The sequence below is a fragment of the Diuraphis noxia genome, unplaced genomic scaffold (assembly GCF_037042655.1).
Source record: "Diuraphis noxia isolate RWA-SAM2 unplaced genomic scaffold, SU_Dnox_SAM2 contig0002, whole genome shotgun sequence".
Taxonomy (NCBI): Eukaryota; Metazoa; Arthropoda; class Insecta; order Hemiptera; family Aphididae; genus Diuraphis; species Diuraphis noxia.
Window position 1 is genome coordinate 67707431 of NW_028301712.1, and position 553286 is coordinate 68260716.

Below are 553286 nucleotides of genomic sequence, written 5' to 3' on the forward strand. Positions count from 1 at the left end.
TATTCATAGGTAATAATTAATAGGTTTACTCAGACCTTGAACCTATATTTTTAGGTGTGTAAAATAAATGAAGATGAATTATTATTGTCAATTAAATATTTAGGTATTAAATATATTTACGCACAATTGTAAAAGTTATATTTATATTACATCGACTGTACGAAAAGCTCGCGTGCACGACTATCATTGAAATCAAAATAATAAATAATAAATAAACTATTCTTCGTGATAATATGGTTGAAATTCTAATCTCACCCGTATAACGCTACAGTTATTAATTATTACAGAACTTCGACTAAATTATTCAAAATAAAAATCACAACATGGTTATTAACTAAACATAAAAAAAGTATAATATAGACTGCTACATATTTTTATTTCAATACTCAGAAGTCCATAAGCTGTTATCATTCTGATTTTTACTGAACTCATTTATTATAGTTATTGCTGAAAATTAATTAATATTTTGTACAATGTATTGGAACGAGTTGAATCCTCAGAAACGCAATGTCTTGTTTAAGTTCGATAATTCAGACGTGAAAACAGACAAAGAACTATTATATATCAAACTCAAAACAAATGTATTTAATTTTGTTAGTTTGTTTTTTTCATCTTCTAATATCCACGGCCTTAATCACTTGACTGACAAAAGGAGGCATTATACCGAAAAGTATGTGTTCTAACTTCTAATACATATAATTTATATAATTATATGTGTGATACATATTTATTTATAATAAATTATACGATACTATTCTCATATTATATTGTTTTCAATAATTATGTTTAGGTACAATTATTCGTACTTAAATATATTGTATCCTCTTCACTCTTTTGCACAGAATTTGGTCTAAAATTAAAATAGGTTTTGACGTATGTTTTTATGACCATAAATATATTCGAATACTTATTTGGTTATTTCCTGATTTTATTTAAACTTTAACAAGTAGCTATCATGTTTTGTTTATTACTTATTAGCTGCATAGGCGCAACTAGACCTCTAAAACGCGGAGTGCTATACTATTAAAAACATAAAATTGATGTTATTTCATTATAATTATACTAGTTAGATCTAAAAATATCAAGGGGTGCTAAAGACCCTTTATCAACCCCCTAGTTGTGCCAATGATTAGCTGATTAATTTGCGAACCTAGTTTTTTGATGCAAAATGACTAGTTATATATTATATACAAGACTCGTGTAACAAAAAAAAGGCTTATTAATTATTTTACATATTTTAATACATGGAAAAGATAATTATGCAAATTGATATTGAAAAATGTATAGAATCTTTTTCTCTGATAATTACAAAATATACTTATTTTGTTTTTTATAATAGGCTAAATTAAACATAATATATATATAGTCTTTTTATTACTTAGGTATTTATAGATACTTTTGCAAAGACCCTGATGCTTCAACGGTTTAGTATTTTGTCCATTAAGATACCACCTCTCACTTAATTCTTTTAAATCTTCATCAATATGACCCAAAAGTGTATTTAGAAATTGCGGGAGTATTTTACTTATAGAACTCATTTAAAAAAAAGCGGGGAAGTGGATGTCGCTCTGCTGTACAGTAGATTACAAGTGGGTTGCTGTAATGGATGGAATTAAATTTGAATCCAATGATATTATATCATTGTATACGATAAACGATTCTGAACGAAGACGGTTTATCTGTCTAGGATATATTATAGATTATTAAAAATTTTCAAATTTTAGATTTAAAAAGAAAACTTTTATGAATTTTCTAACTTAAAATAATTTGCGAATTTTTGTGATTTTTACGTATGTTGTCAAAATTAAAATTTGATTGCTTGTAAAAAAAAATTGTGACTATGTATTTCTTTTATTTTTCAACTGAAATTGTAAAAATATTTTAGGAGCCTTTGGATATAAAACGAAATTTTTTTATGAATTTCTAGCGTAAAATAATTTTAACATTGCCGTAATTTTTACGTATTTATTCAAAATTTTAACTTTAAATGCTTATAAAATAAAATGTTGACTATCTATTTCTTTTATTTTTCAACTGCTATTGTAAATATATGTTAAGAGCTTTGTATTAAATTTTCAAATCTTAGATATAAAAGAAAATTTTTTTATGAATTTATAGTATAAAATAATTTACAAATTATCGTGATTTTTACATAATATGTTGTTAAAATTCAAACTTTGAATGCTTATAAAAAAAAGTTTTGCCTATAAATTTATTTTAATTTTCAACTGCTATTGTTAAAATGTGTTAGAAGCCTTGTACTAAATTTTAAAGTTTTTCTACAGAACAAATAAATTTTATCGATATTTATAGAAAAAAAAACTAAAATAGTTGAAAAATTAAAATGCCATTAAACAGCTCAAAACAAATCTAAATATTTTGAAAATTTTATCAAATATATAAAATGCCTATATAAACATTCAGAGAAAAATTCAAGTATCTGCGGTTATTTGTTTTAGAGTTATACCAAAATAAGAAAATCGCTAAATGTGAACTCCAGTGAAAATCCAATGTTATAAAAATTTAAATTTCAAATGCTCATATAAATTTAATTTGAATTTCCGGTGGACTTTTTATTTGTGATAAAGATTGAAAAACTTGTAAGAAATCCTGTATTACATTTTTAAATCTTAGATTTCTAGCTTAAAATAATTTGTGAATTTTTGTGATTTTTACGTATTTTGTCAAAATTCAAACTTTGAATGCTTATTAAAAAAGAATTGTGACTATGAATTTCTTTTATTTTTCAACTGCTTTCGTAACAATATGTTAAGAGCCTAGTATTAAATTTTCAAGCTTTTCTACTCAACAAATAAATTTTTATCGATATTAATTAAAAAAAACTAATAATGATCGAAAATTTCAAATACCTATGAATAGTTCAACTTAAGTCGAAAATTTTTGAAAATTTCATGGTGGATAGAATATACTTATATAAACATTCGGTGAAAATTTACATCGAAAACTGATTGTGCGTAAAATTCCCCTTTCCCCCCTTAATTTTTAGTTTGTCTTTCTCGATATTTAGAAAAGTATTAAGAATTACTTTTGACCACCCCCTCCTCCCCCCCACCCCCAAAGTACCAACTAGATTCACTTTCTGATCGAACGAGGTACTGGAGTCAAAAATCGAAGCACTTTTACTGCCCCAAAACGTGATGACAGACACAAAAAAAAACACACACATCATGGTTAAATCAATACATTCATCGCTCCGCTCAGAATCTAAAATGTTTAGAAGAGACAACATCCGCAAGCATTGTCTCCGTATTTATAAAACATAGCAGTATTGTACGTTTTGAATATAATCCATTTTCTTTTATATTTAATATTAGAGTAAAGGTGGTAGCCCCTGGGTAACTCTAAATGGTTCTCAAACTATAATTTAGATAGGTAGGTAAAAATAGATTTGGTGGAAATGATTATCTAACCTTTTTCGTTTTGGCGGAAATGAAAATCGAGTTTTTTGGTGGAAACGACTGACGCCCGCCCATTCGGCTACCGTTTTACAAAAAGGTCAATTTCCAAATGCGGTTTCCGTCAAATAAAGTCTAAGGAACAGATACATTTCTAAATTGCAGCTCCAGTTATTTACAACACAAATTCGTTCTCACTTTATACAGGGAGTCCCGTTATTATTTAAAATAATAATGATATTTTACATTGAGTTAGTTCTGAACATTTAAAAATTGTAAATTGTTTATATGCTGATGACTAGAGCTTATACATAATTTTCGTATAAGTAAGTCTATAATATTCTTTAAAACTAACACGAAGATACTTTAAAAACCATTTTTATTTACGTTTTAAACGTATCGCATCATTTTTTAAACTCGTTTTTTATTAATATTAACCCTGTCAGGTTGATTTATTTTTTAACGATGAATACCTATTTAACACAAATCAATAACAGCTAACAATTTATATGTGTTTCTATAATTTTTGTGTGACAGATTTATTTGGGTTGTTGCAATATGTTTAAGTATCTACGGTTCAGCAATACTTGGTTCTTCCACTTGGACTCGTTATCAAGAGAATCCAACTGTGATATCCATGGACAGAGAGTACAAGGAATGGGCAACTGCACTTCCAGCAGTCACTTTATGTCCTACGAACAAAATCGATGACCAACTTTTCGATGAACTTGTACAAAAAAAGTAAGGACTTATAATTTTTAGACCGTCCGTATCATAAAAAAAAAATGATAAAATAATACACAGCATTGATTTAGATTTGAAAATTACACATATGAGGAAAAAGAAGATTTACGGACGTTTCTGGTGCAGTTGGCAAATGCCACTTACGATACGTTTAAAGAAGTGCCCGCGTACAATCGGATATCGCCGAATGAGTACTTGCATTATGTCTTGTCCTTGAGCGGTCCTATATCGTATACAATCAGCAACAGTCACGTAGACATATTTTCATCGATCGAATTGGTGCCAAGTGTCACCGAGTTGGGCTTATGTTATTCGTACAACGGGTACATTGCGCCCTACAACGATTACAAGTAGGTACCTATAGGTAACTTATATTGTGTTGGTGAATAAACGATCGGAAACGGGTGGCAGTATTGTGACAAACAGATTCCACCCGTTCCTGGTTTTTGAATTGGAAAAAAAGTAGGTAGCTAATCGGTCCCCGTGAGTGCAATGAACTCGTTTGAAAGTCTCACAAGCGTTCCTAGAAACATATTATTATATTATTTTCTTTCATAGATATTGGATAAAACGCAACATCAGTGAGTTCCCGAAAATAGAAATCATGTCCGGAACCCCATTGGATGGTGACATTTTTGTTCAGATAACGTCCATGAATTTTGGTTACATGGTAATAAACTACCGTATTTTAGAGAATGTTTGCACATTATTTGTTTTCTCTATTTGGGTCCCACGTAACAGAAAAATTCGATTCCCGCAGATTTTTTTTTCATGTCTTTGAGTGATCTTAGAGTCAAATAACCAATAAAAAGTGATGCAAATAAAATTTTTGAGAATATGACATATCATTTGTCTAAATATGGTCAAAAAACAGATGAAACATCATTTAAATTTACAAAAAAAAAATGTCTTTACTTTTATAGTTGAACCCAAAGTCAAATAATAATAAAATATAAGAAAGAATATATAAATACCTATATTATTATGCCAAACCCTCACAAACATTATTACAATTGTTATTTTTGTATTAGGTTTGAATTACTCTAAGATATTAGATAGGTAGTTATTACAGTCCTGTAAAGTATTTGAGTAAAAGTATTCAAATACTTTTTTAAGTATTGAATTACTTTTTAAATACTTTCAGCATGAAGTATTTTAAATACTTTTTTAAATATGTTTGTATTAAGTACTTGTTTGTATTGAATACCTACTTTGGTTTTTTATTTCGAACATTTTATTTTTAATTTTTTCATTAAATTCAATACTCCGCTGCCAAGCAGTGCTTCAGTGGAGCGGGTATTTAGTGTGGGTGGAGCAGCCATGACCAAAAAGAGAAGCAGTATGCCCGATAAACATTTTGAAAACATTATGTTCTTAAAATGTAACAAACATTTATTCAATCAATAATAAAAAAAATAAAATTATTATAAACTTACTATGTGTCTATATTACGATAAATCATTAAAAACCTACTTTAAAAACCAAAAGTATTTGAAAAGTATTCCAAATACTTTTTTAAAGTAATGGAGTGTATTTGAAATACTTTACAACTAAAGTATTTGAGTAGTATCTTAAATAATTTTTAAAAGTATTCTTTACAGGACTGGTAGTTAACTCGAAAATCATAAAAATAACAATTTTAGGTGAGAGCATTTTAACAATTTTGCACAAGAGCCTGCAGAGAGAGAAAACAAATATTGCGTTGAAATTCTGTAAATAAATAATATTTTTTTCCGTCGAAGTGATCGGCATAATAATATATAATACATATGATATTTCACCGTGATTTATAATATGCATCCACGTGCTAGGGATTTTTACATTCCCCCTACGAAGTGCCCGACGTGGCGTGCCGCATTCACCCGTCGCCGGAAAACTTTTACAAAACTCTGGACGTGACCGCGTTGAGTATATTCAGTACGCCAGAAATCAAATATCTCTCGCCCAAGCAGAGGGGCTGCCGGTTCTTGGACGAGAGCGAGTTGGAGATAAGTCCGATTTATACGTACAACATATGCCGAAACCAATGTCGAATGGACCAAGCGAGAAAACTATGTGGATGTGTTCCGTACTTTTATAAGCCACTTAGTGAGTGCATTTTTTTTTGCAGTCGTATTACTTGTTTCGTAAAAAAATAATATATTGTACAGTATTTAAATATATCGACAATTTGACACAATATAATGGACAATATAGAGATATTTACAATACTTCAATATGAGGAGGGAGGAAGTAAATTTAATATTATGACCACAGAAGTTATCCAAGGAGCCTACCCCCTCCATTAAACCACCACGATATCAAAATAAAATAATTATTAATTTGAGATGTTATTTGGTTTTATAGTATTCAAAATGCAATACTTATATTACTTTATAATTAATATACCATTATACATATGTATATGGGTAATAATTATTTTTTTTGCAATTTTCTAACCATTATATTATAATGATTGTGGCTTGGTGAGGCGCGGTCGTACGTTCAATCTGCGAGCACTGAGCGTACGTACCGGCCGCAGTTGCTAGCTCCTGGATGGGTGACCACCCGGGATTTTTAGCAACATATCCTCTTACCATACATACACAAACACGTGTACAACCCTACCCACTAAAAAACCTACAAACAAATATGCAAAAATAACCCCAGCTACCGTACCACCCTACACCCAATGGCCGCGGGTTCCCCTTAATAGAAAAAAAAAAATTATGTTGACGTCAGGGTAGTAATGTAAAAATGAGGTGATTGTGATATGTATATTTATTTATTTTTATTCATATATGATTTTTTATTTATATTTATTATAAGTACATACAACGTACACATGTCAAATTTACTACCATATTCTACATATATATATACTCATGCAAGTATAAGTACGTATATATGTATAAGGATTTAATTATAATAATTTAACTGCAGATTTGTCATAATATATTCGATGAACGAAGGAAGAAGAAATGTGTTTAGTATTTATTTGCTTATAATTCAATATTATTTAAGAAAGAAATTCTGTATTTTCTAGTTTAATAGAAATATTTGAAAGAATATATTTATTATTTAAAGACACAAAATGTTATACTATATATATTAGGCATACCCGGCATACGCCTGGGGAGTGATGTTGTCCAAATCGAGCCAAAGGTCGGTGGTAATCGTCCGAACCGAAGGGACAGTTTATTTAGATAAAGATTTAACAATATGAAATCACAGATGTCAATTTAATAATATAAACATAATATTTTGTGTGACTGTTATTACAGTATGATACATCCTAATATATCATATTATAATATATACAGGGATTCCTGCGAGGATTTACCCATTGCGATATCTCATGAAATAATGGAGATAACAAAATTCTGGTTTTGTAATTAGACTTACAGGGATGAGAACTACAATATTATTTCTTTTAATAATTTAATAATATTTTGATAAAATTAAAAAAAAAATATATTTATTTGTTTCCTAAAAAAATAAAGATAGTCATTTTGTAGAGTTTATTTTTCTGAAAATATTGACGATTCAAAATTTTATTTTCGTCAATTTCCTGATTTTTAATATTTTTTTTAGTTTTGAGGAAATAAGATAGATTATAACTACACACTGAAAGCGTTCGGCCGGACATGTTTGATAACACCAAGCCTGGGCAAGTTAATGATAATTTTTAACTGAGTTAAATTAAAAGTTATATGAACATTTTCAATTAACTTATTAACTTAAGTTAAGTTAAGTTATTTTTTTTTTATAATATCTATATAAATAATAAAAATCATAAATATTATTGACCACAGGAAATAGCCAATAGCTTTTCTATACATATGTATTGAATTAATAGAATTATGTAGTAGGTATGAAAAAAAATACAAAATTGAAAATGCCGAAACAAATACAATCTTTTGATTTATTAATACACTAATTAAAATTATTAAATAAAAATAACATGGTATTTAAGAATGTACTCTGAATACTTTTTCAGGAAACTAAAAATCTAAAACTGTTAGAGAATATAGCCAACTTTATACTTCATTATATTTATTATTTAATTATTTATAAATTAACTTAACTTGAATTTGATTAAAAGTAACTCGTTATTTATTAAGTTTATATCAATTAAAATAAGTTAAGTTAAAAATTAAGTTTATGAAAATTAAATTTTAAAAAGTTAAGTTAAAATTAACTTAACTTTTAACTTTTTAATGCGTTTATGCCCAGGCTTGGATAACACTACGGTGTTAAATAATTCGTAATTTTTCTCGAAACTAAAAAAAAAAAATTAAAAATCAGGAAATTAATGAAAATCAAATTTTAAAACGTCAATAGTTTCAGAAAAATAAATTTAAAAAAAACTGTGGTAAATTTTTTTGGAAATAATTAATTAAAAAAATATGTTTTTTAATTTTTTTACCATAACATTAAAACAAATTAAAATGTAAATTAATTTTAGTGCTTTAATATATTATCAATCCGACGACTATCTAATGCCCTGCCTTATATCTCTAACCAAACTGTTCATAACGATCTTCATATGAGAACAATTGAAGAGGAAGCACACATTTTTTACACAAGTTTTCACAAACGACTTCAAACCCATCCAAACCCTCTCATAAAAGATCTTTCCATCCTTACATTCCCAGGAAATCCTAACCGCAGATTAAAAAGGAAATGGTGCCGTGACCTTTTACAAAACTTAAACGACTAACGTAGTAACGTCTTTTTGTAGTTATAAAAAAAAAATTAATTAATTAATCAATAGCCAATAGAGTCACTATTGTGCTAATATTGTACAGATTGTTTATATCTAATAAAATAAAAATAAATTTAATTATTATCCCTGTGAGTCTTATTACAAAACCAAATTTTTGATACACCCATTATTTCAGGAGATATTGCATTGGTTAAATCCTCGTGGGGCACTCTGTATATAATAAATAATAGGGGTATAGCCTAAGGAATATAATGATGAAATTCTTGCTAACCATTAGTTATTAAGAATGGAATGGCTATCATTACAGCAGTATCAAACTATTGCAGGCATACCATAGTTGGCATCAACGTTGGAGCAACTCTAAAAATTGGACTAACTCTATAATATAAGTGTAGGTGTAGATGAATCAAAATAAACACGACGCGTTCTCTGATCCGGGTAGGATAAACAAAGAATCCAATCGTTATTTTTCTACATTAAACCTTAAATAACTAAATAGCATTTGATACGATAATTCATTAATTTTGAGCTTTAATTTCAGAAAAATATAAAATATGTGATGTCAAAGGTATGCATTGTTTGGATCAATATAAAGGTAAATTATATTGGTTTTGAATATTTATATCAAGAACATATAAATTACTGATTTTTTCAGAGTTTCTTATAAAACTCAGGAATACAACAGGGGTTGATGAAAAAGTAAACTGTGGTTGTTACCCACCTTGCGACGATGTGAATTATATCGTAGAAGGAGACAACACAATCCAATGGTAATCTAATATTTAAGGACCTAATTACTAACAATGACAAAATTGATAAATAACTAAAACTCTAAAATAATTGAAATGTAGCTGTAAAAAAAGTACTATATAGGTGTTGTTATATTTTGTTTGGAAATAATAAATTGGCATATAGGGTTATAGGTATATATCATTTCATCTGTTAAGTAATTATTGAACACCATATCGAATTATGATTGTTTTTTCAGGTTCCTAGGAACTAATTTAAAGTGGGGACTTATTAAATATCCTCGAATGCGTTTAAAAAGAAACGTGTTGTTTGGTTTCACTGATGTCTTAGGTAAGTAATCAAAAAAAAAAAAAAAAATATCAACTCATTATTTTCTATTAATTGTACTAAACAAAATGTAATAAAATTCTCTATATACTTACACATTTTAGTTTCGATTGGAGGCACTGCAGGTCTGTTTCTTGGATGTTCGGTATTAAGTTTCCTGGAGATCATTTACTTCTTCACATTTCGTCTGGCAATTACGTCAATGTGTGAGAAATAAGAAACTAATGAACCAATTGAAAACTCTAATTTTTAAAAGCATTCTCTCCAAAAGAATCTGTGAAAAATGTATTTTAATTTTATTTACATCATAGGTCATAATGACCAAAATAAAATTATTATCAAATACACTTGATTATTATAGGTAGTAAATTATATAACATATGCATTTATAGCTTATAAAACAATACTGACAAAATGACAATTGAACGTTAGATATTTTTATGGTGGATAATATAGGGTGTCCCGCAAGGATTTACCCATTGCGATATCTTACGAAATAATGGAGATATCAAAATTCTGGTTTTATAATAAGATACATAGGGACATGAACTATAATTACTTCATTTTTAAATTTATTTTAATGTTTTTGTAAAAAATTTAAGAAATATATTTTTTTATTGAATTATTTCCAAAAAAATTAAAGATGGCCATTTTGTAGAGTTTATTATTCTAAAAATATTGACGTTTCAAAATTTTATTTTCATTAATTTCCTGATTTTTAATATTTTTTCTAGTTTTGAAGAAATAAAATATGATTATAAATTTATAACTATTAGGAACACGGAAAATATTCGGCCGGCCGTATGGGAATGCGCGCGGCGCGGCGGGTCACATGTTTGATAACATTACGGTGTTAAATAATTCGCAATTTTTCTCGAAACTAAAAAAAATATAAAACATCAGGAAATTAATGAAATTAAAATTTTGAAACGTCAATATTTTCAGAAAAATAAACTCAACAAAATGGCTATCTTAATTTTTTTTGAAATAACTAAATAAAAAAATATAGGTATTTTGTAACTTTTTACCAAAACATTAAAATAAATTAAAATATGAAATAATTGTAGTTCTTATCCCTGTGAGTCTTATTACAAAACCAGAATTTTGATATCACCATTATATTGGGAGATATCGCAATGGGTAAATCCTCACGGGACATAGATAAGTGTATATGTTAGCGGTAATGTATGTAATACGTAATTTCGTAGAATAATTAAAATGCGGCTGCCGCAGTGCGTCCGAGATTTTGGACGCGCGGCGGATCACGGATTTCTTTATTTCTTAGTTATCCTATAAAATTCCTAATTATGCTCGCTAATATATAAACTACATAGTTTTACTAGTTAATATGTATAATACCAATTGGGTCGCTACAGTACGCATTACGAAAACGTGCGGATGACCACCGCGCGCCCAGTGGCAATTTCTCGTTGGTGGTGGCCAAACTGTTTCACGCCAAATATAAAATTTAAAACTCGTATTTTTATATTAATAAATTATGTGTATGTATTTAATGATATTAAAAAAAAAATACAATTTACTGTACACAATAAAAACGTGAATTAATTAAAAAAATTGAAATAATTATAACAATAATAATAATAATTCTATTAATATATAAAAAATGTTCATCAAACATTGAGGCCCACTTGTTTACAGAAAAACCGACACACGGCGCGCTGCAGTCATCCGCACGTTTTCGTGATGCGTACTGTAATGCATGAAATTTATATCGTTAGGTATAGATGGCAGGGACTGGATTAGATAAGTCTCTTCGTTGTGTAGAATTGTAAGTTTATGTTTGTAATTTATGTAAATTTAATTGTAAATAAAAATTTATAGTATTGTTAAAAATAATAAAATAGAAATTTAAAGCTTTGTTTTCTGAAAATACTTGTTTACATTATGTTATTTCATAATGTGTAACAATAAAATGGAATAATAATTTATAAATAGGTAGTAAATAATTTATTACACATAATAATAATAATTTTGATTACATCACAGTGTTTAGAAAGAAAAAATAAATAAAAATAAATGTTCAAATTTAATAAGATTTTTAAATTATACCATTGCGCAGACATAATTGAAAGATATTTATAGGGTAATGAATGATAAAGTGTACAGTGTACTCTCTTTTATAAAATATCTAGTTAGTATGTAGAATAACTAATTGATGTATGTATGTTGTATGTATTATCCATGGATTCATTTAATACATTAACAGAAAGTACTCGTAATTCTATAGAATAATTAGTTATTTTATAGAATTACTGAATTTCATACATTAACTTTAACATATTATATAATATAGTTCACAATAAATATTCAATGGTCGTTTTAATACTGTGTCTTCAATTACCAATTTATTTTGAAGCGAAAACGTATGTATGCTTAGTGATTACTCAGGAATTATTGTTATTAAATAAATATAATATATGATATTTAGGTATAACAATGTTAAATGTTAAACGAATATTATAGTCATCGTGTATAATATAATATAATTGTGTAATAATATTATATGATAACTAAAACATTGTTCACACAGATTTTGCACTCTATCACTCCATTGATAAATGCATTGGCATCTATACTACAAGTAGATATAATAACTTAGAACTTAAAAACTTATATATTGCGGTATTGCGCTTACGTGTCATATCATCTCAAAGCAACATTTTCAGTGGTATACCAGAAGTCCAGAAATGTAATGAAACAATGTAGTCATATGGTTTTTAACCTAGATCTTAGACATATTCAACATTTGGGTCTTAACTTATAAGTAAGCACATACTTACATTGTTTTTATCTTTATTTGTACACTGAAACTACCTCAAGATCTTTCTCAATACTTAAATCACAAGTGGGTAGTAAGGCGATCATCATGTGATCTATTTATCTATGTATATATCACTATACACATGATATTATTACCCCTTCTCTAAGAGGAGACAAGTGCGGTGTCATCACTTCTAATGGACTTATTTCGTAACCGGATGATGGAATCGGACGTCAGCACGGGTAATTGGTGATTGTGTAGAACCACGCAATTTTGTTCTGCCCCGATGATTTTGTGAGTTACAATCAACCTTGTCACTCTGGCCCCACATACTTAAATACATATTATAATTGATTTAATATAAATTTTTTTTATAAATGTCGAACTTACAATAGCTTACAAATGTTCGTGCTGATTTTGACAAATATTCAAATATTTTTAATCAAAATTCAAAATTTAGACTCTTATAAAAACTATTATGAACTATTACGCTCAGCTTTCTTTTTTAATTATATATACTAACAACAATTTATGATAAACTTTTTATTTCATTTTTAAGTTTTTATTTTCACTAAGACAAGTAGTATGTATTTGTATGTTCTGAGCACCTTTTTTACAGGGAGATTTCATTAGTTCAAGGGGGAATTTCTACATGCTTCACCGTGTAATACAAATTCTCAAAAACCCTAATGTATGTTCTGAGCACCTTTTTTACAAAGAGATTTCTACACACGTTCACTGTGTAACACAAAATCTCAACAAGTATAACACATTATAAAACTGTGTACCTATATCGTCTGTTACACAAAAATAAAGAAATTTTTTTTAGATTTTTCAAAATCTAAATTTAAATTATCATACGGATATGCAATAGAGTTTAAAAATACTTCAACGTTCGTTAGATATTATTTATTTATAATAATAAAAAAAGTTTATTAAATAATTTATATTCTTTACTTGAAATAATTATTTCAGTTTACAATTAATTTTGGTAAAAAAAAAAAATTTGGTTTGTACACAGTAAATACTTTAATGTGAGGGGTTACCATAGGTGAACAATATATGTGTTAACACCGTATTGTGTTACACGGAAAATCTGAGTTAACATACAATTTTGTCTAAAAAATATTGAGATTTTTTCGTTACACGGTAGACGTATGTAGAAATGTTCGCTTGACCTAATGAAATCTCCCTGTAAAAAAGGTGCTCAGAACATACAAATACATACTACTTGTCTTACCTAGTGAAAAAAAAAAACTTAAAAATGAAATAAAAAGTTTATCATAAATTGTTGTTAGTATATATAATTAAAAAAGAAAGCGGAGCGTAATAGTTCATAATAGTTTTTATAAGAGTCTAAATTTTGAATTTTGATTAAAAATATTTGAATATTTGTCAAAATCAGCACGAACATTTGTAAGCTATTGTTAAGTTCGACATTTATAAAAAAAATTTCAGGTAATTTATGTATCTGGTATAAAATACGGTGTAGGTACCTCACAAAATCTAAACATATTATTAAGCGCATTGAGCATTTTGATAATAATAATTTTGTATTGGTTTAATCCAATAAAAATATGTTTGTGAGATGTCAAGGTTATACAAACTTTTCCAATTGTATTTAAATGTTGAATATAATTGAATCATCTTTTACAAGTACATTATAACTAAACATTTCCAATTAAAAATATTGATAATTTTTTAAATAATTATTGAACATTGAACTTTCGGTTCGTATAACGTTGTATACTCTATTTAAAAATGGTTGTAATATATTTTTCACCGTAACCTAGATGCAATATAACATAGTAACAACAATTATTATACGTTTGACTATACAAAACCACATTTCATAGTTACAAAAATACAGCATGTAAAAATATTTTGTGTATACATATGATACGCCTCGTCGTACATTGTAATAGCGTGTTCAGTATTCAAATAAATCTATACAGAAATCATGTCAACTAAATTTAAGAATATGTCATTTACCACGTCAGCTAGCGGTATAATTCTGGTTACCAAAATATTGATGGCCATACTGCTAAGTCTATCCGTAGCTGTGGTTGCTACACCGTTCAATCGGGAACACGAATGGTCGGCGATGGTCGTACCCATAACATTGTCACCAGTCACTGCTCATCGCGTCCGACTTACGACACAATCGAAACTTTCCCGACGGTGGAACTCTATAACCACATTGACCTATAGTAGATCAGCGAAGACGATGACAGAGGCTTCTTACCTTTATAGTACGTGTCGTAATTTTTCTTGCCGTGACATGAACTACGATATGAACCGAAATGTCGACATTCAAAAAGAAAAGGCTTGTCTCGGCCAGAACCATCAAGAGACTAAGCGATGTGGTAATAATCATCACCAAAAAAAGAAACAATCTGGTGGTAAAAATCAGCAAAATAAGTCCTGTGACAAGAATCAGCATCAAAAGCATTGTGGTAAGAACCAGTGCGAGAGACTCCGTAGTAAAAACCAGGCAAAAAAGTACCGTGGTGAGAAACGAAACGGCCAGAGTCGCCATGACACCACGAACAGCAACCGACAAAATAATATCAAAAACGGCAACAAGCGTCGAAAGTTTGTCGTGGACAACAAGGTTAGATATTATATTGATGGCATCGTATGTTATATTATTAATTTTTTTGCACATCTGGTTAAATTAATCAGTGGTAGAGCTTAATCACATAAACATTGGTTATAGTGTTATAAAAACGCGCTTTCGGATACGTGTTTTAGATTCTGAACGAAGTGATGAATGTATCGATTTTACTATGTGTGTTTTTTTTTTTTGGTTTTTGTGTCTGTGTACAGCATAACTAGTCGAAATAATGCTTCGATTTCAAACTTTGGGGGTGGTTTCCGATGTAAAAGTGAAGATCCTTGGTGCATTATAGAGGTCAAAAGTAAACATTTTCCAACAGTTTTCAAAAAAATCGAGAAAAACAAAAAAAAAAAATGACAGAAAAACGGGAATTTTTACGCAAAACCCGTTTTTGACCAAATCGATATTTTTATATGGTTGTTATTCAAAAACTAATCACTGTAAATACTTGAAATTTTCACCAAATGTTAATGTTAGTGATATCTATATACAGTTTAATTTTCAAAAATTTTCGATTTTTTTTTGAGTTATTTATAGACCACTGAAATTTTCGATTTTTTTGAGAATTTTTTTTTGAAGTGTCGGTAAAAAAATGTTGGACGACCAAAATAACTTTAAAATTTAATACAATGTTCCTTATGAGTTGTTCTTATTGTAGCTAAAAAAAAATAAAAATCGTAAGTCACAATTTTTTTTAATAAGCGTTTACAGTTCAAAATTTTACGAAATCTGTCGAAAACGCGAAAATTTGCAAGTAATTTTGAAGTTGAAAAATCATAAGAATTTTTGCGTTTATAACTAAGGATTAAAATACAACACTAAGTTTTCCTTCAAGTAGCTATAGAGAAAACTCGAAGCATCATTATAGGAAAAATTTTAAGTGCGTTTGAATTTTAAATTTTACGAAATAGCATAACGATAACGATTTATCCTCAAACGAATTTAAATATTTGTTATTATTCAAAAAGTATAAGTCGCAGATATTTGAAAATTCTATCAGTTATTTAGATTGGCATTTTCTTTACATGATTTAATTTTCAAAATATTTTGACTTTTTTTTAGATATTTATAGACGACTGAAATTTTCAATTTGTCTGAAAATTGTTTTTTGAAGTGTCGATAAAAATTTTTTGGCCCTATCAAAATACTTGAAAATTTAATACAAAGTTCCTCATAAGTTATTCTTATAGTGATTAAAAAATTATAAAAATACATAGGCACGATTTTTTTATATTAGCATTTGAATTTCAAATATTGACTTAATACGTAAAAATTACGGCAATTTTCAAATTATCTTAGATCGAAATTCATAAAAGTTTTCTTTTGAAATCTAAGATTTGAAAATTTAATACAAGGCTCCTAACATATTTTTACAATTGCCGTTGAAAAATAAAATAAATTCATAATCACAATTTTTTTTTATAAGCATTCAAAGTTTGAATTTTGACAACATATTATGTAAAAATCACGAAAATTCGTAAATTATTATATGCTAGAAATTCATAAAAAATTTTCTTTTTATATCTAAGATTTGAAAATTTAATACAAGGATCATAATATATTTTTACAATAGCAATTGAAAAATAAAAGGAATACATAGGCACGATTTTTTTTTATTAGGATTTGAATTTCAAATATTGACTTAATACGTAAAAATTACGGCAATTTTCAAATTATCTTAGATCGAAATTCATAAAAGTTTTTCTTTTTAATTCTAAGATTTGAGAATTTAATACAAGGCTCATAATATAGTTTTGCAATAGCAGTTGAAAGCAGGGATCAGGGCGGGTTTTATCACTAACCAAGGGAGGGGGGGGGGCTAATAGAGGTTCAAGAATTTAGTTTATATTAATTTATATAAAATTTAAAATTACAGATTATGTTTTTGAGTCCCTCATGAGTAAGTCATTTTTTTTTCACAATAGTGACAAATTTTATATATTCTATTCTATACATTCTATTATATATGCATATTATATAGTCGATATATTTTCATAATAATTTTACACGTCATGTCAGACGTCAGTCTTCGAACGAAAAACAATTATTAATATATCAATATATTATCATAATACAAGACTTTGTAAAATAATTAGCTTATTCCCAAGGGGGGGGGCTACTGCCCTCTTAGTCACCCTCTTAAACCCGCCCCTGCAAGGGATCCAGATAGTCTGTCAAAGAAATCAATTATTATGCAGTTCGGAGTAATAACAAAGACCGTCATGCTGTATGTAAAAAAAAAAATAAAAAAAATAAAACATAAATATTTTTATATAATAATAATATTATGATCACTAACTTGAATAATAGAATAAAATTACTGTATTTTTTTATTTTTTTTATCTTGACTTACTGACATAGTAACATAATTGTAATTTTTTTTATTATTATTGTTATTTTGTTTTGTTCTCATTACACATTATAATAACGAATTAACAGTTTTAATGTATGTCTACTCAATCAAGTAGTGGTAATAGTAGAGCCCAGATACATCTACAGTAAATAAAGATTATAATACTCCTATACCAAATAACTTTGACGATAATTTAAAATATACTAGCCTAAATACTAGGTCACGAGCACACCAAAATAAAAGATATCATAGGAAATCTAGAAGTGTAGAATCGTTATTCTCTGATACTAGTGGAAATATTTCAACTTTAGTACCTTCGAATCAAATAGGTGAAGAAAACACACCAAATCAATTAAATAAAAATACCGAATTACTCGGTTTAAAATTGTTGGTGGATAATTCGTGTACCATATCCAAAATGAATAATACAGTTCTTTCATTAGAAACAGCCATTAAATTGGTTTCTTTTTTCAATAGTGAAGATTCAGCTGATATCTATCCTTATCTTAGTGCATGTGATTTCGTAATGTCTAATGTCAATAACAACATAAAACCAGTTTTATTACAAGCTATTCGTACAAAATTAAGTAAGAAAGCTTTTGCGATAACTCAACATCACAATGTAGAAAATTGGGCAAGACTTAAACATTTACTCGAATCAAATTTTTGTGCTAAACGTACTCCAGGGTATTTAGAACTTGAACTTAATCAACAAGACAGTCTCAAGGAGAGTCAGTTCATGACTACTCTACGAAGGTTGAAAATCTACTCAATGAATTATGTAATGTGAGCACAAAAGAAAAATCAACCACAGATGCCACAGCAATACGTACATCTATAAAAGAAATTACTTTAACGACGTACGTAGAAGGATTATTACCTTATTTAAGAACAGTGATTAAATCAAGAAACTTTGAAACACTGGAAGATGCAATGAAGGCAAATCTTGAAGAGCAGAAAATGTATCAATCATCAAAAGAGACTCAACGAATACTTAAAGGAGGAAACCAAGGCAGAAATAACAATCAAAAGTATTGCGAAATTTGCAATCGTAATAACCATTTTACAAATCAATGTAGATATGGAAATCGCGGTCAAGATACTGGCCAGCAAAATTTTCAATCAAAAGTACATTAAAATCCAAATAATAAAGATGCGAAAAATATAACATGTACTTATTGTGATAAACCGGGACACTCCGAAAATATATGTTACAAAAAGAAAAAAACAAATAAATCCAATGGACAGTTTTCGGGAAACGGGCCAAGACCGAGTGGCTCGGGCAACCAATCGGTCAAAACATTAAAAACGATAGCCTTAAACCTTCAAGAACCTTGTCGTTCAGAATCAAATTAATTGATAACCATGCTTTATATACAATTCCACAATGTACAAATGAGATCGTAAAGCTACTTGTAGCTTCTAGACACAGGAGCTGATCTTAATTTAATAAAGCTAGGTGCTCTCCAAGATGATGTTCAAGTATCAGACACTAAAATATTCATGTTACAAGGGATAAATGATAGAACAGTTAAAACTATGGGATTTACTAAGTTAACAATTTACATTTTAAGCAATCTTCAATTTATATAAATTATTATTTTATTGGTTTAATAATACTATGTTGTTTAGTTGTTTATTAATAATTATGCTGTCAACTATGACAATAAGAAAAATTATTAATTTTAAGAAAATTAAAAATGTTAATGTAAACCAACCGAGTTTGACGGAACAAAATCAAGTAGAACTTTAAATAAGAAAAGGAAAATCATTACCCAAAATAATTGTTTAAAAATAGGATAATGATCTTCCGTCTAACCCCCCGGGTGTTATATGCCCACCACTATATAGAGACGTTTGTTATACAGAATATAATAACGCCTGTATGTAGGCGTCTTATCTTAGATATTTTGCTTATGCACGACAAGACTATAGTATCAGTCCTTTCGGCAATTTAGTCTTGAACCCGACTCATTCGAGTTGAGTAGTGTGCTTGTAGTATAAATTACATTTTTAAATGTAATAAAGTATAATAATCTCATTCAAGTCTAAAACGTGTATTCTTTTTATTAATAAACTATTAAACAACATTTGATTATCACCCGCTACACAGAGAACGGTTTCAACAAATTGTCGTCTTTGGATACAACCAGAGACACAATATAAAATATAACTGGACATCACAGGTATCCACGGTGACGTTCATAACACCGCCTATGCTTCGGATATAATATAGGAACTCAACTCAACTTGATTTTATTATGATAGCGATGACATGATGATACTATGAACACAGTCTTGAATCTTCTCTATTCTATGCCTCTATGGTATTATTTTTTTGTTAAAGTTTAATCTATATGTCTTACTGTAATGTTATTATAAGTTGTAACTTTTGCACCTTTGTACGGTCCCCAGATCACTGAAATATGTTGATGTTATGAGCAATGAACGTCATAAATCATAATATAATTCCTAAAAAATAAAAATAAAACAATTTCCACAGTTTATCCCCCCCAGCTTAACCACACTATAACACGTGTATCGTGATGTCGTTTTATCTTACAGGTGATTATCAATGTCAATGAGGATCGAACGTTTAGTCCAACAGCAGTACCGCGGATTGAAACTACAGTAACAGCCGTGTCAGTGCAAGTCTCTATCACACCTCAAAGTGTTGAACATCACAGTTGTAGTAGTTTCTATAGTTTCTTGTATTTGGACATCATATGGTTGTCTATATTAGCAATCTGTATGATAATAATCCTTAGCATTTATAATGCATATTTTATTTCCGGTCGTTATCACAGTATCATTAACTAACGTGTATGTGTATCTGAACACTGTCCATTGTTATAGTATGTTGTACTTCACTGTCAAATGGCCGTCAGGTTGGCACCGATGCCGGCACATTTTGTACATCAATATTATATAGGTAATACTTAACATGTAATATGGTGTATTGTAAATGTATGAATAAATTGTTATTATTTTTTCTCGATGACAAAGCTGTAGTGTTTTAAATATTCATCACGCTGATGGTTATATTATACGTAGGTAGGTTCGAGAATTGCAAATGTTGAGCTTATATTATTTTAAATGTTTTTGAAAAATTGACGATTTACACAAATTGATTTGATGTAAAACTGGACATGGAAAATTCTAATAATTTAAAGGTAGATACTTACTTTAAATTAATTATATTATATTTGGTCTTTGGTATGTCTAGAATTTAATTACAATGTTCATCGAATACCTAACATGGTTCTAGTATCGTTAGGTTAGGTAGTAGAATATGAGTAAATTTGAGGCTAAAAATACCAATTAACAATTAACACATATTAACATAATTTATTATATTTACAAGGGGGGAGGGTCAAGGAATTTTTATGGGACTATGTTCTCAAATCAAGTTAGATACTTTATGTGAGTGATCTATGCTGCCCGGGATTATACGGAATATCATAATTTCTATGTAAGTGATTCCGTCGAAACATCCATCGCTAGGTACTTTAAAAATAATAAAGAATAGGCAAATAGTTAAAAAAATGTCATATAAATTCGTATTATTTATTTACTACGAATATTGCCGGGACTAAGGATTCTTTCCACAAAAGAAACTCGTTGACAAAATGCTCGTCTGAAGATGAACGACAGTACGACAAGCGACTGGAAGATCAAGAAGAATTTTCTTATAAGTCACCTGTCGCTCACTAGCACTTGCAATATTTAATATTTTGGACTAAATCGATTACGTATATTTTTACGTTCTAATAGAATTAATAAATTATACAAACAACTACAAAAATTACAAACTTTATTTGTTCATTCAATATCAAGTTCTTAATACCAACTCTGATTATAGCACGTTTAGGCCGGTGACACACATGAGAAATTTGTTTCACAAAATTTATTTTTACAATGAATCACACGAAACATATTTCATGGCCAATACACATAGAACAAATTTATTTCATAAATATTTTTTCGCCTACCCGCCATTTGGTTCACCCAGCTCATTTTAGTTGGTCTAAAGATGTCGAAACTAATAGGTATCAAACTTTTGCATTATTGTTTTTTACATTTTTACTATTACCTATTGATATTTGTACTTTTTCTGATCCTTTATAATATAGAAGATAGTTTAAAAAGGTAGTTAATACTATAATATAATCATAATCAATAACAATATAAATTATTATAAATTATCATATTTGTACATACCTATTTACGTCGTTAACTGCGCGGGAGTTGATATAGTGAAATGACGAAACAATTACACATGAAACTTGTTTACAAAATATTTCTGCGATAACGTTTCAGAAACAACAGTCGTGCGTGTTGCTCTATTTAAATACACGCGTTTTCAAGTAACGAAATAAATTTCTTGTTTCACGAAACAAATTTCTCATGTGTGTCACCGGTCTTACTGTATTTAAGCCCCCCGTTCAGACTAGTGAGAAACATTTTCAACATTTTTTCTTTGTATTGGGTGAAGTTTTATTAGTTAATAAAAATCTACGACAGTACAACTTATTAGTCGTAGGTTTTTTATTTTTTATTAGTTTAAATATCATTTAATAATACATTTCCAGTGCAATAGGAGGTACCTGCCAAAAACATAAAAACAGAAAGGCACAAACACATTTTTAGTTTTTCAATATATTCTATTACATTAAGATAATTGAAAACATTCAATTTTTAAGGGGTTTGCTGTTCTTTTGCTAGTCTGATGGATCTGAACTTACGAGTCTTCGTTTTTGTGTTAAATAAAATAAATAAAATTGATTTCGTCAAAAATTTTGTTTCATGTACCTAATATAATAGTCTCTTAGGCCACGCATAGTAACGATTCGCATCTGTTTTAAATGCGTTAAGACTATTATGGGGCGCTTCGTGTTTAATTTGCATACAAAATATTGCATACCTACTTGTTTTTGAAACAATTTAATATAAATGTAATTTGTTGTATAGAACTGTTGTAAAATCTTAGTTCAAACAATCATTATAACTATGTATATTGTATAGGTACTATAGTAACAACTATAACGAACGGTCATGGTGAAGATATAAAGTTTTCTAAACTTAAGTTTAGAAAACTATAATTTATAACTAAGTTAAAAATTATTTTTGTCCTAATTATTTTATATAACACTAGCTTAACTTGAGCAATTCGTAGTCCGTTAAAAATTCTACGTCTTATATGTCTCAAACTGTGAGTTAAATTCGTTATTTTAATATTTTATTTTATTATCTTAATCTATTCGGTGGCGCCGCAACTGCTATAGCTGCATGAACTACTAAATCTAAATAACCAATGGCAACTAATAATAAATAAATACACAGTATTTAATACTTAAACACTTTTTTTTTTTAAATTTCCACCAACTACAATCTATGTGAATTTTCTATTAAATTTGAAAGTTTTTCGAGTAAGTGTAATTCTATTATCGCCTATAATTTTTAAAAAAGTAGTAAAATTAGAATTAGCTACGAATAGCTCGAAAATAGTCAAAATATTTAAAAAATTGTAAGCTGTATAAAAAGTACAAATCGAAACATTCGACGACGATTTCATTTATACGGTTATTTGTTTTAGTTACTAACTAGTATTTCGTACCAGCTATACGGCGGGGAGTTAGTTCGATCTGACACCCCTCTTGGTAGTTGGCGGCTCCGGGGTCGTGGCCGTTATCAGCAGCAGATTCAGCTGAGTTGCGGCTGCGGCGTCGATGGTGTTGTCATTGGACACGCCCGGTGGTAGTGTGTATCATGTACAGAATGTAGTGATAAGACGTCGCGCGCACGTCGGCAGTCGGTCCGCGGTCGTCCGTCAGTTCGCCGCCTCGCCGTCGATACTCGGTCATAATATCGTCGTCCTGGATACTATACTGTATTTAAATGCTATATTTTCACTCTTCTCGTTTTCCTCCCATTGCCGGTCACAATATCCTAGTTTGGTTTCGTATCATAATTACTTTAGGTAATATATAAGTATACAACACAAGTACAGTTATAATAATAATAATAATATTATCATTGCTGGGGACGTGCGCGCGCACGCCGCCAACCACCCGATCGTTGGACGCAGAGACCCTCGCCGAGGGTGGCGCAGAAGCAAGTACGAGCGGGAGTGAAGAGCGCACGAGTGTTATAACCACCGTCATCCGTGTGATCGCGTCGGGAGCTGCGCTGTAGCCGCAAGTCCCGTGCTGCCAACGGCGGCCAAACGTAAGACGACGCTCAAAGATTGATTACCGTAACAATATAGTATAGTACACCGCATTACGTATTTAAATACTATCAAATGTAATCTACGTAGTCAGTAGATTGTAATAAAACATAAAACGTATAGTTAGTGATTTATTTAAGTGACGACAAATTTACGACATCGATGACGTACGGGGTGTACTATAGCGTTTGTGCCTGTATTATATCGGCATTCGGTGACTAGGGGTATTGCTTACACAGGGCACTAGGATATCGATCGAATATTTTAGGATGTGTAGCTGATATCGCACTTTAAGCCTATACAATGCGTGCTACACCGCCAAGTTGTTCTATATAATATATAATATTATATTATAGGTAGAACGCGAGCGAAGAGGGGTAATTTTTTGTTCTTGTTGTTTCCTGACGGTTAGTATACTGTAGGTGATGTAGGTACCTATTATACTACGATAATTTTACGGGGGTTAACAATATGAGTAAAAGTACACGTACATGCCTACTTATATGGTTTCTAACGATGAAATGTCCTATATATCATTGTTATATTCGACTGGTAATCGTGAATTCATGAGTCAATATCGATAGCATTAACGTATACCAATAATAATACGCTGTGCGATTTTTCCAATTCCGATTTTTATAATTTTTAAGTACACTTGAAGACTATTTTCTTCGAGATTTATTGTTCCACATTTAGAATGGTTTAAGATCTTCAGTATCCCTTTTTAAAACCGTAGCCCCTCCCCCTTTCATGTATAATTATTGAACGAACATTTTTTTTTATTTAACAAACTTGGTGAGAACCATTAGTTTCGACAATTACAATAAACATATGAATATATAATATTTACTAAATTAGAAAAACATTAATTTTTTTTTAAATATAAATTATGAAACCAGTCTGGTTGAAATTAAGTGTGGATAAAATAACAGATTGAGAATTGCAGGGAAAGATTGATTGAGGATTGACTGGAATATTTAGAGAATTAATTAAGGGGGCTCCAGCGTATCATGTTTTAAGGAGTAATATTTAGGCAATTCACATAACATGAACATTTGGGCTATGTCTATGTGTGAGTAGTAAATGAACATTAGTGTGTGTAATCCATTATCGCGTGCCACGGACATTCGGTCGTCGACAGTATTACGAATTCCCAGAACTACGTATACCTAATTAAAATGGCAATATATCATGTTCAATTGCGCGCGTTATCTTTTACCACGGTTTAAGATATATCGTATATATTATATATTAGTATTATATATATTAGTATTATATTATTATTATTATATATTAGTATATATTATATATATAGTATATCTTAAACCGTGTCTTTTACTATTATATTATTACCTACTAACTACTCGGCTTTCGCTGCAATTCGCAAAAATGTACAATTACATTATACTACACAAGAGAATCACTTTGTTATTTCATAGTTATTAACTATTACATTGCTTAACATTTTTATACAAATACAATTATTTAAAAAAGTAGTGTTAAAAACCATCCCCGATAGGAAAAGGAAACTCACGTTCATTTACTAAATCAATTAATTCTAAAACCATATAAAAAAAAATAAAAAACTTAAAAATTGATACATTTTTTTTCTCGAAATATTCAATATAGCCAATATGTAAATTTGATTTTCAGAAAAATTTATATGGTTAAAACACTTATTTAAGTCAAAAGGCTGATTTTTTAAAAAATTTTTAAATATAAATATTTTCGTTAGGTAAATTATAATATAATTTATAGTTTATACATCACAAATTATTAAAATAAATACAATAAAAAATTAATAAAATTTAACATGCACTTATTTAAAAATGTTCTTATAAAATATTTTTTAAAAACTTTATTATTATTTGAAATTACAAGGTTTCTAACATAATCTAGATCGTAATTTACATAACGAAAATATTGATAGTGTTATTATACTTTGTATTTCCTTGAAATTTAAATATATGTGGGTTGTATTAAATTTGGAAAAATATAATTATTATTGTCGCCCATTAGTAATGTTCTATACCTATCCAATAATCTTTATCGGCTAATTGTTTCCGACTTCCGAGAATCTATGACGGCCGGTCGGCAGCCGCGAGCCGCCGCAGAAATAAACTCTCGCACGCGCAGGAACATGTCAATACTTTACGAAAAGTGAAATATAATATTCATGTTTGCAATGCTATAAAAACTACTAAAAGCGGCAGTAAATTAAACATACTTCCTGAAGGCCGATTGTAATTTTGAAAAAATGGTTGAATTTATAAACTTCTAGACTATGCTCTTTAGGAATCACTTTTTTGATTTAAAATTAGATGTGCCAAAAATAAATACAAATGTAACGTAATTATTTCATGGAATTTTTGAAAAAAAAATCGTTATTTTAAGGTCTTTTAAAATTGAAAATTGAAAATCGACTTCCTAAATAACCTAGATATTTTGTCAAAGAGTTCATACATGTATAAAAAATTAAAATCGGACATTCCAAAGTATGTGTAATTTACTACCGCTTATTGGTCTAAAACGCTTGAAAAATTCGTCTGCTGCGACCCCCTTAAGTAGAGAAAGCATTTGCGTTGGGAGAAGATATATGTGCAGTTAAAAAGGATGTGAGTGATATTATAAGTGGTAGGGGTGGAATGGCGGGTGAAGAGGGAGGGGGGATCATTAAGGCCGAGCTTAAATGCGAAGGTAGTAAGGTGTATCCGAAGCGGAGGCTTGAGAAAGAGGAAATATTCTTGCGAGATAGTTTAGATTTATCAAATCAAGGGAGAGGAGAAATGGATAGTGCAATACCTCTGTACCAAGAAAAATTAAAATTAAAGCGAGTAATTTTTTAGTTATACATATAACTGATTGAACTAAAGATTATATGCCTATGATAATGTGTTAAGTATACATTGTAGATTGGGTGATTTGAAAATATTAGTGATTTTTGTTAAGTCATCAATATAAGTAATTTGTAAAAATATCCAAGGACTAAGGATAATAATGACTACATATATTATATCATATAGGCTAAGTTTTTATAAAAGTACGCATTACATCATAGAGCAAACAAATATATTTCTAAGATTAATATTATTCTTAATTTTATCCATCAGACATATAAAAAGTAATCTACATAATATTAACATAAGGTATTTACTTATTTAAAAACATTTTCAATGAATGAGCTATTTAATTTATTAATAAAATAAGAAAAATGTAATAGAAGGATTTAACCAGTTTTTATTTTATATAATGAATCGTTCTTCTACTTCTATGTGTCTTTTCCCAACAAGATTTTATATACTCAGAATTGAAATAAGATCATATTTTTAAAAATTATTTTGCTCACATTTTTCACTTTTTTTTATCAAATTAAATTTTTCATCAATAGTTTCACATCTAGAACTTTTCATTACCTATATCATATAATTTTTGTCTGGATATCAAAACATTGTTTTCGAATTCATTCCTATACACATACATTTTTAAGTTACTTAATTATGACGTTTGTTTTTATTGGGCGCCCGGAAAGTGGGCCATGTTTACCTTCTTTTAAATTTTACATTTATAATAGGTAGACTCGAAAATTGGGCTATTATTAAATTTTAAATTTTATAGTAATAATTTAGATTATTTTTCATTTACATTTCAAAAATCGTTTCTATATATCGCATCCAAATATACATAATTTTTTTAATGTTTTATTGCAACTTGAATCAGAAGTTTATATTAATATTAGAAGTGTATAGGAACAATAAAAACAATAAAAAGAACTTAAGTTCCACAATAAATGTAATTCTTAATGAAATTAAGAAATATGAAAAAGGGGAAAACCTAATTTGAATATGCACAATTTGTATCATGTTATTTAAAAAAAAAATAATATTTTTATTATTCTTTATGTATATGTTATGTATAACTCAGAAAAACTTGTGTATAAAACGTTACGTAACTGACATGTTGCTAATGATCTCATGATAAATTGAATTCAATAATCAAATAATCGGCAAGTTACAGAAAAAAAACTTTAAATTAAAAAAAAAAAATGTTATACTGTTAGATTTTATACTGTAATACACGGCGGACTTAAATTATGGTTGCTTTAACTACATAAATTTAAGCTACAACATGTGCAAGAAACTGGTTTCCAATGCAGTATGAGCTCCTTTATTGATATATATATATATATAATAATTCGATAAGATAAGTTAAATCGTATAAATGCTATTTTTGCAAGCTTTCGATGTCAATTGTCCCGTGTGCGTCACCAAACGTGAAAGGTACGGTCTGCAAGGCGCGACATGTCGCCACGACCAGTCGTCGCGACCATGTGTAGTTTGCAAGATGTGACATGTCACGACGATTTAATTATTTTTATTATTTTCTGACAGTATAGTCAAACAGTATATGAGTATTGAACCATGAATAAATTAATTTTTAATAACAATAATATTTTAACCCTCCATCCTACTGATGGTTGATGGTGAGGACGACGTAAGTTTGTTTTCTTATTATCTAACGCCAAAGAAAAAAATCCAATAGACGATATCTTTAAAAATTGTAAAAGTGAAGGATTTTTTGAAATACTAATTAATCGACATTTAGCAAACAATCACAATAAATTTCGTAAATATTTCCGAATTAATTACGAACAATTCAACTTTTTATTAACTTTGGTGGAAGAAAAATTAACTGTACAACCAAGCAACCAAATTAAAAAGCCAATAACACTGACCCAAAAATTAGCAGTTACTTTTAGGTAAATATTGTTCGTACACCGACAACTTTGGCGCACTTTCAACGAGGCAAAGTTCGCGTCAGTTCAGGTGACAAACCGAACAGCAAGTTTCGTTTCTCCACGCCCGCCTTAATTAATGTGTTCCCCAATCCCCACCCACCGGCATCGTCGATATACTCGCCGATCGCCCCGTCGCGACGCGTCGTGTGCGTCTGTGTGTGTGGTCTTCGTGTCCAACGCTCAGCTTTTGTGTGATTTTCCGGTCCACGCATTTTTTGTACACGTTAAAAACCACCTGTTCGTGTCTGAGTCATTTCGCTGCTGACCTTTGTATTCGCCTCGTTCGTGGTTGTAGTTCTTGTGGTGTATTGGGGCTCACTTGATGGTGGACTTCAGCAGCAGAATAATAATATTAAATCACAATCGTCTTAGTGTAACGGTTGTTGTTGTTGTTATCATACCGTCAGAATCATGTAGTCGAGGACTGATGCGACTGTAACAAAGTTCCTGGGATCGAATAAATGAACCATATTGTTGACGCCGATGCCGATACTACGATTTGTGCGGTTGTCGGCAACGACTGGCGTTAAGTGTTGAAGGCTGGAGCGGGGACAGGCTACTCAATATATACTCACAGATAACAATTTAGGGTCGGAAACACGTATATTTGCAATAACCATATGATAGCTATAATAATAAAAGCGGGCGCCCAAAGTTATAAACTTAAAAACTATAATATGTATAATATAAATACAAATATTAATAAGCTGAGAAACAATATTTTAATTTATACAACCCACTGCCAACGTGGGGGGGGGGGCTAAGTAAAGGATTGACCTGACACCTGATTTGGTGACTGTTGGCTCGGCGATGCTCCTGGTAGATGACCAATGGGGGTCCTTCACCGGAACGGCGACGGCGGACAATAATTTTCGGCTCGTCGCTCAACGGTGACACGGCGTAGTTCGTATTCTGGCACGAATAGCACGTGATTTGGTCCCGGGCGCGAAGTGTGGCGAACACGAACACCAATGCATTTAAGTGCCACGGTACTAAGCGCAACCACTCGCGATCACGCGGAGTGTACAAAAAAAGGAGCGCGAAACACGATGTATCGCTCGGCGTTGGACGTCGATCACGACGGAACCGACGGACAAACAGTCATGTCTACACGGCGCGACCTTTTACTTAACGCAACGTACTGGGCGCGTATATCGACAACGAATAAAAGAAAACGAAATATAAGCTGTTGTAAATAGTAAATGTGGCCGCTGATCACAGCACCGATTCACACATCTCGTGCACACACGAGGTTTTTGGGACACACACACGACACGGAGAGCGGTAACGCGGACGTTGCGTTACGTTCAGCCGTTGGAAAAAGACAGCTTTACGAAAAAGTGTTCGCGACGGCCGATGGGCCAACACGCCGGCCGGCGTTGGCGGTACGGGACCACAGAGGGGGGAAACGTCGCTCGGAGCTTCGACACAGAACGCAACTTGGAACATCTCTGTTTTTGGCGGCACCTGTTCCGCGTTCGAACAATATTGTCAATCGTTCAGAGATACTACACTTTGGTGTTCCAGCGCCGATTATTGTGGACGAAGTTGACATATCAACAAGTGCCACCGGAACCAGATTTTTTTAAATTATCATATATTGTAATTTATACATGAGTGTATTATCATTATGTCTTATTAGACAAGTATTATAACATACTATTATCATTATTTTTGTTTAGTATTGTTGTGTATTGTAATTGTAGTATGTTTTGTCTATTAGGTATTATTAATTATTCGGGGGCGACCTTCTTTATAATATTATTATTACTTATATTTTATTGTGAAATATCAACAACTGGCGGTATATTCTATCATCATATTGTATTTTAATTAATCGATTAATTCTTGGTTTTTTAGCACAAATTTATCAGCTGAGTCACGGCTTATCATATGTCAGTTTTGTCGCGGTGCAACATTTATAATAATTTATTAATATTAATATTTTGTACCTAAAATTTAGTAAATATGAATTATTTTTAAAACAGATATCTCGCCACAGGTGAATCAATAAGATCATTATCGTTCATTTTTCGTATCAGCCACAACTATTTAAGCACAATTATAAAAACTACACTAGCCGAATTGAAAATATAATTGGTGCCGATTGTTTTGCCCGATTCAAAAAATATTGATTACAAATAAAAATCTGCAGAGTTTCTGTACAAATGTAATTTCCCTAATTGCATCTTAGAAATTGATGGAAAACATGTCCGCATCCGAAGTTCAAATAAATCTGGGTCATTATTTTATAATCATAAAGATTTTTTTCAATTGTACTTCTGGCAATGGTGGATGTGAATTATTAACTTTGTTGCTTTCGATATTGGTTCTTTTGGTGAAAAAAGTGATAGTGGAATTTTTTTAAGTCAAATATGAGACATTAAATTTTAAACGGAAGATTTGGATTTCCAGAACCATGTCAACTCCTTGGATCAGACATGGTTGCACCCCACATAATTGTAGGCAATGATGCTTTTCGCTTACATAAACACGTTATGAAAAGCTATACACGTGGAAATCCGCTAGAGAAAATCCTTCATAAGCTGTGTTAAATTATAGACTAAGTCGTGCACGAAGACTCATATAAAATGCCTTTGGATTATTGAGCCAAGTTTTCAGAATAATTTTTTATTAACCAACCAACTTGGAAACGACCACAATTGACAATTTAATAATGGGTAACCTGCTTTTTAACTACATGTTGCGTGAGGGGTACTTGGAAAAAAATAAACTACCATTCTTCGAATATAATACGGATCAATCACTTCCAACTGATAATATGATGCAATTTTCTGACGTAGAGAGTTTTCAAATATTGAAGGGTTTGAAGTAAACAATTTGTTCAATGAATTTTTCAATAATGAAGGGCTGTTTCTTGGCAAACAAACTCTTTTCATGATTTATATTGTATTAAAAAACAAATTCACGAATTGCTTTAATTCTAATTAAATTTATTAGTTTCACTTTGTATGCTTAATTTTAAGTTAATCATCTTTATTAATTATTATAATATATTATTATAATGTTATACTACGCGTAATATTAAGACAACACATTTGAAGTAATGAAGTTATAAAATAATAAACAATAATAAGTAATAACTAAATAAAAACCTTTTGTATTAAACTCATAATTTTATAAAATGTATGTATATTACCATAAAATAATAAAATCAACCTTTTGATAAAAAATTACAAAATATCCAACAACTAAATATGGAAATGAATAAAAATGTAAACAAAATATAATAGATATGAAGAATAGTATTAAGCAGATGGCTCATTAAAATTATAAAAAGAAAACTGTGAACCTGAAGATCTTGAGTAAATACTGTTTGAAAACGGTTTTATTGTAACGGAATATGTGAAGGTGGAGTATGAACATTTAACATATGACTAACAGTATGTGGATACATAGATTGATGATCATATATATATATATAGGTTGATGTGGATATATAGGTTGTTCCGGCTGTTCGTCTAACAAGTATTTTTCTCAAGTTTGGACATCAATGAAAATATTTTTATCTTAGGTTCAAGTCTCTTAACACTTTGGTTGGTAATTTCTTAGCTGTTATACCCAGGGTTTTTAAAAAAAATCAAGTTCATTGAAACTCTCTTCTTTTTTCTCTAAAATGTATTTGATAAGCGTATTTCGTTCTTCTGATTGAGTCATTAAAAAATCGACAACCTTTCTTGATCTAGAGAAACCACGCTTTCCACTCAAAAGTTCAGCTGATGGTAAGTCATTTGCTGCTTCATTATTATCTCTTATTTCTTCATCAGTAGGAACGTCTATATTTTGATCCATAGTAACGTTACAAGTCAAGCTAAAAAATTAAGTATTTAATTATTCATTTCAATTTTTAAATATAATTAAAATTGTTTAAGGTTATTTAATTAAAAGTTATTAACATATTATTATTAGTTTCTAGTGTTCCTAGCATTCATACCATTAATAAATTTATTATAATACTGCATTGTCTGTATTCAAATATTATAAAAAGATTAAAATATTCTTATTGCAGATCAGCGTTAGAAAAAAACAAAACCAATGTTTAAAACATAATAAATTAATAACACTATTACAGATCGGTTCCCACTTGTCCATATTTTAGATTCTGAGCATAGCGATGAATGTATTGATTTTACATGATATATGTGTTTTTATATAGTTTTATTTTTGTGTGTCTATGTACACGATAACTTGTCGAAATAGTGCTTCGATTTTCAACTTCAGTAATTTTTCTGGTTGGAAAATGAATCTAGTTGGTGCATTGGGGGAGGTAAAATTTTGAAATTCTCAGTAGTTTTCAAAAGCACCACGAAAAACAAAAAAAATTAGGAAAAACGGGAATTTTTACGCGAAATAAATTTTTGAGAAAATCGATTTTTCAAAATTCTTTTATTTCGAGTAGGTATATGAATTTCTAATATTTTTCCATCGCATTTTAGTACCATCTAATACAAAATAATTAAAATAAATTTCAGAATCTTCATATTTTTTTGGGATGGTCAAAGTTATTCATTATATTATATTATTTTTTTTATTTACTATATTTATTAATTTTGATTGATACTTCTTTCCATATCCCATATTTTATTATAATATTTCTATAATTCAAATCTTCTATATTACATAATATTAATATAGGATTCTTTTTTACTTATTGGACCAATATTTCATCTTCAGATGGCGTAAATATTACTTTTGACATCGTGTCGTCGTGATATTTCGCGTGTATAGGTGCTGCAGCATGAAGCCCTCTTCAAAACAGAGACTAAATTATTAAATAATGATACTAGAAAGAGTCTGATACTTGATGAAAAAATTATAATATTATTGTTTTACTAGTTTTAAAAATTTATTATTTTATTTTATTTGTATAGGAACTTAAAAATGAATTTATACCAAATAGATAGGTACTACACTAAATTATACTTTTTGCTATATTTTTGGGGGCAATTTTGAATAACGTGTAATGCGTGTTTAATAAATAATCAGTATAAGAATATTTATGTAATACAGTGAAACCTCCCTTAACGGACACCTCTAAATAGCGGAAGTTTTTGTGGGGACGGGGACATTTTCACTACTTTCATATAGGAGAACCCCTAAATAACGGATACTTTTATGGTAATTTAATTTTAATTTTGACAAGTATTATCGTAAATATATAGAAAAATCGTTTGAAAAATAAATATTTCGAAGGCTGAACACACCTCAAAGCACGGCGGGCAGCTCACCGGACGTAAGATAGGCCGGTGATCGCCGATTATCATCGTTAATGATGTAGATACCGTGGATGTGTCGCGAAAAATGCAATTATAGTTTATCTTATCCGTTCATTATCGTGTCGATGAAAACATTTTTCTAGATTATGTTCTGTGAAGTTATCTAAAGTAACTGATTTTTTTTAATAAATATTAATTTTTATTTTAAAATTTTTATTTTTACATTTTTACTAATTTTTACATACGTAATATCCTAGTTATATATCATAATTTTAATAATACAAAAATACAAAATATTATTATTATAAATTTTAATATTGTATAAATAATAAATGTTGTACATAAAATGAAATTATTAATTTTTCTGAGTTATTTTCAAAATTTACCCTCCACCCCTCCACTCTGAATAGCGGACACCTCTAAATAACTGACGAAATTACGGCGACCAAGAGTGTCTGGTATTTAGAGGTTTCACTGTATATAATTGAATACTAGATTAAAATTAAAAAATGTGATTATAGTTGTCAAGATATCTAATTCAAATTTTAGATTATAAAGTTAACTAATAATTCAAATAATATATGTCACCATTTAAAGTTCACAATATTTAATATTGTTATCTTTAATGTTTAATAACTTTTCAACATTGAAGGTAATATGAAAAATATAATGCCAACTAATAGGTCATAATGGCCATATAGTATGATATTATAAATAAAATTACAATTTGTTTTAAACTGAAATGAAGGGAAAAATAAATTTTCTTTGATTTTGGGTGATTAAAGGTTGTTTCGCTATATTTTCATCATAATAGTTCTTATAAATAGTTTTACAAAATTATAAAATATACTTAATATTGGAACTATAGTATTTATTTTAGACGTTCCTTACAAGTTACTCGTAGCGGAGATTAAAAAAAAGTTAAGAGAAAGTCCACAGTAATTTTTTATGGTCATTTGGAGTTAAAATATTGATAAAATCTATCAAAACCTCTAAAATAAGCTAATTATTTCTAGTTTGACTTTTTTTGAGTTACTTATGTATATAGGCATAAGAAATTTTCAATTTTTTAGTTTATTTTTCTTTAAATGTCCATAAAATTTTTTCGTCCGGTCTAAATGCTAAATATACCTCATTAGTAGTAGTTATGATGTCAGTTGAAAAACACTAAATACCCAATGGTATGTTATTTTTTTAAAAGATACTTAAATTTGAAATTGATCGATATCTTGAGAGTTTAAAGTGTATATAAACTTTTCAACTTTTATAGCTAAGGATTGACAATTTAAAACAATGATTTTCATAAACAGTTCATAGTACAACCGAGAAATCAAAAAAATTTATAAAATCATAGTTATTTTTTATAGTCATTAAGTCCAAATTTGGACGAAACTAGATATTTAAACATTTTAAATCAAGAATAACAATTTTAAAATTTTAGTTAATTTTAGAAATTTAAAAATATTATTCTTGGGTACTTTTGATCTCTACTTGAGTACCCTATAAAGTATAATATTATCATGAACTATACTTAAATAGTCATATTAAAGGGTGAAAAACCGTCTTCGCTCAGAATCGTGTTTATTATACTGTTATGAACGCATCAGCTATTAGTATATTGTATATTGTATTGATTTTATATTATTGAATTCAAATTTAAAACGTCCATTGCAATGATTCTAGACAGTGACACAACAGAGCGTTACCCACTTAGCCGATTTGTTTTTATGATTCCGTTCATGCTTGATAAGAATATCATAAATACCTATGCTTTACCCAAACAGTATAGTATATATAGAGAAACTTCCAATTGGTGGTAAGCAGGATTATATTCACCCCTCTCACCCACCACCAACAGAGTATGATACTGGTAACAAATAATTCAAATATTAATTTATAACTTTTCGATTAGTTTGTTTGTAGGTAACCAATATAGTTCACTTTTTGTTTTATGATGTGTCATTGTTTCAAATATTTTATTAATCTATTATAACTTCTGGCACGTTATATTTTAATAAATTCCCAATGCATTAATACCGTTGGTAATTTACTATGTAACCTACTTAGGTATACTGTATACTTATGACTCATAAATTATAAGTATTCATGAATATAATATTAGACAGGTTAGCAAATAAGACATATAATATAGGTAAATGTCGATTAAAATAAAGGTAGAAATTAAAAAGGTATAGATATAGGTTTCCTGTCTTAAACAGTTTTTAAAATTTTTTTATTCATGAAAATAATCAATAAAACACATTATATTTTCAAAACTATGATATTCTTTATATTATTTCTTCATTTTTATTTTATAATACTTTATTTGTCTTAGTTTGATATTTTTACGACTTAACTATAATACTAAATAAATATAGTAATTAGTAAAGATTTATGAAAAATTACTTTTTATTAAATACAAACTTTATATTAAAAAAAAATATCCACTAAACTATTCATTGCGTAAAAAGCGAATTGTCATTTGAACAACAGAAGTTTGTATCTCTACAGAACATTACTTAGGTACCTATAGTATATAAAATATAATGGATTTGAATATATGGTAGGTACTTAGAGAATATCTAAAAATTTCAAAAATCAGATTTAAGTATTATTCATTTATTACAATCTATTGTATTGAATTTAAAATGTAAATGTTTAAATAATTGAAAATTGTAGATTATATCGAGTTTAAATGTTTTTTGTTCACAGTCTCCGGTGAAGATGGTCACTGTACGCGCACCGTCATTTTTAGTTCGGCGGATATGCGTATTCATCTTCTTAGGAATAATGGGCTATACAATTTTTCAGATGACCCGCAGCAATTCCTATTACGATATGTCAGATCGAAACATTATGCGGTATGTTAAACTAAAATTGATTTTTGTTCCAAATTCAGATACGTCTGTAATATATTAAAACGTTTTTATATTGGAATCATTCGATATTAACTGATTTTTACGATGACATTTTCGTTATTGGGGGGCTTAAATATGTACTAGATATAAATTATTATAGGTATAGGTTATACGGGACTCTAGACTCTAGTTATTTTCCATAGTTTGGAGATTTCCGTTTTATGGTTGCTCCGTTATAGGGAGGTTTTACCGTACATATTCTCGTGTCTATTAAATAATAAGTAGGACTGGGATTTTGATATACTTTGCATTGTTTTCCAAAGCTTACTGTGCGATGCTCGTCTGGTCACAAGGTGTACTTATGAATGAGAATAAGAAAGTTTATTTTGCATTTTTTGGGATTTTTTAGTTTTTAGGTCATTTTATTATTTTTTTAGGGCATTTTAGAGTTTTTGGAAACCAAATATGAATTTGAAATTTTATTTTAAGATTTTTACACCAACATGGTTTTTATAAAAATTTTATAATAGATTAGGTACTCGTAATTGGGGTGATGCCCGTTTCCATCAAAAGTGTACCTTTCCCTTTTCCACCAATACCCGTTTCCACCAAAAGTGTATCTTTCCCCTTTCCACCAATATCGGTTTCCACCAAATAAAATTATTTACCATATCAACCAATCATATACAGGTGATTTTTTTAATTGGGTACACTAAATATCTCGAAAAGTATTAACTTTTTTTACATTTTTTTTTTTAAAACTAATTTAAACTAATCAGGTACAAAGTACAACAGTTATCGATATTGTTACCTATTAGTTCGTACGGTATCGAATTTATCAGTTATAGCTCCTGGACTTCACAAATGAAGAAACAGTATAAACAATAAACATGCTGCATATTTTATCGACTATAACACCAGCTGTCCTCCTTCAAACACCAATACTTTGAGGAGCTGTAACTCGCAAACCAATCAACGAAATATAAAAATGTTAACGCGTAAATTTATAATAAAAATAGTTTTATTAATTCATGATATTTTTATTATATGTTATCATTTGAAAATCAAAAGTTGATAGTGATTTCACCAATAAATATAAGGGTAAAAAAAATTTAAATATCATACGGTTTTAGAAAAACATAAACCTAGAAGTTTAAAAAATAAAAAAAGTTGATACTTTTCGAGATAATTAGTGTACCCACTATTCGTATTATATTATCGGACAAGATTTGAGTAACCACTACCCGCATTTCCTGATAAATAATCTTAAATCGGTAAAATCGATGTCCGATGATATCGTTCGACGTCCAGTACGAGTTTTGTCGTCGTAAACACCATTTTATTACTCTAGTTAATTTTTTAAGGGCATTTGTTTTGGGATTTTTAGGGCATTAAAATACCAGCCTTAATAATAAGGGACAAAGTCGCGTCGTCGCCCATTTGTAAATAATAATTAGTGTTAGTGCGATTGTAAACGGATACCGGTCTATCTACGCATGCGCTGCAGACGAACATATGACGTCAATGGGACCACTGACAAAAATAAAAACACAGTGATTTATTGCTTGAAATACGCATAACAGGAAAAAATTTTACGATTCGTAGAAAAGTCTAATAACATTTTTTTACTTAGAAACAGGATTGTCACGTATAATAAAGCTCCTTAAAATAAGAAATATTTAAAACTATAATTTATCCTCAAGCCGTCTGGTACCTGCAGGAGTTCTATTTTGTACATTGTACAGCATGTTGATAATTGACATACGAATATAGTAAACATTGACCGTACGCGGTATTTATTAATTTTGATTTAATTCAATTTCTATTTCATTCAATGTAAACGCTTGATGGCTTTTTGAAAAATAACATGCTCGTATTGTTATAGAAATAGAAATAGTATAGACAGTATTATAGTGTGATGGTGTGATCACGATTTAAGGCATCACTAAATATCTCAGGTGTATGGCCTTGTATTGAAGTGGGGTTTACGGGAGGTGATATAGGGAGTACCAATGAATATAATATTAATACCATATATCTAAGGCCATACGAAACTCAGATGTACTTATGAATATTTGGCCATAAGTACAGATATTTTTGTACTACACAAATAATAAGTATGTATTATCGTATTCGTATACGTCCGAAATTGTTATTTAATGTAAGTACGATGACACCATTAAACGTATAATATTATGATACTTTGTTTTCTTATCTATAAAAATGTTGTTCAGCATAGTGAATACAAATGTTGTATGCATTGTCAATTCGGTGTTATACAACTCTTTTGTATACGACAACTGATCGTACATTCGTAAGTTTGACATCCGTCCTACACGACATAGATTTTTAAGTGAATACTTCTCAAACGATAGGGGACCTAAAAAACCATGTAAAACGTCATACTTTAAAATATTTTAATTCCAATCAAAGTTAAGTATTCGTTTAAGTAGGTATTCTCTTCCGTCGTGTGAATTTTATTTTAGCAACACCATTTTTTTTTTTACTATCACAGCATTGGTATCGCTACATCATCTGAAACAATAAAAGCTGTAAATAATATTTGTATGCGATACAAAATACAGTATGTAAATTAATGAATAATTGGAGAGTCAGAACTCAGAAGTTGTATTATTTTTACAGCTACCGACTTTTCAATTCATTAACATGCTGTAGATCCTCAGCTTGTGTAAAAATCAGTTTTAAAATAATATCTCGTTTAACTGTCATCCTTTAAAAAATATAATATTTCTATTAATCATAATAATTAACAAACCATTTTGATTTGGTTTTTTGTCTAATTTAGAAAACAAATTGAACTTGATATTATCAAATCATCGAATAATGAAGTTCCAGTTAAAAAGTAACGTATAACCATGTATTCATGTGATATTTTTAAATTAGAATAATATAGATACGTAGATTTATTTTTGTTCGGGGGTATGAGTCCAGATTATTTCATTCAGATTTTAGGTGTTACAATTATATATTTTTTGCAATGTATATAATATACAGTGTCTCGCGAGGAATTACCCATTGAGATATCTCCTGAAGTAATAATGGAGATATTGTTGACGCTGAAATTATGATAGCGATATGGTAATGGGCATGGCGAGTGGCGTAGAAACATCTTATCGGTCTGTCCACTTCTCTCCCGTCTTTCCCGCTCACCACTCCGTCCTTTGTGTTTAATTATTATAATTGTTTTCTTATTTATTCTCTTTGTTATATGTTCTCTGTTTAAAATATTAGTCGGCTTTTGCCATACGATTAATCTTTTACCATATGTTTGCTATCAATTTATCATTATTACCTATGTATTATTATTTTGTTTTGTTTTGCGGCCAACGCCCTTATTATTATTATTATTATTATTGTTGTTGTCGTAAAAATTATTGTTTTTCCGCTATTTTAGCGTTGGTTTCAGGGGCGTCATATGGGGGGGGGGGGGTGGCAGGGTGTGCGGTTGCACCCCTTACTTTTAAAATGTTACAATTGGCCAGCGCCTTGCTGAAGCCTAAAATAATGCACGAGCCAGGAATGCACAATTATTTATATGATTAAAATCAAATAGTAATAACCGGTCTATAATGTATGGAAATAATTGAATGCAGGATAATATACATATACGTATGTATATCTATTTGAATATGGCCTGGTGATATTTTAAAATGGCCTGCTTGAAACTTCGCACACCCGAAAAAAAACCTGAAATGACGCCCCTGGTTGGTTTTTCTATAAGTGTTATGTTGATCTTTTTTTATTGTAAGTCGCATTGAGCGCAACCACCGCATAACTTAATGTATTATTATATTATGTCATATTTTTTATTCGTTGTCAATGTGACACTAACCTTAATATACTTGTATCGCCATTCAGGCGTAAAATCATTGGTGTTTTTTTTTTTACTATTTATTCATCACCCGACTTGTCGTGTGCGAAGGTCGCCACGCCGACTATACCACGGAAGGTTAAACCTACATAAGGCATCTCCGTCGATTACGTGAGTTTTTGTTGCTTGTTCTGTTGTCGTCGCCCATATCATGCAGGACACCTCCGTCTGATCATCGTGCTGTTCACATCCGCGTAAGACCGCCAGCACTCGCCGTGGTGTGTGGGAGGCCGCCCAGGTCACCCAGATCATCAGCTTCCTCGAATTCAGCCAACTACCTCCAGACTTTACATAGTTTTAAGTAGTTCTTAAGGTTTTGCCTAGTCATGTAAGCTCTGTGGTCATTGCACCAGATCGATTCGATCACAGATACCCCCCTTCATGAATAAACTGTCACATCCTCTTTCCCTTGTTACCTATCTCCTGTCTACTACGTCGCGTCGTCGTTGTCGTAGTGCACATTATATTGCCTACAATATTTATCATAAGGCGTCGGCACTTTTAGTTGCCTATCTACGCCCATAAAAATAATAAAATGGGCTATCGAATTATCTGAATGTAATGATAAATAAATTGGTTGATTATTTATTACTGAACACTCATTATTTCAAAAAGTATGAATGTGTTTGAGAGAACAAATTTACTTGGTTTTCAGTCATTAAAATAACAACATTTTTGATGTATATATTTTTAAATATTTTTTATCCATAATAATTTTTAATTTGCTTACATTTTTGAATGACAACCATACAGGTATAGTTTCATATTACAAAGCAGAATATTTTTCTAAGTATTTTGATATGTAAAATATTTTTTCTGAGAAGTTAGATGAATAAAAATCGAACTTAAGGCGAGTAGTGTATGAGTTATAATTATTTAAAGTTTTGATGAGCGGTTGGTGTGGAGTGGTATGTGGCCACCCCACAAAATGTTAGGCCACAACTCTGAAAATCTAAACTTTAAATAATTACAAGTTATAACTCATAAACTACTTTTCAAACTCAATTTTCATTTATCAAAATACTCAGAAAAAATATTTTGTTTTTCAAGATCAAATTTGAACTGTATAGTAGTCATTCAAAATAGTAAAGAACTTAAAAAAATAATATTTTAAAATTTATTTTTTACTAAAAACGTTGTTTTGTAGTGAGTTTAAGTTAATAGTTATGTAAAAAGAATTTTTTCTAAAACATTATTACTTTTTGAGAAATGTGGGTTATACGTTAAATGAATCACCCGGTATACATTTCATTCACTTATTGTAATAATTAATTTGATAGGTATAAAGTTTTAATTGAAAATTCAGGTTATTAAAATATGAATTTTAATCAAAATTAAAATAGATAGGTAAACATTATTGTTGTTTTGTGTTTCTAAATATTAGAGTATTTTTGCTAATTTTTAATATATATTATGTTAGTATCAGAAGTTAGTTCTATTTAATATCACAGATTTATTAATGAAATATAAAAATAAAATAACAAAATATTTCGTTGAAGCTATCATTTTTGTTTATGTTTTTCGTTTAATTTCCACAACTTATGTAATAATGATGAAATGTTTATTATTTTTACTTTCAATGTTAGTTGGTGGCCCTATTTTTAAACTTACCTATATTTAATTTTATCTAGGACTTAGAGTTTTGGAGTAAAATAAACATACACTATTAATGTGTAATAAAAATGTGTGGCATACAATTATATGCTATAATACTATCTAAAACTTTCATAGCGTACATTAAACCAGTAATTTAGTTCTTAACCTCTTTATATCATAATAAGTATCATCGAAAAATGTCAAAAATTTGCTCGTACAACACGAAATATATTTTAAATTATAATATTCAATAGGTATCAATAATAATTCTAATTTTCTTCGCTTATGAGGTTTCAGTGTACCACTAGTACCATTGATTGAGAATCGCTGCTTAAATATATCATTCAAACTATACTTTGAATAAATAGTTCCGGAAAGTATCTAATTGTAGTAATTTGCCAAATATATTTTTTTGTTCTTATAATTTCATGAAATTATACACTGTAATAATGACGTGATCACTGTTTAAGGGAGTTAAATTTTAATTGTACTAATAATGTCCAATCATGTCCCTGTATATATATATTTTAAATCTAAATAAAAACTGGGAAATGCAAAAATTTCAAATCTAAATAAAATTCAACGGTTTTAAAATACTAAGAAAAATTACCAATTCTCCACCATATGTATCAAATCACTCCCCGCATAAAGACTTTCATATGAAAACAATTCAGGAAGAGGTAAACAATTATTATAAACGTTTCCACATACGCCTTAACTCTTATCCAAACTAACTTATAAAAAATCTAGCTTCATTAAATACTCCTGGTAACCCTCCTCTTCGTCTTAAGTGTAAATGGTGCTGAGACCTACTAAATCCCTAAAAGGTTAAACCAAAATAATTAAAAATACGTAAGTGTCATCATCGGGTGGCTTCTTCATTCAAAATTTCATTCTTCCTTCTCTTAGCTCATACTCTTATTGTGCCGATTGTGTATACATATATTAATAAAGAAAAAAAAATAGAAACTAGCTTATAATTTGTTTACCATTCGAAAATAACCTGTCGTATAATATTTATTTTTTTTTTACCTACATGACTTTGACCTCTGTTAAAGCTGTACAGTTTAAATGTTTAATCATATCTTGTTAAACCTTGTTAAATTTGATTCAACACAACTTAATCTAATATATTAAAACCTGAATAGGATTCAGTTGATAAATTATGTATCACTGAGTTTTAAATTTCCAATATTAAACCCTAAATTTCGATGTATGAAGAATTAACAAGTAATTATTAGTGCTTGGAACTTAAAAGTTACTTAAATATAGGTATGTATGCGTTTATGCGCTTAAAAAAATTGAATTTTTACAATCTATATTATTTTGTATTTTGGACGTGTCGTTTTTATCAGATAACAAAATGTAAATTATTGTTTAATGTATCGTGGTATTTGGAGCTTACCTGTTGTGTAAGATAATATCTTATTAGTTTATAAACATTTAACTTGTTAGTGGTTAGCTTGATTTCTTTTAAAGATATTTTATAGATTTTTCGTCACCATTAGATATTTATTTTGATGTCCCACAGGCCACAAGGTAGGTTGTTGCTGGTGATTGATTCTGGTGATTCAGCTGCCATAGTTTTCATCTCAGTAGTTAACGAATTGAATAGTTATAACATAATTATTTGGTGATGAGAATGTTTTTTTTTTATATGGGTAGGGGGACCGCACTCTCGTAGTAACGAAACACGTTGATGGTTTCGTATTGACCAAGATTTATTTGTATTATAATTTATTAGTTTTATTGGTTAAATAATTGTTATTATTATTCCGACTGCTTTGTACACCAACGTGTTTTCAAAATGAGTGGAAATACTCTTCCTTGAAATATTATTCTACATAACATATATTTTAAATTAAATTTGCGTCCAATAAATTATGTTATCAGAGTTTATTTTTGACAAAGTTATATTTTATTTATAATTTACGTTTTATGTATACATGACTACACGAGTATTATATTGCATAAATAATAAATATAGATTCATTTAAACAGTTTTTGAAGAATTTCTTAGGTTTTATATATTTAAGGCATTAGTTAACACATTGTTATTGATTCTAGGTGAAGCGTAGGAACCATACAATGATGTGGAATTTTGTGGGATAAAAACTGTATAACTTGTCAATTGTAAGTGAAAACTTATAATGGAGTGCATTATAAAAAACAAATTGTGGCTTGGTGAGGCGCGGTCGTACGCTCAATCTGCGGAAACACACTGAGCGTACGTACCGGCCGCATTTGCTAGCTCCCGGATGGGTGACCACCCGGGATTTTTAGCAACATATCCTTGCCACACATACACAAACACGTGTTAAAACCCTACCAACTCAAAAACCTACAAAAAAAAAACTCCTACTGTACCACCCCCACACCCAATGGTCTATGTTGCCGCGGTTCCCCTCAAAAAAAAAAAAAAATTTTAAGGAATGAATGATAGCGCCCATTATTAACACAGTTTTGAAAGATTTTGAGCAACTTTGTTCTATCAATAATAGTTTTTCAAATCCAATGATTTTGCTATCAATCGTCACTGATTATTTGTTATCATGCGTTGTGAGCTGTTTATTGTTGGGAAGCTAAGAATACACTGATAGATCATTTTTAATTTTTTTTTATACAATATTGGGTGTAGTTGATTGTATTATATATAGCCACATGTCCATATATGAATGAAATTCGATTTTTAGCTTGACTAATCAGTAGTTCAATCATCATATGAGTTAGATAAATAATAATTTGATAATAATAAAAAAAAATAGTATTAAATTATTTTATATTTTAAAAACACTGTTATAGATAAAGTGTTATAATTTATCATACATATATATATATTTATATAATGTGTTACTAATTGAATAATTTTGTTTGGTCCGTAGTCAAAAAATAAACTCGTGTATTTATTTATTTACCTTTATTATGTATTGCCAAATGACAGGAGGGCTCCAGTACAGCAATTTTCAAACGTAGTACAATAAAATTACAAAGTAAATAATAATTTCTATGTAATATTTCCATCCTTATTAGTTATTATTGCAGTGCGTCAAATGTGCCATCTGCGTCTCTATTCTTTCCAAACAATTTGGACTATATTAATCGTATGGCAACTTAAAAGGAAGGAGTTTGGAACGTTTGTGTGAAACACGGTGAGGAGTACAGGAGTAAAATAAAAAATCAAAATATATAAAAAAAAATGATGATCCAAAAAACAAATGATTAAAAATATTATACTGGTCGTTAACCACGACACCTTGCCAAATATCGACCGTCCCTCTCCCTTAGTTGCTGTCACCTTATGTAGCTATTGGAATTTTGTTGACTCTGCATTATGATACGCATGTTATAAAATATAATATGTATTTTTATTTTAGATTATGTGTATATACAACAACACTTCTTGTACTAATGTGTACTAAATACTAATTCATTGTTGTGAGGACAGATCACATTTATGTGCTTATTCAAAATCTGTTTTTTTAGTATCATAACAAGATCTGAGAGTTGAAGGATGTATAAAGGACCCGTATCTTAATATGATAATATTGTGAACTATAATCATTCATACTGATGCATTGTGTGTCTGAGTGGGCGGGGGATAGTAAGCCATTAAAGTACTGACGTACTGTCATAGTAAAATTGTGTTTACCGAAAACGTAAGTAGCGTGTGTAGGGTCAGTATAATTATACTTAACCATACTGCTTGCTTTTTCATAGTAAGTAATAACTAAGAAGCATAAGTTTATAGGTACATTGGCATTTGAGGAGAACGTGTTCGTGCGATCAGACTATTAATTTTAAGAGTTGGACCGATAAAAATTGTACTACTTTGCATAACGTAGATACTTACTGTGATAGCCCACGCCAATCAATTTGGATTTTTGAAACTAAATGGTTTAATGTCGTTTAGTGGCTATAAACTTTATAACTCTTGTTTTCGTCGACCTAACCGATGACACAGGGAATGCAATTAAAAAATACTTTTTTTCTTCAAAATATTACATGTTTCTAAAATGCAATATGTATTTATTTAATAAATAAACAAAATAAAAATGATTATACACCTGGCTAACTATATGTACTATCTACCAGATAATGCCCGTTAAAGGTAATCACTTTGTATCTGTCTTAAGATTAATAAACATAACTATCTATCAAACTATTATTATAACCATGAGTAATAATTATCGCGATTTGTTATGATATACAAATTTTATGGATATGACATGTTTGATGTTTTTTTCTATTCAAGTTTGAAAGTCGAAAACTATATAGCATGTCCACATCCTATTTTGGATCCGTTCGATCCGATTATGATGGAATTTGTGAAAAAAGAGCCCCCTTTGGCTTGCAACCCGGAAGAAGATTGGGTAACTATCAAGGGGAACATCGCGCGTATTACCGACAAGGCGCTCAAAAAGTATGGTGACATCCAGTGTAAATTTATGGGTAAAATAAATATAACGAGATGGTTTCTCGTACTCTATAGTTTTCATTTCATTCCCGATTTTGTACTTTTTTCCAGACGTTTTGAGGGCCAACGAATTCTCTACGTCGCTTGGCGTCGTGACAACGACTCACACGGAATACAATTTGGAGACGTCGGATTTTTTCAGAGTTTACTGCGAATCGGAAAACGGCCAATTTAGGTACACAACGTTTTCCGATAATACTGTACTATAATAAGTCGTAAATTATACAAACTAAAAGTATTTGTTATTAGTAGGTTTTTATAATCGTCACGTTCGTTGATCGTTATCCAAAAAATAAATTCAACTTACAATCATAGCATATAGAAGTAGAACCAATATAATATTTTATTCAGGCCAATACGTAATCATAGTTTATCTGTTAGTTACTTGTTAGACATTATTACAAAGATTTATTGTTTATGTAATATCTATATCTCGTCAAACAGTCGTTGAAATTAATATTTAGACATTGTTTTGTGGGTTTCTTTTTATATTATGTGCATGATACTTTGTTTTTTTCATAGTTTTTGTTTACTTGATTACTTCAGATTATAGGTTCAAAAAAATATTCCTTTTTTTTAAAAATGGTTTGAAGGTGTCACAAAACAACGTGTTTTTAAAAATTTATACATTTTTAACTTGTATACTATTTTTAATGACAGCATACAATTTTCTTTTAATTTTCGAAATAAGAATATTTTATCAGTATAAATGTTTTTTTATACTTAAAAATCTAATTAACGGGGAGCAGTTTATGAGTTAAATACTCAATTAACTCATAATAATTAATCACTAACAAATTTGATTTTTATGCTTCAAAAAAGTAAAAACTTAAAACATGATAAAGATAAAACACACACAAACATACATATATATATGTTTTTTTGACTTCCAAGAAATCATGTTGACATTTTAACCATTTTACCTCGGCATCATTAATAATACTTTTTGAAATAATGAGTGGTATTCATGACAAAAGAACCATCTAGCTAGTATTAACTAATTGCAATTTGTTTTTGTTTTTCATTTCAATTCAGTTGGGAAAGCCGCATGGCTGGTATACGATTCGACGAGGATGTGATAAATAGAGCCGGATGGGACCAAGTGCCCAAAGACGGATTGGGTCTCAACGTTCTAATGATCGGATTGGACTCCATGTCACACATGATGGTACAGAGAGTACTACCCAAGGTGTATTCCAAACTCAAATCTATGGGAGGACGAGTGCTTAATGGTTATAACATTGTCGGCGATGGGACTCCGCAGGCGTTGATACCTATTTTGACAGGCAAATATATCATTTTTATCATTATCATCATCATCATCATCATGATCGTCATAATTTGTATTATGTATTCGATATGTGTGACTTTATTATTAGAATTAGAATTTTAATTAAATAAATAAAAATACGATCCAATGAATTACGCATAATACAATGATATTATATGTATAACATTTTTTACCATCGCCGCGTTCTTATCATTATAGGACGCACCGAACTGGAGCTTCCGGACACTAGAAAACGCATGGGGAACAAAGCATCTTACGTGGACGTCTACCCGTTCATATGGAACGAGTTCAAGAAACACGGTTACGTTACAGGTAAGTTTAATGTTTGGATACATGCAGTTTGGTTAAATATTTTGTCGAAATAGTGTGTCGGTGACACATCAAAACTTACCACATAATATATCAATAATTAGGTACCTGTAGCAGCTGCGGATTGGTTAAAAATGTTGACCTGTGAAATTGCTCTTTGACAAGTTTTCATAAAAATTCTTTTTCTTTTTTTTTTAATGAAATATCTTAGGTAATTATCCAATTGAATATAATAATATAAGGTTAACATGTGAGCACGTCAATTATTTTTATGACTATTCAAATTACCATCTAGATTCACTTTCCTACCGGAAAAGATGATGAAGTAGAAAATCGAAGTATTTTTACTGCTCCAAAAAATGACAAGTGAAAAAATTTTAAACTCATATTTAACTCACAAAAATATAAGGCAAACCAACAGATTAATCGTGATTAAGAATTGTTTGAAAGGAACCGCGGCAAAGTGGTTCACAATGATTAAGGATGCATTGCCAACAGAAGAAATGTTCAAAACATTATTTTTAAAACATTTTTTTTTTTTCTGAAGATAGACAATGGGATATTTTTATTAAATGCACGGAAGTAGGAAAAAAACCAATAAAAAGCAATTTTCAAGAACATTTCCATTTTTGGATGGCCAAATTAAAATATTTGGATTCTCCAAAAATGGATGAATTACAGGCAATCAATTTAATCACAAAGCATTTCCCTATAGCAGTTCAAGCTTACATACAAACTATACAAGAAAAGAAATTCTTAAACATTTGGGAAAAATTAGGAGGACTAGAAACAGGACAAAATAAATTAAGTCAAGATGGACAAAACACATCGACTGACAAAGTGACAAACAAAATGCACAAAGATACAACATACGGTATGATCAAACACCGACCACAAACAACCAAATACAAAACAACTTTAATCAGCATGGACAAATACAAAAATACAACAACCAACCAAGAGCATCAACGAGTAGATATGAACAAGCAAATCGAGTTTTGAATTCGCCGATGGGACGACAAACGTCACAGCAACCGATACAGAATGTTAATAATATGCAACAACAATACGGAAAAAAAGCGGTAAAACAAATATCATTACACGATGAAGAGGAAAACCATGAAAATGAAGGGGACACAGAGGAGGAAGAAAGTGAAAATCAAAAAAACTGTGAATAGGGGATTGCGAGGGGAGATCGATCGCAATCATAAAAACCCAGATCCAAAACAATCAGTAGAAAAACAACAGTCAAGCAAAATATTAATATTAAAAGCCTCGGAATTATTACAAGATGAATATTATGGCATAAAATTAAAAGAAAATGCAAAAAGAAAGATGTCCGTATATAAACATAATTATAAACGGTAAAAAAAAAATATGAAGTTCTGATAGATTCTGGATCGGAAATAAGCGCCATATCGGAAGAATACTTCGAACAGATTATAAAAGATGACCCAAAGACACCAACGATACCACTGACAGGATTATGTTTTCATAATGCAATCGGAGACAAAGCAACAAAGGTATCTATAAGTAAATACTCGTACCGATAGAAATAGAAAAAAATATAATTTTAACACCATTTAAAGTTGTAAAAAACTTAAACGAAAAAGGCATCATAGGTAACGATTTTTTGGAAATTTATGAACTATCGATCGACTTTGGCAACAGAAACTTGACATTGAACATCAACAACATAAAAAATAAAATAAAATGACTAGACAAAATTCGAGAGCAACCGATACACTTAAGAACAGTCTCAACCAAAGTTATTATGGAACCATCAATGACAGACAAACATATAGTGTTACCAAACGAATTACAGAAAAAATTAGACCACCTGTTGAACCAGTTCCCTGAAGTATTTATTGAAGTGTCATGAAAAAAAAAAATTATGCCCGAAAATAAGACTGAAAGACGATCGACCAATTAACCAAAGACCATACCCTATACCAATAACAAAAAAAGAAGCAGTAAAGAAGGAAATACAAAGGATGATTGATCTCGACATAATAGAAGCATCAAGGTCATCATACTCACTACCAATTGTACCTGTATTTAAAAAAAAAGGTGAAGTTAGGTTATGCCTAGACGCAAGAAGGCTAAATGAGGCCATTATTCCCGATCGGGAATGTCCAACGACGATAGACGCCATATTTGCTAAATTCGAAGAAATAAAATGTGAGAGTAGGTACACTAAATTTGGTGCCATGTTGGTATTTAAAATATGTATTTTTACAACGCGGAATATTCGAATAAAATAATGGAAATTGGCATGCGTTTCGTAAATGCGCGCGCGCTAGTGTGTGTATGTGTCATGTGTGTGTGTTTGGTACAAAATGTGTGGTAGAGACGATGAGTCTCTCCATAGATCGGTGGAAAAAAAAACGATAACCAGTAAATTGTAGTAGCTACATTATTCCCACGGTTCGAGAATTTTTCGGTTATGTTAAAAAATATTAACGTATTGCACTATTGCCTATAGTATGGGCGCACTATTATACAGCGATATGGCGTTGCTTCTATATATCTATATACACCGATGGTGATTTATACATGTACTGGCACCATTGGTTTATTTTTATTTTTATTTTTAAGTGTTTCTGACATACAAGGTCGTTGAACTTATTGATATAATAAAAAATTTTTAACATCATGAAGTTGTTAAGCGTAAATTAATTACAATATATAGTATATACAGTAAATTACAATAAATTACAAAGATGAATAAATAAATAATAAAATATGACATCATAATAATTAGTTAATCTAAGTGTATTTTTTTTTTTTTGTATACCTTATTGGTGTTGAGAAGGGCATCATGAGGACGTCCGCGCTTGAGACGCAGGTGGGTAGGCTTATCGCTGAGTTTGAAATATTTTGCACTTTTGGCGTTGTTTAGTTGGCTAAAAAAATTTATTGAGAGATGCTGTATGTAGGATTTTAGCCATCGGGAGTCTGAAGTCTGAATGAAGTGCTTCGTTTCTGACGAACCACGGCGCGTTGGATATTATGCGTAGAATCTTGGACTGGAAGACTTGAATTTTATTTATGTGAGTTTTGGCACAGTTACCCCAGATGGGAGCAGCATAGAGTCATTGGTTTATACAAGTGCACTTAAAAATGGGGCATTGTTGTCATCTCGTATGTCAACCTTTGTTTTCTACCATATTTTGTTTGTCTGTCTCCGTCACACGTTTTAACATTTTTTTTTCGTTTTATCGTATATTATAATTGTTTTACCGTATGGTATCACTCTCCTGTTACAAAGCGTGTTTGTACGACACACGACGAACAACGGAGTGTCCTTTACAATATATTATATTATTATTAATTATTATTATTATTTGTTTTCATTTCGGTTAAAAGGTTCCGCATGTGTGCACGGCATGGCAAAATATAATACCAACGCTACAGTGCTACAGTTCGCATATTATTCATCGGATTATTATTATTTCTAATTAGAATACATTTTGAGCACTATGCGATTATACAACGTGTTAAAAGTTAAAAAAAAAACCTCATAATTTTACATGAAATATTAATAATTATTGGTTTGGGATCAATAGCATTTACCTCATTTTACAACTATATACGACCTATGGTTTACACAGCGATTGATCGTTTTCGGCTGCAGGACTATCTTGCAAATTAATAATTTTTTTAAATTTTTTTTTGATTATTGTTTGCAAACTTACCGTATTGTTATAATACAACTATATTATCATAGGTAACGAATTTACATGAAAATGATATATGAGCATAATAATATCAGAACATTATATGTATTTCAATTTTTAATGCCATTAACAGTGGTTGAATTGGAAAAAAAAATAAAAGTAGACTCTAAATGAAGTTGAATAATAAATTAAGCAAATTAATTTAATAGTAACCCTATTCTTTGATGAATATAATAAAAGGGTACGCTATAATTTGAAAAAAAATGAAGAGTATCTCAGTCCCCCTGCGTCCTCTCCCAATTCAACCACTGGGTGTCCATAAATAATATCAGATTTAAATGACCTACTTTTTCCGTGTTGGTATTTTCGAGGCGCCTCGTTAAGGTACAATATAATGTACTAATGTACTATTTTACACAGTGTCACAGTGACACATTGTAATATATTATATTAACTGTATTTTACTTTGATACTGTAATATAATAATGTGTAATATTTGGTGACAAATATCAGAACCAACAATTTATCGAAAAGAGCATTTATTTTTAGTCGAATTTTTGAACAAAATGATTAATAAAATAAATAACATTTTGCGACACAGTGTCGCGTCTCACATTAATCCATACTTTGATCTACAGTTACGGGTACGAAGCAGCCGTTTTTATTTTGATTCGTTATATTCGCACCGAAGCCTTACAGTTGATGTGTGCAGTCATATAATTGACGAATGCGTGACATAGCAGTAATAGGAACTCATAAAAACTACAACATTTTTGTTTCCGATTGCAAACAGTTTTTCTTAAAGACCAGCCTGAAGCTGGCAGTCGTAATGAGATATTATAGGTACTTGTCATGATTCAACTCAATACAAAACGTCTTGGAGTAAAATAATATTATATTCAATTTAGAACACACTTGCACATTTAACAATGGAGTAAATTATCAGATGTGAGAATATTACATTTAATTTCTACGGAAAAACCTTAGATTAATCCATAATATATTATGTATACGAGTATAACATAAATATGGGATTCACCAAGCATACTCAATCCTATTGAAATTCTAATTTTTGGAATTTTTAAATACATTCCGGTACTTATCATTTTTTCAAATTCTTGAATTTTTTTGTACTTATTTCTTAAAAATTAAGAACTGTTCTGTACTTGTATAGACATTTGTTTTATAAAACGAGATCCCTACCCTTTTACCGTAAATAATTTAATGTTTAATTTTTTTGAAAATGTTGATGTTCCTAGTAAAAAATTCTACTAGTAGTTTCTCAGTCGATAACAATACATTTACTAAAATATAAAATAAAATGTAATGTTATATATAGTATTTATTATTATACCTTTCAGTCTCTTCACAAATTATTAAAATTAGTTGTTGATAGTTAATATTAATTACTCAAATTTCGAAGTCACCATAGCCCCATACCTTAAATACTAATAATTATTGGTTTATTATCCTTGGAATCTACTCAGAGATAAATAACACAAAAAAATACTTGTATGAATTTTGATTTTATTACGTCGAAATTTGTAGAAAATTAATTACCCACTAAATAATTTATGGTAGAAAGGGGGACTTTTAATTAAAAAATAGAAGTTTGTATCTCAATAGACCACTTATTAAGTAGTTTGGAAAACTTAAAAAAATTGTAAATATTGTTTTAAGTACATTTAAAAATTCAAAAATCAGATTTTGAAATTTTGAATAACTTCATTGAAGAAACAGATTTGATAAATCACTCAGTATATATTTTATAAGAAAACGTTGTAGTTGAATAGTGACTATCGAAAATCATTGGTAATAGTAGATTAGTGGCGATGACCAAAAAGTAATTTTTGTTTTATTTAAACCAGCGGAATTTTAATTATTTTTTCACTTTTTGTGGTAAATACTAAATAAAATATTATGAATCCTGATAAATAAATATTCTAAAAAGTTATTGTTCAGAAATTTAAACGACCTCTACTTAGCGAGTTAACATAGATATATGATATTTTCTATCGATTTATTAATTATTTTTTTTATGTTTTATAGGTTATGCTGAAGATGTACCGGACGTTGGTATATTTACATACAGATTAAAAGGATTTGACCAACAGCCGACTGACCATTATATGCGATCATATTACGTAGACGCATCGCCAATGTTTCAAAATCAAAAGCCTTTTTGTTATGGTTCTCTTCCTAGACACAAGGTAGTTGACTGAACATTTTATGTTATCATTTTATTTATTTAATTCACAAAACGAACAAATCCCAAAAGCTATGATAATTTCTATGTTCTCAATAAATGTGTCATGTAATTATGTTGCAATTATGTATAAATAATATTTTTTTTACTAATTAATCCGTGGGAAGATAGGTCATTGGGTTGTTATTTTTAGTAGATTTTTTAACTGTGAGGGGGAGTATACGATTGGTTTAGGCAAGTGTATGTATGTCAAGGTATTTGCCACTTAGAGCCGAGGGTGTCATTCATTCGAGAACTAAATAGCATTGAGGGGTGTGTACACTCAATCGCGTTGGATGAATGATTGCAGCGACCGAGCTCCACCAAGCCACCATCTTTTTAATTTTATTAATGGTATAATTAACGAAAAGTGGCATCGAAGAATAAAATAAATCTTATTATATTACAAGTAATCAGGGAAAAGTTGCTAAAATTACTAATTTTATCACAAAAATAAAAGCGATACGGTATTTTTTTTAATAATCAGTCTAATCATTGACGCACTGACAGACTGTTTGCAATTCAAAGTTATGGGATAGATAGTATATCATTGATATTTACAATAATTCACGTTAAAAAGACCAAATTAAAATATGATAAATGGCTTTATTAAACCAATGAAAATATTATGCAGTGTTTATTGTTTTGTTTTTTTTTTTTTTTTTTTACTTATAAATATTCAAAACTTCATTAATTAATATTCTTTTATTATATAATTAATTATAATTCTTTTACCTATCTAGAATTATGTATTTTTTAACGAAACATAATCTTTTTTTTCAATATAATTATTGCCTTGATTCCTAAGTGATTAATGAGGGTAGAAAACTTGAGTGGAATTTGTAAACTCCTGTTAAGTTTTCAATAACGACATCAGTTTACTTACAGATAATGCTCAACTACGTCAAAGACATGTTTCGGGTGTATGAAGATAAGCCAAAGTTCATGTTTGCATTCCATGGTGAGTTGTCCCATGACTACGCGAGCAAGGTTTCAGTAGCAGAAAATGATCTGGTTGAGTGGCTGGAATGGTTTGAGAAGTCTGGTTACCTGAACAACACCATGCTGGTGTTTATGAGTGATCACGGTCAGAGGTATCATAAGAAAACTTACCGGATTTATAGGATTTTGCCTGGTGACATGTTCTCGATGCTAATTATTATTGTCTATTCTTAGGTACGCTTCCGTGCGCGACACACAACAGGGAAAACTCGAAGAGCGGATGCCATTTTTCTCGTTCGTGCTACCCAAATGGTTTGACCGGAAGTATCCGGCAATGGCGTCCAACCTGGACAATAACACTAACCGTCTGACGACCCCGTTCGACATATATTCAACACTTATGAGTGTCCTGCATCGAGAAGAACCTAAACCTGACGATGTGAACAAGCGCTCTATATCGCTGTTCAATAAGGTATTAATGTAAAGTGTAAACTGTTTAAATAATTAATTATTTTATATTATGTTTAAATTTTGGAGAAAACCATATAAAAATTATTGGCAAAACGACAATAACAATCGCTTTAACTATCATGGACATGAGTGTCACAATTAAGTGGTTTTAACTTTTGATAATCGTCTACGTTTGTTGATTGTGTAGGTAGTCATTTTGAAATGACCGTCATCGTTGCAAATTATTGAAGATTCTGCTGCAGAAATTTCATGATAATAATCACACTAAATCAATGACCATCATTATTTTCAGATACCGTTAGAGAGGACATGTAGAGACGCCTATATCGAACCTCATTGGTGTGCTTGTCTGAAGTGGCAGCCGATAAGCGTCGATAGTTCATTGGCCGTTGATGCAGCTGCAAACTTTGCTCAGTTTCTCAACAGGTGAAAAAATATACCTACTAAAATATGATAAATATAATGAAACAATCGATGGTTTACTCTCCACGTTATTCATCTTGATACTTATCACTGTTTTATAAAAATATAGGCCTAGGGCAAAACTTCTTTAGGGTCGATTTGTTAATGGAAATGTTAGATAAATTAAATCTGACGTACATACAATATTTTTTTCACGCTTGCGTATTATGTCGATGTGTGTAGAATACCATAAATAACATTTTAAGAAACTATTTCATGTATATAAAGTAGAGGTGAATAAAACTGTTTGAAGTTCAAATAATTGGACCAAACTTTGATATTTGGTCTGCCGAATTTGAAATTCGGAATTAGTTTTAAAATAACTGAACAGAACTTGGACGAAAAGCATATCGAACTTCCAAAAAAATCAAACACGTCATGAGCAAAATTTTCGTTTTAACATAAAACTAAAAAGCTTAATTTTTGATCTTACTATTTAATAACTTGGTTTAGATTCAGATCAGTATTAAACGAAATACTTGGTGTCAGGGTTCAGTTTGCTGTTGAACGAAATGCTCGATTTGAGTTCAACATCACTCTGAATTGTAAGATTTGGTCAACTCGTTACATTTTATGTACCACTAATTATTTGGGAATATTATTTTTCTTTTGAGAGATTAAATTAATTTATTTCAGTACCATAAAAACGTGAACTTGCCCAATTTTTTTTTGGAGTGTTGTCCTGATTTGATTTTATTATAACATAGATACTCTATATCCAATTAAAAGAAAATGTCATTTGTGGTTAATCTGTTTCAGTCCCACTGTGCACCACGGTTAAAGATAATATACAGGTTAGCTATCGCCCAACAACCAAGCGGTCCGGAAGTGTTACGGTTGACTGGTACACATTTATACCACTAGCGTAGGGCGCTAGTAGTACGTAGGGTTGCTTTATTTTGTTTTGCCCATTGAACTATATATATTATATGATTATAATAATAGTTCAATGGTTTTGCCGGATAAATAGCAATATGCAAATAAAATATAATCAATAACAATTATAATTAGAGCTACGTGCTTTATAATAAATTTCAATATGCGATTATTATTTTTTATTCTTAATAATTATAATATCATAATATATTGTATTTGTGTTTGTGTTATGTGTACCTGTACAAATATATTAACAAAATATTATAATTAATTTATGGGTAGTAATTAATATTTTACAAATTCTAATAAGAAGGTAAATTGACTTTTACTGCTGCAGTCTTGGGTAGTCTTTTAGGAACCTTAAAATATTCTAAATATTATTTGAAATGTAAATATACTAATAGTAGTAATAGTACCTATACCAACTTGTGTGTATAGTCTATAATATTTTCTTGCATGGCTGGGCTTGATAAGTTACAACTTTAATCTCTATAGTGATGTATATAATTACCTAACCTTACCTTTTTTTCAAAATACAAAATTAACTGGACAGTGAACCAACTTATGAGTTCTTAAACATTAGGTATGTACTATGTACATTATATTTTGTAATGAAAAAGTAATTTGTCTTATACATTTAGATTGATTAGTTTTTTGTAAAATGTATATGTATGTAATTTATACTTTATATTTCTATAGAAGCAATGTCGAGTTTTAATAAACATTTTACCATTGAGTAGGTACTAGGTAGTATTTATAATTAATGATTTTAGTATAAGAAATAAAACTAGATATACGAATTTTGGTTATAACTAGCCCAGCCTTGATTTCTCGTTTGTACAATATACACTAACTTATTGATTCTTCAATTACATTAAACTTCATCAAACCTAAAACAAAAAAGTTATGTACCTATAAATATGTAACAGGTTAAATCACAATTTTATTTTTGTAACAAGTTTCACATTTTTTTGCTACAGTACAGAACTTCGAGGCATTAAATAAAAAATTGAACATCAATTATTATACCTATTATATTACTATTATAGATGCTTATATAAATCTAAATATTATTAATACAATAATAGCCCTACCTACTACTAGCGCTTTATAGATGTGATTAAAATATGTACTAATGAAACGTAACACTTTCGGACCGCGGACGGCCGTAAAATTGAGTACGGCGTTATCTAACCTGTATATCTTTAATCGTGCTGTACCTCATTATTTTATCTTGTCACGTAGGTTTAACGCTAAGTACTCTGATCTATGTGCGCCGGTGGAGATCGATCGGATTGAATGGGCCAACAAAATGGAGCCCAACGAAGGGCTTTTGAGATTCCATCAGGCTACCGACACCGATGGATTCGTGCCCGACATGTCAGCCAACACCAAAATAACCGACATATATCTGCAGATAAAAGTGATCTCGCGACAGCCTGCCAACGCTGTGTTCGAATTTTCGTGCCAGTATAATAGTAACACCAATCGGTATACGATTTACGTGAGTATTTTCCCAAATTAATGTCTATATAATTTATCAAGTTACATATTGTGCAAATAAGTATTTTTCCGTATTTAATTCTGCGGATAAAGTTTAGATAAAAATATAATATATACGAGTATTTTTATGTTTTAAGATATTTTTCTTTATGTTTTTTTTAACGATTCAGGAAAAACATATCAGCAGAATTAATGAATACGGTAACCAAAGTTGGTGTGTCGCAAAAACTCAACCGCAACTTAACAAGTACTGTTACTGTAAACAACAAAACTGAGAATATTTTTCAAGTGTTACCGTTGATACTCAACTTCGTGTCACTTGGAATTATTCTAAACATTTTTAATTTTATGAAATTTTGTGTCCTAAAAATCTCTCAACTGTTATTCTTACTATCTACCTATATTATGTATACCTATGTTATTATTAGTTCAATAATAATATTAGTAATATGTACACTTTTTATTAGTCCAATTTTGTTCTATTAAGCTAATATTTTTATGTCAGTATTATCATAAGTGTGTGATTTCAAACTATTATACAAAACAAGTTTTTCGTTTTGAATATAAGTTTGTGATTACATTTTTAATGTTGAATCATCCATTGCAAAATATTTTGTGGTCAATGACATTTTTAGCGTTGGCAATCGGCGATAGGGTTGGAAATATTATATTTTCTCACAACTTATAATATTATAACACTGATCCGATGATAGTTAACTAGAGAAAACACGATTGGGTGATATATTATAATAGAACTAATAGTAGAACTGGGAAATTATCAACGACGATCTTCAAATTTCCAATTTAAAATATTAATAATAATTCCTTTGAATTCAAAAACATTTTACCAAATTTAAAATTAACAAGAAAAAACACAATTTAATATGATACTCACAGCCCTATATCATTTCTGTCAAATCAGTAATCGACGATCCGTTAGCTTGCTTTAGAGAATTACCAATTTCTGACTGAAAATCAATTGCTCATATTGAGTACCTATCTCACATTTTTTGGATTTTTTCTCGTCAAGACATACGGATTATATATTTTGATAGATTATTTTATACATAATTTTATTTTATCGCCGAAATGTTATAATAGTATTGTCCACAAGACATCGCTGTAAGATATGTTTACTATATTTTGTGTTTTATTTTGATTTTATCATGTCGAATTTCTATATTGTATGTTTATCCTAAATATTGCCAAGTGAATTTACTTTGTCTAGTCAGATAATTTTTTTGAGTTATAAACTAAGCATAGACTTATATTTTTCTGGTCAATTTTAAGACTATTTATTTTAAATGTTTGCTACTGAATAAATATATGTTTCATATTTAATATTTAAATATTTTTATTTACAATATTCATAAATTGTGTTTTTGATTTTATAAATACCTCTATATGACGTATATTATAAATTATAATTTAATATAAAAAAAATATGTTTGTTATAAATTGTGATGTGTTAGTAAATATTACTCATATGACTCGTTTATAAACGCATTGTTATTTTGAAATTGTTAGTATTTGTAATATATTTTTTTTTACGAGGTTCATCATTTTAAGTATGCTTGTCATAAATATAGTTTTTATTTGTACTTATTCAGAATATTATCTATGTAATTTTTTTTCGTTATTTAAATCCATTTTTAATAGTCAGGTAAAAGTACTTAATTGGATGAAGTGGTTTTCGTAAATATCTAAAATATCTATGCAAGCCCTTCTTTCACTCTCTCTCTCTCTTTAAAATAATTCGATTAAAAAAAAATTATTTAAACAAAATAAGGTAGGCCATCCCTGTTGTTATTATATAAAATTGATATCAATGCATCATAGAGTGTTTGGTGATCAAAACAGTTTTAACTGTTATAGTAGACATATAACTTATGGTCTTATCGAATAATGATAATTTGTATTAACATTGATAATAGTGTTATATTATATATTATAATATAATTATTTATAATGATTTAAATAATTAGAAATTTCATAAACAAAATTTCAAGATTTGGAGTTCGGACATCAGGTTCTTGAGCTTCAGGTGCTTAATTAAAAACTGAAATAATAATTACCATTATGTTATTTCTTTACGTTTCTTTACCCTTTTGATAATCAAAAATGTTTATGATAATTCTTTTAAATGCCCGAACGTATAATAATCAATGCAATTAATTTTCCATGGATATCTTACAATAGAACCACATATTATATAAAATATATAATTTTAATATTATAATTATTTTATATAATCTGTGGTAATATAATAACGGTAAATAATGCATGTAATAGACAGTAGTATATCTGTCTGGACATTTGAAACAATTTAATAATGCGTTATAATATTACGCTGTCTAATATAATATTTCTTAAAGGCAGAAAGTATAAAATCATATTTTTAATTTAAGTTTTGATGGTAATACTCGTATAGTGTGAATTTTTATGATTTAGTAAAATGTATATTATAATAATATGGATTAAATATTTTATATTTTCTAAAAATTTAATATTAATATTTTAAAATAAATTTTATATAATAATGCTCATTGATTTAGTTAAGTATAGATATTCATGGTATGCAGTATATTAACAATTTATATCAAATTTTCAATCCTTGCTTTGTAATCTTAAACTAAAATGTTTTCATTTCACTTTTCTGTTTATTTCCTCAAAATCCATGTTGGTGGTAAAGATTATCACTATAATAATATTAATTAACGTTCAATTTATTTTAATAGCGAAAAATACAAACTTGTATAGAGTTAATATGTTGAAACATGTGAATACATCCAATGAGTATAATATTATGACGTGAGTGTCCTACATTGCTGTATCATAATAGTCATTCAATGTTACCTATATATATATAATTTTTAATGGCATAGGTACTGATATTAACACTCTAAATTTAAAAAATATATAATTTTAGTAATGTTTGACATTGCCCATGTTACACGACGCGCAGTTGGCCATCGAAAACTGTAAAACATCGTTGATCTAAATTTTAGATTCTAAAATATTCATAGGTAGGTACGTACTCCTATCGATTAACTAATTATAGTATTAATTAATATCAAGTTCAGTACGATAACATTTTATAATATTCGATCATAACTGTGAATTTATTATTATTTTTACTCATTAAAAGATTTGTATCAACCTATCTATAATACCGTTGTAAATGTATACTCCTGTATGCACATTATATCATATTATTATAATATTATACACCGTCGCACCGATGTTTCACGTGAAGTCGTATTATATTATAGGTACCTATACTATTAATTATAAAATTATGCTCGTAGTTTTCAAACATAGATAATCGATTAGATTCTTATGTTTGTCTAATTAAAAAAAATAAATATTGACGAACATTATACTATTTTTCCGTTTTGGTATATATTTATTTTATTTTGAAATTTATAACCTTTGATGCGTTATATTATAAAAAATAAATAAAATACACCATACTTTGCCCTATGATTTATTTTATTTTATATAGATCGTTTAAGTATTTATGAAAATTGTAGTACTAGTTTCTGCGTAGAATGGTGAAACTATTATTTTCATATCCGACCATTTATGCTCAAGTGCAATTATTGAAGTTAACATTTTAACAAAAATTAACAAAAAATGTATTAATTGTTTTCTAGTTAAAATGAATAGTATTTTAAGTTTGAATACCTCAATAGGTTTGAAAATGTAATAACAATTAGCTATAAAAAGGAAATTCAACAATACTCATTTTTTAAATAATTAATGAATTTATAAAAGTTTTGATTTTTAGAATTATTAAATGAATTCAAATCACTGTTATCAAATTATAAATTTTTTTTGTACTACTTAAGGAATTGTGGCGATACTTCACTTTTAAAAACAATAATCACCTTTTATACTTTCGTTTATTTAGTAGATTTTTGTTTAAAAATGGCAATGCACTTAATTTAAAATTTGAACGAATAGTTAATTATTAAAATATTAATACTATAAATAATAGTAATAGTACCTGCTTTAATGTTTTTAGAAAAATATAAAATATATTATGTATTATAGTCTATAGGACCTAGTATTTTTATACTTAGACCATTTTTATAAAATGATTATGTTGATAAATTAATATTAATCACTTATGACATATTCAAATTAAAATCGGGCTGACCATGTGGTTTCGGTAATTGTAAGATATTACAATCAGATCGAAGAACGTGACGCTAGCCCGCTTTGTTTGACTGCAACTTTATGTAATTTATATAAAAAAATATCTTCTAAATTCATTATCCTTACTTTATTATTCATTGTACACAAAGTTAAATAACTCAAAACTACTCGTTTAAATTTTAAATTAAGTATGTCAACATTTTTAGAACTAAGTAATTAACAGCCAAAAAGGGATTACGGCCTACGGGTTCAACAGAAATTTGTTTTTTCACAGCATAGGGTACCTCTTAAGTACTAAAAAAATCTCAAGAATTAAAAAATATGAGATTTAGTCTCTTAGTGTATTTCAAAATTGTAAATATAGGATTTCAAATGATTGCATTATTAAATAAAACAAGGGGATGAGCATGCTCGGAGAATCACCCTGTAAATATATTTTTAGTTAAAAATGTATGTCATTTTAAATCTGAATACCCCGAGGTTCAAAAATGTAATAAAAATCTATCATAATATTATATTATAGTTATAATATTGTATTATAAAAAGAGTTATCCAAAATTTGTTTTCGTGATTTTATTTTATAAGTGTAAACGTGTAAATTATGGCACTATTAATGTTTTACAGAAAAACTATAAATAATTCGTATTATGTAGCTATATAAAATTAAATTAAATTTTCAATTTCAATAAATTATACCTGTTATTTTTTTAATTTGGTACAATAATAGTCATTCCTAGCTTGCACTATCTATTATGTATAAGGGTGATAAAAGGTTATGCACATGTTTTGTCTTAGTAATTGCAATAAACGAATAGTTAGTATTACATATTACATTATGATGATGTGAATAGTACTTAAGTAATTAGTAGTTATAGACTATTATATCTGTGGTGTTATTGAAAAACATCATGAGGACGTCCTCGTCTTCAGTAGCGTTGATGTGGTTAACTTATGTTGAGACAATATTTACTTCAACCTGTTGAATTGTGAATTGACTTGAAGAAACTTTAAGTAATGAATGTAATTGAATGTAATCACTAGGGTATGGAATTCTGAGGTATTATTGTGAATATTTAGGTCTTAAGTCATGAAAAATGTTCGATTATTTTAATTTTGAAAAAATTTTGCAATTTATTTAAATGAGTTAGTGTACATTTTTTCGAATAATATAAACATACGTAATCAGTGAATGAAGCACTTGGTAAAATAGGTAGCTATTTTTTGATAAGTGTAATTATGACCCATAATAATACCTATAGCCATAGCCAAGCCTAAAATAACGTTACATATAACGTTACAATATATCCAATGGTCTGTGACTATTTTATCCATCAGTTACTATCTTTTATCCATCATATATATATTTTTCATTTTTATTTATTTATTCAACAAAATAATTATGATAAAATACATCAGTAATAGCTGATACGTACACTAACTGAGCTATAAGTTCGTATCTGGGATACAGAGTTCAACGATATTACGATTCGTATTTTAGTGAAAAACTTATATACAATTAAAAATATGATTTAATATAGACTTTTAAACTTTTAAATTTTTTATTCATACACACATTATCATCAATGTCACTAATTTATTTTATTTTTTTACGATTTAATTTAATTTAATTATATTATTGGTATTATTGGGTTGACTTCCACATGAACTTTTTATAAGACTGTTTACTTCGTTATTTAAATTGTTGAAAGTAGTTTTCCTCGTACAATAAGGAGAGTTTCTAGAACTAGAATATATGGCTGTATATTACTATAAAAATATATTGTATTTATCATTTTTATATTATCATCTATTTATCAATCCTTGTTAATGTTGTACAGACATTTAAATATAACTGGAATAATCATGTTTGTAGATAAAAGGTGCTTATTAATATTTACAATATTAATTGGATTTTTGTACAATGGTCATATAATATAGAATAATGATAATATGATAAAATAAAAGTTATAATAATAATTTATAAAACCTATGTACCTATAGGTACATATATTAATATTAAGTGAACATATGAACCTATTATTTTAGATAGTGATGTGAATTGGCTGTTAATGGGTTTAAAAATTATAATAACTATATTCTCCATAATATAACTTCCAAATCGTTGATTATTTCTAAAGTAATAATTTATGTGCTAGCTACTAACATGGGTTAATTTTTACTTTAATTATTATATTTGAACATATCAAACTTTATTCTACAAAAGACTTTCTGCGAACATATTACACCTTAAACTAGTGTAGTTTTGTCATTATTTTAATACATATTGGTTAATTTCTACAAAAATTAGATTTTGTAGTTATATTAAAAAAATAAATTTTAAATATCGAGTGCGATAAAAACCTGCTCCATTATCATAACCGTAACATAATATATGGATATTGGATATACACATAAATAAATTTCTAAATTAAAAATATATACTAAATATCTAAATGTTTATTTTTTAATCATTTTATGGACATGCATACATTTTATGTAAATATTATGTAATATATTGGTAGGCATCTGCATAATATTATAATACTTTTCCACTTAATATTTTACGTATATTATAAAATATTTTATTTTCTAAAGCATTTTATAAAATGTTATGGCCAACAGCAAAAATTATCAATAGGCAACGTCACCCATAATCTATAAACTGCAACGTTTGTGTGTATATTATATTTTATATATTGTGTGTGTGTGTGTGTGTGTGTGTGTGTGTGTGTGTGTGTGTGTGTGTGTGTGTGTGTGTGTGTGTGTGTGTGTGTGTGTGTGTGTGTGTGTGTGTGTGTGTATGTGTAGTACATTTTATAGTTCGTGTAATAAATTCATGTTCAAGTTAGCATTTTTCAAAGTTTTGACATGTTATATAACTATTCAATTCGGTAAATTAGATAAATTTTATTTTGGATTTTGAGCCGAGTGACGAATTTATAGATTTTACATGAATTTTTTTTTTTAGATTCATTTTTTTTATGTATGTTGATGAGTCATCAGCTTTAAAGGGCAGTCAGAGAGGGGGATAAAAAGCATATTTTATTATCAACTATTATACGACACGCACAAGTATGTAGATAGAGCCATAGAAGTATATGTGATGTACCTGCTATCTATATTATGAAGAACCTATAAGGCTGTAAATAAGCTATATTAATATATTATGGTAATATGATTAAATTATGATATTATTATTTTATTATGTTTAAAAGATGACTTGCGTAGCACACATTTCTGTACGAAGTACGGGAATACTAAGAATATCATCTTGATAAGAATTGTTATAAATTATAATATTATTTATTAAATAACCTTTTTGTTATTAAGTTTTGTTGAATTCTAAGTTAGCCCCCTCCCAACCAAGACTCTGGAGTCACCACTGTGGGCAGTAAAAATGTTTCAAAGTTCTTTCTCAGCATCTTTTCTGGTAGAAAAGTAATTTTAGATCATCAAAAGTAAACGATTCTCGGTAGTATTTAAAATCGACGGAAAAAAAAAAATTAAGGATGGAAAACGTAAGATTTTACGCAAAACATGTTGATAAATTTGATTTCAATTTTTGGTGTATTATAAAAAAAAAAACAACAAAAATCGTAGATAGGTACATACAATTTTATCCAATTATTGATATTACATTTTTTTTTACACCATAACATGCTCAAAATATTTTGACTCTATAGGCATTTTATAATTATTTTTAGAGTGAATTTCAACAAATATTTTTTTTCCGTTAAAAAACTTAAAATTTAATTCAAGACATTTCATAAATTATACTTTTTTTTCGGTGAAATGTATATTTAAAGAAAAAAGAAAAATCCAAAAATTTAATATAATTTTAAATGAGCATCTACAGTATTAATTTTGATAAAATTCGTCAAAATCAGGTAATTAGGAAAATTATTTGAGTAGAAAATTTATAAAAATGTTTTTTTTAGTTTCTAAGAATTATAATACATACTTTATCATAAGTTTTGTTAATTTAAAAAAAAAGTGTTTTATCAAAGTAAATTAATTTTTTGTGGTTCTGTGAAGTTTAAATTTTTATATTTGATACTCTAGATATTTTTTTTGTGTGATTTCTTATTTTATTGTAATCAAAAATTGATGACTGTGGATATTTTAAATTTGTACAGAATTTTTATTGCGTCTTTTTTTATACATTGTTGAAAATTATTTTATTGATAGAAGATTTTTTTTATAGATATTTTAAGTGTTCAACTTATTTTAGTTATTTTTCTATAAATGTTAATAAAATTATTATTATTTATTTTTCGTTTTTACAGAAAACTTAAAAATGTATTATTAATTACCTCATTATTTTTTGTGATAGCAGTTGAAAAATACTTTAGATTCATAAACAGATTTTTAAATTTTTTTATATATGTAGTTATTAAAGTTCAAATTTTGACAAAACTCATCAAAATCTATTGAAATATTTTATGATAGGTTAAATTTTTATGCTTAAGTATTGAACATTTAAAACAAAATTTCTTTGAAGTATTTAATACTGCAGTGATAAAAAAAATATAATATTAACATGAAATTCTGTAACTATATAATTATTATATTGTATACACACAATATCATTTTCAAATGCAATTTATTTCTAAAAAGCCAACAGCAATAATATCATAAAATATTAAATATACTTAGTAATATCTTATGAAGGACTGTCTTCAATCAAAATTGTTTTTATAATTATGACATAAATATATAATATAATTTAATTAAATTTTACGTTACATTAGAGTAACTTTATATACATGCTTTATAACAGAGTAATATCCGCCTTTTTAAAATTCAGTTCTTGACAGTTTTACAATATTTAACTATACTAATTTCCATTTTAATTAATAACTAAATACTATCCCGGATATTCAGACAATTCAGAGAAGTCTTTTCTTCTTTGATCATATTTTAGGTGAAGTATCCATTTTTTTTTCTTTGATAATCATTCTTATCAATTATAAATATATAAAACTTAGAGTACACCACTTAATTTTTGATTTATGAATAAATAATACCTATTGAAAGTGTTATTGTAAATATTTTCTTATATTTCTTATATAATCACCTACCACCTTTAAACTGATAAATACAATACTATAATATAACTCATTAGTTAAAAATATGATAATAAAATCAATTTTTAAACGTAATTTATTTATTTATCAATATTCACGTCCACGTTTTCGAATTTTATAGAATGTTCAAGAAATTTGTAATCAATAATCGATGATAATAAAATAGTATGCAACACTCGTGTGGACTATGGTTAATTTAAAATTAATAAATATAACTACCTTCTTGATAAATATGAATGAAGTTATCTATTTTAACTAGTCCAATTAGTGTTTAATGACTTATGTTTTAAATTTAATTGTACACTATAGGTATTGTGTTCCACAATATTTTCTAATGACGTTTTTTATAGTGATGGGAATTATTCGAATTCTAATAGGTCTATCGTAAATAATTCGAATATTAAAACATTTGAATTTCAGTATTCGATGCTACAATACAATACGTAACGAAAATTATTCGTTTAAGTTTTCGTGCAACACAAAACGTTTAATAATAATCTTATATGGCGCATAAAGTCCTGCTAGAAGTGGATTCGAAGCAAGCGATATTTACTATTCGTCAGGGCAATTTATTAATATACAAAAATAAAAATTGTGCAAAATACTGGAATATCATAATTAAATTATTAATAATAATTTATAAGTTACAAAAAAAAAAAATAATAAATAAATAAATGGTAACTACGAACAGGTACATGCAAGATAAGAACTATTTTCGTATTTAGGTCGATTAATCATTGACATACATTATCTTTAGTTGTGTAGATATGAATTAGTTATTAATAATAAATAGTATAAAAAGCTTGCCATGGAAAAACGGATAAAAAAAATTAGGTATTGTAGCATCGAATACTGATATTCGAATGTTCGACATAACATTTTTGTGATATCTGTGGTATCTTATTATTTATGAAGTTGTCTTCACAAATTATATACTTAAAAACAACTCGTGGCTAAAATATACAATGGTTATCATTTATTGTAGAGATGTAGATCTCAAACTTTTATCCTCGGTACCCTTTTTTTTTTGCCAATTTCAGCAGTGGTGCCCTGCTGCGAATACCACGAAAGACAAGATAAAAAAATACTCATTTATAACGATTATTTTTATTTTGATTAAACCTAATACAATATAAGCTAAGTACATAATACTAACCAATTTATAATTATAGTTCATGCATTTTTAAGTGTAAAAAAAAAAAAAAATATTGTTTAAATATTTTTCTTATAATTATAGTTATTAATATGAAAATATTACGAATGAAAAAATTCATGATTTGTTGTTGATTAACGTGATGTATGTGGCTACTTATTTTAGCACAGTTTAGCAATGTCAGTTTTTATTTTTGGCAATTGGAGTCGGAAGTTAGGTTCTACGTCTAGATAGTTGTGGTATTTTGTTTTATTTCTTGTGTATTATGAAAATCCGGACGTACATAACATAACTCATAATTAGGTGGATGAAAAGCGTAAAATTTATGTTTTCACTTAAACCTTCACGACTTTTGTTTGTTAAACTTAATCAAAATTTGGTGTACGAATTGCTGTGAAAAGAGATTTTAATGTTAAGTTAGAATTCAAATCGATTAAGCTCTCGAGATCACTTAATAATCAGATTGAAGGTTTCACACAAAATGAGAATGGATTTAGAACCCATTCATATTTTTTTAACAAAATCTCCCCATCTGTAGAGGAATATAGCCCATATTTGTTAATTTTAAACTAATAAACGATATGTCTTTAGAGATGTCGGAAATCACGTTTATGAATTTATCTATACGATTTAACGACGAATGTCCAAATATACGATGGAATCTATTGTATATTCAAAGTATTCTAGTAAATAAAAAATATTAAAATATTTGCTATATATTTTTATGAATGCAAAAAGGAAAAAAATCTTAAGGTATGTTTAGTGTATCGTGATGCAAAGTTTAGGAAACGCTGTCGAAGGCTATACAATATGAACAAAAACAAAATTTAAATAAAACGTTGGTACGAAATAGCAGTTGCTTTAAGTTTTAACCATGCATTAGATAAATGAAACTGCTAGGATGTAAGCCAACATTAAAGAGTAGGTAACGTCATTATTGTACAGTTGTACATTTTGACATGGAATAGCTCCAAAATTATTGTTACCGAGGCATCATAGTAATAGTACTCTAGAACTTTTTAATGGCTCAACAAAATTTTTATTTCATTTTTTTTTTGTTTTTTTTTTTTTTTTTATTATTCCGTGTTACAACTTTTTATGTATATTATGTATCAAAATATGCCATACGATAAATAAATAATAAAACAAAATAAAAATAAATCATAAAAATTGAATGGGTATATAAATATGGTAATATTTTTCAACTGATCAAACTTACTACATTATGTCCATGTAAAATGTGTAAGACTTATTATTCATAAATGTTAAAATATCATCATTTATAAATTTCAAACTAAATGTAAAGGTTATATGAATTAATAACTTCTAGTGATATAAACATTATATTTTTAGTTAAACAGAAATTATTTCATACATATTAACGTATTATCATATAAAAGTATTGACAAATTGGATGTGTATCACATAATACGAGTACTATATCATTATAACTTAACTGCTTAGACAGTCACAGGCAATAAATGACTAGTTTATAATTTATTTCAAAGTTTTTTTTTGTGTTTTCAAGAAGAAGTTGATATATATTTATCTTATGTTTTGAACATAAACTTTACTTTTAATAATATACAATAAACATTAATATTAGAATTAATATTTTATGATAATAAGACAATGTATCCATATATACTGTTTTCAGTCTTCTATAGGTAACTTTGTTGTTTTGGCTGTCATGGTTCTTTGAACGTTGTTATAAACTATATCTACAAAAAATTATAAAGCACCGGGGAATCTCAAAATATATGTTGCAAATACTTATGATGAAAAACAAGAAAATATGTGAAAAATTTTTTTTAACCATTAGTATGAATGGATGGTGTTTGGTGTGTCTGGTATTATAAAAATCAAATCCATTATAAAATACATTCACACTCTTATGTTATCTAAAACTCAGTCCACGTATTTCACAATAAATAAATAAGTTATCATATAATTATTGAAATGTTCCAATGAAATAATGAAAAGTAAAAAGAAGAAAAAAATTTATAATATCTTGATTGCATGGACTTTGTTATTTTAACGAAATATCGCAGTGTAACCTTCGCCTGTGGCAATGGTAGAACAACATCACGAAAATTGTATAATATAACATTCGAACCAAATTGATACCTAGTGCCCTTCGACCCGAGAGTGTTATATTATGATATAATAATATTCACCGTGGGTAATTAAATTGGTTTCGTCGGCTGGTAATTAAATCGAATAAAGTAACAACAACAAAAACAACAAGCGATCATAGCAAATGTATAACATTATATTGTATTATATTTATATAATATGCTCCAGAGATAACCGGTCAGGTTCGGCTGGGAAAATAATATAAATACGGTCAATCGGCCAGCGTCTTTGATCATATACCTTCAGTACCGTATACCTGCGCAATCGTACGACTGCAGCCTACCACGGTCCATAATATTATTATTATACTAATTCATTCACATTCACGAGCTTTCAAAACTAGCTAAAATGGAAGAATTCTTTAAGGGAAAAAAGTTCATCGTCACCGGCGCTAACGCGGGTAAGAATCGTTCGCAAAAAAAAATTATACATTTATTATTTTTATTAATACGGAAACGCGATTGGTAGTTTATAATTAGGGCTCAAATTTATATGTAATAAAAATTTATATAATATTCAGATTTATATCATAAATAATGTGCCAAAAATATGCTAAATAATATTTTTTACAAATTAACAAACTATGGGTTTGAGTAAAAATATTACACAAAATCTAAATATATATTTTGTTTAAAAATGTTTATTAAGTAAAAAATGCAAAATAACATTATTTTAATTAAATTGTATTAACATTTTTTATATTTTATACTAATTATATTATATTATTATTATCGGACGGGTACCAGCATGAAGTTATAAAAACCGATTTTAAGTTTTCGAATTAAAACCTTCTACGATTATCTTGAAACATACTTTTGTATTTGGAAAAACTTCTTTCTACGTCACAAGATACAATTTTTTACGATTTTTTCAATGTAGAGTATTCTCAATTTTTGACAAAACAGTAATTGTAAGTTTAGATCTAGCGAAATCTATCCCTGACCCTCCTTCTTCGAATTTAATTTTAATAGTTTCTATGAGCAATAAACTATCTCTTAAAGTAACATTTGTATTCTCTAGTTGAGCAACAATAAATTGAACTCTAGAAAATCTAATTTGTCGTCATTCGTCGACCGTTGATAATGATGTCGATCACTTATCGGATGTGTAGGTACATTATAATGGGTTATTTACAATCGAAAGTAGGTATCTTCACAGACGTGAATTCTACGAATTCTAGAATATCGAACATTTTTTTTGGCGTAAATGAATGTTTACTTTTTAAAGAACCACCCTGAATATACGAGTACCTATAGCTTATTTTGCTCACTTTTAGTACACTCAAAAGTTATACCTAGTTTTCTACAAACCTGTCGTTATTTCAATATAATTCTACGAAACTAATTTTCCTAAATCGCGCGCTAAATCGTAGTGTTATAGCGTTTTGAAAACCAAATGATTTAACTATAAAATAATATGATTCAATATTTTAATTTAGTTTTTTTAATCTTTAAATTGCAATTACAGGAATTGGTGAGACGATTACTAAACGCTTAGTGGCATTGGGTGCTCACGTTTTCGCTGTTGGACGTGACGCAAAGAAATTACCTCCTGCTGGGCCTAACTTAACTCCAGTTTGTGCAGATGTGGGTGAATGGGACTCCTATGATATAATTAAAAAATTGGGACCCGTCCACGGTTTGGTGAACAATGCTGGAGTTGCGTACATCGAATCTTTCTTTGACATGACACAAGAAGGATGGGATAAGTAAGATTTTTTCATTATTTTTACTTAGTATAAGTATTTGATATTAAACTAACAATTATAATAATTTATTATTGTAAAATACTGAAATATATTTTTAAATATTTCTATTAGGCAAGAATGTTTTAAATTTAAATTCTAAACTTTCTTAAAAGTCGACATTATCTTATTTCAGTAGTTATTACTTTAGTTATTTAAAATAATTATAAAAATTAATTAAACGACATAAGTCTTGACTCATAAAATAAATACTAAATTTAGTTGTTCGCATTGAACACTTAGCTTGTATCACATATTTTTAAAATTGTATGAATGGTTATAATACCTTATAATAGGTATGCATTAAAAAAAATCCTAACTTTTGACAACATTATGTTGTATGTTAATAAGAATTTTTACATATTCATTGTACAATGCAATAAGAATTTTTATATTTTTTATTTATTTCACGTTCTATTCAATTATATTAATTAGTGACGTTTTCACGTGTCGTTCGCAAAATATCAACGTGAACATCGTGCTCGGACCTTTAAGATTGTTCAACACGAAAAGCCATGGGCATCACTAGAGTCTAAATTCTGGGGTAGTAAAGTTTATTTTTAGAAAGTAAAAAAATATTTTTATATGTTTAATTATTATTTTGTATAATGAAAATGCATAATATGTAGGAATAGTTAAAATTTTAACTGAACTTATCAATATACTCGTATTTATTAAGAACAAATATACATTAAGAAAACATTGATACCTATATAAATTATTAAATTTATGAGTACTAAAATATTTATTATTTTAAATTAAGTCGGCGTTTGTTTTCAGCACAAAATTCGTCGATATAAACTGCATTTTAATTTACCTACCTATTTAACTTTGTGTAAAATATTTATCAGTTATTAGTTATGATCACGGACTAATATACAGGGTGGTTCTTTTAAGTGGGTACACTAATTATCTCGAAAAGTATCTACTTTTTTTCAAAATATTTTTTTACATGGTTTCAAGTTGTTAAAAAACCAACATTTTTATTAAAAAATTATATTTTTAAATATTTTTTATCCTTACCTTTTTTAAGTGTTTTACTTTTTTGAATGACAACATAGAGTTTTAATTTCATATTCCAAAGCAAAATATTTTTCCAAGTATTTTGATTCATAAAAATCGAATTTAGGACGAGTAGTTTATGAGTTGTATGTATTTAAAGTTTAGACAAGCGGAGTAGTGGACAAACATTTTGCGGGGTAACTCCACTCTGCCAATCTAAACTTTAAATACTTATAACTCAAAAACTACTAGCCCTAAATTCGATTTTTATGAACCAAAATACTTAGAAAAATATTCTGCTTTAGAATATGAAATTAAAACTCTATGTTGTCATTCAAAAAAGTAAAAAACTTAAAAAATGATAAGGATAAAAAATATTTAAAAATGTAATTTTTTAATAAAAACGTTGGTTTTTAACAACTTGAAACCATGTAGAAAAATATTTTGAAAAAAGTAAATACTTTTCGAGATAATTAGTGTACCCACTTAAAAGAATCACCTTGTAGAATAGAAACTCGAAACCAACATGAAGTTAGATCCTTGTTTACCCGTGTTCGGAAAACGTTTACTGTCAACCTCTTCTTCTTCTTCTTATAGAATTATATCTTGCAGTCATCTTGGTATGACCATTGATTATCCAGAGTATGAGTATGACGCATGACGTATAGTGTATGCACTGAATACACTGTAATACTGTATAATCATCTGTATTGAACTTATCACAAAATATAATTATTATGGTCATAAATCACAATTAAAATAATAAATAGTCTATTTTCGTACACATTTGAATAACAAACATCGAATGTATTTTTATAATCTAAGACTTTTTTGAGGGTAGCGAAATGAATACCCTTGCTACCTCAAACAAAATTCTGGGGTAGCAAAAATACCCCTCGATACCCCTTAGTGACGCCTATGACGAAAGCGTTCTTTCCAAACACTAATTATATTATTGCTTTTATCTAAACCCAATTATTACGTTTTTAATGAGACATAATAATTAAACATTTTCTATAATTTGTTGGATTGCTATATTGAAAATGAAGTCGATTTAAGTTTTTATGTATATATAAATCTTATTAAATACATACGTAGTACTAGAAAAAAAAGATAACAAATAATAGTTAATACTTTTGATCTTATCATTTTGAAAGTTGATTTGCATGGTTATTATTATTTCGTATATATAATATATATATATATATATAAACCATAATAGCAATAATGAATCTACAGGCTCAATGCGATTTGTTAATCATAATATTATATTATTGTACACAATTATGTACCGAAGTATAACTTTATATAGATATAAAAAAAGTGTAATGTAATTTATAATTAGTAAAATATAACGTAATAACATATAATGTACTTAAATAGCTAAAATGGTATCAGTAGCTGGACATCTGGTTCTTCAACCACGCCTCATTACGTTATATATTTACATATTATATTATTCTATCATCAAGTAACATATATATTATATGTACATTTATTAACATTAAAAAATAGTAGCTAGCCTATCCAATCGATAAATCAAAAAAACATTACAAATCTTTAAAGCATTTGTCGAAGATGAAAACATGAAATGACAATATTTTTATTAAAACTGATTCATTAAAGCACTCATACTTTTTTTTTTTTTTTTTTTTTTTTGTAAGGAGAACCCTTTGCGACATAGGCCATTGGGTGTGGGGTGGTACGGTAGGGGTTATTTTTGTTTATTTGTTTGTAGGTTTTTAAGTGGGTAGGGTTGTAACACGTGTTTGTATATGTGTGGCAAGGATATGTTGCTAAAAATCCCGGGTGGTCACCCATCCGGGAGCTAGCAACTGCGGCCGGTACGTACGCTCAGTGCGTTTCCACAGATTGAGCGTACGACCGCGCCTCACCAAGCCACGCACTCATAATTATTTACATTTCGAGAATCAATACAATTAAATATGTTTATTGATATTACGATAATATTTCGATAATAATTTGTGGATTTTCGACATTTTAAAAAGTGGAATGTTACAATAAACGTACCTACATTAGATCGAAAATACACTATATTATTATGAATACATTTACTTTTTATGGTAAAGGTGATTATCCGAAATGTAGATAAATTCTAACATATCTTTATATTATATTAACAATATTATAATACATATAAAATCATTTTTTGGATTCTGGTTTTATAATGTATAAGTTACAGAATGAACTGAATTTCTACCAATATTAGACATAGTAGAAATTATTAAAATTAATTCGCTTGAATAATTAATCAATACACATCGACATTATAATATTGTTTTAACGTTTGATTTTTCAGAACATTAAACATCAACGCAAGAGGAATTGTTCGCATAAGTCAGGCTGTAGCACAGAACATGAAGGACGCTGGAATTAAAGGGTCCATCGTGAACGTGTCCTCAACAATTTCAGAAGTATGTTTAAACCAATGAATAATAATAATATATTAGTTGAAAATCATTGATCGATGAAGTAAAATTTTTGAATTTTCGTCAGTAATCTCTATGAATCATATTCATTTGAAACTTATGGCAAATATATTTTTTCGTATATACTACAAGTCACAAAATAGTGATTGGAAAATATATGAGTTAATTAATAACATTTCTAATTATAAGTCCTTTAACTTGTTTTAATACTTCATCAATTTATGAGATAATAATAATTGTCAATTTAACATTGTGCACTCTTTTACCATAATATTAGCTACACTGTTCTTTATCTTGCATATTTTTTATGAATTCGCCTGCATATTATGTGATCGGTTTTTTGATATTTTTAGAGCATAAAAATCCGTGATCCATATGGATTTAAAACAGCTAGTAATATAGGTATGCCTATCAATTTTTACCGTGAGCAGCATTAAGCCCATGAAATAATAATTACATATTGTATTGTTATTACTATGGTTTAATATTGACCCCGTTAAATTATTACTATTAATAAGCTATTATCTGAATACGTAAAAAACGTAGTATTTTATAGCTTAACATATTATTATATGATATCGATAATTAAAATTAACCATAATTAACTTAACGGTTATTGACTTATTGTGGTCGATCCACAATTAAACTGTGAATTTAATAGATAATGCTAAAACATTAGTATTATGAAATTACAACAGTTGACATTAATTATTTGTATTCGTTATTATAATATAATATAATTGTTATTACACTTTTAATTTATGATGTTCGTGCGTGAAACTCGACAATTCGTCATTTCCATGCTTTTATAATATATTAATATATTAATGGTTAATTCATCATAAAATACGTATGATAATGTATATCTGATGTATTTATTTTGATATAAATAGAAGTGAAAAAACTATCGGTTTTATTTATTTGTTATAAAATGTTTACTTTTTATTAATAAATAAAATTAGCAAAATGTTTCCAAGAGTGTCTAATATTATACACTGAAGTAATTTATTAACAACAATCTTATAACATTACTAAAATAGTAAAATTACTAAAAGAAGTTTGATTTTATATCAAAATTATTGCATTGTATGTATAAACTGCATTGTGCACATACAAAAACACAATAAATTTAGAACAATTTATTAGGTTTGAGTTAAATTTAGACAAAATGTTTTAATCTTAAAACGATTTATTGACTTTGTGAATTATTTTAAACATCATGATTAAAAATATAATAGGTGAATTTCTTTATATGATGTATTAATTTTATTACATTATCATTGTAGAGAGCTATTCCAGACCACACGTCGTATTGTGCATCAAAAGGTGCAGTCAATCAAGTGACAAGAGTTATGAGTATCGAGCTGGGACCTTTGGGTATCCGTACTAACAACGTCAACCCAACCGTGGTTATGACAAAAATGGGTGCTAAAGCATGGTCCGACCCAAAGAAATCCAATCCAATTTTAAGTAGAATACCAATTGGACGATTTGCTGGTAAGTAATAAATATAACATAGAATTATATTTCATTGATTTACAACTATATTCCTAGTAGTTGTTTGTACTAAATCAGCAATTACTTCTTTTTCTGCTTGTTTTTATTCTGCTTCTTCTTCATAAATAAGGTTGTATAAGGTCCATTCATACGATCTTTCTCAATTTTTCCAACTGTATTTTGCATTATAATTATCATTCTAATATATATATAGGAACTAGGCACTTATATAAATTATGCAATCTTTAATTTTTTTTTTGTTAATATATAAACCTAATAGTAATACATATTTTAATTAAAAGATTATGGACTAAATTAAACTGTTCAATTCCAGCGAATAACTCATTTTTAAGTACTCAACTGTATTACATGTAATTCTATTTCTTATTTATTTTAACCTTATTTCTTTACCTAACCTACAGTTATAAAATAAAATATGACCTTTTATAAGTACAGAGTTTAGAAAACACATAATTCGATACCATAATACCATACTAGGTAATTTCAAATTAATTATACCAATGCATTTTAATATAATATACAAACGCTTATTATTATTTTATTAGTAACTTGAATGCTATTGTGCAAGATATTGGATCATGTATTTTCCTCTAGATTTAAAAAAAATGCAAGGAACGATAAATAATAAATGTTTTAAATAGTACCTATCTAAAATGCGTTCCTGAGAAGTGATTAGATGCAATTTGTTTATATAAATAGTTTTTTATATGTAACTCGCTTAATCACCCGAATTCTTCAGGGTTAAAATTAAACTGTATTTTTACCGTTTTCGTTTCGCTCTAGTTAAAAATAAAACATATATAAATTAAAAATTTAATGATTAATTTAAGGGTTTTACACTCATTAATTTTGAACATATTTTTTATGCAAGCACAAAAGCTTTACAGAATTTAAAAAAAAAACCATATCATAAAAGAAATCATTTTAATTTCGTTAATAAGCATAAAATATATTTTTATACATTTTTATAACATACAGTATTTATATTAATATAACGATTAACTTGAGCTATATTATTTCTAATTAATGACATTTAAATCAATTTAAATGAACGAAAATATATTCGGTTATAGTGAGCCAAAACTAAATTTATGCACAACCCACCCTATTATAGGGGTTAAAAAATCCCTAATAACTTAATATCATATTCTTCCATGTATATTACAAAATGTAAAACTATTTATATTCAATATTTTACTTGGATGATTTTTATTCTAATTTTGCAAATATTTACTTAATCTTAATCCTTAATGTCTGGACGTATATAACCTTATAAATGTACCTACATACTTGCTAACAGACTTTCAGACTTTACTATATTGTCTAAAAAGTATAACTTATATTGAATTCATAGAGTTAAATAAAATACTATTATAAATTCTCAATATGTTATTGTTTTTATGTTATAGCTTTAGCTGCCACTTTATAATTATTATATATTTATTTACAGAATGTGATGACGTCGCAAATGTGACTCTATTTTTGCTCAGTGACTATTCTACTTACGTAAATGGTGTTTCAATTCCAGTAGACGGTGGATTTTTGGCCAGTTAAATATGGATTACTTGAGAAACAACACATACCCACAATACGAACGGTCTGAATATTATCACGAGAGAAAAATTGAATTATTTTAATTATAAAACGATTAAGATTTAAAACGTAATTTAATTAATTTTAGATTTAAATTTCATGAGTTATTGATTATTTTTTGTAATATTTGTTCAAAAAATTATTAACATTGCATTTTCTGTTTACACAATTTTTTTTTCAATTTAAAAAATAAAATGAAATCTTAGTTTATTATTTAAGAATTTTTTTGTGCGTGTATTTAGTTCTGTAGTGTAGTACATTAGTACATATACTTACCTATTAATATTAAATTATTGTATTTTTAGGAATTATAAAATGGTTCTATAAACGATAGCAAGTTAACAAATATGGTCAAGTTTTTATTTAAAATTCATGGGCGTAACTATACAATAATTCTTGGTGAATTAAAACCTTAATCCGACCTCCGTTTAAATAGCTGCATAATATATTCCACTATGTTTTTGTGTTTACTACAATTTAAGTTTCTAAATTAACCAACCGAAATTATTATTTGACAAATTAACTATTATACCTACAACTACAGTTTTTTTTTTTTTTTTTTTTTATGGTTAAGACTTCGACAACTGAGGTCATTAGCCTGAGCTACAGTTTTATGAGGGACATTTAGATGCACATTAAATGGTATTGGATTCGGTTATTTATTAAAAGACAAAAATGCATGTAATTTATAATTATGACTTACGTTACTTACCTAACCATGGTTTGGTCCATAGGTACAATAGATCGCACAGACGAATAAAATAGACTATTCAAAGATCAAGACTACTTTACAGAATAAACTGGCAGGCTTCGTAGAATAGCTGAATTTTTATATTTTTTTTTATTTGAAAGAGGAAAACTTTATTTAGGACATTCAGGTAGCATTAGACTCAAATTTTTGAATAAACTAATATAAAATAACGACAGAAAAAATTATAAACAACTTTCAGACATAGATTTTTTTTTTTTATTTGCCTTTTGTATAGATGTTTATAACAACTTAAAAAAAAAAAATAGATTTTAATTTAAGTCCAATTCGCATTGGATAATCTTCTTCATGCATAAACATTTTTTTTAAAAACTAACTATTTCACGACGTATGACCATATTTCTCAAAAGTAATGTTTTTTTATCGAATTTGCATTACTCTTACGACTTAAGATCTAAAAATTTTTCATCAATTATGTAAACTTAATTTTATCGTCACTCATTGATTGTAACGTAGAGTATATAAATTGGTAAATTTTGATATTTTAGAACTACATAATATGGAATATTCAGGTAGAACACAAAAGAGCTTCTACTGCAATTTTTAAGATTTTGAATACCTTTAATGATTGGTAATCTACAATATTTATGCTTGTACAAAAACAAATATCTACCGTGCAGCATTCAAAAATATATAGAGTATATTAATTATATTTATACTTTATACCTATATTAAAATACCAAAATCTCCTTTTTAATGTACCTAATTTACTGATAGTTACTGTAGCTTACAAATTTACTAATATTTACTGAATAAGTTGAATTAGATGCCATACTTTAAAAAACTTTATGCCTTATGGGTGCCTTTTACGGTCTTGGTATCATAGGCATAAATGCACAATGATGGTCCCATGAATGTCTTTTATAGTCAGGTTTCACTGTACCCACTTTATTCCAATACTTTTGTTTATTTTTAGAATATATTATATACAATAATATAACATAATATATAATATTGTGATGGAATAACAAATTAATGTAATTTTCACAACATTTAATTAATTTGAATAAAAATTAAATGCAAATAGACATTAAAACGTGTGTCGTTTAAATCAGTGGGTTAGGTAAATCGGTATTCGTGCAAATAAATGGTGGCGCACTCTAGTGATAAAAGGTAAACAACCTAACCTGCCATGAATTTTTACGTCAATGTCGTATCATTGTAAGTACGAGAGCGGCATCATATTAAGAGGAAGCCACACCCGCATGACGTGTTGTCTTCTTCGTACAAGTGCGTAGCATAGCAAATTTTACGCTCAGCAAATCTCGTTTATCTCCTTCAATTTAAAATTTAGAGTGAATTGACCTATTATAAAAATTAAAGGCGAGATTATTACCGAGGGCATCTCATAGGATTTTTATTTTAATTTTAAACCGAGTTATGAGTATTTTTAGATATACAAATAATTTACAATTTTAAAATACTCATTACTCGCTTTAAAATTAATAAAATATAATAAAACGCCTATGAGATGCCCTCGGTAATTATCTTGCCTTATATTTTTATAATAGGTCAATTCACTCTAAATTTTAAATTGAAGGAGATAAACGTGATCTGCTGAGCGTAACATTTGCTATGCTATACGTACTTGTACGACGGAGACAACACATGCGGGTGTGGCGTCCTCTTAATACCTTATATCTTCTTTTCACCGTGATCGACACTTTGAACGAGCTATCATTGAAAATATAATATTGATATGAGATTTTGAATAAAAATTCATAGAAAATTTCAGTAACATAATTGTAAAAATCACATGACTGTCAACGTATTTTCTTCTGAATTGAAAATTATAATCTAAATGTTAAGTGCAAATAACTACGAAATATCAAACTCTTTACAAGAATCTCAACGGACAAGGGTGTCCACATAAACCAGGGGAGAGAGAGGGGAGTACATGCAAAAATCTTTCAAAACACAGCACATATTGTGATTTAATTTTTTTTACAAGTGCTCATAAAACGATTAATAATAATAATTAAAATAGCGGGGGCCATACCCCGGCAACACCCAGCGGGCACACATGCACTGACCACTAACCACTATAATGTTGATGCAACATCACATTTTAACATTGTACACTATGAGAGATAGTGATAAACCTTCTCGTGACACCTCTGCATTCATTACCTTTTCACAGTTATTCATATTTGTGTTCTATGAACTATTAAGGATGGTTTGAAAAAATATTGGGATTGCAGTCTCGTCATAACGTATATTATATCATGTAATGTGTTTAAATTCATTTTTAATTTTATATTTCATATTAAATACTTTATACCTACAACGTAATGAATTATATATTATATATTTTATGTCTTTATTGAAAATCATAAGGCTTATAAATTATAATTGTTAGTTATTATACAGACAGCACTGTGCACACACAATAGACGTCTGTGTGTAATAGGTACCTATTATATAGCATATAGCTCAATATCATAAATTAAACGGTCTTTACTCTTTACTAAACATTTATGATTTATATTGCAAATGCCAATATTAGATAGGTATACCTAAAGGCTAAAATACGTCATTCCTGGAACGCGATAAATGTCTACCCTTAAAAGGCGATTCGATACCGACCGTTTTTTCAACTAAAACATACCAATCTTTTGTCTATCAGCCCGATGGACCTGTAATAACATGATAAGACATTTAAAAACTGATTTGAATTCGTTATTATTTCTTCTTGACATCGGGCACGCCACTTTTTAAAATGTTGGCTCCTAATATTTTAAATATGGATTGAAAAATTTCGAAATTTAAAAAAAATTGTAAGTTTTGGTTACAACTCTGAGTTAAAATTGTAAATTTTAAAAAGCGACTTGGCCGATTTCAAGAAGACATAATAACGAATCAAAATCAGTTTTTAAATGTCTTATCGCATTATCAGGTCCATTGGACTGATGGATAAAAGATTGGATGTTTTAGTCGAAAAAATAGTCGGTTTAATTTTGCTCGCGCGCACTACGTTATACACGTTGACATGGCATTGTGCATGGGCGTGCTTGAGTGTTTATTTTAAGTGAGTGTTGGTGCAGGAGTCACTCACACTAATATGTAATCAATTACTACCAACATGTAACCATGCCTTGCACGCGCGTAATGTAAAAATTGCCTATACTTGACTCCTTAAAACAGGTCGGTATCAAATCGCCTTAAACAATGTTAAACTCTTTTATCATGATGGTTTATATTTGGCATTTTACTACACAATATTATCAATTATAATAATTATTATGCCATCGTATATTATAGGGTGTAACACGAGTACTCAACAAATGATATAACTTTGGGGCTATTATTTTTATTTTTTTTTTTAAACATTTTGATTGTAAAAACATTAATTATTGAAATCATTTTATTTGTTTTTTTATGATTTTTTTAAAATGTTTTGTTTTTATGATGCAAGACTTATTAATTTGAAAAGTAATACATTTTTTTGACAAATATTCAGGTTTTAACAATTATACTTATTCAAAAATATAAACATATTTTAATTAAATTATACTTTTTGAATAAGAATTTTTTTTTTTTTATTGTTCTTATAAACATCGGTGACGACCATTAGTTATAGTTATTTATAAATACATTTTTTTTTTTTAGATTTAAATTTTATCATAAAGATTTGTTTTGCTTAGGAATTTAAGGATTTGTGTGGTGGTAGTTGCGTTGGGTCCGAGGGCTGCAACTAGTGTGTTGGGTATTTCGAAATTTTTTTGTTCATCTGCGTATTGAAGGCATTCGGTAATTACATCTACATGGTTAACTGAGAGTACAGTTCCACAAGAAGTGCATTGTTGTTTTTCTCCTTTGTTTAGAATTTTTATTTTATTACTGGATCAACATAACTTAACAAAATGAAGTTTTAAAAAAGTTCAAAAATAAAAAACATGACTTAGATACATGTTCTTGTGTAGAATCAAAATTTTTCTAAAAACATTAAAATTAAAATTAATTTTTTTTTTAATTTTCAGCTTTGAATCACTATTGCTTAGAACAGCAATGAATGAATTTTTCAGGTCTTCCTATTACATCATATATAAGTAGGTAAATACTTTGTATTTTGATTATTTTCATAGATAATATTTTATTTTATGATTTCAGAACTTTGTACGTATTTAAACTATTCATGAACTACCTTTATTTATTGTGGAGGAATATTGTTTAAACAAAACTTTGAGCAGGAAAAATTTAATTTAATTATTTTTATGAATAAAATGTTTTAGATTCTGAACGAAGTGATGAATATATTGATTTTACAATGATGTGTGTTTTTTTTTTTTGTTTTTGTGTCTGTGTACAGCATAACTAGTCGAAATAATGCTTCGATTTCAAACTTTGGGGGTAGTTTCCGATGTAAAAGTGAAGATCCTTGGTGCATTATAGAGGTCAAAAGTGAACATTTTCCAACATTTTTCAAAAAAATCGAGAAAAACAAAAAAAAAAATGACAGAAAAACGGGAATTTTTACGTAAAATCAGTTTTCGACCAAATTGATTTTTTTATATGGTTGTAATTCAAAAACTAATCACTGTAAATACTTGAAATTTTCAACAAATGTTTATGGTAGTGCTATCTATATACAGTTTAATTTTCCAAAATTTTTGACTTTTTTTGAGTTATTTATAGACCACTGAAATTTTCGACTTTTTTGATAATTTTTTTTTGAAGTGTCGGTAAAAAAATGTTGGACGACCAAAAAAACTTGGAAATTTAATACAAGGTTCCTTATGAGTTGTTCTTATTGTAGCTAAAAAAAATTAAAAATCGTAAGTCACAATTTTTTTTATAAGCGTTTATAGTTAAAATTTTTACGAAATCTGTCAAAAACGCGAAAATTTGCAAGTAATTTTGAAGTTGAAAAATCATAAAATTTTTTGTGTTTATAACTAAAGATTAAAAATACAACACTAAGTTTTCCATAAGTTTTCCTTCAAGTATCTATAGAGAAAACTCGAAGCATCATTATAGGAAAAATTTTAAGTGCGTTTGAATTTTAAATTTTTACGAAATAGCGTACCGATAACGATTTATCCTGAAACGATTTTAAATATTTGTTATTATTCAAAAAGTATAAGTCCTAGATACTTGAAAATTTTACCAGTTATTAGGATTGGCATTTTCTTTACATGATTTAATTTTCAAAATATTTTGACTTTTTTTTGACATATTTATAGACGACTGAAATTTTCAATTTGTCTGAAAATTTTCTTTTGAAGTGTCGATAAAATTTTTTTGGCCCCGTCAAAATACTTGAAAATTTAATACAAACTTCCTCATAAGTTATTATTATAGTGATTAAAAAATTATAAGAATACATATGCACAATTTTTTTTTATTAGTAATTGAAGTTCAAATATTGACTTAATACATAAAAATTACGGCAATTTTCAAATTATCTTAGATCGAAATTCATAAAAGTTTTTCTTTTTAATTCTAAGATTTGAGAATTTAATACAAGTCTCATAATATATTTTTACAATAGCAGTTGAAAAATAAAATAAATGTATAGCCACAATTTTTTTTTTACATGTATTCAAATTTTAATTTTGACAACATACGTAAAAATCACAAAAATTTGTAAATTATTTTATCCTAGAAATTCATAAAACATTTTCCTTTTATACCTAAGATTTGAAAATTTAATACAAGGCTCCTAAAATAGTTTTACAATAGCATTTGAAAAATAAAAGAAATATATAGTCACAAATTTTTTTGATAAGCATAGGTATACAGTTCAAATTTTGACTAAATACATAAAAATTACGGCGATGTTCAAATCAACTTAGATCGAAATTCATAAAAGTTTTTCTTTTTAATTCTAAGATTTGAGAATTTAATACAAGGCTCATAATATAGTTTTGCAATAGCAGTTGAAAAATAAAAGAAATATATAGCTACATTTTTTTTTACATGCATTCAAATTTTAATTTTGACAACATACGTAAAAATCACGAAAATTCGTAAATTATTTTCCTTTTATACCTAAGATTTAAAAATTTAATACAAGGCTCCTTACAAGTTTTTCAATCTTTATCACAAAAAAAATTTCCACTGGAAATTCAAATTAAATTTTTATTAGCATTTGAATTTCAAATATTGGCAAAAATTCGTCAAAACCATGAATATTTGCAAATTATTTTGTAGTTCAAAATTTATAATATTGTTTGTATTTATATCTAAGGTTATACAATTTAACACCAAGTTTTCCATAAGTTTTGCTTCAAATAGCTATAGAGAAAATTTGAAGTGTCATTATAGGAAAAATGTTTTGAGCGTTTGAGTTTTAAATTTTTATGAAATCGCGTAATGATAACGATTTATCCTCAAACTAGGTAGGTATTCGTATATCTATGATAATATAAGGTATTATGAATTATGATAACTATATGATAACTACACTAATTGATTAACCGTGCCTTATGCAAAATGCGTCTTAATTGAAAAATAAAATATTTGTTTCAAAATAGAATATATGACAATATTTAAATATAATATATCCTAGACTGACAAATCATCTCTGTTCAGAATCGTTTTTCGTATACAATGATACCTATCATCAGGGGCGGCTTAAGGCGTAGGCGACGTAGGCACAAGCCTACGGCGGCATTAAAAACATTATTTTTTAAAAGGCGGCATTTTTTGACATGAAGAAACACGATTAGTATACAGGGGCGGCAAAATTAAGTTTTGCCTACGTATAAACAATCACTAGAGCCGGCCCTGCCTATCATTGCATTCAAATTTAATCCCATCCATTACAGTAACCTACTGTACAGCAGAGTGACATCCACGACTTACCCGCTTTTTTTTGTTTTTTGTTTTTTTAATGATAGAAACTCAGGAATGTAATACAATAAAAACACAATGCAAAGAACAGCCGTAAAAAACACGTGGAACTTAATTTACGAAGACAATACAAAATATCAAATATTAATATAATGTTGTAACTATAGACATGTCATAGAGGTCAGCTCTCAATAGTTGATTATATAACGTGATTCGTTGTGATTTTTAAAATTTAAGAATTATCGCAGTAACATTCAATAGGAAAGTACCTATATGGCTATATTTAATGTATATGCTTCCTGAAATTGAGTATTTTAAAATTAATTAGCTAAATTTAAAAATAAAAATAGTTTTCAAATGAATTCGAATAATTTGAAAGGTTGTTTCGGATTATCAGAGTTTATTTAAACATATGTTGTCGTATTAAAATTTAAAAAAGTTCAACAAGTGGGCACCGCTCCATTGTACAGTGAGTTATTATAGAGGTGTCTAAAGGAGTCACTGGAATGGATATGTTACATTTTAATTCAATTACATAAAATGATAATATATGAAAATGAATTCCCTCAGCCTATATATTACGAACCTATATTTTAATTTAGATGAATTTTTTTCCAAAAAATTGTATTTGAAATTGAAATTATCATTTTGTATACAATACCTACTCGTTTAATAATAACATACTACTTATATACAATAAACTACAACTACCAACAAATAATATTTTTAAATCACAATAAAGTAACTAAAATCGTTATTCTTCGTTTTAATACAAGTTTTGAACTTAAAATATCTATAGTAAAAATATCTATATTTTTAATAGTTTTGATTATCGCATAATGCTTATGATAAATTTGTTTTTAACAATTTAAAATTTAAGTATAAAAATTAAAAGGTGAACCTTTTATAAACGATTAACTACAAAATACTTTTGTTGATATTTGATGAATTTTTTCATAATTTGATCTCAGATGCTTATTAAAAATAAATGTTTTTTTTTTGTACCTAAAATATTTTTCAACTGCTATAATAGATAATGACTTATGAGGTATTTGTAATGCATTTTAAAATTTTTCACTGTATCAACATTTTATCCCTCATGGAAAATTTGACAGTCAATGTCAAGTTGATTTATTTAGTTACCTAGTGAAGGTTTTCTTCGTGATGAGTTCATTCAAATGTTTTAATAGTAATTTATGTATTTTTTTTTTAAATATATTTTAAAAAAATTAAAATGATTTTATCATCAAACAATTCAATAGTTACATAAAAATTATTTTTGATATAATGTACCTATTATTAGAATAATTAATTACATTTTACCAACCTTTTATGAAATTTATAAGATTTATCCCTTCTAAATAGCAGATACCTCCAAATAACGGATGATATTTTGGTAACCTAAAGTGTACGTTATTCCGAGTTTTCACAGTACATCTTATTAACTATATAATAAAACAAGACGAACGAATCTAAAACTTCCATCAATAAAATAATATGCAAACCACTTACAATGAAATACATTATGGTGATATAATGTTTCTTGAAATTACGGTTGGCAACGAGAACAGTTCTCATTAGTTTTAAAAAGCATAGTACCAACAAAAACAAAAATTATAATGAAAAAAGAAGATTTTAGTTTTACTCAAAACCGGTTTTCGAAAAAAATCAATTTTGTTTTTTTGTTGTAGGTACCAAGATTTTTAAAACTGTGTTTATAACTGTTTCCGTTGCCAACCGTAATTTCTTAAAAAAATAACTGTAGGTAATACGTATATTTTCAATAAATGTTTATATTAGCATTTCCCATACATGATATAAAATTTTCATACTATTTTGAAAAATGTATTTGAATATGAAAATTTGGATTTTAATTAGATTTTTTAATTAATCAATCAAAATACTTGTAAAAATTTGATACTAAGTTTCTCATACATTTTTCTACTTTTGATAGAAAACATATGTTTACCTAAAAGTCAGTCTTTGTTTGAGTGTTTGAAGTTCTAGTTTTTATGGAAATGAATATTTAACTGATTTAAGAACGACTATCTTATTTTGTTGTTTTTCAATTTTATCATTTTATATACATGATATAACTTTCAAAATATTTTGACTCGTTTTGGACTATTAATAGTTTATACCAATTTCAAATTGTATTATTTAATTTTTTTTCCATGAATGATAAATTTTGGTACAATGAAAATTTTTAAAATGCATTACAAATTACCTTATATCTTATAAGTCGTTATTATAGCAGTTGAAAAATATTTTAGGTACAAAAAAAAACATTTATTTTTAATAAGCATCTGAAATCAAATTGTATTTGTATTTTGTTATTTGTAATTTGTATTTTCGAACAACTGTTAGTACATTGCATAACATGTACTCGTATCAAGTATCTTACCAATAGTACTCACCTACCTTAAAAGTACACAAATAGTGAAAAGTACATTAAATTATGATAATAAATGATTCAATTTATTTAATTTATGCAATATTATGTATAATTTATCTTATATTATTAAATATCTGATCCAATTTTAATGTTTTGCTATAAACAAAATTATCAGCATTGTCAATCAATATTAGACATTAAGGTAATGTCCTAGCCATTGTAGTAAATGTATTAGCAAAATATTTGATTTTCACAACATTTCCTATATTTTCTACTAGTGTTAGATGAGTCCATGATATGGGCTAGGCATTTACGTCGTTACCTAATTTACATAATTGACGGTAAAATATACATTGGTGTTCCAGAATCTTGATCTTGTCCTAATCAGGTCTAAACGATTATGTTAGGTGGTGTACGTCATCTATAGAATAGTATTTTAATTTTTATAATAACGTAGTACGTTACGCGTAATACTATTCTATTAAATAAAATTTAAAATTTCACAAAAAAAATTCATAAAATTGACCTTGAACTAGCAGATTCCATTTCATTTTTCAAACTTAATTGAATCAATTGTATTCGAACAGTAATAATTTAAAATTGTACAGTACGAACATAAGTGATGTATGTATGTATGTAGGTCACTCTGTTTTGCGTGTCTGAAAAAAAAAATTAAGTATCAAAAATGTTTTAACGAAGCACTATTTTTTATTTCATTAAACAGCAATTATTTAGACCAATAGTGAAACCATTCAAATATCTCTTTCAAAGAGTATATATAAAACCTTCAGTTATTGCAAAAGCAAAATATAAAAATTGGTATTTAATTATAATAAACTATTTATAGTAAATTTTATTCAATATTTGTAAAACATTTTATTGCGAAATTTTTATTATGTTATATTTCTGTAATATTTTATAATTTTGTTTTAAAATATTAATTTCAAATATCCCAATAATGAATCCAATGAGTTTCTAAATGTATGACATAAATGTTGAATTGTTGTTTGTCAAAATTGGGTGTAACATTCACTATAAGTCTTACACAATTGTCTTAAATAGTTTTTAAAACACCTTAATACATATTATAATATTTGTATTGTATACGTTTTGAGGCACACTACTTTTTCATTTTACCAACTCATATAAATTTCCCCCCACATGTCGATGACGTCATAACGCGGTTGGCTACGCTACAACTTACGGGAAAAAAAAAAAAAAAAAAAAAAAAAAAAACAATGCTTACTATATCAGCACGCGTGCGTTCGTTGCAATACGTTAGTTAGTTTCACTACGCCACAAGCAGCGTTACGCAGTTTATTGCTTTCAATCGGCGTTGTTGACGGTAAGTCTTTGTGTATTTCTTTACTGTTTTTCGATTTTGTTTCAAGATATTTTAATCAAATAAAGTCACAATATAATATACTTATTAAATAAGTATAACAAAATTTTGATATTATTGATTTACCTATATATTTAATAGGTGTAGCCTGTTTTGTTAAAATACTAATATATATATTATTTGATATTGTAATACAAGCTACTTTGATATTTTTACAATAAAATTTCCTATATTTTATTTAAATATTAATTAAAATTAAATTATAAGTTGAATTCAATATTATTTTCGTAGGCGTATGATGTAAATGTTAGAACATATGTTTTCAATGACTTATAAAAATAGCTGTAATTGTTCCCAAAAAATAAAATATCGAGACTAGAAATTAAATACATAATCTTATTTGAAAGGAGGGGAGAAATGTATGTAACCGCTCTGTTGTAGAGTTGTAGGTGTCGAGTTAACCTTACGAATGTAGTTGGTTGAATATTTCAAATACTGTTTAAGCCTATATGTTATGAGTTTCACCGACATAATATGACCGTAACTGGTTGGTTTAAAAATACTGGTTTCGAGTATAAATTCTTGATGTTTATTACTATTTGTCTTCACTTGTCCTAAAAAATACAAGACATTTTTTCACCTTTAAACCCCTAAAGTAACAATTAGATAGATAATTAGACGGTCAGATCCGACCTGAAGCATATTGTCTAGTATGAAAATTGTTTTTAAACTTCAAAAAACATATATCATTGTAAAATCAATATATTTATCTCCACTCAGAGTCTAAATAAAATACACATTTTAATTAAGTAAGAAAGTTCAAACTTACTTTTTTTGTAAATTTTTGCAATTTTTGCAATTTTTGCAATTTATACATTCATATGTTCCATTTCAAAAAGAAATTTAACAGATTCTCAAATTGTATTCATTACCAACCTTAATTTTTTTAGGTGGGTAATCAACTTTTTAAATTAAACTAATATATATATACGGTATAATATATACGTTAAAACAATATATTAATGATTGAGTTACGATAAATCTAAATATATAAGTCAATTAAAATATATTTAAATTAAATAAACAGGTTGAACTTTGAACTTTAAAATGTCTTAGCCACCTCGAACATAATTGTCTTATGGCATTAGCTAAGTCTTATCGATTAAAATAAATATTTAATTAAATATTAGGTACTGTTATACATTTCTTCACACTTTATTGCTTATTATTCATTTAAATTATTTTTTATGAGTTTTCACAAATCCTTTGTGCAAGCCTCATTAAAATATTCATACTCTAGTGTTTGTAATATTGATAGTAATTAGCGTAATCTAAATGATATGGATTATGAATGATTAAGTAATATTTGCATTTTATCAATATTCTAGAACTTTTGTAATTAACTCTACTTACATTATAATAATTGTCTAGAGTATTCTAGAATATATTGTGGACAATTATCGTTTCATTATAATTTATTACAAATATTAAAATGTATTATAATATAATGTAATAATTGTAATATAACATATCTAATTATAGATAACAGTAAATGAATACAATATTTCAATTAAGTAAATAATATTAATTTGTATGCACAAACCATTTTATTTCAATGCGTTATTCAACATAATTAGAAATAAGCAATTATTATTAATTTCTACAGTGATTCAAATAATAATAATTAATTAATAAAATCAGATAAGATTTGAAACATTTGAAACATTTAGATACGATTTATGGTGGTATTTATTATTATTATATATCAATAAAAATATATTGAATATTATTATAGTTTGGTTTTATAATTATATATTATATCATACATATATTTGATGATTAAAATATATATTATATATTATATTGAAAAATGTATACATCATGTACATCAATGATGTACTTATACATTAATTAAATAATTATTATTTTTAAGTTATAAATAGTTGATTATTATTCATTACATATATTCAACTCGATATCATGTATATATAAATAACATTAAATTTCGTTCAGAGGAAATACGTTATGGTTGTTATTAAAACAAATTTTAAAATTAACAAGATTACAACTTGAATTTTATATAATTTATTACTATTCCAGAACTTTTATTAAAAATAATTGATGTCGTTGCAGAATAAGTGTTGATAAGACTGAGGCTTAATTTTTTGAAGTCAATCAAAAAATTAAATAACATTCAAAATGATACGATCCATTTGCAAACTACCTCATAAACTAGCTGGAAAAATGGCCGTCGATATTCTATCCAGGAGTATGGCTGGTCAAGCACCACAAAAAATGGAAGATTACTTCAAAGGAAAAAAGTTTATTGTCACTGGATCTTGTGCTGGTGAGTCATATTATTATTAAATAACAGTTAACACCATATCATTTATTCACACGTCAAACACACTAAAAACGTGTACGAGTAAGTATTGGAAATACCATATACAGTAAAATGTTTGACTAATGTTAAGTAAAAAATATCACATCGACACAAGTTTATGAGCGAATTATTAACGTGTGGTTAATAATTGTACTGAAATGTTTTTCATGATTTATTTAAAGTTAGACATAGTCATGGCTGCTGAGAATGATTTATAAAGGAGTATTTACATTTTGATTACATGACATACCGTTTAGAATTAAACATAAGTATGTCATATAACATGGTATAATGACAAATCAGTTAAGAGATATATACCTAATAAAGTATACGTCCTTTTAAAAAATGCTACGTAACCGTTTATTTTGAAACACTTTTAAACTATATTCACTCAGAGTAGTTTTTCAAACTTTATTTTTACTCAGAATTGATTTAAAATCCATATTAATACCAATATAAAACTGTTTATAACCGACAAATGTCGATTTTTCAAACTTATTATTGTTATATTAATAGTGCAACTATACAACTGAACTTGGTAGCAAACAATTAAACATGGCTTATATTGGACTGGTTAATGCAATTTTAAATATTTAAGATAATACAAAAAGTGTTTTCTTTTATTGTTATAACTTATTTTTATTTTTATATAGAATTTAATTTTGAATTAAAGCAGAAATGTATAACCTTTACCATCCTCTACTAACACCCATGTCAGTTTGCCTCTGTTTAATTCATAATAATGAAATGTTGAAATCCTGTCCAGAGCAATGCCCAGATGTGTGTTTAAATAATATGAAAAAAGTAATAAAAAAAATAAAAAATAATCTGATGAATTTAATAACTCGAATATTGTTATGAGCTTTTATTATTTCCAATGTATACATTTCAATGATAATAATAAAACTATCTTAAATGCAAAAATATAATTATTTAATATTTTATTAAATTTAAATTTTAAATATCTAACGTACAACTTATTTTCTCAGTTCACTTCTGTGTTTTTTTATTGTTATATTTTTACCGCTGAAGGAATTATTTTACTGAAGTTTTTATAACTTTCAGTATCAACTATCGCAATGGTTTATGGAATTTTTATTATTATTTTTTTTTTAACAAGCGCGATATTTGTAAATCTATATTATAAAACTACCTATTTATCTTATCATTTTAACAACGTATAAATTTGAATATTATGTAATCAGTAAAATTTATAATTATGTGTTAAAATGAGTACTGAAGAGTATTCCCTGGCACTCAACTATTTTTATATGAAGTATACATTAAAAAATGTGCGTATAATAATAGTTCAAAATAAACTCAATTAGTGGATTTGTGTATCAGGACATAAAGATAATAAGGAACCTACTCAGGTTCTGTTTTCTGATAACATTTTAATTTAGGCCATTATTAAATAAGAATACAATCAAAAGTAAAATTTCGTTGATTTTCCACATCGTAAATTGTATATATTATTATAAATGCTTAAAATTTTAATACAATTTCTATAATTCAAATATCATGAACATTTCGATAGGATGAAACACGTTAATTATTGAACAGTTCATTGCTCTTGATATTACAACATAATAATAGGTATGTTCAAATTCTATACTCACGTTATTAATCTGTTTTTTTATCTGGAATAAAACCTCGACATTCTGAAATTATTTATCTCAAAAAAATAGTATGGCTTATCGAAGCAAAATTTAATATTTTTAATCCTATATTTTCAATTAATGTTCTTGCCTACATTGAATGCAGCAATACCATCTCTAATTTTTATTTTTTACTGTTATATTTTTTAGATTTAAATAATACTATACATACCTATTAAATTGAAAATAATTAAAACTTCAAATAAAAATATTATTATAACCTAGAATAATTCAATTGTCTGAAAATATATTTGTTTTTGTACTGCATATTATACAATTTGAATACACTAATACCACATTTTACATAAAACATATATTAGTTTAATAATTGATTAAAATTGAATGGGCCATTATTGATTATTAAATCATGTTTAAAGAACAATTTTTTAAATATTTATAAATTTAATATAATATACCTAGTGATTCTTAATGCAATCATGTTTTTTTATTCATAAAAATTAGGAATAGTTTACTTTTATAAACAACCCAAATTGTTTGACTAGCTTCACCATATTTTAAGTTTTATTGAATTTTGTGTTAATCAAATAAATTACAATACACCAAATTTTATTACAAAAATGATTGATAATATTTAATAAAATATTTGCTTGTCAATTATTTCAAAGTTTAAAGTATTGTGCTTAACTTTTTATCATATATAATACCTGTAGTATTGTGATAATTCATTATAGTATTATAACAACTTAATTACATTTCTGTCTATAAATATATAAGTACCTATAACTAATTAAAATATTTAAGACTACATAGAATAAATTGTTGTTTAAATTTAAATATTTATCATTGTTGACTATTTAATTAATAATCCATTTTTTTTTTTTTAGGTATGGGTGAGAAAATTACAGAGAGGTTAATAGATTTGGGTTCATTTGTTTACGCAGTGGTAGAGAAGGAAGAGGGTGCTGCTAAAGCATTACCAAATACCAAACAAATATTCTGCGATGTTTCGAATTGGGAGGACACTTATAAAAAAATGTACGACATTGGTCCAGTACATGGTTTAGTCAACAACGCCGGTGTAGCAGTAATTGAGCCATTTTTCGATGTTACCGAACATGGTTGGAATAAGTTAGTAAAATCTTTGTTTATAATTTTATATCATAGCTATATATATATATATTGATAAGGATGATATTAATTTGATTAAGCAAGGGGTAAATTAGTGTTTGGACTTAAAATAATTCTAGACTATTCTCTAGGTCTATTCCACTACTTATATTTATCCTCGGAAATTGGATGCTTTTGTATAAGATTAACAGAAAAAATGAGCTGTCATTTAAAATGTTTAAAAGAAAATGACTTATTTATTTTTCAAACATTTGATGTTACATAATTTTTGTTTTTAAAACCATTATTTTTTCAAAATTATAAAAAGAAAAAGAAAAAAGTGAATAAAAACACTTTGAAACCAATTAATATCCCATTATCACCTTATATTACCCAATAAATAAAACAAATATTTATCAATATAAAAGAACAAACATAAAAAGGCGTATTATAAACTTGAAATTAATCATATTTTATTATAACCAAACTGTAATCAATACTCTGGCATGAAAATAAAAATGATATTGGATTGAAACAATAAATAGTTTAATAAAAAGTTTTTCTGATAGGTATTATAAATGTTAGGTGTACAATTTGTTTATGTAAGATCTGAATAATTATGAATTTACGTGGAAATATATTTTACCCAATTCTTGAAACTTAAAATTAACCAAAGGTGAGAATTAACTAGTAAAATATTTATTTATATTTAACTAGTTAGTTAATTTTCTAATAGACTTATAAACATAACTAGCTTAAAAATTTACAATTGAAATAACTCAGATTTTCTCTGCAATTGATTTTTTTAAATCAATTTAGTGAAAAAATAAAATAAAATTGGTGAAATTAAACATTTTATTTTTATTGAAATTTTTTCGTTTTCAAGGTTTTTATGGACATTAATATAAAGATTATTAATTAATACTAAAATAATAGAAAGAATTTTGTTATTTTTATTAATAAAATAATTTTGGATATAGATATATTTTATTAGATTAGATATAGGTATAATATTATGTGACCTTAAATTGCTTTTTTGATATTAAAAAAATTATATTTGTTATATAATCAATTGAAATGAGTGAATTTTTAATATTTAATAATTATGCAAAGCAAAATAGGTAGGTACACTATACGATAACGTTCCAATAAAATTGTTTGTTATAATTTATAAGAAACTAGAAAGAACGCAGACATTCTTTCTATGTGATCCACATAATAGTTTAAGAAAATTAATTAACTTTTTATATACCTAGCTATTTTTTTTCAGATCTACATTAAACTTGAGTTAAATGTATGATTTGTAAACTGTTATTGATCTTGTGTTGTCTTAACATAACTCAATTTGATTTAATTTTTTCATTAGCGTGCCACCTTCTAAATTAACATTGCGCAGTGCGCATACTATTGTACACAACTTACTGTTTTATAATAATTATAAATTACAATAGAATATTCTCATTTAAAAGCAGCAAATAAAAAATAAAAAAGGCGGGTAAGTCGAGGATGTCGGTATGCTGTACAGTAGGTTACAAGTGGGTTATTGTAATGGATGGAATTAAATTTGAATCCAATGATATTATATTATTGTATACGAAAAACGATTCTGAGCGGAGACGATTTATCTGTCTAGGATATATTATAGATTATTAAAAATTTAAAATCTATTAGATTTAAAAAGAAAATTTTTTATGAATTTCTAGCTTAAAATAATTTGCGAATTTTCGTGATTTTTACGTATTTTGTTGTAAAAGGTTGTGACATTGAATTTATTTTATCTTTCAACTACTATTGTGACAATATGTTAAGATTCTTGTATTAAATTATCAAGCTTTTCTACCCAACAAATAAAATTTATCGATATTAATTCAAAAAAAACTAATAATGATCAAAAATTGCAAATACGTATGAATAGTTCAATTTAAGTCGAAAATTTTTTAAAATTGCATGGTGGATAGAAAATACTTATATAAATTTGGTGAAAATGTCATCTATCTATGGTCATTTGTTTTAAAGTTACATCAAAAACCAAAATCGATTTTTTCGAAAAATAAGTGTGCGTAAAATTTCCCATTTTTCCCTTAATTTTTAGTTTGTTTTTCTGGATTATTTAGAAAAGTATTAAGAATTTTTTACTTTTGACCCCCCAAAGTACCAACTAGATTCACTTTCTGATCAAATGAGGTACTGAAGTAAAAAATCGAAGTATTTTTACTGCCACAAAACGTGATGACACACACACAAAAAAAAACAAAACACACATCATGGTAAAATCAATACATTCATCGCTCCGCTCAGAATCTAAAATTGTTGTAAATAATATGATAAATAAATGACATGAATTGTGGGGAATTTTAAATAAACGACTTATTTTTCTTTTTTTTAGGACTTTAAATATCAACGCCAGAGCCTTAGTGAGGATTAGTCAAGCAGTGGCAAAGAATATGATTGATGCTGGAATCAAAGGATCTATTGTAAATATTTCTTCAACAATTTCCACAGTAAGTTATAGTATTATTTACCTATTGCAAGAAAATACAATATAATCTTGTACAAGATATTACTGCTGTCATAGTAAAACTACGGTAAGAAAATGTTCTGCTTATGAACTTACAAAAAAAAAAACTTCTAAATTTTAAATAAGTTTTACAAAAGTCAGGCTAGGTGAGATCAGGTAACTGTGTTGAAATGATATTATTATTACTGGTCTATGACGTAATTTATATATTTTCATTTTATTTTAACTTTCTAGAGAGCCATACCCGATCATACGACTTATTGTGCATCTAAAGGAGCTGTTAATCAAATTACTAGGACCATGGCAATCGAACTAGGAAAATACGGTATACGTACGAATAACGTAAATCCAACTGTCGTGTTGACCCGTATGGGTAAAATCGCGTGGTCAGATCCAGAGAAATCGGAACCCATAATGAGACGAATCCCACTCGGCAGATTTGCAGGTTTGTAACGAAATCGCGTCGAAATAAATTTTGACGCGCACGATCAATCGACGGAAATGAGCAAGGCATAAATATTAAATCTCGCATTTATATCAATTTTAGAAACCGATGATATCGCCAACGCCGTGATTTTCATGCTCAGCGACTACTCCACCATGGTAAATGGAACAGCTCTAGTAGTCGATGGCGGGTTCTTGGCGGGATAGAAACGACTTCACTGTGAAACAAAATCATTATAAGGAATTTACAAGTTCAATGTAAAAACATACTTTTGTTGTGTATATTAATCGGAGTTGAACTATTTATGTACCTAATAATATGTTACTAAATATTTATTTCATCCATTGTACAATGACTCTTATATTTTGTTTGACAATAAACTGTGTATCCTGAAACATATAATATTTTGTATTAAGATATTCTTCTGTTTTTAACACCTATACATTGGTTATGTTAGTTAGGTTAGGTTTTTGTAACTTAATTAGAAACATCAATACAACTGTCTAAGTTATACAGTAAAAATATTAACATTCGTTAGGATGCATAATACTTTTTATTAATTTATTAAAATATACGGTTGACAACTAACTATATATGATATATTTGCGAGAAACCAAATATTAGTACGTATGTAAATAATAACAATATTTTTGTGCAATATTTTATTTTATAAAAAAATATACTGAATGTTAAATTTTTTGTGATATTAAAATCATTTATCATTTACCACTTAATTTAATAACTTAATATTACAATTCTTACTTAGTTTGAAGCAGAAACACTATTTTAAATGATTAATATTACTAATGAGGCCAACTACTCAATTTACGTTTTACTCAGTAATTGTTTAAACATGGTCGTTACAATAAAAAACAAATTGAATCCAAACAACATAGAAATTCATGTCCAAAATAAATTTTATGACGATATCAGTATAAATTCAAAACAAATTTAACTTATATGGATACACGATCAAACCGGTATTAGAAGATTTTTCAAGGATATTTTAGACAATCAGGCCAATATATCTATAGATTTAACATATAAATACAATAATGTTAGAATAATTACCATACAATGATAAAAAAAAAAAAATAAACTCAATTAAGATATTATAATATAGGTACGACACAAATGGCGCAATTTATGGAACATACATGACATTAAAAATCAATTGTCCGGTTGGAACAATTAGTCTCAAACTAAATGTTGTACAAGCATGAATTTATTTAATCACATTAGTTATTGGTAGTGTATAGGTAGTTCCTACCTAGCAATATACTTAATTGAAATTTACAATTTTATCCCATAATAGTTGTTCAGGATTTCATGATAATCATATAAGAAGTCCTCATCACCATTTTCGTCACACGTATTTCTAATCAGTTAATTCAACATTCACTTGACCAACCTAAATGTAAAAACTGGAGAAATCTGTCTGATATTTAGTAGATGTTGAGTGTACATCTTCATTAAGTACCTAGGCCCCTGTAATGGATGTGTCACATATTTTGAATTTAATGATAAATTATTGCAAATGAAAAACAATTTCAAACTGCAGTGTATCAGCCTCTATTTATAAGGTCACTTTATAATTTATTTATGATTTATTTTTCTATTTGTAAAACTCTTGGTCTTATATTTGCCAAATATATCACACATTATATTATAATATTATTTTTATCAACTTGACAAATTATATCGTCAATACCAAAGTATCCTGGGATGGTTTGAATAAGACCGTAGTGTAAAATATAACTCTAAATTATTCTAAATATTTTTATTAATTTTATAATTTATTGAAAATACTAATATAAAATATATTAGGTACAAATTTCAATTATCTACAGATAAACGTTTTTAATAGTAAAACAGGTTTGTTAATATATATATATATATATATATATGAGAAATTAAGGTAGGATCATAGAGATAGTAGGATTATAAATTGATAAGATAAAGAGACAAATAAAATGTAAATTTCATTCCAAGAATCTATATATTGTTTTTATTTTGAAATCACACAGTGAAATTAATTGAATTAATTTAAGTATTCAACAACAGACTCGTGTATTTGAAACATAACTATTGAATTAGTGACACAATTTGCGAATACATTTAAAGTTATATAATGTCTTGCAGTGTTTTGTGTCCTGTCTAGTGTTTCAACTTAAAAGGTTTCATTATCACTCCATCAAAAAGTGTTAATTGTTTACGACTGAAGCTTCTTGCGGTTTTTACTCATATGCACTTCTACTCAATAAGTACCTATAACTAGATGGTACTATACCAATAACCAATAAATGTACTGTTTTGGTAGACTGATTAAAATTCCATATAGTTATAACCACATGTTCTTTAAACCTTAATTAATATCCTCGACTAACTATTGCTGAATATCTAGACAGAGAATTTAAAAGAGAAAACACAAATTCACAATTCGAATTATATTTACTGACATAAACTTGAATTTTTTTATACTTAATGGTGGCTAAATAGCGTGAGAAAAATGTAAACTGATTGATTGTTTAACCGTGATTGTCAATGAAATATTTTATAGATAGGTAGTAATAGTTTAAATTTTTATTAAGATGGTTGTGTTGAAATCGTACTAAATAATAATTGTTATTTATTATAGGTACTATTTTTCATTTATGTATATTAACAATAATTTGGAAACCAATCATAAATCTAGATTTAGAGATTTTAGGTTTTTAGAAAACTTAAACCGATTAGGTAGGTACCTATTTCAGAAACAATAGTTAATAATTAATGAGCTATGTTATTTTCTAGATCAAGGGTTTATACAAACCTTAAAAGTCAGTAAGCTCTTTAGGTTTTATTATTTGTATTAATAATGCGTTAACAACATAATAAATTATTCATCACCTAGTTTAGCAATTGAGAATTAAATAATTTTAATGTACTTGACATGCATTTTTTTAATATATATATATATATATTTAAACACAATCAATAATAATAATACAAATTTAAATACTTAAATATATATTTTTTTAACTCGGCTTAATTATAATATTTCAAATTGGATTAAAAGTTCTTAAATTTTGTTTCTTTATTAAAAAAAAAAAAATATATCGATTATTTCTAATACTACTACTGGTTAAAACAATATATAGAACATATTATTTTACTAAATAATATAGAAAAACACCTTTCATAAACTAATTTTTATGTACTTAAGTATGTAGTATACACAATGAGTACCTATATCAGTAATTATTTAAATAGTTCATGTTTTAATATTATAGTAGGTAATTGTTATAACAATATTGTTATATAAGATACATTTGACAAATTGTATATGACACGTGAATTACATTTCATGACACTAAAGATTATATTATTACATAATGTATATATTAAATGATTAATTATTGTGTGAATAATATTATAAAATATGATCAATTTTAATTTTGTGTTTATTTGGATAACCAAGATCATAAATTAACATCACACATAAGGTAGAGTTTTACTATTACTTAAAAATTAATGTATGCTGTACAATAAATTCTCATAAACAAAAACCATAATTTTTTTATGCCACTACAAATGCTGTTACAATTTATTTAAAAGTTATTGTTTAATTATTTAGTTTGAACAATATAATATGATATATTATATTATTTTTATGAGCTATATGTAGTTAATAACCACAATATTAAATAATAAAAAAACACTTTTGTGATTTGTACAAATTGGAATTATTTGATTAGAAATCAAGTATTTATTTTAAATGAATTATTTTGAATACACTTAGACTGTCTCAAAATTTAAAAAACTGTAGTTAAATGTATGTACAAGTAAACAAATAAACAAACAAAAGTGTAATAATATCTTTTAAATGGTACAATAAATTTTAAAAATTAAATAATAACATTTCAATAATAATTTCTGAACTACTAGATTTTCTCCAATAAATATACTGTCGGATAATCCGTTAATACATTTTATGATGAATTTAACTATTTATTTTTGACTTAAAAGGTTCAATATTTTTCTAATTTTGAAAAACAATAGTAGATAATCTAACGCAATGATAATGCAATCTATCATTAAGAATAAAAAATACACACAAAAAAATTACAAATACAAATACAAATTAAATATTTAAATTTAAAATAACAGATATTTACACAACAATAATATAAATAACATAATATTATGAAATCATTAATAATATTATTTTCAGTTGTCAATCGCTGTATCCTTACCAAAAATTGATCAAAAAATACAAAGTTATGTATAGGTATATTATTTACGTTTAAGACTACGTTTTAATATTAGTTAAATGTATATAATATTACCATAACTTACTATTAATCATATTATTATATTATTACTCAACAGCTTGTTACGTTTACATAGTGTGATCAAAAGATTTTTTTGAAAACAAAATAATATCATAAATGACATATCATAGGTACTATTTAATAATTATATAGACTTAAAAATTGAAAAAATAAAAATAAAAGATGGTCGATTTTTGGTTCAACTGTACCTACAGTCATAGTTATTGGAATAATAATAATAATAATGATAATGATGATGATAATATCATAAGTACCTATCTACCCGTTATAATAATATGATTTTTGAAGAATACTATATACGATATAATATATTATTATTGTGTTAGAGTTTACAATGAGCGATAATGGTTGGTTTGAATTGTGTTATTTCGTCGTCTTCGTTGTCGTTGTAGTTGCAAGCAATGTGCGTTTCACGTGCGACAGAAATAATGGCCAGCGGCGTATCCTGGGTCAGGTGCGGAGGAGGATGCTGTGGCCTGAGCGTGCACTCATCAGATGGAACGAAATGAATTGCCAGGGCTGTCGCGGGACGAGTAGAAGCTCAGGTAGAAGCACAGTAAGAGTAGAGCCACCGAAGAACCTAGCATGTACACGGACCACGACAGATGACACGTTCCTTTGAACAAAAAAAGTAAACAATTTTTTTATGATTATAAATTATAATATATAAATTAGATTGCGTAATTGCGTTGAACGATTATTAGGCATTGTCAAAAACTTCGAGCAAAGATTGTATAGTAATGCTAGAATTAGCTAGATAATATGATATTAAACATCGTTAAACTATATTTTCACTTTCTCTTTTTTACCCTCTCCCTCACTCGCCTTCTCTTTTTTTGAAACAGTTCGAGTGAAGTCGATTAAGTATTTACCATACACTGGTAGTGGAATTATAATATTTATTTTTTAAATATAGGCAGAATCCCTAAGTTACAACAATACGAGTACATTTAAGTATTTTTTTAGTACGTTCATGTCGTTCATACAATAATCGATAGTTAAAATTGACCAGGCAATACATTAATATCATTAGGAGGTATACTATGAATAATAAATTGATAACCCTAATAATAACATACGTAATAATAATAGTATAACTGGACTAGTTCATAAAAACAGACGGATCTTCGTTGGCTACTCTCAGTTCTATAACTCGGGGTTCATAGCCTAGTTAGTGATGTATATGGAGATAAGAAAAGGAGATTGTAATGTTCGGAAAAATGACGGAATTTCGAAGTTGAGGCATTCTAAGAGGGAATGGGATTCAATAGTTTACAAATAAATTTTAAATTAGTTTCAACCCTTCTGTCAACTTGAGAGGGTAGGTTAGTTTTACTATTAGTACAAAAGCGCTAAAACTTAAATACAAATATTATAAGACTTTAATAACATATTTGAAAACACTGTTTTTTACTATTTTATGTTCTCACTATAACAGTGGACGGCTACTTGTGGGTAGTTAGATCAATTCTTAGAGAAAAGAGGGAAATACCGGACGATTTTTACTTAAATTTGAAGTCTTATGATTGAAAAAGAAAAAAGAAAATTGGTTTCATGATTTATATTATTTCAAGTATTAAAAATGTTATGTTTCGTTGAGAAAAACCAAGAAATTTTTTAGAAATAAAGTAGTGATATACTTAATAATTAATATGTATTAAGTTAATAACTGTCTAAGTGAAACCAAAGGCAAAAACTGAGAGATATAGTATAATAGGCATTTTCACAAAACCGAACGGCTTTTTTTGTTTTCATAACCACTCGTATAGCCTTCATTTGATTTTTGGAGATATAATATTGTTCATCGTATCAGCCACTATGATTTTTTTTCTAAGATTACACACATTTTTCTCCTTATACCAAAATAAAATAAATTCATCTGAATTCGATTATACTCTGAATCAATATAGAATGGTTATTTTAAACACACTTTTACGTATACGTTAATACAGCATGTTAGGCTCTGCAACTATTTCCGAGCCTCATAATTGTATGTTTTTCTTAGAGCTCGCTAATCCTTAGACAGCCATGCGTGTAATTTTTAGTTGTTTGTAACCATATTGTTTCAAGTTTTTGAGCAGATCAAAGACGTTGTAAAGTAGTTTTTTTTTGTTATCTTATATAAACTTTGAATAGTTTCAATTATGGTTTTTTAGATGGTGGAAATATTTTAAGACTTTTACGTAAAACGTGAATTCGATTACGCAACATAAAATGTTTACAGCCTTATAAAAATTTTAAAAACTGGGTATTTTATATTTTAGAAAATGTTTACAAGTTTAAGTGTAAAACATTAAGGAAATGAGAAAACAATTTTACTGCTTAAGAAACTTTTAAGTCAGATAGAACATCATACTTACAATGTATAATAAAAACTGTAGGTACTCAATAATACTCATTATTAACAAATGCATAATAAATTTACGAAAATTCTATAATTTTGATAATATTTGTGTATCCATCTGTTCTACTATAAACATTTAAATTCATTTTTCATATTATTGTGTACAATTTTGCATTCCTCATTATTTATATTTTATTTTAAGCTGTGTAATTTTAAAATAACCATGATGTATACATATACCTCATATGATACGTTATTTATATTAAAATATATTAATAAATTAAGTTACCAAACATATTAAGAATATATTATATGAGTTGAATATTAAGAAAACGTCAGTTTTAAAAAACTATCTCTTATAGTAAAATTTAGTCTATTAACAAATAGATAGGACAATATTGTAAGCGTTATCCGTTGACAATTTACCTCGCATAAAAAATATTTAACAAAGGCTCGCTGTTATGAATACGCCTATTATAATGTATTCATTGTTGAATATTCAAAATGTTCTTGAAATTCTATATTACAGCTTTAACTTCTTTGTTTGTATCATATAATATAACTTCAACTTTGACTAATTAAGATTGTTTGTAGTTTTTACAAATCACAGTTAATTAAGTATAACTTTTGTATTAGTGATTTTGTATTAACTTAATTTAAAGCACAAAAAACTGTAGGTACTTATATTCTTTTTTAGTTAAATAACATAAGCTAGGTATTTTTAATATTATTGTTTTACATTAATTGATAATTTTAATATATTAATGATATTATTATTATTATTTTGTGCTTACAATTTACCTTGGTATAGTAATATTATGTTAAGCAATTTATATTCCTTTGGGCATTTATTTTACAAACATATTATGATTTATTTCTTGTAGTAATAGGTATGAGAATCAATACAATCTCTAGAGATATTTGCACCTGATATTCAAGGATACAGAGATTGGTTTTTTTTTTTGATATCAATAACATAAACAGAATTAATTTAAACCTTTATGTATTATGGCATACTGTATTTCAACGTAGCTAATTTCACTTGTTATCTCAATAAAATTATTGATCATTACCTATGTTTCCCATATTATGAATATGTTAACTATAGTTGGTTGTATGTAATAGTTTACTAACCACTATTAATTATTTTAGAATCAATCGAGACATATGTTGTAGTATATAATTGATTAACTATTCGAAGTAATTAATTAAATAATAATACAGTGTAAAAATTAAACTACAGATTTTGTGTGAACACTTACTGATTCCCATGCACTTCGTTGCCTGTTAAAAATACCAAGTCTATAAGATTCAAAATTTGTGTTTAATTCGTCGTTTACTACTTGGCTAGTCATGTTCAAAATTTCCCGTGATAAATTCCCGTGGATTTACAAATTTAAAAAGGCGGGTAAGTCGTGGATGTCGCTCTGCTGTACAGTAGGTTACAAGTGGGTTACTGTAATGGATGGAATTAAATTTGAATCCAATGATATTATATCATTGTATACGAAAAGCGATTCTGAGCGAAGACGGTTTATCTGTCTAGGATATATTATAGATTATTAAAAATTATCAAATCTTAGATTTAAAAAGAACATTTTTTATGAATTTCTAATTTGAAATAATTTGCGAATTTTCGTGATTTTTACATATCTTGTCAAAATTCAAACTTTGAATGCTTGTAAAAAAAAATTGTGACTACGCAATTATTTTATTTTTCAATTGCTATTGTAAAAATATTATAGGAGCCATGTATTAAATTTTCAAATCTTAGATATAAAAGGAAAATTTTTTATGAATTTCCAGCATAAAATAATTTATGAATTTATTTTATTTTTAAACTGCTATTGTTACAAGTTGTTAGAAATCCTTGTATTAAATTTTCAAGCTTTTCTACAGAAAAAATAATTTTTATCGATATTTATAGAAAAAAAAACTAAAAAAGTTGAAAAATTAAAATGTCAGTAAACAGCTCAAAACAAATCTAAATATTTTGAAAATTTTATAAAATATATAAAATGCCTATATTCAGGTTCATTCGCAGTCATTTGTTTTAGAGTTACACCAAAATAAGGAAATCGCTAAGAGTGAAAATCCAATGTTGTAAAAATTTAAATTTCAAATGCTCATAAAAATTTAATTTGAATTTCCGGTGGACTTTTTATTTGTGATAAAGTTTGAAAAACTTGTAAGGAATCTTGTATTAAATTTTGAAATCTTAGATTTAAAAAGAAAATTTTTTATGAATTTCTAGCTTAAAATAATTTGTGCATTTTCGTGATTTTTACGTATTTTGTTAAAATTCAAACTTTGAATGCTTATAAAAAAAATGGTGACTATGAATTTCTTTTATTATTCAACTGCTATTGTAACAATATTTTAAGAGCCTTGTATTAAATTTTCAAGCTTTTCTGCCTAACAAATAAATTTTTATCGATATTAATTTAAAAAAAACTAATAATGATCAAAAATTTCAAATGCCTATAAATAATTCAACTTAAGTCGAAATTTTTTGAAAATTGCATGGTGGATAGAATATACATATATAATTCGGTGAAAATTTCATGTATCTATGGTCATTTGTTTTAAAGTTACATCAAAAACCAAAATCGATTTTGTCGAAAAATGAGTGTGCGTAAAATTTCCCGTTTTTCCCTTAATTTTTAGTTTTGACCCCCCAAAGTACCAACTAGATTCACTTTCTGATCAAACGAGGTACTGAAGTCAAAAATTGAAGTATTTTTACTGCCCCAAACGTGATGACACACAAAAAAAAAAAAAAAAAAAAACACACATCATGGTAAAATCAATACATTCATCGCTCCGCTCAGAATCTAAAATTTAAAAAAACTCGAAAACGCGAAATGAAAAAACAATAATAAATAGTCATAAATAATAAATAATATTCCTTACATTACCAATAGCAACCTTACATTATACAAAAATATTTAATATTTAATATATTTTTTGGTAGAAATATGGCGCAACTAATAAAAATACAATCCCTCCCTCTCATCCTTCCTCACAGACCAATAAATGAAAAATCGGGCGCCGTGGTGACACTTAGAAAGGTATTTGGTATAACTCTGTGAAAAAAATTTGAAAAAAGTTAAATAGCATTGTCACAAAATGGGATCATATAAACTATAAAGGCTTGTTCTTATATATATATATATTTAGAACTAACGCCATATTATTAGCTGAAAGCCTAAGACAGATATTTGTAAAAGCTGTGTGTGAATTTGATCATATGTGCATAATATTTAACCTAATTATACGTTACAGGGGATGTTAAAGGTGTAAAAAATAGGACAAAACTTTAGGTGATGTGTTTCTCTGTTTAAGTTTTAGTTTTCAGTAATATTATAAGTCAAACTCGATTTTTGAAGTTATGGAAATATTTTTTTTTAAGTTTAACACTCAAAAACGAGATAGGTATACTTATGTATACCTGCACGTACATAGGTTAAGTTAGGTCAGCATTAAAATATTTTTATTAAATTTTGTTGCTGATTATTTATACTCCAACATGAAATACTATAAAATAACGATAATTAATTGTTTCCTTAGTAAAAAAGATTGTTCTGGGCTTCTATTTTTTGGTGATCATAAGGACCTAAGCATGGAGTGTAAAATTCATCAGCAGTTGCATAGGTAATAGTATGGGAGTGTGGTCTCGGGGGTTTGAAAGGGAGGTTTATATAATATACATATTCCATTAGCATTCCCAAAAACAGACAGCTTTTTAGTTTTGTGAGATCGGAGCTACCATACTTACATTGATGTTTAAAATATTACCACCCCCCTCCCCCCTCTTGAAATTTTAATGGATTTTCGCCTATAAAGAGCCGTAAATTGAATTAATCTGGGCGCTTGTGAGCGTGTCTGATGTTTTTGTGGGAATATAAGAACGGTGTATGTCTAATGTTAACTTACAACATATACGGCGCCAGTCTTAAGTCACTCAAATTAGCGTTCCGAAACGAAAACACATTATTCTACGGAAAAGAAAAGAATACAACGATTACGTTTTATTTTAGCAGATGTTGGTGAACAATACGTATAATTTAAATGATTTCAAACAGAAGTACTAGTTTGACATAATAATAATTATTATTATTTAGAAACATTAATTTTACATTTTATTATTTTATATATAAATTACTTTTTTCATTTCACGTTTTAATTATCTTTATGGCTCTAGCCCTAAAAATAGTGTTTAGATAATTAAATAATATTAAACAAATACCTATATTTAGTCCTTTGAATCTTGATTAAAAAAAATATATTAACATAAAATATTTTACTACCTAAAACAGTGGTATCTAAGGAATTACGAAAATTATTAATACATTACATTGTTTGTGTTGGAATAGACACAAATTTAGTGATATTTTTTACCACCATTTTCAAAACAAAGATTTTTTCTTAAATATTTTATTAAAATATAGCTGTATAAGCACGAATGGAAAAAAAAACATAAATTTACTGGTTGGAAATCATACTTTTTTGTAATAACACTAATAACATAATATTTTCTAATAAAATATGAGCATGAGTTAATAAGTTTTTATTTGTTATTTATTATGATTAAATATAATTAATTATACTTATTTAAAGTAAATACTCCATAATTTATTAAAATACCGATTGAAATATGGGAATATTGTCTACAGTTGTGAAAGTGCATACAGTATAGAAAATGAACAGTGGTTTTAAATTTGTTACAATTTTTTTATTTCGTTTTTAAATTAGATGTTATTGATTTTTTAACGACTTTTAAATCAAATATCATTAAAAAAGTTATTCAAAACTCATAAGGTACTGAGATAAATGGTGAGGAAATAACTGTGGATGAGTGTTAATTAAGATAATTGCAGTAAATAAGATGTGCGAGACATAATTTAATTTGAATTATTTGTATTTGGCCAGAGTTTATACACAGATTAAGAATTATTCACGTTAATATTTCAGGTTTGTTTTCGTGTATCTAATCCAATATCATAAAAGAATAGCCATTTGATCATAATTAGTTGTTTGACTAAAATAATTATACCACCAATTTATTATAGTGCTACATCAATAGTTTGTATTCTTAAATTTACATGTATTAACGTATTTATATTATACATTATAATTGTGTTTCATAGTTACGAGGAAACATGGAATTGTAACAATCAAATAACAGTTAGAATGATCATGACTGAATCGTAGTTACAGACTTAATATAATATTTATACATTTTGTATTGGAGATTAAATTTGACATGCCTACAATCCAAGCATTATGCTTTCCCATGAACACTTCACTGAAAATATTTAATATGTAAATTTATCAAATAATTCACTAGTACCTATAATTTACAATTTAGTTTTAAACATATTTCTGTGGATAAATCATAATAATAATTATAAATTGAAACGATATAATTTAATAATATAAAGTATCACATAATGCCCGCATAAAATAACCAATAATAATACACGATCAATTATAATACATATAAATACAGTAACTCTTAATTTAATTTTGTGAATTGATGCAAAATGTTTTTGATAATGCGTTAACTCAATACATTTTAGAAATAATAAATAATACATTTCAATGCATAATACTATAGATATTTATTAAATTTTTAAAATTCACCAAATCTTGGAGACTATGTACGTGTTTTAAACAATTTATTTTTAATTATAAAAACTTACATAACATGATACACAATTTTTGTGTAAAAAATTATATCTTCCCAGTATAAACTATACCATTTCTGAATAGCTTTTTAATATACTATATTTCTATTCATGTAATATCTATGTGAGAACTGATAACAATAGTCGATCACAATATTGTTCTCGAATATGCATCAAAATATACGTCATCTCTACAAGTTTTCTCGTCAACGATAACGGTAGATATACATCATTTTAACAGTTTTGTAAATACGTTCCACAAAGTCAATTCCATTTTAATTACCTGATGATTTGAAATTTACATTGAAGAATTTAAATAACGTATGGGAATTAAATATTTCCTTCTAGATAATACAGGGGTAACAGAGGAAATAGATTAGTGAATGTAGTACAAATGCTAAATTGCTGAGCTCATATTATTATAATATTATGAAATTTCAGAGTGAATATGTTTAATAACCCTGCCATTGGAGATAACGTTCTCTTACCTAGTTTATATGGTCCAGATATGTTCCCACAGGACTCTTTCACTTCTCTATTATCCCAGCCAATCGGATAAATAGCACCACCACTGCTCACGAGAGCCGCTGAAAACATAAAAACCAGTATTAATAATTATGATTAACTGAAAATTATGTCATTACAAAAATCAAATATAGTGGATCAATAATATTATACATTTGAAAAGTAAAATAAACATAATCATAAAATAATAATTAATTAATAAATATAAGGAGATATAGTCAGGAGTAAATAAACGGTTAAAATAATTAGAACATTTTATTAAAGTTTCACAAAAAAGTTAGAAATTAAAAATACTGGCAAATTGCTGTACTGTAAAGTAAATTTTCAGAGTATAATTCACTGTAATGGATGCGTTAAATTGTAAACAGAAATAGAGGGCTGACCTTTATTTTGAAGGATCTTTTACAATTTATTTTTCTATTAGTATGAATCGGTAAGTTGAATTATTTTTTTTCAAGATCATCGCATAAATTATATCTTGTATTATTGTTATTGACTTAGTATAAGTCAATGTTTCAATGTACGTTGAGACGAAAAAATAAGCCTAAGAAAGTCGTGAATAAGTTTGTGTGCACACTGCGCATAGATTAAATATTTTGAAAGATTGAGTATACAAAATTAAAATATCCGTAAGTTTTGATTAAATTTTACAACAAAATAATTAGATTATTCAGCAGGTACATAATTACATAGATTGGCATATTTTATGTCAATCTTTAATATTATATACTTACGCTATGTTTAAATTTGAACCATAAATACAATTTTCATAGCTTCGATTATGTAAGTGAGAATATGAAATCACAGCGAGAAGTTTGAATTTGTGAGTTAAAATACATTTGATCAGGTCTTATGATGACAAAAATAAGAAAAGACATTCATGACAGAAAAAATAAAATCCACAGAACTAGTGTAGTAGGTTAATAAATTAGCAATTAATTAAAATTATTCATAACTTTCCAATTTATAAATATGTTAATTTAGATTAGCATTTCAGTTATTAGGTACCATGGGATTATTTTTATAATTCAAATGAATAATGACACGGTTCATTTGAGTTTGTCGATTAGACTATTCGTTTGATGTTTCAATACTGTAATGCAAAAGAATCGCATTAAAATAATATGATGTAATCAAATTTAATATTCTTTTGAACTTTCGCATTACATTACTGACAAGACAATTTCGCCATATAATACATAATGTATTTTGTTTAAACTATATACGTATACATAATTTAAAATAATTGTGACCCTAATAATATTATAAAAATATTGATTATTATTTGTTTTTATCAATTTCTCATTATTTTTTTACAATTTTTTCATTATCTACTATAAGTTTTCAAAAATATTTTGTTTGTTAAATATCGTCAGTACTTAACATCTAACAAATATTTAACTGTTGGAAGAATCCTTGTTTGTAACAACACTCTACTAAAATATGAATCTAGACAAATACAATATTTTTGAAACTTATATCAGAATCTAATAAAATAATAATTATGAAGCATTTAAAACTGTATACAATCTACATTATCATTACAGCCATAAAATAAAAAAATAAATTGATTTGGTGTTAATTTACTAGACTTAAATAATAGTATTTTGTATAGGTGTTATATAAGTACTGCTACTCGAAATACAAATTGTAAGTCTACCAAACTATTTAATTCAACTTCTGTTTACTTTATCGAGTGTATCGCATTAGATTTTCGGGGACGAAATGTATTAGAACGGTGTGTATTAAACCGATCCAATATGATATGCTAAAATGCTAAATAGGTAATATAGGTACTACGCGTCATTGACCTATTATCGTTATCGCGGATTGTTTGTATGACATAACTAGACAAGAACAAGGACTAGCTGATAAGGTTTTAGGTGGAACCCAAGAGACATTGCGTATAGAGCAAACTCTAATAATATATTTTCCATTCAGATCGCATAAATCCAACTAATAGAGTATTGCGACCACGTAGTTCTAGCTGGTACTATTCATATCCCGTCTGCTTATGCACTGCACAGTGTGGTTCATCTCCTCAAGCTGGAGTGTAATATTTAAACTGAAATGCTTTTCAGTTTTAGACATTGTTCACAAATTGAATATATAATTTCACGGCAATTAATATTCATCCACACACACGCTCGCACACATACATGCTGGTTACACACTTTTATTCAAAACTCTCGTCTCGAGAGGGGGAAAAATGTAAAAAATAACTACAAACATTTATCGTGCTGTTATTATGTACCTATATACGTTTACAAAAGTGGGTATTATATTATATCATGATTTATACTTCAAGTCCGTGTTAAATTTTAAAACGGGTAATAAATAATAAACGAATATTTTAATGCCACACAAATTTATGAACGAAATAATATACGCAAGTCTATAGCCATATTATATAATTTTGCGACCTCGGCGGGAGGTTTTTTTGTCGGACCCTTCTCTAGTCAAAACTAAATCATCACACTTGACTCAAAAGATGTCCATTGATTGTCCCAACTGTGTTAATTGTCATTTCCAATCAACATCGATATTATCATATAGGTATATGATAATCACCTAACCTGTGGCGTTATTAATTGCATGACGGTCTAAACAATGGGGCAAAATAATAGCCCATGCATATCACCCTCAATACCGCCTTTGAACCATTTGTATTGTCTGTCATATAATATGTGAACATTGTTTATGGGTGAATAAACAGGATATGAAACACACACGTTAGAGATAAAAGTAAAAAGTAAAACCACCGTATATACAAAATTATAATTCGTAATAATTGATCAAATGTCACAAAAAGCCAATGGACATTTAACAATACTAACAATTTATGATTAATTATCACTTCAAAGTTATCACAAGTTATGAAAGTGTACAATTAATAATATCATGAATTTCGAAAAATGCAAAAACCTTCAACTTTGTGCACTTTTTTGTCGATTTTTGTCCAGCTGGACGGTACGAACGATTAATATAAAAATTACTGAAGAAAAATACAGTATTTATCTATTATTTTACCTGTTACGTTATCTAATATTTTTTTTATTGGAAAAGAGACATTTTAAATATTAAAATAGCAATCTAGTCGTTATGATTATTTATTGTTACACATATTATTAAAATATCGTTAATATAAAACACATTGAATTTTAATGAGCGGCGGTAGCCATACCGTTTTAAATGTATTATTTCTACTAATTTCTATAAAACTCTGACTTCTGAGTGAGGTTTTATTTCCGTTCTACTAAATGAAGAAGCACTAAATTGACATTTAAAATAACTCGTTTTATTATTATTATTATTATTAAATAAATAAGTAACGTTTATAAAACGTTGTCGGAAGTTACGTGGTAGACGGATGTGGTGAAAATCGGTTTCATTAAAATATAATATATAAATATATTTTTAAACATTTTTTTTCTGCTTTATGGGCCGTTAAGACCTATCGCAGCTTCTGCTAAGCCTCTCTACCTGTCACGGTCAATAGCTGTCTTGAAACTTGCTGCTCTGTTCACCGTTCTTATATCTGCATTGACTCTATCCTGTCATCGTTGCCGAGGTCTTCCCATGGGATTGGCCTGTTGGATTATTAATCAGTACTTTTTGAATTATGTTTCTTTTGGATCGTCACATCTGCCCCGCCCATTCCTGGCGCCTGGACTTTAAGAAGAATTTAATGTTTGATTTATTATATACTAATTCCAAGTAGGTATTTTTTCTCATTTCATAATCTCCAGTCAATTCATTTCTCACAGATCCGGATATATTTTTCACTACTTTCCTCTCATAGATAAAAAGCTTCTACTCATCTTCTTAAGTTGTTGACCACAGGCATATACTACTATTGGACGTAAGTAAGCTAAGTACAGTTTCCCTTTGTCACCCATGATAGCATTCTTGAACTTAACAGTTTGTTCAGTGATAAATATATGCATGACTTTCCGAGTTTATCCTAAGTTTGATTTTATCATTGTGCATATAGTTTTTATGATTTATGTTCACTCCTAAATATTTCAAGTCATCGACCTATTTAAAAATGTATGGTCCGACCACCAAATCGTTCTTAATAGACATGTGGCTTGCCATTAGCATGTATTTTGTTTTTGTTTCATTACTTATAAGACCCATATTCCGACTGGATGCAATTAATTTTTCCACAGTGTGTATAACCTCCTGGCGACTATTTCTTAGTATGACAACATAATCTGCATACGCCAACATTGTCCCATTTTTATTAAGTTCCATTACTTGGATTTCCAACCTGGTCTGGAGGACCAGATTTTCCCAATGACTTTAGATCAGGGAAATAGCTGTTGCAGTATAATGTTATTATACTGGGTTGTGGGGACGCCATCTTCCCTATACCAATGACTGGAATTCGCGTGCTTGTCACGCCTGTTAACACTTAAGGTACTCCATGCGGGTATATAAATGTATTTTAATATAAATTATAGTAATTACCTATTATCTATACTATAATAATATTATATAATACTTAGTGGTGCCATATGATGAAGGGAAGGAGTAAAGTGGGCATTTGTCCGATTTGATTGTAAAAGTAGGCTATTTATGACAAGTAAAAAGTAAGACAGAAATTATAGAAAGATGAAATTGTAAATAGACGCAAGCAAAGTAAAACGTTTGGTCTCTCTTGTTAATAACTGAAATGACGCCACTGAAATTAAGCCCAACAATATGGACCTGAGCTAGGCACGTTTGGTTTAAGCGGAGCGCTAAATGTAGGGTAGAATTTATCATCTAAAATATCTTTTGTTTATTATAAAATTATCATAGTTATCATTCCTTTAGAGGTGATATGCTATTATATCACTAAAATATAGATACCAATTACCAATAATAACCACTTCAGCACCACTGTTCTATCGGAAACTAGACGTGATATTCTGATTCATAATTTTTGTCGATAACTGGCAATCAACATTATATTATTATATTGTTTTATTTATTTTTCATGGCAAGGTGAAAATTTGAAATTTTTTTTCGGAAGTAACTAGTAAGCAGCTAAAATTTTCTTAATTTGATTCAACACTGTACCTACCGTCATCTACTATCGTTGTCGTTTTTATTTTAAATTCATTATGATCTGTTGTATTTTATTTTGCAATATATAATTTATTTTTGACGACTATTATAATACTTATATACATCCTACTATTTGTACACGCAAATATAACAAAATGCGTTTACATATTATATGATTCTATCTATAGATAAATTTGTACTGTTTAGTTAACATTTACCATTAAAAATATTATAAATGCAAATATACTGTTGAATATTCCACAATTGCACGTTTACTATTATAATAGCTTTGAAGTTCAATATTTCAACTGCAGTCTGTAAGTGATGACAAAAAATATTTAGGTACGTATGTTAATAATTATATGTTTTGTTCGACCGGTTGAATTATAGTTTATTATTATTTACGATGTACAAATAGGTACTCTCAAACACAATACTGCAAATTGTATCCATATCTAATCTCTGTAATAGTTATTCTAATTATTTATGTGATATAGGTAGGGTCCAGAAGCTCATGCGTTTGTATGTTTTACTTAAATTGAATCGTATTGTAGTATAAATAGAAAAATATAAAAAAACGGTGTTAATATGTTGGGTATTTAACATAATATTATTAATAATATTTTAGTAGATACGCAGAAATTAATATAGGTAGTAATAGGTAGTAGAAAGTAATATAAAAATGTATATTCAATTTAAATTAATTTTTATTCATATATTTTAACAAAAAATTAATTTTTCACATTTTGTTTTTTGTACACTATACATATTTTTTAAATTATCTAATAATTAACTACACTTTTTTTTAAGAGTATAAAAATATTTTGGTTTTTTTTAGAATTAATCTTTGGACACGTGAATTGTATTATATCTTAGTTTAAAAAATATACCTACCTAACTATTTCATATGCATAAATACGTGTGTACATTAGATAGTATTTAGTGCATACATTTTGATACCTACTTAATTTAAATAACTATATTATTTAATTTAATCTTCAAATGTGATCGTCATTATTACAGCTTTACAATATTGAAGTGTTATATTATCATATTTGGATGTTTGGTGGTTAAAACATTTTTTTTTTTTTAGAATAATGAATTGAGAATACATTTTATTGCAAGTGTTATAAGTTTTAATAATTAATACACATATATTATGATATCTAAATAGAAATAAATTGTTTAGTATTTGGTACAGTTTAACATAAATCGTGGCAGATTATGAATATTTAAATGTATCCACTGATTTTCAAATTATGTTAGGTTTAAAAAAATTTAACCAAACATTTAAATATATCTTAAATTTTAACTTTTAAAGCCAAACATTTTTAATAGTTATGAAATTAAAAATTATCTCGCTAGATATTAATTATTACATTTTTCGTAGTACCTATACATAGAGGTAGGTGTTAATCAATGTGAATAGCCTAAATACAAAGTTCTATTTTTCTAAGCAATAAAGTTATTAAATGACTGTCAAATAATTAACTAAAATTTTACATTACTTAGTAACTGTGTTTGAACTCTTTAAAGGATCCGAGAGTTGATACTTTATTTAAAAAAGTTTAATTTGTCAATAGTTCGTATCTAAAAGCATATAAACGTTTATAAGAAAAGTCACTTGACTGATTAGTAAATAAATTGATCGATAATCATTGAGACAGCATTTTTAAAAGCATTATTATTTTTATCATAAACCATAAAACAAGTCAAAAACAAAGTCTGTTCTTAAATAATTGTTTTTGAAATGCGATGATATAAAAGCTCAAAGATGCTATAACTAACAAACTACATTATAATATATTAATATTCTTTCATATAACACCACAGTCATCGCTTGAGTAACCCTAATGGAACAATTTTCAATGAAGTTTTTGTAAGCTTTCCTCTTTTTTATCATATATTTTGCAATATTAAACATTTAAAAGATTCACTTGTGGACTTAGGTAAATATACCTTAGTAATTTATAAAATTATTATTAATAAAATAAATAATTTTGTACCTAAAAATGTTATTTAGTGTCAGTATGATTAAAATTAAATATGTTATTGGATCTTCAGCGTTGTACTTCTAACACCGTGAAATGACTTACGTGAGATAAAAGAAATTTAATAATATACCTACCAACTGTGTTTTGGCCTTTATCGGTGACGTCTCAAAGATTTCAAGGAATGATTATAGATATCTTATTGAAGATTTGTTTCTTTGTTAGCAAATCCCAGTTTTAAAACTACTTTGACCGGGAATCGTTGATCAATAATATTTTTCACCAAGTCTATGGTAGAGTTTAATAAATACTCAGTGCGAGTAATTAAATAAAGGACGCTTTGGACATCAGACAGCGTAATATTATCGATTATGTTTACAGTCGTCCATTCCTCCTACCACTGTATAGCCAACTCTAAAACACATAGTTAGCTGTTGCTATTAAACATTTCAGCATCCAACCACGCAAATGACTTTCGTTGTAATTATTATTTATTGTTTTATATGACCAACAAGCAAATGACCCACAATACTCCAAACAATTGCGATAGATTGTAAACTCAAATTTGAATATATTATGTGCGCCGTTTAAATGTCTTGTAGCATCGAAATCATTTCCATTCAGAATTTTTGTAATGCGAATCACCAAAAAAGTATTTTGGAAATTATCAAAAAAGTAATTTTTAAACTATATCAGTTTGAATACATACAACATAAAAAACACTTAAAAATACAATATTTGTGCTCATTGTAATAATATTAAACAACTTAAATTTTATCTATTATAGTAATAGTTTAGTGATACAATTTATAAATTTAATTATTAATGATTCTTAATAATATTATATAATCGGATAAAACGTAATATTCTATAATAAAAAATATTTTCTATAAAGGTTAAAACTTTTGATTTAAATTTTTTATAATAATTTTCAAAATATTATTTAACCTATTTTATTTATATCTACTGTATAAAAAGTAATTCAGAAATACTTTGAAGTCTATATATTATATCAAATATCTGAGTTAATAATATTCAATTGAAGTGACATGGTAAACAACTTATAAAATATACCTTCTTTTTATTTTTTGTCGTTCCCTATCGCGGTTTATAGGTTTAGGTAGAATATATCTACGGCATGGTGTATAGATACGGAAATGTCACATCCTTATCCGTTGATATAATATGATCGTATTAATACGATGTGAGCCACCGCCTATTTAAACCAAAATCCATTATTTGAATTTTGAGGGATGATTGGAAACTAAAATAGTGTGAAATATTCAAAAATTACCACCGCAAAAATCTATGAAAACAATTTATATTTTAACCATATTTTAATTTAATTTTAATGTATATCAGGTGTTGAGCTGATCAATATCATTAAAATCATAAATTATTGTATTTTGTATTTTGTATTTTTTTTTTTAAATGAGTGGCTATCAAATTTGAACACATAAATGTTTTTATAATTCTGTATCAAGTTAAATATTTGAATGCTTCTGGACATGAAATGTATTTATAACTATTTATAATAATAATGTAATATTATTTTTATTTTTTTGAACTTATCGTATTTTAGATATGGTTTATTACTAATTTTAAATATAAGGTAAATATATAATATTTATTACAGATGATAGTATTTACGATAACATATTAGTATATTAATAACTACCAGTGAACAAATAAAACATCACTATATAGTCATTTCAAATTTAATATTTTGATTTGTTTTAGCAGTTTGTTTTAGATAGTTTTATTTTTAGAGTAATAGTGGGCACTAAAAAAGTGGACACCTAACCTTATTACCAATTAATTATATAATTCACAAATAAATAATTTTTAGGAACATATTATACTATCTTTCAGAATTTTTATATCACTTTAAATTCACTATTCAAATTGTTCAATAATTTTGTTTTATTTTATTATAAGGCTGACTTATGCATATAACCAAAAATATTGAGTTTTAATTAATTATTGTATTCTAAAAAACATCCACTTAGTATTATATTATTACATGAGAAAATGTCATAACTTTAATTCTCGCTTTAAGGATGATAAAATTGTCATAACCTAACCTATTGTGAATATAATATTCGGGCAACAAAGCTCTAAATATAAGTTCATTCAGTTTAATTTCAGTATTTAAATTTCAATAGTGTTTTTATTTTATTTTTTATTATAATTAAAATGTTCCAGCATACAATGTATGCTATTACAAGTTTTAGATTACAATTTAATTACGGTTAGTTAATGATTTTCGGTTTTTATAGAAATAGAATATAGTATGGGGATTGTAGATAATTTTAATGAGGTTTGTGGATAAGATATTTAATGTTAGAAATAATGACTGTTATGGGAATATGGTTGTGAGTTTGCTTAAAATGTCGGTTATTAGAGAGATTAATGGATTTAATAATGTTTTGAGTTCATTTAAAATGTTTGACGTTGAATCCGTAGTATTGGATATTGGTTGGGTGGATGAATACGTTGAATGACAACGCGCGGTGCCTTGTGTTTAAATGTTTACCTTTTTTGGTTTGTTTGTGGATTTTGTCAGGTTTTTGTATATGATAGGTACAATATTTACCAGAGCATAGTGCACATTTAGCTGGGAGGCTACTATCTTTGATGCACATATCAGTTGAGTGATCTTCGCCACATTTAACGCATCTGGTCTGAAGACTACAGTATAGTAGTGCGTATGACCGTAAGCTTTGCATGTATAGTAGGTATTGAGGTTGGTTGTTGCGTTTTGTATGTGGTGTTTCAATCAATTTTGTAATCTTGAATATTCCTTTATTGTTTTCTTTAAGAGCCATTTCTACGTGGAACAGTGGTAATGGACGATGGTTCTTTTTGATATTAACCACGTGTGTGGCCGAGTATCCAAGTTCAGCTAGAGCGTTTTTAATATCAGTTATGTTTGTGGAGTGATGAAAATTTCTAATTATTACTGCTTTCAATTGCTGTTGAGAATGCGGCCGAAAAGAGTGATATTCAGCATTGGTTTCTTTTAAGTAATCAATTATTATATTGTATTTTATGCGGTTGTTGGGCCGGATTATAAGAAATTATGTTGTGGATTTAAATTAAATATTTTTGGTGACTGCGAGTGATATTATTTTCTTATTTCTTATTTCTTATTGAGAAATTGATGACGTTATTTGTATAGATCGCCGGTATTCGGGTAGGCATTGGTGTGATTTTAGTTTTATATAATTGCTCACAGACTAGGTACCTACTAATAGTTATCGTAATATCGTTTGGTTGAAATACCTCATTTTCAAACTCGCCGTATTTGATCTTGACCAGTTCCGCGTTTTCTTTCCTTTTTGTGGTGATGGGCTAGAAGGCGAGGATAAATGCCGTTTTTATTTTTTTATTTATAGTGTTCCAGGCGGCGCCATGTTTGGCGAATTCAAAGTAATTACGGGGACAGATAATGGAGTGGACGTGTGTTCATGACGAATGTTATCGCCCGACTGCAATAGTGTTTTAAAATGTCAAAAAATATAAAGATATTATTTGTAACAATATTTTAATAAAAAATATTTTTTTATATAAAGATCATAACTAAAATATAATATATAATTAACCTATTATGTTGTAAATATATTTATATTCTACCCTATAATTGTCATGTTCTAGTATAATTAACTATTTATTTTATACTTTTATCTGCTCTAATTCAATACTCTCTCCTATAGCACAGCATTTAGATTATATAATATGATACAATTAGATAATATATGTGTAATTTTTAACGCCTTATAATAACAATAAACAAATATAAAATGTACAACATTGGCATTTGAATTTACGTTTACAACTGAGAACGGAATTAAACTTATTTTCTTAAAATTAATGACCATATTAATACTGAGATTATTTATACTGTTAGTAGTTAAAACGCCTATAAAACTGTATAAATGTATTTATTTATTTATAACCATTAACTATTTGATAAAATAAATGTTACGGTATGTATGTAACATAACGATATTTATATTATTACCAATGTATAATACTTTGACACTTAATGATGTATCAATTATTAAACTATAATTTACATTTATTCATTTTCACACGGTAAGACTTAGACCAACATTTGAAACAAATATATTTTTACTATTTGTCAAGTGGTATTTCATAAATTTATTTACAGTTATTTAGAGGTATATTATGTTATTTAAATCCAAACATTTATTTCAACCCCGGAGTACTTATCTAGAACATGGCAATTAATACAATATTTGGTTAACACGTATGCACATTTAGTAGGGTCGTATGCATACCAAATTAAAATTAAACCACCCGAGTTACAAAAGTAGTTGAGAAATTAGCTTGTACAGGTACCTCAACAACTCTCATATGTACATACACAAAAAGACATCACATCCGTCAGTGTATAGCTTGCGTTCAAATAGGTCAAAACGAATATTATAGTGAATTATATTAACATAATTACAAACGGTAGATGTTAGTTGTTTTACACTTTTTCTCAATGTTATGTTTTCGCATTAAAACACGAATAGATAGAATATTATACAAGTGTGAAGTGGATTTTATAAACATACATTCAAAACACCTACGCAGGATATTTTTTAAATCTTGCTTGTGTATGAAGACTTGACAGAGAAAAGTTATAAGAACTGACAATAATTACTGAAAGTCAACAACAGTAAGTTGTATATTATCAGCTCATCTCTTTTCTTGAAATATAATATTTATATATTTTAGCATACACCAATCTCTTTGGTAGGTATGTCTTCAATTATTACTGAAAGTCAACAGTTGTAGTTGTGAATGTTATGAATACTTACACGAGTGTAACAACTTTTTCCGTATACGTATACCTATTATGCAAAATAATTTACGATAATATTTAACCATTTATATTGTATGTTATACGGCAAATGTGCGTTTTTGCATTTTAATCGAAATATTTATAATTAATGAAGTATTTTGTATTAACGTTAAGCGTCGTCGTATTAAAGTGTTGCTTTGCATTTTCATAGAGTAACACACTGGTTTCTCTTCAAAAGCTTCGTTTAATATTATGAATCAGGAAATGTGGGTACACGCGGTATATACATATAGCCACACTCAAATAGGTACACCCTAGTGGAAAACAGCGCAACGCAAAAGTAATTGCTACCTACAAGTAGATAGTGGCTGCCTATTACAGTTATGTATTATTTTATTTTGCAAGAAAACAGCGTCTCTATGATAATTTTACAAGTGTGTTGGATCCGCTGAACCCAGGAAGTTATGTTATTATATTATGTTATGTAGGACCTGAGTATTATGATATGTAACATAATTATTGTTGGTAGTAGATTTAAATGTTGAAGAAATTTGTAGGCGTAAACTGTATAAGATTATTTTATACTTAGCATAATATTTAATTCGTACCATGATACATGTATAAGAGGTACAACAGTTGTGAGTTTACAGAATTTCTTACTACATAATGCCACTAGATAGAGTTCTTGACACTCGTTTTGTTACAAAAATCACCACAGAGATTCAGATTATTGTTTAACACATAAAAAACAGCTTTATCCGAGAATCGTCAACAATTAATTTGAAACCGTGGCTTTTGCATTATGGTCATATGGTAGTTTTTCAAAAATTGCTATAGAGAAGTTCTAAAAATAATATCTTTTAACAGTCCATAATGATTATTTTATATTATAATATAAATTCTATTTAATTTTTTATAATATTTAATTTTAAAGGTTATATGTTAATAATCTCATTAATTAAGTTTATGTAAATTTAATTTTTACAAATATAATATAATACCTAGAAATTTAAATGCCAATGGTTAACAATTTGATTAAAATGTTAATCAGTTCATCACACAAAAAATAATGTTAATATATATTATTATACTTTATCATAATATGTACATTACAAACATAGAAACGCCTTTGATAAAAGCATAATGCCCAATAATTAAAATGTTGTTTGCATTAAGTACAATAGAAAATTGTTTGCATACTAAAAAATCAAACAAACAATAGGTAATTACATTATGAATATACTATACTATACTCACCTCTATTTTTTTTTTAAATAAAAATTAATAATTGGTTTATAAGATATGTGGGTTACGATGATTGGAATACTTTATTAGGTAATTAATATTAATGTATTCTATAATACTATAGGTATATATAATTAGTATCTAACATTTTATAAATTGTGAGCACTGTATGTGTAGTATAATACTATAACCAATATTACATCTATTTTTTATTTGTGAAAACTATTTTTCAAGATTATCATCTTTAGTATGTACATTTTAATAACTGAGAAACTACCCGTACGGATTTTGAATGAAGTATATCAACATTTTCAAAAAACATTGATAAATATTAAAATGAGATAAACCTAAATAATTTAAGATATGGTGCTCAATCAAAAATCAATAAACACTAGAGTTGTATCGTATCAGAAGACATTTTCACTTTTTTGAACTTTCCAGTGAAACTCGATAAGACTGATATATTGTCTGATTTACATTTTTATTTGTTATTAGTTTCTAGTGATCTTACTAGTAGCTAGTGCTCTATCTGCAATCGCTTTTATTTCAACGTGTTGATATTATATATCAATGTTTTTATTATTAGTTTTTAAATGTTGAAACAAATAAATATCATTAAACTCTCGTAAACATTTTCTTAGAATCAAGCGCTAAATAATATATAATAATAATTATAACAATATTAATACATTTTTAATTCCTCTATAAATAGATTAACATAATTTATATTTCATTGTATAGGATATTCTTTCAATAGGTAATAAAAAAGCGCTATGAAAAAATAATTCATATACCTAATTCATATGAAATAATATATGCCATGCTGTATTTCTGTAAAATATTATGTTAAGTGATTGAAATGCATTCAAATGTATAAATTAATATAATACATGTTTATACGTTTTATGGATTATATATATTTATGTTCCACTTGGAATAATTATGTTTATAGGTAGATATCTATCTACCCTTATATTTCGTGATTATGTTATACTTGTCAATTGTACGTTGTTCACCTATTGTGATATCGAGAGCTCGCTGCTCAGTGTATTGAATTTAAAGGAAATAATATGAGTGAAGACGAAAATGCATTATGTAAATTGAAAAATGTTTTTGTTTGTGCAGACGACTTCTTGGAGAATAATTATTTCGATGATGATGATCCCGGTGATAATAGCGTTTCTAGAACGAAGATTTGGTTTTTGCTTATTTTTATATTTTACAATTTTCTATTCATGTATTTTGGTCTATACGAGTTTAGTAATATATTTTTTTTGTGAATGATTACAAAAAAATGATGACTCATAGTTTAATATTCGTAAATTAACATGTATGGCATGTGAGTACTATTATTATTTTATTTCATTAAACGTATATAATTTTTCTTAAAAATTGTAAACAATATTACAATGCATTAAATACCTAATGCTATAATAATAATGAATATTGTCTATATTTGTATATCAATTATATTGAATTTTTTTATCAGCATTAGTTTTTTTGAGATTTTTCAACTGGAATTAAAAATACTAAAAAAGATCTCGAATAGAAAGTTGTAGAAAATTCGTTGATATTTTAATATAATGGGAATTAACTTCTTCAATTTTTACATGACATAATTTATCGCAGTTTTTGAAGTCTGAATTTGGTTATTTACCAAAATAAAAATCAATACATTAATATGGATGATAATTAATACAATATTATTGAAAATTTCCGTTTTCCATTAACTATATTTCAAATGAGTATTAAGTACAAATCAATTTTTTAAGATTTGCATACCTACCATAAGAAACAGATTTTCAAAAGTCATCTTATAATCTCATCTAACCTAATGTAGGTTTTATATGATTTTTAACACAATTATATTTGGTTAATTTTGAAATGTTATTTACATAAAATATTTTAGTATAATAGTTATATTAACCATAAACATAACTAAACTAAACCAAAAATTTAAAATACAAATATTTTTTTTTTTCAATGGTTTGAATTAATTTAAAATAATTATCCATCTTTCTCTGTAAAAAAAAAATGATTAAATTAAAAATCTACATATATAAATTAAATCTATAGTTACTGTAAATTAACTATAATCAGTGTAGTTTCAATAGTAAAAAAAGTAAGCGAATACGTTACATATTGATCAAATATATTTAATAATAATTTATTATGGGTTTCGTTTTTGACTTGTACAACCCTCATACGAGTTGTTATAGTGCCTAAACAACCCGACGTGACAGACACTGCCAACATTTATGCCACAAATTATCGATAATTTGATTGTTTCCAATGAAATTGAATAAGCAACTTAGAAGACGTGTGGAATACATTAGAATATTTAACGAGCATCCGGTGCCTGCATTTATCCCACATCATCAAAGTCAAAGAACACACATACACTAACAAACATGTTGTGCAAACACGAATGCTTTGTCTCGAAATCTAAAATATCATAATATTATCACTGAGAGGATACACGATCTCAGAAGTTATCACGATCAGATTGTTTACACCGTCGAAACTTCATGTTATTATAAAATGTGAATAATTTGGTGTCAACGTATACGAATATACGCAAACAATATTATATATCATATAAGTACCTACTACATATGTATATAATATTTATTCGTGTAGCTAAACAAATCGTTAATTTAATTTTTAAAAGTAAATACTCATAAACATTTGAATTTTTTTCGACATTTTTTTGTATTTGCAATATCAACACATCTACTTATCGTATGGTTATATTATCCTATAGGTACATAATATACGCTCTGTTCTTGACTCGACTTATTAGTAGCGAGCACTCATCAACTTTAACCAAACACTAAGCTATGGTGAGGAGTCAAAAGTAAAAGTTAGTTTTGGCCACTACCTTAGGGGAACTCGAATACATTAAATTCAGATTTGAGCAATAATCCGGTAGGGTACAACTCTATAGGGTTTAAGCGTTATTTGCTTCGTGGAAAAGTCGAATCTATTACAGCCGAGTAAAAATCACTCTACCTGCGAATTGCAGGATACAACGGTTATTGTAGTAATAATATCCGATGTTGTCGTAAATTATGTAGAAAAATTAAATTCAAAATCCGAGTTAGAGTGTCTAGTTGTTGTCGGTCAGCAGCTGGGGGTGATACTGAGCACTTGTGTAATTTGCTTGACTTCATATAATACTATATTTACATACATAAGTTGGAATTAAAAAACAATTAATTAATAGTGGGAAGGTGTTTTGACAAAATCGATAAAAAAAAATAAAAACAACGCTCTATACTCGCGTGTATTTGTAAACTTTAAAAAAAAGTAAACATTTTCGAAATGACCAGTGTTTATGATCGTCAAAAGAATCATCTTGTATTCAATGTGCATTTATACGTATTTTTTACGCTTTACACATAAAACTATATTGTATATAATATGTATATGTAACAGAAGCGCGCGTAAAGTATTCGATTTATCGTTTTGAAAAACGGGTGGTGTCCAGAAAAAGGAAATACCGATTTATCGTTTGCAAAAAAAAAAAAAAAACAGCAACGAGTCTAGATTTGCCTGGTGCAATGCTGACAAGCATTTTGTTCCCGAAACGTTTTAAACACGCAACAATCATTCAGTAGCGTTCACGCTGAGTATATATGCGGAGACTATATTATTTATAGTTTATTTGTTTAGATTTACAGTGTCGCCGATATTTCTTTCGACAGTGAACCGTCTCAAAAAAAAAAAAAAAAAACATTTAAATTATTCAAAGTGTTTGCAATCAGAGCACGGGAAATTTTTTGAATTGATAGGATCACGTTATGCATGTGCGTCGAATTGTATTTGATATTACATTCATGACCAAAGTCATGGTTATTGAAAACTTAACATTTTTCAGTTTTGGCTGAATTTATTAATTTTTTATTTCATACTATTACATGACAAGTCGAGGTGAGATTAATATAATATCGTCTCGAAACGGAAACGAAATAAGATAAATAATTGCGATAACAACGAAGCTTTATAGGTATAAAATAATATTATTATGATAAGTACGTCGCAAATCGTCAAAATATAATAGTTATGTATTATCAGCGGTGGATATATGTTGTGGGATATGGGAATCATATTCATGTGGCTGAAAAAATGACATGCCGTTGAAGAAACTAAAGTTTGTTTTATAAAAAAGATTTAAAATCTTTAATAATAATAATAATAATATGATGTAAACATAAATAGCTAGGGCATTTCAAAATGTATGTAAAAAAAAAAAATGGAAAATTAGTAAGTTATTGAATGTAAATTGAAAAAAATGTACATATTATCCTAGAAATTTTAAATCAATCACTATGACGTATGACAATTCTTGCAATTTTTAAAGTATTGATTAGGTACTTGTTTTGCACTTTACACGTTAAATAATATGTTCATTGTTCATGTCTCGTATGTACGATGTGATTGCTTTAGATATGTGGTCTATGCGTTTTCATAAAGGTATAATTTAAAAGTATTTTTACAGATTATTAGAAGTAAATTATTTAATTGTTCGGTGAAATTAAAAAAAAAAAATTATTATTTTTTATTATATTACCTAAATATATTTAGAATAGAAATTACCAACATTGCATGTTTTGCTTATAGAATAAAAAAACTTAATTCCAAGACAAATATATTAACAGCCATGTAAACATTTCCGAAGAGAGTTTCCTTCATATTGTTATTTCATAAATCAATTTTGACTTATTATATTATTATTTACTATAATATGATATAAATATACTTAAACCATACTTCTCTTTTTTTTTTTGAACGTAGTGCAACAGATATAATCAGCTACTATTCTTTTGTAGTGGGTTAATTTTTCCATAATATTGTATCATTGATATTTGGTTAAAAAACATCAAAGTCACGATGTCAGTGTAATATTATATTAAAATAATATTATATAGGTACATATCACTGTAATACGATATAATTTTGATAAACAGAACAATATATTGTTATATTATTATTATTTTTATTTAAGGAAATAATATACTCACATAAAATATTTTAATGACAAAATTAGTTTTTTTCAAATAATAGTTACAAAATACGCGTCGACATAAATTGCAAATCTGGTTATTTTTGTGATCATTCATGTCAATTGTTAACTGATAAAGTTTAAATTAGGTTATTTAGATCGTAAATCACAAGTGAGTAGTACAAATATTTGAAGTTAAAGTGGATTAACTCAACTAAACTTTTTAAATAACTTCATAAAGATTCATTCCGATAAAAACGAATATACATTACAATAATTTACTTATGCAGACAAAATTTCACATTTGCTTCTAAGTACCTATTGGGTATTTGAGAAAACCAATATTTTCATTTTAATGCAAAATCAATACATATATGTCATATTTATATTGAAATATGGTAATTCTTAGTAGTCACTAAATTATTTTTATGGTAAACAAATAGGTTACCAATTTTATGGGCGACGAATAATGATCGATAGCGATAAAACGCTACATATAGGTACTTATAATATTTTCCAAAAATATTCAACTCAAACTACAATTTAAAAACAACACAAAAAAAAATATCAACCTTTTTTACTGCGTTAAACTGTGTCAATTATCAAACCACAGTGGTATTTTTTTTAGATTCTGAGTGGAGAGATGAATGTATTGATTTTACAATGATGTGTTTTTTTGTGTACGTGTACTCGATGAGTATTCGAAATAGGTAATGCTTCGATTTTCAACATCAGTATTGTTTCTGGTGGTAAAGTGAATTATATTAGTGAATTCAGAAAGTCGTAGTTTAAAATTATCAGTAGTTTTAAAATATACCAGAGAAAAAAACCAAATTAAAGAAAAAGGGATTTTTTCGTAAAATCAGTTGTCAAGAAAATTGATTTTGGCTTTTGTTGTAGGTAATTTAAAAAAAAAAAAATAACATTAATACACTACAATTGAAACAAAGTCTGACTAAAAAATTCTGATTGCATCATTTTTGAGGAAGATCGATAAGTATTCTAAAAGACAGAACCATATTCTAAAATAGAAAAAACTAGAAAAAAATTTAAAATTATTTTGGAATTTGGATAACAAAAAAAATTAAAAATTAAAACCATCAAAATAACGGCGGAGATTCGTTTGCGCACATTTTAATATATTTTTTAAATTTACGACAACTCGTTTGCGCACAAAATATTAAACAATGAAAACCAGCTTTTAGGTACAGTTTTGGGTGTATAGGGTGTCTTAAGCTGCCCAACACGTTCAATATTATTGATATCAATGATCACCCGTTAAAAAAAATTGAAGTACCTTCAATAAAGCCAATACACAGTCAATATTGATGGAGTATGGGCCGCTTTATCAGACAGGAGTAGTACCGTAATTTATTGTTATTTGACAAAATTGTGAATAATGTTTTGAAGGAAGCTGTTCAAAAATAAATAGCTAAAACAACATTTTTAAACCCGCCAGTCTATAACACCAGAATATGATGATACTGAAAGTCCTAAGCCTTTTAAGGGGCGAAGGAAAATGTTGTTTGACTATAATAATTATTGTCCACTATCAGTGACCAAATTGAAAATATGGAGGTACGCGCAGATTATGTACACCCTATACGTGGATACATTTTTTGGAAAAAAGGTTTCTATTGTTCGTAAATTGTGCGCAAATGAGTTATGTTTTTGTGCGCAAATGAGTTGTAAAAAAGGTAAATGTGCGCAAATGAGTTGTAGTCCAAAATAACATAATAAAAACGTTTACTCGTGTTAATCTACTTATGATTATGACAGTATAGGTACTCATCTTATTATTTACAGATATAATTTTTTTACTTAAATTTGTAGTATTAAAAAACGATCTCTATCCCGTTAGTTCGTGGTTGAAATGGTTAAAAATGTATGTCAAATTAACACTTTGATTCCGAATGGCTGCAGTTGTGCTCGGCCAAGTATGGTGACTCGGCGTCGGAAAGGTATATGATATAAGCCGAGAAAATCTGCCTTCACAGCCACAGGTATCACAGTGACAAATAAACGTCGGACCAGCGATCACGCGCAAAGGCGGACATAAACGGATTCGGGTGGATTATTCATCGAACACAACGGTCGTCCATCCGGTAACTAAAGTGTGAAGTGATCTCGAGACGAGCACCCACAATGGCGGACGTAAAACAACGTCAAACGGATTGTTGAATTGATTGGTAAATACAACAGGCGTCCATCCGGAAACAAAAGTGCAAATCGAACGCATACAGTGGCCTACGACACAAATTTGATCACAGTGCGAGGTGAGTGGGTCAAATTCCGTGAACTTTCAAAGCCTGATGCGATGACTAAGAACTGATGCTCAAACATTCGTTATAAAATCTTTAAATATTACGGTCTATGTAAATAACGTTCCATAAAAACATTCGACGGACGAATCTCTTCTTCCGGTTCCACGGTGAGCTGCGTGTAGTCACGATTACCTTCTAGTCCGTTCCTGCATCTCCGCTGCCACCCCGGGTTACCATGAACTGGAAACTAACTGTCTCACAGTCCGGTGATTTTGTCGAGCAATTTTTAGACGACTACAAAACTATGCTGTCACATTGTGTATCGAACTTCACGAGCATCGACTTCGCCCGGTCCAACCGTTACAAAGACAACAAGACGTCTTGCAGCATTTCGATTTTTCTAATTTCTGCGATAACAGGTGCCATTTTTGCCACGATAGACATACATACGGTAGATGACGAAACGTTTAATTTCAAATATGTGACGGAGGTTAACCCCATTTCGTGAGCATTGTTTGCATACTTTGTCTGGCCTGGAATACCATGTTAGACATCGATTTACATCATCAGTGCGCAAGCAAGCAACTGAGATCGCTATACTTTCCACCGTTGCACAGAGGTCGCTGAAAACCTGAAGTATTAAATCGGTTTTGGGAATTCGCCCGATCTAAAGTGTCTTATCTGCAAAATTTGTCTGAATTGCCATGTTAGGTATCGATGTAAATATTTTGTACAGTGGTAATCAGATATAAGTGCAGTCAACATATTATACAAAAAGTAGATAAGTAATGCTATGAAGAACTAGCTATTGATTACTGTGACATGCAATTCATTATGTTTCAAAAACACGCTGCTCATGACATTACATTTTTTTTATAGATTTTGACTTTTTGTAAATAGGGAATTTATTATTTAGATTACAAAACTAAATAAATTATATAAAATGTTTATATACGATAAGTATTTGTTCAAAATTTCAAATGTTGTTTCTATGTTTCAATCATTGTTCGAGTACAAAACTTAAAGTTATTTTAATATTTAAATTAAATTTGGAAAATATTGGATGTATCTAAATCATACCAAATCATAAGTTTAATCTGGACAATTTAATTATAATACAATTATTATATATATATATATATTTTTTTTGTTTTGAAGGAGAAACTAAAAACAAAAAATCTTTTTACACGGTTACTTTGGCTATCGAAATTCAATTTTTTAACCATATAATACGAAAAAATATGAACAATTTTTACGAACTTGTTTTATATTTTTACCATTTTTATTTTTGGTTCATGGGACTGTTGACTTGTGTTGTGCCACCTGTGTTGACGACCTGGCAGGCCGTCGGTGGCTCATACAATCACACTAATCATCAATTACGACTAACACAAATTTCATGGACGGATAAGAGGAAATTACATATTACACAAGTATTTCACGCTGTAACCAAAAAATCCAAAACATATACCCACAAGTTTTTTAATTGACATATATCTATTTAATAGAAGCTCAAATTTAAATGAAATTAGGCATTTAAACAAAAGATAACAATTTTAGTAGCATCTTTTGTAACTTAAAAATATTATTCCTTGAAACTTTTAAACTAAACGTTTAATGACACAGTAACATTTTCAAATACAATTTGTTCGGCAAAAATAAATTTCACCTACTGTATAATATCATACAATATTATTATATATAAAATAAAAAAATTTTTAGGCTGATAGACAGTCTTCGCTCAGAATCGTTTTTGTATACCTACAACGTTTTTATATATAATTTTATTTAAATTTAACACATCGATTACAGTGACTTATTCGATTGCCTAATTTACAGCAGAGCGATACCTACCTGCACCCTTTTTTGTATTAAAAACAGAAAAGAAGTTATCATCTGATATTATAGAAATACTATTATGTCGGCCTTAATTTATACGTATAAAATTACCTAGTCCAATAAATTGGATTGTCAGATATAATTTTACAAGTTTAATAAAAAGAAAGGAAAGGAATTATTTTACTCGAGCTTTAAACATGGTTTTAAATTAGAATTTTATCGAAAAAAAATTAATATAACTTTTTAACTCAAACTATTATTACATTTATGAAACGTACATTAGTTTTTTCATTCTCCGAGTAAAATTTTTATTTTTATTTCGTTAAATATTTGAAATATTGTATTCGTTGTTATCATCAGTTCTTAGAAAATGCTAAAATAAATATTCCTATATAGTTAAAATTTCTTAATGTCTATGTTGAACTATTTTATTTTAATAAAATCTTTAGTATTATAATGAATAATAAGTTAATAACATTTTGTTGTTTTTTTGCAAACTTTAGAGTGTTTAAGCAGTAGCGTTTATTGTGAAATAAATTTTATATTTTTTCTTATCAGTTTAAAGAATCCGTAAGTCCTTTACAATAGATATAATCGCAATTGAAAGTTCGATTAATATAATATTACACTGTAATATTGGTATAACTTCATCATAAATCATTAAAATAGTTTTATCTATAAATATTGTTATTTATAAAAGATATAGTTATTACTTAAAAACAATAAAATATTATTATATTACATCGGCAATCAGTAATTTTCAGAAATTACTTAGACAATACTAAAATTGATTTATTAGAATATAAATTAAATTGAAAGAGTATGATATTATGGTATAGTATTGAATTCATTGTAGTTGCTACTCATAATCGGTACACTACTATAATACAATAAAATTATTAATATTGCTGTTAAATCAAAATCACAATATTTATTTTATCTTATTAAGAACGTACCATAATCTAATTAGAGTGTATTTTCATAATAATTTCTTTTTAAGTGAACCGTGCTTAGTTTTAAAAAATTTTCACAATTCTATAAAATTTAAATATTTAATTTTATATTTTAGTTGCCACTTTAATTGTAATTATTTTCCACTACTGCCCGATATCTATTCAAAGGAGTTAATATGGTGTATTATATTGATAAACATATCTTTACAGGAATAATTCTCAAGCCTTGTAAAATTTTTAGATTATGATAACTAATTTTTTATTTGAAAGGAAAAAATTCTTGTAGGCTGCATCGCACTCCAATTTTGTATCAAAAAATGTTACAAAGTTTGTAAAAAAAGCTTAACATTTCAGTATTTTTGAAGACATACTTTAAATATCGAGATTAAAATATTAAAAATTGAGTTCTATGTGACTTGTAGAATATTACCCTCTAAAAGTAAAAAAAAATAAGCAAATTTGTTCGACTCTACAAAACAAGATAATTATTTCTGTGAACTGTATTTTTATGGATTAAATTACATTCGCAATGATCGCTTTATGTGGCCTAAAATGGGATATTAAAAAATAAGGTCTCAAACAGTCAAACCATTCCTTCAAATCGAAAAAAACATTTTAATTCAAATTATTTTCCGCGCCAATACTTATCATATTATTCTTATGTATTTGCATGAATATTACCGACATTAGTGATATTTTTCTCCCAAAAAACACAACTTTTTCTAATATCATCACCTGAATTATAATGTTTAGCAAGTGATAAATCTATAACCAGTTGATATTTAAAAATATAGACGGTAACGTAATATTATTAATATAATAGTATGCCCGTCGTTAAAATATATAATTCTACAAATTACTTTGTTTGTGATCAAATCAAATATTATTTTAAATTGAATTTAATAAGAACGTAAAATCAATAGCCATCAAAATGTAGAATGAAGTTAGTTTACTGAGAATACACATCTTAAAATGTGTAATATTTTAAAATATTTTAAAATGATTTAATATTATAATATCATACCGATATGATCTCACATATTATTACACAGTCATCGCTCTATAAATTATACTCCCTTCTTATACTATATGAAGTTATTAATTATACAAAATGTGAACGTCACATTGTTATCATTGCACTCTGATAAATTAAGAAAAAAAACTCATTAATAATGTCTCGAGCTCTATTGTCTATTGTGAAGTGGCGTTTATGTCTAAAAAAACTACAATTCGTATTTTTTTATGTTTAGATAAACATTTTTCTTTGAAATGCATGCTAACGTCATGCACCCAAGTGTAAAAAACACACCAAAATAAGATTAAAATCATAATTGTTTTATGACACAAATTAAACTTTTATTTTTAAATTAATTAATCCACCGCAACATAGACTATCGGTTGGTTGTTTTTAGTAGTTTTTTCTACTGTAATGGAAGGGGAAGTACAGTTGGTTTGGACCACGAGTATATTTGTTTAAGGTTTTTGCCACTAAGTTCTCAGGTCGCCCATCCGGGAGCTTGTGGCAGTGGACGGCGCGTGAAGTGAAGTTTTTCAAATCGTATCATCTACGATCTCCTTAATAATATATTATTGTGAACAATATCGTGATGCAATTATTAGAAATATTAAATTATTAAAACACGCTAGTATTATTCTGTTTAATTGGCTTTCACAATAATAATAACAATATTATAATATTGTCCGATACCAGAAAAATTGCAAAATGCATATTATTATTTTGACGACTGCTTTTGTGTATGCACATTTAGTAGTACAGCGTTCGGAGCGAGCGTGTGTTATTATTATTATTTTTGTTGTTTATTGTATGTTGACAACTCCTACACTCTGCTCGGTAATAACTTAATATTACTATTTACTATTTACTGTAATATGGATCGAGCGTGTGTATGCGGATCGTATTACGTACGATTTCATATGTCCGTGTACCAGGGTCCCATAATAATATTGTACTTATACCACGGTTCAACCACAATATTATGGTTCCATCTCCGATAAACAGCGCACACACATCAACACATGCCGCCGTCCATCACTTTATTTTAGTATTTTGTTTCAGTTGTTGTTTTATTACAGTTATCCTATGCGCATCGTACGTGAGCGAACACACAAATCGTAATTACACTCGCGGAATGATCATCGAATCGACTAGGATTCAATGTTACGGGGCACGCCTTCGCAATAACATTTTTATTAAAATTATTATTATTGTTGTCAACATTTTGCAGATCCGATGGCTGTTACCGGCAAAGACGTAAATTAAGGAATTAATGTTAATGACTAGCCAATAACGATATTTCCGATCTAATTAGGCAGTTCACGATGTCGACTAAGAAATATCGTTAATGTCTGTTATTATCAGTCAATGATGCATTTAGAAATATTTCCTAAGTTATGACAATAACTCCGGGCTTTCTGACTTAATTTAAATATTTCATCAAACATAATTATCAACAATGTCAATCAGTATTAGACATTAAGGTAAGTTCCTAGTCATAGTTCTAAATGTCTTTACAAAATATTTGAATTTTACAACCTTGCCTATATTGTCTGTTAATTCCTAGGCATTGATAATATCGACTACTAATGTTAGGAATTTATAATATTGGCTAGACGGTAACACATATTTTAATATTACTATCACAGAACAATATACAGTGGCGTAATATTTCAGTTTTCCATAGAAGGAGAGGGGAGTAAAATTTTTGACTAGCCCAAATGAGTAAAACTTAAAAAAAAACTAGTTTGCTCTTTTACCCTGTCCATGGCTAAAATAAGAATTTAAATCAGATTTTATATTTTTCTTACCTCGAGTACTAAAAAAAAAAAATAGTAAATGTTATATATTACGATTATAAGTCATATTACAGCGTAGAAATCAATAAAAAAAATTATACACTAGAAAATTTTAATTTAAAAAAGATTGACTAGAACAAAAGTTATTTCATTTCATCAGGTCTATATATACGCTGTATACTTGTATATTATAATATTCTCAAAACGTGTTCGGATACCCGTGATATGGTTATATTGCATCTAACATACTTATCAACTATTTGCTCCCTAATCATCAACTACCCTTTAACTGTATTTTACTATAAAAGTAACTATCGAAGTATCAACTATTCTCTATTTTAATATTATTTTTATTGAATTGTAAAAAAATCTGTGAGCTCAGTCAACGTTCTTTTATGGGAACCACGTGATTGATGGCCACAGTCATGTGATTTTACCAAATCACTCAGTGTCTAAGGTCTGACATTATATTAGAGTCATAACTGATATTATGAAATAGATAGGCCATTTGTGATTATCATAAGGGGAACCAACATGGCAATATTTTGAGGTCATACAGGTCTCATCACAAACAAATTTATATGTAATTATTATAATTACATAATTTATGATAATATCTCTGCCAGAACGAAAGGCAATGATAAAAAAAGTCCTTCTAATGTATTGTTAATTCTTTAATATCTATGATTGTAGTATGGTCATTGAATGATGATAAAAATATAGGCGATAAGAATAATATTTCATAAATATATATTTTTCATGCAGTCGAGAAGAGGCTCAGCGCGTACAATAATATTGTATATCTGTTGTAGGAGATCTGGTAATTTATTTTTATGACTCCATTTTGATGGTAGTGGTCGATCCTTCAGAAAAACGTGTCATATTATTTAGAATACATATTTTTCACCATTCTCCTTACACGTTATTAATAAAATTATTTTATTAAAATATTATTGTACAATTTATTATTTGTGACCGTCGCAGCTTTTCAATTATAGAAGGCGTTTAAAATACTGTTGTTCAAACGAAAGAGCTGCCGTCAGACGACATCGACTACGAGATTTTTTTTTAAAATTTACATTGCTTACATTTTTAATAATTCAACCTTAGAAACTATAAAGACATATTTTAACCATTACTCTTAATATTATTCACATAAACACCTTACATTAATATTAGAGTGCTACATTAGCAAGTAAAAAATTATTATTTATGTTTGATGGATGGTTAAAAAGCATCCTACGTTATAATGCAGGTTTAATTCTACTGACATTGTCTTGTGAAACGTGGTTTTTAATACAGACATGTTGTGTAAAGTAAAATAATATTTATAAAAACTAGATTTTTGTGAGGTAGTAACTTTTACAACTATATATTTTACCATTGTCGTTGTGTATAGAAGTTATACGTCATGATACGTGGAATAGTAATCATTTAAACTAATTTTTAACTATTTTTCTACTTAAAATTATACATAACAAAATAATATGAATATTATATTATGCCTCTATTGAGCATATTGTTTAAAAAAAAAAAAAAATTAAATTCACTAATGTTAGCCATAATTGGCTATTAGGTATTCGTATTCGAATGTTTGAATTCCATGCACGGGTCACTGGAGCGAAGATATAAATTGCAATACATAATATATTTTTGAAAACAAATTTTGAAAATGATTATGATTGTATTCTTGTATTATATGAAATAAGATTTTCTGAGAAATATTTGATAGAATTTTTTTTTTACGAAAAAAATTTCAACTCACAATAGTTAAATTGTTACAGTTATTCTACATGGCTCAGCGATTAAAAATTTTTTATTCAGCAGCGGTAAATTATATGCAACTACATAGCATAATGTATAGATAAGACGGTCAAGTTTATTTTTGTGAAGCTTATTTATTTTTATTTTTATTTTCATCACTGACGAACGTGTCTTGTGAGCATTTGTAACGATTAGCGAACTGCCGTTAGACGTCAATTAGTGTCGAGATGGATAAATAAAAACAAAAATATCGTATTTTAAGTGTTGTACTAATGTAGGTACTATAGATATAATGGTACCGTGCCACGTGCCAGACTTCTAGTGAGGTCATATTGAACATTCGAAATAGGTACACTATAATATTAAGTTAGCTGATGTATTTTAAGAATATTTTTTACTTCTTATTTAAAAAAAATAAATTTGAACTTTTGAAATCGGATAAAGATTTTTAAATAATTCTGTTTATCTGAACCTATGTTTAGCATATAATTCATTAAATATACTACAGATATCCATATCCCACGGGTATAGCAGGTGATGTGGAAACGCGTAAATTAATAGCGAAACGTATAGTCTCAATAGATAGCGTACTCAGTTGGTACCTATATCGAAAAATAAATTACAAATAAAATCAAATAGAAATGTTCAGATTTTCTGTGCGGTGGAACATATATATTTTAACATATCAGCACACACACTATAATATATAAATCAAAAATATGAATATGTTTGTTGGGAATCAATGATACACGTAACAAATATAATAAATATTATACATGTGTACAACCGTGATATTTTTTTTTTCAGTTGTTATACAAATAATATTATATCAAATAACGAGAAAGCTTAGTAAAATGTATATTTTTTTACAAATTGTTATAATCGTTTGTGTTTTTATAGTATATATTTTATTACGTTACTACACAGCTACATTACTACATTAGATAGGTAGGTATTATGTACAATATTTTAATCAATATAATGTAAAATAATTATATATTATGTTCACACCTTTGTCATTGGTGTGTGGTGTTTTGAAAGCCAAAATACATAATTTGAGATATAAAATAATATTTTAACACTCGAAAAGATATATGGGTCATAACTCATAGGATGAAGTATGGAAATTATGAATCAAATATGTTAACATAATATTATAATGAAAAGAAAAAAACATTATTCTTAAGTGAATTTATTTTTATTCTTTACATAACATTCGTACTTTGTTTTAAATTATACTGTTAAATGTGTTCCATGAGTAAGGTTTATCAATTATAAATTAAAAATGATGATTAATAATAATTGTATAGGTAGTTGTATTTCATCGAAATGTTCAAAATGCATTGTTGCTTCATTATAGAAACGAAAATAACCCTAATGTAGAGTCGGAGAGGTAATATATAAATAACTTTATAACCTTTTTAATCATTACACTTGTTATATATTTTATTTGAAGTAAAAAATATATAAAAATTTATATTTTTATGTAATTCGGTTAATTTAAACATCGTACTAAAATTAATTTGTAATATATTATTATTATAATATTATGTAGTATATTATCTGCCTTGTTAAATGAAAATATCCGAAATTACAAATTTTATGCGTATATTATACTTTCCTGTTATTGAGGTGTAATGATATTTTAACGATAACTGCAATACTTTATGTGTAATCTTTTTTATAATACCCCCGATTTACAATAGCCGGCCCACTTTACCCCATCGCGAGTATTCGACCAAAGTTAGGGTTGCGTTGCGGGATTCTCCCTTCTCTTCCGCCCTATTAGAAATGCAGAAGCATTTTTGCCGGTGGTGTATAATCAGCTGTAGTGACTTCCGTCTGCCGGTCACCGCATCAGACTCCGACGGATAACCCGAAACGATTACAATAATAGCCGTCCGCAGAACCATTTATTTTTTATGGACGGAGAGTCATCCGGGCGGTTTATTTGATATGTGTACGGAATATGGACACGATGTCGTCCCTGTGGAAGAGGAATGATAAAATCATATATATGACATGCTGTTGTACTTTAACCGTCGCGTGTATCAGTCGCGTACCCAAACTCCAATAGGATATATAATATATATATATATAATTTTTTTCTATTACCATTTTGAACGAGTGCCGATAAATCTCGAGCATTATTTGGCACTGAATATAAATATGCCGACATTACACAAATGTATAACGTGTCTTCAATTCGTATTCTTATTTATTTATTTATTTATTTTTTTGTATCTTATATTATAACACATTGCATTTATTCTATTTTGTACAACATAACGCACATCATTTAGCTGATTTAATTTGTAAATAATATTTTATTACAGAAATGATTCGTTATTTAAATAAATATACAAAAGAACACGATCTATAAACGTTAATAAAACAATGATAATAATAATAATAATAATAATAATAATAATATAATATATGTACATAATATAAATATTTGCACAATCTATGGATGTTTGTCATTTATTAAGAACCTCGTTTCAGAAACAGGCTTAAGTACTTTATAGAAATGTCTATCTATACCTAACTAAAATACTCACTAAACTATACCCACTGTTTAAGGTATAGGTACTTACACAAACTTTAAAACTGTCAATACAATATTTGAATAATAGCGGCTGTATATTATATTTGCTCTATATTTTCAACTCTTATGGAAAGTCTGTATGTTTGCATAAGATATTACAATGTATAGATTAATTGTATGTACTTATATAAAATTCAGTAGGTACATTACGTTTAATTACTGCAACTTGATAGTTGTAAACTGAATTTGTCATTTGATAACCACCTAATTGAATTTAATTTAATTACATAACTTAATCATAAGTGATTCTCAACACAGTTAATTTGCACGATTTCTCGAAGAATATAATATATTAATCAATAATAATTATTTTAGTAATATTATTATTCTTATCGTAAAAAGGTACTCTTTAAAGTATGTGTACTTGATGTACTATTATATGAAATTCACTTGAAAATAGAAACTCTAAATTTTTAAATTACGTTTAAACCACCGTATTTCAGTATAATATACAATTAAAACAATATGGTTATACTTTAAATGTGGTATAATATATTAGATGTTATATTTTCACCAATAATTGACTTACGATTTACATTGGAAGCATTTTATAAAGTGCCTCCACCTATATTCATAATTATAATAATTGTGCATGTATATTCATTGGGTTAAAAAGTAGGTAATCAGTAGCATGTTACAATAAGTATCAAATTTACTCATTACTGATTGACATTGCAACTTGTAAATTGTTAACTGTATCAATATAACTTATAATCAGTAAACTATAAATTATTTTTGTAAAACTTTAAAATTTAACTACCATTTCATTGTTTATTGAAACATTAAAATATAAAAGATACATGTTCTGGAATTAAATTCAAATAGGAATCTGGTAATGGGTTGATTTATGATATCAATATTATTGATTATGCCATGGATTTAAACATAGAAATCAATAATTTGTATAATGAACAAAATTATGAAAATAGTTTTTATTTTAAAAATATATCGAAATAATAATTGCCTATATGGATCATAATTGTAATAGAATTAATCATTCGCATATTTTATTTTATACGCTAAACTTGCTACAAATTTGTAATATTGATGTATAATTTTAATTTTGTGGTTTATGCGTAAGTGTGTCATCTATATTTCGGGTTATTATAATTTGATATTTTATTGATTCCAATAATTTAATATATTCTAACAATATAAGATAGTTATTTCAATTTACCTATATAATATTATATATTTCTCCTTTTCACAAAAAAATGAGTAGTGTAATTAATTTATTTAAAAAATAAACATAAATAATTAAGTATAACTTACAAAGTTGTAATGTAAACTATGTTATTACCTATAACTGTAACGTGTTAATAGTTACAAATTTTGAAAGAATCTTGATAACAGACACAATTTTTTTGTGTAGTTTATAACATTTAGTTGGGTATATTTAATCAAGTAATTTTCCCATATCTGCACAAGGCAAAGTGCATTATGTTTATACAAATTCCAGTGAAAAATCATCTAATATGTACCAAAACCCATATACTGATTAATTATTAATATATATTCAAAGGCTGAAACGTATGCAAACATCTCTTCGGATATAGATCTACGAGTAAATCAGCTACTGCCAGCGATATTAAATAAACAGTATAATCATATCGTTTACATGGGTACTACTTGAAAAGTCTTGTCATCTCAATACTCTAACAAGAATTTTTAAACAGGATGTCAGCGGACTATTTGCTTTCTCTCTCTGAACCCATCACGTGCAATATAATAATAATTTAGTAAATTTACAGTTAAATGGATACAATTTTGTTTTGTTTGTTTTAATACTATAAATTATCTAATATCAAACTTAAAGGTAAGAATATTATCTAGAACACCTAATAATATTTTACAGATATTTTTAATTTTAAAGTGAGATATGGTAATTTTAAAATAGTTATACTTTTCATGTCTAATTATAGGTAATACAGTTAGTTTTAATAATATATATAGTTGATTGGTTGTTTATTTTGCTTTCAGACGATTATAAGTAGATTTTTTTATTCAAACGTTATCGTTTAATGTAATCGGTTAGTAAATATAAAAAAAGGTTAATGAAAACGTATTTAAGTATTTCTAGCGGTATTAATGATAAATATATTTTTATTAAACATTTTATAAAGTAGTAGGTAAAGTATATAAACATAAATAGTACATAAACAATTTGAGTAAAAGTTTATCAATAGTGCAAAATTCGAGTGTTGGAAACATTTAATATTATACAGACGAATTAACTATAAAACAATAATTTTCTAGTTAACCGTAGGTTGTTGCTTAAAATTGTTGGAATTTGATTCAAAACCGATGGCATTATTCACAAACATATTCAAAAGTCAACGAGTTTTTCTTGTAGAAAAAAATAACAAAAGTCTTAAAACTCCTTTGCTGCTTTTAGATTAAATAAAACTAAATTAAAAATCAATTTTCTATTAGTTTAGGCCTTGAAGAGAAGTGAGAATTGGAGATACCTTCAAAGTAACGAGACGTGAGTTAACACAAGTAAATAATATAACGACGAAGTTGTGTTGAAAGAAAATCGTAATTGATGTCAGACAATGTAACAAGTTGAGACATATATCCTTTACCTCTTTTGATACTATAATTAATATTGTGAAGAATTCGAAAAATATTCATCGCCGAGAAACAAGAATATATAATTTCGATTACCGCTGGGACTGTATATGCGTTTCCATAGGAGTCTGAAAGTGCTATGGAATTTACAAACTTCTTGAAATCGGATGCTGTCACGAGCAATACAGTGTGCAAACTCAAATGACAAACGTTTTTATTAGTTATGGCGTGTTCTCAATTCACCGTATAGCGTCTCATTCTTATACTTTTCTCACTCTCCACCATATGTATATATATATATTATATACCTATATATATATATATATGTAGTCCATCGAATAGTAAACAAGTCTCTAAAGTTTGTCAACACATACACCAACATACATATAATAAACGTAACACGTAAACATGTATGTACCATATGTTATCGTCGACATTAGTTTCCGATGTCTGCTCGGTTTCTCAAACTTTACTCGGCCCATGGCCCCAAAGGGTCTTTTATGGGTTTCAGCCTCACGTCTTCCCGTCCGATGTATATGGAAGGAAGCGTTTACTTAAAAAAAAAAAATCGACGCAGTTAACGAACGTCTGACACACATACGCTAAACATCTGGCAGAATCGTCCGAAAACTTTTGTTCCTGTAAAAACAAACTACTCCGTCAAACGATACGGGTCTGGCGGGCTGCCGAAACTTACTAACTGAATTCTCCCGGTGTTTGTATTTCCCGGGACTCTGGTGGAATTGAATTGACGCGACCGCAACTGCAGCCGAGGACCGTGCAGGCTGGATTATGAGACATTTCCCCAGAGCACATAAAGTGTGCTTAAGACGATACGCGTTTCATGAATACGGAATGTACTATGTACAATTGACTATTTTTTTTTCTACGAAAATAGCCAAAACCAATAACACGTATGCATATGATTGGCTAGTGTTTGTCAATTGCGAAATGAAAATATAAAATAAATGGATGAAGAAAATATTAGATTATGTAAAATCCATATTAATTCCGATATATATAGCCGGATTATGTTATAATTTGTTTAGATGTATCGATTCAAACTATTGGTATGATGGAAATATATTATTTTATGTCTGGTTATAGTCGTTAAACATTTTTGGATAGCTACCTATTTTGGGCGTGTGTATTATAACGAAAATTGTTATTTATCATATAAAAACTAGTTAAAAATAGTCATCAATAATGAATATTCGATAATTTTATAAAATTATTATAAATATTCCATAAATTACAATAATCAATACTTTTCTCATTAAATAATGCAAGGAACATATTATAATGGTTTCATGAGGAAAAGGTCATTTTATTTTTGAACTTTTAAAGATATTTTACAACTAAAGATCTTTTAAAACCAATCAGAGTTGGTAGGTACACATACAATGACAATATCTGCTATGACTTCGTCCTAAAGTATTCACCGGTATTAAGAATGATTTATAATTTATAATACTTAACAATAATATGCATACATTTATATTATATTTGAATCATATTAAATACTAATAATATCGTTTAGTTTGTAATAATTACAAAAAAAAAAAAAAATTAACATTAACAATTGTTTAGCGGTGTACTCACAACACACGCAACACCATTCGATATTATTTATGTAAGACGTGGGCTTAAAAATATATTATTTTTTATATTTATAAGAGGTATATTATTCATTGATCTATGATAAAGATTTTATAAATGCTTGCGGAAAAACTAACACACAGCACGTTGCTGCGTGCTGGTTAAAAATCGACAAATTTAATTTATTTAATTTATCTTAAAGTCAATATAAATTATTTTTTTCTTTATAAAAAACAACCAATTTTTAGAGTTAAAATAAACTATTGGCAAACTCACCAACTTTTTCAATTACAAAGTCCAGACGGAGTCTTCTACTACCTCTCTAAGGTTTAATCACATCCATAGAATTTATTGAAGTTCAATTTGAGCGGAGATGCGTATAATTCAAGCGACAGATTTCTTGCCTTATTCAAGTATATATAGATATTAGAACTATAGTTATACTCAGTGAATGTATTGTTAGTTTACGTATATAAAACAGTACAACAACAAGCGTATATCAACAATAGTCATAATCGAACTAGGTATGCTATAGAAATTTAACGACTTCATAACAATTCTATACTATTTTTAAAAGTACATGTCGTTAAAGTAGGTAATTGAAATATATTTTACTGTTCAAACATAATTTTTTGATTGTTTTATTTACAGTAGTTAACATTACATGAAATAACAATATTTTTATTATCGAAAATTATGAAGGTATTGTAAAAATTTCTCACAAACATAAATTATTCACCTCTCAATTACTAATTAATTTCCTGCAGTGATACTAAATAAATCAACGTGTTCAAAATTCAAATAAAACATTTCATCAGATTTGCAACTTTGAATAGAACTGCAAATAATACATATTGTATAAGTGTTAGCCTTATATGCTATGATAATGTAACTGCATTATGATATTGTTAGTGAAAACAAAAATATTTTAAAAACATTTATCAATTTGGGAACGGACATAAAATCAAATACTTGGCAATAAATTTAATCCGTTTGGAGGTTTTGTATGTTTTGGAATTTATTCAATGCCATGTGACAATATCGGGACGTATACTATTTTTTAAATCTTTCATCCCGACAAAATTAAATGCGTGCGCCTCCTACACATCGAATTTCGACGGTTACCTATACGGTGGAAAAAACTCGTAAAATAACGTTGGATTTTCTATGTTGATGGTTTCGTTGTAGGGTCTGATCTATACACACACATATAATATTTACTGTGAGGTCGTGTTGTGTTGTAGTAGGTATATATACGTCTCCAATATGTCATCCCCGAATTCGCTGTCAACAAAAACACTCCACTCATCGTTTCCTTTCAATTCCATTTTCATATTAGCTTTAAGCTCTTAAACACATATTTATGCTGTACGTTGGAGTTTTAATTCAGAATTCACACCACCTGCTACCAACAAACATTATTGATTTGCCTTTGTTTTTAACATCATTTATGTGCATGTGTGTGTTTTTATTGTTTTCTCTTTTTGTCATATATTATTTCCCCTCGTTGGTTTAATGTTTCAATGTACCACTTTTTAGGGTCTTATTACGGATGGCAAATAAAAAAGTATAAACAATTCGCCAAAAAAACTTTTCTTATTTTTACATAGCGTCTATTTAAATAAAACTATATCACCAACGAATCGATACAGCCAGGAGTGCGAATACGTGCTAACAATAATTCGATTTTTATAAATTTTTCTTACCGGAAAACAATAACTTCAAATCAGGATGTTATTATTGTGTTTTTATATAGTCAAGGTGAAGTCTTTCACTATACTGGTTTGAAAGAGATACACAATTGTGGTCAATAATATAATATCATCAGCTATACATTTTCGAATTCAATATAGGTTGTATGTCTATCAATATAAATATTGTGCAGAGTAAGAACTATAAATGTCTGTATTATGTTGGAAAAACTTAACTGTTTTATATTCCATCAAATAACGTAAAGCTAAGTTAATATTATTTGAATAATTTTCCGATTTCACATAATATTATTGTTCTGCGTACTTATAATTTTTTTAATATACTATGTGAATATACAACGTTGTATATACATTTATTTTTATTGATCATTTACAGAGTACGATATTGGTATGAAATAATGGCCTTCAAATTCCAAACAGAATTCTTGGGGTTGTAATGTTTTCTAACGTCATTAACATTCATTTATTTTTTGTTTTCTATAGTGTTTCAATATATTCTCTCTTTTTTTTAATTGTTCCCACATAGGCTATTGGGATTAAAGCAAAATAATTAATTACTCAATAATTGTGTAATTACTAAATCTAAGTGTTAATTATATTTTTGTTAAGAGATTGGCGGCTGTAATGAACTGGATGATATATTGTATGGATTAAAGGTGATTGCTTAGTATTTCTGGTAGTGATTCAGTAAGGTTGTCTTGTTTGGATATTGTAGTATTTTCAACATTTGGTGAGGATGAAATTGATGGTGACTTTGAAACCACATGATGAGCATATTGAAGGTTATTCTTGGCCATTAGGAAGCTGTGAGAAATTTCAGTGTGGCCGATTCTGAGTCTAGTTATGATGACCTAAAATTGTCTATGGATTCCAATAGGGAATTTCCAATTGTCGTAATTATGTTTAATATGATTTAATTTTGTGAAAAATATGTCCACTTCTGGTGCCATCTAATTTGACATTTATTTTTTATAAGCGTTCGTATGGCACTGAATGGAATAATTAATTGTGTGTACAATGAGAATTGAGAGGTGATTGCAGTTTTAGCTTTCGTTTTCTTTTATGTTGGGGTGTCCGGGAATCTAGAAGAGTTTAATTTTGAATTTATTGTGGTAATGTAGCGTATACATTTTATTCAGAATATGTAGGCCAATGTCTGATGGATTGTATGCGTTTTTTATATTGTTGATAGCGCTGAGGGAGTTGGTATATATATATTAGTAATATATTCTCTTATATAGTTTAGTAAGTGGACATTTATGATAAATTAATGGTAATATTAAAAAAAAACCCAACTGTGCGGTTTGTGAACCATTTATTAACTTGATGTAAAATTAATTATTTACAATAATACATTTGACATTTCGTTAACATGTAACTTTCTGTGCATATTAAAAGTATAATTTATTAATTAATGTACTAATAAAAAATTAATACAACTACAACAAGCTAACCCATTAATTAATAATCTTCACCATACTATCTACAATATTACTAATGAATGGTTGCTAAACTAATTGTTGTTTTGTTTTGTATTTAAATTAAAAAATGTTTCTCACTTAATGCATCATATTGTGTTCATTGTAATTTATAAATATTTTAATATTATTAAATGCTATTTTATTAGAATTACCTACACAAGTATTGAATATTTTCAGACTTGTGTTTCTATTACATGTTTAATGTATTTAAACTAAATCACAGTAATTTTTGAAATTATCTCTGGAAAATAATTAAAGTTTTTTTATTTAAAAAAAATTAAATTCAAATACAATCAATTTAATATTTTAAGCTATGCTGAGTAAAATACATAAAATATCTGAAGGGGGATTAATAATACTCATAACAATTAAAATCATTTCTTAAAATAATACACAGAACAATGGTCATAGGTACAATGGAAAAAATCGATTGTTTTCTTTACACCAATAAATTAAGACTAAATTATATAATAGTTAGTTATTAATACTATTGAGTTTTATATTTTGTGAAATAAATCAATAGGTATGTTATGTTAGTAAAATTAATGTACAGTTCTTAAATGTATTTTAAAATAAATAAATAATTGTGTAAAAATATGGTACCTACTATATTATATTATAATGCCACTGAGATCTTTGTACAAAGTTTAATACTATAAAATACACGTGCATTGAAAAATATAATATTCTTTAAATTTAGATTATCGAATCTTCATAATTTTTTATAATCATATTTATTTAATTAGAAGACGTTAATGCTAAAAAAAAAAAAACAACAATGTTTTTATCATTGCACTGAGTCTTAAAAATACATTATTTTTAATTTTCAATTGATACTGTTTTAAATTTTTTTGTTCAATTATAGCAACACAAATAATATTATTATAATTCACGGTTTTGCTGTCTTTTTCAAAAATAACATTTTTTTCTGTCTAGCCAAATTGGTATTCATCAGTTTTTTGAATTATACTTTTAGTATTTCGTTTTTATTTTTTAACTCTATTTGTGTAAAATATTACTACGCTTAATAGTACGATGAGGAGATGTTGTATGGAGAATCATGATAATAAAAGATGATTTTCGATCTTTACCACATAGGCATTATCTGAACTATAATTGCAGCGTCTACGTGTGCCGAATGAATGAGGGGTAATAAATAAAATTATATTGATATTTACATTGAATTTTTACAATAGAAATATTAGTATCTATAAAGTCTATGATATAGGTAATACCATTATAAAATTTAAATATTTTAAAGAGTCCAATGGTTTTTTATTTATTGTTTTTTGGTCAGATATCTGCAGTGTCTCGTAAAGTATTCAGGTATATTTAAGATTATCATAATAACTGCATAATCACAAAAGTATATTATTATATAATATAGTGTTTGCATCCATTTTCTTTGGTGTTATATATTATAGCAGACATATATTTTCGTATTCTATACTAATGTGTCCACTGTGCCTATCTAAGATGTCTTTTTCATTACCTATTGTGACCGTGGGGAGTTACGTAGTACGTACACCATGTGTAAATACGGTTGAAATCAAAATTATTTCAAATACAGCCCGTTAACGAGGGTAAAGTTTACAAGTTGACTAATGCGTTAGCTTGGGTTACGATTCGGTGTGTCGGAGGTCGATTTATGACTTCATGTAAGTCCAAAATGTCCTTTGGCTTTCATTGAAAAAAATCACTCCCTCAGCGGAAAGTTCGCGACCTCGTTCTTGCACGAATTTACGCGTGTGTATGTGTGTGCACAACTTTCCTACTTTCTTGGCATTAGCAATCTCGTTTGCGTTGTATATATTTATATGGATATATATTTTTTCCTCGAAACCGTGAGAACGGATTTACAAGTTAACTGCGTCACCAACAGAAGTGGTATAAGAGTACTAAAAAAGTTTATTTTTATTTTTTATTCTTAGATCATACTTGTTTATGAACTGTCGAATGGAAAGCCATAATGTTCGATGTCAATACCGCACACCTTAACACCATTGACTATACTTTTTTCCTAAATCAAATTCACGTAAATATGAACACGATAAACAAAAGATTTAGTTCTATATATAACATTCACTTTTTATCAAATAATATTATTCTGTGGGGGATGTAGTGGCAGGGTGGATTAAGGCGTCAGTTGTGACGCGCACCGTCGCCGGTTCGAATCCCGGTCATAGACGGCATCGCTTTCCGGGCAGTTCATGCTGTCTGGAAAAAGAGGCCGCCGCCCCCCACCCGGGCATGGCAGAAACCTACGGGTGCCCATTCAAAATTCAGCCAAAACATCCACGAGTACCAAAACCAAAGTTCCACAGGCTAATCGCCCTTGTTGTCGTCGAAGCCTCAAACTCCAATAAAAAAAAAAAAAAAAATATAAAAAAATATTATTCAGTATATTTCACGTCATGATATACAAAAAAAAAAAACTACTGCAAATATTTGATTAAAATAAAAATATTTTTAATTAAGAACTGTTTTTTTCATACGATTCATTTTTTTCATAAATGTATATTGTAAGTAGCGTATGAGAAAATAATTTTACAATTGACAACATTGACTATAAATCATCGTGTATGATATACCTATAAAATGTTTTATCTTGACTTAATTTTTTTTCATTAGGTATAATATTATTAATAGTATTTATTTATTATTATTATTTTTTTTAACGTTTAGTTAGCTGCTGTCTATAGTGAGAGCTAGATGGTATGGAATACGTGTATACGGGGAAATAATTCGTCACTAAAAATCCGAGTGATCTGGGGGCTAATATCGCCACCCGATGATTGACCTCAAACACGTTAATATTTGCAACCAACCACCGTGCCACATCAGGCCCCAACTATATACCATACATCATGTAATGTGAAGGTTCTATATACTATTATAATCTCACTATGCAGGCAGTTTGACTTTTAAAGCGAATAGCTATAAATAGGCATTCAAATTTCAAAATTAAGTTGTATAGGTTAAGTTAATCACAATTTACATTGTCGTGAAATTAATTTTTATACTTTGAACAATTCCCAGCCAAGTGTCACCAATGGGTGATTTCTTAATCCAAAATATTCATGCTACTATTATAATATCATATAATATACTTATTGTGCTATGTTGTACAGATTGTGTATTTCAAATCGTAAAATAAAAAAAAAATATTCTGAACAAGTGATGATGATGTTATTTTTACAGCTCTGTGCTTTTATACATATTTTTTTGTGTGTCTGTCGTCACCTTTTGGATCGGTAAAATGATTCTTCAATACTAAAATTTGAAGGTGATTTCCGGTAGAAAATTCAATATACCTAATTGGTAACTATTGGGAGAGAATAATTGGAAGAAATCTAATAAATTATAATAAATTACGAACAAATATTGGGAGTATATAAACAAAACCAGTAAAATCGATATTGTTTTATTGTTCTAACTCAAAAATACACAATTTTTGAGACTTGAGATATTCACCAAATATTAATTTTAAAGGTTATGTATATTTAATACCTAAGTACTATCTAGCTGAGTGGCTTTTCCGTTATTTATAATTAAATATCAGTTATGTATTGAACCCCAACAGTGTAAATACACCTTTGTCAGGGCACAATGAGTAACTGCATTGGCGTTATAAAATGTATAATTATACAATTTTAAAGATATTATGACAATTAAATTTTATATTTTCAGTTCCAAAACTTTAACGATGTTTTAAAGTTAAAAAATATATGCCTATTTCAACCTATTACTGCAGAAAACAATATTCTAAAATACGATGTAATGTAAGATATTGGTAGTAATTAAAATGTTTAAGTATTTTTTATGATGTGGTCATCTGGATTCCCCATTAAAAATTCAAAATAATAATTTCCCTTCAAATTGTCCATAACTGGTTGAAGAAAAATATTTATAAAAATAAAGTTTGAAATTTGATTAAGTTTAAAATCGGATGGAGTTTTTTTTTATGGATATGTAGGTACTTGAATACCTCTCGAGATTTGACATGTTTTGTCAATGTCTCAACTTAAGTTTGAAATAATGTTGATATGACTATACATATTCTAAATTGGTTTGTGAAATTAGATGATGTAGGTACAGTATTCAAGTTACATTTGGAAACTTTCTTTAACGTGTTTCATTTTGAAGATTTATTTTATTTTTCAAGTCATATAGATTAAAAATATTTTTTAACATCGTACAAAAACTAAATTAATTTAACGTACGGAATATTTTTCTGAAAATGGTCTTGTGGATCGTGCCCAGTAAATATAAATTAATTTGGTACTGGTACTTATGTCCAATATGGCTAGATGATAAAATTATTCAGATTATTTCGAATATTTTTCTGAGGTATTGTTTAACCATAATAGCGTATTTTATAATTTTAAGATCTAATAATAAAGACATTTGTCCTGCAAAATTAACGATCGTAAAAACACGTATTATTAAAATTCAACCATTTGAATAGATATCGTATAATGATAAACCATAATGTTTATAACTATTTCGATCTTATACGACATTTTTGGGTATACAAGAGTCCTGTTTTACTTTTTATTGTAAATCTTCTGACAGTAAGCTTGGATTGCAAGTGAATTTATGAGGGTTAAACATGCTTCAGATAGCACTCTGGTACTTCCTTTTCTTGTATACATATACTATATAATATGTGAAACGTGTATCCTTCACCTGACGAATAAACTTCCACTTATTAAATGGAATAAAGTAGGTACTATTTATTAGACAAGCAGAAATTTTCCAGAGTAGTATTATAGGTACACGACGTTCTCTTTGAAATAATGCATATTTTTGTAATTGATTTTTTATATGAGTCATCAGTTGTTTAATATATTTAATATTTATTAAAATTGATGGCCGTAAAGGTAAAATATTTTATTATAATTTTCAAAATATTATGGTTTATTCAACTTTTTTAAGATAAAAATATTTAAAATACTTATAAAACTAATTTCTTTCTATAAATATAGCGTTTTATGTATACAATATATATATATATGATGATAACGATCTCTTGTAAATTTTAATATGATATTATTAATATATATTTATAACATAAATACATAATATATAATATAGTCTTATTTCTAAATAAAAGATAAAGGGTATGATTTATGTAATGAACACAAAATAAGTGTTTCTTTATAATTTTAGATTTCAACAATTTGTGAAAGTTGTACCAATTGTAAGAGTTAAACATACTTTTATTAAATGCTTAAATAATTAAGAAAAGTCATCAAAATATTGCCATCTGATCATAATAAAAAAAATAAAGATTTGTGTTTTAATTTAACGTTTTAAATTTATGTATTGATAGGAATCAAAAGTTTAAGAAATTTGGATAGTAATAATTATTTACTGGGGTGCAAATGATAAAAGTTTTATAGGTCGTTTTTTGTGTGAACTACAACGATTCTTTAAAATATTTGGTCCGTGAAAAAAGTGACTCCACCAAAAAAGTTTTAATTATTATCAAACTGCAACTGACAAGCAATGAACGCTCTACCAGACTTTTTTTTATCTTTAAATTATACCAATTACATTATATATATAGATAGATATTTTTTTTCATAATTGCTTACAAAACGCTTTTTATAAGATATTTAATAAATAATAAGTTCTTTGACTTCTATTTTCATTATCAAGACTTTGAATTATCTTATTTGCTTGACTTCAACACAGTCAAGAACCTTCATTTGCTAAACATAAAAATTCTAATTTCGTGAACTTTTAACAAATACTAATTGGTCTATTATTTTTTCTATTAATAATGTAAATTTATCAGTTCAAGTATTTTACAAAACTATGTTAGATATAATCAATAATCTAGCAGCTAAAATATTTCTATTTCAAAGTAATTTTCAACCTGGTTTTCCCATGAATTATGTTTATTTATCAATGAAAAAAAAAATCCATAAAGCCTTAAAAATGTCGGGTGATCGTAACACGTATGCTGGATTTTCTAATTTATGAAATAAATGTAAATTACTATCGAAATTGTGTTACAACCACTATTTAATACGCACTCAGAAATCTGTAAGCCAAAACCTCAAAAACTTTTGGAAATTTGTCAAAGATAGAAAACTATCTCATGTCATCCAACCTAATACTTTGTACTATAATAATCGTACTGCAAACAGCACCGAAGCTAACCTAACTTTTTCAGAGATTTTTTTGAATTAGTATATACCTCTCTCTGATGTCGTTATTGATTTCGTGTCTTGCAATATTTCTCTATCCGAGATATTTATTGCACTTAGTAAATTATCAAATAATACTAAAATTGGACCCGATGAAATTCCAGAAATAATTTACCATGATTGCCGTTATATAGTTTCCTAGCCGATTCATTATTTATTCAATTTATTTTTATCGATTGAAGTCTTCCCTGATTCATGGAAATCTAGTTTCATTTATCCCTGTTACAAATTAGGTGATCGTTGTGATGTTAGAAATTATTGTCCCATATTCTGTTTAAGCACCTTACCTAAACTATTCGAAAAATTACTTGAATTTCAATTTTCTAGTGCTTTTAAAAATGTCATATTAAACAATAAACATGTATTCCGGAATTCAAAATCAACCCTCACTAATTCAATAATTTATTACTTAGCTAAGTCTGTAAGTAATGATGTCCAAGTCGATGTAACCTACACAGATATTAAAAAACATTTGACACTGTAGATAATAATATTTTAATTAATAACTTAAATCTAATGGGGGTCAATGGCTCAATTCTTTCATTGTGTAAGTCATATTTATATAACAGAACCCAACAAGTAAAGATATAAGGTAATTCTCATTGGTCATTTATCAAAGTATCATCAGGAGTACCACAGAGTGGTCATTTATCCCCTCCCTGTTATTTAATTTATTTATCAATGATATTGGGTATTGTTTTCTTTATTAAAAATTCTTATTATTTACAGATGATCTTAAAATGTATATGCTGGTTACAATAAATTTTCAAATTTGATGTATGAATAATGGTCTCAATATAATTATTAATAAATGTTCTCAAATCACGTTTATTTGACATAATAAAAATTTAGTAAAAACTTTACAGTACTACATTAATAATTGTAAACTTGGTATCGTAACTACCGTTAAAGACCTAGGAATTACCTTTTCAAAAGATTTAATGTTTACTGAACATATTAAGATGACATGTAATAAAGCACTGCGTGTATATGGATTTTTAAAACATAATTGTTGGGAGTTCAACAATTACGTAAAATTAACAAAATCGGGAGTATTTTATTTTTCACTTGTACGGTCTATTCTTGAATATGGGTCTTTGATTCGGAATCTTAATCAAAATTACCTTAATTAAAAACTAGAAAAAATTCAAAACATATTCCTACGTATGTTGGCATTTAAATGTCATAAAGATGATCTACCACTAGCAATGATAGCTTCAGAATTTAATATAGAATCATTAAAATTCAGAAGGAATTATTCTGATTTGCGTTGGTTATATAATTTTTTAAATTTTTAAATCGACTGTCCGAAAATTCTGTCTTTAATACCTCTTAATGCAACTAATATCAAAATAGGTTCTAATCCCACTTTTCAGATTCCAATCCATAAAATAACATCGTCTTTTCGCTCCAGTTAACTTGATGTTAATACTGGGTAGTAAATTAAATAAATTTGGTATTTTTTTCAACTCTCTGCCTAGATTAAAAACTTGTCTTAAAACATTGATGATGAATAACCAATAACACCATCATATAATACTTATTATTGACTTATACACTGTTTGAACATTTTTTTTTAATTTTAGTCATCTAACCTATTTCAATTTTTTTTTTTTTTTATTAAGTTACCTATATTCTTTAACTATTAATGCTATATATTTGTATTTACTCTTTATTGATTTAAATTTCTGTAGTTATGATTGTTACTTAATTTGTTCTATTTATGTACTCTATGCTTTTGGGCGTTTATAATTAAAATAAATAAATAAAAACATTTTTAGGCAATTCATCTTTTTTGTAAGTTTAAAATGAAATATTTTGAAAAGTGTACATGCAATGTTCATTACATATAATTAACTACCAAGTCTAAAATAAATATATTAGTTATTAATAATGCTAAGCTAATTAATTACTTTTTGGAGTTAAAAAACAAAATTTAATTTAAATTTAAAAGCTATGCTTTTTTGTTTTTAGTGTAACAAAACTACAATTTACATTTATTATATCTTTTAGATTATAATATTGCATAAGTATTAATTTAATTTTCAACCTCTTGAGTAAATTGTAGACTCCGACATTGTCAACTTAGTAAACCATTTTCTTAATTCCCAATTATAAACTCACAATATAGAATAGTTGATTTTATTTTTAAATCCGTTGAGAAAAAATTCCTATTGTAACTATGTATTTTTTGACATTTTATGACAAGCAATTAGATAGTGAATTCTATAAAGGGTTTTTTTTTAATTTTCAAAATTCTTGCTCATTATTTACTTAACAAATATAAAATTGTATCTAACTTACTGTAGTTTTATGGACTATAATAGTGGACCCCATTATATCTATTGAAACCTCTATAGATAAATAAGTCACTCAACGAGATCTACAATCTCTATTATTATACAGTATATTATCCTCTGATCAATATATTACACCAAACATGTTAGTGGTGGAAATCACAGACAATAAGTCTAAAATATCTATCAATACACTACTTTTATACTATCCACACCTCCACACATTTATGAAACCTCCAGTTTTCTATGATTCATGGAATACCGAATGTAATAGGTTCAAAGTAACCGAGATAGTATAATACACTAATCACATGAAAAATTTCCAAAAGTCTGAACGACACTCTTTATGGAATAAGATCACTCCGATCCAAATAGTCTAACACCATCCTGATATTTAATACCAAAGAGACTTCAGTAATATTGAATATATAAACCAGTTTTGCATAAAAAGCACTCTTCAAAACAAACTACAGATACAAACCTCAACATAAAACTTTAAATTTATATAACACTTTAAAAAATTAAACATTATTAAAATAGTAAAATTATAACCTTTAAAATTACTACAATTAACTCATGTATTTCTTTAAACGTTTAACCTTACAATCTATGAAAATTTAAAAATATTGGAAGTACTTGATGAAACGACAAGTTTTTATAAAAATTTTACAATAAGGCCCCTCCCCTATCAAACCCAAAAATAAAAATTATATCGTTATTTTTAGTTAAAAAATCCTTCAAATCGCTTGAAATTAAATTACTTGTTAAGAGTTCAAACGGCTATAATAACATAATAAGTTAAGAGTTGCTATAAAGAAAAATAACTTAGCTTATAAAATCGCTAGCGTCCATCTTCAGGTTTACACGATAAATTTGAAGGAGACTTTGTGTTTTATCAGAAATTATAATAACGTGTATAGATGATACTAATTAAAAAAAAAGACAGAGATAAAGAGAGATAGAATTTCACACGGAGATTCATTATAAACTGAATACGTCATACAAACTAGATTTATAAATTAAGCGAACTTAAAGAAAATTTTATATTAATAATTTCTTATCTTCCTAAAAAGTAAACACTGTAAGCAAACACTTAACTTGCATCATTCAACTTTTAAGATCTGATCAAAATCCCTATCAAAATGAATAAAACAAACTTTTAGAATATTTATATAATATATTCAGAAACTTGAAAAAACCGTTTAATGTTGAGTATATTATAATATGTCATGCTATGTAAGTCGAAGCACTATTGTTGGTAATATTATTTTATCATAATATTATGTTGAATATTAATATAATTTGAAAAAAACAGATCACCACTACGTACCACCATATCTGTTATTTTTCAATAAATCTAAATCTTCACGAATTCGGTTTTAAATTTTGGTATAATAGTTAATAGAAGTATCATAATATTAAAAGTGCCTATGTTATGAAAACATAAAGAATCAAAATACTAATCGTTGTATTTAATCTTTGAATCTTTATTCCACTCGCTCTATTCAAAATATAACTAAAATACGTATTTAGTATAAAAAACGTTGGGGAAATCAACTATTTAAAACTACATTTTGATCAATTTTGGTGAATTAAGTTTTGTTAACTATTTTAGAATACTAATATAACAATGAATTATTATTGCTTGAAAATGTTAAAGCTATTTGACCTCTTAATTCCTGTTTCAATCTTTAATGTTTAGCAAAGTGATGAATTTGTTGGCTTAATAATACCAGATTTTTTGATACGATGTAGTGTATAAATATTTTTACTGTTTTTTATGGTTTTTAAAGACATTTAAAATATTCATTGATATTAGGAAAAATACTAAACACAATCAGATAAATAATAAATACAATTTTTAGATATGATATATAATATAATATATATTGGATGTTTTCAAGCCGTTTTAAAACATTTTAAATTTTAAATCTTTAAAATTATTTTATGTTCAAGTTTTAATGATAGAGTGACTTCCCTAGTTTTTGTTTTACTCATAAACGTTTTTAATTTACGACGAATAATGTTTTTTTAAATAAACATTCATCGTTTTAAATTTATTTTTATCTATACTCTTATTCAATAATTAAAATTTATAATTAACACGATTAAATATAACAATTATTATTATATCTACCTATTGCAATAATTAAATGGATTTGTCATTAATTACTCTAGATATTACTGTGCCTACTGCGAATACCAGTTTGTATAATATAATATGTTTAAAACCTATTACCTGTCATCTGGAAAAGTACCTAATGCATTAATTTCAATTAAGGTTGTTAATGAATTCAGTTTTTATTGTGTTAATAATTATTTGTACGTCGGCAATTCCTGGAATTGTGTTTTTAATTCTATCGGATAAATGTGCTCGTCCGTATGAATTTGTACACCAATTCGTTTTTGTTTTTTTTGAGCTTATATTTCTTTTTTAATGAGCTGTGTTCATTGTTAACAAGCCAACAATCAATAACTGCCACTAAGATTAATAGTTATAATATTAGTAATTATTATAAAAATTCATGACGGTCATAAACTGTGAGATGAAATAACTTAGCTTAAAGTTTTAAAACATAGATGAGATGGGTCATCCAACTGATATAATATATTATATTCAAAAATAAAATAAATTTCACTGTTCGTTGGCCATTCCAACAACGGACAGCGAAGGTTTATGCCAATAAACGTCTATCAATATTCGGTGGAAGCTTAACCAGTTCGGTGTAGCGTAAAAATGCCGAAACTGTGATTAAATGTTTCCGGCCCATTTAATACGGAGTATTTGTAAAGTAATTAGGCGCACCCGGGACACCCAGGGGCAACTTACTGTCGCTTTTCACCGCTCTCCTATCGTGTTTTTTTATTTTTTTATGGATGAAGGGCGAGAAAGGAGAAATTTCCAGCGGTTGATTCGGTAACAATTGCATTTCGTTATCAAAACCACCCACCATAATGGATTTACGTTTGAAAAAAGCAAATAAAATGCGTCACAGTAAAAATAGAGAGAACCATTTTGTTTCGTTAGATTTTTGTAAAAATTAGGATACAAATAGATTGTATATCCTTCAAATTTAACAGAATTTTTAACTAAATAACATTGGTAATCTGATTATAATCTTCTATAAAAACAATATTATACAATATTGGCACATTTCTTAATTCTGAGAAAAGTTACTATTATATTATTATAATATAGTTGTTGAATTAGTGCATGTTTTTTTTCAGTACAAATAATATTATTTATAAAGTATTACAAAAAGCTCAACAACGGACATATAAATATATTGAAAATTGAACTCCAAATGTACTTTAAAAAAGTCATTTTTCGATTCCTTTGTGGTTTTCGTTTAAAATAGCTGAATAAATGTTATTATTAAGTTCTGGTTTTGACCAATTTCGGATGAATGGAAATCTTATTCAGAATAGATTTTGCAATGATAGGTTTACCAATGCCTACTATTTCCCACAATTCAAAAACCAGGAACGGGTGGGAACTGTTCATCACAATACTGCCACCCCTATGCCTAGTATACTAAAAATATAACTGTTAATATCTTCAGGTTCAAAAAACTTTACCTAGTATAATTAACTTGGAAAGGATAAGATTTCCATATAATAGATTACCTATATAATTTAAACAATAAAATATATTATATAAATAATTGTATATTTATCAATATATTTTAATAAATACCATCAAAGATATTAAATACATTTTTTTACACCAAATAATAATTGTATTCCTTCAGAAAATAATTTTGTTCGTTGTATTACATTTTATTTATTTTATAACTATAATAAAAATTAAAAACTGATTGAATCTAATAATAAATATAATTAAAAAATGTGTTAATCAGTACGTTCCTTATAATATAGTAAATTATTATTAAATAAATATATGATACACCTACGCATTATTAAATATATTTAAATTTATCCATTTTAAATAATACAATACAAATAAATATTTATTATCAAATAATTTTATATACATCATCATATACTAGTTGAATAAATAAAAAAACACAGGTCAAAGTCCCATCAATGGATATCATATTCAAAAAACCTAACTACTAGCACATATTCTTATCGCAGACCATTTAAGACTATTTTACTATTTTTTTTTTTGAGATTGTGAAAGATTTAACAATTTTTTTAAACAAATAGTCAATAATTATAAATAATGATATTATCCACAACAGAAATATTTATATAATGATATTAGGTAGTAATTTCATTTATTAAACAGTTTAGCTGAATGTTACATATTACTTTAATTACAAACAACTTTCATCAAACTGAATGCCATGTTTTGTTTTAGATTCTGAACGGAGTGATGAATGTATTGATTTTACAATGATGTGTTTTTTAATTTTTTTTGTTTCTGTGTATGGCATAATAATTAGTCAAAATAATGCTTCAATTTCAAACTTTAGGGGTGGTTTCCGATTGAAAAGTGAATATCCTTGGTGCATTATAGAGGTCAAAAGTAAACATTTTCCAACAGTTTTCAAAAATATCGAGAAAAACGAAAATAGTGACAGAAAAACGGAAATTTTTACGTAAAACCAGTTTTCGACCAAATCGATTTTTTTATATGGTTGTAATTCAAAAAATAATCACTGTAAATACTTGAAATTTTCACCAAATATTTATGTTAGTGTTATCTATATACAGTTTAATTTTCCAAAATTTTTAACTTTTTTTGAGATATTTATAGACCACTGAAATTTTCAATTTGTCTGAACATTTTTTTTTGAAGTGTCGGTAAGAAAACTTTGGACGACCCAAAAAACTTGAAAATTTAATACAAGGTTCCTTATGAGTTGTTCTTATTGTAGCTAAAAAAAAAATCGTTGATCACAATTTTTTTTTTATAAGTGTTTATAGTTCAAATTTTTATGAAATCTGTCGAAAACGCAAAAATTTGCAAGTAATTTTGAAGTTGAAAAATAATATCGATATTAAATATTTGTTATTATTCGAAAAGTATAAGTCGTAGATATTTGAAAATTTCACAAGTTATTTAGATTGGCATTTTCTTTACATAATTTAATTTTCAAAATATTTTGACTTTTTTGAGATATTTATAGACAAATGAAATTTTCAATTTGTCTGAACATTTTTTTTTGAAGTGTCGATAAAAATTGTTTGGCCCTATCAAAATACTTGAAAATTTAATACAAAGTTCCTAATAAGTTATTCTTATACTGATTAAAAAATTATTAGAATACATATGCACAATTTTTTTTTATTAGCCTTTGAAGTTCAAATATTGACAAAAATTCGTCAAAACCATGAATGTTTGCAAACTATTTTGTAGTTCAAAATTCATAAAATTGTTTGTATTTATATCTAAGGTAAAAAATTCATCACCAAGTTTTTCATAAGTTTTGCTTCAAATAGCTATAGAGGAATTTTGAAGTGTCATTATAGGAAAAATGTTTTGAGCGTTTGAGTTTTAAATTTTTATGAAATCGCGTAACGATAACGATTTATCCTCAAACCCGGTATATGTATATTATCTATGCTAATATAAGGTATTATGAATTATGATGACTACATGTAATGTTTTTGGAAAAATTGATTAACCATGCCTTATGCAAAATGCGTCTTAATTGAAAAATAAAATATTTGTTTCAAAATAGAATATATTATGACAATATTTAATTATAATATATCCTATATTGACAAATCATCTCCGTTCAGAATCGTTTTTCGTGTACAATGATACCTATCATTGCATTCAAATTTAACCTACCCTAGTCAGAGGTCCACTACACCTTCTAATGTACAGCAGAGCGACATCCACTTACCCGCTTTTATTTGTGTTAAAACTCTACAGTATACAATATGCCTATTACTATCTAAAGTGTTAAATTGTTTTTTTTTTGGTATTTTAGGAGAAAAAATTGTTTTAAACTATAAAGCATAAAGCAATATTGAATATTAAAATTTGTGATACGTACAATATTATCAAGTGTTCGTATTGTATACAGATAAATAATTTTAAATAAAACATTTTCAATGATGGTTTTAAATTAAGTGACTACATAATTAAGTTATAATTTGTGTTTCAATGAATCATACAATACACAGTGACTTCTTAATTTTAGTGAAGAGTTGTTTATTTCTTACTTTTATTCAAAGGTTAAATTTAATTAACTTAAAATTATCTCATATATAATTAAACTATAATCATGGTTCAGAGATATTTTGATGTAAACATTTAAGCGCTCGAAAATCCAGCTTCAAAATTTAGCATATATAAAATGTAAGTGAAATATAATACATAGCCATTATGACATTTGAACACAAGAAAATTTAGCGCACATTATAATAAAATACTATAAGTACTAAATTCTTAAATTATTTAAATCTAATTTAATTAAAATACACCTCAGTAATTAATATAATAATAATTTAATTAAATGCTAAATTACTTTTTTAATTCTTATCAAACAAACTAATGACTATTTTAATATAAATTGTATTATAAAGTAAATCATTTATTTAAATTAAAATTTCGGACTTTATTGGTACCAAGTATAAGTATTCATTGAGTTTTCAAGGAGAATAATAAATCTGTAATGCGCACCAAATTATTGGAGGTACACCTATAATCATTTTGACAGATTAAACAAAATTATAAGTAACACAATCATTTCCAGATTGTAATTTTTTCGTAATTAATATTGAATGAAAATATTTGTGACAACACGTTTGATTTATAGGATTTTAATTTTGCCAAATAAAATAAATTATGTAGATAACTATCCAAAAGTATCTTAATATATAATTCTATGAGCATCGCAGTAACCGGATGATTTTTAAACGAACGGACTTCTGGTAAGTTTATGAGAACTGATGAGCTGAGAATACATTTATTGAGATACCTGATCAGAAAAATTCTTTAAATAACGGAAATATAGCATGGCCAAGATGAAGCGGAGGGTCTTATGCATTAGTATTTTCTTTGAGAAATCGAGTGGAAACTGGATAAAACTATAAAAGCTACACTGATTTGGCAAGGATTCCAAATTTTCAAATCGATTACTTTCGCTCATAAAATATAAGCTGTAAATATGATAATATTATTTATAAGGAAATAATGAATCATGTGTAGCCGATTCAAAATTAGTTTTAATTGATTATGTACCTAAACAACTTCATTTCAATTGGAAATACATCATATTAATATCAGACATCATTGCTAAATAAATATTATAATTAAAAAATGTGTATACTATTTAAAGAAATATTAATTTACAATTTACAAAATGTGAACTCATATATTAAAAGTAGAACTGAAAATAATATTTATAATTATATCGTGAATTGATAAAATCGTTTAGAATTATTGTTATGACGTGGTATACAAATTATACATCATAATATCATACTTTTTTGCTTACTAAAATAATAGTTAGAAAAGTTACAAATTTTATTTACCTCGTTGATGGTCGGTCTTAACAATTAAAAATAGTATAATAATTTTGGAGGGTAAAAATAATTAAGAAAGTCCAAATTGACAATAGACAATAATGTTAAAGATACTTCTTACTTAAAATTGCTTGTAAACATTTCGTTTAGGTCAACATTTGCTTTTACGATGTCAATTATTTTGATTAAGTTTTGAACCTTAAGGAACCAGTGCAGTCAGTTAATGTTTTTTTTTATCTGACTATCTGTTAATATCTTTACATTTAATAGCGTAGTCGGATAACGTAAATGCGTGTCGAACGGTCATCAAAACTCCGCAGTAAGCTGCCCAAGGATTATGTTTTTTAATTCGCTTTAGAAATCTTTAATAATAGCTAAATCGATTTTTTATTTGAAAAGAAAAAATTAACATATCATATAAAATATTGAATGCTACTGAGTACGTAAAAAAGAAATCGTATTTGCCAATCATTTCAAACTTCGCTTCATGTCAGAGGTACACTGGAAAATGTTCGCAATAAATTTGTATTATCATATCAGTAGTCGGCCAAAGTTGTATCTCTATTCAAATCAATTTAATGGATATTTTTCGTATACAAGAAATGAAAAATTACGCAATATATTAACGATGATTTTCAAAAAAATAAATTATGATGTAAAACAAATATCTGGTTGAAAATATTAATACTTTTGGATATAGTTATACAAGGTGATTCACTAAGTATGCATACCTTAATTTTCCTTAATTTTTCTATTAAAAATGAATTATTCAAATAATTCTAATTTTTGGAATTTTTAAATATACTCAGACAATTTTTTCAAATTGTTTTGTACCACTTGAGGAATGGCTTATAGTGAAATAAACTTCTGTTAAAAAAAAAAAAAAAAATCTTTTTGCGAAAATTATTTGGTGGATGTTTTTGAAAATTCAAAAATTTTGTTTCGAACGACTGAATTATATAAGAAAAATGAATAGAGAATTCTCGGTGAATTACTCTGTTTATGGAAATTGGAATGAACAGAAATTTATGAAATCGTTATATTATTTAGAGTACTTAAATAGTACATAATATTATGGTAATTATTATTTTCTAAATGTTTAAATATAAATGCTTCGTTTTCAGTTATGGTGAATTAAGGGATGACATAATTAAATTATTAGTATTATTAGCATTTTTAATATTGTTATAAGACAATAATATTACCTACATATATTATTATAATACTATTAAATGATACAAATTATTATTTTATCTTATTAAAATATTAAATAAATACTAACAAACAACTATTTTAAATGTCAAAATGTTAATATAGTTCTGAAGTCAAATCATTGTACTAGTGAGAAATAAAATAAAAAAGTATTTATATATACATATCGGTACATAAAAGAATTCGATGACAACGAAGAATACTATTGTGGTTGAGAGATAATCATTGTATGTAGTTGATGAAAAGGAAATATGTTAGCTGTATGAGGAAATTCCTACTGTGTAAATCTTTCGAGTGTAATCGAAGGAATGGCAATAATTGCAGTTTGTTTTGCCCGGGTGGTTTCATTTGAAATTACTAACTCAAGCTCTGAGTGTTCTAGATCAGATCGTCTGTTTCCACAATGTTTCATAAGTTGTAACTTTATGAGACGATATTGTATTGATACACTGACGACTACACAAACAGTTTTATTCAGAGATCCAAAGTTGGAACAATCAAAATAACATGTTAAAAATTCTTACAAGTTACAATAGGTGTATATAAAAATTGTCAATGATTTTTTACCATTTTTGTAATTGGATTCCGACTGAGGCCATTATTGCATTGATTTTACAACATTTGGCTACTGACTCCACTCAAAATCACATTTTACCATATGAATTGATTTTATATTTCTTATTGAAAGCAATTGATGTAAATAATAAATTATAATATTACAGTGATCTACTCTATTACAAAGAAAACTTGATGGTCAACACGTACTTATACGACAGAGTGACTACCCCTGTGTTCGCTTTGATAGATTTAATAAATTCGAAATTTGAATTAATCTGTTGATAAAAGTTTATTTTAAACTAGCTGATCCACGTACACTTCGTTGCCCGTTAAAAATACCTACTCTATATAATTAAAAATGATTGGTTAAATCGTCGTTTATACTCGGCTAGTCATGATCAAAACTTCTTGTGACAAATTCCCGTAGATTTACTCTCCATGAAAGATTTTTAATACAGTCATTTAAAATACAGGACTAAAATTATATTCAATTATAATATTTTATCTCATTTTTAGCTTTGTAAAGGTAAAACAATTTTTTAAATTGGTACCTAACAGCAAGTTGCTAATTTATTATTCTTCCATACTAAATTGTTTAACCAATAACAACCATCTAATACACAAACATAAATTTAATATTATTTCTATAAAAATCTCAAATTCACAATAAAAAAAAAATTAAGGGCAACTTATCAAGATAAAATACGGCATATGACACTCACAAAGAATGTGACTTTCTATTGGGGAAAGAATTTTCGAAAGCGATTCACTAGTTCCAGAGATTACCCTCAACATCAACTAACAATTCCTCTTTATATAACAATACATAGATATATAGATAACTAATTTAAAATTGTTTTGTTTAAATAATACACCATGTGTACAAAATAAAAAACTAAATAGGTGAACTAAAGAACATAAGGTAATATAAAGTATTTTTCACATATTATAAAATGTTTGTTTCCGAAAATTCTGAAAGTGCAGGGTATAATATTTTCCGTAGTTTTTCGATACTCATTTGTGTACATTGTAATTTAAGACCATTTTCTACAGCCCCGCCAAAGAGGGGACCAGAGCGAGAAAATAACAAAACGATAGTCGGTAATCTTCTTAAAAGTTTAATTTCAAAAAACCCACTTTACTGGAAAAGAGGGTGGGTGGGCTATCTGCTTTCGGGTGCCATTACGTGTTTGTACTGCTAAAATGGTCACACGTCGTCGAAGTTTTGAAAGCGTTATGACAGTGGGCCATTAGCAACAACGGCGGCTGTATCTGAGGCTCTTATATGGGGCTGAAGGGATAGCGCACGGGTCATTTTTTCCACTCTGATCCTCATCGTCTATGAAGTCGTCATGAATAACTCAACGGGTGAACAACACATTTTTAAGGGTCTTTATTTTTTTTTTTATTCTCAGGAAGTATAATGGGATACGTGACTTGTTCCGGAATCATAGAATCAATAATGTCCTGCCAGAAGGGTGTAAAAAACACAAAAAAAGAAAAAAAAACTTAAAATAAAATACACTTACCAGCCAACAGCTGCAGGTATCCGGCGACTTTGGCTGTCGACTTTTGGATGACATGTGTCACGCAACATGCAGATACAGCAGATACCGCCACAATAACCGTGATTGCAGTCGCGCCTCCTATAAGAATGGTGCTTATCTGCCACCATACACTTGGAATGTCGTTGAACCTGAAATCGTCATAATATAGTATAAATTATTTTAAACAGGTAGAGCTTAAAAAATATTAACAATAATATTATAATACAAACACAATTTTACAATCGATCAATAAAAAAATATAACTGTGATGTAGGTATGTGCCCGAAGAAAAAATGTAACACAATAATATTTCTAAATCAAAATTATCTTGTTTGAAATTAAAAGGTAAATTACATTAATTTTAATTTTTTTGAGAGTCATGTGCCTACATTCGATGCTAGATTACCCACAATAAGCGAAGTAGTCGTCTAGAGTTAGGTTCCATGCCCTTTTAGTGGTCCATGCAATACAGATATCAATATTACAAAAAATTTTTTTTCTATTTTTATACCTATTCAATTCTATGACTAACATAATCTAATATTAATTTTCAATCATTTTTAGAGTGAGATTAATTGTGTGTTCTTTCCTGATTCATTATAAAAACTTTTAAATCGATAAACTAAAATTCGGGTGTCCTGTGATCACGAACTACGTGCTGTTGAACGAACTTTTTTGCAGATAAAACTACTGAAAATGTATCATTGATCTCAATTACCTACGTCAAAACTGATGAATGTGACCATTGAATAGAATTTCAAATTATTATATATTAGTAGCTAAGTACTTATAAGTGCATATTTTTTTTCCGACCACGGGTGTAAATTATACTACTTGAAAATTTCATATATACATATACTAACTATCTAGTATAGATGTACATGTAAATATTTTACTCATAATAGTCATAATATACAAAATGGATTATTATTCTCGTAGTCTGAAAGGAAAATGATAAGTTGAATCTGATTTTCATAATTTATCAAGTTTCAAATTATGATTAATTTTTATTTGATATACTATTATTCTATAACTTTAAAACTAAACTTTATTATATCAGGTGGTTTTGTTTATTTTTAGTATTAAAATAATCTAATATAAAATATGACACATTGAAAGTGCAATTAGTTATAACACAAAATAAGTATACTGGGTAACTTAACAAGCACTCTTGCATAATTTTGTCCTTCATTAATGGAGCTATTCAAAAACTGATCTTTTGAATTTTGAGTATATTTAAAGATTTAAACTTAAACTTTTAAATTTTTAAATATACTGATATACTTAAATTAGTTAAATTACTGATTGAGATTGTTAATTATACTTAAAGAACCTTGTGGAAATTCAAAAAAAAAATCTTGGTTACTACTGTAAATTATTTAGTATATAGGTTTTCTGAAAATGTTGACGGGCCAAAATAAAACATTTAACGAGTAGTTTTTGAGGATAATAGGTCCATAATAAAATTTTAAGAATATATAAATTGAGTCAATGGTGTTTGGTTTATAGTAATAAATAGTAATTACTAATTAATATTATTTCAATTCTAAAAATCTGTAAAAATTGCCATATACAATAAAAAATAGATCTAAGATTATTTGGTATTTACAATTAATTATAACTATTTTATTTTTTTGTAAAACGTTTTAGCATAAAATGTTTAGACATATCGTTCAAGTTTTGAATTGTGTATATACATTTTCAAAACAAATATTCACTAAACAGTATACAGTAAAAAGGAAGTTCTCTATTGAAAAACGGAATTTTGTAAGACACGTTATAAGAAGTACAAAAAAAAAAAAAAAAAAAAATGAAAATAGGGTCTTAAAGTATATTTAAATATCTCAAAAACCAGAATTTAAATTAATTTATCCTTAAAGTAAAAAATAGGGGTAAGTATGCTTGTTGAATTACAATAATTACATTGAATACACAATACATTGGTTATATCATTAAAGTTTGATCTATTTTATATGTTTTGTGTTTTTTTGCTTTAAGATCAAATTATAGTTATTATAAACAACACAAAAAAAAAAAAAAAAAAAAATGAAAAAATCGTTTTATTAATGATGTCGAAAAAAATATTCCGTTAAATCCAGCGTTTAAATTTATTTTGAACATCACGTGAAAAATCGCAATAAACTATAACTTCGTTGTTTATATAAATAATAATAACCACATAAAATGAGTAATTCTTTTGAAAAACTTTAACAGAGAATACGTATAGAGAAGAAAACAATTGTTTTTCAAAATAATATTTTCTGCTGCCAAAGTCGTTTCCGTTATTGTTTTTCCGGTTCAGTAGATGTCTGCAATTGTTTGAGACACGCAGACGTATGGTACGCGTATACACTACGCAATTAAATCGGATTTGCCCGTCGTCGAACTAATACCCGTATGATATCAGAGGACTTCATAACTCGTACGCGGTATTTCCCTCACCCGTTCATCTTCTCTTTCGAACACTCTCTTCGTGTCTGCTATTAACCCTCCATCTGATTATATCATCTCCATCCATCAGTCTCTCGCTCAATACACAATTTATATATTAAAGTAATACCGAACACACACATATATATATCCATATCGGTGAACTCATATTATCACCATACACGTCTGTACCTCAGTCCAGAAACCTGTCCAATTTCGATTGTGTTTCTGGAACAACAAAGGTGCTCAACAAATAAAATAATAATATTTTTAATCATTATCGTCATTGTTCTTGCATCATTTCAGCACTTGATAGCGATAATATAGAATACTTACACCGTTTCTATTATTAACAAGTAACAACGATTTATTACTTCCGAACAGATAGAAATATTCATATTGCAGAGGAATTTACCGTTGTTGGTTTTTTTTATTTAATCATGATTGAAATTGTAACATGAACTTCGAAGACAACAACGACGACAGCTAACGTTGATCGTACATGGTGACATATAAAGCGTTCATATTATGATCAAACCACGTTCACGTACAATATTATATATCGTGCTATACAGTCAGAGGTTTTTTGTTTATACATATATTTTATTTCACCACGGCCAATACGTCGTTTCGATAAATTCCATATGGAGATTTATACGGGATAGGTTTTCACCCCTGAAAGACATCATAGATGAATATCGAATTGCAGTATGTTTGATCGCATACGGAGAATGTTGAAATAGATAATAATATATTATTATCAAAGGAGAAAACCGAGTAAGACCCGCCCACACCATTTACTGCTCAAACTATCGACACACTATACTGCTATATTATTATTATTGTTGTGCGTTTAGAAACGATTGAACAGTCACATATATTATTATTATAAACTTTTGTACCTGCTATGGAATTTACAAAGTAGATCTTAATGTATTTCATTGGACGCGTCAAAATATACAAAACGGTTGATATATAATGTTATAGTAAGTTACAAATAATAATACGCAATTTTATTAATACTTAAGTGATACGCAGTTTACTTGGTAAAACGGATTTGTCGAGATGTCATTAACTAAATTAAAATACAAGTAGGATGTATAATGTGCATACGGATGCGATGTGAACAAAATACATACTATTACCTACCTATAAATTTCTAGAATCATTATGATTTTTTTTCAGATGCAAAAAATTGTTCTAAAATATTAACATAAATAAGTTGTAAACTGAATGTAGTATAAACTATATGAACATGCATTAAAAAATTAAAAAATATTAAGTTAATTTATTTATTAGAACATATTTTATAATTTTAAAATAAAAGTTTAATATATTATATTGTTATTAGAGCAAATGAATATGAAAAAAAAAAACATCAAATTTATACCTAATAGGAAATGTCTAGTTTTATAATTTTCTATATTACCATGCATAGATAATAAATGATAAAACAATATTAAACCGATTAATTTATAGGATACCATCGTCGATACAATAAATGTAAAAGATAAAAAAATCATAGACCAAACACGATATAAGAAAAACTCATCAGTTTATATCATAATAATGAGAAGCGGGCTCGGCTTGTAATGAATGATGGTTATTAAGGTAATCCGATGGATGAACATATTATACAAGATAGGTATCTGGTGCCCTTGTTAGCAAGGTTAGGTTAGGTTAGGTTAGGTTAGGTAAGCAACTGAGCAGTAACCAATATCATTCATAAGACATGGAGGCTATATAATACATACTTATATATTGTTATCTGATATATAAATTGATATTCAGCCTTTTAACGTGTCTCAAATTAACTTTAGAGACAAAAAAAGGGAGACGAGAGTTATAAATTTTATATTATCAGGTAAGTAGGTACCTATCTAATATTATAGGTAAATGTACCCTTATGAAAAGGTTTTAACTTAATTTTATTACATTCTTAGGAGAAACAAGTTTAGGTTAGATACAAATGTATATATGCTTTAGTCCAGTGGTTCTCAACCTGTTTATATCCTCGTACCATCTATATAGATTTAAATTTTTCATGTAGCACTTAAGCAAATGTACCACTTGAGCAATTTTCGCTTGTTGCAAAATAATATACGTCATATAAGATGATTGGAATTTTATTTTGTTTCGAACTACAAAACTATGGTATATAATAATAATAATGTTTTAAGATAAATTTAATTTTATTAAAAATCAATTATATAATGTAAAAGAGTATAAGTTAATTAAAAAAAAAAAAAATTATGAACAAATATGTCATTTTTCGTGCATGACTATATCATATATGAGAAAATGTTGAACAACAACGCCAACACGACCTAAAGGTTAAAAAATACAAAATACATTCTGAAAAATATTTTATGAATAATATAATATTATTATTTATATATTTTATAAAGACAATGTATTTTAAGACTACAGATAAACTAAGAAGTATTTTCTGTTTATAGTCTATTTCACAAGAGAAAGTACACCACTGTAATATATGAATTACACCAAATTGTATTTTGAATAAAATTACAAAATGAATATATAGAAAATGACCATACCTAGGAGTTAGAATAAAAAAAAAAAACCCAAATTTAAACTAAAACACAAATTAAATTTATTACGCAACATAAAATAATATTACGTAACCAACATTCCCAGACATCACCTTTCAAGCAAAGATCACATTTGGCTATAAAAAAGAATACTGAGATAAGAAAATATTACGTAACACAAATACATTATTACGTAACCGAAATTCCATCGCACCAAAAACTAACGTATATAGTAATACTAACTCACAAGTACAAACTTAATTAAAAACTTTGAGACGAGTACCAAAATACTCTCAATAAAACTTTACAAAAAACAAACAATAGCACCAATTTGTCATGACATAAGTCGAAATATTATCATACCAAAAACACATAGTTAAACCTAAACTATGCCTTTTAACGTACACAATTAAAATATCAAACACATTGTTATAACCACAATAATATCAACAATATATAATTCATGAGTAATACACATAACAGACAATCCACTAATAAACACCAATATAATACCTCCCTAAGCGACGTAATATCACTACTAAGACAAAAAGCAACCATATAACACAATGAGGCAAATCAGAAAAAGACTACATCAAAAATGTTACACAACAATTACACATATGCACCAGAAATAAAAACTACAAAATAATAACTTCAAAATACCAAATTCGGTGGAACAATAAATTCACATAACTATGAAACACAAAGCACGCGTACACACTATACAAAATTCTCTCAAAGTCTCAAAAAATATCAATGCAAAATGTTATACAAACCACAAATAAAATTAGCACGTGTGAACATGTGATCCAACATAACACTTCTTCTATATAAAATATTGCAAAAAGCCAATAACAGCGTGCGAAACACAACTCATTGCTCATACATGCGCACAACACACATTAAACAGAAAACACCACATATACACTAAGGTATTATACAAAAAAGAAAAGAACAATAACCCACAGAACCACATGACGTAACAAAACAACCCCTTAGTAAAAACATTGCGAAAATACCAACGACAATGTGCGAAAACTCGACATAACTAACATGCGCACAACCGTACTTCTCGTAGCAGACACGAATAACACGTTCCCAGATTACGCAATAACAATATTGTGTGGGGATAAAAAAATCGATTCATTATATAAGCGCCATGCATAGACAGTGCCACACACACAGCGCAACACACTGTGCAACACGGAGGTCTACTCTACACTATGTCCACGTCGAGCACAGTGATCTAAATGCCGCCAAAATCTTTGTTTAACCATAATCAGTGTTTTTATTCTATAACCAGTTAACTTCCAATATTTGTGTTTATTCTAGCACCAGGTATGAGTCTATTTATGTATATTCATCTATGTTCGTCAATCACAAAAAGAACGTCATTCTTTTATTTACTGCGTCACCCATGCAATCCTATAATGTTCATACTAATTTCAATCTATTGCTCATCCAATGATCCATTCCAAATAATCAAATATGTATTCTATCTCACATATTAAAAAATAAAATCACATAACCGAAACTAGGATAGGTATATGTGTGCATACTAAGAATATATCTTGGCGGCTGCTTGATATTTCATTGTTTGTTAAACTTTGAATTATCAAAGTATATTTGTAGTTATATTCTTAGAGCTAAGGAGCGGACAGGATATTCTCTTGGACCGGCTCGTTACCTTAACGAGAATCAACCTACAATTATATAAGCGAGACAAAATGCACACATATTAAAAAATAAAATCACATAACCAAAACTAGGATATATGTGTGCATACTAAGAATACATCTTGGGCGCTGCTTGATATTTCATTGTTTGTCAAACTTTGAATTATCAAAGTATATTTGTAGTTACATTCTTAGAGCTAAGGAGCGGACAGGATATTCATTAATGATATTATTTAGCGTTATCTCTCCCTGCTACCTAATTATAATAATTCACATATCTCTGTCCGCCTCTCTCTCACTATCTCTCTCCCCCACTTCCCCATTCCCACTGCTTCTTCCTTTAGATTTTTTATATGCATCATTTTTACCACTACATCACGTTTCTACGAAATCCGGTCATTCTTGTGCATCCTTCACACCCCACATCTCCTTATCACCCTCACTAACCGGTATATGTGGGCTAGCCGCTAGCGATTGCGACGACTGATTAGTAAGTAAACACGTCATGACTGATTATATACATAGATTGTACGTAGAGGGAATTAAATGGTTCAGCAGTAGAGTGGAGTTCAATCTGCATGCGTGAAACGGTACCCTTTTCTCGTGAGAAAGACTATAGTTTTTGGGTAGTTGAAAAAAAGCAAAAACTAAAACGTTACGCCTCCCTCAAAACTAAATACACATATAAACATTTATAAACAGTAATATCCAGCAGTAGTTATTGTTGCAGAATTTGAACAGTTTTAAAACTCGTTTAAGTAAAACATAAGCTTAATATAATGGTTGTTTTATTTTAAATTTAAAAAAAATACACTATTATTAATATTATTAATATCCATAGGTTAAAAATAAATAATAATTTTTAAATTAATATATGTATTATTTATAGCATAGCCATAAAAAAAATGGAAACATAGTAACTAAAGATGTTTTGTTTTGTTACGTGAATCATAGTGCATTCAAGTAGGTATCTAAGTGATTAGACAAACATTTTACTACGATGTAAAATTGCAGACTCTCGGTTTTATGAAGAAGTATTCACTTGGTGAAATTTTAATATTAATTTCTCGACGCAGAAATAAGTAATAATGGTTTCTATTTCATGAAAATAACAATTGGACTAAACATATATGGTACTTATACCAGTGTAAATTATTTTATACACAATATACAATATACTTGAGTATAATGTATAGACTATTCGTATAAGTAATAAGTATTAAGTATATTATAATATGTTGGAACGCGTAATCCACTTAATATTCAAAATCATGCATTGTTATAAATTGTATTCAATGCGGAAGTTTCATTTTAATACATATAGTAACCTAATAACATTTTATTAAATTTTAAATTTCAAAAATATTCACTTGTGGTCGTGCAACATCTGTTGTCATTTTAATTGTTTCTAGATAATTGTCTTTATAAATATATTGTGGTTTCTACGATAAAAGGTGTGTTATGTCAATGCAAGAAACATTCTCAACCAACCTTCTTCAAATTCATTGGCATCGACAAAAAAATCTAAATATTAAGCTAAGTCTACGCATATCAAATTTAATGTAAATATATAATACTGTATCGCTTAATCTGTAATCATGTGACATACAATCATAACTATAAAGCATCCATTAATAATATTGTATCTACAACCACAGGCTAATGACCTAGTTTTTAAACCTAGTCTCAATAAAAAATAAAAAAAATAAAAAAAAATGGTATGTGGTTTGTCACATTCAGAAAGGTTTTATTGTTTCATATTTTTAGATATATAACCACTCAATGGAAATATGTATGAATTACTTGAAAAGTCAATATAAAATAAATTTTCTTTTGCTCAGTCACATTGAATTATTCTTGAAATTAGCTTTCCATGTTTAAACAATAACAATATAATACTTTATTAAAGGTAAATTATTTAATCGATCAATTAAGATTGGTCTGGGTACAATGAACTGTCTAAGTTCTAACGAATTATACCTTAAATCTTAATGCAATAACAGTAATAAACATTAAAATAATTTATTGAAGCTATAAAACATTTTATGATAATTTATAACGTTTAAAAGTTAAGTTTGGTATCGGTAAAATGTACACAATCTTGCAAGGACTTGAAATTATTGGTTAATGTATGCTCGTGAGAGGGTTTCATCGGTTTACCATGTTTACTTTTCAACGCATGTTAACTTAGAACTAAAAGGTATCTTTCACGAAAGATATACATAACTGATAAAATTCATTCTGCAACTTTCATCATCATAATATTATCTACGTGTTATATTTAAGTGTAAAGTTACAGCTGCTGTATTTTGAAATATATTATAACACACAATATCAGCACGATATAATCGTACTTTTAATATAATAATATGTAAGAATATTATGATTATACTCTGTGATAGTAAGTTAAAAAGTACTTATTATATGTTTTAGATGTTCAGTAATACATCACGACAATATTATTCAAATATTTGTAACTACTTTGTGGTTGTATAATAAAAAATAATATATATTAAACGTGACTGAAGCATTATATATTAGAATCTTATACGATAAAGAAATGGATGGGACACCTCAAATTCATTATATTAACGTTTTGCGGTCAAGTATAGATAAAAAATTGAGGCTGTTTGTTTATATTATTGTATATTATGATTATAATATGATTATAATATTTGTAGATAGTCAGATTTGACGTATGGATGTGATGTTTGGAAAAATGACTAGCACATTGAGAATAAAGAGAATCCATAATAGATACTGCTAGATGGGAGAATGACGAAGAAGATATGACAGAGAATCACAGGATATGTTAGAAATTAGAACGATAACTAACTTTATCAAAAGCCAGATAATACAATAGCTAGGACGGACACATGACTATGAGAAAACGACCATTTAAGAGCATTGTCTCAAGGGAAAAATCCACGAGGCAGACCCAGAAAAAGATGGATGAAAGGAGTAGAAAAATACTCGAAGAGGCTGGATGTTGAGAAATGGAAATATATTATAGCACATGACAGAGATAGGTTGCGTGATATTGTGGTGGCAGCCAAAACTTTTAGAGAGTAGTAAGTTTCACCAATGAAAGAAGATGAAGAACAAGAAGAAGAAGAATAGATAGTCAGATACTCGACACAGGTATACTTATTTGACCTCAATTCGTAATATTTCATTTATCACTGATAAGACGTTATATTATCCTATCCATTTCTTATTATCTGTGGTTGGAATACAAACATATTTTAAAAGGTACCTTGGTACTATTAAAACATACATTTTACCAAAGCTGTGTTTCAAAATCAGGCACGTTAAATCAGACCTGAACATAAACTTTTCTGTACCACATAATATATAATAATGTACTTATACACACTTTTTTTTTTATATATATACAACTATAACTGATACTGCACATTGCATGTACATAATATGGTACATAGTAATATAATGTATGTAGTAGTAATAAAATATTGGTTGTAATATTTAATATTTAAATATTCATTTCCACGGAAACAAAAACCATGATAACATTGATAACAATAACATGATTAAAATTGTTATATTTTTGTGATATTCATTTTAATCCATTTATATAACATGCGCATTAATTGATCATTATGACGTGTCTTAATTTAAACATATTATGTCGTGTCAATGAAACATATTAAATTTTACCAAAGATGAGTTTCAAACTCGGATGCGTTAAGTCAGCCAGGGAATGTTTTCCGTACCATATTATATGTATGCACTTTTTTTATTTATATACAGATACAGACTTCATATTTTTATCTCTCTCCTACGTATAGGTACGGCACATAACATATAATAATCGTCTAACAGGATAAATAGATCGATATAAATATTTTATATTCTTGTGTTTCACGGGAGCGATGCGTGATTTATGTTACACGAAAAGTTATAATTTTTTTTTCATATTTTATTGGTAAACAGACAAAACGTCTATCCAAACGTAAAAATGTACAATACAGTATAAGATATAATATTATTATTATTGTGTTTGTAGTTCTATATATGTTTGCACGGGATCGAAACTATATAATAGCATATACATTGTACATATTTTTTTTACCAACGGTGGTTGATGGTGTACGACCTTTGTGTTATCGTACAACGCGACGGCGGAACAGTTTTGTTTCATTTTTATTTTTTCGGTTTTGTTAGGTTAGAGAGCGGAGGGGGTGGTGTACGGTTTCGGCAGACGATAATGTGAAGATGATCGCTGCGTACATTCTACGGAACAACTGGCGGCGTCGACGGTAGCCAAATCGTTAATCTTTCTTGTTTTCCGTCGTCACACAACAATATAAACGTTTGTTTATCTATTTTTATTTGGGTGAGAATAAAAAAAATAAAAATACAAAACAATAAAACAATAAATAATAATAACAAAAAAAATAACAAATAATATTGTATCTCTATAAATATAATATGTATATGCACGATAACTGGTAGGATTTATATCGATATTATTTTTTTCTTGCGTCTGCTGGCTGAAATTAATAATGTGTGCCTGCCGGCCGTTCATTTCATAACATTATCCATTCGTTATACATCGAGCCCGACACATTCACCCTTCTCTTCACACAACATCATCCCTTCCCAACTTATACCACACTTAGTTGCCATTTCACTGTATTATTTTCCCTTATATATACACCTACTTTCCACCACTTTCTCCTACTCCATCAGCTGTAGTCCTTTGTAGAGTGAATAGGTGTAAGTTGTGTGTGTGTGTGTGCGCGCGCGCGCGTATGTGCCCGGTGCAAATAAATTCGTTCAGGATAATTACATCACGTATAACCGGGACCGCTAGCAAACCGCGGTCGTGACCACTCTTTTTATTTCCCCGCTTTCTCCGTGGCCATTTCGACCCCTCTCCCTGAACCCCTGAACCCCGTACACCAAACCCTTCCAACCCAAGTTTTCTTCACGCGTTCCTCGTGTTGTGCGCAAAGGACGCCACCGCCATTTAACCTATCTTATGAATCCTGGTGTAATTAATGCAATTACTTTTATAAATTACAACACATTGGTATATATATGGACCTATATATTTATTATTTACAGTATAAGGCTAAACGGCTACAGCTATAATGGTCATGTGCAAACCTAAGAGCTAGATAAAAAACATAAAAATAAAAACCCATTTAATTAATAAAAACATTATTCTGTTTTACGGGTTTTCTCCCTTTTTTTTTATCGCCGTATATAACGTAAGAGATTGATTAATACATTTCAGGTCCGATTGAACTAATACATCGTCGTGTAAGCAGTCGAAAATTATTGTTTTCCTGTATGCGTTTTGTCATTAAACAAACGTCTGAAGTTATAGTTGATGAAAAATAAATTCATATCCATTAATGCTAAATAAGAATTTGAAAACAAATTTTAGTAAATAAATGGCGAACACAATCAATAAAATTACAATAATATAATCATTGATCATAATATAGAATGTATAAACATAATATTACGAGTATATTATAACGTTTTTATAATATTGATGAACCATGCAAATATTGTTTTTGACAATAATACTAATGTAAAAATAATAATATTTTAAGATGATGACATTATGCATCTCATCTATGAAAGTTATGTAATGTAAATAATAATATTGTTTCATTCAAAATTATAGTACACATGTGTCAAATCGTCATTGTATTATAATATTTTAGTTGCTCATGTTTAAAAATTAAATATTATGTGAAAATATATTATGGTAGGTTAGGTTAAGTGAAACTAGTGTAAATATATAGAACGGTAATGCTCTAACATACAATTATTCATTAATTTACTACAATTCTCTTACTGCGATTTCCAAACATTCAGATTCAATAAAACAACTTACTCAAAAACAATACCAAAACATAAAATGTTTTACTAAATATAATCATTTTGTGTAATTTTGTAATATTAATATTCTATAATTGTTTTGTATAACATAATTGTAGTACTAATGTTATATTGACCGTGTTGATATATACCTTATTTTCTGTACCTATGTCCATTTTATATATTATTATTATTTATCTTAAAGTCATAAATATTATTATTATACTGGTATTTAAAAAAATAATTTAAATTCCCCAAAACGGAATATTTCTATATTATGTGACTTATGTTTTTAATTTTAATTTTAACTTTTTATCTTATTTAGCTTATTGTTTAATTTGCAAATAGGCTGAAAAATAAATAAATAAATACATTTAATTTTAATCTTAATTTTTAACTCTGACGATTTTTAATTTTACTAAGAATATTTAAGTCCATAATGAATTCTTAATAGTTCTTTAGACGTGATTACACAAGTACATAATCTCATAAAGTTAAATTTGTTTTTACTACTGCTTGTTTCAGTTAACCATAATTTTACATCACTTCATATTACATAACAAATTAACTAAAAACCACGTACATTTTTACTTAAAATTACAGGACATAAAATTATTTAAAGAAAATTATTATTAAAGATGTAGGCATCTACACAATTTTAATAGCTTTTACTTAAGTGAACGTTAAGCCTAGCTGTTTATATTGCCCGTGTTTTATTAACGTACAACATGTACATGGAAAATATTCGATTGTGCAGAATCAATTTATATTTTTAGTATTGCTATAACAGCCAACTACAACTACAGACCTTTTTGATAATTCAGAAGAAGTATAATCATCTGTTTTCTCTAGATAAGCTTTTCGCTATCTAAATTTTAAATCAATTTATGGGAATTTTACATACCTATATTATTCGCTTTAAAATTAAAATACTTAAAAAAATCTTACAAGACGATACGAATACTACCATTAAATTGATTCTTAGGTAAATCTGATGTATTAAAACTAACAATACAAAATCGATTCTATTGAACGCAAATGTGCAGTATTGTAAGTTTACTAAGTGGAGAAAATACTAGTGGCATTATTACAACCTCTTTAAATACATAATTGGAAATATGTTTAAGAAATAATGATATTATAACATTACTGGATATACAAAAATATAATTGTATTTTAATATAATATTTTCTAGATACATTGAGAAATTAACATACTAATTTTACGATTATAAATAATTATATAAACTCTAATAGTGTGACAATTAGAGAAGAACTTAACATTTAACTGACTTTTCACTAAATGCTTCATAATATTGTATAAATGTGTACCTACTTCAGAATACTCTGTCTGTCTATGTGTAAACTTTTTGGTTATAACTCACAATGTTTTAACGTAAGTTATTAGGTTACATAGATAACTCTTTATTAATTAACTAATGGCTCACAAAATATATACAAGCTATAGTTTTATTGACATCATGTGGGTTTAGTACATATTATTATGTATTATTAAAAATATAAATATTATTTTATTACCTTAAATCATATATTAATATTTATCAATTTCAATATTGTTAAGTAATTTAACTTAATTTAATTAGATGGTTTAAATTTTTTTACATAGCTTACACAGTTTTAAATTTTATTTTCATATCGAAACGTTGGATCAATATTATTATTTTTTTTTTGTTTGAAATTAGTGGTATTTAATAATTTTTTATATCTAAAAATGAAATAATTTTCATATTAAAATAAGTTTAAATATTATTAGTATTATATTCGACAATGGATTGTTAGCTACAATTTTCTCTACTATTTTAAGGCATTTATTACTATTTTTCTCAATTGATTGTTGATTACATTTGTAGCCTTTAATTTATAAATTAATTCCTTAAATTATATCGAATTTTACTGTAATACAAAGGAAATTCAAATTAAACTCGTAACCATTAATTATTAACAAAAAAATAACTTGGTTTTTATGTATTATCTACAAATCTAGTCATTAAAAAAAAAAAAAGTATTACCTATTAATTTGTTATTCATTAATGTAGTCAAGTAAAATAATATTTATGTGTACTGTCAAATTTAATGTTTTGTATATATAGATAATTCCCGTCCAAAATATTTTCAATGTTCTGCATTATCGAATATTTTCGTTTATCAAATTGGACAAAATTAATCAAGGAAATTTATTTTATTTTGTAAGATGTACATTGTTGGTACCTAAATCAGCAATAATAGGGTAACTTAAAAAATAAGTAATTTTTATTACCTAGTTATAAAAAGTCCCTTAAAATAAGGTTAATTATATAATTTGAACAAGCCAGTAGTGTCATGTACACTATTAAGAGTGTCTATTGTGTATAATTTTATATTAATATATTAATTTTGGTGGTTTAACTGGAATAGTGCTGTAACTAGGTATATTACAATAAAATTAAAAATCAAATATTTGTAAATAGTTCAGAGTGTATTCGGTAAATGTATGTTCACTGTTCAGTCATAATATTACCAGTCACTCGGTCATTGAGTCACGTAATTACGATATAATCGTGTTCGTCTACAGTATTAACTTTGTATTACGCCCATTTAATTGCTAAGTAAAAACCACCAACCGATCTCAAGTCAACTAACTGTAATGGATTTACCAACTTCTCACTAACTGTCGTTATATCCAATTAAATTATAGAAATTTCTATTTCAATTTTGTTTAACAATCTAAGTATTTATAAGCTATACGACCATGATTATCATTAATTATTTTAACCAAAATGATTTATTTAATCACACATTTTCAGTGATAAGTGGTATATAAATCATATTATAGTGTTAACAAATATTTTGGAGAAACTAGGTGTAGGGTGAACCTTTGCTCTCCTTGTTAAATTCATATATAACAGGTAAACGACAGTTTGTTTCCTTGTTTAATCAAAAATCCTCGGAATATTCAGTTACTGCTGGAGTCCCATAAGGTGGACACTTGTCACCACTCTCATTTAATATTCTAATAAAATCTTTATGCGAACCTATTGAAAGCAAATTGTTGCTATTTGCTGAAGTTATAAAATTATTTAATTATGTTCAACTTGAGAGTGATGCTATTTCGTTACAAGAATCATTGAATAAGTTAGTTCATTGGTGTGATACAGTTGGGTTAGAGCTGGAAATCCATAAATGTAAAGTTATGAATTATTCGAGAAGTCACTCAATTATCCAATATTTTATCGATAACGTGATACTACAGTGATAACGAAGTTGAGGATTTAGATTTTATTTTTACCCTAATATTATTTTTTACATCTCATATTGACTATTACCTCATATTAGGTAAAGCATTGCGATTCTTAGGGTTTTAAAACGTCATGCGGTGTCTGTCATATCTGTTAAATGTCTGTTAATATTAAATACTTCCCTTGTTAGATCAATTGTTGAATATGAGTCTGTATAGTATGGTCACCAAAAACTAAATGTGACATTATTCAAATCGAACGTGTTCAACATCGTTTCTTGAACATGGTTTCTCAATCTATGGGCATTATTCACGGACCCCGTGATTATAAACCCGTATTAACAGCACTCAATTTATCCACCTGGAGTGAAAAAGGAATTATGAGTGATATTAAAATTTTAAATGGTTTAGTTTCTGGTGAAATATACTCACCTTGCTTGTTATTTAGAATTGTTTTTTCCAGGAAGAATCCTCTCATAGAACTCTTACTACCCTCCTCAAGTGACAAGAAATTATTTAGATGATAACCCTTTGAGGAGAACAACTATGTCTTTAGTTAATAGTCAAACTAGTTAAAGTATCTTTGACTTAGGTTTTTATTTCTGTTATATTTAACTTTCTGGATATTACTGTGTAATAATGTATAAACTAATGTTCTGACACCCAATGTGTTATCATACATATTTATATAAATATGTAATTATGTATATTCCATTAATATGTATTAAATTGTAAAAGCCGTTTGGCGTTAAAAAAAAAAAAGCAGGTAAGTGGGTATCGCTTTGCTGTTCATTGGGGGTGGCGTAGACCTCTGACTAAGGTAGGTTAAATTTGAATGCAATGATAGGTATTATCAAAAAAATAGTATCGTTTAGTGTTTATATTAATAGGTATATACAAATGGGTACATGTTATAATAGCCACTGTATAAAAATACCAGTTTAGTAGCTAGTAGGTACCTCTTAATTAGTTTTAAGTATGTTATCTGCTTGGTTACATATGTAGAAGTAATATGATATTTAATCTGTTATTTATAATAATATCGTATATATGCTGATTACTTCTAACGTTTCTATTAAAACTAAACATATGAAATTAAAATATATTATAATTATTTATCACTGTTTTTTTCTATAATGATCGCGTTAAATGATCACAGGCGATTGGCCAAAAAGCCATTTTTGTCCACTTTTATTATCTCTTATACATTGTATGTTAACTTAACCTAGTTTTGTATTTCGCTTTATAATTGTTTTTAGTCCACTAAAACTTATCAACTAAAACTTATATTATAAATAACATAAATGTTTTCTTAACCCGGTTTTAAAGTCTAATTATGCTTATGTATATGTTGCAACGTATTTCCGACTTAATATATACATAAACAACTAATTCTTAATACAACAATAAGTATATAAATTGAATGTGCTGAAAGTTAGACCCATAAAGTATTAAATTGATTAAGTAATCAACTTATAAGGTTCTTATGAAAATATATAAAACATAATATCTACAACTATTTTACAAAACAAAATCGTCTACTCAGTATATTATTGTGTTGTTTTTACTTATTTAATTTTTCTCTACGCGTTTTAGTTCATGACGAAATCTGAATTGGCATACTCAAACAAATACCTATTATGATATTTTAATATTCATAGATAGAATTGATAACGACGTTAATAAACATAAAAAATTGATAAAATAAATTTTAATATAAGATAAATGATGAGTGTTTTCAGGGTATTGGCGATGCATTAATGCTTTACAAACATTAGAAATTCGGTGCAACCTGTCACCATCGTTTATCATTATACTTGACAACCATCTATTTTTTCAATAATAAAAATAACCTAACCGCCTGGGTTTTATTAATAAAAGGGATGTTGTTTTCTTCTTAGCTCATACTCTTAGATATTATATAGGAATTTTTTTTGATAACGACTTGGACGGTAGCCAAACAGTCGTCACTACGGTCGAACGGGTGGACGATCCGTTTCCTCACCGAGGCAATTCCAACTCACTCGGCGCGAAATTTATTGCATTAAACGCTCATAACGGTTTCACTGAACATTTTCTTGTAGTTTACCCTACGGCACATCGACCTTTATGTGTGAGCTAAGATGCTAAGACTGTGGCCCTGCCACCGACAACATGGCCAGCAATTAATTTACCGGCCGCGTTTGCTGGGCCACTGGAAAACCGTACCCGGCCTCGTCGTAACGCCACCTAAAATATCTATTCAAGTGGATATGAGCAAAGATTGTTTGCCAAAATCAGATACGTTTACGGACGAAAGTCCGTTCGATTATTGATTATTTTTTTGACAAAACTAAAATTGATATTCCTACATCATAAATACACATAAAACCACTTTTCTTCGTGGTGATTTGTTGACAATGCATGTTGCTTTGCTCACTAAACCAGCTACGCATCGATTGCGATTAATGATTATAAGTGGTATACCACGTAGGTGCTTATCAACAAAAAAGTTTTGTATTTCTCAGAGTGAGTATGGATTTCTGTTTGTCGTATTTGTGATGTGAAACGGGAAAAACATAATACAAGTGAATTTAAAACAATGGTTTAAGACAGTTTTAGTTCGTAACCTGTAACTCTAAGCCTCTTTGCATGAACATGATACAGCTTCACCGAGATTTCTCACAGACTTAATATTATTGATAAAACATTTGAGATTCATATCGTTCAGTTGGCAGCCTTCAAATATCTGTTACTGCAATAGCGTATTATCTACTCTTACAAAATTTAAATAAAATAAATTAATAGTTTTTTTTGTGATATTTATCATATTATATAATAATGTAAAATTATGTTACTTCAATGATGATTGCAACCAAAAATGTGAGAATGCAGCACAATGTTTACAATTTATAAACAAGTTTAATGAAATGGATAAAAAATTAAATATGAAAATTGTTTTTTCAATATTTCAGAAAAATCATAATTTATTAAACCTATAAAGTAGAAAAAGGTATCAGTATTCAAGTGATATTGTTAAATAATTTAACATCCTATCAAATAAATATTATCGTTAGATATGAATTTTAGAAGGATATTAATTATATTCTCCTAATAACGTTTTAACATTTACGAAACTGGCATAATTCCAAGTCCTTGTCAGGGTAAAACATAAATGTTTAAAGGAAAATAATGTTGTTACAGGTTCATAATTTAATGAAGGTTGAATAAAAAATTCAACTGTGTTGATAATGTATTTTATTTTTTTTTACAAAACGGAAATTAGAATACCCTAAAATATTTCTATGTAATTATATTCATCATTGTGTTGCTACTGGTTACGAATTACGATATTGAAATAATAAGTTCCGTTAATTTTATACACTAGGTTGAATAATAATATTTTAAATTACTGTAACATATTATATTCAGTGTAAGCATTCGAAAAGAATTATTGTCGTTTTATTTTTACAAGCATGACCATTATGAATTATTTTCTGGTATTTCGTATTTAAGATTTTTTTTTATGCGTTCGAGTACATAATTTTAGGAACACGACACGGCGTCTCGAATAGGCAATTCACTACACTTTGATTGTGACATTTTTTACATTAATTTGAATACATAAAAATATTATTGTATATTCATATGAGTAATTTTAGATAAAATTAAATAATAAGTATTAGCGTTAAGTTTGTAAATATCCACTGAATGCAATTTTAATTAACTAAAACAGAGTATTAAGCTAAAGTTTAATTTTTTTCACAGAAATGTAGTAATTTTATTTACTATATTTATAAAATGAAAAGTGCCAGTAGCTTATTTTTTAATATATGGTATTGGATCCACAGAAAAAGTAAATTAATTGTCTTTATCACTCGTGTGAATCTGAAGTGATAGTTAAAACGTTAATTTTTGATTGTGTAGTTTCAAATTGTTCAATGACCAAATGTTTAGAAGTTGAGTTTACTTTAACCGATATTAAACCTTTTTTTAAGCACGTTTACTAGTTCATACTGAAATGATGACGTAATCATGAGTTAATTGTATAGAAATAGACTTGACAAAAATATTTCGGAGACAAGTAGAACCAAGAAATAAATCTAAAATTTAAATGTGTATGTTGATATTTTGTGCGCTGAAGTAACTGATGAATATATTAATTTAATCGTGTATATAGAAGGTACAACAACACAACAAACAATAGTAGCTGACATTGTTGAATACATTGTAGGATTTATTTTTAGAAAGTTGGATAAAAAATAATTTGTGATGACTGCATAAAAAGTTTGACTAGGACCCATTCTGAAATAGGTTCTCAAATAAATATCAAAACTGTAGGGGATTAATTCAACCTTCAGTGGATTTCATACACCTGTGCCAGGTAGCAGAACAAGTTTTTTAAAATATACTAAAGTAAACTATCAACGAGAAGTAATATAACTAATTTACTTATTATAAAAGTAACTTCGTAAGTAAGCATAGATCCGATTTTTTATCTATAGCTGAAAATATAATATTAAACCAAGAACTATTAAATAACCACATTTTACAAATAGAACATATTATTTTTCAAAGTTATTTTAGAATACGTGTTCATCATTATTGTATGGACGAAGGAAAACCAGATGATGATACCTATTAGATTTTTTTATCTGAAATGATTCACTTTAAATATCAATAGAATTTAATATTTACTACCTAAATTATTTTTTTTGTACTATGCAATTTAACTTTAAATAATATCGACATATTGTCAAAAACTGTATGTTTACACAATATAAATATAATTTAATATTTGTTTTAAAAATGCTCCATTTTGTCTTATCACAAAAATAAAGTACAAATTATTTGCATTTATACACATCTATAATTGTGCTGTTAAACCTATACCATTCAACCATTTCATCTGTACCAATGGTTCTTAATCTGTGATCCGTGGCTCCCTGAGGATCTGCGATACTCATGTAGGGGGTCCGTGGCGGCCTTAACTCCTAACATAAGTCAATACGTGACATGAGTGCATCATTACACTATTTTCGGATTATTATTATTTTCTTTTTCATATAAAATATATCTTATATATTAAGATATAAACTTATGTCTACTTCCTATAATTGTTATTATAGATTTTTTTTTATTTATTTATTTTATTTTATTTCGTTAAGTATATCGTAAAAAGGTATTAGATAAAAAATTGGTGGGGGTCCAAAAATCTTTCATCGGAGGTCCAGGTTCTACAAAAGGTTATGAACCACTGATCTATACTATTACTTATTTGGATATTTTTGTAATATCAAAGTAGTAGACTATAAATAATTATAAAATCAAATAAAACAATATTATAATATTTTATTATTTTATAATATCATCATCCATAGACAATTTAATTATTATGTTATCGCATCCAAATTGTTCTTACCATTCAACGATATCTAATTTGTTTTTCTTATGATTTTCTCAAACTATACATGCATATTATGTATAATATATTTGATATATTTGATATATTTCTAACTATATTGTTCTCACGGTAATCTAGGTGAAGTGTGTGGGAAGATTTATTAATATGTTTATGGTATGCACAGATATTATAATAAACTAAATAAATTATACTAATTGCATGCTTAATTTATTATTATCGCTGTTTTTATAAATAACTTGTAAAATGTTGAGTTACTGATCGTGTGAACTATGTAGTTTATGTTTATATGCGTAAAATCGTTTCGTCGTAAGCGGCTTTGTATGTTAAACAATAATTTATCTTTCATGATTTGTACATGCACGTAACTTCGATTTTCGAACAATACACGATTTTCCGACATCACAACTTTACAGATAATATAATTACAATAAACTGTACACTACAAATTGTCTTTAAAAGTTTAATCATTAATATTCGTTATACAATATATATAGTACCCACATAGTAATATATACGATATAATAATCCGTTATATAAATTTATTGAAAATTGTTAAGGGAAAAATAATAATTATTAATTATTAAACTTTACTATGTACCTATAACGCTGCTTAACATTAATAAAATATATAATACTGATACATTTTAAATCTTTGAACTATTGTGACATATTTATATTCACTGTATGTCAGCATAATTAATAATAGTTATAGACTACAGGAATTAATAAACACTTTATTATGCATAAAAGCATATTGATGATTATGTAGAGTAATAACTAATAAGTATAATAATGCATATAAATGTATCATTAAGTATATACCTACATAAGTCATGTTGAACAAAAAATGGTACCTCTAGTCTTTAGAATCAAATCCTATTATATATTTCAACATTTTTTTCTAGTAAAGTATTATTTTAAATAAGCCGATGAGTATAAAAATTAATATTTTTTTAAGGATCTTTTGACGAAAAACTTTATATCTCAAATAAACAATTTTAACAATTTATACATAATTCAATTTTAAATATTTTGTACGTTTAATTTTATGTTTACGTAAGTATTTAAATGATAGTGGTCATTTCTATTGTAAAAATTTAAGTATTAATTTATTTAAATACGAACGGGAATAAGCCTATATAGTTACCGTATGATATAATATAACTTAAAATCAAATGTCAAATAGTAATTATAAATAATATTATTTTATTAATAAATAAATATTCTAAAATTTAAATAATGGATTAATAATAATATATTTAGTAGCCAGAATTTATACTTATCAATTTGTATACGGATGTGTCAATCTCTGATGGAACAAAATAACATTTATTTATTTATATATTAATATAATTGGTTTTATCCGTTTGAATTTTTTTCACCTTCGTCCTAAATCCTTGAATTCAACATTTCAATCATGGCCCAGTAAATTTAGAAGTCTTAGAATGGTAACATGTGTCTGATAACATAACAGTCATCAATCTTCGTCCGTTAGTGCGTGGTTCAATTTCCATTTTACGATAGAAGTTAAGAGAGCGCACACACTATTTTCGTTTACACACCATTGACCTGTCTTAGCCACTCATCAAGAAAAATCGGCAAGATCAGCAAAATTGAAAACTTGAATTTTTTATATTCGTTTTTATATAGGTAACAATACAATATTAAAATATATTTTTTTCATTTCAAATAAAACCATATCATAATTAAACACTCTCGAAAAGTATACTATATGTTCATTATTTTAATCAATCATACAATTTACTCATTTAAATGTATAGTGTGTACCTATCTAATATTATAACAGAATACCATTATCATACTAAATAAATAAAAATTGATCAGAAAGGTACCTATATATTGTACAGTTATAGATTTAAATTTATTCAGTGTATACCTTTAAAAATAAAATATAGTACATTTAAAATATTGACACTGAAATTGAATGATGTGATATAGGCACATTATAGGTAGGTAACATCTTACTAATTACAAAAAACAATTGTAATATAGGTACTTAATAATTGAAATTTTGTTTTCAATTAAACACTAAAGCTATTGTCATTTTAAAATAATTTAAAATTGGATTTCGAATCAGCAAAGAATTATTAATAATCCTAAATATAATTGAATTACATCCATTAAAGATATCCATTAAGTATGATATGAAACGTATTATTTGTACACTAAACTCATAGATCAATAATATTTTATAAAAAATAAATTGGAAACTCAAATGTAAAAAATGATGTTAAGTACTAAATTAGTATGACTAACTAAGCTTAAACATAGTTATTCAAGTAGCATGTCATTCAAAAAAATTAAAAATAACTTAATTTTTGGTAATATAACAACTAAGTAAAAATTTAATTATTTTTTTATTATAATACAATTTATAGTTCAGATAGTTCGATAAAATAGAAAAATTAAGTTATGGTACGGAGAAAAAACATCGTTTTTATATTTAATTTTAGTCTTTAGATACAATGCAATATCATCATAGTTACTAGAAAAAAATCCAATTACTTATGAAGGTATATCATATTGTATTATATAATAATAAATCACATTTCGCACAAACTAGAAATTTTTCATTGAAGCTTAATTAATATCTTGTTCTTAAAAATTCAATATTGTTTTTACTAATAAATTATCATTGTATGAATAATGCAAACGATAACAATAAAATCAATACGTAATAAGTTTGGCTCAAATTTAGATGCACACTAAAATTACAAAATACGATCTTAAAAATATGTATCTATATGCACTAAAATTCTGAGGTAAAAGTATATGCTCGTAAAAATCGTGTTTTATAAGGAAAAAATCTAAGATTTTGGTTTAAAATTAATATAAAACATTATACTGCATTGTGTATTTAATAATGTATTATTTTTTTTAATTATAATTTCTGGAGATATGATATTAAAACGTGGTAACACATTTTTAAGTATATAATAATAATTGGGTAGTTACATCCAAAACTTTAGGCCCGTAAAGTCTTTATTTAAGCTATGAATTAACGCGATATAACGTGAAAATAGTAAATACCAATCAACAAAATTGTAAAATAGTCCATGGATATCGAACATTTTGAAATATGCACAAATATTTTGTATTTAAATCATACTTTCACCACAAACATAATATTTTTTGTTTGCTGGATACTTACCTTACACTATGATAGATCAGTAAAAACATTTAAATGCAAAAATATTAGAGAATTATAGTAATGAAAGGTTTAAAAGCATAATATAAATGATCAGGCAATTTTAACAGTAAAACTGATATATTAAATGTATTACTAGGATTAAAATTTTATTTTATTTTAAAAATAAAATCATTGATTATTGTTGGCATGTTATTATTATGCTGAATTATTCGCTAATTTAATATATTTATTTACATAAGAAAATAAAAATAACTTACAATATTTAAAATTTAATTGATACAACATCATCCTCAATTATGATATAAATGTTTAATGAATGATTTCGTATTTTATTTTATGATTCAGAAAGATATCACTATTTAATTCAGTATTCTAAATATTTGTCGAGATAATTAATATAGGTATTTTTTTTTAGATATTTTAATATGTTTTTATTAAACCATTTACTAGAATTTAAATCAATAATGTTATTAATGTAATCACATAGTTTATTAATTTAGTTTTTTTTCATTAACATGTAAAACATGTAGGTACAATGAAAGTTATAGTTGTACATGTACCAAAATACTATTCATAAATATTATATATCTTTTGAAACATAATTCAGAATTAGTATATGCTGGTACGTACATATTTTTTACAAGGATTTGTGTACAGATAAAAAAAACCTAATCAGTATGTTTTTTTTTTTGTTTTGAAACCAATATAAACAGACATTTTTTTATGATTTAGTGAACATTTTTTTTTCAACCGACTTAAGCTACCTAATAAATAGAATGTAGAAATGAAAAATTTTAAAGTACCTAAACGAATTTTTTTTAATGTAACTAGGTACTAAATATCATTATGATGAACTCTTCGTTTTACTAGGTAGGTACAGCTCGTTAGTTTGCTTTTCTTCATTGGATACTTTTAATTCGTAGTTGTGTAGTAAAACCAACTTTAAGCGTCATCATTAATTCCCATCACGTTCATCGGAGAGAAGTAGGTGGAAGCAATCCGGTCTGGGAATTATTTCCCGAAAAACGCCTCTGGGTACAATCGACCATTATTTATATAATCGGAGCAAAGACGAACCACTGTTCTATCAGCCAATATATAGTGAAAGTTGGGAAATTATACTCCATACCAGACATAGATGGGTGTTCAGTAAAAAAAAGAAAAGAAAAACAAAACATCACCCTCAGTAGAAACTTTCGATTTTTTTCTCCACAAAAAAAAAAATAATAATAATAATAATAAATGAACATACAAAGTATCGACCTCTGGGAGAAACTGTTAGGATATCTCTTTCTCCAGTGTCAGCAAGCCGATGATTTATTACAGACGTTTGGACGGTTGCCTGCATACGCAATTTTTTTGAGTTTGTCTTTATTATTATTTCTTTCATATTTATTTTTATTTTTTTGCACGCTGACACTTGATAAAAGAATAACATTGTTTTCAACAGCTGTTATTATGCATTTATCGGCGCTGATTTGTAGGTGCCAAATAGTTAACTGCACAGTCCTAACGACGATCCATTGTAAAATTTTCAAACGCATTCGTAAAATATGAAAAATAATTAAAATAGTCTGCAGCACTTTAATAAATAGTATTCAAATAAATGATAAACTCTGTAGTTGATTTTGAAACACTTGCAAGTTGACTCGAGAGTGATGTTTTGTATGCTTATCGAATAGGATTACGAGAAAATATTGAAAGACACTAAATCGTTGAGTATTTCAGTGGTTGGGATACTTATGTTAACTTGTACGAAAAATATGTATTTTATAAAAATATATAATTTTATATTTTCAATGATTCAAAATATAACAATTCAAAAATAATACACCAATCATATTATGTTTATATGCAATATTACATTTAAGAAAAATTAATAATTTTTGTCATTGTTAATATTTATGTAATCGTTTTATAGTTTTGTCCTATGGTATTTTTTTTATCTAACAAATACGCCTCAACTACCGGGGTTATTGGAGTTTAAAAATACATATTATAGTTTACTTAATTTTTACAAAATAATAAATTATGAATAGGTGAAAGATTGATACAATGAGTGTTAAGAAAAATATGTTCACATTTTGTGTGATATTCTAATTAGTAATGCTAAAGCTATTATATTTTATGCAGAAGGTTGGTATCTTTGAGATATTCTAATGGTGATGATATTCTCTCTTCATTTGGTGAAAGTATTTCAAACAGATTGTTAGGGAGCATCAGTTTGTGTCTGGCGTCTTTTGTGAGGAGTCATTCAGTTAAAACATGTTTTACTATGATCGCGGTGTTACATGAGGTGCATATCCGTTCTTCCTTAAATGCTCATGATTGTATAATGTGTGGCCACACACTACAATTTATAGTTTGTCGACGATGATTTGATGTCTGCGTGGGATTGATATCCTATCATGCATCCAAGGGAGGGTGGATGATTTAATTTCTCTAAATTTGTTATTTTGTATTAATCTCCATTCTCGAAGACATGTTTGATTGAGGTTAGCGTTTATTTGATGTTTTGTGTCGAAATGGGTTGTGATATTCCAGAATTCGGTTTGTTCTTTAGTTGCTCTCTTGGCTATTTCGTCTGCAATTTTATTACCTGGTATACTGTTGTGTCCAGGTATTCATATATATCAGATGTCTTTTTTGGTTATGAGTAGAATGTTCAATATTTGGGTGCAAATAGGGTTGTCTTTTTTGGGATTTATTAATTTTTTGAGAGTACCGAGTAAGTCAGTGTATATATGATTGTACATTGACTATCTGTAGTGGTGGCTAATTCTGTGGCTTTTAAAAGAGCTAGATATACGGCTGTGTAAATGGAGTTTTAAGCTGAGATCTGAAGTACTGTTTGAGAGTTTGGCTGAATTAATGCGATTGCAGTTCCTTCTATGTTTTTGGATGTATCAACATAAATTTCGTAATGTGGTGGAAGACTGTTTTTAGATATAAGAAAGGTTAGTAAAGGTTTGTAAAGGTTGGAGCCGTTTTTTTTTTTTTTTTGTATGAAGTTAGTTTGAAATAGATGAGAGGAATTCCTGTGATCCATGGGGGCTGTTTAGAGAATTAAAGATTGAGTTGGTTTGTAAAAATAATATTGAGGTCAGAGGCATAGGTAAGTGGCTGTACGAGTGCTAAGGTTGCTTAGATCATTATTTTGATATTTGTCAATTGAGTTTCTTAATATTGCGCTGATTGGATTTTTTATAGCTATTATTGTTCTTGGAGAGTATTCTAATGTATGTTTTATTCTTCTTTTTTCGATCTTATAGTATTATTTTATATTTTTCTTCAATAATTTAAAAATCAAAATATATAATATATATATATGTATAACATAATCATTTGTACAAGTCAATTTAATTTTTGGTTACTATTTATGAAAAAATTAAATAACTTTTTTAAATCTTTGATAAAGTAGTTAATTTGGATTTTCATCAATACATCTCACATTTATTCTACCATAATAGGCTATATTTTTTTGAAGTGTAATGAGATGTTAAAATAAAATAAGTGGATTGAAAACAAACTATAAGTACGAGTAATAAAATACAAGATCAAACGAATATACTACAATATCAACATCAAACAGTAAGTGAAAATATGAATACTATATTATTATTGAAAGTACAATAACATATAAAGTAATGGGCTATTTGAGGAAAACTTCGAAAAAAATAAAATGAAACTAATTTGAATAAAATAATATGTAAATTTCTGACCTATATTAAATATTAACCAGCTACTGTTTTTGATCATAAAAAAAATATGTTTGCATCTATAGTTGTACCTAATAGTTAGACAAATGAAAGTTATTCAATATTATAATAACTGCATAAAAAAAATTAATACTAATAATACTTGTAATCTAAATTATTTTTTGTATATAATATCTAACATTATACCTATGAATTTTATATTAACATTTGAACAGTGTGAAAACGAAAAAAATAAAATAATATCAAACATTAAACTATGATGTCATATCTGTTTTAAAACTCATTAGTGTACATAGGTACTTACCAGCAGGGTTGAACGGTATCAAAGATACAGTTTTATCTCGTATCGTGATACATAATTTTAAAGAATCAGAAATCATGTACATTATTTTGCTCAAAGATAAAAGATACTATAATCGTAAATATTTCTACTGAATAGTATGAAGAAACTTGATTTTAATGTTCTGGACACTTAAAACTTAAAATAAAAAATAATTTAATAATAACTGTAAGATAATTTTAAAAAAACATACAATTCGATTAAGGTACTCGTATGACTGCCCATCTATCTACTCTAATAGTCATTCAAATTAAAATTAAACTGAAATTTTCGTTTTCATAAAATATGAATCCGCTGCCTAAATATGAATGTAAGTCTTTCTACAGTGATATCACTCGTATCGATGGACCCATAATAAAATCTATAACGCCTTAGTCCCGAACTCTTAGCTAATAACACCTTGTAAAATAAATTAGAATGGCACCAACGACACAAAACATCTGGGCCAAACAAAATACCAAACTCAATGAAATCAAAGGTGACACTACCCAATGGTATAACCCCTCACTCAAAAGAAAAGAAGAAACAGTAATAAATAGACTACGGATAGGACACACTAGAATCACACACGGTTTCCTCATGGCCAAAGAGGAATCCCCTATCTGCACAACCTGCGGAACAAATCTCACTCTCAAGCACATCATATCGTACTGCATAAAGTATAATCAAGAAAGGATCAAACACGGGATATCACACAACTTCGATGCAGCCCTTGTAGCCAATCACCAACTCAACGCAGATTTAATTAACTTCCTCAAGCAAATCAATATTTAAAACCAAATCTAAACATGTAAGCAAACGTAATGTAAAAAATAAAATAACTAATGGCCTTTGTTGCCGAAGTTGTAAACGATCAATAAAAAAAAAAAAAAAATTGAATGGCACTATTAAAGTGTTAACTCTTGAGATACGATGGTATGTGCTTGACCATTTCTTCGTTTATTATTTATAGGCTGGAATAACTCAAAGAGTAAATCATATACCTTGGAACACTTCAGTTTCATTAAATTTCATTGACACATAATACGCATATATCGCGGCCATGTTCCTATAAATGAAAAGAACTTAGGAACGACTGAAATAATATTAAAACAACTTTCCGACCTCGATCTTTCCTCGATCGTCGTCTTCCGTTGAATCACTCAGCGACAACGAGCAAGAATGTCCGTGTCTGCGCGGGCGACAATGTTACAAAGGCAAGTATTGTTGTCACCTCAGCACATTTTGTTTCGCTGATTTGTCCTATCTTAACATTAAAATATTCTCATATATTCTACTTACACGTTAATATAGTATTATATTTGTAATAACTGACTACAGTAAATGGCACTACATAAATTAGAAAATTAAATCAAAAGTGGAGTCATAATTCATGAAGAGTTATGAGTTTTTGATTTAAATAATGATGTAATTTATAAAAAGTGATGTATGAATTATACAATTATAATATTTACTTACTTATTGTATTATTCAATATATATATGACTTTATAAGTACCTAATTACATTGGACAGTATAAAAATTAATAATATTCAATAAATCAGAAATATAAAATACGAAGTATCAATGTATGATATTATGTACCATGATAATTTTTTTTTTTAGTATCATGCCTAATCCTGCTTTCAAACTATTTCATTCACATCAGTTTAGTACTCGTATATTATGAATTCTTAATAAATGGGATTTTAGCATTTCTAATTGTAATTAAAATTTAAATATTCAGTAATGTGCTAAAAGTCAAAAATGATTGTTGATGATTTAACATGTTGATCATTTTGAAAAATCAAATAGTCAATTAAGAAATAACTGAAAAAAAAGAGAAATGCATCCGATAAAATTTTACCAAACAAAACAAATTATACGTAGGTTTAACGTAAATGACGTATTGGATCTATCATAACGTTCAAATAATACATTTTTAAATATTAAATTTTAAACTTTTCTAAATTAATTTTATACTAAAAAATACTCAATTTTTTGTCATTACTTTGTCTCACAGCACCCACTAGTTAAGGTAAATATATTGTATTTTAGGGAACCTCTTATTATTTAAAGTTATTGTTAGTGATAATAAAAAGAATTTGTGTATGAATATGTAAGATATTTTTTGTATTCTACTTTTATAATTATATTACACACATTCAAAATTATACGATCCTGAAAAATTAATCAAAAATTTACTTGACTACATACCGTACAGAATAAACAAGTATTTTCTCCTATGATATATTATAGTACCTAATGTATGATAATAAATAATTTTCAAATAAATAATATTTTATGAATTTCGCCGATATGGAAATATTATTTCAAACGCATTGTCGTTAAATATTCGATGCACGATTTTAATTTCGAATTCTGTCTTAGGAAAAAAAGAGAACGCGAAAATATGTAAGTTCAGTTCTTGGATAGTCTTAAGAAATTGATATTCCTAAGTCATATTTAATATTACAAAATTATAAATGTAATAAAAAAAATTGTTGATTTTAAAGGTCGTAAGATTTATTTAAATAATATCTGCATTGTAGTAAGTATATTATATTATATATTCATGATCAAAAATATAATTATTTTATTATCTTGTAATATTTGTAGGCATAATAAATATTTATTTACTTAAAACAATTATTATTACATCATCCAAAAAAAAGTAAGTTGACATTTTTCATGAAAAATTTTGTTCTGTTCATAAACAGTTTATCATTTTAATACTTCTCATAGGTATTCTGAAAAAATAACGGCAGAAATACCGTTTTCTTATTTTGATATTGTGGTTTATTATTTTTATTTTAACAGTCTGATAATAGATGTTCTTACACATTTTTTTTTCAATTGGGTAGTTATAAAATATTTTTTTTACCAACTACAAGGTGATTTGTATTAAAGTTCAAAACATAATACATTTAAAATTTTAAATCAATAATGTTTTTATACCAACTATAAGATATTATAAATTCCACTTGCTAAAATCTACGGCAAAAAAAAAATAATATTATAAGCTACACATTGTTCAGATATAAAGATATAAGTCCTAAAATAAATAATTATAACCATAGAGTTGTAAAAACTTAAAATTGAAATTTGTTTAAAAATTAATCCAAGTAGGTATAACATAGGTAGTCAAAAGTAATGCAATGGAAATCATTTTTTGATTAAATATAAAATGTTATAATATAATTGAATTTTATTTTTAAATTACATGTATTATATTATCATGTTATTGATTATTATCAACCCCCTTTGAAACTTTGGTATTTGGAATAACACATTTTATCAAAATAAATGCAAAAAATAAAACAAAAAATAATATTGATGCTAAAATAATTCTTTTTTCCATAACAAACTTTTAATGTTTTTACTTTTTACCAACGTTCTTATTAGATTTTGAACGAAGTGAAGAATGTATTGATTTTACAATGATGTATGTTTTTTTTTGTATCTGTCATCACTTTTTGAAGTAGAAATAATGCTTTGATATTTGACTTCAGTCCCTCATTGAAAAGGGAAATTTATCTAGTTGGTACTTTAGGGGTTCAAAAATATCTTTATTGATATTTATTATTTCTTACGCGAATTAAAAATATGTAGTTCTCTACTTTAGCATAACTAAAACACTATATACTTAACTACAGTAAAAATATGAATATAAATTAAGACCTGAGACAATTTCTAAATAGCTGATTCACTTCTATTAAGTCAACTAAATTGTGCCTCATAAATATTAACCATTCACATAATATGTATCGAAATTGTACTATATAATACTGTTCCCTTTTGTTTTCATTTTTTGTAAATAATGTACAGCGTAATATTCAGGGAAAAGCCTACAAAAGTAACGATAATACAGGAATTTTCACGCATAATCAGTTTTTGACAAAATTGATTTTTTTATTTACTGAGTTAAATTGTAAATATTTGAAATTTCCATCAAATGCTTATATAAGCGTTACCTATTTACGATTAAATTTTCAAAATATTTTGACTTTTTTAAGTTATTTATAGACAATCAGAAGTTTCCATTTTTCTAAGTTTTAGATTCTGAGGGGAGCGATGAATGTATTTTTTTTTTATTATTATTAGAATAAGCCTCGGCAGCGGAGACCACTGGCTGACGTTTGACAGTTAACAATTATATAAGATTACTTATTACAATGATTTTGTTAGTACATTACATATTATTATGGTTAATTTTTTACAGATGATGAATGTATTGATTTTACCATGATGTGTGTGTGTTTTTTTTTCTGTCATCACGTTTTGGGGCAGTAAATGTGCTTCAATTTTTGACTTCAGTACCTCGTTCGATCAGAAAGTGAATCTAGTTAGTACTTTGGGGGGTCAAAAGTAAAATAATTTTTTTAAATAATCGGGATAAATAAACTAAAAATTAAGCGGAAAACGGGAAATTTTACGCACAATCAGTTTTCGATAAAATCGATTTTGGTTTTTGAATTAACTTTAACACAAATGACCATAGATACATGAAATTTTCACTTAATGTTTATTTGAGTATATTCTATCCACCATGCAATTTTCAAAAAAATTTCGACATATTAAGTTGAATTATTTATAGGCGTCTGCAATTTACGTTTATTGGTTTTTTCTTAAATTAATATCGATAAAAATTTATTTGTTGGGTAGAAAAGCTTGAAAATTTAATACAAAGCTCCTAACATATTGTAACAATAGCAGTTGAAAAATAAAAAATACTTATATTCACAATTTTATTTTATAAGCATTTAAAGTTTGAGTTTTGACAAAATACGTAAAAATCACAAAAATTCACAAATTATTTTATGCTAGAAATTCATAAAAAAATTTTTTTTAAATCTGAGATTTGAAAATTTAATACAAGATTCCTTACAAGTTTTTCAATCTTTATCACAAAAAAAATGTCCACTGGAAATTCAAATTAAATTTGTATGAGTATTTGGAATTTAACTTTTTACAACATTGGATTTTCACTGGATTTCACATTTAGCGATTTTCTTATTTTGGTGTAACTCTAAAACAAATGATTGCAGTTACTTGAAATTTTCACTGAATGTTTATATAGGTATTTTCTATACTTGATACAATATTCAAAATATTTAGATTTGTTTTGAGCTGTTTACTGTCATTTTAATTTTTCAACTTTTTTAGTTTTTTTTTCTATAAATATCGACAAATTTATTTATTTGGTAGAAAAGCTTGAAAATTTAATAAAAGGCTACTAACACATTGTAACAGTAACAGTTGAAAAATATTAAAAATTCATAGTTATGATTTTTTTTAATAAACATTCAAAGTTTGAATTTTGATAACATACGTAAAAATCACGAAAATTTGCAAATTATTTTAAGCTAGAAATTCATAAAAAATGTTCATTTTAAATCTAAGATTTGAAAATTTTTAATAATCTATAATAATATATCCTAGATAGATAAACCGTCTCCGCTCAGAATCGTTTTTCGTATAGAATGATATAATATCATTGGATTCAAATTTAATTCCATCCATTACAGTAACCCATTTGTAACCTACTGTATAGCAGAGTTACATCCATAACTTTTTTTTTTTTGAAATGCCTATAAAAAAAATTTAAGTATCTAAAATATCTTTAAAATTGAATACAATGTTCATTATAAGTTTTACTTATCGTAGTAAAAAACAAAATCTTGTTTGTGACAATTTTTGTTTATTACCTTTAAAGTTCAAATGTTTACAAAATGTGTGAAAATCGCGAAAATTTGCATGGAATTATGATGTTGAGAATTCATAAAATTGTTGTGATTTATACTTAAAGTTAGAAAACTCAAGAAATGTTCTCTATAACTTTTTCTTCAAATAACTGTAAAAAAAAACTCCAGAGCCAATTTAAAAAACATTTTGTGAGCGTATAAAAATATCTATTTTTTTTTATTACCTATTTGTTAAGCATCAACTGCACAGGTTATTAGCTTTTTACAAAAATTTTACATTTTACTATACAAATCGATATTTTTTAGATATAAGATTATATTATGGTAGTTGGAAAATGGACCAATAAATTGCTTCGTTTAGGCTGCCAGGGATGTCGAAGTGTTTCCTAGCTTCATTGAAGTTTGAGCAGAGGATGATGATATGTTTGATGGAGTAGCTATCATAGTCTTTGCCATAAGGTGTCCATGTGTAAAAATTTTTGTGTGGCCAATTCTGAGTCTGTTAAGAAATACCTTTTTTTCTGTTTAGATCAGTGTACTTCGGCCAGAGTTCTACAGATCAAGTGCTTAATTTCTCTTAATTTATTTTGCGTGTTTATGTTCCATTTAGTATTCCATAAATCAATGCAATATCTGTTTATATTTGTTTTTATATCAACAAGCGACGAGAAAGGAATTATTTCACTATCAGGACTATTTAATGCATTTCTTGCTGCTTTATCTGCCTCCTCATTTCCTTTTATGTTGCAATGACCTAGGGTCCAAATGAATCTGATGTATTTGTTTGATGAGGAAAGAAGGTTACTAATTTTTAGAGCCAAAGGCTCAGTTAGTGTTTTGGATTTCAGATTAGTTAAGATACTTAGTGAGTCGGAAAATATATATATTTTTGAACCATTAATTTCTAAAGCTAATTGGATTCCTTTGTATAGTGCTAGTTATTCAGCTGTATAAATACTGCTTAAATTATTAAGTTTGAACAGTTTAGTTACATCGAGATGGACTACTGCAAGTCCTATACCTTTTTCAGTTTTAGATGCATCAGTGTAGATCTTATTACTAGTATTTGAACTATGTATAAGTTCATTAAATAAATTGTTATAAATAGTATTTGGTGTTTCTTTTTTAAAGAGAATATAAAAATATATTATTATTTAAATATAGGTGATATAATATATCTTAGACTAACAAATCATCTCCGTTCAGAATCGTTTTTTGTATACAATGATACCTGTCATTGCATTCTAATTTAAAACATCCATTATAGTGACCTACTCTCCATCTCTACTATACAGTAGAGTGATACACACTTGCCCAATTTTTATTTTATTTTATTTTATTTTTTTGTTGCATAAATAATGAAAAATATATACGTAAAATTATCTTTCCCTATTTCAAATAAAATTAAATGCATAACTCATATTTTGCTGTAATCTTAAATAGTGATTTAAATATTGATTTTCATACGTTAATATTGAGTTAATTAGAAAATTTATCAGTTCTATCTATGTATAATTTTAAATTTATATTTCCCTAGTCTTTTTAATAGGTTAGGTTAGGTTTTTAATTTACAAGAATTTTACTATTTGTGTTATGAACAGTAGCTTACAGCATTCTAGCATTCTAATTATCTCGAGAAAATTCAGAGAAAATTTAGTAATTCAAAGATCATATATTTTCAAACCACTCTCAAAATTCACATAACAAAAAAAAAAAAACCATGCCATAAATATTTAATATTTCGTTCATTATTATAATGCATTACAATTGAATTTAAAATAATTTTTATGAATTACTTTTGCATAGCTTTATATGAATAGCTTAATGTGATTTATGTCCATGATATTTTTTATCCACACTCGAAAATGTACATACATCATATTTACATATTATAACTATGTTTTAAAATATTTATTTCTATTTTTTAACTTACCTAGTACCTATAGTTATATATTTATATATATAAAAAATGAAATACAATATTGTTTGGCATTATTGATCATTGATTGTGAAACACTGTAAAGAAGAATGTAATAGCTATTATTTGACGTCGTCATTAGTTATAAACTCATAACAAAACGTATAAATTATAAACCATATTATGGCACTTATTACGATATCCGATTCAGGTAAATGATTTTTTTAGTGCATAACTACCTACAAAATATATTTGCTTGAATAGAATGACTTTTGTTCGTTTACAGTAAACACCATTAAAAAATACATAATGATTAAATGTTTTTAGGATATAATAATATCACAGTATTACTCAATTAGATAACTATTTACATTATTGATAAATTTTACAAGGGAATTATTATTTTAACATGTATTTACAAGTACATTATTATAGTTTTACTCTCCAATACTATTCAATGTAACTAATAATTAATGTTAGAATATTTTTCATAGTAACACTTCATCTAGTTATATAACGTTAATACGGTTTATAAACAATTATTTAAAATGTCAATAATGAATACATAAATCAAATTATAGTTCATTAAATTGGATAAAATGTGTTGACCAATGTTATTGTAACAAAAGTGAAAATACCACTTAAACAAAAAAAACACCTATAAAAGTTATTACAACAGTGGATTAAAAAATGTTTACATTATTAGTTGTTTTCAAAGAGCACGAGTAAATTAGATATTAATAATTTATGAAGAATAAACAAAATAAAAAATACATATTGAGACATCAATAATGTGATCTGAAATAATATTTTGGTGACTATATTCCATATAATTCTAGTGTCAGTGGTCAATGACGAATATTATCCATAAATTGTATAATAATATTATTACTCCTCTATTACATTAACACAAATTTACAAATTAAAAAGAAACTGGTCTAGAGATCTCCTGAAAAAGGGAGAAAAAAAATTCTGAGGTCCTGTTAATGAACGGTCTCCTCTTTACGTTTACGCTATTCATGTTTGTATATTTCTATGTTATCCTTATTATTATTTTTTTTTTTGTTATAAACAGATTGAATAAATTTAAATAATAATAAAAAAAATTATAATTATCATATTGTGATTTGCTTAGTAACTTGAATGACGTACAAATATAAATTAATTTATTACAGAATTATATATTCTGATAAATGTAGGCATTTAGTAGTATAAACACTGAAGAAATTTAAATTTATTTGTTAGGTACGTATTCAATTATAAAAATGTAATATTTTATTATTTTTTTGTAAGTATCAAATTCAATCGAATATTGTCATGATTTAAAGTTTCAACAAAACATTGATTATATAATAATGATTTTGATATATTATTTTAAACAAAATATTCATACGTACAGTAGGGAAAATTAAAAAAATGAATCACATTTATAATACATACATGTGAGAATATGGTAGGTACCTAACCTATTTATTTTTTTTTTCTTGGTATTTCAAGAGATAACTTGTTTGGTCCTGATACCATTGGACTCCTTGTCGTTTATCCTACCAGTGACAATATCATTCACCAATAATTGATAAATGTAGTACAAGTAGTACAATCGACCACACTATAATTCTAAAAGAATAATACCATAATGTTTCTTTGTAAAGAAATTAGATAAGTAGCTATAAAAATGGTAAACTTTGAATATCTGTATAGGTAAAAAATTATATTATGTTTCACATAAATCATCATTCACGCGTGTCAAGCACACGTGGACTTTTTTTTATAAACTCCTCAAACTATAATGTATATTACATTATTATCATATATTTAAACATACTTGTTTCATATTATACTTCTTTAGTATTTTGTGTTTATTAATATTTCCAACTACATTATATAAGTATAAAGAGAAGTGAAGTGTAGAAAAAATATAGAATTTATAAAACGAATTATGAAAAAAATTTTCATAATCCTAAAATACATCTGAAAATCTAGAACAGAACAGAAATAAATGGTACCTACATTAATTTGGTGAGTGTTTTTTTTTTTTTTTTTTTTGTAATCGATGGTAAATCCAATATCGGAAAAACAATACTGTGTGGAACTTGATTTACCAAATTTGTTCTATAATATGTTTTGTGAAAACATCTTCTTCAGTATAATGTTTATGTTTACTCAAAAGCTGCTAAGAAATTTATAAAATTACCTTTCGAAAGCAACATCTGTGTTCAGTTTACATTGTATAAAAGTGCTAAATGACACTTTGTTTACCTTTCCTTATTTACCAAAGATAACGTTAAACAAATAATAAAAACATACATTATTGAAAGTCCTACAATAACTCCTTTGTTCTGCAAAATAAATTTTGGTATGAAAATTGCTATCATATTATAATATAAGATATTCTAATCAGAACTATTATTTATGAATGATGGTATTATTATAACTGTTATATTATCTATTTTATATTAATGGAATCATAATTATTCAAAATATACACTATCAATACCAATGGAAATGGAAATCTGTCCATATGAATACCATAATACCAATATCAACTAATTAACAAGTTTAATAATAAATTCTTTAGAAAAATAATATGAGGTAGGTAAACGAAATATGGCGATGGTTGAAAGTAATGTCGTAGAACATTTTTTATCTCAAAAATTTACAAAATATAACAAGACGCATCACAAAAATGTATGATTAGTGAATTTAGCAACCCCAGTTACGATTTTTCATTAAAGCTATCTAAACTATAAAATTATAGACTAGACTACTATAGATTCACCAAAACGCATTTGCGACTTGTTCTGTAATGGAATATGTCCAAGAGACATTACAGGATCATTTTTCAAATTTAAGGAACACATAAATATTTGTTTACGATAACTATTTATAGTAAAATTGGTTATCATAGTGATATAGTAAATTAACTTTATTGATTTAGGTTGCATAAATTTCGACTAGATATATGTTAATGTTTAAAATGAAAAACACTAACTTTTTAATTGAGTAAATCCACTTTGTGATTTAAAATAGGTGTATTATTGAAATTATTCATTGAATATTATAATATAATTATAAATAATTAGATACATTTTTAATTATAGAAAATGAGATGCTTTCACGCGTAATATTCTTATTTAAATAGATCTAATTCACAAAATCGTATTTAATCCTGATTAAATATTACACTTTATAAGATATTCAAGTAATTTTATTTTATTTTATCTATAGTGTTTCATGTTTCATTGATAATAATATTGAGATCTAAAGTGTAGGTAATCAATAACTTTCAAAGTATACAAAATAAATAATATTGGTTATAACTTATAACTAACAAAGTTAAACGATCAAACACACACAAAATATATTTCCATAGGTACCTAATGTAAAAAAGCCGTATTTAATATAAATAGCTGAAGTTACGTGGGCGTCCTTCGCACGTGAGTTAAGTCATATTTTAGAGTAATAGCTGGATGTAATATAGAATTGTTTTGGATGGATAACAGAGATGGGAGATAATGTCGTATTATAATTATCCTACGTTTTAAACCAAATATAAATCATTATATAATTCTAAGAAAGATTCTAAAATGAATTATACCATTCAATGAATGTAATTAGCTTATAAAGTTTAAAAAATGAAACTATAGATTTTTTCGCTCAACAATCCTATTATTATAAACACATTTACCTACTTGATAATATTTAATATCATATTATATTATGATTAATGTATTAAAATTGTGTAAAGGACTCTATACAACGAAAATACAACTATCTTAAGTTATCTAGATCACCGTAATTTAAATTTTAAAAGCACTCATAATACCATGTGTTTTAATGAAAATTATCGACTAATAAAATGTATAAGATTTATAATTTAAAATTAGTTTGAAAAAAGAATACAATTGTGTTAGATGTTAACATATTTAAGTTTTTGTTAGGTATATATCAGATTTTAAAAATAATTCAATATTTAAAAACATGTACTTGTGTCTTGTATTATAAAATCCTTAAAAAAAACTACCAGAATGCTCCAGTTGGATCATTGCGTTGAAGACAATAGTCATGCATTTGGAACGTTTAGGTATTTTATTTATAAAAGACAAATCGATCATCAATAATTGATATTAAACAAAAAACAATATATACTAACACCATAGCATTCATGTAACTATATCCTTCAATTGGATTGGATGTATTGTATCAATTATTTACGTAGAAAGATAAATATTGGTGGAGAGTAATAAATTATTTAATTCGTATCGTTAACTGTTAGTGTTAGACGGAATAATTTTACCGCCAACTATTTGTTTATTTCTTGTGTTTATATGAAGTTTTTTGGTGCCAAACTTTAGTGATAATACCTACTTATATTTCTCAATTGTTCTTAGTAATAAATAATAAGTATTATATTAATATTATACATGATAGATTAACATAAATATTTTAAATAGGATGGATTTCAAATTAAAGAAACTGTTATTTTATTTTATTATTATTTTATGTTTTTATTGCGCAACTTACAATAATACAGAGCTTATTTGTTTATTTAATAATTATGATCAATAATGTCTAATCCGTCATAGAGGAGAGTGGATCTTACTTATGATACACTATTATGGGATTACTATGATGGTGATAATAGTTACTACAGATTAAATACGAAATTTAAAATATAATATTATGAACCTGTGTGTACAGATTAGTTGGTTGTGTTTAAAAGAGAATATAAAATTATCGATGTTTATGACGTTTTAGTTGTATCACTATACTTGATAACGAAAAATATTAATCATCGTTTTAACAATAATATTACCTCAAAGCTTGGTTTTGAGCACACCAAAAAGAAATTCTAAACTAACATTTATTCAACATAACCTGACGTTTTTTTCACAATAATGTACACTGTTTGAAAATTGAGTTGGTGAAAAATAGACATTAGAATGAATAAAATCAGTTCTACCACAGTAGAAAAGATCTTAACCCCTCCCCCATAAATTTAAGTTGGGGTCAGATATCATTATAAAAGTATTTTTTGAAATAATGAAGAAGACTCTTTTGGTATATTTTGCCCAGATAGTCTGATCAAACTGATAAGAAAAAAAACAAATTAAAATGTATACTCAGTGATCTTCGACGAAAAAATGTGGTCAAACACTACTTTATGTAGTATAAATGAGCAACAATACACACCCATGTTTTCTCAATTTTTATTCACATAAAGATTTTTTTTACTTTTTAATACCAAAATCATTGTTAAAAAATGTATTTATTCACAGTAGTTTTGCATCAAAACACTAATGGATTAAGAACGTCAATATTTTTACTGTTACGCAAAAATAAGATACAACATTACCACGGTCTAAATACCTTATTGTTCAACATACAATTAAGTAAATAGTTGAATAAATTATATATCTGAATATAATAGCATTCGATAACAATCTACACGGTCTACTAATGTATAGTAGATATATAAAATTGAATAATTGGTTTATAAAGTATTATATTCCAGTATATTTATTTTTAAGCCTGTAAATGTATGCCACATAATTAATTATTATTGATTATACTCGTAAGAAATATGTCCACAATATTATTGTTCATTTTCTAACACTAGCTGTATTTAAATATTGTATAATAAAAATATTATTTACAATGTATAAACTGAAAAATGTTTATCCTATAGAATCGTTAGTAAAAGTTCACTAACAACAAATATTATTAAAAGTATTAAAGGTAATATATAATATAATATTATATATGATTGTTTGTGAATTTTTATTTTTATTATTTGATGTAAAACATGTATTTTATATTATATTTGTTTAATGATGACTAAAAAATGTTATTTTTTAAAGTTGCGAGTTTAAAAATTTAATCTACAACCATAAATAACAAGTATTGGTCGATGTATATCCTAAAGTTGGAGTTTCTTTTTAATATGATAGTCAAGCATGAACAAATTATTTAAAAAAAAAAACAGCACAGCAATAGCATAATTTTAACCAGATCAGAACATTGGTTTTTTACTTATCTATTTGACAACACGAACTATTTGATTATTTATTTTAGATAATAAATCAAAAAAGAAGTGGAAAATACTCAAGATTTTTTATTCGATTTTAAAAACCATGAAAATGTATAAAGGAAATTAAATTTGTGACTAGTTGAGAAATGAATACAATTTATTATTATATTCAAAATTAAAACTTTGAAAATCAGCAAACGGTAACGTAGTTTTTGGCTCATCGAGTTATCCCCTTGACCCATTTACATTGTGTGTAATATTGCATCATTTTATTGCGACTTGTGATTAATACTGTACTTTAAATTTTTTTTTCAAATATGAGCATGCGTAAAAAATATAACGAGGATATTGAATATAGAAAGTACGATTAAAATTTTTATTTTTTTAATAGGTAGATATATTTAAAAAATTATAATAATGGAAGTACGATGTTGTAAACAAAGATGACAAATCATGTATTTTTATATCAATAATTTATATTATTTAAGTATTATTATAGAGGTATAGTATATATTAAATATTATATTACTTAAAAGTAGAGTATAATTATAATAGTTTTTTTTTTCTGCATATGTTTGTTGCTTAGAGTTTACGTTACATAGGTCTCGTAAGCACACAACAAAATATCAAGGGTGGTACGGCGTAGTGTTCATCGTGATTAACTTCCGAATATGAGTGGTAGGGGTGCAGTTGGACGTAAGTAATGGATTGTTAATATTAATTATAATTGTGTGTTAAAATAATATGAATTATTCATAAATATATGATAGTTGATAGTATGATAGTGTAAGATAAAGATGAACTCTTGAGTTTGTAATAAATGATTAGTATGTTATTATTGTGTACCGTTAATGAGCGCTAGGCAGTTGTAAAATAATAATACAATTATGTTTGTTTTTCGATTAAATAATTTAATCTATATCGAACTATAAAAGTTAAGTCCAATACGAAATATTAAAAATACTAATAAATCGGTATAGATGCAGTATTATAAGTTAAGTTATAATAATATACTATTTAATAACAATAGGTGACATCGAATACAGTGTGATAAGCAAACATTGATGGTGAATAAAAAAATCGTTTTACGAATAGATTTAGCCTCCAAATACCTGAAATGCACAGTAGGCGTACGAGTCAATCGGGGACAACGCAGTTTTCAAGAAAAAAAAATTACAAATCAAAGTTAAAATGTGAAAAATGCACAGACTCTTTGACAGAGATGCGAGTTAACAATCAAGAGCGAACGTCTTCCGAGTACATATCCATTAACAACAAAACCGATTTGTAGTCGTAAGAAAAAACAATGATGGTGCAATGTTGATGTCCAAAGTGGATGCCGTACAAGGAAGCTGCTAAAATATAGTTTAATGCTAGTAGGGTACATAATGCTACTGTGTTCGATTCATTCAAATAATTGGAATAATAATTGTATTAAAAAATCGGCTATTTATTATCATACTTATTGTACGAAGACTATGATATCGAGAAAATACGTGTCATTGGATAATATTTCTGAAAATGTTATACGTATCAGAACTAAAATTCGTACGATTAGTGGTTGAGTAATAATTTAGTGTTTTGAGGATAAAAGGTCCATGGTAATGGGTTTATGCCTTATAAGATATGGAAGCTATGATGATTTGACAATTTAAGTCATTAATATTAATAATTTGTCAAAATGGCCTAAGTATAATACATATTACATATAATTTTAAGTCTATTTTATATTTATATTTAAAATTTGAAATAAATACATCAACATTTTCAAAAAAATAATCAAATTACTTAACAATTTAGAGCAAAATATGAGGGTTTTTAATAGAAAAAACAGAAGTTTGTATCTGAACTGGACACTCCTTTGCAGTGTAAAAAATTTCAAGGATTTAAAAATACGTTTTTAAAGTGCATTTAAATTTTCTAAATTTCGATTTTGAATAAATGATTGAAAAAAATGATGTGAGCATGCTTGCTGAATTATCTGAATGTCACACTGATAACGGAACTCATAATCAAACATTTTAAATTATTATTTATAACGGTTAAAACAATTTATATTATACCGGTGTATTCGAAAATAGAACCATAAACGATAATAACGAAATATCGATTTTTAGTCGATATCAACAATTTCACGAGGTCATCTGAATAAAAATGACATACCACGGTATTTTGCAAGACTTTTAGCCGCAATATATATTTATTTTTTTTGATAGGATAAAGGGTGAATGGCAAAATATAAACTACTACAAACCCATTTAGTTTTATTAGAGTGTGCTCCATGTTGATAAATGACGCATTCGTTTGGACTTATCTAAAGGCTTTTGGGAAGGGGAAATTGAAAAATAAACTGAAACCGTTACGGGTTGAAGTATAATACTGAAAAATGTTCGGAATCGAAAACGTGTTTTTCACACAAAATACACTTACGCGTGTGTTCTTATAATCAGATGTGCAAAAGTTGTTTTTTTTTTCATCGGCACATCAAATCAATTTTGAATACTGCTTACATTATTGAGTAAATGGAAGCTGGCTTTTACTTTTCATCAAGCTGATCAAAAATCATCAGGTCTACAAAACTTGTAAATGAATGAATATTTTTGTTTTAAGTAATTTAAACTGTATTGCAAGTTTTGTAGACCTGATGATTTTTGATTTCTGACAATGCCAAAGTATGTTTAACGATTAAATATTGAAAAAATAAATAGTTTTCTTAATTCATCACGAGCATTCTTTTGCAGTTAGTAGAAATTCATGACATAATCTGAAATACTCATCTGTGACAGATATTAACATTATGTCGAGAACATTGTATGACGGAACAATATTTTATTTAAATTTTTTTGAATTTTTTTTATATATAATCATTGAAATATAATTTCTATACTTGAATGGATTATAATATTATAATCAGATAGTATATTTGCCTGGATATTTTATGTTTAAATATTTTTCATTCTATCATTAAAAAATTACCAAAAAAAATTGCCGTATTGAAAAACGTTCAGAGTTAATTCAAGTGAACAATGTACCGTACCTATATATATAAATAAAAAAAAAGGTAAAATATCAAAATAATGTCAGACTATAATGATAGGGGTGAACAACAAACTTTGAGTATATTAAACAAGTCATAAATAAAATAATGTCGAAACGTAGTACAAAAACATGAGTATATAATATTATAATATACAATGTTTAAAGATAATAATAAATATATCACAAATAGTGTATTTATTATTTACAAGAATAACTTTTTAGATCTTTATAAATTGTTATTGAATAACAATTGTATAATGAAACCATAATCAACTGAATATTGTATTATCTCCATTAAAATGCATTCTAAATTTAATATAAATCTAGGAAACCTTCACCCACAGACATTATTTATAATAAACAGTTTTTAAATAAGTTCTGCACGTATTAAATAATTTTATAATTTTAGATACAAAAATTAATAGTTATAAAGATATGCATACAATTTAAATTAAATATTATAATACACATTTCATATAGTGAAATATGATTAATTTTAATCTAATAAAAACAAATAATCAGTAAGTAATAAGTATAATATACAGATTTATATTTATATAGAATATTGATAATATATGGTTTACGTCTTAATGCTGAATATCTATCAAGAAGTATTAACACCAATATTATATTTTTAGTATAACGATAGTACTATTCACTTGGTGTATACGACCATTATATAATAACGCCAAGATTGTAAGTATGATGTTTAACTTTGCAGAACTTTATTATATTTTTTTATATTTCGCATTCGTATATTTTTTTATAAATTATTTTTTTAACATTTGCAATCAGAGGCTGGTAATAAACATGACATTTATAACACACCACGATATCTAGTGAATGCCAATGGGAATAATGTATCTACTCGGTTTTGGTAAATTGATGTATATCAACTTTCAAGTGACATTAAATTCATAATATTATTAGGTAATATGGTAGCTGTTGGTAGTATAATAAACCTGAAATAATCTAGTGCTTTGTACAAACGTGTTGTAAATTTTGCTTGGAGACTCACTGAGTGACACTTGTACATGTGGGTTTTTATTATCAATTAAAACCAAGCAACTATATGGATAATATATGTAGAAACATTATATTGCTGTAGGTAGTGTAGGTATAATAGTTATATTATATTATATTCAAAATACATATCGTATAATTAATATACAACGTGATTTACGCTCACCTCAATTTCTACTTTTTTATAGTAAATTCGATTTTATTCATATTCTAATCATTAGAATTTTTAATTATGGCCTAAGACCATGTTTTTAAATTCCTGTTATTTTGCATACTACTTGAGGAGTGTATTGTGGCAGTACAAATTTCTATTTAAAAATGAGAAACTTCCTTTTTACTGAATATTATTTGGACGATTTTATTTAAAATGCTGATGTATCGGAAAAAAAATGATAGGTAATGAGTTTTTAAATGTTTGCGCTGAGGGTAAGAATCCTTAAAAATATTTTAAATTCATCCACAAGTCTCCCTATTTACTTAACCTAACTATTATCATAGACATAAAATCTATAGTATGCTAAGCTACCATGTAACGCAATAACTGCTCGTTTTAAATTAGATTTAAAAACAACAAAGTTCACAAAATAAATATAAACTGAATGATTAAAAAATGAAAAAGTGGTATTCCTAGTTGAAAAATAAAAGTTTGTATTATTACAGGATCAACATTAGGTGGTACAAAAAACTTAAATATTCCAAAATTTGGTTTTCAAATGAATTTGAAAAATCGAAAAATCAGAATTTAAATATATGCGCAATTTTAAGTATGATAATTGGATGAGAAATCTTAAAAATTACCCTATATATCATATAGACTATATCTAATATTAAAAATGATTTGAATTGTGCTGATATATCATACCTAGAATGTTCATAATGGTTAGAATTCAACCATAGATAGGGAGTGTTACATGAATTAGAAGTACCTACCATATTTTGTCCAACCTATTTCTGTCTTAATACGTTTGTTACAATATTACATATGTTGTACTATGTGTATTTATATATATATATATATATTATATATTTATAAATATATTTATTTTTAATCCAAAAAAACTTATTGCTCTTAAAGGGAACACTGCTTTCAATTATTGGCATCACCACTTATTAGGAATTTATATTAAATGTTTGGATGTGAAACAATATTGTTTTGCACCCTCTCTATTCGGAGACTGTATTTTAAATTTCGGGTATTGGTAATATATTTTATATTACATATTTTACATAATATTATAATTTATAGTCACTTCGAAATATCTGATTCTTTCTTCGAAAACGTTATACGTACCTACATAAATAATAATATTCAGAGAAAAGGTTAATTTTAACTATGGTAAAAGAATAATGATGATCTGGTTAATGAACTTTATGGTTGTGTAAATAAGTATTTTTGTAAACTATAAATTGGGTGTTTAGAGTAGTTTTAAAACACATTCGAAATTTTTCAGGTGCTTAGAAATAATTAAACGATAATAAAATCTTGGTCTCGGTAGTATAAATTGTAGCTTAAGCTTTCTGTGGTTATATAGTAGGTGTAAATTGAATTCTGTATGGGTATTTTAGTAACTTTAGGAATATAAAAGTTAGTATAGAAATGGTTTGATGAGTATGGAAGAGCAATATTATATTTATGATGTTCCAGAAGATTTTGAATTGGAATACTTTGCTTTTTATACAATACTTTTTTGACTAAGCTAAACTGGTTTTGCAGTATATTATAAATGTTACATTTTGTTTGATGGGGACTTTTGACAATTTTCCTAGGGTAAGATATATCTAACTATAGATAAAGTTATGAATTTGGCAATTTAATTGATGTGTTATAACTTTTCCAACAGTTTGTAGACAGTTATGTTTTAAGTATATGTATTAGGCTGTATCTGATATTGGTATGAATTTACTTTTTTAAAGTTATATGTGACAGGGATCAAAGATCAGGTGAGATATTTTGATTCGTTTTATTTAAAAAGGCAGATTCAGAAGAACTGATTGTTGATTTTTTTTATATTGAGTGAATCACTTTAAGCTTGGTGTAATCAGCTATTTGTGATTTGGATATGTGGTTTGGTGTCATTGTGGCTTGGGGAATACACTAGAAAAAAGTGAGGGAAATACTGGAGGATTCAGTTCTAACTGAATAAGCATTGATGAACGTATAGTTTGAAGAATATATGCAGAATTTTTTTCCAATATCAATTGTGTAGTTGAGTGGTCTTATTAAAATCAAAAATCAAATTTTTTCATTTGATTACTGAGTGGTGCTGATTTAATATTGCTGGAGAGAATTACTTTGTATTAATACTATACTCGTTGATTTAATCAATATAAATTAGTACATGAATGTTTTGAACACATTTGGAGGAAACGATTTGGGCGAAGGAGTCATCGATAATAAAATTTAGTTATATTTACTGTAGAAGGTTTATAGTGATATTTTTTAGACTAAAAACTTTAGTGAGGAGTTGACTGAATGTTTCTACTTTTTCATCTACAAAACTTGATAACATGAAAACATATTTTGTAACGCGAAGGAAATTTTTGATCATAAGAATAGTAATAATAATATGATAACTAAACCATTATAATTAATATCTGGAACTTTAAAACAATATACTCGTCATATTAAGTATTTGATGATTTGATGATTTGATGATTAGGGTTTAAAACATCAAAATTCTTGTTAAAACTGGGGGAGGTATAAAACGCCATATTTATAGTTTTGTTAGGTAATATTTTATTTGTTGAGGTCTAATATCTACAACTACAATGCGAACACGACGTCAATGGTGTTTTTGTCAGTATGCTATGTTATTTTTATGAGGTTTCACAAAACATCAAAGTACTAATAATGTAAATGTTGTGTTATGAAATTTTGTTGGACGTAAATAAGTAAAATAATTAAGTAGTCATTAGAAATTTAGCTCATACAAGCCATGTTAGACGCATTTTAAAAATAAAAGATCAATTACAAGTTACAATATATGTTTCATTACTTATTGATATTTAACGATTGTCAGAATAGTTAAACATTATTGCTCTAAATATTTATAATATTTTTGATTTGAAATTACTGTAAAACAACTACAATACAGTAAAACGGATTTTGTTCAAAACGAATTTCACGTGAATTTCATTGTTCATTTTATTATTTAACGAGTTTAGTAAAAACAGTAAGATCAACAAGTTTTGTTTGAACACAAATTTTGGAAAAATTAGATGTATAAATTTAATTATATATTTATTTAAATTAAGCGACCTAATTTGAAGTTTGGTTGCTTAGTAATGGTAATAAATAATAATAATAATATATAATTTTATTGATAATTAGTTGTTGAACAAAGAAAACTGTTAAATATATTTAAAAGGTAAATATTATATTCACTTATGCAACACGAATAATAATGTGTGGTAGAATGATAAAGTTATAATATTTTACATTTCTTACATTTCCAGGAAACACATTATGTTCACAATGTTTATTTATCTTATAAAACACAAAATTAAGTTTCATAACAAAAAAATAATCTACTATTTAATTAAGTTTTAAGACTTGATGTATAACCAATAAATATTGAAAAGTAAATGACGGTAAATTAATAAAAAACTAGTAATTTTTTCTTTGATAAACTCTATGTATCGTATATTGTATATAACCTTTTCGAAGTGAATAAATTGAGATTCCCTTTAAATTTAAAGAGAAAAAATAACTTTAGAATCTTTTCAACTTTAAACTGTATATAATATATACAGCTTAAAATAGACACTGGTTCTATGGAATTATAAAAGTGTTTTGGTGGTTCAATTTTAATTTGGCAAATTATCTTACTAATATTTTTTACTTATTAGATTTCATATTGTTAAGAATATATTAAAATAATAGTATATTATAATCAATTAGAATAATTAAGTACAAGATGAAATTTATTTTTGAATTTTAGTAATTGGTTAATAAATATATTAAATCCTTGATTTTGTTCTGATTTTAATAATTATAGTATCAAGTTCGGACTTTGGTCTATTGTGCTAAACAAAAATAAAAATTGTAATACTCAGGAAAAATATATTTCAACTAATTAGATTCATACATTAGATTGTGTACATTCTACGTGTTTATACTGTTCATAATTATAATTTAAATATACGCAATATTATCCTAGATGTTTAACAATAGCCATTGACGTTTGATTATATGGTAATACCGACACGTTAAATGGTTAATTTCTCGTCAATATAATATTATAATATTTTTTTTTTTTATTATATATTATAAATTTCATAAGTATTTTAAATCGTAAAACACATAGTCATTTAAAAACTGGGTAACTGTTTCAAGTATTATTTTCATTCCTGGTTCGTAATATCTCTGGAATTTTAAATCAAACAAAAACTGGTAGGAAGTATGTCAAGCGTGTGTATTGAGTATACAGTAGACAATGAGTGTAAAGACGTTCAACCCTTTCGCTTGATTTAATAGCTGCGCATGTACAAGACAATTTATCAGGATGTGAAGCAATGTTTGCGTGAATCACAATATGATTTTCGTGCAAATATTTTGTTAAATCGTTTTTTTTTTTTTAATTTATAAAACTTTCCCACACCGACTTCTTAAAAATCTATACAAATATTACCATCACGTACAATGCACAAATAATAAGTCGGTTTAGCTTACCAAGTGGTTTCAATGGAACTCTTTGGATTACATAGAATGAATAGGATTTATATGCTGTCAGTTGAAAGTTTTTTTTATAGTTATTATTAGGTTTCTTTTTGATCGGCTTTGGATATTATACTGAATCATAGTATTCATAAAATCTAGTGACAAATTTTAAAAATGATGATTTATAATATTTAATCATTTTCAAATAACTTTTATAACTACACAGTTGTTTTATATATTATACTTTCAACAATATAACTTCAAAACTTTCTATTTATTATAATTTATTAAACTATGCAAGAACATGATTCAAATTTTAAACAAAATTGTTCAACGTATCACTAAAAACTATAATTACATGAAATTTATTCAGAAATAATCAAACTATTTGTAAAACTTTATAGTAGGTAATATACTAATATATGCATTATAAAGTTGTTAAAACATGTTAAATTAAAAATTAAAAATACTTACATTAATACCATTATAGTTAGGCGTGTAAAAAAAAATGATTGATAATAATACTTGAAATGTCTATTCAAGATATTAGATAATATTTTTCAATTCTTTTCGAATTTTGTTTTTAGTTATTTAATTATAAATAATTGACGAGCTTTAAGTAGTATAAACCAAGTAATATAATCACAAGAATATTTATTTTATTATTATTATTATTAAAATACTAGTTGAGTATCATCAAGTTTCTAACAATTAAAATTTTGCATTACTTAATTTTCATCATTTAGATTTTATGTTTCATATATAAAATATGTATCACAAATATGACTATTAAAATAAAAAAAAAAATATACAGCCTAACATGCATATAAACGTTCAAACATTGTATACAATATTAATTATTATACGCATTTAATCATACCGTGTTTGGTTATAAACACGAATGTCAACAGAAAAACTGCTGTTTTGAACAGACCGCATTTTACGTTTAGTTATTATTAGATACCTACATTCATTTTTTATTTATAAAAAATATTTGATATTTAACACACCAATTTAAATATGGGCATTTAGCGCCTTTTAATATTAATTTATTATATTTACTTTAATAAAGCTTGAACATGTATTGTAATGGATTTTTCTAGAAAATCAATTGAAAATATTCAAGCTATACGTACGAATATCAATAAATACAACGAATTAGGTTTTAAACTATTCAAAAAATTTTAAAAAAAAAATAAATAATAATAGTAATAAATATAATACTTTATAAATAACTGTAGCACCAATTTAAAAACCTTTCTTCTTCGATTTTAAATTACAAATTTAATTATGATTAATATTATGTGATCGAATTTAATTTTATTAAACTATATTAGTGTTTTTTATGTATTTAAATTAATTATTATTTATGTATAAAATAATGAGTACATAATGTTGAAAGACATAATAAACAAACGTTACAACGTGAAATATTATGTTCCACTTTCGACTGGTATCGATGCTGTAATTTTAGTACGATTAGTATTAACCAAAGTTGATTAAGGTTTCCTAATAATGAACATACCTAAACCGATTGACGAGTTGTACCTATATGGCTCTTTATGGGTAGGTTATCGTTAATCCCATCTGGACTAAAATGACAAAGTGTAATAATTTAGAGACCACAGTGCAGAAATGATCTTCTCGGTAAAAAGACGGAGTCAGACCCCTATATGGGTAGATAATATTATGATTAATGAAATTTAGCTGTTACCAGAGAGTCTATCAGGGCTATGGTTGAAACTTTCAAATGCAAATTCTGCCGTACCTACCCCGTTTCAAGAAACGTACATTTGTCTATTATGTTAAACTATTATTGTTGTACAATGCGCACAAATACCACAGATGTTTTCATGTATGAGACACGTTGTTCATTGTACGCACCAACATTTGATAGTACATTGCAATTTCATTCTGACAATATATTTTACTCGGAGCATATAGTTTGTAAAAAAAAAAAATTTCAATCGTAACTCACTTAGCGTATCGGCCGCACTCGTGTACAAGCGCCACCGTTCCGTCTGACATAAGTCTTGGGTAGTTGCACCTTCGGAACGAGCTGAAGTACGCATCAGCCTTGTCCATTAATCGACCCTGTAAATAAATAGTAAAATAATTTTCCATTGTCACGTTAAATATAACATTATAACATAAGCCATGAATATACATAAGCCTGTTTCGATATAATATGATGATGATGTGATGATGTGTATAATATGATCAATCAAAAAAATATGTCACTTGTGAAAAATATCATCATATCAAGTATCAATAAAATTGTAATATAAATATATTTATGCGAATAAATTGCATCATATAAATAATGATAAAAAAAAAAAAATCATAAAATAGACTGATGCGTCTGTTAATACAAATATGTGTTTAATTTGATTCATAATGATTTTTGTTAAACATTATTTGTAGGTTAGGTAATAATATGTAGTTAATTAGTTATTAAAAAGTTAATTGTATTTAAGTGGTTTAAGTTCAAGCCTTATCATATTAAGTGAACTTTACAAACATTATTATTATAGTTTTTGCATTGTAAATTACCGTTATCATGATGACTCCATTCTTAGATTTTTTGTAGATTTCCCGTTTATTATAGATAATATTGTAATGTAAGTATGTAGAAAGACTAGTATAGTGATACTGAATGAAGTGAAAACTTTTTCATAGTTTTTAGAGATATTATATGGGCTTATCAGAAAATGATCAATCTAACAGCAAGGACTTGCATGAACTGATAGGATTTAAGGTTCAAGTTCTGAAGTTCATAATACAAAAAACAAATTATACGTTAAATTCTTTTAATTATGACATAGATATTAACAGTATTAATATACCCACGCATATGTATGTATTTATTGTATAAAATGATTAATATTATCTATGTTAATATTTGTAGGTACATGGTGTGTATTTATATTGTACACATATTTAATTAACATACAGTATAATATATTTAAAACGAAGCTCTATCTGACTATTACTCACTAGGTATTTATTAAATAACTTAATAGATTATTCATACCACTTTATAAAGAACCGTTGATTTAGGTGACCGTTTTATTTAATCATAATAATATCATATACAATCCTAACCACAATTACTTATATATCATATATTTTAAAAGCAATTTATAGTATACTGTTTAACCATAAATACTTGCCTAACCTAACCAACAGTGATTATAATCAAATTTAAAATTTTTGTAATATAATTAAGTATAATTTAAGTACTCGTCGCGTTAGGACTGAAAATAGTAGGTGTATAAACTAAATGAATACATTGCGTGTAAATAAATATGTGATAATATACATTTTATATACACACGCATTCGAATTTTAAAGAACAAGGTTAACCCTGGTATTTGCATACACGTATTTTTAATTTCTAAATACCCATAATACGTGGATTTTGGTTATCAATGTATTTTTAATATCCGTGAAAAACTGCAAACCCTAAAATATTAATGAGTTCGATTAAAAAATCAATGTAATGTGAATAGATAAGTACATGAATTATTTATGAACATTTATCAATAGTAGATTTTAATATTTTATTCGTAACACAAACAAATTATAAATAAAATATTTATTATCTGCTATAATATATTAAATTAGGTATACTAACTAAGCGGATACTTATAATCATATTTTTTGATTTAGATTATTTATTTTTCATTCGCAATTATATTATTATCTAAATGATTTAATCAGGTTTGAAAAATAATTATGAATATCAAAACACAATAGCAATGTTAAGTAATCAAAGAGTAAATGTGAATTTTTATAAGCTGCTAAAAGTAACTACTAAACTTCCATTCATAACCTACATATTATATATTTCAATTAAATAATTTCCTACAAATATTTATATATATTAAGCATAAATTCATCATAAATACATATTGGTCATATATTCTCCTTTAATATTAATATTAATATTGTTATTTATCTAGTTTAATTATCATTTTTTCCTTCTTTTTTTTTTGTATGTTTTAAATTTAAATTTACCCAATATTTTTTTTTTTTACTTTTCACCAATTACATTTAAGACATACGAAATAAAAAAAAAATAAAAAAAGATGGATGTAATATTATTAACATTACAAAAATGAACACAATAAAATCAGTTTAAAAATTATTCATACAAAATATTGGTTAATTTATGAACTTTAAGTTTTCAATGACTATGAAAGTTATCTCCTAAAAATTTTTCATAGTGATTTTTGTAAATTATTATTAAACTTACTAGGCGTGCATTTTTCAAACTAAAAGAAATGGTTCTAATAAACCTATTATTAGTTACCAGAATAGAAGCAAGTTTTAAAAGTAATTGTTTTTTTTTATTACTGATTATAGATTAGAATAATAATATTTTTGATAAGATATATTTTTTTCTAGTGATGTTGGCCAGCCACTACCAATGGTATAAAATATATCAGAAACCAAAATAACATATTAAAACAAGAGTAGACAGCATATCCACAATATAAAAAACCTATTCAAAAACATTATAAATACTTTTGTTTAAAATAAAAATGTCTCACAAAAAAATAACGTTAAGTGTGAGCACAATGAATTTTGCTACGTAAAAAAAATAATTATGATTTCATTATTGTTTACTTTAAAAAACGGTAAAATGGTTTTATTTTTATCTCATAAGTTATATTCTGTCGTCCAAAGCCAGTAAAATTAATTTCTTTAACTTTTGTTGTTTCCCTTTTAAAAACATCTGGCAGTAAGCGGAGTAACCATAAATATATGTATAATACATATATATAGTTTTATAAAAAAAATGAACTGTTCCAAAGTTTATTGACACCCAAAGTTTAGTAAACAAAAGAACACTTCCAAAAATGTAACAAGTAAAAATGAAACACTATAAAAAAAAACCTAAAGTTTCAAATTTTAATATTTCAATATGCTTAATCTGAATACATTAACATGTAATGTTAATAATATGTCTATTATATGACATGATTTAGTATTTTAAGCAAAATAAATGTGTTTGCATGATATCATCAGATGCAAATATTTTGACAGATTATTTTGGGAAAATTAATTTTAAAACAATTAAAACAAATTATTCATATGGATAATATTTAGTTTTTATGATATTTATATTTTGTATTTATGTTTAAAATATAGAAATCATACCTCTGAAAACTTCTTTTTAGAAACATACTTTTAAACTATTTATTCACATTTTGAGTAAATAATATATCAGTTAAACAATAATATAATCACAGGTACATATTATAATTATTTTGTAAACTACTTAGAGATTTAAACAATATCTCGTATTGTATGCAATTAATTTAGAATTACATTTTTTTAATGGATACTCTATATTTAGATTCTGAATACTTATATACAATTTGTGATTTTATCAATTGTCAATCTAATCAAATCCGTTTATTCATACATTGAAAGTTCGTGTAAATAACAGTAAAAAACGTAATGGTCCACTCTCTGTAATAATATAAACAGAGTTCCATATTCTTCACATGTATAATTGTTTATTATTTTTAACATGTGGTGATTTATGTGTAATGCTAATGCTTTTATGTATATTTTGAAAACAAATAGATGAGCGAATCTAAACAAGTGTTCAACGAACAGTATTCTGGTGTTTTTTTTTTACTATTTTTTTTTTATATAGTATGAAGTTATCGAGAAAAAATACGTACACTTCAAAATATTAAGTATCCAATATATCGCATAATACAATAAACATTTTGCGGTCACTACAGTTTTTCCGTTAGGGCAAAATTGTATTTTTCATCACTTCGAGATCCAGTCACGTACAGCTTGTTGAGAAAACAAACAAACAAACGTTTTTGTTCCTTCGTATGTAGCAATAGCAGTAGTGAGGCCACTTATATAAGTATATATTATATACTGTAACCGTCACCACCGGTGGCAGAACACCAATGGTTGTTTTATACCGGATTATAAATATTTTTCCTGACATTATTACGAGGGTGAGCAGAACAAAGGTATAGGTCCCTCGTAGGAACCTCAAAAACAATGATGAAAATAAAACGATAATAATTTAGAGCTTAAGGTCACCAGTAATTAGAAGTCCCTTTTACTTCGTAATATTATACAAGTACATAATTAAAATATGTACTGATACCAAGTTTAAAATAAGTTACATTTTAGAATACACAATACCTAATATTATTGTACCTATATAAAGTTTCGGAATATTAAATATTTAAAATTTATTTTATTTGGATAAATATTGTTTAACGATTAACTTAGATGAGAAAACTAAAACTAACTATTTTTTTTTTTAAAACGCAAATTTTAATAACATTCATCATAATATATTTTTTTTTTTATTTTGAATTATTTCATGAAATAATTCAAAATAATAGAAATTACTCAAATATGTGTGTCTAATATAATATTTACTAGTGATTAAAAAAAAAAAGACATGCGATTTAAAAGTACCAAAATAAGATGTTTTCATAAAAAGCCTTAACATAGATTATATAGATACCTAACGTCTTTTTTCAATTGTAATTTTTCTATTTATTATTGAAAAAATTACGTACGTATTACTATTTTTGTCTAGATATAAGTCAACTTTATCTTAACCACTAAATGTGTGTGTTTTTGGAGTCAGTATTGAACTAATATTGTATAATCAGTGAGTTATGATACTATTATTTAATTTATTCTAGTTATATGTGTGATTATCATTTTCTTAGTCACAGTTCGTAATTCATTGTTATTAAATAAATTACTTACATACCTACATTACCTACTTGTTAATTTGAAACATGATGGCATATTTTATTGAATGTAAGTGATTTTAATAATTTGGGAACAGTTCCGTCAATATTTTTTTTGTGTCTATACATATATGGTTACTGGTTAGTCTATTTAAAAATCGTATCTTAATCTTAAGACAATCCCTCATGATTTATTATGTTGTGATTATTAATATTATTAGACTATATTTTACATTCTATATATTTAAACTCATCATGCTATTAAAGTTAATATTTTATTTTATTCTTAAGCGTTTTTTTTTTTTTTTTATAAAATAACGAAACTAACGAAAACAAAGAATTCACTTATATTGTGAGTTCTTTATAAGCATCTTAAGATTTTCACATGATCACATGAACACTTTTATTCTCCCTTGTCTCAAACTCTTAAACCAAAATTTATTTGATTTTTTTATCGACGTTATACTAATGCACTGTAGAAATATATTGTTGTAAATTGATAAACATTCTGTCAATATAACTGTAAAGCGTCAATAATAATTAATTTATAATATAAAATATTCCTATTTGACAATATTTAAAACCCCCAAGAAATTCATTATATCAATAAACATTTTAAGAATAATAAGATAGGAGATTTAATCATATTAATTTTTTTTTTTTTTTTGTGATTTAAGTTTTAATATCTATAATGTATTTCAGACAGTAAGAAAAAAAAATATTGTTTTCTCATCTATTGTAATATTATTATGCAACTATATTGTATCAATAATAATAATAACCAAAAAAACAATGGCCAATGATTCATCTATAACATAACTTATATCTTATCTAATTATAATGACGAGTTTTAAAATATTACTAGTAACTAACTTTAAAAAAATATATAAGTCTTAATAATATTAAGTATTTAAAAATTAATTCAAAAAATATAAATATACAAAAATTAAATTATGGTATATCCTATGAGATTGAATGATCATAAAACATGGAATAAAACATATTTTTTTATGAGTGGGAAAATATTTTGAATATTGAAATAAATAAATACTTTTAAGAAAGAGGAAATGGAGAATTTCACAATTCACTGAGTCGTTGTGAGTTGTTGTACATAGTTGGTTTGTTACTTTAAGAGTAGATATTATTTTACATAAATAAATATTAGTTTACATGTGTACAAAATAAAATTATTTATTTAATACACAATTTTTTAGGATAGATATTCACGATTCAGCAATCTTTTAGAAATTTGAATTGTGATTTTATAGTAAACAATGATAGTAAAATATTTTTAGTATGGACATTTTTTTATACATAAAAATACAATTTAATATACAATGTATAACTGTATAAGTATACAACATAAATTATTAATAAAAAATTGTCATATACCTTTTTTACCATCGTATTTTATTTTAATTGTAATTTGTATTTATTAACTTTATTAACTTTATGTGCATGATAAATAATATAAACATTTTAAATTGAAATGGTCTAAGTTTAACAATAATATTATTGTTGTCAGTTGATAAAAATACTTTACATTCAAATAAGGTTCGTCTTAGTAAGTTTTTATCAACAATAACTCCTGTTAAAACTGTTAACACACTAAACTATAGCCAAGATTAAGATTTATCAATTATGTTTACTGAACATTAATGTAATGTCTACAATATATAAGTTTTCCCCAAAGAAAAAATGTAGTTAGTACATAAATACTTGACCTTATAACAATCTATTAGGAGTATAAAGTATATAAAAGAAGTTGATTGAAGGATTCTATATTAAATTTACCTATATAAGTTATATGTGATTGATAAAATACTAAGTTATTCATAAAAGATTCGTTATTAAAGTAAAAAGCGTTTATGAATTAAAAATTAAATTTATAAAATAAATATAATATAATGTATTCACTAATCTATATCATTTCGATTCAAAGTGTGTTTATTTGATCTGGTGTGTTTTTGAGCAACTGTATTAATTTGTACAATTTAATGGATAATAAAAAAATCTAAAAACTATTATCTTAATATTTATTTTTCTTTAATATTTCAAGTTTGATTCTTTAGATTTTCTTCCCAGTTACTAACGAAAAGTTATCTTTAAAAAAAGTTATTAAACATTTATGACAAGTTTCAAGTATTTAAGTTTGAAATCGCATTTGGTAACAACAGTAAAACAAATTAAAAAATGGATTTATTTTAATGAACGCCAGAAAGTACCTTAAACTTTACTGGTTTTATATAAAGGTTTTCATTGAATATTGCCTAAAAATAAAATCCAAAATTAAATACCAATATGTTTATAGAAATATAGAAATATAATAATTAATATATTATCATGATAAATATATTATAATAAATATAGATGGTTGTAGAATGTAGATAATAATTATAATCAAAAATGTTGAAAATAATTATGTATTATGATTATTTACAAACCTTTAAAATTCAATTAAAACAGTCATTTTACACAATACTAGGTATAAATGCTCTAATTTAGATAAAAAAAACAATCAATTTAATATTTTACTCAATAATTACAATCTTAAACATATTAACTGTAATGCAATTTATTAAATAGTTTAATCTTTCTTAAATTTGTTTAATAACCATTAGGAAACTATTTGTTTTTATAAAAATTGAATTTTAGAAATGTATATACATTTTTAAAACAGGTGACTATCGATTATATCAGTTGGAAATCAAATAAATAATTCTTTTACATGCTTGTGAAACATGGCCAAGGGTCAAAGGAGATGAAGATAAAATAGCAATCTTTGAAAGACGAATATTAAGAAGAATATATGGGCCAAAACAAAATAATATCACTCAAAAATATGAAAGTAGAAGCAACATAGAATTACAACAACTATATAAAGAACCTAACATAGTAGCAGTACTACAATACAGAAGAACCGCATGGGCTGGCCACGTATGGAGGTCAAATATCCTAATGAAAGCGGTATTAAAATGGAAACCCCTTGGGAAAAAACCACTAGACAGACCAAAACAAAGATAGATAGACAAAGTAAAAAAGACTTTAGAAGAATCTAGAATACAAGATATGGAAGAAGTACCTCAGAATAGAGACAGGTGGAAGCAAATTTGTGTTGTGGTAATGGGCCTCAATGTCCTTTAAAAACTGGAGAGAGAGGAAATTAAAAAAAAAAATTTATTTTAAACATATTATATTTTTAATATTATTGCTTAGTACTCATAATGAGCATTAAATTCTACAGTAATTATTTTCGTTTTAATATTCTAACTAACTTTTATGATTGCTTCTAGGTATATAAAAAATAATAAATAATAGCATAGTTTCAGTTTTAGTGCGTTATAAAAGAATAAAAGATTCGACCGATTAAATTTCTAAAACGGATCTATTATTATTATATGTCTGGGTAAAATGAACATCCCTATATCCACGCCAAACAATTCCAGTCCTGGGTCAGTAATAACCAATTTCTACTGTCCCCGGTGAAAATCACATTATCCATTAGTATTGGGGTGGGAGTTGTGACTGGGAAGATAACAATAAAGAAGGGTTGCCGATGGCCGTAAATAAATGTCCGGGGCCATATCAGATGACAGGAAATCTCCAAGACCAAACCTCTTAAGTACTCGGTTATTGTTTTTCTTGTTTCCTAACGGTTCGCTTTGAAGGAAATCTATTTCTCGTTTTATTCTACCCCATATCCTATCTCACCTTTATAATAGCGTTGAGAAATATATTTGTTCAACGTATAAAATAAGTTAATCATCGATGGCGTTGGTGACAGTCACCGTTCTTGCAATATCGATAATTTAAGGACTATTATATTTTATTTTAATTGTGCCAGAATACATATATTACAGTCACCTTTCCTCACATTCTTTCCATTGTTAAGCATAATAATAATATGTGAAATATAATAATTACTTATTTTAATCAAATAATATGTAAATTCTTAAACTCAAAAACCGATTTTTCATAATTCTGTAGAGCAGAGGTATTTCTAATATGAAAACACATATTATTATTATATTTTATGTACCTATGTAAATTTTACTTAATTTATTAGTCTATATCACTATCTATATATTTTGTACTTGAAGGAAAAATATATATATATATATATATATATACATATTTCGAGAACATTACTGGGCTTTGAATTATACCTAACGGATATAATGACATTAGGATTTTACCCTTAATTATTATCAATGAACACTAATGAAATTTCATACTTGTCATCATGGACCATACAAAAGGACCCAGACCGGTCTATATTAATATGGAGTTACTGGTTTAATTGTATTCAAAGACCCAATTGTTCCCCAGGCTTTTGGAACTGCTGCGAATATTTTATTTGAACATTTAAGTATTCTGCTCACTATCTGACATATTATCTGTAGCCGGAACTATGCATGACATATCCTCCAACAACTGTATATAAGGTACACATATACATCACACTGTTTATTATCAGTGAAACTCTATACTCTATAGTTATATATGCATGACTAATTTTGATTAAAATAATTACTATAAAACAACGATGTTCAAATTATGTCTGAGAGTTAAAGTTTGGCCAGGAGTTAAAAATATTAATGTTTCCTGTTGACGAAATATAATTTTTTTTACTATTTTGAATAATTGAAAGTAAAATATAGACTTAAATAATTTAAATACCTAAATTTAAAAAGCTTAAAAAAAATTATGAAAAATACTTCGAATATTATAAGTATATTATATTATTTGATCCATCCTGTACCACAGAAACTGAATAGTATATCTAAATGTAGACCACATACTTTTAGATTATGATATTCACAAAACAATCAAACACATTTTTCATGTTGTAAATAAAATATAAATACATAACACTTTAATTAGGTATTGTTTGTTAAAATAAATAACATTTCTTTACATTGACAAGTTGTAAATTATATAATAATCATTATTTTTTATTTGGGGAACACATAGGAATAATAATTATAAATTAGATTTTAATCAATTTGAAAATAATAATTAATATAAATATTCTATACGTATACAAATTTCAACATATAATAACATATGATAAAAAGTTATTGTATTATATGATACATTTACGAGGAACTGTTTTATGTCGAGTATGTTGGATTTTATAACTATTTTGATAGCTGCTTAACAACAATTTACAACTTGAATCATGTTTACATTGAATCTTAATTAAATTATAATAATATGCCCTACTAAATACACATAATATTATATTCGAGTGAGTATAATATACAGTGGTTGCCGCTTAAAGTGTTCACTGGTTATAAGAATCGGCCGCTTATAGTGATAAAAAATGCAGGAACGGAACAAACAGTTGTTATAAATGCATTTTTCGTCGCATACATTGTTCAGGCTTTTGGTCATTGTGATCAGAAATATAAAATATAAATATAATTTACAATAATATCACCTCTTTTTGTGTACATTGAAAACGATTACGAATGACAATTATCTTAATCGCGAACTTTAATCGAATCTTATCTTATGTAACCCACGTTGATGAGCGATATTTCATAATATCGTACATTCATACATGTTTGAAACCGTTTTTGTTCTCACAAGCTAAGATATTTTACACTTTATACGCAGTTTGTTTTCGTCCGTCGTTCAGTGTACTGTGTATGAATAGACGTATCAAGAATTAAAAAATTAAAATTAAAAAAAAATATAAATAACAATACTACATAAATATAATTAATTTTAATATTTAAATATTTTTACATTATTTTCTACCGGTTTTTTGAGACGCTGCTTATGGTGATTTCTGGTTACAGTGATCAAAGTATTCTTGAACGAATGTGATTACTATAAGCAGCGACCACTGCAGTTTTTTTATTTTTACAAAAGTATTTGTAATTAACGAATGTAATCCAAAATGTTATAACTTGTGGTTTTAGATATATCTATTATATGTTTTTTTTTTTAAATTAAAAACAATTTGTTATAGTTGAACAAATTTTAAACAATCAATGTGCTAAATATAGGATAGTATTGAGGCTGAAATTACTATATCATAATATATTTTTTTTTTTTGTATTATACTATATTGAACAGGCTTACGCTCTGAATATTTTCCATATAACAATGCATATCTATACAATTAATTAAACATTTTGATGAAATTTTTGTCAAGTGTAAACTTCTCATTAAAACATCGATAAACTAATAAAAAAACCAATATTGTGCTTTAAACTATGCAATTTTTTTAATTGCTTTGAATATTTTAATACTCTATTTTTTCAGAAGACATTGGTGGAGAGGGGAAATGTTACTTAAAAGTATGTAATATTAATCAAAATACAATCATTTATTTAATTATATGTATACATAAAATATATTACCTATTATTTATTAATATCGATTATTATTTTTATGATTTGAAAATCATTGGAACGTTTTTAATGAAAACAAAAATGTTTCAGAATTAGTTTGAGAACTTGATAGTTTAAATAAATTATAAATAAATCAAAATATGTATGTAATACAATATGTAACCGTTTTAGTTGAATTTTATGAAGGTATTTATCATACTAAGTTTATAGAACAAAATCACATTTTTCTTCCATTTAAAAATCAAACTCAAGGTCATCTCGAGTTGACCTTATTACAGTTTATTTATATTAAAAATCAATAGATTCTGACCATTGTTTATTTAAAAAATTGCATACAATTTATCGTACATTTTATGTTCAATTTTTACTAAAAATTGATCACTATTTATATACTTAAAATCACTTACAATATATATATATATATATATATATATATATATATATATATATATATACTATCTATATTTGTGAATTTCCTAAATTTGTGTGTTTCGGCAATCAGCGTATCATTCGTTTCAAAATTATAAACTGTTATTATTACATAGAGCTCTTAGGTTAATAAATGGATAAAGAGGGTATAAGCCATATTCCCTTAGATTAATCATCATGGTTTGCTAACGCGTCAAAACCATGCATGAGTCTCAACTATACCTTCTGCACCACTCAGTCACATACTTATATTGTAAAATTACAAGACACTCTTACCCTCTTAAACGTGAGACCTTGATTTTGTTGCGGTTTCTAGCGCTATAAAGTAAAAAGTGAAAACAAAATCAAATCAATATCGGATAGATTACTATATTTGACCTTTATATTGTTCTTTTTTTTCTTATTGAAGTTAAAAATGAATATGGTTATTTTTGATTCCAAAGCTACACACCATTATATTTTATTTGTATAATATTATATTATTACTTAAAACAAAATACAGAAGGAAAATATAATTCAATCAAAAATGATTTCCTTTTCTCTTGAAAATAACGATTTTAATTTAGGTTTATAGAATTGTAGAAAACCAAAACGTTTGAGAATTTAAATTAAGTGTTGTATTTTAATTTCTAGGAGATTTATATTCTTTACCAAATCATTATGTTTTGCATTCATTATCTTGTCACTAATTCGTTTTTACTTCGTTTTTAAGCTTAATTGTCATGCACTACAGTTTTATCTTAAACTATTCTTTTCATACTTTAAATGCTTAATCTTTAATTCCCACTAACATATTTACAGAAAGATAAAAAAAAACCTTATAAATCACCTTTCATAGGATTTTCTTGAATTAAGTTGAAATCATACATCTATATTCATATATTTTCACTCAAATAGCACATGTTTTGAAAAACCTATTTTCATATTTTTTTTCACTAACTTATTAGTTTAATTTGGCTTTATTCCATAAATCTTCTGGTATATTATATTCTTGTATTATAATCTTAATTCATTTTATTAATGACAATTAACTTAGTATGATATTAAAAATCTATCATTATTAAACATCGATGTGCTTGTTTTTAATTTAATGATAATACATTCATACTACCTATGTGAAAATATATTTTTTTATAAAAATAAAAACTTTAATTTAATTTTTGTCTTTTTCATCACAGAGCTTTCAAAATTCAATTGTATTATAATTACAACTTATGTTTACAATTAGTTACCAATTGCGTTCAATAAACTTAACAGGACAAACTATTTTCGGATACTCTTTTGAGTAAATCTCGTGGGATTGAAATAAACTTGTTGTACACTAACTATTGATTTTCAAAAGTGAAGTTTAAATTTCACGATATTTTGTTAAATTTGCTCAAGTATTTATAAACCTATAAAGTATTTTCTGCACAGTTTTCAAGCCAGTTTGAAGACCGATATTGTATATAACACAAACTATAGTATTTTTCTTAGAATATTATTTTAAAAAATGTCTTAATAATCACATATTTTCTGCAATGTTATAATTACCTTAGTTTATGAATCTTATTTGATTTTGTTAGTTATATATTACAAATTGTGATGATAAAAATTATAGCATACAATACAATAATAATAAAATGTAGATTAAAACTTATTTAAAACTGATACGGTGTAGACAAACATAGTAAACCAACGGTTCCTAAACTTTTTTCAGAGGCGCCTATTTGATGCTAAATCCAGCCACGGTGCCCTATTAGTGTGGATACCACGAGAAACATAAATATTGAATTAGAACTAATTATAATCATTAATAATTATTTTTATCCATTTTATCCATTTTATTCAACATAAGGTGATACAATAATAATTACGCAGTCAAACTAGAATCAAAACATTTTTATACTTTAAAGAAATTATTAAAATATACTAAAAAAATATTTTGAAACGTGAATACTATAACGTCTATAACTGATAATATGTAAAAGGCAGCTGATGTTTGGAAAGTTTGAAAATATTAGGATTTTATTATTTATACAAGCCGAAATCAGAGGTCAGATTCTGCGTATTTACATGGTAGTGGTATTTCGTTTTAGTTAGAGTATATGTCAAAAATCGTGAACTTGTATAAGACTTAATTTGAAGTAAATAAGAAATGAAACAATCATTTGAATACACTGTAAATCATTCCTTATGAGCCGTGGATTGTGGTCATGGTGCTTTTGGGGCTCCGTGGTACAGAATTTGAGAGCCATGATTATGTTAACTAAGTAATTTATTATGTCTTTGTTTAATTTCATAATTTGTTGGGAAGTCATAGACAGAAATCATAGACAATTTTCACTTAAATTTTGATTATCATAATACCATACGGTTTTTTCACTATACCTTGGCATAATATTGAATAAATTCAATGATTGTTATTAAACAGGCAACTGCATTGCAGATGGCAGCAAGTTTCCACCGACGTACGAGTTAGTACTAGGTACCTACGGCATCCGTACATACCGGAAATGTAACTTCGAATCGTTTCACACTTGATATTGAACAATAGAGTTTTCCAGCATTAAATAATTTTGTACCTACAATAATATATACAGCAAAGAATATTGTGTAATTCCATTCTTCGATTTGAAATTTTACATGGTGATATTTTGCTCACAAAAATGTTTTTTTTTTTTTTTTTTAATATACAAATATTTATTTATTTATTTATTTTTTGTGGTTGATCTTAAGACTGGTGACTAAAGCCATTAGCTGTTGTAGGTGTAAGGTTTTGATACGGTATGGTGTTTTTGCGGTTGTAACGATAGGTAGAAAATACGTGTATGTGTGACAAGGTTTTTAACAACTATGAACCCGGGTGGTCACCCATCCGGGAGTTAGTAGCTGTAGCCGTTACCTACTCTCATTCGCATTCCGCATTAATAATAATATTATATATTATACATGCTTAAATAATTTATGATAATAATTTTTAAATATTACTTCAAATACTATTTTAAAATTAAAATAAGTATCTCCATTTGGAGTCAGACATTTTTATGGATGTCAATTCATGCCGTTTTATATATTTAATATATTAAGTATTACATTTACAGATTTATATATTTAAAAATATAAATTAATAAATACAAATTCAATTAAATATGATATGAATTATTTAATCAGTACCTACAAATAATTTATGTATTAACTAAAGGGCAAATGTTGTAAATACAACAAGAAATTAAATAGTTTGAATTACCTATAAAAAACCATATGAAATATACGTCTTATATGTTAAGAATTAAAAAAATAATTTTATAAACGACGTTAAATTATATTGTTTATTGATACCATTTTAAAAACACTGAAATAATATAACTCTCTGGCGAAAATTTTCAAACTAGGAGCCTCAAGCATTCCATGGGTTTGTTATTTATATGTTATATTTAACATTTGTTATATTCGCGTCTTGTGATTTGAGGAGAGATGTTGCGGATATAATGTTCTTATATGACTTATTGAATGGTCTTATTTATTCTCCGGAATTATTATCTCACATTGGCCTTAATGTACAAACTCACGTATTAAGAAAATCCAACTTTTTTCATGTTTCTCTTTCCAAAAATAATTATACTTCCACCTCGTTTTTCCCCAGAGCTCTGTCTTTAGCTAACAGTATAATGGATAATGTTGATTTTTTTTGCTATGTCGCGTTTTGTCTTCAGACAAAATGTTTATCTGGCTTTAAATTTAAATTCTCTTGTTTAAATATTTTAAATATTGTTTTATTCTTATTAATTTTTTTTTCTCTTTTTTTGTGTATCCATTTATTGTTAATTGATGATTTTTACTGTACTTTATATTTATTCTTTTTTGGCTGTTACTATTTCCATTGTTACAAATAATTTTACATCATTATTGTGTCTAATCATTTTATAAGATAAGCTACACTGTACTTATATTTTTTCTAATTGCTAAAGGGTTTAATACCCGTTTATTATACATAAATAAATAAATAAATATTTATATAATTTCCAATCAAGCACATATTTCCTATTAAATAATTTAATTATAATTAAAAACAATTCTGTTCATATGATTTGCAGCAAAAAAAAAAATTTTTTTTAAGACACAGCATGCCGTGAAATGTTTTCTAAGAGCACACTGAGACAGTGTTGAATAGAAGTTTGAAAACCACTGCTCTACTGCGTAACATAATATTATAACATTATTTTAATAAAAATTTATATTTTTCATAAGTAACACAGTATGTAAATAATTATGTTTATGATGGTAATTCAATGTTTAAAATTAAGCAGCTGTGTATATTTTAATTTTATAGCTCATGAAGAATTCCTGGTGCATATCTTATAACAAATACTTATATTCTTGTAGCATATTTGGATGAATAAATAAATAAATAAAAAGCATATTTAACTGTTTTCTGTTCAGGGTTATTTTCCGAATGCAATAGTCTCTTTCAAATTACTACACTACACCCAACCATTGACACCCACTCAAATTGTATTCACTATTCGCGTGCAGGCGTGCAGTGAATTTCAGCTTTTAGAAGATTTTTTACTTTGAATATTCTACATTGCCACAAGGATCTTAAAAATTATGTATATAACTTCATATATTATTTCAGATGATTCGTCAGGCAATATTTAAGTTAATTTAAATAATATGTTATTTCTTTAATAATATGTTACATCTAAAGTCAATTATCATCTTAACCAAAAAATCCTGGAATAATTAGTACAATTGATTATTTCAAGTTTTCAAAAATTATATAATATATTCTAAAAATTTATATTAAAAATAAAAAATAAAAATGTATGTTGAATATTATTAAACATGATATTTTAACAGTTATCTATTAATAACGTAATAATTATAATTCAATTTCTTAATATTTCTTAGTTTAAAGTAAGTTATTCGTAGTTTGAAAAATCAATATTTTGAGTGCATTTAAACGTGTTTTGACAATAAACTAAAGTAGATATTTAAAAATGATTGAATACAATAAACAAACCAGAAACTAAATGTTTTAAATTTTAACTAGTCTTGACTATAACTTCATTTTTTTTTTGTTTTCCATCCACCATCATTGACTTTTCTTTTTAATTTTTCCTGCATTCTCTCGTCTAATGACCATGATGACCAATATGAGTATAATGCTAATGAGATGGTTTTATGGCAGCATAGGTAGTTCTTTACGAATAAGGCTTGTAGCAATTGACCAAAACACTCTATTTGGCGGTAAAATAATTATTTTCTACACCGACATTTATGGAGAAGAGAAATTAAATGGAACTTGTGTTGTAGATGATTAATTCTAACCACTACTCCCCAGACCACTACCACTATAGGTACCATTACTAACGCACCAGATGACTTATTTCAAATGACAGGTCCATTAGTCAGAAATACTCACATAACAGTGTTTTGATTTATCAAATTCTATTTCTCAAAAGGAATTTTAATTAATGATTATCGTAAGATATATTTTACTTGTTTGATAAATTAAAATTTTTAATTATATGTTGTAACGGAGCCACCGTTGGCGAATCTCCGCCGCGTAATAAATGTTAACTCTATTTATTGTTATGGTAATCACATATGTTTATTATTATGTTTTCTATAATACATTATTTGGGAAAGCGATTAACGTCCCTTGTCCCGTGTTGAATGGGTGGTAGGCTCGAGATCACTTTGACATTGTGGAGGAATGGTTTCTCTAATTGATGTACAAGTCGGGTAGGTACGGGAGGTCACGTCCGGCCCGCTCAGACAAGTGGCGTTGGCTCGTGAACCCGTACGGAAAAGCGTGGCCTAAGCAAGCGTGATCGGGGGGGGGGGGGGACTGATTTATTAAGGTAGTCCTGAAAAGGACTATTTTAGTTCTCCCACGTCTTCCGTGTAGCTGGGACTGATCAGCTTACCCCGACGGTTGTCAGTTCTTTGACTCTGGACGCGGTCGGCCGCTGGGCTGCACGCGTAACTCCGACCCGTGGTTATTTGTAGGCGTTGAAGTTGGTCGTGGGTGCGCTTAATATTGTTGTGCGGCTTGGTAGTCTTCGGTGGTTGGTTCTTAATCTCCACTGTCGGCTAGTGCTCTTCGTCAGCTGGTCGGCGATCTTGGTTGGCGGCTAGTAATGTTCTCCTTTATTCCAATAACGGCAACAGTGAGCTTGCGTGCAAATGTTGACGTTCGGAAGTTTGGAGAAGGACTTTATGTTGGTCGGTCGGACGCACCCGTATTTATACGCATCGACCGACTCAGGCGTACTTCTGATTGGATGTTGTGTTGTATTTGACGAGTGAACCTGATATCGATTGCTGGATCGATTTGTATTGACCGTGTCATTTTTTTTTTTTTTTTTTTTTTTTTTTTCAAAGTTTATTAAGGCTTCAACAACACAGGTTTTTAGCCTACTTTAGTTAAAATTTATACAAGAAAAAGAAAGGAAAATATATATATGTATACATTAAATTTTGGAATACATTTTACTACATTATTATAGTTATTATTTACAATGGGTATTTAGTGTTCGTGTCATTTTCACTCGGTAAATTTCTATTGCTATCGATTTTTTGGCCATGAGAACGGCCTTTTTAGTTGTTCTATGGTACTTGCGCTTTGTGCCGTATCAATGTATATTCGGTAGGACCTAACATACTCATGAAAATTGTTAACTGACATGAAAAATATTCAGTGTACAAATAATGAATATTGAATTCCAAAATGTATGACTTAGTAAATTTAGTTTGTGAATGTAATGTTTATTGGTAGTTCCTTATATGAAGTACAATTTAATTCTATAACACAATTATACATTATTTATTTAAAATAAATATAAATTTGGCTGTACGGTGTTATGTTTTAAAATTTGTCTATAAAAATATATAAATAATTGAGTTTATAAATAAGATTCGATAATCAATAATCCGTCGGCTGTATTATATAGGCAATTCATGAATAAAATAACAATCGTAAAATAGCAGGATGCCGTTATACAACATTTTTAAGTATTAAGGTATTTATACGTTTTTTACTACATTTTCTATACGTTAACACAGAAACTCTTTTTTGGTTGTATAAAAGCTCATGAAACTCTTATTACAGCACGTATTTTCTACAATGGCTAACAAATTGATAAGTACTTAAAGTTTTAATTTTTAAAAAGTTCACTGTGTTTTAGAAAATCATCAAGAGACGTATCGCCTTGATTTAATGTGATGATTTTTTAAATAAATATAAATTTATGAATGGTATATCAACTCTCAAACAAATGTATCACCGAACTTATTATTTATTAATAAATAAAAATAAGTTACACATATAATTTAAATACTATATACTTACATAAGCGTAAGTATTTACAAGGGGAATTCCAGGTCTCAATTCCTCCCTCCAGAAAAAAGTCGTAAATAACTTGCATCTACTTATTTTATTATAAAAAACTATTAATTTGTATTCATTATAATAGTAAAATATAATATAATTATTAAATCATTCATAGCTCGTATGAATTTTTTCATAATTTATAAACCTACTTAATACAGTGGTTGTCGCTTATAGTGTTTACTGGTTTTAAGAATCGGCCGCTTATAGTGATCAAAAATTCTAGGAACAGAACAAACATCCGTTGTAAGTGCATTTTTCGTTGCATACAGTGTTCAGGTTTTCGGTTATTATGATCACTGATCAGAAATATAAAATATAAATATAATTTACAATAATACCACCTCTTTTTGTGTACAGGGAAAACGATTACGAATGACAATAATCTTAATCGTGAACTTTAATCGAGCTAATCTTATTTAATGAAACCCACGTAATGAGCGATACTTCATAATATCGTATATTCATACATGTTTGAAACAGTTTTTGTTCTCACGCAAGCACTGATATTTTACACTTTATACGCAGTTTGTTTTCGTCCGTCGTTCAATGTACTTTTTTTTGAAATTAATAAGCCATTTTAAAAATGATTATTATATATAATAGTTTTTTTAACTGGTGTTCAATTTTTGATAATTTAAGGTACTGAGAGTAAAATAAGATATAATACTAGTATCACACCTATATAATCAAAATAATTATAACTATAGTGTATGAATTCTTAAATAATATGTAATACTATTATAATTTTTTGATATGAAATGATAGCAAGGTGAATTATTATAATATTTTATATTACATATCGTGTATGGATGTACCTGCATAATAATAGCTTTTATTCGGACGATTATAATGAATAATATGAATAATAATAAATATAATATATCATTTTATCGTGCATGATAAATGTTATAGGTAGTTATCAATGTATTTTATTTTATATTATTCAAGGTACATAACAAATGTTATGAATTACCAAACAATATTTTAATAGTATCATACTATAGTATTTAATTCTGCATCAACAATGAAAACCTACAGAAAATTATTCTTTAGATATTAATATGCAAAGATACAAAATCTAAAAATATTAATACAAAACATATTAATGTTTATATTCAAATATCAAACAGAAGTAATTATCATTAGCTTGTATTTATCTTATTTGTAAACTTAGAAAAGAATATTTTCTTGGATCTCATAAAGTAGGAATAGAAGGGCTTCCAATTCTATAATTTAATATAAAAAATATTAAATAACATACAACCACATATTAATATATTGTTTTAAACACGTATAGCATTTATCATAAGCTGTTTACTTATAATAATATTATTAACTTTTGTTAGTTTAAATTTTCAAATTCGATGTGTGAATACAACAACGATTACAAGATATAATAATAATGTGAAAATATTCTGTGTTTAATGTTCAGCTAGCAGAACAGTCTAAATAATTAACGCATTACGTTATTTCGGGTTTAAACGCTAAAAACCGACCAAAAATTATTTAAACCAGGGCAACTTATCTGACGAACATTAATAATATAATACGGGTTAAAGGCTGCACGAGAGAGTTTTGTTGACTATTGTACGGTCAAATTGTAACGCAAATGTGTCGTGTGATAAAGGGGGCGAATATAAGGGAGAAAAATTTGTACGTAAAACAATGAGAAGAGGCAGCGATGGCGTTTGGAGTGTGTGGGTGGAAGAAAAAAATGCTTGCTTGGTGCGAGAAACACGTGTGAATAATGTGTAAGCCAAGGGTCGCATAAAGGATAAACACCACTGCAACAGTCATGGGTACCAGACAATACTCCAATACAACAATAAGTTTCCGTTGATTTAACGGTGCAACCGTAACAAAGCTCACGAACCCTTGTACAGGACAATTAAACGTGTGATAATAATACCGTTGGTCCCGGACATTAATGTTATTACAAATATTCCGTGGGTATATACACCTATCGGAAAACAGAAAATATGACATAATTAAATAATGCAAAACTAATACGATTAACAATTTAAAACATAGATATGTTTGGGATGGGTACAACTTTTTTTTATGAGAATGATTTTTGAAACACTTTGCTTATTTCCATAGAAATGTTAATCAACAGTAATAATCACAAAAAATATAATTAAATTCATAAAAAATATTGGCATGCTACTAGATATTTTTCTACTGGACTATATACCAAAAAAACCAAAACCAAATAGAGTACCAAACCAAACCTAACCTAACCAAATAGAAATTTACGGCAGGAGGGGTAAATTTAAAGAAAAGGCAATTATGGCATTTATTGTGATTTTATTTTATCGCCATATTATATAAGTACAATTTTTATTATTAATTTATGACCCAATAAAGATAACATAATGCAGTTATATTATAATTATGAAATACATCCATGTATTTATATTATTTTAGAGGCAAATACATTGTGATTTCCCACGTGGAAAAAATGACAATACAACCTTACCACGAGATGTTATTTTATCGAATATTTTTAAACATTTTCGAGTATTATTTTGGACAACAAATATTTCTCGTAACTACCTACGCTTTAATCCGTAGGTTTAACATTAAAAATTCAAAAAATCTGCTACCTAGTTATATAATGATTTAAAATACGGTGAACGACGACCTTTTTATCTTCCTCACCTTACACTCACTCATTTCTACAGGGCTGAGTTTGCCTACAGCTTCAGACATAAAAACGATTCGTGGTCGGTGTTTGCTGAAACTTACTGTATGGTCTTCGAACTCTCGTTTATAAATATTAAATACGTTTAAACGAATAGTTGCTGCTTATTATACACATAATATAATGTATAAAAACTGTGCAATATTTAGCCTGACCGATGAAAAGTAAACGTCAATAAACTTTCTCATTGAATAAGATAAACAAATTAAAACTTCTATGCACATTTCGCGTTGCATATAATTTGAAGTAGTGTTTTCTGTATAAAGCAAGATCGTAATGTAAATATCTTTAAAAACTAGGTAAAAGATTAGTAAAGATACAAAAACATATTATAATTACAGTTAAATGTAAGTGCACACTGTACATTTACATTAGACTTGTGTTTAATATTTTTTTATTTAATCGAAGTATATAGGACAGGTATTATATAACTATATAATTATACATATAAAATATCTTATATTAAATTAGTTTGTGAAATCTCGGGTTCTTTGAAGAAAGTGGACGGTCATTAATTTATTAGCAAATATGGCTGGTTAGGAACACGTGATTAGGGGGTTAGAATTCGTCACTAAAAACCCGAGTAGTCACGTATCTGGAAGCTAGTGACGTCTACCAATGATTGACCTCAGAACATATTAGTGATTACGGAAAACCACTGTGACATACCAAGCATACTATAATGAATATGCTTGTTTTTTACACTATATTTGCATTTTTGAAATAAATCTAACATTTTTTTTTTTGGGGGGGGGGATATTTTATTCTGAGTAAATTTTAAATTAGCGATGGGTTAGAATGTTCTTGATTATTATCTTATAATATAACATGTTTGAAGGGTATGATTTCAATTTTTATATATTTTGATGCATTACTTTGTATGTTCTTAGTATCTGGAATGTATGTTATCAGAAAACTAATTCAACGATGATAATCGAATTTATTATTATTTGATTCTTTTTTCTTTTGTATTTAGAGACATTTCTAGAATATTGTGTTTCAGGTTTTTATAGAAATTTAAAAACTTATTTCGTTGGCGGACGAAAGGGTGCAGAAAGTTCTAAATGACTTTGAAACAGATGTATTGGTACCAGCTATAATATTATCAACGTTTGTCCGGACACTCTCTTGAGTGGTACTATAGTATTTAAAACTAAATTACAGAGAGTGGTATTTGATTACAAATATATAGTTGTATCTAGTTAAATGTTAATTAGCTTACTCTTTTATTTGACATGTTTGTATGTTTATCAGTTTTGTCTAGGTATTGAGAGGTAATGTAAATACCGATTTGATCGTGACCTTGCGATTTGCATAAGAAGCACACTATAAATTATTAAATAAGGATAGTTCTGATGATAACGAAAAGTGGTTAAACTACATGCCTAGGTAATTTTAGTTATTTAATTTGATATATTTTTTTTACGATATCAATTATATAATATTAATAAATATAATAATTTATCCCCATAAATTGATTTTTTTGGAGGGATTAAACTGTTAAAAAAGTGAATACAAAATATTGTTGGTTGAAGATCGGGATATGATTACTTTCCAGAGATTTATAAAAGGATTATAATAAAAAAAATACATTTTGTAATTTATAGTTTTCTAGAAAAGACTTAATAGAAATCACATATTTTTATAATGCGAAGTTGAAAAGTTTTGAGAGTTTTGACGAAAATTTGAGAGTGGAATTGTTTGTGTTTATTTTCAAAGATATTGCTTAGGTTCGCTTTATTGATGATTATGTGTATTATTGGAATATTTTAAACTATAATAAAGTTAAGTATATCTCTTACCTGTGTGTGCAATATTAACTTTATTGGTATCGAAAGCTAATTAAGGTGGCACGATAGTGCACATTTATGGAAGACACACTGAAATGTATGAAATATGAATGACGTACAAATGTTATCATATTTAAAGTTTTTGAATGGAATTTAAGATCTATAGACTATAGGAAAATACATGAAAACAAATATTCATTTTTTAAGACAATTAATATGATAATAAAATATGTAATTCAATGTATTTGAAATGTAGCGACTATGCATGATTTGTCAAAGAACTTTTTGAAAGGATTATATAACATTATGGTTTAAATAAGGTGCCTCTAACGATTATCTTTATTGGATTTCAGCTGTTTATATGACTCTTATGATATTTTTTTTAAATCTGATAATCCTTTGAACTCATCACTTTGTTCGTCGGGGAACTTTTAACATCCTCTACTTCTTTAGGCAAGAGATAACCAACAGGATCTAAACTCTGCAAGCTTAGTTTACGCCGATATTCAATGAAAACCAATGTTAACAAAAACGATTTATCACTCTTTTTTTATTACTTTTAACTTTAAAATATCGAAATAATTGAAAATATAGAAATCTTAAGAGGATGTCAGCGCACTATTTGTTTTCTCTCTCTGGCCCATGTTGAACATACACAAAACGCATTTACGCAGAATATTTTTTTTATGTTTTCAAATAATCTTAGGGTAAAATCAACCGTTACAAAACAAATAAAAATAATATATTTGAGGAAATGACATATCGATATTATATTTTATTGTTATTTGATTTTGATTTTGACTTTCAACTTTCGAAATCTACAAAAAAATATAAATTTAAATGATGTTCAAATTGTTTTGAGATAATATTTAAACACATCGATATGTTGTCCCATCAAAAATGTTATTCTCTATCTTTTTTGTAGACGACAATTTTAACCTAAGATTACTTAAAAACATAGAAAAAATGATTTTGCATAAATGAGTTTTGTGTATTTTGAACGTGGGCCAGCGAGAGAAAAGAAATAGTGCTCACATCCTCTTAATATTATTTAGTTTAAATGAGGAATATATTTACTGCGTTTAATTACGAATTCATAATTTTAATTTTTTATATATTTTGGCTGAAATTAACTAACATTCTCTATAACTTCAAAATAAGTTAGAATAGCCAATAGCTTCCATTTCTTTTTTGAGCTATGAAACTATTGGTAATGATGTGTGCTTTATTTTTAAAACACTTTTTGATACAATAAAAACATTCAACAACAGTTTATGCATCCATAATATGAAAAATGAATTCAACATATGATACTTTAGAGAATTTCTTATTGTATATATCAAAGATTTTTGGAAAAAAATACAAAATATTATAAAAAAGTTAAGAATACCTATAAGTATTTTATAAATCTTCAATATTGTGTAATGATTTACTATTATGATTCAACACATTTGCTAGTTATGCATTTAAACTTTTCAACAAAGCTTTATAAATATATTTTCAAAACTATCTTAAATATAATATTTTGAAAATATAATTTACCCGTTGTGTGTATTAAAAGGATTACCTCTTTATAAAATTGTAAATTTATCTGATCCAACCAAAAAATATGTGTAGTGATTATATTTTTTAATATTATGGTTCACGTCAAAATAAACGAATTAAAATTATTTCATAATTTGTTCAGTTTATAACATTATTCAAAACCATCTGTGCTTTTATAAATTTTATTTAAAATGCTGTTGAACGTAATATAAATTTGTTGGGCGTGAATAGAAAATAGTAGTGTTATTTTTAATATTTCATATTTTCAACATAAATCACCTTATTTGTAAATTAAAAATTGTATACATTTATTATCATCTCCTTAGATTTCAATTTGTCATAAAAAATTTTATCGACGTATTTTATCTAGAAAAAAATAAGCACCAATACATTTTTAGTATTTCTTTCAGCGGCATTATCATATATTTTATAGTTTTCAATATTTACCTGATTTCCATCGTTTTAAATTTATAAAAATATCGCCATAATGTTTATTTAAAAATATAATATTTGTATATTTTTAATTCTTCTATTTATAAGAATGTTTAGTTATTGTTTTTTTGGTAATTAATACTTAAAGATAATTAATTAATATTTATTTTACACTTGTACTTCTTACGATTAAATTTGTTTTATTTTTACATATTTGATAACTGCAGTTTTTATTATAAAATTGTTATAACAATTAATGTATAATGACAAGTATATTATCATATCATACTAATAATGTTATTGTTTTAATTTTAATTTTTAAAAACGCCTATTTTTAAGATAACTATAAAAAAAACTCGCTTATCATAAAAATTTAAAAAAAAATAACTACACACAAAATAATATAACCGTTTTTAAGTAATAAAATAAAATAGTCAGAACTATTTTTTTTTTTTTTGAAAAATATACAATTAAAAAGATAGAATATCTTTATTTTACAAGAAATATTTACTATAATAATTTACTTATTTAAATCCTACCTATTTCTTAATAATTTTATCTACTCAATACCATATAATTTTAACACAAATACAATTTAATATAATATAGATGGATATATTAATATTTAGTTTGGTAATTTTTAAATTGTCATATTATTCAAGAACATAATTCATTTTGGTTTAAACGTAACTCTTATAGTGTAATTAATGATGTTTAGTGGACACACAAAAAATAAAAAATAAAATATATTGACATCATTATCTTTATAACATAATATAAATATATAAACATGATATATATTATTTGTAATAATAATATTAGCTGTAATATGAAAAATGATTCAAACTAATTGTATTTATAATTCCATATTTTTACAATAAAAAGTATCAATAGTATCTAATTCTAAATAGGTTCTCCATATTTATTATAAATTTATAATTGATTGTCTATCATCAAGTAATTATAAAATTTTCTCAAACAATGTTAATGCTTTAGTTCAATACCATTATATTATGTATTTCTATTTTATATTATACAATATGAAATAAACGTTTTCAACAATATTGTTTTCACCATAATAATGTACTATTTATTTAATGAGAATTATTTAATTTATTCGAAGAACTGTAACGAATACCATATAAATATTAATCTCACATAATGCAATTATATCGTCTATATACCTCAAAACTCAGTTAGACATTAAAATGCCATCTTTTTAATTTTTATTCGAAATACCTGTGTATTATTAAAAATAAAACAATTGAAATATGAAAAAATAATCGATGACATTAAATATTAAGAAATCATACATATACTAAATGCCTGAATATACAGTTTTATACCATAATTTATTACACACGAAGAAATTTTATTTTTTTACAAATATAGAATTATATGCGAAAGACTCAGTATTAATTTGTTAAAATTTTTTCAAAAAAACTGTGAAAAATAAATATACACTACATACAATTCCCGTCATGTTTGGTCATACATGAAAAAAAAAGAATGTATGTATAGTAATTGTAAAATAAATGAATTTTGTTATTTATAATATGTCTATAAATACACGCTCAGCATAATATTATTCTTATTTTACACACAAATAAATGAATATCCATACATCACATACTATATAATGCACTATAATACATACAATATATTTTACATACAGGCTCAATAAAATAGACCTACTGACCGTACGTCATTAGTTGGTGTGATTGATGTACAAAATACACATGCACATGAGGCAAACATTTTCACACGTGCACACATAGACCGGACGTTGATTAACACGCCTGTTAACGACGCACACGTTGTGGATGTCCTCTTCCTCTGAACTCGCGGTCCTATAGCAAACAGATTTCCTTCCGGTCATAACTCATAAGGCTTTGATCCATTCGGTTCGATACATACAACCAACACGGATTCAACCCATCATCGCCCATCCCTTTATTATTCATTCACCGCACTACCACTATGTACCCAAAAGTCTTCATTTTGATTAAGTTTGTTATACAAAGTTTTTACTTTGAGACATTCCATCAGATTCATAATCTACACACGAGTTATCGAGAAGGTAGATAAGTAATCCGAAACAAACTCTCACGATGCAATGTCTGTAGTGTGTACTGCTCGGACTTTGTGCAGTGGTCCAAAAGTTTAGTTATAAGTATGACTATGGAAAATTCATATTACTTTATAATTAATTGTGTACTTTTTAAAACATTGATTTTTATCACATAATTATGAACTAATATCATCGTACACATTATATATATATATAAATATAAATCGTTAAATCACTTATTTATAAATACAATGGATACATTATAAAATCTACAAAACAAATTTCATAATAGTATAATATGATAATATGTAATGGAATAGGCAAGGTTTAATAAATGTAAATTTTAATTTGAAATTAATGTTCCATATAAATAGAGAATAGTTATAATATACCTAATGTAAATAATATATATAATCCTTATAATATTAAAAACAAGAACAATATCTTCATTGAAGGCAATATTTGATTTTATTATCAATAAAAAACTTAAAGTGCTATGGAAAATTTCGAAAAGTTACAAACGCTTCTCCGCTTACACATATCTAACAAAAATATGTAGAATATAATACGTCGTATACGTTTATGAGTATATTCAGCGAAAGTAACTTGTGGTGGTGAATTGTACGGTGGCTGGATAGAAAAAGGTGATGGTTTTGTTTTGTATTTTTTTTTTTTTTTTGGTTACGGCTGACGCTCAATGGATTACATTAATTACGTTAGCGTTGGTGAGCTGTTAAGGGAAGACGAGTCCCCGGAGACAGTCTATAGTATGGGATATGATAGACGGAAGGAGTGAGAAGAAAAGAAGCAACGGGGCTCCCTATTAAAAATGCATGAATTCTGTTTTATAATGTGTATAGTGTTGCAATAATAACGTACATTGTGTTTAAAGCTTGTCTGGGATATGCATCGTCAGTGTTCATGTGTATAATATTTACTCGTGAACTATAAACGAAAAAGCTCGTTTCTCCAACAGTCATAAAATATCATCTTGGGCGTAGTGAAAAGTAATAGGCGATTACTTTGTATAGATATATTTTATGTATATAATATATATGTATATTTTTTGTAAGTCATCTAACTCATCAATCATTCATAATATTCTATCTATTTAAGTAAAAATTTATAAATATTACAATACTAATATAGTGTTCCATAAGATCGTACTATACTTTAGGAAAAGAAAATTAAAATATAAATAATATATTGATGCATTTTGACAGCTCACAGAATAAGGAACAAGATATTATTATTGTGTTGAAAGTCAATGGTTGGTCACGTTAGGGTAGTTTTTACAATTTTATTTGTGTGAAGTAATCATTAATCTATGGATATGATCTAAAAAATGAAAATATTTTAAAGGAAATGTTCTGTCAAAATTCAAACTTACATGTATAAATTACTTTTACAATTGATCCATGCTTCCAAATGATCTATAGGTAATAATATAATGTGTATTATTTTTCTTAATTTTAATTTTTTTTTGTTTTATCCAACTCAAGTATTAGACAATAATATGATCATTAGCATTGTACGTTTATTAAACGACACATTAATAATAGTTGTTACTTAATTGGTAACACGGCGCTATAATTAGGCAATATAGCTACATGACTGAATCGCGAACCGTGGGACAAATATTGATAACATTAGGATTAATATAATAAAATTATTATGGCAATCTTTCATTAACACTGAGATTTTTAATAATCTCTTGCGCCAAAATAAACTAGATATCTACTGTTTAGCTGACTAAATAAGTCACCTAATTTTTAAACTATTTTATAATTTTTTTTCTTGAAATCGTGAAAGATAAACATTGGATGTTTTAAATCTAACAAATAGTTAAATAATATTTCCCGACCATGTGTTTAAAATATTTTTCAGCATGCTGTATTTTTTTATAATTATAATTACTTTTTTTTTTATTGGATTATATAACACGTAATACTTAACCACTAAATAAATTAACAAAAAAAATACTTGTACTTACTTATTTTTTAAATAAATAAAATGAATAACGACAAAACAATAATAATGATTTACATGTGCAGTAATTGGAGCGATTCAAAATGTTAAATTTTATAAAAAAAAAAAAAACAGTATAATTCCAAGAAAATTCTTGGGTCTCTTTTTACCATATTAAAAATATTCCAATATTTACGTGTTATTAATAATAATGCGGCTTGATGAAGCGCAGTCTTACGCTCATTCTGCAGAAAGGTACCATCCGGAATTTTTAGCAACATATCCTTGCCACACATGCACAAATATGTATTAAAACCTACCAACTTAAACCTACTAACAAATAAACAACCTGTATCGTAACGCCCCACAACCAATGGCCTACGTTTCCACGTATTCCCACTAATAATAAAAAAAAAAATAATCATAATAGTAAAAAAAAAAAAAACACTGATTTAAAATATGGCATACATTTACACTTATTGTAAGCTTTTATTATTTTATTATTAGCTTTAAACTCTTAATTTTATTACATTTATAATATTATATTATATGCATCTTAATAATGATTTAATGACAAAAGCGTAGATCACAAGCTATTAAGAATTCAGATGTGTTATAATTTATACAAGTATTATAATTAATATTGTATGAAGGTATTTATTATTATTCCAACATATTTCGAAAAAAATTAAAACCTAATTATTATTTATTTTCTAAAAATATGAAAATATATAGTGTTTAAACGAAATTTGTATTTTAATATTATAAAATATATATGATAGCTATGGAAAAACTGGTAATTAATTAAAACAGCTAATTCATTGTAACATAAGAAAATAAACTTGGAAATTTATGTGATAACATTTTTACATTACTCAATAATTTATTTACTAACAAAACCGCCTTTAATTTAAATAAACTGTAGGTATTTAAATGAGTAGGTAATAATTTAAATTGCATAGTTGAAATTTATTTTATCCACAACTAAAAGTTTATTTTTGAATAAATGACAGACTTTGAAGTAATGATTGCCTAATTTATTGTTATAATAAGTGATGAACAGTATTCAAGTTAAAATTATTTGAAATATATTTTGTATTTTGTGTCTTATGATAACTAATAATTGTTAAAAAGTATTTTGTTTTTTGAATGTACTGTAAATACAAAATAAATAAATACCAGACACTAATATTTCCACCTATGTATTTCGATCCAATGACAATTTAATATGGTATGATTATTATAGAATAAGTATAGGGATAGTTATGGTTATCTATGTCACATTCTTATCTTTACAGTAATATCTCTCAAACCAAACCGATCGAGGCCAGAGCCACCATTTGCAAGGTGTATATTCCTTTGATTATATTAGGTTATATTTAGGATAGGAATGAATTATATTATACAATCTTAAATTAAATACAATAGACTTAACGATAAAAACGTCTAGAATTCACCTTTTTTTATTTTAATTAATAAAACACAAATACTTTTTCATTATTAGAAAGGCAATTTTTATCGGAGGAATGATTTAATGTCCATATAATAGAGGTAATGAGTGTTATAAATTTAAAGTTGTTAATTAAATATTTCAGAAACTAAGGAAAAACTTACATTTCTTAAATTTGGTATTTTGATAAAGTTTATTTTTTTACTTAAAGCTTGTAAAAATTAAAAATATTCATTAAAATTTTGATGTATATTTCTTAACCTTAAAATTAAGCTGTAAAATTATTTTTACTTTGAATATTTTGTTTTTAAACAAAATTGATAAGTACAAAGGTACCAAATGGTAATATTTAATATTAGTGCGGTAGTAAAGCATTCTCAGTATTGATATTTTATCACAAAAAAATTAAGTCCTAAATAAAAGCAAATAATAACATATTTTTCTTGGAAAATTTAAAGATAAATATATAATATATAATATGTATATATATAAACGTATAAAAAATATATAAAATGTATCATTATTTATAATATTTAAATTTTTCATATTTTTGAAAAGGAATAATATTTTTTTTAATTCCTGAAAAATATACGATTTTAATTCTAAATTTTTAGTTTATCAAATATGTATCAATCAAGTTCTTCAATATTGTGATGTTAAATTATAATTTCATCGTAATGTGTTCATATACATGTTGTTGTTCTTAGAATTGACAATTTTAAAATTACTAATTTTACTAATTTGTTGGTAGAAAGTTACATTGTGGCTGCACAATGCATATATCTCAAAATATATAACATTAGACAATAATAATAATTTAATCCAAAATAAATATATAAAATCGTAGGATTTGTGATTCAAAAACTATGTTTTAGATAGATTAATCATGGAAAAATATATTACAATATTAGGTATGTTTATATATAAGATGGAATAATTGCAATGGAAACCAGTTTTTTAAGTAACTAATAAAAATTGATAAAATTATTTCTACGAATGATGTTCAATCTTTAATTTATAAATGTATATATTTATATAACTTAAGGAGAATTGGCACTAAATTATAAAAACGGTTATGGTGTCATGACCTGGCCGTTAATCATAAATCCATTTTGTGTTTGGCCAAACGCCACTTGCTATTCGATGTTTGGCTAAATTCTTAAGATTTATACAGCGCATATCCTTGCTATTAGATCATAATAATAATACAGTCAGTCTGCATAAGGTATATATTATTATCACTATCGTGCATGAAACATCTATGTTTGAACAAAAGGACGTACGAACCACGTCATGGGAATGAAGGGATTGAAAACTTTTGGGAGTATTTAATAATTACTCCACTGGGACTTATCACGTCAGAACACACTTTGCTAATGAAACGTCTTTGGATAACAATCATTTCGATATCTACAGCTCACTCAAATTTATAAATGTAATACTCTGAGACTGTGTGGAAGAAAATAGCATTAAATTATATTATGTTGGTGATAATCGCAAGATGCAATAATAAAAATAAAACGAGCAATAATTATAATGACATATTTTTGATACCTACTATAACATCTGACCGATTTTACGAAATTAATGTTTTATAGATGTCTTGGATATTTTATGCTATGATAATTAAATTGTTATTATTAGAAAAAAAAAAAATGTAGGCAACTATAAAATAAATTCCAAATGTTATTAATCAAATCAGATTCATTTAGTACCCGACTCACTCAGTCATTCATAGTATATAATATACACTATAGAAGAACAGAAATATAAATAATCACTATAATTTTTATGTGAATATTATAGATTTATAACATTTTATCCAGAATAGTCAGTACCAAATTTAGAACAGTTATTAATTTAATATCAAAACTACTTACCATTCATAATAATATGCCATAATGGTTAAATATTATTTATTTTGTCCAAAATTTTGGTAAAACAATTTTCTATAACATTATGAAGGTGATTTTTCAGATTTCTAGAGACACAGTTAGGGCATTATTGAATGGGAATTAACGCTTTTTCATTAATTTATTCCACTACTCACGTATTAGAAGTGGTTAGTTGATGAGATGCATAAATGTTGTAAAGAAGAGGCAATAATACTCTTTCTTAAAAATATTAAAAACTAACGTTTGGTAGTACCTATATTATTATACAATTTCAAACAGATATTTGAAACTCTCAATATTGAGTGAATTAATTGTTTAAAATCTTTTAAATTTTCGTTTGCTAATAGCTTAAATAGTAGTTAAACAAAATATGTGTTGGCTCAAAAACCTGGAAATGATAAAAATTTTAATTTTTCAATACCAATATATCTTAATAACCATGCAATTTTACAAAAAAAAAAACAAAAACTTATAGCTATTGGTTCTATACACAAATAAATAACCTGTAGTTTATTAACATTTAATTGGTGCACCAGCGATAAAGGTGACATTGCCCAAAAATCGGTAAAAACATTTAAATGGACGATCTTAACAATAGCCATAAAACACACGTGGGCCAAACAAAGTAGGGGAAAGGTGTACAAAGTGGCCATAGTGGGTAAAGTGGTCATGTGATAAATAAATAAATAATAATAAATAAATAATCATTCTGTGATAAATAAATAAACAGCTGGTTTCATCACGTGGTTTGGTTCATTGTTATCATATTTATCGATTGGTAAACCACTATTGACAGAAACATTTACCGTTTTCGTTAAAAAAAAATTTAATTTTTCGATGCTGTTGATCTAAAATATGTGCTCTGAATAAATAATTATATTTTATGAACATAATAATTAATATACCCAAATTATTTTTATTCAAAATCTACATAAGTTTTTATATGTCATAGAATTAGCTTAAGTTTAATTAGTTAACATGATTATTATTTTTTAAATAGTAAATTAAACATTATTAAAAGGGCAAAGTGGTCACTACTATAATTTATGTAATAAATATTATTTGTTTTCAAAAGCTTAATAAGGTTAATAATATGTTTATTTTATAAAATAGTTTTGTTACTCACCAAAAAAATATCAAGTTTGATTAATGTGTTAATTAATTATAAAAAAATTAGTAAGAAACACAAAGCTTGAAATGAAGTTACTTATTTATCAAAGAAAAGTTGTTTTGAGAATACAATATAAGTTGTATTATATACATATTACATACATTTATGAAAATATTATAAAATAATTAATAATAATAGAAATTTTAAACCAGCAGTCTATGTGGACATGGGCTGACCACTTTGAACACCTAGGTGGGCAAAGTGAACAATTTTGTACTTTTTAAAAAAATGACAATAACTATTTATTTATTTGTTTAAAATTGTTTCTGATTGGAAATTATGATTCCTGACAAGTTCAACTAGACAATCTTGAAGGTTTCATAAAAAAAAAAAATAAATCCTAAAGTGTGACACTGTGTTGAACCTTAGGGTGGCTGCTTTGGACACCTTTCCCCTACTCATGTAACGTGTGACATTCAATCATAATGGTAATTTGACTAAGCATTGGTGAACGCACACGGGAGAGAAACCATAGGTATTCCTGTGATGTATGTGACAAGTCTTCCAGTAATAGTGGTTATTTTATGGTTCACCAGCGGACATATATGGGAGAAAAACCTTATACGTACGTTGTGACTGTCATGTATTTATCTCCTAAGTGCGTTTGCTAGTGGACCGTCAAATGACCACTATTACTGAAAGACTTGTCACATACATTGCTCGGTTATGGTTTCTGTCATGTATATGTTTGCTAGTGAACCGTCAGATCGCCACTTGTTTTCACCTGTTTTCACCAGCGAGTGCACATGGGAGAGAAACCATACCCATGCGATGTATGTGACAAATCATTCATCTTAAATGGACATTTGAAAAGATACTTGAGAACACACACTAGCGAAACTATATTTCTCGAGATTTGTGACAAATCATTCAGTAAAAGTGGTCATTTTACTAAGCACCTGAGCGGCGTACACTTGAAAAAAAACCTTATCTATACGATGTACGTGGCAAGCTGTTTCATCAGAACGGCTACCTGATTCACCTTGATACGGTGTGGTAAGTTTAATTACCAACCGTTCATTGTAGAAATAAATATACCTAGGTTCTAGGATTTAATGGCTGGTCTTTTATTTATACAAGTGTAGCGTCCCAGCATACAGGAGGACAAACGACTGGTGTTGAGGTAGATGGATTGGGTGTAATAAGTATAACAACTTAATTTGTGATTAATTTATTAGATATTTATTTGATTACTATGTAAATAAAACACTTTTACTGTACAAAATGATTTGGTTGCAAAATATTCTAAGTCCGAATAATTAAATTGGACTGGTGTCTGGCGTGAAGGTGCTTGTTCTGACTCTGGTGGCTCACGTCTGAATTGGGTCTAATCGGGGCTCTCCTATATAGTCCAGATAGTCCTACTCCCTGCATTTCCTCTCCTATCGATAAGATACGTATGTGTCCATGGCCGAGTCGTGCAAAAGCGTACGCGTGTATTATTTTAATATCGCAGCTTCCCACGCCCATGCGACCGGTCGGCCACATCCTGGTTATTCGCGATACGTAATCTCCAGAATCCGACGACATTAATCATATCTCTAGATACGCCTGCCAAGACTACGATTTCATATTTAATATTTCGTATATTTAATTCCAATTATGGTAATATTTTGGAAAGGCTAGAAGTTTGGCCTTCGATATAACTATTGAGGTCCTACACAATATAATTGGATGGCGAAATCATACGCCCCAGGGTCACTTATACATATCTACGTGTATATGCGTGTTTAGATGTCTCAGCGGGACGTCAGTACATAGCACAAGTAATATATAATTTAATACTTGTACAATATATGGGAGGAGTGAGATTCACGGATGCGTCAGCCAGGCTTACACAAGCGGACTGACACGTTGAGAGCTCGTGTTGACCGACGATATTATCGTTCGGTCCTATCACATATAATGGGTGTGAGATAATAAGATACAGAATTACAAGATGGGAAGGAGTAATCCACCAGTAGCGCGTAACTTGTACAAGCGGCTACTACTTGACGGAAAGGAGCTCGGGTCGACGGTACATTAGCAAGTGATCGGCGAGGGAGAGGGCGGGGTCGATGACAGCAATCGTGTATATTGTGTTGTATGACGTTCGGTCCGGCGCGCGGCGGTTTCAATCGTCGTCCCGGGTGCTCAACGTCGTCGAATTTGTTGTTGCCGGTTCGATGGTATTCGTTCCCCGACTATTATTGGTCGGCTGATTCTGGTCACGCTGCGTTCGCTTCGCCTCGACGCTGGTCTGCTAAGCGATCTGAACTTGAGCTGTAGAGTCGGTGTAGGTTGTTCTTCTGGTCTCCGGTCGTCTGTGTTGTAAGTTCTTGATGACTTATTGACGATTAGAGATTAAATTGAAGAGTGAAGAGTTTCTGAAATCTACTGGTATATATATCTATTGGATCGTTAAAGTTGTTGCTGATTGTTTGTAGGTTGTTAACAAACGAGTCATCATCGTATCGTTGCATGATAGCTGTCACTAGCTCAGTGCGGTTTTTCCTCGTCATACTTGTTGAAACTTTACTATGTAAAACCTGCCGTTAGTTACAACCTGATGAGACTGGATCTTAGATTCTCTGTATTCACAAATGATAATTTTTAGTAATCATTTTAAGTACAAATGTTAATTTTTTTATTTGTTGTTGAATAATAATAATCTGCGATAATTTTTGAATATTTCTATTATTCATTCAAAGCATGAATAAATGATATGAAATAAATAAACTAATTTTATTATTAACGAGTAGCGAGGTCAACAAATAGTTATCATCCAATTATTAATAAAATGTATGGAAAAAATTCACCTACACAAAATGATCGTTCAATTAAAATACGTATCTATTTTTTGTGTTACAATGAATAGGTCATTGAATACCTACTATAATAATCAGCATATAATTTGTTTTGATAACGACTGAAGTAAAAAACACTGTTAGAAATTTTATTTTTTTTAAGATCGCTCATATAAAATCTTTGTCTATCAGACAAGTAACACTAAAAAACTGACTTGGCTCTTAATTTCTTATTAATATCTACCAAAAGTATTATGGCAGACAACCGAAACACCACAATCTATAGTATTTATATAATCAACGATAATACTATTCTCTATAAGTAAAATAAATTCGCTGCGTGTATGTGTGGGTTTAGCCACGCATATGGCTATCAGTAAGCTTTTTAGTCTAAAATATATTTACTTATATTTTTTTTTCATCCCATTACATTTCTTCTGTTGTGATTGCATATGTACATGTACGCATACATAATAATATACATACACATCCCTTTATATCAGTTAAAGAAAATATGGTATCAATGTTGAATAATTCAAGAGTAGCTGCTGCAGGAACATACATAGGAAAAAATTGAAACCTAAAAACGCATGGTAGTAAGGTAAAATATATGTACATAAATCTTATTGATATATAAATGCGATGCAACAGCAGTGTTACAGAATAATTGAATACATCCTCATATATGGTTAATTAATGCAGAAAGATAATGTTTTTTTTTTCATTATTATTATTTTAAATTATATTTCAATTTATTTTATTTTGAGAAACAAAACAATTCATTTCTATTTTCAAAATATCTTGGTTATTTTTGTTCAGCTGATATACTCCGTGGTGTCAGAAATTTAAAGGAATTAAATTTTGAAATTATTATTGAAACAAAACTTCATATACTTATATGGTCATTAAATACCAGCAACTGCTGTTGTAGATATCGAATTTAAATTAAATCGTTATTTATTAATTATCTCGTACCTATACAAAAATCAATAAAAAATATTTATATGTATATATGTACAATGTGAACTACCCGAAAAGCGATACCACCCATGACTGGGATTCGAACCGGCGACGGCGCGAGTCGCAACCGATGCCTAAATCCACCCGGCAACTATAACAGTCCCCTAAATAATATATTAAAATTTTTTTTTTGATGAAATATACCAAATTGAATATTAAGAATTTCATAAATAGTTTAAATATTAACAATGATGAATTTCACTTGCCAAAAAATTATCTTTTAAATATCAAATGTTATCCCGATCAATAAATTAAAAAAATTATTTAAAAAACAAGTTCAACGTCACTGTAATATACTATCATCGTATTTCAATCAGGTTTGCAAGTAAAATTCTGTTTTTTTTTTTTTTAAATTTTGAATCAAAATAAAAAAGAACAATGTTAAACCAAAAAACAACGCTATACCCGCTATACCTACGACTTTGAGACTATGTCGGAAAAAAACTTTAATCGTAGCTCAGTTCGTATTTCCAACAAAAGAAATAACTATGTTAGAATATCAGGAACCTAAAAACGAGACAAAAGAGAAAAAAACCATTAATGAAAACTGAGTGAATCTCATAGTGGTGACTGGAGAATCTACACCCCCAGAGTCACCTTGTACGGATAATTCTAAGAATAGTGAACCTGCAACAAAAAAAAAAAAATTTTCTAAATTTAAAATGTATAATGACAAAAGATTTTATTTTAATCACACTATAACATTGTTTGTTCATGCACAAACTGGTTAAATTCAAATTTAAAAGCAATAATACTTTATTATAATTATTATTGTTATTATTTTTAATCCTATAAGGAGAATTTTATATAATTTTGAGAGTAATAATAATTTGATTGATAAAATAAAAATATCAGAAACGATCACATTTATTAAGCATAATTTAATTGTAACCGTAACTATAATGAAATAATAATTTTTTTTATAAATACTATACTTGTGTTTTGACTATTTATTTTTTAATTTTAATGATTTAATCAGATTATTATCATAATATTAATACCACTGTTATAGTTGTATTAGTGTATTTAATGGGCAGAATAAATTATTTTAGTGAAGTGAAGGAAATCCTTTCTACCCTCTACTTGAACTTAAAATTATTAAAGCTATTCCTCTTAAACAAATATTTGAATCAAATTTGAAATATATAACAGTGATAGTCTAAAAAGTGTAATGACTTTTCTAGGATTCATATTTTTTGAGGTTCACTAGCTAGTAGTTTTAAATAAACCTAAAATTTCACATATTTATAAATAAATAAAATTTGATTAAAAAAAAATTTAATTTATACCATAATATTATTACATGGATATAAAATATTGTGTATATGTTCATAATTTTATATACTTAATGATTGTACAATAATTTAATTTTGAATAATATATGTAAATGCCGATGAAATAAGCATCTTAATCCTATAATCAATATATAATTGTCAACATAAAATTTATATTTATCAGACAGATCTTGACGATTAGATCGAAATCAATCATAATTTACGTGAAACTCAACAATATATTTTAATCAATAATGACAATCTGAAATTAGTTTATTAATACAATACATAACTGTAACAGAAGCAGCTTGTGCGTCCTCAGATGAAACTCATCGGGGACTAGCTGCATAGTTACGTTTATTTAAATTCACAATATTTATTATGCACATCCATCTTTGAACTTTCAAAGGGTTTAGTTGGTACAATAACTGATATTATTATTGTTTATGATCAAAATATTGAAGGAAATAATTACTATGAAAATATACCGTTGTGCGTACTAGCTAGACGGTGACTTTCCCTAAACATTATATTATACCAAATATTTATGGAAATCCTGTTCCACTATAGTGGAAAAAAGTTAATACTTATATAATGTGATTTTAGCATCTATCAGTCACAAGTAATAACTTTAGAAAAAGCTACGGTTGACATCGGAGATGATGAGTTTCGAGTTGGGTTAACGTATTATGTAGTACTGTCACGTGAGATACTGCTGAGCCCGTCATTTAATTTTGATCAACTTTTAACAATTAACCTAAGTACTGCTATGGTTATGAGACAGTGAGAACTGCATAACTTATGAAATTTATATAAGTATAGAGATTAATGTAGAATTTGTTTTTGCTTATAAATTATAACAAATCATAACTATTATTAATAAAATATGTTGACGATGAATATTTTACCAATGTAAGTGAGGATACTGTGATATTGTGATCATTTTATAATGTAATTATATTTTGATGGTATTAATAGTTAACATTTATATTATTAATTTTGTCATAAAATCGAAATTATTTAGCTAACTTAGTGTCATAATATAATACTATAAAGTAGTATCAATATTGAATATTAGTATATTATTACTGTAATAGGCATCCACCTTTCCTTTGTACACGGACACCTAGTATTACATTATAGCACTATATTACTTAAGATTTATATCAATTTGAAATGAATAGAATGGCAATAAATTGAATTGGTCTACACATTTTATGTTTACGCGCTTCACCAAGGGTACTATTAAAAGTCAAAAAACTTTTTTTAACCATCAAAGTTCAAAGATATCATGGGGTAATCGCTATAAAAAAACTTTTAGAAACTTGCAGGATCTGCATAGAAATTATTAAACGTTGCTAAAGAAAAAGAGTTTATTTTTGTTTTATTATTATCGTTTTGCAATTAATGACTTCAGAAACCATAACTATTGACAGAAAACTTTTTTGCTATGATTTTCCTTTGTTTCATTACAAAGGGTAAATGCAAAAAATACAAACTAAAAATTGTTTTAACAACACGAGAGTTCTTATTTAAATTATTAAATAATATATTTTTTTATTTTTATTTATTTTTATTTAGAAATACGCCTCAACTACCAGGGTTATTGGCGTTTAAGATATACATGTTACAGTTTAATTATATTTACATAATGATACTAGAGTATAAAGAAGAAAAGTATATAAGATAAATAATATGATATCAATAAATATATAGTTATATTTTTTGTAGAAGGTTCGTTTCTTTGAGAAGTTCTAGGAGTGAAGATGTTCTTTCCGTGTTTGGTGCTAGTATTTCACATAGGTTGTTGGGGAGCATGAGTTTTTCTCTGGCATCTTTTGTGAGGAGGCATTCTGTTAGAAGGTGTTTGACAGTAGTCACGGTGTTGCATGAGGTGCATATAGGTTGTTCTTTTTTGCTCATTAGATGTTCATGAGTGTAACGTGTGTGGCCAATTCGTAATCTGTTGAGTACGATTTGATGTCTACGCGGGAGTGATGTGTTAGGCAACCAAGGGAGGGTGGATGATTTTATTTCTCTTAGCTTGTTGTTTCGTACTGATCTCCATTCTTGAAGGCAGATTTGGTCAAGGTTAGTGTTTATATGGAGTTTTGTATCTAAATGTGTTGTTATATTCCAGAATTCAGTTGGTTCTTTCGTTGCTCTTTTGGCTATTTCGTCGGCAATTTCGTTACCAGGTATGTTGTTGTGTCCAGGTACCCATAGAAATCTGATGTCTTTTTTGGATAAGAATATAATGTTTAATATTAGGTTGCCTATTGGGTTGTTTTTTTGTGGATTTGCTAAGTTTGTGAGGGCACTGAGAGAGTCTGTGTATATGATTGAAGATTGGATATCCGAGGAGGCAGCTAAATCTGTGGCTTTTAAAAGAGCCAAAAATAATATATTTAATCATTACAATAGTTAACAATATTTTATTTTATAAAACTAAACATTAAATTAATATACAATAGTATTTTTTTTTTTAAATATTAATGATTTGAAAATTAGATGTTATTATTTAATTAAACTTAAAAATTATATAAATCAAATTTTAAATTAATTAGTATTTAAAAAAAAAATTCTTCTATTCGTGTTGGGGTAAATTACTCAGTATGTCTATCTGTGTCATAATTTCAGGTACCTTATGTTTGTGAACATAAATTTCCAAATGGGATAGATGAAATTTTTACAACATATCTATTACCCCGGAAAACAAACAAAGAAAATAAATAATATAAGATGAACACATCACAAAACAATATCACTCGTAAAAAATTCCTAGAATACTACAAATTGGGTTTGGCATACTGTTTTGAATGTGTAACAACGTTGAGAATTAAGTTATTTTTAAAAATTAAAAGTGAGGGTTTTTGAAATTTATTAACATCCAAACGAAGTATTTTTATTGTAGTATCGGTATAATAAGTCAAGTAAATAGTAAGATATTATTTATGATTTATTATTCTATGATTTTTAAAATGTTATAAGCTATTCACAAAGTACCTACACATAATATTATGGTTTTCATAAAGTTTCAATTTAAATTTGTCAAAAGCAATAAGTGACAATTATAAATAAATGAAAATATAAAGTTTTAAGAATATAATAAATATTTTTAACAGGTTCCCTGTAAACAAAAACTCGCTCATATAGACAGCCGAATCCATTTAAAAATGGAAAAATGCACTGTTATATATGTATAAAAAAAACAGGCGAAACATTTATTTCACTAATAACTCCAATCATTAAGTTCACATAATTTCCAATTAAATATTATTCAACTACTTCTTCAATGCAAAAAATATTACAAAACATTGCGATTATATATTAACTACATTATAATAATTAACACTTAATTTATAAATTGTATTATTACTAACATTAAGTATAAATACTAAAAATAATAATTCCTTATTAATTACTTTTATTGCTTAATCTAAATAATATGTGAAAATAACTTGTTCCAATCGACAGACTGATTTCATCATCACATAGCCATTTAGTAATCAAAACCACCGAAGTTTTGAGTTTGAAATTTAGTCAAAATTTTCGTTCTACGATGTAGAAACTCACTATAAAGAAGGATTTTCCAAATTAACATTTTAAAAATTTTCATAAGAAAAGATTTTGAGATTCACAGTGAAATTTCAGACTTTTTTATAAATGGCGTCATTGGTAGTAGGTTATAATAGTAATAGTAGGAATAAGTTTTTTTTGTACTTAAATGGTTGCCATTAATTACTCGGACAGATGAGGTAAAATCTGACGTCGTATCTTACAACTTTTAAAAACAATACATAGAAACAAATTATTTGTAATAAATCAAGTATATTTTATAAATAAAATTAAAAATAATAATTTTTTCAAAATGTTTATGGCATAAACGCAATTTCTACATGCTTTCAATATAGAAACTAGTAGTAAAATAGTTATTTTATTTCAACTTTTTTTTTTTTTTAAGAAACATACAATCTTTACCCTGAGGTACAATAAGAATATGGGCTAATTTAAAGTGACATGAATGAGTTGTCGGAAGAAGCCGCCCAGTAGTAACACTTCCTATTAGCTTTTTTTTTTAAACTACTTTTTAACCATTAGTTGTTTAGCTGTTTAGGGGATCTCTTGCACCATCTTCTTTTTAGTCGTCGGATAGGATTACCAGGAATTTCGCTTAGTGCTAATTCTATGATTATTGAATTTGTGTGGACTATGAGACGATCATTAAAACGCTTATAAAATTATTTTGCTTCTTCTTGGACGGTTTTTAGACGGAGATCGGTGTAGAGGGTGTGATTTGAAATGTACGGGGGACAGTTAGTAATTTTTCTCAAAGTTACATTTTGAAAAACGTTTAGATTTTTTTAAGATTTGAAATTTGGCATTTCTCCATAGTTGTAAAATAGTAATAACACAATAATTCTGCACACAGGTGGATAAGCAATGCCGCGTTATTCAGCCAGACATAAAAAAGTATAAAAAACAAAGAAAAAGTAAATAACAAATGAACAACTAAAATCTTCCAATTGATATCATTGCCATATTTTTATTAATATAAGCTATTACAATAGTTAAAAAAAAAATAGTAAGAAAAATATCAAAATCAAATTTTTATAAAGATTTTCCAAAAGCTTTATTAAATACGACATGCCTTTATTCAAAGTTTAAATATAATATATTGGTAATAATTTGAAATTTTTCGGTTTATTATTTGTTGAAAACAAAATACTCTTTATTTAAAGTGGTTTTTTTTCTTCTTGATTTTTATCCATCTTAGAATTGTTTATCATTATTTCTTGAACATCATAATATGGTATCCTTATAATATATTCAGTCCATGAAACCATTTTTGGTTAGTCGGGATCGTGATTTATTTATAAGCAAGTATGATAAATAAGAAAATATATTGATTGTTACGAATATAATAGGTACCTATTAAAAATAAATAAATTGAATATTTTTATTGAAATACTTAGACCATTTATTGATCATTCCACAGAATATAACAATATAAATAAATATAATATAAAATATATTATATTATATTATATAATATAAATATCATTCTATCCGAATACTAGTGTACTCGCTAAATAATGATAAAAGCAGCTTCAACAAATAACTAATATTGTAATATTATTATGTAGGTAGCAATTAAAAAAAAACTAAATAAATCTTTTTATTCTTTTTCAACAAATTTAGTTTTGGAATAGTTAAAATTCATGGATTAATAATTTTTTTTATTCTTACTGATATTGAGGTGAAAATATGTATTAAAATACAATATCATAATTGGCATTAACCTACTCATAAAAAAAAAAAATTAAAAAATTGTACCATTGGCTCTTTATTTTATTTACTAACTACTTTTATAACAACTTATATGGACCCTTAAATTAAATTTTCAAAGTTTTTTTGTACAACGAGTAAAATATTATTTACATTTATAGAAAAAAAAAATATAAAAAAAAATTAAAAAAAATATTGAAAGGATCAATAAATAACTCAAAACAAGCCAAAGTATTTTTAAAAGTATATCATGTTTAGAGTATTATACGATTCAATAAATAACAATTACATATAAATTAACAAACATTTAAAATATTACTGATTCCTCGCCGGCGAGGAACCTGAGATTAAATGACTATTACTATAACTGATTTAATAATCGATATTTTCAACTATTTCCGGACAAATCACACAAAAGTGGTTGTAATCAGTGATATCTGAATAGTATCTGTCGCCGGCAAGATAGTCTAAGCGATTCATAAGATACTCCACCCACCAACCGACCGACACACACACACACACGCTCAAAACCCATTCTCCTGTTCGCTGTATATTATTGTTTATTTTTGTTATAATTGTGTCGTGTATGAATTATATAATAAGCACATTAGGCGGCCGCCGACGAGTTGGTTCGTAAACTATTGACACGGCCGACGTAGTTGGCAGTTCGTTGCACACAGTCAGCGAGGAATTATTATTATTTCTTACGAGCATAAAGTGCCGTTCTTTTTATGACAAATATTGTTTTTTGTTCATTATTATTTTTCACGAGCTCAAAGGCACCGACAAACCGTGAGTTTTTTATATACTTACCTATTATCATACTGTTCTGTTTTAGCTTTAAGCACCGTTGTTATTTATTACTATACGTGTATTGATCGGTTGTATCATATGATCAAATACTATATTTGCCAGCCCAAACGGTATCCGTGGCTAATCTTAGACTTCACTCACTGTGGAGCTGGATAAAGAGATTCGGTAAATGTTTTGTTGTGGTTTTATTGACATTTTTGTAGACCCGTTATGCATATAGAGCTTTTAACTTTGGTAATGAGTGATTAAGCACAGACTTTTAATCGACAGTACACCAATTATAATTTTTCTTTTAGACTTAGTTTGAATTAGATATTCAAAGCAGACATAATTTTGTTTTTTATGATTTTAGGACTAATAATAATGCAATGACATATTTTAATATTTTTTTTTACATTTTAAACTGACGATGTTTACACTATATTATCTGTGACTGAAAATAAATAATGAGCTTATCTAATATAAGCTTCTGTTAGAAATACGATCTGATCTATAGGTAACTATCTTAATTTAACAACTATAAACGGTAGCTATTCATTTCCATTTACCACGAGAACCACGTTTGAAAATGTAGAACATTTTATTACCTGTCCATTCCACGTCCGAGCAGAAGACTTGTAAGTAAAGTCGAGAAGTAAACAATGAAATATTTAAATCATCTCAATTTTCTCGCTTCTCTCCACAACATAGGTAACCTATCTATAAATATATTTATTTTTTGGTAGATATATTATAATTGTTTTTTACAACTCTGATAAAATTGAAATATTTGTTGCAATCTTGAATGATATTTAAATACTGTTTTAAACTTTCTAATCGGTGTTTACTACTATTTATTTAGGCTAATAAACATAAGATTGTATTGTATAGTCACGGTTTTTAGTGCAGTTTAATATACATTTTTTACTTATGATGTTTAATATTAATAGGATTACATCAATGTTAGTAGTCGGTAGATCACAAATAATTGAATAAACAAATTATTATAAAATCGTTTTTATAAAATTTAAAATCCAATTTTATCAGTTAGCTAATTTAGTTATACTATCATTTGATCAAATTTATATTTATTGGTTTTTGATTTATTAGTTAGATATTCAGTTGAAATCGTTGTTGGTAATTAAAAAAATAAACAATTATTTTTCATTTTCAAAAATTGTAATTTTACATACTTTTAATGTTTTAAACAAAGCATTGTAAAAAAATAATTTAACAGTTTATAGAGTTGTTCGATACATTGAAAAAAAAACATAGTTTTAATCGAAGCAACGTTTTAAAAAAGCCATTTTAAACCTATTAAACTTACGTATATTAGTACAAATTACAATATCACAATTTTCGGTTAACGACGCACGTAAATACCAAGGTAAAATTAAAACACTATTTTTACCAGGGTGGTTTTTGAACACCGGCTGTTTGAAGATGTATATTTTCAATCTTTTTGTGTCTGTTCACTGTTGTTAATGTCTTAAAGGAGTGCAAAATACAGTTTTTTGCTCTTCTAGATTTCCATTCAAAAAGCCGTTTGGTGAAATCGTTTTTTCGCGTATATTATATTATACGATACTGCTGTAACGATATAAACTCGTGCGCTATTAGCTGCGTTTGCAGTCTCTTTGCTGAGTCCATACTTTTTGCAGAATTTTATAGTAAAATGAGTTCAGAGCAAAGACGAGACATTGCAAAGTATATTAATCACAATATTATTAGTATTGATTTGTCAATAAAACGTATGAGTTTGGTACAGGTGAGATATTTAAAAAAAATAAATAAATAGTTATTCGGTGTTATACATCCCGAATCACTCGTCTGAATGTGGATCGCCATCCATAACAGACAAATTGCTACAAGTCAAATTTATATTTTGTATTAATATTGAATAATAATTCGTTAGTTATTACTTATCTAATTTTTGCATTGTGGATTTGTAATAATAACTATTGTGCGTAAATGTGCTCTATTTACATTGCATGTGTGTCAAAGGATGATTAAATACACAGTTTGCTGACATCCTCTAAAATTGATATGTATGTAAAATGGAAGTTTGTGCCAATTCGTAATTAAGTTCATTTTATTTCTTATGATAATGTTCTTGAATAAATAGGAACCAGCACATGATGATTTTTTGTTTAGTGAGAAAAGTTTCTGTAGATCATCTAAAACAATATCAATACCTACGAGTAATAATAATTATTGTACCAGACTACCGCAAAACATTATTATTGTATTATTATTCTGTAGAATCGACTTCCGGCTTGGATGCATTTCGTTTAAATTTTTAATATCCCCGCATAAATCTGCTTGCGACGAAATGCGGTAAATAGTTTGTCTGCTATCGGGTCGTGGTGTAATGGAATTATGGAATGGGGAAGAGATGGGTGGGAAATAATACCGTTGTTGTTTTTAAATTAATGATGGCGGTCGATTTGAAAATGACCGGCTATGTGCTGCTGCGGCTACAATATAACATATATTATGCCACTATACTCAGGGTAGGTGTGTCTACCCCCCGTTAACCACCCACCTAATCGTAAATATACATGTTATTCTCGTCAATACACTTAACCTATTCGTAAACAAATACACACATAATAATATAATATAATATATATATATTTATTAAATCGGCAATCGTCCTCTTCCAAGCCCAAACGCCAAGCGAACGACTGAAAACTGCACATTTTGTATAAAATACGAGTAATGTAATATTCGCATTACAACAATAATAATACAAAGCGTTGGCGTGTTCGTTCGTATATATTGTGTGCAGTTTAAAGCGCCTGTCGAGTGTTTGTTAGTCATATAGGTACGTATATAAGCGTGTTATTCGATTTTACGGATAATAACCATATTATTATATGTATTACAATATTGCTAATGCATTTCAATAGCGAGCCGACTCGTTTTTAGACTGTGTGAATGTTGAAAACTCGCGTATTTTATTCTGAAAAATCTGTTCATGTAACCTTTGTGAAAATCATGCACAGCCACGCAATTCAACTGATTTTTTTTTTATTTATAGAAATTCAGATTTTCGTCTCACGATCGATACGGATGTGATGATAAGTGTATGTGGATGGAGACATAATTTGTGCAGGCTGATTTTTTTATCCTTCAACACTCATTATTTGAAAAAGTAAACATGTTTTTGAAATGAACAAAAATGGTGTGGTTTCGTAAAATTAAGTAGTCTTTAAGTAAACAATATTTTTAAAATTTTTAGTTTTTTTTTTTTTTTAAATAACGACTGTTTATTTTTTATTTTATTTAATATATCATATACTTTTTGAAATAATGAGTGTTTGACGATTAAACAACAATCATTATCGAGTCTTGATGCATTGATTAACATTGTGCTGTATTTACAGCTACATTCACTTGTAAATGATGACGTTTACTGCACACTAATGATATGATTGATTTAAATTGGTGAATGTTGTTATAATAGTAGGGTAGTCTAGGAATTAAAGTGAAGTCGCAATTATAATAATATTATAATATAATACTATACTTTGTGCAATGTTTAAGTTAACGTTAATAAGTTGACAGTTTTAATAAGTCGTATTACTTTGCTCAATAAATTGCTGTATATGTATAGGTACGATATATAATTATACGTCTTGATGATTTTTATAAATTGAGTGCCTTAGATGGTGTTATAAATCAATTATATACACCAGAAATCAGTTTTGAGTGTGCAAAGAAAGTTTAATATCATCCGATGAAGTTTTAACTGGTCAAAAAATCTCATTGAGGCAGGCTAATTTTATGATTAAAAAAGTAGAGTGTAAGAGTAAAACTACGTGATGCAATTGAAAAACGAAGAGCGAGCACTGCGAAATAAATGTAAATTTTAAAATATTGACATTTTGTGAAATTTCAAATGAAAGTATATCGTATTCCGATGAAAAAAAAATAACTCAAACTAATACGTTTTATTTATAAAGCAATTCTAAGCATATATTTTTTTTTTAATTTCCTATAATTTTTTACACAAATATAGTTATAATAAGAAATGTTTCTAATAATACCTTTTTAATAACTAAATTAAACATATTTTATTTTATATATTATCAATATTTGTTAAAAGCATGTAATAATGGCAATATATCAAACAAACCCGTAAATTTTAACTGTTATGACACATTGACTGATTGATGTTCACATTTTTTTAACTCTTCAACATTAATTCATTTAGGTTGGATAAAGTAAACATCAATGTTGACCATCGTCATGGTCATGTAATAACATAATGAGTTCAATTTATTCTATGGGAGTTCTTTCTATAGTGTATTATTATATATAAAAAAAAAAATATATATATATTTTTCATTTTATTTGTACATAATGCTTGTTAACCATTATTATCCATCATATGATATACATATACATTATTATATCTACGTTATTTTGTATTGGGGTGATATTAAAATTGTACTTGCATATTGCATTATATATTACGAACATCTTAATTTAAAAATAATAACCTTTTTGATTATTACGCACAAAGTATATATATATTTTTTAAATTGTGTGTTTTAATATTGAGTGAAAAATAAATTTTAAAGTTGTATACTTGTGCACAATACAGCTATGAATATGATACTTATATTATATTCTGAATCCTTTTGTTGATTTTTTTTTTTTTTATTGGTACAGCATCAACATCAGTTGATTATTTTATTAATATTCTTTTATTATAATAATAATATTATCTATAATAGTTAAACATAAAATATATCAAAGTATTGGTACTATATATAAATGGTAAACACTGTAAACCAAATAAAAATATAAAATATAATTTCAAAGTTGATGCATTTCACTCGACGGGTATAATTTTGGGTAGTCTATACGAATACTATTTGATTTTTTAATCTCATCTCGCTGCACTTTCTCTTAGAAATTTTCATGAATCTCTACCTTTAACATGTCTACATACATTTTTAATACCACTATGATCACTACAATCTTTAATTTTGTATATATTATTTATAAAATCTTAAATAATATTTACAATTAATATTGCTAATGAAGTTATCGTAATTATTTATTATACTATTATTGTTATTGTTATAGTAATATATTAAGTTATTCATGATTTGCGTTTAGTTTGGTGAGTTTTTCAAAAATGACTATTTTATTTGTAACGATTTACTTCGTTTCGTAAAAAATGAGTAATTTAATATATGAAGTAATAGAACATAAAAATGACAAACCAATAAGTTATCTGAGTATATTATTATTATTATTATTTTTTTGCAAAGAAAACAAATATTGATATTTTATATTTATTATTTATCACTAAACACAATTTATGATTCATTATCATAATATTTAATAATTGGATTAATATATATATTTATTATTATTATTATTATTATTTACAATCTATACAATTTGAACAATAAGTAAATATGATAACATAGGTAATAATATAATGACTTGATTTATTGAACAGGGAAGATCGTCTATCAAACGGTACCTCCTATTTAATTTTGTGGGTTCATATATTATGGAGACCGTTTTTTTTTCTTTTTAGGTAAAAGCGTCTCTTTCTATTTTCTTTTTAACTTCCTCGGAGGGTTGATGGGGATGGTTATAGATGACATGAAGTAAATTAGAGGGTTTTGGTTTGAGTGCAGTTTGGAATGGAACTTTTTGTATTGTCGAGTTGCTATTTCATTCACTGTTGGGATTTGTATATCCTTATGTAATGCAACGTTGGTCATATACCATGGGGCTCCAGTTATTTATCTACGACATATAGACTAGAAAGCTTGTATGGGGTATTATATTGGATGGTTTGGCTCGGCCCCAGATCGGTATCGTCTGCATATGACGCTAGAGTTGTATGGTTTATTTTGGGGATATCTGATGTGTAGATATTGTTGAGTATAGGTGATAGGTCACTTATCTGGGGTACTCCCGCTTTGATTTTATAGTAGACAGAGTAATAATTGTTATATTTAACAGTGAAATGTCGGTCTTCGAGATAAGATTTTAGAATGAGATAATATGGAGCAGGTAGAAACGATTATAATTTGAACAATAATCTTTCGTGCCAAACTCGATTAAATGCTTACGCGATATCAAGGAATACACCCGGGCAGTGTTCTTTTTTGTCAAACGATGATGATATTTTATCGGTGATTCAGTGTATATGGTGAATTTTCGAATGATATGATCGGAATTTGAATTGAGTATTTGGGATGATATTATTTCCTTTGATAATAGGGGTTATTCTTTAAGAAGTAGTTCTTTGAAAAGTTTCTCTAATGTCGGTAGTATACTTATCGGGCGGTTGAGGTTACTAAAACTTTGGTTTTTCTAGCTTAACAATTAATATTATTGTTGAGAATTTCCATATTGTGGGAATGTATGATAACCTGAGTATTGTGTTGTATATGTGAGTCAGGAAAAGAATGGTTTTATTTGTTAGTTTTTTGAGTAGTTTGTTGTTGATTAGATCAGATCCTGGGGATTTGTTGTTGTGTAGTTTAGTACCTAATTATAATATTTTATTTTATTTCTTGTGGTGTAATTGGTGTAGCTGGTAGTAACATAGGTAGTGGACTAATAAGAAAAGTCTAGACATTTTCTATGTGTGTTGTTATATTGTAATTTGTATCCGAGTGTGGTTGGAAATTTTCTAATAGGTGATTGCCGAATAAATTTGTTTTTTCACTATCAGTTATGGCTAGAGTGTTGTTATGATTTGTTAAAGGAGGGACTATGTTTTTTCTTTTGGTTTTATTTTGTATTGATATCCATAAGGGAACCATTGATTAGTGTAAGTGATGATAAAAATGAATGAAATTGCTTAGATTTAAAGATTTGCAGATCTTTTTCAGTTTATTTGTTAATTTGTTTAATTCGTGTTTGTGCTCTGGGTAGTGTGTTTGATGCCAACTTTTTCTAGCTTGACGTTTTTTGTTAATTAATTAATTTAAATCCTGGGATAAATAAGTATATTAGTGTGGTTTTATTAATATATTCGTATCTGATGGGGAAGAAGTTCTGTTACTGATTCATGGATAGTTGTTATGAAGAATTGTGAAACGCTGTCTATGTCAACGCGAGATTTTAGTCGGATATTTAATGAAAAGAGTTCGTCTAATTTTTTTGGAATAAATTGAAATTAATTTGTCTTGAGTGTAGAGTGTTGTTTAAGTTTTTTGGTTTACCACCTAGGTGGAGTAGAATTGGGGAGTGGTCACTGGACAGTTCTTCAAGGTTTTTTATTAATTATTTAAGTGGTTTGGTATCGAAGTTATGAAAAAATCTAGTACGAGTATATCTAGGTGATGATTTGTGTGGGATGACCTACTGCCTTACAACCTACTGGTTGGGGCATCAGGTGAAATTATAGATAGATGATTATTTAAAATTGTATTGTAAAAATATTGGCCTCTGGGGTCCAAAATCACTTTCTCGCTTGAAATTCTTCTCTTTTGAGTTCTTCTTTTATGTAATCGGGCGATGTGGTAGGATGTAAATTTCTAATGACGATACGGTGTGGTCTGTTTTCTTTTAATTGATATGTAAAAATTGAACTTTTGATTCTTTTAGAAATTTAATTATAGATCTGTATGCATTTGACAAGGTAGTGTTTATTTCAAGTGATTCAGTAGAGCTTGTAACGATTTACAGATTACTGACACTCATCATTTATGTCGCGCTCGCTGATTTAGCTTAGGTTAACAGAACACAGGAACGTAGAGTACGAGCATATATGTATATTATAAAATATAGCCAGACAGTCGAGTCTAAACCACGGTCGTGTCCAAAACACATTGAAGCATACCTTGTAAAAATCATTTAATAATTGTTCAGCTCGTGCTCCGCTATTCCTGTGATCTTCAATATACTACCCTCAAGAACAGGGTTACTCAGGTGATAGTGTACTATATACTATACAGAGTGATTCTTTTATCAAACAACACTTATATGGTGTCTGTGTGTAAATACCACCTAACATACACCTATAACACACAAACACTACCCAAAACCATCCAACTTTGGGAGGCTATATCTTGTACACGGATTAACGAAAAATGAAAATTTAAACGTGAAAATTCATTGAAAAATAGCCTTTTTAATTTATGAAATTTTAAGTATAGGTTGTCATTTGAAAATCAAAAGTTGATAATGGTTAACCTGATAAATATAAGGGTGAAAATATTTAAAAAATATATAGTTCTAGAACAAGATGGTTCTAAAATTTTGAAAAAAAAAAAATTTGAAAAAAGTCAATAGTTTTTGAAATAATGAGTGTTGTTTGATAAAAGAATCACCCTGTAGATATTATTTAGTTATTTAATAAATCTTGTTTTGCGTTACTATATCGTGTTCCATTGTGTTAGTCTATGAACGCAGGTCATAAGTTCCTAAGACCTGTAAAATATAACTTAGGAAACTTTATTTGTATCGATCCAACAACCCGGTTCTCAAGACCGGTTTGTGTAGTAGGAATAGCTAACCAACTACTCCTTAACTGGATAGGATTTGGTATAAATATCGACAACCACTTAGTTTTGATAGACAAAGGAGGTGTGTTGCAAGCGTTTGCAGGTAAAATCGTCGGTCAGTTCTATTATATTTTTTATTCTCTCGCAAAACACTTGATAATTTTGGATTTGAGTTTTAATAAATATTAGTGGAGGTAATTTAGAGACGATTTCATTTGCTTCATTAGTTTTCATATCTGTGTCTTTATTTTGTGATAGGGCACTGAATTTATTACGAGAGTAGAAATGCATGTTAGTTGTGGTTTTAATTGTTTTTGGTAACTGAATTTGTTTATCAAAATTTAAACGTTTGTGAGGTTTGTAGGAAACGACCTCAATCCAGTAGTAATTGAAAACATCGTTCATATCGGACTCGCTTGATTAGCTGTTTTTGTTCTTTACTTTTTCTTTTGTACGATGTTTTGGTTGATAGTTTCAAGTGGGGAGATAATCTTAATTTTATTAGTGTTAATTTTTAATTAGGTGTTGTTACATAAGTTAAAGATACATGGTTGGGAAGACGGTCTGTTATACGTTATATAGGTTTGAATAATTAAAATACTTACAAAAAGTCTTGAATTGGGATTTTGTGCGCCAGACGGACAGCGATCTTTTTTTGTTAAAAAGCACTTAACATTGTCTGTTTTTTTAACAGTTTTCACAAAAAAACCGGTTAAGTATTTAGTTTGATTTTTAATAAAATAGTAATTATCGATTAAATTAGATGCATACATTACGAGTGCGGGGCGTGGAATGATTAATATATTAGATAAATATAAATTATATAATATTTATTAACGTAATTTAATATTACAGATGTATATTATAATTATTATATTACATATTATAGTTTAAATTGAAAAATAAAAGGCATGAATAAAACAGAAAAACACAACATTAAAATACAATTAACTAATCAAAGATTTTAAAATATGGTTGTAAGAAACAATGACATAAAACCAATGTAACATGCATTCATTTTTTTATAATCTATTATGAGTCCAAATATATTTTATTTGCTAAATTTACTTATATATATTTTACTATTAAATATCCACGATAATTATAAATGTTTCATTTATGTATGTATGATACAATACAATTAAAACTAGTTTCTATCTCCAATAACTGTATTAATAAAACTACAAAATAAGTGTAAAAATGTGTAATGCACCTATATAAATACTTAATTAACCAATAATTTATAGTACTTTGTAAATTATTGTAATTAAATAAATAAGTATGAATACTTGCAATTTAGTGTGTCATATTTTTCTTAGAATATTGAGCGGTTCGTACCTGAAACATAATTCAGATTAAAATTACGTAAAATATAATATAATAGAAATATTGTTTTTAGTGTAAGAGTTTTAAAATAAAATGAATTTCTAATGGATATAATATTCATTTAATATATTATAGTAAATTAAAACCAATATCAAACAATATTTCTGGATGTCTTAAACTAAACTTTTAAGTTTAATATAAGCGTTTTAAAGGGTTACTTAATTACTGTTGAATAAATTGTAATTCTTTTATTTACATATAATATTTTATATTTCTCAATTTTCCACTATTACTCTAATAAATTGTACTGTACTTTAATGTTATAGGAGAAACCCGTATATTTTGTAATAAATAAATAAATAAATGTCATAAATAATTAATTGGTGAACAAATTTATTAATACTATATATATATATATTTTACTTTCTGGTTTATTAAATAAGTATACTGAGAAACTTAGAAAAATCTAATTTATTTGAAACTGTTTATGTCCGATATAACATTAAAAAATGTAATTATCGGCCTTCTAAATACTCAAGTAAAACATTGACATTATAGTAAACATTTTTATTCAAGTTTAATAAGACAAGATAAATTGACTATAGCCAGTTAGGCTAGGTACACAATAATATAAGTAAAGATTTATTTTTCAATAGTATGATAATCCTGCAGTGTTCAATATGCAGATGCTATCTATTACCATATTATGATTATAAATGTGTATTCATAGAGGAATTTCACATACATAATATTCTAATGTTTATCACCAGTGTACGTTTTTTCCTTGTCGATGGTAGTTTTTTCTTTCTTAATTATTTATAGTTATGAATATTTTATCAATTTTAATTATATAATTTGGATTTTTATTTTAATCAATTACCTACGCAAATTGTTCGCTCATGACCAATTTCTAAAAATCAACATTATACTGTAATGTTTATACACATAACAAATTTTAATTTAATTTAATTTTTTTTCAAAAATATTATTATTAGAACAATTTCTATTCTTTGTCAAATGTTTATCTCGTGTTATACTAAGTAAAAACTTTTTTCTTTTATTCATTTCATCTTTCATTGAAATGATTCGGATATAATAAGTCATATATATGACTACACAATAAAATTCATATTTTTCAAACTAAAAATATTTTTACATTTTTAATACATTTCCAGGTGACAATTTACTACTCCACTGACAGGTGTTCTTTGAAATTTCTTGTCAACTACTCAAATATTGTAAACATTTTGTAACATATTTTGACTTATTGCCAAATTGAGCTTTGAAATTTATTAAGCCCTAATAGTAACTAACGTCCATGAACTAATGAAAAAACTGTTTCTATTATTTCAAATCTTTGAATCACTTTCTACTATTAATTTTACGATATTGTCATATAGTATATAATATGCTATAAAAACGGCATAACATTTTATTTGAATCTCGATTCATATATATTATGTACTATGTAGCCTATCGAATTATTTATTTGATTTATTTTATACGAATAATACTTTATGTGTACCTATATTAATAATAATTCATTGATTCGAATACTTCCGCAGATTGTTCGAGGTAAACACAACGCCTAAATGTAGATACTTCCCAATTATAAAATTCTGTAATCAAAAGAATTTACCCCGAGGTAATACGACTATGCCAATATATACGATTTATAAGCGATGTTCGTTTAACCAGCCAGTATGCCAATTACGTTTTGATTACTATAATTTCTTGCTATGTAATCAGGCACATTCTAACATTGTTTCCTTAAATATAATTTACTAGCTGGTCCCCGTGCACTTCGTTGCCCGTTAAAAGTACCCACTCTAAGTGATTCAAAATTTTTGGTTAATTTGTCGTTTATACCCGGGTAGTCCTGATCAAAACTTCCCGGTGACAAATTCCCGCGGATTTACCTTATATTAATCTCCATAAAAGATTTTTAAAACATAGGACTAAAAGTATATTATAATCATATTATAGAGGTATCATAATATTTTATCACATTTTTAGCTTTGTAAAGGTGAAACAATTTTTAAAATTGGTACCTAATAACAAATTGCTAATTTCTTATTCTTCCATACTAAGTTGTATATCCAATAGTAATCATAAAATACACAAACATATATTTAATATTGTTTTAGTTACATAAAAAATCTCAAATTTGCAATAAAAAATTAAGAGCAACTTATTAAGATATAATATAGCCTTTAGATCCATGAAATTGTGTAGCTTTCGAATGGTAAAAAATGTTAAAATTAGTTAAATAGTTTCAGAGATTACACCAATCAAACGAATAATTTTTCTTTTTTATATTATATAATATTTTTAACCCCTGTAGGGGTAGAATTTAAAAAAATTCATTCTCATATTAGGTATCTACGCCAAAAAACAAAACTACTGTCCAAAGTTATAGCATTAGCAGTTCCGGCTAAGTGATTTTTTTTTCAGTTTTACCCCTAACACCTATTTTAACCACGGTAGGGGTTGAATTTTGAAAAATCTTTTCTTAGTATATGACTAAATCACAAAACAAAACTACCGTCCAAATTTCATACTCATAGCTTCAGCGGTTCGGGCTAGGCGATGATTACTCACTGTTAGACATAATACTTTATATATAAAGATTAAATGATATAGGTATTTTTATTTCTCCATACTCGTTGTTATTTTAATTAAAAATCAATAAATAAACATGAAATTTAAGAGGAACTGTATGAAACATAATATTATTTTAGTAAAATAATTGTTCTGAAAATGTATAGTGTACATACAAAATATAGGTACAATTTTTTAAAGTATATTACTTCCTGGGTTACGTTTTAATTTTTTTTTTTTTTTTTAATTATATGATGAATTTACGTCAACCATAGTTGATGGGCAATAGTTTTATCTGGTATAATAAATTAGTGATAAGCTATTACTAATACCTGATATCTTTATACTTAAATATAATATCTATTTCCTACTCAATCATCACTATCTAAAGCAAAATTTAAAAGCTATGTTTTACTATCGTTATAGTTCATAAAAGTTATAACCTCAAGCCTATTTACTGTGCCGTTGAAATAATAAATAAATAACTCTGATAAAATCCATGATAATAGAATCACTTCCACACACGTGCGTGACACTACACTAAATCTAACAGTTGAAGATAATATTGGATTTTGTTGTATACTATTTGATAATAAATCCAGGAATTAATATGGTGAACATGACAATTTAAATAAAAAAACTTATTTTTAAAATATAATAATATAATATAAAATAATTATAAATTATAGTATATTAAATTAATTAAAAGAGTGATACTAATTGTGTCAATGAAACAAATGTAATCATAGTCGTGCGAGGGTGGGGCAGGGGGCACTTGCTCACCCTTACGCTTCAAACTGAATTAAAATGTTTATTTTATTTTCAAATTGTTTCAATTAAGTTTTACATTAAAATTTAAATATTAAATAAGATATTATAATTACATGAAGTCTAAAAATATTTTAGTGTGCCCGAGTGTAATTTACACGTGTAATAGTTTTATATCTTATCGATTGATTTGTGTGTAGATTATTTAAATTACGAGTTTAAGGCTAATAGTTTTGTATTTTATTCATAAACATTAACTTTTACTCAAACCGATGATGATAATGTTGACATTAATGAATTTTATACCAATTACTTTTTCAAAATGCATACCTATTATAATATAGTGCAACAGTGCATGCCGTTCTGTGTTAACGAAACCCTAACGAATAAAGTGTAAATTGAATATTATATTGTATACGATGGAAATATGAAAGTGCATTGGTGGTAAGTACATATATTATATTATAATAATAAATAATAGGTACTAGTATAATGGAGTCTTTTACATATTATATATAATTAATCATAATAAAAAAAGCATAATAGAAAAAACTATTGTTGTTCTTAAAACTTTTATCCATACATGTTTATCAGTTATGGTAATTTTCAGTTGAGGTAAAACACGGATCGGGCAAAAATCAAAATTTATTTTTTATTTTAACTGTTTTTGTTAACCATGCATCGTTTAACTGAATGGGTAACCACGTACGGTTAAAATTATTATGACTAACTATAGTGTATGATGTGTTTATGGTTCTCACTTAGTATGAAATTGAATAACTAGCTAGTATACAGGTGGTTCAACTAGTTTACGACAGTTTCTCGTGCAGTGCCTAAAATTTATCAAAACTCTAATATAAAGTTTTTAGTTAAAAAGAAATAATGAAGTTCCCAGAAATAAGTAGCAATGAATGTGACGAAGAAATAGATATTTTTTTTTCCAAAATATAGTAAGCATTGCATATTTCTTTAGCTCAGCTATGAACAACTAACACTATTTAGAGGTTATTCAGCACTTTAAGAAAGATAAAAACTTGGTTGCGTTCAACAATGATGGAGAATTGTCTAAATGGTAAATTAAAATTGTTTTTTTTTCATATCAATAAAAATCACATTAATTATACTATACAATGTAAATTATTTTAGGTCCCTACATACTTAGCATGCATAGAAAGCTGCTAGATGAAAAAAAATGAAGAGCTAAAACATCAAATTTTAAGTAGAGTTTGCGAAGATCCTAGACGATTGTCATTAATATAATTATACGCGCCAAATTGATGCTATTAATTTTTTTATTTATATATATTTTTTTTATTACTATTATTTTACCTTTTTATTTTTTTTCATTTTTATTCTAGTTTAAATTATTAATATAATTTTCATTGGAATTTTTATAATCTTGTTATAATTTCCCCCATTCCAATTGAAATCCTAACTACGCCCATGTAATCATGTTTAATCAATCAATTATACAGACATTTTTAAAAAGTTCCATACTCCCTCCACGTGTTACCACAAACCATTATTCATATCAACATGTAAAATAATACTTTATTTAGGTATCATATATATAGTTACAGAAGAAAGAATTTGTATTCTAAGCAAAATATATAAAACAATTTACGGATACTAATTGTTTTTACCGATTAAGTTCCATAGCGTTCATATTACTTCCATGGTACATTATTTACACGTATTTAATTTCGTTGGAGTAATAAAAAAAAAATAAAAAGTTTATTATTAAAAATATGATGAAGAAAATTTTAGACACATTGTTGGCGATGGTTTATTTGTTCAAAATAATATATTGGAATAAAAGTTTACGTGCTTTGGATCGAAAAAAATGCCTTTAAAATCGACATAAACGACTGGGGTGACCAATGTTGCCTAACAATCTGTCACGTTCAGTTGCACATTTTTTTCAATCTTATTCTACTTCCCTCTTTCTCGTCAATCTTCTCTGTTTAAAAAGCGACGTGCAGGTTGGTTTTATGACTTTTCTGGGAACAATTTTCTAAATCGTCTTATAAATAGTTCACTAGCTTACTATTTTTATTGAAGTTTTCAATCCAACCCTCAGTATTGAAACAACACTCACTGTGTTCAACTTAATAATATAAATTATGTAGTGGATACAAAAATATATAATAAAACATATTATGGAGTTAAATTTATAGTGAAATTAGTTTTTTATTATTATTATTATCCAACTCTGTGATTTCTAACTACCATTAATGGTATACAATTTATCATAGTGATGCATATTTCATATAACATTGGAATGGCACACAGACTGTACGCCTAAAAAGGTCTTTTTCAAGACCAGCATTGCATACGAAACAACACATCAACAATATAATCACACACTTTTGTCAGAGAAAGTTAATCGACAAAGGTGGTTTGTAAAGAAATAAATTTCAAGATACTGATGAGGGAAACACCTATACCAAGCAAGGAACTCACACCATAGCAAAGGTGCAACATCCCCCTGTCACTATTGATAAACTCAGCCAATCGGCACTGGGTTTTCTATAAAAAAGAGTACATATACCGGTGCAGTTACAAAACTTAAGTCAGTCTTCATCCTAACCTTCAGCTGTCAACACATAACAGTACAATGTACAACACCAAGACTCGAAGGAACAAGACACCAAGTGCCAACAGCGGCATTCAAGAAGCGCATTTCTATCGTCGTAGATTCAATATACCTACCTCAAACAGTTACGATAAAGGAGTGCATAACCTTGAAGTTGACTCAACGACCAGCCGAAGAATACCCCACAGTCTGTGATACACAGGATGCAGCTCCGTGAACATAAATACCACCCTTTTCAAGGCGACCGTCATTGATATTAGATCACCCCTAATGGGACTGTGTAGGCCACGCTTATCCGGACAAGACTCACGGAACGGACGCGACTTCCATAAGTGGGCCCCATGTGATCAAGTTTCGTTCCCCATCCGATTTGTGTACATACCACAAGTAAATAATATTATATTATAAGACATTCCCATGATTTTACAGGGTTCCAACGACCGCTATACCTAACCAAGATCATTTTAACGAGACAGCATCGCGTCTAACGCGCATGTCGTATCAACATGTTATATTCAATAAGACATACAAAATAAAAAAAATATTTGATTAAACAGTAACACATAATAATAAATACCTATATTTGTTCGTGTATAGTTTACAATATTATAACGTCAAAGTAAGTTTTTTATTTCTTTTGGTTAGGTATGATAATATGTTAATCTCATATTGATTGTTCATATTTTTATTTGATGAATTACTCAAAATGTTTATTCCATTTAATTCACAGCATCCTAAAACTATAATATGATGTCTGTGTCTTACGATATGTTCTCATTTTATTTTTAATGTTTGGTTATAGGTACTGCAATGGTTACAGTGTATAACATAAATACCTGACCAAAAAAAAAAGCCAATTCATCGTATGTCAATTTTTTTTAAATATTATTTGATAAATAAATGATTTAAGAAATATACTCATGTCAGCAAATTATCAAAAATCATATTATTTAAAAATTTATTGAATTCTAAATTAATTTAACCAAAACAATTCTAAACAATAAACAACTTGACTTAGATAAATCTTTTTATGATCAAAATTGTTTTTATAATCAGATTCACAGATAGGCTATTTTGAATTCATCCAACATTTTTTTAATTAAATTAATTTTTTTTTTAGTACTTACTAAAAAATAAAACATAAAAATGTGTATTATACGTGTAGTGCTAGGTTCAGCCGATGAACAAAAAAACAAAAATAAATAAAAAATATTAATGTGAAAAAAAAGTTAGTCCAAAAGTCAGTTCTATCGGTTACACCTTGTACACTTGCCCGTTGCAAACTATATCAACTATATCGTAATAAATATTTTTTGTTTATTTACATTAAAGCCCAGTCGTGACTATCCTGTTAAGTTAAATGCAAATATTATGGTCAACATTAATGTTCATCTAAATAACAGGAGTTGGTAAGTGGTAACAAATTTGGTTTTGCGACATGTTGATAAAATTTAAAAACTAACACATTTATTTTATTTATTTATTTATTTCATATGTACTGCACGCACATTTTATTTTACAATTTTAAATTAAAACTGATTATAACTGACTGATAATATCTGACCTCAAAGCAATTACCTAGTACAATTATTTAAAACGAATAAAATATTCAAATCAAAAATCACAATATTATATTTTATATTCCTGAGCTTTTTAATAATTGTATAAATATTGTATACTTGCTGATATTATATTTACCATATGACTTAGTTATGGTAGATACTGCTTACACATAAAGATTACAAATATATTTAAACTGATACATTTTGATTAAAGTGTTTCTGAGGGCTCCGATCTGTTATTCTACATTAAAAAAAAAAAACAACTATTTGTTTCCTTTATATTATATTATACTACTAGTATATGGATCTATACGGCACTAAAACTTTGGTGATTAAAGGTTAGGTATGGACAAGTGAAATTGGTCTTTATCTTGTAATATTTAATTCAAAATTAATAAGAAGACATTGAATAAAATACATCAAAAGTTTTGTAGGCAATTTTGAAACAAAAAATCAACAATGTATAATACTACATTAATAGTTTTATTTTTTATTTTTCGGACCAATATATAAAATTGTAAAAAAAACATTTTATGGTTAAAAATAATTAATCACGCAAACCTATTTATTTTATTAACGAAATTATTGCAAAATAGCTTCATTATATTTTATTACGTGACGGGTTTTAAGAAAGCATTATTAATGTTATTGTACTAAATTTTAATTTAAAATGCTTTTAAAAAATATGTCAACTTATTTTGTTAAATGTAATTATTTAAAAATAACCAAAATACCTTGAGCTAAACAACTATGACTTCACATTATATACTATTATACAGAAAAAAAAATAGAAAAACCAATAAATGTATCGATCACAGTCATCACATATTGTAGGTAGTAAGAAATTTAAATATGTCATCTTTGAAAATAATCACAAATTTCAAATATTATATACTTGACATTATAATTATTATGTAAAGCACTAAAGCTAAAATTAGAAATCAACCAACTGTAATGTATTTTTGGATATTTTATAACAAGGTAAAAACATTACCATATTATTTTTTATTTAATTGACCAATAAATTATATTTAAATGAGATGGTATGTAGGAACACTGTATTGTAGCATCTGCACAAGAACAAATAAATAATAATGAAATAGAAGTGTTCAAAATAAATAATTCCATACGTACTAAGGCTATAGTTCATTGATTATTAAAATAATAATTAAGTAATTGGTAGAGATAAAAAGCAAACGCTCATAAATATAAATATAAATTATAGCAATATATTTACGTACCAATATTAATTAATAAAAAAAAAAAATAACATGTTAATATTTAAAATCATCAGCACAATAAAATACTCGAGGAATATTTATATTTTTGATTTTTAACTGCTTTAAAAAAATTGTTAAGTGTTGCTTCGTCATGATCCCTTTAATTAATTATATTAGATTCATTGAAACTTGAATCAGCTGTCATTCACATTATAAAAATTGAATTCCTCTTCCATTGCACATTCATAATGACCTTCTCAGTTAACATAAAAAACATTTCTAACATTTCCAACATATATAATCTATTAATAGAATCATTTCTTTCCTTTTCACTACTGTTATTATAGTTTATACCTTCTTTTTTAAAGTGATTGAATGGATAATCACTACTGTTATTATAGTTTCTACCTTCTTTTTTAAAGTGATTGAATGGATAACGAATAACCGATAATCTTCCAGTGCTGGGCAAAAAAATTTATCCTAAACATAAAAAGCCGATACTAAAAAGAAAACCAACAAGCACTAAACTAATTGGTGATCGATTGGAATCTTGATTCATTAGTAGAATACATATTAAAAATTGATAAAAAAAACAATTAATAGTTGAAACTTTTTGTTTGTTAAAAATACAGTTATAATTGTTTTTTTTTTTATTATTATTGATAAGGTTTTAACATCTTAGGTTGTTAGCTTACAATTTCAATAATGTGAAGATAAATAAAATGTACAGATATATTCAGGGCCTTGCACCCGAATCATTTATTCGGGTTTCGGGTTTCGGGTGCTGGATGTATTTGGGTGTTCAAACACCCGAATGAAAAATTTAAATAAGCATTTGGGTTTTCAAAACCGTTATTATTCGGGTTAATATTGGTTTATATGGGTGCTGAGAAATCTGGATAAAACAGAACTTTTGACGACCCCCCCCCCCCCCAAAAAAAAAAAAACAGAAAGTGTTCATGTTTATGTTATTTATAATAAAATATAAATGTTTTATCCAAATTCACAACGTTTCTTTTTAACTAAACTATAGGTTAATTAATGTACAATAGTTACCTTTTTCTATGAATTATAAGAAATAAGACAATGGGAAACTAATTATTTAACTACCAATTCGTTTTATTATAGGCATTAGAGTCCACGAAATTCATTTTTTTATATCTATATGTACCTTAAGTTCTTAACATCTTAACAAACATTATATAAGTTTCCAAATACTTATCTGTTTTCTATTTTAAACATTGATATTAAGTGTTAACTCAAATAACCTAACAAATACCTACATTAACTGCCAACCAAAGCTGGAGCTCAATGGCTATTTAAATAGTCGTAGACCGAATTCGATACAAATTACAAATGCACAATTTACCACATGCCAAGCCGACGGATATAATAAATAATAAAATATTAAAATTTTTAAAATATATGGCCATAGGGGGGGGGGGGAGGGCGCTGACTGCTGAGCCATCGACAAATAAAATAAAATATAAATTATGATTTCGTGATTACCGAAAAACTGGTAAATAATAAATATAGCCGCGTATTACGATATTCGAGTTACTAAATTAGATATTATAGGACATTATAAGTAATTCATATAGGTAATTCCGCTTTGGAAGTTCGTCGCAAATAATGAAATAACACATGTTATTATTAGTTATTAGTGTTTGGTATTTTGGTCATGGCTGTCAATACTTTCAGTTTTGTTGAGACCACGTCTTTTATATTGCTATTGGCTATATTTGGATTTATTTTACTAATAAAGTAATAAATTATATCATATAATAGGTATAAGAAATAATTAAATACTTAATATTTTAATCAGAATCAATTAAATTATTAAACATTTTAATGGATTTTATTTTCAAGAAATTACCTATGATTGTTTGTAATTTAAGATTGTTCCTGATATTATTATTATTGATTATTTAACTCTACAAAATCGAATTCAACACAAGAAATACATACGCAATGATATGTCGCATGAAGAATAAAAAAAAAATTATTCGGGATTTCGGGTTAACCCGAATATTTATTCGGGTTTTGGTTAATACGGGTGTTTTGAAAACAGAATCATTCGGGTTATACGGGTTTCGGGTGTTTGATTTTTTAAAGGTATTTAGGGGTGTTAGGGGTTCGGGTTAAATCGGGAGCAAGGCCCTGGATATATTTACAATTATTTATGGTTTATTAATAATTGTATTATTTATTACTGTTTTATTATTATTTGTTTAAATCACATTTGAAATAAATTACATAATTCTAAATATCACACTGTCAAACAATGAGATAAAAAAATAAAAGCAAGGTATTTGTATATTATGTATTTTTTTTCAGAATTATATAACCCATAATATTATAACTTTAACTGAAAATCTGATGGGTATGGAAGATGTCTAGAGGACAAATAATATAAACGTAAACCACAACATAACTGATTGTTTTAAACACTTCCAATGTATGTACTATAAAATACATATTCTTATTAGATTTAATTGGTAGTTGGACATTTCGTACATTATACATAAATATAAAGTAATAATATTTAAAATAAAATATTTTATAAATAAGACTAGATATTCAATAAGTTATAATAGCGATTCAACCTTTTTAGTGGTCTATAATTCAATATATCGACAGTGACTATAAGGTTAAATATTATTAACTATATATTGTTCATATGGCTATTGCATTTTAACAAACATTAAATGTAACTATAATAACTGAAAAAAATACACTGTTTTATACAACACAGTTTTAGATTCTGAATGAAACTATGGATATATATTTGTTATATATATATATATATATATATTTTTGGATATTCAAACGTATAATAACGACTTATCCTCAAACGATTTTTGATGTTTTAGATTCTGAGAAAAGTGAGGAATGTATTGATTTTACAATGATGTGTGATTTTTATTGTGTGTCTATCATCACGTTTAGGGCAGTAAAAGTGCTTCAATTTTCGACTTCAGAATTTTTACGCACAATCAATTTTCGACAAAATTGATTTTGGTTTTTGATATCACTTTGAAACAAATAACCATAGATACATTAAATTTTCGCCAAATGTTTGTATAAGTATATTTTATCCACCATGCAATTTTCAAAAATTGTCGAAATAAGTTGAATTATTCATAAGCATTTGAAATTTTCGATTATTATTAGTTTTTTTTAAAACTAATATCGATAAAAATGTATTTGTTAGTTAGAAAAGCTTGAAAATGTAATACAAGGTTCCTAACATATTGTTACAATAGCAGTTGAAAAAAAATAAATTCATAGTCACAATTTTTTTTTTTTACATGCATTAAATGTTTGAATTTTTACAACATACGTAAAAATCACAAAAATTCGCAAATTATTTTTAATAATCTATAATATATCCTAGATAGATAAATCATCTCCGCTTAGTAACGCTTTTCATATGCAATGATATAATACCTATCATCGAATTCAAATTTAATTCCATCCATTACAGTAACCCACTTGTAACCTACTGTACAGCAGAGCGGCATACTTATTGATATCATTGAAACTTCATGCATTCTACTATTGGTTACTTATAAATTATCATTTTTTATGCACAGTTAAATTTTAAAAATATCTAGACTTATGTTCTGCTATTTACACACATTTGATATTTTTTTTCTATAAAAGATGTTCAAAAAATGTAATGTCAGTCTTAAAAATTTAAAATTTAAAATGATACTTCATACGTCAAGCTGATAGCAATCATATGTGTATTAGTAATTTAAGTTCAAATGTTGATATAACTGCAGTACAAACATTAAAAAAAATAGTTTTAGTTAAAAATGTATGACATTTAAATTGTCATAATTTAAGGCTTGAATGTTTAAAGCACAATTTTTATTTTTCAATATTTAGTTCAAAATGACGTTTAACTAGAAGCATTATAAATATATACAGGATGATTCTTTTATCAAACAACACTTATAGGATGTTCGTGTGTAAATACCACCTAACAAACACCTATAACACACAAACACCACCAAAAACCACCCGACTTTGGGAGACTATATCTTGTAAACAGTTTAACGAAAAATGAAAATTTAAACGTGAAAATTCATTGAAAAAATAGCCTTTTTAGTTTATGATATTTTAATTATAGGTTGTCATTTTAAAATCAAAAGTTGATAATGGTTTACCTGATAAATATAAGGGTGAAAATATTTTAAAAATATATAGTTCTAAAACAAGACGGATCTAAAATTTTGAAAAAAAAAATTTGAAAAAAGTCAATAGTTTTTGAAATAATGAGTGTTGTTTGATAAAAGAATCACCCTGTATAGTGAAATAGTCTTAGAAATATAGGCTGACAGATCCATTTCCAGTTGGTATTTTCTTTTATCGTTTCAATCATAGGATTGAAATTTTAACTTATCCAGTGTCTTATCTACTGGTCAACTCAGCGGTGAAAACACTCAAAATATACTTTACAGCAGAACGATTTTACTAACTTCAGCGAGGTTAAATTTAAGTGAAACTTATTTTATATTTAACAAAAATAATATAAAAATGTGTTTATTACATGGCGTTAAAATAAAATGAAAAAATAAAAACTAAGGTCTAACCCCATTAATAATTTATAAAAAGATGACTACCATAGAAATAGGTCAAATCCAAAATGTATTATTTACATTAGGTATTGTATCCATCTCTTTTAATATTACGTATGCATTGAGTGACGTCAACGAAATTCTCAACAAGACTTAACCATAATAAATACATTATATGTTATAGTTTATAGTTTTATGCAAATTAATTTCAACACTTTTAGTTAATACGAGTACATGACGTGAATTGTGTTAATATTTATATTTTTTGAAAATACTTCACTACAAATTACGTAAGATTATAATATATATAATTTAAAAATTAAAGGTTTAGATTCTGAGCGGAGCTATAAAATATAAGTATTAGTTCAAACAACTATGAGTGGGTTTTTTTAATTCAATTTTTTGTGTCTCCAAGACACTTTTTTAAGCAGTAGACATGTAGACGAAATGCTTCGATCATCAATTTTGTGATGGTGATGTTTGGTAGAGAATTGGATCTTTAGAGGGTCTATAGTTTTAATGTTATAGTAGTTTAAAGATAGATGAAAACTAAAATTACGAAAATCCATAGATTATAATATTAATCTCAGACTATTTTTGACCAAATATCGGTTATTAATTATTTATTTAACAAATTTACGGGCAACAATACAATACCAAATGACAATACATCATTGGTACCGACTTTATATTATAATATGATATAAAAATAAATTGATAGAAATAGCTTACATTAAAAATACAATATGCATAACATAGTAGGTACATTTCAAGAACAGACATAAGAAAGGAAGGATCGTTATTGGGGCGAGATATAACCATCTTATAACTCATTCCTCATGTAGTTGGAGGTAGGATGTGGAATTAAGATGAGAATTGTTGTCCTAGAATTTTGCCCTGGAACTTTAAAACAATGCAAAGAGATGAAAATCCATTTTATTTTTGTATTGGTTATGTTATTTTGTTGTAGTTTAAAAACAAATAACCATAATAATTGATTGAGGTTTTCACAGATCTTGAGATCTTAATATGTGAATTTTTAATCATTATTTAATACATAATATTTCATATAATTTGGGTAATTTATGGGGACTAATTATAAAAAGGTAAATATAAAGTACTACAACTGTATTACTCATTGAAAAGTATACTTTTAACAGCAATAGAAGTATATTTAGGTATATATAATAAGAAATCATAAGAAATATTGGTTGATAGTCAGCTCAGAATCGTTTTTTTATTGTATACAATCATGATTTATCATTGAAATGAAGTCATTGGACACATCAATCACAGTGACCTAATCAACAACAAAATACTCTGGTTTCTTGAAATACATCAGTACGAACTTCTCTGTTTTATTTTGTTCTTTTAACTATATAAAACAGATTTTAAAATATTTTGGGTATAGACACTATTTTCGATATTATATATTATTTTATCTGGACAAATATTCAAAATAGGTGCAATGTAACATATAAGATGTTAAAATGGTTACGAAAATAAATTTTAGGTATGCTATGTTGATCAATCGTTAATCTTATTAAAACTATATTGAATTCAATAGGGACAATGAAGTTTTGTTACTTTTTAATATTGACCTTACTGTTCTAACTAAAATAAATCATAAAATGTTTTAAAATACTTGAAATTTCAGTTGCTCTGAAAATTGTTTAATTTGTGAATAAATACAATGCTAAATTAATTCGTTTCTCATTAAATCACAATAAAATTGTACTTATTCAAAATTGTTATTCCATCGTATTCCGCCAATTATTATTTTCTACTTGAATACTTATAAATGTAAATAAACCTGTACTGGGTACGGAATTTTCATAAAAATAGCATAATATTTTAGCAGGAATTGAAATCTCCAAGAACTATTGCAATAGTTATTTAAAAAAAAAACTTATCTCAATAAAAATAGGGATAAGGTCGATTTTGCACTTATTTTAGTTGGATTAAACATGTTTTAATAAGGTAATGGTCGAACTGCACTTGGGTTAAATAAGGTAATGCTCAAACTGCACTAAGGTAAAAAATCGTTAATGCCGGAACTGCACTTGGGTTAAAAGCAGATAATATTCGAACGCCACTCGATTTCAAAAAGCTCTAATTCTTTTCCTTTACACTTATAGGCATAAAATTAATAATGATTTTAATTTTAAGCGAGATTTAAAATAATTTTTTGTACCTATATATAATGTTTATATAATAATGTATTATATATATATTTATATATTGTGTAATAAGCTTGTAATATTTTTTTAAATAATTTATTTACAAAAAAATGTATTTCACTAAAATATAATATAGTTAACCTAGGTACTTGTAAATTGTAATATTCACTATTATATAATATTATACAGTGTCCCGTGAGGGTTTATAGTGATTTACCCATTGCTGTATCTCACGAAATAATGAAGATAAAAAAATTCTGGTTTTGTAATAAGATTGACAGGGATAAGAACTACAATTATTTAATATTTTAATTTATTTTAATGTTTTAGTTAACACATTTAAAATATACTTTTTTATTTAATAATTTCCTAAAAAATTAAAGATAACCATATTGCAAGTTTTTATTCTGAAAATGTCGACGTTTAAAAAGTATTTTTATTAATTTCTTGATTTTTAATATTTTTCTAGTTTTTAAGAAATAAAATATGATTATAACTAGGAAGACTAAAAGTGTTCGGTCGGCCATACGACAACGCGCACAACGAGTCACATGTTTAATAACACTCTGGTGTAATTAATAATTCACAATTTTTCTTCTCTCAGGACATTGTATATATATATATATATATATATTATAAATAAATAGTATCCGAATTATTAGCTATTATGTTATGTCCATTTTCATAAATAATGTATGTTAGTATTGTTAGTGTTATATACAAAAATTAAAATTAACTTTATTATATAAATATTTTTGTTCAACGCCATTTTTTAAACCCTAGTTAGTTATACAATTTAATTTAGGTAAAAATACAATTCTACTATTCCAAAAGATAGGTACCCTTTCAAGAATATACATTAGTATAACCTACCTATCTATCCATATTTAAACTATAGGTAAAAAATCTTACAATATGTTTTTCTATATTATTACTTATTATTAATATTTATTAAAATATTTGACTTCCTGGTGGACATTTTAAGGTAGACAAACTTATAAGAAATCTTGAATTAAATTTTCAAAGCTTAGATTTAAAAATGAAAATTTTTACGAATTTTTATCTAAGATAATTTGAACATTGCCGTAATTTTCACGTACATGTTTAGTGAAAATTTGAACTTTTAATGCTTATAAAAAAAAAAATCATGTATATGTATTTTTAATATTTTTCAACTGCTATTGTAACAATATGTTGGAGCCTTGTATTAAATTTTCAAGCTTTTCTCCACTGCAAATATATTTTTATCGATATTAATTTTAAAAAAAAACTAATTATGTTCGAAAATTGCAAATGCCTATAAATAGTTCAACTTAAGTCGAAATTTTTTGAAATTACATGGTGGATAGAATATACTTATATAAACATTTGGCGAAAATTTCATGTATCTATGGCCATTTGTTTTAAAGTTATATCAAAAACTAAAATAGATTTTGTCAAAAATTGATTATGCGTAAACATTTCCCGTTTTTTTCCTTAATTTTTAGTTTGTTTATCCCAATTATTGAGAAAAATATTTGGTATTTTTTACTTTTTACCACCCAAAGTACCAACTAAATTCACTTTTTGATCGAACGAAGTACTGAAGTCGAAAATCAAAGCATTTTTACTGCCCCAAAACGCGATGACAGACACAAAAAAAAAAACTATAATGCACCAAGGATATTCACTTTTACATCGGAAACCATCCCCAAAATTTGAAATTGAAGCATTATTTCGACTAGTTATACTGTACACAGACACATAAAAAAAACACACATCATTGTATAATCAATACATTTATTGCTTCGCTCAGAATCTAAAATACAAATTTTTAAGCATAACCTGTTTTTGAAAAAAAATTATCTTATTTTTTAATAGTTAATAACATATAAGACATAAAGTAAAATTTTTCAAATATTATGTCTATACTTTTGCCATTTTTACATACTTAAAAATTTATAAAAACCTCTTAATTTTAGATTGAGTGTTTTTTTTTTTGTGTCTGTCATCACGTTTTGGGGCAGTAAAAGAGCTTCGATTTTTGACTTTAGTACCTCGTTCGATCAGAAAGTGAATCTTTGGTGGCCAAAAGTGAAAAATTCTTAATTAGAAGAAGAATGAGAATAACTTTTCTAAATAATCGAGAAAATTAAACTAAAATTTAAAGGAAAAACGGGAATTTTTACGAACACTCATTTTTAGACAAAATCGATTTTGGTTTTTGATGTAACTTTAAATCAAATGACTATAGATACATGACATTTTTACCGAATGTTTATATAAGTATATTCTATCCATCATGCAATTTTCAAAAATTGTCGAAATAAGTTGAACTATTCATAGGCATTTGAAATTTTCGAACATTATTAGTTTTTTTTTTAATTAATATTAATAAAAATTTAATTGTTAGGCAGAAAAGCTACAAGGCTCTTAACATATTGTTACAATAGCAGTTGAAAAATAAAATAAATTCATAGTCACAATTCTTTTTTATAAGCATTCAAAGTTTGAATTTTGACAAAATAAGTAAAAATCACGAAAATTCACAAATTATTTTAAGCTAGAAATTCATAAAAAATTTCTTTTTAAATCTTAGATTAAATACAAGAATCTTTACAAGTTTTTCAATCTTTATCACAAATAAAAAGTCCACCGGAAATTCAAATTAAATTTTTATGAGCATTTGAAATTTAAATTTTTACAACATTTGATTTTCACTGGATTTCACATTTAGCGATTTTCTTATTTTGGTGTAACTTTAAAAGTCTAAAAAAAATGACCACAGATACTTGAAATTTTCACTGAATATTTATATAGGCATTTTCTATATTTTATAAAATTTTCAAAATATTTAGATTTGTTTTGAGCTGTACACTGACATTTTAATTTTACTACTTTTTTAGTTTATTTTTCTATAAATATCGATAAAAATTATTTTATATTTTTATATACGTTGAAAATTATCATTTTGAAAAATGTGTAAAAATACTAGTATTGAAATTTTAGAAATTATTTTGTAGTTAAAAGTAAATACATTTTTATATTGTATTTTAAATAAAATGTTTTTACCAATTGTTTATTCTGTAATCAAAAATATAAAAATATTTAAGACCAGTTTTTATTTATAGAATTTTTAAGTTTAAATTTGGACAAAATCGAATATTCAAACAAGGAAAACAATTTCAGCAATTTGGTTAGAATTAAAAAATATTCTTCAGTGGCACTTAAAACTTTAAAGTATTTAAGTATACCTATGATTTTATTTTAATCAGTGACATTTATAAATGCAATATTTTGGAAAAATTTAATTTAATTTACTGTATTCATAATACTAAAAATATAAATATAACATAAAATATACTTAATTATCAAAGAGGTTGAAAGATCAGCTTATATTATTGTTTTTCACATACAATGATTTTTATGTCATCGCATTCCATTAGTGTCAAAATATATGCCTAATGTACAGCAGATCTGTACCCAGATTATCATTTCTTTTTTTAAATTTAATTTTTGTGTGTTAATATTAAGAGTAATGGTAATATTTCCATTCTCGTGGTTTATCTTATTTTTTCAATATATTTAGGGTGTATATTGTTATTACATATAGGAAAACATTTTTCATAATAAAAACAATGAATATCTGAGACTAGAATCCTTGGAAGCACAACACAAGAAAAACGTCTCTAGTTAATTAAATTACATTTGTGACGTAGGTATTTAATCTAGTTCCTTCAATATGTTCATCCAATCTAGACTGTTTACTACTGGATTTCCTCGTTGTAAATAAATCTTACGTTAAAAAAAGTAAAATACCTTCTGGTTAAAATATATAAGTGGGTTTCTAAACTGGTATAAGCGACGGGTAACTTAAATTATAAGCTCTACACGAAGATGAAAGAAATCCTTTTTATTTAACAGGTCTCTGGCTTTGATGGTTAATCATCGATTTTTTTTTTTTAGGTCTTATTTGCTATAAATTAGAGTTTTTCTCTTTAATACCCTCATTCTGTGTCTTTTATTTTACCTTCCATTAAACTAAATTAAAAAATTTAAATCAAACCGGAAAAGTTTGATATTTTGTTACTTTTGGGAAGAACACGGTTATCGACTGGATAAAGATACACTATGGAGAATTTTGTAATAATTTTATTGTGGTCGTTTGTCAGAATAACAAAAACATGTAATGCCTTCATAATGACATATACTTTCGAGTAAGAACTATTGATCATACTTAAATATGACAAACTGTTTTTAAAATATAATACATACATAATTGTTTGAATTATTTTAAATTGTATAATAAAATTGTATGGTTTTGCAAAAAGTCTGAAAGCTACAGCAATTTTGTATGAACTCGATTCGTTAAAACTTTGTACATATATAATAATACAATTAAAAATAAATTTAATGTATCTTGGTATATGCTATGTACATTGTGCACAGTATAAAATTGTTCATCTATGAATTAACTGTGTTTAACAATGTTAAACAAAGTTCAATGTGTATGAACTAAATTTTTCATGTGCGTTGTGCATGTCATCATGCTCTATACATAAAAAAAAAATAATAACAACGTTATCCATTTACCAAACCGGTCAAAAAAATAAGTAAGTGTAATTATAGGGCATTCACGTCTTGGTTTTAGTTTTAATTTTTATATCACAACGCATATAAAATAATATTAATATGTCATATTGAAATGTATAAAATCAACTATAATATTAGAAGCTACCTATTTAAAAATTAATACAAAATAAAATAAAAAAGCGGGTAAGTCGTGAATGTCGCTCTGCTGTACAGTAGGTTACTGTAATGGATGGGGTTAAATTTGAATGCAATGATAGGTATCATTGTATACGAAAAATGATTCTGAACGGAGATGATTTGTCAGTCTAGGATATATTATATTTAAGTATTGTGATATATTCTATTTTGAAACAAATATTTTATTTTTCAATTAGGAGAATGTATAAAAGAATGCTGTATCCATATGTTTAATACCAATGGGTTTAAGCAAGGTGGATATATATATATATATATATATTATATATAGAATAACTTATGAGGAACATTGAATTAAAATTTCAAGTATTTTGATTGGGCTAAAAAAATTTTATCGACACTTCAAAAAAAAAAAATTTCAGAAAAATTGAAAATTTCAGTTGTCTATAAATATCTCAAAAAAAGTCAAAATATTTTGAAAATTAAATCATATAAATAAAATACCAATCTAAATAACTGATAAAATTTTCAAGTATCTACGACTTATACTTTTTGAATAATAACAAATATTTAAAATCGTTTCAGGATAAATCGTTATCGTTCACTATTTCGTAAAAAATTAAAAGCACTTAAAATTTTTCCTATAATGATGCTTCAAATTTTCTCTATAGCGACTTGAAAAAAAACTTATGGAAAACTTAGTGTTGTATTTTTAATCCTTAGTTATAAACGCAACATTTTTTATGATTTTTCAACTTCAAAATTACTTGCAAATTTTCGCGTTTTCGACAGAGTTCGTAAAATTTTGAACTATAACCTCTTATTAAAAAAAATTGTGACTTACAATCTTTAATTTTTTTTAGCTACTATAAGAACAACTTATATGGAACCTTGTATTAAATTTTCAAGTTTTTTTGGTTGTCCAACATTTTTTACCGACACTTCAAAAAAAAATTGAAAATTTCAGTGGTCTATAAATAACTCAAAAAAAGTCAAAATTTTTTTAACATTAAACTGTATATAGATAACACTAACATAAACATTTGATGAAAATTTCAAGTATTAACAGTGATTAGTTTTTGAATTACAACTATATGTATAAAAAAATAAATTTGGTCGAAAAATGATTTTGCGTAAAAATTCCCGTTTTTCTGTCATTTTTTTTTTTTCTCGATTTTTTTGAAAACTGTTGGAAAATGTTTACTTTTGACAAAAAAAAAAAAACACACATCATTGTAAAATTAATACATTCTAATATAGTGTTCTAATACAGTCTAAAAAAAAAAAATAATAACAACAACACTATTTAATAAATTATGTCGCAGAACTAAAAGACCAATGTGTAAAAAACAATTATTAATCAATACTATAATGTCAAAAATGACTTAAATATATTTTTTTATGTTATTTGTTATATTGAAAAAGTAAATACGAAATGATAATATAATAATATAATGTTTAAAATTACTGATTGGGGTCACGTATTTTGTGCATCTGTAATTAAGGCATTATATTAATTGGTGCATACATTTGTATGTATTTTAATAACGTTCAACGAGCGATTAATGCAAATGATTAAATGATTAATTACTGTTGTGATACTTGATAAATTATATAGGGATGGAAAAATATTCCGAGAAAACGATATTAGCTTTTGATTTTTAAAATGCATTCGTATTATATATCCAATAAACAATACTTTTGAAATAATTTGAGAGAGAAAATAAATAATAACCATTTATGCGTGAAATTGAATTATCATCTGTAAAATATATTTTTCAGTTGGTTATTTAATACATCCAAAGCCATTTATTAATAATATTAATAGCTCAAGGCCAATCATATAAAATATTATTATGTACAGTTGTACTAACTTTATTATTTAGACATTATACGACAAAGAAACTATGTATAAAAGTTAGTAGGGATTTCAAGTAAGTACATTTGGAAAACATAAAAAGTTTTTCTGTCAACCAAGTGTTTTTATACTAAATTGTAATCAATGAGATTAAAGGCATTTATCAGAATCAGGAAAAAAAATATATATTTGTTTAAAAATACAATTCACGACAATATATAATGGTTATATGTATACTAAATTTTTAATACATTTTATCAAAAATAATCAAATTATATTTTAATTCATTTTCTATTCAAAAGTAAAATTCAAACAATGGTTCTATATTATATTAATGCAAGTGCATAACGATTTAACATCATATAAGGAGACTAATATTATTTCAATCGCTCAATGATTCAGGTATACTGCTCTGCTGTACACTTTTTAATTATGAAATGAATTACATAATCAGTTGATAATATCATTAACCAAACCTACAATAATTAAAGTTTAAATACACGAGAATAATGGTTTTATTAAGATAACAGCTGGAAACTATAGTTAATGTATTATGCAAATTCAATTTTAAGTCTACCGAAAAATGGGCGCAGAAAATGTTTTCCATACCCTTAATATTAAAGAGCCTATTACTTATTCTAAGGAAATTTTAATTTAGAGGAGTTTCTTTTTTACTTATTTTTATTTCTCAAATTGAATTAATATCACATACCTATAATGTATTTTTTTAAATGTATAGAAATTTATAAATATTAATTTTAATTACAGTATTATTATTTATTTATTATTATTGGATTCAAAGTTGATATATGAATTTTTATTACAAAATAATTTTTCTTTTTTATTGTTATGTCCATCATTTCCTTTTTAAGTAGCTTATAAAAATACTTGAATATTCAACTTTATAATTTTTTTTTTTTTCATTGAAACTAAAATTCCAATTCAATTCGATGTTTAAATAAAGAATAATGTGAATTTTTTTCAATGATTTTTGTTTTTTAGTTTAAAATTTAAAAAAAAATTGATCAGAGATTATGGACTTGAAACTTCTAGCATTGAGTGTATTAGATTTGTTTTTACACAATCAAATTTTCTAAATATTTAAACAATGTGAAAGTAATTATACAACGAACCTATTCAAACCATTATGTTTTTCCTCTGTAATTATTAATTGGTTAAAAGTCATTTACAATATTTACACAATATTAAAATGTTAAAATAATCTACCATACATTATATCTGTGATATATTTGAGAAATATATTATCATTTTTATTATTTATTTAAGATCCTTGGAAACATAGGCCATTGGCTTCATTAATTCATTAAAAATGAAACTATTCGAGGAATATATTACTAATATATCGTATTATTATAAATTGTTATCGGCAATAATACAGATATAATATAATATAATCGTTTTTAGAATGTAATGATTTTTAAATGATTTCAAATTAATCATATTCATTGCAGTGGCTTATTTAGTGTCAAACAACACTCAAAAAATCAAAAACGATAAAACCTATTATAAAAAATAATAACATTCGAAGGATTTAAAAATAATTTGGTTGTGTCTAAGGATGTGCGTTGCGGCTATTCAAATGTAGAATGCATACTGCAAACACAATTTTGATAATAGTGCACTTTGATAAGATATCCTTACTGATGCAGCAAAATCATAAGCAAATTATTTAATCTTTCGATGTAAAAGTTTTTAAATTAACAAGGAAATTTATTTTATTTTTTTTTATTTAAATCAAGTACAATGATTCATTATGAAATTGATAAAGCTATATATTTTATTGATTGAATGGTTAGGTTTTGGACCCCAGTTTTTTCCTACATTTTGTAGAAAAACGTGTATGGTTTTAATTTGAGATTGTTTCTAATTATATTATTTACTGGATGTTTATATTTAATGTAATTAATCTGACAGATTTTCGAATTATTTTATGATTACTGACAGTTATTATGAATTTCTGAGTTTTAATTTTGTTTGAAAAATGGAAATATAATTCGAAAAGAACTCTTAAAATATCTAATTAAATGTAAAATTATTTTTCATCATAATTTATATACATGCATTTTAATTGACAGAAATTATTGTTATCCTGATAGTCATATTTAATTAATTAATTTACACAAAACTAAAAATATAGTTAAACCATTTTTAACCACAATTTTAACAAGATTTAATTGATTATAATATCTGTGTGCAAACTTTAAAGTTTAAATACAAATTAAATCATACAATCGTTTACTTTGGTTTGTTTATCAAAGTAATATTATTTTATTTGACTGTTATTGGTAAAATGTGGTGGTATTTGTTTTAAACTGTTAAAAATCTTCAATGGTGTTCTTGATAATAACTGGGAAATTAAGAACATAAAATATGAAAATAACCTATGAGTTTAATTTATAATATGGAAGCTGAACGGGTTTGTATGTTTTATCATCTTAAAAATGTTTTCCTTTAAACTCCGTAAAACATAACCTATTACACAGTCAGTATTATGTACTTCTGTAAAGCTATATATACCTGCATTGTCTTCAAATGTATCTAAAAATTCCAAAAATCAGAATTCAAATACATGCATAATTCTAGCATAAAAATAGGACGAGCATGCTTAAAAAATAAACTCGGTGTTCATAAATTATATAATAATATTATGATGGTAATAAATAGATTTATTTATAAATTCTTAAACTCAACTTTATATTATTAGAAATATTATTTAATAGACGTATAAGTCAGCTTTAAATCCATTTATAAATTTTAAAATTCTAATTTAAATACATATTAATATTTTATGTACAATATGTTTAAAAATATATTAAATTAAATTATATTATAATCTATTACATAATTTTCAATAATTTTTTATTACGATTTCTATCGTAGTCAGGTTGATTCTGTTTAAATATCAATTTACAACCAATTTATAAAAATCAAAGTTAAAAACAATTATTGATAAATATTACAAATCATAAATCATAATGCATTATTATAAATGTATACTTTATATTAGGCCATCTTCTACTTCTTGAATATTTACAAAGCATCAGTCTTTAAATTTGTAATATAATATTGTTTTAAAAACTAAACAGTAATGATGCGTAAATCTTAGTTTAATAATGTAATAAAAGTTCATAAGTTATAACTTGAAAATAGAAAATTTGTTGAATTACAATTGCTAAGTTTATTGATTTTTACGATATTTGATATTAAATATTATTTTTAGAAGGTTTTTTAAATTACAGAAAAAATCCAAAATTCACTTTTATAGCACACACTACACGTCTACACGTCTAACGTGACCAACTAAATTCTATAGTTCGTAACGTATATGTATAGAACTTTTCAATAAACTTTCTTCAGAAAAAAAATATATTACATAAAAACAAATAGCTTCCTCATTATTTTAAGAATTTATATCCTGTTCAATTTTTCATTAAAGTTGATTATTTATTAATTATTATCAATTATTTTAAATTTTCAACATATATTTTCTATTTATAAACCTCGATATATTATATATATAATAGTCGTTCGATAATTTTGTATGAAATGCATTCAATAAATCATTTCCAACTAAGAAATAACTTCTATGTTTTTTTTAAAAAGTGATTACATTAATCGTCGGTAGGTATTAGAAATACAGTCAAACAAAATTTTAGTACAAATTTACTTTATTTACTACCCAACATCACGCAGTAAACAAATAATCATAGTAGGCAATGAAAAGTTACATTTACATACAGAATAAATAGATATTTACAAAGAATGTTGAAACATTATTTAGATACATTAAGAATATAACAATACAATATAATTTATACCTAGAAACTAATGTCTCAGTTAAATCATATTCAAGAGCAATGTATTGAACATGAGTTATAAATTCCTGCACAGTAGACTCTACTGAAAAATCCATAAATATACGCAGAGTTAAAAAAAGTAAGTTATTTATTTAGATTTTCGTCAACATTTTATCTAATAAACCATTAATATAGATCATATCCGATATTTTTTGTGTGCTTTATAAGAGTATTATACGGTAATTCCATATTATATTAATCAAGTAATTAATAGCTATTGCATAAATAAATATAAAATACGAAACGAAATTTAAAAAAATATTATTTACGAATTGGATCCAAATACATTCGCGTGATATCTCCTCTTACAATTTTTCAGTTGTAGAGAACCTGTAATGCACAAAAATATATTTTTCTGCACTTCCATTATATACAAGCAGACAAAATCCGTAATTAGTATATTATTATAATTATGTATCGTGATGTATATATTCCACTTTGGTTAACGAACCAACTTGTACAAAGTGCCCGATTAGTCTTAACAATTAAGAAAAGCCTTGACATTTTTAATGAACGTAAAAAACAGAAAAAAAAAATTAAATTAAATTAAAGAAACTGCAAATTCTATCTCATTTGTGTTGTTGAATTGTGTTTTCATTTTATTTTTTTCCGTCTTTAATCAACATCTGATTTTACTGACGTATCCATAACCGTTCTTATACTTTTAATTTTCATAATAAGGGTATTAAAAAAAAGAAAAGATTAATACATGATTTCGTGTTAATAAATTTAATTTAAAAATACTTTACTTCTAAAAATTAATTACATATTTTAATTGTATTTTATCATTCTTAATTTTTTGTATTATAGTTTAAGTTTTAAGTTTGTTGCAATTAATAAAAGATCTAGATAATTTAATTAAACTATAAAATTATTTTTAAACAAGAATAGTACGAGTAAACTAAACGGTGTTTATGTATTTTTTCAAATAACTTATTATCTGGATTATATTTTAACAAATTATAATAATATTTTAAACATGTTACCATGATATTATTTGGATATTATTTTCTTTTATAAATATCATATAACATCTGAACATCATACCAAAAGCACCACCAACTTAGGTGCAATAATAATGGTAATTAATTGTGAAATTGAGTTTACTTTAAAACTCTTGGATTAAATACGAACAGTTTGATTTAATTATTATTATTGATTTAGTTTGTAGGCTAAATAAGTATAATATTCATTTAATGCATTTTTATCTGTCAATCTGTTATTTATTTCACTATAATAAAATTATATATCAAAAACTTTTCTTTAAAATTGTTAAAATTTTAATATTTTAATGGAATATGCTTATGAAGTACTCAAAGTTTAATCTGTTTATTGTATATTCGTATCAGAAATTATCAATGTACACAATCTTTTTTTACAAATACAACAAAGCAATTACATAATTCAGTGTTAACAAGGACACTAATTTAACAAATTGCAAACTGTTGAAATAAAAAAAACAATAATAATTCCAAATCATTAATTTTTTACCTAGTACTTCCATTTTTTTTACACATTCTTGATAAGTTTGAATTCGATGTGTAGTTTTAAAAAGAAATATATATATATTATATTTTATAAAACATCATGAATGATAATAAATATTTTAGGATATGACTCATTATTATTATTCAATTATTTATAAATTTCAAGGAATTATTAACATAATATTATGGATATATAATGCCAAAACGACATTTATTGATATGAATATTATTATCATATCTTATAAAGATTATATCGATTATATCATTATATATTATTTATTAGATATGAATAAAGTATCTTAAAATTAATATTGTGCTTGCTGATATTCGAACAACCATTCATCATACCTACAATATTTGTTGTATATTAAGTGGTTAACAGATTTAGCGAAATGGTTTTGAAATCCAGAGATTGAAACCACAGAGTTATAAATATTAAGTTTAACATCTGCGGATAGGTAATTTCTTGAAGTTATTAACATGTTTCATTCGTAAATATGTGTTACAGTTCACCCCTATTCCGCACATGTGCTGGAGTAAAATCAAATGGTAAACACACGGTGTACCTTTAGTAGATATTATAAACAACGTATTATACAAAGTATTAACTATTAAAACAAAAACGAGAAATCTCAGTTAAGCAATTATTCGGTATTAAAATAAAATTGTTGAAAATACAAATTTTGTTGAATTTTGTGTGCACAATTTGTTTCAAGATATATGATACATAAACCATACGAATACGTGAACCTATTAAAAATATGGGCACATGTAAACTAAAATTTTGTAAATTCCCCTAAAAACATTTTGCTACCGTATTATGTATACGTAAATTCCCCTAAAAACATATATGTATATAAGATTCTAACTCTCAGCGGTTCTCAATCGGTGTGCTTTGAATGCTCTTGAAGTGTGCCATGAGAGATACATTAATAGTTTTATAAGTATGTATTTACCAATATTATTATCGATATTTGGAAAAAATTATTAAATCAGCTGATACAAAATTATAAAGAAAAAAAAATTACTACATTTCATTACATAAAAACGGTTTCCCATTATTACTCATTCAAAAAATAATCAACAGGATAAAATCAATAAAAATAATTTTTTAAATATAAATAAAGGCATATATTATATGCAATCAAAAATAAATAAATATTTTTGGAGGATAACTAGAGCCGTCTCCACGTGGTGTCCTCTGGGTTACGCTAAATGGTCCTAATTTTTTTGTAAAATGTTTTTAGGGGAATTTACGTAAGTGTAATACCGGTAGCAAAATGTTTTAGGGGAATTTACTATTTTATTTTTTAGGGGAGTTTACATTTGCCCAAAAATATCATTAAAAATAAACATATTCATCTTATCGAGACAATTACTGTTTGGTTTGTTTGGTAGCCATAGCAATTATAGCGAGTGTGATAATTATATTTCAAAATAAATTAGTAAATTGAGAAAATCAGAAATTTTCCATTTACTGTAGTATTGTGAATCTTGTTGTTTTTAAAATTGATTTTAAAAAAATAGAAACATAATATTATTTTTAGGTGATACCAAGTGAAATGAATTCCCCAAATAATTACACAAAATCCAGTAAGTGTTGCCGCTGGGTGATTGCTTCATCATGTAAATCATGTCAATATTGTATATTGTACATCCTCAAACATGCTTATCGTAAAATGTATTCATAGATTGTATGTATTAAAAAAAAAAAAAAAAAAAAATGATGATAGATGAGTAGCGAAATATTGATATATAATATAATATAAAATATATAAAATATATATACATATATATATATATATATATATATATATATATATATATATTTTAAGGGTACATTGTATTACATACATATTCAATACAAATCATTTTTTCCAAAACATGCCTATTTTTTAGAACTGAATTTCAAGGAGGCCCCAAAAACAAATCAATTTATAGTTTATAATTTAGGAGATTTCAGAAGGTACAAATGAAAAGAAAACATATCAACGAGGTGTAACAAAATAGCGTGTCATAGTAATACGAAGTCATGTTTGTTTTGTAGAAAGCAATCGCTTTTGGTGATATTACAACCGGAATGATAAAAATGGTTGTTATTAAAATTGTGGGAATATTGTAAAACCCAGATTTTTCGTATACCCCTAAAACAATATAATTATAATAACGCCCAAGGTTATTTGTACCATATTATACAGGGTGATTCATCAAACATGCATATCCTCATTTCATCATTTAATAATGTTTATTATATTTTTATAAAAATTTGATTTGTAAAATTTTCAAGTATCTGAACTTTTTACTATATCAATAACATCTCTTTAGGTATTTAAATTTTTATATTTTCTAAGAAGTTTCCTTGCAGTGGTACACACTTTTCATCAAATTCTATAACCACCACTTTAAATCGTAAATTATTCAGCAGATGATTACTTGAAAATGTATTTTGAATTAGTAGTTTCTAATTTATTAAACGTCATGTGCTAAGGATAAAAAATCTATCTACTGGTTTAAAATTATATTCAATATAATATAATATGTAATATTTGTTTTATTATTTATTATACAAACATTACTTTTATAACCATAAAATTCTAATTCTAATATTCATTATTTAGATTTTAAAATCAACATAGAACCTATATCTTTAGGTTATGTTAACATTATCATATTATCTTTAGAAGGTTCATGAAGTTTAATAATACATATTTAACTACTCGTTTGATTTATAATCTTTATCAAAAAGTTTTCAAAAATAATCTTCATAACAGTTTTCATGATAAAAAGTAGGTTATCAATATTGAGAAAAATAACCGTGACACTACATAGAATTAAAAAACAAAATAAAAGCCTAAATATTTTAAAACCAATTGTTTAATAGTTAATTAAAAAGAAAAGTCATAGTTAAAAAAATGTAAGTGCCTAAGAAAATATATTGAATAACCTGCTTGAAAAACCACTCTGTACAAACATAGCGTACCTAATTCTCTCTTTTCTACACATTTAAATCCAAAAATAGATATTGAATAATTTACCCAAAATCCAACATTTACTTTTTCAAATATTATATTTTTTTTAAATATGATTTATCATGTATTTTTTTACCCAAAAATTGTATTATGTTCACGTGATAAAGAACACCGGAAATCCTTTGCTGCTTAGTAGTTATCGATTGTACATCAAACTAAGCAGATCACTAAAATATGTGTTAGGTAGTTAAGTGTTAAGTGTCTAAAACTCATGTACTTACAAATTAATCTACAGTTGAATTTAATATTATTATGCTAATATAAATAAATGTTTACACATTTTTTTGTTATGACTTAAATACAATTTGTGTACAAATTTGTTATGTGCATTTTTAAAAAAGAATCCTATAACACCTAAATACCTTATCTGATTTTATTTTAAAATATTTTATTGTATTTCATAAAATGATAAATAAATTGTTATCAAACAAAATGAAAATATATTTTTTGAAACTGATAAATTAACACATCAAAAATAATAACTCATCCATAAAATGTTTTAAAAAAATTGCTTTTACACAACAATAAACAGCTTACTATACGTATAAAATTATTGTTGTTTATTTTATTAAACTGTTTGATGTCAAGTAATTTCACATGAATACTTTGGGAATCATAATTGACATCAAAATCATATAAAAAATATATTATTTTTGAAATGCAGTGTTGAACAGATTAATTTACTGTTCGTTGTGATCTTATATACTAATAGACGTGGTAGGTAATTATTTTAGCAATCGTTATCGAGAATTATGAATCTAAAAATGTATGTTGTCATTCAACGAATTAAATAATTTAAAAATAATAAGAGAAAAAAAAATATTTAATCTTAATACATATTTCATTCACAGATTAAAATTATGATATAAATTAATTACCCAACTACCCAAAACCTACAAAAGTTCTTATACATTAATAACATTGTATAAGTCTAATAGTTTAACATTGTTTTTATACATAAGCCTGAATTTTTTATAATTTTGACACTCTTATAAATAGTTTGCACTAAAACAAAAAAATATTTCAACACACATTTTTTTTTATAGACGTACTTTAATGTTCAAATTTTACTTGTAATAACACCAGTGCTGAAACATTTTATAATTATAATAAAATTAAAAAAAAAAATGTTTAAATGAATTTCAAAATTTCAAATTTAAACGAATCATAACGATTTTAGTTATTAATTTTGCTGGGTGTTATCAATGGATAACTTCCCAATCTGAATATTCGCCGTCATTTTATATTCTCTTCTTTTTTTTATCAAATCTAATAATTGTACAAACATTTGTATAGATTTTAGATGTATTTTAAATAATAATAAAAAAAAAAATTATTAATTTATGATTCAAAAATGTAATTAGTGATGATTTAAAACTTAAAACTTGTATGTTATTATATTTTATTTATATAATTTATTTATATATTTATATCTATTTATTTATATAATTTTAAAACATTTATTTTAACCGTATACAGTTACCTTAATATTATACCACTAACATATTCACATCGTTCAACGGTAACTCAACTAATTTGACTCAAAAATTAATAACGATTGTATCATATTATTATGAAATAAATATATAGGTAGTACAGTTATAACTTTTTTTTAGAAATATACAATCTGTACCTTAGAGCACAATAAGAATATTTGGTATAAGAAGAAACATGAATAAAAATGTGATGGAAAAAGTCATCCAGTTATATCACTACCTTTTATTGATTATAATAATAATTTAAAATTGTCAGCAAAAATTTAACTTAGATGTCTACTGATAATGGAGAAATAATTTTTTATGAAATCATTATAAATATATTAAAAAATGTACTTACTCAATGAAAAAAATATGTCCTGCACCTAAAATTGTTTTACAGCAAAATAGCTACCTGTTTTTATTTTATCATACACTAAAGAAACATCAGAAATCATTGTCCAGAAGGTACGGCTTTTATTTGTTAGTTTAAAAAAATATATAGAAAATATTTCCAACAAAATTGTTGTTGTTGTTTTTTATACGAGAGAAGTAATTTTAGTAGACAAAAAAGGGGTTCAAAATTCGATCTCAAAACGGATGGGTTAAGCGCGTTTTGTCTTAAATTACCGGACAAAACAATGTTGGATCCGAATGAGATCGGTATGTTAGCAATTTTCTTTTTCTAGTTTTATCCCTGCACACTATAAACAGTTCCATTCGTAACACAAAACAAAATTAATGTGTAAAAAAATATATAAATACCAATTTTAGATTAAAATATGCTAATGCTGAACCTTAGATATAATATATTTGTAATACATTTTTATATATACGCATACTACATATAATTGTACATTAGAAAGTGAATATTATACAATATACACAGATTAAAATAATGGCGTTACAAATATATTTCATTCCATTGTAAAAAGCCAATAATCAATGTTTTAAAATGTTTAAGTTATGAAAAAAAACTAACAAATTTTTTTTTTTTACAAAAAACCCAAAAATTTTAAGTGTATCGTTCATCATTTATTTATAAATATTTTGTTGTTTAAATGTATGCAGTGTAATTTATTAAATTTTAAATCAAATAATAGTCTACAGTGACCCATATAATAATATTTAAACAGATATGAAAATCAGTGCCGTAGCTAGGGGGAGAAGATCTGAAGGGCATAACCACACAGAAAAAAAAGAATTGTAGATACAGGGATTGTTATAAACAAGAAAATCTATCAAAAAAAAGAAAAACTTTTCAATATAAAATTTGCAATTTATAAGATACTTAAATACACATCATGATAATATATTAATTGACAATAAATGTATTTTCATAATATTACCAAATGTCAAAAATATGAAAAAAGAGGCCAACAACGAACATAAACGCTAAGATTTTAGACTTAGTCCAATCTGAGAAGCAATCGGAAAAATGTAAATATTTTTCAGTGAACAAATTAAACCTGATGTAGGTAGGATTTTTGTGATTTAAGGCTCGGATTTTTGTTGTTGAAAGAGTTATTCAAATAAGTTGGATTTCAACTGATTTTAAAACTATCATTCACTTGCATTTCTTACTACATTAAGAATCTGACCCTTTGGTTATCAAATTTCTTCCAATAAGCTTAAATTTAATAAACTGGTAGGCACTTTGAATATTGTATCGCTTTTAAACATTGACTTCGTTGTCGAGAAATCATATTACCTAAATCATTGCCTGAATGTATTTTAATTAATCATCATGAATAGAAAGTAAAGTTAGAGTTATATTATATTTTAATTCAGATTAGATATCAAACTAGATGGTTGTATAGTTATTAGGAGATATAAATATACACTAACATTAATAAGTAAATAATATTATCTTTTTAAGTAAATATAAAACTGCAAATGTACAATAAAAATGTATTAAGCATGATGATAAATAGATTATTGTAATTTAAAAATAATTAAATTACTGTTTAATAATATTATAATATTATGTAACATACATAAAAATCAGACAAAATACATTAAGCAAAATATTGAAATGTAAGCGAATTTAAAAATATTTTTCTAAATTATAGCAAAAATAAATATTATAATCTATATTATAATGGTAAGATAAAATATAATACAGATATATTCATTTTGTCCGTTGGTATGAATGTATTATATATGAGTCAAGTAGAGTTCAACCAAATAACAAGTAATATCAATTTGGCTAAAAAAAAAACTCAGATGTAATTTTAATAAAAAAGGTCACCTACCTAAATTTGAAAGGCAATTCTTGTTCAGCAGAATAAAGATATTATGATTTTTAGTTTGACCAGAATGGTTCAAGTCATTTTTAATGTTAATATTGTATAAACTTTACACCTGATGAATTACATGATCTAAAACACTTTTACAAGACTCTTATTGTCTGTAAATTGTTGGCCTTTAATATATTGCATAAACTATGCAATAATGCAGTAATACCAACCTACCATATTAATATATTATTGAAAAAGAGACTTTTTTATTATTATTGATTTATTTTAAGATTCAGAATTTTTAACCGAGTATTTTCCTTTTTTAATGTTTAGTTTAGTAAGTATTGAACCCCATACTCAAGATATTGAAAAATATTTAAAGTTTAAATATGAAGATTAAACTTGGAATTCTAGGGTACGTGCCTACGTCACGTCATGTTTTCTCCGTGTGTCAAAATGTTTATCTTATTAAATAACTTAAAAATAAGTTGAATTTTTTTGTTTTTGTATAAAAAATGTTTTTTCGAAGTTATGTCGCATATTCTTAACTTTTTAATTAAAATATTGAATTACAATAATCTAATCTTAATTAAGTAAAAATGTAGATTCTTAACTGTCTAGGTGGGTTTAAAAAAAATATATTAATTATATATCTATATTTTCATTTATCAAAACAATAACTGCATCCCGCTTGTTTATAGAGCAACTCTTATAATTTTTAGTTCATAGCTTTTATGATGTTCGTTTCATTTGTGTGTTTTAGCTACGGAAAAAACGTGAATTATGCATACAACTGTAATAAATAATAAGGTTATTGTTTTGTCAGTGTAATAGTTATAATAAGATTATGAAATCAATGTCCTCGTGTACTACTATTATACATGTAAATATAATGTTTTTGTGGATATAATAATATTGGTCATGTTATTATGCATGCGAAATCCTAAATAATAACACAACTTAAGTGTTACAGCTTTCATCGCAGCCAGATGATTTTTTTTTTTTGATTTGTCGGTACATCATTACATTTTTTCCAAAATAATAAAAATTATAATTTTGCTAACTTCGTCACAATATTATGATGGTTGACCACCTATATCAAGAACGCTGTAACATACGTGATTTAATAAATTATATTTGTCACCAATCGTGAGTTGATGATAATAATAATGAGGTAGATATTAGGTTGAATTGTAATTTTGCTAACTACGTCGTATGCAGGTGTAGTGCCAAGGGGCCTAATAGGGACTACCTAGGACCCATAATTCTAAGAAATATTTAAAAAGATTGTTGAAAAGAAAAATTACAGAACAAACATATGGCACAACAATCGAAAGTTTTACTAAAATATTATGAATTCCCCTTTCCCCAACAAAAAATTTTCTCTCAGCCATCCTTGTTTCACAGTCGATATCTCACAATCAACTCACTATGACGTATGTAAATTAATGAGTGATATTAATTGTTGAACCCAACCGTTTGTGGATGTTAATGTGATATTATGTATTAATATCAATATCATAATAACATCAAAGAACACAGAATATATAATGAAGATAACGTACAAATATTATTATTTCCCTTGTAATTACGAGTGATCACTGTGGCACAACAATAGAGTAATATTACTCTATGGGCACAACTATCGATTTAAACGGTTTTAAAACAGTTGTTGTAGTACTTACACAGTGCCTATCGACAACTTCTCAGCAGGTACCAATCGGTTTAAAGTTATTTTCATGAATACTATATTATAATTAATTAAAGCCTGTATTTAATAAGTATCGCATTTTTTTTTTATTGATATATCAGGTAAACCAAATCTGATAAATTATGTATACGAGTCAGACTTTACAGATTTCAAATTAAATTTTATATTGCTCTTCATTTCTATTTTTGCAAATTGTATATACTTCACGTAATAAAATATACAATTTTATTATTTTTTTAAAGTAATTTTATAATATAAATATAACCACAATATAAACTGACACATGATGATATTTTTGCCTTGTATAGTATAGAGAAGCAATTAATGCAAGTGTCCATACGAATATATTGATAGTAAAATTCACTGTCCAAAAATTCCAGGTCTCAATACAAAAAAAACTTTGGATAAATTTAAATTTATTATCTTATGAAAAAAAAAAAAAAAAAAAATAGGGAAATAAAATATTTCTAACTTACTCTGAGTAAATTTGTTTATTTATATATATATTATTATGCCAATTATTTCAAATATGCACCAATAACAAGTGTAGACATTGAAAGTTCTTTTTAGTTATATACATATGTTTTAACTAACAGAAACAATTTTCAATAACACAATTCAAAAATGTGTATGATAATACATTTTAATTCAATTTAAATTTAGAGTTAAACAAATTGTTGCCAATGTCCATAGTTGCCGAGGCTTAATTCAAATTAAAAAAAAAAAATTTTTTTCAAAAACATAAGATATATTAATTTTTAAACAGTTTTATATTATTTTTTTAAATACTAGTTTATAATTCAATAACTTCTTAATAACCATCATGCTATTTAAATGTGTTATTAATAATTATTTATTTTATACGATATTATATGAAATTAAAAAAAAAAATAATATATTTCTCATTGCAATATTTATCTGTAATTTTGATATTTTTTTATTGCAGTTTTGACATATTTTTAACGCAATTATATCCAATCTTTAATTATTAATTATAATATTTCAGTAAAAATTTTGACAATCATGTAACAACGTTATTTCATTAAATTTTAAGACTTTTTTCCCTTGTTTGTAAACAGATAAAACTCATTTTTTAAATACCTGTCATTTCAATTATGATTAATTCCGAATTAAATCTCACAAAACCAACGCATCGCCTATTTGCCCACACTAACCGTGCTATATAAACGATTTTCAAATAGGGGCTTTTGTTTTAAATAGTTACCTAAACTTATCCAGCATCAATACGTGATTATTTCAAATTTACGGGACAGAATATACATGTACCAACACGTTAATAATTAACTTAATTAAATAATAATATGTACCTACATATTTTCACGTAGATTGGCCTTGCGTTTAACGTTTAAATTTAGAGAGTGTTGGCACAAAGAATAAATTGGTACTTGGAAACAAGATGAAATGATATTTAATAACAAATTTATTTTGAATAGTTAATGAAATAAACAAAATATTCTTTAGTTTTTAATAAGATTCGAGTCAAATATTGTTATAGTTATTGAAATGCAAAATATATAGTGAATATTATAATGTGGAGATGATGTCTTAATTGTAATCTTTTTTTTTCAGTTCAACATATGGTATATATAAGCACGATTTTAATTACAAAACTAAAACAAAATTAAATCAAAAATGTACACATATTTTCCAGTTAACCGATAAATGGTAACAGTTTTTGGTTGCTCACGGCAGGGGAAGTTTTAAATCCAATTTTAAAGCGATTAAATGATCTCGTTCAAAAAACTATTTTGTACAGAGCTCAGTTAGTTATAGTGTTTAAGTTATCTAGAAGATTGTAAGTACTTATTGAAATTGAAATTCAAGATTTTTAAATTTAATTGTTAGACGATGAATTAAATTAAATGGTTACTTACCATGAATATAATTTTATCGTCATAAATCTAAGATAAACTAGAAACAAAATGTAATAAAAATATATTTTAAATGAACACAATAGTTATGGAATTTTAACAAGTTGAATGGCATTTTGATAAATGTATTACAATCCAAAATATATTATTGACTTCCTAGAAGTACAATATTAGGACTTCGTGTGTTAACTGAACTATTTTTTTCTGTCCTTTCGTATATATTTTGAATTTTTTTCCTAGATTTGTACGAAGCAAAGATAAGTTTATCTAAAAATACAGATTATTTTTTAATCTTTTTTCGTTATCACATTTTTGGACAGCAGTAGATGACAAAAATATGTGTGTAGCGCATTTATTGACCGGACATCAAGTCTGAATGGTAATTCTAGAGGGTAATTTTTTCGTTTAACCACATCGTTTCTTCTCGTACCTAAATGAATAAACTAGTAAAAACTTATAAAAATATGAAAATATCAAGCTCAGTCTTAATAATCCCACTCAGTTTTAAGTATGATCTTTAAATATGTTTAAGTTTAGCAGACTTGAGACAAATTAAAATGTTTTAAAATTATTCACACAATAGCTCTAGTGGAATTTGTTTTATTATAATGTGAAATGTATATCATAAAATACAGTTGTTTCCTTGTGAACTTTTTTATTTTTATTTTCAGTTAGAAAAAAAAGTGTTAGTTTTTTTTTGTTATGATTACCATTTACAACTCATGGTTTATTTAGTATTATACCACAAAAATACACAAATTTTGTGAAATTCTGATTGGATATTTTTTAAAATCGTCTCTCTTACTAGACTCAATTTTTTTGCTCTCAGTTACTTAAAACTAAATTATAATGTATAGTTATTTTTATTTTTCCAAGTCATAGTTTAATCAATAATTTTCCACTACAAACACACAATTTAGTAAAATACTAATTGGATATTTTTGAAATTGTCTTTTTTACCAAATGCAAAGTTTTAGTGCCTAAATTCATTATTATAGTTTAAAGTTTAGATCCATATAATGTTTTTGAAATATAATTATATAAGTAAAGTTGTTGGGTTACGATATCTCCCACCATAAACAATTCGAAGAAGCTTCCGGATGAATGCATAGTACGATGACAGTTATTGGACTCGTGCCAAATCGGTCACAACGAATATTATCAATTTGTTTCACTTTAAAAAAGCAAAATAAACACTATTGTTACTGCTATTAATAATAATACATAATAACAATGATCATAATAATTATCATTGCTATACTATTTTTGACATCTAAATAAATATTGTGTTCAACCCCTTTTAATAGCAATAAAAATACCATTAAATAATATACTAAACCGAAAAGAATATTACCATTAAAATTAATATTTATTTTAAGTAAGAATTATTTACAACAAAATATTCTATAAAAAATGAGTTAAAATTTTATTTGTTTTTTAACAATTTATATTGTGTACGTTGAATTGAATTGAATTAATATAAATATAAAATAATGTATTTATATGGCATTATATTCATATTGCATGTCATTAAATAAAGTAGTTTTTTTGTTTTTTTGATAAATTAAGAAAATCAATACCTATCGTAATTTATTCATAAGAGCTATAAATTATTTTAACTCATAATCATTTAATTCAAAAAGTTAATTTGGTATAAACACAATAAATTTCAGTCATTATGCAATAAATATAAAAATTCAGACATGTTCCTAGTGTAAGTAATTAGTATGGATCAGCAAAGTTGAGCCAATAATTTCGGTAGGCCCATATGCTAATTTATTACTTAAAGGGAGGGCTAAGTTTCGTTGCCATAAATAGTTTTTCAAATTATCGAAAAACAATTGTGAACCTAATTTTATTCTGATTTTAAACAATAAAAAAAAATATATATAATGATTTATGAAACCAAATTGTTCATGACTTGAACTTATATTGAGGTAATATTAGAAATGATAAGCTCATATTATGATATTCCTAGACCAATATATTTCAAATTTGCTTTTAAATAACGAATGCTTGAAATTCCCATTTATTTTTTTAATGTGTAAAAATGTAAAAAGTAAAATAATTATAATAAGTTAATTTGTACCGAAAACGTACCTACTATGTATTATAAAGTATGTCAGGCATCGAGTGTATCTCGTAATCGAGTAGGGTTACGTCACCGTAATGGATAATTTATTTATTTTTGATAAATTAATGCATTTGAAAAAGCGATATTAAATAATCCATTCGGCTGGTCAATATTTTAAAGGATATAATATAAATAATCATATTGGTAATACTATATGTTGAACTAAATGTTATAAAAACAATCGTATACACAAATAAATTTAAAAAAAAATCATATATTATGACGATTAAATACTGACTGGTACAATAGAATAGTTAAGATACATTACAAATGAATCTAAATATTACTCTGTAAATTCGTTTTTGAATAAAACAAAAATAATTTAATGTTTCAATTTTAAACTGAAAACATTTTTATGAAAAAAACTAAAAAACGAAAAATCCTTTGAGGATTATATGTTACCTATAATACGTGTAAATGTTCAATGTTGGTACAATTTGAAATACAAACGTTGATAAAAAAAAAAAATGTTCCCTCAAGCTTAACTTTTTTTATGCTTCAGTAAAAAGGCTTGGATTTGATGAATATTGTATTAAATTTTCAAGTTATTTTTTTCACTAACAAAATTTTTAAGATAGTTGTAAAAAACTAAAAATAATGACAGTTTTAAATCTAACTGGTTTTCCAAAATATTTCCGTTCTGTCTTCGTTTTTTTTTTTTGTGATTTTTAAAAAAATACTGGGAAATTTTCACACAAGTACAAAATATATCCAATTTGCTACCAGAATCCACCCTTAATATTTTTAAGATAAAAATATTTGTCTACAGTAAAAAATGTCGTCAGACCCACACGTGAACACAAAAAAAAATATTAATAATAAAAAACACATTATTTTTACAATCCGCTCAGAATGTAATAGGATTTCGTCTGTTTTTTTTGGTATTTGTAAGTATATTTTGGAAATCCCTAGTAAGTTAATTTTAAATTTGTTCACTAGTACCGGTGAACTATTCAAATAAGTGAGATATTTCTTTGACGAATGTTTAATCCTAAAATACCTAATTATTTATGATTTGAAGAGCAATGTTGACGAATGTCAAATTAAAAAAAAAAATATAAAAAATAAACATTGAAATACAATTATAGGGTCTGTACAAAGTTAATTGGTATGATTAAATCATAAACAAATATTATAATAATTAGTCCCTTCGAGAACAGACGGTTCGAAAAATAAGTCCAATTATAAAATTTATTGAAATCGAAATTCCTACACTTAGAACCAATATTCAAATTTCAAATACTATTAGCAATAAAAAATAAAAACAAAACCAAAACTAATCATCAATCATGATTCAGATAACTTCATTATAAATGCCCGAATATTTGTCAACGAAGCAGCAGTTTCCGCTTATTATTGTTCATTATTTATAATTCCACGAGCTGAAAACCACCATCACACCCTTATAATTTAGTAATTTATTTCAGACCATATATCACCTTTTAAGTTTTAACTAGGACTTATAATGTCGGTTATTCGTTTGATACCATCCATTTTTTCAGATAATTATTCAGGAGGGTTTTAACAGATTAAAAACCAACTACCATGATTATAAAAAATTAAACATTTATTTGGCTCCATATCTAATTCGTTAGACAATAAAATATAGTAGAAATTCTTAAAGAATACCATATGGCACATTATATTATTTATTTTCATTGAAATGCTGCAATGTTAAAGGTGTTCAGGAAAAATATGATTTTCAACAATAAAACAAATTGCATTTGAATATAATTTATCTCTCTTTTGTTTCTGTTTAATTATTATTCTCATATACTATAAACTCAGAATAAATCAAAATAAATATGACTATAGGCAGGTATACTAATTATGATTAGAATCAATTAAACGATAAACTGCAGTATATCATAGTATTATGAACATAAAAAATAAGTTTTTCTTTTTATTAAAATTTGTAAGAGTATTTTATTATATTACTATTTTCTACCACAGATTACCTGAAGAACATTTTTTTATAATATTTAATGGGGATATTTGGTTATAAAATATTATATATTATTATTTTAAAATATGATATATTACATTTATTCTATATTTTGCATCTTTATTGAGCATACAATTACAACTAATTTAATGACTTCACTTTATTTTTTTAACTTTTTAATAATTCATGATTATAACGCGAAGGTATTTAATTAGTTGCATCAATAATACTCTTATTCATTCCGAGTCCACAAAATGAATTATTATTACAACAAGATGTCGTGTCATCACAAAATACTGCACGCTAGTAAATTAAATTGTATAAGCGTATTACTACAACAATACGCGTGGGTCTACTTATGTGGTAAGTATATATAAACGAGAAAAAGTGATCTAGATGCACAGGAAACGGGTCGTATAGTGGCAAAGAAGTAAAAAGGGACAAGAAGTCATTTGTAGAATGTGGCGGATGTGAGAAAATAGCTTTTTCGGGAAGATGCACTTGACAGGTGGGTTGGAAAGCTAAGGAAAGACACCGGAACATACGGGAGTAATAATTAATTATCTCGTGTATACATGTACAGACATATTATATATTATATACATTCGTAAAATGTAAACACATCTTGGCAACACTGTATGAAGTCACGATAAACTTGCAGTAAGTGCATTCACCAGCAGATAAATCCTCATCGCAAAACTCGTACAAAATATCTCATTGGACAATATTATTATCATAGCCTATGATGGGACGTTTAAAATAAGAGTTAAAATTACGATTAACCAAAACATCACGTAGTGCACAAACTAATAAAAACTCTTCACGAGGAATTCGATGCTAATTAATTGATATTAAAACACAAACATACGCTTATAACACTCATATTTACGTGTATTATAATTTATAAGTGTATGCTGGTAATTCATTTTATCATGACTTGTTAACTTACTAAATAAGCACGCCATTTTTAGGCGTGTCATGTTATATTTTTATTTTTTTTTATCATACACTTATCATTGAATAACGAAGATCGTCCATAATATAATGAAATATATGCAGAATAATTTGAATTTATAATATTTTTAATTTAATAATGAATAAAATAAAATGTAAGTAATTTAATTATTTAAATATAACACCAACAAAACACAGCAGATGCCCACGTTTCATCTCAATAATAACCGAGTTGACTATAAACCAAAAATCTGCTTTTATCATATATATGATAATATGCTATGATAATATTGTGTACTATACTCTAACCACCAATCACTTAGAGATTATACAAGATAGGTCAATCATATATAATATAAATAACCCACCAAGCAAATATCATGGCAAAAATCAGCACTATACCATCGATATAATTCTCAGAAACTAGTAAGTTCGACTTGGGTATAAGATTTATCCCCACACTCAGAACATTTACCGCCACACTTGTCTACTCTTCAGTGGAGTATTGTTCCTTAACTTGGATAAATAATGCACATGTAGAAGAGTTGGATTTACAACTAGATCATTATAAGATCATCATACGATCTCGGGAAAAATAATTACATCGACTCCTGTCCATTGGCTCCCGACACTTTGCAACATTGCTCTCCCTGCTCTGCTAAGAGTCTGTCTTAAAATTTACAAAAAAATTAACTCTAACCCCATCATTACCCATGTTCACACTTTTGCCATACATTTCTTGAAAACACAAAGACTAAAATCAAGGAATCCGTCGACCGTCACGGAGAACTGATATGAAAATTGAAAATACTAATATTTCAAACGGTTAATTCACTCTAATATCAAAACACACAGCACACTATTTAAGCTGGTATACGAAAATGTTTTATGTTATACGTGTGTACGGCGGAGACAACACATGTGGATATGAATTCCACTTAATTGTACAGATACTTAAAATGTTCAGTATGATAATTATGAATTAAACCTTTCTGTGTTTTTTTTTTTTAATTAAATACATTTATATTGTATATTTACATAAAAAATAAATAAAAATATTTATATTAACTATTTGATTATAATTTAGACATGTGTATAAGTTATAAAGCCTTTAAAAATCTGTTTATTATTTTTAATTTAGATAAAAACAAGCTTATTTTATCTTTTAAACACATTATTATTTTTTATTCCATTAGGTGTTATCTTACCTAGATAATATTTAAGTTAAATGTATGGTTAGAATATGGTTCATAGAACTTCATACCATCTGGGTGTTTGATACATAGTATAAGCAAAATTGCAGAAGTCACAAATTCAATCGGGCATTCAATGACTTCGTAAATGCAACCCCTAACGTAATCGAGTGAATGCCAAACCTAGATGTCAATATATGAATAATATGTACTATCAATTTATATGTAATATAATATATCCTATATTTACCGTAACACTATACGATATTTTACCCACATTATGTTTCAATAGTCAATAATCATCAATATCGATATCAATACTAAAAGTAGTTTTTTTTTTTAGTTTATAACCCACTGTCATACTTTATAAGCCATACGTACGAATCAATAAATAAATTTAAATATTCCTATGAACTGTTTATAAAATGTATTTTATTAGTAAAATGTAAGAACACTGTACACGAAGTCACGATAAACTTGCAGTAAGTGTATTTACCAGGAAATATATTTTTGCTATAAAAACCGTAAAAAATATCTTATTGTAAAATAATAATACAAATAATATGCTTTTAACACTAAACGCATTATTTTGGTTACTAAAGATTGATTTACAATAATACTTGTTATATAACAGTACGTACTTGGTACTCGTATTTACATGTGCTATGAGTATATGCATACGTAATTCATTAGTTTATGACTTGTCAACTAAACTAGAATGGAGTTAATTTTGTTTTTTTTTTAATATAATATGCTTAATTCATTGAATAACGAATAACAGTAATTTATATAACATCATCTCACACATTACACCTCAACAATTGAATGAATTGAATGAAAAAGTAACAAGACCTGACTTGTTTTTTACTACCTATTTATAATATATATTATGATCAGCTTCGGTATCTAGCCAAGTATTATAGGCAACTGAATAACTGATAACATTGTTTATTTGTATTATACGAATTAAAGGTTTCTAAAAAATAAAGTATTACACAATAATAGTAATGTTTGTTTTAAATACGACGTATCATACATGATATTATAGTGTAAAGTTTTTTTTTTAATTCAAGATTATATCAATACAACATTATAGATAGATCCGAAATGGCTGAAACGGAACAAATGACATTAATCATGTCACCAAAAATCTCGTTCTTGATATTGCTAGCTACTTGTAAAAAACAATGTTTTAGACATGTACAAAGTGTTCAAATGAAATGATATATTTTTTAAGACGTAACGTTACAAGTAAAAATGTATTAAACTTCATCGCACAAGTGACGCTATTCAACTTTACGTAGGTACGTAAGCACACTGCAAACTAAAATGTACCTATTATGCACACCCTAAAATATATAAAAGTTTGCCACCTTACTATTTCGTTGTATTTAAAATTCCACATTTATGTCCTATTGATACATATAATATCTATAATATTATAGCTTTTGATGTAAGATCTCGGAATCTAATGCAACAACAATACAGGACTGCAGTATTATATGGATAAGGTTTAAGAAGTCAATATACAGACGAAGTTTTAAAAATAAAAATAGTTGTGTAGTATATTATAATGAGGTTATCAACTGTGAAACTGTCATACAAGTATGATATTATAATAGTATCTATATCTATTTAAAAAAAAAAACCATTTGATTTTATCATTATATTAAATAAGACTTTTTGTTGAACAAAAATAAAAATTTTATGTAATGGCTAGCATGCCATATTTTGCGAACCGCTCAATTTAAACAAACAAGAATTGTGTGCAATATGAAATTATGTTCAATTTCAATGAAAGCATAACAAAATCATATATCATCAATTTAATAGCTAATAGCATGATAGTATGTAAATGTTATGTCTCACTCGTAAACCGTATAGTTTAGGCGTCTGAATGAACTTTTTACATTCAAGTTTTATATTTAAATGTAAAATACAATACTATATACAAAGTATCTCATATTTTATGTATTTTATTTATTCACAGTAATATTTTCATCCCACACGAATCAATACAAATTACAGATTGCTTTATTACGAAAATTACAATTTAATATTCAAAAATACCAAATTGGGCTAAATATAGTATTATAGACTTTTATGATAGACTATTGAATTTAATCGAGTTTTATTTGGAACACTTACACGATTTTCGTATGGTGTTTTTTTAAAATTTATTATAATGATTTATAAACACTTTATCAGAAATAAATCAAAAACTTACGTTATTAATTTGATAGAAACATAGTATAACTCATCTATCATTCTAAAACATTATGTTATCAAGAAGGAACTAAACAATGATTGTAAAAACTGACTCAATTTTACGTTGGCAATTAATATGATAAAATAATTATTATTAACACCTCCTCTTTTCACTTTAAATATTGTTTAAAAAAAAAAAAAAAAAAAAACAGTCACATTCACAGGACAGAAGTGAATAGGTACTTAAGTTTATAATAAACTTCGATTGGAGTTATAATATTTTAAATAAATAAATAATAATGAAGGTATATAATATGTATTTTGATATATATTTATACTAGATATCTATATCAATCTAGTATATTATAAGTTTAAAAAAATAATACTAATTTAGTTTACTTTTAAAAAGGAATTTTAAATATCTTAAATGGTTCACAGTTAACTAGGTAGTATTTCACTTCAAAAATTCAATAAAACATGTTTATTGTAATGAATATTTTTATTGTGTATAAGTGCTCTGATAATTTTGTGGTACCACATGGTAACTTGATAAATTAGTTCAGTAGAATAGGTGCCCCCCCCCCCCCATGCAATTTAAATTTTATTACACACAGCGTTTTATTCAAAACAATCTCTCACATTTTGAAACTAACTTAGACTTACCATAAACATGTCGAAACATTTAATTTCAACACTACGAAGAATTTCGAGTTTAATAAAAAAAAATCTCGTTCCTAATATTATAATTAGTACATCTGCCGTTTTCCTTAAAATTTCATAGACAATTACCGGATAGCAACATTTGTTTTTGTATTTTTCTTTGTATTTTGAAGATACCGTATTGTTTTGATAGTTTTCATAATGGCTTGTTATGTGTGTGTTATAGAAAGTTTTGTTTGTGAATTACAGCTGGTTGCGGTGGATATAATATATCTCTAATTTATTGACATTTTATAATGTGGGTCATATATCACACCAAAGTAATATTTATACGTTACAGTCATATTATTATATTATTTTATTTTACTTAATATTTTTCTATAATAACAATAATATTTAAATAGTGTGAATCAAACTAAGCATTTAAAGTTTTTGTAAATATAATATATTTCTAAATTTATTATGTTTATAATATGGTTTAGTTTGGTGAAATAATTCTAACGAATAAATAATTATTATAATAACCACTCAACGAGATTTGTATTTAATGACAATATTATGACTGTTACTAATTTATTATTAAACGGATCGAGCAACAGATATGTAATATATTTACATTTTGCATTAAACTTGTGTATTTGGATTAACCTATGCGTTTTTCAATATTGTGTTAGTCATATTATTCAATATATCGTATACATATTATAAATGTACATATTTATATTCATGTTTACATTTTTATTGAAGTATTGAGAATATATTTATACTTTATAATATAATACACAAATAGTAGTTATATGGTTTGGGGCTTGATTGATGGATCGCCTTTTCCTGGATTTTTTATTTTAACATACAATATTAAAAAAATCAATATAATAGGGACTTGGGGTACTATTAGAGTGTACACTTTTTTAGTAGATTATTTAGCAAAAATGAAGGGGAAATTGATTACTTGTACTAATCTTTAAATTTAAAATATGGTAAAAGGCGATAGCAGCTAAAGCCATTGTCGACCAAAACTTGGGAATTATTTAACCATTAAAAAAAAAAACTAATTATTGTATTTATATTGCGTAACGTTTGAAATCGTGTTTTTCAGAAAACGTAAGATAGCCAAATTTTATAACTAACTGATACAATTATTTTAAAAGTAGAATTATCCCATTTGATTAAGGATTAAAACATCCTCACAATTTCTAAGTTTAGAATTTTAGATAGGAGTGTATTATATAGTTTTTGCTAGGGGTTTTATGAGGAAAAACTTAATTTATTATATATATTTATATATTTGAAACAAAAACATTAAGTGTTTATTCAATGTAAAAATGAGAATAATTTAGAGGAATGAATACAAGAAAATGTCTCATTTTTTTCATCAATACGACGTTTTACATACATCTTGGAATTTTAAATATCAAATTGCATTGATCATATTGATATATGTATATATATTGATCATAACCTCATATCTACTTTTTAAAATGTTTTGCTTATTAAGATGAGTTATAAATATAATCACCGTGTCCTCTATAGGACTCTATACTTTAATGGATTATTTACAAATTATAATTAAAGATCGATAAAATAGTTTTAATAAAAACTAGAATAATTCGATTGATTGTGGAATGCTAATTATGAAGATTTTTTCAAAAAGAGCTTTTAATTTATTCACCAAGAAATTAATCGAAGGATTATCTTTCCAAAATATAATTTGCATTAGCTAATAATAATTCATAAATTTACCATCATGCTTTTTTCTATTAACAAAATATTAGTTAGTATACATATTTTATCATTGTAAAACCATATTTATATATATATATTGATAGTCTCTAACTCTGTTTCATTATATAATGTACATTTTTATAATCGTAAAAGTATATGAATACATATTTTACTTTTTTATTGATCAACTTTTTACTTATTTTCCCATTACATTATTCGTATAGCTACATTTTTTCATATCAGCTTATAAATAATTGTATCAAATTTTAAATAAATAAATAATTGAAAACAATATTAAGTACTAACTTAAAAAAAAAAGTTGTACCTTTTAACCATTATACCATATTATATTTATTTTGTGCAGTATTTGGGATAAAATAATACATTACTTATTACCATAATTGAGAAGGTGTCATTTTTATTTAGTAAAAATACAAAAATATATATTAAAAAAACAGTACAAATAATTCAAAAGATCCCATAAAATTATATTATAATGTTTCAGAAAACACACGCACTAAACGATCGAATAGAGTATATGGTGATTTTAAAGTGATAACAAAACCCAAGAGTACCATTTGTTATTATGTAGTATGACCCCATTCTAATGGCATATTGCATTGGTTTTCAAAAGAAAAAATATTAACCAAACGTTTTTGACAAGAACAATTTACGAGGGTTAAAATATTATAGAAGTTACAATTTTCACAGTATTTTGAAAACTTCTATAATCTGAGTTACAAATCGATTTATCATTTATTTATTTGTAAGAATATCACGTAAACTCCCATAAAAATCTAAATAAAAAACCATTTTAAAATGTTTATATCTTTAATCTTTATTAATTTATAATTGTTAACACGAGTTCATTCAGTAAATCTAAATTTATACTAAATGAAACATTAAGTTATAATTTATCTACCTAGGTACCGACAAATTAAAATTCTTATGATTTCTTTGCAATTAAGTTATTGAGTTATTCTAACTCTGTTTAAAAGGTAAAAGCAAGATTTTTTTAGAGCAAGATTGAAAATGTTATACAAATTCCAGCTCTTTAGATTCATATTTATATATTTTTGCTATCTATTTGTCTTAAAAATTAAGTGAAAACCAACGTTTTTAAAACGTATTCGTGTAGATATCTATGAGTAACTTTAAGCACCTATAGCGACAAATAGCACTAAACAATAAATCGTCTTATCCGGCTAAAGTAAACCTAAGCAATAATTGTATCAAACGCAATGATATCACCTCTTTAATTATATAACCTGGTAGTGGCACTAAGCTCTGTGACGGTAATGCAATAGTTGTGTATTTTAGAGATTAGCTCTAATTGTGATTTTGACAACATTTGCACATGATAGTTTTCGATTCGATTACATTTTGCTCTTGGCAAATACGTTTGAGAGTATGGAAAAAAACAAATGATAACAACAATCGAATAAAGATACACCCTATTCCCTCACTATTACTATACAGTTTTATGTTATTACTGGATTTCAAAGGCATTCGATAATTATTATGCTCCAGGACTTCGAAATTGTGAAAATCGGACCCATTCGAAAGACAAACGCCTGATTTCCAATAGGGTATTCTAAGGGATACCAATAAATAACCGAATCACAATGATGCGCCCTCCCTTACCTCTCGGTACTAACGAACAAAGAACTTGTGCTATTATTGTTCTCTCCAAGCATTCATGTCGAATATAGTGTTCAATTTTGCGTTTACCGGATAAATCATTGTGATCGCTTATTATACAGTTGAATTTACTGTTTAAGTATACAATATTGGTGACATATTCAAAATCCATAAATTAAACATAAAGTAAAATAGTTCTAAAATATTATTAAGACATTTTTTTTAATATACGATTAAATTGTAATATTATATAATAATATTAATATTATAATATTATAATACTAATATTATCAAATGGAAGTCATGTGTATTGCATTTAAATATTATAGTGCCACGCAATAGGTTAGGATAATGCATAACAATTTATAAAAATATGGAATGTTCTCCACACAAACTGAAATGCATTCAGCTAGTGCCTTTGGAAATGTTAATTGAACAAATTGTGGAAATCATTTAATATAATTTAATCAAAAATCGCACGGCATTCATACATTTTTTTTTTATTATTATTATTATTTATTTATAGAACCGTCTGTGAGGTTAATAACCGGCAATTGCATTATTTACAAGACTGAGCTTTTACAATTTTATATTTAATAATTTAAATTGTTTTTATAAATAGGTACAGACTAATATTTTTATACCCAATTAGTTTTACAAAAACGTAGAAATATTCTTACTTCGAATATTATTTTGTCATTAAACATGTAGAAAATAATTTTACAATAAACTCTATTCGTGTTAAGAGTAAACCACTTGATTGACGAAATCTACTCGTATTTGTGCATTCAAACCCATGAACAGCTTTCACCGCAAAAATTAATTTAAGCCGCCTTGACACGACAGCTGTGTACGACGGTCACCGATGATTACGACCTTTGACAGAGTGCCTATAGACAAGAGACAATAACACAACAACACTCGGAGACCCGATCGTATAGGGGACAAAAATAAATTAAAGTAAAAGGGCTTATTATTTTTATTTGTATATAATATTATGTAGGAGCGTTTTCAATTTAATATGAACACAATATGTCGTTTGATACCCGATAAACTTAAAATTATTATTACGTGAACATTCTATGATAATAATAATATGATATCATAGTATTATCGAATATTTTATCTTCGTTAACACTCGACGGGCATTACTGTCAAACGCATATCTATCACAGTATAATTGATAAACATTATGTCAAATATCAAAAAACGTTTATATTTTTATAACGCTTTGTACAATTTATAGATTTTTTTTAGTATCGTAACCAAAATTATGTGTAGGGTAGTTTTTTTATAAGTGTTCAAACACAAAAACAAAGGAGAAAAAATAAGAGAGTAAGTTATATTTAAATTATTTAATGATGAGGATATTTGTATATTATGTATTAATTTTCGTTGACAACCAGTGTCACTATGGTAAAATATTTTAAGTTTACACATTTTATATAGGAAGATAAAAAAAAGATTTTTCCTTGAGTTTTTATCATGCCAAATTTAAATATTTTTTTCAGTGCCAGTTGGGTCGTTTATAAAAGGGTATATTATTATTATACGCGTCTAATTTAACACGTGATTTAGATATACGAGTATAAGAAACTTGAGTTGTATAAATAACATCATATTCCAACATATAGATACAAAATACAAATAAAATTTACAGAATACGCCTAGTATAATTTTCGTTTTCAGCAAAAAAGTTATGCTTCCAATGATGTTACTGCTATAATGATGCGTTAACTATTTATTTATTTAAATTCTAGTTATCGCGTTAAAGCCTTGAAGACATGGTCAAAATTTCATTTTTAGCTTCTATATAAGCATAAACGTATACAATATTAATCAACTTTATATTATTTTAAGCATTTTGTAGAAATTATATGTTTTTAGATCATTTTATCTGGCCTGTTATTGAATTCTTTGAATATTGGATGACTTTGGTTCTTATAGTACGTATAATATTACTTTAAATATATTACATTTAAATAATAAGAAAAATGTATGCAATTTTTTTTAATAACATTTTATCGGTACTTGATATTTTAATAATTCAACCATATCTTAATTGTACTGGATATAGTTAAATATCTGTGGTATAGTCGTTATATTTACCGTTTTAATAATCTTTATTGTCACACCTCTTTCAGACGGTTTTGCTTTTGTTATTCCTGTATTTCATATTTCCTTCAATAATAATCTTCCTATACCGCCGAATGCTATGCAATATTTAATCTCTACTTCTCATCTCTACACTAACCCCTAACAAATTTCTAATCATAACTGATTCTCTTTCATGTTTACAAACTCTTTCCTCAAATGCTTTCAGAACACCCAAATCCCCACTCATCATTACAATCAGATCCCTTCTTCATATGCTCCCGAATTAAACTTTAACGTACAGTTTCTCTTGGTCCTCGGCCATACGGGGTCTCCGGTAACAAGACTGCAGACTCACTGACTAAATCGACAGCCTTCTTATACTGTCCCCAAACTAGCACAATACCCTGATCTGACTTTTGCCCAATGCCAAAAAATAGCGTTGATAAATTATGTCTCAAATACTGGGAAGGTCTTCCCACTTATTTTGCCATTTGGTACAGAGACATTGCGCCATCCATTTCTCCTCTCCCTTGGTTTGATAAATCTTAACTATCTCGTAAGAATCTCTTTCTCTCGCCTTCGCTACGGACAAACCTTACTACCTTCGCACTCATTTAAGATCGGCATAAATGATTCCCCCCTCTGCACCCGTCATATCACCCCCGCCACTTGCAATATCACTCACATCCTTTTTAACTGCCCATATATCTTCTCCAAACGCAAAATCTTTCTCTCCTTAATTAATTCTGTAAATATTTCAGCTAATCCTCAATCTATCCTTTCCTGAAATTCTCAATCTGCTATTTTATCCACACTTAATTTATTCAACCAGGTTAATTTAATAATTTAAATTTAAAAAAAAAAAAATGTTTTTCTAATTTAGTAGATATTATATGTTCATATGTTTATTGCAGTTGTCGAAACTAATGGTTCTCACCAAGTTTCTTAAATACAAAAAATCGTTTATGAGGGCAGCACGAACAATATGAACTGTAGATAAGTACTTTATAATCTGCTTTGAATTTTAAAAATATAATTATATTATTTTGTTTTGTTTTATACATATGTGGTACCTGTACGTATATTATGATAATATTGTTTGGTACGCTTTTTTTTATATTTTTTTTTTTTCACTGAATTTAAATAAAATATTGTATAAGGTTCGATTCTAATTAAATAGTCATAAACTAATAAATAACAATAATTTACTATTTTCATTTACATTGAATGTAAATTTCGCGCTTTTTCCTTTAATTCCCTCGGTATTAAATCTTTCATTTTTGACAATATATTATAGCAATCGGTTTATTTAGAAGATATTCAAAAGCACTCTGGTTGGCGAATTGTTGTTCATAGATATGTACGGTTGAGATTATACTCCGGTGACGATGCTTCAAGTGTAGTTCGACTCAAAGCCATAAAAATCGATTTCGTTACAGTCATTTTTTTTTTTTGCTTGCTTCTGCAGTGTCATTTGAATCCATTTACTTGAAAGAATCTTAAAGACGTGTGTATATGTGTGCTTATATATGCTTATGTATGCACGTATACAACATATATATGGTGGTGCTGAACATGTATATAAATATATATTATAGTCTTCTGAGAGTCAAAACAAATAAATATATGACTGTATATCAAAGAGGATAGAACTGAGTGGGGTGGCTCTTGTCCACAGGGTACTATTTTGCCCGAAGCAGAAGCACCAACAGCGGAGTAGTATTCCTTTTGTATGGTCGGAACGTATACGCCGTGAAGTGCTGGTGAGTATGGCTGATGTGGGTGATGGTAGTGAAAAGGGTATAGAGACAGTGGGACGGGAGTAGATAGATAGATGATGGTGTGTGTGTGTGTGAGAGAGAGAGAGAGAGAGAGAAAGAAAGAAACACACAAACACACGTATACACACGCACAAATATAGTGACGTACAGGGGGGAGGGGAGGGAGAAATAAAAAGAAGAAATTATTTAACGAGTGCCCCGAGGATTTATGCCGGGGGTCGGAAAATGATAGCTTATATAAATGTCAACGTATAAACAAGCAATAATTCTTGTCGTTGCCGAGTGCTGCCGCCGAGTGTACCCTATAAGACTATGGGCGCGCTATATATGCGTCGTACAACCCTGGGAAATCTTTGCAGTGAACACGTGGTCTGCATAAAAATATCGTAAACGGCAAAGTGAAAATATATTGTACGAATAAAGAAAAAAAATTCGATATAATATATGCGAGGGGGGCCGTCCGTCTGTAATCGTACATATATCTCAAAAAAATAAAGTAAACAGCTCCCCGAGCAACACACGCGTTGCAACGATATCCAACCACGACCGCGACGAAGGGTTTTTAATTTCCTGACTGCGCCGCTAAATCCTAACAACAATAATAATATATTACTGTACAACGTATGTTGTTATAATGTAATATCTAATATATAATATATATATATTATATTTGAATCCCGAAGTGTACCCTCTTGGAAGTTTATAAAAGAAACATTTTCTATCTGCAGCACTTTAACCGTTATAACCATATACCAAATTAGAGGTTCTTACAGAAATAATACGGCAACAATAATAATAGCAATAATAGTTAATATTGTTTAACACGTGTCAGAGCTATATTTAAATTTCAAATCTACAAAAATTCACAAATTCGAATGAAAACAATTTATGATTTTAGTAATCGTTTAAAGTTAATGAGATATTGAAAATCTATTCTACCTATATATATATATATATTATATAAATGAAAATAATAAATAAACTATTTCATTTGACTAATTAATTTTTTTCTTTGATGTTTTAAAACATTTGATTGATATTAATTAATGTGTGGTAGATATTGTTGGACGTTAACATAGGTACCTATCCTATAATATCAGTTATTCGATCAGTTAGGGCTTTCAACAGATTTTAATAATTCAAGCCTGGTTAAAAAAATAAAATAAATTTACAAACGATTTTACGATTGACCAGTAAACTTATATGCTGATATCAAATGGTTATCACATATTTTAGTCTAAAATCGTAGATTTGAAAAAAAGATTTAACGTTTAATTTTTCGTTACGAATCAATCACTGATAGTTGTATTGATACGCGGTGACACTCGTTGTAGACATCGAGTACCTACCTGATTCGAGTTAACCTCTAGTGCATACGTCCGTTCCTATTATGTCTGCCATCGCCGGTAAGCGGCTTAATGTATTGAAACGTTACTCGTTCTCGGTTTAATAATATCGGTTTTTTCTTCCTTCTAAAATCACTTTAGCCCGCCTCTCTGGCGTCATCGGCACAATAGGGATGTATTCATTCTCTATTCACGTGACAGCAGGACTTTTCGGAAGTGAGCGTTACAACATCAACTACTCTCATCCCGTACCCGTCAGCCCCGTTGGCCCATTATTTTTTTTCACCCAGACGATTATTCGATAGAGCTTTGTAAGCATGCCATGCCCCCAGAGAAGTGTTTTGTCGCTGTTAATTTATATATAAAGGAAAAAACTTCGATCCGATACGACATCTGTACGTATCATTGTGTCGTCTGGTGACCGAGTACAGACATAAATATATATTACACGTATATCTGTATACACTGGCCGCATGGAAAATGAGCACATAGAATTCCCGTGAGACGAACGAAGCTGCAAGGTATTAGCCTGCAATTTTTCAAAAAGTTGATGAAAATTAGGACAAAGGACAAAAGTTGGATACGCTGCAATACGCGAACTTGAAGTCTTACCGATGTGTTAATGTGCTCCCTAAACGTTATGTCACCAACACAATAGCCGTCAAAAACACTGTTCGAGTTTAAACGTTGCCTCGGCCAATTATTTTTACGTCCTTTGGATGATATCATTCACTAGGTAGTAAAAAAAAAGAAGGAAGACAATTTCAGGAACAATGAAAAAAATAAAATTAAAGAATTAAAAATTAAGTCAGCTATTTCGTATACCTACTTTGGTCATTCACTGCACGGTTGAGAATTCTTTAACGCAATTGAAATAAGTTTCTGTCATCTGATGATTCGTTGAGTATTTTGTATTATACAAAAACTTAAAGCATTTATGTAATTAATTTAATTCTGAATTTATTACTTTTTATGTAGGTATAATTATTGTATTTTTGATATTAATTTGATGGATAAAAGTGATATATTATAAAATAACTACGAAAGTGTGTGACTTTAGAATAAATATAAAATCGATGATCAATAATTAAAAGTGTACAAGTAAAAAAATATAATGTATTCGAGTAATGGTCCACCTGATTTATTTTATGGTACTAGGTGAATAACTTTGTACGTTGGTCATCCTTAATTCAGAAGTATTTATGTGCAAAATTATAAACCTTAACTTCAACTAACGTCAACAAATAATTCTTCTAAACTGTAAAAACAATCGTTATTATTAAACAACCCAATATAAAAATATTTGACTCTTAATTGCTTAATCATGTTAAACATGTTTATTATAATAATACAGAATATAATCAACGAACCATGTTTTTAATACCTAGTACTAAAATTATTTTCTAAATAAAAACTAAAATGTTCATTGTTTCGTGAGACACGTGTCTATACAGTTTATCAATTTATAGAAAATTTTAAGTAGAATATTTTAAATATTTTGTCACTTTAAAAATGTTAACCGTCAATTATTTCACTTTTAAAAGGTTCTTTACAAAAATTGTGCACTTCAAAAAGATTCTATTTAACTTTAAGTTAATCCAATTTGAAAAGGTTTTATCCATGTTATTTTTTATGTGATAAAAAACGGTTTGATAAATGAATTTTAATTTGATTGTGTATATTATATTTGTTGGTTATTAATACATTTCTAAGGATTTTATTAACTTACTTCGTGTTATGAAAACTGATATTATTGTAACGAATCACATTGGTAAGTACCTGGTTACTAAATTATGGTTTTCAAATCTTTAAATGCGCTTCTTTTGAACAGTTACTTTGATAAGAAATGTTTAACGTAGCTATATCTTATCGGGTCGAATTATTAACTAATGAATTACGATTAATTTATTGAGTAGGTATTGGTACTCAAAAAAATATTAGAATTATTATTTTAATCCACACAATATACTATAATTACTATTATGCCTTGAAGTATTTTATATGGTGAATCACGTAGAAATTGAATAAAATTATTGATGCCCTATTTCATTATTACATTTTTTAATGGATTTAGTAATATTACTGAAGTTTTTACATTTATATTTTTTATTATAAGTACCTATATACGTGTTGTAATGTTAGTATTGTTTGTCCATATTCGTTGGATTTATATTTTCATTGATAGTATTATTTCGATCCAATTCGAATTCATAATATTGCCTTTAACCACATTCGCCTGTTAAAGATTAAATAGAAATGATTTCTTTTGAATATATACGACGAATTATAATTATAATGCATATACTAAGTCGAGTAAGACATTAATTCAACACAGTCAATCATACGTAGATAATATACCTATGTTCGGAATAATAAATTTGTCCAAAAGCGAAAAAAAAATTTTAAACTTTGACAGTAAGCACGTACAAAAAAGCTACAAGAGAGTGGAGGAAACTGCTACTTGAAACCAAAGAATTGCTTACGGTCTGCTTTACACGCGAGTGATTCATTTGAAACGTTATTTTTACGCCCTCATTGCCGCAGTCAAAGCGTTATAAATTTCAACAAAACCGCTTGTGGATAAAATAATAATAATAATAATAATAATGATTATAATAATAATAATAATAATAATAATAATAATAATAAATAATAATCAAGTGTTCACGGTATCGTATTTTTTGGATATCGTAATAATGGCTGATACGGCGGCGCGTGTGAACATAAACCATGATATATATTGATGTATTATACCCACATATTTGTCCCTGAGTACATATTTTCTTCGTTGAAATTACATCGGAAATGGAACGATCATCTTTTATTTTGCATAATATATGCTTTTTCAGCTCCCAGACTAAAAGTGGGATTATTAAGTGTTGGTAATAACTTACTAATGATTAATACGAAGTAAACGAAATTCTGTGCACTAGAACTTCACATAATATCAATCATAAATTACACAGTATTATGTTGGTGTAAAATACAACTTCAAGCATAAAAATTATTAACCAGGTACGAATTAATTATAATTGTAGTAGGTTATTAAACTGGAATAACAAATAATAATTGTTGTCAAATTTGGTGAGTCGTATAATAATAATTTTAATTCATGTTCGATTATAAATATTATGGATCATACATAGCGAACATTATAAAAAATAATTAATTATCATGAATAGCTAGCAGTATTTAAAATTTAAATAATCAAATAAAATTAATTAAGTAATATTGATTTTAATAATTCGAAAGAATTAAATTTTTAAACAACAAAAATGCAACGTTGATGTATTTCAAATAAAAAATGTTCTTCATATTTTGAATAATAAAAATATAACGTAAATAAAAACCAAGCAAAACCAATTAAAACACTACAGTCATAATAAATACTAATAATAATGATTAAAATGAAAAATATATTTATATAAATATATTATTTATTATAAATGTAAATTGTATATAACTAAAATATTAATATTAATTTTGTATTTTTTTACCATACATATAAGTTTTAATCACATGTAATTATTTAATGTAGCCAATGGCCCCAGTCACCGAGGCAGTTATTTATCAGCAACAAAAAATATAAAATAATTAAAATGGCCAAATTTCGGTGAAATTAAGTTTTTTTCGATACTTTTACACAATTCATCCCAACTAGGAAACTTTTCTTGTGGCATGGAAAAATCCAATTTTTGTTTTATATATTATACTCATGACTGAAAGAAAGATTAAAGAAGTCAAGGTTAAGACAGGGGTTTTCGAATATAATTCAAAGAAAATCTCTTCTCCGAAGAAACTGAGAAGAAATATACTTTTCAGCTTATAAATTAACTAATATCTATGTATAGAGAAAATATATTTCCGTCAAATTTTCCATTACACAATATTATGTAATAAATTTAACAAATATTGGAAAAAGCCAATATGGCAACACATTACACAGAATCTCGATTGAAGAGCATATTTTGAAGGTATGATCGTATATTTATTTCAAACGTAGAGGAATTTTTAACATTCCGTTTCTGGTTATTATGTTCAACAAGAGGCATGAAGATAAATCATTCGTTATGGAATGCAAGAAAATAGTGAAAATTACTATGGAATATAATATGTGAATATTAATGTAGAAAAGGAAAAATATAAATATCATGAAATATTCTCGTTAAATTGTCATTTGTGTTTCAAGCATTCAGTAATTTATATTCCCATTGGACATTCGAATCCAAAATGAATCTATCATTTTTCAATTCAACCCTCCACTCTCAGAATAAATAAATATCTCCCAACCTGCATAATGCATTAGAATTAATATTTATTGTTTATTATTTGCTTTGAATTTTTTACTATCCAATATTGAATGGGAATTGATTTGTATTAGTATTTATGGAAATTCTAGTTAGAAAAAGAGATCATATTTTGTTTTGTCGTTATTTTTTCATCTTGGATAATGATAATTATAACTAAACAGTTACAAATATATACATACGGTACACATGTATTACCTAACAATTACAATTCACAGTGAAAGACTCGAAATAGAAATGGACATACTAGTTAAAGTCCATAGAATATTTTATTCTTCATAATGTTACGGTCAGAAAAAATACTTATTTATTTATGCATAATATAGGTTAGCTTAGGATACATACGAACCATTTATTCATTGCATGAATAGAATTTATTCACAAAACTTAAGAAAATCAATTTACTTGATAACTTCTATGCAATTTTAAAACCCTAAGTCATTTTACATTTATATACGTCGAGAACACAGAACAGAACAAATCAAAATCGTAAATATAAGCAAATAAATTGTTTAATTGTATCTAGTCAGTGTAAAAATAATTAATGGTAGGTATACTTATGTAAATAACTACAGCTAATGTATTAGAACAACTGATCACTGACACACTTCTTAACTGATTTATATTTTAAATACTACATTCTATTTAATATTAATAACATCTCAAATGTATATTAGATTATTACTAGAGTAAGAACGTTATTTTTTTTTTAATTTATTCATTTACTTCACCAAATAGGTACAACTAGGAAAATAGAAATTCCCTTAAAAACATATTTTGTTTAGTCCATGTACATGAAATAATTAAATATATTAATTTACAATTGAATTTATTTCATTTAAACATGCATAGGATTATTATATTATTATATGAAAATTGTAATTTCAAATTTCAAATCTTAAACAGTTCCAAACGAAAGAAAATAGAGCTTCAAAATTGTAACTAAATATATTCATTTTTTTATTGAATAAATACAATTGAATAAATAAATCCAGTTAAATTTGTTTCAAATGCAATTTAGTATGCGTTATTTTACTGAAACTCTGTTTAAAACAATATTAAAATACAGTGATTCGATCCCTTCTCCGATTTCTACCAAAATAAACCTGTATTATGCCAACTGTTACATATATCCTAGTTATCGAATAAAACTTCTGAACACAAATTTAAATTCGTCATGAAATTTTATTGAAAATGGCATTGCAACTTTTTTTGAAACTCAACAACTTAACTCTTCAAAATTAGATATTTAAATTTTAAATATTAATAATTTTAATAAAATGTTAATAATATCAAAATTTAAAAAATGAATTAAAAAGTGTAAGGAAGTCATTTTCAAACAGTTTATCGAAAATTAAATTATGTTTTCATAAATTTTATCGGATAAATAGGTTAGCTCATATAACTGTAAAAAAAAAACAATATAATTAATATTTGGATAGGTATAGTGTAATGAGTTATTGGCACATATTATGTGTCACTGAGTGTGCCTGCGGGAGCGCTCTGCTGTTTATTTTATACAAAGTCTCTCACATTAATGATCACTTACTTCGCAAACATTTATACGATCCGCATGCACACACATAGAAAACTTGTTATATTGAACTTCTTAAAAACAATAGGGATCGAATATCCTTAAATTTTGATTACCTAATTATCATAATTAAATTTAATTATGAATTATTTCTAGGCTGTCAAATTTTAAAATGTTAACTGTACATTATAATAACGTATATTATTTAATATTAAATATATTATACTAAAAGACTTTTATTCCAATGTAAAATGTTCAAACCAAACCAAATTAAATTTGTTTGTATATATTATTATGTATAATTATGGTTAATACAACTTCGTCAAAATATATAACTACTGTTCAGGATCTGTGAGATAGACAAATCCGTATACATACGAGTGTATTTGATGTGCTGTGTAATGTGTGGTGTACTCACAAGGAACTATACGTAATTATATTAAACTGGGCCAGTGAGAGTACGCCAAAGGTTATTTTTGCGGTGAAAGTGAACTCTTTGATTTAATTGCACTAAAATGATCAGAATTTATCAACCTTCGGTAGCTCAGTTGGTAGAGCGGTGGACTGTAGTGGTGTACACATCATAGATATCCATAGGTCGCTGGTTCAAATCCGGCCCGAAGGAAATTTTTTTATATATATATATAAATATTTTTTTTTTTTAATTCGTAGAGTGAAAGGTCATAACGAGATAATTACAAAATATATTATACCTACCGACGAGTCAAATTTATTATTATACACAGCATAAGTACTCGTATATTTAAAAACAATATTAATACTATGTAAACTGAACCCTTTTTAGATTAGTTTTGTAAGGTCGTTATTTTAAATTTTAAAATAATATTTTACAACATTATTTCTTGCTGAGATGAACAAAAACAGGCAAATTTCTAATACCATAATACCCGGTCTCTGTACAGACTTGAATTAACTTTTAAAGATTTTTAACTGCAAAATACAAGCTACGAAAACTGTAGAGTTCACAAAGTCAAGTCATTCACTTGAAAAATAATGAAATAATTAATATATTTATGAAAATAAATAAACGTTTAAATAAAAATTTAAGCGACTATTATTCAGTTAACAATGTTATAAAAACAACACATCATAAGATTAAATAAAATAATGAAAATGTAGCATCTAACCTGTATCCAAAATGGTAAATAGAACCCAAAACTGCATAGGAATGATGCTGCTAATGATAGTGTCGCCCAACACATCCCTGCAACGGTCAATGTAGTTGCCATCTGAAAAAGTAGATTACAATTTTATATACATATACCTATTTATACAAAATGAATTACCAAGAACGCTCATCCTCATCTTTTCTTGTAATTATGAATTTATTAGAATTTGAATTTTATCGAAATTTCTCATATTTAAAAAAAAAAAAACACTAGATAAGTACTATGCAATGATACAAACTTTTACATTTCAGATGAAAACCTCCCCCCCATTTTCCCCCTATTTTTTATATAAATCATTTGGTGGATATTTTTTTAAACATTTTGATAATTCAAAATTTAAACTATTAGGTACTTACTCGGTTAATACAATGTTTAAACTAAAGATAATAAACCATAAAAATTGTTTTACAAAAATGTAATGTAGATATAATATTGGATCTAGTGTTTATATTACTTGGATCATATTTACGATTCATAAATGTTGATAGATTAATATTAATTTAAACTTTTAAAATTACCGTAAACCCCATAATATCTTCCAAACCCATTACCACGGACCTATATAAATTATCCTTAGTACACAAAGTTAAATAACTAAAAAACTACTCGTTTAAATTTCGATTCTGAGTATTATCAGACTTCTGAAATATTATCCACAAAACAAATTTGCAGTTGAAAAAATGGGTGGATGGGAGTTCTCATTTAAAAAAGAGGTTTTTCACCAACGGGACACTCGTTAAGTAAGAGTACAAAAAACTCATTCAAAAATCATTTTTAATCACTGCATTATTGAAGAAGAAGAAGAGAATGAGTATACATGATGAATCATCCAATATATATAAACTGGGTTAAATAAAAGTAATTGTGGTAATTCCGTTCTTGGTATATCGCCATTTTACTTAGAACATAATATTAAAATATTATTATATTTTATAATATACAAAATAAATTGAACAATTTAAACTACGCATTGTTCGGTGAACATTTATACTATACTTTGAAATTATGTACATAACACAATACATATAATTTAGTATTTATATAATACATTTCAAATGTAAATAATTATAACAACCATTCTTTAATTGAACCAAATTAGTTATTGTTATCTTATATAAATTTGTAAATATAAATAAGCAAATGCTCATAAATAAAATACGAATTATATGTTTGCTCGTCTACTAATATGAAATATAAATATGTAAAATACACATAAACAAAGATGCGAGATCATAATTCTTTGTCAAGGTTTATTGTTCCGCTAATAATTTTAATTTTATATTATTATTTGGCATAAAAAGAAAACTACAAGTCAATATCCATCATAATTTTGCATTAATTAAGTGGCAAGAGTATATTTTATTTTTAAAATTACGAATAGTTGTTTCATAAAATTTAAATAATGTATACCTATCTTTACAGCCAAAGCGACACTCGAGTATTCTTTTATAAGATACATTATTATATTTTTTAGGAGAATTATATTTATTTGATATAATATAATGTTATGTATAACGTAGGTAGGTACATTAATCAAAAAAATATAAAGTTGATTTTATAAATATGAGTAAGAGCAAAATCGAGCTGAAACTAAAAACAACGAAGCGTGAAATATGATTAACAAATTTAAAAGTTAAAAATACAAAAGCATTTTCGTAAGGCTAAGTAGTTTTGTAGGATATTACAAAATGTATGTAATGTAATGTTTGACTTATTTCAAAGTTAATATTATTTTATCTTTTCTCTTAATTTTACTCCATACAAGAATATTCTCAAAAGTTTATCATTTATACAGATAATTTTTTAAATATAATTATTATTATTTTTGGAATTTTTACGTTCACATTAAATTCATAACTAAACTAAGGAATTATATTGTTATACCCTTTTAAAATTGTCTTCTCCGGTGATACTTAAAAATATATTATCAATACTAATGAAAACTGATAAAAAATTATTAAATCAGTGTATGAAATGACTAGGATGATCAAATAATATAGTTTAAACTATATTAGGTATGTTAAAATAGGCTATAAATAAATTTGCTGTTTATAAAAATGATGGAAACAGTTTTATCGATATCGTACAAATATTATCTATTTTAATGTAACTCTAGAATTTTAGATAAATGTATCTTTTATTAAAGCTACAATTTAAACCATTGACTTTGAAATTATGTAATTCATAACTGACTAACTATGTGCACATTTTTGACGTTAATAAAAAGCTAATAAAAAGTTGAAAAGATAATAATATGGGAATTATGATGATTTTAAAACTATGTTGATATTTTATATAAATCATATTTTTTTATTATTATAAGTTTTCTGAGTTTAATAAGTAATATACTAAATATTAAACAACCCATTTATCTTATATTTTATGTAAAACTAATTTTTAAGCACTATAATTATTGTTGGTGCACAATGTTTAAAATCTCAGAAAACTACTCATTTGAATTTCAATTTAGATCTAGAAACAATTTTATGTAATGTATCTGCTTCACAATAATTCGCATTCATATTTTAATTTATCGTTAAAAAAAATATATTTTAATAACTAAAAGACATTCTTTAAAATATGTTATAAAATATTTAATTATCTGAGATATGACTCTTAAACTAAGACACACAGATAATGACAATTAATGACAATTTTCCTTAATTTCTGTACTGTTATGGTTGTGTAGCGTTCAAGGTAAAAGGTCATAATAATATATCAATATCCTTATGATTTATGAAAAAAATAGTATACATATTATCAATATTCAATTTTCGAATATTTTATCCTATAAAATGTTTATCATTATAATTAATAATTAAATCACGAACAGCGAATAAGACAAGTTCTTGATAGTATTTCTTTGGCCACGTTTCAATGTGTTCACTGTTATGAAACCAATAAGCCAAGTGAGTTTAAAGTTATTTTAATTGTTGAATATTGTATTAGTATTTTTATTTAAATTATTTAAAAAAATCTTAATATCTTGAAAATAATATCTCGGGTATTCGTGATGTAGAAACTAAAATTGTTTGCCCCACTTCCTTAAACGATTCCTATACTTATACTTGTATATACCTACTTGAAATTTCTAAAAAAAAATGATAAGCATGAATATAATTAAAATATCACTCGAGCAGCCATTATTTTAAAAGGACAAAATATGTACTTTGGATTTTATTGAAAAACAAAAAAGTTGGATTAGATCATATATTATTAATATCCGGGACTGTTGGATGGTAGGCAATATTTTATTGACAAGTCAAATTGTCGAACATCGTATTCGTATCTTTTCTTTTTGTAATCCTCCGCGTCTTACATTTCATATCATTAAAAGTTTACGTCGTAAACAAACTCCTTTAAAACCAATAGCGCTCATGGACACGCGCTCAAACCTAGATGCGTATTACTATTATATATGTATATAGGTTAAGTTACGTTATATATTATTTATATATATATATATACACCTATACATAAATAGTGTAATGCAAGTGGTGATCATACCACTCTAGAAGCTAAACTTTTTCGGTAAATCAGTCAGAAACAGTAATTTTTCTGTAGAGTGGAAAGGCCAAAGTACATTTGATATAGTTACATACAAGAAAACTTGAAGTAAAGCCAGTTTTATTAAACACAAAGTGATTGTCAGTCTGTAAGAAATAAATGAAATACGCTTTAAGCTTAACTTTATTTAATATGCAGTTCAATGAAATAACAAAATAATTGATATTCGTTTGTTTACGAAATATTTAATTATAAATACACATTGGATAAATTAAAAACATGTGATATTAAATTATATTATTAAATTAAAATATAAGTAAATTTTTGTAAGCGTTTTTCACTTGGTTGTCCAATTACAATATTAATGAAGCATTTGTGTCTTTTTGAGGAAAATAAATTGAGATAAGGTTACATTAGAACAGAAGCATATTATGACGGGCTACAAATGTGTGGGGTAGGGGGAGCAAGGGTTCTGAAAAAGGACAAAATTATTTTTTTCTATTATGATTATTTACGGTTTAGAGCAAGAAAATTGTAGTTTGAGCATTCTTTGAATTTGAATGTAATTCAAATTCAATAATAAAACCTACGCATGATTAGATGAACTTAGCTAGGCAGCTTATTTTATCTTTGGCACAATGATTTCTAAGGTTATTTTATATTTCCAAAAGTCTTGACACAGTGAAAAGTATGATGATTAGTAATTATTGATTACCTGCAGAAGTCAGAAGTGTGTCATTGTTATACTGACAGATGTCTAAGTGTGAAGAATCACTCTTGGTTTAATAATATCATAGGTATTTCATATTTAAATGCAATTTACAGTATTGTGTTTTTGAATTATGTTTGCAGATATTGCCATACTATTTATAATATGGGTTGGCGATTTGCTCTTTGAGACTTGGTTGTTCGTGTTCAACGGATATATTTTTACTAAATTTATCGAATACATTTGCATTATCCTCATTAGTCTCCAATATGGAATAAGTGAGAAAAATTTCTGGCAAAATACGTTTGGATTTGGTGATTTGGCGACGCTGGGAAGCCAACTAATAATATTAGAATGCACTATTATTGTTGTTACGACGAGGCTTTATTACTCATATTGAATACAGTAAGTACAATGGATGATATCATGATGATATTATATTGTATTTAGTTAAAACTAATTTTGTGTCCGAATATGGGTTCGGGTGAACCTATCAGACAGACGTGTCGTCCGTGTAATGGGCCAACGCATCGATCTGGTTAAATAATAAAATAATTGTAAATCACATTGTATGATAATCCTATTATTAAAACAAAGGCTGTACAGATATAGTAATATTATGTATAGAATTGGTTGTATAAAATATTGGTTCATAGATTATAAAGGACCATCAATATTTTAGCTTTTAGGTGTGTTCCCTATAAAATATATAAAATAGCCTATTTATTATTTTTTTTTTTTATCCTAGTTTAGCTTTATTATATCACTATTAACTAAACGTCTAATGATTTAAGCCCTATGGATTTTTATGTTCAAGTATTATCAATGATAGAGTATAGTAATAACGTTAAATCTCACCCAATTTTATACACTTGGGAACCAAACAGAATGGTAAAAAATATGAACGTGAGAGTAATTTGATAAAATTCAAAAGTAAAACAAGGTAATTAACGTGTTACTTATATTATTATATCAGATTATAATAAATTCCTTATAAATTTAAAAATTAATTAGAATGGACTTTTCATTATATATGTTACTAAATATAGATCTGATGCTGTGATGAATGTGCGTGTTTATTCAGTACAATTATTATCATATAATTACACATCTTGAACTGTAGTTTTATCCCAAAAAGTGATTTTTTTTTTCTCTGGCACACGACATCAATATTTTATTATAGCGTTATATGGTGAAATAAATAGATGATTCAAAACATTTTTGAAATCCTAGGATGTGAACTCACACAAAAAAAAAAGATCCGTTCTAGTACAGCCATGTGTAACTCACAAGCTCAAATCTAAATTTATGCTGACCGTTTTCCTTTGAACCATTCGTGCATGAAAGAGTATAACAAAGAAAAAATACAATAACATCCAGTCATATGAAAGTAACAACGGACTTCGGATTAATGATACGCTTTGAACAAAATAGCCGAATTTTTAATAATATGTAAAATATCGATAAAATATATGAAGCTCAAAATATTATCAACAGCGGTCTTTATATTTTCAACGTAATTGACGAACAAGCCATTTAACAACCGTTTTAATGCAAGTTGTATCTAACGACGGCTTTTTATTTTAGTTACTCATTAAAAAAATTGAATGTATTATTGTTGTATTTTTTTTTTAATGAAATAATAATAAAATTATAAAATAAGCTAAATTATGTGTTTGAGACACAGCTGTAAAAAGTATATTTGCTAGTTTTATAAATCATAATATATTTATTATTATTATTATTATTATTTTACCTCTTAAATGTATGTTTTTTTTTTTTAAATAGCATATCATACAAAATGTTAATATCTCTATTCTATATTTATTATTCATAAATATTTATGAATATTTCACATTTCTATGACTGTTAAATCATGTAATCAATAGACCTAACAAAAAAAAAAAACCTATAGTAATTTTGATAGTTGAATTTTAGAAATTCTTGTCAAAAAACATTTTGGAAAAATTGTAAATTTTTGTAATTGCTAAATTTTTAAAAACATATTATATGTATTTTAAATGCTTCATATTATAGTTTAATAACAATAACCAGATATATACTATTGTGGGATATATTTTGTACTAGTATTTCTAAGACTTTTGGTCATGATCAATTTTGGTACAATATCAAAATAATAAATTATCCTTTAACCATTATAGCATATTAAATATAAATTATAACAAAACTAGAGTTTCTTTTTTTTGTGGGACCACCTGACAGAAGAAAGATCTAATAGTGATTCATCATATTATAATTGAGGCTGAATGGATAGAATATAAATTAATTTTTTTTTCTTGAATTTGAATTAAACATATTATTTTCTTTTTAAATTAAAATATTTTGTCAAAAAAAAAATTTACTTATTTACAATTTTTCTAAAATTAAAATTAAATTAAAGTTGTTGATATATTATATTTTGCACATTTATATCATTCACATTTTAATTTTAAATTTAAGGTTATTTTTAGTTTGACTTATCAAACTGTGTTATCACATTATTTTTGGTATAATAACGGTTCTAAAGTTAATTTAGTTAATCCAAAACAAAAAAAAAAAAAAAAATTAAATAGAAATAAAATTATTTATATTGTTTATAACTACATAATTTTTTTTTTTCATCATACAATGTAAGGATTCTCAACAGATAAAAATATATATCATGATAAGTTATTTAAAAATATGAATAATTTTATGCTCACTTGAACTGAATATATATGTATCATATTAATTGCATGCAATACTGAAATAGTTTATCTATTGTGATAGTCATTGCAGAAGCTAAGTAAAAAATAAAAATAAAAAATGCTTATGTGAATAACAACGCGTGACGACCGCGTAGAGATACCTCTATCTTCTACATCATAAAAGGAACACTGTTTCGTACGTTCCCATTTTAAAATGCTAATTGTAATTATAATCGCATTGGCCATTTTATGTTGATCCACCCTTTAGTTCGATATCATAAACTTAATTTACTATCACAACAACTAACAAGTATGCAATAATTTTAATCATTTAATGTATATAACAATATATAGTTCAGTAATACATATTATTATTTTTAGCGATATCAAGTTTATATTTATATTTTATATTTCATTATTTACTATTATTAGAAAAATAATTTTTTTAACTTCTTATACCCTAGGCTAGTGATTGAGACGTTTTTTCTGAAACCGTGATTAGCTTTTGTTTTTTTTTTTATGTAATAATAATTATTGTGGATAGTTGTTTCATAATATTATTATTAGTTGTCACTATAATTAAGTACCTAATATCTTATCTTGTTGTGATTGAAGACAATGGGGATGGCTGTGGTAGATAAATCTACCACTATAGAAACGCCTCGTTAAAGTTTTACCACAATAGAGAATTTATCAACGAAATAAATGAAATGGATAATAAATAATAATGTTAATCATTGTTACCAGAAATAATAATACAGAACTATTATTTCGTTTCAAATGGTTAAGAGTACATCGTCTGGAATACTCTGCATGTTGTTAACGTGTACCCGTTGATGTTGGATTATTTTAATATCGATTCATACGAAAGTAACTTGGTAAGCACGGTGTTTTTAATTACCAAAATGTGAAGCTGTTCGCGTATCCATAATATATTAATAATTATATTTAATATTCATACATCATAAACAGATTGGATAAAGAAAATAATCTCGAACTAAACAAGTGCATACTATAGTAGCTGATATTATAGCTATGCACTCATGCATCCAAGTAATACTGAATAATTTGTTGTACCTATAAAACTCATGTATAACATTATTATATATTTAGAGAAGATAAATGCTTATAACATGCATGCGTTCAATCTTGTGATATTATTATGCGTATAGTCCATCAGACATAATTCTCATAATATTTTAACAGTCCTTTAATAAAATATTACTAAGTATCCAACTACGCCTTTTTCATCAATTTCATTTTTTTATTTACGGCAACGTTTTTTTTCCTAGTACAATTATTGTCTATGGAATTTGATTTAATCTTCTATGTACACGTTTTTTTCATACAAATTAATAAATAGTTGGAAATACATTTTTAATTTCAAAATGGTAACAGAAACAACATAGATAATTTATTTTTGATTGTCGATATTATTTATGCATTTAAGGGCCATTCTTACAATGCTCGGTTAGTGCCTGATAACACTAACCGGAAGAATTTATCATGAGTTAACCGATAGAATTCTACCGGTTAGTCTTAACCGACACTTAACCGGACATTGTAAGAACGGCCTTAACATTTGTTTGTTATAGAATGAGTATTAACATAAATAAACAAACAAATAATCAATAATCAATTGAAAAAAATATCAAGCATGAATCAAGATTTTATTTTTCTAATAATGACAGTTTCTTGGAAAACAATTCCTAAGCCTTTAAAATATTGTTTAAGTTTTAAATAAATGTGCAATTCGCAGGTTGTTCAGTTGTCAATTTTTTTTATATATCATTATACCTAAAACATTATTATAAGGTGTTAAATACACAATCAATCTGATTGCTGAGACTAAGTGATTAATGATTATACTACTTTGATATGCAACACTGTAATAGTATTATTAGCAGACAATACAAAATATAAGAATTCTTATGCAACTCACTTTATAAATTACAAAGATACTATACCTTTTACCTATACGGCTATACATTATTATAATTCAACTAATTATTAAATCCCATCATTATTTTGCATAATTGGTATTCGTACATAATAAAATTTTAACACGTATATAAAACTAATTAATTGCAATTTACACACTTGTAAAACAAAGGCAGCATTAAATTTATTCAACCAAAATCGTCGTATACAACTTATTTAAAATTAATAATATAAGAGTAACTTTTTAGTTCCAGCGTTGAAGCGTATTAAAAGATAATAATTTAAACACGTGGATTATATCTATAGTACTCTGGTAGCACCTCAGTAGTGGTCCTCAATCGTGGAGTGGACCTAGGTGATTTAAGTGTAAGTATTATGACAACTGCGTAAATAGAGCTCAGTGGTTTGAAATTTCCTAAATAATATACGGATAAATCGAACCTAAAGAAAAGTGTGAAATATGACTGCTGCTAATTTTAGCAGAATTTATAGTTAAGACCCGTATGTAGATAATATGATCGGTTAAGACACAATAGAATGGGTAAGTATTGGCTGAATTATATATTTTGGGTAAAACAAATTTACTGTTACCGGAGAACAAAGGTTTTGAGAGTGCTCTAGTTAAGGATCAAAGCGCAAACATTTCACCGAGAATGCCTCAACATCAAAATCACATTTAATTATGTTCAACCACCGACAACTACAGGTATATGATATAATAAGTATACGTACCTATCCAGTATTCACTAACACACTAGGTGACGCTGTGATACATGTGATCAAGCAACCAAATTATTAGTAGGTATACTTATCAAATCAAACGGTTACGTTATCACTGTCATTTAAAGTCAAGTAGGTCGTTGCATAGGCTTAACAAAAACAAGTTGCTTTTCTCTTTGAAATATCCAAATGCCCAATCTACCTATATAGAACTCCGAAAATGTCATAGAAACCGGATTTCAACCCTTCACAATTTAAGATTACTCTAGACGTATAGTTAAATATTATAACTCATTACATGTTTGTAGCGGAGTACTACGTGGAATCAGAAGCACATGAAAAATGTATAACGTAAAAGTAAAGACACAAAAATAATAACACGAGAAAAGTTGAAGCACACCGTAAATAGTCAAGTATGTCTAGATATTAAAATATGAAAAATATTATTTTAACCTTGAAACTGATCTCGTTTATCGGAAATTAAATTTACATTTAACTATGAACATAATAATGTTATTTTGTAGTTATAATGATTAACTCAATATTATAATATAATAAACAAAATAACAATAATACATTTTTAAATAAAATTCTAAATATTATTATTTAAGTTTTTTCACGAAGTTTTAAATAATTTGTATAATAGTGTGCTTATATTATAAACGTTATTAGTATTGTAAGTTTCATATAGTAAATATCACGAACGGAAGAATTGCATTTTATGTTTTAAATCATTGTGCTAAATTGAGATTAAGACTGGCAATAATAAATATAATCATATATTATATTTAGGTAACTACTTGCAGGTTAACCGATAAACAAACTGTTCAATTAGCCGATAACACAAACACTTGGTAAGTCTCAAGAGCTTTATATGACAGGTAAACACAGTATGTAATAATACATTAGTCAGTCCATGTTAGTCTTTCGGCTGTATGAGTTTGAAACACGTATTATCATATTGTGCTCATTTTATCACGTGCGATTTTAATAGTTATCGATTAAAATTAATGAAACTTGTTCAGCCCATGATGGCCAGTTATAATAATATGTTTAAAATTAACTTTAGTAATAATGTAGATTAATTATAAATGCAGTAGAATCTCGATAATTCAAACCTCTATAAGTCGAATTTTCGATAACTCCAAGGAATGCCTTGGCCCCTACCTTACAATATACGAGTAATATGATATGTGTGAACTTCTGTTAGTCGATTTTATATTAAATATTTTTATTTTATTGGTGGCCTATATAGACAATAAGCATCATATACGAGCACCTATGGCTCTCCTTTCCCTAAATCCGTGCCATGATTGTTGTATTTCTATATGATAGTTTTATTATATGTTGACGAAAATATATAGAATTTTGACGATGATTGTATCAATATGTGTTTTTTTAATTAATCAATGAATATTAACTTATAAGTACGTCACTGAAGGGCCCCGATGACATAAACTTCACTACCTGCACCTCTACCATGGGTGGACATGACCATCGCGTAAATCAATAATGATGACCTTTATTCGATATACTTGCCAATTTTCTCATCACTGAAGATCGCTTAATTTAAGTCATTATTATAGTTTCAACGGAACTGAGTAACATTATTATTGTTTTTGTTTTAACAGTCATCGATGCAGCCGCTACTTGATAGTGATGTACATTTAAAAAAAGTTTAAAGTCATCAACATTTTATGATCTCTCGAACAAATGTATTATAAAATAAATCCCTTGATATTACATTATAGTGATGTAGACTTGTAGAATATTTGACCTACATAGTTATATTTTGAGTTGTGTACTTGTTAGACTATGTATCTATTTTTATATTATTCTGCTGGACATAATATAGGAAATCTAAAACCCAAATCAATTGATAGCAATAATAAATGTGCATTTGTATCTATTATTAAAAATAGGATGACGAATCCCTGCTGACTATTCAATGTCAAGTAGAAAATAAAAGAAGAAAACAAGGAACCACAGAAAACCTTTCTTTATAAAATGTTTTCCAGTGAATTTATTGAAACGTTTTAATTATGTCTTTAATTAAGGATCATTCATATTATTTATTAGAAACTGTTATTATATTGATCATACGAGGTTTTGTCCTGATATCATTATGATTGTCATATATTTTCTAAGATGTGAAATCCATATATGTACCTATATGCTTTATTGTCAATTATTATTATTAACAATAATTATTATTAATACAGTCCAGAGTTATACGCCAGCACGCCGTTTCTCCGGCCCATTTGAGTTTCAATTATTTTATTTATTATCTCCATCCATCAATCTCGGGCTTATATGTGTAATGTCTGATGTGTATTTATAAATACACATAAGACGTATGTTTGGAATCCAGATGTTGTATATACTGTGAAAAACTATCTTTAGGCTTCGGTGTTGAATGCTACTATATCTGGACTATAGTTGATGTTACAGACTGGTTATTAGTCGTATATTATTATTACAGTCCGTGTCAAACTCCCTTTAATAGCCTAATATTAATTCATATATAAATCAAGTTTGATATTGAATCTCAAGCGTTCATTTGAATAAGAAAACTACACAAACATCTAAAATATGTATACCTATTGCACGATCAAACGTGAACACCGTTACTCGCTTTGCGGAAACTCTTGTTAAAATTAGTTTTCTGAAAATGGATCAGGTACTTATATCTGAAAAAACGGCTGTGAAAATAAAAATAATAACTTAACACTGAAAAAGATACCTATATACAATATACATCAAAGTATTATGTGTATCAAACTATCAACGTCATCATCGTGTATATCAAATCCTATGTTTTATATTAACCTAACCAATTCCATGTGGTCATCACAGTTAAGCTCAGAATCAAAAATAACACAATATAAAACACAGTGTTTGCACTATAAAAAACAAATCAAAATATTTTAAACATCAAACTATCGTAATATGAGTGAACTGCATCCTTCACAAACTACAATAAACTTTTGATACGTCTATCGATAATAAAATATGTTTTCACCCAATAATATAAATAAATAGTTTAAACATCCAAAAACAAGGTATAGTTTCATAAACTTAGTAAAAATGTAATCGAATTTTATTGCAGAACATTGGTAAAAAAAAAAAAAATAATAATAATAACAATACAGTTACCGATAGCACCAATTTATTAAATACAATTGATTGTAATTTTGTAGTTCGTTTCAGTATTATATACCGATCAAGCTATTTATAATTTTAAAATTTTTGACATTTATCAATATCATTGCATTTATTAAAATACCGTGAAATATATTATTTTATTTTTGGAGTGAAAAACAGCTGCTGACAGTAAGCTTTGACATTCGTTTCGGTTGGTGATAGTGGTGATGATGATAATGCGTATTAATAACTTGTGGGACACGTCCGGTACATATTTATAGCTAAAACACGCATTTTTCAATAAAAAAAAAAAAATGAACAACCCTTATGTGTGTTGTAATTTTTATTGCGATGCATTTTATAAATAATAACACCGAAGTTTCACGTCAGTTAAGCTTTCTGTACAGAAAACATATAACATCATTAATATTATTAGTACCTAACTATACATAAAATGATAACCATTATGACGTCATGATCAATTTATCAAGTCTCTTTTCAGTTACTCATATCATATTGTTACCAATAAGAACTCGGAATAATTATTAAATGATGGAATACGTTGTTAATATTAAAAAAAAATTAAAAATGATTCCAAGCTGATTAAATCCAAAACCGTTCATGCTAATGTTTATTCAAAATTATTTAGTTGAAGCTTTAATCTACATAAAAGTATGCTTTCCTTCCATGTAAAAAAAAAAAAAAAATAAACAGTTAGCTTCAATTTTCCTAAAACGTTACTTAAATTGTTAATACCTTACGGCTTACATAAAGCAGAGAACAAGACCAACGAGGTACTTTTTTTGTTTAAAATTGAATTGGAAATTAATATTTTAACCAAACAGATTACTTTTAACCAAAACTAACTTTTATTTATCGTATATACTATAACAAGCAAAGGATAAGTGACGTAATTAATTTTTTTAAAATTAAAATGTGTTTCAAACTGAACACAGATGATTTATAGACAATAAAATATATATGTTTGACCAACATAATATGTTTCAGTTATCTACTAAATTTAATAAAGTATTTTGAAAATCAAATGAAAATAATTATATTAGATATGAATCTGTACGTTTGATTTAACTGTAAGATGATTTAAAGGCTGCAATTTGAATTGAATTCTAATATTTTTAAGATTCAAGCATATTAAATCTTATTGTAACAAGTCGTTGATTAAAAATTTATAAAAATTATTTATTTATAACGTTTAAATTTTTTTCGATTCATATGACAATCGTTGAAAAATTTTGTAATGGATACTGAAAAATATTTGAAATCGTCTACTAATTACTAATTAGAATCAATATGAAATACGACAAACTATTAAAATATTTGTGATTTTGTATTGTCATTCTAACATAATAATTAAAAACATTGAACATTTATAAAAACAGGTAACTTCAAAAAATATACTAATCATGTGATTGATTTATAAAGGTAGTTAACTTAAATTTTACTCATAAAATCTGTATGTACTATGTGTAATCAATAAATAAACTAAACCCAAACATTGATTTTACTCGATTAATATAGGTACAAGTACTTTTTTTTATAGGTTAAATTTTCTTAAATTGAATAATCTGGTTCAGCTGTAAAACATGATGAAAAATTCCCACGAATCCAAATGAATTATAATTTAATCATTGTTTGAAAAATATACAAGTGTCTGTGGTGGATCCTTTTAAGTATATAACAACAATAATTATAACATTTGTTTATTATTTTATATTCACCGGATCTAAATATGATTTTATATGAAATCCAACAGTCTTGATCATACTTTAGTTTTTTTAAATTACCAAACTACGTTTCTTTTATCATAAAATGACTGCTTACTATTTTAATTAAGAATTGTATTGGTAACGAGGAAAAATATAATAATATTGATAACTAATTTTGTATTAAAATTAAAAATATAATCTATTTATTTTTTTTTTTATTTAATATTATTCTTTGATCATGGTTTGTAATAATTTCGGTTCGCTATAAAATTGTTACGAAATTGTATATACACACAACTTATATTCTCAACAAATCAAGTTTAACATTCAAAAAATTAAAATCAATATTTAATCAATTATTTTCATATTTTAATTTTGTCTAATGACGATCTTAACTGCAAGATGATATGCATATGATATGATTTAAAGAACTCATAACCACATAAATATCACAATTTTGAATTATAAGCATTACTCAAGGTTATGAGTAAAATATAAGTTTTAAATTTAATAAATTATAGTTTATTTTTAATAAGTATAATTATTTATAACTTTTTCGAGGATTGGATACGGTTAGGTTAGGTTTTCTCTGTCTTTGAGAATTAGATAGAATCATACGAATTTTGAAGTGTTTTTAATTCAACATACCAATTGATTTAATAAAACGATAATAATCCAATTTTAAAAAATTTATTCTAGAACGAGAAAGTCGATATTATCAAGAATACTCGACGTCAAATTCAATTTTTTGTTTTGACAATTTAATTTCCAGGGTTATTATCGCTACACTTGATCAAACGCAATTTAATCAATTCTCAATTCGAATTTTGCACATGCTTAAGAAAATTCCAGATATATGTTACTATCACCATAATAATCAATACATATTATTTTTTTATGACTAGTAGACAAGTATTTTAAGACGTGTGGTTATAAACACTTTAATATATATTAAAACGATCAAGTCTACTACTAAAAAAAATTTTACTACACTTGTTTTAATTACTTGACTGTTTCGAGTCATATTACATTTTGACGTCATTATTCCTTAACTCATTAAACTCTCACAGCACATTTTTGACAAGAAACACGTAACATAGTTCATGACTATTATATAGCTAGACGTGGCAGACATACAAAAAACACTAAAATGTATTATGACCAAATTACTGTGAGTCTGTGATATTCGCGATACCATAAAACCGTCATAAAGTTTATAATGACTTTTCAGCAATCTCTTAAGTGGGTAAGCGTTTTGGTGGTTAAAAATTTAAAGAAAGAAGAAAAAATACGAAGTGACCTTCTATGAAAAAACAACTTTGCAATATTTTAGGTGCAAAAAGTTTCAAAAGTTACACGGCTATGGTTATTAAACGTTTTTTGGTCAACCATTTTGCCTTTCAAATTCCCACCAATTCTGTCCACAGTACCATAAATGGATTATTCTCTCGCAAATATCGCGTACGGGTGCGATATATCACTCGAAACTTGGGCGCAAAGACGTTCATAGTAAATTAGAACTGAGCACTGAGAGACTTGTGGGATTTAGGCTATAAATTGTTTTGAAAATCCCAACTTTTAAGTTTGCTTTATAAGTGTGAACTCCTTTAAAAAATTAAACAACATCTATATAATATTTATGTACTTATATAATCACAGAGAGGGTTAGTAAATTAACAAAAAAATTATCAATTAATCCGTATAAAATCAAAAGTTATTTTTGTGACAATCACTAATTACACAACAATATACATTTTAATGCATAGTAATATTAGTATTTGATATCTAACTACGATATTATATTTATTTTCTGTAGAACTACAGTTATAATTAGAGTTTGTGAAAGTTAACTTTATTTTAAAATATGGTTTAGAAGACCTATTATAAAGGGTGATCTTTAAATATACTACTTATATTCTTAAATTATGCATACATCCAATATTTTAGTTTTTAGAATTTTTAAATACCTAAACTTCAAGACAATATTTTAGAATAGTTGGAATTTTTTGATCCACGTAAGGATGAACCTGTTTCATTACAAATGTATGTTTTTCAAATATAGACCTCCTCTCCTTTTTTATTTTTAACTATTCAGCAGATTTTTTTTTTTTGAGAATTTTTATGTATATAAATCAAAATTTGACCGGGTAGTTTTTGTTTTAATTTTTTACCTACACAAGTTTTTATGTTAATGAGTAGGGTAGATATTATGTGGAAGCTGAAGTATTAGTAGGAAATCACTATTGATCTGTCAATATAAATATCTTTAAAAATGATCCAAGTATAATAAATACAAACCTAATATTATACATATTATAGTTTATATTTTGTTTAAATCATTTTAAGGGTTATTATCCACAGTATAATTATTTTATTATCTCAGAAACTACTCACCACAATTTTGACTAACATAATTAAAATTTTCAAGAAAATTATAAAAGGGTATTTTATATGAGTAGAAGTAGAAGTTTGTATTGTCACAAGACACTCTTTAATAAGTAGTACAAAAAATATAAATAATTTAAAAATATAGTCTTTAAGTATGCTTAAAAGTTTTAAATATCGGAATTTGAATAAATTTAATATTAAAGGAAAATTATTGGGTAAGCATGCTTAAAAATCATGCCGTATATCGTGATCGGTCGTAAACTAAAACACCTAAAAAATGAGTGCATTACTAATTAGTAAAAGAAGGTATTTTTTTTCGACTAAAAATGAAGTTTTAAAGTATATATTTTAATTAATATTAATCTTATCAATCTATTCTCCTTACTTATTTTTCTTATATTATTTATTATGATTAATGAGTCGTTGCTAAAAGTTAAATAATTTCCGAATGATAATAAGATATTATTATGTGCGTTGGTTAGATATGTAGATTGAAAACAAAAATAAGATGTAACTGCATTTCGGTAAACCATGTAATAATTTTGAGGTCCAGTGCAGTAACGAGGCAAGAACAAATATTTACTGTATTTACTGTATAACGAATTTTCAAATTACCACCCTGAACAATTCTGAAAAGTGGACTTTCCTAGTTGTTGAAATGGACCCTTCAATATTAGTTTTGGTGGGAAAGTTGAGGAATCCAAACGTACCGAAAACGACGATCTTCCGAGAAGGATTTAAATTAACTAGATGATAGGATAAGTCCCTTATCAAAGTGCTATCATGTAACATCTAAGAAGTCACTAGTGTACCTAATATTATTATTTTTGTAAATAAAATGATATTTTATAAGAAAAATAAAACGAATTTGTGGATTGTTAAAGTAAATGCTCATTGCGAAATCTAAATTGCAAATTGAGTAAAATTTAATTCCTTCGGCTTAATAATATTATCATGTAATTTATATTAAATTAGTTCTCAACATGAGATTTTTCAAATATTTTCGGCAATATTAGGGGTAAACTAATAAGTCTTTGTGATGTTGGACAGTCGATGGATTCATTTTTTAATTAAATTATGATTAAGACTTTAAGATATTATCAGATTATAGGAAAGTAAGATTCCTATAGAGAATTATGATTGCATTCCTGGGAAAAATGTCAACAGTTATTGGGTCATGAGTTCTTAATTCGGTAAATTTCTTTCTGGGGGATTTTATGCATTGCGTATTGCAATTCAGCTGAGTAGAAATAGTTTAAAGAAGTGATATTTGTATCGGTGAATTGAAGAATTGTTCAACTAAGTTTTTTTTTTTTTAAGCAGACATTTACTGTGAGGTTGGAAAGTATCAACAAGACGATTATCAAAAATGTTAGTTTTATCTTATCTGAGTGCACTCAATTAGTAATTAGTAACTACTATTGGCGTTGTTGCACAAAGTAGCGAAGGTGATAAAAGATTTAGTAATGCAATTTCAACTTGATAATACGCAATTTCACACGTGTATCGGCCTTACGTAACACCATTTGTGACGAGGGTAAGTATGGGTTTTGTTACGATTCCTGATAGATACGAAGACCCTAAATGTTTCGAATCCTGTCGTATTGAAGCAATTCTATTCAGTAAATAAACCTACATAACTAATATTGTATATATATATTTACAAACAGAACCAATATTCAACCAATAAATGCGTCTCAGTTAAATATGTAAATTTATGTAATAACGTTATTTAACGCAAAATGTACCTTATCATATTATTCAGAATAGTATCATCTGAAAAAAATCATTGAAAATCTACCTATTATAATAATTAGAACATTTGGAATGCTTATAGTGTTTTATAACTACAATATTCTACAGTATAATACTATAATATTTTTTTTTTTTTTTTTAATAATTATCATAGGATAAATTAATATAATATATATACTATATAGTATATACTATATACTTACTACAAGTAAAGTTCAAGACGGCATCTATATTAAGTGAAGTTAATTGGTTTTCGATGCAATAAATATACATTGTTTATATGTATTGTATGTTATTAATAAAATATGTATGTTTTAAGAACTTATTTTGTGGAAAAATTACACATACCAATTATTCTAAAATTCCTCCTTGGTATAAAATTTAATATAATATTATGCATATTGTATATATTTATTTTTAATGAGAATAAATTTCATAGTTTAGAATAAGATAGAAAATGGAAAATATTATAATTAACGCATTTGTATTGAATTATCTGTTATTAGTCGAACGATGGACTTGTCATTGTATTAAGGAAAAATTATTGTATCGTAATAGACATTGTTTATCGCTTAAATTCTACCTTTAATTTTATCGTTATGTATTATTTATAGTATACTATACATGTTATAACTGGTATGAAATGTAATTAGTAAACAACACGTCGTTGGTAAATTGTTACCAAACGATACAATGCTCTTAACACAATACGATTTCAAAATATAATACCAGAAATAAAATTAAATCTTATCGAAAACGAATCAACGATTCAAACATCATTAAAAATAGAATAACCATTTTACAACAAGCAATCTATAACTGACAAATTACTGAGAAATACATCGATAGTTTATCAAGTTAGTGTTGATGCAATTATTACAAAGTTACAACATTTCACATAGTTTATCTTATCCGCATCAATTTAATCTATTTGCTAGATAAGTGAGTTTACTTTTATGAACATTAATTGAGCAAAGCCTAATTGTGAATAATTTATGACGTGTCAAAAAATAACTTTTAAACTGACATGTAATAATAATAATTGTTATGAACTTTGAATACAATAGACACCCTTTTACATACTATTTTACATACAAGGTAGGTTTTATATATGAAATTCTTAATTTTACTATAAACTAATGATCTTATATTTTTTTTTATGACCATGCACAATTGAAGACAAAAAGTAAATAATAATATTTCATAAATCGTTATGATATCAATGGATAACATGACACACAGAATATTACTATTCATACGGTTAGTTAAATCCTTTTATTTCTCAGGAAAACAAGACTTAGAAACTCAACACTTCAAATCTCTGTAATACAAATGTTATAAATTATATATATATATATATATATATATAATATAATATAAAAATTTCATATTATAAAATAATACAATAATAAAAAAATTTTTTTTTAACAATACGATAGGAAATAAGTCAAATTAATTTTCTAAAAAATAAATTGATGTGAATAATATTAATTTTATTATGTCTCATGATTTAATATTATTATTCTATTGAATTCATGTCATATGAGAGAAAACATTCCAACTTTAAAAATAAACACTATCTGGTAATGGTTTTAATACATAGAACAGCCCAGTTGTCAAAATCAGGAAGCCCTCCTCAGTGATTTTGCTTCATTTATATGTTAGTATATACAATATAACTAGAGACTTCCATTTTGATAGAGCCCATCAGATTCGAAGATCAACAATTCTTCCATAACATTGTGTTTACGTGACAGAGTGGATGAATTGGAAGGTACTTAAGGAGAATTCACTTAACCAGCTCCTAGCCTAACCTACATTTAGTTTTGTTAGCGTAAACTACTTACCCATTGAACCAACTCCATGGATGGGCCATCAAGATAATGGAAAAAGGAGAGTACTGAATTTTTTCAGACGATAATAAGAGAAAATATACTTATTCAGGTAACATTACACCAATCATTGTGGATTCTAGATAAAGTCAGGATTCTAACCTGCAGAAATATGTTTGGCCTTAATGACATCAAGAACAAGATCGCAATAGGTCACCAGCGACCCTTCCCCTCCCCCCACCAAAAAATAAATAAATATTTATGCACGCCTTCAACACTTGTTTCTCAAATAACTGCTTCACGGCTATCTGGAAGTCTAGCAATCTCATGTTGATTCCAAAGTCCGTTGTCATACAGATCCTTTTGTATATGGGAAAAAATCTTGGAGAGTCTGATTGTAGCCCGACTAGGAGAGAACGAGCCTCGTTCAACGAGGTATAGAAAGAAACGCTCGTCGACGTATTGACTTTGCTCTTAATGTGACCAGTTATTCACGGCCTTAATAAGAAGAGCCTAGAAGATACTAATGTACTGTTAGATACAATATGGACTTAAGCTGGCTAAAGAGATGATGGACATCAATTGGATACGTAAGTGGGAGTCTGCTGTAACAATACGATGAATCTTCTTACTGATTAGTGATTAACAATAACGTGAGCTGGTCCGGACTTAATATAGGTTCTCAACGGTTGCGGTTACTTTAAAATTTACATCTGTATGTTTCTTATTTTGGAGATGAACCAGTGTAAAAAATGTGGAATGCAACTTAGTGACCTGAAACCTAACGGTTTTATCAACTTTGATGCATGTTAGAGTGAAATGCACTAATCATGTGCTGAAATAGAAGTAAACGAGCTACGAGCAAAGATCATAGTCTCGATCAGGTTAATCTCTACAATGAACTGTTTTATGATCACTAAATGGCAAGGAAAGTGATGAGGACAAGAAAGATGTATAAAAGAAGTCTGTGAAACTTGATTAATGAAATCGAGAATTTCTAGCTGCGAGTAGAAAGCTTTTCTGACAACGAAGGCGGTCACTTGAGTATAGTGTAACTCCGAGATAACGACAGAAATAACACGAGGCCACGACAGCAGTGTGTGTGTGTGAGTTTTATTTTATGATGACAGAACTCTCTCTCTCCAGAATCGTGTTTGACGGTTTCAGGCCTACTCGATAAATTACTAAACACCATTTATCAAAAATCTTCTACACTATATTACGAGTATGCACCACCACTATTATATTCGTTTGCATAAATTATTTTAATTTTTGTATCTTCCGATAAATGATGGTGGCACACTCTACGCCTGAAATAATTCCAGAGAAAAGTGCCAGGGGTAGTTAGATCATGATTATTCTTTACTGTCATAACACACACAAAAAAACAATATTATTACAGAACAATCTATAATAAGGTATATATACTCTGTCGTGCTGTGAGCCATTACAGGAAAGAAAAAATACACATTTCCGTGTAACTTTACTGAAGTATAAACAAATTACCAAATTAAAGCTTACAAAAGAATTGTTCAGTTGGCTTTTATTTCGTGGTCTTAGTATTCATTTTCAGAAACCATTAGTGATCCTTTACAGTGACATGATATATTCAATTATAGTAATCACTATTACTTGTTTTGGCCAATTTGAATACGGCATGGCAAACAGATGTTTTTTATGAATTTATATTGCTAAATTACAAGAATATTCTCAGAAGAAAAGAAATATGTTTTAATATATTATAGAAAAATATTCTTAGCCAAAAGACTTCCAGAGTAAAATAAAGTTATGAATATATTGAATATGTATTATAATATAATAAATGATAAATCCATAACTTTCTTATGTTTTAAGATTTTTATTTTTACTAAATATAAGTTAGTTTTAACTATATTTCAATATAAAATATTATTAAATGATTTTAACTAATAACAATTAATTAATGAGAATATCAATGAGAAGGACTAATTCATATTTTAAAAATATAACATTTTTATTTCCCTATTAAAAATTGAAAGTATTCCTTGCTTGTCTTTATTGCTAAACATATTTTATTATTATTTTGTGAAATATTAAAATAATACAAACAGATAAATTAAAATGAATAAAGATTATATACGCATATGATATTTTGACTTAAAATGCCTAGCATTCATAACTTATATAATTCAAAATTATAAGATGATGTATATTATACAGAATGTTCAAGGAGATTTATGAGTCTCAAACGTTGTGCAATTCAAAACTTAACATCATAAAACTCTACAATACCTCAAATTAATCTATCTTTGTACTACATTCTGTATATATTATATAATTATTGTAATAAATATTATTGAATTATCTTAATGTTCAATATACAATAGAGCATGTACTACATCAGCTTTATTTATTCAACAGAGTATTATAAACAGGAATAAAATTAATCAAGGATTACATTGCATCATTTTACAATTACATTGTCTCAATTAAATTATGCACTGATATTCCTGCAAAACTTAACAAGTTCATAATACATATTATTATTAATTTTACAACTAATTTTTGCTTAATAATAAAATAATAATTAAAAAAACACAGTGTTGTGAAAATGGCAAATATATAGAAAATCAGTGTTTAGATTTAATAATATTTGTGTTAAAAACTATATAATCTAATTAATATTAGTATAATTAATAGCAATTATACTACCTTTAGATAATTTTTTAAATGATTCAATTTGAATACACTTAAAGTTAAGTCATATGACTACATACTTTACAAGTACTTTAATATATTTTACTTTTTATATGAAATAAATATGTTGGACATATCATTTATTAAAATTGTTTCACGATTTACCAGTTTATAAACAAATTTAACAAATGTATTAGATATTTAAATATTATAGATACATTGTAATTACTTAATAACAGTAATACGATTCACCGTACTTTATAAGATTATGACCTTATGGATAAAATTATTTGAATTTTATAAGAACGTTTAACATATTGCATTGAAATTGCATATACAAAGCGCCGTGCTACAGAAATATCAGATATTTCGAATCAATAAATTTTAATATTATAATTTCGTACTCCAACCAGCTAATTATTTATGAAGGTTTGTGTCGAAGTTGCACCGTTAGTCATCTATTTTTTTGGTTAAAAATATATTACAACGTTTAAAGGCCTATTTTAGCTTTAATCTGAAATTTAGCATCGTATATTATAATAAGTGTGTACAGCTTTACGCGTACATTAATCTTACACATAGTCCTCAGTAAACTGAACAAACAATACAAAGTCAATAAACCATTTTAATACCATTTTATGACGTAGTCTTGGTTTTCTGTCTAAACACCAATTTAGTTTGAATATCACGATTCACCACCTCTACATAACCAAGTATTTGGTTTATTTTCCGTATACAATAACATTATTTGCGCTAAAAAAAGATTTTTTTTTGAACAAATATGATCACTGTGGTGCATAACTTTTTCAGGGGTTCATATTATAATGATGGCGTATATAACCAGTCTGAACTTTGAGTATACTTAACCAACGTTTATGAGTACTAAGTTACGAAACGATGTGCTAAAGTCTAACACACAATAATTTAATATGAAATTTAAAAACTACAAGTAAATGATGTGAAAAATATATTATACGTATATACTTATATGATAAAAGCTCTGTGGTTCTATGGTTCTGTTGGGCTTTATTAAATCATATTTTTTAGAAATTTAATTCCACGTGGAATTATCATTTTGTGTGACCTATAATAACTGCAAAAATTCCAAGGCATTTATTACAATACTTTTTCATAATATATTGCGAAATAAAACTTATCATGATTACAAACTGCTATCAAAAAAATATTTTGATACAACATACATAATTTAAGACCTATTATAATAGACATTTCAGAGTCAACGACGCGAGTGTTATATTTAGTTATACCTATATTGTTCAATTAACTAATGTGTTTTCAATTTTAGTTTAAGCAAACGGCGCCGTACTAAGTTCTATTATCATTCATCTCAAACGTACGTCAACGAACAGCATTATCATTCACACTAATCGTTCATAATATATAATAATATACATATGTATTGTTTTATATTTCCACATATATATAATATAATACGAAATTATTATTTTTATTGCATACAATTTATCTTTAAATAAAATTAAAGAACATTGGGTTAACGGAGACTTTTACAATTTTCACCGACTGTTAATCGTAAAATATATTATTTAATAACAATTCAATTTCATGAATTCATAATATTTTTTTAATTATTATTATTGTTACGGCATCAACATCAAGGTTAGTTCATAATACCATTATTATATTGTATTATACATCCTATGTAACTTCTAACCTGGTGGCTGGTATAGTTATTTCCTCTAAGAGATTTAAATTATTGTCCTATCGATTACTATGGTATAATTTATGGTATAATTTACCTTTAGAATTATTACAATTATATTATAAATCGTATTATGAATATTAATAGGCTTTGAGTAACAAATAAATTCGAAATTCTTGAATATGAAAAAGTGTTTAAATAAATATAAAACTTTTAAAGTACACTCATTAAAAGTGGTATATTTATCATATAAATCCAAACGCAAATATTACGTTATGTATAGAATATTTATTGAACAAAATAAATAAAAATAATAATTTTATAGAGATAAAAAGTTCAATATTATTTTGATTGAAAAAAATCTATAGGTATTGAAAAACTATTTGAAGTGTGAAACTTTACAACGATAATTCAGTTCATTAAAAATAAATCTGGATTTTATACAGACGACTCAAATTATAGATATAATCTGGAATATCAGTGAAATGGGTGAGCTATTTAACAATTCCTACAACAATATTCATTGATCTCACTATCAAAAAAGTTCAATACAAATATTATTATAAAAGTATCTTTTGAATAGTTTAAAATTTGGTTAGTAACTTATCCACTTATTAAAGTATAAGCTTTCCTTAGTCTAATATTATTAAAGACTTAAATCATATTTAAAAAAAAAGAACGTAGTTAAAACCACTATATTTTACAACATATTATATCGAGAGTATACCTCATCACTGCATAAGTCACTGCAATTTATTAGTTCAATTTATATTCAGTGTTAAATTATAGCATATATATATAAAACGAATTTGATAATACACCAAACAGGAAATTAAATAAAACTAATCTTACATTTTTTTAATGTAATTAATTATATTATATAAAATATAATAATATACATATAAATTTCAAATCCTCGTTGACAATATTTTTGAATTTTAACAATCTTATTTCGTACTTAAAATGTATAATGAGTTAAAAAAATTAAAATCATTTCGTATATGTAACTCTTATGTTTTCAAATATATAGGTATAAAAACAACTCATGAAAAATTGTACATAACATTTTTGAGTTTTTGATAGAGTGAAAAATTTTTTAACAATATCCATGGGAAAAAAACTAAAAAAAATGTCATTAAAAAGCTCAAAATTAATCAAAATATACTTCATATTTTATTCTGTATAGAAACTTCTTTAATAAAAATTTCAAGTTTATGTTATGAATCTTTTTTTTTTTTAATTACAAATATAATTATTCATAAAATCGATTTTGATGAAAATGTATGAAAATTTTTTTTAAAAGTACTTAGTATTCGAAAATTGCATTTACTATCTCCAAAATTTAACACCTAGAATAGCAGCTTAGTAACTACTAACTTGCCAGAAAACATATTAAATAAGTTATAAGTTAAAACTTTTTCCTACAAGAAACTTACATATTGTATAGTAAATAACCATCAGAACCAAAAAATACAAAAAATATTATTATATACACTATTTTCAACATTATTATTCCTAAATTAGAAAACCTTAACCAAGAACACAATTCATATTTATTTGAACATAAAATAAAATATATTAGTTCACATCACAAAAAAAAATGTTTTGATTAAATTCCTTGTTAATTTTTATTATATGTTATAAGTCTGAAAAATATTAAAAGTTATCAAATTCATCTAGTGAAAATAGCTACTGTCAGTTGTTTATTTCAGAGATTATTAAAATGTCCTAAATATATTCTAATTAAAACAACATTTTAATTAATGACATTATTGAAAAAGTTTCTTACGGTATACACAATTTAATGCATTTATTTTTTAATAGGAACAACAAATGTTGTTAATATATAAGAATAAAGCACATAATTTTGGTTTTAAGCAAATTTTGAACATGTCATGAAATGGATAAATTATTTATTTATTGTTTTGTTTGAGTCTATAATTATATCAAGTATTATACCGGTTTTAATGTTTTAATACATTAAACTATGTATTTTGTACATCGTAAATCTAAAAAAAAAAATGAATTATTTTACTCTGTTAATATATTCCTGTAACACAGATCTACCAAACCTTATTATTCAAAATTCCATGCTATTTTCCCTGTAAATATTTTGTTTTAAGTCAATAAGAATTTTATTGTGTTAATAAGTACTTAAATCGAATTCTTAAGCGACAACTAAAACAAATTAAGGTGATGTTGATTGGGCCGAATTAGATTCAATCGTTTCTTTCAAATTACAGAACAATGTTTTGTCAATATTTTCTTATAAAACTTAAGGAAGAAAACGAAAATACAATTGTTCAAACAACAATAAAATCTTAAAATAGTATACTTAAACAATTCATGGGTCAGTGAACAAAGGTGTTGATGAAATAATATGCGCACCATTTTATATATTATGTTCTAAGATATGAAAAATCAAACTAAAAATTGTCTTCAAGTTATAATATGCGATTTATTTACACAATTATTTCCATTTTAGAACATTAAATAGACACATTTAATAATAATAAGGAAGGATAATTTTCAAACTACACAAATTGTATTAAAATGTTTTTGAAATACATAATATATTATGGTAGTCAATCAAACATGCATATTTTTGTAGACATAATCTGAAAAAATAAATTTTGAATAATAAAATTATACAAAATTAAACTATAAGTAGGGACTCATTCCATGAGTAGTTAATAATTTATGAATATTTGAGCATAATATTCAAACACGATATTATTGTGATTTAATCATAAGGCAGTGCACCTCATTTTAGTAGATAACATCGTAATATTAGACTTTATTGTTTAGGTATTTTACTATCATAGTTACCATAATTCGAATTTTTTTTCGCACTGAGAAATTTTGATTATTTTATTAAACACCAGACAGGTAGTACTTCAACCAGGTTTGCGTATTTTAAAAAAAATTCGTAATTTATTATGGAAAAGTACTTAATTTGAACAGCACGTAGGTATATTATGGTAAATCAACAAATAGTGGATTTTCTATGAATCAAATTTATTGGACACAGAAAATGATGTTACACTTTAAAATAATTTATTATGTGAATAACCAGTTTAAAAAAAATTCTCTCAACGCTCTTAAGAATCAAAATGTTTTCATATATTTATATATAACGTTTTCAAAGTTTTAGCGGTAATGTTATCAAAGTTATTATCGTAACTATAATATGATTTTACATTTAATGTTATGATAAATTATAAAATTATTGTATTTTTTCTATTAACTTCGTAATATACGTTAAGTGTTAACGCTATTTTTTATATGTATGAAGTATAATAACATTTTTACATTTTAATTTCCATTCAGTTATAATTCACTCATAAGTTATAACAGTCACTTCATCCATCGATTTTATTTTTAGCTACATAAGCGTCTGCCTCTAAACTCAAATCTAGTCTAAAATCATCACGAACTCCATGGCTAAAAATACAATTTTAAACACAAATAAGATTAATTATTATATAAATCATAAACATGACTAAAAAATTAGAATCAATCTTTCCATATATTTTATTGAATATAAAACTATGTTGTTTTACGAAAACGTAGAATACCTACATATTTTTAGTTAAAGCTACGTTAAAAATTTCAATCGTACTTTTACTGAGCTTTTACAACGTAATAAATACAACGTTATTATAACTTTTCGATTCTTGAATTTATAAAATAAATTAACTTTTTGTTTGAATAGTGTTTTAATGACTGAAAACAAATCAAAATATTTGGTTTATAGATTTGTCATTTGTATGCATATTGTATTAAAACAAGCTCGATTCAATTTTCATTATATATATATATATATATATATATATATATATATATATATGATTTTAATAAATCACCACCTGCCCCAATACATCGAAACTACGAAAGATACTTAAAAATCCTGTTTTACTCCACCAAGCCTTTGAAGAAGAAAACACAGCTGCAATGAATACATTCTTCTTCAAACTACCCATTGTAAACAATAATAATAATAATGATGTAAAATGCATACCAAAATTTAAGGTATACACATATACTCTTATTCTTGTTTAATTTTTAATCAAATGTAGGCTAAAATCCTATGTTTTTGAAGCCTTAATAAACTTTAAAAAAAAAATTATTTAATGACTTAAAGTAATTTCCTAATAAATATTAAGTAATAATAATATAACGATGATGAAAAAAAAAATACATTAAATAATAGTTTGTGTGAGAAAGGAAATGTAATATCAAATTGGACATTTGTTGTTTGTGTTGTGCTAACTCAAGACCGATTTATACGATCGAGAATGACATACGATGTTGTTAAATTTAATGTATTTAGAAGTTTAGCGATAAACAACAGATTAACAAGCTGATATAAAATTAATTAAAAAATACATTTGTTTCAATTATTCGTATATACAAATACTTTAGGTATTTATTATAGTCAAAAAAGTGTAACAAATATAATGCTTTATAAGTTTTATGAAATAACATTTTTTTTTTTTCAAATCAATATTTTTTTTTGACATATAGAATTTTATAATATGGAGTTCAAGTTAGTATATACTATGTTTGATCTATGAGACATACTATTGCCTAAGTTAGGGCATTCACCTTTATGTTAAATTACACGCATAAAAAGTGCATACAAAACTTGACTGTATTTGTCTAATAAACAATAATAAAATCGTTATTTAAATTATTGATATTTCATAAGTCATAAGATGAAAAATAAGAGTTTAATAAATCATTAAAATAAAATAAAAACTATATGGCTATAAGTTTAAGATATACCAATAAAAAACCATATTTTCTAAAAAAATAAAACTTAGTTATACAAATATAGTATAATATTTTTATGTGTTGACTATGTCTACTTTTAAATTCTGAGTAAAGGTTGTTTTTACAATAACTTGAGCTACTCTTGTGTTCATACCATTACATTTGGATAAGACAAAATACTATATTCTTGGATTTGATTTCATGAATAAAATGTAATAATAAGAATATTAAAGTTAAAACAAAATAATTAAAGACGTAAGTGTCATAGGTGGGTGGTTTCTTCATTCAAAATTTCATTATATTGTCATTGCCATTAGCTCATACTCTTATTGTTCCGATTGCGTATAGATTGTGTATTTATTAATAAAGTAAAAAAGAAAAAAAATGTATAAAATGTAATCTATTTGATACTTTAGGTTTAGAAGATCAAAAAAAGAAAATTCTCAGTAATTTTCTTATTATCAGGAAAACTAAAAACAAAATCAGTTAGATTACGGTAATTCCAAACAATTTTCGATAAATACAGTTTTATTTTTTAAATTCGGAGAGAAATATCCTTAGATAGTTGTAAAATTTCACCATTTATTTTTACATTATCATTATACAATATACATTTTTCATAGAATTTTCGCTAATTTCATTCAATCTATTTAAATCATTTTTTTTATTATTTTGGCTCATGAATTATGTGCAAGGTTTTTTGTAAAAATTAATGTAACCGACTAAATTAATAAATAAATATAATACTACAAATGTAAATATCATCATTAAAAAATATTTTGGATACTGAACGTTGATCGAACTGTCATGCCTTCGCTTAAATTACTCTACCCTATACCAATATTTGTCATTTAATTTAAATAATTCACGTCACTAACTAACTAACCACTTAGGAGGTTTTTTTTAAATTTAAATTTAAATTTAGAACGTCTAACTAGATACCAACTAAACCAATTTTAACCAACTTGGTTTTTATACAACATATCCAAGGTTAGTTATGTTATGTTACTTACATTTCTTCCACAAAAGAATAATTGAATTTATTCACAAATATTATGCATTTTCTAACAATACAATTCAGTATTTTTTTTTTAAGTATAATCCTAGGAAAGTATTTCACCTATATATTTCAATTCTTTTCTTTAAAAAAAAATAACATTTTTTAAGTAAAATTGATATAGGGTACGGAAAATTGGTGAAAATCATTATTCATTAGTTTCATTTCATTTGCATTGTGGAAATATAAGCCTTGTTGTCAATCATTTTATGTATTTAAAAAATAATTATATATAAATTAGCCAAAATAAATTTATATTCCAAAAAAAAGTGTATCCAAAAATATATTATTCGTACTACTTACATAAAGTTTATAATAATTCAGGCACAACTCATAAATAATATAAGTGTAAATATCCAAATGTTCTAAAACGTAATTTGTTAGTTAATTTACAATGTAAAAGTTTATTCTTATTTTAAAAATATAGAACACGTAACACCTAAAGTCTCTTCTTAAATTCTGTAAACAATTGTTATTTACAGCAAAACAAGGTTTTTCTCATTTGAAAATAATAAGTTGTCTTTTATGCCATGGGAATATTACATTATTGTTCTTAAGTGGAGGATAAATATGGTATTTTTAAAGTTACTTAACAATTTTATTATTTCAGTAATCAGAAGTTGAATAAAATGTAACTATGTACGTGAATTCTTTTTAATCTTACGAGTAGTATTAATCTATCCAATTCATAAAATATAAAGGAAAAATAATTTTCATAGATTGATTTATTATAACTGTGCTTGTTTTATAAATAATTTTATCACAGAGGTTTTGAATTCAAATATCGTTGTTCAATACAAATTGTATTTTTTGGCGATTATAGTATTTTAAGGTTTATTTTCACTCGGTATTATAACAAAGGACTATTTTGGCTATCGTTTATCTTTTATATTGGTTTTCATCATTATAACAACATAATTTAACTGGCTTATTGTTTGATTAAATTTCTTAAAGAAATGTTATTTAAAAATGTTTTGAAATTGGAATTGATTACAATACAAGTTGGAATACAAAGATTAAAATAATATGTTTTGCATATTATAATGAAAAATTTCATCACGTCATCGACACTCATAACATCGAATACATTCATTTGAACGATGTGTCTTGTCTCATACTTCTCATACTTGTCATATTGCAAACAAGTGGTTCGATTACATTTTTCTACACCTAAAGTTGATAGAGAAACAAATTTAAAAAATTTACTTGCTAAAAAATAGACCATCTTTCAGCACAAATTATTCTGAATGTTTTGGATTTTATAAGTCCGATACATCATTAAGAAACCCAAGTTTAGGTATTATGAATATGACTGAACAATATTATAATCAAAAAATATAAAACATATTGCATACTATTTGCGCTTATCTATCTATATTTTACTAAACGATTTCAATGAATTACCTATAGTGATACACCATACACCACGCACTAACACGTGTTCATCAATGTATGATAGAATAACATTATAGGTACGTCGATTTGAATAATAACGTTTTGTAAACGAATTAGGTTCGAAACCCAATTATTTAAATAAATTATATTTTACACTTTCAATTGCATAAATAACCACAAAAATGTCATTCCAACCATTTTCACTAACTACATGGCCTTTTTTTACGGGTATATTTTTCCATCTAATAAAGTTTTCCGGTTTAGGTAACACGGCTCTGCGTTTTTTGTCAGTTTCTACTCTACACCTCGACTCACCACACCCCTTCGTGTTGTCTCCATTAAAGCACGTTATTTTACTTCGTACATAATTTTAGTGCTGGAGACCTAGTACAGCAGCCGCCATACATTATTCATTCACCATTGACACGAGAGTCCTAAAACCGGAGCTCTACATACTTACATGTATTAAGGGTAAGAGGAGAGGATAAAAAGAGGAAAAACATCTATCTTCTCTCGAACGACATTATCAATATACGCATCGACATCAGGTCACGGTGAATACAAGATAAAATCCGACTTTACTCATACCATTTAGTATTTACACATAATAATATAATATGCTGTTCTGATGAACTCGTTTTGAGATTATCAAACTAAATTTACCAACCTATGTTTGAATTAGATGAGATATTTATACAAAATCAGTGTTCCCTCTAAATTAGTTTTAAACGAAAATGACAATTAATTGGTTCACATTTCATATTATTCACTCGAGTCTTTCATGGTATGAATATGTTTTGAATTCACTCTGGGCTTTGGCATCGGTGATTTAAGAATTTATAAACCAACAAATTTTAATTTTTAATTCAACTATGATGGATATGTCAAATAAACTAGACAAATTAATATTTTTTTCTAACTAGATGACAATAAAAAAAAAACACTTAATAATTTCTTTTATCGCTTAGAATAAAAGTCGTTTGGAAAAAATCGAAAAACTGTGAAGTTCACAGTACTTTTGAAATGTCACTTAGTCTTTATTCTTGGTTATGGGTTGCACAACATTATAATATTTTTTTCACAAACACTAAAACATAAGTGTGACATATCGTATTATGTCTAGTTCCTTATCCATTTGTCTTAAAAATAACATTTATTACACACAGCACACTAAAATGTGTAATAAAAATAAGTGTTTTGATTCTGTAGAATTATTATAGCAAAACTAAAATGTTCTGTTCACATCATTGTATTACAGAGTTTTGTAGGCACTCAAAATACCGTAGGTATTTGCATCAATATATTAAATCAATTTATAAAACCACTTAACAAATGTTTTTTTAAATACTTAATTATACTCTTCTCAAAATACTGTTATATTCATATAAATAATACGTTATGAATATTTTTATTCATACTTGTAAATAAAAATGTTTTACCTCTACATATATTTCACAGCGAGATGCGAATCGAGATGAGTGTCAATACAGAAATGTTTGTGTATTATTTTTTTTTTTTTTTGTTTACATGAATAAATACACATAATACATATTCGTTACCAATAACATCGTTATTAATATTATACTTCACATACATATATAAACTTATGTACATATTTGTATCAGTAATTAAATATTATATTTTTAATGTTTTATAATCAAATATATTGTACCTACATACTACATATATAGAACTATATTTAAAATTTAAACAACTGAGAAGGAAAATTATTTTGTATTTTTGCAGTTTCCTTTCCCAACATTACTCACAGATCATAGCGATATTGGTACGTAATACATTTATAAATGATGAAATATAGTCAATCATTACATGTAGAATGTATTAATAATGATTTTAGAAAAAACAATTTTAAATGATAACTAATCTAAATAATATATACGGAATTTAAAATTTAAAAATTTAGTCCAATGTTTTGGAGGGGAAAATTTTCATATTATATATTGTACCTAATAATTATAATTTCAATTATATTATATTATAATTATAATTCAGCTAGTTAAATGTTTAAAACAATATGACAATATAAAAATAATATTCACTAAACACAATTTTATATTCTTACCTATTATACAATAAAAGAGAATAGTATTTCAAATGTGTCTATACGGTATTACCGTCGAGATATTTATTTCATGGTTACCAATACCAATGGTGATTTTGAATCGGACAATTTTTGTGGATTGGACTTAAGGTCACACGTATAACTAGATACCAATTATTAGACAACTATTTATCTCCAAAAATTTAAGTTTGTTTACTACATTATCTGCTAAATTTATTACTTTGACGATTTATACCATGCGGGTAGTTTGCAGTACTTGATATTGATATATATTTTTATCATATTGTGTTATTTATAATAGCTTTCCGTCCTTGTCATACACCTCTTTCCCATTGGACACTTTGGACGCGTGCCCTGGGTGGTACCACGATCGTTGGAGCCCCCTAGTTCCTATCCTATCACCCACCGATAACCGATATTTATTACCAATAAATAAAATTATTTCAAAATAATCATAGGAAAATTATTTTTAAATTTATATTATTCAGTGTAAAAATAAAAATAAATAAAAGTAATAATTAAATCATTTTAGACTTTTGCTTATCTACCACCACTCTGTTTTCCTGTTTTAATAAAATTATAGTTCTCTATGCAGGTCGTAGGGACGCCATTATACCACTTCACAGGGCATCAAAAAGGTTAAAGACAGCCCTGGTCGTTGTAGTACCTATACGCCGTTACTATAAATTCGCACGAATTTGATAATATAATTTTGCTTGACAGAGAAACTGTGTTCATTTAGTGTACCCCTTAAATACCATTGAAATTACATTAAAATATAATATTATAGCTGATACATCCGATTTGAATTTTAAAAATATATTTGTATTGCATAAAAGTACTGAACTGAATATCCGTTTTAGTCACAATTTGTTTATATAGTGAAAAAGAATGTATATAAAAATTAATTTTTTAGTAAATGTACAAATTATATCAAAGTTAAAATTTATTTTCAAAATACCTTATTATACAAGTGCCTGTATATTTTAAATTGTAACAATTAATGATATGCGTCATTAATTTATTTAAAAACTTAACTAATTAAATAAAGTTCAAATGTTAAAAACACATGATTGTATAATATGTTGAGCTTTTATGTGTTTCATGATACAACAATAATTTATACTGACTCAATGCAGTTTTTAAATGTATGGTGTAATTAGATCGTTGGATGATCCTTGAAAGATATTTTGGATCAACTCTACCTATATTTCTATTACCTAACTTTAAAACTAAATACTTTCTATCAGACAACAGTACCTACCTAACAATTTCAATTTATACATCTATATCAGTCAAAGTTTATTTTAAAACTAACTTTCATAACAAATGTATTTATATAATTTTTATCTATAGTTTATCATGTTTGTTTAATGTACTCTTTACAAACCACCACAATTAAAGTTATAGTAATTTAAAAATGTTTTTTTTTACTCTTCATAGTCAGAAATCTAGTCAAAATTGCAGTTTATGCGAAAATAGCACTTAAATAATACCACTGTAAACAATGTTATTGTTCCCAACGGTATATGTAAAAACACCCTTAAGATATTTTCAAATGCTTCTCATACATATTATTATAATTATAAAAGTAAGTTAACCGTATTTTTTATAATGTCTTTGAAACAGAAGTTTTTAAACAAGTTTTGTATAAGTATCATACGTATCAGATAACCAAAATAAACACATTTTTATTCATAACATAAAACTATATTGATAAAAAAAAATACAAAATTCAGACTATAGCATTATAATTATATTTTTATCGAAACTAAAAATATGTCAAAACGTTGTATAATAATGTTAACGAAATTGACGACTATCAAATTTCTTATCATGGATTGAAATTAAAATTTTTCAATTATATTACATTTTCATTTTCCTGGTGTAATTATATCTAATAAAAGGAATTACCAGTTGAATAAAACTTTATACAAGAAGAATAATACTTAAGTTTCATCATTTTGTAAAAAAAAAGCAATTGAAATCGAATTAGTTTTATATTACATAATAATATAATACTACAGAAATAATTTGATCTACAAGAGAGAATTCGACATGTATACACAATCTATAAAATCAAAATTATAACTCATAATTCGTATAACGTGGGTATATAACGTATTCCAAAAAACGCCACAAATAATTATTATACATAAACAAAATATTAATAACATTATGGACGACTTACGTTTGCGAAATTCACTCGAAATCTATTAATTCAACTCAGTTTCAAACCGAAGAAAAAGAACCAAGATAATACACACTCACTAACACCTAGCCATGCACGCACACACACACATGCACATACGATCGCGATTTAATTTAATTTCGATTTTCCGTTCGTCACTAGCTCGTCTTACGGTATAATACCTACTGGCTCAGTAGCAGCAGTAGCTATCCTGTTTAGCGAGAATCGCGGAGGAAAAAAATTGCGTATTACCGACCGAATGAATTTCTATATTAATCGGTACGAAATAAACTCGTCGTATCATGTGCGTGGATAAAATTATAAGGCCTTCGAGCCGTGTCACAGAGTACGTGTGTCGCTCGGCGCGTTGCTTGGCATACTGCCGATGACGCCGACGGCCGCCCCCGCCCCCGCTCTCACCCCCTTTTGCTCATCCGGCGGCTGATAAGGAGCACAATTCGTATACATATATATATATATGTAGTAGTCATCGCCGCCGCCGCTCAGAGCGTCTACCACCGTCATACAAGCCTAACGTCTCGTTTCCGTCGTCTTATTCACGGAGTTGACACTTCAGGAAAAAAAAAGTCTCGTTGAGAGTTTGACGACAAGATATGACCCCTGACGGAGTAAACGACGCGCGACGACTTGGTCCTCATGGTTAAAATCGTAAATTATTATCATTATTATTGTCCATCGTCATATTATGCATACCAGGTAATTGTTATCATAATCACTTATACGGTATAATACATTGTTATAATAATTACCTAATTCATAATTGGGTGCAGCAATTTGCTTATTTTCTCCCCCCCCCCCCCGATATAGATTTTTGGTTAATTTTTTTTTAATATTTATAATGGTGTCTGTTTTCTATTCTAATACAATGTATCGTATCCTTTATTTCAACCGATGGACTATAATAATATATCTGATTATCGGACTTCATTAGTAACACACGAAAAATAATACTACGATAAAGCAGCATGTACCTACCTATAGTTGCTAAACCACATTAAATATTATTAAAAACTCAAAATTAAAATATTATAATTCCACTAAAAACTAGCATCGCTTTCAGAAATGAAACTATTTGAATTTTTTTTTTTTTTTATTATTATAAATAAAATATAATGTCATATCGAAAGTCCATTATAACACGATAATCTATGATATAGATCATTAAAATACTTTTAAAGAATAAATAACTAACTGGTGAAAACAAAATAATATTTGAAGATGAATATTTTGACTTTTCCTCAGAGAAAAAGCAATGCGGCAATGCCATAAACTACTGTTCAGTTTACCATCAATTTCTAACGATTTTATGAAAAACATGGATTTTATGAAGCACTTTTACTACCTAAAAAGTATTTTCTGAAGAAATATTTCCTAGTAAAACACCAATATTTCCTCTTTTTTGGATATCAATGTATAAATAAATATATTATGTTAACTCATAAAAAGAGGCTAACACTCTTCATATATTTCAATTTCCCTTGTCCATCTTCGGGGATTTACAAAAAAAGTTTCCAGATTTATATAGTTTACAGTAAATCTTCAGTCCACAAAAAATGTAGGAACATATTATTTCAAAAAATAAATAACTATTTAATCAATACTAAATTATAGTGCTGATGGTTAAAATAATCGATGATTTTAAATTAATGATTGATCGATTATTATAAATAACTATAACTATAGTTAATATTAAAAATATATGATTTATTTAAAAATTTATTTTATAAACAATCATCAATCAATAAATATATAATTTCAGTTTTTTGAGTAATTTAATAATGTTGTATTGATTTTAAATTAACTAACATCGACAATTTATAGAGCGATCATTAATTTTACGAAAATAAAATATAAATTTAACCATGATAGATTGTATATATTTTATACTCAATAATACGAGTACCTATATTATATAAGAAAAATATAATTTTGGAGGGAAAATGATCTATGGTATAAAAAGAAAATTGTAAAATTGTTTACTGGACAAAATTAATAATATTTTGTGTGTTACCTGAGATATATGATAAAAATAATTTATCAAAGAGTAGAATAAAGTTGCACCGTTTGTATAAAAAGGCTTTAAAGCTGTTAACATAATGCAATTACATTAGACGGATAGTGTGACTTAGATTTCGGCATCTAAGTTATACTTGTTATTTGACATAAATATAGTACAAAAAAAAAAAATTAACTTTAAAAATAACATTCATAGTAATATATGTGTTTATCAGTGTAAAAAATAACGTAACCCAAAATGTCCGAATAGTATATAAATCATATTGCATCCAGGAGAGATACTTGTGGTAGGGGACGGATACATAAATTATTTAATGTTGATAACACTTATCATATTTTTATACAACTGTTAAATCACACAAGTACCACATATCACCACGATCTGACACAATTATTTATAACCTTCAAGAATTCATAAATAAATTCCAAAAATGTTTTTATGAATTCTATTTCTTTGAAGCAATGAAATAAATAATATTTATTCTAGTCGTGTGCTTGTGCCACGGTAATATATGTCTTATTTAAATTCTCAATAGTGGAATGTTTTTTTTTTTTTTTTTTTTTTTTAATTTTGTTCGCGAAACTTTAACTTTATTTTGGTATTAAAAATTACTTCGACGCCTGAAAATAATTAATCAATGCGGTTTGTGAGTGACGGTAAGTAAGGGGTGATCAATATAATAAGAGCAGTGAATTAAATTGACTTTGCAATACGCTCTCTCGTATTATTATATAATAAATTTTAATTTTCACCTAGAAATATTGATCAAAATTATAATCACGGATTTTATAAATTGATAAATATAATATTTCTAGAAATTTGTTTAATCTTTACTTACTATTTTATTTGATTTTAGTGATAATATAATAATAGGTTAAGATGATATTAATTATGTCACTAATGCTATTAATGCTATATTAAGACTGAAAAAATATTAAAAACGCTTTCAACGAAAAAATTAATTTACTTTTAAGTGAAATAAATTTTACCGTTAAGTGATCTCAGCAAATAATTATACTAATTAATTTTATCATGATTTTGTGTTATGATAAGTTACATTTAACATAAATTAAGTGTAGGTATCTAAAATTCTTGAGGATATACCTACCTACTTTTTGGAGACTTTGTGAATCAAAAATATTGTATTTTAACTTCGATCAAAATATTGATTTTACTTAAGTACGCCTATGTGATACCTATTTTACAGGAGTGGAGTAAAGGAATAAAATTTTTCGATATAGCCACGTACTACTCCATACATAACAGGCAATAATCTAGAGTATCAAACATTTATTTTATTACGTAGATATAGAGCTTATATCGAACAATTTTACTATAGGATTTTCTTGCACTTAAAAATATGAGTGTATATATTTTTTAAGCGATTTACAATTGCGTTTAATATTTGTATAAACGGAGTTAGCACTAAAGTTGTCATGATTTTGAAGAGATGATGAAAATATATTAATAACTAGCTTGATAGCTTTAATCATATTTCTAATTCTACTTTATTTTAGAAAAGTATAAGTTCTAAATCTTGTTATATTTATTCAGTTAAAGTGTAAGTAGGCTATTCATTTACATTTAATACCTGTGATAAAATTAATTATATCTGTCTTACAAAATAATATTATTTAAAAGTATATGTGTCTGATACACAAATGCTATATTCATTAAATCTTAAGCCAGTGGTCACGTCATTGAGGTTTTTTTAGTAAACAATAAAAATTAAATTAAAATAAATTCATTAAAAATATGTTTAACAATTAATATTTAAAAGGTGAATAGTGGGTGTTAATAATAATAGTAATTATATTATTAAAACTGTGTCGAAATATACTTTATAATTTTATTATAAATATTGTATTATCATTATAAAAATTATGGTCTAAATACAAATATCGATATTATTGATTATATAAATACACTTAATATATCTATATATTTTTCTTATTTGTATTTTATGTTAAATTTAATAATAGTATAAATTCTAATAACTAAATTTGTAATGAAACCAAAAAAATATTAATAATAAAACAGTTGTTTGAAATTTAAAATCAATTATTTTATTACCAGCTTGTAAGAGTATGTTAAGGGTGTGAACTAAGGTGTTTTTATTAGAGCAACCCAGAAACAGGCCTCAAATTTCAATGCTACTTAAATATTAGCAATTAAAAACATAGAGTTAAATATTTTTAAAACTATACTGCATGAAAATTATTTTATAATAATTTTGGTATTAACAATAAAGAAAATGTTTTTTTACAAATTTTAAGTCATTCGTCATTCCTATTGAAACTGAAAATTTACAGGTATAAAATGAAATTTCAAACAAGTATTAATTATATGACCATACATTAACTATTGATATACGTTTTTAAATAATTTAAGACAAGTGGAGTCAAGTTATGTTTAAAACTTATAAATAAGTAACTATAGTTATTAAGAATTATATCTACATGCTTTAGAAACTAAGAAAAATATTTTGTTTTGAAATATAAAATTAAAAATGTATGCTGCCACTAAAAGACTTAAACGATATTAATTATAAAAATATTATTATCAAAAAAAAAAAAAAAAAAAAAAATGTTTTATTGTAATATTTCCAAACAATGGTGTCATAAGAGGTGTTATTATGACCTTAGCTTATTGGAGATATTAATACACTGTAAAATGATTAAACTATACGATCTTTTTCGTTCCGATCCGTAATATATAGATGGTCATACACTAAACTCAATGAATTATGGATAGTAATTTTAAGATAATTTATTGGGAGAAAAAGAAACTGAGATACCAATTTCACAATAACCTATATGGCTATATAAGAATATCGAAAGTGGAAATTTTTTTTTAATGGATCACTTTTGATGAAGTAATAATACAATACGTCAGTCTTCAACATCTGAATACAATTTTTATTAAGATTTAAGTCTACTTTAGTAGTGATTCGAATTTTTGCCTGCCCATTACTTGTAAAATTATACTCTAATTATTTAAAAACCTGCAATTCTTAAATATAATATATCAGTAGAATTAAATTCAAAATTCATAAAATAAAAAAATTTCAAGTTCAAAAAAATGCTTGAAAATCTTTATTAATTGTATGTAAATATTATTATTAATTCTATAAATCTAATAATAATGTGAATAAAGTTTTTTCAAAAACGTTTATTATAGTGAATGTATACGGTATGTAACAATACAACACAAATATCCAGGGATACAAATTAAACAGTGAAAAATTATTTTTTCATTTTCTAAAATATTAAGCGCTCAAATACACAATTCGACTTACACCAGTCTAGATAAATTAAAATTATACAGATGCATTTATCTTTGAAATACGAAATACACTGAGAATAGTCACAATTTATAACTACAGAAATCGTGGTTATACCTTTCAGTTTTCATGAAATTTTCGATGCCTTTAATTTTAGCTTCTCTCTTTGGTTTCTAATAATTCCGCTAAGACCACTAAATTTTAAAATTATTTTTTTATTAATAGGACACTACACTTAAGTGTTTTGTTCTCTGTCTTATAAATGCATAACATAAGAAATTGTACATTCTAAATAATCTAATTAACTCGGGTATGTTTAACACAAGATCGAATAGAGCTACTATCAAATTTAAGAGTAAGAGTATTACTTGTAAACCTCAACTCAAAGGTTTTTTTTTAGATTATAATTTTTAAGCAAGTTATAAGAGTTTTAAAATTTAATTTATAGTTTTAAAATACATATAAATCGTTTTAAAATTAAATATTTAAAAAAAAAAACCTTCGAATTTTACTAGATAATATTCCTACTTCTAATTTCGAGCATAGGTCAATTCGCACCAATATAAATCATAAAATAGTTAAATTTATAATTGAGAACTTATAATTTTACACGTTACGCGTTTATAAAACGGATACAGCAAATACGAATGTAGCAATCTGTCTTAATGTTTATTATAATTGAAGACTATATTGAATACATATTTTTAATTTCCAGGTCAGAAATTATAAATTCATTAATTTTTCATAATAAAATATCAAAAGAAAATTATTAGAATATATATCGTGATAGAATAATACTTTTCATTTATTTAAATTGTATTATGATGTTAATTGTCGTGATGAAATTATATGATAAGCTTTAGGGATCTTATTATTTAATTTTCCATTGAGTTATAGAATGTCAAACAGAATAGTCATACACAAAATATATTCGCAATGATTTATTTAAAACCAAAATGTATTTAAAATAATAATACTCATGTATACTATATTACTATTAAATATTCAAAATGTACCAATTACTAATTTCTTAGTACAATTTTAACAGTTTAAATAGGATTTATAATATTATAATAAGAACGATTTATGAAAATATGCGTATTAGTATTTGTGACAAATGACAATCATCAGTCTACTCGTGTCGTTTATCATAACCGGTCGTTTGTACATAAGCATTCTATACGGATATTGCCGTTGATTGTTTTCTATGCAAATTATGAACACGAGTAAAGATACTTCAAACATTTTTACGAATGTTTGAAATAAAAAAGTCCACCAACATTACAAACTCATTATTTTAAAATAATTTTAAAAAATATCAATTTTTATCGGATTTAAACGATACAAAGTATCATAGAAATTTAACACCGGGACATGGGGTAACACTATTAATCGGAAATCTTCACTAGGCTAAAAATACTTTTAACTCCTATAAATTATCTGCACGGATTCCTATTACCGTCAATAATTGTTTTCTACGCAGATTATGGTCACGAGTTCCAGTAAAAAAATCATCTTAAACCATATCTAACAATCTAATGTTTTTCAACATTTGTTTGGGCAAAACATCCAAAAATAATAAAACAAATTCTTACTTTTATCGGATATAAGCTTAAAATTCACTCTACTTTACTATACAGACAAATTGTTCATCCTCCATTGCTGTATAATATTATATATGTTCGTGGTATTTGCTAAGTGACATAATATAAATATAATTCAATGTTCCAATCAAAAACATCAAGAATATTAAATTTATAATGCACACTGATTCGTACTGAACTTAAGACCAAACTCAAACTACCTCCAATTAAATCACAGTATATTATTTATCAATAAACTTTTAGTACCTAATTAAGAAGGCCACCTTGTGTTGAATAAAATCTTGACGTGCTCCCATTAAGTTTATTTAAAACAAAAAAAAATAATAATTCATTACTGATTTATAATATTATACGTTAAGTGGCTCGGTGTGGCCCAACATTTACACTCAGTTGCGTACGTGGTTTGATTATATGCACCGACCAGCGTTGCTAACTACCGGATGGATGACCATACAGGATTTTAGCAACAAAATCCTTTTCACACAAACATTGCGTATCCCAAACCAAGATTTCCTTTCTGCAAACAGATAATTTCCACAGCCAAGTATGAAACTAAATATTATATAGTTATCAGCTAGTAAATCCTATCGAGACTCATTATGACGAATATTTTTTAATGTTAGGCGTAATTGAATCAAATTTTTATCAAAATCACGAAAAAAAATGTCGAGTAGTTCTATTTATGACCGAGTTTATATTCTTAAAACATACATAAAACCAACAAATAGGGAGAAGGGGAATCAAACGTTAAATTTAGAGTCATCATATATTTATTATATAGTCTTTTATTATTTGGCAGAGAAAACATTGCCATTGACGACCCCATGAAGTTAAAATTATAAAAATACTAAAATAGATTATATTTTTCTTTAGCTTTGTAGATACACTAACACGTGCTAGAATCTAGATGGTTTGTTTTGAGACCACTAAGAATAAATATATATTATTATTATTATTATTATATATTCTTCTTGGTTGAGACGAACAAGTTCGAAAGAATTAATTACCTTATTATTTTACAAGTGTTATATATATATATTGATATTGATTTTGATATTGTGTGTTTCAAATAATAATGTTAATTAATATGATATGTATTACAATTATTACATTATTATTTATTTTAAGAAGGAATTGTTATATATATTGGTAATGTTTATTGATAAAGTATACTGATAAGTGATAACAGACTGTAACGTATTAATGTGGTGGCCGCGCATGAGCGTGCATCGTTATTCGTAAATTTATTGAGCTAATTGAAGTGATTAAAATAATTATAAGACATGTTTTTAATTATATAAGTCAACTTGCCTACTTCACACAAAGGCAGAGACAGAACAACAAGTTTCCAAACCAAAATACTATACAGTGTTCAACATAGTAAGTATAAATATTGTATAATATAATACTGAAATATAACTAACGTTTAAATAATTAATATGTTAAATATGTTACACAATTTAATATATTATGGTAACATATTATTCTAATTCTAGCGTTAAATAATATACGTCATATACATAAGCAGTAATTGAGTTGTAAAAACAAACGTAATCAGTATACACAAAATTCAAATGTAATTTGATACATTAATACATTAACAAAATTATTTTTGTACGTCATATAATCAATAATTGTGGTACCCAATCACATAAATTAATTTACCGCATATTACTTAAATTGGATACAGTGCACTAAATAAGGCAGTAATGAAGGATACCAACGATTTTTTTATAACAGTATGTTCACAGTGTTCACACTTAAAATTAAGTCCAACTTAAAATATATATTTTTTTAAGTTAGTATACGTTGATGAAGATAATTTTTAAATAAAAATGCGAAATCATTAAGATAATTTTTTATTTAAAAATGTTTTATTTAAATTACCATCAGTTCAATGGCTATAGAGGTACTATTAATTAAAAATTAAAACCAATGAAGCATAATAATTGATTTATGGCAAATAAATGTGCGTATTAAAATTATAATTTTGTGAGTTTTTTAATATCAAAAATAACTATAGTTAATAATAAAATCGAAAGTAAAATAAAGGAAACCATATAGACCGTATTATTGTTTATTCCGTATAATATAATATGTAAAATCTGGTGGGTTATAATTTCGATTAAAACGAGTACAGTAACAAAATTGAAAAAAATAAATAAAAGGAAGAATAAATAATTTTATAACCAATCATCATATTATATATACTTTATATTATTAATTTATAATTTTATTTTTTTCCACAAAACTATATTAATTTATTTCATTTTGTCAACCTCAAAACTAACAAAAAAAATACAGTTTGCAAGTGATAATATAATATACGTATATATATATAATTATATATATGTGCCTACATGTTTGATAGTATTATAAATTTATAAATACATATAGAAATGTTTGGATATGTTTTTTTTTATATATTATTATATAACATAATACCGTATATTATACTTTTAAACCTCGTGTAACATAATATTTTACCATAATTTAACTCGAGTCTGCATAAAATAAACGATACGATTTCAATAGTTGGGTGTTGTTGTGCAATGATTTCGTGTATAAAAATCGAAATAAAAATAATAGTATAAAGCCCAAACAATGAATTATACACAATGACATATGACTAAAAACTATAAACGGCCAACGAGGTGTACGTGTGCAATCGAGAGGCTGCACCGGAGGTGCACCACCACTGTCGACATATTGTGTTTAGGAACTTGCAATTTATGGGTGAAACGTTTACGGTATTTTTCCGACCACGGTAACGTCGACGTGCTCGGAAAAAGTCGCTAAAAACCCATTACGAGTAAAACTATAAGTCACGCATTTGTATACCCGGACAGTTTTCATGTCATATACAAAAATATTGAACGCAACCGTAATTTATTTTATTCATAATAATGCTGGGGCCTTAATCAGACACATCCGACATTGTATCATTCGTCAATCTAAAGCCAATAAATACGAGGACAATTGTTCTATTTGGAATCATTTTATGAAAATTATTTTTTGTAACCGCTTCAATAAATATATTTTGTCCGAATATTATTTTTACTTACCTATAAAATCATCCAAAGCTCCGATTGATTAGATCACACGTAGGCACAAATAGTATTACCTACGGTCAATTCAATTGGAACCTAATAATAATGTATTTCAAATAAGTGCAAAGCTTTGTGTTAAATTAAATCACAATAGATACCCAAAAGTTATGTATATTATAGAGCACATAATACATTTGTTAAAAAAAAAAAAATTAAAATATGTCATTAAATTTTTAATGACAAATATGTCAAATTTAAAGCCAGAATATACGAGTATTAATAAGGAGTAAATTTTTAGAAAATTTAAAAAACTGATATCATAATTTCACATTTCTAAGAAACGAATAAGTAGAGTTTTAAAGCCATTTACAACGCTTTTCAATTAATGGGTATATTATGATTGCCATTTTTCATGATTTTCAGCATATTTATTTATGTATGTGTAGGTAGGCTGGACCCGCCAGCAACAACCGGAAAATCCGACCAGCCACGAAGGTACAACACCTCGTGGTGGAAAGGCGTCAGACGTCTATGTTGCTGGCGAAGAGAAACCGTCCGCGACCCACGTTAGCCTGGCGGTCCCCTAAGGGCCGATGATGTCGTCAGGAAGACGGCGACGAATAGGAGGGGAGGATACGGGAAAGAGCCCGGAATGTGCACTGCGGTAAGTCACCCAAACGCGTTTCCCGACCACCCACGTAGCGACGGGTTCACGAGCGTAGCGCGCTCGGTCGTCGTTGACGCGCGAGACACTCTGGCGGCTCGGCGAGCGCCCGGCAGTTACGGTCGCGTGGACGATGTCGACGGCACGGCGGTTAGTTGAGGTAACGGTGCGGGCAACGATTCCGCCCCGACCGTACCGACAATGATGACGACGGCGATGGTGACTCGTTACACGATGGCAGTGGCGGACACTTATGGCTCGAGGTGAGTGATATAGAGATTTATGCGCTAGGAACACGGATGTCAGCGGCACCGAACCCGAGGAAACTATGAATGTTTCAGGGTCCGGTGGCGTGCGACTTCGTGGCGACGGTCATTGCAGGACAAAGACGCGGCTGAAGGGTCGACGTCAGGGTGAAAATTACCGATTGTCAAGGATCGCGGCACGTCGCTCGTACAGCGGTCCGATGGCTCTCGCCTTTTCGTCCCGCGATAAACCCACATCGGCCGGATCGCTTGTCCGTATAGCGATCACCGTCCATTCCGCATGCGCCAAATCTCGATTCTCTCGTTTCGTGTCCAACAGTATCCGCTGAAAGTCAGTTGCTAGAGTCGTCTCACCGTCAACCATCAAAGCGCTATCATCGCGCACTAGCCGCCGTTGCTTTTCGCCGTCGACCATCGCTCCCGCGGCCGTCTCGGTCTGGCATCGCCGGCTGGGCAAGGTCGTCATGCGTCCGAGCAAACGCGCCCGTGACACTCGTCTATCCGTAGGAACGGTCGTGAAATGTTGTGAAGGTGACCGTGGCCAAAACTGTTACAAATCCGCACCCAATCGCCATCTCGTATCCTCCCCTCCTTGTTTTTGTGTCTCCTGACTGACGTATTTTTTTTTTTTTTTCATTTTATAACTTTTTTTTTGTGTACATATTGTTGTTGTTTATTTCCTTCTTCTGTGTTGATTGTCTCCCCCCCCCCTTTCAGCTAAATCTCGTACTCGCAATATTTAAATTATAGTCATTTTGTGCTATTTTTCTAATTTTTTTAAAAATGTTTCCCCTTTTTGTATTTGAACCATGTGTTAAAAGTTATATTGTTATTTGTTTGTTTCTTTATATTTATGTATATTGTTTATTCCCCCAAACCCTTTTTCGACTTTGAAAATCTTTTAATTGTAAAAATGTAATGATTTAGCCATTTTGTGCTAATTAATAAAAAATTACACATATTATATCTTCAAAAATGTTTTCCCTATGATAATAGCAACTTTGCTCTATTTTTTGCCAGTTATAAAATATTTTTTTCAAAACTGTATATTCATTTTTTTTTTATATGAAAAATGTACCTATATAAATTTATACATTTGTAACTGTTCGTTCAATTGTTATAATATTTGAATTTTGTAATTGATTATAAATTTGTTAAATTAATAAAAGATAATTTTTGTACACACAAGCAATTTTAATTTCTTCTTTTTTCGTATTGTTAAGTGTGTAAATCAAATTTTAATGACTAACAAATCATTAAAAGGTATATTTTCAACAAAAACCTTGTTAGTTATTTATACAGAGATGAGAGTATAATATAAATCCACCAACGTTCACTATAACCCTTCCGATTATCAGATTATTATATTGTATTCAAGGAAATATTTAAATCATCAAACACTAGATGCGAAGAAAACTGCGAAGTAAATCATGTAATAACGCATTATACGTTATACGGATGTGTGTGTGTGTGTGTGTGTGTGGGCACGCGTGCTTCATGGCGTTAATTTATTACACTCCCGAAAAACTTAATAATTATTAGATTATTTTTTAAATTATCGAGATTTTGTTGAAAATGAGATGTGCTTATTACTGTTTATATAACACCTATTTCTTTGTTCTGTTTCGAGTATTTTTTTGGTCACTTAAATTATTAAACTTTATTTGACCAAAGAATCAGAAGATTATTGGGTAAATTGATTTACGTGTAATATGTATATTATACTAAAAATGTATTATACAATACCTATAACAGTTATAACTAACTGATAAATAATTCTTACACACTAATGGTTAGGCTAATGGTAATTATTATATAGTATTTATTTATTTATTTGTGTATGTTATTGCTTTTAAATCGATATAATAATAAACTCAGGGTGTGAAATCTATCCTAACCAATTCTTAAACATAATATTATAATATACTAAATACATTTACACTATAATAGATACTAGGCACTCAATATTATGTGCCTACTCTTGGAACAGTTAACTACATTTACCAACTAGCTTCAACATAAATTTAAATATATTTTATATATATATATATATATATATATATATATATATATATATATATATATATATATATATATATATATATATATATATATTTATTTATAATATGCTCACTTTATATTATTTAATTATTTTACTAAATACTAATATAACTATACTATCACCATATTCAGTAACATGCATGGTGATAACTCACAATGCAATAAATAGTACAATTTCTAAATAACAGCGTCTTCAATTAACCCATTTTTCATAATTTTTAAAAGACTTATTCCTTTTAATTTAAATATTATACACGATATAACATAAAACATAATTGTATCATGAATACTTCAACCTGAGAACACTGCAATAGATTCTGAAAGTAAACGGTTTGTTGGCCTAAGATATTTGTATTGTCATAAATACAACTGTACCTGGTAGGATGAATTAATATCATTAGCATATTTTTATATAATAATATACTTAAAAAGTTTCAAGTATCCAAAAAAAATATTTTTAAATTACAACAATATAACTAAAATCGTTATTCTTGGTTATTGAATGATGTTATTTCGTTCTAATTTTAACTTAAAATAATTATAAAAAAAACCATGTTTATATATATTTTTTGGTTACAGAATTAACTAACTTTTTTACATTTTTAATTCTTACCTAAAAAATTTGAACGTTTTATAAATTTTTAACTAAAAATGTATTACCAAAATTTCAATTGCATATAGTTTTTGCCAAAATTTGAAATTTAAATTCCAAATAGCCCAAAGTATCATACACCTATAAATAAACTTAACACAAGTCAAAATTGTATTGTGTACTTATAGAAAATACAGTCAGTAAGTGAAAATTTCATGAATCTAGTCATTTTTTTTAGATTTACACAAAAAACCAATATCTGATTTTGAGGAAAATTTTCGCTTTTCGTTTTTGTTTTTTATTTATTTTCCTGGTGCCTTCAAAAACATAATATATGTATATCATTATAAAACCGATACATTCATCGCTTCGTTTAGAATCTAAAAGTGTATAAAGTCCACAAAGAGACTGACGTAACTGTATAATATACATTGTATATTATATCATAATATCTATTTTTTTCATAACTATTTTAAGATATATATAACGTATACATCCTGACTGTAAATTATAATTAATTATAATTAAATTGTTGGCTCAAGCTAACCAAATTATTCCAGAAAAAATGTCTTTGAAGGAAATCTCTGGATGCTATACAATAGAAAATATGAATTTTATGAAAACGTGGACAACAAGTACAAATTGAATATAAAATTATTTAATTAGTAGATAGCATTTTGCAGGTAGCTTAATCAAATTATCTTAGTAAGATCAATAAACGTATTTCAGCTTTCCATTATATTTTATTGTATAAACTAAACCCTTTCATACGATGTTACTCAATTTCTTAGATTAGTAGTTTTGATTGTTACGTATACGAGTAAGATATTATTCTAATTATATTTTCTATGTTGTAATACAATATTTGTGTAAGTGCCTGATCTGTGTTAACATTCGTTTTTATTAAATTAATTAATAAACAACTTAGGTATTTATCGCTATGTACAAACAACGTGATATATTTAAGACTTTTAGAGCTTCAAAAATAATTGCAATATAATTATATAATTATATTATATTATAATAGTATAATTGTTTATCAATGTAGTTATTCAACTAAGAACTAATATACTCGTAGCATATTCTGCAATTATATTTTCAGCGGGCAATAATTAATCACTGCAGTTATTACCTTAAATTACACATCATTAATCTACATATTATTATGTATATTGTGAGTATAAAATGAATTCATAATATATATGTAATAAAATATTTTTCTAATGTATTATAAAAATACACACGAAATAATTGTTTAAATATAAGGTATACGCATATTATATTTAAGATATATTTAACAAAACATTTATAAGATATACTAAGCTAAAAATAACCTATGATTATTTAGCTATAGAACTTAAAAACTGGACAAAATTTTTTTTTAAGATCTTCGTGAAATATAATTTATTGATCATTTTACTAGAAATGTAACGCTAGTAGCCCGTGTTGTCGAATCCGAAATTTATTTATGTAAATTTCAAGATCAATAAAAAAAAAAAAATTATTGATCAATTATAAACATGCATAGAATGTATATTATTTAAAACAAAATAATTTTAAAACGTATCATAGAAAACATTAATGTGCTGTGTAGAATATAAGCATAAGTGCACAATATACACAACTTCTAGATTGTGTCATGAAAAATGTATACGTATATCATAATATAATATTATCATCATTACTTTATCTTAAAATTGTTTTAATTCTGTTGTTAATTACAACAAAATCCAGCAATTCCAGAATATAGCTCTTATGAAAATTACAAATGCTTCACCTCATGTATCCAATTATACCTTACATAAAAAGCTCACAATGAAAATAATAACAGACAAAGCTGCACATTCCTTCAAACGTTTTCATAATCAACTATAAATCAAACAAAATCCATTAATAAGAAACCTAAAAATCCAAACTATACCGGGAAACCACGGACATCATTTAAAAAGGAACTAGTGAAATAGTGCCATGACTTGTTATAAATAATAATTATAAAAACAAAAACTGCGAACTAGACAGTCTAGATCTAGATATCGTTGATTCCCGTCGTTAAGTGGCACCAATGGGTAAAAATCTATTATTCAAAAAATATTTATTGTTACTTATAATATCAATATCACATATACTTATTGTGCTACATACTTTACAGATTGTGTATACCCGAATGTAAAATAATAAAAATTCATTGTTGATGTTTGCTGATTTTGTTGTTGATACGCTGCCTCAATAATCACGATTTTTCAAATATAAATATGCATTTGTAATCAATCCACTGTGTCTAAAATATCCATTTAGTGATATTACTTATTAATAATAAATTTTTATAGTATACAACTAAATAACAATTGTATTAATAAAATTGACCCGCTTATATTTTTAAAAATTTCAGAACGGATTAACATCACTTGTATTAATAAACAACATTTTTTCGTATGATAGTACAAATTTTTATTTTTGCATTACTATTATTATATGAACACACAAGGTCAACAAAAGTACCTAATATTAAAATAAAATGTTATATTATTTTACTATATATTTGGGCATTAATAGTATTAATAAAAGTATTTTTCTTTGAATATATAATTTTTTTTTTAACTATTTGAAAAAATGTGTTTTTGCATATCTTGATTCTGCTTCAGTAGAATATATTTTGAAATCTATACACATAAAACGTGCCGTTCATAAATGCACAAAACGAATAATATATTAATAAATATATAGTTTTTAAGTAATTCACAAAAGAATATTACATGCATGTGAAGTTTAAACAAAATTGGGTGTTGGAAAAAAATATTATTTTGGTACTTACTTCAAAATTGTATGGTATTCGTATTTTCATGCACGTATGCCAGTTTCATTATAGTTGTAAATATGTTTAACGGCATCATTATCATAAATATTGCTTTTTTGAATGACATCTTACTTTTTTAATTTAAAATTCCAAAGCAGAAGTAGTATATCATTCGAATCATTTAAACCTATAAATATAAATTTTCAGACAAGTAGTTAATTATTTTAGTAGTTTAGAACTTTATAATTCAGGCTTAGATGAGCTGAGTAAAACAGGGTGCCCTGTAAAATGTCGTCTAATACTCCGATATTCCAAACTTTTAATGCTTATAATTTTTTGTGGATTCAACTGTATGGTTATTAATCAGAATTGCATGTTTAAATGTTCTCACATCATTAAACTAAATTAAATTACATTAAATTGCTCAATCGCTATTAACTTTTCAAAATAATTAATGCACACGATCGCCTGGTAGAGAAGATGTATTGAATATGGATTTGTACATACAATTTAAGCCTTGCTTGATGCGTACCTAGCTATCAGTGAATTAAATGGATCATACAAGTGTGGTATGTCGCTATAATCCAATTGATTTTTAAATGTTGCGTTTCTATAAGCTCTGAAATGTTATAATCAGTATGCTGTTATTCGCGTAAGATGAATCATCTCAGTTATGAGTGATCGGTGATCTCATATTATCTTCATATCGATAAGATATAATATATAACTATTATGATATACTGTAAAATTATAATATATTTAGTTAAACATCTAAGTTAAATTGTGGTATACCTATTCTGACTTATGGTGTAAATTTTTAAGTTTTTAAAAATAAAATACATTTTTAAAAGTATTTGATTTTTGATTTTTTTTTTTTAATTTATCGCCATATCAAATTCGGTAAAGGTCGTTTATACAATATAAGAGCTACATATTATCATGAGAGCAATTAATTTTTCAAAATTTATGTGATTTATAATTTTAAACAAAAAAAAGTTATGCGTGAAAATGTATTCTAAATTAGGTAGTAAGTGGGATCGACTATTCTACTAATATTTGTATACAAACATTATAATCTTGGTATTATTTCATTTTTATCAACATTTTTTTTATGTCATAAAATATTTTTTTTCATCGAATTATTGTAACTTCTTAACACCATTGTACGGTTTATACAATGAGATATCATCACTGTTGTACGAGTATTACATGCGACTCAATATAACGAGTGTGAAATCGTTATTATCATCGAATTGTGCTTCTGCCAATATTATTTTCATAATAACACATTATGTATAATATTCTCACAGTGACAAAATAAATTTGTCTCGTATAGGAACACTCATTACAAAAAATATGAAACACAATAAATATACAATATCATGTATTTTAATTTTTAAATTATATATATATTTCCTATAAAACAAACGTTTTATTCCATAACATAATGTTTTTCTGTTCTCGTAATATTATTTTGCATTCATATTATTATTTTAAAATTCTTATAATATACGTCTGAACGTAACAAATGTTTACAAAACTAATAATTAACCAACAGTTTTTATATTTTATTATTTATAATACTTAATATAATCATATATAATTATTTTTACAATTGACTACATGTTTGTTTATATTTATAATTATAATATATTCAGTATAATGACATTATTATTAGAGGTAAATATAACCTTAATTTTGTAATAGTCTAATCATTCATATTATACTATTATCGTTATCTATGTTTTTCATTATTATTATATTAATCAAACGACCGCTATGGAGTGGTTAGCCCTTGCCCCTTGGTCACTACTCAAGTGGTGTAAAAATACCTTAAAACTTTCATCTACAGAGCACTCAGTTAATTGTATATAAACTCATTAGTAATTATAATAATACTTACCTAACAAAGCTATAAAATAATTTTTTTTTTTCATTATATGAACAGAAATAGTATTTAGAGTAGAAAATTAATTAATATTATATTTAGTTTTATGGCTATGTACATAATTGTAAGTAATAAGGACGGTCTTCTCAAAATGAAAAATTTTGTACCACTTTTGTGAGTTTGATGTATATTAAAAATTAGTATAATATTTATGCCACTTATTTGCCCACCATCATTTTTTTAATCAGTATTGTAGATTTTATCAAAATATTTTTGATTTTTTTTTTATACCTAAATACATTTTTTTACCGGCAATATTTATTCGTGTATTATAATTTCACGAAACACATCACATTTTAATTTATTATTATTGAGTATTTGAAAGAAGTTACATATTTTTACTAACAAAAGTGAGTATCTCATATTATGCCTAAATTTTATCTGTATTTTTTTTGTTTTATTGAATCTTTTATAACAATTTCAAAAAGTATTTTCGAAAAAGATTATATAATTATAAAACAAACAATTTCGAAACAAATACAAAAAAACTGATATTGAAATTAAAAAAATGATGGGTTCGTTCCGACGAGGTGGCTAATAGATTTATACTGTCATTTATAATATCTTTGAGAAATCCGTAATTTATTATATAGTTAAAAAATAATCTTAAATAATTTATTTAAAAATATTAAACCTACAATAATATACTTAATAAGATTTGACATTTATTTTCATTTCTAAGTCTATCACTTTTTACAATATATATTGAGCACTTTTCTAATAATATTGACTTAAGTAAGATTTAAATTGGCACAAAAAAAAAAAAAAAAAATTACAATTGAAGGGCATGAAATAAGATTTTAAAATAAATTGCTCAATTAAATTTAACGTTCTGTAGGCCGTTAGTACGATATATTATTCATAAGCTACAATATAATATTTTTGGACGGAACTACCTACAAATAAAGCTAACTCGTATTATATATATAATTTTTCAAATAAATAATATATAGATATATTTATATAAATTATAAATATATGTATACATTTATTCTCTATAGATAATATACTTTTGTAACCATGTTTACCTAAACCAGTCAAATTATAAAAATTAACCCTATATTTATTTTTAATTATTATAATATTTGTATTTTATAATTATAATCAAACATGGTAAATTTCACAACAAATTTAGCATACTTTATAAATTTAAATTCTAACAGGAACAATATATTCTTAACACTTTTCAATTTGCAGGCCCAAGAACAATTTTTTTTTATAGGTCCTATTCGAAATTTTTTTCTACGCGTAAACAGAAACAACAATAATAATATTATTGTCTTAAACAAAATTTAACTAATTCATCTTCAGCAATTCTAAAACATTAATAAAACAAATTTATTGAAAACATTAAATTAACAAAAAACTTAAAACGATAGAAGCTAGTAATCACAATATGCTAAAAATCACCCGTACGAATCTACATAGCACGGGACATACCTACTAATAAATGACATTTATTTCTACACATATACGTTCAATTATTACCTATATAATTTTAAAAAGTAATAATACAATCTACATCACTTTCAAAAAAAAATAAAACTTGGTGACAGGCGTCTATCGCTCTGAGGAGATTTAATTCGTTTTTATAACTTATAGAAGATGAATACATAAATTTTTGCGAAATTTCGGAATTGAACACAAGAAAAATGTTACTTATTATAAATAAGTAAGTTTGTTTTGTTTTGTTTTTTAGTATTAATTAATTTTATTACGGGTACAAAACAAACCCCGAATAATCATTGATTATTTCTTGTATAGAATTAGATCGTCGAGTCAAATCGTTTGAGTAATTCAAGTGCAATTTATCGTGCGATCGCCTTAAAACAGCACATTTGACAGGTGGTGTGCACTAAAAATGAAGATGAAAACCTAGTCGGTAGTGAGTATATATTTAACAAAGATGAAAACGATTCGTGTTTAAGCGATATAAGTCAATCAAATCGTCGTGCACATGACGTTTCAGAATTTCCTTATATCTATCCACTAATTAATGTTTCCGTATAATATAGTGAAATTCAATTTAAAAAAAAAAAAACAAACAAACAAACAAACTAAAACGAGAAAATAGAATGAAAAATACAAATGAGTGAATCTGTTTCCCATTCTATGCATCTCGGGCATTGAGTCACGAAAGTCACTACGATCTAATAGTATAATAGCGGTAATGTCGTGTCGTAAGTATCTATATACATTACAACTTTTTCTTAGCACTACAACAACACAATAATATATTAATTAATTAAATAATGTCCGCGTCGAAAGTTTTATAATTATAATATACTACGTTACGCCTTACGCGGTGTTTTAGGTAATAATATAAACGTCAGTATAATAATCATTGCGCGCGTTCGTCGTTAGATTTTTTTTTTTATTGTAATAATATTATATTGGTCCCGGTCTGAAAAAACCTGCGGCGCCAACGATCGTGGGGTGTGTATGTGTGTACGAATGTTTGTGTGTAAATGGGCGTAACCAGACAATCAAACTAGGCCAGAGCGTAGGCTTATAAAATATTATATTTTACTACTTTCGATAGTCTTGATAATATATTTTTTTCGATAATTTGTATGTATGTTGAGGTTTGAATTTTATTTTTTTCATTTTTTTTTGAGGGTCTGAAAAATATAAAACCGCCTATCACTCACCCCCCGCTTAGTTAAATCACTGGTGTGTCTAATTGTGTGACACGGCCATAACGAAATAACCGTTCTTCCGATGATGGGGTTAATGGTATTATCATATATTTTTAACAATTTTCGATAGCCCATATAATATTATTTTTTTAGTGATTTCAATGGGCTCTGAGGTTTAAATTATTTGTTGAGAGATGTGACAAGTCCACCCCCATACAACGTTCCCTAGTTACGCCTCTTGAGTGTGTGTGGGTGGCTATGAGTCTGTGTGTGTGTGTGTGTGCATTTTTATAACAATATAATGTATTGTATATGTATTTTAATAATAGTCTTATCAGGAACGAGGACCCTGTCAGAGAGGTGTCAAGCTCCCTCCGGTTCACCGGCCGCCCACAAGCAACGATGACGAGCCATTAAAGGTACTGCTCTTGTCCGTTGCGTCCGCGTTCATCGGACGGGCGATCCGTCGTCATTTACGTTATTATATTTTTTTTATATAATATACTATAATAATAATCATTATTATCTCTCGGTTTCGTTTTTTTTTTTTTTTTTTTTGAGATGAAAACCTCGTCCGTTCACAATAAGTGGCATAACAACAGTAACAATAATAATTTATAATAATAATAATGATAGATTTATAATTTTTTCTTTTCGGAAATTGCAGTTTTCGTTTTTGTATCTCCAATTTCCCCGTCGTCGGCCGTCTTCGTTCTTCGCCATCGCTGCATGCTATCGTCGCCTTGTCAGCTACTACGTGACGGCCGCCGCCGCTGCCAGCGCCAGCGCCGATGCCACCCACAACAGCATCTGAAGTGGCAGCTCCGGTCGACCGCGGCCCGACGACGTGTCGGTCAGACTGTAATCGGTGCACAGAGACTCCTCGACAGCCAGCGGAACGTTTTCGACGCACACCGGTCGCTGGGTGTCCAATGTTTCGCCACTGTCACCGTTGCACATCGATGCGTTTCGAACGCACAGACCGTCCGCACAATGTTCGTAGCAGCATTGTTCGGTCACGTCCGTCGCCGATGTCTGGAACCATATGTCCGGATCTGTACGGACAAAAAATATCCAAAACAGTTTCTTTTTAAGTATCGTAACCCCCTGCACCAGCCTAAGCGTTAGCAATTAGATAGACAACCACACTTTAAGTGACCTAATCGAATATTTTACAACGGAAACCAATCTTATAATGTTTAATAGGAAAATAACAATATAATATTATCATCATAAACTATATATTGTACGTTATTTTACCACGTCGGTATTAAAAACCCATTACCTTAATTTATATTTCAAGCCAGGTAGCTTGCTAGCAAAATATATATCGTAAACTTCCTAAACTGGCTTACATAATTATATTTACAAAAAATATGGTTAAAATAACTACAATATGATAAACGAAAACAAAATTAATTTATTACATAATATTTTATTATAGTATTTGAAAAGTACTATGTAAAATTTAAATATATTATTAGGCAATAATGGTATTTCAAGTAAATATAATATCTATTATAAAATCATTGGTGTGATTTTTTTTGAAGTTTCACATTCACCTCGGAATTTAAAGTATTCAAACTGATTATAGTCAAGATAAAAATGTTCTTAAATCCTAATACTTCAAACAGTTTTAGCAAAATCATATTTGATGTAATCGAGTTATAAAGACAGAACAATATTATTAATGTAGGTAATATCTTACAGCTTTTTATAACTATTTCCAATACGCAAAGATAGTTTTAGCACATCAATATGTATTAATTTGAACGTTGAAACTAAATTTTAATTGAAAACAAAAATGTATTTTATTTTAATTAAATTATTAATAGTTCAAAAAAAAGTTTTAAGTTTGAAAAAAGTTTAAGTTAAGTAAGATTTATGTTTGATTTCGTAAAAAAATTAAGTTCAAGTTCGTGATCATTTAAGTTTGACCTATCTCTGAACTATGGTAATATACCTATTAGATAAACTATTAAATTTTACTATTATTATTTTTTCAAAATACAAAAAGGTATAGTTCTTTTTATTTTGTTGAAATTTTAAAATACCTCTTTTAGATAATTATAATTTCCGAATAACACATAATATCATAATCAATAATATTTAATACCAAATATATCAGTAGGTATAGGTACGTTAAAGATTTGACTTATATTTTTATCGTAGGGTAAAAATCAAATACTTCATATAAATATGTTGATATAAGATAAACTATGGTAAAAAAAATATTCTTAAAAACAATTACTTCATCAGTTTTTAACCCAATACTAATAATGTCCCATTTTAAATTTTGATAGTAAAAATACATAATTTTTTACTATTAATTACATTTTTAAATTATAATACAGCACTTCTAGTTAGGCTTAATTTAGAATTATTTAATATGTGATATTAATTAAACGTTTGCCAAAAATAAAATATAATATCACAAATTTATTGTACAAAATATTTGTTGTAGAATAAACTAGTAATTGCATTAGAATCGATAGAGTTTAATGAAAAATATCGATATTTCATGAAAGCAACGATGTTTTTATATTATTACACGTTCAATTATGTTTTCACAGGGTCAACTATTTTTTTTTTTTTTTTTTTAACTTAGTTGGCATTTCGCATAATACGTGACTGACACAAAAAGCCTTCCGTAATCGGACGAAACAAAGAATAGCGGAAAACACGTATTTGTAAGACTTTTTTCTCTTTTTGTTTGGAACATTTTTTTTTTTTTTTTGAATAAAACGTTATAATCAAAAAAAAAAAAAAAACGCTTTGTGTAGACTCAACTCATTTAATGAAGCAAACCATTATGACATTCCTTGGTCAAATATTTGAATTTATTTAAATCGGCCGCCATTTTATAAAAAAAAAAAAAAATGGAAAAATTGATATCGTAAACGAGTATAGGCATATACAACATATTCGTAAAATACAAAACAAAGAAATTGTAATTTTAAAGAAATTCAACGCTTTTTTTGATGAATAAATAATTTGTGACCTATTAATTTTAAGCTTTATGTAAGGTTTATTAAAATTTAGTTTGGTACAAGATATTATATTTGTATTGTTTTTACTATAATACAAAATATGAAGATTAAAATATTATATACCTACTAAATAAAATATCCCTCCCCATTTTTATTTGCAAATAAAAACGCCATACATGGTACATGTATATCACTATATATACATATAAATATTACGTATATATATATATATATATATATATACATAATATTATGAAATTGTGTCCATTTGCCATGAGTAGATTGCACTTTTTATCACAAGTTTGCTATTTTTTTTTTTTTTTTTATTAGAAAATTTACAATCTGTATTACATGACACAATAAGTAAAATAGATAACTGATATAACACTATATACAATATACATAATAAAAATACACATGAGGCACATGATGAGGGAAATCATCCAGCGATGGTACCCTCTAAGTTTGTTTTTAGACGTTTCGAGTCCCAACGACTGGCCACAAGATACCCCAGAGATTTAACCACTACAATTACCATAAGAAAAAAAAGTATTCATCCAATATGAGTTAAGGATGATCGAAATTAGGTATACTGGGAATCAGGATTGATATAAAATTAAACACCATACATTAATTTTGATTGCATAAATTTCTAGAAGAAAAAATAACTATTTAAATGTATTTAACACGTTCCTGTGTGAGTTTCAGTCTCTATTTTGTTTAATTAATGTGATTTATATTAACAAATTTATATTAAAGCGTACTTCTGAATTAATTTCAAATATAAATGATTCCAGTACTTAACACACCAACGAGAAATAGAGCACTGCTTAGCATAAAATTATACAATCATCTTACAACAAACAAATTATACGCCAAAATATTTTACTAGAAATATTAAATCAGGTAATAAATGATGTTTTCTTTGAAACAACAACACACAAAAAGCCAAGAATTTACCTTGTTTGTTGAATTTTAAATATATTTTCAAAGGTTTTCTGTGTGCGATATAATGACAATAATTAACTCGATGCAAAGGGCTATAATAGTTGTAGATAAAACGTACGGAGACAATACTGGTTGGCATCGTTGTATCGGTGAAATAAAGGTTACTGTTGCCAACTATGAATCCTGCAGTATTAGCAGATATTATTATTATATATATATATATTATTTAACACGCGTACTCGAACCATTAGGACGGCAATAACGATAACAACAACAGCAATATTACCGTACGTGCTTATTAAAACCGTTCAAATGAGATATTTATATATTATACTTATTATAGTGACCATGCAGGCGGTTCTTATATAACGATAATAACAATAATGTACGGAAATGACAAACCGGAAGCGAAAAACGAAAATGTGATGGTCAACTATGTATAATAATAACAATTATCATAATAATCAATAATGATAATTCGAACCACGACTGCGACAGTGCGACGTTTCCGAATTAAAACGCATTACAATGATGCCCACTGATGTACTAGTGCTTGCACTTCTGCCGATGGCCCGAGACGGGTACAATAATATAGTAATAGTCATACCTAGTAATAATAACATATTATTACGATACGCTATTCCGTAATATATTATTATTATTATTATTATAGTTTGGAAAAGGGTAACCCGAAAACCTAACGAGAAGACGGGCGTGCATGTATAATAATATTTTATATATGACGCATCTGTGCCGCTCTGCGCCTCGTACGAGGGATGGTGTGCGACAAGCGGAGTGCCCGAGTTTTTCACCTCACCCACGGCACCCGCCCACCCACCCACCCGGCAATGTGTATAGGGCACAGTCACACAAACACACACACACACGGACACGGACAAACCCACACACACGCGCACAGTGCACAAACTAGCTGGCGCTCGCCGGCGAGGAGGGACCCTTAGCAACAACGATCGGTGGCGCGGCGGTGCTGCTGGTGGCGGTGGCGACGGCGCGAACGCCAGGAAAGAAGGCGTCACGCCGTTTCTCTCAGCACACGCTCATCCGCATAGATCTACACACGTGCGCACACGATTTATGGTGCACGCGTCGTTCGATTTTTCCGCGTAAACATCATCAGCGGCGGCAATTAGCGATAGATATTATATAAATAATTAAAGTCCGATTACGCCGGTAGTGTGTGGTGGCAAGTATAGCTGAAAAGAGGGTGGTGCAAATCGGGCGTAAATCGAACAACTATTATATGCACAGCGTAGGTTTGGCGAACAACGGGCCGGCTAATGCAAAACGAGATTTTTCGGCGCCCATTCTGCTGCAGTGGCTTGTTTAGGCGTTACTTTGGGGCTTCGGTGACAGCTGCGCGTGATTTAAAGCCTATCCATGAAGCTGGACGGACGATATACCTCGTGTGATAAAACTCATATTTTAGGTACTATGATTCATAATAATTAATTAGGTTATTCGGCTTGAAAACGTATTACGACCAGCGATATAAAAATATGCTATATATTATTATTGGGGGCCGGAGTGACGCAGTGGTCACGCAGTTGACTACGTTTCATAGCAAAGTGCAAAAAAAATTTGTGTGGCTTCTACGTGATCACCAAATCCCCAAGCTGTCATCCGGTTTCCAACTAGGTCTCACTCCATTGGGAGTGAAGACCCACGTCATGTCTCTTTTTGGAGAAGGGGGTAGTATCATGTATATATCACTATATACATAGATAAATAGTTCACGTGATCTTTCTACTACCCACTTGTGATAAGCATCGACGAAGACCTAGGGTCGTTTCAGTGAACAAATATAAAACAAATATAAAATATAAATATTATTATTAATTTTTGCCAGCTGATCATCCGGAACTCTGTACTATGTACTGCCTTTAAACCGGTCGTGTATATTCGTTATATTATGTATGAATAGAGTGTAACCAGAATTCGATAATAATATTGCTAATTTGAATAAAATAATTTTATTTTTAATGTCTAAACACCCTGTAGTATGCGATTGGGTTCTTAAAAATTAAGTACAGTATTAGGTACCTAACTTGACGTAGAGTATTATGAGTGGTAAATTGAGGATCGGACAAATATTTTTCCTGAACTACGTATTATTCTAACGGTTAGTTTTCGACATTTCCTGGACACACACAGTCAGAGGATGGCTTTTGCACGAACCATATTTTATTTCCAGTTAAAAAGGTATCAGATTCCCTGCACTCAGGTTAATATAGAATATTAATTGTATATAGGCATCAAAAAGACCGCTTTGGCCATTTTACTGCAATCAATAAAACAATAAATCGTCATTTTGGGGGCTATAATTTTCCCAGATTGTCTAAACGCACAATTCAGAAGGGGAAGCGTGAGTAAATGATATTTTACCGTTGTCTATTTACCTATACAAGTGAAGGATGCCTCGCCGGCGTACGGGTTGGCGTCATCGGCCACCGGAAGAAGCCACGGACACTTTTGTTCGGCATCCAGACACACGGACCGGCAAGCGTTCACCCTGTAACGGCCGCGGCGTCCCTGTTTCGCCGTCGTCCGTGTCCAGTGAGGCAAAACCGCGGCACACGCCCACAACGCGTAGGCGTCCTGAAACACACACAAAATAGAATATTTATATTAAAAAAAACTCGCGATTATTATAATTATTATCCATTTCAAATTGTATTTATAAGTTTTATCATTATCGTTATCATATTTTTTTTTTAACTCGTGCAATATTGTTTTATAATTGTATAAGAGTTTTAATTTTTTTTTTTATTTTAATCAACCTAATTTCCCGAGAGGTCGTGAAACACGATAGAATCTGATACGATCGCGTGACAGTGTAACCTAAACAATAGCATTATATAAATACACTGACGACTATTATAATATAGGAGGTTAACCTATTGTATACACGGTGATAATTTATTATTTAATACGTCTCAAAACACAAACTCCATAATAATATGTCTCGTGTTCATAATTTATTATAATATACATGTAGTGAACTATTATAGTCAAACATTGTAATTACTCATTAGTCATTAGGTTCCTGGAGCATTTGCAGAGGTATTGATCACATTCGCATCCGACCGTTTGCGAATAATAGTAATAATTGTAGGTTAGTATATTATACTGAATGGTTTAATTCTTAATAATAGATTTTATTCTTAAATAGGTAATATGTGAGAGCATACACAAATATTTGAATGCTTATATGCTGTTGAAACATCAGAATATTTTTATATTCGTGTGACCTTTAGAGTTGAGTATTGAGCAATTGAAAGAAAAAATAAAATAAAATTTGCCCCATTGGATATTTTTACGAAAATATTTAGAAAATATATAAAGTAAAATCGGATGATATATACATTTCAATTTAACTTCTCTTCTTGTTATTTCTTTATATGGAGACGTTTCCTTGGAGGGTCACCCATCCACAACATGTTTGATGTTCGTCAGTTTATGATATTTTAAAATCTGCCCATCAATCATCGTCATGAAAATCTTGGCAGCTATTACAAATGAAGGAACGCACAAATAGGAAAGGAGGGGATTATATTTTATTTAGTATAAAAAAATATACAAAGTAATAAAATATTTGTAGTTATATTATTGTAATATTATGCATCCTTAATAATTTAAAATTAATTTGAAAAAAAAACTATATTTCTTTTGTGTGATATCTCCAACCTAACTTTTAATGTACACTCTTGTTGTTATGTATAATTTATCATTAACATAATTCAGAAACATTATACTTACATATAATATTTTAAACATAGATTTATGATTATGGTTATGGCTAAATTAAAATAAAAAAACCAAAATTTGTTTTAAGTCATTTGATTTAAACTAATTGATGTTTGTATTAAAATCAAATTATATTTCCATCTTATAATTTTTGGATAATTAAAGTTTAACATTTTAAAGTTGTTTTTAATCGATAAATTGAATAATTATACATATTTTTAAAAATAATTCTTATGTCAGAGCAGTCAAAATTAATATTTAATCTGTGTTATGAAAAATTATTGTATGTTAAATTATATTTTAATCGTATATTTTAAAATGTGGAGACGTATGATTTATAGAATAGGATAATATACCTAACTTAATATTTTACAACATTGATATATTAATTAAAATCACAATATTCACTGAGTTTAATGAGGTCATTTTAAAGTAGTTCTATTTAAAGATTAATATAGTTCGTAAGAATAGTTTAGTGGATCATTTGTAATTATTGTTTCCTGTGGATTTAAAAATTTGCATTGAATCGGAAATATTATTTTAATTTGTACCATAAAACATGTTTAAACATTTCATTATTTATTTTACAGAAAGAAAATAATTTAAATAATAGTTTACAATTATATTTGCAGGATTAGAAAATTCAAAATTGTTCAATGGGACAGGATGAAAAAAAAAATCGAAAACGAAATAGTTGGTAACAAAGAACAAAATAGTATAATAATATGCGCCTATTAAAAGCAAACAGAACAAATATTTTGGGTTATTTAATTTTATTTCTATCGAGGTATTGATAAAAAATACTTATATAGGAAGTACGTGTTCTATATAAAATACCCCCAAGAGTATCCGAAGATTGTTTTGTCACGCGTACTTTACATAATAATGTAGGTATATGCATGAAGCTGTGTTGAGAAAAGGCAAAATGACAAGAGAAAAGGAGTTTATAGTGCCATTTGCAGATGACATAAAACCAAGTATTTAATGAAGGGAATAATCTGCTATTCGAGCAATAAATCAGTGATTCTTAAACGGTGTGAACTTTGTGTAAGTCAAATAGGCACAATATTTATTGACAAAGAATGTAACTAAAAATATATATTATACACACACAAAAAATGTGAAAATTCAAAATGTTTGTGCCTATTTAATCGTTGAAACATAAACATTGCACTCAACAAACAATAGTGAATTTATCTGTTCAGCAGCAGTCCAAATGTTATCAATGAAATTGAAAACCACGCACGTACTTATACCTAATAAATAGTATAGATGTATATAATATTGCCAAAAAAGTATATCCAATCGGCGCAATTAACAAGAGCTTTTATGCATTTATTGTCCTTTTCAGAGACACGTACGTTCGTTATAATATTTATTACACTAAAAAAATGTGAGACGATTCCTTAATATTTAAACTTTTTCAATTAAAACTTGACATTATTTTATTTTTATTCGTCCCTTTTTCATTCTCTGTCCCCTTCTTTTTATTCTTTTACTCTTTCTCTGTGCTATTTTTCGCTTACTCTTTTTCTCATCTGTCCGTGATATATATCCCTTCACCTCATCCTTCAGATAGGTTAGCTTGCCACTCGGGGATCATGGAGACCGGAAAATAACACTGGAAGGCACATGCTAAAGTGGGCTTACGACTACAGACTCTTATAGTCTGACAAAGGCGTGACGGGTGTCGATCGGAGTTCAAGAGGTCGGCACTCGTTTTATCTTTACCTTTTTCTCTTCTCCATCTCTCTCACGCTTACTTACTATTTCTTACCCTATCTGTCCATCTATTTTTCTGCCAATCTCTTTTTCCCTTCCATACTCACTCGACTACTATCGCATTTTCTAAGCTCCGCACACAATGGTGAATAGTTACGCTGTAAATTGTACTCGAATACCGTTCCTTATATTCCTGTATACATAAACATAAGAGGAAGCTTATTGTTCCCATGATTATATTTTTTGCATTGAACTCAATCCAACAATATTTTAGACCTAACTATGCCATTTTTAACTCATATTTGATTAGTATTTATATATTTTTACTAAATAATAAAATAATTCATATTTTAACAATCATCTGCAGAATTAAATTTTATTACATTTAATAAAATCTCCACGAAAATGCCAATTGAACATAATGTTTTTTTTTACCAACATGAGTTAGTAGGTATATGATTGCATAACTTTCTTAGCTCAGTAAAAATATTTAAAAATGTAACTATAGACAATAAACTATTCAAAAAAAAAGTGATAAACATTTATTTTTTTCTGGAGTATATTAAATATTAAATTGTATTGATTTATAATTTTATGTAATAAATCATTTATTTAATATAAATACATAATATGTGCACATTTATAATATTTGGTATAATATTTATATTAAATAATCATAATTATGAATATAATAAATTCGTTCAAAATTATTTAATGGGTGTAAATGCATTTACTAAAACATAAGCACGCTTTAACAATAGGAAAACATAAATGTTTCTATTAATTAATATTTATTATACTTGGTGAAACATTATTATCAAAAGTTCAAATTCACAATTCTAATAAATAACAGTTTGATTTGTTAACATTAAAAGGTAAAACAGTGGTACAGAATTAATATTTAAAAACTTCTTTTTAAAACCAACATTTACTTTTTTTTAAATAAATAAATTTATACGGTTTTCAAATATGAATTCACGTTTAAAAACAGTATTACAATTATTACTAACTAAAGCAATTATAACAATATTGGTGTTACTATAAATTGGTAATACTTTTTATGTAACTGGTTTAGTTAAACGCAGGATGGTTACATTATTTCGAATACAGTTTAACACATTTTACTTTTTCCAATTACTGTTTCTACATTTCTACTTTTTTAATTTAAATCAAAGGATTAATTGATATCAGTTGTAGATATCACAGATACAATAGTAAATGTGTTGTTTTTTTTTCGTTTACATTAGTAATTTTACCAATTCAAAATTGTTTAAATAAAATACATTAAACTAAATTTAAAATATAAAATTAGCTTCAATTTTGTTATGTCTTTATAATATAAATTAATTGAGAACTATATTTTGCTTTTAGACATTTTGATAAATTAATATTGTTTATTAGTGATTATCAGGAGCATATATCACCTTAATACGCCCAAAAAGTTAGTTTAATGTAACACATAAAAAAATATTTTTTTTTCACGATACCATCATATTTCAAAATATAATGACCACTACCGTAGCTATATTTATGACCAATGTTTATTAACGTAATTGCTAAAGTATTATTTCCAAACACATTTTAGGTAAAAGAATTAAATTATTATATAAATTAAATGTGTTTATGTTTTTTTTTTTTTTTTAATAATAACTAATATTGTAAATATTATTTCAGGAATCTTAAATTAAGCAAAATGCATAAATATAATTAATGAAACGGTAATAAATATTTTACGTTTGTTATTTTTGAACGAATAACACTGAAACTCGATTTCATATATAATATTTGTTTCAAACTTTAGAGTGATTTACTTATTTATTTTATAGCTTTATATCTGAGAATAATATTTTAGCAAAATAATTTAACTATGTCACGCAATAAAATTATAAAACGTGCGATGCAAATTAATTATTTTTAAACACGTCAATAAACTGAAAAAGGTCACAGTAAATATAGTATACATATTGGAATTTCTAATATAACAGTGAACTAACTAATAAATACCTACTAATGGATTCATTTTAATGAAATATGAAAAGTATGATTGAAATAATTTCATAAATAAAAATTAAAAAGATTAATTATGTTATTAAATAAAATATACTTGATTCTCAAACTATCAATATTAATATTTATGTATTTAAATTTACTTTTTGTGCTACCCTAAAGTATTTAGAATACGATTTTACCTATTTATTTATATAACCAATGCTTTAAATTTCAAAAATGACAAATTTTCAAACAGAAATCATCAATAAGTACAAATTTCTTAATTGTACTTATAGAAAGTAATATAGAAAACGTATTTTTGAAGAGCAAAACTAATAATCCAAATATTTTGTATTGATATACAATATTATTAAACTGTAGAGTTAACTTGAAAAAATCAAATCAATCTTTTTTTTAAATATAATCATCAATGCGTTTTTGATAAATAGTCAAGTAAAGTGTTTAAAACGCTAAGTCTGAAAAGTTGAAATAATAAAAAAATAGAAGGTTAAAGAGGTGAATGAAAAATGTATTTTGACATAAAAAATGTAGCTATAATACTTGGACAGAATTTAAATTAGTTATACAATTTGTAAATATTTCATTACTTGGTAAGATATTTACGAAATACCTTACAATTTGTAATTCTATTACAGCATTTTTATTTTAAGGTTAATTTGATATTTTTGATACAAAGTCTAGACATTTTGAATTCTAAGATACTACATAATTTAAAAACCTTATATTTTCTCTTCTATCGTAGGCTTTGCAAATGTAATTTATGGTTGATTCAATGACAATATTTTAGATTTTTTGAAACTAAACATGTTGAGTATTAATTATTCGTTAAACAGTCAATATTTGTACCATTAATTACAACAACAAAAAAATTTTAAAATTAAAAATAGTTTGAAAAGTCGATTTCATTAACATAATTATTTATTTAATTACTATAATGTAATTTTATTAAATCTTAATATGATAATCATTATTAAATGTAAATATAAGATTAAAAAAAAATTATAATTATTTAAACTTTTTATATTAATTAAGGTTGTTTGAAATTAAAAACATTAGTTGACTCATGGTTTAGGCTAAAAATATATATATTTTTTAAATACAAACTAACTATTAATCTTAAACTTTCTTCATTTTTTTCGTTGAAAGAACGTTATTATGTCGTTAAGAACAACAAAAAGCGTATAAAAACATCAAAATTCCTCCCTTCACTTTCATATTAGACGAATGAAGAGAAAACTGTGACATGAGGATTGATGGATATTCAACCAAGGGGGAATCCTCATTGGTGTACATTTATCCTGAATTCTGCTGACACATATCATCTTATAGAAAATGAGTTGTATCGAACATTTCAAATGAGTCAAACTATACCATGTATAATACCCTTCACTAATAACAAACCAAATTCAGCTATTTTATAGTAAATAAGATTTACTCGATAAAATATAAATATCAAATATGCTACTAACCTAATTACTAGTTTTAATATTTAGATTATTTAAATACTTTCATTTTAAAATCTTCATAATTTTAATGATTCGAAAACATCTGATTTGAATGTGATTTGTATACTAATGTCAACATTTAAAAACAAATTTAAAATCAAGAATAAAAATCATAGATTTCGTTGAAAATATAAAATTTTGCATTATCGCAGAAAACTATTTAAATAACATACAAAATTTGTTTAGAACAAATAAAGTCTTTAAGAAGGTAATAATGATGATTTTTAAAGGAAAAAATTGACATTATTTATATTATGCATACAGAATGCAGACAGATTACTGAAAAATAGGTTTTATGCTAAATAAGTATAATAAAAATTCTTGAGCAAATTATTTCATATACATATGTATATATGTAGTTTGAAACATCGAATTAAGTATTGCTTATACATGTAAAAATAATATGAATAACTGTATAAATAATTAATTTTATAAATATCATATCTATCGTCGACCTAATAAAACACATCTACTTTTTATATATCTGTTGATAGACTATGAAGTACATAATAAGTATAAAATATTACATAAGATAGACAATTTATAATTTTCTAATAGTATAATATTACTAAACATAGTTTAATACTATAGACTAGAAACATTTTTTTTTTTTTCCGTTTTAACCGACGACGCCGCGGGATCTGCTTTCGCATTGCTTCCGCGGCGCCGCCATCGTTTATTGACATTATCAAATATTAATTACAATAGTCTAGAAACATATAGTCATCAAAAATGACTTCAACAGTCGAAATTGAATTTTTAAGTCAAAAACTTGGGTGGATTCAAGTATGAATCTGACCCGGATTACAATTACTTTTTCCTTTGGACGGACGTTCAAAACACGTGATCTCATAACTTTGTTATGGACTGCAATAAGCATTGTTCATAACTATAGCATTTTATTGATCATCAGACTACAATACCATCTTATACTATGAACGTTAAACAAAACGAACTTTTCCGTCTCCGTTTCTTTTACAGTCGAAACAAACAAATATATATATATATATATATATATATATATATATATATATTGTAATATTGATTTTGATTTAGTAAACTAGTTTTGAGCATCCCTGATATTTTTATTCAAAAACCCGAGGTTTTCCTAAACGAACTCATTGTTTTTTGATATTGTTTTAACGACGGACATGTTAAACCAATTAGACAAATGATTTACTGATATTTCAAACATAATTAATTATGACTGTACGATAAAGCTTCCCGGCCACAATAATAATGAGCATGTTAAATAGATATAGATGTTATGATGATAATAATATTATTTCAGAAATAAGTCTGGTAGTTAAATATAATTAAATATTTTATGTAATTTCCATCTGAATATTAGATTTAAATAAGTCTAGTCTCAATTGTTCACAAGTATTTTCTGTTGATATTAGAATTAACTATTTAATGTGATATTGGTCTAAAAAATAAATTAAATTTTTAAAATAAACATAAAAAAACTATGTTATCTGATGGCGTTGAAATTACAAGAACAATTGTTTTTATTGCAAATATGATACTTATAAAAACATTTTGAAATATATTATACTAAACACAATAAATAATTAAGTAAAAATAATTATTTAAGTAGTAACAACTATAATAATTATTGCCTATATTTTATTTAGTTATATATTACTTTAAACGAATACAAAACTCGTTTTAATATAACATGTTAATTATTCTGATAAATTATTTTTTAATGGTTGGTATAGCTTTCGTTTCGAAATAAGCTTATTGCAAAAATTCAAGTCTAATGGTTCTATCGTAATAAAATTCTTTGGTCAAGTAATATTTTAAAAACAACCTAAGTTGTAAATGGACAGTCACTATTATGATACTCTATAAATCGGGCATTGGTTAAACAATTTATTGTATAACAAATTGAATTCAATATTTTTAACATATATTAAAAATGTCATAAACCGATAAATAATTTTATATTGTAACATAATTTGATAAATATTTTAGATTCTAATTAGAATGATAAATCTTTATTTTTAAATGTAATGTTAAAATTAATATATTTATAGTTTTATATAGAACACATACATAATATATTAATATTATAATAGACTTAACAAATTATGACTGGAAAACTTTAATTTTTTGGTAGTATTTTTGTAAAATCAAACTTAGCATACTGATAGCATGGTGCAGATGCAGTCAGCTACAACGCTTTTCAAAACATTTAAGTATATTGTAATGCATGCAGACAGCGATTCCGATGAATATTATAGTGTATGATTGCAATCATTACGTCTAACACAAATTTTACTTTTCGCGTTCACGATTTATTTTTCTTCGCTTTTCGAATAATAATAATACGCGTGCCGAGCAGCGAAACGATAATATTAAAATATTATATATTATAATGTTGTACACTGCTCTAGTTTAAAAATCAGCCTCGGTAATATATAATACTATTATTGTAATGTCCCCGTGTGGTACATGTGCCGCCCCATTGCGTATGCGTGTGTGGAGAGAGGAGTAAATCGATTAACGGCGTGTAGCGTCTGTAAGTCGCAAACCACACGTGACACCCCCGTCTGATGATACTCCCGTCGCTATAGTAACCCGACCGGAGGATTATAACCTACGTTCATCCAGCAGCGGGCGCTTACACGGCCTTTCGGCCCGGTACGGTCGTCGACTAGGTCGCGGCAATAAACGCACACCCCGGACTCGTCCTGTCTTTTGCGTCTACACTTCGCATACACATACACCTACACACACAAACCCACGCACACACAACCACGCACACGCACACGACCACCGTCGCCACCGCCGCCACCACCGACACCGCAGGCGAAAGTTAGCACACAGCGTGCTGGCCGGAGGAAAAGCGGAGGTGACGATAGTTGACAGACCAGACACCATATCTCTTCCTCTCCCTCTCACAGTCTCTCTTTGGATATTTCGACTGTCTCTGGTCAAAACGGACGGGGAAAAAAAATAACCATTGTCCTTAACTACTTTGCTTTTTCAAGACTATCAGCCAACAGTGTTCATCCGTAATAAACATTCTCTAGGTTAGGTCGCTTTGTCATTGTTTTTCCGTGAAACGATCATAAGTTTATTTCGTTTTGAAAATCAAAAAATTAGTTTCAAAAATGACACTATTCCATATAGCATTTATAATTGTGTTATTTTATAGAGAAATAACGAAGAAATTACGCTTAGACATTAGGTAGTGATTTAGTACAATATGATACAAGTAGATCTAAATTTGGTAGTCGATACGCATGAGATAAAACAAATATTTAAAAAAAAAAAACTCTAGATCATTTTTCATTCAATGCACTACAATAATTGTAGCCTTCATTTGTCCATCGTAGTCAAGAGGAATAATATCATTCATATTAACTGCTATGACTTGTTTAGTGTAATTCAAAGACTACACCATTTTTACTGCTTCAGCCAAAATATTTATCATTATTCTTATAATCAGTAAAAAAATATGTATTATAAGTACACTTGTAAAGTCGAAAATATAAATTTAAGCTAGATTTTGCAATTATTTACTCACCCTGCACCCTGCTATTTCCCTGGACCTCGCAAATATTAAGGTTGGTTTTGCCTGTGTTCTGCATATTGGTCCGTTATTATTGCCATTAAATACGGAGTTGATGAAATTTAAAGTTATGTGATGAAACCCAACATTACCCTGTTATCAAGTTAGATTCAGTCAAACATACGACCCTAGATTTTACATCACCATTATTAATATCTTAGTTAATATTATTATTATTTATTGTATCACTTATTTGATTAATAAGAATAGTTGCACCTGGGTACTTCACTTAAAAATTAAAATATACGATTTGAATTTATTAAAATACTAATTTCTGCTATTACTATTGTAATTTGTAACACGAGATGGTCAACGTTTATAAACAAACAAAAAAAACAATTTCCATCTCAAAACCTTGTTTGAGGACCTTTTTAAAATTCGAATTACAGAAAATCCTTTCTTGATGGGTCTTTATTAGATTATGAAACAAACTTATTGGCCAAATGCATACTCATAACTTCATCGGATAGACAATGATGAATCAGTTAGTCAGCACAAGTTGTTATATAAATGTATAATATAAATAGTATAAAAGCAAAAAAAAACTTATAACTCTAATTTTCTTTACTATACCTACATTTGGTTTAAAAAAATGTTAATATAATAATTATTTTTGTATGCCACGGTTTAGTGAGATATTTTTAATCCATCTAATAATATATACATGTTATAGTGCTGAAGTTTATTTCAACAAAACACGATTTACTTAAGAATGTGAACGAAACAAAAACTTCTGTGTATAATTTATACATCATAAACGTAACAATGTTAAGATTTGTTCCACTCGAACAACCGAGTAGAATTTTTGAGAGAGAATTATACTTAAGACATGTATTATGTATTTATTATGTTATATGATAGTGTTTTGATGTTTATATTATGTTCTAATGAATATTACGTTTTAATTATTTTTTACAAGAACGACAATATGTTTAAATATTTAAATCGTAGTTGTAGAACTGTTATGATATGAAAACGAACACTCGTAAATGAAACCTCGAGAACTCGTTTTCTGAAACCTCTCGTCAATATACAATATATACATATTTCAGTTCATTGAAACATGCAATTAAATAAATCAAGTTGCATTTTTTTAACCTCAACACTAATACATACATATAGATTTATATCTGTGGTGTAAACTAATGGATTTCTTGTCTTGAAAATAAGCTCCTGCAGGAGCTTGCGCGTCAGAGAATTATCGACACAAAACTTATCACGATGTTATATTGTAACACAGCAACTATTATAATGTATTGTGATTTGTATTATGTAAAGGTATACATATTATGATGGTCGATAGGTATTGATGAAAATATTATATTAGGGACTATGATTTAATTAAAAATAAATTTTAATTATTACATAAACTAAAAACACATTTTAAAACACTTAACAACGAACAACTATTACGTATAAATGATATAATATATGAATTCAAGTATTTATATTTTATATTGTGTTGATTATGTTGTGGAAATGATTACAGATTGTATAAAACTGGATGGTGCACTTCCTATCCAAGCCATGAAGTTTTTACAAATATAAACAAATCAAAACCTTCCTCAAATCAATATTACTATTAATGGAGAAAATGTATTAATGATAAATTATTGATTATTAACTACGCACCTTATATACAGCACCCGTGCCAAATTCCTAATCTTTATCATAAATTTGAAATAATTACAACTATAATATTAATATGTTGTACGATAATTTATTCCTCATATGTTGTCTAACTACATTGAGGTGAGTTCGATTTAACACTAAATACATAAGTGCATAATTTAATTTTAAATTATCTGTGTTGTGATACTAATACTAGCACCATAATAACCAGAAAAAACAGTCGTTGAAAATTAAAAAAGCTGTTCAATTTGTTAAAAAAAAACAGGTGTATCATTGTGCAAAAGAAAAATATAAAATTCTTTTTGCCTGGCCACGGAAGTCGCTAACCGTTATATGCATTTTTGTAATCATATAGGTAATATAATTTTATCTTCTTTACAGTGTGTTTAAAAAACAGAAAATTGACTCTACTTGGAAAATCTGTCTCACTAGAAAAATAAAATAAAGGAACGGGAACAGATCGTTTCCGTGGGCCCCCTTTCGATTGGTAAATTACTTAGCTGTGTCCTTATCGACAAGCCAAGTTGTATTTAAAATCGTTAAAAACCCATGCCCGATTGTGTAGGAACTGTTTGAACTATAGTGCACTTTACCGTCACAGAGTCGTAAAGTTAAAACTGTAGTATTAAATGGTTTTTACACGCATTATTAAAAACAAGTGCGGTCAAAAGAAAATCCAAGAGAAATCGAACACTGTGACGCTAAATGATTTTCAGTGTAGAATAATCGAACCAAATATGCGCATAATAATGTATTACTGAGACGTAGGTGTTATCCAATTACGTTTAATCAACTCAACATAATACCTACGGTATTACGTGCATCAGTAAATAAAATTATTGCCTGTTACCCACATATTGCGATTCCCAGACCGTGTCTGTTTTAATATTTTTAATTTAACGCAGATTTATTTATGTATTTCTCGACTCGGGCCGTGTTTAAAATGCAGTTTGTTTGTGTACCCCGTGCCGCTCGCGCGTTGTAGTATTTTATTAGACCAGTCTATTTTATCGCCACGTGATCGTTAAACGAATTATAAAACGTTAACATGCACTATTACAGCTGTAACAGCTGATGAGCTGTATACGGAGTGAATAAAACATATTATTACGGGACAGATCATTAACTTACGTCTCGTATCGAATAATATTATTTTGGTGAAAACCGAGAGCGTGATGCCGCACCACCACCACCGCCGCCGCCGTAGTTACAGAATATGTTATCAAACTTTAACGACTCGTAGCATATAATTTTATCGCAAAGGCAATAGCTGCTTACTCGAGCTGTACAAAACGGACGAACAAAATAATGTTTGGAGCCACAAGCAAACGGATTTCCCAAACGGCATACGTGTTGTCACTTTTCTTGTTGATATACGCACTGTGACTGTGATTTTATTATTATTATTATTATTCATTCATCATATTATTTTTGAAAAATTCAAACATTTAATTTTAATTTTTTACTTATATGAATAAAACACACCCCTGTCACGAGCACGCAGAGTATATATTATCATGTAAATTTAATATACCAACACAAGACGTAAGTAATATTGATAACGTACAGTAATCAACAAAAGTCTAGAGGTTGGTCGAACTGTTCTAAAAGTTCGAAAAATCAAACCGATCACCTAAAGTTTGGTTCAAATTCGAAAGTCCAACCAAGTTGTAAAAAAACCTAATCGAACAGAAATTCTATAGTTGAACTTCAAAATAGTTCCAACTCAAAAAAAAAGTCAACACGTCAAACAAAAAATGTTCGCAGTGTTTATTGTTAAATATTTAATAATACATTTTTATTTTCTTCATTGTCTGTTTATTATATCCTATATTCTATGTACTCACATTCTATAGTTGTCGTTTATTTTTAATGCGGACAGTTGAATGTTCGTTGTAAATGTATTATTATTTATTTTTGTTTTAAATTTTAATATTATAAAAATAAAAATAAACACACGATACTTTCCGGGTATTGATTATTTATAGACTTACATAATTATTTTAATTATATAATCGAAGTTCGTAATACGCTGAACAATATTTAACCATAATATTGATTATTGTTATTTAATATTCAGAAATCGTTATTATATTTTATTAAATATCCCTTGTCCTACGCCTTACTCGTTAAACGTAGTATTTACTCGTAAATGTTCAAGTCTAAACAACAATCTTTAACATTCGTTTCGCTGACTCCATAGCTGTTTATGTGTTTTAGTGTTTGAAATTTTCCACATACGTGAGAATCGTATCAGTTTTATAATAAGAGAGTCTTGATGTTAGCTGCAAATTATTGATCTACGCTAAAAAAAATTGTTCGGACAAATGAGAAAATATATATAAGACACTCATATATTATATAAGCATATTATATTATGTTAAAAAATAAGAAAGTATCATCCAATAAATATTAAATACATATTTCCATTCTAACGAAAAAGTTATATTTTAAGTAATTATTTATCTATTATAAGAATCCGCGATCTTATGATTTGTTGCCTAATGTGGCCCATGACTATATGAATGTATTTTTCTATAGTTAATTAACAATTGCTTACTATAATATTAATAAATTGAAAAACATATAAATGATTCCAATTTTTTTTATTTTATCATGGTTGAGCCTTGTCTAATCTAAATTAATCAATACAGACTAGAAACAATGTAGATGCAGTTAGATATTTGTATTATTCTTGAATGCCACGATAGAAGGATTTATCAATTCAATAACTTACGATTCTTTTTTCTCAATTAATAAAAGTGTATCATGTTAGACAATATTATTGTACATCTATGATAAGAGCATATTGTTTCAACATAATAGTATGCAACAATATATGATATAGAGAGATGATAAAATCATATTATTATTTTGTCAGCACTTAAGCTTCTTTTAAAACGCTTTATTAATACTATTTCAATCTGTTTTATTATTTTTACCTTTAGTTTAATTTTTGTTTTGTTTTGTTTTTTTTACATAATTGCCATTTATCTATTTAATTTTTTTTTTTGGTGTTTGCTTACCACTTTATTGTTATATCTTTCTTAAAAATTGTGTTGTACTTTTGGACACCTTTAATAATTAATTAAACAAAATTTTATGCTACGTAAGTAATTATATTTATTAGGATTCGACTCAACAAATTTTAATGTATATCGAAATAAACTTTAAACTATCGTTTTCTTGTCACTGTAAATTAGCACATATTCTTATTGTGCCTCAGAGTACAGATTGTATATTTCTTATAAAAATAAAAAATAAAATAATATTATCGTTTACTGCCATTACAGTGAAAGATTGTATTAAACTATTTATACTTAAAGCATCATTATATAAAATATATTATTTTTCTGACCAATACGTTAGTTTTGTAAAATTTATTTCAGAGTAGTTTTTCTGAGATATCAAATCTGTACAGAAGTTGAATATTTTCATCGAATAATTTTTAGTTGAGATTCAATGTAATAAACTATAATTACACTACTATACAACATTAATATGTGTGCGTTTCAAATATTATAGTGGACAATAGACAACCATACCTGCCATAAATCCATTCATTTATTATACTATTAAATCAGTTTTTATTTTTAGTCCAAAAATATCGAAATACTGTTAAAAAGTTTGTTTTCAATATCAAACTATTTAATTTTTCCATTAAAAGCAAAGCGATAATTATTTATATTACATTATAATATGAAAGCAAATACATGTTTTCTATTACCAAATATGTAGTCAATAAAATTTTAAAATCAGTGCTGATTATGTTCACAATCGACTAAGGTATTTGAATTCTCTTTTTTTTTTTTTTGTATAAAATAATTATTTAATCACCAAACTTAAAAAAAGATTTAAAATATTAACAAACTAAATAAAGCATAATGAAAATGAGTATAAACCAAGTTAAAAATAAAAATAATACTAAATATTAATATTACAAATAGAAATATTAAACTAACTTAAATGTTAAAAATGTTAATAATAAAAAAAAATAATAACAATAATTAAACAAAGATAACGCTTAAGTATTTATAAGGAGTAAGTTTAAAAAGAGTTATTACGATAAATATTTTATGTATATAAAAATAATAACTGTGACCAAAAAATTAATGTAAGTAATCTCAATAACATTTATTCTACAAACGTAATTATAAAATAAATAATGATGATTTTAAGTACCTAGAGAAGTAAAGAGAAAAAATATAGATGTTTTCTATTATTTTATTGTTTTTTTTTTAGCAAGATTTCATATCAATAACTAATTTTCAATAGATTTATAGCACACAAACTTGTATTCTATAACGAATTGGACAAAAATGCATGTTTAAATATACATGAAATTATACATTTTTCCCCTAGGCCATTTGTTTTGATTAATACTGCTTCAACCTATGACTGATTTTGAACCATTTAAATTGTCATTTACGATAATTTGAGTAATTATACTTTCCAAACCCTATCAGTTCTATATACTTTTGTCAATGATCGTTTTAACTATAAAATATTAATAAAAAATAAGTAGTTGTATAATATATTATACCTATACGATGCTGACACTTTGATTACATTATGAAATTAACGATCAATATATTATAATCGTTTATTATTTATTTGACCTAGTTATTGTGGAACTCTGCTATAAATGGATCTAATCTAAATGTAGTTCATCAGTATATAATATTAAAAATGTGTATAAAATCATTTTTACATTATTATATGGGGGGAAAAAATCATCTTTTTCATTGTACTCACAGAGGCGGTAAAAGTTACGCATATATATATATCTATATATGTATATTTATATATAATATATATTACATAATATTATTCAAGTGGACTTTTTAACCAGCTGCTGCGAGGAGGGTTGGTGCTGCGTGACTGCATTTTGTTCGGGGGGCGACCGGCAGCAGCGAGAAACGATTTTGGCGTACACGACAGACCGATGGCTGTGCACGATGACCTAGATTTTTCCTCTGTATTTTGCACATCACATTTTCCCCGGGTCAACCGAGTATTATGCTCTTATCGCATATGCGTATAACCTCCCGTCGGCCTATATGATCGCACATAATATATACCATACATATAATTATATGTATTAAGAGCGTATATATATTATTTACGTGATGCTCATGTATAATTCGTATCAGTAATGGAGTATAACGGTAATAATAATAATATACTTACGCAGTACGCTTTTAGGGGAAAAATTGGGTGCGTACGACGTGGTATTATTATAATATTATAATATACGGATGGTAAAAATATAATGTATGCGTGTCACTAATTATTTATTCATTTTTTCCATCCACATTGTTCCGTTAATGAGCAATAATACATTTCCAATCTTTTACCGGCCATGAACTCGAACCCTGTTCTTAATTTCGCCGAGTTGACACACACACACACGCGCGCGCGCACACACACACACACACACACACACACACACACACACACACACACACACACACACACACACACACACACACACATAATATAATATAATTAACCTAAGTGTACCAGTGATTCAATACTGATCGCCATACACTGCATTCTACTACTACATCCCTTCCCGCACTTATACACACCCTCCTCACGCAGCTTCGATGACGTCCATCAATCAATTTGTGGCAGCGATAGTGATAGAGAAGGGTTGCCAGTGAACGGCGGCTATGCCGCGCCCAATCGGTGGAGGTGTGGCAGACCTACGCTGTCGTCGGGTGCTGCTATTTCTACGGGAGTTTTGACTTAATAACGCACATAATTCGCCGACTCGACACCTTCATTTCCGACCAATATTCTCCTTCAATATAACCCACAACTAATGATATTAAGGGGGTGTCAAAAAGCCTCCATCAGGGCTAAAAACGTGACGAAATAGCTTCTGCTGGTGGCAACAGCTAGTGGGAACTATAATTATATATATATATAATATATATTATATATATTTACAGAAACACGCTGAAAGAGGAAAAGAGGAGTAGTGGTTTCACATGCGTCAAAACGATGGATTTTTTCTTGATCATCTCCTATCTTTCATTATCTAAAAAATATATCGATGATTAATGACGTCTTTGTCTTAACGCCGTGACCAGAATTTAAATTCGAGTAACATAAAATTTTGCTATCTAAATACTCTTAATAATAATATTATCTACACTTTAAAAAAAATATATGTTTTCCCAGCGATGAACAACTAAGCAACATTATCAACTCATATCATATGTTTTTATTTTCGATAAAAGGCTTACAATATCCAAAAAAAAATTGACGATCATGATAAACGAAAACAATACCCCATGGGTAAGCTCTACATTTTAACAATTTCAAAACTATTCGTAACATAAGTAGCTCAAATCAACTGCCGTCGTCATTTAAAAATGATTAAAATTGTTTATGTTTCAAATGATCCTAACAAAAATCTACTGCATATATCATTTTTAAATACATGAATATACAAAATGAATCCAAATATTCTTTATAAATATATAAGTTTTTTTTTGCTATTAGGTTATAACTATTTATTATAATATTTTATAATGTTGTATACATACAACCAGTCACTATATCATTCTAATTTCTAACCTTTTCTGGTGTTTATGAACTATATTTTAAAAATGATCATCTCATTCAACGCTAATCCATTTTCGTCGTAATAAATCTTTAAAATAGCATGAACTTTATTTCTATAATAACATTTAGTAAACTTAAAATTAAATTAAGTTCACAACAAATCATTTCTGATTTCCATATGAATCGAGTAAAATATTTAATAATAAATTATGAAATTGATATTATATATTGTGCGACTTTCTGAAACTTGATTAATCAAGTAAAGCAGCATTAAACCCGTATTCCACTTTCTATGTTGTAGCGAAAATAATGGATAGAAATATTTACACGATAAATCACTATTTGAAACTAAGATAATATAAATTAAATCTAAGGACATTTTAACGTGAATGTACCATAAAATAAAATTAGGTTAAGTACCCACGGAATAAAGAAATCGTGTTATAAACGCATTGTCAATTTCAATCAGTTTTAAGTTAGAAGGTAGAAAAAAACTTCTTGAAGAAAACTCAATTTAAAAAATACCTCGTCCTAAGTAAAATTACTTTTTTCATTTCTTACACAACACATCGCATATGTCATGATATAATCGAAATTTACGAATTATATCTCCAATGATCGAATATCTTCAATTCTTCATATTATAAGAATATACAAACATTTGGTAAAAATCTGATTAATATATGCAGCTGTTAGTCTCTGAGCATGATAAAATATACAAACAGAATGTTTAAAAGTTGGCTTAATTGATATTGCATCTGACATAAAAATATTATTATCAACACTATTGTACTTTAAATAATCAAATATACCAAGTCCTTTTACATATTTTACAAATTTATGACTTTTGATGCATTGTATATAAACAATGTACAATATACATAAATTGCGTGTTAATAATTCTACAAAATAAAATAATAATATATAAACGACGTAGTTCATGAAAACTCCGAAAAAAAAAAATTAAAAATGTATTATTTGATGGATTTTTTTCCTCTGAAACAAAATTAGTAAATTATTATTATTTTTTAAACAATTTTTTGGATATTATCATTTAAGTAATTTTATTATTATTATAATTATTGTTATTATTATTATTATTATTGATGTACAATCTGCATCAGTTGATACAATAAGAATATATGTTATAACATAAAAGTAACAAATATGACACGTTAACATTATTTCGATGAAAAAAGATATCCATTGATGGCACTTCTTATATAGTTACTTGATCACTGTGATATTTCTAATTTTTTCTACTTTTTAATTCTTTATAGCAAATCACAGCACCGCTTGTATTTGAGTCGTTTTGGGATATTATAAGAATTTAAGTTATTTGCACAATGTAGTAAAGTTAGCTTAATTTAAATATAATATAATCTTATTTAAAAGATAACTACACAGTATTTCAATTACAACCATTCAATTTATATTTTTTTTTCGACGATTAAAGAATAGTTACATTGAGAAACTTGTTGGTTGCATGTGAGCGTTTACAACTCTTGAATTATCAGTAAAGACTATGAAAATAAGAAACACGCTTGCAGGCGCAAAATCAAGGGTGGGGAATTGAGGCTAAATTCCTTTCTGATATATTTTTTTAAGATACCCACATTATTTATTATTTATATAACTAAACAAACTATAGATACTTTATTCAATCACTAAAAGTTGTTAGCAGAAATGTTATTAATTTTGATATCTTCAATCTCTTATAAGTTCTTAGTCGTTCACAAATTATATTATCAATATGTATAATAATCTATATGGATGCCTTTTATTTTTTGTCGATCCCCTATTATTTCCATTCTTAGATATTTCGATGATCTATACTAGAATAATATAATTTATAAGTATCGTGAAATTTAATAGTTTCTTAAATATTTCTTTTATACTTAAATAATTACCTAATAATATTTTTATTTTTTTTAATTTAAATGTTATAACTTATATTATAACCTTATATATTTTAATAACAATCTTATGAATAAAGACTTAATCATGTTCATTGTCCAACAGAACGCATGGCAATACATCATTTTTATTATTATTTTACCTACCTAAATCTTTTATTTTGTATATTTTATATTAATTAAAGAAAAATGTTAAGGTTAAAGCGGTTAACAACAGTGATGGTGTTGAAATGCCTATACAGAGCGCCGGCTGATCGGAAACGTAACGGTGGAGAATTTAATTTTCATAATAACTTTGTCAAAACTACATAGCAACCACATCTTCGTGTCCATCGTGGTAAACTGAAATTTGCATTTTAGTGTTCTTTTAAATATATATTATTATCAACATTACATGTCATCGCGTCATGTAAATCAAATTCTTTTTCGGTACGATTACCATTTGCCACGGAAGTTAATAATAATAATAATTATTATTATTATTATTATACTGATTTTGCGTGTTACATAGAAGAAAGTTACTTAACAAATCATAAAATATGTAGTTGCGTTGCGTGTAAATATCGTATACAATAAGGTAATGACGTCAAATTACTTTTTAAGCAATCAGTTTTCAAATGCTTAAATGACGAAACAATAAATAAATATACATCTACTGAGAAATATTTTTAATCAATCATTTTTTTTTCATGCATGTATGAGTAGTGTAATAAATAGATTTACTCGCAAAAACTGTAAAAAGTTAGTTCAAATCAACCTGGCTCGTTTCACATTTTACATTTTTTTACATTTTTTAATACAGTTACTTGAATAACAAACAAAATGCTCGAACTTCCCATTACTCAAAAAATTAAGATGAAATAAAAAAAGCGAGTAAGTCATGGTTGTCGCTCTGCTGTAATACAGTAGGTTACAAGTGGGTTATTGTAATGGATGGAATTAAATTTGAATCCAATGATCTTATATCAATATATACGAAAAACGATTTTGAGCGGAGACGGTATATCTGCCTAGGACATATTATAGGTTATTAAAAATTTTCAAATGTAAGATTTAAAAAGAAATTTTTTATTAATTTCTAGCTTAAAATAATTTGCAAATTTTCGTGATTTTTACGTATGTTGTCAAAATTCAAAATTTGAATGTTTATAAAAAAAATTTCTTTCATTTTTCAACTGCTATTGTAACAATATGCTAGGAGCCTTGTGTTAAATTTTCAAGCTTTTCTACCCAACAAATAAATTTTTATCGATATTAATTTTAAAAAACCAATAATGATCGAAAATTGTATATGCCTATAAATATTTCAACTTATGTCGAAATATTTTAAAACTTGCATGGTGGATAGAATATACTTATATAAACATTCGGCAAAAATTTCATGTATCTATGGAAATTTGTTTTAAAGTTACATCAAAAACCCAAATTGAATTTGTGGAAAATTGATTGTACGTAAAAATTCCCGTTTTTTCCTTAATTTTTAGATTGTTTATCCTAATTATAAAGAAAAATATTGGGAATTTCTTACTTTTGACACCCCCCCCCCCCTAAAGTACCAACTAGATTCACATTCTGATCGAACGAGATACTGAAGTCGAAAATCGAAGCACTTATACTGCCCCAAAACATGATGACAGACACACAAAAACAAACACACACATAATGGTAAAATCAATATATTCCTCGCTCCGCTCAGAATCTAAAATTATTCTAATCATTAATCGATTATTAATGAATCAAAATACAATTATCAAACGCGTCATTTTCTATGTTTATGTAGATTAGTTTGAGTGATGTAGTAAGATAATAAGAGATTGATTAGATTTTTTTTAACGAATTTGTATCATTGCCAGGTAATCGATATGGTCAAATAGAATGTGAATTATTTCCACTTGTGTTTTACGGTAAATAATAATCGAAATGTCAGTGGAAATGTTTTTAAGTATAATTGATCGTTTTCAAACTATCATATTTTTTAATCAATTAATGAAACTTCTTATTTTTGAATATTATTTGTACTTTTTGTTTTTACTAAACCCAACCCATGATGACACAAGTAAAACACTAAAAACAATATTTTGTCAAAAGATTAAACTAATCGAAAATTAATTTTTCTTTAACTTCTGTATTATTATAAAGAAACAATGAATCGAAAACTATAAAATTAGAGTGATTAAGTAGGTAAAATAAATTTATTAATATCAAACAAATTCCGTAGCTACGTGCAGTATAATTAAATGTACCTACTTTTTCCTAATAAACTAAAAAGAAAGGAATTTATTGAGGTTTATTTCGTTTACACCGGTAAACCTCTAAGGGTCGATAAACGGCTTTCCATTTAACATTGGTCCCTCACAGACAATTCAAATCAATTACGTGATTTTGTTACACTCCAACATCTGTGCCTCAAGCCTTCATCTCGTCAACAGTTCTATGTTAAAGTATATCGTTCTATGTATGTGTGTGTGTGTATATATATAATAGGTGTTTATGTGATTTCTCACCCTTCTAAACTATAAATGTCGTTTTTCGGTAATAAAAATAGTATACTAAGTCTATTTATTACTATTTAATTTTTATGTTTTCATTCCTTCGTAGTAAATGTCACGAGACGTTAAATAAAAAAATGAAATAAAAACTGTATCAAAAGGTCTTTAACTAATTAAGGTGACATCTCTATATTACAATAATAAATATCTTTATATTATATTAAAAATCAAAAAAAAAATAAAATACTTCATGAAATATTTTTTATGACTCTTAAAATATATCATGGATGACATAAATAGAATAAAATTAAAAAGTAAAAACGAAACAATTATTCTTATAATCGATACAATTATTCAATCCAATAAAACAAAAGTGCCATAATACACAAATCATAAGCATATTATACAGATAATAACTATGTGAAAGTATTGATATAGAAAATGTTCATACGATTTTTACAATATTATTATGAAATACGAATGTCAATCAGTTGACATTCTCTGATTATTAAGCTAATAGTAATCGTATAATATATTTTTCTCGCACATATCCATTGTACAATGTTAAAAAGTCATATTATTTAATTATATAACAGCAAAATAGTTTTCACATAGTTTGAAACGGTTTTCATCAGTTAATAATACATTTTTCAGAGTTTAATTCAAGAAATAAATTGCGCAAATAAGTGGGTGGAATAATCTATACCAAATATGATTAAAATGAATAAAGTAAAAATCAATAACCCAACTTTTTCGTTTAGGTCATTAAATAAATTCGAAGAAGTTATATTATCACCTGAAAAAGTTCTTATCAAGAGCTCTTTATTATTTCATACCACGTCTTTGTATCGGCCAAACTTTTCAGCTTTTTGTAGAATGCAAAAACAAAAAGGAACAAACAATTAAATGCATATATTTTTTTAAATACTAAACAGTTATTATAGTCATATCCAAAGCCTGTCTATCATATTGGTTAAATGGCTCGAAAAATCCATTAAAACTTATTTAAAAGATAAAAAAACCTATCATAGTTTTGGAATTAAACTAAAATTTTATCGACCCAGACCCCGCAGTAAATGGGTGAAAGTTTTATAATTAATTTGTCTTCAGATATTTTATCACGCTTGTATTACAAGTGTACATTTCTAAGTATACGTAAATAAAGTATACGTTACATGCACGTAAATATCATAACGGCAACTTTTTCTTTTCTACTGCAAAACACGCCATCTTAAAAGTTAAGAACATTACAAGGAATATTTGTGCATTTTCTTTTTTAAACGTTAACAACATACTATTTTAAATTATCTACGATTAATTTACAGTTGTTATTAAAACTTAAAAATGTTTTATATTTTCTAATATATTGCCAGTAGTTCCAGGATAAAAAAATCATCTAACTTGTATATATACTTTATTGTATAATATATTATAATCGTCAATCAATTTCGAGTTTTTTATTATTTATCCCGTCGATAAACGGAACGTTGCTCTTGTTACGATGAAAAAAATGGTTGTAAAACTTTTTATATACATTTATAATAATATATATATATATAATATTTAGACCAATGCTCTGCACATCGATACTTCCATTTATAACATTTGCCTTGCGGTGAGTGGTTGACCCATATCCTCTAATACATTATTCTAATATACGGCCATTTCGTCAGAAAAACGACATAAATCACACTGAGGCTTTATCCTGTGGTATAATATCTGAGGGAAAAACGTAATAATATACACTCCCCAGATATGTTTATGGTTTACCAGACATATACGACTGTCCGAGTTTCAAAATTTTTCCCATTTCGCATGGTCACCACTTGACCATCAAACTATATGTAGGTATAACCGATAGGTACTATGACAATACTAATAATGTACATACATCTTGGGGAAATAATTTGGGGCTATCGAATTTTTTCGGACCAGATTCGTTGGCGAAGGTCCAAATATGCTCTCGTACGCAATCGATAGAGCGTCTTCAACCAAAATGTTTCCCCAGATACAGGGCCTGGCCATTAACGAACGAAATGTAGCAATTTCGAGGTTAGAACGAAAATAAAAATCTTGATCGTCGTCTTTTAAAAAGTGTTATCTGTATGAGAATATTAAATATCAGATGTGTTTTTATACATTAATATTATAAACATTTTAAATAATTAAAATAAATAAGTAAATAATAATGTTTGTGGTTTCTTGAGTAGGATTTAACAAATCCAGCATATCGACCATGAAAATATTATATGGATCAATAGCAATCATAAGAGTTCTATACATAAATGGTAGCATGTATTAAGTAAAACAAACCTATTTTTTATTTTTTTTTAAATTTAAAATCGTTTTAATTCCCTTTAGATAGTGAACTAATGTAAGTAAGTTTAAAATGGCGAACAATTGTCATGTTCACCGGGTTGCGTGGTTATACTTAGTATTATAAAATATACAAATGCACGAAATCAATATATTTTTTGGTAAGACGTTTCATTGCACTAACCACTGAGTGTTGAGATAGAATCTCGTTCCATCAACTGCAAGGGTCAAGTGGAGTGTAAAATTCAGATCTTGATCGGGTGCATACACCACCACTTACATGTCTTACATAATATAAATGGACAAAGCATGTTTGCTTATCTAGTTCAAAAATAATATTTAAAACAGAAAAATAATAGTTTTTATAAAAATGTTAATTTATAATACTTATGTAGGAGATTTAATTAGCTATATTTTTAGTTTTTATTATTTGTTTAGATCATCAAGTATTATTGCACACATTGTTAGTGTTTATTAAGACATAAACGCCGGACATATTTTAATATGTCTGATAAATGTTTTTCTATCAAAGTGTATTCTACTAATATTTTATTCTACTAATAAGCAATGTTATAACATAACATACTATTTAACTAAAACTTCGTGGTCTTGTCTTCGGGTCGCAAATTTACACTAATTCACATACATTTTTCCGATGTGGTTTTAATAATATGATAAGCTGCATATTATCTAATTTAAGTGATCTATATTATATTTTAACAAAAATAAGACAAAATGATGATATTGCTAAAAAAATGAATACTATCGTATGTTGTGCCAATATTTTATCAAAGTTTTTCTCAGATTTCCCAAATATATAATATAATATAGCTACTCATGTCTTAATACATATTATGTAAATACAACCAATTCTAAGTAAACGCTGTAGAGGCGTATTAAAGACTGTTTCTATACACAAACCTATGAATACTATAAGAAACTAATGTATTTATACGTCCAAACCATTACGAGACGACGCCCATTGCGTTATCCCCCATAAACAAGCTACTAGTTTCTGCGGCCCAGAGGTGATATTTTGGAAGTGCAGTCAAGACTCGCTTAACCAAATTTCTTTCGCACTTAAAATCATTATATTAAACGTATTCTCGGACGTTAAAAAAATTTGGTTGACTATAAATCGTTAATCGTAATTCATTTTTTGAATTAGATTTCACAGGCTGTGGCCCGGAGAAAACTGGTCACTGCCGACTAAGTTTCTTAGGTTTCAACAGAATATAGAAGAACATACCTACTCGCCAACAGCACAGTGATGAGAAAACGTTTTCATCAAAAATCATATTTTTAAACAGACGTTGAGTTAACGAATGGTCACGAGACGGATGCCGAAAAAAATTAATAGATGATCGTCACGACTGTCGCTTAAGACTTGATAACCAAAAGTAAATATCGTGGTTACCCACTCATTGCGAGTAAATCATAAACAAATAAACCGCTGTTTCTGGTGACTGGAACAACGCGGGTTTATAGAACATAACAAAAAAAAAATAATAATATATTTATCGTTAAAATCCTACGGGATACTAACTAGCACGGTACGTCTATACGATGGTGATCACAGCTGAGTAGTGCGCCGACCATATTTTTTACGGTAAGTACCACTTACGAGTAACCACGCTATTTTCCGTCGGTATAAGATAAATAAAAAAAAAGGTCGTTGCAGACTTATCCAGATAATTTTCTAGTTTTTGTGGTACAGAAGAAATACGTTTCGTGTTCTCTTCTCAATGGGATGGCTTAGAATTTATTAAACATGCATACTGTTTTAATATTATGATATAGGTAGATTTTGAAAATCAGAAAAAAAAACTTGATAAAATAATCTAGTTTTTGGCAATCTATGTTGTCGGGGATGTTGGGCAACGATTGTGGCGTAATTACACTTAAGTGTATCCGTCTCTTTACGAAATAAATAATTAATAAAACAAACAGTTATATTTAATCACTCATAATACTTATGTAATGTGATTAAGTGTTTAAGTACTACTTATCAGCTATATATATATATATATAATATATATATATATATGTATATTAGGAATATACTTAAAACTATAAGCTAAGTAAACAACAAAAATTCAGGGCAATAACTCACAAGTATTGATAATTAAAAATCCTGAAATAATATAATATATATATATATCATCCATAGACCTATAATAGGTCTATGATATCATCCTTGTTCAAGTAATATGATGATGTTATAAACCACTAATGCTAGAAACATTACAATTTCAGTTCCTTCTCATAATTATTATAAGTATTAGAAATTTACCATAAATGTATGGCTATTATTAAATTAATCTATATATGTGTCCCTAAAATCGATCTAATTAGTTAGTCAATTTGTTTTCTAAATGTTCAAAATAGATGCTGCTTTCACATAATATCAGAATTTAAAATCCATACATAAATAAAAAATGGCATTTTGTTACAGGTACAGTCTTGTTAGAAATTAGAAATTTAAGAAGCATTTTAATTTTCAAATTTAAAATACATATTATTTTGTAGTCAAAAAAAATTTTAACACTGTATATCATTTAAGCAACGCCTTTTGAATTTATTATTTCCTTGTGTTATTTATTTTTTGTGTGAAAAATAATAAACAGCTTATAATTTAGATATTACATTTCAATATCTTAATAATTATTGTTTGTGAATAAAAAAGCAAAAGGCATCTGTGAAATTTACCCGTCTCCCAAAAGTTTCAATATAGATGTAGGTATATTGTTAGCCTGGATAAAACTTTTTTCCTAACAGATTTTTTTGCGTAACGCTTTGTTTATCACCATAGAAACACAAATCAATAAAAATATATATATTATATTAAAAACCAATCTATAATAAGTCTTTATTCATTAAATTGCTAACAAAATGTAGCATGCTAAATTTTTTGACATAAATTTGTTTTGCGCTGTATTCACGATAAAATAACCGATTTTTCTTAATATTTTTGCTGTAACGATTACTTATTAACAAAAACATATTAATGTTTCATATACTGTCTTCTTAAGGTAGAAATATCTGGTAGCATGCAACATTTTGTTTTATATTTTTCACTCAATTCTAAAAAATCTCGATATTAAAAAAAATTTCAAAATATCAATGAAGCAATTTGTAAACATAAATAATATTTTTTTGTAAAATATGAAGTACCTAATTAGAAGTTTATAAGTAGTTACGGCCGTTGGGAAACCATTAAACCGATACCATAGATATAAGGTAACCAACCTACCTTTTTTCAAGTATTGGGTGTAATTTTTACGATCAAATAATAAAGAATATTGGAATGCTTGAAAATATATTATAATATGCGTGTGTTTTGGGTAAGTATCTTTTTCTTTTTTTTTTTTTAATAAAAATTACCCACCCGTGCTCTTCATATTCAAAATTTATATTTATTCAATTACACACACATACACTCAACTTTACAACATCCGAACGACTTACCTTGCACGAATCGCACGACTTGGCGGAGTACTTCTGTTTGCAGTCGTACCTGGCCAACACCTCGTTGAACTGGCATGACATGGCAGCCGCGATATCGTCCATGTCAAGCGCCTTGTTCACCTGGTCGACACACGAATCCTTGTCCACGTACGGCTGCTGTACTACCGACTCGACGGTGTGGTGGCAGCAATGCCGGAGCCGGTACCGAGACAGTCGGCCGGGCCGGCGGTATGCGGCCGGGTCGTCCGGGCACATGGCCGGTATGAGCTGCCGACGGGCGTATTCAAGGCACTGATGATTACTACTACTATTATTATTATTATTATCGTTATTATAACTATTAATATTATTACTATCGTTATCGTTATTATTATTGTAATCGTAATTAACATTATTATATTTTTTATCATTATTATTATAATTATTATTATCGTTATCGTTATCGGGACGTTGGGCGCACGGGATGGCCGCGGGACACCGCGGCGGGCCCGGGCCCTCGCTTATCTGTCCGGTGCACGCCGGCTCCCGGAGCGACACGCGCACCAATTCGCAGGCCGCGGTGCCGGCCGTCGCGTTGTCCGCGGCCGGCGGCGGCAACGACGACGGTGGTGGCTTTGACGACGACGGGGACGGGGACGAGGACTGCGGCCCGGTCCGGTGCATAGCAGCGACCACGGTGACCGTGGCCGTGGCGGCCGTGACGGTGGCCGTAGCGGCGTACGCCGCGGTGGACGTTGGCGAGGCGCCGGTTGCGGTCATGACCAGCGCTGCGAGCACCATCGGCCAAATGACGACGAGACGGATGAGACCGCCGCCGGTGCTGGCAGCGCGCATTGTACCGCCCGAACCGGCGCCACCACTCTATCACAACCGATCCGGCCGTTTCGCCGCGGAATCTGCATTTTTCCTCCTTGTACCTGAAACATACGAAGAAACGTTTCAATATTGCGAAATGTTAAAAAAAAAATATTATTGTTACGATATTCGCCCATTGATCGCGACTCGCGAGGAGGGCCCAAGTACGGAACACATTATTAATATTATTAATTTTTACAACGTTTATAAAATTATAATACATAATATAAATAAGATACATTAAAATGTGAAAAATTAATGACATAAAATACATGACCAAAAATAGGTAGTTAAATATTAACGAGTTAAAAGGTTTAATTAAACTAGAAAATTATTTGTTTTTTAAATTTTTAGCCTGACAATTTAACTACTAATAAAAGTGACGGTTGAAATAATTTAGGATTTTCGATGTTTTTAAAAATAATCTATCAAGTTAAAATTATTAAATTACAGTTTACTCTATTGTAAATAATTAATATAATCTAATTATTGTATAAATATATTAACTAATTATACGATATAATTGTTGTTATGTCTTGAAAAAAATGGTGAGTATATAACATAGACAACCCCATAACCCTGAACCCACAAGCACAAGATAATCTTTTTGTGATCTAAATAGGTACTAATTTTAAAAATAGATTCACTTATTTTAAATCTAGTTAATTTGATATTTTTTTTTTAATTTTAACTTTAAACTTATCGAGTTAAATGTATAGGTTTTAACTATTAAATCCCAACTTAACGATTTTACGTTAATTTAACTTGAGTTAATTATTTTAGTTTACTCATCCATCCTTGTAGCCTACAGGTATATACTATAGTATTATACTATAATATGCCACAGTGAATAAAAACAATAGTCTATTTATAATGATAAATATTGCAGGCTAGTAAAAATAATATTATATTGAAATAAAATATACGTATCAACACGTATAAATTATAATTAAAAATATCAGTAATGAATGAGTTTGAAAAAATTTACTCAAGAGGTATGTTATAGCTATACAAGTCTTTTGTATCAAATAAATAAAAATGATTTAGCGTACTACATCGGGAGATACAATCAATGGGATTATTAGAACCATATATATTATGGACTACGATGCATTGCATAAATTGAAAATGTAGGACAAGAGCTTGATTGGTATTGATGTGTCATTATAAAGTATTATAAAAATAATAATATTTAATAATTGAACTACATCATAACGGAATTCGATCAGTAGCGTATTCAATGGAGCAAATATGTAGATATTCACAAACTCTGCCCCTCGCAATTTATTTTTTTAACTCTGTCAAAAGTGGGATAAAATATATCGTCTACAATTGTGTATGATATTAATAATCTTCGTGTATATTGTTTTCTAAAATTTAAGTAATTGAACATTATGAATTTTATTTAAGCTATTTATACTCACAATTTTTATGTTGAAATGTATAGACAGGTGCGTAATTAATTCGTAGTTACTTGTTATTTGATTATAATTGAGGTAATTTAACTTAAATAATTTATTAAAAAAATAGAAATATTGTCTCTACATCTAAGTAATTATTTTATTGGTCTCTTTTTATAATGTGTACGGACTTTTTCCTTTTTCCTTAATCCACCATTGAGCGAACATACGCGTCTTGTATAGGAATGTATAAAAATGGTAATCGTGTGAATTCAGTGGTCGATAGCTGTTTAGCGAAATGTGTTTATGTGTTCCCAACCTTTTATTCTAACGAAATTTTGTTTTTACCTTCGGATAATTTCCTAAGCCACGACTGTTTCAGTAACAATATCAAACATATACGAGATACTTGAATGTTTTACAAGCGATATCTTAACCAGCCCAAAATTATAATATAGACGTGTACAGTATCTTGAAACACCGTGTGCTATGAGGTACCTACACTAAAAACAATTAAAAATAATGACTTAAATTACTAATATGAAATAAATATAAGCAAGAGAACACTAATCGATTGTACGCAATAATAAATTTATGTGTTAGGTATCTAATTAGAATGAAAAAAAAAACTAGTTAAAGTAAATCTTGGTTTACTTGAGCAATTCATACTTATTTCAATCATGGCTCATTATGACTGCTCGTTTGTGAGATTTGAGTTTGATAATATATGTAGATTTTTTACTAGTGAATACATAAAAACGTCAACTTTTATAAAAACCATTCACTAAAATTGTCACAAAAATGGAAAGAATATCATTATAGAAAGGTTAGGTTGAAAATAATATCGAAACCTTCAGAAAATAATAATTTGAATGACGAATTTCATTGTTGTGTCCTTAACACATATTAAATGTTAAATAATTGAAATAAGTGAGAAATTATTTCTTACTGAAATAACCATACGAAAAAATTGATAAAATGCCACACACATCATTCTAAGAAACTTAAATAAAGAAAAGATCACATGATCTGACCTATTTTCATATCTGCCATAAATGCATATTGCAGGTTCAAAATAAAAAATACAAAAAAGTTTCTTCGTCCTTTCTTTTTATGAATTATCAGACTTAAAATTTATCAGGCTTATGACCAGCACTCTTTACTATAACAAGAAAGAAGCCGTTGGCTCGTTAAAGGATTTGCATTTTTCATAAGATTACGTGCATACGAGTTTTTTGTCTATAGTGTCATAAAACGGAATATCGAATCCTCATTTATAACCGTTTAAAGCTTAATACAATTTATTTTTAATAACAATACTTTTTTGATGTAAAAAAAAACAACCTCAAATGATTTTCAAAAATAATAAAAACATTTAAACATATGTAACGTTTCAACTATAATTACAATACGTTCACTGTTAAAACGGTTACCAAATTTAATTTTTCTAAAACCGCTTGCCTACCTAATCATGTTACAATATTGATTGTATATATAATAGAATGTTCCAGGATTGAACATATTAATTGATAAACGATTACTATAATGTCTACAACCGATAAAACACGCGTATCTACCAATAATATTCTTAAACCTTTAAATTGTATATTTGTAAGTAAAAGGTTTCAAAAATAAATTTAATCTGCATAAACATCTTATTTTGAATATATCAATGTTTGATATACCTAAGTGAGTATTTTTATACACATGGATCAGGTATACTAGGGTCATATTTAGTATTATCACAAGCAAACATTTTGTTTTTTCAGTATAACTTATGAGGTACTTGACAAAAACGCTTCTAAAACCTTTCCCCGTAAAACCGAAATCCTTATTCGAATTTAAAACAAAGGATCACCGAATGACATGTCTAAACACGACCCGTTTAATACGCATTTGGCGACGTGCGCAAAACCTGAATCAACCGTCAGCTTATACCTTTCAGGATCTTTATCCCATTCAAGGATCAAAAAATAGTGGTCGACAAGTTCAGTCTCCGATTGCAATCTCGGATTGATTGCTTCCGGATCTTTAAAAGCCATTTTTCAAATGGTTCAGCGTCAAAAATGTGTAGTATTCTATCCAGTCATAGAAAAATTGATTATAATACCAATTATTCGAATTTGTAAAAAATCAAAAGTTAAAACAATATATGTACGACAACTAAAAAAAATTAAAATTCCATATCATTCATAACGGTTTCACATTTTCACAAACCTGTAACTAGTTAGATAGGTATTATAACATGTTGAATATTAAAATAAGGTAGTTATAGCTCACAGTTGTTTTATTTGTTTTTGTTTTAATTGAAATACTTTAATATATGCGATTTCCAGCTAATATGTAAACATGTTATCAAACGATTACAATTTATAAGAATTCATGAGAGGTGGGAAATACTGGAAAATATACCTACAGAAATGGTAGCTATCAAAATAAGTATGAAAGTGCATATCGTGTAGGTCCTTGAGAAAAAGTGACTATTTGTGCGTTGAAAGTTTGTTTTTGATAAGCAATCGCAATCCTCTTTGTGACTATAGAAATTATTGGCTTTAAATTTTACATTTGTAGGCGGGAACAATAAGAAAAAATAATTATTATTAAAAAAAAAATGATCCACTGATAATCCTTTGATAATCCTTTTTAAAAAAAGAGTTACTTTAATACTTTATGCGTTAATTATTTTAAAATAATCCAAAAATACTATAATAATTTAAGTAAGAAAAAATGATTTTTAAATGTATGCATATTGCAATCTCGTGCTATTGTCATAAAAAAAAATATGCAGTATTATCAAATTGAAAAATTGAAAAATAAACGGTGTCGCCAGCTTATCGATTCGTATAGTGCTTGAAACGGTATTAACACGTCATACTTTTGTAACTGTCAGTTTGATTAATTTTTTTTTCTGTGTCACCGCTCTGTATCATACACAAAATGGATAACACATAAGACTATATATGCATTTCACTACAGATAATAATACTAATAATAATGTTTACTAGTCATTAAACGTCTAGTGTATTTAATACAAAATATATTGACACGCATCGCAGCGTTCAATAGAATATTATTACACGAAACACGTCATGTAATATTCTGAAAAAATAGCACAATAATAATATTATGTTTATTTTAATAGGTACCTATATTATACACCCACGTATCATGTTAGTATATTTTCGTAAAATATAATAATGCGACTATATTGTACGTGTATATTATAGTAAGTATATATTTGTAACGACTGGAAGTAATAATAATATCGCTTATAAAGCCGTTGGTAGTCCGACACCAATTTCCGCGAAAATATACGTATAATACCAACGTATCGTATTACATAGTCCTGTGTTATACGTATACGTATCACATAAAATAATAATTTAATAAACGAACGCGTTAACTAATCATAAAATATTTTCCAATAGGTAATATTATATTATCGTGCCGTGTGCTGCTATTATGTTTGAACGTTCAACGTTCAAACCAAACTGGGGGTGGAGGATGTCAAGGCCAAGACAATTTATACAAAAATATTCACTGTATGTAGGAGGTAGTCGGCCAAGTGTACATATTTGTAAAGTCTCTATAATACAATAATGATAGTCAGTGCCACGTCATCCAGCAAAGGTATACACTACACCCGCACACTCACATACATAATATTGTAATAACAGTAATAACATTATTATCGTGTTTAACTATTCGACGGGTGGTTCGTTTTCATCGGCAAGTGTAACCCGCCGTCTTTATACGTGGTACCCTCCAATATCGCATTACGGATTACTTCGGTGTTAGGTGGGTGAGACGGATGGATGGTGGGTAGGTGAAAGAGCCGGCGGAGGATCGCGAGAGTCGTAGCGTTTCCGAGAGAATTACTGAAAACAATTTCTGAACAGTACCCAGAGGTTCGTCGAGGAAGTGTGCGTATTATATTATTATTGTTGTCTAAACATAATAATAATATGTACTTATAATACATAGATAGAAAAATAGTATAATAATTTATTATATTCGACGAGCATACTCTCGCTCGTTACGCACGTCGTGAACATCCATCTCATATTTTGAAATTAACATTGTCAGCGATATTATATTATTATTTCCTCCCACGATATAAGATCAAAATATTATTTTGAACATCGTACGTAACAATACGCGTCCGAATTTCTTCACTGTACGTTTTCCTTTACGTCATATTATAATATCGTTGGGACTTGACATGGGTACTTACACGCACAGATGACTATAAATTAAACTGTTGCGGATCGCGTGTAAAAAATTGTCAACAAAAAATAAGCGCTCGTAACGTCAACGACAATATATTATGGTTACGGCGTAAAGCTGGTATAAAGCAGTGGTAGGTATATAAAAAATAAATATTTATTATTATCATAACGACGCATTACACTACAACAGTACGTACCTACTACCTACATACTTTATAATAATAATATATAAATACGGTTACGAGTGATAATGGCGTGCACGGTTGCAGATTTCCTCTGGCCGTTTTATTGTCTTATCGATTTTATTCGCAGCCGCGGGGACGACGGCGTGAAGAAGAGGCGGCAGACGAACGCGATAACCGTAAAATAAAAATATTATTATCTTCGGATTGTCAGAGTCATCATTCGCGTATCGTTAGGTACCTGAGTATATAATGTTATGCGAATTTAACACATTTTGTATACCAACTGTGAAAGCACTTATTAATGATAAACACCGCGTGACGGCCGGACGATTACCGTAACGCGGTTTCCGGTAGACTACGTAACAACACTACGGTCGGGGTACGCCCGGTCGACCGGCGGGGACGATGGGGTGAAAAGAGACGAATAAGTTTAACGAATAACGACGTTTCGAAACGATTTTCGATGGGTAAACTATTTTCTACAGTTATCACGAGCTTACGGCAGAAGGATAAGAACCGAAAGAGTAGAAAAAACGTTTCTGGTTTCGCGTGTAGCAATAGTGTGCAATGGACGAACAGCACAAATTGAAGTAATTATTAGTTGGAGAATATGTTTTGCAATAACTCAACGATGATTTACATAATCACATCAGTGTTATATAATTATCATATATGACGTATTACAAAATTAGGCAACATATAAAATTGCAATATACTTAACATAAATGTATATTATGTTTGATTTGTTTACATTTTTCACCATCTTTAAAACCGTTAAATTATAATAATAGCAAAATTGAGTTGAAAAAAATTCGTTCAATAAGAAGCAATTTTAGGCACAATACTTTGAACCCGGGGGGGGGGGGGGCAGATAAAAAGAGTTTCCCATTTCTATACCACTTCGAGTAGACGCTCGTAGGTAGTTATAGGTATATATCGTTGTTGTAGAACAAAAAATAAATAAAATATTTCACAAAAAAATATTTAAAAATATCGTAATCATTACTTGACGGATGAGTCGGTAGCGCGTAGTGGTGGCGGTGGCGATGGTGATGGTAATGTTGTACAACAGCTGCAACTGCCTGAGGAAACGACGATTTGACGACTTTGGTGATGCGTTGTAGCGTCGTGTCGACGCCAGAGATCATGTCGCGTCGCCGGGCTGGTGACCCGCACAATCGACCATAACAACACAATAAGGCCCGCGACGGCGGCGGTCCGCTGGCCGCACACGACGACGACGTTGCCGTAAAACGGTGCGGGCTACGCGGCGGCCCATAATATCAGTGTAGATGGTGGCGTAACGCGGCTGACCACCGAGTCGTTGTCGCCGCCACCGCCGTAGTGGTAATAACAGTCGTTGCAACAACGGTAAACGCAATTATGGTTTTGGTATCAGTAGTATTGGTAGTGGCGACAGTATGATTGGTAGTATCACCAGAAGTATTATTATTATTAATAGTAGTAGTAGTATTAGAATTAGTAATAATGGTAGGAGTAAAAATATTATCGGTAGTCGTAGTGGTGTCGGCAATAATAATGTCGGATGAGGTAGCAGTCGATTCGGCAGCAGCAACGGTAGTAGTACAGAACGCAGCGACGGTAACAGCGGCAGCGGCGGCAGCAACGGCGGCACGAGTAATAGTGAAGCCGGCGGAGGCAGCGGCGGCGGCGGTAGCGTTAGTAGCGGTGGCGTTAGTAGACATTAACGGCGCGACCGTCGTCGCGTACGTCGACGACACCGCTGACGCGGTCATGACCACAGTGGCCGGTGCGCCAGCGTCCGGCGGTAACGCTCGGACCGTTTTTTCTATGTTCCTGGAATCGAAGGATTTAAAGGAGAGGAAAACGACGAGAAATTGTAAATCAAACGATACGAGCGGACTTTTAGGACCGCTCCCCCCACGCGGACCTTATCACGTTACTTGTGGTTGTTGTTGTTGTTGTTATCGTTGTCGTTGCTACTCGTTACTCTTGCTATTAATATTTATATAATACGTCGCTAGATTTTATTATACGCCTCCTCCGGCCGTGATAATTGTTCGTTGAGCGAACCGAAATCGCTGCCGAGCATGCAAAAACACAACCGTGCGCGCGCGCACACACACACACAAAGACGCAAAACACGCGGCCGCGGTTAGAAACACTTGCAAAAATCGGTGGGGGCGCGACTGTCCGCGAGACTACTCTATACTGCACCGCGTAACGAGGTCCAAAGTATATAAAGAGCGGAGCGGCGCGAGAGGGCGCCGCAGCGGTGGCCATCTTTCGCCGCCGGCCGATCGATATGACGCGCGCGCGAAGCACCCCCTCGCCCCACGCGCGCTTGACGGTTCCACCGACCCCGACAACGCGGTTTTTCCCGGCGCCGGCGCACGCACACGCCATCGCGGTTTATACTACCGTTACTATATACTTGTGTGTATGTATATACTTGTACGTTAGGTACATGGACAAATGTATATAATGCATATATATATATATATATATATATATTATACGTATTATATGTGTATACGTCGGGCGTGGCGAAACTTCGCGGTGTGGAGGGGTGGTTTTTAGGATCGAACGTGGTGGGAGGTGGTAGCGTGAGGGGTACTGTATAGACGACAGCGCGGGGTGACCGCCACCGCACAGTATTTTATCGGCCGACAGTGAAAAAAGAGAACCACTACGACAACGACGACAACGACGACGACGACGAACAGTATATACAGTACGAGTGGTAATAGTGGCGGCGGTGGCGGTGGCGGTGTATCAGGATGAAAAAAAAACCTCTAATAGATAATGTGTTCACTTTCTTTCAACCCCCAAGCCCCGAGCGCCCATCGCTTTCTCTCATTTCTCTCCATCATTCCCTATCACTCTGTCCCTGTCTCTTTCTCTCCTTCTCTCTCGCCCATTTCTCTCCGTCCTTCCCCTTTCACTCACTCACCCTGCACAGTATATTTTCTCCCGAAGCCGCGTACGATCAGCCATCACCAGCACCACACCACCGCCCACGTCCCGGTTCCAATACTTCTGGACACATTCGATCACGGTCGTAAAACAAAAATACAAAAAAAAAAATTTGAAACAATCGCCACCCACCCATGAACCGATCGGCCGAATATCAGATACACACTTCCTCTAGCGCAGACTTGATTTTATTGCGGCCTGTGAGTCGTAACTGAATTTACACATGTTATTCATGCAATATTGACATATAGGTAAACATAAATAAAATTAATAATAAATTCTACCTCCCTCACTCACATTCACCAAGTAGGTACTGCAATCGAATATCGAAATGATAACGAACTGCAGGAATGTTATTTTATCGTTTCCGAAATAGATTCTTGAGATAATATCGGTTAATTATTTAACAGCTATATAATACCATAAAAATTGTATTCGAAATCACTCTAAGAAAAATGTATTGTTTGAATTACATTTTTCAAATACATAATAAAAATATTATAGTAAAGTTATTTTATCAGAAGAAGGCTTAACATTTATAATTCAATAACGAAAACAATTTCGGTGAAAAGACTAACTGTAGCAGATAAACAGATAATAACAATAATTTATAAATTTAAAAACTAATAAGCATAAAGAAAAACTGTCTGTGGGCGTAGCCGCGACACTATCTCCCCTCAAATATGACGCAAAATGCGTTTTTGTTATTATCATTATTGTTATCGCTATATGCGGTCGTTTCGCCACTGATTATTATTATTATTATTATTATTATCATCGGATCGGTGAACAAAATGTATCTTTGACTACTCGGTATGAAAAGCTGATAAAACTCGCCGGTAGTCGCTTATTGAAAAACATCGAACAATGTACATATGTGTGTCAAAAATGAATTCGCTATATGAGCAAGAAGACAAGGAGCATTTCACGTTTCAATAACTTCGACGTGATTTGTTATTTAATAAAAACGCGGTTCTTTAATTTGACACGCAAAGTAATCTAATTCTGTTTTCACGATTGAAACATGACGTATTCATCATTGGCACCACTTTGTCTGCATAACTACCATCCTTTCAGTGACATAAAATTATTAATATGATATTTAAATGGTTGTGAAATTAATATCACTTGGATTTTTTCAATATCGCTGTATTTTTCGATATGATATTATGTAATTTGTGCAATTATTGTATCATTATTAATGTTCCAGTTCATCTGCATAATCATAATAATATAGTAATAAAATAATCCATATTGACGCGCAAATAACTTCGAATCATCACTGGGACGAATTATTAATTTCAAGTGTTCAATAACTGTATGGTTCATGTATAATCTTGTTGGTCCACAAATAATATAATTCTGTCATTCTAAAGTAATGCTCATACTAAACAGATTAAATGGACCTTTTGAGAAAATAATTTCTTCATATCCGAATTGATATCTTTTCTATGTTTCGATAACACTATATTCTCTTACTGATAAATATGTACAGTTAGTACAAGGCCTTATAAAGGAGGGTCAACATATAGGTTCAACCCCCTCCCCCAAAATATTTTACAACAAATAAATTTAATTTATAATATTGTATATTGTATATAATATTAATTTACTTTAAAATAGTTATACATTAACATAGTAAAATATGATTTTTTTTTTAAACAAGTGTTTTTTTAATTACTGAAAATGAAAATATTATTTGATTTAACCCCCCCCCCCCCCTGAAAATTTGTTCCAGCTACGGCTCTAAGTTAGTATATGTTATAACGGTATAACAGTTTTTATTTTTAAATAATGTTGTAATCATTATTATAATACAGTGTTTTTTTTTTTTATATAATAAATAATTGTTATCATTTATATTTGACAGATACAATTAATATATGATAGATGGTTGGTAAAAATAGTTTTAATAAGAACTCAATTCAATTAATCAAGAACTCATTAATATTGGATATAAAACATAATAAACTTAAAAAATAACAACTCAAATTAATTTATTAAATAAATTGTTTTCAAATTAGTATTTTGCTGTTTAAGACGAAAAAATTACAGACAAGGTTTGCAATAGTTAACATTTATTCACTATTAAATACAGCCTACCACTGATCAGGAAGAATATATGCCATAAAGATCTAAATTGTACTTTAAATCATACAAAAATAAACCAAAGAACATGAACATTTATATGTGTAGTTTAGTCAACTTCTGGGGGGTGGAATTATTATATATGTATAAATAAACCTCAATATATTTTTTTTTATTTCACTTCGTGTATAATTTAATAAATTATTATCTTACCAAGTATTCAACGTTTTTACCTCGTTTTCTTTCGTTAAAAAGTAATGATATTAATATATTTGCATGATAAGGAACGTTTAAATCTATTTAATTTTAGCCGCAATCTCCATTGTCTGAACGGTTTCTTGGCATCCGTTTGCAATTCCATACCATTTGGTCTATCGCCATTTAAAAGCCACTCCTTTCTATATAAAACAGATCGTTTTCCCTCAGAATTACCCTAGTGTTTAAGTCAATCGTTTTGCGTATAAGGAAATTATAAACGTCCAAGAACTTATAAATTGTTGAAAATGGTAAAATATTTTTTTTTTCAAAAATAAAACTATCACCACTTATAGTCAAACATCTAAATGCACAATTAAATTATTACTACATAATTAGAGTAAAACAACATTTTTTGTTATTATTCCGTATACCTAATGACAAAATTATAAAAATATTTAATATAATAAACTTGTGGTTTATTTTTTTAGCAAGATAAATAACGGTAAAAATTGATATGATTAATTAAGTACTTTTGAATCTTATGCATCATAAAAACTATTCGTTAAAAAATAATAAATCACCACTATCCATTTAGGTGTTTATTTTATACAAGTTTAGTACTACGTCCGATCAAAAATATGCATTACTTTTAAATATGATATACTGCATAAATTAAAATGTCATAATAATAAACACACGATATAAATATAAGACTTTAAGACAAAGGAACAGGTAGTAATAGTCGGGCTTAACTATCTGATTTCATTGTGATATTGTAGTGTTTTTAAATTTATACCTTTAAAAATTGTACTTGACGTTGAGCCAATTTATATTTGAGAATCTCATTAAGACTAATATTTATTAAATTATTTATAATTTAATATATTTCATGCGTTTGAATAATAAATTAACAGTCGAACGGCACTTTAGATATGCAATTTAGCTACACAACTGTGATAATCCCACTATACCGGCATCGAATTGCTGTAACATAAAATAACTTTAATATTTAAGATGGAACTAGACGTATTTAATACGACATTGTTTCTTAACTAGAAATATCAACTAAAAAAACCCTTGCGCCGACGTTTTCACCAATCAAGTCAAGTCACTCAATGATATAGAAAGAAAAAAGTGTTCACGTGAAACAGTATAAGCCCAAACCAAAGTGATCCAAAATTAGCCCTATTCAAAATTATACATTTTTATTTCTGATTTTATTAAATTTAAAAGTATTTATACGACATATTTTAAATAATTTCTCATAGATTTAAAACTGTAATAAAAAAAATAACATTATAAACGAAACCGTATAAATAGCATACATGGAAAAACAAACTATAATATGTTATTCATAAAAACATTAATGATAAAAAATAGAAACATAATGTTGAGTAAATAAAGAAAAAAAATTGTTCGAAATATAGTAAATAATGTGGCATTGCTCACTAATCGAGTGTATTTTACTATTTTAATTTACTTAAAAAATTATATATATATATATATATATATATATATTTATTTATTTGAAACATTCCTAATTACTTCGAGAGTAAACAAAAAATAATAACATAACTAAAGTTGTCTTTTGATTCTGAGAAAAAAAAATTATACGATACAAGACCCATGAGTATATTTTATTAGGTATAATGAATACCCACTCATCAATATCTTTTCACTTAAGAACATTATTTAAAGAAAGACTCCATGGTCTCAATATACACTAAATATTAAATACAAAAGAAAACGATTAAATACGTGCTCGGTCTTAGTTCTAAACAAAGCCCATAGACGAGACTAAATAGCAGTAAACCTTATGTACAAATATATACCAACATAGTATACCAATTATCGTTGGAATTAAATCGAACATTCTAGGACAAAGCCGATACATAAAAATAATAAATCTTTCGACCAAGTCAATTATCAGCTAAAATGTATATATTTAAAATTATATTGATTAATACAATATAATCGCAAAATACAAATACATATTAAGCTACTAATCAATAAAAATGATTTTAAAAAAATAATAGTTTTACTTACTATACGTTCCTGTTATAGCATTGCGTCTCAAACCACGTTTATCTGTTCAAATACTATTCATTTGACAGCGCTATATGCCTTAAAGCATCCAATTGGTCATAGTATTTACTATTAGACCAGTTGTAGCCGGTAGGTATTTGATCAAAATAGAAAATAAAATCAGTTTAGCATTATCTCGTTCAGGAAAATCACATAATATCCAATATATTAATATTGACTAGTTGTTTTAGATATTCAACAAATTAATTTTTTAACCAAATAAAATTAATTTTTAAGTATTTATTTTAACTAATTTTAAATTCAATTAAGTACTTTTTATGTTTAAATCTTATATTTTTAAATCGTAATTTATATAAATGTTTGAATGGTAAATTCAATAATATTTAATAATATTGAACCGATTTGAATATCTTATTGATATATTTAAGGCTTAGATATATAGGTATGTAATTTTAGAAAAAATATTCATCTAAGGTCTGTTAATTTACATTTTCTCAAGATTTTTTTGTATTAAAATGCATTGGAATTGTCCATACGTGCTAAAGCTAAATGTTTTTCTTTTTTTTTTAATAAATTTAATTGTTACATCAATTTTTTAAATATTTTATACAAACAATATATATAAACTGATAAAATCTAAATAAAAAACAATTAATCCTAATTGTTTTATCTCTATACATAGTAGGCAAATGGGAGACAATAAACAATAATTAATTGTTATTATATTTTGTCTTAGAATCCACCACGCCCCGTAGCGTAGACTTAAGTGTTCTGTATTTAATGAGGTTTTTTTTATATAATATATATATTATTGTTATACGGTTGACAATCACAAATTGCCATTTTCCAGTGTCGCAGTCTTTTTTAAACACGAAGACGCCAAGAGGCCTGACAGTGGCACGAGAAGCAAAACCGTGATTAACGACTCGCTATAACGCATTGACCACATCATATAATAATGACTATTGTCGTCTTACATCATAACCCTAATCAAAATCTCAAAAACGATATTGTTTTATTAGTTTTAGCCAACACCGAGTAGGGCCGAAACAAAAACAAAAAAATCTACTTTTGTTTTCACGTGATAGCCATTAGGTAATAATATAGTAATTACGATGAGTGCTATTTGTATAAAAATATCAGTTTTCTAAATTTAACGAGGAGTATTATACTGATACTCTTAAAAATAGATTGTCCAAAATAAAGATAGGTATTACATTTCTATAAGTATACTGCATAGTCATAACGTAAAAAAACCTTTTTTTATATAGTTCGTGTGTCTGCTAAAACTACTTTTAAAATATTGATAATATATTTGTCTAACATCGACTAATAATTGCGTACTCTAAATTATTGAACCAATCATGGTTTTCAGATACTTGCAGAATTGTTAACATTATAGGTGACGAATGATTTTTATTATTACCAAAATAGATCGAAGTCTAAAATCACCTTGAGAAGCAAATGGAATAATATTGTTGTATTTTTATTACATTAATTTTGAAGATAAATAGTAAAATATTGAGTTGGTTCTATATTTTGAAATTTTACATTAATATAAGTTACATGTCAATAACACACATTTTTTCATATTCCAAAATCAATAGTTCTCATACATGTGCACGCGACATATTATAATATTACATAAATGCTATAGTATCCTTAAATACTTTTCTACGTATCTCGTAGAAGGTAGCTATTACAAACGACGACCATATTGATATTGTACACTTACAAATTGAAAAATATATTTCAATCGATAAAATAATAAATAATAATTACAACCACCGTAGCTAAATTATCACAGCATTATCACATGTATCATATTCCAAAATCAATAGTTTTTATACATTTGCACGATACATATTATCAAAATATTATAAAAATACTTAACTAATCATGAATAGGTAATAATAATAATAGTATGCATAATGTCGGGTCGCACTGCTGCGTTCAGGCCCATAAATGTTATCTCCTGTCACTAACCATTATCCACTATCAAATTTGCTTATTATACTAATTACGTATATTATTGTATAATGTATAGATTGTAAATAATTTTAATAAATAATAATAATATAACATTTGATCCATATCGCGTAGTAGATATGACAAACGACGACCGGATTGATATCGCGCGCCTACAGATTGAAAAATAATATATTTCAGTCGACATAATAATAATTACAATCACTGTAGCTAAATTGTTACAACCTTATCACATGTCACGCGGGAATATAATAGGTAGGTACAAACTAAATTAATTTTGATTGGCTTTTGATGTCGTAACCATGTTATAGTATGTAGGTATAACCAAATATTCAGCACGTTGCACGTACACGTGAAACAAAAACTTTATTGAACAAGATTTCACGTGCGTGCATCTTAATAGCTTTTGTCAGTCTTCGCACGACGTTTATCGTAAAAGGTTGTGTTCATATAAATCACTCACTTATCTTATACCGCCGTGCACTAATCCAAAGTTCATTGCATGGTTTCATCATTCCGAATACCAGAATACACTTCCCAAAATACTGGTAAACGTTCTAGCAGTATTGCGCTCTCTCAGTAGATTGTCAACAAAAACCATTATGCTTAATGATGATTCAAACGACACCAATACAGACTTAACCGATATGGATATCACAGAAGTAAAGCAAACAATTCCCCCGTTATATATTTACGATATTAACGACTATACTGATTTACTGATTTCTTGAAAAAAATCTCGCCAATGATAGTTGAAAATTTTAAATTACATAATAAAAATATTTTTTTTAAATTAAACTTATCAACCGTCGATGGTTATCGTACTATTACAAAATATCTGTCCGAAATCCAAATCAAGTATCATTCATATCAACTTCTGGAAAACAGATCTAGAATAAAACGTCACTTCTGTAACTCATCTATAAAACGGTAGTAAGTCTCCAATTCCAATTGTCATGGCTAGTCTTGACAAAAATGTTCACACTTGATCGTCTCTTTCACTGTGTAATAACGGTGGAAAATCGTAAAAATAACAACACCATACCCTATATTAAAACTGTCAATGTTTTAATCATAGCAAAAACTTCTGCACTACCGCCTAGATGCGTTAAATGCCCAGAACAACCTCACTACTCAGAATGTACTTAAGATAAAAATAGTCCTCCTACCTGCGTACATTGCTACGGAAATGCTTGGAAAACGGCCAAAATAATAACAATTAAAAAAACAAGTAAAAATAATACTGATCCATATAACTACAAGCCTATAAGCTTATTATCGTCGGTCTCAAAAATATTCGAGAAAATTATCCACTTCAGACTTCTTAGTCATTTAAACATAACAGAAGCAATACTTCACTGTAAATTTGGTTTTAAACCAAGCCACTCGACGACTCAAGACTCAACAACTTCTTCGTATTACAGAACACATAAATAATGGGTTCGAAAAAAAAGAGCACATCGAAGCAGTCTTCTTAGATATAGCAAAAACGTTCGATAAGGTCTGACATAACGGACTGCTATACAAACTTAAGTGCCTTAACACACTTACATTTATCTTTAACATCATTAAATCTTTTCTCTATTCGCGCAGTTTTACCGTCCAAATCAATGAAACTAACTCGGATATCAAACAAATTAATGCAGGTATATCACAATGATCAAAATTATCTCCAATACTTTTCAATTTATACAATACCCAACTTCCCCACACCCACAACAATAAACACTGAAATAATTCGGTGCGTGGACGAAAGTGTCATATATTCTAGCTCTGATAAAGAAGAAAACGTAATAGAAAACATACAAATCCATCTCGATTAAGTTCAGAAATGGTCGCAAAGTTGGAAAATTATCCTCAACCCATCGAAAAGCTCAGCGGTTCATTTCACTCTACGTAGACCCAAGAACTATACAACACCTTAAACTTCAACAGACTAAATATAGCTTGGTATCATTATATCAAATACCTTGAAGTAGTTTTAAATAAAAAACTCACCTGGAATCCCCATATATCTTCCAAATTACAGCAAGGTTACAAAAGTTTAAAAATACTATACCCACTAACTAATTGTCAAACTTCATTAAGTTAGAAGTACTCATTACTGTTATATGAACAAATCATTCGTCCTCTAATCATATATGCCATCCTGGTCTAGGGTCAATGTGCTACCGATCACATAAAAAAATGCAAGTCCTACGAGTAATCTCAAATGCCCCTTAGCTTATTCGAAATGAAGCACTGCACACAGATTTTCAATTACCAACTATCAAAGAATATATCAAAGAAGTAAAAATTATCAATAGCTGCTTTGGTCAATTGCAAAAAGCAAGTGATCCACAATATTATAGATTAAATATCTGTCCAATCAGTCGCCGACTCCAACGTGGTCGACCTCATGATATCTTAAATCAATAAACTTGTATTTATGTATATGTTTATATGTATTTATCTAATTGAATAATTGTATAATAGTTAAATTATTTTATAACGTGATAATTTTTATTTTTATGTACATCAAAAATCATAGTTCTTACTTATACCTATCATGATCTGACTTACAAAATGTCAAAAACATACTTCTGTATCCCTAAGTTTAGATAATTATTGTCATGAAAACTTTAAATAGGTAATAAAAAAAACCATATATGTATCTTTTGTCTTAGTTTAACGGTTTTAAGGCAACAATAATTGTAATTCATAAAGTTGTTCTATTTACGAACGTATCGGAAGCCGTGTTATATTGTTTTGTCAAAATAAACCAACCCCATATAAGGCACTTTAATATATTAGCATTATGACGACGCATTCTTTTAATGTTAACGTAAACAAACGTAAATATAAACATTTTTGATTAGGTACTAACATATCGATCAACATTCCTTTCATACACTATTTATTATAAATTATAATTATATACGCTGTGTTATATAAGCAAGCATTTATTTCTAGATTTCTATGCAGCTTCGGGATTAATGTAATTTTGTTCAACCTAAAATCATCCGTTCATGACCACAAAATTTGTTTTTTTTTTTTTTGTATAAACATAAAAGAATCATTATTAATTCAACCATCTTAAACTTGGATGTAAAAAATACGATTATAACACATTATCATATTTTATTAATGTCAAAATTACTAAACCGTAACGAAATTACGGTTTTCAAATAAAAAAATATAATATTCATTTTGAGCAGTAAAATCATGATCTAAGAGTTTTAAAATCTTTCATTGTAAGAAAATGTTCATAAGTGTAACAGTTAAAATAGTTATTTTTTTTATTTTAGTAGTTGAGAAATTTTACTTATCCTAGTACGGAAGTAGTGACTTTTATAATTGGTTATTCTTTCAATTTTAAACTGTAAAACTAAATATCTGTCTACATTATCATAAGATACAGTAGAATGCACTCGTCATGTCAAGTCTTAAAAATATCACCAAATGTCCTCTTATACTTTTTAATTCAAAAAGCCTATTTCCATATGTTTAGTAGGTATAAGTGGAATGCTTTTTAGAATTGATACGAATTTTAGAATGACATAAAACCAAATTTTAATAACTTTAATGTTAATTTATTTACCTTTCCTATAAAATATATCAACTAAAAACAATCTCAATAAGTAATAGTTAAAATATGTAAGCAAATCGTAATTTTGTGATGTCAAAAACCATCATATCTAACCATGTTATTATATTTTGTATTTGAGTGATTTTTAAAAAAAAATGCCTTAATTGAATTCGTCAATATATAACCAAGAAACTATGTAGTATTATAGTATTTATGTCAAGGTACGCGCGTCACGCAGTTAAGTGTGAAATATATATAATAAGTACAATTTACTCTAGCTGTTATTAATAATATATTTTTTCTGGTCTGCCGGTCGGTCCGTGGCGGGTACTAGAAATACCTACAACGTATGTACATGTATTTTTTTCTTCTTCCATGTTCAAGGTGTCATACAAGTCTTGATGGTCGAGAGCCCATTGTTAAGAGCAATACACGATCTGTGTACAACCGTATTGGCGAGTGTGCTACTTGAATCCCGGTGAAAAACGACCTCGGCTCACGTTTCACGACATTTGTCGCTTCCCACATTTCGTTCGGATGTTAGCTATACAATATGATATTATTCCAAGTGACGAAAGTGAATACCTACTACACAAGGCTGAACAAGTGCAGTAAATTATTTACTATCAAGATTATTTTTCTTGCGTTCTATTTGGGACCTGAAGACTGTAATTAGTAATTACTATTAGGACGACGTCCGTATTATAATAAGCACAAAGTATATTATATTGAGTGAGTATAGTGTTTTTTAGTTATGCATCCGATTATACATAAGCAATAAGCAATAAGCATATTATATACATTTTTTAGCAAATATTTGAATATATTATGTTCGATTAAATATACTATAATATAATTGTTTAGGTAGATATATCAAGGCGATATTATAGAATATATATTATTATTTTCATATAAGTATGTATGATTTGATAACTTTAAAGTTCGTAAGTATTCGTAAAATATAATATTATTGAAAGTTATTGAGTAATATTAGTTAATATAATATTAATTTTTACGTATTAAGTCAATATTTGAACTTCAAATGCTAATAAATAAAAATTATGCCTATGTATTTTTATAATTTTTTAATCACTATAAGAATAACTTTTGAGAAACTTTGTATTAAATTTTCAAGTATTTTTATATGGCCAAAAAAATTTTATCGACACTTCAAAAAAAAATTTCAGAAAAATTGAAAATTTCAGTTGTCTATAAATATCTCAAAAAAAGTCAAAACATTTTGAAAATTAAATCATGTAAAGAAAATTCCAATCTAAATAACTGGTAAAATTTTCAAGTATCTACGACTTATACTTTTTGAATAATAACAAATATTTAAAATCGTTATCGTTACGCTATTTCGTAAAAATTTAAAAATCAAACGCACGTACAATTTTTCCTATAATGATGCTTCGAGTTTTAGCTACTTGAAGGAAAACTTATGGAAAACTTAGTGTTGTATTTTTAATCCTTAGTTATAAACACAAAAAATTTTATGATTCTTCAACTTCAAAATTACTTGCAAATTTTGACGTCTTCGACAGATTTCGTAAAAATTTGAACTATAAACGCTTATAAAAAAAGTTGTGACTAACGATTTTTAATTTTTTTTAGCTACAATAAGAACAACTTATAAGGAACCTTGTATTAAATTTTCAAATTTTTTTGGTCATCCAACATTTTTTTACCGACACTTCAAAAAAAAATTCTCAAAAAAATTGAAAATTTCAGTGGTCCATAAATAACTTGAAAAAGTCAAACATTTTTGAAAATTAAACTGTATATAGATAACACTAACATAAACATTTGGTAAAAATTTCAAGTATTTATAGTGATTAGTTTTTGAATTACAACCATATAAAAAATCGATCTGGTCTAAAACTGGTTTTGCGTAAAAATTCCTGTTTTTCTGTCATTTTTTTTATGTTTTTCTCGATTTTTTTGAAAACTGTTGGAAATTGTTCACTTTTGACCTGTATAATGCACCAAGGATATTCACTTTTACATCGGAAACCACTCCCAAAGTTTGAAATTGAAGCATTATTTCGACTAGTTATGCTGTACGCACACAGAAAAAAAACACATCATTGTGAAATCTATACATTCATCACTTCGTTCAGAATCTAAAAAAAATTAGAAAAATCAAATTTCTATTTCTATAAATAGCTTTAAAAATTCTAAATATTTTTGAGTTGAAGCAAAATAAAAAAATTGATTTTGTTGAAAACTGATTATGTGTAAAAATTCCCGTATTTTGTTACTTTTTTTAGGGTTTTTCATGACGCTTTTGAAAACTACTGGGAAATTTTTACTTTTTACCCCTCCCCTCCCCTTACCACGTGAATGGTTAATTTAAGTGGCTCAGTTTAGTTGACTCAATAGATCAGCTATTTAGAAATTGTCTCTGGTATCAATTTATTTTCATGTTTTTATTGTAGGTAAGTAGATAGTGTTTTAGCTATGCTTATCTACATATTTTTAATTCACGTGAGAAATAATAAATATCAATAACAGTATAGTAATATGTTTAATTTAAATTAAATATTATAATATTTCTTATATTTATTTTGTACCTTATATAATTTGATGACTTTAAAATTCATAAACAAAATATTATATTATATTATGCTGCAAGACTGCAAGTGTGTATTTGAAATTTTTTTATTTCTTAGTATCACTTTCTGGTGATGTAAGCATTTATGAAGCTACATTATAAATTTTAATATCCATGAATTCTATAAGCCAAACACGTTTCAATCAACTGATTTTTCTTCATTAAATCTTCTTATAATCTTATTTTTTCTATAGAATAATCTGTCATTCGCTTTTTATAAATTTTATTAAGATTGATACAATTGCAACAGTCACAAACTTTTAAAAATTAAAAAAAAAGTTTTAAAATAATATTATTATTATTATTATTATTGTATTCTTACTTACAGATAGTGAAATTATATTGTAAATATTAGGTATATATACAAATCAATGTAATTAGTACGTAAATTTTTTTTTTCACAAAATTCTTGAAATTTTATAAAATATTTATTTTTATTTCGTGTAGATTTCTTTTAAGTATTCCTTTTAACATGTTCATAAGTTATCAGAAAAGTTATTGTATAGCGATAAATTATTATGCATCTATACCACATACTATTTACTATTTAGTATATTATTATAGGTAGATATTCATATTATTATTACTTTCAGTTTTAATATATCAACTGATTATAGTGACGACTGACGAAAATAACTATAGGTAAATTTTATATATATATAACTAAAATATAATTTACTACTATTTAAATAATATTCTATTTTTTCTTCAATTAAATATTATTAGGTATGTTATATTACATGTTTATTTCATCTATTTTTGTCTTTAAAAAAATAAGTATTTTTATAAACAGAAATAAATGTTAAAATGTTTAAGCAGAAATAGTGAGTAATAAATTTAATAATACTTAATTTCTTAATTGTTTTGAGGATATATTTTAACAATATACCTATAGGTTAGGTTAGGTTAGTATTTATCTAATCTATATACACATCACACATGTGTAACAATTTGATTTTTTCTTTGAATTTATTTCAACCTGATTGTGGAGAATAGTTTGGTCGTTGTGTTTTCACACATATGCTCAAGTGTATCTGGATGGTACTTTGCGTACTTGACAGATGATTTGTGGTCTTGGATAATTATAAATACGCTGTGTTTCACTCTTATAAGTGTAATGTAATTTGTAAGCATACATTTAATAGGAGTGTGTCTTTTCTGAATAATACTAAAAGGCATGTATATACGATCGTATATCATATGACATATTATTTCAAATACGGATGGAAATAACACTGTCCTCATTTATAAACATAAAAGCGTATTCTTAAAAAATATATTATAATATATCTTAAAAGTAAATAAAAAAAACATGTTTAAACGACGACGTCGTGTTTAAAACATTTTTATGTGTGCAATAATTCGCATGACATATAACTATAATATTGTATAGCTTTCAATTCTGACTAAGCACACAGAGGTTATTTATATGAATTTAGTATTTACTATATGTCTATATAAACAACTTATTTTACAATTAAGACTTTAAAAATATAATTTGTTATGTTTTTGTTATCTTAATAGTAGTTAAGATATTTTCATATTTTCACGCAGAATAAATAGAAAATAGATCAATTATTTAATTAATCTAGTTTTAGATTTGATCGAATACTTATTTTCAAATAAGCTTGCTTTTTATTTCAAAGACAAAAGCTAAAACTACTTAAATTAAATAGGTGTGTGGAAAATCGTTATTTAATTTATTAGGCTTGATACGTTGATACAATAATATAATAAGTACATTTATGACATTTTTTAATTAAAAATAAAATTAAAAAAATAAATTATCCATATAAGACTCCCCCATTCAGTAAGGGTTTTAAAAGACAGCAACGCTATTTCCTTTTCAATTTCCTGAACGGATTTCCTAGGATTTGTTTTCTTAAAAATGTACACCGATGAAACATTTCACGTATACTTGTAGATTTATAATAAAAACTCAAATATTGAGGGTTTTTTCATAGGTAACATACAACAGTATACAAGTTTTCGTTTAGTACCGGAAGGCTGAAGTCATTTAGAAATGTTTCGTTTGTTTTATTTACCAGCAAGGAGACCGAGGTGATTAATCCCAGACATATGGTCTGAAAAGTCTGTATGGTGTTAAGCTAGAAAGCTTTGCCGAACCTCACAGTTGAATTCCTTAATAACAGTCAGTTTAATATGTGTAATATAAATTAATCGTTTCGTTTTTATTACCAATTATGGACAAACTACCACTGAACTAACCAAATATAATAGTTTTGAGTTGAGCAAGTTCCATCAGAGTTTTAGTAAATAAAAAATAACAATAATAATAGATAACATTTTTCCTATATTAAAATATATAACATTAGTTATTATTTATTTTATTCAACTTTATAAGCCTACATATATGATAACTGTTATAAAAAGTGCACTGATTGAAAACATAATAATATAATATACTTAAAAGAGTACGACTGAACGAGAACGAACTCTAATAATCTTAACCCGAACTTGTGAACAAAAAGTTTGCTAAATGTACAACTTGAAGTTCTGATGTATGACAATTAATTGTTACCTATCCTGCAATATCCACGATGAACTCATTTTTATTATTAGGTATTTATTTAAACGAACATATAACGTATTACGGCATATAATCGACTGTAAAGTTTTATCGCCGTGCAGTAGTGCAATATAGTATGGTCGTGTAAATACATTAGGTATAGGCGTGTGTGTGTCGTTTTGAAACAAGGCTGAGAAAAAGTGTTTGCTGTAGCTCATCGTATATTGTCGGTGAACCGCGGTGTTCGTATCGCATCCAAAAAGCCCTTAACACATCATACACACACACACACAAGCAGTGTGTTTAATTAGGCGTTATTGTGCGAAAGTTTTCACCGTCACCGTCACCGCTGCTAAACTCACTGAATAGGACAAAAAAGTTTTGCTTGTAAAGGTAGTTCGAAAAACGTTGTTCAAGTTCAGGTTAAAATATACCATTGCTGCGACGATCAAGGGAAGACGTGGTAGAGATCGTAAAATAGAATAAAAAAGTGTGTAAAAATCCCTAGTAAATGTCCATGGTAAAGATAAAATAATAATAAATACAGGTCCTCGCGATTAAATACTATATCTGTTGTCTTCTTTATTTTCGTTTTTAAATGAAAACCGCGTAAACCGAACTATATTGGTTTCTAACTGAGTTTTTATCCTTCCGAATTTAAACCGTCTAAAAATATATACTTTCATCATATTAAATCGTATGTGAATTTAGATTACATTATGTAACTTTTCTATACTTCCCGGATTTCGTTGATTTTTTTATCATGTATGACTCAATTTATACTCACGAATTAATGCGTTTCAAAAACTTTAGTCACGTTTTACATACATTCACATATTATAATACATACCTCTAAGTATTTTAAATATACCTAAAGTATGTCATAAACACTCTATCTTATAAGCCAAAAAAATATTTTAAATGGGATTGATTAACATCGTTTTCAAATTTCAAACAATATTATTTTAATACGCAATAGGCACAACTGCTGTCATATAATATGTAAAAGAACTATAATCAAAACGACGAGACGAGTGCCCCACAATACAATGGCATTCAGTTGTGTCTGATCAGTTTTTATTCGAAAATAAAACACACATGTTTTATCTAATGGAGGTGTAATTTATATCATTCTTGCACTCAAAAATGTATCTGAAAACACAGTATCATATTGTTATAAAAGCACAGGAAATAATAATAGTTTAATTCGCACGAACAATTTAATTTATTCATAGAATTCGTTATATTATTTATAAGTACTTACGCAATAGTAATTAAATTGCTAACGAATTTCCATCTCACCGCCCGTGCTCAACAAATTCAATTTTAATAAAATATGTATTTTTTTTTTTTATCCTATCATACTATATTTGACGTGCAATTTTTAAGACAGTTACCAGAATTCGAACGACATTATTTTTAAAGAAAACTAATATCAGTGGCTGGAAAAAAACTTCATCCCCCTGCAGAGTGTAATAATATTGACGTTTATACAATGAACTGAATGCGTATTGTGTTATTCGATTTGTTCAAAATAAATCGTCGCCCCTCGTCTATATTATATTATTTAGTTTTCGTTTTCGATTTGTACATTTTTCACTAAAATCCTATCCTATGGACTACATTATTATTCTTAGGCAGCCAGCGTCAGCGAATCTTTTTAAAATAATAATGATACATAAGCAAAGTATATGACGTATTGTATATCGACTGGAAAACGTTTCACTGGGACACAACGGTTGTCGTCTACCGGAGAGGGTAAATCGCACAGCCATCAGTAGAATGTTTCACAACCGCACCCCACTCCCGATACACATCACCGTCGGGTCTATTTTTTTTGCATAAAATAACTAATTTGGTGACGATAATATTACACTATTGCAGTATACAACATACCAAGTACTTACCAACTTACCAGGTGTAGTATTATGAAGTTTCGACGTCCGTTTCGTACATCAACGGTGAACTAGTTAATTGATACGATGCAAACAACACGTGACAAGAAACGAAAACAAAACGAAATAATATATTACTATGCAGTATTTCTGAAGAAAAATAAATATTTAATAATATATTATACCTACTTAGCTGACGAAACAAACTACCTATACCTAGTAAATCTACGAGTGCAAAATGAACGTAAACCATAACGACTTTCGTGGCTGATACAATATTACGTATATTACGAGGAGATAAGTTCCTAAATGTTCTAAACGGTTATTACAGTAATAGGGTAAAATGTACTGATTTAGTTATCGGCCACGAGTAATTTTGTTTTTCGTATAAATAATTATGCATTTTAGGGATGTTTTCTTGTAATCATACGGTTACACTGATATTATTTTATTATCAATCTATGTATTATCATATTATTAATTATCTGATTATTTGCAATTCAATGTGACAATGGTGAATGGATCAATATTAATTTGCCAATTATTGCTGGTAAAAACAAATTCTCAATATTATGTCAATAATTGTACTATTTTTGCACTTTTTCTATATCTTACATTATACCTAAGCGTATGTATCAGTCGTTATTGTAGTCTGCCAACCAATATAAGACGTTAATTTCGTCTGTTGTAAAAATAGATTTATAATAATTGAATTATTTTTGTTAGTTTTAATTAAAGATAATTAATAATATTGAACACTGAAATCACATTGATTTTTGCATTTCAATCATACAAAACACGTGAGTAAAAATATACTTATCAGCAAATAAAAAACTATAATATTCCATTCTATCATACTTCTAACCGTCAAGACTCCGTCGACCTGCTATACATAATATATTTACATGTTGTTCGTTCTGGATAAACCCGTATCATATTATTATTGTTGAACGTAGAAAACAACGTTTTTTTAGTCGGCTAAATTCATATCATAATGATACCGCGCGCCTCATTGAAAAAAATAACGTTTCAGTATTAACGCAAACGGTGAATCTCGTTATATTTTCTCGGTATATACATATAGGTACCTACGTCGATGTGTCATACACATATATTATATATGATACATTATAACACTGTTATACGTAAATATGTAATATACATTGATATTGTATAATATTTTATAGGTAGGATAGGTGGTGGTGGTGTACACCCTACCGACGGAGGAAATTGCGCAACACAATAAAATCCTGTCGCTGAGACTCTGCGGGGTTCCGTCACGTCATGTTATACAGGGTGCAGTGTGCGGATGATCTCCGGCGAGTGTGCCGACGATAATGCTCGTCTAGTCCGCGAAATATTCCAGACGTAAGTGCTCTGTATGCGACCCTGGTGCGCGTCTTCGTCGTCATCGTCGTCGGTATTGCTAGCTAATAACACTATACCACAAACGCGCACACCGCGGCGATTAAACGGCACTGAAAAGTCCACCGGGCTCGACCCGATTTAATTAAAACTTAAACCACACTGGCGAAACAAAAACCAAGACACGAACAGTGATTTTTATTCCTATGACGTGTGTGTAGGTACAACGATAATATTATTTATGTGCACGTCGTCGTCGCTGCTTATTGCGCATATAATTACCAGTTTATATTATATGACTTCATTTAAAATATAAATAATATATAATAAATTACTTTATCGTGTTATATCATACGATTATTATTATTATTATTATTATTATATAAAATCAGTCAACGCGCCGTCGACGTAAATTCGTACAACAGCAAATATCGATTTCGGTGACTAATATTCAACACATCACACAACAATACGTGTACACGCAGCCGCGAAAAATTACACACATGTCCGTGGACTGTTTTCGATAAGGTTTATTTTGCGTTACAGTCGGGGTTTAACGTTATATTTTTTTGTTTTTTTGTTTATAACTCATCGGAACTTCTCGGTGCTTTTCACTACTTATTTATCTCGGTTTTTCAATTTCGTTTATCGACACGAGTCGAATCTCATCGTTAAATATTTTCTTTAAAAAAATCATCCGCGATCGTTATATTCTCGTCTTATACATCGCATCGGTTACATACTTAATACAAACGTTTTTGACACTAAATCATTGATGACCATAATATTATTATATGAATATATCTGATACTTAAGTCTTAAACCTAAGACATATTCCCTAAACGAAGAATTTCGTATTTAGAGAACGAAAACTCCTGTAAAATCTCCGTGTGGATTTAATTTTAGTTGGTGTCTAAATTTTATCACCATGGTCAAAAGTTTCATAGTTTAGCATTAAACTCGAGTATTTTTCTTTACACTTTTGAATCTATATACCTATGTATAGTTTATTATATAGTAGGTATGTGGTGTACTCCCCTGGGAATAGATGGCGATTGATGAAAAATTGTAGCAGAGAAAATCGACTGAAATACGCACTCTCATTCAATGTGCGAACATAATTAGTATTGTAACCAAACATAAAACCCTATTTCTTTTAGTCTAAGAAAGCAATTTTGATTTACACATTTTTCATCTGGTTTTGCGAAGTAAAAATAAAAGATAAAAACGTGGTATAATAACGAAGCAACTATTTACAAAAATAACAAAATATTATAGCAATATTAATTTTAAAATATGATTTTAAACAGTATACCACACATCGGATTATTATATGTCATACTTCATATTTTATTTTTTTTAATTCAACAAAATATATGTAAAAATGTGTACATAATTTGATTCCCAGTCCCAAAATAATTATCCTGGATTATTATTCAATGAATTATATTATTAAATATCGTGATACTTACATTATCTATATATTATTTGAAAAACACTGAGTCAAATAATTTCAGTCGTTAATATTTTTTGTTTATTAAATTTATCTTAGTTATAAAACAATCAAATTTTTTCCATAAAATAATTTATAAAAATAAATATTTAATCTATACAAGTAAAAAAATATAATATATTTTTATTAATCAATTACAAAAGCGTAGAACGAGTTTCTACAGGATTCAATATTCTAAAATAAGTATTAATTATCTGAACAAAAAGAAATAATGTGTTTATTAACAGCAAAATATCATTACTTATTTTTGAGTAATGAATTGTCAAATGTCAAACACATACATTTTACATAAATCTTATGTTTATATTGATACATTTATGGGGTAATAGTTTATTTTTACTAAATCATTTTCAGCTTAAAAAATAAAAATAAACACTTGATATTTTATGCATTAGTAAATAAAAAGTAAAAACCAGTATAACATTTTTATCCAAATTTTTTAATCTTTAGAAAAAAATAGTATTCTAATCAATTATTGATAAATAAACGCATACCTATACGAAAAACATACTACACAATTTTCGGATTTAAAATTACTCGCAAATAATCAATAATTAATTTTATCTTGACAAATAAATTCAATATTAATCACGTATTAAACACGTAATGAATCAATCCCTTGACTTTTATACATTATAAAATAATATAGTATAATATAAATATATGTCATAATAACAATAAAATACTTAATTTATTTACTGTCGATGAAACAATAATTACATTATAACATTAAGGCGCTCGGTGCCAATGTAATTTTGTCCACAAAAATACGTTCTACGGGAATAATGATCATCTTTTGTAGAATAAACCTAACTTGATCTTTAAACTCAGATTTAAACTTATAGAGAGTAATATTTTATAGGTCTTATTGAACTTCGTTTTTCAATATTTTAATTTCAAGCTTTATATGGTATTTTCAAAAATACAATTTTTAGGTTTTTTACAAATTATTTGATTATATTACCATTATTTTGAAATAAAATAAAAATCTGAGTTTATTACTGGCTGTAGGAAATCTTTTTTTCAGACAAAAAATATTTATCAAAATCCGACAATGTTCATGGGTTTTACATTATTTTTGTTAAAAAAAAATTTTTGGTATAATATACCATATCAACCTCACTCCTCCCTAAAAATATATCGATCTGTAGTTTAATGAAAAAGCATTATAATTAATATGACAACTAATGAATAGAATATAATTTTTATATTTTATAGGATTGTGGAAAATTTGAAAAATCAGCACCAAGCTCCTTATTTAAACTTAAAAACAATTAATAAATAATAATACATCCCACGTGGCATTTTGAGAGATAATAATGTTTAAGAAATATTTTAAAAATAGTATCGTCATTAAATTGTTTTTAAAATCTTCTGAAATATTGTTAAAACATTATCATTTCAAAAAGCTATCTAGAATTGATACTTAGTTGTACTTAGTTGTATACGAGAAACTTCATTGAATATTAATATGATTATAAAATAATAATACTATTATTTCGGTGAATGGTAACAATGTTATTGAACAATTTAATTAAATCACGACAGAGTGATGAGATGACATAGTGATCATATAAGGAATTTTACAGCATTATTTTTATCATTAGATATGAACCAAAAAATCAATTTAACACGTGTAATGTGTGTGTACTCAAATTGGTTGGATGAATCGGTAATTCAAACAATTATTAATTAATAAATATAAATATAAACGTACAAAATTATGAAGTGTATTATATAGCTATGTACAATAATTTATAATATACATAAGTAGTTTACTTTCTACCACAGTTATAAATAATTGTGAACAGTTGAGTATCTTTGACGCCTGGAACACTGGAACTCTGGATCTGGTTCAAATGCACCACCACAACGAGGTCAAGATAATACACAATAAGGTAACTGAGTGTTTTGGTGAGCTACTTCTAGCAAACCTCGGCTGCGTCTCGTTGAATATTCTAGAGTTATCTTTAAAAAAAAAATTACAATTTTTGCATTTTTCATCTGTAAAATATTACACAAAGTTAATGATCCCTTTTGTGCGGGATGAGAAGAACATTGATAGTCACTTGAATTATTTTACGGAGACACTTGTCTATGTACCACTATCGAATGTATCCTTTAATAAGGCACTTGACCTTATTGATTGCTACTGTTTGGAAAAACCACGATATTGTAGCGTTAATAGGCGCCCCCTAGTGGAGTTTTCCTGTTTAAGAACGAACTGTTTGTGTTTTTTCGACATTAAAATAAATAATTACTAAAAAAATTTTATTCAATACTATTAATTATATGATAAATTAAAATGAGGTAAACTTAGATTAAAAATGCATTTATATAAACGTTTTATATTTAATCCATGTAATTAAAAAAAATTTTTTTTAATTATGTTAATAGTTAAATTAAATGTTTATTAGCTATATTAGCTTAGTATATAATATTACGGTGTTATAGAAAATGTTAGTATTTCAAATAAGATTCGGTTAAAACCTTCTTATCTTGATATCGTACTTATTTTTATTTTTCATGTCGCATAACACTCTACATTGCCTATACGGTTATACCAAATTATAAACTTGAGTCTTAACGCTTAATACTAAATATTTAAATTTAAAACTTCATACAATCTTTACAGAAAACCTCCTTTTAACTTTTTTATAAAGTACATGTTTCAAAATGAACAGTTATAGAACGATTACCTAGTACTCTACATGTACCTACACCACAGATTAGTATAAAAACATTTGAAAGTATGTACCAATTTAATATTTGTGATGATTGTAAAAGGAAGCTATAAAAATAGTTTATTATCTTCCTGGATTCATGAAAACATTGAACTTTTCAAGCTTTATCTCATTTATAACGTTAAATTATTATATACACTATTATATACGTATTATTACTTAATATTACTATCTGTTACACGCTATCATTATTTGTCTCTATTGAGTCTATTGATATAAATGATATATAAACTATTTTAAAAGATGAAATACCGGCATGAAGATCAAAGAGTCATAACATTGGCATACAGGTCAAGTCTAAACAGGATAATATTATAATCAAATACAGTTTAGAAGAAACAATATCGTACACGTTTTAGTCACAAAAGATATTTATTATTATATTTGCAGCCTAGTCACTTGAGTTTGACTTACCAACACAAATAAAGTTAGGATTTCGTGAAAAATCATTTTGAAAGAACTTATATGATATTGCCAGATAAAAAAAATTCAAAGTACATATGAATAAGTCAAATGAATAAGCCTAGAACAAAAAATGAAATCTCAAACCAGGCTCAATGTCAAAAGTCTGCATGCTAGCTGGTGCTTCAGAAATACTATTGTAACCAGTAACTACATTTTTTTTTTAAACTGCTCTTTAGGTTCTATTGAATATTGCATATTTACTAAAATCTCTCATTGTGGTTATCTCAAACTCAAAGCACATCACTAATCAGCGGGTTAAAATCATCAAAATCGATATATAAAAGGTACATGTTATAATATAATTAGCCATCATATATTATATTTCTTAGAATTAAATTACAACCTTTTTAATTAAATATATCCATTTCAATTTCACTACATAAAATTAATTGTCATATACTCAAATTTATTTTCAAAATATAATATATTATAATAATTCTCTTTCCAAAAACATGCGTTAGTAAAAAAAAAGCACAACATTTTCGAATAACTTGAATAATAATTGCAGCTATTCTTAAACAATTTTCACAAATTAAAAACCATGAAATTTTCTTTTGACAAATAGAATAACTTATAGAAAATATACTTTAGTAAGTTTTAATTATTTCTTTATAGATTTCATGAATGGTTAAAACATTTACGTAGAGTAAATATTACTTCTATACAGAACACTAATCAATGAAAATGTAAAATGTCTATAATTATTAAAAAAATATAACAATATAATTTATCTTTGAATTCAGGTCTCAATGTCAGTATTAAGTTCATGGTTTTTAAATGTTTTTGAAAAATTATAGAATATTTTGAAAATTATCATTTTTTTAAAAGAGCTCACTATGATATTATTTCAAATAATGAAACTTTCCAAAACCATTTTGTGCTTTCTGTCCAAAAAGTAACACCATGTTAAATTAAAACAAAAATACTTTTTTACAACATAATTATCAAATTATTTGGATAATGAATATTCAAACTAATAAAAATAAAATAAATTAAAATATGCATTTCTAATAATCAGATAGTTGTTGCAACAAAAAACACTATATTTAAAATAAAAATACTTAAAAAAAAAGCATGATATATCAAAAAACAATTTATCATAAATTATATATCTCAGTTTATTATCTAATTTAATTTCTCTATGGTATGTATAATTATCATTATTAGTTACTATTATTATTATTATTTTTGTTATCATTTCTTTAGTAAATTAAACAATTTTAAAATTCTATACCTAGTCAATATTTACTTAATAAACTAAGTAAAATATAATAATTTATGTATTGGTAGTAAGTAGTTTATTCCTTCGATTTGATTTGATTACATAATTTAGAAATAAAGCATTCTTTATAAACTAACGTGTGATAAAACTTATAAAATAATATTCGTACTTGGAATATGAAATTATTGCTTGGTATTTTTTTTTTTTAGAAGAAGAATAATAGTTTGTAATTTCATCAATTTTTTAGAGGGCTCTCCACACGTATAATCGGCTAAGTTTCGTCTTCGTCGGTTCTTCGAAGCTTTTTCCATTCCACCATAACTATTAAATTGCCACATGCCTTTTTTCCTACGCATCATCGTTTATCTTGCTTTCGAGTTTTTATTTTTTAATACTAACACAACGAATTGTATTTCCCGATATACATCTTTTTTGCATATTGTTCTATCAAAAACTTTTGCTGATTTTTTAAATATAAAATCATAACATACATGACAATTTTTTTATCCACCAATCGTTTGACAGAAACAATATTTAAAAGAATTTATACCCAATACCCATATGCATCATCTATTTTACAAGAAAAACTACTATATTTTAAATAATATAACGAACTTAATAAAATTCAATTCAATTAAACTTTATGGCAAAACGATTGATGAATACGTATATTTTAATTTTTTCTTTTGTTTAAGACATTTCAATTATTCATTGTTTTTAACTACATAAATGTGTTGAAAACAACATATAAATTTAGAATAAAATACACTCAAGTCAGTTACAGTTTCTATATTTTCATACAATATTTCAATTTTCATTCTAAAACTGTAAAATTTGAACAATATGTACTAAAAATATAAATGCAACATAGTATTTTTTCGCGTGTCACGAGATAATAATTATAATTAAAATAAAAAATAATATCATGTCTACAAGCAATGAGAATAATATTAATTTTCAAACAAAACAAACGTATATACCTACGTATATTACAATAAAATAATATTTAATATAAAAACTATATATAATGATATCAGCTTAAATATATAGATACATATTATAATATTATATAACGATGTGTAAAATTCAGTCTCTTTAAGAAAGTCGACCCAACGCTGAACTCGTACATTCAAAGTTTGGAATAAATACTAAAGGCAGTACAAGGGCCTTTTGAATCCTAATAACAATTATTTGTTTTTTCATATTTGTATAAGTATACAAACGTATACAAAAACAAGCTTCCGGCACAGCGGCGTTGCAGTCGGTCGATAACTCGGTAGGTCCAGTAGTTGTATTCGGCACTTGACGTGTAGGTAAGGTATTACACCGTGTCCAAAACATTCAACAAACAATATATAATAAATCGATGCGGTCCCCCGCACAGCATCACATTTTCAAAATACCTGTGTGGCCACTATCTTCTTCTGTTAACACAATCCAATACTGGTGGATTAAAATTTGTTGGTGGACATTAAAAAAAAATATATATGTTTTTCTTTGTTCAAAGCGGTATTTCTAGATATTTTTCTAACCAGCATACTAGCATACCGATATCCATAATGCGAGCGAACCGTTCAGCACCGAACAACTTGTTTACACAGCTACATGTAATATATAATAATACACAATATGATAAGTGTATAGTATTATTATCGTTTACAGTTTAATAAATAATGTAAATTTTTTTTTCAAAAGTCGATTTCTAAAAAATAAATTTTAAAAGCGTGTGCAATAAACGGACATAAATTACATAGCTGCGATTTCAATGATATTATTCGCACAATATCAAAATAATAATAGTAATAAAAACAAAAAAAAATAGCATTCAATCCAAACGCGAGTGTCATGCGCTGAAAAACCAAACTAGTAAAAACCAATAGTATAGCTGTTTGCATTTTTTTTTTTTTTGTTATAACCACAAAATAATATCCAATCTTATGTGTTAACATGATACATAATATACACCCATTGAATTCGTGCATCTTTTTGCTAAAGAATTACTATAGTATCTAGTCGCATTCCACTTATAATATTAAATTGACATCAGCAATTTTAAACATGAAATGTATTATGTGTATACAAATACATTTAAACATTCTATGTATTTATTTTTTGTTTTTTTTTTTTAAACACAACACTGTAATTTTATAACACCATACCATGCATTCGTGCTAGCATACGATAGTGGATACGCAAGTATCCGTAAAAAAAAAATAAGCAAATCCGTAAAATAAAAAAAATACCGTTCACAGAAAAAAAAGACTGACACCCAAGTATGCAAATACATTAATCGATTACATTAAATGAATACAATATTTCTGGTGGCATAAAAAGGGACATTATAACAATATTTACAATATGAAAATAGTTGCCATTGGTCAATAAAATTTGACGCGTTCAACTATCCTGATCAAACACCGGGAACATTTTGAAATTTATAATAATATCGCCATGCATCCACGAATATTTACCAGAATAACTTATACGTCGTTTCGATACGACTCGTGTATATTATAAACGCACCGTTTGTCGTGCTCAGTGCACACGGTCTACTGCACTAGACGGACACCAAAGATGCATATTTACATGAGAGTGCATTTTTAATTTGTTCGATTAAGATAATCGAAAAGGGAACGTGCATTCGAGTGTTTGACTACAGTGAATGTCAATTAAATCAATCTGATATGTTCCACATAGGAATGTGCGCACATACATGTCTGCATGGTATAGATTCGAATAGGTACAATTTATTTTTATTTACATCTCTCGCAGGTAATCGAACACTCGGTGCGCGTAAATAAGTATGAAAAGAAACACAATGGCAACAATAATTATTATTATAATATCTAACGCCACTGTTGCCCAATTTTCGTATTGCTTTAAACAAATTTCTCACCTGCGTCCATAATCAGATCGCCGACATCCGTATTTTGATTGCCCTTGTGATCCCGTCGCACTTCCATCCACGTGGGTCTGAGTATACTGGGTGCAGCGGTCACTTCTTGTCGATGTCCCTTGTTTTCCGCCCTACAACCAAACCACCAATAGCCAGCGTTGCGAGGGAAAGGCGGGTCTGCAATATCGACCTGGGAAATCGAAATGAACGATTCATGTAGCCACGTAGATAGTTTATTTTATCAGCGTTTAAAATATTTAAATTAATAATAATAATATATTGAACTGACTGCAAACGTTCTGTCGTTGAATCTGTAATAGTTTTCATCTTTGAAAAAATATGTGTAGCCATTGGTGTAGTGCAAAACCGCATCTATGTTATCCGGTATACCATCCCAGTTGCTGATAGGCTTCGGGTATGTGCTCTTTACAGGGGGCTTTTGCATCGGGTCGAATTTCCAGAATTTTGAGCCTAAAATTAATTATATTTATCATATTAAAAATAAATAACAAATACTGTGATTTTTTTCTTTTTACAAGTATTTTAAATTTTATGTAAGCCTTTAATATTTAAGTTATGTTTTTTTTTTCATTATTTGATTTATGATCGACTTCAAATGTTCAGTATAAAGAAAAATAAGTGCAAATTATTACACTTCCAATTAATCACTGTCAGAAGTTAATATCGATTGGTTTTTAAGCTTGGAGTAGTGCGTGAGAATATAACATAATTCAAAAAATATAGATGCATTAAAATATAGTTATCAGTTATCTAAAAAGTAATAAACTATAAGATTAAAACATTAATGCAAGTTGATAAATAAAATAGATAAAAATTCACGAAAGTAATTGAATCCTCATTCGAAAATTGTAAAATTTAACCAGTATAATATAATATTGTTATAATATTGTAAGTACCTTACTTAAATAATTAATTCTATAATATCAACAATACATTTATTGACCTTTTAATTTAAATACAAAATTGAATAAAAAAAAAAAAAACAAGAAGACTCGCTCAGTTGTATAGCAAGTTAAGAGTTCCACGTCATTGTAATGGATGTCTTAAATTTTAATAAGATATTGTGGATTATACGAAAAACGATTTTGAGCGAAGGAAACTAGCAAATCAGCATAAAGAATAGTTTATGTTTTATTATATTCATATTATTCATTTCGTTTTCTTAATTTTGTGGATTCGACAAGTATAATAAAAATAGTACGTATAGCTTTAGTCAATACCAACGAATGGTTTGAATTGATTCAAGGAACAAAAATAGCTTAAATAGCTAAAAATGAATCCCAATATTTAAACAATTTTATTTTGTATAAAAACGAAAAAATTAGGAAAACATTTAAGTTTCTATAATTAATATTTTATAAATTACAACAGAATGATTAAAACCATTGTTAGATGAATACTAACTTCTCACTTCGCTCGGAATATAAAATTACGAAAGTTAAAACTAATTTTGAAACAAAAAAGTAAATTAACATAGAATTTTAACTATTTACTTTAGGATGACCGTTTCATGTAACTTGACATTTTATGATTAATTTATATTAACTACTCAAATAAAAACTTGCCTAATGAGTATCAAAGGTAAACAGTTTAAAAACAATAATAATGTTGTTGATAGCAATAATTTATGTACAAATACTTATATAAATATACCAAAATTTTGTTATAGTTTTACAAAACTTAAGTTAAATTATCAATCGTACAAAAACAAGTAATTGCATAAATTTTAGTAGGTTTATTTTAGTTGCTAACGTATTCAATTAGATTAAAAGAAAATAGTCTTATTGAATAACAATCTGTAGGTACGTAAATATGGTATAAGTATATTATGTATTATTCAAGCATAAGAAGTATAGTCTTAATATTGTTTGTGCTAATTTTATTTGTGTTACAAATGTAATATTTAGTAACTACTTACCATCCAATAGCAGAAATGTCAAATATCAAGTTTTTCAAAAAAAAACTTAGTTGTTGTTATTATTGCTTAGTTAAAATAACGTAATCGGGTTAGTTTATATGAAACACACATACTATTAGTTAAGATCATTATTATTGGCATATAAAAATATGTCATTGGTTATATTGTAAATTTGTTTGTATCTTCAGACGAATGCAAGAAGACGAAATTATGTTATATATTTTTCGTGTCGCACAAAACCAACCTTTGAAAAAGTAAATCTTTCCATTCCCGCCCCAAACAAGAGCTGCGTCAACATTATCCGGGATGCCAGCAAATCCTTCAGCTATGTCTTTTGGATATCCGTCATCCATCGTGGTATCAGTGTACTTCCAATACTTCGTGCCTTTGAAGAAGTAAGTTTTACCGTTTTTGTACGTAAACGCGGCATCTATGTTTCCCGGCAGGCCGGACCACGTGCCCGAAATGGACTTGGGATATCCTTGAGCCAGCCCGTCGTCCGTCAACTTCCAATAGTAGTCGCCTGCACGATGGAGAACGCGGTTGTATTTTTTATTATTATATTCGCGCACATTATCTCACGCGGAACTTACCTTTAAACACAAAAGTTTCGCCGGCTGCTGAATTGAACAAAGCGTTCACTTTAGTGTCTGTGCACAATTCAGCGTCGCTGCCCTCTGTTCCCGGAGGTTCTTGCGTTGTTGTCTTTTTACCCGATCCCTGGCTTGTACTGTCGTCGTCGTTGTCTGATCCTTCTCCCGAGCTGTTAGCACCATACAGAGCCTAGTAAGGTGGACAAAAAAATGTGTTGTTAATCACATGGCCTAATTTAATTGTATAAGATGGGTAATTATTGTTTTCATGCTCAACCTGAATGGCTTCTATGTCGTCGCTGTCCAAATTAAATGATGGATTATAACCTCTATAAAATGGTGCCATTAACGCGGACCGGACGTCTGAGTGAGACAATCCTAATGAGTGACCGAATTCATGAGCTGCTACTTGGAACAAGTTAGTGCCTGTAAAATACAAACACACGATTATATCACCTACTGTAGTAGTTATCTATATTTTGAAATATTTATTAATAATGTTTCCATATAACGAAATTTACTAATTTTTCAATTAATGTTATTACACAATACAAAGATAGGTACAGGTTTGAGTTTTGATTTATGATTTAATAATGATTCTTACTTTGAAAAATATGTTTAAAAAACTAAGTACGTATTATTTTTTTATATTTTAGTTAGAATTGACTACAAGAAATGTTATTTTCATTTTTAATCAACCTGTGTTGTCAACCTCACTAAGGATGTGTATACGTTTATTATAGATTTCAATGTTTCAATAATTTATAAAAATCTTCATTCATTTATTTTTTTTTAAATTAAGACCATTTTTTACGTTGAAAATATCCTTTTAAAAATTTTTCAATAGCTGTATCACTTTAAAAAGATCTTTGGTTAAAATAGAAAGCTTTCAAAGGTGATTTTTAAAAGCAAAATAGTTATATTCAAAGTGAAGGGAAGAAAGCTATTTATTTTACAATAATGTTTTTTTTTTCGAAAAAACTTTTAAGGATAATTAATTTTAGTAATTAATAATTCACCAGCAACTTTACATATTCCTATAGTAGATTTTAAATTGGATTTGACGAACAAGTGATTTATACAATATTTTTAGTCATTTTAATATTCTGTTAATAGTAATAAAATTAGCGATCAATTTTCTATAAAATCGTTGAAACTACAATTCAAAGAAATTAAAAATTCTTATGTAATATATTATTTAATTATAAAATATATTGCAGCATCAGAAATGGAATAATTAACAGTTTTACATATAGATATTAATACACAAATATTTCACTGCGTTGTTATTTTGAAAGAATAAATTATATATTTTTGAATACAATCTTAAATATTAAATTTTACAACTGTAACTATAGGTACCTATTTTATTACAATCTTAAATTAATTGAATTTAAAATACAATCTTACCTTTGAATGAACCTATTGACCATTTTTCAGAGTCATCAAAATGAGCATCACCCCCGTAAACTGGAAAGAAAGCATGTGCCAAAGTTCCACCAGGTCCGTCGAATGGATCACCATCACCGTGTTCACCTTTTTCAAATCTGATTTCAATGTGCACCTATTTTTACAATTTTTAAAACCATATTTTATGACAAACACCATAAAAAAAATCATACAAAATAAGACAATTTTTTTTTTTGTGAGTAACAAATATTTACATATTAAGCCGTATTTAAATACCTTATTAATATATATATACGTTTTAAAACATGATACAGTAAAGTTCCTTATCTTAAAGTTTCAAGTGACTGAAATAAAAAAATTGACCTATCGAAACATCGAGTTACCGAGATGATGTAAAATATGAATAATTTGAAATAAAAATTATATTTATTATGTGAGAGATGTGTTTTATTTTTATAGGCACGCATTATTTTCTATGAATGCCATTTTTTTTTTTTTTTTTTTTTTTGTTAGTTTTTGTTTATTACTAAATGTAATATCAATAAAATTACCTTAAATTAGCTAAACATCAATTCGATAACAACTAAGTTATTATAGCGTTATATTAGGTTTGTCGTTATTAGTTTAATATACTTTATCACCTGTTCATGGTATACTTTATCTAATCTGTCATAAATTTGAGTTTAAAAATCATAAAATCGTAATTAATAGTGTAGATACCGGATAATGACATCGGGGGCGGTGGTAAACTCTCCCGTTGTTATGGTAAACTCTCCCGATTTTTAAAAATAGTTAACTCTCCCGGGTTAATATTAAGTTTACCTGAAGTAAATGTGTAACCTCTTCCGGGTCAAAACCTATAGGAAGTATGTAAACTCTCCCGAGTTGTTTTAAATGTCAAAACATTTTTTTAGAAAAAAAATAGATTCCCTAACTTTTTTAAAATTTGTATGTTCTTATTATCAAATACAATAATTTTAACATTTTTACGTATATTTTGTATTTGTAACTTATGTCATTATTATTATTATTATTATTATTATTATTATTGACTATTTTTAAAAGAAACTTATATGTATATGAGATTTTTTGAAATTTTATTTTTTATTGTATTTTCACTATAATATTATAGCTCATAGCAGCTAAAGACATTAATTATTTACGTATATTGTCATTATATATGATTGACTGCCATTGACTATTTTTAAACGCAACTTAAATGTAAATTAAATTTATTTTATGATTTTTACTAGACCCGGGAGAGTTTCCATGTTTCCATCAGGTAGTACAGGAATAGACCCGGGAGAATTACATATTTTCGTTAGGTAGTACAGGAATAAACCCGGGAGAGTTTACACGTTTCCGTCAGGTAGTACAGGAATAGACCCGGGAGAGTTTACATATTTTCGTTAGGTAGTACAGGAATAAACCCGGGAGAGTTTACACGTTTCTGTCAGGTAGCACTGGAGTAGACCCGGGAGAGTTTACCATCGGGAAAGTTTACAATCGCCCGACATCGGCATGTAGAACAATATAAACATATTAATATATTTTATATAAATTCTACATGTTGAAATAAATTGGCACGTAAGTCCAATGCTGGAATGATCGAGAATGAAAAAATAATTGGCATACAGAAACTTTGAGATACCCGCGTTGGAGATAGCTCGATTCACCGTATGATAATTATTGGTTTTTTAATTTAATTATTAAAATTGAATTAATTTAAAAACTAATGCACTTACAATTCAAAATTATTTTGTATTATAAATTAATCATTTCGAAATATTTATGTATAATATGACATAATGTATTCCAAACTTACTTGTCCGGATTTCTTGTGAGTAAACGTCAACGGTGTGACATCAGACCATACGTCGAATGCTTTCCGGATTTCTGAGTCTGTTTCCGACTTATCCAGCAGTTTAGGATACTTGGATATTTTATACGTCAAGTCTTTCACCCTCCACCGGCTACCTATAAATAAATATATATATAAACATTATGCATAGTATTATGAATAATATATTATACAACATTTGTAATTTGTATATAATATAAATACGTTGGTGTGTGACAGCACCGAATAATTAGAGAAGATTGATCGGCTGGGTCGAAACATGCATAATTATTAAGAACACGGCTTATATAAACAACAATTCTCGTGTGACAAATATAATATTGTCTCATTTCCTTGATCCTACTGGTGTTTCCGAGTTCTACATTATTTATATTGTTCTATACGTACAAAGCATATTACATTTTTAAAACAACACAATATATTATTGTTATTCTTGTTTTTGTTGTTATTATCATAGTGAAAAATATAATATACGCGTAGAACGTACGTACGGCAAATCTGTCGGATTTTTTACGGAAATTCGTTTCATTTCAATGTATTTACTCGTACAAGCGTAAAAATGTTTAATATTGTTTAAATGATTTTTTCAGTCTTATACACAAAAATCAAAATTCAATTGGTCATGGCATTACACGATAATTGCATACGTGTACGACGATAGAAAATAATATATCAATAGACGTTCATGACGAAATATGTAGCGATTGTATTGTTTTTTATTTGTTTATTTATTTTAGTTTTTATTTAGACTAAGAAAAAATGTTACGAATAAACTATAATTTAAACAAAAATCTTATTAAATTGTTAATTTTAAGGTAAGTATTATATTATAATTATTTGTTGAAATCAAATATTATACTGATTGTTGTACAAATTTATTGTTAAGTTTTCAATTCTCTTCCTATTTATATTATGCTCTTATAATATCTTATCTGAATAACATTATGTTAAGTACCTACCTACAATATACAAATTCCATCGATTAACAATCAATGTTGTTTTAATTTATGTTGTGACGATAAACAATACAGTATTCAGAAAATAAACAAAATAATACATATTTAAGAGAAAAATAACATTATTTTTATTTTTATATTATTATTAGGTATAATAATAAAATATAATGGAAATTAAAAAAATTAACAACTCACGCAAAATATAAAAAGAAATGTCAAAGAATAACACCATATTAATAATAATAAACACTAAATATGGTTGTTTTATTAAATGCAATTCAATTTGTATAAATTATTATAATAAAGTTTTTACAATGGCTAATCTTTTTTTTGAAAATTTTGATAAACGCGTTCAATCCTAGCATTCATTTAATATCCAAGTATTTTATTGTAACCTTTTTTATTAATTAATTTAATGTAACAAAAATATTGTAAATGTTATTTGTGGTCACTTTAGTCACAAACGTATTCTACACAATGATATTATTATTGCCCAAAAAAGTTACAATGGCATGCGTGTAGAATAATTATTTTATTGTTGTTTAGGTTTTGACCAGAGCATACTCGACAATAATGATGTTTGATCGGACCGGATATTCAAACATCCGAGTTCGTAATTTAATGCAAAAGGGCAAATTTCGACAGAAGCATACTAGGTACTTACATACAAACAATTTACATAATAATATATACGTCTTTATGTGCTTATATACAGCAACTGTGTTAATATATCGCAGTCGTACTTATGGGATAATTGAAACATTTTTAATTAAGACTCTTATGTGAGATGAGTATAATTTAGTCATTTAGTCGGATAAAGTATTAATATACCCACACATTCATCCGGGATACGCTCGATTTAAATTAAAATAATGACATCTATTCTCGCATTAGATGGAATAGGCTAACCCATACCAAGCAGAATATTATATTATTCGGCAACGATTCATACCATTTCGATCGAATAAAACAACAAATTAGATTTCTTTTTCTTGAACAATAATATTATTATACTATATATCATACTCAATCGTCTGAATTTTTATTTAACTACGGGTATTATATAAGAATTTTCTAATAGGTGTAGGTATATAGATACATATACATATACGAGTATACAACGAAATGTGGTCCAAAAAATAGGTACACATTGAATAAGTCACTACCAGATTTGAGGGACGGTTCACGCACACAAATAAATACTGTATATATATAAAGCAATATTGCGTTATCTCCTAGAACTGCCTATATATATATAATGTGATGAATGTGTGCGTCTTTTGTCCAAGACCGACAAGACAAGTGGAAAATTGGTCGCATTGAACTTGACAAAATAGCGTAAAAGAGATTTAACGCGTACGCGTTATAAAAGAACAGGTAATAATAATATATGGACCACAGCGTTTAAGAAATACTCATGTGTGTGTGTGCGCGCGCACCCGTGGAGGGAGAGATCTCTTTTACCACCAACAACAATTACAACGCGTTTAGGTATAATAACATGTATTATAACAGTGTATGACTAAGTGCAATTATTTATTTTTCTATTGTAGAAAAAATATGCGGAAATTTGTATATGTGATGTCATCGAAACAATATTTTCAATCGTGTATTTCACGTCAAAATAATAGATAGATACGGTACACGCATAATATTGTGATGGAACTCATGCAGAATACCTGTTGCAAAATAACATTATTGGCACAAAAACCGAGTACCGTGTTGAATACAGAAGCTGTGTATTTTGTGCTCGATCGTAATTGTTATTGTTTCGTTATTTCAGAATAACTTGAAATATATTTTATTTTTTATACTCCTACCTGGCTACCTATATACCACATAAAATATAAGTAGGTATGAATATATATTCCAAATATTGTCTTGTATATTTTATATCAGTTTAAACTATTGCTTAAGACAATATAAAACACTCGACGTCCCAAATAAAATGATTTTTTTTTTTGCTTTTCTATTTGTTTATGCTCTACTTTGTTTCCATTTTAAACTTTATCACTGAGCACATACAAGCATAAAAATAAAACCCCTCATATAAAATGTATGGTTTTTATTAGATTTTTTTCTCACAGGAAATTGGTTTTGAACAAGGAATTTATTTTTGATTTCAATTCGTATTACACTTGGTCAATGTTAATCAAATATGAATAACTTAAATATAATAACAAAACTAAAAAAAATAACGTGAACGTTAATATTCTTGAAATTATTTGTATCAAAGTTATAAAAAATAATTCTAATTTTGATTAATAAAGTTATTTTTTTATATTAAATACAAAATCTCAATTTATATTGAATAAAAATATTTGTACAGTTGAAAATAATATAATAATATTGGTGAATTCGTGTTTATATTTAAACATTGCGCATATAATAATTATAAGCCAACTGAACAGCTTATTATAATTTAATTAAATATATGAACACATAACAAACATATTGAAATTTAAACACCAAATATTATTTTAATTATAAAATAGAAAATCAATACCTCAACAACAATTTTAAAATTTCAATAGTATATTATATACGAACTACTTTTATTGTGTTTGGTATAAAAATAATATATATATATATATATATATATATATATATATATATATATATATACAGTTAGCATTTTTATAATTTTTATAACTAATATTTAAATTGAATAATAACATATTTTTTAATTCATTGATACACTAAAGCTTGGATACTTCAAATGTTATTCTCGTATTTTACTTAATATAGAAACTGTAATTTTTTCAGTATTATGCTTGTATATGATTGAAAAAATAACGAATTCATTCCATGCATTGAATATAAAATAATTTCCGTGTATGTGTGAATAGCTAGAGTTATCTCTAAAGCTATATTGTTTTATTATTATGGTTTGAGAATAAAATGAACTCTTTGCATTTTAAATTAATATGGGTACCTACTACCTATGACTTATAATTTATGTTAAATTTTATATTTACCTTGTAGAGCATATCTTCTAGACCTGGAGTCTGTTGCAAATCCAACTTTATCTCTCACACCACATCTAGGCATACTCATATAGTGTAACGTCTCGTCATCCAAGTGACCTTCAAAAATAAAAACAACGTGATTAATCAATAAATAACTAAAAACTCGTGTGTCAACTGGTAATTAATATTCAAATAGTTAATGTAAATGCATACACAATCGACATAAGGAAATATCGATCATGCATCAATAAATACGATTTTAGATCGATTTTATTTTAATTTTATAATCAATTTCAACATTGAATATGATATAATATTAATTTTTTTTTAACTTAAGAACTTTGAATAATTGTTTTCCATGTACAATTGTTTTCAAAAATGTATGTAAATACTATATATAATGAGCGTTCTTTGTTAATTTTTTTTAAATATTAGGTTTTCATTTTACATTTCCATACAATGTTATAAAAAACATTTAATACATGATGAGATCTAAGTGAAATAAATTAAAGCATTAATACTTTTTGCATATTTTCTTCTTTTTGGTTGGACGCATTTAAAAAAGCCAACTTTTTATCTTATCATGAAATTATACAAATAAATATTATACATATGATATAAACAATAGATTCACTCTACAGTCCACAGATATGTCATAACTAAATAAATTGGATGAATTATGGTTTTAATATTTTGCTTAGAATATAGAAAATATATTTTAAAGACCAATAATATTATTATGGATCAAATTACTTAATTTTCAAAATTGAATATATCATCATCAATCTAAGTGTTTATTTGATTAGATAATAATATATCCAAATGAAACCCCACGTGTAAGTCTTACCGGAATATTAAATCATTGATTTTCCGGTATACAAATCGTTGAACTCAAAACTATGTCCGTTATTATTAACTCTAGATTCGAAATGTAATATTGAAGTAATCTATTTTTATCATCTTTTCGGTTTTTAGAAGTTATTACACATCTAACAATTTACATAAACATACAAATATTATGTAAAATTGAATGTAACTGTTTTATGTCATTCAACTACTATATCTCACAAATATAAAATAATTAAATGGAAGTGACGCATTTGGGAATTCAACGCGAAACATTCGTGACTCAAAAATATGAAAATATTGAATAAAATCCCAGCTATATATGCTATATACCTACCTAATAATATTATAATAATATGTACGCGTTTCGCGTAAAAACCTGCCAGACAACTTTGTTTGACCGAGTTTTTTTTTTGCCCCAAGGCCCACCGGAAAAAAAAAATCATCTTATACATTTTTGTTTATACGAATACCTAATGAAAAAAATACGCATAGGTATTATGGTGCACGATTAAAACACCATGACAGTGGCGTGTTAAGGAAGGTCATTAATCTCCATGCTCACGCCCTTGGATCGCGATATGAATCATTGAATCGTCTCATCGATTTGCATTTGTAATCGTATATTATATGATTAAAAACAGTTTCATTTAATAAACAATATTTACGCACAAGGTATTGTATTAATGTATAACATAATATATATAATATATCATCATAACCAAAAATTTTATTTAAAAAAAAAAAACATAAGTAGCATATGGCAATTTTTACAATCATTTCGCAACATAAATTCACTTTTCAGGTTCAATGACATTAATGTGATTTCTTTAATGATATTCGGATGAGACAGGTAAAATGACGCACTTACCTGTCAGATTTAGTCCAACGAATGATTGAAAATCCTTTAACGCCCGGGACATTGTTTCCTCAGACATGATATGACCTGAATTCGGATTTTTCATCGAAGGGCTCAAGTAACCAAATTGAGATAAATACATCTGGAAAATAATTTACACTATTTGAGTTTAAATTCGAATACCTCTATATTAGTTATAAATCTTCATTTTGAAGATCGACTAAAGTTAAAAATATTGTACATTAATCAAGTTTAAAAAAATCAATCTCAGGTTAAAAAAAAATAATAATATGTACCTAATAACAAAACATTCTACACATACAAACATTTTGAGTTCTCTAAGATGTTATGTACATTTTACGAATTGTAGGTACCTATACATTAATAAAATAACCTTAAGGCAATGCGTTTTAATAGAGCGAATAAAACTGAATTTGAATAACATAATTTGCCTAAATTATTTTATTAAGGTAAATAAAATTTAAGTTATCCTATTTTATAGCTTAAATAAGTTAATATCGATTTCGACACGACATTTTTTGGGTAGGTTTTTTCAATTCATTTGTTATTGATAAACAGAAATAAAACAAAAAAATTAATTTACCTCAAAGCTGCAGAATAGATCTTATATTTTTATTTTTATTATAATATATAAACTAATTATTTTACTCACATACATAAAAATTAGATTGTTTTATATTTAAGTACATCATTATGTTTATCAAAAAATTAATGTAAGCATTTTATAGGCAGTTAAAAACACTGTTTACGCATGTTTCGAAAAAAATAGATTCGCTTAGAATTATCTTAATATTGATTTTAAATTTGAAAAATAATGGAAGAAATCTTCCAATTCGTAACGTTTTTCTCAGACTTACACAAAAACATAATAATAATAATAATAATATCATTATCATACTGACCATTGCTTGTGCGTCCGTCTGAACCGCGATCGCACACCGCAGCGAGCAGGTTAAAAGTAGGACTAGTGAGCTCATCAACGTGATACAAGATTTAGTGGTCGCCATGATATCGAACGTGATGCGGCGTGAATTATATTATATAATATAGTTTCGCGAACTTCTCTGCGATTGGAATTTTCGCGAAATTTCGATTTTTACGTTGATGATGTAATTATTTTATAATGCTATACCGTGTATATTAACCTCTACGTTCGATTCGACTAGAAATAAAATTTTCGCGCATCGAAACGATCGATATCGGTTACGAAAAAAAATCACGGGCTGCGTGCTAGTTTTCGTGTGGGAATCGCGTCGACAAAAATAATTTTTTTAATAAAAAAAACCAAGAAAACGGCGGGCGATCCCCGAGTTTCTGCGAGGTTCGTCACGATTCTGCAGCCGATTCACGCTGTCGGTCGCCTATTATACCACCGAGTAAAACGCGTTTGGCACACGCTGTGGACAGTTGGGTGGGGTGGGCGGCGGGAGAGCGATCGGTTTGGTTTTGGTACCTGCCTGCCTGCCTACCATACCTGCCTGTATACCACATATGTACATATATGTATAACACGGTCTCCGTGATTTTCCCGTGACACTGCCGACGATTCTAACTAGAACAATATTGTTGTTGTACAGAATTTGTCATCGGATGCAGGTATGGACACGACGAATGATGTACCTACCGGCATAGACAAGTATTCCGGTGTGTACGGAATGTTTTAGTTTTGTATCGAAAAATATTTTAATTTTGAAAATGTTCCTAGGGAGTGGTCCATCGACGTTTTTTTTATGTTTTATTCCCACGCTGTGTATTTAATTTATCTAATATGCTTATTATGCACTTCTCGTATCGAAAGTTCATCTCAATATAATAAATACATCAATAAAAAAACACAAAAACAAATTGTTATCAAAAATTTTATGCTGATTAAAAATAGGAGTCCTGTAAAAAAAAGGTATTAAACCTAACAGACGAAAGTGATGAAAAATTATAGTTAATATGAACCTACTATAGGTACATACCTTTTTTGTTTATAGAATTATAGTATTATAAAAATATATAAGTAGATACGGAAAATATCACTATAGACTACGCTAATTTTCAGATTTAAAATTTTCCCGAATATGTTTCGAGTCACCTAGCTTCCGGGTGCCTAATTTCTGTCAGCCAATTTATGGATATAGTTCAGATTATACGTCAACAATACTTCATATCCTTTTGTATATTATTTTCGTGAGTCTTTTAAATGTTTAAAAGAAAAATTAAAATGTTAAATTAAAACCTTAGTCATGATAGACTATTTAGTGGAAATTAGCTCGTTTATTCTAGCGACGTCTATTTTTTAAACACCGATAAATAATCATTTCTTTTCAGACACAAAAGACTGTTTTTCTATTCATAATATAAAACAACCATGTCATTAATCATTGTTCTAAAATATGATAATAGTATTTTATATACATTTCGATATCAATATGATAAATACTTCATCTTTTTGAAAGGTATTCTAAAGAACTTTTCTTAATAAATTAACTTTGATTTTGGTTTAGGTTCCACGAGCACCTAGTATAGTCTACTACTTTAAGAATTGTCCATAGATAAAATAGTGTTTTATTTTTGCATCAAATCGATTTTATGTTTTTTTTTGTTTTGTTTCATTTCATTCAGAATTTCTGATATACCTATATTATACTCTATATCTGATGTCTATAATAATTTATATACATATTTTTACATACCTATATGTATAAATGGTGTGTACCATAACAATTTTCAAAAGACCTTCTTAAATCATCTAACACCTCCAACGTCTAAAGACTCCTCAACAACATCTAAAAACCTGTCATGATCAAACAAATCATATCGTTCGTGACAAGTAAGGCTTAGCTTCTTATATAATTGGTGGTCTGCTAAACTATTCACTGAACATTTGTTATAAATATAAGTTACATACCTTACATATTTATTAATTTTTATTGTTTATATTAATGACTTATTGAATATAAAGAGTAACGGATCAATTTTCGGCTTTGCTGATGACACCTCAATTATTATAGATGATATAAATAAAAATCATATTCATAGTAATAATCCACTCATGTATTAAGTATCGTCAAAATATGGTTTAATAATAACCTCCTAGAACTTCATTTTAAAAAAACTTGGTTTATTAATTTTAGTATAAATAGTTGAAGTAGTGTCACTGGGCACACTCTTCAGTCACGTCATCAAGCCTTGTAAAAAAAAAAAAAAAAAAAAAAAAACAATCAAAATTACTTATTGTATATAAATTTACAGCTTGTATATTTTCTTTTCTAATAAAAAAAAGTATAAATATATTGTCATTCACTGGAAATAATAAATTATCTTAAATCGCGAATACAGTTTCTGCAGTAATAACAGAAAGTGTACCTAACTGCACTTCTATTTCTTCAGTACAAAATGTAAAATATCTAAGTATTACTATTGATGCTAACCTTAAATGGCAAAATAATATTATTAATACAACTAGAAAGATCAGACTATTGTTTTATAAATTTAAAACTCTTAGCAACATACTATCATCCACCACAATGAGAATGGTTTTCAATGTTTTCATAATTTCATAGCTCAATTTATTCATATGGTATTGGTAGTTGGGGTGGTGCCTACAATATACATCTAAATTCACTTTAAACCACTATAAATTCTCTTATTAAAATATCTTTTAAAAAACCCTATAAGATGAGCACTGTATTGCTATATAAAGAATGTAATCTATTAAATTTAACTCAATTATATGCATGACATATACTATCGAATATGTTTTTCCTTGATATTCAAAAATTTAAATTTAAACATAACCATTGTGCAAGAGTGAAACAAACCAATATGTATTTAATTCCTATGTATAGAACGGAATTTGGAAAAAGAAACCCCTTGAATGCTGAAATTAAGTGGCAATTAAAAATTGACGTTGGTTTGTTTAAAATCTTTAGATTATATAAGAAAATGGTAAATGAAAAAATTAAATTACCTACTAACATAGATAATTTCTATTATATCTGTATTCCAATCGAATTGTTATCTTTATTCTGTAATTCTAAAATATTTAAAAATGTATATTTATGATAAGCTTATAATCACTAAATCAACTACGATTGACTTATATTGTGTTAATTTAATTATTTTAGTAAATGCACGAGATATTTTTAAGAACCTTGTCTCCACAACAAGTCTAGCTTATGGAGACAATCATTTATGTTTAATGCCATATTATAATAAGTATAAATATTTGTAGTTATTTACATGTATGCATACGTTTCTATTTTTAAATGAAAATAAATAAATTTAACAAAATAAGCAAGATCCGTACAACTATCAGAAATGTTCACCACTCAACACAAGTTGATGAGATCTTTGACACATGCCAGGAGCTTGAAAAATCCAACAATAGAAATATTGTTTTTCGATACTCATTCTGTCAAGCTCTCAAGAGTATCCAGAATTAATGTACTATCGAACACTATGAAACGATAAAGAATCTGATTTCCATAAATCTCTTGAGTCTTCAAAATATGAGCAGTGAGCATATTGTGTCGGTGATTTCATAGCTAATTAGATGGGTTTCAAATGTGAAAATCTAATAAATGATTCAAGTCTTCCAGGGAGTGAGAAAAACACCTCAAGACACATTAATAAAAACAAGACTTTTGTCCAATCAACGCATTCCAAGACTTGAGATTCTCAGTGTTCAGAATGAAATTTTTATGGTTGTCATGATGTGCCTAAACTCATTCGATATTTTTCAGTCAATTCCTCCCTCTTCTCTTTCTTAATTTCTTAAGATATTTAAAATTAATAATGTCATTTTAAGTCCTAAGTTCTCTCTCTAGCTTTGTTATTAAATTTTTTAATGTGTATTTATTATAAGTAATCTATTCTTAATTTTTGAAAACCTGTAGAGTTCTTACATATTTAATATGTTACAGCTGTAACATATTGTATAAAAATATAACTTTAAAAATTAATCTATTTATAATTGCTTTTTATGAATCGATTACTAAAAAAAAAAAAAATGAGATATAAAACCCAACAATTATATCGATTAGTAACTGATAACTCTATATAGTTATAAATTATAATCAATAGAAATTCCGTGTTATTATTAGACTTTAGTAATACTTTAGTAAAAAGAAAATTAAAGTTAAAAATGATGTTCATAATATTTAATCACAGCAAATAGTTCAACCAAAGTATAACTTATAATTTACGCATCACTAATTATTTTCTAGGAGCACCCGTTATTTTGAAAAAAAAAAAATTATCAATTAATATTATTACTAGCTTTTTCGATATATTTTATTATTTTAGTATCAAAAAATAATACAAGAATATGGTATTATAATTTATAAATGCCATGGTATATTAATGTAACAAAATTATTTTTAAAATTGAATATACTCAATATTACATTATTACGTATCATAAAAAAATATAAATTATTTTAATTAATACCTGTATACCTATATCAGTTTAAATAAAAAATATATAATCATAGTAACATAAACTTAAAACATTATATTTTTAAACACGTATTTTTCGTGTTTAATTTTGCAAAATTTAAGTCAATTTTCAATCATCCTAAAAGCCTCAATTTAACAGCATCAACATTTACAGAAAAATTGACTAAAATTTAAAAAACTAACGTTTAAATCTACCTTGTTTGTTTTTGAGTAACGATAAAAATTGTATACATTATTACAAATAGAAAGTATATAGTTTGTAAAAAATACTATATAAAACTAATACTATACTAATTACATTATTGATAGGCCCACTTGAATTATAAATACCATAACTCCATACGAAAACATGTATATTATAATCAAGATTCAAAACGTTATTTAACTACCTATTATTTTATCAAATTTTATGTGATAACCTTTACCTTTTTAATTACTTAAAAGTTATAATTTATAGCTTGTGTATTCAAATTTTCAAAACAGTCAATTCGCTATGCATTTTCTAAGAACACGAATTACATATATAACATAATTGTATAAGTGCACAGACCATCACCATGATTTGGATTCCAAGTCATGTGGGAATCCTTGGAAACGAATTGGCTGATACATATGCTAAACAGGCAATATCTTCCTCTGACTCGCATCATCTTTCTATAAGCTCATTTCATGACAAAACAATCCACCCACATGCATATCCTGAATCAATGGCACCAATTGTGGTCAACACATTACACCAAACATAGTGAAATAAAATCAACCATCCTCCCATGACCAACCTTCACACTATCTAGATGACAAGAAGTTATTATAAATCGACTCCAAATAGAACACACATGGCTGACCCATAAACACATTATGACCAGAATGGAACCTGAGCAATGCCCTACGTGTACTAAAAATACTCACAGCCAAACACATAATTTGTTACTGTAGCCGAATCTATACGAACATCCGATCCAATCTCATAATTACTGACAACCTCCATGAAGCACTAGGTCCTGAATTCCTGATCCAGTCAACATGGAAAACATTTGGAAATATTTTAATTAAAATCTACAAATTTATATCATCTTATATGATATTGTACTAATTCAAAACATGTTAACCCTTTTTTATAGCCAATAATCTATGTTGTTGTGGCTCATCTAAATAATAACAATAAAAAAAAAAAATAAGTTTATTTCCATCATAGAACAAACAAAAAGTATTATAGCTTTAAAAATAAATATGCAATTGAAAATGCTATACGTATGTAAATGAAAAAGTATAACTTAATCTTTTTAATTACATTTTTTCTACAGAAGTAGGTTCTGCTTCAGCACTATTCAATATAAGTAGTACAATATGAATAATGTCAACAATGTCATTATATGATATCAAATGTTTTGAATTATGTGTGTATATAATATATATATATATATATATATATATATATATATATATATATATATTTAGAACATTCTTGATTGTTCACTCTATAGGAAATGTCAAACTTTTCAAACTCCTTAAAGTAACACTCTAAGTTTTTGTACAAAACAACTTAATACTATAACTGTATGTATTTTCCCATTTCGTAACACGTTTTTTCATGTTACATATAACAATACGCAATTATCTGTATAATATACTAAATATAATAATAAATAAAGCGTCGCACAATGTTTGGGATATTTTTTTTTTATTTGGTGGTATGAATTTACAGTATGAACTATGTAAAATACGTACCCCCACTGAAATTAAAAAAAAACCAATCACTCTATTAAATATAAACTCATAATTATTAAAATAAAAATTTTACGGACTATTAATTATTAATATTAAACACTCGACGTTGGTTAAATAAATCACGTGCGTGGTATGTAGGTATTCATTTTATAGTAAACGTCACTGTAAAAGTAAACTGTTTTGAAATATACGTACGAATTGTTACTGACCTAATTCTTGAAACCATTGACACACTCTGGGTCTTATCCACCTATTCCTATTCCTATTCCGAAACTCAGATTTAAATCCGTATACTATCTCTCTCGTAAGTCTTTAATTGAAGTTGCGATGAACTAATTGAATTCTAGACGCAAATGCTTCCATTTCGAATAGCAAGTAACAAAAGGTCCTTTCAAAATGACAAATTGTATTTATCTTAAGCGCGAAATGCATAATATAGTTAGACGATGAGTTGGTGTTTTTTACCAAATGTTTTGCGAATAATTTGCTTCTATCAGCTTACATAACTAAATTCAAACACAATATGAGCCTTGTGCAATTTAATGGATTTATGGTGAAGGTGCATTTATTGAAAATAAAAGAGATCAGACGCTAGATTGCGTCCTAGATTGGATAGACCTTTTTACTATTCTCTTTTAACACATTTCTACTAAATTGTAAGTTTTAAAATAATTGAATAATGATTCTTCAGAAAAAAAATCAAGTTCAAACTAGGAAAATAAACTTTTATCTATGTTAATTCTATCACATCTGGTATAAGTAATATCCAATATCCATGTTAAACGTGAATTATAACATACGTATAACATAATATTATCATAATAACCACCAATTAGACTATCTAGATTCATATACAAATTAAATATTTGTTTCAAGAGTGATTAAAATCTTTCCTCTATTTCTAAACAGTATAATATTATGTATAATGTATCGTATTGGAAATTATTATCAAGTTTGTTTCGAAAACTATATGATGCTTATCTTACAAACTATCTTACATACTTTTATAATCATTATATTCTAAAATATACATGAAAAATGACTGTAGTAAGAAAATGTTTGATGATAAAAATAAAAATATCGTTCCGGATCTCTCAGTACAATATTTCCTTAAGACATTTTTCGTTATTAGCAAATATTGACACACACAAAATAAAAAGTGAATACAAACGATGGACACATCATACCAGAAGCGATTAACTATTTTTATTAATGTATATTATTATTATTTTGATGTTTTTTTTTCGGCCATTCTGATCTTGTTAAAGCAAAATTTCTGTCTATAAAGTGCAATTAATGTGACGTTTTTGGGACAAGTACCGTTTAATAAATTATTTTATCATACCGTAAAAATCAATGACTTGAGAAATTTTGTAAAAAATATTATAACAGTAATAATAATAATGTATCAATTAAAACTCTTCTTTGTTGACTTTGGTTGAAACACGAATTTCTGAACGAACGAAAATTAAAATTAAATACCAATTCATTTACATATTAAAAACTGAATGAAAAAAAATCAATGATCATTAAAAAAGACAATAAGAATGTTAAAAAAAGTGTAACATTCGTCTACACCAAACTTGTTATAAATATTTGATTTAAATTTTTAAAAATGTTTGATTACTTAATGAAGTTAAAAACTATACTAATTACATTCATTTTGTTACTATTAATTACTAATAATTTTGTATTTCACTGTTTAATTTTTTCTGTTTTTTATAATATAATACTTGGCTAGTAAATGTTTATTTTGTATTTATTTTAAATTTAAATTAACTAAAAATAATAACAATGATAAACAACCATTAATCACATGTTTATACTAGGTATAACTGTATAAGGGTTGTACGTAAGATGTAAACTACAATTATGATTAATTTTTGTTCTGGTATTTAAAATAATAACACGTTAACTAAATTTTCATAAATTCAGATTTTATAATTTATTATTATTATTATTATTCAAATATTTTTCCTAGTTCGAATTCACATGGAATTTTTTTCGATAAATAATTATAAAGAAATATTGATAGGTACATGATATTATCAAATAATAACTACTAGAAAACTAGAAAACGTATTATTTTTTCACGATTTATCTCTACTGGATTCGCCACTGTAATCTTTGTTATTAAAAAAAGTATTTATCAGGTTTCATTGAACGACGTATAATAATGAAAATAATTAAATCTCGTTATGATTATTGTAAAGAAAAACACCAATTATTCACGCAATTCGTTTGGTTTAGTTTTCTTAGAACCATATTAACTATGTTCTACACACCTAGGAAATGTTCGGAAATAATCATTATTTTAATTTTAATGATAGGTAATACAACAGACAAATCGAGTATTGTTCATTAGCATTGATTACAAGTTTTTAATATTCTAAGCTAATCGCGACCTTTAAAATGTGCATAAAAGTAATATATTTTTACTTAATACAATATACCAGTGTACAACCATAACATTATGTAAGTGATTATTCCTGTGTTTTAAAAAGGTAAAACGTATAATTACAATAATTATTCCTTTTGTATTTTTTAGGACAAAAACTTTTATTTTTCATTATTTAGTCAAAATTGTCAAAAACATCGATTTTGATATGAGTTTAATTTTCGATTGAATTGTGTAAAATTATATACAGAGTATAGGTACGTGTACCGACATGATATTACACCTACCTAAATGTTCGGTTTAAATGATTCAACTCATTCATGGATAATACTCAGAAATTTTACGATTTTATTAAAAACAATAATTATTATCTTGTTTCCGTTTTAAACTATATCCAGTCACTTTTGGCCATACTAAATATATATAGGCAGGCATTAAATTGCGTGGAAATTGGTGCTCTATTAGTCACTGGCTTGATATACGACATTGTTGTAGTGGTGACAGCGGTATACAGTATAAGTACCTCATTCGGTTAAGAAACCACAATCGTGTTTAAAAGAACAATATCTACCTACTACACAACTCTGTACACATAGGTATTTTAAATAGGCAGTTCGTAACTCCTATAGTATATGCGAGACGATCATTATGGCATTATATCATAAAATATATTTTATCGTTTAATGTGCTCGAATATCTGTATAATATGGGTGATCAACATTTTACAATTTTACCTTTAATATTAGATATGATATATATTGGTTAAGCGTGTATAAAACTAACGACAATATTATCAATTTAATTTTAATGTTATTCATATTACGACGTTTAATTTTTACCGAATGATAAACATAAATGTTTCACATTGCCAAAATTAATTATAAAAACGTCTTACTTATACAGCACGTGCACGAAAAATATGGACGTTGCAAAATCAATGTATCCATATTATAAAATTCGGTACATGTCATTGTAAAAATAAAATTATCAAAAATCAAAAATAGATGAGTATTTTGTGTTAAAGTCATACTAGCTTATAATTATTCTTTATTTCACACACATTAGAAATAATATTATATTGAAACTGATTTTAAAATAAATAAGTTGTTCCACAAAAATTCATTTAAGTAATATTTTTTTAATATTCAAATATATATATATATATATTTAGATGTGTATAATTTTAATACAACTTTGAAAAATGTACAAACAACGAAACAAACTTATTGACAAGTTTTATTTGACAAACCTTGATGAAAAAACATCACGTAGAGCTACATGTATGGATTATCAATAACTGATTAGTTGCCCAACCAATACAATATATTTTATACGCACCATGCATTAACTTTAAAAACATTTTAGACATAACTATATTTTATCATGACAGTTATCAAAGTAAAATACACAAATAATTGTAATCATAATATTAATATTTGGTTTAAAACGTATTTTTTAAACGAAGCCTAAAATATTCCTCTTATTTATAAAATTAATTTATTGAGAATTACAGCATGGTCGAACTGTGTTTAATGTTTATAGCACAAATGTGCCTGTAAATTATGCAATGTTATTAAACACTTGTTTTTAATAAACAAATAAATAAAATATAATTTACAAATGTTTTTCCCATAAACTTTATGAACTTTATATTTTTTTTTAAATTGATTTTACAGCTCTATTATGGCAGCTCAAAACTATAATTGAAATATAATATCCCCCTTTTTTAATCAAATGTACCGAATTTTAATCAAAGATTATTACTCAATTGCTTGATTCATTTTTAAATTTTTGTATTAAACATACATTTAATTAATTAATTATAATTAAATGGTAAGTTTTTACGGAAATACACAATAATTAATACGCATTTGTAATACGTAATGCAATGTATTATGTAATAAATAAATAAATAAATAAATAATACACATTATGTCGTTATATGAAGATCAAGGACTAGGAAATGGCAACGATATTTTATTCTGTCTAGAGGTTGTGTTGAATTCGGAATCAGATAAACTAATAATATACTCCGAATAAAGAGAATAAAAAAGTATTTCAATCATGTTCGAACAAAAATAATATACCACGAACAATATAATATCCTTTACCTACACATTAGGTTGGTAAAAAAAGCACTACAGAAATTAATGACTTCACTTGTGGTAAATTAATAATTTAAATTAGTTTTGTTTTTGATGCAATTAGTAAAAACACAACGAATGAAATATTATATTATATAAAGAAAATCTTAAAATTTTCCATTTCAAAATCAATAATAATGTATTAAATTCCAAATACGTACACTTTAGATATTGCCGATTCACTAATTGAGTACCTATCTATCAAAGTCATTTTTTTTCATTTTGAACGGTTAAAAACAATTATATTTTTAAGATAAAACTTATTAGTTTATTTTATTCTTGATTAAATCACAAATATTTTAATTGAAATAATTATTCTAATACTACACAGTCAAATTGTCCTCAACCAAATATAAAGGTAATAATATTATCTTCGATTTCTTAACGGTCCATATTTTAATTTTAAAGATAACTTTTATAAGTATGCAAGATATTAACATTTAAAAATTCTCATGATTAAAATTATTCGCTTTGAAATTAAAATAATAATACAAAAAACTATCGAAAGAACGTACATAATATTAGGTATTCTTTTGTTTCTGTCATTTAATTTTATAATAAGTAATTTTACGGTTTTGTCAAAATTAACAACATAAAACGGTTTATGTTAAACACAAACTTTCTGTAAGACAGATACAACTCAAGCGAGCATTATATACGTTTAATATTGTTGAATAATCATGTTTTGCAATTCACACAAGACTACTCTTGTGACATTTACATTTGAACATCAAAATCAGCAGTACCTATACACACGTACATTTCAAATTATCGAATAAGTTTGAAATTAAGTTCACTAATTATTTTTGATACTCGAATCATCAAATTTAATTCATGAATGAACAGTAGATATACGTTTAAAAATACGAGATAATATTCATTATAATATGACGTATCATACGGCAGAAATTCGAAATTACCAGGTGGGTACACGATCGTTATATATTGCCGTAATATGCAAATATATGCGATAAACACGGTATAATATTATGACTAATAATTTAGCTTAAACATATTTTAAACCACTTTTACTTGGATAAATATAGATTTGATAAGAAATTATGTAGACAATTAAACATGACACATTTTATACAGTAAAAATATTATTGTTTTATTGACTATTATTTTAATTATATTTTTTTAACCTATTACATGCTTAAGATAAATACCTGCCAACCAAGGTCATTTGTTCTAATATTAATTTAACATGTTTTCACTGGAAAATAATCAATAATCATGGAATCGAAATCGCTAAATATTTTCATTGATGGTACTATGGCGTCTACCAACAAAAGTTATGAAAATAAAAAAATAATAATAACGGAAATAGATTTCAAAATATCCTAACCCAGAGAGGTCCATCGCCGCAATGTCACAATATGTGATTGCTAAGTTTTTACAGTCCGCTAAACACCAATAACATGTATCTCCAGGGAGTAGGGGACCAGAGAAAATGGTCTATAAAAATCCACTAGGTCATAAATAGCAATGATGCAACGGACACGTTATTATTTAATGGAACGGTAAACATGGATTAGCCTACGAATCGAATGACTGCCTGACGCAATTACAGGTGAGAAGAGAAACCCATTTCTTTATGTTTCTTGTCTTCTCAAATTTGCGTTAAAATATTTTATGATGCGAACGAAAGTAAATTAATTTGAGAGCTTTCGTGTGTTCAAAGTAGAATTACGTATTCAAAAGTTCAACTTCGAGTCATCTATATTTTACTGAGGCTACTTTATCGCACTTTTCAAAACCACCTATTAGTATAATAATATTCTTTTTTTTCTCTAATCTTAAAAGTAATTTAATATTTCACTTCGTTATATTTCTTTGCTTAACAATTATTTAACACTTTCAAATAGAATTATAAGCTATAGTAAGCCATTCATTGTTTATGGTTATCTTTTCGAGTTTAGATTATCTGAGGATAACTCGTCATCATTAAAGTATTCAAAAATGTTCTAACCTTTAGATTTCACTTATTTTAGATTCTGAGCGGAGCGATGAATGTATTGATTTTACCATGATGTATGTGTTTTTTTTTTGTGTGTGTGTCTGTCATCACGTTTTGGGGCAGTAAAAGTGCTTCGATTTTTGACTTCAGTACCTCGTTCGATCTTCTGATCTAGTTGATACTTTTGGGGGTCAAAAGTAAAAAATTCTTAATACTTTTCTAAATAATCGAGAAAAACAAACTAAAAATTAAGGGGAAAACGGGAAATTTTACGCACAATCAGTTTTCGACAAAATCGATTTTGGTTTTTCATGTAACTTTAAAACAAATGACCATAGATACATGAAATTTTCACCGAATGTTTATATTAGTATATTCTATCCACCATGCAATTTTCAAAAATGTTCGACTAAAGTTGAAGTATTCATAGGTATTTGCAATTTTTGATCATTATTAGTTTTTTTTAAATTAATATCGATAAAAATGTATTTGTTAGGCAGAAAAGCTTTAAAATTTAGTACAAGCCTCTTAACATATTGTTACAATAGCAGTTTAAAAATATAAAAAATTCATAGTCACACATTTTTTTTATAAGCATTTAAAGTTTGAATTTTGACAAAACACGTAAAAATCATAAAAGTTCACAAATTATTTTAAGCTAGAAATTCATAAAAAAATTTCTTTTTAAATCTAAGATTTGAAAATTTAATACAAAGCTCCTAACATATTTTTACAATAGGAGTTGAAAAATAAAATAAATTCATAGTCACAATTTTTTTTTACAAGCAATCAAATTTTAATTTTGACAACATACGTAAAAATTACGGCAATGTTCAAATTGTCTTAGATAGAAATTCATAAAAGTTTTTCTTTTTTAATCTAAGATTTGAAAATTAAATAAGTATTTATTTAGGAGTTGGGAGTTGTGTGCTAAAACATGTACTAAAACATATCCTAAACAGATAAACCGTTTCCGCTCAGAATCGTTTTTCGTATACAATGATATAATAACATTGGATTCAAATTTAATTCCATCCATTACAGTAACCCACTTATAACTTACTGTACAGCAGAGCGACATCCACGACTTACCCACTTTTTTTTAAAATAAATATATTTGTTTAATTTCAAAAAATACAAAATAAATAATAAAATAATATAATGTATATTCAATATGAATGAGAGCTAAATACACTTGTTTGTATAATATTTTGAAAAAAAGATCTAATACTTGAAATCTTAACGAAAAATTATACTGACTAAACTTAACTCCATAATAGTTCTAAATCAATTCAATAATATATTATTATCACAAAATACACCCGTATGAAAATTGTTTTTCTCTATAAATATTCAATCGTATTCAAGTTCTGCAAAATCACTTGATTACGCCAACTTAAGTTTCTATATGTTTGGGACATTATCAAAGCTGTTTTGGTATTTTATAGGTTATTAACTTTTAGTTGAATGGTTTCCTAGTTTTTTGAAAACAAAAAATGAATTTGTTTAAAGGGTATAAGTTAGAACATTAGCAACCTTGTCGTCCCATCGAAACTTCTCTATAATATGTATCATGATAATAATTCAACCGCTTCAGTAGTTTGCAATTTACATGTTTGACAAGTACCATGTTTGACCTGGGTCGCTGTAAATTGCAGCCCATTTTTTATTTTTTATGTAAATTGCGGCCCGGGCATATTTTGCACATACGTAAATTGCGGCCTGGCTATATTTTATGTATACGTAAATTGCGGCCTGGGTATAATTTTTATTACCTATATCTTTTATCAATAATATTAAAATCAGTATTTTCCTTCTCATTTTTCAGACTTAGGGCTGTCAATATAATTTGTATCAATATTGGTATGATTAAGAATATTGGTTTTGCTGGTTTTTTTTTGTTTTTAATTAAAAAATTATATTATTAGCAATTAGTAATAATGTGTCAGTAAAAATGTGTTATTAAATAAGGTATTCGATCAAATGCACACTGACTGCTAGTAATATATTATATTAGTGAACATATTATTATTATCTAAATCGATTATTCAAGATTATTACTTATCTTTAAATTGTACATCGGAAATCGGAATATCCCAGGCCGCAATTTACGTACATTTCAAATATACTCGGGACGCAATTTACGTATATTCTAAAAGTACATGGGCCGCAAATTACGTAAATAATTTCCCTTTTTTGGGGGACGCAATTTACCGACTCCGGTTTGACCTAACCATCTAACACAGTTCATTTCACTTCAATAGGTCAATCAGTTGTTTGTATTACAATTATTGTATTGAAATTTAATTGTGATATCAAATTTATTGATTAAATATTTTATTATTTTTTTAAGCATATAGTACCTGAGTACCTAAATTTAATGTAAGATACAATAATTGATCATTGTGTTAAAAACAAATCATCACAATAATTACCTTAAATTTTATATAAATATAAATATATATTATGAATTATATATACGTATACACATTATTAAATTTTAACTATAAAGCAATAGATTTTAATGGACTAACAAAATAATTAAGTGGGATAAGAATTAGTCTTTTTGCAACTAAGGATTAAATAGGATAAAATTTAATAGTATATTAACACATAATTTCGATTAGTAACCTTAAGCGATGGTGAATTTATTTTGTTCTCAGATAGATAAGTACCCATTTACAGTTATAATGTAATTTACATTTTTAGCAAGCAATAACCTTTACGTGTATTTTTTTTTTTTAGTTTATTGGATAAAAATAATAATATTTTTTTTTTTTTAAGGCTTCGACAACTGAGGTCATTAGCCTGGGGGAACTGTAGGGGAAGGTACTGTAGGTTTTTAAACACGTGGGTATTTTTGGCAGAATTTTGAATGGGCACCCGTAGGTTTCTGCCATGCCCGGTTGGGGAGCGGCGGCAATAATATTTTTATATTCTATTGTTGAAGTATTTTACTCGTGATAATTCATCATTGTAGTTATTTAAAACTAATCTTTTTAAACAACTATTAACTAAAACATTTTTAAATTCTCTTTTTCTAAAGTGTATGGATTTCATTAAATGTAAAATTATCAAATTTAAAATTAAATTAATTTTTAAAATATATAGCTACTCCGGATACTTAAAAAATATGGAATTTAAAAAAAAAAATTGTTATTTGATGATAAATACGTTATAATGGATTCACATGAATTGGCCATGGTATATTTCAATGCATACAATAATAAATACAAAATGTAAACACAATAATATACGATTTTATTTTTTAAATAGATTCGATTCGATCGACAAAAAAAAGCTTATAGATAGACGAAAAAAAATTGACGATATGATTTAACTATTCAATAAAAATATGTTTACTATATTATTCGATTTATTGTTTAAAAGAAACTTTTTTTATGTAGTTAACGTTTACCGCATGCATGCTTGTGATGGACACAAAGTTATTTAATAACTCCGTTATCCCGCATACCGATCGTGACAGCAGAATCAAAATATTTTATTAAACTCATTATTATACATCTACAAGTCATTTGCGAGTCCTGTCACCGCGGTCACAGCCATAGATTATTATCTTATGCGTGACGACTAGTATACAATACTTTGGGCATAGCCGTTTTCGACCAAAAACGTACCTTTCCCTTTTCGGCTGATTCACTTTTCGACCAAATTTTAAAAAAGTCGATTCCCTTTTCGACCAAAATCGTACCCTTCCCTTTTCGGCCGATTCACTTTCGACCAAATTTAAAAAAGACTGATTCCCTTTTTGACCAAAAACAAAATTTTTTGTAAAATTATGGCAATTATATAACTATGTAATTTTGACAAATTATTAAAAGTATAAGTTGGTACTGAAGAGTACCAACAAATTTGAATTCGATTTGAAAAAACCTTCAAATTTTAATAAATGAAATAATAGGGATAATTTTTAGTGTGCCATGTGTAAAATTAATATCGTTTTGTCAATAATTTTGTTGCGAATTGTATTTTTACGAGTATTGTTATTTTACAACATTTTATGCAACTTATAAAAAACTATATAATATAGCAGCAATTATTTTATTTTTTTTTACATTATATTATATAAATTTTTTTTTTGGTCAAAAAGGGAATCAGTCTTTTTTAAATTGGTCGAAAAGTGAATTGGCCGAAAATAAGGGAAGGGTACGTTTTTGGTCGAAAACGGTCTCACCACAATACTTTACCTACCTACCTACCTAAATATTATCATAATGGTAAACGAGTAATTTATAATTTCGGCAATTAAAAAACATGATTTAATGGCACTGATGTCGAACTCAATAGTCACCGCAATAATAATAGTACACAGTACAGGTATAGGTTGTTTTTTTGACGAATGTGCCTCAACCAAAATCGATAGGGTTCTAAAATTTCATAAAATTTGTTTTTTTATATGTTTCAAAAAGCATTTCATTTTGATGAAAAATAAAATTTTAGTTTAAAACTATAGTAGAAAGTGCATCAAACACTTTTACTTAGTTAAATGTTATTATATAGAAATATTACATCGAAAATAAAATAAAATAGTACTGTAAGTTTGAGAAAATTAATTATATTAACTAATAAAAATGCACACAGTCTAACATACCATACCATCTACATAATATTCTATATAAAATCGTAAGTTATAGTATACTATAATAGAGATATACCTGAGCCATTTCTCATAACTAATAAACAGTGAATAATTGTAATATTTTGTTTCTTTGTTCTAATTTCTACAGGTGACACCTAACCTAATCTAGGCAGTAACTGCCCGTATATATGTATTATATGTATCTATAACCTATTTAGTTATTCGCATCTGATGCATTTTGTGGCTTGCAATTTTTGGAAACCCGATTATCATGTTGACATTTTTACATATTTAGCTTTTGAATAACAACGATAGAGTGAAACATAGTTGATATAAAAATTAAAACAAGTGACGAAAAATAATCAATTTATTTTAACTTGGCTATATGGCTACAATGAACACCGTGGACCTGTTCAAACCATTCGAAAACATTCGGTTATTTTGAATGAAATTTTCAGTTGGAAATATTGGAATAAGTGAAAAGAAAAACACTAAAATAACTGAAGATTTGACCTTAAAGCAGTAATGGTGGGTAAAGGAAATTTCTGCACCTCACCCCAAAAAAATTTCCTCCACATCACTGTGACCATAAATTTCAATATTATAATTTATAACAATACAAGTACGCTTAACTACCACGAACGTTGACTTTAGAATATCTATACTTAAATATACTAGGTATATTGTTCTAATACCAATGTACGAGGTGTGCTGTACCTGTCAACATTAAACACTGCCAGATTTATATGCAACGTCATTTTGTTGTAATAATAATCTGTTTTTGCTCTATCTACAAACAATAATTTTTATTCCGTTCACGACATAGTCCGCGGTCGTTTTACATCAGCTGTTCATATCGACACTACTTATCGAAAACTCGCTTATTATTGTTGTTGTTGTTGTTGTTTGTTAGTGTTATTATTGCTTATTATTATTTTGCGCCCAGATAAATAACCGATCTACCATTTTATATACATGTAATATGTATATTATAGTCACTTGACCGCGACCAATTTTCCACTATCATTTTGCCGCAACCAATATGCCGCAACAAATTTACGAGACGCCGCGCCGCTTATAATAATAATAATGATATATTATTCCGACGTTTTTGAATGGTCATACAATTATTATTATAAATTTAAGTCGACATGATATGACACGAACTACAACGATCACAAATACGCCTTATAACATTTATCGTGTACCTACACATCGTGTAAACACGCGTCATGCTATCAAAATCTATACACTACAAGAGTATACGAGATAACAGCAATTATAATGTAGAGCACAATATCGATATGAATCCGGGACAAGATTAATTAAGTACCGATTTCATTATTTTCCTCGATTAATTTGCAAGTGACGCAAACTAATAAATGCTGAGCAGTAGCAGTGCACTACATCATCAATTCCCCATTGAATATTATTATTGTAGACATACTGTAAAGCTTTTCTAACCTATCTTGATGATGAGATCCATCTATTGTATTGTCATTGACGCGTGTAGTCGAAAATGGATGCTTATTATATAGAATGCTAAGTACAGATGATAAGTCTATCTAAATTACCTACAAAGTAGGTCTGATGATTTCTCCCTCCTTAATCTGCATTTGTTCGTTTCTATGTCTTCGTATTATAAGTGCCTATAAAATAATCATAACTAAATATTTTGACTCAAATCATTGAATTAAATCTATAAAATATTTTATGAAATTCATATCTCATGGCATTGACCGAAAATAAAATATGACATGGATACGTATATTATTTTTAAACGGTCACTTCCCTTTCAGCTATTACTGTGCAATTTTTCGAATCAGTCAGTCAGCACCATGATATTGGAATAGTGGCGAAATACGTGTAATGATTTAGAATAATATTTTTACCTACCTAAAGAAGAAAACGCTTGTATTCTTAAAATGAAAAAATTATTTTATAAAAGTGCACCAACTCTGAATAACATTTTGTGTACTTTAATTTAAATGACAAGAACCATTCGACAGTAAGTACTACAAGATAAATGTTTGATAAGTTCTGGAAAGTTTATACCCTGTTATAAATCTTAAGTAAAAAACATTTAAAGTAAAACAAGTTCCAGATTAACGTTTTACATCTTTGAAAAAGAAATTGTCTTGGGTCACATTAAGATTAGTTTAGGACCAAAAAAGGTGTTACGAATCTGACTAAAATGAATAGCAATATAAAGATAGAAAGTAATCACAATAATTCTGATTCATTAAACACCAATGTGGAAAAAAACATCACAAACAGTTTTACTGTACACATTATTAAAATTAATAATTATTGGTATCAAATAAAATTAGTCTCAATATTTTTATTCACATTTCATAGTTTTAAATAATTAACATTTAAAATTATTAATTTTAAAATCATAAGAATTATACGTAAATACGATAATTTATAAATGTTAATTATATATTGATGAAAATCACTGATCAATATTATATTAAATTTAACGAAATCATGTTTTACATGATTTAAACTTCGTATTTAAAACAATGTAAGATAATAATTTATATATTAATTTACACAACAATAGGATTTTGTTTGTAGCAGGTATTATAGTGCTTTTAATATTGCAATAAATTAAAATAAATTGTAGAATTCTTACGCCAAGCCATTCCAGCTTGCACATTCCATTACAGATGTTTTCGTTTCACTTTAATTGTAAGCATATAATATTTTTAATTTAAATTAATGTTCCCATTTAAATAACTGTGTATAGACTGAGTAGTTGCTCAGTGTTTTTATAATAAATAAACTATTTTTAAAAGCAGATTATTGGCCGATTGGCGATTGAAACAATTTTCTAAACCCTATATAAGTCAAACAAGGAAAGAAACCTTGGGATGAGTGGTATGACATAGGTCGGTATACAGTATACACCTAGTTTAGAACTTTCTACGATTAAATAGTTTTCATAATTTAATAGATAAATATCGATCAACTTAGATTTCGACAAATAGTTATGGCATTAGTTGTAAAATACAATAATAATAGCATAATATTGTGTTTGTTTTACATAACTTGTATGGTAAACAAATATTTTTTAATTTTTTTTTTTAAATGTAGGTACTCGAAAATAACGTTTCAAACAATTTCCATTCAATAACATTATATTTGCTTATTATAATATTTAATCTGAAGAAATTTGATAGTAATTACTACGCAGAAACTAATATATTATTAATTATTATATTTTAAACACTAACTCTATCAATGTATAATACTTCGTTGATTGGACATAATTTATATTTTCATAAATAGAAATTCATTATTCTATCAGTCATCGAGAAACCCTGATATCTTAGTGTTATGATTAAATTTAATAACAAACTGAAATAATCAGAGGAATTATACGTTTTATCTATAGTACGAGTCTCAATTTTACACGAGCTTTATAATATATTCACAACGTCATAAGTATATTTTGTTCACACTGTCTGTTCATCTGTATAACGCGTTTGTAATTTATTTGTATTAACTTCGTCGATGATCATATTTTTGTAGTCCAAAATACGAGTATATAGCCCTCCTTAACGGCTTAACATAACACAAGTGTTGCTTCTTACTTTGAAAGCGTTTAAATTTTAACAGACATTTCGAAATGCTAGAGGAAAACAGTGAAAATAACTAGGTATACGAGACATTTACCTTCACTCTAGAAAATAGACTTTGGTGTGGTATCTGATGGGTAACTCTGATAATATTTCTTCAGTGAACTTTAACCGATTGTTTTATTTTCAAAAAGTTTTTATCGCTTTGAGACGGGTACAGAATATTTTTAAAAATTTTGTTTTGATGATATTTATTTTTACAAATCTCATTTTAATATTTATTCCAAAGACCTGGTTATTTTAATCTTGTAGCATTTTGTGGGACTGCAGATATGTTTAAAGCGATGATCATTATAATAACAGTTCATTAAATTTATATAATTTTTGTACTTTGCCCGATTGACAATATAACTGTACCTATTATATAGATAGAGATGCGCGAATCTGAGTCATTCTCGGATAGCATATCCGTGTATATTGATAACATTATTTTAACAAGTGTGCTCACTGTGTGCAAACCTTGGACGGTTAGAAACTGTATAATTATTCTGTGCACAGTTCCACTGCAATAGATTCCATTCAAATGTACCGTGGTATAATAATAGCGGTTGATCTATAGTCGGTACTTTATTATATCTAAGAAACGTTGTAGGCGAAAATGGTCGTAAACGCTGCAACAGTGGTTTTTCATCTCACATGCGTAGTCCACAATGGACAACATTATTCTTCGGAGCTATTGTCGTAATTTATATTAATGGATCACAGTTGAACTTAAAGAACAATGCTTATATTTGTGACTTATTATTTTTGTGAACATCATTATTCACTGATTTTAATACTAACGTACATGGTCTCAAATAATCAAATTAAAATTATTGTTGTTATTCCAGTTTATGAATAAATAGCAGTACGATAACGAAATAAATACAATTTATTTCTTTATATATCACACCACATCAGTTTTATTTTAATATTTATATAATAGCACCAGAAAATAAACAATAATATCGATGTTTTTAACAACACTTCAAATATGTAAGTATAACATGTTACATGTATAATATGCTTATGTATTATAATGTTTAACAATATTTAATGTGAATAACTAAATGGAAGTTAAAAAGCTCGACATGTCAAAGTGATCACGCCATGTAGCATACTCTCTTAAAAAAGGGTGAATTGCGATTTAACAAATTAGTATTTAAAAAAACTATTCCGAGCAGAGTTCAGTTAAGTTCAATCAAAATCATTCTTCGATTATTATTCAAATCGTTTATCGACAGAAACTATCAAGTAAATAAATAATTATCTCTTGCGAGCATACCCAGGTACCTACTTTATTTGAAATTTATTTTCAAAGAGTAAGTGATAGGACATTTTTTAGCACTCCTTCAGTCCGAAAAAAATGTTTAGGATAAAATATAATAAGTTTAAAAAAATTTCCAACTACAAAATCTATTAAACAATATTATAAAAACTCAATTTATTACCAAGGTAAAAATTAAAAAATAATATAATGTTTTTTTATTCGTATAGTTCAATAATTTTCTATCCTTGTATTATTTTATGTGTGTAAATGTAATAATTACATATACAGAGTATATCCAGCCTGAGTTCATGTGTCTACATAATTCTTTAAAACGCTCTCTACGCTTGTTATTGTAGATTTTTTGTAATATATTTCATTGTCTCCACTGCTTCTAGGACGGTTTGTGGTACCTTAGGTGATACTTTTGATTGAACAATTTACTCGATACACCCCCACAAGCATATTGGCAAAATATTTTGCCATCATCGATATAAAATTCAATGTTACAGACGTAATATAATATGCGTAGAGCGTACGTTGTACCTATATAATATCATAACATCGTAAAATATGTTTTATAGGCGCTAGTTAAACTGGCTAAACAACTTAGAAAGTACCGTTAAAACTTGAAATTGTTTTTTTTTTTTTTTACTTTAATAATATTAGTATCTGATAAAAAATAGTATTTAAATTACATATTAGTGCATAGTTAATAACAATTAATACAATACTAATTGTTCAATGCTGTCTTTCCCAATACGTATTGTATTTAAGTTATCATAAAAATAAAATATTTAAAAATATTGACATATATTGCATGAGTGATATTAGTATTTAATATTATGGGTACATTTTTATATTACCAATACCTATTTAATATTATAATTACTTACAACAGACACATATTTAATTTTTCTACTAAATACTACATCCAGTCTTCATTAACAAATACAAATTTGTTTGAAAAACATCAAATGCTAATTCGCGTAAAACTCCACATTTAAATATAAGTAAATAACAGCATTCGAGTGATCAATAATTTACACGAAATGTGTGGCAACACACAAAATTAACTTTAAATGGCTAAGTGATAAAAATGGATTTACTTTTATGATTAAATAGTAAATACCTATTATGAATTCAATCGTACATTTAAGATCATCATTTATATCTAAACTTTTAAATCTAAAATTCCATCAATTAATTAGGTAAACAATGAATCGATATACCAATTTTTTTTTTTTGACTATCAAAAGATTACAATCCTATAAACTGCAACTGCTAACAACAGTCTGCTGTATTATAAAAGTCCAACGTATTAAAGATTAACATATTACAGTTTACAGAATAATGTAATATGTATAAACACATAACAGGTTTAAGTTCAACAGCACCCAACATTGCTACACCATCTCTAGGTGATTGATTACAATCATGGATATTCCTACTTTTATTTCACACCAATACGTCAATACCTAACAAAAAAAAAATGTCTATTAAATAGTTACACATTTTTAACATGTCTTACAACTTTGAAACATCAAATTCAGACGCAGTTATATAAATTAAGAATATCGAAAAAAAATCTGCACTGAAGGAAGTTAAATAAATATAGAAACGAAAGAGACCAAAATAACTTAATTAAATCAAAATCTAGCACATCTAGTGTTTTAATCACATATTCATCTTGAATGTTTTAAACAGTTTCCAATAATGTTATATGGAAATTAAAAGAAGATAACTTATTGAAAATTGTCAATTATCAATTTTTTCCTCAGTTACTTTAAAATAATACAAATAATAAAATAGATTCCTATAGTAAATAGTATTAATCAAACGGATAAGTTTGATTATTGACGCGTATACATTTTAGATTATAGGTATCACTTTAATATTACACAGGTTATCGACACCTGTAGGTATATTACGTATGTAAGGTTTCAAATCCAAACGTTATATTCATTTATTAATATGTATATTACCTAGTCCATTTGAATTGTTATATGAATGTATACTAAAATGTTACTTTAATGAACAGTTGAACTTGGTTTATTGGAAGTTGAAAGAGTTAGCTAAAAAGTTTAAGTTATATCCAAGGATTCAAATTAACCAAGTTCAACTTTATTATTATAAATATAATATTTGTGAAAAATCAATAACTCCAATTATTATTTTTAGATTCAAAGTATTACGTGTACGTACCAGTTGCTAATTATACTATAAAATTTTGAATGTCAAACAATATTTAACACTAATCTCAGTGTATAGAATGTTAATCCCGATCTTAACACTTTAGACCAAGGGTCGATAACCTTTTGGACCACGCGGGCCATATTTTTTTTTCAAATGTTCATCAAAGGCCTTATTATAAAAAATTGTTTACATATAATATATATAATACTAATAATTTGTATTGCTATTATATTTGATTATTTAAAATGCCAATTTGAGAATTCATGATTCATCTGATAATTCAGAAGCTATTTTTTTTTTCATTCACAAACATTTCTATGTCCAATCGTAAATCAAAAAATCGTTTAAGTGCCGCACCTCTACTCAACTATCTAAATTTTATAAAATATATAACGTCACCATATTCCGATTCAATTTCAGCCAGAAAATAGCATAAATCATAATCATAATGTGTAATTATTCAAATACTTTAATATGAATTAGATTTAGTTACTACTTATTAGTTATTGCTTATTATACACAAATATATATAGTTAAGATTATATATTATACTAATCAACAAACCTAAGTTGAACATCTTCGTATTTTTCCACTTCTTTATGAAAAAAAAAAATTAATAAATAAATAGCAGTAGAACTGATTATTCGTTTTCGTTTTTCGCCATTTATCGTTAAATGTTCAGTTTATAAATAACAAGAGAGGAAGCAATTTAGAGAAAATGTAACCAATTATTAGGAAATGATACATAATGATTGTATGGATAAAAATATGTACTATACACAATTTACTATATACTATTCGACAACAACAACCTCATCCGTGAAGTATATATTGGAATGATTTTATCGTCACAGTCAACGTCAAAATTTCTAGTATTGAATTATGAAGAAAAAAAATTATAAACAAAAAAAAAAATAGTACTTAGCCATATTTTTAAAATAGCAATAGATGCATAGGTGTGTGTGTTTTAATATGATTAAATTTTAAATTTTGGATTGTTAAAATCCGTTAGACCATAAAATAGCACCATTATTTATAGTACTCATTATCTCTACATAATAAAAGAATAAAATACTAACTTGTTAATCAAGAATGGAAATGACGTGTGTTTACGTCTTTAATACATTTTAACGATTTAATGTTTATGTATAGTTTGATGAGATAATAATAATAAGAACACGTCACATAAGCTTATTATAAGCATGTTTGCCAATAATATCAGTTTGGTGTATTTTTGGCGTGATCAAAGTATACCTATAACGTCGTTTAAAAATAATTTAATATACTTTGATATTTTAATTGCTTCAATGTCATAATAAAACTCTCGTTTGACTCATATTATTATAACAATAATCAGACCGGTGACGGGAAGTCGAAAGAATTAATAAAAATTCTACAACGAATGTAAATGTAATGAAAACCAGTCTTGCCGTAAACCGCCGGAAGTGAATCACTGTGTGATAATATAATTATCGGAACTATGTATTATGCGTCTTTGATGTACTTATGACTCATTACAATCTTCTGCAGTGTTCTCCCAGTCTTGGCGCCGCCACTATATCATGTTATAATATATTCCACTCTCGAATATGATAATTACTATCGATAATGTGTGTCCATGTATAATTCAGAGGAGCCAGCAAAATATTGCATACCTACCTACATTTTTACTTACAATAATAATGATAATAATAATAATAGTAAAAATCCATATTTTAACTAATTCAGGTTGGGTTCTTGTTATGGTCAATTCTAGTGATATTAGGTAAGTTAATTAACACACTATAATAGTAACCAACGAACGAAACTTAATCAAACACAATAATAATTGACGTACATGACACCGGTGCATTGTGCGCATTACGTGTACAAACGCCACGTAGTTGGGTGGGTACCTAAAACATGTTAAAAATAAATAAAACCTCATTTCACTCAAGGCAATAAAAACAGACATCTAATAAAGTAAATTAAAAGGGAAGGAAAAGCATCCCTTTTTTACGCGTGTTAAGATATCTCACCATATTAGATAAAAAATAAATGCAATCATGTACCTATCCCTTTCACACGTTGCAATTTATTTGCACATAAAAACATCGTCGGGTACCTACAAACTAAATAATATGATGTGTGTAACATTTCATATATGATTTCCAAATGCAATCATTATAATACAATAGCCAAGCGGTAACCAACTACGGCTCGCGGCCAAACCCGGCCCACCAAAATAATAAATCTAAATTGAAAAAAAAATAAACTTCAAATTTCAAAAAATTAATTCATATTTACTAAAAATTTTACATATGTAATATTTAACATGAATTAATATTTGCCATTTTAATCAATCGGTCAATATAATATTAAAATATAACGTTGTTAATTAGACATGTTCATATTGTGTAACACCTTTATCGTTATACATCATCTAAATATAAATAACTTAATCATTAACATACAATACTCAATTAATTTCAAATAAAAAGTTTAAATTCTTGACTGGCCAAGAATTATTTGTATGGTTATCGGCAAAAAAAATTTGATTACTACTGCAATATAGATAATAGTACCTTACTCTTTTTTTATTAGTAGCCCATAGGCTAGTTGGCAGCAATTCTCCACTCCTAACGATAACTGGTGCTTTTCCGCTTTCCTTTTTAGTTCACAAGATGATCTATAGTCCATATCTCTTACTATTTGACTAATTTATATAGTCTAGTCTTCAGCAGTACTAATAGTATTTACTCAATAACTAAATAGTATAAATACTATTGCGTGGCTATCTATAATAATGAAGTTAAAAATATAATAATATTAGGGACGCAAAATATTAAATATAATCATTAAAATTAGTGGTATAATCGAAACAAATGCCTAAAACATAGGGTCAAATGCGTAGAGTTAACTTACACTTACATTTCATTGTATTGTATTTATTATTAATTTTAATAGTTTAACATTCAATTTATTATAATTAAAATAAAATTAAGCTAATTTAAATGAAAACCTTAAATATAATATGGAAGTTACTTTCTAGTTGTACCTATATTTGTATAAAGTTCAATTCTGGCTATATATATAATGTATAATTGTAATAATTTGATTCAGTTTGGTTTCAAAATACAAGTTCCATTAAATTGAAGCTTTTCATAATTTTTTGAAAAAGTTAGGGATCGTTTCTAAAATCTAGGTTTGTAACACTAATTAAAATTGTTCATGATAACGCATTATAATATTATCATTCAGATATTTTTTATATTTATTCTATTTTCATACAACCAAATTTTAACGATCGTATTTATTTTGGTTTGTCCATGATCAAGGCAAAATTTAAAATAATAATATACTTAGTCTTAGTGTTGGTACAAGGAAAATAAAATTCTAAAAAATCCAATAGACGTCTTTATTTTATCATGTTCATCAATTTATCACGTTTATTATCGTATAGAAAAACCAAAACGTATATTTTTTCAACTGTATTAATTTTGTTTATTACTTTATTAAATTCAGAAATTTAAGTATCTAATTATTGAGTATAAAAAATAAACCAACATTTGGTCACATATCAATATCGTCAACGGAATATTAATATAATATTAAAGTTTTATTCACTAAAATACATTTAAAAAAAATTAAAAGTACGCTACATAATATATATACTTTTTACTTAAATTATTTCAGTTTGCCTTTAGTAATAGAGCAATATTGGAAATTGGAATATTAAAAATGAAATTTTATTAAGTTAAGTGATTATGAATTTATATTTTATTACAATATCTTAACTAACACCAACTTTTAATCATTTATTCATTAATAGATTTAATAGATTAAAATACTTTTGAATCAACTACTTGTTATCAAGAAGACACCTTATTAGGTAATTGATTATTAATCAACTCATTGTAAAAAGTAAAAACATGATCAGTTTTTAAGGCAGTTTCAATGTTTTTATTTTAAGGCAAATATGAAGATTTTTAAATTGTGTCACGTTTTCAAAATACTGCAAAATGTATGAATGGTTGTAACTCGCTTTATAATAAAAAAATATTGAAAAAATCCGACGTAAATTAATTACAGGTTATCTTCTTAGTTTGATTATAAGTCAATTCACATGTATTTTAACACTATAACAAAGCAAAAAATGAACTACTGAATACAATAATCACTACATTGTACGTTGTTGTTGGACGGAGGAGACAAATACGGTTTAAAATGTTGACGACATAATTAATTATTAATTCATTTTATGCATTTAAGTACGTTATAATTTATAAATTATATTGTATTATATACAATAATGATGGGCATATTTCTAAATTACCTATGTAGTTTTCATCGTCAAGGTCCAATATTAATAAACTATGTACAGTGTATATTTACGACTCACCACTGTATAATATTATTAAATACATCATAAATTGTAATGCGCACAAAAAACGCCTTTATTGCGTTATAAATTTTTTTATAACTTTGATTAAAACATTTTAATTAGATATTCATACCATAGTAAACATAAATTATACTATTTTTGTAAATTAATTATTTAATTTTTATCTGAATAACATTAAATTATCGTTTACTGAGTAAAGTATAATAATATATAGTGTCGAACTTCAAAGATGAAAACTGGTGTACATATCTTTGTATAGCTTCGTTGCTAATCAAACCCATTCAAACGATCACGCCCCGTTTTAGAATAAAACAATAGAGATACGTTAAACAATAAAAGCCAAATGGTTTTCCCATTATGGGAATTTAGAAATGGATCTGTCCTGGAGAATAATATAACAATAATTATCAGAAATCAATACGACAGTCAAAGTTATTTCTATAGGTCCTGCAAACAAGGGCCTCTTATTTACCAAATACATAAATATGTATTTCTCCATTCTTATATATTATTTTATGCTATTTAGTTAACATCTATATTGATGAAAATTATTATATTTCATTATTTTATTTTTACAACATTTTTAATAATTAGATACCTATGATAATATTTATTTCAAATTTTAAATATTTTTAACTTAATCTTTTATAAAAGTTTGTAGTTTGGAAAATATCAATTAATATTTATTTATTTAATTATTCATACTAATATGGAATATATCGTACAACAACAACATATTATAATGTCTTTTGAATGTATGATATACATTTATGGACATTTTTTAGGAGATTTTCATGAAAATTTACCAAAATTAGTAAAAAAAAATTCTTGAACAACTGAACAAAGTAATTACTACCAATAGAATACCTACGTATACATCGAATTTTGAAACGATATAGGTACTTTATATAAAAGAACTATAGGTGTCTACCACGTTTAGTCTATTTTTCTATCCCTGAATGCTAATATAAAAAAAGCGGGTAAGTCGTGTATGTCGCTCTGCTGTACAGTAGGTTACAAGTGGGTTACTGTAATGGATGGAATTAAATTTGAATCCAATGATATTATATCATTGTATACGAAAAACGATTCTGAGCGAAGACGGTTTATCTTTCTAGGATATATTATAGATTATTAAAAATTTTCAAATCTTAGTTTTAAAAAGAAAATTTTTTATGAATTTCTAGTTTGAAATAATTTGCGAATTTTCGTGATTTTTACATATGTTGTCAAAATTCAAACTTTGAATGCTTGTAAAAAAAAAATTGTGGCTACGCATTTCTTTTATTTTTCAATTTTTATTGTAAAAATATATTATGAGCCTTGTATTAAATTTTCAAATCTTAGATATAAAAAGAAAATTTTTTATGAATTTCTAGCTTAAAATAATTTCTGTATTTTCGTGATTTTTGCATAATATGTTGTCAAAACTCAAACTTTAAATGCTTAAAAAAAAAATTGTGACTATGTATTCCTTTTATTTTGCAACTGCTATTGTAAAAATATGTTAGGAGCCTTTTATTAAATTTTCAAATCTTAGAATTAAAAAGGAAAACTTTTATGAATTTCTATCTAAGATAATTTGAATATTGCCGTAATTTTTACGTATTTAGTCAAAATTTGAACTTTAAATGCTTATAAAAAAAAATTGTGACTATATATTTCTTTTATTTTTCAATTGCTATTGTAAAAATATATAATGAGCCTTGTATTAAATTTTCAAATCTTAAATATAAAAGGAAAATTTTTTATGAATTTATAGCATAAAATAATTTACGAATTTTCGTGATTTTTACGTAATATGTTGTAAAAATTCAAACTTTTAATGCTTATAAAAAAAAATTGTGACTATGTATTTCTTTTATTTTTCAACTTCTATTGTAAAAATATGTTAGGAGACTTGTATTAAATTTTCAAATCTTAGAATTAAAAAGGAAAACTTTTATGAATTTCTATCTAAGATAATTTGAACATTGCCGTAATTTTTACGTATTTAGTCAAAATTTGAACTTTAAATGCTTATAAAAAAAAATTGTGCCTACGAATTTTTAATATTTTTTAACTTCTATTGTTACAATGTGTTAGAAGCCTTGTATTAAATTTTCAAGCTTTTCTACCGAACAAATAAATTTTTATCGATATTTATAGAAAAAAAAACTAATAGAGTTGAAAAATTAAAATGTCAGTAAACAGCTCAAAACAAATCTAAATATTTTGAAAATTTTATCAAATATATAACACGCCTATATAAACATTCAGTCAAAATTTCAAGTATCTGTGGTAATTTGTTTTAGAGTTACACCAAAATAAGGAAATCGCTAAAAGTGAAAATCCGATGTTGTAAAAATTTAAATTTCAAATGCTCATAAAAATTTAATTTGAATTTCAGGTGGAATTTTTATTTGTGATAAAGATTGAAAAACTTGTAAGGAATCTTGTATTAAATTTTTAAATCTTAGATTTAAAATGAAAATTTTTTATGAATTTCTAGCTTAAAATAATTTATGAATTTTCGTGATTTTTACGTATTTTGTCAAAATTCAAACTTTGAATGCTTATAAAAAAAAATTGTGACTATGAATTTCTTTTATTTTTCAACTGCTATTGTAACAATATGTTAAGAGCCTTGTATTAAATTTTCAAGCTTTTCTGCCTAACAAATAAATTTTTATCGATATTAATTTAAAAAAAACTAATAATGATCGAAAATTTGAAATGCCTATGAATAGTTCAACTTAAGTCGAAATTTTTTGAAAATTGCATGGTGGATAGAATATACTTATATAAACATTAGGTGAAAATTTCATGTATCTATGGTCATTTGTTTTAAAGTTACATCAAAAACCAAAATCGATTTTGTCGAAAAATGAGTGTGCGTAAAATTTCCCGTTTTTCCCTTAATTTTTAGTTTGTTTTTCTCAATTATTTAGAAAAGTATTAAGAATTTTTTACTTTTGACCCCCCAAAGTACCAACTAGATTCACTTTCTGATCGAACGAGGTACTGAAGTCAAAAATCGAAGCATTTTTACCCGCTCAGAATCTAAAAACGCTGTAAAACAATTAAAGGCTTTTCCCAAATATTATGACGTACAGTAAGGATAGTTGAAAACTGTGCTAAGTAGTCTTTGGTAGGAATAATATGTTTGGTTAAATTTTACATTTATGCTTTTGTGTACACTTCTACACATATTGTGTATATCATATTATACATACAATAATAATATATATGTTAATTTGTTTTTGTTTCACACCGATTTGGTTTTATCCCCGGCGGTTGCAGCTGTGGTATTATCCTGCATTCATATTAAACAATTCTAATGGACACGGAACGGAGAAAAAAAAAATATTATCCCCTCGATTTTTTTTCTGCTACAAAGATGGTACACACGCGAGTCCTTCGTTTGCGTGCCAAACCGTTTAGTTTCGTATACGCGGAAATAATTTGGTACGCAGGACTCGAAGCAGTGACCTTATGATCGTAAAAAAACACCGTACATAGTAAATGATCCGTGAGTTTTTAAATGATATATATATATATATATCTGTGTGCGTGTTATGTGTATGCATATCTTCTGCCCATTTTAAGTGGATTCTTATTCGTAACCATTTGCCCTGTAATAAATTGGATACAATACTTAGTACTCACCGTCGGCATATTATTACGTATACCTACGTTTATTATTCCACGACAATGCGTGTGACAATACAATAATCGAACGGATTGTGTGTGTGTGTGTTTTTTTTTTTTACAACACAATTTAATATAATTATTAAACATGATGTTGTTTAGATAATTTGAATCAGTGCACACACCCGTAATCCACGAGTGTGTCGTCGCTTCGTAATTGATTGATTACTTATAAAGTCGATTAGTTTCTCTGATCACTATGTCTTTTTATTTATATCCGAAAACTTATTTATACAGTGAGCAAAGGGGTGACTAGATGTAATAGTCAAAGGCTTGCGCAGATGGTCGACACGTTTAGCATTTGCTCGATAGAGTACTCCTACTACAAAACATGTGTTTTACCTAACGTCAACGTTAGGACGAAACTCTGTCATCCACATGCCGATTAAGTAATAAGTGGCGTTTGTGATACCACCTCAGCCCGGAATACGCTGCTTGAGCAAGTGTGTCGGTGGGAGGGGGGTAGGCACGTGACGAGATGGGCATGCCCGTTTCGTCCAAGATCGTACACATTCTTTTCGGCCGATTCACTTTTCGACCAAACCAAAAGATTTAAATATCTACTTTCTGTTATAAATTTCGAAAAGCATTTAAAAATATAAGTCGCATAAAAATCTGTACATAATATAGGTAATAATTTGATATATATTTGTTGTCAATTATTATTTTTATCGATATCTTCTACACCTTTTTTAACCATGCTCATATTTTGTCCGAATTTGTAGGTAGGTACCTACTTTATTTTTTAAATAATAAAGGCAATTTATTGTTAAAAAAATATTAAAATATAAAATGTTCCTATTTACGTATCTAATTTTTTTTTTTTTTTGATCAAATTATCAAATAATCAATGATATAAATTATATAGGTTTTAACACATTTCTGAGTGCATAAAATAAAGAAAATATAGAACATTTTGACCCAAAATTGAATCAGCAGAGAAAGGAAGAGAGCGATTTTTTCCGAAAATGGTCTCGTCCGATGAGATGGCCCGGGAAAAGGCTATTCCATGGTAGGTACTTTCTGTTGTGGATCAAGTATTCGTCTGTAGCGTGTCCAGTGATTGGACCCACGATCGCTCGATGTAAAATTTGTCAAACCGTGGACCATCGGCAAATATGTAATACAAGATTCCTTATAAGTTTGTCTTCCTTTATCAAAAAAAAAATGTCCACCGAAAAGTCAAATTAAATTTTTATGAGCGTTTTAAATTTACAAACATTAGATATTCACTAAATTTCTCATTTAGCAATAATTTTCTTATTTTGGTTTAACTCTAAAACAATAAATGACCACGGGTACTTGAAATTTTCACTGAATTTTTATATAGGCATTTTCTATACTTGAAAGATCGTATACAATGATATAATATTATTGAATTCAAATTTAATTTCTTCCATAACAATAACATACTTTTAACCTACTGTACAAGCAGAGCGACATCCACTTTCCTTTTTTTTTTTTCTTTAACATAGTTTTGTTATATAAAAACTATGTTGCTCCAAGAAAATAAAAGAAATAATAAAAGGTTACTACCTCGGTCTATAATGAATCTTTGATTGATCCCACTTGGCAACTTGACTAAATATAAGAACAAAAGCTATTAAATATTAAAAATAATATAAATAAAATTAATACATGTATCATTTTTTGATTTACTTATAAATAGGGTTCGGAAGTTATAGAAGCAAAAAAAGGCCAAATATGCAAGAAAAAATTATAAAATATGCATGAAAAAATGAGAAATATGTAAAAATATTTAATTATTTACCTATTTAAAGTGTGTTACTTATTTATTAATATACGAGTACACGAAAAAAATTCTAAAGACATATATTTAAAAAAATTGTATTATTTAAAACTCTTATATATAAGTTAAATATAAACAAAATATAAAAATATGGCGCATTACCGGTTGGCGTTTGAGATTTTATTGAACTGAAAGAATAGTTAAATAAATATTTTTTCATTATTTATGAAATACGAAATAAATATAATGTTGAATAATACCTGTTAAAATGTTTTTCGCTTTACTAGCGTTGTGTTTAACATTATTTAAAATAAATTGGTTAAGAATAAAAAAAAAAATTAATTCTTGTTGAAAATATTAAATATGTGAAAATCGACGAAATATGCACTTTTTCTCTAAAATTATCGAAATATGCAAAATATGCATTTTTAATTTTCAATTTTTAAACTCAACATTGTATAGCTCGAATTTCAAGCTTGGTCTGCTATAATTTGACTGCATACAGAACAATATGCAACTCCTATAACTGCCGAACCCTACTTATAAATAAAAGACTTACTTCTCGGAAATATTCAGTTTGTTTCAAATAATTTTCAACTTAGAAAAATCAATCAAAATAATTGAAAATGAAAAAGTGAAATACTTTAAACAATAAAATTTATGTAATCAGTTAATCTACAAAAAATGTAGTTATTATTGATAAATATAAAATTAATACGTATAAGAAAAGCATAGGTACTACTCTTCAATAATTCTCATACTATCGAGTGAAATTAAATTCAATACAAATTTACTTTACTAATTCAACAGTATTACTTTTAAAAACATTATACTGTCATTTAACATTTCAGGCACTATACTTATTCATCAACTGTACTCAACTATGGTTGCCTAAGTAAAGAAATTACAGGCGCCGTATTTACGCTTCAATATCAAATCTGGTTGCCGATCCGTTGGAATTCCAGGCGTTTTCTATCTTCGCATTTTATTTGAAACTCTTTTAACGGCATTAAGCCATTTTATACTTTATTTTTGTTCTTTTTTCTCACTATACAGACATATAATATTGTGTATAACATATTATATTTTCAAGAATGAACAACAATATTTAAATATTTAAAATATAAGTTTAAATTTTGATTGATAAGGTAAATAAATTATTGCATACCTCTCAACAATTTTGAACGAAACTCAGCTACACGAACTTTACCAGAGATGACATCTTGCACAATGATTTCCTCTCATCGAAATAACTTTAATCATGCAATTCTAATGAATTTTCATATGGTCCGTTGTATACTATAAGTTAAGTATTTAGCTAAACTCTTATATGTACAATGAAATTATTTTAATTAACATTAAATTAAACATAACGTAAACAAGTTATTTATTCAGATAAAACGATCATAATTATATAAAATTATTAATAAATAAACATAAATCAAAACCAATACCTAATAAAATTAAAATATAAGTAAAATGTTCATATAAATAATATCTTTAACAACTGGAGCACTGAAATTCTGGATTTGGTTCCGGATGTTCAGGAAATGCACCAACTCACTGTGTGTATCCCAAACAATCTTTAAAAAAAAAATTACGAATTTCAAATTTTTCATCTGTAAAATATTACATCAAGTTAATGATTACTTTTGTAACAGATAAGAAGGCATTGAAAATTACTTTAATTATTTTACTTGTACACTTGTTTATAAAGCGCTAATTTATGGATCATTACAGCCAAACCAAGAATTTCTAGCATCGTGGGGATAAGGTGGGTTTTCCTTTACAACCTGGGAAATCGAAACAAACGAATGATGTAGACACGTTGAAAACTTCAACTTTATTTCAACATAAAAAAATAAAAATAAAACTAAAGTATTTTATTATACTGACTCTAGACGTATGGAAGTTAAGCTTGTAATAATAATTATCTTTAAAAAAATATAATTTGCCATCCTTGTAAGGAAACACTGTATCTATGTTATTTGGTATACCACGCCATATCTTGGAAATGAGTTTCGGGTACCCGACCTTTACTGCAGCGATATTTCTCTTTATATTGACTTTCCAATACTGTGTGCCTAGAATGAATAATATTTATCGATATATATAAATAACAAATCATGAGCTTTTTTTATAATGCTATGAATAATATAAGTTTTATTTTTTTTGTCCGGAAACATTTTTTCTAGTCGAAAAATGTTCTGTTCATCACTTTTGTTAGAAGTTTCTGGTAAAAAATTGGATCAAGTGACTAGTTGGTAGGTACTTTTGGGAAATCAAAATTATTAAGTATTTTTAAATAATTAGTATCATCAAATAAGAATAAGAATTTTTTTTAAGTTTCAATATTAGGCCTATTACTAAAATAATTGTTTAATTATCTTCGTTATCAAACAGTTATAAAGACTTTATTCAAGATTGTTTTTTATCATACACAATGGTCAATGATTTATCAATGAATTCAAATTTTAACCAATATAGTGATTACTCAACGACGAAGCACATTCGACATCTATAATATGGTAATATTCCCATTTTTTTGAATTTTAGCTAAATACCGTGTTTTTCCTATACAATGATGTTTCTTTTTGTTTGGAGACAAAATTATATTACTAAAAAAAAACAACAACAACTGAATAACGGGAAGTTATACACATAAACTATTTTTGACTTATTTGATTTTTTTATTTTGTTTTAATTTAAACCTTGATAACCTTCAGTACTTGAAATGTACACAAAATGTCTATAGGTAACGAAGTTTGTAAAACAATATGTACCTTTTGTACCTTCTTGTATTATATATTTATATCGTATAAGTGCATCCGTTAAACAGGGTGTCCCGTGAGGATTTGCGATATCTCCCGAAATAATGGTGATATCGAAATTCTGGTTTTGTAATAAGACTCACAGGGATAAGAACCACAATTATTTCATATTTTGATTTATTTTAATGTTTTGGTAAAAAAGTTTAAAAATAAATTTTTTTATTTAATTATTTCAAAAAAAATACCTATTAAAGATAGCCATTTTGTAGAGTTTATTTTTCTGAAAATATTGACGTTTCAAAATTTTAATTTCATTAATTTCCTGATTTTTAATATTTTTTTTGGTTTCCAGAAAAATTGCGAATTATTTAACGCCGTAATGTTATCAAACATGTGACCCGCGCCGCGCGCATTCCCATACGGCTGGCCGAATATTTTCCGTGTTCGGCGTGTTCCTAATAGTTATAAATTTATAATCATATTTTATTTCTTCAAAACTAGAAAAAATATTAAAAATCAGGAAATTAATGAAAATAAAATTTTGAAACGTCAATATTTTTAGAAAAATAAACTCTACAAAATGGCCATCTTTATTTTTTTTGAAAATAATTAAATAAAAAAATATATTTCTTAAATTTTTTACAAAAACATTAAAATAAATTTAAAAATGAAGTAATTGTAGTTCATATCCCTATGAATCTTATTATAAAACCAGAATTTTGATATCTCCATTATTTCGTAAGATATCGCAATGGGTAAATCCTCGCGGGACACCCTGTACAGCTCAATAACTGCAGTCATAACATTATTGTTTATGCTTATTTGCATTGCGTTAAAATATTTTAAGTTTTAATTAAACAGACTTATTGTCTATCAAATAGAATAAATATCAAGTATAATTTTTTTAAGAAACTAAGTTTGTGTGATGTAGTTAAGGGAGTTATTTTACACATGTATAATACTGAGTAATTGTAATATTGAATGGTAAATCAGCATTAGTGTTTAAATTCGTTTGCATTTACAGACAAATGCAAGTGGACGGAATAATGATGTCATATATTCATGTCGCACAAAACCTACCTTTGAAAAAGTAAATCATTCCGTTCCCGCTCCAAAAAAGAGCCGCGTCAACATTATCTGGGATGCCGGGAAAGCCGTCGGCTATGTATTTTGGGTATTCAATGTCCATTGCGGTTCCAGTATACCGCCAATACTTTGTGCCTTTGAAGAAGTAAGTTTTATCATTTTTATACGTAAACGCAGCGTCTATGTTGCCCGGCAGACCAGACCATGTGCCTGCAATGGACTTGGGAAATCCTCTAGACACTCCGCCGTCTATCAACTTCCAATAGTAATCACCTATAACGTGATTCTATATATATAATTATATAACATTTTTCAGAATAATAGAACGCTTGACGGCCGACATTGGACTTACCTTTAAACACAAAAGTTTCACCGTCAGCCGAATTGAATAACGTGTCTATTCTGGGGACTGTGCATAATTGAGCGTCGCTGTCTTCTACAGAGTTATCGGGTGATTTTGCCGTGGTCGTAATTTCACCCGATTTCCGGCCAATTTGGAGCTTTTTCGGCGGTTTTGGAGAAGTGTTGTAGTCCGGTGTAGTATTGTAATCACCGTGTCTTTTGCCTGTGCTCCTGGTACCATATATAGCCTGAAGATGAACACAAAAAAAAAATGTGTTGTTAATCACATTTCCGAGTTTAATGCAAGATGGTTCAACCTGAATGGCTTTTACATCGTCTGTGTCCAAATTAAATATCGGATTATAATAAGGCCACATTAACGCGGACTTCACGCCTGAGTGTAACAATCCTAATGCGTGACCGAATTCATGAGTTGCTACTTGGAGCAAGTTAATACCTGTCAAATAGAAAATACACATGAAAATCTCCATTTGTAGTATCTACATTAAGTAATTTAGTAACAATGTCTACATAGGTACAATGAAATCGGCTTATTTTTCAGAAAATATTGTTACATTGTATATCCAGGTGCAAGTAATGATAGTTAATTTAGGCAATGAATGTATAATAATATTGTTAGTATTATATATACATAGGTATATAATTATATGCATATTGTATAAAAAATCAATCATATTTAAATCATTTTCCACGGTAGAAAATGTAATTAGAAAACCTTAATTCCAAAATTATTTAATTGGTTATTATAATCTACCTAGTTCCTCGTTAAATTTAAGATTTTGAAAATTAATTTCAAATAAATCATATTATAAACATTTATAGTATTAGATTATTTATTTCAAATCATAAAAACATTTTAATCGAAGGAAATTTGAACCCAACAGGCTACAGCGATTATTAATAAGCTTCACCTACCTCTATAAGCGAATGTATCAATGATGTTATTTTTAATTTGCTTGAGCATAATACGTTAAATGTTTTATACTGCTATTGTAAATGTTATTAATTATCATTAAATATTTTGTAAGCTTATGAAATTATTCTGTTCTTTCTTTAATTATTACATTGGTATTTAGCTTTTTATCCTTCTCTAAACAATTTTATTATTTTAACCAATGAGCCAAAGCGTATTTCAGATTTGGAAAGCCGTATAAAAGGATTGGAATCCCTTAATAAATATAACACAATTTGATAGTAAACATTTTTAAATTATAATCTTACCATCATAATATGAATCTATTGACCAGGTTTCTGAGTCATCAAAATGAGCAAATGAACCTCTGTCATTTGGAGATTTGGCATGCGCCAAGACTCCATGAGGTCCGTCGAATGGATCTTCATCATCATGATTACCTTTTTCAAATTTAATTTCAATGGCCACCTATTTCATATTTGTACAGATTTAAATTTAATGACAATATTATACAAAATTATACGATATTAGTTTTAGGCGAGTAACTGACATAATAAACAGTATTACCATTATTGAATACCTAACTTATTAATATTGTACAAATTATAATAAGATACAATAAAGTGGAATATCAGTTTAACCATTGATTTTATAATATATAAAATATTATATGATATTATGTATATAATATTATAAAATCAATGGTTTAACAAGTCTCAAGAATCCAAAAATTTTAAAAAAAAACCAATCAGCAAATTTAGAGTTTCAGAGGTGATTCAAAATATGATAAAATTTGAAATAGCAATTATTATGTTTATTATTTGGGAGCAATGTCTTATTTATAATATGTATTACTCATTAATGTTATTTCAGCGTTGTACTAGCTTTGTCTTTTAGCTTGAACAATAAACAATGTTTATTGTTCAAAATATTAAGTATATTATGTTTATTAAACATTATATACTTAATATTTTAATCTGTCATTTGAATAAGTTAGTGAGTCATTACATCATTAAATATGAAATTGCGAACTCATGGGCCTCTACACGAACATATTGAGTGTCATGCATTTTTTTATTGAAGAATAAATGAAAATAAAAAAAGTAAACAATAAATGGTAGATACCAAATAATGATTAGGCGTATACAAACATCTGCCATATTATATATTATAGAAATTCGAATTACTGAAATAAATTAACACATAATATGATGAATCCTGTACATTATTCAAATACAGAAGAAAAAATTGACACGCAGAAAATTCAAGATACCAGGAATTGAGATAGCGAAGATCCACTGTATAGTTATTGGTGTATTTATTTTATTTACGTTTAATTTTAAAACTCAAAATTATTTCATATTATAAAATAATAATTTCAAAATAGAGTCGTACTATTGTAGCAAATTACATATTTCATATGGCACTATTGCATATAATTTAAATTAGGAAATATAAAAATAAGTAAGTCTTAATAATAAAGGCTTCTAGTTACGCCACTGCATACTTATATTAGAAGACACATACATGTTAAGTTCAGTGGAACTCCGGGTGACCATACTTTTCGTAAGCCTTTCGTTATTTTGTATTTGATAAGAACTAAAGAACTATGTGGTCGTATAGAACAGAAGAATTTTATAGAAACTTAGTATTTTATCTATATTTACCAAAGCTCCAGAAGTACGGTAAAAACTAAAAATATAATTCAAACTGTTAGACCTAACCATCACTGAATTATTTACATATAACAGGTTCTCCAACCCCGTTACACGATAATATATCCCATACTTACTGGCCCAGAATATCCAGATTCCTGGTAAGTAAACGTCAAAGGAGTAACGCTAGACCATACGTCGAATGCTTTCCGGAATATCAAGTCTGTTTGCCGCTTATCCAGCTGCTTAGAATACTTGGATATTGTATACGTCAAGTCTTTCACCAACCACCGGCTACCTATCAAAAACAAAATACATTAAACGTCTTAAAAATAATATAATATACAACATGATGTAGACTCTACATTGTAGAGTATAGGTATATTATGTTTACACAGAATGATTGTGACAAACGATGCTCACCCCTCATTTTTTTTTCTCAATAATGAATTGATTTTGATTTTGATATTTTTGTGGAATTTTAAAATATACCTATACTTACACTTAAAGACAATATTTTTAAATTCTTAATTTTTTTTTTTTTTTTTTTTTTGTACTACATAGAGAGTTTCTTGTGGCGTTACACACTTTTGTTTTTAAAATGAAAATAAAATATAATGAATACAAAACATATTTATATATTAGTATTACAGTAAGTTTATAGGTACCTATCAGTTATTAATCTAAACAATTTTGTAATACCTACAGCGTTATTAAAATATATATATATATATCGGTACAAAATCAAAGATATTATACGACCAATGTAGTTGGAAGTTAAACTATAAGCAGTATGGCAAAATATAATACTTACCAAGACGTCATACTATTATGTATTATTAAATGACTTAGATCGATCTGCTCAACGAGGTTGACTGATTCAAAATAATATACAATTAGGTAAGGTTAACGACCAAGCAAAAAAAATTGTTTCGTTCAATTTATAAGACTGAAATTTACAAACTATAAAATGTATTTATTGGTAATATGTATTACTGATAAGTTTAACTGTACGTTGCCCTGTAGATAATATTATCATAGTTAGGTAGGTACATCATAAAACTTCGAACTTCCCAACAATTTTAAAACCATCAAACTAGCCTTGAGAAATATATTAAAATTTTTATTTCATAAATATTGTATTATCAAAGTATTTAACCATTAAGCAGAAAATCCTCATTTTTAACTGTAAATTATTTAGTGTATAGTATTTTTTTATGTATTTAAGTTAGGTACCTCTTTCAAAATTCGAACGACCAGTTTTTAGTTATTACTATGATTATAATAAGGACAATTTTCCTTAAAAATAGTTTTACATAAGTACAAAATATATATATGTAATATTGGAATTGGTATTTATTTTAATATTACCTTCTCCCCATATCTTCAAAACCCATCAAAACGGAACAAGGAAAATACACAAAGTTAAATAACTCAAAAACTGCTCCTTTGAATTTAGATTCTGGAAAATTATTCGCAAAAAATATCTAATCTGCATTAGAAAAGGGTGTTTTTCATTTGAAAAGCAGAAGTTGGTATCCCTGCCGGACACTCTTTAGTCTTAAGTCTTTAAGTATATACATATATATTCAAAAATTCAAAAAATAAGATTTTGAATAGCTACCTACATTATAAAAGAAAATAAGAAATGATCATACTAGGTAAATCATCCTGTATTTATAATACAAATTTATTGTCTCGCACTATCTATTTTAAGAGAAGATTCACGTACATATAAGGGTTTAAAATCGACACAATATAATATTGTTGTTGAAATATTATTATTCTTATAATTATTACATCATAGTGAGAAATACATATAAACATCATTGAATTCAGCTGCATTAAATTATTTTTAACTTCAGGATGACTTGCATGACTTTACATTATTAAAATTAAAAAATATAAATTACTTTAGAACAGTAAGAATACTAAAATAAAAATATTAATATAATTGCAAATATATAAACCGTCATAAAAAATTATAGCATTACGTTTTAAATGAAACGTGTGTTAAATTTTATAATTACCCGCTAATTTATAATCTCTGTAATCCGATTTTTTGGTAGATAGCATATTATCTGATATACCGCATCTAGGCTTATTCATATAATCTAGCGTTTCTTCATCTAAGTTACCTTCAAAAAAAAAAAAAAACACTGATGGATTATCAAATAACTAAAAAAATACTCAACCCGTGTATTGATCTTTAGTTAATATTTAAATCGTGGCAAAATCTAACTGTTGGACCAATTAACAATTTCTGATTAAAAACAATATTACAACTCCTACCCACATCGTGAAATCGATATTTTCATGAAAATGTGTCCACTGCATGAAGGGGAAATAACGGTTCACTCTTCTGATTTGGATCAAAAACGATATAAATTGTATGAATATTTAAAATATGTTTAATTGAGACATAATCAATTTTATTGATGGGTGGAAGTGTTTTAATATGTATATTTATACATATATATATATATATATTTTTTTTTTTTTGTTAATTATAACTCTAAAATAATTCAAATACTGTAGCTTAAATCATATAGGATTAATTTAATCAAACAGTATTCGATTAGTTACCTCTAAATAAAATGAACAACTCGTGTGTATTTTATAAATTCTAAATTTACTCAATTACAATAACATTTATTTTAAGCAATACAAAATAGGTTGCAACATAAAAATATATCATTTATAAATATCTCAAAATGTATTAAAATTGAAGCAATTAATTATCATCAATCATCACCACCATATAACCCAAGTTAGTATACATATGTACAAATATTTAATAAAGTATTTCACAAAAATATAAAATAATTAATTATCAAAGAGTAGTAACTCATTTTGAATTTCAATTATGTAACTAATTCAATTTCTTTAATGATTTTTGGTTGATTCACAAAAAACGACGTACTCACCTGTCGGATTTAGACTAAAAAATGATTGAAACTTCTTTAAAGCTTCAGTAATTGGATCTTCAAACATGATATTCTCTGTACTATGATTTTTTTCTACAGGATTCAAGTAACCAAATTGAGATAAATATTTCTGTAAAACAGTTTACAGTATTGAATTTAAATTCAAATACCAAGATTAGTGATTCTTAATTTTGAATATCAACTACGGTAAGTGTTCAAATATTGGACATCAAATAAAAGTTTTATAAAAATAACAATTATTATGATCAATCCCAATTAAAAAAATGAATTCCAATAATATAGATAGTGCCAAACATTTTTCCAAAATTATTGAAAATTTAAATATACCATTATACGTGTTTTAGAATAAATAGGTTTGATTAGAAATATTGAAATAAATATTTTTAAAATAAAAATATCCAAACTAATGTTGACATCAATGGAAATTTGGAATGATTTTCCCAATTCATATATTATGTGCATAAAAAAAAATTATACATCACTATACTAACAATTGCTTGTATTTCTGTCTGAATTTTTACCATGCATCGCAATTCGCAAAATAACAGGACTATTGAGCTGATTTTTATATTATAGTTATATACAGGGTGTCCCACAGAGATCTGACATTCTGACAAATGAAATAAATTTTGTTCTAATCAATATTTAAAAAAAATTTCTTTTAAACATAATTCATAGACACTTGCGCTACATTTATTATTTTTTATTTTTTAATACTGAAAATAAAAAACTTAAAAATTGACGAAAAATTTTTTCGAAATATTCAATATAGCCAATATGTAAATCTGATTTTTAGAAAAATTTATATGGTAAAAATACTTATTTAAGTCAAAAGGCTGATTTTTTACAATTTTTTTAAATATCAATATTTTCGTTAGGTAAATTATAGTAATTTATAGTTTATACATCACATATTATTAAATTAAATACAATAAAAAAAAATAATTAGATTTTAACATGCACTTATTTAAAAATGTTCTTATAAAATATTTTTTAAAAACTTTATTATTATTTGAAATTACAAGATTTCTAACATAAATTAGATCGTAATTTACTTAACGAAAATATTGATATTTAAAAAATTTTTAAAAAATCAGCCTTTTGTCTTAAATAAGTGTTTTTACCATATAAATTTTTCTAAAAATCAGATTTACAAATTGGCAATATTGAATATTTCGATAAAAATTTTTATCAATTTTTAAGTTTTTTATTTTCAGTATTAAAAAATAAAAAATGTATTCTAAAAATGTAGCGCAAGTGTCTATAGATTATATTTAAAAGAAATTTAAAAAAAAATATTGATTAGAACAAAAGTTATTTCATTTGTCAGAATGTCAGATCTCTGTGGGATACCCTGTATATGTCTACATATGTATTCAAAAAAGTGTTAGAGCATATTATAAAATATTTAAAACTGCTGTAAGTTATGTGTGTTTTAAATAAATAGGTTCGTTTGAAAATATTGATTTTCTATTTGGAAAAGATTTAAAACGCAACTTCGCCATCAATAACAATTTGTAACGGTCTTAAATCTATATAAAAATATGATTATATCATTATACTGACCTTTGCTTGAGCTTCTGTTTGAATTTTCCATGTCATATCCTCGTATAGCGGCGCGCCAGACAACAAGACTAGAAAGCTCATCAATATAATACAAGATTTGCAGGTGGTCATGATGTTGTTTGTCGATACCGATAATATTACAGAGCGGTGTAATAATTATTAAATTACATGTGAGTGAATGTTTTTGAGAACTTCTTTGCTAGTACAAAATTTAGGTTTAGTGGTCACGATATTATGTAAACCATTAAATCACTTGTGGACATTAAATGGCATCATGTTAACCTTTGTATTATATTATATCATACACTTGACATGACGGTAAATTATGTTAAAACAATTGATTTCTGAAACGAAAAAAAGCACAGTTAACGACTTATTTTACAAGCTTAAAATCCAAAATTTCAACAAAAAAGTTAGAATAGCTATCCTAATATAAAGGTAGTCATTTTATCCATCAAAGAACCAGCATGATAATAAATAGAATACCAACTGTTCTCTTTTTTTTATGTGTGGAACATATCTAATCAACATTGTCAATATCATAAGAGTATTTTGTATACCTTTAAACTTATACGTAGCTTTCATTTCACATTTGTATATAGAACAACGATAAACTACGTTAATTTGCAAGAATTTCACACGGAAATTTAACACTTCGATATCAGAATTCTCTTAAGAGATAATTGATTCGGACTTTAGTTAAATAACTCAATGTGCATACAATTCATTTCGACTCCAAAAAATCGTAAATCAACGTATAACATGTTTCTTACAACAGTCATATATTACTTCACTCCCGAAAAATGTGACTTCCGAAAAAATAAAGGTACATACAAATGCCTATCCAAATTACACACAGAAATACAAAACAAATACTCCGAAAATCAATACTTAGGTTTGATCAGTATGGATCTAATGAGAGCCTATGATACAACATGGAAACCACATGTGTTAAACAGACTTACTGAAGTACTTAGTCATAACTCATAACTAAATGTTTAATTTTACCAGTAAATTTCGTAAACAAGACATTTCAAGTAAGAATTAATTAAACTCTATCCAAGGTTTTATCACAGGTTAACGGAATCTCTCAAGAATCAACGATTTCGGTTATTCTTTTCTTTGTTCATCAACAATATAACACAGATTATTTCCTCACCTGTACAATCTACTCTCTATACAGATAACTTTAGTATTTATTGTTGAAGCAAGAGCATATAGCAACCGTCCAAAACCACCTACAACAAGCCATCAATAATCTCTTGAAATGGACATTGATATCCAGTTTCCCTTTTTCATCCGAAAAAAATTACAAGGTGTAGTTTTTACTCGTAAGCACAGCCAAAATTCAATAAACATAAAAATGGGTGATCAGTGATCACCAATTAATAAATAATATTAATAATAATACCATCAAAATACTCGGTATTACATTCGGCATAAGATGCTCCTGGACCCACCATATCAATTCTTGAAAAACTCAATCTCTCCACGATTCAATATAATAAAAGTGTTATCCCACACATCATGGGGTCCAAAAACCATATTTCATTAACAATTTACTAGTCTCTCATACTTTCTAAACTCGACTATGGATCTTTAATTTGTACAACAACAAATAAATAGGTACAATCCACAGCTTATGAACCTATCTGTATGTCAATTGGTACGTATCGTTAAAGTTAAAAAATACCCAGCATTTACAACCTAGCTTAGACTCAAAATAAAATTAAATCATGAATCAAAATTAGCAAGTACTCTTCCTTCCCTTGACTTCAAACCAAAGTTACAAATGTTGCCTATACTGCTCTAGGAGAACAATTTGAACATCTCTAATGTATTAACTATTAAACCACTAAACTAAGTTAAATGCTAATCTGATATGTTCTTAGGTGAAAAATCTCGAAAATTAGACTACTCTAAGTACCCAATATCAACTTTCCTGAGATCTATTAATTGAATCGCAATCGGTAGTTACAATCAAAATTAACCAAACTTTTGTTGATCATACCGATGAACCTAGTAATGGTATTATACTTTTGGAAACTAACGAGAACTTGAAATCAATCAGGCCATTTCAAGTATATATTAAAAATATTTAATGTAGCTTGATCGATCTCTTATGTGTCCCGACAATAAATTGAGAGAGCGACAGTATTAAATGCAAACAATAGAATGCCGAGAAAATTGAACACGACAACGATTAAAAAAGTAAAAAGAAAAAAAGCATTATTTTCCTTTTCCATTTTATATTCATTATAGCAGATATAAAAAAAGAAAAACAACAACAAAGATTCAGTATTAACATTTTTCTTTATACTTGACAACAGTTTTATGTCAACTCTAATTGGAATATTAAAATATTTAATTCAATTACATTTTTAATTGCCATTAGGTATTATGATTTGGTATATTTTTTTTAATTATTATTTTTTTATACTTACAACATACTGTTTGACTGATATTTTACTTAAATTTACATTAGTACCTGCCCAAATATTTTTTAATTCAACTTTTTTTTTAGTGCATTCAAATGCTTTTTTGTAAATATAATATATATCTTATTATTTTTTTCAATCTCAATATTTTTTAGATAAAATACATAAATTATTATTACAATACATTAAACTAAACATAATATCCTTGATTAAAATATGACCAGATGATTTTTTTTTTAAATATAGATACATAACTAAATAACATTAGGGATGTAATTAAGGGGTGATAGATTTTATATCTGTATATCTGGTGAGGTATTTGTGACAATATTTTAGTGTCGGACGTAGATTAAACATCGTAACTATAGTACCTATTAATTGGGAAGAATCATATGTATATTGTATATTAATTTAATGTATAACTCTTATACCTATGTTTAATTTAAATTATCAGATCATGATTCTGAAATGTGATATTTACTTTTTAATATTTGTAATTTAATTTCAATAACATTATGTTTTTTTTTAATAATGTAAGTTTTAAGTTAAGCATTAATATCATATTATCATTGGTTTAATGCTTACAGCATTGGTATACATTTATTATAGCCCGATCCCTTTTATGCACATCATATTATAGTAATTATTACAGCAACGTGTTTATTAGAAGGGCTTAGCATCCACATCTTCTCATCAGGGCTGTTTCTAATGTTTCTACCAACCGTTAAGTCGGTGCAACAGAAGTTCCTTTAATTAGGCTGTTGTGAGTTAAGCCAGTAAAAAAATATATCATCGTATGTATAAAACAAAACATATTTATATATTAGTATTACAGTAAGTTTATAGGTACCTATCAGTTATTAATCTAAACAATTTTGTAATACCTACAGCGTTATTAAAATATATATATATATATATATCGGTACAAAATCAAAGATATTATACGACCAATGTAGTTGGAAGTTAAACTATAAGCAGTATGGCAAAATATAATACTTACCAAGACGTCATACTATTATGTATTATTAAATGACTTAGATCGATCTGCTCAAAGAGGTTGACTGATTCAAAATAATATACAATTAGGTAAGGTTAACGACCAAGCAAAAAAAAATTGTTTCGTTCAATTTATAAGACTGAAATTTACAAACTATAAAATGTATTTATTGGTAATATGTATTACTGATAAATTTAACTGTACGTTGCCCTGTAGATAATATTATCATAGTTAGGTAGGTACATCATAAAACTTCGGACTTCCCAACAATTTTAAAACCATCAAACTAGCCTTGAGAAATATATTAAAATTTTTATTTCATAAATATTGTATTATCAAAGTATTTAACCATTACGTATAAAATTGTGTATATCAATACGTAAATAAATGTGGTAGGTATTATATTAAACAGATGATCTACTTTCAATATTAGGTAAGTATTTTAAAAAATATTAATTTTAATTTAAAGAACTATAGCTGCTTAACATTGATATAATTTCTGTTTTATAAGATAATAATCATAAAACTATTGATTAAGTTATTATAAAACACAGACAATTATCTAACTATAGTACGCATACCAGTCGTAAGTGGGAGACTACATAGTGGTACGCGAAAGGCCACAGTAGGTGGTAGAACGGAGAATAAATCAATTAATATTTTTAATTATGTTTAAACATGTAAAAAATTAATAGATATAAGTCAATTGAGAAGAATTTTACTCATAATAATAATATTTTAAGCAATACGATTTTATATGACGTAAATTATTATTAATTTATCCCGTATCACCAAAAAATACACCAATAAACCTTAATCGTCAACATACACAGCGCATGTAATACGTAGAATATAGGTAATGTCAGTAATTAAATTAAATTTTCTTTTACTAATACATAAATACATAATGTGTCATTTATTAAAACTAATTATTAGTTTTTACTTATGAATAATAAATAATGTAATACTATTGCAATACTGCCTTATTATTTGACTGTTTATTTTTAAACGCTCATTATGGAAATAGAATCAGTTTTTCCATAATCATAAATTCATAACCAAACTTGATTGACTAGGTAATAGGTATATAAACATATTATATTGGAACGATGAGAAGGAAAGGCGTTAGGAGATTAGCAGCGTTTCCTAATCCCACTTAAAATCTAAATACCAAATAGAGTTTTATCAGAACAAAATATGGTATGCTAAGTAAAATCTTTTCTTTTTTGTCTTATTTTACTTCATAAACAATTAGAACCAACTATATTTTTTCTAAAAAAAAAAAAAAGAAAATTAATTTCTCGTCTTAAAACAACATTAGAAATGTATATTTTTTAACTTTCAAATGTTTTTAAAGATACCTAACTAAGTATGATAAATCTAATGTCTTAACTAAACAATTAATTAATTAATGAAAGTCTTAATTTTATAATATAAAAATAATATATTGTCGTTTGCGTGAAAAACTTCCCAAATGCAAAAAATCAAAAAATGACATGTCTCTTAATTCAGAAAAAATCCACCATCTAGTTATGAATATTTCAAATTTGTTGCTATTATACAGAAACATTTTTATACTTGTTTGAAGAATTTTCTTTGTTTAAACGATTCTCAAAATCAACTAAAATGTCCCTCTTTAGAAACCAGATATTTTTACGCCAAGCAAACGATGAATTAGGTTTAAGATTTAATTAAATAACATTAATAATAAAAATAATTGAACGTTTTATTTTTTTAACAAAAAAAAAAATTGTTAAATATGACCAGCCCGCTTTATAAATTCTATATTATAAGTTAAACACGAGACTTCAAAAAAAAAAAAAAAATTTGTCTAAATTCAAAAACAATATTTCATAAATAACCAACACGATGGCATCACTTTAATACAATGTAATATTGTTGTTGAACAAGGAATCACAACAACGATCAATCACAATATAATAATATTACTCGGAAGAATGTTATTTGCCACCACTAAATATTGTCAGGCGTACCAGACTTTTCAGAATTATTAAATTAGGTACAACTCAACTGCTGTAAAAATAAAATTACCTTCTCTCATTGAGTGGCGTACGCAGCGGTAGGGTTCTAAAGTTCTGCCCCTCATAGTGGCGTAGTCTTCATTTCATGTATCATCGATTATAACCATGTGTATTATTACGACCTGAAGACGGCTCTGTAGATAATATGGTCAGGTTAAATTCTCTAAAATTAAACTAAAATACTAAACTCGGGACTAATATTGTGATTTGTTTAAACCGATTATTTAAAAACTGTATAGAAAAAAACAATGTAAATAGGGATATAAACCACTGGTCTGCTTTTTAATATTATATAAAATCCTGACCGAACTGAAATCCTGCGCAGGTACGCTATTACTGCTCGTATATTTAATAGGTAGTCGTAGTTCAATCTACCTATACGTCTATAACGACATAAGAAATCTATTCGTTTTAGATTCTTAGAGGGCCAATGTATGAGTTGATTTTACAATGACATTTTTTTTTTCGGTCACCAACCTTTTAGGGCAAAAAAAAACGCTTCCAAATCCATTTTCTATTAGAAAAGTAAATCTAGTTGGTACTACTAGTTGGTATTAAGGAAAAAGGATCAACCGTCAAAAGTGAAAACTCTCTGTACCTACGACTTACAGAGCGCCCGGGAATTGGGCCACAATTCACCTTTTTCTTCAAAGGCATACGGTAATTGGGCCACTAAAATTTTATATAAATAATAGGAAGACCCGGTGATTGTGCCACTATTACATTTTAAATTGTAATAAAATAATATTTGGGGGTGGAGTGGCCGAACGGACTAAGGCGTCTGTTGCCATGCACGCAGTCGCCAGTTCGAACCTCGGTCACGGGCGGCATTGCTCTTTGGGCATTTCGCGGTGTCTGGAGAGAGAGGCCGCCGCCCCCCAACCGGGCATGGCAGAAACCTACGGGTGCCCATTCAAAATTCTGCCAAAAATACCCACGTGCTTAAAACCTGCAATACCTTCCCCTGCAGTTCCCCCAGGCGGCCAGGCTAATGACCTCAGTTGTCGAAGCCTTAACCCTAATAAAAAAAAAAAAAAGTAATAACAATATTTAAGAGGATGTCAGCGCACTATTTTTCTATTTCTGATCCACGCACAACATAGACAAAACACATTTGCGCAGAATCATTTTTTCTATGAATTTACAACATTATTTTGTTTATTTTGAAAGTCAAATAAAAAATAATAATTAGTTAATAAACATTATATATTCGTATTAATATAGCGTGCTATACTTTTATGGCCCAATCTCCGAGTACATTTTAAAAATATAGATTTAATTTGTGGCCCAATCTCCGGTTAGTAAAATGTAAACAAATATTTTATACGAAACAGGTAGTTAAAATGTGGCCCAATTCCCGGGCGCCCGACTTACATTGTCGTATTTACGGGGGGGGGGGGGGGGGGGTTGGATCTAAGGTATATATAATTATTTGTTACTATTATATTACATGTTACTATATCATTTAACGTAGGTTTATTCCCGTTCACAAAAACCCAAATACGCCATTGAAGTGACTTACATTATTATAATTGGAAAAAAGAAAAATTACATCAATTACACAAATTACAACATATAATAAAAATTCGATTTTATTATTTTCTTGAGTAACAACTAAAAAAAAACAAACTTCGACCTAAAGGTACTTGCCACTTTTTTTTTAATTTAAATTTAGATATATTCTAACAAATCTTTGTTTTCAAATTTGTTGATGGGATAATTGGGATATAGTGAGACTAGAAGTTGGCACTTCTTTTACATTTTAGCAATGGGTTTTTTAAATTTTCATTCCAAACATCGTTTAGCCTCAAAACTAGTCAAAACGTGTACTTATTACTTATTTTTCATTCTACCATTTTGTTGATCAGTGATTTTTAGAATAATATTATGCTCACTGCATTAATTTCAATATTAATAATATACCTAATATACATATGGGCTATGATCTATAGCTAACATACCCATTATGATTGAGTTATTAGCTAAATAACTCGACTGCACCCGTGTGCAGTTTTTCTTTGCGGCAAATCCTGTATGATATTATATAGGTAGCAAAGGTTGAAAGGTGGACAAATTAATGAAAATAATCAACTGAATTTAAGTTAAGATGACACAGGATCGTTAAGTTAAGATTTAATATGGAAAAAATATTAATGTAACTAATCTAATAAAATATATCAGTAGGTATACAGAATTATTTTATCAAGAAAAAAAACTGTATTATTATAGTATTGGATCATTATTATTCTGTATTAAATCTACATTTAAACAAAAAATTTACTTTTTAACTTAATGGATTATTTGTAAATCAACTGAGAAATGGCAAGTTATTTCAATGGTAAATGAAACTAGTTATATGTTCTTAAGTTGATTAGAAAATAAACTAACTAGTTAAAGTAACCACCTTTGATAAGTATGTACGTTTTATAGGTGTATTTCGGTTTGAGTTTATTTCAGGTTTTGTATACTTATTTCAGTACGTGGGGAACCGGCGTCAGTGTACCAAAACTTTTTGAAATAATTCGACCTTGATGGGCAACCGCAAGCCACGATTTACTAAACGTGATTTAAATTACCTAATTATTAGCAATAAGTTTAGAGATTAATAAGTTAATAAAAAACAAATACTTATTTCTACTTTAACTACCTATTAGTCTACAACCAATAAACGAAAAAAGTCAAAATCCTTGTTTGAGGAACTCATGAAAATTTTAGAAAAGCCTTTCTTAGTGGGTCTCTATATAATAAAACGAAACAACTGACAAAATCTGAGACCGCCGATTGCGTCCTAGAAACAGGTAAACTACTTTTGTCCTACCTTTTCTGTGTTCCAACTACATCCTATTTTATAGCAGACATATATTATTTAGTCCATATTGTATATATATCTAGTTAAACAAGAATTGGTTTTTACATAACGACTTTGATACTACATATTTGGACTGATTTATTAGTTTATGTTTAATTATTTTTTTTTTTTTTGAACATCACTGACAAAATAATAATAACTAATTCATTTTCCAATTTTCGATCCTAGAACCACAAATGTATTTAAACAGTGGCAATAGCTTTTATACTTCCATAAATTGATCATAATTTTTGTACTAAAATTCATTCCATACATTCTATAATTTACTAACTAAATATTATACAATTGGTAATATTATATCAATGCTGCTTTATTATTTTCAGAGATTGAAATTCATTATTATTGAATGAGATTGATATTTATTACTTTTTAATCAAAAAAATGAAATGTTTTTAAACCTTAATAAGCTCTAAAATAGAAATATTGAGCATTTAATTCAATCATATTAATCACTAATATAGTGAAGTAATATACAAAGTGTACACAAAAAAACATTCATATTAGTCTTTAAAACAAATTTTTTTTATTTATTCATCTAAACATTGCATAAATAAATTAAAACTGAAAGTAGTGTTTTTATTTCTGAAAAAAAATATAGGTACTATAGGTCGCTTATGGTAACTTACTTAAGAGAAGCATAATTAGAAAATCTGTTCACTTGATATCTTCCCTCGTAAATAGACATTTTGGTAAAAACTTAAAAGAAAATAATAATGTTACATGTTACTAAAACTCAGGGAAAAATAATAACTAAGCTTACAATTTTCTTTTCTAATTCGGCATAAAACAATATTTAATTAAATGATAATTAAATACAGTTAATATTATTTTACATAATAAAATAAAATTGTTGAGTATAAAATATCTTCAATGATATCTGGCATATAAGATGTAAAAAAAAATGTTTATTACAAAAGTTATAGCACAATACATTTCAATTTAGTTCATGCAAATTTTAAAACATTAATTTAATTTCGATTTTTAAAAGTATTAAAATTTAATATTTTTAATACATCATTCCAAACCATTTAATTTTGTTACTATATAACAAAAAATAACAAGTGATGATATAAAGTAAAAATAATAGAAGCAGGGGTTACAGTAAAGATTCAAATTTGTCATAAAAATAAAACATAAACGGTCAAATGTGTAAATCAATTATTAACCATCAGAAGACTTTGTAACATCTTCATCTGTTCAGGATTCAATACAGCTAAACACGCGTTAAATACCTCTTGGTTTGCCTAAAATCATATAATACATAATAAAATAATTAAAATAGAATATTTACATAGTTTTATATCACTAATGAACATACAATAACAATGTATGCTATATTTTCAGGCATTTAATATTTTAATATTCACTTATTAATTGAGTTTTCACATAAATTATGACTAACTGATAATTGGTTAATATAATATTATGTACTCCACTAAGATAGCTAATATACACTGGAGCGCAGACTTGGTTGTAAAAATGAACCATCACATTTGACATTATCCCACCACCGAAAGGCAAAACATTTCATTTTAACAAACAATGGACGTGTAGTTATGACTATTTTCATTCATAATTCCTGATTTATTTCAATTATTTTCTTAATTCTTTAAGAAATTGAATGAAGTAATTACTAGTCATTATCTTATTGTATTATCAAGATTATAATATATAAAATGATATAATGATATGAAAAGAGACAACATTTAACAATAGATTAAAATCACATAGAAAAACCTATAATACATTATATGATTAAAAAAGAAAAATATAACACATATTTCATAACAGTATATTTATTATTTATAATAAAGTACAAAATAATTACTTGAGTATTTAATTTCGTGCCATTATTTAAAACTATGTTTGTTATGGTCTAGTTAATATGTGTATATACACACAAAGCACAAATAGGTAACATAAAAACTATAATTTTGAGTAAGATCATTTTTGATAGTTTCTTTGGGAGAGAAGGTTTATTGTTCAATAGTTCTCTCAAATTATATTTTCTCTGGTAATGGTGCATTCTTATATTTCATAAACATGGTACTAATTAGTATAAATAATATATATTCATGGCTAGGTGCCCCTAAATCCACATTTATTGAATGTGAGTTAGGAAAAAAACGACTTTTCAACTATATACTTTTTTTAGCATATCTGACAAATATTATGTGCTAAATTTTTATGTAATTGACTTTCCTGGACTACAACAACACTTGAATAGCTTTTTCTAAATGCTGTATTATTAATAGAATAGCTTTTGAAGCCTTAATTAGTTTATCTATACTTACTGCATTTACTTATTTATTGCAATTTTATCTTTTTTCATATCATTATATCATATAATATAATATATAAATAATCATAGTAATATAACAAGGTAATAACTAATTATTACTTCATTCAATTTGTTAAAGAATTAAGAAAATAGTTGAAATAAATTAGTAATTATAAACAAAAATATTCATATCTACATGTCTATCGTACGTAACAATGAAATATTTTGCCCTTGGTGGTAAAGGAAGCAGAAATCAGGATGGCTCATTTTTTATATCACTACGAAAATGATGAGTTCGCGCTCCAGTATATAATATCTATCTCAGTTATGTACTCTAAAGAGTGAGATTGTAATATTTTTTTGAAAATAGAAGTATACATTATATTCTATGAATTTATTCACAGAGATTAATAGCCAACAGGTATTATAATTTTTCTAAATAATCATTGTCAAAGAACTCTTACACCTCTTTTGACAATTTATACATAGTTTAATGATTTTTATAAGTAGGTCAGATATTGCATTACCAAACCTAACTAGCTATACTTTGTATTATTGATTATTAAGAGGACACCACATACGTATGTATTGTCTCCATTTTAAAAACATACCAAAAACTGTTTTGGGCAGAAAAGAACCAAGAAAACTACAGTCAATAACTAAGAAACAACATTTAACACTATAAAGAGGAGAACATTTACTGGGCAGCATCGTTTTTATTTTTTCGATACCTCAAATACAAAAAATGTTATTCAAGTTTGAAATAATACATTTATGAACAATAAAAACTTTTTTTGTATTTGTAATAACAAAAAACAATGTTGTTTATAGTACATGTTCTCCATTTTATAATGTGAACATTTTGATACTTTAAAAAAACATATATATATATATTTATATTTATTTATAATTATGACTGCAGCCTTCAAGGTTAGGTGCGAAACAATTTTAGTTGTATTGTACAATTGTAAAACGGAGTCAATAATTACAGGTGTGGCAACCTCTTAAACCAAACTTAAATAAAAGACAACTAGATAACCACCTACAGGATAATATTGAAGTCAGCAACAATACGCCAACAGGGGCAATGTTTAAAAAATTGTATTATTGATAATATATACAGGGGTGATTCATGAGGCGTAAAACACTCATTATTTATAAAAACTATTTACTTTTTTCAAAATTTTAGATACATGCTATTCTAAAACTATATACATTTTTAATATTTTTCACCCTTATATTTATTAGGTAAACCACTATCAACTTTTGATTTTTAAATGGCAACCTATATTAAAAATGTCATAAATTAATAAGGCTATTTTTTTAATAAATGTTCACGTTTAAATTTTCATTTTTTGTTAATCCGTTGACGAGATTTAATCTCCCAAAGTTGGTTGGATGGTCTTGGGGTGATGTTTGTCCTGTGTAAATATGTTTACCTATTTTGGGGCACAACTTAGGCTTAGTTATCGTAGATAGTTACTGAATTTATTTGAAAATCGTATAATGTTTTACGCTAGAGTACAAAAATCCCAATTGCTGCGGCCGCGGTACTGACATGGTATAACACTATAACACATTTATACACTAATACCACCCCAAAACCATCCAACTTTGGGAGACTAATCTCGTCAGCGGATCAACGAAAAATGAAAATTTAAACGTGAAAATTCATTAAAAAAATAGCCTTATTAATTTATAATATTGTTAATATAGGTTGCCATTTAAAAATCAACAGTTGATAGTGGTTTACCTAATAAATATAAGGGTGAAAAATATTAAAAATTTATATAGTTTTAGAATAGCATGTATCTAAAATTTTGAAAAAAGTAAATAGTTTTTATAAATAATGAGTGTTTTACGCCTCATAAATAACCCTGTATACAGGGTGATTGATTTATCATAAAACACTCATTATTTCAAAAAGTATTGACTTTTTTCAAAATATTTTTTTACATGGTTTCAAGTTGTTAAAAACCCAACGTTTTTATTAAAAAATTATATTTTTAAATATTTTTTATCCTTATCATTTTTTAAGTTTTTTACTTTTTTGAATGACACTCCATCCACTCTACCTATCAAAACTTTAAATAATTATAACTCATAAGCTACTAGCCCCAAATTCAATTTCTATGTATCAAAATACTTAGAAAAATATTCTGCTTTGGAATATGAAATTAAAACTATGTTGTCATTCAAAAAAGTAAAAAACTTAAAAAATGATAAGGATAAAAAATATTTAAAAAAAAGTCAATACCTTTTGAAATAATGAGTGTTTTATGATGAATCAATCACCATGTATATATCTATTTATAGTATATACTATATGTAATTTACAAGTATAGGTATCTTAAGTATAAACATAGGTGCAAATAGTGTTTGAAATTTGGGGGGCTGATATCTTATTTAGTATCAATTTTTATCAGAAATTTCCCACCAATTCACCTGTTGTTAACATGATTACATGGTTCTCAATGCACCAATCGAATCATTTGTGATGTTTGAAAGTGATATTTCTTCCTAATGTATTATATTGTAAAATCATAAGATTTTTTTTTTTTTTTTTTTGGGGGGGGGGGCTATAGCAATTCTAAAGCCGGCTTAACCCCCTCAGCCAACCCTCTATTTTTTCCTATGTGTATTGAGTTATTTAGTTAACTATTGGCATATGGCTGCACAACTTCAACATTTGTCTAGTTGTTTTATATGTCTATGGTGAAGACATAAATTTGTGGATATACAAATTCACGGGTACACATGAATATTAACAATTTACAGAAAATATTAAATAACAGATCTTATAAATCAAGCATGAATGTGTGTACATTTGAAAGAATCCTTAATTAAGACACACATTCATAATATATCACTAATAAAAAAAATGTTTAGTCAATATACAATTTATAAAAACATTCCGTTATTATGATAATATATGCATAGTTAATATATTATAATCTAAAGTTAACATAAAATACTTTAATTACCTGTATTCCTCTAACAATCATAATCATTCGCTGGGCAACACTATGTGTTCTGTCAATTGCATCTCTCAAAAAAGCTTCTGCAATAATCCTGATTAAACTAGGAATATTAGAATTGTTTGGTCCCAATACCAAAGGATGGTGACTTTCTATGAGTTTACACAGGTACCCATAAACAAATGGAGCTTCGTCAGTATCTTCACTAACAGGTAAATTACATAGCCTAAAAAAAAATGTTATGTTATTTTGACCAAAATTTAAGAACTATTGTCTTAATATTACCAGAGAGGTAATATGTCATTAACGTTGACAGCTGAACTGTTAAATTCTAATATTTTGGCGATGGCTGACACTGCATTTTCAGTTGCACTTATATTATCAGGAGATCGGGCTTCATTGTTATTGATCACCTGTAGAAGGAATGGCATAATCTCAGCACACACACCAGCAAAACTAGGTCCTCCACACATCCCTAGCACTCCACAACCATAAATTGCTGCCTGACGAACTTCACTGTTAATATCCGTGACATATCCAACCATAGGTCTTAAGAAATATTCTTGATATTTAGCACACCCAGGTCCACAAAATTCAATAAGGTCATCGAAGACACAAAGACCCCACTGATGATCAGATGCACTCTTATCAGCATCCTATAAACGTTATGACATTAAAGAAGTGAAATTAAAGAGCATAATAAAATATTACCAATAATTTAGCAAATTCGTGTACAATAAGATCAAAATATTGGAAGAAGTCTGTTTTAAAAGTGACAAAGAGAGCATGCATAATGTCAGTCATTTTGCTTAGTTTGTAGACATCATCAGTATCTTCCAAAGCTAGTCTTTCTTCAACAACCTAATAATATACACAAGTTATATTAAAAGATTCCAATAGCAAATTAACAACTGTTAACTTATTAATTTATACCTCATCATAATCTTCATCTTTACGTCTTTCAAAACGTTGAAGTTCATTCTCAAAATGAGAATTTAAATTTTTTTCCAATGTATGCAATAGATCTTTCATCCATTTGTCTGATAAACATCCTGTTCCCAATAATTCTATGCACTAAACATTACATTTAAAAAATAATGAAAATTAAATGATAATTATTATTTTAAATTATTTACTTTTCCTAATGCGTCATACATCTCAGCACTAACATCTGGTTCTGGTTCAGATTCAATAGCTTGCAAAAGTTCAGGACAAATATAACCCCACATGTGTTGCAAATATTCTGGTCCTGTGTTATTAACAAAATAATTTATAAAAATAAATTATAGAGAGCATGAAACACATTCATTTGGTACTTATAATCTATCTATCTATCTATATATATATATAGAAATGGATATCTGTCTGTTTGTCCTATATGCATTACATTTTTAAACAGCTGGACTGATTGCAACGAAATTTGGTACAGAGATAATATTTAGACCTATGAGCATAAGACAAGCTAAGTTAAAAAATGATAGGCCCAACCCGGGAGATGCTCAAATAGACATTTTGAGATTTACGATGGAAATTTTTATATATAAATGGTTGCTTATTATCCCTAAATTTTTTTTATTGTATCTATGACACATGCGTCAATGGAATTAAAAGTTTTTTTTGTTTTATATTCAGAATGAAGTGAGGATTGTATTGATTTTACAATGATGTATTATTATTTTATTTTTTTTGTGTCATCACATTTTGGAGTAGAAATAATGTTTTGATTTTTGACTTCAGACCCAAAATTCATGTAGTTGGTACTTTGAGGGGTTAGTAAAAATTACATAAATTTCATTGTCATCATTATTTAAATTTTGATTTGATAGCATTATGGTTCATTAATATTACTAAAGACCATTTTGTTGGAAATTAAAATAAATTATAACCTTTCTTTGAGAAAGTTTTAACTATTTGGAAAATATAAGTTTTTTTTTCAATTAATTAACCCACAGCTACATAGGCCATTTAAGCTGTGTAGGTTGATACATGTATGGTTTTTGGAAGAATTTTGGATTGGACACCTGTAGGTTTCTGTCATGCCCGGGTGGAGAGTAGTGGCCTCTCTTTCCAAACAGCATGAACAGAAAGCTATGTCGCCATTCTAATCGGTTATAGTAAGCTTCACAACCGATGTCTAAATCCACCCGACTCTTATCCCGCCAAAAATATATTTAAATAACCAACAACAAAACGTAAATTTTGTAAGCACATTTTTCGTAAACAAAATTATGTTAACAACCAGAGTTTAACAAATGTTTATAACTAATGCAATAAATTTATAAATTCAAAAACAAATAAATAAGCTTATTGCAATTTTTAATTATGAAAACAAAAATATTTTCTAATATTAACAAAATAGGAAGGAGAAAAAAATGAAATCAAAAAAATTATTTTTGTTTTCCCCTTCTAGAGAAGCATCAATCATCTGTAAATATTAGACAAACAGAAAACATTACTGCATAACAGCGTTTGACTAAATTTAATAACATACCTCTAATTTCTGCACATTCCAAAAGACTAGGCATACTTTGCGCTGCAGCAATTCGAACATTATCATGAAAATAAAATTTCAATAAAGGCACCATAAGTTTAACAACATCTTCAGCATAGGGTGCAAAACCAGTTTTCAACTCTCGTGCATAACATACAAGCATCTCACAAGCTGATGCCTTGTCTTCTAACCCTGAAGTTCTAATACCAAAGTTTTGTTGCTCTCCTAAAGGTACAAACTGCCATTCACTATTATCAGTCATATTACTCATGTCATCATTATCCAGCAATGCAACTTCAGGTTTCAGAGAAGCAGCAGCCATAACTGGACCGATAACCAAAGGAAGATACTGTTCGAATTTTTGACCTATTAAATTATTCATTATTAATAATTATAAAACTTTTGATTTAACAACACATACCCATAACTTTACACATTCGAGCCCAAGAAGATATCAAGTATGAAGTTTGAGGATCATCTTCTGAAAGTTTTTCATCTTTGTTATGTGTTGCTAACATTAAATCCATTATATCACTAGCATCAGGCAAAAACTATGCATAGAACGCAGTTTTACATAAATCAATCAGCAGTTTTACATAAATCAATCAAAATATAAATAAGCAATGATTTTAAATTAACTTACCTTCTCTTGACCAACAGCTAGGCCTATTAAGCTAACACATTCTATTGTTTTGCCTCTTAACAGCTTTAATTCAGGAGCAACAGCATTACGAATAATTTGCTTCAAGCATGGCATAAGGTGGTCATAAAACTTAACGAAATCTCCTTCACATGTGTCAGCCACAGATGCGATAGTGGTTACCATTTGCTCTAATACTAAGCGTCTACCACCACCTTCCACAAGATCATTTATACGAGCTTGTAATATACTTTCAAGTTTTACCATGATCAGATCCATATAAGATAAAAGGGTTTTTTTAGGGCAATCTTCACAAAAGTTTACAAGAGCCGCTCCTAAAAATTTTAAAAAATCAAATATTCATTAAAAAATAATTTGTTAAATGAAAAAAAATGAAGGAGTTAATATAATTTCAATTGCATTATATTAAAAGTAATTCATAAATGTATATACCAATAAAAAAAAAAATATTATTTTAATTTTATAATACTACACTATTATCAGTATTGTTGTACAAAACAATAAAACCATAATCATTTTAACAGTTACAATTTTTGCTTCAATTGAATTTTAATTTTCTGTCATGATTTAGTAATTTTTAAACAACTTAATAATTTTTATTATTTAAATACTACTTTTTTAACTGATATTGTTAATTTAACTGACTATTTATTAACTACAACTATGGAGATTTAGTAATGATTTTCTGTATTTGACTCACATATGGGCTACATAGGATATTAAACGTTTTATTTTGTCAAATGCACCATTTGATGTCAATGATGTAATGAAGCAATAAGAATTCTAAATACAGATTCGAATTTGTCATCAAGACTACTTGAAATTGATTTCTATACATTTTTGATATTATCCGCCAAATCAATGAAAACATTACATTAATATTGCTATATTTCAATTTTTGAAGAAGTTAAAATCAAAAATATAAAAAAGTTGATCTCGATTGAACTTAACAACAAGCCCACATTTATAATCAGAATTCTTATCGCTTTACTATATTAATTGGTATTTTGATAAAGATCATGTTAAATCCTATGTTACGCTAGTGTTAAATAAAGACAGAGAATCACAGTATCAAATCTCCTTTAATTGTAAATATTAAATAATATTTTTAATTAATATGGATTATAATTAATTAACAATATACTTTACCTGCATGTGCTTGAACTCTAGGATTTAAACTATCATCTAGTAACAGTAATATAGCTGGAACAATTTTGTCATGGAATTTTTTTTGAAATGTTGGTGCGAAATCTGCTGCCATCTGTCCAATAGCATTGCACATTGAATATCTTACTCTAGGATGCTAAACAAATAATGATAACATTAAAATATTGTTTTAAATTGAAACATTAAATTACTTACTGGATCTTGTAAGAAAGTTAAAATTCCATCCAAAATTTCTGGGAGCATAGGCAACATCTGTTTATGGCAACCTTCCCCTACAGCTGATATTGCCATTAAAGCAGCATGTCTAAAATATTAAAACAATTTAATAAATACAAAGAAATAAAATACAACCTTAACTAATATATTTTTTACCTATACTTCCAGTTTGGATTTGCCAACATCGATGATACATTACTTAATATATGTGGTAACATTGTTTTACCACCAAGACCACAAGCCAGCCTGTCCAGTGCAGATTCAGCTATAACACTCATACTAAACACAAATGATAAACCAACATATTAGATATTTTGAAATATTAAAATTATATGATACTACTATGGTATTAATTACCAAATAAAAAATAGTATTACCTTTCTTGGTCAGTTTCATCTGGGTCATCTTGAGTACCCCAATCATCATCATCTTCCACAGTAGCCATAAGTTCCAACACTTGTCCAATTAACTGTATAATATACTTAGATGATTCTTTACGCATCATTGCTGGTGCTGTTTCAGCTAATGTAACAACTACTTCGAGACACATCTGACGGTATGATTCACTTGTCTCATCATTTCCGAGATACTGAAAATATTAACAATATATAATTTTGAACAGCATTTATTTAAAATATTTATATCACCTTCAAACACATTTCTACTATATTTGACAACTGAGATCTTAAAAACTTTGGCGCATTTTCAGATAAATCAACCAATAGTTTAATCAACGAATCATCTTCTTCAGCCATAATGCTGTCATTTGTTATCTATTTAAAAAAATATAGTAGTTTTTTACATCATTAATTTATATAAAAACCCTTACTCTCATCATATTTGGTAATAAATCTGTAAATTGTTTTTGAATTTCTATAACTTTATCATGGTGTAATATGAAAGCACAAATTGCTTTAACAGCTTGTACTTGGACCTTTAAAATAATGAATACAAATTAATAGATAATATTCATCATTAACTTAAAAACAATGATACTCACATTTGTATCAGGTACATTTAACGATTGTTGGAGCATTTGTTTTATCACAACCAAATAGTTAGACTGTTGATTACCAAAAACGCCTGGTACGTTTCTAATATCAAAACAAAACAATGAGTAAAATAATAATTATGATTTAAGTACCCCAAAATATTTTACTTACGTAAACATTCTGAGCGCAGAATCTTTCATATCATTTGAAGGCGAATTGGCACATTGAAATAAGAAATTTAAAAATTCTGGCCAACTATTATTACCATCATCATCCAACTGATTTCTAGCTACTTCAGAAGCTACATCACACATTCGTCTACGTAATATGTCATTTTTTTCGTTATTCACACTTAACAACAAATTGTCTTTAAACTGTTTTTGATTTTCGGGTGACAACTAAAATAATAAATCAGTTAAAAAACAAATAAACGCATACATTAAAATAAACTAAGAACTAACATTAGAAAAAAATTCCAAGAAATCATTGGCCATAAGTCTGCGCAACATTACAGCTGCCACTTGTTTTTCATCTACATCACCAGCTTGATTTTGCACAGCATTGAACAAATAAGATACTTTTGATTCTAAAGGTAAAGATTGATAAGTTTCCTAAAAAAAAAAATTGTTGTAAAATATAAAATAAAAAAACAATTAAGTTCATTTACTATAAGAATAAAAAACATAATACAACTTAGGTTGCTTAATAGACTAGGTAACTAATGAGTTAACTTCAAAAATTTGTCACAGATTTAAGCATATAATTAATTAAGAGATAAATTAAAATAATAGGATAATTGAGGTATGTATATTAAATCGAGCTTATTGAATCAATTCAATCAAGAGGAAATACTTTAACATTATAATGAAAATAATTTAACTACCTATTTAAGATAAATTAAAAACCAAGTAATTTCTAAATAAATATAAGCTGGAATTCCTCAATCCTACCATAGAGTTGAATAAAGTTCAACTTGTAGGTACCTAATTCGTTACCAATATTATGCCACCTCTGTAAAATACTGAGGTTTAGAACACAGCACGAAACAGTTTAGTGGAAACCCAACTTAAATAAACTTTCAACCATTTAAACTCCAGTAGAACAACGATATATTCTAAATATTAAAATCACAACAAATGATTTAAAAAATAACCATTACTATAAACAGATTTTAATGTAAGTTACATTTAAGAAATCCACGAGAATATGTCCTTAATAAAATTATGGACAAAAAATAAATTGAATCAATATCAACAGGTAGTCATTGAAAAGTAATCCACAGTACTTAAACCAAACATGCGTGGAAACCACAAACTAAGACTACATTTGAAACATTAGACATTTCAAGAGCAATAATGGTTTTGGAACGCACATTCATCAGTTCGGATTGTTCGATAGATGGGCGAATAAATGATCATCGAATACAAAGATCAATAAAGACGAGTGAGGAGGGATAAGTCGACTGTCACAATTGTAGAGGTAAATTACGGCCAACCAGCTCGTTACCAACCCAAAGTGAAGTGTTAATTTACCTCGGCGGTCTGCCGCACATTATTGTCAGTACTCAGCAGGCTGGTGAGTATTTGATGGAAATCACCCATGTTGTCGCCTCCGGCCATGGTCAAGTTCGCAATGACACTTTGGGTTCCTGCGGCGGTTGTTACGGTGCGAAACTCGTTATCGATGTTTAGACACCCGTCGGTGTGTACAGCTGCTGCCGGACCGCGAATGACCACTGACGACGACCACGAGTCGGTTGCTACCGGTTAAAACACAATGCCCGTGCTTTACCAATCCGGATTTGGTTAGTTCGGGACGCGTGCTCCGTTCTGCAGAGCCGGAGGACGTGCGCTTACGTATTCTGGATTATAGTTTTTCGATTATACTTTCCTCCTACACGCTGCAAGCCCGTTGGCGCCGTTGGCGGTCGAAGCGTTGAGCACAAAAATGTGAGACTACACGATAATGATGGTTTGGTTAAGAATATAATTTCGTTCGTGAAGTACCTAATACCCAGTAATTACCTAGTATGAATAATACCGCGTATCGCAACGGCGCAGGGATGTCCAACGTGCGCGACAGTGTGACTACAACTGATTCGCCATGATGTTCAACGACCATTGTATAGTGTACACACTGCGGTAGTGCGATGATTTTGATAACCACTGAACTGAATCAAGGTTGTAAAAAAAACTTTTTTTTCAATGTTTATCACGGACTAAAATATACATAGATTATGTACAGAGTGTTTCGCGGTAATTTACTCACTGCGATATCTCACGAAATAATGGAGATATCAATATTCTGGTTTTGTTGTAAGACTCGCAGGGATAAGAACCACAATTATTTCATTTTTTAATTTATTTTAGTGTTTTGGTAAAAAATCTAAAAAATATTTTTCATTCAATTATTTTCAAAAAAATTAAAGATGGCCCTTTTGTGGAGTTTATTTTTCTGAAAATATTGACATTACAAAATATTTTTTCATTAATTTCCTGATTTTTTATAGTTTTTCTAGTTTTGAAGAAATAAAATATGATTATAAATTTATAACTATTTTTTTCATAAGCACACTAAGTGTTTAATTCAGTCGGCCGTACGAGAACGCACGCGTCGCGGCTGGTCATATGTTTGATAACATCATTATGGTGTTAAATAATTCACAATTTTTCTCAAAACTAAAAAAATTTTGAAACGTCAATATTCTCAGAAAATAAATTCTACAAAATGAAAATGGTGAATTTTTTGGAAATAATTAAATAAAAAAATATATTTTTAACTTTTTTACTAAAACATAAAAATAAATTAAAATATGAAATAATTGTAGTTCTTATCCCTGTATGTCTTATTACAAAACAGGATTTCGATATCTCCTGAAATAATGAAGATATCGCGATGGTTAAATCCACGCGGGACACTCTGTATATATCTTATATACATAGTACATACCACAGTTCGTCGTAGTATTTATCATACTTTTCAGTACTGCTGATAATGCGTACCGTGTCCTTGAAAATTGACAATTGCCAAATTCATTGCACTCACAGAACTTCGACCAATTTAGTTTATATAAATAAACTAAGTTTAACTTTTGTTACTCAGAAGTCAGAACGCACTCATTGATTTATTCAAGTCGGTATAATGTTAAAGTATGCATAGTTAATAGTTTAATACATATAATTGAAATTTGAAACTAAAAGCTAGGAATATTGTATACTAGCATATTTTCTATATACAGAGTGTTTCAACAATCATGCTCAACCCCTTTTTTCTTTAATAATGAAGTTATACCTACTTATTCAAAATCTTTGATTTTTAGAATCTTTAGATATATATACTCTAAGACCATATTTTAAAATTCTTGAGGTTTTTGTACCTCTTATAAGGAGTGTCCTGCAGTGTTGATACAAACTTTTGTTTGGCATAAAACAAGTTTAGCACCTATACATGAATTTTATTCTTTCTTTTTTTCTCTTGAAACCTATGTATTTCAACGATTTTAGAACGATGGTGCAAAAATTAATTGGCGGAAAATATTATTTTGGAAGTTATAGCATTCCAAAGTTTGCGATTTCGCGTTTATACGCTTGCGCGGAATACTATCTTGATGTCTCGCAAAGCATGGTATACAAGGAATAAGAATAGTATGCTCAATGATAAGACCTTTTTAGTTGTTATGTATATTACTAGTATATGTCATTTACTATAGCGTATACTATATACTTATATGTTATACTTAAAGGTATCTAGTCTGGCAACCGAAGCCGGTAGACGAAGGGAGGAGTCCCTTGAGCCACTAAACTTGTGTTACTTAACTGAAATAGGTCAAGTTTACATGTTAAGATATCCGTCTGCCCAAAGGGCAGGGATGCTTCCTCCCCGCGACCCCGGAGAGGTCACACATCCCCCTTCACAACCAGTTTGACTATTTTAGCCTATAGAGGGGGTTGAGGGCCGAGCCCCCATCCAACGAGAGATCCAGAGGACCTCGAGTTTGGCGACCAGAGCCGTAAGGCGAAGGAAGTCACTACAATACTAGATTACTAGATATATTATATTATACTGTTTAAACAATGAGGGTTACACACATCTATACAAATTGCGCCGAGAGAGTGCAAGTCGGCCGCGCATCCAAATGAAGTCGCTCTGCGGTTTCGAGTTCTAATTTCTCCCACCAAGTGTACTGGTCGTACGCCGTCGATGCGCGAACTACGACGAGTTTTGGTCGCCGCCGACTTGCGCTCTCTCAGCGTACCTAGTATAACTGTTAACCACTTAATTCAGTTTAAACATCCGGAGACTGGACCACAGCTAAAATGTTGGTTAAAAATCTATTATTTAAATTTAAAGTTTTAATTGCATAGATTATGTTACATTGGTTTTTACAATTTACAATTATTTATTGGTTTATATAACTTACTGTTGATCTATAATAATTTCATACTAAAAGCTAAAAATAAAAGTATAGGTACTTTAGTACTTCATTAAGTATATATAGCCATATAGGTATTTAGTTCATATAAGCTATATGCAGGGGCGCCCGCAGAGAGAGACCAGTGGGTGCTATTGCACCCACTGAGTTTTTTTAAAAAACAAAATAATTATTTTATTATATTATAATATATTCAGACAAACCACAACGATATAATTATCCAAGTAATAATATTAATCACTTTTTTAGACAATCTTTATTTATTCCCTACTTAGATTCCACAATAATGTCAATTAGTGATAGATTCTCTGATGAAAATTTAAAATCATTTTCATTATTTAATTTACACCCAAAAAAAAATGATAAAAATGAATATCGAAGAGTTCAACAGGTAGTTAAATCTATCAATAACTTATATGAACCTCTTCTTGATAATTTTGAAGAAGAAGCAATAATTTGGTATGAAATATGATGGCTAAAAAAACCATGTAATCCAATAATACACAAATAATTGATTTATTAGAAAAATCTAAATACTATCCTGCTGTAAATACAGCTTTACAAATAGCCATTACATTACCAGCAACTTCCTGTTCAGTTGAAAGAACCTTTAGGTACCTAACATATTATTATAAATCATATTTTGTATTAATTATTTAATATTGATTATAATTATTATCTATTTTAGTGCTTTCCGTCGTATCAAAACATCGGTAAGATCTACAATGTCCAATATGAGGTTAAGCAGTTTGGCTGTAATTCACATTCACAAACAGGCGCGGATTCAGGGGGGGGGCTATGGGTGCTCGGGCACCCCCTGTCATCTAGCCACCAACAAAATAAATTTATGTTATAAATTAAATTATTTGTTATTTTTCAAAATAAAAATAATAATAATAATAATATCGGTGCTTTTTGTTATCACCGTCACATACGACAGTAATAACCATTATTGTTAATTGTTTTCGAAGTATAGTTGTATGTAACGACACGTGTCGACGGCGGAAAGCACCGATAACAATTATCATGGAAAAAAAGTTAGCACTAATAAATCAAATATTAAATAGTAAGGTGTAACAATTTTTTTTTTTTGAGCATCCCCTGTTAAATTTTTCTGGATCCGCGCCTGTTCACAAAAATAGATTTGACGATAAATTATTTTTTGAAAATCTCAAAACTGATGTTATGAATCATTTTGGACTAAATGTCAGACGTTTAACATTACTATTTGATTCATAATTCATATAATATTATTAATAATTTATAATAGCTAGGTACCTATGCATTGTAATTTTATTAGGTATAATTTATATCATTATACATTTTTTACATTAAATTTGTAGTTATGTTTATATAATAATATAAATATATGTAAAATATATAACATGCATTTCAATTTGCACCCACTGAGCTGATTTCCTGCGGGCGCCCCTGGCTATATGTGTCATTAGATACTGTCTATGCTTAAACTGTGTTAAGTATAGGTACTCCAATTCTTCAGTTACACAAAATATTTACCGTGTGCCACCGCTTTTTTCACCTAACAATACTACAAAACTGAAATATATTAATTACTATATTTTCAATTTTTTTTTCCTTCTTGTTGGCTAGGCTATGATTTATTTTTTTTATTGATTTATTCAAAAATATTTATATTTTTAAGTTATAATTCATTGAATATTATTTTTTTTTCATATTAAATTACTATAAGTTACTGTAATGATCCGTTGTTAAATCAAGTTTTGTTTCTTTTTCTCCAATTTTCTCATAATTTCATTAAATTGTTTTACAAGTTATTATTTCAGTTTTATGGTATAGTTTAGTGAAAAAAATCGATCGAAAAAAATTTGGCATGTATACGGTAAATTATATTTTCAAGTACCTATAAGCAGAAAAACCGATTTTGAGTGTGCAATTTCCTTGTAATGTTAAAATAGGTAAATATTTTTTGTAAGCGAAGAATTCGTGGACAAAAATTGTGAAACCCCTTTAAAATACAATCCGGTAAATATTTTTGTGTGGGTGGCAAATAAGTGTACGAGTGTGTAATTTCCCTGTGATATATATAATACGGTAAAGTCAGTGTCTTCTAAGCCGGACATTCCCGTTTGAGTGTGATGCATAATTATTACTTATTATTAGTGTGTGATAATTTTTTTGTTATTAAATCAGTTTTAATTTTACGTATAATTATTATAACTCACCTTCACAATTTTATAATAAAAGCAATAATAATAATGGAAAACAGTCACTAACTATTCATTATATTGATGGTTTTCTTTTATTAGGTTATTGATAAATAATCATCACTACTATTAGTATCAGAAAAAATTTCAATGATTCACGTTTTTGAGAACTATTTCAACATGACATATATTGATATATTTAACATAATGTATTATTCAACTAATTTCACAAAAAATATTTTCTTATAACATACTTTAAATCTCCATCACCTGACACCTGGTCAAATTATTCAATAATGCTACATATTTATTTATTTATGAGTACCTATAATTATAAATTTATTTAAAAAATAAGTAGGTATGTCTATATTATAGTTGCAGCTGTTGCAGTATCTCATTTTATTACTACCAGCTAAAATCATTATTATTATTATTATTATTATCATTATAAATTTTTAACCATGAAAGTGATAATATACCTAATCATAAGTAATAATTGTCATTTTGTTATTATAATATTTATTTTAAAGGTTGCAGTCGTCGTACCGAATAATAGGTCATTATTTACTATCTATAATAAAGTCCACTATAACAATAACTTATTAGTTATTATCACTTACCAAGTAAGTTGTATCGCTCAATGCATGTATCAAAAGTTTTTAAAATTTAAAATTTATCTAAAAATGTGTTTTTAAGTAGGTACTATCATGTCATTTAGCAAAAACCCAATTTCTATACAAGGTCATCGAACTGAAATATTTTGTAGTACCTCAAACCATGAACACACTGTATACTATAAAGTATAAAGTAATACTAGTAATAGTAATTTCTATAAGTAATAAACGACATTAACTATTACAATTAGAATATAAAGCTCACTCTAGAAATATCAATAATACCCATCAACAATATATTTAAACTACAAGAATAATATACCTAACTAAAATTGTTATTCTTGGTTATTTAATAAGTATAATGGTATTTTTTGTGACCCTAGAAATCTCTGTAGCAAACTCTGTATACACAGATCATGTGTAAAATGCGTATGAAAAAATAAATATGAACTTTAAATTTTCGATTTTTAAACTCGTCATTGTATAGCTCGGATTTCTATTTCTAGCTTGATCAGATAAAAATAAAAAGTGTATAAAATAATATAACTAATTGAAACTAATCAGTAATAACTAAATCTCAAACAAGTAGTCACATATTGACAATTTATATACATACATATATATATATATATATGTATATTAATATATTTCAATGTAGAATGTACTCATATAAACTATTAAGTATATCGTCTATTGTTCTACGATTGTAAATATAACAAATTACGATTTTACAATAATACATAGACAAACGATTATAATAATAACAGAAAGTTAGGAAAGTTACATTTTTTTATTCATTTTCAAAAATTAATTTCTAAAAGTTCTATTTCAATATAAATATTTCGCATTTAGTAAAAATTCTGATAGATTTTATTACTATGATTGATTGTATGACCAGAGTACCTAATAAAAAAGTTAAGCTAATTTAAATCAAAATGATTGTAAAACTCAAGAATGTTGTCCTGAACTCCTAACTCTGAAAATAATATAAAGATTTCTTTATAGCGCCCATTATTTGATCGGGCGAACACCAAAGCAGTGTGGACGTGCATAGTTGTAGTGCGAAAAGTTGTCTCTTAGGGCATACTGTGGGTTATGGTTGTTTTTAATGATAATATTATTACGGTAAGGGATTTACGCTCTATTATTTTTTTAAATTTCAGCAATAACTACATAACTAACATAAGAAACATTTATTAAATTATAAATAAACAAAATTAACAACTTTAACCACAGCGAAAGTTGAAA

General features: G+C 27.1%; 10 protein-coding genes, 1 long non-coding RNA gene, 1 other non-coding gene and 2 pseudogenes across 23 annotated transcripts; 9 read left to right on the plus strand and 5 right to left on the minus strand.

The window, feature by feature from the left end:
* Nucleotides 1-473: 473 nt before the first annotated feature.
* LOC149058835 (sodium channel protein Nach-like) lies at nt 474-10480 on the plus strand. Its single transcript, XM_089219997.1, has 9 exons — nt 474-670; nt 3954-4157; nt 4232-4510; nt 4719-4830; nt 5972-6248; nt 9410-9463; nt 9524-9638; nt 9857-9948; nt 10050-10480. Exons 1-9 carry the CDS (start codon nt 474-476, stop codon nt 10160-10162), a joined length of 1443 nt encoding a protein of 480 aa, XP_089076123.1. The 3' UTR covers nt 10163-10480.
* Nucleotides 10481-14690: 4210 nt separating this feature from the next.
* LOC149058836 (uncharacterized) lies at nt 14691-20571 on the plus strand. The gene is made up of 2 exons (XM_089220971.1): nt 14691-15341; nt 20266-20571. Exons 1-2 carry the CDS (start codon nt 14709-14711, stop codon nt 20518-20520), a joined length of 888 nt encoding a protein of 295 aa, XP_089077097.1. The 5' UTR covers nt 14691-14708; the 3' UTR covers nt 20521-20571.
* Nucleotides 20572-23500: 2929 nt separating this feature from the next.
* On the plus strand, nt 23501-60165 carry LOC107171219 (uncharacterized). Of its 3 annotated transcripts, XM_089219443.1 has the most exons (14): nt 23502-23680; nt 23789-23928; nt 36674-36822; nt 39626-39682; nt 46560-46756; nt 46833-46956; nt 47817-48067; nt 48271-48384; nt 54111-54271; nt 55195-55400; nt 55483-55720; nt 56012-56145; nt 58303-58561; nt 58731-60165. In XM_089219443.1, the coding sequence occupies exons 3-14, from the start codon at nt 36686-36688 to the stop codon at nt 58833-58835; spliced, it is 1983 nt and encodes a 660-aa protein (XP_089075569.1). In that variant the 5' UTR covers nt 23502-23680; nt 23789-23928; nt 36674-36685; the 3' UTR covers nt 58836-60165. The 3 variants fall into 3 exon arrangements, with proteins under 3 accessions (XP_089075570.1, XP_089075569.1, XP_089075568.1); XM_089219444.1 differs by lacking the exon at nt 58731-60165 and adding an exon at nt 56941-56975 and having other exon boundaries at nt 23501-23928; nt 58303-58441; XM_089219442.1 differs by having other exon boundaries at nt 23502-23928.
* Nucleotides 60166-71315: 11150 nt separating this feature from the next.
* On the plus strand, nt 71316-79617 carry LOC107162523 (L-xylulose reductase-like). Its single transcript, XM_015509475.2, has 5 exons — nt 71316-71497; nt 72565-72805; nt 76164-76278; nt 77580-77790; nt 79262-79617. Exons 1-5 carry the CDS (start codon nt 71446-71448, stop codon nt 79363-79365), a joined length of 723 nt encoding a protein of 240 aa, XP_015364961.1. The 5' UTR covers nt 71316-71445; the 3' UTR covers nt 79366-79617.
* A 10946-nt stretch (nt 79618-90563) lies between these two features.
* On the plus strand, nt 90564-99179 carry LOC107162519 (L-xylulose reductase-like). Its single transcript, XM_089220160.1, has 6 exons — nt 90564-90708; nt 92839-93052; nt 95592-95835; nt 98201-98315; nt 98567-98777; nt 98880-99179. Exons 2-6 carry the CDS (start codon nt 92905-92907, stop codon nt 98981-98983), a joined length of 822 nt encoding a protein of 273 aa, XP_089076286.1. The 5' UTR covers nt 90564-90708; nt 92839-92904; the 3' UTR covers nt 98984-99179.
* A 3020-nt stretch (nt 99180-102199) lies between these two features.
* On the minus strand, nt 102200-375479 carry LOC107162528 (LHFPL tetraspan subfamily member 1 protein-like). Of its 2 annotated transcripts, XM_015509480.2 has the most exons (6): nt 375113-375479; nt 338802-338903; nt 221385-221500; nt 168648-168814; nt 111634-111732; nt 102200-103727 (listed from the first exon to the last, which is right to left on the minus strand). In XM_015509480.2, the coding sequence occupies exons 2-6, from the start codon at nt 338901-338903 to the stop codon at nt 103603-103605; spliced, it is 609 nt and encodes a 202-aa protein (XP_015364966.1). In that variant the 5' UTR covers nt 375113-375479; the 3' UTR covers nt 102200-103602. The 2 variants fall into 2 exon arrangements, with proteins under 2 accessions (XP_015364966.1, XP_015364967.1); XM_015509481.2 differs by lacking the exons at nt 338802-338903; nt 375113-375479 and adding an exon at nt 221960-222111.
* Nucleotides 184372-184992, plus strand: LOC149058837 (uncharacterized; annotated as a pseudogene).
* LOC149058838 (uncharacterized) lies at nt 266402-387205 on the plus strand. Of its 2 annotated transcripts, none has more exons than XR_016190464.1 (2): nt 266402-266520; nt 385534-387205. It is a non-coding gene; the product is annotated as an uncharacterized LOC149058838 (long non-coding RNA). The 2 variants fall into 2 exon arrangements; XR_016190463.1 differs by lacking the exon at nt 266402-266520 and adding an exon at nt 375637-375829.
* Nucleotides 338187-338278, plus strand: TRNAY-GUA (transfer RNA tyrosine (anticodon GUA)). The gene is given in 2 exon segments: nt 338187-338223; nt 338243-338278. It is a non-coding gene; the product is annotated as a tRNA-Tyr (tRNA).
* A 5626-nt stretch (nt 387206-392831) lies between the features above and the next one.
* LOC107162532 (calcium-permeable channel component Mid1) lies at nt 392832-438786 on the minus strand. Its single transcript, XM_015509484.2, has 4 exons — nt 438647-438786; nt 430972-431888; nt 402407-402605; nt 392832-397106 (listed from the first exon to the last, which is right to left on the minus strand). Exons 2-4 carry the CDS (start codon nt 431803-431805, stop codon nt 396805-396807), a joined length of 1335 nt encoding a protein of 444 aa, XP_015364970.2. The 5' UTR covers nt 431806-431888; nt 438647-438786; the 3' UTR covers nt 392832-396804.
* A 23145-nt stretch (nt 438787-461931) lies between these two features.
* Nucleotides 461932-480529, minus strand: LOC107166270 (stromelysin-3-like). Of its 3 annotated transcripts, none has more exons than XM_089219793.1 (11): nt 480088-480529; nt 479177-479306; nt 477469-477576; nt 473499-473650; nt 471674-471827; nt 470541-470689; nt 470264-470453; nt 469915-470193; nt 468021-468202; nt 467732-467921; nt 461932-462372 (listed from the first exon to the last, which is right to left on the minus strand). In XM_089219793.1, the coding sequence occupies exons 1-11, from the start codon at nt 480190-480192 to the stop codon at nt 462260-462262; spliced, it is 1752 nt and encodes a 583-aa protein (XP_089075919.1). In that variant the 5' UTR covers nt 480193-480529; the 3' UTR covers nt 461932-462259. The 3 variants fall into 3 exon arrangements, with proteins under 3 accessions (XP_089075919.1, XP_089075920.1, XP_089075921.1); XM_089219794.1 differs by lacking the exon at nt 461932-462372 and adding an exon at nt 465610-466259; XM_089219795.1 differs by lacking the exon at nt 461932-462372 and adding an exon at nt 465610-466436.
* Nucleotides 480530-515735: 35206 nt separating this feature from the next.
* On the minus strand, nt 515736-529269 carry LOC107166271 (matrix metalloproteinase-18-like). Of its 6 annotated transcripts, none has more exons than XR_016190462.1 (12): nt 529113-529269; nt 525675-526018; nt 524088-524217; nt 523191-523298; nt 521298-521458; nt 519814-519973; nt 518889-519028; nt 518582-518819; nt 518224-518502; nt 516269-516456; nt 516023-516165; nt 515736-515955 (listed from the first exon to the last, which is right to left on the minus strand). XR_016190462.1 is itself a non-coding variant. In XM_089220700.1 (12 exons), the coding sequence occupies exons 2-11, from the start codon at nt 525783-525785 to the stop codon at nt 516097-516099; spliced, it is 1584 nt and encodes a 527-aa protein (XP_089076826.1). In that variant the 5' UTR covers nt 525786-526018; nt 529113-529269; the 3' UTR covers nt 515736-515955; nt 516070-516096. The 6 variants fall into 6 exon arrangements, 5 of the variants coding, with proteins under 5 accessions (XP_089076826.1, XP_089076825.1, XP_089076823.1 ...); XM_089220700.1 differs by having other exon boundaries at nt 516070-516165; XM_089220699.1 differs by having other exon boundaries at nt 515736-515991; nt 516070-516165.
* A 5251-nt stretch (nt 529270-534520) lies between these two features.
* On the minus strand, nt 534521-546847 carry Karybeta3 (karyopherin beta 3). The gene is made up of 19 exons (XM_015514871.2): nt 546339-546847; nt 545268-545417; nt 544978-545204; nt 544815-544908; nt 544644-544748; nt 544462-544587; nt 544192-544403; nt 543971-544093; nt 543794-543902; nt 543581-543734; nt 542414-542745; nt 542192-542321; nt 541771-542136; nt 540416-540528; nt 540213-540353; nt 539991-540140; nt 539565-539935; nt 539286-539505; nt 534521-535264 (listed from the first exon to the last, which is right to left on the minus strand). The coding sequence occupies exons 1-19, from the start codon at nt 546423-546425 to the stop codon at nt 535175-535177; spliced, it is 3300 nt and encodes a 1099-aa protein (XP_015370357.2). The 5' UTR covers nt 546426-546847; the 3' UTR covers nt 534521-535174.
* Nucleotides 546848-549606: 2759 nt separating this feature from the next.
* On the plus strand, nt 549607-550477 carry LOC149058840 (uncharacterized; annotated as a pseudogene).
* Nucleotides 550478-553286: the final 2809 nt, after the last annotated feature.

Coding starts and splice junctions, on each gene's coding strand:
- LOC107166271 (XM_089220700.1), bottom strand. CDS start 525,785: ATGACCACCTGCAAATCTTGTATTATATTGATGAGCTTTCTAGTCTTG. Junction 524,218..525,674: donor AAACAGAAGCTCAAGCAAAG/GTCAGTATAATG, acceptor ACTGTTTTACAG/AAATATTTATCTCAATTTGG. Junction 519,029..519,813: donor AATAGATTCATATTATGATG/GTAAGATTATAA, acceptor TCTATTTGACAG/GTATTAACTTGCTCCAAGTA.
- LOC107162532 (XM_015509484.2), bottom strand. CDS start 431,805: ATGCGCGCTGCCAGCACCGGCGGCGGTCTCATCCGTCTCGTCGTCATT. Junction 402,606..430,971: donor AGTCGTGCGATTCGTGCAAG/GTAAGTCGTTCG, acceptor TGTGTGTTTCAG/GACGCCTACGCGTTGTGGGC. Junction 397,107..402,406: donor GGCATCCTTCACTTGTATAG/GTAAATAGACAA, acceptor TTGTCCGTACAG/ATCCGGACATATGGTTCCAG.
- LOC107162523 (XM_015509475.2), top strand. CDS start 71,446: ATGGAAGAATTCTTTAAGGGAAAAAAGTTCATCGTCACCGGCGCTAAC. Junction 71,498..72,564: donor CGTCACCGGCGCTAACGCGG/GTAAGAATCGTT, acceptor TTGCAATTACAG/GAATTGGTGAGACGATTACT. Junction 72,806..76,163: donor ACACAAGAAGGATGGGATAA/GTAAGATTTTTT, acceptor TTGATTTTTCAG/AACATTAAACATCAACGCAA.
- LOC107166270 (XM_089219793.1), bottom strand. CDS start 480,192: ATGGCGACCACTAAATCTTGTATCACGTTGATGAGCTCACTAGTCCTA. Junction 477,577..479,176: donor CGTTGGACTAAATCTGACAG/GTAAGTGCGTCA, acceptor TTATTTTTGAAG/GTCACTTGGATGACGAGACG. Junction 462,373..467,731: donor CGATCTGATTATGGACGCAG/GTGAGAAATTTG, acceptor TTTTTTTTAAAG/ATAACTCTAGAATATTCAAC.
- LOC149058835 (XM_089219997.1), top strand. CDS start 474: ATGTATTGGAACGAGTTGAATCCTCAGAAACGCAATGTCTTGTTTAAG. Junction 4,831..5,971: donor CCATGAATTTTGGTTACATG/GTAATAAACTAC, acceptor TCCACGTGCTAG/GGATTTTTACATTCCCCCTA. Junction 9,639..9,856: donor GGAGACAACACAATCCAATG/GTAATCTAATAT, acceptor TTGTTTTTTCAG/GTTCCTAGGAACTAATTTAA.
- LOC107171219 (XM_089219442.1), top strand. CDS start 36,686: ATGGTCACTGTACGCGCACCGTCATTTTTAGTTCGGCGGATATGCGTA. Junction 46,757..46,832: donor CATCCAGTGTAAATTTATGG/GTAAAATAAATA, acceptor ACTTTTTTCCAG/ACGTTTTGAGGGCCAACGAA. Junction 56,146..58,302: donor TTTGCTCAGTTTCTCAACAG/GTGAAAAAATAT, acceptor CTTGTCACGTAG/GTTTAACGCTAAGTACTCTG.
- LOC149058836 (XM_089220971.1), top strand. CDS start 14,709: ATGTCATTTACCACGTCAGCTAGCGGTATAATTCTGGTTACCAAAATA. Junction 15,342..20,265: donor AGTTTGTCGTGGACAACAAG/GTTAGATATTAT, acceptor TTTATCTTACAG/GTGATTATCAATGTCAATGA.
- LOC107162528 (XM_015509480.2), bottom strand. CDS start 338,903: ATGGCAACTACATTGACCGTTGCAGGGATGTGTTGGGCGACACTATCA. Junction 221,501..338,801: donor ATTTACCATTTTGGATACAG/GTTAGATGCTAC, acceptor ATTTATTTACAG/GGTCGATTAATGGACAAGGC. Junction 103,728..111,633: donor ATCTGGACCATATAAACTAG/GTAAGAGAACGT, acceptor TTTTGTTCAAAG/GAACGTGTCATCTGTCGTGG.
- LOC107162519 (XM_089220160.1), top strand. CDS start 92,905: ATGATACGATCCATTTGCAAACTACCTCATAAACTAGCTGGAAAAATG. Junction 93,053..95,591: donor TGTCACTGGATCTTGTGCTG/GTGAGTCATATT, acceptor TTTTTTTTTTAG/GTATGGGTGAGAAAATTACA. Junction 95,836..98,200: donor ACCGAACATGGTTGGAATAA/GTTAGTAAAATC, acceptor TCTTTTTTTTAG/GACTTTAAATATCAACGCCA.
- Karybeta3 (XM_015514871.2), bottom strand. CDS start 546,425: ATGGCCGGAGGCGACAACATGGGTGATTTCCATCAAATACTCACCAGC. Junction 544,094..544,191: donor GATGAAACTGACCAAGAAAG/GTAATACTATTT, acceptor ATTTGTGTTTAG/TATGAGTGTTATAGCTGAAT. Junction 540,354..540,415: donor TGTATGACGCATTAGGAAAA/GTAAATAATTTA, acceptor TGTAATGTTTAG/TGCATAGAATTATTGGGAAC.